Below are 501,209 nucleotides of genomic sequence, written 5' to 3'. Positions count from 1 at the left end.
GGATTTTTTTGTGTTTGGATGGGGGAGGAGAAGGCAATGCAGACAACAGCGTTTTATGAGCACTCCAGTTTGTGACAATGGCACCTCGCTGCCGACGCACCAAGCAGAGCAGGGATACAGAGAGGTTCGGCATCCTCCTCGCCGCAGCTCGTGCTGCTGCGTGGTGCTGACACACATTTCCCAGGCAGCAGCAGCAGCCAGGAGCCACAGCCATAACAATTTCCCTTCCCGCACCAACAGCACTAATAATGTATCTTATCTTCACCTCTTCCCAGCCTTCCTACCTGCTTGCACACACTTTGCTCTTTTCCTTCTCATATTTGTATATATATGTGAACTTATATAATAGCACAAATTACATGGAGATCAGAATATTACAGGGACTTCTGCCCTACAGAGTAGCAGGTTTTGGTGAGAAGGGTGAACAGAAAAGCTAAATGGTTAGCATTTAAATGTTGCCTTACACCTAAAATTTCAGAATTTTTCTCCTCCTGTTTCCAGTTTCTTGGGTCTCACCCTACAAATATAAATTTCTTTATTGTTTTTCTATTTGCAGGAGAGCACTTGAACAAAAGGTAGGCTTCTAGCTGTTGTGGCAATCAAAAACTCCATTTAAGTGCTCAAAAAGTAGAGGACCGTTAAAAAATTCCGATGTTATTTTTAATAAATATATTTCAGAATGCTTAAGTGCTTGACTCTTGATTTTTAATGGTTGGGCTAGGTTTACAGCTAGCATTTCAAGTGTGTAATGGAGGAGTCGCAACTTTTTATCACAAAATCACATTGATAAGCATCACAGCTTGCTTAGAGTAGAGGTTAAAGAGACCCTGGGTTTTTATCCCCACTTCCCGCATACACCCACACAAGAAGGGGAGCGAACACAGAATGCTCTTGTAAACATGACTTCTCCGTTCCTACGTGCAAAAGTTAAGGTCAAGTTCCCTGCTAATTCATGCCCTGTGCAAACATACTGCAGGGCTTTGTTGCTATTACTAGTAATAGAATATGATTGAGGATCAGTTTGTAAAACAGAGATGCTTTGGACTGAGACCAAGTTTAAAATGTCATCACTTTTCCATTGTTTGTCTGAACTTCAGTGCTATACAGCTGTTGCTAAATCTCTTCTAGGCAAGCACTTTATGTCTATTTCGGGTCACTCACAAACTTCCATTTATTTTACAGTTGGTGCTTGACCAGTGTCATTGGATAGTCTCTTCTTGCAAGGTTGTAAAATCATTCAACAAAAAACAGATTTAATGTAAAACAGAATAGTATTAATAAATACATGAAAGTAAAGGCCAACTAAACCCAGGATTCTGTTTCAGAGCTAATCTCCCAGTCAGACAGATGAAGGCATCCTGCTCCTGGGGGAACCCAAGGGAGGAACTACTGTAGACTCACAATAACTTCTCTTCTTTTTCTCCCAGAAGGAAGTAATTTGTCTTTAGGGGCAAAAGTTTATTTCACCAACGATGTTGGCTTGGGCCTATTGGCTGACCTCGCTTCCTTTCACCTGTTTCCTATCCACGTGCTCTGAGTGAGGCTAGAGCAGGCAAAGAGCCCCTGGCCTTACCCTGCCTTACAAGGGTGAGCCAAAGATGCTGGAACCCATGTCTCTCTCTCCCTCTAAGTCCCAGGCGCAGGGAAAACATACTACTGCTGTTACCTCCTCATTTTTAATAGTGACGTTAAAGTCAATTAGGCCCGTAATGCTACACAACATCACTCTTCAACACACTGAAATTCTCAGTGCCAGATACATTTCACCACCACATTCAGATGACATGTCAGGTCTCTCATCATCCTAAAGTCCTGATGAAAATAATCCTATACTTGTATGTGAAGTAAGCTTTGGATTTAACCACTGGGTAGCAGATCTACTTTTAAGGACTTTATACTTTGAAGTCATTAAAATACATCTTCCTGAAACTCTGAAAATAAAGGCTTTTAAATCAGTTTTTCCTTATTTACGCTGAACAGTTTAAGCGATTCATATTTTTGCATTATCATATCTATGGAAAGATACTTTCTCTGTTAAAAAAGCTTCCCATTTTATACCCAGTTTTGTTCTTACCCTCTTTTGCCAAATGTTGATCAACCCAAATGTTGTTGACAACAAAAATGTCGGAGAACTCCAAAGCAAATGTCTACATATATTTTGGGGATACCAGGATTCAGAAATATGTTGCTGTTTGCTTCTGAAAATTTTACTAATATATTGCCTATTTATGGCTGACAAATAGACTGGCATAGAAATTCCATTCTTTATTTGGTTTGCATCATCAAGAGAATTACTGCTAGGTCAGGAGGAAGATTGAAATGGGAATTTTTTTTTGCACATAATAGAGACACGTGCTCAATATAAATTATATGTTCATAAGCTCAGAACAGCATTAGTTGGCACTATAAACATGTATCAGGCAGTGAATGCTTTACAAAGACAGTACAGTCTCGTTGCAGAAGACTGCAAAAGAAGAGAGAGGTAGTGAGACAAAAGTGGGCAGAAGTAGTTCCAGCTTCAGGAGAACAGAAGACAGTGCAACAATCAAGATCAAAAGGCCAGAAAAAAAAGGAGGGATAGCAAAGCTTGCCAAGCTACAGTTGTCTAAATGGTCACACACACACAACCCCCTGCAGACTTTGTGGCAGCTTGGTTTCACCTGCAAAACAGAATGTTTGCCTCAATTTCCAGAATTTGTTCATCTCAGTAAATGACTGTGATCTCTTAAGGGCATTTCTGACTCAGGTAAATGATGAGACTTTTCAGCCTCAACTACAGAATAATGAAGAATTTCTACTGGGAAGTAGACTGTGTGTTTAGAAGGAGAATTACATATTTACAAAGAACTCTAAACTCTCTAAGGTTCTGGGAAAGTTAGTATTTCTACATTTAATATCTACTATCTAATGACAAATTCAGTGCAATCCTATAGGGTGTGATCAGCATTTATTGCAAGACTATTTTCTTTATTATTATTTGTTATTCCACAGAGTCCAAAGTGCTTGTGCTGAACCTGCTGCACCAGAGGCAATTACATTTTGCACTATGGTTAGGCCATACAGGGGAGCTGCACTAGATGCTACGGAGGGACACGAGAGACACGGTATGACACGCTGTGTGTGACAAGCAGCCCAAGGCGACTCCCTCCATCTCTGGGAAGAAGTTACTCATGTTCCATTACCCAAATACAGGGAAAGTTGGAATGATCTCCCCCCTACTGCCTCTCCGGATGAAGTCGAGTCATCCCTGCCAGAACCAGCTGAGCTCAGAGACTCATAAAAATATTGAGCAAATTTGTTTGCCTTGGAGTACGTGTGTTCCTGCCAAGTAGCAATACCCTGAAGTGCTCCAACAGTCCTTCATCTCCCTCTCAAATTGTACCAACGAGGAGATGCACTCCCTCCTACCTGTATACATACACAGCATACGCTTTCGTGGACAAAATACATTCAACTCCACCAAGGAGCAGATTAAATATGCTTGCTTGTCAGGTCACACTGCTACTTCTGAGGTCACACTAACGACAGAACACTTTTGTTTAAGCAGAAAACAAATGGAGGGACTCTGCAGCAACTCCCCTCTGCCTTCAGCAACTCCCTTCTTTTCCGACACACAGGGCTTTCGTCTGGGATAAGAGCAGAGATTATTCTACAGCCAAATGTTAGCACTGAGGATCATTCCAGTGCTTTGCCCTTTCTTCAAAAGTGGTCCTGCAGGATACTTTTGCTATTTTCCAATCAGTAAGGCATAAACCAAGGAGCTGCCATGTGAGAGAGAAGTCACTTGTCTCTTTCCTGCAATGATAAATACTGAATGCTACACTCTGCAGCTCAAAATATTCATGTGTTCACTGACTTGCTTTCTTGATGTGCAGTCTGTCTTTTTATGGGTAACATTCTCAGAGACATCAGAAAACATCTTAAGACAAATTAAACTAAAATACAGCAGTTACATGTAGGAGCTGGTTGGTGAGCACTCAGTCCAGTTTCTACATCTTTGATTTTCTCAGTGACCTACTTAGTACATCATCTGAGTAAAGGGACCTGGGGGGAAAAATTGTTCAGCTGATCTTGCTGTATGTCTTAAAATGCACAGACAAGCTCACACAGGGAGAGACTCAAGCTGAGTGTAGGTTCAGACACAGTTGTCATAATCCAATCCATGGCAATTCCATAAGGCGTATATATGTTGGTTTGGATAAAACTTTGTGCAACTGCACAGACCTTCAGGCTTATATTTTCTGAAGATATTTCAGTGAGCGATCAAACTGCACACCCTTACCCCAGCCTTCTAAGCAGTGGGCCCATGAATCCCATATACACTCCCATAGTACACCCAAGTTTGCACAAAGGGAGGCACACCTACCCTGTAGCTCAAAAGGCACAGCCATACATCAGTCAGATCCCCACTCTTTTAAAGGGAAAAATATCACATGCAGGCTGGAAATTCTGATTTGTGAACCACTTCAGTCCCATCACTTGGGTTACATTTCTGCAGCTCAAGTGCACACACCTGAGCAAGCACTAACCCTGCCAACGGGGAAACCTCCGAAAAACATGGGTAATCACTGGGGCAGGGAGCCCACACTAAGCTCCCTGCTGGAAGGCTACAGCGCTACTGGTGCCCTGGTTAATTAGCTTAAGCCTACTTCATATAGGTCTGCTTACTCGAGTAAGTGTGCTAAGCTGGAAATACAGAACTGTGCCTCTTGTTATTGAAGAACAAGCTGCTTTATGAAGGCCCATCAACTCTGCTGAAAATCTCTGTAGAGATGCCCAAGAATCATTATCCAGCATGCACTAGGCTGCATGATAAACTCAACTGCACCAGTCAAATTGGTGCTAGTGACTGAGCCCTTATAGGCACTAAAACTTTCTTGACTGCATTCATCCACTGCAGATAATTTAATACTGCCACAGATGACAAAACTAATTCCAGCAGGTTTACACCAAAGTCAGGCTAGACTCAATACAGCACTAATTCAAAACCAGTTTTTCCTCTGAGCATAGCAAGATGGGGAAAAATACACACACACACGTACACGTATACACATACACCCCTAATTCTACTGAGGTGCCCAGAATGCATCAGGAGATCAGTACACCTAAAAGTAAACATTCCTATTTAAGAAGCCTTGATCTTTACCACTACTTAAGAAAACATCAGAGTTGCAAGAATGACCTCTCTGCATTAATTTATCTGCCTGATGTGTCTACAAGGCTCATCTATTGTTGTGGGGGTTTATGAAGCTCCAGTTGCTCATTCTCATTTCCGCCACAAAAAATGCATGGTAATGAATCCCACCATTTTTTTTTCCAAGTTGTTTTTCTTAATTTCTATTCGCTATAATGTATAGTCAATGACATTTGAAAACCACTGATTCAGACCATTAACTTTTCCAATATCATGATCCATTGACATCAGAAAAGTCTCATCAGTTATGGCATATTCCCCTGCACTTGTATTTCACTGAAATGACGTGAATAAGCCACTCAATATTAGCAGCCACAGTCAGTGGTAAGCTCTTGCTCAGCTTCTACCTTGCTGTTTTAATTTCTTCTCATAGCAAGTAGCCATCCTCTATTTGGCTTCTATTTCTGTTCAGGCTCATGATCTGTGCGCTAGTGTCCTACCACCTACTACTTTAACTTACTAGAAGGACAATGCATCACTCCTCAGCACAGATAAAAGTTTGTTCTTCCAAAGTTGAGGAAATGTTTAACTCTCAACATATTTTGTTTTGTTTTGTTTTTCCCACTAAGTAAAATATTTTTCTTTTTTCTTTTAGATTGAGGGAAAGACAGAGGAAATTCTATTTCACCCAAAGGTACATTCTTAGCAGATTATATGTTTCAACACAGTAAAACAGCCAGGACAGGACACAGCACTCTACAGAAATTAAATAATACAATCCTCTTACATAATATTCAGCTTTGTGGCATAAAACCAGAGCCCTACAGAAAATATAAGTAAACGGCACAGAGATGTCTTATATACATGTTCGAATTTACCTTCCCATTACTTAAAAGCATTTTCTTTTGTATAATGGTTGTTTGGGGAAGGGATAAACCTGTGGCAGGCACTGAAACTCAGGGAACACAGGAACTAATTTCTTTACAAAGCCGAGGAAATATCCACATAACCACACACCATCTGTACTCTTGGCTTTTTATTCTCCTGCCGCGCTGCGTACTGCTTAAGCGTGTGCACTTTTATCTTGTAAGCTTGTTTGGTTCCCTTGCTGTGCAAAAAGTATCCTGAGACAGCACCGAGCTCAAGCATGTCTGCAGACATGCCCTGTACCGGGGCCGTGGGGACATCTCCATTTCTTAGGTAACAGAGTTTCTTGCCCCAAATACCAAGATCCGAGTTCTGATGTAGCCAGACCACAGGTGATCTACTGCCCATGGCACCATGAAAAGGTCCGTACAACAGCCCATGATTTTCACGGGGCCAAGCTTTGCAGCTCTTTCTAACTGCTAAGGGGAGCTCCTCTTCCAAGGAAGAAGACAAATCTCACTTAATGAGACTTTGCAAAAGAGTTGTCTTTTCATTCTGACTTAGAATGTCTCACAGAGGTCTCCAGAATTAGTTCAGTAAACTGCTGTAGCACACACAGAGGACAGCAGTCAGTCCTTTGGTTATAAAATGCATTGCATGTTCTCTTTTTCAGTTGGTTATTTGTTTTAATATGTTCTCATCCCAGGTTAGCAACAGCATTTAAGGCTCAAAAAGAATTTGAAAGAAAGAATTTTCTCTGGGATGACCTTGTGCAGCTTTACAACTGATGACACTGAACAAATGACCTCTTCTCACATAAATCTGGTCCCAATGAAAACTCTTTGTGACTCAAGTATTTCCTGTATAGATCTGCTGAAAGGAAGCAGAAGCATATGGGAAAGACATTTATGCAGGAAGCAGCTTTACCACTTTGCTATCTATTGCAATATTTTTGTTACAAAAGGGCAGTGAAAATGACTTTTCCCTTTTGAGGCATTTAAATCTTTTGTTGTGAAGCACATTGACTGCTCTTCATGACATCATCACATTTTCTAACTCAAATTGTCTGTCCCCTGACCTCTTCGATAAACTAGAGAAAATTGTTTTTGGTTTTACATTATTCACCAGAGAAGCAAAAATAAGAGAGATGTTTTCATTCTAATTTTAATAATATTTTTCATCTAGCAGTCATGCAGCACCAGTCAGCAAGATACCAGTCATGGAAGAAAGCTTCATTTCTAGGTGAGTTATCCATTTTTGGAGAGAATCAGAGTCTTTAGAAAACTTCTCAGAAGCAGAGACAGTAAAATAATAAATAATCCTTGAAACCGTGACTATAATACCTTTTCTTTTTTCCTGTAAAGATTGCAAGGAAATGACATCTTGCCTTTATATTAGCAAAAATGCTGACAGTAGTTATTAAAAAAGAGCAATGAATATTGCAGTCTAAATGTAGGCACATTTAGGGACATTCAGACCTACAGTAACTTCCCTCTCTTTGCTGATGTTTGAAGAACTACAGCCTCCATTTTCTAACCGAGATCCAGGTTCCCAATCCCACATTTAAGCACCTACACAGTTTCAAACCAATTTTGGGTAGCCACCAAGCTGAAAACATTTGGTCAATATATATTATGCTAATTTTGTGTTTAGAATGATGGTTGTAAAGGTTCTGGGATATGCCTAACACTACAGCTGTGTTGATGCATGCTCACTACAAATATAGAAGAAAAAAACCCAACACATCCAAACCCAGTTTCAACAGTTATTAAGCTATCAACCCAGTTACCATCTCAGGATATATTTGTGCCACCCCCATCGTTTCTTCTGTTCCTCACAGATCATCTCCATTCTATATAACTACCCCAAAGCTCCTGTCTCAGCCACTGTAGGTGGCAAAAGGGCTAATGTAAACCAGAATGACTATTAATATCTCCTACTAACCCCCACAGAAATGGTGCAAATAATGGATTGATAGTGAGGTCCCTTACTTGCTTGTCTCTCTCCTTTACTCAACACTTGGCACATATTTCATTTCCTGTTTTATGCAACCAGTCACTCAAGTGTTTTGAAAGAACGGGCCAAATAGTGACATTGTAAACTGCCCAATGCCAAAGTGTATTCAGACAGGGCATCACCCAGAGTAGGGAAAAGCCATTCTCCAAAGCAGTAATAGTTCTTAATACAGCATTACTCATAGCTGGAGAAACAGGAAAACCAGATAATCTATAGCTACCAAAAAGTAAGCGTGACTCAATTCAAGTGACTCATGGTTGTGACTAACCTGTTCAATAGCTCTCTTAAAAAAGTCAGCCTTTATACCATTTCTGCATGTTCTTTCTCAATTGCTTTGCATTCCATAATTTTAAAATGATTACCAAAGCACAATCACAGTGTAGGTCTAAGCAAATCACAATGACATATAAATGTATCTTAAAGCTTTAAATAAAAAATATAGTAAGTAAGTGTTAGGAAAGTGTATTTGTCTAGAATCTAGCAGATTATTTCTTAGTCAAACGTAAGGCAATTACAACTGAATGCCAGACTGGAGGGATGGAGGGTTGAGTCATCCTGCTATCAGGTGCCTGCACCCTGCCTGCAGGTGCTCTACAACTCATTGCTCAATCACATTATAGTTTTGCACAGTGAATTTCAAGCAGAATAAAAAAGTAGCTGAGTCCTCTCTCAGAAGGAAATGCAGCTGAGGTCAGGAACAGCAATGCTTTTAAGGAGAGCTTGAGGAACAGTCATCTTTTGGCAAAAAGCATTTTGCTTTTTTAAATCAATAGGGGGATTAAATCTGTAAAAGATGAAAGTTTAGAATTCATTCATTATTAGCCCACTTTTCAGTATAGGGTAAACATTCCTTCTCACACACCATTAAAATGAACCGCACTATTTAAAAACATTTATAAAACCATAACTACTATTTGCACCTGTGATGCAGAGCAGGCGAATGAATTTATTACTAGTTCATTTTTACAAATAGTCATATGTCAAAGTCAAACAGCAAGTAGGCAGAAGAAAAGGAACTGAATGAAACCTATTCTCCAAGTGCATCACCACAGAAAGCTTTTTAATTTCAACTCTTACCACAAAGTGTCCTGTCACCCTTTGCAGCAAATGATGTTCATATCCACCCAACGCAGCCAGCGCTAACTGAAAAGGCTGTGAAATCAGCTGAAGAGATATACTGAAATTGCCCGTTTTGTGGTGCTATAATTCATCTGCTAGTCTATTCTATCACTGGGTGAATCTATAGAGGTTCCACATTTCAAAATTACACTTACATCTAAAACTACACATACAATAAATCATCCATGTAACATTTCTCAAGAGTCTCTAAGCAGGTTTATCTGACATCATTGCCATTAATGGAAAAGAGGATTAATGGGCTTTATTATTATTACCTCCCCTTGACTGTAGAAACTCCAGTTGCTTTCCCCAAGTTGTTGCTAAAGGCCTTGATCCGAATCCCTACTTAGAGCCTTTAGGTGGGAGAAGCATGAGAAAGGGAACACAAGGTTTGTGCTGTCACTTGGGGGATCAGGCAGTAACCAAGGACATGCTAAATTTAATCGATATTGTAGGGAGCATTTGATTGATTGATTGATTGATTGATTAACAACTGCTGTAGACCAGTCAAGCATCTCCCTCTGCTATCTGGGAGAAAATTTCTGGGTAATTTGTCAGAAAATATTTACTTATGTGTGCCGAGTTCCTGAGTTTCCACTATCCTCAGCATCCGCATTTCCTTGCCTATGCACTGTACACTTTTCAACAAATCTGAAACTATTTCATACTCAAAAGTTTGATAAACTGATTACAATTAATGCAGCAGTCATTGTGATAAACCATAAAATAACTTTCAGGAGTTTCATCTTATGCATCAAATCTACACAGGCTCTGTAAATAATAAATATGTCAATGCACACATATTCAAGCTCTTACTCAAATACCTTGTGGCTCACAGCAAAATAAGACTATAAAGCATTTCCTCAGTTTATTTTTAGGAGGTGGTCATTTCATTTCTGGGAAAAATTACATTATGCAAAAACTACATTATGCAACCCTACATTTCATTAATATTTTTTTTGTTGGCAGAAGCCTGTTCCAATTTTCAAAATCCATTATGAATGTAGGGAATGATGCCCATGAAAAGGGTGAGTCACAACACTGCTGCCACTCGAAATGAATAGTCATCAACTTTTTTCATAATGTCCTCTGATCTGTGCAAAAAATAACTTTCCACTAACAGGAAAACTTCGAGAAACAGTAAAACTGGAAACGCGTGTCTCGGATTTAGTCTCAAAAAATAGTGACATTTTCCCATATTGTTTAAAAGTGTTCTTAACAAAATGAAATATTTATTACCACTAGCAATCTGTTTACACCACTAGAATAACATTGTGACATACTCCTTCCCATGGCAGTGAAACTACATACAGAACATTATACACATACAAAAGAATTAGTAAGAATTTCAGAGAGGTGCTGAGGAATTCCTACAGCTCTCAGTCAGCTATCTGGACAGGCTTTTTTTACCTGGCTGTATTGTAACAGCCTGCAAAACCTGCAAATGAGAAGTCATGGCAGATACCCTTGAGCTTAACTCTCAAGCTCTCTTATGTAGTGAGTTGCACAGGACTTCATCAATAACAGTGCACTTCCCCTGCTCCAGAAGTGCAGGCCTGAGATATGCACATAGTAGCCAAAGCATGCAGCAACCCTCATCTCCAACCTCATATACGTATCTTCCTGGAAAGCTGCCAAGTTATTAATATGTTAGATGGGAGATTCCTCACCGTGGAGCTCCTAGCAGATTAGCAACTAGATTAGCCTCATCCAGCAGAAAGTTCTGCTTTGCTGTACAGATACCCCAAAATTATCTTGCTATCTCCTACATTTTTGTTGTATTTTCTTCACCTGCTTCATCTACCACTTGCAAAGGTGCTAGCCTTCCCAGGCTCTCAGTAGGACAAACCTTAGAAGTTGTTACTTAAAGTGTCTCTTCGGCAATTGAAGATTTTAAGGAAATAACCTCAAAACTTCTCATACAGAAGCAGACCGCCTGGTTCTTTCATAAATCATAAGGAGGCAAGCAGCAAGTCTGCTTCCAACTTGAGACCATTGCCATCATTTTAAAGTGTTATTATAGCATTGATGTAGACAGCACAATCCATTTCTTGGTGCAGAGCAGCCACCTAAGCCATGAAACATCCTAAGAATCTTAAGATTCACGTAGTTTACCATAACTCAAACTATCATCCAGCCATCTGCGTTTCTATACACGTTTCCACAGTGTGCAGTTTTCAGAATATAATTTTTGCTATTGCTTAGGTCAACAAGACATATTCCTTAGCAGAAAGAAGTCACCCAATGAAAAACAACCATACAATTTTGAGAAGCTGAAAAGCTATCATTAATCTAGTAAAACATTCTAGTAAAACCCATTTCAGATACAGGCGAAGGCATAACAAAGCACCTTCCTACTGTCACTCACACAAACACAAATTAGAAATATATCAGCGCTATTTGAATGGAGCTTCATACGTCCTGGCAAGGACATGCTGATGCTCTCGGTTTACTGACACTAAGTCAGTAACCTGCTAAAGCCCCTTGTTCCACCCTCTGTGTATGCAAAAAAGCCTTTTGACTTGTGGGATCAAAACCAGATTCAGGGCAAGGTAAAAGAGGGAGAAATGGCACTGCTCTTATACCTGAAAAAATTAAATTGTTGGGGGTGAGGAGAAATCAAACCTGTTAAAAGATTGAAAAGGGTAGAAATATCTCAGTTCATAGTTTTCAAGAAGGTTGACAAAACCTGAATTGTTCAAGTGGAGTGGGAAGGTGCACTGAAAGAAAATGTAGGAGGGGAGAATCGATCTCATGTTGAACTTGAAAAAGAGATGACAGAGAACTGAAAAGATTGAATCTTGATAAGTTTCCCGTAAACACAGAAAGAATTAATTATCATAACAGAAATATTAGACTAGAAGAAAAAGAACTGATAAGAGCCAGGGTCATTTATCTTCCCTGTATTTATAGACACAAACAGATCCTTTTTTTTTTTTTCAAAACCTGTAATAAAGACCCTGCAAAACCAACTGTTTAGATGAGCCATCTTGTGACTTACACTTACTGTGCATTGTAAAGACATTGTCATGCTTGACATCATTTCCACCTGTATCCAAAAATAGGCTGTAGGATCTCTGAAAATTTGCAAATTAATTAATCCAGGGCAGAGGTTTGGGTTGGTAACTATGCTTGCTTTATCTTGCATTTCATTCAAAAAAATATGTAGATGTTACACTATCTTTTTCATTGAATTAATGCTGGGAAATATGCATGGCCATAAAAAGCCATCTGGCAATTCTAGCCATGGAATAAAGCCCAGTGACTGCTCTTTAACCTTAGCACCTCAGATAGTTAGGATTCCGTGTTTATGAAATACATACACATACAGTAACATATGCAAACAGGAAAACACAATCTGCATTTCTCCTTTGTTTATATATTCATTAAACTGGAATTCTGCATGTGCAAATGATCAGCTGGTTGCATAAGTACATGTGCAATACTTATTTGCATTAAATCATGATAAAACTAATGCAAATTATATGGGAAACAGACTTTTTCATATGTGCCTATTTTGATCTTTTGGCAGTTTGCTGATACTCTGGGTTCTAGAATATTCTATGGATTACAGTTTATAACTTAACCTCTGAGTTTGGAATGATTAGAAATAATTACAGAACTGACTGGTAAGAACTTGGATTACAATTAAAATTAGAATTACTATAAAACGAAAAAGAAATATTTTTGTACTCATTTTCCTTTCTGGATGTGATACAAAAAAGTTTTCATTTATTAACAGAATTGTGTGAACATTTTTTCATATACAACTACCTCAGATGAGTATAAGATTTACACTTTGATTTATATCAGCCACAGACAGATTTACATTTTAATTCATTCTCTCCTGTTGCCAGCTCTAATTTGCAGATGTTGTGCACATAGGCTTCCACTCTAAAACAGAAGCAGAAATTCTGGCATGTTCAATGTTTGGAAGGCATTCATATCTGCAATGATAGAGGCTAAACAGATAGGACAGATGGGCAGATGAGACTGGGGGACAGAAATAAATTAGGACTTGATGTGACCTGAGTACTAATTTATTTGCAAGCTTGTATCTTTTCAACAGTGCAGCATAAAGGAGTCATTTTCTTTAGTTAAAATACTTCTGTCCAGCTGGATTCAAATATTTCAGTAATACTTCCTAATGGGTTGATTTTTTTTCTTTTAAAATGTTTGATTTCAGTCAAATGCTAATGCATGAAATCAGAATGTGCCCAGCTGGTTTAATACAGTGCCTAAGAGCAACCCTTGTATGAGTTTCTAGAACTAAACTAAACCCACATTTGTTCAGAACTCCATCAGTTAGTCATCAGTGACAAACTGATGAAAAAAAAAGTGAGAAGTACCAACACAGTACCTATTTTTATCCAAAATAAAACATTTCCATTTGCAGATTTTTTTAAAGGAAAAAAAATTAAATAGTCTCATACAGTGACATACAAAGGAAAAGTAAGTAAAGAGAGACTATCCGCCTTTTCTCAGTCTTTCAACCTCCTACAGTTCCCATAATTTCTGCACAAATGCTACCAGGAATCACAGCTCAATCTGTCTGTCCTGGAGTGTGAATACGAACTTTGGCTGTTCATCTCCAAACAGTGTGCTCCAAACTGTGGGCTACAGAGAATTAATCTCTCCTGACCTCTCCTGTTAAAAACTGTTCCTGTTTGTACCATAACTCAGTGCAAGGGAGGATTAGGACCCTGGATGCATCTCTTAGTTTAGTGACACCGAATTGCCCCATCCCCCAAACTTAAACATTGTAGAAATGTTTCAATGAACTTAGAAAAGAAAAATTACTTGGGAAGTTAGGGACTAAATTTTTCACCAAATGAGATCTGCATAAAACTGCACTTTTTAGTCAGTGTATAATTCTATTTACAAGGCACAGTAAAGCTCTGACTAAAATATACATTGCTGAACAGAAGCACAGCCAAGTCAGCCTCTGACTGGGGATGACCTGAAATTGATTCAAACATCCTAGCACTAATTATGTCTCACTTGAGACATAATGCCAGCCAACAGCAAAGAGTAGTTCAGGAGCTCAGGTGCCATTCCTGCTTTCTGAATGCATCCTCACATATGACCATGTTCAATAAATCTGTTCATCACTTGAGGGAAGGGATATCTGAGGTCCTGTCCTAGCCTTACCATACCAGTGAAACAAGTAGGTACTCTTTCAGAGGAAGAGGCAAAGATGTGCCAGTCTTTTTCCACAGCAACTTTGTCGGACAGAATGAAAAGTCCAGTGCCATTCAACGGAGAGACTACAAAGCAGCGAATGCCCTCCCATAGCAGGCTACCAAATAGATATATAGTATGTCGCAGAGAAATCCTAGATTATAGTTTGTTATCTGAGCTAGTTGAAAGTCTTTTATTTAGAGTGGTGTGACACAGAAAGAACTAATAAGCTCAGTTCAACAGTGCAATTGCATTGCTTCCAGTCAGTTCATTGCACGGGCAAAGAAAGGACTGTCACAAAAATAAGTATGTAGATAGACGCATCCAGTTTTAGTGTCTAATATTCACCATTAAAGGCATCAGAGATTTAAAACTGGCACCAGAACTCAGATATTTCTGTGGCGCTGACTTTAATATTCTTACCACTTGCAATAACTTTCAGGACCAACGTCATTTTACAAGTAATGATATTCATTAGAATACTAATGGTGCTCAGTTGCATCAAATAGAACAGTGTGCATAAAGCCGCTTTAAGGTCAAATCCAGCATACATTCATGAATGAAATAGAAGGGCCATAAAGTGAGAACCAACTCAAGATGGAAGCTTAGTTTTGACTGACACAAATCAGACGTGTTGGTTAATGAATTATTCCCAGTGAATTAAATAAACGAGATGTTCTTTCTGCCAGGTGTATTGCAGGCATTTTCACTTAGTATTTCACATCAGATGGATGAACTACATGTGTCTTGAACTTCCCTCATGGAAAACCTTGACTCATCTTTCCAGCCAGTACTAAAAACCTTAGCATAACACTCATAAGCAACAAGCATAGGGAAACATATAAAAATTATTTGCTTATCAACAGTTATAAATATTTTTAACAATATTTGTTTAAAAAGGTGAACCCAGAAGCAACATGCTCTGAAGCCACTTAATGTTACAGCAAGCTGTGCTCAACGTGCCACCCCAGTGGGGCATAACAAGGGTGATACGACCTGTTGCTGAGTCTTGCATGGCCTCGAATCACCTGCAGGCCAACTGACACTGTATTCAGGTTCCCAAAGCTATACAGGTCTTTGCATACAACAGTTGCATCCCATATAACTAGAGCAGAACTGCTGTCATGCCCCTTGGCTCTAACGTGCCCAGCATACTCCAGGCTACCAGATGCTGCAATGCAGACTTGTTTTGCCTGTCTAGATGTTCTCTGGGAAATTGATCCAGCTAATTTATGGCCACTACACTGTCAGAGCATTATAAACTACTTTCTCAAGTCCTAGCGATGGGCTCCATTAATTTTATTAAAACACAGATTTCACATTAGGTTTTTGATCTGTTATTTTGACAAAGCCACTAATGCTCGGACAGATAATTTTCCTCAAGCATACGTTATTTTCTGCTAGGATACATTATATATTCTATTCCAAATTGCATAAAGCCTTTGTGCAAACTAATGATATATTATCCCCTGTTATACCTTTATGTACAATAAACAGTCCCAGAGTCCCTAAACTATTCAGCATGATGTGCTTCAGAAGCAGAATTTGCTCATATTTCTTTAGGTGAAATGTAGTTGGAAGCTAAATGGTTCTATTTAACCCATTTCCCAGTCAGGTAGCGCTCATTTGGTTAACTTTAAACAAAAGAAATGTACCTTTTCTTTTGGTCTTCACTTTCAGGTTTTAAACTAATCTAGGAGGTCTGAATCACTCTATTTTACCTTCAGTTCAAGCCTCACAAATAAGCACATCACAAAAGCTAAGGAGCTATGACAGATGACAAAAAGCACTGTGTAGTTGAAGATAAAGAGAGAGACAAATTAGTTAAGTGCTGGAGTAAATCGTTCAGGGATGTTGCTGAGTCTCCATCTCTGGTGGGGAGATCAGGTTAGACAAATGTCTGTAAGGAATGTTTTAAGTGGACTTTACCTTGCCTTCAGGCAAAAGTATGGATTAGATGACCTCCTGAGGCTTTTCAGATCTGTGAGTCTACAAATATAGTACCATTAATCACTGTATGTCTTTGGAGTAGCCGTCATGGCCCTTGTAACTCTCAGGATGACACTCAAGAAGAACTGCAGCTACTATAGCAACATCACAGAGCTACTTCACCTTCTTCTATAGGGCAAAACAACAACAATCAGTAACAGTTCTGAGACTTGCTATAACACATGCATTTTTTTCTTCAGCTGACTATATCTTACCAGATAAGATAAAGTGTTTTAAAGGATTTCAAGCAACAGGCTTTCTACTTGGCTGGCAAAACCTTTATAAATCATCTGTCGAGAAGCAAAAAGCAATGTACTTCCAGGGTTCAAGGAGTTAGGAGTTTGAGAGCTGCTTGTAGGGAATGAGGACTAAGGGGAGGCCTTCTGCACCCGTAGGTTCCTGGCACTGTCCCAAGACCATCTGTGCAAAAAGCTGTGGAAAGGAGAGCTTTATCCATTCAGTGTATTAAATGTTTTTTCTGTTCTGTTCTGCTTTGCTGCAGTTGTACTTCTATTCTTCTCAAAAGCCTGTCACCATTCAAAACAGCTACTACAAACTAAAATATTGCTTTCCATTTTAAAGTTTCCTTAGTAGGAGCTAAAGGATGGTAATAACATCATGAAAGCCAGGCATCCATTTTTATCACCTCCTCATGGCCCAACATCTCCAGGTCAGAAAGGTCTTCAATTTCTTTTTGGCATCCACAGCAGACCTGTTTCAGGAACACACAGTTCCGTCCAAGCAAGAAATCCAGAGATATGAGCAGTGTCTTTGTGGAGCAGGCAGACAGTAACTTGTACTGTAATCCTTGTGCATTTTGGAAAATAAAAAGGAAAGTTTTTAACTAAAATAATTATTTTCTACCCTGAAACTATTCATTCAATTACACCTAAAATGTGGCTTAAAATGTAATAGACAAACCGCAGGAGAAAGCCTTTCCAGAGTTCAGTTTTTCTTCTTTCACCATATACTTCAAAGTAAATGACAGCTGATATAATAGAAAAATAGCCCGACATATTGAGAGAAGTAAACAGGGAGCAATTCAGAGAGAAGGAAACAAGATTGTACTTGCATTTTAGTCTTTTGGCTTTAGAGTGAGCACCTGCCCAAAACATTATGAACTGTCATAACAGAACAGTACCTTATATTTCCTTTGCATTATTAGATTTTTGTTTCTGTTTGTAAGAGCTGATTAGTCCCAAATGGTGAAGGGAGAAGACAACAGCACACGCTGCATTAAGGAAAGTTCTGTCATGCTTCAGAGTGGGCAATGGAGGTCGAAGCAGCAGCTGCTTTACCAAAGTTACAGATGCAAAATCTGTTGTGAAATTTGTATTTCGTTAACATGAATATTATAAATGTCTCATTAGTTTACACACATTCAATACTCAGGTCAATTGATTCCCAAGAATTTCAAAGCTTTCTAAAACTTCTTGAAAAAAAAAAAAAACAATTTCTTTTTTTTGCAGTAAATTTGGTTGCAAGATTGAAGTCCCTGTGATCTGTGACCATTATTACATCTGGACAGTCACTATTACTACAAATGTAATAAAAGGCAAAAATGGTTTTAGGGGTATTTTTTGCCTTTTTTACAGTCAAAACTTCATTACTAGGTAGTAGTCTGATTAAATTCCTCTATTTGTTTTTTAAAGGCACTAATTAAAACTGAAATCTTTGATTATGTAGCAAATAATTAATGAATAAGGCCAATCAAACTACTATTGTTCCAAAATCTGGCAAATTCTCAGGAATATTTTGTTGTTGACAGGGCACAGTTTGGTTTTCAGCAATACTTAAAATACCTCATGTCTGAGGAAATATGTACAAAGTAGAATATGCACTTTTGAAAAGGAACAAAGATGACATTCAAACAGACACTAATATAAAGCAAGTCTTACAATAACATGAAATAAAATGGCTAAAAGCAGAATGACAAATGAAGAACAGAATGTAAGTTCCTAAGAATCTGCAAGAAAATGACCAAAATTACTTTACTATTCTGGAACATCATCATAGTATCTTTGGCACCCTATTGAACAACAACAAAAAAAGTTCCTTTATATATATGCACCCACACATACACAGAGATACATATATATGTTTCTTATATATATCTTCTCCCTTCTTTTTGATGTTTCTATTTTTAATGCCACTGATGAAGCAGAACTGAGTTCTGCTCTGCTTAGTTATTCCCTAACTTTTCATGAAAAGCTATCATGATCACCAGCAGTGCCCGTGCTACATCATTGCAGCCAGAATAAAACGCATTTCTTACTGAGTTTTGCATCGCTGGAGCATGTAAGTGACTTTAGGATAGAAAAGGATGCAAGTGATGAGTACTTTTAGGATCAAAGAGCTTCACAGCACCTTGATATAAAATTTTAGTATCTCATAAGTGAGCTAGATGTTCAGATCTATTGATCTATCGTTGAGATTTTGGCTCCTAAATACCTACCTATGTCACTTTTTACAGTAGTGCTTCGGAAAACGTTGAAAGAAATCACCTTCTAGAATCTGTCACTATGCATACTAGAGCCCTAACGTCCTGAGAGCGGACAAACACCCACATCACCAGCACCAAACCCCTGTGTTGCAGATTAAATGGTAGCACACCAGTATTCCCACTGGAAAGGTCAAGGGCTCAGTGTATCAATGGTCTCACTGCCCAGCCCATCTCACTGCCCAGCTCGCCTCTGTAAGGGTTCAAAGCACTTCATTGCCCACTCTGAAGCATGGCAAAACTTTCCTTAATGCAGCATGTGCTGTTCTCTTCTTCTGTCAGCATTTGGGACTAATCAAATCTTACAAACAGAAAAACAATGTAATAACACAAAGGAAACATACCTCACAATTGACAACATCTGGCACGCCATCATGTTCTCAATAAAAAAGGATCATTTTAATGGACTTCATGTGCACTGAAGAAAAGAAGATGTCAAGAGATCGCCAGTGACTTTTTTGTACGTCAGAGCTTGGAAAGCTCTTCAGGCACAAGGCAATGTTTTTCTGTCTAACTGTATTTGATAACATCTGCGAAAACATTGTGCTGCTGATCAGTGGAGATAAACCATATAGGAGGAATAGCAGGGTCATCTCTCTGATACATCAGCACTCATGATGAATGGCAAACATATCTCAGATTTTCTAAACAATAGGAACACAGACCAAGTGATGAAGGACATCCTGCTGTCACACAGCTCAGAGGCTAAGGTTTATGCCAACATTAATACTAAAGCAAAACTAATATGGAACTCCCAGAGTATCACAAATGTCTAAGTCTACATCCAGAATTATGCATATGGTTGTTTTCCACATTTTCAAGTATTATCACAATGCCTTTCCTTATAAATAGACAAATAAAAGCATTTGAACTGCAGCAGTACTGTCTTTTATGGTTCGGTGTTGTGCTTGTTGGGTTTTTTTCCTATTGTCATTGTTTAAAAAAAGAACGAGTATTGACATCTTGAGACCTTTGCAGTTGTCCTGGAGTCATTAATCTCTCTGGCTCATCTAATACAATCAGCCTTTACTTATTTTTCACTGATACCTTGTGATAGTCTTGTGCATACCCCTGATGCAAGAGCTTGTTAATAGTCATATTTGTACCAGACCATGAAATGTAATATCAGAAATAAATCACTTTCTTTTGTAGAGAAGAAAAATCAATACTGTATTTAAAATGTGAAAACATTTCAAAAAGTGTGTCATTCTCCAATATCAATACCTTGAAGAAAGTAAATTTTTCATGCTTTAAGTGGAAGCCAGAATGGTGACTGCCATACAATTACACACTCATTCAAATTCTAGCAAGAGGCAAAACAATAAACACACTTTAAAACAAATCTCTCTGCTAAGCAAACCTAACCTTGCTAAACTACTTGAGAAATTTCTTCTTCCTTGTGGTTTCTGGAAATGGACATTTTCTGAATTTGACCTTTACATATTCACATTCTGGGTCTTAATCAATTTCATTTTTATGTAAACATAGACATGTTGGTGAACATATGCAATATGTTTATACCAATTATAGAAGCATTTTTTGGTAAACAGTTTGTTTCCCATGTGTTCTTTGTGCAAAAGTACCACCTACGGATGTAACCTCCTACAGCAGTTAGGTCCTGCTGTCTCCATGGAAAAGACTCTCCCATCCCATCACTGTCACTCTTCTGATTTTTCCATTAGTGCCCTACACAGACTGCAGTATTTATGTGAGAAATACACCTAGCAAGACACTGAAATGTTCAAAAAGCAATAGAAAAGGATCACAAAATGACAAAGGAAACTACCCCAAGTTGAATCATTTATTGTTCACTTACTGCCCATGTGTTTCTCAGTATCATCCACCCATGCCTTGATGTTATTTTAGAAATAAATTTTACCAAAACTAGAAATCATGTATTGTCTAAGGACAAGCCAGGACAACATATGTACAAGTATACCTGTCACGGTTTAAAGCTGGGCTGGCGATTAAACCTGCAGCAGACGCTCTCTGTTAACCCTCCCCCCCCACCCGAAGGGAAAGGGAAAAGGGAGAGAGACTTACGGGTTGGAAAGTTAAAACAGTTTTAATAAACCTATAATAATGAAAAAGAGTATAATAATAATATTGGAATAATCAAATATATACAAATATATATACAAAACCAAGATCGAGCTCCCCCGATGTCGGCAACGTCACCACCGGCACTGCAGGGCAGGCTCCGGGAAGGCCCAGGCTGGGCCTAGCGACGGTCGAGAGCTGGATTCAGGGATGCAGATCAGAATCGGGGGCAGCAGGAAAACAGTCGGAGTCCTCCTTGGACACCAGCCATAGCAGAAAGAGCAAGAGGGGGCGAGACCCTCGTGATCCCCCCGCTTTATACCGAGAATGACGTGTATGGGATGGAATACCCTCGTTGGTCAATTTTGGGTCACCTGCCCTGTCTGCTTCCCCCTGCAGCTGCGACCCCCCTTCGGCTTTTCACTCGTAAGCAGTGAGGAATTCAGCAGTGACCTTGGTTTCTCTAAGAAAAAGTACAGCAAGAGCCTTACTGCACAACATCCCTACCGGTGCCTCAGCGATAACTACAAACTTCGAGCGTTATCAGTCCTGGAAGCAGACACTGTCTGCAAAACATGTAGTTAGTTTCAGAAAGTGCAGTTACTTAGAGGAGACTTAGCTGAAAGTAAAAATCACTGAAAGGAAAATCGGCCTGGTTTAGGCCAAACCAGGACAATACCTTGTCCTTATCTTATATTTATTACATATATATTTTAAAGTCCTCAGATAAATTTTTTTTCTTGCATCCCAAATATTAAAGAAGCAATTTATAGCTCATTAATTTTATGGCTTGTTAATTGTGAGCCATACTAATATCTGTGTCAATTGTCAGCCAACTTATATCTGTCTCAGCTCACGAAAGAGTGAGATTTACAGTGAACTTGGCATATTAAAAAAAAACACCAATAACCCAAGGCAGCACCGAGAAACAGGTTGAGGAAAGGAGAACAGAAGAGAGGTATGTCATGAACTTGTAATTCTATTTGCCTTGTTTTCAGATCAAGAAAATAATCAAAGAGGAGCAACCACTAAAAAAATTAATGCACAAACACAATATTCTATACCTTAAAATTACCAGACAATACTATCTCAAGGATTTGTTTCCCATCTCAATGATTTGGCAAACGCTTCTATCCGGACTTTCTAAGAAAAAGTTGAACCTGACCTTGCTCATTATAAGAATCTCTGTGCAAAGGGCTTGCCAACAGTAACTATTGGCCTGCTTCCTGAAAGGCTGTCTGTTTCAAAAACAAAGGTTTTCCTCAGAAAGCTTGAGAAAAAAAATCCGTTATGGTCTCAGCTGGTGTCCAGCTTTTTACCCAAAGTTGGAAGATGAACTAATCATATTGCCAAATTAATTACAGAATTCTTTCTGGGATCCAGTGTTGAGGCACAACATTGTCAGTGATAGCAGATGGCTACTGTCCTTGCTTAGCACTGATTTTTCAGTTGATGTACACCTGAAGATGGCTGAGACAAAAATACGGTAACAAATTTTTTGGCAATTCTAGGTATGACAGAATTCAGGTCTGTAAGTTTAGGGGCCTATTTATTTATTTATTTTACCTACAGCTCTTAATTTACTTTAGCTTAATGCTTTGTTATTAATCTGCATATTACATTCCACACAAAATACTGAAATATACTACAATATTTTAACTCATTCTGATTTTTGCTTTTTGAAACATATACAAATTTACCTTCCCATTCTTGTTTCTTTTGAGAATATTTTTTGTTATTAGCATGTTTAATATTATGGAAAAAATAAACAAACAAATACCTTCATATTGTAATGTTTAACTCAGTAATCTTTAAAGAAAGGAATCGCACAAATTTTTCATGTTGTTTTTGTGGAAGAGCTAATGATAAGTATGCTGCATTTTATATTTCTGTGAAAAGCTTAAAATTTTCAATAGTTTGTTATCAAACTATTTTTCACAGTTTGTTCAAAGGAGCTGGGGGCTGCAAGTTTTTAAGAACACTATGCCTGTCGCATAAATAAGGGTGTAATCTCCAATAAAATTCAGTTTCCAAATTAAAGGGCAAATAATCCAGAATATCGCAATGAAGAAAAAAAATGGAAAAACTATGTAAAAAAAAAATTCAGTACAAACTGCCATTTCATTTTGCCAAGAGATCAGATTTCTGAGGCAGCAATCCTTTTTTCTAGTCCTCTCCTTTAATTCATTAATCTTAGGAACGTAATGGTTTTCAGCTGAACAAATAAATTTCTGCCAACGGTTTAATACTACTTTTGGAAATTGGGTAAAGTTCTTCTGTCACGTCTTACTCGTCGTTGGAGAACTGCAAGTGTTAGCCTATGTTATCCTCCTTCAAACAACATTCCAAAACTCACTAAAGCACTCGGCATTCGGTATAAAAGAGCATTAGATGAACATTCTCTCTAGATTGGTTCTTTTTTCTTTTATGACTGCTCTTCTAATGAAACTTTTTTTTCCCCTCTAACTCTTGTTCCGTTATGGAAAAGATTCATTGCATTGAATATGCTGAGAATTAAGCTTTTAAAGACAGGCAGTCTGCAGGGCTAAAATCACTCTTGTTCAGGGGTCCTGACCTGGGGGAAGAGATGTACCTGCAGGCACTTAACCCAGCTGGGCAGATGTTTAGAGTGATGGGGCACTGGCAGCTCTTACCCCAACCAGCTGTGACATCTCAACACTTCTGCAACGCAGCCCACAACTAACCATAGGTTTATGGGTCCCTTTATGGGGGCTCATCTGAAAGTGTTGACACCCTCAGTGGCATCGGCCTCCCGTTATTTTTTTTCATTTATTTGTAAGCTAGGGTATAATTTTCATTGCTTGCCTTGGGCAATCCATAAGCCAAATTAAGATTGCATCTATATGTCCTTTCTAAGCAAGACAGAAATACAATAATTGATAGCAAATACCAAACATTACTTGAAATTGCATTGGCAGAAATTCAGGGAATACTGTGCATGGGTAAATCATCACCTCTCATCACTCTGTCTCAGTGATGGGCACTTATTTTCTGAGTGTGTGGTCAGATACTGAGATAATTCTCATTAATTTAGTGAATTTGGGGAGATATATATGGCATCTTTTGGTATCAAGTGTGATTTAACAGCCTACAATTGACAGCAGCATGTCTGGAGACACCTATATCAGACATTCTTGCCCGACTGTGATATTACATGTCTATTTTTTAAATGAGAACCTGGTTTATTGCCTTAGTTTTAGATATCACATTAGAAACTTTCAGTAGGTTATAAATTCCTTGGGTTTGGAACAGTTCAGAAAGAAAGACTCTTTGCTGGGGGAGAACCATGTCATGGCGAGATTATTTTTAGTTCTTGAGAAAACTAGACAAAGCAATATGTCAATCTGGATAGGAAATTGCCTAAAAATAGGCATATTCAGAATTTTTGCCTTTTGTCCTTTATGTTTCTCATACTAGTGACCATCTCCCAGCAGAAACACACACCAAATGGAGCTCAGTCTCTGGGAACCAGGAAACATAACTCCTCAAAGCCTTGTCTCTAAAATTTTTATTTCCTGCATTTTCCAACTGGTTCAAACTACAACCAATATAAGGAGGAAACTATCCTTCTTCCCCAGCCACTACCTGGGTCCTCCCTGATAGACAATGGTCAGGCAAAATAAGAAATTGATCCCAGTAGTAAAACATATGCACTGTTTGCCCCTTAATACCCACTTATGTGATTCATTAGTATTAATGGCATTTATGCATGTGTTTCAACAGGAAAATTATCCACCCAAGGGTCTCATTCTGCACCATTTTCTGTACTGTCTGAAGATAATGGAAAAAAAGAGAAGGTTGCACAGCTTTTGGCTGTCAAGATCACGCTTACAGTGTAAATTGATATACTGATCTCATGAGGGGTTAAAACAGTGCCTGAGGTGTGAACTTGTAGCTGCTCTTAAGGGAATTTGAACTTCAGCTAACCACAATAATGTTAACAGTATTAGAAAAGATGTTACTGTAAAGTATGGCTTGAGTAATTAAACAAGTATTTAAGGCTTCACTGAAAGCTGAAACATTACCTCCACCTTAACATACAGAAGAAAGCTGGAAATACATTGACGGTATTGAAATATGTCTACATACTGAAATTAACCATAAGGAACAATAGTATAACAAATGCCAGAACTGATCAATGTTCAGAAATGTCATCTCTTAAATTATGAAAAAAAGACAATGGAACCGCCTCACCCCTTAATGAAACCATTCCTTCCTTGTCAGCAGGAACGTGTGAGTCTCTCTGCCAAAAAGTTTTTGTCTTGACTAGCAAGGTTTAACATAAAGAACACACAAAAGAAGAAGCCAAGGTAGACATAGATGGATAGATCTATCCTTATGTTCTATGCCACAATAGGGAAGGAAAACTGTAGAAGGAGCCCAAAGCTCTCTCACAGTCAAAAAGAAAGCTTTAGTTGAATTTTGGATCATCTGGTTATTGAGTTACAAAAAAAACCAAGCCATCTCCTCATGAGAAATTAAAATCTTCCTGAATATCCTTATTTGAAGCAAAGAGGGAGAAGACCCCGGAGCAACAGTCAGCAATCAGCTCAAGTGCCTATGCTAACCAGGTAGGTAAGCTGGACATAAGGGGTATTCCAGTAGCATTCTGAAAGACAGAAAACAGCATAGGCACCGAATGCAATCTCAAATGTTTATCCTAAAATTAAGCAAAAATGGCAGCCTTCTCATAAAAATTTATTTACATAGCTGTGGATATTGTATAGCTAGAAGTATACACTTTAAGATAAGCATGAGTATCTCAGTCTGATGAACAGGCAATAAAGGAGCTAATAATCATTTTGCCAATTCAAAATTGAACTGGGAGAGATTTCTGCTAATAAAATAAACAACAAAAAAGTAATTAGCTTTCTCCAAAAGAAACTTTGCCACCCTCTCAAGTGTTATCAGGGTGCTGCTTTCAAATTTAATATTAGCTTTGTGAAGCAGAGTAAATTATGTTACTGGTACATGTTTGGCTTTTCACTCAATTGATATGCAAATATTTGTAGTCTGACACATAACATCAATTCATACAGAAAAGTACAAAAGCTAAACATAAAGGTTATAATCTGGTTATTTTCAAGTATTTCTAGCATAACTTTCCTGGGAACATGCAACCACATCTGCTGTGGTCACAGCTGCAACTGTAATACAGCATGTAGATAAAGCCAAGTTAATTTTAAACTAGTTAGCTCAATGACAAGCGCTTGTTACTTTGCCGTAGTGAGGCCAGAGCTCAGCATGGGCTCCTTTTCTCAGTAGTTAATCAGCTCCTAACTTGATTTTTGTAACTTACATGGGTCACTACAGCCACACTGATGTTAATTCAGCTAACTTGAGTTAGCTAATCCAAAACTGTTCTTTTACCTACTTTATACAGCAATTTCAGCTACCAGACTGCAGTAGGCAAGTAGACTTGTAGAACTTGTAGAACAGAAAACTTTAGAACAAAAATCTCATGTAAATGAAGCCACTGATGCACTGCATAAATATATAATAAATTATAATAAATATATAAAATGCTTTGCTGCTTTTAAAGTGTATTTGAAAATGAAGCTTTTCTTGGCATCAGTCTGAGCAAATGATTTCAAAAAAGACTGAAGTGGACAAAGTTATTTCAAAGAGAAAGAATGAAGTGGGATGGTTGATGTAACATTTGTAAGAAGCCCGTATTTTCTTTGTGACCACTTCATAATATTTTCATTAACCTCCCTCACACCTTTCAGCTCCACTGAAGGAAGACTAAACAAGCTGTCTGTCATATATTAAACTGCAGGACCAGAGTGCCTCCTCCCATCTGGAGCTCGTGTGCTCAGAGAGTCCGTACACTTGCCTTACCTCTGGCTCATGCAACCCTTCCTTGACTACATCGCAGCCTTGACAGGAACAATGTGTAAATTTACCCCCTACCTGTCAGCCCAAAGATACATATCATCATTGCAAAACTATACTGTATTTTCTCTAGGGTTTCATGACACCTGAGACACTCTGCTTTAGATGGCTATTATCCAGGAGTCCACCCACACTGTGCTTGCACCATCTGCTTTCCCAGCATAGGCATATTACACTTTTACAAGTCTTGTAACATCTTCTATGGTCTTTCTAGGTGCTCAGACATGACCAGGCTGAGGGCTTAAAATATTCTCAAAAAGCAACATTCCAGAAAATTTTCCAATTTACCATTTTTCATTATATACCACGTATTTATAACCCTGTTACCACCTTCCAAGGCAGTCCTTGCTTTTCTGAACAGATCTCTTAAAATAAAACACACAATAAAAACAAGAAACCATGACGCAAACCATTCCCACAGGATGCTACAGACAAGAAAGGATACAGTTATTTGAACAGATGAGAAAATGGAAGTACTTTTGTGATTTTGAAAAAAAAATACTAAACTTTCTGCATCAAAGAATTAAGAAGAAATACAATATACAGAATTCAAAACACAAATGGAGGGTAGAAGGACATTCTGGCTGCTCCCCTGAAAATCTGTATCAATTTACTTCTCTTCAGGGCAGATGGTGAAGGAGTCATTGATTTGATTTTCTTAAAGGGGGAGCATAGAAAAAAAATGCAGCATTTTGGCACGTGGAGGATTTTACTGGAAAGATATTTATCCATGAGAAAACATCTGCAGTGTGCAGTTTTAATGAGATTCTGTATCTGTGTCACTACACTACATTTTTAATCTGCAAATGGTGAAGTATGAAAGCTGGCAATTGTAAGGGCTTAGCTAAAACTTTTTCTTACATATTTTTGCTGAAGGAAAAATACATAGTCATAAAACAGCAAAAATAAAACTATGGTCTGAATTTCAGGCAGGATATTGTCTTTTCTGTTATCAGTTTTGTATAGTCTCTAGAGCAACCAAGTTGGAAATGTAAGCAGCAGACTTCTCAGAGCTTTCTCTGAAAGACAGCTAGCTTTTTTCATGCTGAATCCAGTACCCAACAAGATCATATCATGTATTCTTTTCTCCATAGAACTGTCAAGATAAAAAATATCTAACACATTTGTTCATTTGTGCTCACATTAAAAGAGTAAATGATCCACATATCAGCCTTCTCAAAGTTATAAAAATATTTCTCAAAATCATCAAACAAGTCAAACAGATATCACAATTGATTTTAAAACAACATTTCAGCAGTGTGATTGGAGGCTTGCCTGCTTGCAATATAATCAGCCATCTTTTCCTTTTGATATTTGAAGTCTTCCACCTGCAGGCTATTAGCTTTAGTGCTTTGCAGAAAAAGAGTCAAAAGAACCGATAAATAGAAAATACCAGCCATTTTTGCCAGCCAACAGAAACATCAGAGGTGACATGCAAAGCTAGCCAATATGAAGTAGCTCAGCATGAATTTTCCATTAACTCAGGAATATGCTATTTGTACGGAAAACTACTGAAATTCAAATCTAGGAAGAAAAATGCTGCTGCTGACATATCCATTTCAACATATTACAGCTAAACCAAAACAGAAATTCAGAGAATTTGCTTTTATGGAGGTTATAGTGTGAAGTAGTAGGAAGAATACTGGGGTTTGGTTTTTTTTTTTAAAAAATGGAGGTTATTCCTTTTGAAGCCATGGCTGTAGGACATGGAAAACAAATAATCATTGTTTTTGAGAGATACTCTAATTTCACTACATCCCTGTATTACTTGGAAAAATTTCATGTGCAACATATATGATGCAAAAATGCCAAAGCTTTGGAAAACTCTGAATGAAAATGGAAAATACTTTGGAAAACTAGGCGGCAAACAAGTGTCAAGAGTTTCATACAAAAATCTTCAGTATCAGAGGAAGTAACAAGCAGTAACTAAAAAAAATAACAACCGTATCTATTAAATTGCAGATTGACCAAGGTGTATATTAGTCACACATTCACACACAAACCTGCCTCAGGCAGGTGTAACAACTGGATGAGTTATTCTGCCCACTGCATCGGATTGCAATAGTAACACAAAGTTAGCAATCCTCTACTAAGTATATCGCCTAGAAAAAAGGATGAAAGTGGCATTCACTGTTGACACGTTGCACATGGTCTGAGAAAGAAATGAAATACAGTTACTTTTAAAACGATGAGAACAAGATAGCCAACATATGCATGGGTGTAAAGTCAAAACTCTACTTCAGTTTGCAAAGGGCCTTAATAAAACTCCCACAGTACTCCTGCAGTTGCCCTGCCTGTGCAGTACGACCGCCCGTGGGTGCAGGGGCATGCTGGGCAGAAATTAGCTTAGGAGACCAGATACAGGCCCGAAAAACATTGCTATGCATTAAACCAAACCCCAGCTCCAGACATCAGGGAAAGTTTTTGAAATCCCAGGGCAGTGTCCCTGAGCACTGCTGGCTTTTGGTGCTGACCACCACAGTGCTACCCAACCCAGCATGCTTCCAGCATGAGCCAGAGCGCAGCCATGACCTCAATGCATCTCCTGCCCTGACCACAAGGCCTGAAGTCGTTTCAGATCCAGGGGCCTGAATACACCATCCACATGTCCAGCGTCTTCATTAGCCATCTGGCTGACCTTGCTCAGCAACAAATGTACATGTACCACTTTTGAGGTTTGCAGTCCATGAAAGTAGAGAACTAAAACATCCAGAGCTTCCATTCCTTCCGTAAAACAGTAACAAGCACTGCATCCAAAACTACGGAAGATACATTTTATTTTCTTTTCCCCAGCAGTGAAGGTTTCCTCTAAATGACTGCATACAAACCAAGATCAGGCTTTCCTTTCTCAGTAGCAATGTGGCTTAAGAAAAGACCAATGAGTACAAACATTTTCAGAATCCAAGCAGTGCACAAAATTGCACTTGTAAAATAAAACCAAATCTTTTCCCTGTTACAAATAGCCTCATACTGGAAAGCATATCTAAGAGTATATTAGTCCATCTCTGCAGGTCTACGCTGGTGTAACTTTATACCATAACAAGCTCTAATTGGAGTAACAAAGGTGTGACTCAGATGTTAGACGGTATCTAACTATACAGTTACTAATGAACTTCTGACATTGGCCATACACAAGAAAAGATTCACAGCCACCTAAAACATCAGCTGTAGTATTTGCAAAACAGTTGTCCTCTAGCAAAGAGCTAGCTAGAAGCTTTTTCATTCTTAACGCAGTGAAGTGTCACCAAAACATCCCCTACCATCAGAAAGGGAACACTTTGCAGAGAGATATGGGTCTTAAGAAAATTTATTATCAAGAAATCTTTTTGGATTAAGAACTCTGGTATAATGTGGCAAGAGAATGACCCAGAATGATCAGAAAAAAAAAATCTGCCATGAGACAAGAGTACAAAACAGCCTCTCATGAATAAGTCAAGCTCTTGGAGAACTAAGAATTTACTACAAGGCAGTGAAACAATTTCTGTCTTGAGAAGGAATACTGAAACCCAACAGAGGAAGAAATAGTTATTTTTTTTATATCTAAAGCATAACCACAGTAGCAGAACTCAATTCAGAAAGCAGAAGCGGGGATGGGCAGGGAGGAAGAAGCATCATTTGCTGAGGACTGCTGCCTGCTAGACCTGCTAGTCACGCTGAAGGAAGCTGACTGCAAAGGTCAGATGGAAGAGTCTCTGGTCCAGGTAAGAAGATATGTTTTTGAGAAAAAGGATGAGAGGAACAATCTAAGGCTCCTTTTGCCTGTCAGAGTTCAAGGAGAATCTGGAGGATGCTCTTAGTCATATGATTTAGTTTTAGGTAGTCCTGTGAGGAGCAGGGAGTTGGAATCTATGATCCTTATGGACCCCTTCCAACTTGAGATATTCTGTGATTCTGTGATCAGAGAACTGGGGCAGGACATAGAGGAAGCTTATTACCACTAGTGCTGCATAAAAGAAAAAAATGATTCCACAAGAAAGCTTTGCAACCCTCTTCAGCTGTTTCCTTCAGACACCACACATTCCTGAGCAATGAACACATATCAGCATTTCCCTAGAGCACCTGGAAAGGTTGGAGATGCAGCACTGATCCACAGTGCAGAGAACCAACGCCCCAGAGTACCAAGGAGTATTGGAAGTCCAGGTGAATTACAGACAACCAAAAGAGACCAAACCTGGAAGCCCCCCTGCCCCCGGACACCCAAGCACGTGACGTGGGGTGAGGAGACCCATGGGTCAAGCATGGGTGCTACACATAGTGGTGCCAGAGGCATTAATCCTCTACTCAACAGAAAAAAGAAGATTTAAATGCATATCACAGCGCAAGCCCTCTTCTGTTGACCACAGCTGTGCCATGTGCACAGAAGTCTTACAGCATGGATCATGCATTGCACACAACACAAATTGAAAGAGGTCCCTTTTCCTCACACCACGAATCTGGACTTTTACTAATGCTTTCCCTTATTCCTTCCAGGCAAAAGCCTGTGGCATGTGACAAGAGGGTATTGGGACATGTAATTAGTAACAAAAGTTCTCTGAGCCTTCTCTGCAGAATAAAAACATTGTCTTCAAACCATCTAAGTGGTAAAAGAAAAAGGTTGCCCCATTAATTAGAAGGAGCCTCCACAGCATTCCCTATTGGTCATATCAAAGCATTATAGACTTCATCCTTTTAATTATCCCCAGAAATATTTTATCACAAATGTTCAGCACTGTGTAGTGAAAAGCAATGCTAAATAATATTTTTATTAGCTGCCAAAATTATTTCACTACTTCATAAAGAGCCAAAAACTTAATTTAGTTACTTCATTGAAGTTAACCATAATTGAATCTTCAGATAACAAGAAAGTCAAAGACAAACAGATAGTATTTCAACCCAATATGCCAGGGATGCAGGGAAATTGAAACATTAGAGCAAATTAATAATTGTTTCATGAAATATAAGGCAAAATCAGAGGTTTTGTATATTGCTAGTGGTTTAAGAAGTGCCTTCAAACTCTAGGTTCAGAATATTTCATTAAACCTGACAATTAATTAGCAGGCCTAATGATCCCCTCTTCGGCAATCTGAGAGAAATGAACAGGAACACCTTCTCTGGCCCCGTCCATCCTCTCTGGAAGTGTTTTGCAATATGTTGCAATAAATAACTAGCATTTCTGCTCTCATGTGCAAAGAGGGGTTTTTCAGGTTTTGGGGTCATTACTCTCAATTAGTAAATTACTCCAAAATAATTAAATATGATTAAACAGCTAAATGGCTTGTGGTAACAAAGAAAGCATCAAGGAGTATCAGGGAACTTCTTTCCCAACCCACTGAATTTCTGTTCTCAGTAATAAAGCAAGATCTGATCCAGAGTTACATCACAGACCAGTAGTCATGGAAAATAACGTTGCCACTGTTTTCATGATGATTCACATCCTCTAATTTTCAGATTCTCTTGACAGTCCTGCTGTGCCACAAACAGCATTAATGTCACACTAGAACAAACCCACAGATCGTAAGTGCCACTTCTGAGAAAGGAGTTCATAAAATTCATAATCTGTTATTTTCCAGGCTCAACCATTGTCAAAGATATATCTGCAGGACAGTAATAGAGTCAATGGACAAAACAGGTCTTCAATATTTCTCAAAATAACAGACCACATAAAGTGCAAAACAGATTTGACCATAAAAATAAAAACAAAACCTAAAACATTACGTATTGACAGTGCTCATTTTACAAAAAAACTTTGCATACCACCTTTCCCATGCAGTCTGAGTCATGAAAAATATAAGATGTTGAAACTAGGGTAGGAAGCTAAGATAAATTCAATTAGTTGCACAGTTCTGCTCTTTAACTTTGTTTCAGCAGCAAATAAAATCAACTCTGAGGCACTTTCATACTCTTGCTGTGTGAAGAAAGATTTACTCATTAACTCCCGCTAAAGCTAAGGAACTGCTCCAAAAGTAGAGCCCAGAACCAGGCTGCATTACCATAGCTGCTTACACTGGCAGGAATGGTGCACAACTAGGCATTCAGCCTTCCCTTCCCCCTGCTCCTCATGCCTTTGTACTGCCCATTAACACCACAATGACCCTATCCCTGAAGCCAAGAGCTCGTCCACAGATAGGAATAGTAGATGCAAAAAGAGTTGGCTATTTGTATATTCTGCCTATGCTTTAATTACACTATCACTACAGCACACAACAGCAACATGCTTTATAAAGCACTGACAAATTTTATGGTAATTAGAAAGCCCAATTAGCAATTCTCACACCATGGGCAGATTTTGTTTGATTCAGCAACAGTTGAGGAGAGAAAATTTTAGAAGAAAAAAAGGCTTAAAGGTATTTGAAGTTACAGACAGAGGAATCTAAGTCTGCAATTTAAAGTATATTTAACATGTGTTTGAAACCGTTCTTTTCAACAAGGGCTCTGACTTGGGAACATGCTTCTTGACTCAGTTCTCCAGCATTTTTTCTCTCATTGACATAACTGGCTTATAGTGTCTCTGGAAAAGAATTTTATCCCGTAAGAACAACTGTCAAGAGCTAAGAGTAAATGAAACTTTAGCTTAGCAAGTTACACGCCTTCATGAAGCATTTCTGAATAGAAATACAATCAGCAGTTACACTAGTGTATGTAACACTCAAATGAGAGACAGTTACCAATTACCTCCAGTTAGGAAAAAACCCTGTTTTCATAATACAAAATGGTTCCCTGTGGTGGTTTATGCACCTTCCACTCTTAAAAGTATCTACTGCCCAAGGTGATCCTATTCAGTTCCCACTCAAGACACATCACCAGCTGGATCACAAATGCAGCCCTATTATTCCAGAGCAGTTTAGAAAGGTGCCCAGGTATGCCAGCAATGAAATGTTGCTGTTTGATGTGAGAAGCAGACTGTGTAAATTGGAAGTGAAGCAAGCCCAGCCTCAGACTTAGGAGGAATTCTGAATTTTGTAGCTCAGTACTGTCCCTAGCATAAACTGGACTGACTTCTCTTTTTACATAGACCACCCAAAGCTCTTAAGTTAAATAAATTCTATTTTCATAATAAATCAAGAGGGAAACATTTCATGTAATTCTATTTCTTCAGCTCCACCCACGCAGCTGATATGACTCACGATCCTCAAAGTGGTTCCAGCTTTCAGGGATATTAGGACTTGCCTCATTCAATTTACTGTAGCACTAGTTATACTGAGATACAGACACCTGCTTTACAGCTGTGAGAAAAATAAGCTACTTGACAGCAATTAAGGTAAAACTTCGCTTTGGCATAAATTCTGCAAAACTTCTGTTTCCTCAGTCTGTCATGCTCCCTGAAGAAAGGGTGAAATGTTAACAAATTTTAATGACTGCTTTTAAAGGGAAATGAGGGAAATTCAAACAATTATACTTGCAGATTAAAATATGGTAGCCCAAAACTTCTGTAGAATTCTACTGTCAAACTCCCAATGCTGTAAATGAACCTACTGAAATACAATTTACAATGATTGCTGACAACACTTCCCAAGGATTTTGCACACATGTCAGTTGTTATTGGATTTAATTTTACTAGAGACTGGATGAGAATTATTCTCTTTCATTTGGAAAATACTCAAAAATTCCTTTTTTTTTCCCCAAAAGTGAAAATCAAAAATAAAAGCTTGACATTTGGCACAATACCTACTTAGAAAGAGTAGTTCCATAATTTATGTCTGCATCCCTATCAAATCCACTTGAAATATTCCCTGTTGCAAACCCTATATCAACATACAGGACTCAAAAGTGCAGACACACATGGATGGATACGGCAGAACTGAGCTGACTCTGGAAAGTGGATCACATTAGCTATAATCACTCAGGATGACCTATTAGAGTAGATGTGCCTGCATCTGCTTAGTCCAGATCTATCCCTAGGTGCCTACAGGCAATGCCCAAAATGACTGGGCTTGCTTTCTCTTGACCAGCCTGATTCCGTAAGCAGAAAGAATTAGTGTTAACAATATTATTTAAAAAAAAAAAAGATTACTGTAAACAGTAGAATAGCAGTAACAGCAATGAAAACAGGTCTTTCTAAATGGGTGTAAGGGAGCTGAAGCTGTGGTAGCATACCACATTACACATTACTCTGGAGTAAGTGTGCACTTGCACATGATGGGGAAGTAAAATTAAGCTGGTTTAGTTAAGCTAGTACAAAAGGCTGTGTAGATGCATTGCCCCTTAACCAGGTTTATTTTGGTTTAATTCATATCAAGAAGAAAAAAAAGTCTAAGAAAAACTAGACCTACTCTCAAAACCAAAGGAAAAAAGCATCATGTAGCATTTTACGTTACTTTAGGTAACACCAAAGTAAGCCTGTGTACAGGAGTATGCATGTGGACAGCATACAAAACAGGGGATTTCTTTAAAAGTCTCACCTAGAGGATGTTAAAAGGGTATCTGGGAGACTAAAGCAAAGCCAAGAGCATTTTCTGATTAATGTCTTCATCATTGACTATCACTACCAAGAAAATACCAAAACCAAATTTTTCATTTCCTATATTTTGTACACGAGACAAAAAAAGATCAAAATGTAATGCCAGCGTAGTGCAAGAGGCATTGGTATCTCAAGCCTACTGCATAGCCACACATTTCCAAACCCTGGTCAACTTCTCTGAATCAAAGACAAAAAATTCAGTTTGAAATACAAAGTATGATCAAAAAAAAATCTGATCAGAGAAAAAATACTCTGGAAAGTTTTATTACATGCTTGCCTTTTCTCATCAATTTTGCCATCTTTGATCTTCACTATAAATTGCCATTGTATTTGCATATTTTATGAAAAGCATACAAAGAAACTGAAGGAGGGAAGTGAAACATCAGCCTTCTGATACCTTCCTTCAAAACACACTTCATCAATTTCAAATTTTTCTTTGTGGACTTGCTAGTTTGTTAACCCCTAAACAGTTTCTAACAAAACTTTCTTGATAGGTAGGACAAGGTATGTCAGTTTTATATTACCAATATTTTATACTCTAAGCTCTCTGGTTACTTTGCACATCTTTTTCAAAAAAGGCAATAGGATTATATTGGCATATATAGAGAACAATAACAGTTCTATTTGTGCCTACTAAATTCAACAGTATTAAGCATCAAGTACATTCAGACTAGTGACACTACCCTGGTTATGGTGTGGTGCCACAGGGTTCAAGGATAGCTGCAGTTATCCTCAAATTTAGGCAGCAGAGTTGGTAAATCTAATTATATTTAACAATTAGCTTTCACATGAAAAGAAGTAACAACAAACAAAGCCCTAGAGGATGAATCTGCCATAATTCATTGTTCCCAAAAGAAAAATATCCCACGGCACTTCTAGAATCCTATATATGCTAGTAGTCTTAACTTAATTTAAAGGGATTAAAATTGCCTGGCTAAGCATTCTGACACACATCTATCATCAAACACATTTCTGTATATCAGATTCCCAAGCTGACAGATTTGTATATGCAATCAAGTTAAGTCTCTATGAAACAAAACAGAAAATCAGTTAATAGGTATCTTGTGGTAGCATACTGATTTACTTTAAAAGGGCATAACACTAAACCAGCTAAATGAAAGACAACTCCTGTTTTACAAAATTAAAGTAACAGTAGTCTGTAGCTTGTTAATCGAAAGTGTGAGTCATCCTCACTTTTCCATGACAAAAGGAATTTGATAAAAGTTAAAACACCAGGATAAGTTTTAGTTCCAGAATATAACAGCACAGGATAGAAAAAAGGCAGTAAGTAACTGAAACAGGATGAAAAAACATCATCCTGTTTTATCTGAGAATGCTTATATTATAAAAAAGACTAGCGACACCACATAGGCATACTAAACAGCAAACAACATATTTATCGTCAGTGATGTGAAGGCAGGTGCATGGTAATTAGTCTTGCTCTCAGTTACAGAGCTAGCCATGAATTTTGGAAAGTTAAAGTAGATTTACTGTCCTTTCCCAGTCATGTACTCTTGATAATGCCTTTCTTTACTGATGTATTTACTAAGAAACTGGGCTTAGATTCAACAGAAAGGTGATTTTATGGTAACCGAATACCAACACTTTGGTTCTGAATCAGTAAGCTTCACAGTACATCCAGCAGGTTTCTTAACTACAATAACTATTCCCATCACATCAGACTGAGGCTACGGCTCTCTCTTCTACATATTTATTTCATGAGTATTTTCTTTGTGCAGTACACATCTTTTGGGCGGCAGACTGTCACATCTAAGAGCTGGTTTCAGAAGTGACCTTCTTGTGGCATTGGGTAATTTTTTTTAACCAACAATGTCACTCAATGCAAGTAGTGCTCCTGCTTGCTGGAGGTCAGGTCACTTCATTCAGATGCTCCATTCTCTGCTCAGACAAGAATGTGCCGTGCTAACTCAAAATGGTCAAACAGTTAGTTCATCCTATTTTGCCAGAATCAAATTACTATGCATTTTCACTCCAACAGAGTGGCAGTAACAAACAGCTGGGGTTACAGGTTTGTAACTGGTACCTTTGACTGGCCTGAGGGCATGCAAAGTGAATACTTACCAACAGCAATTGCTTAGTTTTGTTTAAATAAAATAAACAAATGAGGAAGTTCACATCAGCCATTGGCCCACTTGCTAATATTTATTAAACAACTAATAAAGCACTGCTTCCAAGACAGCCATATTCAAATTAATTTCATGAAAAAATTGCCTTTTGCAGAACTTCACCAGACCTTGGCTGTAAAAGAATGAACACCAGGGAACGCTAAGTTCTCTGAGAAATGAGAATCCGGCTGTCCCAAGGATACATAAATCAGGTTTGAATTTTCCGCAGAAATTTCATTTAGCAAGACAAAATCATGGCAGACGATTCATTAAAAAAATTTGAGCATGAGATTATTTTGGTTTTAAATTCAAAATGTATGGCACAAACTCAAGACAGAAAACTTGGCTTTAATTCCATTCTGTGTCCAAAGGGATTCGAACTTAGATCCCTGAGAAGAATGCCCTAATTCCAGTATGGTTGAAGCTGAGCATTTCCAGTCTCCCTGTTGATATGATCCAGTGTTTATAAAATACATTCACACAAACACTTTTTTTTCCCATTGCAGATACTGAAATTCAGCTGTTTTATAAGCCACGTGAACATCCAAACCATTACTTACCAATTGTGTGTGACAGGAAGGACTAAAATTCAGTGTGATCAGAAAAAAAACTATTGCCAGTTGTTCTATTATGATCAAAAATGTAGAAAAAATGCCCAGAATTCCTATTATCTACTGAACTTAGTAGTCTATCTCAGATCATGAAATGAGTTAGGACTATAGGCAAGTCCTCCACCAGACTTAAACAATCAATATGATTTAGAAGATACCCTCTCACAGGACAGATGATTATTTCAACAGTGATTGGTAATTTCTATGGTGATAAAGGCTCAACATTGGGAAGTACTATCTGCTGGCAAATAGAGATAGCATCTTTTGAAATCTTCTCCCTTGACTTTTGTCCCCCAAATGATGTATTGTACTCCCTTATTGCTCTACTAGTATTTGATTAGCTTTTGGGAAATGCTAGCTTGTCTCTGCTTCAACACCTTTGTCTACAACCTTGAATTATCTTTCCTAGTTCTCTCAGAAAGCTATTTCCTGACTAATGTGGTTTCTTAATCTGTTGCATTTCTGGCAAAGCAAGCAGAATATTAAGTGAGATACTTCAGCAGCGTCTGGCATTACAAAACATCTGGGAAATACTTGAAGTTGCTCTGAACCATAACATCTTTTCCTTGTCTTTTTCACTGCAAAGCACAATAAACTTGGCCTCCATTATGGGGTTTCAGTGGAATCTCAGAACAAAACCCACAAAATCTAGAAGACTGGAATGTGTACCATGATTTTCCAGTGGCTATTAACTTAGTCCATGTATTTCTACTCCAAAATGCAAATAGGGGTGGGAACGCATTACTGTATTTTTAAGCCTTATGGGTAAAAATATTCTCTTAAGAAATTTTTTGGCTAAGATATGGTCCTGTGGTCAGACAAGTCAAATACTGAAGAAATGATGCAAGGAAATCTAGTCTTGGGGCATAAGATAATACTGTTTGTTTACATAAACGCAAGTCTCATGAAAGCCAAAACACAGCGAAGGATTTCAGCTTTGTTTAGACATAATTTTTTTTCTCTCCAGAAAATTTAGCCGTCTGCGTAAAGCACAGTCATTACACACCCCAATGCTCTCCAAAAAGAAGCTTTCAAGATGCTGACTTCACCGCCAGCCCCCTCCCCTTCCCAGGAGTAAGCACACATAGTTATTGATATACGTACTCTGATTGTATCTCAGCCTAGTGGTGCAATACCACACCAATGCAAACCCATGAAACACTTCCTGAAACTAGGCAGCTCATCCTTGCAGCTTAGGAAATACCAACATGTGACCCATGATACAGGTATGTATAAGCACAATGAAAAAATAGGGGAATACTGAAAAAAAAAAAAAGAAACAATCCACCCAAAAATCAAGAATACATTTGTTTGGGGGTCAGCTGGTGACATTGGCCTTCTGGGCCTTCATTTATCTGTCTACAGCTGATATACATCAGCATTAAGACTTTGAAAAGTTTCACTTTTTAGGTTATTCCTCCAACAAACCAACTATCGTTACATTACAGAAGTATATTATAGGGATCGGTATCGAGAAATCAAAAGTTTCCATGAAGCAGTTAAGTAACAGGTGCTTTCATCCTACCTTAGTAACATGAGTCTGTCTCTTTCTTTATCTTCTGTGTTGTTTTCCTGTGTAGAGAAAAGAACAAAATGCACAAGTCTGGATTTCAATTCAAGACCAGCTTGGTCCACTGTTCAGTTACACTGTTCTTGTCTATTTTCAGGAGGATAAATACTTCTTGTTCATTTAGGTGTTTGTGGTAGTCAAGATCACGCCCTATCACTTTCCTAGCTCACAGCCATGTGACGGAGCAGGAAGCTCATTAACACAATCATAACAGAAACAGCTGGAAAAAACATCATTTTATAAATGTTAAAATATGATTTTTAATGGCCACTGAATTAGTGGCACCTTTCTACATATGATAAAGCAGTAACTCAGTAGAAACACAAATAAAGGAACAGTGTACTAAAAAAATACCCAGACCATAAAGCATACCTGTGCACAGCACCTCTTTTGAAAGGAGATTAAAAAGAGAAAAACAAAAAAACAACAACAACAAAAAAAAAAAAAGGAAAAAAAAACAAGGGGAAAAAAAAAAAGCCTGTTTGGGCAATCAAAGGTGTTGGTATTTATTTTCTGTTTACTATTCTACAATGGTAATAAATCCAAACTAACAGAGACACCTCAGCTTGGATTAAGAAGAATATTTTCCCAAGCCCAAACTTTCTGACATTGCTGTAGCCTGAGCGCAGTCATCTCTCCTCCTCAAGAAAACCTGGCTCTGCAGCTTTTCACATTGATGTCATGCATTCCATATGTTAAGTTCCCTTCCTCTCAGGGTACCTGTAATTTTACATGGTTTAAGAGCTATGATAACCCTACAATTGGTAAACATTGTGGCAAACTAGAAGATATAAATGTAAACCAGTAAGAGCTCTTAGTTGACTACAGGAGGCATCTCTAAGAAACACCAAAGTAGCCAAGTGGGAAGAATTTTAAAACACTCTCAACCAAACCAGCTGGAACTTTTGCCATTTAAGACTGGACGAAGTTTCAGCTTTGAAAGACCTCAGCGGTACTATTTTAATTTATTCTAAGGATTACAGAGTTTCAAATCAGATCTTGTGTTATCTGGACCCCAGACAGTTAGTGTTGTAATTGGAAACTGAAAAAATTATTCTGGCTTTGCTACCCTTTTCACTTTTAATCCTTTCATCACTCATGCCTTTTCCTGCCTCAGTGCTATATCCTAATCTAGAAAATTAGGACATGACAAATATTCACCGTTTTGTAGTATAGACAGAAAAGTGTTACTGTAATTACTTCTGTCAGGTAGTTATCATGCAGTAACGAAACAACCATTCCATACCTAATCAGAGCTACCCAGGAAGAACTTGTCATGCAGAAAAAGTGATCAGGTAACCTTCTATTAACTCAAGCATCAAGCAACCTTACAATAATTACCATAAAAATTGAAAACTTCTGATTTAGGCTCCAAGTCAGGCAAACCCTTACGCATGTGCTTAACTTTAAGAACTTAAATATGCTAAGCACTTGCTAAGTAGGTTGGCAAGCACTGAACTGCCTTCTTAAATAAAGCAAGACCTAAATCTTACACACACACAGAGCAGTCAGTGCCTGCCAAGAGGAATTTCATGCATAGCACTGAACTACACAATTTCCACTCATTTACATTACTAATACTAGTAATGCTGAGGTGAAAAGAAAGGTGATGAGCGCAACTGCTCTTACATAGCTCTTTAGAATATGAGAACGCCAACCTGGAACCCAAGAAGAACAAGGATTTCTCCAGGGACCTTTGCAGTTACTTAGTGTAAGAAATCACTCTGATTAACAACTGTTTCAACAATTTAAAAATGCATCCTTTGCAGCCAAGGAGTTTGGAGTCGCAGAAAAGGAAAACAGGTCTGCAAAATAAATAACATTGTGTATCTGACAAAGGCACACAAACACATTGAATTTTTTTTTCCATTTTAAAGTTAGGCTTTGGCTCTAGATTTTTGGACTTCTTCCACTAATAGCTAAAGCATTGCGGGATGGTTCACAAAGCTATTGCATATTGCATTTGACCAAGCTGGTATTGGAGTGGAGGGTAAAATATGCCAAAGTAAAGCCATTTGTTTGAAATACCTTAGGCTATTTTAAGTAAAAAGCTGCAATACAAAAGGTTAATTTAAATCAGTACACTGAGGCAGTACTTAATAAAAATTTCACATTTTCTATAACCACAAGTTTTCTAATACAAGTGAAATTTCCAAGCTCCTTTGAAAATGCAAGTCACTAAATAAGTACTACAGGGTAATTTTTGATCTGAAGGTTGTATACTAATGGCTTTACCTACCCAAGTCCAATCACAAAGAAATAAATATTAAAAGGTGTCAAGAGTTTTAATTTTGGAGAGGTTAAAGGGAGTCAGCTGTAAATTAAAGGGTCTCTCTTCAGCAGTTCTGCATGTTTCCCACCATTTGCCCTGTGTAAAATTGTTCTTCATCCATGCACCTTTCCCCAGGAATCATCTCCCTTTTCTGACAACGCAGCAGAAGGCCAGCAGAGAAGATGCTTCTCCTTTGAATGTTGCCATTGAGAACACATTCCTCTAGAATCTACTAATACAAAAACCCCAAAAAGTCGCTCCGAACTTATCCTCTCCAGTGGCAGGAATATTTAAAGGCAGTACTTTTCAAAAATGCACACCCTTATAAACCATCGCCTTCCCCACGGTGTTTTGGACGTAACACCTTGAATTTGTTCTGCTAAACTTTGCTATGACAAATATTTTTCAAAATATATTTACTTTAAAAAAGTAATCATAAAAGCACTGTTGGGAGAGAAGATATAACGCAAGGTCTCAAAGAAAGGTTGCACACACCACTGAATACAGTATCTCAAAATTCACAGCAGAATGAGCTGCTGTGAATAAACCCATGTGATAATTTATTAAAACATAACTTTTGAGAGATCACCTGCTACAGGGAGAAAGCAAAATGGATGACTTATAGGTACAGTAAACTTGAGGCAATATCTGGTATTGCTTGGTTCAGCTACTTTCCAGCTATCTTGACACTTCCAAGAACAAGGAGTTAGAATTTGCATTGAAAATATAAACGAAGCTCAATAATATGTGTATTCTTTTACACATTTTTAAATATATGCATCTTCTCTAAGTATGTCATAGAGAAGAATCACTATAAACTTCAGTTTCCTTTTTCTTTTATTGAAATCATACTGTAATGCCCAGTAACACTATTATAGATGTTTAGTTTTAGTACTCTCTTTCAAAGCTATTTCATTAATATGTTTGATAATCATTTAATAATCTAAGGTCATATGACCTCAAGAATGTACTAAATAAATTAGCCATGGTAATAATATGTGCTTCATCAACAAGATTTTTTGAACTGAATTATTTTAGTATGAAAGAAAGTGAGGTATATCTTACAACTGTAACCTACATACTTTACTACTTAATTGCAATATTCTATCCACATTTTGATCAGGATGCAATATTAGTGAGCAATTTGCTATTGAGAATTCACCTTTTTAACAGCACCTAGGAGATTTTGAGCAGAGATATCCATGATTTTCTCCCTAAGGGATATAATTAATCTTGAAAAATAGAATTTTACAAAAATAAAAATATTAAAGAAAAATATTAGTATAAATATCTCTTGAAATGGAAGATATTTAAGTATTCACTATCATAATCTGTTAAGTCTTCAACTCTAATCTCAAAATTTATTAATGGATCTTCTGTACAGAATACTAGAAATTAGTAGGGGCAGAGATTTTAGGCTTTTACTGTATTTTCTCTCTCATTCTAAGGCCAGAACAGATAAGTCTAGCTTTTCTGGAATCATAATAGAATACCAATTTGCTGCAGCCTGAGTTTATCTCAGGTGCTAAAAATGTAATGGCAATTGTTATTTTTAATTAGGTGGAAGGTTTGTAAAAACACACACATGTCAAAATTTTAAAATGTTTATTCATTTAACAGAAACAGTCATTTTCAACTTTAAAAACCTCACTCAGAGAGTTGGTAAAAACCAGGCATCATCCACTGCATTATCAAATAACTCTTGAAACAGATCTAACTGCGAATTCAGCATTTCTCTACACTGATACATGTGAGCAGGGTGATACACGCTAAACCTCTAACAAAGGCTTTATAATTAACCTGATTAAATGTGTCTATAATAATTTCTCCAATTTTTTCTTGTTCTGTTTGCTGCATATTAAAACCTCAGTTTATATATATGTTACCTTACTACTCTGTCCTGGTTCCTTCCTCCCTGCCCAAACTCAGACCTGCAATATGAAACACTTCAATGCCACTTCATTATAGCACTCAGAAAGCTTCCTTTGAAGGTTTACTTTCCCCAATAAAATTATTGATTGTATCTTCCTAGCACCTCCAGCTCTTCATAGACTTGTAATGAGAAGCTTTCAAATGCCTGCTACACAATAGCTTTATATTAAAACCCATACAGGGAGGTAGTGTTTGTCCTGTTCAGTTACTGTTCAAGCTGGCCTAGAAGTCAGCTTACCACCTACCTCAAATTTCAAGTGACACATTGCCTCACAGGGAACAATTGTTTTGGCACACTGCATGCAAGATAAACAAATATTTTGAAGACACAGGAGTTCTAACACTTCCCTTTTAGTCTCTTTAAAAGTTCTTGCTAATATCTCACCTATAAACTTCAGAATTGATTTGTCTGATTGTGCTCATTAGCACAATGTAACTGACTTTTTGGGGGCAAGGAGCAGAAAGAGGATGCATTTCATTACTAGTCTGGTTTTTGTGAATCAGAAACATAGGCAACTGCAATAGTGTGGGGGCTGATTTGTGGGAAGCCCCTAACTAAATGAAACATTAAGCCTGTTAGCAATAATCTAGTGCGACCTAGTTTGGGAAAGAGGCATAGAAATGCTTTGGAAACAAACTCCATTATTTAAAAAAAAAAAATAAAAAAAATCGCACAGTATTTGAGAGGGGACATCACATACTGAAAAGAGCCTGGGATAGGAGCATGTTCCAACCCCACAGGTTTTGCAAGGCATTGCCATGTCTGTCAACTTTTCCACCTTTGAGAAACTCTTAAACTACTTCTGGAAAAAAAAAACAAGGAAAGTCCTCTCTGCTTTCCTTCATATGCCACAGTTAGTTACCAAAACGCCATGGGAGCCTGTCAGTGCTTTCCATGCAGGTGGGCGATGCTACCAAAGTTCCTTCTTTAAAGAAAAGCAGTTTTAACCTGATGTGTATTTTGAACACCACCTTCATCACTAGACTTCAACTGCATAGCTGCATTTACACCTCCCTTCCCACCTCGTATTTCCTTATACTATTTCCACAGTCAAACATCACATCCCACAGAGTTTGGGCAACGTGGTAGCTGTTGTGAGTGCACTGCCAGACCAGCAGCTTATAGAGCAAGTTGTCTCAGCAGGCTGAAAATCAGCGGGGATATTGATACCTCCCCAGCACGCTTGACCTGCTTGGTGGTGGAAAACAGGAGCAAAAAGGGAGCATGGCTAAAGTCAGTTCCCAAGAAGCATATAAATTCAAGTTTTGCTGTTACTCTTGTAAATTCTTTCTACAGCAATAGAGAGAAACTATTTCTTTTCCTGCAAAAATGAAAGACTACACCCATCTGCACAATGCCCTCTTGGAACACATACCATTGTTCAGCAGATAAGAGAAAATTAGAACTACATTCACAGCTATTTGTTACTATTTAAGTTAAATAACAAAGAGGGCAGAAGAGAGTGAGTCCCAGATGGTGGCATGTAGGGAAAACCATACTGCTACATTAAAGATGTGCTTTTAATTAACTTCTATCTGAATGACTATAATTAATGATTTTACCACAGGTGTTCTTAGAATAATTGCCTTCTATTTCCTTGCACAGTGCACATTCCCAGGAAATGGGAATCGAGACTATTTCTTAATTTAAATACTTTCTCAATTATTTTAGAATTTATTGCTTTTTAATTGTTTTATTATTGAGATTTTCTTTGTGCTTTTTTTTTGGCCCTTTTCAGATTCTTATAGGCTTTTCCAAGACCTCAGAAATGTCTTTCAGGTGGCCAGGTGCAGTTCTGAGCAGTTAACAAAATATGGGCTGCATTTTGTTATTTTTGGATCCAGGAAAACTAGTTCATACAAAGAGTTATAAATTTACTTTTGGACTTGGGAACAAATGGCTCACTTTTGTCACTGGTGCTGCATATATGGTACTAATTTCCTTCAGTTTTGTTCTGGAAATTGATATCTCCTTTACTGTTGCATTTGTATATACTTCTTAGCAAATGACCTTGTTGCCCATGAACTGTTGCAATGTGTACTGAATACAAAAGATTGAGTAGCTATCCTGATTTATTCGAGGACTACTTGTGCAGACCAATGCATTAAGTAGTAATTCCTTGGTTTCCTGTTAACATATCCGCTGATAATATAAAAAAATTTTGTGAACTGGCAATTAGAAAACATAGGCCAAGAGAAATAGGCTCCTGCTTCATCTGCACTGCAAAGATACATTAGATCTTATTTTCCTCATGAGTTTGAAATTCATAGTTCATAATTTTATTACAACAGAAAGAGAGGGCTGAAGATAGGATTTCATGAAGGAGAATAATAATGCACAAAGGAGAATGATTTAAGGCAGAGAAACCTGCCCTCTCTCGCATTAGTCCCTGCCAAATCTGCAGCAGTTTTTAGATTACATTCTGAAATTCTTCTTAACTATATCTTCCAGTCTAGGGAAAATAAACAATAACCCAAGAATAAACAGGAACATTCATCTTTTCCTTATGTTTATCTCTGATGATGTTATCTTTATACTGAAATAATATTCAGCCAGAGGCAGTCTTAAGAAACTGAAGAGACCTTTGAAGTAGCACCTCCTGAGACAGAGAGCATCAAATGGCATATATGCTGGTTTCAGTTTAACAGGCAGAAGCTAAGGGGCTAACATCACATTCACAGCACTATTAGTGTTAGCCCAGCTAAGAAGCCATCGAGGAAGACAGCTCCCCACTTCACTCCATCACTGTACATCAGAGAAGTGCTAGATAGATGGATGCATGAGGGTGCGGGCTCACTTGAATGTGACACAGCATTGGAGATATTGACCTTCCAGCCACAAGTTCTCACTTAATACACTCATTCAATATAAGCAGGCAAGAAAAATTTTAAAGGGCATTATAAAAGTTATGACATTGTAAATCTAATGCCATCTAATGCCTCCATTACAGCCTTCTCCAACAACCCCCCAAAAAGGTAGTCTATGTAGGACCATATACGACAATTCAGCTGCTCCTATGGCTATTTTAATAAAAACTTGATAGCAACTGATGCTAGAAATCCAATTATTGCTGAGTAAGTCACTTCAGTCACCTTATGCCTTTTGGGTTTGTCTTTTAATTTTAAGGAAATTGACAGATAAATAATTGAGAAAAAATACTTCCATTCTGTCAGTATTTGGAAGTAAATAAAGAAAAAAGAATTTTTCATAAGTCCCTATTTGGGACTCCAACTCTTTTCTTTCATTAGACCCCCTCCCCAAAATTGAGTATCTGGCTGTAACTAGACAAAAAGTAAGCCTTCTTTGAAATAAACTTCGGGATTTCTGTGTGTCAGCTTTCAAAGACAGGCAGAAATATTCAGTGTCTGTTTATTTAAACTCCTGTCCAGAATAAGACCTTATTACTGCTGGCTCTCACCAAGCAAGCCTTGAGCATAAGCAGCTTTTGCCAAGAAACACTGAGATTCTTCCTTGTAGAGTAATTCCCAAGCTCCTGAATGCCTTGTTCCCACAGTGCTTCATTAGCTGAAGAACTGAATAAAATTGGTTCTGTTTACGTAAGAACAGATATTAATAGAGTCCATGCTTATTTCCGTTACGTGCCATGCAAGGACATACAAAATGACCAATGTAGTTAACACATAGGTGAAACTCTTCTGCTAAGTGGCCACTCAGGTTAGTAAGGTTAAGATAGAAAATAGAAATTTCACTGGGGATTGATTCTGGAGGCGCGAGTGGGGGATGAAGAGATGGAAATCACATTGAAAGTAATTACTAGGTCTGTATTTAAAGAATTTTAAAAGTTTAGCCCCACAGAGCCTACATTCCACACAGGTTTTATCAGTGTTATCTTTCATCTTGCTTAGTGTGTGCTAGAGGAAAACTGTATTTAGTGCACTAAACAAAAAAAGTGATACAGAACTCAAAAGCAGATCTGTTGAACGGCCTTTCCCTACCTGTGCACTCCATTCTCAGTACTTCTCCTTATTTCAATGGGGATATTTGCCTGAGATATGTATGAACCATTCCAGCAGTACCTTTATTTATCCAAACTCTCTTTATAGTCATTTCACTCCACCTTTTCTTTGCTTATACTGAGGAACAAGGGAAGGAGAAGAAATCAAAGCTTAAAGTCAATTACAAGGTTTAATCTTTCCACTGTCCACTAAGTAACCTGACTCAAATTCCTCTCCCTGACTTCTGCCAGCAGCTTGCATGGCTTATCTTCCCTGCTCCCAGAAACAGCAAGGCTTCCAACACAAACATCCCAGAGTAGCATTACATCTGGTCCAAGAGACAAGAGGGAGAGCACAAAGGCTGTAAAGGAGAAGCATCCCTACTTTTTGCCCACTGCTGGGTAGTGTACAAGAGCTGGTTATGAGTCAGTTTTCTCTCACAGGATGCAGAAATAGGTACCCGAAAACAGGTTTTAGGCAAGGTCTGAGAAGCAAAGTGCAATGGTAAGTGCCTCTCTGCAACTAAGTGCTGCATTCCCTAACCAGAACTGCATGAGCTAAAGTGGCCCCAGAGATACCCTAAACATCCAGCTACTTATACTATAAAGATGCCATGTGCCTATAGAACAGCCTACCATCAATATGCCATCAACTATAGGAACAGCCTAAAAATACTGTGAACTACAGAAATCACAAGAAATTATGGCTTGTGAAAGAAAGCTTTTGCAATACATTCTACAGTAGAGTAAAACAACCTGCTATTGGCACACCTCAGACTTTTAATGAGTCTTTTCTCTTTACTAAGATTGCTAGCAACTGTATGTAACCAGTGTCAAGCCCCCCACATGCTCACACCTTGGGCTGTCCAGCTGATAGGCAAGGTCTTTGTTCTGAATGCCTACGGAGACACTGAAAGCAGTACTTTCCGTAAATGAAGTGCTGTCACTGCCTGGAAAACAGCTCATGCAGATAAACAACTTGGAGACATGGCAACTATCTGGCTTCTCAAGAATGACAAGAAGCCAGCAAACAATACTTATTTTATATTCAAATCCAAATGAATCTCATCTCAAAGTAAGTGTTTTTAGAACGTTTGAGAAAGGTCTCCAGCACACATGGATTTTTAGAATATATGTTGACATTCTGTAGGGCAATCCAGGAAACGTAACTTGAGCCAGAGCTGGCAGGGAAATCCAGCTCTCTGTAACATGTAAACCCACAGAGCAGCTAAAAAGGAAAGCTGAGACGTTGTGGAAGAGATTTAAGTTCTGAGACATGAAGTGCATTGCATTGTGGCAAGAAGTGTAGTAAAGGTAGCTAAAGAAAAACGATATGATTTTTATAGAGGATCATCAATACATAATTCAAGCAATGCAGCACATATGGAGAATGACAAAAAGGAGAAAAAAATTGTGGACCACATGAAAAACATTAGCACAAAAGGTCAGATTTTAAAGGATATTTGAAAAGTTTAAAAGTTGTGATAGGTGTGTACAAGCTGTCTTCAGATGCTCAGTATCTAAAAGCATGACTCAACGTACATAAACATTTTAAATTGGTGAAATTCTCACTTTACCCTGTTTCTCAGCATCAGTCTGACTTCGGCCATTCACCAGTTGTGGGGTGTGTCTAATGTTTCTAACAATGATAGAAATACGTCTTTGCGCCAGCATTAACACAAGTACAGAAACATCTCAGGTCCAAGAGCAACAGCGCACGGAGGGTGTCTGTCCTGTTCCCCACCTCTTACCCACTAGGCACAACCAGAGCAGAGCTGAGACAGAGGGCTTTACAGGAGATGGAAAAACATACACTGCTTGCTCTCTACCTTCTGTTGTGATATATTTTCTCTCCTCTTTTTGTTCAAGAAGAGAACAGTGGGGATTGCTTTTTTTACTATAAAGTTCTGACCTTACATCCACTGAACACAGAGGAAAGTGATGTTAACCATCGGTTCCCGATGTTCATCCCCACTGAAAGCAGAACGGCATCGATAAGAATAGTGTATTTGCACTGACAGCATCACCATGCTGAGAACCGAGTGGGAAAGCAAATCTCAGAGATTTGATTGTACTAGTTGAATGAGACATGTTCTTAGTCCAGTTTTACTGAGAAATTCCACCAAGGATATAATAAATATTTCCCAGAAAAGCCTTATCAAACCTTGCATACAGCCATATTCAGTTTCTACTTTGATGAATTGATATTTCCCACCTAAAACCAGGCCTGGCTGAAAAACTGCCTGTCTTTGACCCACACTGATCGCTTGATGTCATGTGGTAAAGAGCACTTTGTCAGCACAAGCTTACCAGAGCTACAGAGATAGCAGGTATGCACTTCCATGTCTGCCTTCACAGAGGTGAAGGAGAAGTCTCAGAAAAACTTCAGCAGAGCAAAGGTAGTTCACAAATAATTTGACTTCTCTAAGGAAAAAAAAAGCGTCCTTAAGACTAATGACTCTTGCAGCTACTCTGATGGCATCAAAGGCTGGAAAACATCAAATATAGCTGCAGTAAACAGAGGGAATCCATCCCTGTGGTATCACTACATGTTACAGAAGGGTTCAACCAGCTGGTGAAGGAAAATTTTAAAAGGAATATGGAAACATAATATTTAAAAATGTATACATCATATTGAACCACTAATTCAACTCATTCTGCAATGTGCTCGTGTCTGCCAGTGCTGCGGTTAATAGAGAGTGTATGAAACTCAGAATGCAATTAAGTCTTGGAGGAAGCACAGTTGGAGGCTGTGGCAGTTTCTATAGCAACCTGAAAGGCTCAAGACTAGTAACAGGAGATTAACTTAAAGGCAAGATAAGTGCATAAATATAGCTCTCATTTACCATTTTCTCTGCTTCCAAACGGGCAATGTATTTTCAATTTAAACAATACAGAAATGCAGTCAAATGTCATACTTGTTATTAACTAGGGCAAAAATAACCTTTAAAGACATCCTGTTAAAAAAATTCTGACAATTTCAGAATCGGGGAATCATGCAAACTTCACTAATTAATTCAATCAAAATGGAAAGCACTGAGCTTGAATGCCGCCAGAAAATTAGAACGAGGCTTCAAGATAGGGAACATGACAGTCATAATAAGTGTTTGCTGATGTCAACGCACTGTACGCTTATGAACAGATCCTCTTGACATATTTTTCTGGATTACGCTTCAGATCAGGTTTTAAGTCTTCAAAACAGCAAAGGCAAGATACAGAAGAATTTTTGTAAGCACTACAGACTTTTTTTTTCCTTTTTTTTTTTTTTAAATACTCTCTTCAGTAAGAAAGACAATATTGAAGAAACCTCATCCAATATTTTTCCTAGCACTCAAGAGCTTTTATTCAAAGGTTCAGTTGAGACTGCAGTCACCCTTTTGAACTCCTGTCCACCTTACATACAAATAAAAAACAGTACATGAAAGAGATTCCCTGGCCACATCCCTAGTGCAGGCGGTTGCTCTGAACTTGTTTTACTTCATCATTTAAAACAATTGATACATGCATAAGACATTCAGGAACATGTATGTATCCAGGAAACAAACATGTAGTGACAACACTACCTCAGGTATGGAAAGCAGTTACATTAGCTAAATAGCTAGTCCGAACTAATTTACCCTATCCAGCCTGCTGAGTAATGTAGAGCTAGCACTAGCACCTCTGCACAGCACTGGCTTGTCCTGCACAGTATCCGTTAGCATCAGACTAATGAAAGAAAATTAGCACTAGCCCTACTTCACTACTGATTGGTGAATTAACCAAATGCATGGTTAATTCACAACGTGTTCCAAGGATTACCATGGAATACCTGCCTCAGATAACACAAAACTCTTGGGCTGACCCAGTCGTGCCTTCAAACCCTCGTGTGATTTTTACTTGCACGGTGAGCTTTTCCACTTTCAAGAAAAAATGTTGGTAGAGAGGGGGAAAGGGGAAAAGAGAAAAGGGAATACCTAAAGATCTTGTAGCAGTTTCCAGAATTAATATTTTGTTCTGAGTAGAAAAGCTGCAATAGGATATGAGGACACCACTCTCAACTTCTTCATTGAAGTTATTTGTAAGTTGATACCAATGAATTAAAATTTATTCTTCTGTTTTCCACTACCAATTTCTTTCTCCCTTTCAACTAATTGAAAAGCCACAATTGAAGACCATGCAGGGACAGCAGCAGCCCTTCTTCTCTGAAGTTAATTTTGGTTAAAAAAAGAAATCCCACGCTATATAAAAAATTCAAAGAAGGGAACATTACATATTGTAGAATCTATTAAGTAGCAAGAAGTTGAAGAGATCCGTCATTCCCCTCAGTATTCTTAGGAGCTGACCTGTCCTTTAATTGAAGTTACCAAAACCCACTTTGAAGAGTTTCTTTTCCTTTTTAGAGTGGCTGTGGCAGTGCCAAGCTCCTCAAGAGACACAGCTTAATAAGAATATAAAAAACGCTGCCCTCCTGTCCTGCACGTAAAAGGTTTTTATATTTTCTCTTTTGTTTTGATTCAATATGAACTTCTCTCCTTTAAAGAAATAAAGTAGGCTTCACTGGAGGAAAATGCAGCAACCACATTTAGAAATATGTATCTTGGGTATTAGCAAAGGGTTTAAAAATAGAAATCAGAGCAAAGCTTTGCAAAGTTAGTTGTTTGTTTGTTTCAAATCATGGTTTAGGAGATCCCTAAGCACACTTTTCAGAAACAGCACATCTGTGAATTTTAAGCATACAAATTAATTCATCTCCTCCCTGTTTTGCTATAGACTTTAGAAACAAACAGACCTCAAAGAATGACAATTACATGGATCTGGATTTGCTACAGACATTAGAAACAACTGGACTTTATGAGGAATGACGTTTATGTGGATCTGGATTTAGAGTTCATCTGCTCTCTCTGGTCAGAAAGCACAATGACCTTGTTACCATGTACTTTGTTACAGGGGATAAGGACCATTGGAAAAGAAGTTAACACTGTTTGCTGCTGCTAATAACTAACTCATGCTCCGGGCAGATCCAGAAGGAGGTTTTAGTTTAGTTGACAAGTTTGGTTGCAACTAGAAAACTGCTAGAAGCGTCTTTATTCTACAACTTGCAAGAAGAAAAGACTGGTTTCTTTGTAACACACAAATTTACTAACGGCAGGTGAAAAGAAAGGCATGCACGGCTCACTGATTATATAGAATACAGCAGCTTGCTGGTCTGTCAACAGCAGTTTTCACAAGTTGCTTGAGCTTCTAACATGAATCGTGCTTAGTGGCTGCAAAGGGTAATTAAATAGATACAGCTCTTTACTGTTCCACAGTCCATTTAATATTAACTTTGAACACAGCTTATTTTCCTCTTCTCCCACCCCCCACCCCAACCAGCATTTTGGTTAAGCATGGAAAGCATTACAGACTATAAATGATTAGCAAAATAGCTAGGAATTTGGTTAGACTAAACATTAAGGACATGAAAGCAAGAGTTGGAAGAAAAGTAAAGTAGCAGATCAGATATTTAATCAAGGAAATATTCTGTTCATCCATCATTCCTTGCAATTAAGCCGTAGACTGCTTGCTATACTTTCCTAGTGAAAATATGCAAAAGACAAACATTTTTAGAAGTATTTTATGGTTTTGAGTTAGTGTGCTGCATGTATCCAAATTCAGCTCACTGTTTATTATTGCTGCATGGCCCTCTTGTATTGACCAATGAAAAAGATCACGAAGATCAAAGCTATCCATGTAATTCCCAAAGAGCTTGAAAATAAAATTGGAAGGTAAAGAACTAAAATAATATCAGATAAAGACTTCTAAATCATAATTTCTTCACTTGATCTCCACCACAACTCTATGAAAATACTAAAGCCACCATGTAGACACTCTAGTAAATCAAAAAGTTTCTTTTTTATTGTTTTTTTTTAAGTAATATATTTTTTTTCTTCCAATGTGGTCCCATTCATCATAATGTTTTGGGTAGGGGGAAAAATAATATAAATAAAACATGCAAAAATCCTAAAGCTAGAGAGCTTAGGATCCATAAAAACTCCCTATGTCATCTCCTGTCTTCACCCACATAGTTATCTTGCTTAGCTTTACCATTCCCCTGCCTGCAGGGTTTACACAGCCTTTCCCTGACTCAGCACCCAGGCCCCTCTCCTGCCTATGCCAGGCAGAGATCCCAGCAGCCTCGGCTTGGCAAACCTCTGCATCTTTCCCCACCCCGTGAGCAAGATGGAGGGGAGGTCGGTTTTAACCTGTGGATTTGGCTCCCCCCGCTGCCCAGCTCTCCATGCACAGATGCTGGCATGAGGAGTCTCCTGAAATAATCGAAAGCTGAGCTCCTACGGCTGCTCTTGCACGCAGCCCAGTGACACCAGCAGCTCCCAGGCAAAGTTCCAGCTGCATACTGGAAGCAATGCTGGATCAAATAGCAGCAGCGCCTCAAGTATTTCCTTGTCCTAACAGCTTCCACAAAAAAATCAGTCCTTATCAGTATCCTTTAACACGACCATCTCCAGGCACAGCTGCCTACCCCACCACTTGGCAGAACAGCCTAAGGCCCACACCATTATTTCTTTACAGCCAGAATCCTTGTATGCGCATCTGCGGTCCTCTGGGAACAGGGCAACGTGTAATTAAAACAGATGGTCAGTGAAAATTCAAAGGTCAGAATTAAGGTTGTTGACAGAACCTCAGCTTCAAGCATCCATCTAAATTACCAGCCACACAAGCTAGCCAACCTGTGTGTGCAAAGCCAGACTGCGGTAATGTTTGTTTAAATTGAAAATGGTCTTTGAACTGACTAGAAATGCATTTGGGAAAAAAAAGTACACACGGAGGCGTTGTGTTTATTTGCTCTTACTAAAACTTTCTCAAGTATCACATTGTTTTTCCCATAATATCCTTACAGGTTTTTTCTGCTTATTCCTTCCCATTTTTTCCACAAATCTCTCTTTCCTTTTTTTTTTTTTTTTGTTTTCCTAAGGAAAGAAAAAAAGATTTATCAGTAAATCAGGACAACTTGGACTAAACTTTTGTAACTGTGAACCCTGGGGAACAGGTGTAGCACACAACTTTGCCATGCATTTCCTTTTCATGGTTTTGACTCAATTGCATTTGTATTTTCATTGCAGGCATATTTCATCCCTTTCCTTTTTCATAGCAAAATAAAAAGGTAACCTGTATTTAGTTTGATAGTTCTGGAAACTATTTAGCAGAAACGCTGACTCATGAACATGCATTTCCGTTTTTACTTGAGGCAAAGATCTTACATACTGCAGACTCTGCTCTACAGCAAAACCCCAAATAAACTGGGAGAAAGTGAAACTGCATTAGGCTATAACATGCTAATATGCTTTCAAGGTTCAGCCAAGCCTTTCTGCATGCAACTCCAGTCAGTGCTAGCCCTATTCTTCTCTCCATTCATGCTGTTTAAGTACTTAGGCATGTTTGCATCTTTGCTAGAATAGGTGAAATAAACTAATTAGAGAGGAACAAAGCAGTCTAGGAATTGCCGGCGGGGGGGAGGGGGGGGCAGCTTTAAGGGAATCTACATTCAGAATATGCGTATTAAATTCACTGTTGCACAGCTCTGCAGCTAACTACAATCAAATGAACAACAATTAACTACAGTTAAATGAAAAATGGGATTTTCTTATTTTTATTTTTTTCTGACAGTGGGATTTTTTTTTCAGGTTTGTATTTTACTCTACATTTCTTGCCTGCTTTTCTGAAAACATTTCCCACTCCCATCCCTAACCTTGCATGAAATGAAAAGCCACTAAGTGTTTAAAATAATGTCCTTTTTTCCCCTATTACAGCCAATGAAAAGTAAAAAGGCTGAAATATTTTGATGCTTACATATCACAAGCCTTTCAGTAAAAATACTTTTAATTTCACAAGGGATGATTTTCCTATCAAAGACTTCACTTCTGACATTTTTTCAAAAAGCCCTGATCACCAGCAAACAAATCAAATTGCTCATGTACACCAAAGAAAAGGAATACCAAAGTGGTAAGAGATTTTATTGGTAGTCATGCTGAGGTAAGGAAGGTGACATGAGAATAAAATGAAAAAGGCTGAGATTTCATAATGGTTTGGAGGTGAATTCATACCCTTCCTTCATGCCTCTCTGATACCAGTAATTATCTGAGGAAGGAACGGGCTGATGTTCTGATACGTTACAAAAATAGAAATGTAACACCTAATTTTAAGATACGCACTCAGAACATATTAAAGGGTTATGTTCAAAGCAAACAGCAGCTCTGGAGTGAGGGAGAACAATGCTGACACCAAGCGGAAGAAAACTCTGCTGGCTCCATCCTCTATTGCAACCTTGAGATGCTTGAAAATCTCAGAGCCGCAAGTCTTACGTTTAGGTGTTGTGGTAAATTTTTTAAACATCAGAGGAAGACCACACAGGTCCTCTGAAAGCAGAAATCTGTATTATCCTAATGTGTACACTAGCTGATTAATTATAACCCTCTTCCTTGCAGTGTAGCTGACCCTAGTAAGCAAAGCAACTGGCTGCTGCTCTGAACACATCAGGTATTACTCTCCTTCACAAATTGCAGATAAAACTCCTTAATCTGTAATCTACATAAGTTCTGTGCATAAATTCTGTGAGCCTGGCTCTGGTAGGAGCTTTTGAGATGCCCTGTTCACAGCAAAACTGAACATGGGCATTCACAGACTGAGAAGTAACAGAGACGAGGCTCCACTGAGTTGGTTTCTGTACAGCATACTGCCCTCAAAACATATTTTCCAAGCCAGGAAAGGGCTGTATCAATGACCAGTTTTAGAAAAACTTTACCGTCTCACACACTGTATATCATTATTGAATGACAGACAGTGATCAGTGTAACCAGCTAGTGTGATTGCCTGAGCTCTGTTCTTGTATTATTGATTGCATTAAAGAATCACAGGATTTCAGTTTGACCAGCTTCCCTCTTCTGTGCTCAAGCTGCTTGTTACAGTAAAGCACATCTGATGGTGTGCTTCATGTCACACATAACACACCTTCTCCTGCCAATATTTTCTCCTAGTGCAGCATTCCCTAGACAAAAAAATTAAATTATAAAGATCGACATATTGGGTGGAGGGGGAAGACAGAAAAGTGGATAGTGGCTAAATCCACTAAGTCATAGAAAGGGGTTGAAGTGTGACAGCAGCATCCCAGAGCACTTGTACAGCAAGTCAAGAGAAACCCCCAGCAATGCTGGAGCAAACATTAAATCAGTGACATTCCCTCCACACCCTGCAGTTCACTAATAATGGACACCAGGCATGCTTGCCGTTTCCAAGTTACAGATCTCCAGTACAAAGGACAGTCTGCTGCAGATCACAGGGACAGCACAGAAATAGCACCTCACTCTCTGCATGCCCTATTGCCTCCACCCATAGGCAGAAAGGCTCAGGAACTGGAGACCTAGGAGTAACGAGTACTCCAGTCCCATCCACTTTGGTTGTTTTAAGCCACACTTGCCCAGGCTACAGTAGTTTTTATCAAACCCCTATGACTGCAGTTTGTAAAATATTCTGCACTGTTTATCCAGAAGAAAAAAAATACATCCTTACAATCTACTGGCCACAATTTTTGTGGAGATCCAGGTCCTACTTTGTTCCTCAATGTATGGCATTTTTTATCCAGTCTTTTGGTTTGGGTAGGATTCAAATACAAATTTAAAACTTGGTGTTTAATGAGTCCATGTTTTGCCAAATTTACAAAGGTTAGGGAAAATAGTTTTTCTGTGGAATGGGAAAAAATATGAAGACGACTTTCTATAATGTAACAGCAATCCCTACAGAAATATTGACAAATCTCCTGGCAGTTCACATGGTACCCACAGGATTTTCTATGTTTACATCTAAACCCAACTAAAACTTATCATTGCTAAGCAAAGAACTTAAATGATAGAAAGTAATCAAGACCTGTACCAGTTTAAATTTAGCAAAAATTGTTAAGGACCGCAAATAGGAATTGGAAATACGTTCCCCTATCCAAGAAAAATTATTTTGACAAGACAATTTAGTCTACCCTGGAAATTTCAGTTTACTAGATCATGAGATAATGTCTGCTTGTTTGTTTTTTCATTTGTTCTGAAAGATTTCAGCTAATTCCACAAGCGTTGTCTGGGGATTAGCAAAGCAAAACATCAGTTAAATTATTGCTGTCCTCCAAATTGAGGATAGTTCATTTGGGAGACTGCAATTCTTTTTTATGGCAACTTCAGATGAGAAAGAGGCACCACATTTTTTTCACAGAACAGGGTTAATGCTGAAACGCCTATTTCCTCTTCGAAAAACGCTAAAAACCCGAGACTGACAAAACTCTCCAGACCACAAAAGCTTTCCCAACAAAACCATAATTTGAGTAGATAAAGTCTACATGAAATATTTAGTTGCACTGTTCCAACCAACTCCAAACCACACTGCAGTTTCAGACATTCACTCTGAAGTGTCTGTGGTCAACCTACAGGTCCAGGATACTGTCCCAGCTCCAATTCCTCAGCCCCCTGGATCTCTGCAATCCCTTTATAATGGGGTTCCATGATTGTAGGGAGTAGCTACATGGGATCCAATCACTAGACAGTCCCTACAGCCTTGCTGATATATAGTGAAGCATGCATAAAAAACCAAAGGAAGATAAGACAAGAAATGAGACTAATTTCCTCAGGGTGCAGGCTTTTCTGTGTAGGATGGAGATACATGCAGTGGCTTTTATGCACCCACAAAATCAGGCTTCTGTTTGTTTGCAAGACGAAGGTAGCGTGCATAATTCAGGAAGGATTTCTCTATGACTTCTGTACAAAAAGGAGATATGGAAAAAACACTCTTGGACTAGATGCAAAAAAAAAAATCCGTAGTCAACTCTTATCTAGAACGTAAGATTCAGAAATGGTGAGGGCAAACAGCATAACAAATTGCTATTAGCAAGGTTTGGTTCATAATTTAATTACATTATAGTAGTTGAGCTAATCTTGTACACCTCCAACTGAATTAGTGATATGTTAGTGACAGGTTAAATACAGTTATCCAGAGAGGCCTCAGGTTGAAACAAACACCAAAGGGTCTAACCTCTTTTTAAAGAATGATTTAAGCCAAACAGGAGAATCAGTTTAGTACCAGTGTAGTTTGTGAGCTAGGACAGAAGGTTATAGGACAGCTTTAAATGTTAATGGACTCTCAGGGGGAAAAATTAAAAAAATAAAAATAAAAAACCCAACCTGGCAGGATTTTACAGCATTCCAACTCTATTTTAAAGAAAAATGTACAACATACAATGGCCAGGAAAAAGGACAAGCTAAAATACATAGTAGCTTGGATATATCTTCTAAACCACTATCTTTAGATGGAATAAGTGGCTGTGAGTAGTCTACTTATCCAGCCTAGGGTAATAGTTCTGAACTATTAGTATAGTGCCTTTCAAAAACTTGCAAATTCTTCTCTCAGTCTGTCAGTCTGAATCAGCCTGCAGACATAGAGTAAGTGGGATGACTCCTGACACTTCAAAATACTAAGACCTCTGCTCAGGAACAATCAGTCTTGCCCATCTCGCCCTACAAACACCACAACTGAAGGTTAAGCCTATGTCAGCTGTATGGCATGCCTGCCAGATTATAGTATGGCTTTTATTTGTTAAAGCTCAATTAATTAGGGTAACATATAATGTTGAAGTGGAAAAAAAAAGGCACCCCAACAACAACAAAAATCACAGGAATTAAGTAGTCCAAATGCAAGTATCTGCAACTGCTTTAAGTTATTTGATGAGAAACAGCCAACAAAAGCAAGTTTCATTTCCAGGAAGCAACAAGGGATCCTAGCCAGGTTTGCCATTTCACTTTTTGCTTGCTTTGCTGGAACTAGAACATACAGTTTTAATATGTTTAGTTTGTAAACCTAACTTTGATGTTTCCAGCTTAGTGGACTTTGAGTAATTGTTATATTATGAAAGATGAAGGGTACCTATCCAATGTGCTGGGTTTCCTGCCAGAAATTACAAAAACAAGGTCAACCACAGAATACTGAATTCCCTTCTCACCCACAGATGGGATTTCTTTCATAAGCTTACCTCAGAGCAGGAGAGTGCCTCACGGCTATGCCTTGTCTGAGGTTTTATTAAAGAACTTGAAAGGATCTTTTCAGCAGAATTCTTTCCCACATCACCACAATCCCAGACAGACTGTGACATTTTACAGAATTACAGGGAGTGAAGTTGCTTCTAAAACAAAAGCACTGCAATAGAAAGCCAGGTTTCCTGGCTTCTCTAATACCTTTCCAATTTCCTTTTGCCGCTGATGCTTCTTCTAGTTTTGCGAGCAGAAGCAGATAGCATGGGATAGCTAATGTTTTGATCTTGCATGTTCATTTGAGTACAGGTTGCAGCAATTCTCAAAGATGGTACTGAGATGGGACATCTACACAGAGTAAGGGGAGCTGGAGGCATGGGCTCCAACACTGTCATTGTGTGAAACAATCCTAGTTTTAGGTTTGGGGCCATGTCCTGTGACATAGCAGGAATATTTCAGAAACATCCTTGTATCAGTGTGTTCTGTTCTCTGTACCTATGACTGTACAGGATTTATTTTAAAAGAGAAGTTCCAAGGAGCATTACAATCTCAATATTCAGTGCGGGATATATAATACGCTCTAAATACTGAACTCAACTTTGTATTAGAAGTCTGGTGGTTTTCCTTAACAGAGATACTTGGAGAAAGAAGCCAGGAAATTAAGGAGTCAACCATGAGCAGCATGATGTACAATTACACGCAGTGCAAATCTCTTTCATAATCTTTCACCTGATCTGGCACACCGCTATCAATCTAGTCATGAACTGCAAGGATGTATAGTAACTGCATGTTGCAGTATTAAACTGCAGGTTTTGCTACATTTCCTTCATCTCTTTTTCTAAAAATCAGTTTCAAGTTAAGCAGCAATGATACAACACATCATAAACTGGAAACAAGACTTACATTGACCCTCTCCCTAAACCAGCATTTGTCTGTCATGTTTCTTCCACCAGGAGGTTTTTGACAAAAAAAAAAAAAAAGGCAAAAAAGGAATCAAGGTACTAACTGTTTTAGAAAAGAATATGCCCAAGGAGAGGCTGAAACATACACAGTGAGTTCTGGAAAGGTGAGAGGGGTTTCACCCTGCTGGTTTTGCTTTCCTGGATCGCCAATATATAGCCAAACACACACACAAAATAAAAAGTGCTCCATTTGAGGAAAAATCCAGTGGCTTTGATCTAACAAATCTTGGCATTAAGATATTTAAAGTGGAACAACTTCGGGTTTTATTTTGGACCTTTTACTTTACACTTGCATTTTTTTCAAAACCAGAATTTTAAACACTCATGTTTCCCCTCTAGCTTAGTCATATGATGAATATTTACATTGAATATTTGCATTGCTGGTGTGATGGAGGCACTTGACCCCTTAACCAAACTAGTCTGGTATAGGCTCCAAAGGAGGTAAAGGCCTAAGCTGTAGCCAGACCAAGAACTCCTCTAGTTCCAATCTGTTTCTTGAAAACCAGCAAAGGAGCAGAGTGACATAGTGAGCATCGATGCATATGAGCTTGGAACACTGATCGTGCGATTAACACGTGAATAGCGCATGGCTTTTCCAGGACTCATTTATCAAGGAACAAAGAAAGTTGTGGGTACAAGGAGCCTCATGCATACCTTTCCCATCACCTGTAATTTGACTACGAGCCAACCACTTTATTCCATAGATATGACAGCCTAAGTGAGTTCTTTGAGCTCTCCCTGCTAGGCAGCATGGCTGCATGGCGGTGATCTCCCCTTGAGCTAGGATGCCCCTCAAGGTTGCTCCTCAAGGCAGAGAGACCTTTTATCAACAGCAGATCTGCAGTACATGACCGATATCATGCATAACCTTGTAGTAAGATAACTTTGATTTTGTCTTGGTAACTTCGGTTTGTGCCTTGGTAGTTCCGAATCACTGTTCAACTGATTGTGCCATACAGTAACAGAGTGAACCTCACCATCCAACTTTGTTAAGCCGCACTTTTACAATATCATATTAAAACCACTTTTGCTAATACCTTTGACAGTGGCTCTTTAAGTGATCTAAATAACGGATTCATGACAAATTGGTGTAGTGGGCAGGATCCTAAATCAGGATTCACAACAGTTGGCAACAAGCTATAGTCATTAATTACACTATGTATAAGCAAATATATTTCAACTTGTAGGTTCCAACCTAATGAAGCACTTTTGATTACTTGCTGAATCAATTAATGTAACTTTCTTACCTGAAGGCCATCTGCTTGTCTCTGTGAGAAACAAGGGTTCAGGTCAACAAAAAGCATCTCATGGTGTTGAAGCAAATACAGCAGGAGGCCATTGTAAAGCCTTTGTTCTTCACAAGCCAAGGGACTGACAGGGATCCTAAGGGAAGAGGAGATGGATTAAGTTCAGGAGCTCTCAGCTCAGAGGCTAAAGATGAGTCACACAAGGAGCCCCCCAGTATGCAAGATAATTCAGCAAAGCAGCCAGTTGTGCAACTGGATAAAATGGAGTTCCAGCCTCATTTCCAGCAAGCAGTGGTTGGGACAGGGACCAACTTAATTTGGTGGGTTCACGACACTGTGAGCCTCACGGTGGCGGAGCCCCAGTTTGCTGCAATGGTTCAACAACACAATGAATCTTTGAGGCAGCACAACAAAATAGCTAGAACCTGACAGTAACTCAGACATGCGGTTCATAAAATAAAAGGTGAAAAGGACAAAGAAAAGGCCCAGAAATCTGCCATCAGTCACTGGCACTGGGGCTGGGAGACAGTTGTTTTATTGTTCTAGCTTGGTTTATGAAGGTGAACTTTGATGGTTAGAATGCCTTATTACCAGAACAGCCTAGGAAAAAAGAAAAAACCATAGGTAAGAAACTATTTCAGCGTAATAGTTTATAATTTCACAGACTTCAGGAACATCATGCAGTGGAACTACCGTATGCTCCCATTAATGGGTTGTGTTTTGATTGGGTTTTTTCCCTTTCTTTCTCTTGCTTTTTTTTTTTTTTTAGTAACTATTAGTTGAACTTGTACTAGCCACACAAGTAGACTAAGGTGAAATCATTTAATTAAGGTCAGGGGATTCTTTATATGGGATTCTAATCTCATTCCCTGAAGGAACTGCATATTCCCCCTGTGAACTATTTAAAAGCTCGGAGGACATTTACATAAATGCTGTCACCTTAATCCAGCTCCTCCAGCCATGCTGCACCAAGTCAGTTCCACCCAGCACAATATTAGTACTTAAACAAGAAATTCATAAACTCTGGAGGCTAATGTGGAGACATACACACACCGGTCTTCTGTTTGACAAATCAGTACATTCGTTATTCATTTGTGATTTTAAAGTACAAATATACACACTGAATTCAGTCCAATTGCTTTCATTCATGTTCTTCTTTTGTAAACTTACTGTTGTTTCTGTAAGAACTTGAGTTTGGGCTCCTTTTGAAAGAAGATGATTTAAGCAGAGTTATAGCCAGGTACAACGTAGACATATTTATAGGATAAAACTACTGTGTCATCACTTCTTCCTTTAGGGTTAGCTAACATTTCTCCTTCTCGGATTCCTCCTCTTCTGAGGACAGACTCAGTTTCTCCACAAAAAGCAAGCCTGCATGTAAAACCTGGCTGACTGTGCAACAGTCTTTCCTGCATTACAATCCTAAGAGATTATTCATCGCTTACCCAAACACTAACACCCTCTACTCACAGGCCGTACAAGAAATCTTTTTAGTCCCTTGCCTTCTTTTTCAGCTTCTTTCTTTAACTTAGACATCTGTTCCTGAATCCATCTCTACCAGCTGTTAACTCCTTACTAGCAAGGAGCACTCCACAAGTTGTTCATGAAAATAAACAGCTCTCACCCTACTTACTGGGTCCCACTTTCCCTTACTAGCAGCCTATGTTTTGGGTGCCCAGTTCTCATTTCGTCTTGAAACAAATGTAAGCTATACTCTGGGATGCGACCCTACAGCTGACTTCAAATATCAATGTCTGCTCACCCGCAGATATTCACAGGTGGCAACAGATGGGTATTCCAAATATCGAAAATAATTTTTAGTTTCCTCTGCAGACACCTTCCACAATGACTTTCAATTAATTTTGTAAAATAATCACTTCCCGCCTTTTCAGATACTTCTGCTGCTAGCAGAAACTATATTACCAGGCTGGCGACAGGGAAACTATGTTCACACACTGCTGAATGCAGGAACGCGTTCCTAGGAAGAGCACAGCTACTGAAGTATATTCTGCACTTCACGTAAAAGCTCTGTAATCAGTTGTAGTGCAATTCAAACACAGAAGAACACCCACTACAAATAAGAAACAATTAAAACTTTATCATCAGGAATCAGCTACTTGTTTCCTTGAGTCTAAACCTTTCAAAGTTGCTTTGCCACAAAGTGCAAGCTAGAAAATCCATACAGTCCCTTGCCTTGGCTTTGTTCAGGAGAACTGCCAAGGTTCCCTGCTGGCAGAGGCTTGCTGCAAATTTACAGAAAGAATGAGTCAAAGTGAGCAGAAGCAAACAGCTGGTTGGCTAGCGTCCTTGTGCGCTCATGCAAGAACTACTTGCTGAGGTTAGTAGTAGAAATTTCTTTACCAAAATGAGACATAACAAAGAACCCATAGAAATTTAAGTAACATCAGTTGAACCTCTGATAAAAGCGAAGCAACACGTTCTCCTCTGCATTTACAGAGACTAGAGGGACATGAAACAGCTCACAAGAAGGATGAATGGCAACAGAAATAAACAGTTCAGAGGATGAGCAGAAAGAAATCAACAGTAGAAGCTGATAGAAGAGTGGTGCTTAGCGAAGAAAGTCTAGGGAGTAGCCAGCCTGATACTTGACCCATGAGTTATGTTTTTGGTTCCCTTACCTACAAGGAGGTGAGAATGTGAAAGCTGCATCATGCAAATGTTAAGACTGAAGTCTCAAAAGATGAGAAACAGATGCTATGGTCAAAAATCTAAAACAAAAGCAATGTGAAAGGTGCTGGTGGAGCAACTTAACAGCAGTGAAGACAACTTAACTCAGTCTCACAGGCCAAAAATAGCATGAGGGAGGAAGGCCAGTAGAAGAAATCAGAAGGAGCTGGTTTGCAAAGGAGACTAAGGTAAAATTAAAACATTTTACTCAGTTATGCTTTTTCTGAAACATATCTTTTCTTATTTCCACTTTGGGTCCCACCACTCTGAACAGGGACAGGAAGCATATATGCTAATAACATACCAGAATTATTCCAATATGATGATTATTTTAGTCAAATATTCAATATAAGTAGCATTAAAGTAAGTGGTGGCAACAGATTAAAAACAGAGAAGAGGCAGCTTATTTAACATTCAGTTTTCACACAGTGATATTAGTTTCCTAGCATTTAAAATTCATGATAATAGGAGTTTTCTGTGACCCCATAACTAGATTTCACATATAATATCTGTGCTAAGGCTTATATTTTTTGTGTTGCAATTACCATAGTTACTAATTGTGAAGTATATGCAGTCTAGGCTTGCAAGGTATAATGAGCAGCAAGTTTTATATTCTAATTTTGTGTCCCCAAGGCCCATATGCGTTCTGTGTTCCAACTACTGAATATTCCAACTCGTTCACTTGAGTGAAACTATAAGCATGACAAGTCTCCACGAACGAAAGTGTCAACAGATTGAGACAGGTGATAATCATAGACTGAATTCACACTTGAATAAATAGATCAAAAATTTAAAGTAAAAAGGTTTATAGATAACTTAGTTTACTTGTTTAATGTCAAAGAAGGAAGAAGTAATTGCTCAAAAATGCAGATTGCCAGAATACGAGCAGAACAGTTTTAGCACCTGCAATGAATTGGTGCCATAAGTGGAACTGACATTACATCCAGAAGGTTACTTCCAGCAATTGCACGGGGTATACATTTCTGCAGGTTAGATCTAGAGTTGTTTTTTCCATAACCTTCATGTTCTGACTGAACAACTATAGCAAGTACTATCCAATGTGTCTCACTTTCCACTGAATCCACATTCTGGCTGACAAATGTTTCGTAATGTGGCAGCTAATTGCACTAATTCTTGCTTTGAAAGACATAAAGGATATTTATGACTTTATTCCCTGTGTCAGCAGATATGGTTTGCCACATTAGACTACCTTGGATTTTGCTGCTGTACAGGACAATACAAATGCTTTATTCTGAATCATGCAAGGCCTCAGGTGCTGTACCACTTCCTGCTGAGAAAATGCCAGTCACAAGGCCCTCCTCTCCGCCCAGCTACCAAAAAGGTGATTTTTCATAATCCTAGGAGGTAACTCTCCTAGGACAGCACTAGTTATACACCTTACAAAAAATGAGTTCCAGACTTACTGGTTTCTCTCCCAGAGCTGGTGAGATCAGAATGACTGTAAAAAGCTGGAGTTAATGTTCATAGGGCAGATATACTTCTATTTATGGTAGCTGTGTTGTCTTGACAAATCACTGTCAGAGAAACATGATGCTGATCATTTTCAAGGCTCCTCAGGTCATTGCCACAAGCATTTAGTTTAGCACTAACTGTTACTTAAAAAACAGAAAAAGGGGCATGTTCAGAAGTAGCTGGACCATCTCCCAAAAGAGTGAGATACTTAAAAACTAAAACAGCTCATCAATCAATGAGGGAGCCTATTGGATTCTTATGTGTAGATACAGAAATCAGTGGGCACACGGTCAGAGAATATGGGAATGGAGATTAAGGAATAAAATAAAGTATTCTTGCATGTGTGTGCATGCATAGAAGCCCCATGTGATAGTAAAGGGGGCCTGATGACAGAAGAGTGACAGTCAGTGAAGTCCTTGTTGAGTTAGTGTAGGGGTCGAGGGATAGATTTTTGGCAAAGGCCTTTTGGCATCAGCCTTTTACCTGTTTATGTTATAAGTATCACCACACAATTAATCCAGACACTGGGAAGTAAACCTCATCTGCCTACACTCATTTACTAATTTTAGCATGCAGTTATTAAGGAACTTGGGGTTTGGTTGTAGAACTGCTTTGTTCCATCACTGAATATCCTCCATGGTGAAGCCTGTTCTCACAGGGGTGAATGGCATAACTCCTACCACGCTACATGTTAGATTCTTCTCCCTAGGTGTGCTTTTGCTAAAGAAAGGGTCCTGTTACTTATATCACCTGCAAAGATTATATGCTGGTACATCTGGTGATAAGCTCACAGAGCAGGTAACAGACACAAACATAGAGACCTATGGAAACAGCAGCAAGGTTTAAGAGCACATTTTCCCAAAACAAAGCCTGCCATTGATTTCTAATATGCTTGGTACCAATTTTGCTGAATATATCTTTTTAATAACTTACTTGGCTTGCCATACAAAAAAAAAAGTGAAAAATAACAAGGCTTTTTTTTTACTGCATTGAAAAATACCAATTTTTAACATACACATTTTGCAAAGCAACATTGGCTTAGTTCACATTAAGATGGAATGGTTATGATCCACTAAAACAAAGGTTTACAAATTGTAAGACAGGTATAAACATTTTAACATCCTCTACTGTCAACATGAAGGACAAGATAAAGAACTAAGTCGTTTCTGCTTCCCTGGACAATCCTCCATTATCAGATCACTCTAGGCTCTTCCTTCTCACCACCCTGACTTGCATGACATATGCCCTCCCACCCTTCTTTTTTAGCATCCAGCTATGTGTCCAGTCACCATCATCCCAAACACACCTTCTCTAGCTTCAGCCAAGCACTTACTGCTTGTAAGCTCAGCTGGCCTCTGCTTGGACATCAACTTGCATTTTAGTGGTAAGGGCAGAATGAGTTACTTCTCTTTCTTGATAGAGGAGATTCCTTTCTATGATATCTAATGCTATTACAAGGTCAAATTCAGCCTTAGCTTTTCAGAATCAAGGCTAACAACTAAGTAGCCTCCACAGCCAGCGCTTAGCTTGGCTAAGAAAAGAGGAGTAGTTCTCATTAAACAGCTCTCCATCCCTCATGCCTCTTCTCTTCAGATGGCTTCTTACTTGAGGCTGGCCCTGTATAGTCAGTGCCTAACAGGATGAAGGTGGTCAGCCAGCTCAGAATCTGTCACATCTGCCCATAATACCATATATAAACATTTAACTTTCAAAATGCTGCACTTACTATTGGATGTACAGTTATGACAGAAAGTCTCATTGTAAAGTGTGATCTAGTAGTACTATTTAAGGTAGGTAAATAGAGAGTACTCACTTGAAAAGAGCAGGTCCGAACACAATGGCTAGGTTTTCTAGAGTCATGAAATTCACTGCACTGTATGTTGCTACCTTTAACAGGAAAGCAGACAGGAACTGAAGAAGGTTTTGATGGGCTTTGGGCAGGCCGCTGAGCAACTTTCTCAGGTTCTCTATGCATTCTGTTGTGTGGATCTTGTGCTCTGGGGGGAAAAAAAGGGTTCTTACACAGATATTCCTAATAATAACACAATTTCATCATAGACATTATTATAGATCTGAGAAAGAGGGAAGCTTTTAAAATATATTAGAGCAAAGTAAAGAATCCTAGAATTGTCTTGGTTGGAAAGGACCTTTAAGATCATCAAGTCCAACTGTTAAGAATAAATATGTCCTAAACAAAGGATTTGTACACTAAATTTTGACAATAATTTTCACATATGGGTTTTCCAGATATTTAGTTTTATATATACTGTTTCTGCTATTCTTCCTGTTATGACAAAATCACCTAGCACTTGCTGCTTTTTTAATGGAATTGCTGGCAACAGCCAAGTACTTAAAGCTGCCTTTAAAGACGATACAAGATTGTCAGTCTTGACTCTTCCCAGAGATTTTACACATGCTGTATGATTCTCATTAAGAGGAATAAGAAATTGTCCCCTTTCAGTCCCACATCATCTTCATTTCCTGACTAATTGGTAGCTCTCAGTCTCAAAACATTTTTGCTCTATAAATATGCAACTGTAGTTACACAAGAGATGCTTAAAAACCTAAATTGGGGACACTTAGCATTTTCTTGGTTCTCATTCTTCAAAGAGCTACAAGGCAGAAAATGGGTTCACAAACAACTCTATTTGATCAGCAGTTCAGAATTAGTACGATAAAGTCTTCTGGTTATTAGAACTGAGATGACAGTAGTGTTCAATAACTGGCAGCTGATGCTCAAAGTTGCCATAGATCACCAGGACACATCTGCATAGCTTTGACATTGTGAATAGCAAATGATGCCCTGAAGGGCAATTTTAGCCCTAAACAATACATTTCATAAAGGCCAAGACCCATGGTGCTCAACCTATAAATGAGAGATACAGAAAAGGGGATGGGAGGGTGGGGAGGGGGAAATTAAAAAAAAAAAAAAAAAAACAGCAAGACTTAACTTGCCACTTAGCAGATAAAGTTTGAACAAAAGCAACCTGCAATCTTACCCACAAAACCCACTTACTTGTATGCAAACACCTGAATTAGTTATCACTGAAAATCACTAGGTAGAATCGCCTGAATGCATTAGCTCAGCCATTATAGGCATGAATAGGGAGCTAGACAGTGTATTGCTGTAGGTACTCAGCTGTGTTTTGAATGCTTCGTGCTGCTCCACACACTGCTGTCCAAGACGACTATGAGAAAAATAGTAAAAAGTACTAAATAGGAACAGGGATGTACAAATAGGCTCCTGTACAAGGGACAGTTAAATAGAGAAAGAGGCTTCAGCTTGGAAAAGAAAGAAGCAAGGCAGTGGCTATAAAAAGGCACAAGCAGCATTATGATGGTGATTAGATTAAAAATAAAAATGTTATCTCAGTAATGAGCAAGGTATCCAATTTAAAAAGCAACCACGCAGAAGAGGTACTTTCTCAAAGAATACAAGATTGGATTGCATAATGCCTTGCCACAGGATGCTGAGGAGCCCAAAAGCCTTAATGAATTTAAAAAAAGGCTACAGACAAGTTCATGTAAGACTAGTCCATCAAAAGCAATTAAATATCAGTCTCAGGTTAAGGAAACTTAAATACATACTTATAGGAAGGTGCAATGAACACATTATCTGTCACTGTCAGAGAAAGGGCAGAAGTTTGGAAGGTGCCCGTTCTGTACCTTGGAAAGTTTTTAGCAAGCCAGAACAGATGTTGTCTGGGAAAACAGCCACTGGCAGTTCTTTCAGAAAGAGTTTCAGAAGACTGGCCACAGAATCAACATCTCCATCATTAATAAGGTCTACTTTTTCTCCTTGATTGTATTTCTGCTTCAATTCCTTGATTTTATTTACTGAGCCACTGATTCGAAATATACCAACATGCTCCAGACCTGTTTAAGAAATATTAAACAGTAAGCAATGGTTGCATTACCATACCTATGTAATGAGAACTGGTTCTCAAAAAGCAAGAGCTTCTCTAAGCAAGCATAATAATTGTAAAAATAGACTTTTCAGCAGTTACAGCTGAAAAATACAGCTTAAGCAAAGAATAAGTATTTTCAGGGACCAAACAGAGAAAACATGAACTTACCAAACACTTCTAGGTACTCCACCATCTGCGTCACAGGAAAGGGAACTCCACATTGTGTTGCATCCTGCATGAGGGTTTCCAGAGGAACACCAAACGTGCTTCTTTCTTTGCTGAACTGTAGATCTGGTGAGACTTTATTTGTTGTGTGCCTGACTTTAACAGAAGATAAGGATTTCTGGGGAATAAAAACAGGCAAGTGATAAGCAGAAACTCGTTTTTATTATTTTAAGGTTCAAGGGTCTACATCTTAGGTAAAATTATTGTCCTCATTATAGCACCTTAGTACAGATCTTACTTCTATTGCATGTTCTTAAAATACTGATATTGTCATTCTTCTGTAGAGCTGAGACAGGACCTGTGATGGGGTAAATCCTCATAAAACCCCTTCACATCTACTTTCAGAGAAAATGGGGCTCCAGGTCAAGGCAGATGCGCTGTTTAGGGTGGGGAGGGGTCACGAAACCCCTTCCTCAACGAAGGCCTCAACAGTCAGGAAAAAGGCTGACCAAGTGCTGGCGCACAGCCTTCCAGCCCCGTGAAATTTGTGAATTTCTACCCAATTCACAAAGGTAAAAAATGCGAGATTCGTGGAGGAGCCAGTATTCAAGCAGCAGCCACAGCACGGGCCTGGTAAAGGGCTCCTGTCTGCTCGCCCAGTTATTCCACATTTCTCACCCCATTAACCGATGCAAAAACACACATAAGAAATCATGAACAACCTGCACTCGGGAGCTGCTTTTCCACCTTGTTAGGACAAGAGGCTGCCCAGCACGTGAGCTGAAAAGGACGTGGGGTATCGCACGGGGTGCCCACACCCCGGGGCAGCAGGGGGTTGAGGGGTCTCTGTGAGGAGAGGCGGGGGCTGCCGGGCGGGGCCGGTTCCCGCCTTTTCCAGCCGGTTCCAGCCGGTTCCGCGGCCGCCCCGCTGAGCCCCGCAGTGGCACCGCAGGGGCGGATTTACGATCGGGGTGGGCTGGGGGGGGGGGAATGCCGCCCGGCCACGAGGAGCCCTTGCTCCCTGTTTCCCTCCTCTTCCACCCCTCTGCTTTGCCTGACAAGCAGGTGGCGTGACCCCCCGTGCTCCATTTTGCCCTCACGTCCCTCTCGGACAGGCTGCGCTCGCCCTCACGAAGGAGAGGGCCTGTTATCCACCACGCAGTGAGAGCAGAAGCCCAAACCGGGAGCACCCACATTTACCAGTTCTGCATAAGGAATATTTGCACAGTATCTGCATTTCATTTTAAAGGGGGAATTTTAATTTTTTGTAGCATCATCCCAACACATTCTAAAACCAGCCTCTTCTTATATCACTATGTTCTCAGAAGGAAAAAGGAAAGACTTTCCTATAGATTTGTAGCTGAACCGCTATAGAAAAGCTATTTTTCAGCTCATAAAGTGCACACCTTCATTACAAGCCAGAGCTCGAGGAGGCCACGTCCAGCTGCGCTGCCATGGTGAATGCACACAAACACGCTGAAACACCTAGACCCCATTTCACTCTTTTGGTACATAAGCAAGCTTAGAACATGATGTTAATGCTAAAGCATTAATAATTACCTAAAAGGAACCAATATCAGCATGTACCAAACATATTTTATAGCATTTTTATATATAAACTTCAAGGTGTTAAAAAAAAGCCTCTAAAGTGTCTATGATATATTACTCTAAATACCTCCTCTTTCCCTCTTCAGATGAAGCAGTTGGGTTGGGGGAAGAAGCACAGCCTTCTCAGGAAGAAGAAAGGGTGTAAGAAAGGACTCAAGAAGCCAGATTTAAGTTCACTTACACAAATTGAAAGGGAGGCGCTTGTTCCCATGTTAGACTGCAGGAGAGTATCAGTATTTCGGCTGTGCTGCTCAGAAGACACCATCACCCTTCTTCCCCTCACAAATGCATGCAGTTCACCCAAAGCTGTCTGCCATTAGGCTGTTACTCTGCAATTAACTTATTAGAGCATAATTGCTAGACATCATCTTAATCAGTAGTTTTTCTCCAGATTTTGTTAAAGGCAGAAACGAATTGCTAGTAGAAGTGGATTCCTTGTAGCCAGGACTTGTCTCCGGAGTCACATTGCACAAGCTGGCGGATGTGTTACCATCAGGAGATGTTTCCATGGCACCTAACACACACACTGGCACAGCTTCCTGAAGCAAGCTGACTGTGTGCTTGATATTTACTTTTGAGGTGTTTTTTTCAATGCAGGTTTGCAGCTATTTATATTGCCTGCTGTCCGTTCTGCCTGCTAGCAGCAGTAAGTAAAATATTTTGAGATGGCCTGAAGTGTATACATGTTATAGATACACTTTTATATAACACCTGCACAATCATTTTGGTAAACAGCCTTTGAAATATGGAGGATGTAGACGCTGTTAAGCCAAACATCTTCTATTATAATTCTTTCAGATACAAAGCCTCTCCTAGGAAATAAGCCGCAACGAAGCAAGTAATGTTTCAGTTAAATCTAATCGGGGGAGATTCTTAATGCAAATTTGGTAGGTACATACAAAACAAAAACAAAACACACAAGGCAAAGAAAAAAATACAGGCACCGAGTCAGGACCCCCTTGTCGGAGTACTAGAAAAGCAGGAGCTACTCTGTCAACTTGCTGGACTGCTGGTTCAGCATAGATGGCAGAGATGATTCCCTCTTCTTTAGTAAAGGGAATATTGCTTAAATAATAGTGCAGATTTTTAGCCCACATACCTCTCCACAAGATCCCATGACGAGGTCTGTAAGTGCTATGGTTTAAAGCTTTCTTGCCCTACAATTTGAGGCTTTCCTGCCCACCCGGGATGAGAAGACACCTCGTTAGGGCATGCCAACCCCCACCACCCAGGTGCAGCCAGGACATGGCTAAATCCCTAGCAAGTAGGGTCCATGTCTGGACAGAAATTCCTCACTGCCACCTCTGCTTGCTCCAGATCTGTGCTTTCCAGCTCTCCCCAAGCCCACTTTGGCCAGTGGCATGCAAAGCTCAGCCCTCTCCTCCACGCCATCACTCCCCACAGCCACCTCGCCTGCTCTGCTCATGGGCTGAACTGGGGGCAGATGCCACCTTGCCCAGCCTCTCCCAAGACAGTAAGAGAGGGGACCCCCCACACCCCATGGCTACCTGTTGGTGCCTGCCCAGCAGCCCCCCCCACCACCCCAGGCAGGGGCAGCCTGGCCTCATCGCTGTGGATATGCTGCACCTGGGCCCATCACCACAGCTGTGGCTGCTTGAGGGGCCCTGTCCCTGCCCTGACCCCTCCAGCACTGCCTCCCTATGACATTACCCACTGCACAGATAAGCCTGTTCAAAGCTGTTGGGCCCACAGGCAGGGCCAAGGCCAATGGTGCTGTTCCCTCAACACTGCTCTATATAAAAGTGACTGCTAAAAAAGAGAAGAAAATGTGTTTGTCCTCCCACACCCCATGACGTGACTGCCCTCTGTCACAGCGGTATGGGGTCCAGTGCTCATATCTGAGAGGACACGAGACATTTTGGTATGCAACATCCCCCCTGCTGCATTCAGATCCTCTGCCCCGACACTGCCCTCCAGCCACCCTAAACAGTGCTTTCCCACCCTCCATGCCCTCACATACTTTATTGCTCTGTTTGCAAGCCAGCTGGAGCAGGAGCAGCTCCCCCACCTTCCCTGGGTCCCTTTGGGACAGACAAAAGTACAAGGCACTCAGCAGCACCAGTGACCCAGGTACCTGTGCCTGTGGGCCAGCAGCAATTTGCTTTCTGCAGAGAAACATCTCCCAAAAGGCCTGTGCAAAAAAACCCCCCAAATTATAAAATAAAAAAATCAACAACTCCCTAACTCTTTGCTCCCCGCCCCATGGCACGTTTCCACCCTCCATCTTACTAGATGTCACAGGAATCATCCTGCTGACATGTCACACTACCCTCCTTCAGCTGAACATGTAAACTCCCAGCAAATACTTTTTAAAGCAACAAATTCCCTGCCTGAGCAGCAAGCACAATTTTTTTCTATCGGATCATCACAGGGCAAACAAGGCAGTAGTGACTACAATTAGCCGCTTGGTCTCTACTGCTCCTCTAACTGCAATTATTGAAGAATTTGTTTTCAAGACCTGCCTGTTCGGTCCAAAACGGAAATTCAGCGAGGCTTACAGAAAATGAAGGCATTTCGGTTCCCCAGACAGCCTGCAACAGCTAGAGGGCACACGAGGCTTGCCGGAGCGGTGCTCCTGAGACCCTCACTTCAGACACAGCAAGGAGACCCAAGCCCTGGACAGGGGTTTCCTTTTGTACGAAGTAACGCAGTTCAGAGGGATGGTTTCTCCTCGCATTGCTGTTGTACAAAGAGGAGAAGGCTGCAGGCAGCACAAATTAAACATATAACTGCTCACACTGTGTAACGGCAATTCAAACCCTTCCTTTGCAACCTCTGGATCAAAGCCAGCCCCCGCAGGACTCCAGCTATATGAATAGGATGTGTGGTACTTTGAGCAGCCACCCTGACTTCAAGGGCCGCGTCTAAATTAAAACCAAAACTTTTGCTCTCCCAACACCCGGCAGCCCAGGGGAAGGCTTGTGAGGGAAGGCAGTGCCCTGGCCTGGGTGGCGTGAGGGGCCAGGGGGAGCATTGGGGGTTGCTTTTGTGCTCTTCGCTGGCCATGGCCTCCAGCTACTGGAAGGGCTGCTTTTGAGGCTTGCTGATGTCTCAAAAAGATAAAGAATAAACATGAAAGGAAAACAGAAAAGTTTCATTTTCCTCCTTAGAAAACAAGTTTTTTACAGAAGCATTAGGAACAACAGGATCTCTGTGAGAGAGGGCAGAGGTAAATCAGCAGCAGTAAAAAACAGCAGCAAGAAAAATAATTAACCAAGGCTTTACGGTTCATTTTGGAGTTTTCCTTCAGAACTGCAAGCAGCCTGTTTTGCTAACCTAGTGATCTGTGTCTCGGCTTCGGCAGTCTCCAAGTATCTCCAAGTTAAATAGGAAAGAAAGCCCTTCTTGGTGGGTAAGAGCCGAGCAGCTGGAGTGCGTACCCCCCAGGGAGGTGGCAGTGGGGATGTGGTGTGGGCATTCCTGCCGTGCCGCTTTCCCTGCTGTGGCCCAGATCCAGCTGGAGAGGCTATGGTGACTCTGGATTAGAAGTAAACACTGGGGAAAGCAGCCCCGCTGGTCCCAGCTGAAGACTAGCTTGCAAGCCAGAGGCTTGGAGTGTTGGATGCTCAGGATCAGAGTAGAACAGTTCATAAATAAATGCATAAAGCTTGTCCTGAAGCAAAGAAATTCAATCCAATCACCACTGCTAGCCAGCCCCTCCATGACATGATCCTCATTATCCAGGGACAACTTCAAAAGCAACTTTTCAAGGATATGTGGCCATAGAATGCTGATTAAAAAACAATACTATATGTTTTTCATTTAAAGCATTGTCAACCTGTAAGTGCTGTGTTTCAGTCATACTGCTTGTCTTCTGGTGTCTAATGTTATCCTGAAACAGAATTTGTTATGCCTCAATTTTAATTGTGTTGAGGCCTTGATGTATTTAGAGTGTTTAGTTCTTTTTTTCTTGTTTTTTTCAAGTGGCTAACTGCAGAGAAGAAAAACCCTTACAAAGCGTTAGGTCAGAGAAAACCATAAATACAAATAAATCAGCTCATGAAAACATCACTAAATTTGTCTCATCTGTAGTAAACACTCCAGACCCTCTGCGACTAGTCTGCTGGAGTTGCTAAATTACGCTGTTGATACAGGAAGATTATGCACTAACTGTGCTGTACCCAGAACACTGGACGTTACAGGTTCACATAATCAACCTCTAGGTCATTTCAGTGGCTTTAAAAAACCTTTTCTTCCCATATATCAAAATAAATGCCAGCCCAGTGGAAGAGAAGGCCACAGGGTAGCAGCCCACAGGACCTCACACCTAATGAATGGCGCTGCTTTTTGCAGCTTGCCAAAAGGCAAATCAGCAAATATGCCCTGGCCAGACGGTCAGCACTGCCCCGCTGTGAGACCCACGGCATCGTATGCCATCTCTTGCCCACTCCAGTGCTGGCGCCTGAGGACAGCCTGGGGTTAAAAGGGCCAGACAGACCCTGTGGGAGCTGAAGGAGGTGGAGAAGGCACTGTGAGACGAGAGAGTGTAAGAAGCTGATGTTGTAGTAGGGGATGTAGGACTCCAACGCACTGTTCAGAACTGTTTTGAAAAGCACAGTTTGTTTTGGGTGGGGAGCTCAGAGAAAAGTCACTGACATAAGTAGGAACAATATTGCTCTGACTTTGCAATTTATATGACTTTTAAAAATAGGATAAGACACTATGACAAGCCCAGGAACCCATGCCAAGTGAGCGTGTGCTGACCTCTTACGCTTCAGAGCTGACAGCTTAGCAAGTAAGACTGGAAACACTAAAAAGCCCTAGTGAAAACAGAAAAATTATATTGTCTACTCCTTGGCTCAAAATGCTCAAAACTGTCCCGTTCAGGAATGTATTTTTTCCTTTCTGTATGTAATCTTTTGGAAACAGCACGATCATTTGCTAAATGCACTATGATGCAACGGTTGCACCATCTCTCAGCCTTGACAACTCTTGTGCGATTACCCCATAAAAGCATCCCTGAATTATCACGAAAAACAGTCAGGGCCAGATACAAGCTGAGGAGTTTCTATCAGATGAACCTGTCCTACTGGCTTTCGAAGCAGGTTTTCATTGCCACCTTAGACACACAGAATTTGTATATTTTATTCCAATTCATCATGAGCCACTTTAAACAGAAAAATGAGTAAGTTCTGAAAAATTGCACATTTTAAAGTACATGGAGCTGGTAGCGAGAATATAGTGAGTCTCAAACAAAAGGAAAACATGGAAATATGAGCTACAACCATGACAGAAGTACAGACGGGGAAAAAATGCATCTAGTATGAGGTAATCATTGGCAAGAAATGAGGCATGAAAAAATAGTATTGCTATTTTAATTGCTACTGTATCAATATACATTTTCCCACATCTTAGCTGCTAAAAGCCATAGGATGGTTATAGGACTTATAGGATGGTTGCCACATATCCCTCATCACAATATTTTGACTGCCAGCTATATCTACCCACCAAGCTAAACTATCAGAAAGGAAGAGTTGCTGTCCTGACAAGAAAGGAGCTCTCCCCTGCTGCTACATGCATTGCTTTTCACTGTGTTTACGGAGGGAATACACAGGCCGCAATCCCTCCTGCCAGGCAAGCTCGCGTCAGCTGCCAGCAGTGCCCGCTCCAACTTTGTTTTATTTCTGCCTGCAGCTGGTCGGGTGGTCTCCTCAGGATGTGGATGCCTAGGGGAAAAGACAGGTATGTCTCCATGGCCAGCGCCAGGCGGGCGCAAGGGAACTGCCCCCTTCTCCACCAGCCAGGCACAGGTTAGTCCGGTGATCTGCCTGAGCAATTATCTCCTGAGTCACGGCAAGGCTCGCTGTTACTGTAGACGCAGCACTACATTAACCCACCTGGCAAGCTTGGAGTTGCTTCCCTCTATCTGCACCCATCTCTGGCAAGGGATGCGTTGGGTGACCGGTGGTGCCTCAGCAGAGCCTACTTCCAGGCAGCTGAATTACAGGCATGTGGAGAACTGCCCAACGAAACAGTAGGAGGCACATGTTCAGACTGCTTGCTTGCCTCTTCTTCTTCCCCCCTCCCCAGCCTATTAAACTCTCTAGCATCATTTTTCTTTTATAGGCTTTAGAAAAGCTTGCACAAAACTGCACGCTTCCTTGGCAGTTCTGCAGAACTGAAAATAACTGACAAGTGACAGGTCAATAACTGTCAATACTCTTCTCCTCTTGGAGGGGAATGTCATGAAGGTTGAATTGGAGCCTGCCTTTCTCTGCTTCCTGTTTTGAATTTCATTTTCTTCCTCTAATCTCCACCTGGCACCTAAACCTCAATTTTCTTGATGCTGTTCCAGGGAAAATAAGTCAGCACTCAAAACTCAGTATTGCTTCATTATCTAAAGGCACTATCTTGTTGTTGCAGCTAAAGAGCAGAACATCTGCAAAAGCAGCTGTAGGCTGAAAACTGTTGTAATGAAGCAAGCTCTTTTTCAGGCCTTACAAATTATTTATAAAGCCATTTCAGTCTATATCATGAAGTTCAAACCACACATGAATAAGGCTGATACCTGAACTCTCTATTCAGGCAAATAATTGAGTGAAAGCAAATCCCAAACTTTGACACAGAGGGTAAATTTGAGAGGAAAAATATATCCAAAGTAGCTGGAGGTATAGCTGTACCCAGTAAAGGCTCTGTCTGGTAAAAACTAAGCACAGGCACAAGGGCTATTCTGCAACTAGACATTCTGACCACTGTTCCTTATTTGAGTTCTTATGCCAGTGTATACAGTGTATATTGCTTACTGGAAAAAAACACAGAGAAATACATCATGGGAAGAAAAACTATCCTCCCTCCCCAGAGTCTTATCATCCCTTCCAGAAAGGCAAATATTCAATCTGCTTCTTGCTGTAGTTTGCCCAAATGGTTAAGGACACCTGGATTTTCTGCTAAGGCACTACAACAGCAATAGTTAAGCAACATGACTCAGTTGATTGACTGGTAATTACTGAACATGAATTTAAATGTAATCAGGAAATAGTAACTAAGCAGTTTGGCTGATCCCAGGTTTATTTCTCCAAGAAACAAGAAGCTGAAAAGCAAAACACAAACCACAGAATTTTTGTAATCATGTTTTTTTCCCTATCTGCTCATTTTCATAGGGAATTTGAATTGTTGGACTAGTTTTAGCAAAAGCTACAAGTACCAGGCCAGTTTCTGCAGCCCAGTCATCCTCCCAGGAAGACAGATCTCCCATGAGGCTCCATCCACAAGCTGGTCACCGGTTTCTGACAGCTTCCCACAGCTGATGGGAAGCTTAGCTTCCAGCTTCAGCCCTAGACAGCTCATGGCCTATGAATCTCTAGCTGAAGCAATTATCTCTGGCACCATACACTGCCATTTTGCATAAATAATACATTTCCAACACAATACTACTTCTTTGAAGAAATCTTTGAATAGTTGTAAAGAAAGAAAATACGGTTAGTCCTTGCCTCCTCTGCCTCTAGCTTGCACAGCACCTGAGCTGAGGATAAAAAAAAGGAGGAATATGGTGAGTGGAGGCTTGAGCATCCTCTTGCACCATGGACACTGCCCTAACCCATGTAAAAGTCAGGCAGAGGCAGGTTTTTATTTGTATTTCTCCAATGGCATAGAATTTCAATACCTTTGGTCCTTACTGATTCAATATTGTTTCAAATCATAGAATCACAGAATGGTTTGGGTTGGAAGGCACCTTAAAGATCACCTAGTTCCAACCCCCCTGCCATGGGCAGGGACACCTTCCACTAGACCAGGTTGCTCAAAGCCCCAGTCCAGCCTGGCCTTGAACACTTCCAGGGAGGGGACATCCACAGCTTCTCCGTGCAACCTGTTCCAGTGGTTGCTCCTGTCTATTATGTTCAATTAACTCTGCCTTCTGCAGTTTTGTGATACTACTTCTTTAGTAAAATTAGAGAACACTCAAAAAAGGTGGAAGACCCTCAAATGGGAGATCTTCCCACCAGAGAAACCGAGATGGCAGCAGTGGCTCCATCAAGCTTTCCTATTCCAGGCAAGATGATGAAACCCTGTTTTCAGTAATTCAGTCTGTCATACACAAATTGAAGTCTCCTGTTTCTGAAGCAACAAGGTACATGGTGTGCTCAGTGGGAATTCCCTCTTCCCCATCTCTCTTCTCTCAGGAATCTTTTTGGTCGCCAAAATGGTCATCCACACAGCCAAAACAGTGACTACTTAATTGTTACCTATAATTGATGGTGCCTGGGGAGATACCAGATTGTCAAGTCCAGTCTTGTAAATGTAATTTTTTCTCCCCTATTCCCTGACAGCACCTCCACATAACCCTGTTTTATCTGAAGCAAATATTAATTAATTGAAGCATTTTTATGAACCCTTGCATAACGTCATACACAGTATTTACTGTAATTCAAGACATGCCAGATGATTTAATTTATCCTGATTTGCAAAGACGGTCCCCTAAGTAATGCAAAGCAGGGAGACAACCACTCTAACCCAGGGACATTTTAATTAAACAGTAAAATAATTTGATTCCAACAAAGACAGAGTGACCTAATACACCTTGATATGCATGTTGTATATCAGATTTTAAAGTTATAACCACAAGAAACCCACATGATTTAGATATGATCTGTAAACAAAGAGCTGGTCAGAGCACTGGCCATTTACAAAACAGGTGGGTAGGTATTCATCTTGTTACTCAGCAACATCTCCTAGTCATTGCTGTTAATCACTGAAAACATGTTTACTGTACAACATGAGCTGTGACACCAGGAAAGGAGGAAAGAGAGTTTAGTCAGATGATTTTCAGCCTGTAATGAGAGAAACAGGGGGGGAAAAAACCCAACATTAATTTGAACTACAAGAAAATGTTTTTTGCAAGTTTAACTATGACCAAGTAAGATTAAGCTTGGAGCCAAAGGCAGCTGGGAACAACGCTTGCTGCAGTCTCACTGCACAGGGGCACAACCGCAAGGGCAGCTTACAAAGGAATTGCTCCAAGCTCCTTCCCACCCATGCGCTGCGGCGCACCACGGCGTGTTGTGCTAGCAGTTACGTGTGAGCCCGGGCTGTAAAAACAAGCTGATCTCTGTTACAAAAAAAAAAAAAAAAGCATTTCCAAGGGTTCCCTGAGTGGGTTTACAACATGGCACCCACAACAATGCACTGTTGGATGCCTTAAGCAAGCACTTCCACTGGCAGAAAACACAACTTGAAACTATGGCCTGGAAAACTCACTGGACTTAATCCCTCTGCAGCAGCACTGGGGGTCAGAGAGGAACGGGTGCAGGGATGCTCCCTTGAAGACTGTTGAAGGATGTATTCAATGACTGAACATTGCATGATACTCCTTGTTGCATGCTAAGTGAGGAGAGTGGAGGTACCCCAGTGTTAAATCTCATGCTCCAGGCACGCGATTCTACCTCTCACCTTACACTAGCTCACAAAACTGCAGCACACACAGCACAAAAGCTGCACCTGACATAGGCAATCCAAAGAGGAGAAAGTACAGCAGCGAGACCCCAGAGCCAAAAGATTTGTACTGTCTTCAACTCTTCCTTATCACGTGCACAAGACACTCATTCCTCATTAAATGAAGTCTTGAGCATCTGTAGGCAGAGAAGTTGAGAAATCTGCATTCATACCAGTCATATCTGATTCCAGTTCTATAGCTCTGGCAGAAAATTTCAGTGAGTTGCTCATTTCAGACATCTTAGCCTTTAGATTCTGGCAACATGAAATGATTTTAGGGCTAAAAAAGTTAATTTGGACTGATGTGATTACTTAGTGCTAATGAAAAAAAAACAAGCAAGCAAATACTTCACAGATCAAACTAAGGTAGCTAAAGCTGACCGACAGTGTTGTTGCAAAGAAATGTGGACACTATAACGAAAAATAACACAAGCTATTACAGAAAATGTGAGGCCTTACAATGAGGACACGAAAGGAGTCAAGACTTCCCCACAGAGCCATGAAAGTGACAACAAACCAGAAGCAGACCAGCTATTCGGAGTAACTTGAAATCACTATGTCATGGCAGGGAGGCTGGACTAGATGATCTTTACAGGTCCCTTCCAACCAAAATGATTCTATAATTTAGCTCCTGCAACAAATTCATTACGTGATATAGCATGGTACAAGACGAGCATCTGTATATCGGCTTCTAAGAACTGTTTCAATTTAAAAGGACAAATATCTTTCTTCAAAAAACAAATGTAAAAAGCAAAATGGATTTTGGTAAACAGAGAGCATACTGATACATCTTTAAAGACTATTTCTTATAAGACAACTGACAAGTCTCTAACTTGGCTTTTCAGCATAATTAATTGAGTCTACAGCACATCACTGAAATAGTCCTTTCCAGCTGAGGAATTCTATCTCATACTACAAAGAAGCTTTTGCCACTTCCTTTGACCTGTCCAATTTCTGTATGATTTCTCTTTTGCCATTTTTAATCTGACCAGTATAATGCTCAGTCCAACATATTCACCAGACTTGCCCTCCTGAAATGGCTTAAGTGAAATAGCTTTCAAATAAAAAAATACCTCTGTGTCAGTTTAATGCTATGCAAACGTCTCAACCAATTTTTATAGCATATGATCTGTAGCCCTTGTTTAGCACATTGTTCAATGTCAGTACGTGATGCAGGAATGCGGTATCAGCATGATGTAGGCAAATTAACAGCTACCAAAGGAATGTAATCCTTTTTTGCAGCTAACCATAAAGACCATCAATTGAGCAAGGCACAGAATAGACTTTCAATCTAATAAAACTTAGCAGTTTCATTTGTCTTGTGTTTTGGTAACTACAATAAATTTTCTTAAGATCTGCAAATAAGAAGATAATTGTTCTATTCATGACTGACTCCACAGTAACCAATTAATTTATGCAATAAACAATAACTTTTTCTTCTATAATAAAGAGTAATTATTTAAGCATCTCATTCTTCCTGTTCCAGATCTGTTTGTCATGGACCATAAAACTCAAGAGAATGCAGAATTTAATTCTACATGGCAGTACTGTGTACCTACCTACCTCTACCACCCTGTCAATGCTGATGACCTACTTTTCAAGCAAATGAGGCACAGATAATCATGTTGTACCTCTCCTGCCACCTTCCAAAAAAACATTCAAACTTATGGGCAAATTTGAATGAAGCGTGCCAGACAGAAGAAGGAAAGGCTCTCAGGTAATGCTCAAGTTGCAACATCTCTGGAACTCTCTTCTTGGAAAGGAACCCTGCAAAACTAGAGAAGTAAAAAGCAAAAAACAAAACATTAACTCTTAGGTCTTGTTTATCAGTTAAAGCCAAGATCAGTATGGTCACTGTGCTCAACTAAATGGCTAGGGCTAGGAGTCCTAACACATATTGCCTGCAGTGGCAATATAAAATTCTTCAACAGCCAGGGCTCTTTCCTCACTGATGGGTATGGTTACATGAGGAAACCATCACAGATCACTAGTCAATTTCCAAACATATCAAGCTGCCTAATAATAGACTCCATTTCCATTGCAAAAGTGTGCTACATATTGCCCAATCATTAACATTCATTCCAGCTGAATTTTTTCAGACTGACAACCAATTTAACATCAGTTTCATATTTAAAGTACTCAGAACGTATTGTTGGCAGGAAGTGAGAGGCTCTAAAAGATATTGATCTGAAGGCACACATACCCTGACTATATCCAGTATATCACCACAGTTTCTTTAAGGTGTGTGAAACATGGTACTACTTCTACATGCGTGTGGTGAAATCTGACTACAGCTGCCAAACAGCACATAAAATGGGTGCAAATCCGCATCAGATACCCAGGGCTCCAATTTGGAACGGGAGTTGCATTTATGCCTGTATGGAATACTCAGTATTTTTTCCACATGCATTGAATAAGCAATCCAGAAAAAACTCCACACAGTAGTTACACCCAGCTGACAAATGGAGGAAGAAAATAAAGAGCCAAATTAACTGCATCTTTATTTTTGTCAAGTTTCAATACAAACAAATATAAGTGAATCCCAGAAAGTCAGCAAAAACTGTCTGAAGCCAAGCTGGATTTTCCTACCTTGGACCAGAAAAGGGAACATTACTTGCACTTATGTCTGCCCCACTTAGAGGTTACATCGCTCTTGCTTAATGAGGTGTGCAAACAGAGTAACTCTGTGCATAGCACTTTGACAATAAAGGTTGCTCATTACATGCCTGTTTTTTATCTTAAGGATTATTTATGAGCCAGAATCACAGCAGATATTTGAGGCACCTAGTACTGCAAATAACTACTTGGGCATTTGCAGGCAACCATACAAGATGTAACTCAGGACTAAGAGCTTCTACCTCACCCCAGGCTTCCCAATGTGCTCCACTAAACTTTAAACCTACAGCAAGAAGCCAAAGCAGGCAGCACCTGCCACAGGTGGATAGGAGATTTCTGTGACTACTACACAAGAGCAACCAGACACATCTTTGGCGTGGGAGCAGCTGCAGAAGCAACCGCTATCACGCAGGGCAGTGCAGAGCTAGCTGAGTCACCCTGCCTTCCCTGTAGCACCTGTCAGGCCCAGAAAAAACTTCAACCTCACACAGTATTCCCCCCCAGTCATGGCAGCCTTGGGCCTTGGCTTAAACAAAAGTAAAAAGCCAACTCACACAGAGAGCTAGCCGGCAGCTAGAGATTATCTGAGCAGTGGGTTTCAGGGGCTCTCTCTTCATTGGCCTGTTTGGTGTTCAAGTGTTGCAACTCTTTCCACCTCAGCTTCCCCTGTACCTCTTCTGTTATCTCTCCCCCATGCTTTTTCTTGCTCCCTGTTACTAACTTCTCTCCTTGCTATGTCCATTCCAAAAATGACAGAGCAAAGATGACATTGCTGTCACATTTTTTCCTTTTGACATCAGGTCTACCTTGCTGAAAGCTCTACTACTAAGCTCTCTGCAGCAAATTCAACCTACTAAACTGTAGTTGTGCAACAAGAGATTCCCCCAGTACTGCCAGACCACGGGTGACTTGCTTAGAAACACTCACCTGTGGCCTTCTGTGAGCACATCTCCAACTCCAATCTAAACATTATGAACTTGCACAACCAAGTCAGCATTTCTTTTCATGGTTTTAACAATCATATTTATTCCTTGGTTTAAAAGGTTTTGGTTCAACAGTTTTATAAACAGACTTCACAAAATGTGCAATATTTATAAACATAGTTCTTAGTTGCAGTGGTAGTAAGAATCTTTACTTTCATCATAAAGTTCACTTCAGTTATGCAACACAAGGTTAGTTTTGTTCCCCCTCTTCTCCCTCCCCCAACTGGCACTTCACTGTAAACTGAAGAAACCTTAAAAAGACAAAAAGTTAATCTAAGCATGATGTTATAAGCACCGTGCCACAGTATTACATTCTAATAAGGCAAATTTTTGTTTTGTAAAGTCTGATTGTGCAACTCGGAGACCTATAAAAAGGTGACAGAAACGCCAGCCTTCTCCTATAAGGAACAGGCCTTTATTTTTGCTTTAAAGTTTTCACGCTTCCACACGACACCCCTTAAAAAAAAAAAAGTACAGCTGATAATACAGCAGGATACACCCCTTACAGGGTGAAAGGAAATTGCAGTAGACGAAGGCTGAAAACACAGTGCATAGTAGACAAAATAAGACTGTTCTTAGACATAAAATAAAAAAGAAATAAAAGAAGAAAAGGAACTGAACAACAAGCAACAACGGAATTTTTCTAGTGGAAGAGGATTTTTGGGCTTCATAAATAAGTGGAAAATTACTAAAATACTTTGCTATATAATATAAAAAAGTACAAAGTGTTTTCCAGTTGTCACCTAAGCACTAGATGCAACTTTGTAGGAGTAAGTATTTGGAGGCAGCTTTGAGCTCTGATTGGCACAGGTATTCCAGCAAGGTAACGCTGCCAACAGCAGAAGAAATCCACCCAGTAAGACACAAAAGCCACTGAAATAGAATGCAGTGTCATACTCCTGCGTCCAGTCGTAAAACCAACCTGGGGGTGAAAATAAGGGAAGTGCATCAGTGGGGATTTAAATGTAACACAACACTGTAAGTTAGTGAAACTTCATAAAAAAAAAACCAAAAAAACAACAACAAAAAAGGCCAAATCTAAAATGCAGCTTGACCACTTAGACGTGAAATGCGCTCTTTATCAAAGCCAAAACCAGAACACAATCAGTTTTGGCCAGCTCAAGCGAAACAGGCTTTAATTTTTGTTGAAGATCTTGATTTCATCTTTCCATTGTTATTAGGACCAACTAGAATTACCCACATGCAAATTAATTCTGTCTGTTCCTGACAAGCTCACGTTCATTTTATAGTATTTACCTTGACCTTACCTACAATTGGTGGTCCGAGGCTATTTCCAAGTCCAGCAAAGAACATCAATATCCCATACGCGTGAGTCAGTTTCTCAATTCCCACAGTCTTTGTTGTTACATATGGAAAAATTGACCAGTTCCCAGTCAGAAAACCCAAAATCCCAGAAAGCATCGCTAATGTAAGGTAACTTTTGGCAAACGGAATCGCAAACAAGGCCAGTCCTGTCATTAGTAAGGTAGTTACGTATAGATATAAAGTGTTAACCCATTTAAAATCTGCCAGTATTCCTAAAGTAAGTTTGCCAACAGCAGTCATAATGCCTATAATGGAAATAAGGGGCATATGATAGTCATCTTCATTAATGTTTGCACTTCTTGCTACATCTTCCATGAGCAGAGAAGGAGGAAATCCACCAATATCAAAGAGCAAGATGGCAACAAAGAGAGCTGAAAATACTTTGTTCTTAAAAAGAACCATGGTTTCCTCCCAGTAGTTCAGATAGAGCTGCCACTTCTTTTTGGCGAGTTGCTTGCAGAAGTTTGTCTGTTCTACAACTTTCTTTTTGTAAGTGTCTTTCTCATTTACATTTATTGAGATTAATACATTCTTATTTAATATGCTATCCTGTTTGTAATCAGGTATATTGTTTGCACATTTTTCATCAGCGTAGCCCTTTTCAAGGATGCTTATATTTTCTTCAACAGTCTTTTCTTTTTCATGGTAAACAAAACATTGATCTGGGACTTTGTCTACACATGTTTTTTCTGTTGGAGGGGAATCAGATGACTCCAATGGTCTCATTAGGCTGCCACATGCTAATATATTTAGAGACAGTGCACCAACTATTAGCAGACAACCATCCAGTCCATAAAGATCAATAAGCTCTCTTTGCAATGCTGCATATATAAAGAGTCCAACACTTGAGCCTATATAAAAGGAAAATAAGATCAGGTTAAACTGAAGAACTGAGAACACTCTTCAATAGTAACAAACAACTACATTTAAGCAGCTACAAATATACTGTCACAGGAATGGTAAGTCATTTGGCTCCTCTCTCCCCAGTCTAATGAACTGGTAAGTTATCATCCCTCTTGAAGTTACAGTTTCTTTACTGAGTGTGCACAAAATAAAAAGCCTTTCAAAATATCTGAACAATTCATGATGATTAACACTAGAAGACACTTTAGAAACAAGTAGAATCAATAGTATATCTGATGAAAAACACCAAAGAACTATTAAGCCATCCTCCTGCCATGCACTCATACACATGTATCCCTTCAGGTACCATTTTGACTTAACACAGTTAGAATTTCACATCAACATTCTCCCTTTTCTCCTCCTCACTGCCCCCTTCCTTCTCTAAGGCAGGAACAGACCAGGGGGGTTCACCAAGAGCCCTCCTAGAAACAGCCCTTGACTGCTTGGTGTTTAAGGAGGGGGGCTTACATGGCGTGAGTTTACTGCAAAGGCATTTCTGAAGGTCTGCAGCGCCAAACATGCATTTGAGAAATTTGGCTATTCGGAAGAAAACACTGAAGAGTAACCAAATTACTACGAAGACAAGTATTTTATGCAATCCCACCAATTAAAAGAAAAAGCTCTCGGTTGAAGTGAGCATAGATCCATTGTAATCAATGTATGTCCACTCACAAATATAGAGCATTGGTTTTTCAAGTCAATTTAAAGACAAACTTTAAATTAAAATGATTTGATGGGACAGCAGCCTTTTTTAACAGTTCCTACTTGGTTCATTAATTTAGCAATTCCTCTTGGCGTAAAGGACAATGCCACACAACCTAAAGACCCAGAGAGAGGATGAAAAAGACTGCTCAGCACCCTTCAAAATATTTTCCTTGTATTATCAGATGTTCATTTTTCTAAGATCCCTTTAACATACACGCACAAGAAGCTGGGATGAGCTTTTGGAAGATTTCAGAATTTAGTCTCCTTTAAGACCAAAAATAAAAAATACTAAAAATGTCAGCCCAAACTTCAACTACTCCTTTAAAGATACAGCTAATGTGAGGTTATGGTGATCCAGCATTTATATCCTACCTCTCCAATCTCTTTCTCACCTCTGATCTTGTGTAAGAAAGAAGAGGGAGAAGAGAGCGCTATGAAAAGTTTCCCCTCTTATTACCCATGGCATACAGACCAAGCTATTCATGAGTCTGCTTTCATTTCAATGAATATCCTTTTCTCATCTGTGTGGATAACCCATACCATACCATACACCTGCAAATGTAGTTACCGTTTTATCTGAAGCCTAATTTTATCTGTTCATTGCTACTGATGTTTTGAATTAAAATGTTACTTCAGGAAGTAACTGAGAAAAATATAAGTTCCTGGTTTTTATTGCCAGGGTAATGGTAGCTGTATCAGAGTTGAAAAGTTGTAGAGAATGACAATTAAAAGTCATACCTGTTGAAATCAGACCAAGTGCAAGGCCCCTGCGTTTGTCAAAATACTGGCAAGTGATGGTAACTGTTGCAGTATACAAAAGGCCACATCCAAGACCTTGAGAAAAAGAGTTAGAAATAAAGCATGCAACAGACTCTGGGAAATGAATGACCCTTTTTATTCCCCAGATAATACAGTAGTACCTTTTAACTCCAGTTCTGCACCAGCCACACCAGCCTCCCACTGACAGGGCCTTTAGGCTGCCTGCGCTGTCCCACCTCCCTCTCCCCGACCATCCCTGGCTGCAGAACCTGCATGGAGCAGGCTGGGTTTGAGGAGTTCACCAGCTCAGGTTCTGGGCTACACAGAAGGGTTACATGGCTTTCAGTCCAGGGGCTGGCCCCAGAAAACAGCAGAGCTGCGCCCGCGTGGCACTGTGCCCGAGCCAGCACGCTGCTGGGTCCCAGCTGGGCAGCGAGGCGCCTGGTTGCCTGACACCATTAATTTGATAAACCACCCACAGCAGCCCTCTGCAGCACAGAAACGCAGGTCACCACCTGCTAGGAGAACAGGACTTTCATGCCTTTAGCACAGCGTTTCAGGTGCAATCCAGTTATGTAGAGAACAACACTGCTCCCTAATGATCCCTAATTTATCAAATTAGAATGAGTACATGACAAAACGTAGATGTTATTCCTTTAAGACTGGCACTTCATGCCTGCAGAAAGCTGCTCAATTCCACCTCTCGGGCAAAACCTCAGCTTCTTCATCGCTAACAATCGCATCAACAGAGGACAAACTGTTTTCAAACCCTGACAAACATAGGTATTGCCTTTATCTTTCACACATGGTGACAAACCGCCGTGCGATTACCCTCCCTGCCCCAAAGTAAAGTATTCCTTGATAAATCAAGTCCCAGACTACCACTGCCTCTGTGAATCAGTTTCCAATTTCAGATTCATAAAGCAAGACTCAAAATAATAAAGATTAAGTCTCTATATGAAGGAGAGGTGTTTCTTACCAACAACAATCCCATATGAAACATATAGAAAGTATATGTTAGGTGCAAAACTGCTCATCATGAGGCCCCCAGCCACCATAAAGCCACTGAAAATTGCTACTGGTCTTGCTCCAAAAGATGATACACATATACTGCAGACAGGACCTAGAGGAAAAGCAGGAAAAATATTCCTAGTAAATACCTGCACCAGTAAGAACTTCTAAAAAAACCTCAGTCTACAGAAATGTTTCCTGTGATAATTATTTAAATATATAATTATATTAAACAACAATTCAGAGTACTCAGTTTTACAGGATTCTTTAAGAGACTCAGTTATAAAAACATACAAGATCAGGCTTGCAAGATTTTTGCTCAAGGAGAAACTGACATCAAGACCACTAAATGGTACCAAGGTTGGGAGCAAAACATTCCTTAAACACATGATGATACATACATAATAGACTGTAACAGTCACTACACACCTAAGGACTTGTACAAAGGTTCTGAAAAGAATCTTCCTCTTTAGGTACCAAAAGAAGTTAGACCATCAGCCAGGCTTCAATCCAGCAGGTATTTTTTGACAGAGCCCAAAAACTGCGTTTCAGAAAAGATAGTATCTGTATTCACCTTAAGATGAGATTTATGAAACTGAAATGGAAAATAGTAACTTCTGATCATAATCACGGTGAGAATGCCACCTGGTGCTTACATAGAGGAAATATCTGCTAAGATACCAGATAAAGACAAACACTACCCGTCCCTAATTTTCTAGGGAATCCAATACCTGCTAGTTAGTATTCTGCCAAATAACTGTTTACTACCTATCTTGGTTTCTAGTGTAAAACTACGGAAACTAAAAGGCATTTATTGAGAATGTCCAGAGCAATGTTCATGGAGTTCGGAAGAGGTTTCTCCCTCTCTTTACCCCCCAAATATTTCTTGGTTGGTTTGTTCTTCAAAACAAGAATGAAGTGCAGGCAACATTCATACTCTGCCTCTACTCAGCCAGTTCTCCTCTCACAGAACTTGTAGAACAAGCACCCACTTTCAGTTGTGTGCCCTAGAATACACCTTTTAGTCTGAAGTAGCATGCAAGCTTGGTGCCCTGCATAAATAAGCAACCAGCAAGGGACTTGGCTTGCAAAAGACAATCTCTCATCTGAAACTGCGCAGTTCCAAACATTTATAGACTTACACACTAGCCCCAAGATCCTAAGCTCTGCAACTCCGAGATTAGAAGTTTGATACACAGATGAAGAATGACATTATTTAAAAAACAACAACAAAAAAAACCTTATCGCCTTTGTATCTCCTTCACAGCGATACAAAGACACCCCATGGTCAATACAATCTCCAAAACAGTAACTTTGGAGTCTGCTGTTCATTCAGGTTGGTCCTCCCTGACTCACACATAACAGTTTCCCAGCAGATGGGAGGTGAGCCCAAAGAGGTGATATGAGGTGAACAGCAGTTGCAGCTGAGGACGGTGCTTGCCTAGGTTTGCAGACAGGAGCTAGCAGCTGGGAATGCAGGCAAGGTTTTCGTGTGGTTACCGGCCACGGGACAAGCCGTTCTGGCAGGCAGGAGCACAGATTCGTTAGCAGGTGAAACAATCCTCAAAGGCAAAGCAGGTCAGAACTTTTGCCCTACGTAAGAGCCATCTGCCTAAGGAACGTAAAGGGAAGCGAGTCTGAATTGGGGCTTATCCAGGCAAAGAGTTAAAGAATAATACAGAAAAATCTTCTGGGGAAGTGGGGTTTATTTGGATTTTGGAAATGATGAAAAAGGAAGATGTAAGTGCTCGCTGCTTCTCAAGAGTCAGCATGCTGTGGGAATGAAAGCCGGCCAGAATAACTTGGGCAGAGCAACTTGCCAAGAACAAAAGCTGAGAGTGTTAGATCGTTGCTGATTCTTAGAATTAATTACTAGAACTGGCAAATTAAGATTGGTATGTTTCCTGAAACCACGGGATTTAAAAATAAACAAAGGATTGAGTCTGTATTACATAAAAAAATTCTTCTACACTAAAAGAACATTAGGTAGTGATAACACAATTCAATTAAGCAGAGGAATTTGCACTCTTTCTGTTCTTTATTTCTCACCCGCTACCTTGCTCAAGCAAACAGTATTCCCCTTCCACCTGCTCTCTGTATTTCGACACAGCTACTTTCAGAAGGTCTCCGTCCAGCCTGGGGTGGTGGTACTGGTACGGACTGCACTGGTCACTACTAGAAGGATCCGAGGTGAAGCTGGACCCCTCTGACCCCAAGCCAGAACAAGGGAGACAGCTGAAAAACATGTCTTCATAATCTGACAAGGACACTCTCCTCTGGAACACCATCAAAAGCATCTCTGACAGGGTCCAAGGAGATGCTCTTCCAGCTTCTCCCACTTACAAAAAATAATCCCAAAAGAGAACAGAAAGTACAAAGAGATCTTTTTGCTCTGACATGGAAAACAACCTGCACAAAACTGAAGAACCTGCTCCAATAGGCTCAGTATTAATGTGTCATCTCACACAGCAAGAGATCTGGCAGCTCAGCAATGACCCTGTTTATAAGATGGAACGCCAGTATAAGTATTAAAATAGTTATTATAGGTCTCCAGAACAAGAAGAAAAACAGCTCCATCTTCCCCTACACACTAGGCCCTACTTTCACACTTCCTTCATCATACTGTTAGAAAATAAAAGTCACAAAAGAAAACCCCCATGACAGCCAGCATCTTTGTTCTTTTTCCTGCCTCCCCGCATTCCTTCTCTTTCTGTGTTTCCCAAAGAGCCGGCCTTTTTTTTCCACCAGGCACAGCACCTTTGGTTACTATCATGATATTTGTACAGGAGTTCACTGTACAAAAACATGTTATTCTCTACAAGTAATTCAAGCACAATGGGTTCAAGGCAGTTAATTCTGGTCAAATATCCAACTTTCCCAGAGTGGGACTGAGACTTGCTCTGTGAACTCCTGCCCTGTGGATTTTGTTCGAAGTGGACATTCTGAAGAATGTAAGAGTCTATGTACAGCTGCATAAGAAACAGCCCTTCAGGTAGCATAAGGGTTTTCATTTAGTCGACTCTTTCAGAAAGAGCCTTCCACTGATAATGTATTTCTCACTGTAACATGAACAACATAAAAATAAAATCCCAGTGGTAATCCTCAATAAGAAGCATGGAAAATGGCTTTTAAGCCGGTATTTTCTTCAGTTTGCTGAGCTCCTCCGGGGGTTAGCACTGGTATTAGAATAATATTTGAAGACATTGATAAATATTTACCTCTTTTACAAATAAAATCCCTGGGGCTTTTTTTCTTCCCAATGATGTATCTTAAAATTAGACCAAACTATCAAAAAAAGATACCAGCCCAGTTTATAAGAATGACAGCTACCTCTAGGAAGAAAAATGTATTGTTCTGAAAGACTTAGAAGCCAGCACAGGCACAGCCACTGCTCTTCTGTACACAACCTGTCAAGGCTCAGCAGCCAGTAACACAATTATCAGGCTCTGCAGGGGAGCAGTAAAGAAGATCCCTAGACAAAATGGGAAGAAGCAGCAGAAAGAAGATGGGCTCTCACAGCAGATCCTCATGCAGAGAGACCAAAGAGGAAGAACTTCTAGGAGGAATCATTTGTACATTGATATTTTTATTAAGATTTTTTTGAATAAAAGACTTTACCCTCAGTGAGACCTGGATGTGACAGTGAGTCCCTCCTGAGATGTGAAAACAAGCCATCTGCTGCTCACACAGGAACTTTATAACTACCACAATCTTCTGACCTCCTGACAAGCACAAAGTTGTTTTGTTTAATGAACATCAAGAACTAATGCTCTCTTCCTCAATCTTCTCACATGAAGAGAAAAATTCTGCAAACTAACACTCCCTTCCTCTACTCACCCATCTCAAGGGTCCTTCCTCCTTCACCCCCCCCCCCACAAAACCTTTTGCTAAACAAACAATACTGGACAACTAAGATCTTTTTCTTATTGCCTGTATTAATCTGACCCATCCTGCTTGTTGGTATCTGTCCGAGCCTGTTGGAACTGTACAGTAGAAGCAATGCTGCTGGACTGCACATAAAATCCACTGGACAGAACACAAGAATATTTTTTGCATATTAAAAGCAATGCTAAAACCTGGTCATAATAAATGTAATATTCTCCAAGTGTTTGGATAAGAATATAGATCAGAAAAAGCCTTTTTTACATTGGACAGCAACGCACTCCCAGCTGATTGAAAAGACTGCTCCTTTCTGATAAAGTTATTAAATGAACTGGGCTCCTATTCAGAGGACTTTGGGATATCTTCTCCCCTCCCCACAAACTACATATAGCTTCCATAGTTTACAGTGGAGGCTATCTGTGTGCGAGGTTTTTGTCCAAAAATATGTAGATGCTGCAAAGTATTTTTTAGAGTTGTAAAAATATTGCTTGAAATCACAAAATTAAGCTTTCTAAACATTTAACACTGAATGCCTCAGATCAGGAGAAACACACCATTAATTTAATAAGACACGCCTTTCAAGGAAGAATCTTCCCTTTGTTCTTTCTCCGTTAATAAAGGGGAGTGGAAATGGGAGACACATTGCTGGTGTCTCCTGCTAAGTCAAATACTGTGAAGTTAACTTTTACTATAAACAGCAGTGGTGCCAATTAAAGGTGACAAGGTCTTTGTTTTGCTTTTAGCCAGTATAACATGGATCAAATTTAATTTCAGGCTCCAAATGGATGTAAAATTAAGAACACTTGGTGCAGGAGAAACACACGATCTTCAACAACGTAATAAATATCCTCCTCTGGCATGTAGGGGAAACACGCTAAGCTCTTTCAATTTCTTCCTATGCAACAAGCCCTGCATCATCCATGGAGCCATGTGCCACATCTACCATAGCCTAATCAGCATTATGACACCTAATGTTGCAGAGTAGGCCTCACCGCTGCCCTGTACAATAACAGTGATGCTTTTCTTTCACTATTTTAGGCACATTTCTTACAATGCACTGTAAGGTCGCATCACAGAACGTTATAACTCAAGTCAGCCTGCAAGGAAGAGACCAGCCAGGTCCTGTCCCATTCTCTTTTCCAGCTGGTGAGCTGAACAGCCCAGCTCAGGGCTGAACACTGGGCCTTAGCAACGCTGTCTGTGCTGCCAGCAAGAGGACAGAAATTGAACACCAGGCAGCTAGGAAATTCATCTCAATAAACAAGGTGCTGTACTGGGTTTCTATGTCTCGAGCCTAAGTTTAGCTCTCACACAAGTCAGAAGTAAACATGGTAGAAAGGACACCAATACAGCAAATGCTAAAGGACTCACCAGCATCAGCTACTTCAAAAACATTTAAGACTACGTGTACAGAGCGAAGGGGAGAAGACACACAGAACCTTCTTCTGTGCCAGCTGGCATATATGTAAGGACATTTTCTTCTTTTTGGTGAAATTACAGTACTAATATGGAAAAGTCACTGGAGCTATCTTCCACTGTTACAGAAGCTAGCTAATGTGATTTCCAGTGCTATCAATGAGAAAAGTCTCCTTAAGAAAATGGACACTAACTTATTTCCTGTATGTAGCTGCAAATCTACCATAACTGCCATTCTTTTTTCCAGTCTGGTATCTACAGCTTCAGAAAGGTGATGTTAAGTCAGAGAGGGCTCACAGAAGAGTCTTAATGGCTCTCCAGAAGAGCCTTAATTAAAAGAGCGGAAGTCTCTTGTATCAATGGCAAAAAGACTGTATTGAGGTATAGGCTTAAAAGAAAATGTAGAAGTAATTTGATTGCAATCTCTAGACATACACCACACTAATTCAGGGGCAATTCAAAATATATCAGTTAAGGATAACATTATTCATCAGCTGAAAACTAAAACTAAGCAACTTGTATCATAAGATTACATACTTTTAAGGAGGGAATTAACTACTGAGAAAAGTTATGAGAGACAGAGAATGCACTAAACAAACTTGTTCTAAATCAAATGAGAATTACAATATTTTCTGCATGCAACATGGATTGCTTTAAGAGTACCAACACTTGAAAATATGTTTTTTGGTAACTAGATCAGAGACTGGAAACCAAAATAAAGGAGGAGAAAGGAAAAAAACAACAAATACTAGAAGAGTCAAATTAGGAACAGTAAAAGGCAAGGGGACTACAGAAAGGCTTTGGGGTAAAGTTGTCCTGTTACTAGCATTCACACATGCAATATTGCTGCTGAAGTCAGCTTGCTTGGGGAAATCGTTAAGTTATTAAGTTACAGATAATATCTTTTCACATACATTAAAATATGCTAATTTAGAAAAATTCAATTAGCCTGATCATCTACTTAACATAGGCTACAACACACAGCGGTCCCACCTGGTCTATAATACTGGAACCTGCAATAGCAGAAATAAGAACAGAAGCAAATTCTGTTTTCCTGTATTCCCGAAAAAGACCTAACTTTGCACTGTGTTATATCAACGGTTTTGCACTGAAAACACCTATGTTCTTTGCACCAGTGACTAGGTCTGAAAAAGGCCTGCTATGAAAACTGCATGGAAAATTGTAACTTGTCAAGAGCATCCTAGTTTTAGTTAGAGGTTATGATACTTACAGTGTCCCTTCCACAAGTTTACTTTAAGTAAAGTTATCATTAAGGTCAGATCCCAGCTTGGTAAGATAGTGGGATCTTCGATTTCAGGTAAAGCCAGGAACATATATTTTGTTTTCAGTCAACTCTGATAACATCAATGCAATTAAAAGGCCCTCACTGTACTTTTCTTTGAAGGCATTAAAATAGGAATGATTATTAAACTTCTAAATCCCAAACTCAAAGAATAAAAGTACACTGACAAAGTTCCTCCTAACATGTCAAAATTTCAAGTAATTTAATCATTCCATACCAAAATCAATTATAATAGCAGCTTTTATTCATTCAGTCACAGAAGGTTCTATTTGCTATAAAGCACATTACTGACAATTGCTGACAGTGGCAAGACAGAGGGCACTAAGAAATCTGGAAACTAGCGTGGTGTTGGCATACGAGAAAGGGAGCTGAGGCTCTTGTCAGAGGAGTGAGCCAGAGACTTCTGGTCTCCAGGGAGAGGGTTTTTCTTCATCCCTTCTCTTGCAATCCCCTTCTGCCTAGTTTTTCTTCAGTAACTATCTTGTTTATCCTTCTTTCCCCCCCACTTCATTCTCACACTCAAGTTTATTTAGGTCTTGATCCATTAATAATAGGAGTTAATGCCTTTAAAACAGGAAAATAAAAAAGTATGACGGAAGACCAGTCTACAGTCCTTTGCCCACTTACACCCTGGGACTGAATATAGTCTTCTTGTGGTTAATGATCCACCTGCCTTTGCCCATTTCTGTTCTGCCTAGTGATATAAAACCCTAACACGAGCGTGACGCCAGTATTTGGCCAGTTATGGCGTCATACAAAGCAGTCATTTTTATTCAGGTCTGTATCGCTATTTGAACGTCAGCTTTCCTTTAAGGAGAGATTTCCTCACAATCCTGAGCTGCATTTTGTCCATTAAGCTACATAATTGCTTTTGCTCATAGCAATTGCTCTGCTGACAGGCAATTTTTTCCAGATTCAGCAAAAAGATAACCATTCCCACGGTGAATCTTTGACAAGCAGAAGTTAGTGATATTACTCAGTACAATACTCATGCTCAATATTAAAACAACAAAATCGACCTATGGACTTTCAAAGTGGTGTTTTATTTCCCTGAAACTCTGCTGCTACTCCCCAAGTGACAATGTCTTACTAAAGAAAAGCTTCCAGTAAAGTTGTTTTATTTAATGCCACTGTTATCCATAACTTTCCAGGCTTCAAAGGGAGTTTTTTTCTCAAACAGTAGAAAAGAGCCCTCACTCACCCTAACTGGTGGGTTTACTTCTAGAGCTGGAAAATGAGTAACTGGTTTATTAATTGACTTTTTTTTTACTTAAAGCACTTGAACCATTTCAGACTAACAGTTTACTGTGATTTTAAAGATACTAACACAAATGTTAGTCTTAAAGCCTTTTTTTTAAAAAAAAAAATAATCTCATCAACAAAATTACCATTCAGTTTCCCAGAGTTTGGTTTTTCTAGTTTATTCAAATACAATAATTTTGATTTTTCTAAGGGTAGCATTTTTATTGCTCTTTTACCATTATAATGTTTTGGTTTACGTATAGTGGAACTACAGATGTAATCTTCTTACCCATCTTGACCTAAAACAAAAACGCAGCATCCTCATTCTATCATTTGCAGCTGTCTTTAATATAATTCCAAAAGCACACACAGATGAAAGCACCTTTTAGAAAGAAACATTTCAATTTAAGATAGATACTGCTTCTACACTTACTGGCAAGCAATCCGATTCCATTTGCTAGTGATCCAACCCAAGCAGTCTTGCCTTTCCCTTCTCCAAAAGCATCCAGCCATTCTACATACAAGACTCCCACCGCCAGCGGTGATCCGTAACATAAGAACTGAGTAAAGAAGGAAACGACAACAATCACCCAGCCCCAGCCACCATCTGGTGGTTTCCGAAATACCATCTTGTCAGATGAGCGCAGATGTACAGGCAGAACCTGTGTAAACAAAAAACCAAACAGAATAGAGCATTAGAAATGTGACTGACCTAGGTTTGCTGATACAAGTGAGCTGTACACAGAGGTACACATTCAAACAGAGGCTTAATTCAACCATGCCTCAAGATATATATGCAACACAGCATAGAGGTAATGAAAATTAGTTACCATTTGGTACTTTACCTCTTCTGCGTAACAGAGAAACAGTACACAAAGCATTAATAAGTCATACATGCATCAGCATTGCATTACAGAAATGGGGAACATTTCATTTTCTGAGTGTTAAATAAGCTTTGTGAAGACCTCAGGCACTAATATCTGCCACAGTTCAACGAGAGAACCACATGGCCATCGGCTGTTAAGACCTCGGATATCCTGAGTGAAGCATATAGGTTTGAAGGACAAGAAAAGCTACAAGCATAAAACAATCCAAATAAATAATTTAGGATTTAAAAAAATTCACAAGTATAAAAATATTAGTTCAAAGTCCAAAAAAAAATCTCTACTTAGTTGTAATCTCAGCATAGTACCTTGCAGTTTAGCAAGGTGTTTGCCACCAGATAGCGTACTGTGGGAGGGGCAGGCGAAGAGGGGGACTGACATTCTGGAAATAGTAACAGTTCAGTACTCTGCTCTGTCAACAAGGTGACATGCAGAGGAGCGATGCATCCAAAAAACACTTTGTACATATTAGTAAGTGAAGTGAGTTCTAAAACTGTGTACAGATGTGGCTTCTATGCCAAGACATGATAGCATTAAACACGCACACAAAAATCTCCTATAACCTATTACAGTGTCTGCTTCTGCACAGTGTGCACACATCACCCTTCCCCGAACTGGCAATCACTTCTTGGACTCCATAAGTACTACCTTACTCCTTTGCATGGCAAGATCCATCACCTATGCATCTATGGCTTTAAATAACTTACTGTCCTCACACCTTCTCAAGACTGGTTTGTGAATGTAGGGACTGATAACTCTAAAACCTATTAAAGAATTTAGAGGTTTTCCAGGCTAAATTGCTTTGAAGTTTGTATGACTCCAGTGATATTGTAAGTCCCTCTGCACAAAACTAACCTGCCCTCCCTCTCTACAGGGAGCAATCTGCCGAAGCGATGATCACAAAACCCATGTTCTGTTCCTGGCTCTGTCACTAACCAGACGTGTGATTCTCAACAATTTTATTTCCTTTACCCTGTAAGATAGAAACGGATAAGATCTTACCCTGTTTTCGTCATGAAATATTCTCAAGGACTATCTTCACTCTGCAGCTTATGCATTAAGACTGCTGCAGTAAGAGTTCTGCTCTGGGAGACCCCCAAGAGGCAAAGCAGAAAAATAAACATGTCGTACTGCCTTTTTGACTTACAACCCAGAGGAGATGGAAAAAAATAACTGCTGTATGAAAGTATTCGTGTAAACAAGTAGACAATAACAGATCTTCCATTCATGCTCCTTGTACTCTTTGCTTGGGCAATTTTTAAGAATTTGCATGGAAAACTTACAAAAAAACCTACAGTATAAAATTTTGAGGAATAATTACTATAGATACATGAAAAAGGCCAGTTCGAGTTAACTGACCACTTAAGTGTTACTTTGAGGGTAGATACTTACAGATGATGACAAAAAAGTCCTTCAGCTTCCTACAAGTGTAACTTTACGTGGCGACTCTACCTGCAGAAAAAGGGCAGCAAAGCAAGTTTACAGACAAAGTATCACCGCAACAGTGAACACAACTCTGAAATACTGGTGTCTTCACATTACATGTCTTCTTTTTAATATCTTTTCAGAGGAACTTCAGAAGTAATCAAGTTATCTCAGTGGAGAAATACTGATCCCCCCTCAATTAATTAACAGCTGACAGCAGCCTTGAGCCCCAAAATAACAAAAACATTGTCGACTAATGTAAAATAAACTTTGACACTCTAGGTCCCTTAGGAGTGATTTGCCATTTTAACATACTGACAGTCCTTCAAGACACAATATTTCCAGTTACAAATGTTACAAAGTTGTATGTTTCAGTTACAAATGTAAACTCTGATTTATTTCCTCAAGCATCTGGTAAGTGTCCCTTGATTACATGGGATGCAAGAATGACAGCTAGGCTAAACAGAAATCATACCACGCCATAAGGTATCAAAGCATTAAAAAGCTGCTTATAGGTACTTTCCTATAACAATAGCCTTTATACAAAAGGGGATCCCCATATTTCTACACAAAATATTTAAACTATTTGTCTGCAGTCACCAAAAGAGCTGACACATGCACCTCTCCATGCATTAAATATCACTTGGCTTGTTTTGCCCCTGACTGGAGTAAAAAAGGTGGAAAACCACTAAAATAATGGAAATCAACACTGAATAATCCCAACTCATATCTCTTTAACCAGTAGTCTTTAGAAAACAAACACATTTTAGCTGTTATATTGATTTCCACTATATTGATGCCCTATAATTTGGCACAGAGACAACTCTTGAGTACAGTTCTGCTATTCTGAACATAAGATGGGGAGGAAGGGAGGGCAGGGCAGGAGAGGAAAAAAGTTTCGTAGTCTTAGGTCACGTAGTCTTTTCTAATAGAAAGACAAAAAAAACTCTGGATCAGTTCCTCATCTGCTGCAAGTCTGGACAGCTTTACTGACTTTAACCAACTGCTCCCGACTTATGGCAGCAAAATGCTGACCTTCTACATCCTGACGCCTCCTATTTTGCGCCACAGATCTCTTTGCTGTCTTTTAGCTAAATAACAGAATTTCAGGTAGCAAAAACAACTCTATTTTCTAAACACTTCAAGCCATTTACAGTCTGCAATTGCCAAGCAAAAAGTGAAAACCACCGTCATTTTTCCCCCCAGAAATCATCCTCAAAGTGAAAACAGATCTATGAAGTCCCAGAGTTTATTTTTAAGAGTCAACATGACCTGGCTGTTTCTTTCCTTTCTCGCAGGTTGCTCCTTCACCTCACACCACTGTGTGTCTATGGCCTAAAACAAGGCGTATTTTCTAACTTCCCTGAATGCACAAAGTCCTCCTGAAGAGAGCAAGCGAGCCGAGCCCTGTGCGAGGAGCCCGTTTCCCAGAGCCCTCTGCTGCGATACATAGTTATAGATGCCCCAGTCAACCAAGCTGCTGCTGGGACCATGGACATCAATACATCTTCTATCGGTACATTATTTAATGCTTCCCTGAAAATGACAAGTTGTAGTATAAAAGCTTACACCTTTGCTACTCCCAACGCTGCCTGCATGCGCATCGAATCTGTGCATTGACTTCGGAGGGATCCAAAGTGCCTTTTACTACTTTCTATCTGTGCGGAAGGAGGACACAGACAGTACAGAAAACAAGATCAGCAAAAATAAAGAAGCAGAAGCCCACACAGAAGAGAGCGCTCAATAGTTTTATTTTCTCTGGGAACCAACCAGGAAGACTCGTGTGATCCTGGAAACAGACGAACAACCATGGGTTTAAGATTCAGGTGGGAACCATTTCACAAACCTTACTGTTCACAAAACCTAAGGATGTTGTTTCAGACTCCAGGAAACCTAGTTACATCAAAAATACTGAAATGGAGAAACGAAGCATAAAGAATTAAACAGTAACTTGAAGTTTGGTCAGAAAAAGCTTTTCAGTGAGTTGTACTCACTGGGAATAAGAATCAGAGGAAGAGAGCTGCCTGATGAAAGCCTTTACCAAGAACAACAACAAAAAGAAACCCTAGAGAACCAACTGAAGAACAACAGTTTTAATGTGGAAAGAGAGAGGTGTCTGGCTGCAACTATTTTCTTGTATCTAAGCAGCTTTATCACAGTATTGAGCTCTTTTTCTATAAATCTTAAGATTTGGCTTAAAGACAACAGAGGAGCACAAAAAAAAGAATTGGTCTAAAGAACACGAGTACGACTGAAACATTAGCCCTCAGCACAGCAACTTGTATTAATCGGTGGCAAAGGGAATCTCGAGAAAGACAGTAGCAAAACAATTGTTTCCAGCTTGTTTTTTGTGCAACTGGAGTCTGGTTAAGTATGCTGCTTTCTGAGAGCAGCACATGGCTGCAAAGAAAGCCGATGTCAGCAGAATCACAGTGTGATTAACACTCAGCTATTCCAGTTTTGCAAGGCAACGGTACAAATTAAGACGGTACCAGACAGAATAGTCTCATTTTAAGTTGAATTAGATTTCACGTAAATTTCTATTTATTTTTCCAGCAACATTCTTGCAATTATCACCTGAAGTTCCTGCTACTCTTAGCTTGCAAGTAACACCTAGAAGGTTAGAGTGGCAGTAATGCATTACAGTTGTTTTTAACATACTCATTGTATCCAAACACCTGCATACGTACTGACACAACGGTACAAGCATTGTATTAAATGCACTGAAAAAGATGCATCTGTACTTTGATGACATCAGACTTTAACTGACCTTCTAACTACAGTAGCTCTCTAAGTTCTTTCACACTGAACGTATACATTTCCCTCTCAGTTCTCAGCATTCAGGTCTACCTATTTCTCATGGTCCTCTACTTTCCCTTTTGTAAGTTATGCAGGAGGCTCATCAACATAAATATTTCCTTCCATTTCTGTCTGTCAAGGGAATAAGCGTGGAGTTTAAAACAAAACAAAATAAAATACCAGAACAAAACTTACCAACGACATAATGTTTTTCCATTGTGCAAAATAAGTTCACATAAAGAAGCATCAACCAGGGCAGCACATAAACCAGCCAGCTTTGTACAAATCTGTCAGCTCAGCTGAACCAGTTGTACCTGTTCCCAGAGCCTCACTGCCCCAGAGGAGATGGAAACCCCCCCGCTACCGCAAGCGTAACTGCCTGTCATACACTAGCACGCATCCATGTAGACACATGTGAGCCGACGCTGCTATAAACCACCAGCCCACTTGATTTACCAGGGAACTCCTCTGCGAACTGAGCGCGCGGTGTGCGCTGCCTTACGCATCACGACCTGCAAGGGCTCTCCTTGGCGTCCGCTCTCTCAGCCGCTCCGTGCCCCTTGGCTAGGTCCTCCGTGGGGATGAACAGGCTCTTATAGCTCCCGGCTCGCCTCGCCTTGCCTCTCCCCACGCCCTCGGGGGCCAGCCCACACCCCCGCCCCAGATGACCGCATTACACATTGACACCTTCCACCTCCAGACGCGTTTTGACGGGAAGTGCTCAACACACACCGAGCGGTGCCTGAAGGTCGCCCTCGCCGGCCCGATGCCACGCACGCGGTGAGACAGGGTCGTGCCACGCTGCCCAACTCCCGGGCAGCCGCCACCTCCGAGACACCAACGGGTGCCCGCAACGGGCACGCACCGATGCCGATAGGCGCCCGCTGCCGTGTGCCCGCAGCAGGCACTGATGCTGCCACACGGCCGGGTACCCACCGGCTGCCAACAGGCACTCAGAAGGGACACCACGAGGTACGCGCAGGCAACACCAAGGGGTGCTCACGGCGGGCACCGCGGGGTGGGCGTCGATAGGCACCGCGAGGGACGCGGCCGCCCCGGCGGGCACCCAGGCGGGACAGCAGGTCCTGAGCCAGCTCCTTTCCCCGAAGCCCGGGCGCCGCGGAGGCCCCTGCGGAGCTCCCTCATGGCCACCGGCCTGGCCCGGCCGCCCCCCGCACCGGCACCCGGGGCCGGGACAGCCCCGCGAGGCCTCCCGCCGGAGAGCGGGGCCGGGCCGATCCGGGTGGCGGCGGCCCCGGTGGGGGACCCGCCTGGCCGCCCCCCGCGGCACCGCCGGCCCTGCCCGGCCCCTCGCTCCCCTCACCGGCGGCCCGCGGCCCCCCACGGCCCGGCCGAAGCCCGGGTGCCCCCGAGGAGGCACCGTCCCCGTTACCTGCGCCCCGCGCCGGCAGCAGCGGGCGGCCCGTGGGGCGGGGGCGGCCGGGCGGGGGGCAGGAGCCGCCCCCGGAGAGCCCCGCATCCCCGGCGCGGCGGGGCGGGGCGCGGCCGCGGCCGGTGCCGGCACGAACCGGTTGTAACTCGGGCGGGGGGGAGGAGCCGCCGGGGGCCGCCACCGCCTCCGCCCGCAGCCCCGGCCCCCGCCCCTCCGAGCAGGCGTGGGGCGGCCGCTCCCCTTTCGGCCTCACCTCCATAGCGGACCCCTGCCCTCCTCCTGCTCCGCGGGCAGACTCCGGCCTCGCCGCCTCCCTCCGCCCCGCTCTCGCTGGGGAGAGGCGGACACCGGTCCCCGGCCAAGGGTCGCCTCCAGCCTCGGGTCGGGCGGCCGCAGCGCAGCCGGGGCAGAAGCCGCCCTCGCTCCCCGCGCAGCTCCCCGCGGTGTCTCGTCGGGTGCCCCTGCCCGTCCCCAGCGCCAGTCCTACCGCCCTTGGTGAGGGCCTGGCTCCAAGGCACGGTAAAACCCCCTGCCACCATCCCCTGCTCCTTTTATTCGCCTGCCCACGCTGAAGCCCCGAAGGCGGGAGCAGGACCGCAGCTCCTCCGGGCGCACCGCAGCGGCTTTGAACCCGCTCGGGTACCAAAGGCAGCGCAACCGCTGCGGGACGGGGATGGGCGCTGGCTCCCGGCCAGCATCGCTGCCCAGAGGCCGCGAACTTGCACCGCGAACAGCGATGCAGGCAGCGTACATACAGCACTGCTCCCCAGCCTGCCAGCTCAGGTAAGAGACTGCTCACTTTTGGATCAGCGTAGCCACTGCCTTTAGAGACAGGCCCATTAGAGCCCTAGCGCAGATCAGTGTGCATGGCACGCACAGCGCTGTTAGACATATAACAAGGTAGCTGTCAACTCACACAAGTTCAGCCGCCTGCAACTTCCACCCTCCAGACTGCAAATCCTTTGCAGAAGCTGAATGCTCAGCAAGTATCAGGCTCTGACCATGGCTGTGTGTTCAGCGTGACAGCTCTGCTGCTATCTCTACCCAGTTAGGTCACCTCAGGTACCCACACAAACTGCAGGTGAAAACACAAACATTCCCAGAGGTGAGTGAAATTCTGAGAGCTAAAATATTCCTAGAGCTGAAATGCTGAAGCAATCTCAGATGTGTACAGCCTGTGCAGTTCCTACAGGTACGGCATAACTCCCCCTTTCAGACCTACAGTCCGGACTTACTCCTCCGTGCAATATTCACAAAGGTTCATGAACTTGAAGTATCTTTTAAAGTGCCTATGATATCAGTTAGGACAAAGCTCAATAAAGATTAACCTAACCCATTCTTTTATGGTATTGTAAAACAAAGGATCCTGTCTCCCAAGGCAAATGATGGTCTACTCGGTTAACAGCCTGTGAAGAACTACTTAGTTTCACTTAAATTTGGCAACACTAAGGGAAAGGTAATTCCAGCAGGGAAAGATCACGACCACCGACTCACAGACCACCAACTCAAGTAACCCACTGGCCCAGAAGAAGGAGGAAATAAAATAGCAAAAAATTCTAATGTGCATGCATAGTCATTAGCATGATAGGCGAGGAAATTTTAACAAATCAAATAATAGAATAACAATGAATATGTATCAGATGATTAAACACGTTAATATTTTGTGTATAAATAACTGTCAGTTTGTACCAAGGGTGTGCAGGTTTATAGCTGGCACCAGTATCTGCACATTTGCATAATAAACGGAAAATACCTCGACTCTGTGTAAATTGGGCGACGCACACCAGGTGAACGAACCACTTTTGGGACTACACCTAGATCCACCTCACAGTGTTCAGGTAAATATTAAAATTAACACTTGCTACTGGAAGGACTGATAGGAGAATGATACAAACTCAAGAGTCACTTCTAAGACATCTCTGAAGTGAGAAGGCCTCAGCTGGCATATGGTTCAATTTTGGGTATCACATCAAAAAGGGCAGCCATCTGAAAGGGGGGAAAAAAAGGAAAAAAAAAAAAGGGAGAACAGGAACTATCAGAGCTCTAGAAAACTGGTCCAGGGAAGAGAATTAAAGTAAGCGGCATGTGACCTAGAGAGAAGGCAGAAGGGAAACATACTAACATTGTTCACGAACTAGAAGAAGTTACTGCAAAGAGAAAGGAATTAATTGTTCTGCATACACATTAGACAACTAAAAGGTGAGTGGGCTTAAACACCATCAAGAGATACTGCTTTAGATATTAGGAAAAGCAAGGCTAGCTTGGTACTGGCAGAGATTTCTTTGGGAGAGCACAGCATTTTGGGAACACACGTGCGCTGGGTTGCTGAAACAAATGACTGAAGACAGCTGCCCGGATAGTAAACAGCCTCTGTTTACTTTGATCCTTTCTTGGGCTCCGAGTCACAGGCTGAGATCAAAAATCGAACTGAAATCTTTCCATAGCCACACAAGACATGGCTAGAAAATAACAATTCTGAAAAAAAACCATTCAAAATGTGCTGTCTCCTACTCTTCAATACAGAACTAATAAATACAATAAAACCTTTTTGCATACAAGTGCGTATAAAGCTCCAGTTCCCATTACAGTGCTTGATATAAGTGTTTTGCTTTTTGAATTCTACAGAAGCTTAAAAACCAATGTTGTGGGTTAAAATTAAACACAGGACATTTCACTCTAGCAAAATCGGTTATGAGCATCTGAAAAAAACAGTGAAGAATTATTATGGTATTCACAAGTAGTCATTAGACTACTGCATACAAGAAGCCTGGAGTTCATAATGGTTTATCTGTACCAGAACATTGAGAAGGGTTAAGGCATATCAGTTACAGCATACGCTGAAATACACTGGGTCTTTACGCACAGGAAGCAGTCCTAGTCAGACATAAACCAACTTTAGATCACAGGCAGCTTTGGATCTGAATGAGAAACCCCACTTGAGAATAAAAACGCACTTTAAACGAGTACATATTGATCCTAATTACTTTGCTTTAACTTCTCTGTACACCCTCCTGATGCCAAGTCCTCCACTTTTAATTAACTCTGCTTTCCATATGAACATGCCAGTCAAGCTCATGCCATAATTTTGAGAGGGCAACCTTGCTGGCAAGAGACAGACCTGTGAAAACAAGCCACGGGAAACAAAAGGCTAGAGGAAAGAGTCCCTCCTTCATGTCTCCTTTGTCCTTGGTTTCATAACAAGCAACACAGCTCCCTCCAGCTCTAGGTTTCTGCTCACTTGGCCTACAGCATTTTGGCAACTGCCATTTAGCTTAGATTTCAAATCACTAGTTAATCTTCTCATTTCTTCACTGCAGAAACCCTTCCTAGAAGGCCCTCAAAGGCAAGTGAATTATAACGGTGCCACAGTCACACCTCTTATAACCACACTTTTGTCCCACACATCACCAGAAGAATTCTTAAAATCCTCACTTTAAAACAGAAAATGAAGTAAAACATTAAGTAATGCCTATAAACTCCTCCCTCCCCCAGCCTCTGGGGTCTAAGAATCCAAAGGATAAAGGTACTCACACAGCATGGCCAGGGATGGGAGCTGCACCTAGTTAAAAAGTTACCTTATTTTTGGTAAGCCAGGGTTGTAGAATGTGTAGTTCTAGGTCACTAGCAGCTGTATCAGCATACAGATGATCTAGAAACATTCTCTGCTCTGCAGACAGTGCAACAGCAGCAGCAGCTCCTGAGGGTACAGAGAGGAAATTTAGAGGGTATTCATACAGCCATCCTGGAAGGGGTCCTTCCCAGCAAGGAACACAGCTGGTGTGCTGAACACCCCAAAACCGACCAAAAAAGGAATTATCACCCTGGGTAAAGGAGGGATGTTTGAGGTTTTTTGGTTGGTTGGTTGGTTGTTTTTTTGTTTTGGTTTTGCTGTTTGCTTGCTTTTGTTTTTTTAAAAAAGAAGGTACATAATCTGCAATGGAAGAAAAACTCAAAACATGAAACAACTCTAAATATTTGATCAACTACTGTCTTGAAACCTGGGGTCCAGACTAGGAAGCATACTCTTGTACATTTGCTGTCTTTACACAGTCTGTGTAGAAGGAGAGACTCTGGAAAGAAAGGGCCAAGCTAATATGTCCAAAGTTCATTGTCATCTTAGGTGTTTTGTTAACTTGCTTGTGGAAAATGTCCATTAATGATTGAAGCAGAACAAAGGTGAGGAAAGCAATCAGTAGTTTGACTAGAGTTTAATTTAAGCAGATGTATTAAATATCTGTGCACTTACAGAGTCTAAAGGACACTCATTTGTCTTCAGCAGCCTTAAAAGGCAATGCTTCAGTAGTTATAATTCAACCCTTCATGTAAGAGCCAGGAAGAGTGAGGCTTGTCAAGTGCTGTTTGACCACATTAAGCAAGGTCACTATACCTTCCCTCAGATTTGTGTGAAAGGGAATAAGATTGCTTAAGCTGCAAAGAATAGAGATTTCCCCCAAGATGCCAATAAAGGACATTAAACCCCCCCTGGTGTGGTCACAGCTATGCTGACAGGGAACGTGGCCTACTTTGTTTGGGGAGATGCAGATCTAGCGGCAGAACTGCCTCCCCCCACCCAGTCGGTCTGTCACTGCCAACACACAATGCAATGTGTCCATCACCACCATCTCCTCAGGAGGTCCCCTAACATGGGCAAGACCTGAAGCAGGTGTTCAGATGAACTGTATTGCCAGTTTAACCACCGTCTGACAAACTGTTCAGCTGCATACTTCCAAATGCTGATTTGTAAATCAGTTTTCTCTGTCAGTCTTCAAGCCTATATATACGTACAAAATAAACATCACGTACAAACCTTCTGCAAAACTTTTAACAAAAGAAATGTAGCAGTCATTTAGGTTGAAAAATTATAATCTATAATATCTTTTTTTACTTTTACATGACTGAAAGGATTCTTTTTCTTCTTAAACTACTCATATAGGTAATGAGGACATGGAAAGATCACAGGAAAAAGTTATCTAAGAAAAGTAATTTTATCTTGCTTCTCACTTCAATACTCTTACTATGCAACACAATCAATTAACATAGTTGCAAGGAATGTTTTTTGAAGATTTCAGAAGCAAACTTGCTTAGTAAAAGTTTGTTGTAACAAACTAGGTAACTATGACAATTTTTACACAATGTAATTTTCTGAATCTGCCACATTTATCTGCATTCTCTAAACTGATAAAGGGTTTGTTAAATAATGATGTTTTATGTATTGGACCATAAAGAAAAAATCATAATAATTTAAGGCTATTTTAAAAATCACATATATGTCAACTAAAATACAGTAGTCCACATGAAATGACAAATAAGTGCTGGCAGCAAGAAGCGCATCTGCTAAGAGTGTGAAATGGAAATAAAGTTAGTGCTGCATCTCCAAGCAAAGAAATTTAATCAGTTCTATTTTTCTAGAGTATCCACTTTCAGGAAATATAAAGTAGTACATTTTTATTATGGTATAGGTCTCTCATGACCTCTAGGTTTGCCATAAAGTCACCAAGACCAATGCCAGTACAGACCACAAGTGCTATTTTTCACTGGGATACAAATTTTCTGTTGTTCAACCCCATCTTCCCATGTAGCATTCATCTTGTGAAGTGTCCCTCACTGTAAAGCTAAAATTCAGTTAAGATGGTGCATATTATACTAGGATAGCTCAGAATGCACTCATCGTTTTAGGGAAAGGATTCGATTTTCTTTACAGATCGGAAGAAGATTCTTTACATAAGAAATGCAAGGGTCAGAGCCATCTCATACAGGAGCAAATCTTGTATATACAATTCTGTATGGTTACATTAGAGAACCAGATGTCAGTGAAAACACTAGCATATTAAAAAAATGACAATACACAAATAATCAAATCACTTTTGCAGAAAATAATTAATAAATCATAGAAGTCATAGGATGTTAGGGGTTGGAAAGGACCTCTGGACATCATGGAGTCCAACCCCCCTGCCAGAGCAGGACCAGTCTAGGGCAGGTTACACAGGAACACATCCAGATGGGTCTTGAAAGTCTCCAGAGAAGGAGACTCCACAATCTCTCTGGGGAGCCTGTTCCAGTGCTCTGTAACCCTTACAGTAAAGAAGTTCTTCCTCATGTTGAGGTTGAACTTAATAAATAACTTAATACCTTTCCCCTTTCTAGATGTCGCACCTCTTTCTGAGCTATATATACAGGGCATATAAAGTGCTTGCTTAACTAGAGGGAGGCAGACTGGTTTATGCTACCTCTGCTTTTTTTGTTTTTAATCAGGAATATCAGATCTCTTTTCTAACTTTATTTTGTATTAGCTTCATGCCTTAAAAGGCTAGCATAACAACCTTTAATAAAGAATATGACACAAATTGGTTAAACACATTTTTACTTTCAGCAGTGGATTGACAGAAAAGAGAGAAGAACTGGATCCTTAGTACTGCTGAAAAGCAGCGTGAACTAGAACACAGCAAGTACCAGAATGTCCCATCTAGTCCCATGCTACCAACTCCTGGGTGACAGCTGCAGTAATCAGAGCTGTAGCAGAGGGCCTGATGAGGTGGCAAAAATGCATTAAAGAACGTCCTTTAAGAAAATAATGACTCATTTGTTACACAGAACTATCTCCGGCTTCTGCCTGTTGAGCACATGACATGGAGAGGGCTGTTACCAACCACATCACAAGTCTGCTGATTTACCAGCTGGACTCGGATCATACAATACTGTGTCAGTTGGATGCTCTAGAAATCCTCAGTTCACCTCCGATGGATAGCTTTCAGTCTTTGCAAAGAGTATGTAAAATAGCCTTTGCAAAGAGTATGTAAAATAGCCTTTGCAAAGAGTATGTAAAATAGCCTTTACAGACACTGGCCAAGTAGATGACTTCAGCTCCAGAGCAAAAAGATGACAATCTCAGCATATCAAAGGCAGGTTGAGGTAGTCACCGGGTAGAGTATGAATACTGGAGACTGCTCCTCAGAAGCGGTGTTTGCTAATTCCCCACTGACAATTCATCTACTTGCCAGTAGAGAATACTGAAGTTTAATGGCACACATTTATCAGGGCAGGATGTAGCATAACGCATTCCTGTGAGACTCTGCAGAGTACAGGCATACGCTTTTCATCTTGCTTGAGTATTAAGTTCATTTAATAGAGTTGAGTTAGCTTTTCCCTCACTTATTTAACTACATAAAAATACTGAGGAAGGCATTTATTTTCTATCAATGAAATGGAGAGGCTAATAGTAGCAGTATGAAACAGCCAGTGACCTAAATTCACCTCAGTGCAATCTCATTTCAATGCAAATGTTGTCAATTTTTTTCTGTATAATGCAGTTCTGCCAGTTAAGATGTAGCCTTCATTCCAGTACTGCCCTTAGCCTAGTCTTGGGTCTTCACAGGCCGAGACTGCAATTCCAAATTACATTGTATTTCTGTAGTTACGCTTATGCATCGATCTGTTGGTAATACAGCACATGCTAAAGCAGCTCACAATTTATCTCCAAATGTCTGTAAAGTGACCCAAAAAGCCTATGTATTTTAATTTTATATGGCCAAGATTAACTCAGTTAGTGGAGGGACAAAAGGGAAAGGAAGATTCCACAATGGAAGAGGTTTATTTTAAGCCTATGTTAAGCTGCCACCAGGGCTGGTCTAAATATAGATTTGTCCACTGTAAACACCCTTAGTCTGCATTTAGTGCCGACACACGCAGTGTTACTCAGCAATGGCAAGCTGAACAATTCACACCCAGGCCCACAACAACTCTCAATCATAACCCATTCCTGAAGAAATAGTTTGTAAGGGGGTTTTTGCATTCAAAGAGAAATATTAACCAAGAAAAGCTTACCTCTTCCTGTTGGCATCATGCCTTTGCCATTTAAGCTCTCAAGATGAGAAGCAAGCTCACCAAGCGGTGTAGCTTTCAGGCCCAGTTCTTCAATTCACCATGGTTTGTAAAGGACAGACAAGCAGGGGCTGTGCAGACACGTTCCTTGAGCTTCTGCAGCGGCTTATATGTGACAAGGCAGGAAACAGCCTGCATTGGGCAGGTGCGGGTCATTGTTCTGCCACTCAGAAATCCTGGCACCCGTACCATCGTTTCCTGCTAACTCCTGTCCTCCACTTGTTAATGCTTGCTCTGCCTCCAAATCATCAATCCTTGTATTCTTTTGCCTCCAAATCACCAATCCTTGTATTGTTCAGCATAAATACTGCACTGTACCGAAACTGTCTATCTCAAGTACGGGTAATCTCACCGCATCTGCAAAGAGCTTGGACAATTCACCATCAATAAATTAGCTTAAAACGTACTTGCTCTGACAACTACAATGTAAACATATCCGGTGTGTTCTACCACTGCAATGTGATATTCTCTCCAAGTTTATGTGAATCATCCCCCAAGTGACTGTGAAGAGAATTGGAAACCGTTGCCTGTTTACTGATCATTTGAGCTTCCTTACCAAAAAAGTACAAATACAAAAAAAGTATGTCTTCACTGAAACAACTCCGGGACTCCCCTGTATCTTCCCTGTAAACCAAACAAACATATAACTGTACCTGTGTGAAACTTTATTTGGATTTTGGGCTTTGCTACTTAAAGAGTACATGGCAAAGACTGCCAGATGAAAGGATCAGGACGCTGTATTTCAGTAGGTTAGAAGCCCAAGATGTGCCAAGTGCTGTGCTCTTATGCTGACCTGGAGAGTCAGAGTTGTGCAGGGTCAGCATTTGGGATGGTTCCAAACCTCAGTGTAATAGCTGAACCTAGAGGTGCTTTAATCTCTGACGTACATCATCTACCAATTAAATTATGTTACAAGATCTATCTTTGAAACCTTTGCAATCTATCTTGAAGCTGAGTATTCCAAGTCATCTGGTAATCATTACAAGACAGTAGTGGAACAACTGGAAAAACTAGAAAACCAAATGGTCACTAGAATATATGCATGTTACATACTCATCCCTGTCTTCTTGAAAACAGGCCGAGGAAGGTTTCTTCTTCTCAGTGTTGCAAATGACACTTCCAATGCAACAAATCCACATAGCAAGTCCCGTCCAAAGCCCTACAGCACTCCCCTATCGTTTTGTGAGCATCAGGATTTTGTTTACTTTCTGTTGTCATTGTCTGTGGCTTTTTCCCACTTGAGGAAGACTCCAGACACCTGTCACAAATAATGCTCCTTACACAACATGGCCAGGCTGGGCAGTCTTATGGAGCACCAGCTGCCCACTACAAATCAGGCATCAGATGCTTACTACTAGCAGCAGCTAGAATCACATGGGAATGCCATAAGCATTCAGATGATCAGCTCTCCGTAACTGCTGTCAATGTCAAACATTCACTCAGTTTTGAACGAGGCAGAAAAAGTTTCTTTGTATCACTTGAGTTTTGGACAGTTGGTGTTATCCTTATTTCATAAGTGATGCTCATAAGACTTACTGGTACGACAGGGCAAAAAGATACATATGAATGAGGCACAAGAGAACACTCCCCTCTAAGGATATAAAGCGCAGAGTGCATCTATTGTGCATCGGTTTCCTTTAACCTACAGAATTTCTAGGCACAGAAACAGTGGATGAAACAGTCTGTGCATCATGCATATGAGCAAGGCATCAAATGGCAACTGCCTACCAGTGTGTTTCAGACTAGGCAATCCCACCTTGACAGTGAGATCAGGAGACAGAGGCTAAACCACCAGTTCGCTAGCCTCCATCTTGGAAAACCCAGTGCTATTACATACATAAATAGAGCTCCAAGTGATTGCTTTAGATGGTATTCAGACAATGTCGCCGCAGAACATTGAAGTGAAGCTCACTCTAGCAGGCATAAACAGGCCTACCTCGGAAATCCTGTACCACGTTAATGTCCAGTCTAAATTCATGTGGAGAGTTTCTGGCTAGAGATTGCTTTGATCCTCTTGCCCCTTACAATAACTATTAAAACCTGAAAAGATTTTGCCTGAACAGTTAGAAATTAGACCACGTCTCACGTCTAACATACAGAGTGAAGCCTCTATGTTGAATTCACAAGGCTTTGGAGAAGATCTCTTTTTCCCCAAAGCAAACTCATGCATTAAAGACAAAAAGCATCCACTTTCAGCAGGAATCTAGAATGCTTCCTGAAAGAAGGAAGCAGTCCCACCTTGAACTGTGGAATTGCACAAGTCAGACCCATGACTGTGACATGAGACTGAGGGCCAAGCCAAGGTGCTGCAGTGGCGTGCAATTTAGGTAGGGGTAGGCTGGTCCTGGAGTGAGATCTTCAGATTCTTCTCTGCTGTTAGGGATGAGTCTTGCCTCAGAGAAAGGTTATTTCTCCATTGATTCATGTGGCTTAATTTTAGGCAATGAGAAGTTCCTCAGAAAAGGCATAATATCTGCAAGGATATTAAAAGGATTTGAGAGTCAGACAAAGAAAAAAGTGTTCATTTGATAAAAAAAAAAGCTATCCTTATTTGGCTATTCTTATTTTTGTATCTTGGAAATAGTTGACATTGGAGAAAGTTTGTTTTAAATACCTCCACACAGGCTTGGAATTTATTTTTAACACACAAAGCATTCCTATACAGTTAATATGTGTGTGAACTGACACATGAATTTCCTCTGCCATTTTTTTCCTCATTGCTGTCCCTGCCCCCCTATATAGTCATTAAAAGGCAGCTCTATAATTTGTTCAAGAGGCCAATTGGCACAGACTCCGTATACAACTAGAGAGCATCTTAAATACAGGGCCGAGCGCTTCGTGGAAAATGCCATTGCTTCAAGTTGCAGAAATATTATTTTAAATATTATTTTATACATCCACCACTACAGAGAATAATCTTACAGCAGTTTCACCCTACTTAAAAGAGTTGAAGTAAAACTGGTAAAAAGAGATTCATTTTAAATTTGAATAGGTCAACAATGAATTAAAGCTGCATTTGCAGAAAATAATGATTTTGCTTAAAGGGTAGGCTGACAAACCACCTTAAGTTTCTCCAGGCCAGAGATGGAAAACATCCTTAATGGCTTCCTTTAACCTATCTTTGAAGTCCTGCAGTAATTATGTAACTGCTCTGGAAACAGAAGAGGCCAGCCAGGAACCCAGCCTCTGAGCTGAGCACTTGGGAGGGGAAAACAAACAAGAAAGTCTTTGCTGAATCCTCGCTCTTTGCTGAGACTACCCCCCGCCTCAGCCTTAGGCCAACTTGGATGGGAAAGCTGTAGCAAGTGTCAGGCTTTTATTGTCTGCTCTATTTTGGGGGATTTGTTGTGGAGGAAGAAAGTAAACCCTGAGCATCATGTGGGCAACTTTAATATCAAGGCATAAATGCCGAGAAAACAGTGCCCTGGCTCCTTTTGCCCCTGCAGGAATAATGCTGCTGTACGTTTCATTGACCTCTGAAAACTGAGGCTTGGAGAAAGCGTTCAGTTTATAACCACTAAAATTTTCAGGAAGATGTCAAAGCTAATTTCGAAGCCCCCTAATCCATGTGAAATTTGCAAAGTCAGTTCTCATTTCTGCTTATCTAAGTCCAAAATAACCTCACTTCAGTTATTTCATCAGTGTGAACAAGAACAACAGCTGATGCACAATATCTAGGTAAGTGCCAATTTCAGCCCTCAACAAACCCAAGTGTTTTGGGGAACTGATCAAAGGTTCATTGATGTTTGCTGAATTATATCTTAAATGATTCCTTGCATTAATACATTTTAAATAAGATCAGGTGGCAATTCATAAATGCAAGTGGCAGTGCTGTAAAAAAAAAAAGCAAACCATTACAAACTCTTCTTTCCAGAACAGTTTTAAAAACAGGAATTTGGAAGATAGGAAATAACTGAAAAGCACGTGAGAATATGGAAGTTGTACTGTCAGCAGCAGATGAGACTACTATAGCATGACAGCTAAGCTTGGCAGGTTCATTATCATCTGTAAATTACAGTACATTTATACCACTACAGAAAAAACTCTAAAATCTAGTTCTGCAGTGGCAAAGAAAAGCTGCCCCAGCAATTACAGGAGATTTCTAAAATGCAGTATGGACGAAAGAGCAAGATTTGCAAGAGAAGCAAGTAGCAGGCAAGTAAACCTGGCAGCATGTTAACCAAAAACAAACAAAAAAAACCCCCAACAAACAAACCAAAACAAAAAACCCCCAAACCACTCAACCCAAGGCAAGAGGTTATATTTTCACTATACTGCGCACACACACACACACAAAAAACAACAGGCTACAATTTTGGCTGCTTGTGCCACTATAAACCATTCAAGATGTGAATTTTGTAGCCTGAAAGACTATCTCAGTCACAATGAGTTCTAACAATGTATAGTTTATGCAACATTTAATGGCTTGACCTAGTAAATCTTTAGCAGATCTTGAGCAAATTTTATTACTATTATGAGGCATCCTGACTAATTAAACATTAGGAGTCTCTGGGAAAGAAACTAGCTTCCTTTTATAGTTTTCTTCAAAGAGGTAACCCGGAAAAATGGAGACACCTTCTTACATTTAACAGAAACCTGAAACTGAGAAAAAGTTTCAGAATCAGAATATTCCAAATATTTCAAAAGAGCAGAGTTCTGTAAAGGCTGAGTAAAGTGAAAGTATCTGGAAAAAAACAAGCTATTTAACTCTAGCAAAAGTACCGTAATCTTGTCCATTTCCTGTCTGAAAACAAGCTGGATTTCCCCCTCACTCAGTTATTAGGCAATGCAAAGACAAGTATTCTGTTCACATTGTGCCCTCTTTGCCCTTGTTATTCCCCTGGCGCATCCGAACTGTCTTCATGTATTGCTCATAATGATTTGTTTAATTATTCAAATCAACATTCTGTAAAATGGAGGGTGGTTAAGTTAAGCTGTTAAACACCAGAACAGAAACAAAGTCGTTCTTTCCTTGCCTGACAGTCCTGCCCTGGAAACAGTGGTCCATGTCGAACGCTAAAAGTTCAAAGTGCAAAAACCCTTCGGGGGTTCTTGCTCTCGGTAGACATGGGAGATGGTGTTCACAGAAGCCATTATTTCCTTCATGTTTTTCTTTGTGTTTTCCTTCCGTACGTCTCTCCCCTTGGTCCCTTTGCAGACAAAGATAGGAACAAGCCTGAACCAGTTTAACTCTGAAATGAGAGCCTATTGCAAGCAGTCTCCACGCAGGTCTCCAGTCTGCACGCTGGCAGTGCTAAAAACGTGCTATAGTATTCAGTCCAAAATGGGTTTGTTTTTGTCTTTCTCCTACAGATCAGGCAGATGGGCAGAGCTAAGACAGGTGGGAAAACTGGCAGAACATTAATGGTATCTTTAACCACATTTGCACATGCATGGAGATTTCCCTAGTAACATCTCTCTCTAGGAAAAAAAAAATACTCATTATACTCCAGACAAGCTTAGCAGGGTCATTGCTGTCAAGAGACCATGTTTTCCCAAGAATCTAGGTAAGATTTGGGCTGAAATTATAGTTAACATGAACTTTAGTGCAAAGGGCCATCATTTCAGTTAGGTGAATTCCTAAAATATACCATAAAATAAAAGTCAAAGCTTTACCATGCAATTTTGACTCGCACAAATTATTCTTGCAATACATCATCCCCCAAATCAGGGAGACTGCTGGAACAAGGGCACAGCACTCCTGAAGCATCTCTGGAAAGCTCTTGGGGTGTTTCAGCTAAAAAGATAGGTTCCCCTCAATTGAGATATTAATTTCAGTTACACAGAGTCAATATATACACTTGATAGTAGGAAATGCTTTAGTCTACGCAGAAGTTTTTTAAAGAAACTTAATGACTTTTCACAATATGAAACAGTTAACTTGAAAACCCTTAATTATCTTCAGGAACTAACAGCATTAAAATTGTCCTTGATTAAACACTCAAGAAAACAGCAAGACTAATCCTACAGTTCCTTAATAGCATGAGGAATGCAGTAAGTTTTAACAGGTTTAACTCCTTAGTATGTTGTCATGGCTAGCACTTGTTTTGGAAAGAAAATCCAGGAAAATAAATTTAAATAAAACTTATGACAGTTACAGTTCACTAAATCTGCTGCAAAAATCTCTGTACAGGAAAAGTGAATAGATGATTTTAAAATTATACAGAAATATGTCCTAACAAGCAAAAGCAACACAAGAGTGTACTAAGTTTAAAAGCCTTAATCATTTTAATCACCCATCGACATAAGCTCATTTCTAGCTATGGTTTCTGTGAAAATTAAGATTTTGCCGATATGTAACACTGCAGCTGTGGATTTGATTGTATTTAGGAACTCTGATTACTGCCAAGGCTGTGCTATATTTTTTACTTACATTGGGGCCTAGATAATTGATAATCAGTTTAAGAGGTAGATCTAGATCTACAAGACATGCAACAGCAGGAATGTAACCCCAAAACTCACTGCCAATCTTTTCTTCCCCTATTTGCTCAAGTATACACCGACACATAAATTAGAACCTATTTCAGGTAAAGAAGGTTGCTTCATTGCCAAGGGTCCCTTTCCCTACTGCTAAGTACCTTTACACTTCCCGTCTGGCACTGCCCTCTACCCTCCTGTCTGCTCCTACCTTTCCAGCAACTAAGTCTCTCCAAAGTTCATCCAGCTCTCGGTTCTCTGATCTAACTGGAGATTGCTTGGACACTTTCTGGTGCCAGCACTGCTGCTAAGAGAAACAAACTCTATTACTGTTATTCAGCTTAGGGCTGTTCACAGCCAGTAGAGTTGTTTTTGGAGTCCTAGCTAGGCAGAGAAGAAAAGGCTAATCAAAAGATACTTGAATACCTGTCCTATTTTCTCTCTGCCCCTTTATTAGCCTCAAATGCCACTCTTCCCTTTCAACCAGGTCCATCTATTCTCCTTCTGCTCATCATGGCAGCATGATGTTCTAACATCCTCCTTTAGTCACTTATCAGTGTCACACATCTGTATTAGACACACTTTTAAATACAGGATTGGGTCCGGTGCCATTTTAAATTAAAAGTTATTAAAAAAAAAAAAAGTAGTAACCATAAGCAAAATTAGATAGCATGTGTTGAAGAGACAGAGAAAAATTAGGATGATTTTTAGGAGACATGAAAAAAGACAGGTCACAGCAGACTTTAAATTCCCATCTCCAGGCAGAAAGATACGAGCACTCACTATTGACCTCTTCTCCATTGTTTATTTTTTGCTGCTGACAGCCAAGACAGTTTTAAGATTCACTACGGCATTACAACCTGTTTCATTCAGCAGTAACTGTCAAAATGCACTCAGATCCAGAACGGCAAGAGCTCAGTTTGCAATACTGCTTCTTGACACTGGATCGAAGTGGCCTTCAGTTACAGGAGAAAAGCCAGAGTGTGACTACAGGGACTAAGGAAGAAAGGAGGTAGGAGTGGTATACTTCTGAAGTTCAGCCCCAAAAATACATTCCACACTGTGATGGGCAAAATAAAACTCCATGTAATGTATTATAAAGGGGATCTCAAGCTATGAAAGTGCTCTCCACCATACTGTGATCCCTGAACACAGCTGGCTAAGCCCAGATGTTCTGCAAGGTTCCTGTCATTTCTCCAACTCCTCTCTAGTACAGCAAAGAAAAGTATTCATGCTGTGAAGTTTAAATCAGTCCCACTAGATATCAGTATTTCCCTCCTTGTGAGGAAGAATGGAGATGGTAGCACAACAGATACTCAAGACTCCCACAGATCACTCTTCTGGTTTCATTAAATTCACATGCTAGATTTTGTTCAAGCCTTAGAGAAAAAAATATGGGGCACATTGTACAGCATTTTCACTAATATAAAGAATTTGGAACTAATCTTGTTCCACTCTGCAAACACAAGCCATACCTAGCTTCCACTTTTTATTCTTCATTGTAAACACTCCGACTCTTGCTCTCTATCACCCACACAGCAGGCATCACCACCAGTTCACCGGTTAGGACGAAGAGACTTTTCCCCATGCAGAAGTAGAGAAAAGCCATAACTGATTTTCTTGAAGAGCCCTGAGACTCAAAAGCAAGGCTCCCATCTCAGCCTCCCCAATCCTCGTGTTTAGTGTTTGCTGCATTCAAGTGAACTAATGGTCTTTATACGTACCTTCAGTCTCCATGTGGGAAATGCAGGACTGACTTCAACCTCTTCTTGCTTCTGGGCTGAAATATATACAGTATACCTTGAAAGGTATGGAATGGCCTCCAAAGCACATGAAGCAGACTGATAATCCAAGCCAGCATCTTGACTTACAGGAAGGATTCGGCTTATTAAAATTGCTTGCTTTGCAATGCATCGTTTTTTCTCCTGCTCTCAGCAGTTCACCAGAATTTCTAAGTGAACTCCTTCAATGCTGGGAACTTGCTTTCCTTTATAAAGGGGTACAAGCACCAGAAGAAATACAAAAGAACCATTTAAAGGGGAGATCACCTGGACAAGGTAACCTGAAATTAAACCAATCATATGCATCATCTTTCCCCTTCCATCTGGTCTTCTGAAAGTATTCAAGCGACTCACTTCTGTTCAGACAAATGTCAAGAGAGAAAACAACATTCATGAAGACAGACAGCATCAACACAGCTCATTCATCCAGTTCACAGACCTACCGGCTGTGTCAGTGTCAGGCACAGTACTCACAAGGAGACAGGCAGAACTACTGATTACTCAGCATTGGCAGCAGGGGAGAGAGGAGAATAAAGGCATTTTAAGAAATACTGCATGTGTTCTAGAAACAGAGAGTAACATGGATCAGCCAGATTAGCATTCACTGAAATACTTCCATGGCCTGGTGCCCAAGAACTTGCAGCCATCATAATACAGGGATTTTACTGGTCATACCGTCACCACATTAAATGGAACAGCATGCTTTATATTGCATGCGAGGCCTGTGCTGACTAGAGCAGAGCATGCAGTCACAGAGATATGCCAGAGTGGCAGCTGAACGAGAAGACAGAAACAAGTGGATTCAACCAATGAGTTTAGCAAGACTCAGACACTGAATACAGGATAAGCATAGGTAAGTGCTACTGAGACTTTAAGATCTAAGCCCAGAAACTTGGAAATACAGCAAATAATACTTACAAAAGCTATTGAGTATGCCACACAGGTGAGCTCTGTGCTAAACTGATGAATGAACACATACAACACAGAAGTGACAAAACCAAAGATTTCACAAGGGTTGATACAACAAAGTATGCACAGAATTTTCACATACACACACCATTGTTTTTAGGCATCTAAAGTTTACAATTCAACTGTAAATATAAAATTTACGATTCAACTGTAACACTACAGTTTAGTACACTATGCCTGTTTTTCACCTGTTTTGATCCAAAGATGGTTAATATAATGTCCCAGTATCAAGAAAGCACTCACTCAGATACCATAACGTTTACTCTTTTCTGAACTATGAAATATAGAGCACACCCCTTAACACAGGCAAGGAAACATTTTTTTCCTTTGTCGTCTTCTCATACTTAATACCAGATTAGAAAAGCAGTTGTACTGCTGTGTACTGTTTTTGACTCAAAACACATAAGGTGAGTTTTCCTATAACTTTGTACAAATACACATCTCTGTCCCTATGAGCTTAGAAAAAACAGAAAAAAGATGAAACTCTTCTTCTCCTACTCTCCCAATCATCAGAAAGCATCCTCAAGGTAAGCAGGCCTACTAAGACCAAAAGATACTACAGTTCTTGCTGTGGAAAAAAACCGCCCAAACTCTCACTGGAAGGCAGCTGTAAAAGCTTAAACATGCGTGTTTAATTCAGAGGGAAAAAGATACTCTGGAATTTTCCCACAATAATAGTTCAAGAAATATAGCCCCATTCTTCCAAGATCAAAGCAAAACTGATGGAGTCAAGCATGCCTGATTATACTTTGAATATTCACCTAATCCAAAGCGAGGAGCATCTATGCAAACTTTATATGCTAATAGGATATTCCGCAGCTTGCCCACTCAGCCATTTAAGTGAAAATACCAGAAATGTCACAACTGGAATGAACGACAGCAAAAATAAAGGCAAACACATAGCCTTCTCCGACTCCTAGTTCTAGTGATGACAGGCTGACAGATAGAAGGAAATATACGTCCAACCCATAGTCTTCCATACAAGTAAATACAAAAAAAAAATCAAGTGTTTATTGGAAGTCTGCATGAAGGCACAGATGAGCTTGATTACAGACACATAGTAACAATTACAAATATATGTAAACACCTTGAGCTATACAACAAAGCAATAATACAGCTAATACAGGAATAAAATATAACCTGCTAAAAAAAAACTTCTTTGTATCTGAGGTTCTTTCAATGACAAGCTCCAATTCACACCAACACAGTGTAATGCTTTTAAAGTCATCACTTGGATTCACGCTCAACAAATCTGCATTTTGACCATTGTTGTTGACCAGTGGATTTATAAATTTGATCCGAATTTGAACAGGCTTCCCTCACTAGGATCAGGAAAACACAGGAATAACCAGCTAGACACCCAGCCAACCTATAATGAGGCTTTGTAGATCCACTAAATACACAAGAGCAATCACCAAGGTACTGAAATTAAATACAACCTTCAGAAAAGCTCAGGATGCTTATTCCGTTTTTACTTGCGTTTGAGGAAATTGCTGTATTTCTGCAGGAAAGGAACAGTCTACAGCTGTCAGGTGATTTTTTTTTTCCTCCTCCACAGGAGGCTTAGATTTCATCTGAAACACCTGCCAAAACAGAAGTCAGCAATCACAAACTAAAGTGCCTTGGACAGCTTAGGTTTTAACACTACAATAAAACACCTTCGTTTATATATACAGTGTTAATTTATACCATGAGAAAACCCACCTTTGCACATAGAAGGCTACTTCCAATATTTCTGTGGAAAGTGGAATTGCTTTTTTTTTTGTTTTTTTTTTGTTTGTTTTGTTTTTGTTTTTGTTTTGTTTTGTTTTGTTTTGAATTAGATACCAATGCCAGAAACTTAAAGAACTGCAACACAGCACTTTTTGAAAGGAAACCACATAGAAAAAAATTGTAGTTTTAGTACAGGCAATTCCCAGGTCTAGCCAAAGAGTACTCTGAGCAGCAATTTTCTACAGGACACACCATTTTCTCAAACTCAACCCTCAATCACCTGTCCTAACTCCCCACTCCTCCTCTACAAAAGCTTTATAATCTCTGGAGCCCAGTTCCAGTGAGGAAAGACTCCTATCCAGGTAATACATGCACAACAAAACCTAGCACATCTACGACATTTCTCCTGACCCTGCAGCCACATTATCCCAACCTAAACATGAGGTAGTACTTTTCTTTGGAGCCTCACTAGTTGAACAGGAACAAGCACTATCCGCCGTAACATAGCAGCTGTCTCAGTGCAGTGTCAAACTCCATAGTTTTATCTCCTCTTCAGGGCACACTACTAATGCAAAATCAGCAACAGCTGCTTAAAAAAAAAAATCATTATATGAGCACACACTCCCACTTAAACTATGACTGCATCGTAAAGGCCACACGGTCTGGCATATTCAGTGACTTCCTCCCGTCCACGAAGTGGCAGTGACTCTCAGCCTCTATTTGTACTGGGACTAGTGGTTATTACCCAAAAGTAACAGGAAGGATATCCTGAGTACTTATTATGGTGAGATGTGGAATTTAAAAAAATTAAAAGATTAAGAACTATAGCCCGAATCCGAAGAGGGCTGGGAGAGGAATTCAGCTCCTCAGGGAACTGAGGAAACCAGATTGTCTCTATGCATACAGTCCATTTCATACTTAGGGGCTCTGTTTCCTCTCTCTTCAAGAGGATAGATCTTTCCCCTCAAGGAGGTTGTTGTAACATATATATGTATTATAATTTTATAGCTTACACTCATAAACCTTCTGGTTTCTTATGAGATGGCTTGAACCGGAGAAATATGCTCTGCGTAAGTCCATGCTCTGTAGACTCCCAAGGATCAAAAAGAAATAGACTGCCATGACTGAAACAAAAAGGAAACATCAAAGAGTTGAACAGTATTAGAACTCATACTGCTTGTAAAACTAAGCATTAGGATTAGAAAAAGCACTACAAGCCTTACGCAAGGTCCCTGGATGCATCCTCTTAGTAAGCAATAATCAATACTGAGGATGAGAGACTGTGTTCTTTGATTGACGAAGTATTCAAGGCTCTTTTATCTGTCTCCATGATCAATTTCTGTTTATTTAACAAAATATATGGAGCCTAAATTGGCTCCTGTCAGCAGTGCAACTCTCACAGATCCCAGGAAGCTTTCTCATTTTCATTGCTTCCAAGACTGCATTTTTCATTCAGCTGAAGTACACAGGGATTCCACCCAGGCAGATGGATTCCTGAACACGAACACTGTAACAGGAAAGGAATCCTGTTCTGTTCAGCTCCAGTACAGCAACTGCCAACGGAAGAGCACTGACACTTTCTTGAAAAACTCTAATAGTCCTTTCTGCCCTTGGGAATATGCTCTCAGAGGAGTACATGTAATTAAAACAATCTTATCTGGCTGTTAGCTGGAAGACTATCTCCGAACGGTTCCACCTCTTCCTCCAAAGAACTTCTCTGGAACAAACCGTGGATAAAATAAACTCTTAATGCTCTAGACAGTATCAGCCACATTCCAGTGTCCAAGCCAGAGCCTTTGAGAGAAAAAAGTAAAAAGAAAGATGCTTGATTGTCAGAAAGGAAAGCGCTGCTGAAACAGCTAAAAGATTTTTTAAAAAAAAAAACCCTTTAGCTGTAAAGGGGTACACTCACAAAATGCTCATCACAGCTAAAAATTACTTCTGTGGCCTTACACAACTAGTGACAATGCAGTGTGCAACTGTCAGGCATTAGTAATGAAAAGGACAGCAGAGACCCACCCAGGTGCTTCTGGGCTAAAGCAGCCAAGCACTTACGCCCTCATGGTAAGCTGGACCTCACTGTCAAGTGAGTTTCCCCAGTCTACAGGAGATCCTATAAAATCACAGCTGCAGAATCATAATTCATGACTATAATTCACAAGGAAAACTGAAAATCCATTTACATTTATTAGGAGATGGTTGTGCACAATTCCTCATTCAAAAAGTCTACAAATAGAATTTAACACTTCTGATTGCAAGCAAATGTTTGTTCATCGTTCTTGTTCAGGTAAGGCCGACTTCACGCCTTGTTACACTTCCAGGATTTAGCATACATTTGTCAGTTCTTTACTTTCCTCTGGTAACAGTCCCACTGGAATAGTAAGGAGAGTTCACTAAGACACTTTTTAACAGCAGCTGAACTTGGCTTACACAAATTTAGTTTTGGAATATACTTCAAATGTAAATTATTCTAGGCAATTTTCCATTGTAAGATCTTAAAACAACACTGTCAAAGGCTTTCCCCCCTCCCTCCCCTGCATTTATACTACCACCACTATGAGCTCACCCTCTATAGAGCCATATGACCAAGAACCTCAAAGCACTTCAGAAAGGAGGGCACCATTTTAAATAGTGCTATACTTGAGCTGGAATCCTACTTATAAAAGAACCTATTTTTTCTCTGTCTTATGTTTACAAAAGGACAAGCGTTAAACTAAACCAATCCTGTCTTGACCTTAGTCCCACCTCTGACTGACTGTCATTTTCTCACATGCAATCCTACCACTGATTCAGGATCTCTGTTTAATTACAATGCTCACAGTTGAGTTTCCTCTATGGAAAGGTGAGCATCTGCTATAGTCAATTATTTTCAGATGGAAGCACTGGCCAAATTTTAAGTCTGCCACAATCTTGATAATCACTTGATTGGAGAGTCACTACCATAACTAATGTAATTTGATAATGCATTTGATCCCAAATTGGTTTAAGAAGTGTAATAGACTATATAAGCATTTCTCTAAATCCTCTCATAGCTGAAACTATATAGCTACAGTGAAGAAATTCTAGTTTTGCCTTAAGCTGAACCTTTTACAACATTATTTTAACTTACTATTTTGATTTAGAGCGCTAATTTTATAAAGATTTCCAGTTTGCAATTCTTACTGAATAGGTGAGTGGCAAACATGAAAATATATGTACAAGTATTAGTATACTACCAGAATGCTGTATTTCCTTCTTAAAAATGTCCTTAATAAAGCATCAGACATGTCAAACAAACTTTTGTAAACAAAAGATAAATTACTCATGTTCTGCTCTGATTATAGCCAGATACATATTCTACTAAAATAAACATTCTCTTGTCATTTTCCATGGCCCACATATCCATATACGTGACGTAAACCACTCAAAATCATCAGTAATATATAAACCTCAGTACTCAACAGGAACCTCAGGAAAAATATAACTAAGATGTCAACATCAAGAAGTGACACTGTGTTCCACTGCAAAGTGAAACAAATTTATTTGTGCTAAATGAATGGAAAGAATGTATTCAGAATACATTTCTTTATACATTGTACCGGCTTAGGCTGCTAAATAAGCATTCATTAGTGCCATTTTGTGCTACTTTCTTGTACTGTTTCTACCAAGCAATACATTTTGGCTGTTACGCCGATATATTCCTATATGCTCATCTTATACCTTATTTTCTAACAGACTTTTGAACATTTAGAATACCTGTTCAAACTTTGCTTCAGGGGAACCACAATTAATATATTTTAACAAGAAAAAAGTTATCATCAGCTGTTCTCTACAATCACATTGCCTTCTGCAGAAAAAAAAAAAAAAAAAAAAATCAAAGAGCACACTTTAATCAGCAATCGGTAACCTGTGGGCAGGACCACACTTCCCAAAGTTAATTGTGACAGATCACACAGGATGGGCAGCTTACAGGTTAACGTAAATGTCAAGTGAAATCATCAAATCTTAAGGTCCACAAATTGTACATTCCTCAGACTCCAACAAGCCAGTTCCCTCACTGTAAAATTCAGACTGTACCATACGTTTGAGGTGCTTTCACACAGCAGAAGTATGGATGTGTCCTGTGTGCTGAATTAAGCTTATTTACTACATAATACAATAGAGTATGTGTCTTGGGCACTGATTAGGGTGTTTGACTCACTTTTGCACTAGAAGCTGTTATTTCAAATGACTGAAACGTAGTGCTGATTTTCCGTAAGCTTGGTAAACACTGTATTATTTCAGAATTTATCATATAGCCCATCATGCCTTTAATTTTCTGCAAATTGTCATGAAAAAAATATAAAAAGGTATCCCTTTAATTTTACAAACCTAAGAGCCAGGAAAATGAAGCTTTGGAGCCAAGCAAAACGACATAACGCCGTATTACCAGAGTAGCAAATGTTCCAGCCAGAGAATGGACATACAAGTTCAAGTAAACACTGATGGAAAACTTTGTTAAGTTAGTGTTGTAGACCCACAACACCGGCTGCATTTTATACAAACGTTTACAACACAATTAACAGTGAAGCCTATATAACCTCAGTGCAAATAAGTCAAATCCAAATATGCCAAGTAAGCCTTTGGCTTTTAGTAAACTGCTCCATGTTATGAGTCCACTTCTGACATACAGACTGCTGAGCACATGCACTAAGGCTGAGAGGAGGGATGCACTGAATGTTGAAAAGTGGCTGACTGCGATGCTGCGGATTGGACCGTAGGTTGCACAGGTGGTGGAGGTGGAGGCGGAGGTGGCTGCACTGGGGTCTGCGTGTTTGGAGAAGGAGGAGGAGTGGGACGTTTAAATTTGTCAGGGCTGTTACTTCTTCGTGGTGAAGGCCTCTGCAGAACAAATATTGAAATCATGTTTAACACACTCCTGAACAACTTTAAGTGCAAGTCTAATCAATGTACTGAGCATGGCAAAGGGAAAAAAAAAAAACCACACCACAAAAAAATCTGAACAGTTATGTGGGAAGAATCCATTTCAAAACACTGCAAGAATCACAATACAACTTTTACATAATATAAACATAGCAAAGGAAAGAGGAAGTACTTTTGAGATCAAACAGAACACACATTCCTTCCTGTCAGCTTGCAGGAAATGAACACAAGACACATGTCCTGAAGATACGTTTACCTATGATGACCAGCAACCTAAAAAGAAATGAGAGATGCTGTAGAGACAGCACCTCCCGGTTGTGCTTGCCCAACCAGCAGGTGCTGATGAACCTTTAACTTTACACTGCTGGCGTATGAAGTCCAAATACGTACTACACGAGTGTGAGCGGGAATGTTTCAAATACCACAGTCTGCTCAGAATCTCTAGCTTTCTGAAAGACTCTTAGCCTGCACACTGGAGCAAGACCAAAGCATAATACAAGTTGTTCTTTGGAGAACAAAAAAAGATTACAACCCTTTGACCTGCAGGAGTGAAGCCATTGTGAGAGAGCTCCCCTCAACAGAAACCACAGATTTTCAACAACCTGCACGTTTAAACACAAAGATTTAAAACCCACTTTATCTTTACAAACACGGGCTGGGGAGGGGGGGAATCTTCTTTAATGTTAGCAATGTAAAAATACAAATTACACTGCACAACACTAACTTACGCACTTTTGAAACCAAAATGCTCACTACTTACCGATGCAGTTAGCATTAATCAAGAACCTCATGGCATGACAAACCACCCACCAACAATTAAGAATCAAATCAAAGGTGACCAGCTCTGGGGAAAAGCATGATCACCGTGCTACAACAGATGTACTACAGGTAAAGTCAATTTATTCTATAATGGAGATCAAAAATGAAGAGTCAAGAATCAAACTGCAATTTAGTCAAATAATGTATATTGTATCTATTTTTCTGCACAACTATGTACAACAGATTAATGCTCTATGCGAAAAGCCAAGGGATTCCTGACAACTGACTGATGTCCTTGAAACACTTAAAATCATTTATTGCATTTGCATACATCTAATAATACGAAGGGACCTGGTTTCAGTATCGAGACAAAGCCAAAAACTACTTACACCTTTCTCAAAACAATTAGTATTTTGTCCTGAAGATGATCTTTTTCTTAGTGACTCAGTGTGACACCAATTGATTTACAGTTTCAGAAAGACTAGTATTTTGCAGAGACTGACAGGAACAAGTTCCTTGAAAAACTTATTGATAAAATTAGGTTCCAGGTTTTCCAGAAGCATAAAGATCTTCCTGTGACTAACTCTTGTGACACACAGCAGTGGGCTGAACTTGGACCAGGATTCTACCTTTCTGCTGAGCTCCAGCTTCCCTCCTGTTCTACCTACTATCATAGCATTCCCACCACTCTTTGCTCAATGAAATTAGCAATTATCTTTGCACACTCACCTAAACGATTTTAGAAGCAGCCATATTTTAGCATTCTACTAAAAATTCTATTGAAACATGTTTTCACATCTGAGAATGACAAGTATATGCAAAAACCTTGCAGGATATTTATATACTACCATACCTGTTGAGAAAAATCAAAATGGTCTTGATACAACAACTATAAGGTATTTTGCCAAATGCTTAATATTTAGGCTCTGTTTGCTCATTAAACTCCACAAATATTTGGAAGAAACAGGATTAAGTAGAAATGCATCAAACATCAGAGGTAAAAAGGAAATAAATCCAGTTGAAAGGTATGAGAAATTGTCCTAACAAATGTTTATATTAACTTTCTTCTTTGCCAATGAGAATAGAAAGTAAGAGTTAACTGCCTGTTACAGTGACATGGTGGTAGCATTGTGTGTCATCCTGAAGAAAACCTGAGCTTGGAGCAACCTCAGATGACTCATCCGTCAGATGGTGGAGACTAGGAGAAAAATGAAAGCAATGTTTTTACTTCCCAGGATAGGCTTAGTAGCTTAGAACATCACTTCTCACACCCTGCCTGCTGATCCATATGATGATACCTATTACTGTCCTTAAGATGATAATACATCCTATTCTTTTGCAGAAAATAAGGTTCTTCAAAAAGAATCAGTTTCTGAGGGGTGAAGAGGAAAAACAGGGTTGAAGAAAACAGCAATAGATATCTTGGAGTAAGGAGATAAAAACATTTACAAAAATGTTTTGTAAAAAAGCTTAAGGACAAATAATCATAACTTTTAAAAGCCAAACTGACATTGGTAACAAGTATTTACTATTTTAAATACTTACTGTAATACCATGGGATGGTCCCATATGTTGCACATGAAGGCCTGGGGAATTGTAGTAAGACATTCCAGCTCTAGTCAGTGAAGTCGGTGGTGTGAAACCAACTGTGTGACTTGCATATGACAGACCTAAAAATTGTTAAAACAAGGTAACATCAACATTCTTGTTTATATTACAAACTAAGTGTGACGTTTTAAAAATTTTTTTAGTTCTGAATTAATGATAGGTTAAGAAATTGAAACTGCTGCCAAATTAGACACACAAAAAATAATAATTTTACTGAAAAGCGTGATATAAAATTAATTTATTTTCTTGTAGTAAACTACCATATGTTTCAAAACATACATTACACAATGTTTAACATAACTTTTCACTTAACATACAACGGTGTAAAGCTCCCCTGGCAGCTTAGTTTTAGTCCACGAGTATTTCCATCCAGCCTTCCATTTCTCCTCAGAGGAAATGGCTCCCTGAACAAAATACAGTCTGAAGAAGCAGAGAGATTGTGCCTGGAGAAGCCGTCTAGCATTGGGCCACTACAAGTTTCCACAAACAAACTGGATGTAGGTGGCTCCTCCAAGGCATACTAGATCCGCATTCAGGCTTCCTCCTGTTTTGGCTTGGCATTTATAGGCAGAGACCCAAAGATCTTTGGGGCTGTGAAGTTAAAACATTCTGGGATTACTTGCTAGCAGGACTAGGCTAGCAAGTAACATTTAAAATTACAACTTGTTTTATCCACATTAAGAAAAGCCTAATATTCAAAAGTGCAAATATCTAATCCTTCCATCTAAATATTTCCTTTCTGTAAGAACTCATTTATAAAAATACTAAGTCCTGTATAGCTAACCAAGGTAAACACAAATAGCAACTGCTAAATGCTTAAAGTTCAGACCTTGAAGTGTTCTGAACGTTTTGAGTATTTCTCAACACAGCACATTTTCCAGAACCTTTAGCTCATTACTGCTTTCTGACAAAAATATTAGTAAGGCAGGAGACAAGACTTTTCTCAGCTGTTTAGTATTAGACACTAGCAACTGCTTCGGAGAAATCCTAAAGGTCTATTAAACTTCTACAATACCACATTGGATTTAACAGTTTTTACACTTCAACACTAAATCAATGCAAAACAGTGCCACTGCAGCTACAGCATGCACCAACACCCAGCTTTGTCCTTAACTGCATGTATCTGTGTTTGTGCCTATAATTAATGAGACAAGATCTTGGGCAGGGGCAGGAAGCCTCAAATCACTAATAAAGTCATGTAAGAAAGCACACTCCCTTTGCTTCCTTCAATTCTAAGTTTGATTCTGCTACATCCCCAATGTATCTCTGGTGCAAATTACAAGTGCCTCCAATGGAATCACTGTCACTTTAGAGTAGTTAAACAATGCAGATTAACAAAATAATCTGCTTCTTGACTACACAATCTAATTGTCTGTACAGTACATGTTTTATAACTAAGTGCTTTTGTAAGCACAAAGACAGAAATAAATCAATGATCAGGTAGGTGACAATATGTTGCAAGTCAGAGACAAGAGCCCAGAACAATAAAAGGCAAAAAATACACTTTAAGTCACTTTGCAACATTACAATTTTGGACTGCCTTGGGGTAAACTAGCTCCAAAACTTTCATAAAAGCAAGTCTACATCGCAGTCAAAGAAGCAACAACAGAGAAGTGCATGTACAGGTAGCTCTGCAGCCCAAAGCCTCCATAGCCTAGCTGCAGAAGCAAAGCATAAACCCGTTTAACTACACTAAAGACTAATTGGTAATTACAATAACTAATCCCCAGCCGCCTAGGAGTAGCACTACTTCCACAATCTTCAAAGTTCCATGCACTGCGCTAGAAATCTCAGCAGTATCTCAGCTTGAAAGAGTCCTCAAAAGCAGCATCTCAGGCCATGCAAGCACAAAAGGCTCTGGGATTCAGGAGCCAGAATCTGACGCATTAAACCTGACCAGCTATCCATATGAAACTATAGTGTTTCCAACCAGTTTCAAATTATGTTCCCACAAATTCAGGTCATCATTTCCCAAAAGAAACATGCCAAGTCATACAATTATTTGATGGAAAATATAACTGTTGTATTATTCTGCACTAATACTTTTGACATTCATGCATTCATACTTGCATTCATGTATACCAGACAGCTGTACAAAATTCTCTATTGATCTCATTAGTTCTCTAACAAACTGTTGCTTTTATTTTTCTGAAGTCTGAAACTTCCCAGATGTGGATATTCATTTATCAGATGTGAAGGAGAGTAATGTAGCTGCCTGTGCAGAAGTCTTAGCCTGGAATATTTACTGTACCAACGCTACCAAAACTGTGAACTCTGTTAGAAACTATCATTTTCGCTGTTCTATTTTTAACTTTGCTTCAGGCTGTGTTTCAGCATCCCCTGTCCGTGGGATATAATTCCCACTAGAACACAGCACTCCTGTATCAACTACTGATGGGAAGTAAAGTCCACAGGGTAGGAACAAACCGACAGAGTACTCCTGCACTGAAACATCAGCACCTAACAGGCTGCCCAGGGAAGTGGTGGAGACACCAGCCTTGGAGGTATTTAAAAGACGAGTAGATGTGGTGCTTAGGGATATGGTTTAGTGGTGGACTTGGTAGTGTTAGCTTAATGGTGGGACCCGATGATCTTAAAGGTCCTTTTCAACCAAACTGATTCTATGATTCTAAACTGAGTGCATTTCTAGGTAATCTAGGATGCAAGACTAGGTTAACAGATAATTTTCCCTACATGTACTTTTAATTATAACCACTGTGTGGACTGCAGATACAATCTGCAGTTGAATATTGTATTATTATGAAGGCTGCACATGTATAACCACAAACGTCCAAAGTAGTTACTCCAGAACAGTTGTTAGCATGACTACATTTCTGTACACCCAGTTACAGGAAAAGGATAAGAAAACATGTATCATTTTCTTGGTAACATATCTTGCAAAACATTGAAAGTCAAGTGATTTGGCTCATTTCAGAAGAAAAAAAAAAACCACTTGAAAAACTATCATAAAGCTCATCTCTAACACTGTAACATGGCTTATGGCCATAGCTAGTTTTCACACATGCTTACTCCTTTTGCAACACCTGGATGAAAGCTATTTTGAGTCCTTCTGAAAAACTAAAGTCAATCTTGAAAATCAGAGTTTAAAGACATTTTATACACTCTAGCAGACCCGTGTAACAAAACGTCTCAATCTCACCTTGCAGAATGCATCAATACAGAGCACATCTCATTTGCCCTTACTGTAGGACTCTGTCTGACAGGTTCTAAAGGTAAGCCTGGGAAAGCAGGGCATGCAGGATTCGCTTCATTATGTACAAGTGAGTTTGTGATCGCCACAGCCAACAACTTTTAATGAATGTCCAAGTGCAATTTTAAGGGATTTTAAGAGTTTAGTCAATAAAAGCGTTAGTAACACAAATACATTTCCTTTGACCTAATAAATATATTCAGTAATTAAAAACTCAGAAAAGGTTAGTTTGCCTTTATTAAGCAAAGTACTAGAGACAGGAATTCTTAATTTTATAGTTACTGTTTTACAACAGAAAATAGCAGAAGTACAAAAGCCATTTCTCTACGAAACAGAAATGGAAATTGACTTTTTTCCAACACATTCAAGATTAGACTTCTATAAGAAGTTTTGACTCAGAGCACAACAGCAGTATCATTACTAGTTCATCATCAAACTCTAGAAATCTGTTTGAACTATGCATCCTATTGGGCAACTTCTATGGAGGGAAGGGAAGAAAAACAAAAAAGAAGAGACAGTAAGAGAGAAAAAAGAGAGCAAAAAAGAAACAAAAGTTCAAGTGATAGCTTCTTAACTGACCTTTAATATCTGTTCACAGTGCAAAACAGAACCATCCGAAAACATGCTGCACTAGAAGGTATCTAAGGCAAAACTATTCTTACATTTATGATGCAGGTTTTTTCTCCAGACTACCTTTGAAATGCTACTGACCTAAATGTATTAATAGGGCACATTACTATGTAATGCATAAAATAATTTTAGAAACTGGGTTAAATATTTACCAGGTGATATAGGTCTGCTAGAACTTGGTGAGGGTGTATAAGGGATAGGACTGGACACAGTGCGAGGTCTTAATCCTTGTGCAGACATCTCATTAAAATATCTAACAAAAAAAGGTAAAGAATAATTAGATCAAACCTTTTAAAATGTGCCATATTTTAAATGTTTCACTGTGTTTTTTTTTCAATTCCCATAAGAATCACATTAGATTAATGAAGGACCAGTCACCTTTAGGAAATCATGAAAGGAACTCTTGTCATTGCTGAAGGCCCAGATACTGGCTTAACTTTCAATGGAAATAGCTGGACTTATCTTAGTCATTTGCAGTTAAAACTGCGCAAGTTGCATACGATTAGAGTAGCACATATTAAGGCCAGAGGCATAAATCATGTCAACCAATCTGACCTACACTACATTCTTGCACTTTACACATCATTTCTACATTTAACTCAATAGCTGGTCCGGCTGGAGTATATCTTCCAGAAAGGCATTCAGCACTAATCTGAAATCATGAAAAGGGGGAAAAAAAAAAAAAAAAATCATTAGAGTATTGGTCATTTGTTCCAACAGCTGATCAGCCCTGTTTCCTCCTTGAATCCCTTTGGTCTCACAATGTTTAGCCGTTTGCTCATCGTGTCTTTTGCCACTGGAATAGAGATTTTTTGAACCCTGGACTTTCTCCCACTAAAGATACTTCTAGGTTGTGTTGCAAGACGCCTCCCACGCTTCACTGTGATAAACTGAACAGATTAGAACCTCAGGAAAGGCATTTTTCCCCGCCTGTAATTTTAGTGGTATTTATTTGTACTTTACTCACTGAATACAGTGAAGCTTCTTCACAGCCATCAAGTGCTATCTAAAAGGAGATAAAAATCATACCAATTGCTCCTACTTGCCACTTACTGTTTATATCTCAAAAAGTAATTTTATGTATTTTTTTCACAGCACTAGCGTGGCAGCTTTCAGGTTGACTTGCACTGTCCACTTAAGATTTTTCTGTCATTGTCTAGATTAGAGGCTCCCCTGCTCACCTTCTCCTGCGCCTGGGTTTATATTATTACATTTAGCTGTGTTTCTTTACTGGACACAGCAACACAGCAGGCAAAATTAGCTACGTAACAGCCCTTTGACTCTTACATTTCTCCCCTACTACCACTGTGTTCTCAGAAATTCTTAGTAGCTACATTTATTTCCAGATCACAGAAACAAAAAAAAAAAACAAAACATGAAGCAGCAGTAAAAATATTCCTATTTGATGGAACTGACAATGATGACTACTTCGAGGTCTGTGAGCCAGTTCATAAACTATTTGAAACATGTTTTCATACTGCATCTCACTGATTTTTAACCAGGATATTCAGAGTTACTAAGCCACAACAATTAACACAGGCAGTATGCTGTAGTGGTACCAAAGCTGGTTCAAATTTGGGTAGATCAGGTAGTAAAAGTAGCTACAATAGAGAACAGAAAATTAACAAACTGGCAAATTATACTTTAATTAAATATACGCTTTCTAAAAAGCTACCAGTGGCAAGGTTAGCGAAATGGAACTGACTAGACTACCTCTGCAACACACAGCAACCTGTGACACAGACAGTACGTGTATTACAGCAAGGGAGTGGTCTTTGTGATTTAATCTTATTTTATTCTACACAGAGACAATTTTCTGTAAGCCATCCTAGCACCTGGATCAGGTGATATGGAATAGCAGCACACTGTTAGTATGCTTCCTGGTTTCAGATGTTTCCCTGCTCCTCCAGAGAACAGCATGGAGGATTGAGAAGACAAAGTTATTGCTAGTCAGGAGGAAGAAGTTTTGGGAGAGCTGTGTATTTTGCATTCAGTAAAGCATCTTCATCTACCCCCATCTACAAAAAGTATCATCAGCTAACAGAACGCAACTGAAAAAAACGGGTATCTGATACATCACCACCATCATTTTTAGGAAGACAATGTAAGCTGACAAAAATTTACATTTTAAAATCATTACTACATGTAGTTCCACAATTATTTTGTCTACACAGCTCTCCTAAGACTAACCACTCTAATACCTGTTTCATTCTTCCCTTTACTTTGTATTACTTACACTGCAAATACCTGTTTTGGAGAAATTCTGTCACACCTTCGTAGTACCAAGAAAATCAACATTACAATGAAATTTCTTAGAAATACAGAATACTTAATCAAATTTTCCTGCATTTTATTGATGACCACTACCTACAACTGGTTGACAAAAAAAATTATTAGGATACTCTACATTTTTGGATTAATACTGGTAATTCATATAGATTTAGATTTTGACTGTATTTCCATTACAATGTAAATATTGGCAGAAAAGATTAGGCTAATAAAAGTAGATTCAAATACCAGAATCCTGTGTTTCTAACAATTTAATTTATCTAGCATTCACTACATCTTAATACCAGATGCTACTGTAGTATATGTCAGTTGCCTCGTATTTCATTAAATTGAAAACACTACCTTGAACTTTAAGGGTGCTCCTTGAAACAAGATATCTGGTACATTGTTTCTGGTAGATTATGGCTTATAACAAATATACTGATGACCCAAGAAGAAATATCTCAGTATCAGAAGAATACATAGCACACGGTAATTTTTTAATTTTTTTTTAAAGGATCACTGTAAATCCTAAATAATGTAAAACAGTACAACAAAATAATGAGCATTTGATAAGAAATAAGAATGTTTTATTCAAAGTGTACTTAAAAACCTCTTTCAAGATATAACACTGTCATGTGACTATGATGTGAGAAAACACTAAAAGGCATCATGTAAAACCATGAAAAACTCAAGACTATCTGTAAGGTCAGTGCAAGCAGCGCAGCTTGCAGCAGAGAAAAAAAAAATCAAGGATTTTGGAGATCAAGAACAACCCAACAATTCTGGAAATGCTTCTTCTCTATAAAGCTTTAAACAGTATCCCTTTGTATTTGGCTGAACACATTTTACTTTCTGTAAAGGACAAATTAGCTCCAAGTAATGACGTTGTTCCTACCTCACAGAATTCATTGCAGTAACCAGGTTAAGGGCAAACAAAGGTACTATGACCGAATTATTCCGAACCTCAACTCCACAACTATATTTATTTCAGTATACATTATCAAAACCCTAAGCAATCTTCAGATACAAATATTTTCTTTCTCACTGTTCAAACTCATGTAATTTCTACACAAGTTTGATACAACTCTACTGAAGATATTCCTGGACCGTGCTGAAATTTGATACATATATTAAACCCATATACTAGTCATTTCTTTAAATACTTATTCTATAATACTCAAAAAGAAGTATGAGTATTGATTGATAAGCTCAATGCCTACATATCTGAATGGCTAGAAAATACAAACCTTTCATCATCCATTTCTAAGCTGGATTCACTTTCTGACAGTTGCCTGCAGAGTGCTTCCCTACGTTCCATTTCCCTCTGTAATTTTCTTTGAAGCCTCAAGTTTTCTTCTCTCATATGTCGCTCCTCTTCTAAATATTGTGCCATCTTCTCTGAATCTGAAATTCAGAATTTTGTTAAAATTTGATTAAAATTCAATTTCACAGGCAAATACGTTGTGCCTACTTTCACTCCAGTACTTCGAGAACGAGGGTGTAGAAAATGCTCAGGATGGATCACTCAAAATTCTCATCTCTAAGTCATTAGCTCAAAGCCTAATTCAGAACAGTAGCTACTAAAATAAATCACTGGTTGACAGCAATTTTGGAAATAAAAGGTAAAAAGCAAAAAAAAAGTTTTAAGTATTTACTTAAATGAATTTGAAAAGAAAGGAAAGAGTCGTGAAGAAAATAATAAAATCAAAACCATACAGAAATATAATCATTCCTGCTCCATTAAAATACTGCTATTCCATGTTTACAAAGATTTTACTCCAACACACAGAAGAAATTGTTGTAAAGGTATATTTCCATTTTGAAGGAGGAAGCACAAAACAAATTCTAAAACCCAAAACACTGAAACTTGTATTAAATTGCTACCTTATATGTATTCTCTCTTCTGTGGAAGTATCACTTCTAAATGTAACAGTATCACTTATTTATAACTATTATTATTATTATTACCAAAACAGTTCTTAGACTAGAAGTCAGGAATACAAAATGTAACACTAATATCAGAATTTACTAAGCAGATTTTATTAAGTTTTTATGAATAATACTAGAGGTTCTCTAATGAATACATACTGCAAACACCAAACTGAAAACTGTATTTCAGTTTCATCTTCTGCTTGCAGGTTAGCACATCCAGCATTGCTATCAGTACTGCTATTCATAGTGCAGCTCTGGTTAATCTGTTCACAAAGGGAAAGAGTACTTTTAAATCTAGATCTCATTTTCAATGAGAATTTCACTTTAAATGCTTCTAAATTTTTACTCTAAATCACAATAATTCAAAAAGAAACCACTTAAAAATAATAAAGAATACTTGAAATTAATTAGGCTAGATTTGTACAAAGAGTACCTCAAATCTAAGGCCTTGCTCTTGTTCTTAAGTTCAGTAAGTGAAGGCTGCAGTGCAGAATTGGCAAGTACAAAGATAAGCAGTCCTTATCTTCTTTTAACTGACACAAACTTGTGCACAAGGCCTCTGCACAAGAGCACTCTCTCATCATCTCTGTCTTTAAGGAGGGCTGCTGCCTCTAGCAAGCTGTTTCTCCAAATGGGGGTTGAAATATTCCAGTTAGCCTGTCAGGACCAGCACAGCAGAGGGGGAGAATATTGCCTGTTTCCAACTCACCCAAATTTTTCTGTCTATATGGTTAAGTACCTACTTACCTATCAATTGAAATACAATGCTACTGACTAGGAACTGTGCTATCAAAGAAGGCAGAACTGATGAACCTCAGACAGAAATTTTAGATTTAGCATGAAGGAATGTAGGACTGGCATTGCAAAGATAACATGAAGGGGCAAGCGACCTTCCTGCCAGCTGAGACCATGTGCTCAGAGCTGTAGCCGCTTCTCTTGAAAGGCAGGGCAAAAAGCAGGCTTTCCACTTCTGGTCAGGGGTCCATGACACTTTTCACAACAGAAACACATAGACTTCTACACAACTATTTATTCTGTCCACCTTCAAAGTGAGCTTACATAGGTAAGAACAAAATAAGATTACTTGTTCTGTTATATTGTGAAGTCAAACAGCTGCCTGAACAATTAGTCTAACACAGCTACAAAAAATGATTTAAAGGTCACCTTTAACAAGTGAAATTCTTACATACAACTGAACTTTATTTTGCTGGTTGTTAATTCTTTTGCGTAATTCTTAATTTATAACAAGAATCTTACAAAGTAGGTCATAAGTATGTTTTGAAGAATCTATATGTTGAAATACTGCTACATCTCTGAAAAAAAAAGAAAAAAGACAGAAACATTTTTTTCTGGCCCAAATATATTACAGAAATATTTGTTGATTCTTCCAGACATCCTTCCAGTAAAGCTAAAAAAAAACAAACTGCAGTATAAATACATCAATGAGCAATATTATTGCAATTATGAAAAATGTTTTAATCCAAACCTGCCCTATTTTCTTCCACTTCTACCTTAAATCCAAACTCGTGAAACTACATATAAAAATCTTACATTACACAGACTTAAAAAGATTTTGTTGTTTACTCACGCTGTAACTGTGCAGCCCTCAGCTGTTTCTTTAACCTCTCCACTTCATTCTTTAAAAATCTGATATGTCTCATCATATTTTCCGGAGAATCTATCTCCATGGATATGTCTCTGGGTGACGGAGGAGCAGATACTGGCTGGTCTAATTTCTCCTGCAAAATTCTGTATGAAAAATAGTTCAAGCTTTACCTTCAATTCTAATGAAAAGAAAAACCCTTAAATCCCCCAGAAAGCCACTGCAAGGATTCTGAAAGGAATATAACATTTATTTTAACTACTGTTTTCGGGGAAGAGAATTTTGGGAGGATTTACAATGCTTTCTTTTTTAACTCAAAATAAAAAAGGTAGAATTTGTTGTCCAAGCACAGATGGATTTTCTAAAATACTCAGACATTGACACTCCCAAATATTTGTGCACACAGCTCAGAAAAAACAAATTCTGGACTATATGTAGTTACCTCAGTTTTATACTCAAATGCTACTGACTCCACAAAATCATTTCTAAGCAAATTTGTTTAATCTCTTATGAGTTTTTACGTTCATGTTCTTAGAGAAAGAAAACATATTCAAGATGAAAAGATGAGTAAAGTATGTCTACGGTGAAACACAAGCTTTTCTGCATTTCACCATTATCAAAAGAGAAAACTTCATGGACATTTTCTCAAGCATAGTCAAATAGTCACCCCCTCTCTTTTTTTTTTTTTTTTTTTTTTAAATCTCCAAATGGAAAAGTATTCCCTATAGTCAGGTATTCAAATATCTCAAATAACTGATTGTAAATTCAGGAGTAATGAACTTCTCTTATAATGAAATAAGCATGTGGTAGATATTAAATGTTCTAATGATTATTTTTGGAGTTAACATTTGAAGTATTTTTCAGCCTGAAAGCATGAAGCTGTTCTTCACTAGAAACACGTTGACTGGCCAGATCCAACTGCCCTGAAGAGCAAGGACAGCACTATGAAAGCACAACTCTTTGCATGGCCTAGTATTCACACGTACCATAAAAAGCAGTACTAAAACATGGTCTGACTCCACCACAGCTCTCCATAAGAAGGCACACAGTCAGATAAATTAAACCAGAAATGGTTTGGCTTAAAGAAGGCTTTAAATCTAAGATGCTTAAAAATCCCACCAAAGGCCCATTCCGCTATGGATTTATCACTGTTGAATATCACACGTAGCTCTTCAAAGCACCACCCGCACAGCAGGGCTCTGTAAAATAAAACTACAAAACCTGCAGTTCACCCAGGCTCAGGTGTTTTCTGAGGCCCCAGTTAAGATTCACAGAGCAACACTAACAGAACTATCCTTAAACACGTGGAAGAAAATATGGTATTAATCATCTCTTCTTCCCTACTCCCCACAAAACCAGAGTTCTTAGAATATGGCATTAAAGGGAGGGTAACTTTAGTACATATTTTTATTCTTAGCTTTCCCATGAACACAAAGTCTCACCGTCTTAACGTCTATCGAAGAAGCAGTGAGAAGTCTCAATGACATGAGTGCACACCACTGAGAAAAAGCTGAAGTTTTTTTTTTGAACAGGGAATAAACAAGAGCTTCGCATATAAAAAATACACTAAAATACCACATTATTTTCTCTGGGCCACGGATATAAAGCTGACCCCAAACCAGAAGCTTTAAAGAGAGTCTATCAGCAGTTGAAAAAATTCAGCAAATTCCTTCAAGCTTTCCCAGGTCATTTCTTATACTATTTAGTTTCATCTACTTTAAGCAATCAAGGATGTGGCATCATGTTAACAAGGTGCTTTACAACTGCTTTAACTTCCAGGTTTTCATAGATTAAACAATTCTTACGGGACAGAGATGAACATATTTAATCCAGAACATTACGTATTAAATGATCTCTCTCCCACAGTAACAAACACACTGCAACAAGACAAACCGTTTTTCTGCTTCAAGCTTATCCATCCTCTTCCAGAGACGATTCACTAGTGCTTCTTGTTCTTGTTCCAAAGTATTTTCAAGGTCAATCTTCTCACGTCTTAGCTGGAGAGGAAAAAACAACCAATTAAAATGATGGAAATATTTTTTTCGCAAGGAACTGTCATTAGGAAAGATCATTGCTGTAACACCACCATTTTACATGATGCTCTACGACAGCAAGGAGAAGGTGAAGAGACAAAAATCAGGCACAACACACTGGTCACAGAGCCAGTGAAAAATAAGAGATTCTGGAGTTGCACAGTTGTCATCTCCTTAACAGAAGTTTTTCTCACAGAACTTGTTGTTTCTGGCCAATAAGGAGGACTTTGAAATCTGGACACGCAGTCGCTGATGACATGACAAGCTTATTCAAAGATATCTCCTATTCCGTGCATGTCTGAAGTTCAAACTGAATTTACCATCCACTACACCAACACTTATTCTTTTGAAAAATTTTAGGCTTTTTTAGTGGAAGAATCACAATTAAGTTAAGCCAGAAACAGAGGAAAAGCCATGTTTGCCTTGTGTTAGATAAAGGAGCGACATTACAAAAATAGTAAAGAAAAAATTGTGTGAACGGCCTTATGTGTTACTGTATCAACCCTTACTAGCAGAAACAAATTTATTTCTATCTTAGCAAAGGCTTTATAAAAGCAAACACTTAACTTGACATTATTCCCTTTCACTTACTCTGTGAACAAACATTCTTGATTCTACTATAAGCTAATAAAAGCAGATATAATGTAGAAACACACATAAAGAAATGTTATTAGCATTTCAGTACAAATACAATGCAAATATTAGTAAAAATACACTAGAATACTAAGAGGCACTGCTGATCTTATTCAGTAACACTGGCAGCTGAACTCCAGAAGTTAGCAATAATGAAACATATGGGAATAGATCAACACCTTTGCAGGTGCAAAATAGCGTGGAGGTATTTTTCCAAGCCCAATCTTAGTTAACACTCACCACTTTCCTGATGGGCAAATAATCCCACATTAAAAAATGGAAAGACTGAAAACAGATTGTTTTTCTCACGCATTTACTGTGTCACTGGGTGAAGTGGTATTACAGCATCTAAATTTGTAAGGGCTCTGTGCTAACCACTGAATTAATACTGAGATACCCAAACAAAATTTAAACTTATGCACTTCAGGTAACAGTGCAAGTTTAATGAATGTACAACTTTATTTTTTAAAGCTTAGAGGAACTGGTCACGGTAAGTAAAAACAGACATATATGGATGAGTAGCAGGGAAGATAATTAGAAAAAAGAACACTGTTTAGTAAATCTTTCCATGTCTGACTTTCCAGATGTACATTAACAGTTGGGGGAACTTACGCTTCAATAAAATAAAAGTCAGGTGCAACATGCTTCAGCCTCACACGAGGGATGAGAATTTGGATCCTGACCGACACTTTGTTCCCCACACCAGCAGAAGCTGGAGTGGTAAGAAGGCAAAGGGCTCAGCCCTTGGCGAGACAGGATGCTTTGCCTTAGGGCACTGCTCACTAGCCATTTTGGCCAGTGCTTGGGGCTGACAGCATTCAGAAGGAAAAAAGTACACAAAACGTTCTGGGAATCTGTACACCGTGCTCCTATGTTACCAACATGCAGATCTTCACTACATTGCATAGCTATCTGTATAAACACATGATGAAAAAGGTTTGACTGCAGATCACTACTTCTGTAGAAATGGTTTTTGCATCACTTCAGTGCAGCATGGTTTAGACTCACCTGCTCTAACATAGTCTTTTTACAACTATGTTATTGACCTAGCACCAAACAAACCCACAAAAACATGCTGGTGAAAATAAATCTATTTCATTTCATGGCAGGAAGATGAGCACATTGGAATTTGAAGACAGAGTGAATTATTTATAACCTCGGATTTGAAAAAATCTAAGATTACATGTAGTATTATAGCAACCATCACCAAGGCAGCGGAGTCCATTAATTAGAAATCTGCATGCAGGTGAGCATGCACAATGGCAAAATTAAATCATAGGCAACAACATACAAATGAGCCTTGTGCTGTGCCCTGAAGGCTGGCAGACATGCTCTGACGAAACACCAAAGCAACGGGATTGTGAAATGGAGATCTGACACTCCACATTTCCAGCAATACGAAAACACACTGGGATCAAGTATCTTCCTTTACTGATCTTGAGTGTTGTCCCAGTTCCTCCCAGTGTCAGGATATCAAACCTCTGAGGATGAACACCTTGAATTGAACCTACAGGAGAAGCAACTGCCACACTCTGACCAGAGCTGTGAATTCAGAAAATAGGTATATTTGTTTTGTACTAGGTAGTTTCAGGTGTACTTTGAAATGTAGTTTAACTCTAGTCAATGAATTTGTTAGGAATGTGATAATATTCTTAACTAAAATAAACAGGATGGGATTGTATCTCAAGATCAAACCAGCAGCTCTGTCAATACTAGTGCCATTCTATATGGCTTCAAAGTTACGTTGCAAACAAACATTTTTACCATCACAACAGGGAAACGAGGAAGTATTGCTTGCTTTTTTGGACTTTAATCTTCCCTTCAGAGGAAGGGAAAAATCCTGTTTAAATGTTCTCACTATCCAATTGTGTTTCTTCTCTCTCTTTCATGCATACACTTACTTTACTTCACTTCAAATGCAGCTAAAATATCCACTGTCTGTGTATTCCTGGATTACTGCTTCTTCAGCCTTCTTGCCAACTTACTAACAAGCACAACTGTTCCCTCCTGAAATGGAGATCTTCTGAATCAATGGAAGTTGAATAAGATCTCTGCCTAGACACACTATTCCAAATTTCACTTCTCTGCTTCTCATCTGCCCCTCCCACCTAGTATCTTTAATTCTTTGCTGCTCTCCAAGAATATCTTTCCAGAAGATTTTACACATTTCATGTTCTTCTCCTTTCAAAGAAGGAGACAAGAGATGATTATTAGCAGTTTAGTTCTTATTTCTCATCTCCTAACTGCATCACTTCTAGTTACCCACTGTACTATATGAAATAGAAAAGCAACTAAAAAGAGTAACAGCAAGGCTACACAAACTTGGCCTCTGTAGGACAAAACTGACAGCTATTTATTTCCTATCAAACGACTGAACTATAACACAGAACATTATTGCTCAGTTTAGCTGAGATATTCAGTTAATGAAATAGTCACAAATTGCAAATTTCTTCACCATTAGCCTTCAGAGAATAATGTCCATAGAATCACAGAATGGTTTGGGTTGGAAGGGACCTTAAAAATCGCCTAGTTCCAACCCCCCTGCCATGGGCAGGGACAACTTCCACTAGACCAGGTTGCTCAAAGCCCCATCCAACCTGGCCTTGAATGTTCTGCCACTTCAAGCTGACTTAAGAAAATTAAGTCAGGTCACATTTGAACCCTAAGATCCAACTTAATTTTTTTTTTTAGGAATAACATTCTACGTAACCATCACTGATACAAACTGGCTACCTACCGCTCACCTGTGGCACAAGCAGCTCAGATGAGAGAAAGCAAAGGAGGAAGGTCACAACGCATAGATAATTCATGTTCCATATTTTAAAAGTAATAGTTTAGTGAACATACGTTGTAACTATCTGCTCACTGGTTACAGTGATAGATGTAGTAATGCAGCCGTAGATTACGTTCAAAGCATTGCTGAAGCACTCCTTCCAAGCCCTGTTTAACAGGTCTCACAAAGGTTATGTTGAAGCGTTGTGGCAATCTCTCTTCCTTAATTCCCTATTTGTACAATAAAGGCAACATTGCTCTGCTCACAGCTTCTGGTTGCTTCTTGCTAGGTACAGCACATACCCCAAAGGCTGTTGCTTCAGTTGGTTAATTAGCACAATAAGCTTTTTTTTTTAAATTTGTGTAAGAGAAGAAAGCACCCTGAAGTTCAAAGTAACTTGAAGTTTACTATACCTTACTGTAAGAGAAAACAAAGGCATACATTGCATTACATATAAATATGCATGAAATTTCTAAGTCAGACTGATAGCCAAATTTAACATCTTCATAAACAAGTTTCCAAGATCAGACATTTGAGAGAAAGTCCTGATATCACCAAGATATAAGCAATTCACCTTTGAGCATCCATGCTTTTTGAACAATCTATTGCTGATATTCAAATGCAGCAAGAAGTTTCAAATTTTGTGGTTTCACAAGTCTGTCGCCCAGAACAACAATACGAAAATAAATACCATTAAAATTTCATCTGGGGCTCATGCTAACATTTCAAAGACTAGAACGGTTTAATATGTAAGCTTACTTTGCACTTTGATTAAGTGGCCGCCACCACCACCTTGTGGCTAAGAGAGTGATTTCAATCTCATGTTAATTTCCAAGCTGGTTAAGGATTTGCTGGCAACTGTATCTTCCTACCTTTCTATTTTTCAATTTGTTCCATAGATCTCTCCATACAGAATGTTAACATAAGAATCAAGAAAACCCATTTCATCATTAAGATAGCCGTCAATTAATTTACCCACAATGTCAACTGAAATTAGTGTCATACAAAACTGGTAGAAATTCAGGTTACTAGCAACAAAAAAGTTCCACATCTCATGAGAACAACAAAAAAATTCTCAGAAATAATGTACTATATTTACACCACCCAAATTATTGGACTTCCACAAGACAGAAAAACTGAAGTTCTTGAACAAGCCTATATGTTTCACCAGTTTGCCTTGTAAGTCAAATGGACTCCTACTAATGCCAGAGATGCTTTGATGCACGTGTCTAAAATTAGACATAAGAGCAGTCCCAATGTCTAAACTTCCACTGGAAACATGACAAAAACAAGTAGTGTTTTATCTCTGTAATCTTCATTGTTGTCTAGGGAGAGAGGGAGTTAGTCACAGTCAAATCTCAAATCTTTGTTAAGTATACACACAGCTGACATCTCACAGTTTGAGCCCTGTGCTACCCAAGCTGTCACAAAAAGGTGACCTAGAGCACAACTAGACCACATACATACCGTTTACCATTGTGCTTAACTGCTATCAGAAGTGACAGTCTTTCTTACTAGCAGCATGAGAGTGGAAGCTGATGAACAGCAACAAGAAGAATTACTTACAAAAAAGTTGCGTTTGCAAAACTCACATCTGTCCAGCAGACACAAAGGCCTGCAGTAAGGCTACTAAAAAGTTATAATGGCCATGAAAAAAAAATAATCGATTTCTCACAATAAATTATATTAATGATTTATGGCTTTGAAAGTCAAACTGACTTTTCTATATTCTTGATATTGCCCAGTTTCTTACATGCATAAAAAATTAAGTCAAATCTAATACAAACCAAGTTTGTTGGGTTTTTTTTCAGAATCCCTTGTTTTACAGTCATGTAATTCTGAAAGTAAGGAGTTACCTGCTCCAGGGTGAGCTGCTTCGAAATTGTATCATTTTCCAGTTTTTTAATCTTCTTCATCAGTTTGTTCACTTGAAATTCCTGTTCCTGCTCTAAATGCTGCTCCAGTTCAGCCTTCTCATGCTGCAGCTAAAAATTTAGGAGACATGGAAGTATTTTAAACACACAAATAAAGTATGAAACATTATGCACCATTTATATGTTTACTTACACATGTTTATTCTTACTGCACGTTACATGCTCTACTGATAATTCTTCTCAAAAGACTTCAAAAAATGCACAACCCACCCAGCAGCCCTTAAAAAAAGCAGCATTTTATACTGTGTTCCATTTACAAAGTAGATGGAAGTAAACTACATTTCCAAATATTTAATAAAGTCAAATCTAAATAGATATATATAGCATATAAAATAATTATAGACATTTCAAAAGTAAAAAAATCTATCATAATGTTCACAAAAGCATCAATTTTAATCTAAATGCATCACCTCAGGAGCACCCAAAGCATAAAATGCAGGTCTTAGCACTTCTTTCTCCCAGGCAGCTGAAAGTTTAAAATCATGACTGAAGTCATACCACCAAAATTGCTGTTTAACAAGACAGTAAAAAAATTAAATCTAATTTCTATTCCTATGCTAGCAAGAATCAAAAGATTTTGATGACAAAAACACTGGTTATATCAATGTTATACATTTTCTTAACACTCAATGGAAATTTTTTTCAGTTAATATTTCCAATTAAAAAAAAAAATCTTTACTCTCAAAGCTCTCAAGCAGATCGAAACAAAAAAAACCCCACAAACCACACCACAAATTTTAACATAAATTATGGCTTGGAGGAGAGTCACTTTTAACATTAAAGTCAAAATCACAATGGAATCTCTCTGAGATAGGGATCCAAGTCTTCCTGTGGATAAAACAGCGTGACTGGCACCGTGGTACAAACATGGGAATTTGACTTAGGGAAAAGCAAACGTCACCAAAAGACAATAGTGTAATTACACTGTGCTCTGGCCATCCACTGAAAATTGCAGGCACTTTTTTCCACCTGCTTATTTTTCTATGCCAGTTATTCTGGCTATCACATAACAATACGTAAGATCATAGTGTTTAAATGTGTGAGGAAAATCTGAGGAAATGGAGCCACACCTCACAGTCATGGACACAAGCTGAGGTTCCTGGATATCCCAGTGAAGAAAGAGACCTTGATTTTAAAACAAGGTAAAATTGCTAGTTCATTAATTCAGTTCTTTTTGCTGCTATTTAGAGACAAAATAGTCTGTGAAGTGCAGCCTGGCAGAGAGTTCAGAGGAGAAAGGCTTGTGTGGAGAGAGCACTAGGCAGACAATAACTACTTGGCAATATACATATTGGAGAAGTTTGCAGTTTAAATGTATTTTCAGTGTGTATCAATTTTGAGATTTTATGTTTCACAAATTAAAATAAACACTTGAATAGTAATTAAAAAAAATAATTAGATTTATTCCTTTCATTTACTAAATTACAGTATTTTTTTCTAAAACCCCTGACACCCATGGAAATTCCTATGCACTTGAAGACACCTAGACTCCAACATGATAATCACTGAGACTATCATGGCAGCTCTTGATCAAATGGTTAGGGAATTTTGTTAAACTGTCTACTTGGAAATAAAGTAATTTCATTTCATGTGTCAGAATACACAGAGCTGATAAGCGAGATTTTTATTAGAAGAAAAATTCCACACTTTTAAATCAAAATACTGTTTGTGTTGTTTGATAATGAAAAAACGTGAAGTTTATTACTTCAGTATTGGACTGAAACTTGGTGGGAAAAGAACAGGTTGCATATGAAAAGGACATTAGTCTTACAATCCCTTAAGCCCCTCTCCTTCCCCACCCCTACACAGCAGCTACAGTTTAAGACTGAAGACAGCGTGTGGATTACCACCTAGCTCAAGATACTTGCTGCACTTCCATCAATCTTCGTTTTGCTTCATTGAAAAAGCCAGACTTTTCTTTTCACCTAACTAAAAACTAAGTCCAAAGCCAGTTGCTGTAATCAGCTTATATTTAGTTAGCAAATTAAACTGGGTGAAAAGGCACATAGTCAGAATCTCTTACTCAGCCTAAAGCCAGATGCTGCTAACAGAAAGCGTGTGGTTGGGGACTGCTAGCATTTGCGGACAGTCCAGTGAGTCAGGAAGCCCATACAGTCATATGAAGGCACCTCAAGCCAATTTAACAACAAACACTGTTTCTTGCTCTTGTGTACTTCATGCAAATGCAACTACCGTATTATTTAAAACAAACGGAGCAGCAATAGCACTGTCTTGCTTTTCAAATCATTCCTTTCAAAGCTTGCTGGAATTTCCAACACACTAGAACTGATAAGGCTTACCCTTTAGATCTGTAGCTGCTGTGTAGGAGCTACTAAACCCCACCTTGGGAGTGTGAACATACTGCAGCCAAAGGACCACTCCAGCTGACCAGAAAGCCATTAAGGGAAGCCAGGAGAGATCCATGACAGGAATATGTTCTATTCTGATTTTAATGTAAATACACCAGGAAGTGAAGTAACTGGAAATAAAAAGAAACCCACAAACACTTTCCCCTTGGATGCTAAAAGGGATAATAACATGAAAGCCCTCCTGGACATTCTGATGAACCTCCTTTATTGTGCTACTCCCCTTCACCCTTTCGACTTCATTATTCAAAGTGGGAGAAAATTACTAATAACACACCCCAAAATACATATTAATGGTGCCTGTCACTAATAATTCGGTAAAATAATTTTTCCCTTTTATTGGCTTTGATCACAAAACCAAACCAAAACAAACAAAAACCAGTTAATGCTGAAACCCTAATGCTGAGAAACAGAACTGCTACAATGAGAATATATCCACTGGTAAAACACTGGTGTATAGTGTTTATTTTACTTAGTAAAGTAAGAGAGTATTTTCAAACTGTTTTTAATTATATGCAATTATAGTAACAACTGTTTACAGATACACCTACAGCTGTCAGCTAAAAGAAAAAATGTATTAGAATATGTCACCTTGATGCCAATGTCTTATAGACCTTGAATTGCATATGAAATCTATAGAAGAGATACTGGGGGCATTCTCATCTACATAAGATCAGAGATGGGTTTGGTGCAAGACAGACAGCTAATACTTTAAAGTGAGAAAGAGACTATCAAATACAAAACTTAGCAGCACAAAGAGTGCATGCATTAGTTCAGGTAAGTCTTATAAAACTACAGTAATATTGTCCTCTCTCTACAGAAATAAGTTACTTGATACAATGTAGGACCACATTTACCTTACTTTCTTACTGTACTTGCTTATTCTTGGACAGCAGAAAGTGTTTTTATGAAATAATGGAGCTAATGGATGAAGTTCCCCCTTAAAAAAACAACTCTCGCTTATCCCCCAGACTATGACCTTGTACATCGTACTGAACAGTCTATTTTTACTACTCCAGCCCTCAGAAGTTGTCCAGTTCCTCCTTTGCTGCATCCTGGAAGTCCTATTTATTAACAAACGTGTATCAGCAGTTTACATCCTCTTTATGTCCAGATGTTCAGCAAATAAATGATAGAGCTGACTCTGTTTATTTCGCACACACTCACATTTGTGTCCTTGAGCTGATGCATCATATTTTGGAGAGCAGGAAGGGTAATAGCTTATGTTTACAGACTTAAAATTTTTTAAAGAATTGTCAAGATTCAGACTTGCATGAGAAACAGTTCTGTATAGCCTCCCAATTACTTAATCTGCCTGACTATACATTATGCTATTATCTTGGCGTGTCGTAACATTTTACTTTCAAGGACAGATACTTGTACCAATTTGCACTTCCAAAAATATGAGTGTATTGAAAAAAATCTGTATTTGACTTTGAAAAGGACTATTGCACAATTTAAAAAATAATTGACTTTGCAAGTTCAAACAATATTAAAAATTAATTACTCTTTTGAGCAGCCTTGTTTCACAAGAGAAAAATTTTCAGGACTTACTACTTCAAATTTCAAAACAGTAACTCAGCTAGTCCATGTCCACAGCTGCAAGAACAGACACTACATCAAAACACTTCTAATGATACTCTGCAAAATATTACTATCGTTCTGTAATGACTAGGGATCGAGAACTCTATAATATTGTTCCAAACTTTCCAGAGACTTAAGTCAGGTAGACAAAAATATAATTACAGTAAGTACGTGGGAAAATATAGTGAATGTATATAAGGCTTATAAGAACTTTATCAGGAATGTATGTGATGAAAAGCTTTTGTTTACTCCAAAACCTCTGTTGAGATGCATATGCTCCTTCTCTGCAGCATTCAGCCTAGAAAATTAAAAATTATGCTAAAAAGGGGAAATTTAACTAGTAAAAGCATACAATTATTTATTTGTCTTGGAGAGGCAGTGAAAGCTAAGGCCACACAGTCATAAACAGGTATTATCAAGCAATGGTATGGCACCAGAAAGCCTGGCAATGGGAAGACAGTATTATTCTGGTGAAAACACCGTCTTTTATGTGCTACCAGGTATGTTTAGAATCAGTTTGGCATATAGTAAAATGTTTCAAAATTACTTTCTCACAGTACTGAAAACCTGATGTAACTCTGTGTTTTATAATAGTAACGCACATCATGCTGAACTGGGAAATTCTTGTTAGGCTGTTAGCGAGGAGCGCTGAAGCTCATGCTCTGGCAGACAGCTTTCACATTTAAAACGTTTTAACATTCTGGGAGCTCATTCCAGATGCCACTCTGAATGCAATGCATAAGCCCCTACCATTGTGACAAATGAAGGTTTGACAAAGCAAAAAACACACAGGCGCTATGAAAAAAGTCCCCCTGCTAGGTGGCTTTCAACTGAATAATACGGCAGTAGTTTTGACACAGCCACAGACTAGTAAATACTTGAAAAATTAAGAGGCTACAAATCAGATGCAGTTTACCAGAAGTACACCCCTCCCTCTGTTCCAAAAGGCAAAGTCTTAGACAAAACAGTTTCATATGCATTTTTTCCCCTTAGTCATACAAAAAGCAGAAAGCCATTTGATGCACAATGTCTGACAGCATGAATTTTGAAAGTCTAGTTCCAAGTCAGACCAATGTTGCCCAGCCAACACAGAGATTAAGCATTTAACCCCAAACAGCAAAGAACAGTGGAGCAACCAATTACTGCCCACACTTCCACTGGAGACTACTGCATTTCTGGTTAAGCCATCATCCAAAGCTTGCATTTAATTTAGCTAGAATTCTCTCCAGAGCAAAGATATCAAAAATGGAAGTGGACATTTATCAATTCATTATTAGCCTTATAACTGCCTCATCAGTCTTGCATCCTGTAATTAAGACAGAATTGCTACATTCTCATAGGTAATGGTAAGTATTGGCACTCACAAATGTCAGGAAATTTAAAAGAGTAAATTGTAATTACCTTAACTTCCTCTGTCTGAAAAACATTAGTCAGGAATTTAACACTACACCTGTGTAACGGGAAGAGTATCCTGAACTAGAAAAGATACTGTAATAAATACTAAGTTGACCATGTGATGTGTGCTAATAATGCCCTGAGTTTCTCTTCTCAGATTTTTTTATCTGTTAGTCTACATGGGTATAATTTCCAGGATTCATAATTGAAGAATCAAAACTTCCAAACAACAGATAAGTTTTCAGACAACAAAAATCAATGTCAATATTATTTTCAGTTCCTTGCTACTTAAGAAAATTGCTTGCAACTCACCAGTATTCTACTATCAACTCACTAAATCCATGATCACTATAGAGATAGAAAATTGTTTTCATGGAAACATACTGTAATATTCAAATGTTTCCTAATTCTACAGGTAAGCTCTTTAGCAGAAGGGATAATTTCCTTTGTATAATTTATAAGCTGCTGAGCTAGTTACTAGTGTTTAGGAGAATATATTAATACACATTTTTTTCATTTCACAGCAGATTTATCACATCAAAGACATAATCAAGCCATTAAATGAGATCTGCATTCAACATACACACAAACAGAATAATAGTTTTAATATTAAACTGTTTGCTTTACAACAAAAAAACAAGTTCTTCACCTGTACTGCAAGCCTTGAGCCACTGTAAAGGTATGAAAAGTCGTTCAGATGCATGGGCTACAAAACCTGCTGACCAGGCAGACTCCTCTGACACAGCTTAAAATATGCTTTGCACTAGAGCTTTGATATATCTCTTATCATCTTCTCTGTGCACTGCAGTTAACAGGTGAACCCGTAAGCAAGACATTCCATGCCACTCACCCTTCACAGGCACAACCGCTACCAACATCGACAGGATGTTGACAGCTGTTCTCTTTTTCAAGTAAGCTGTGTTAATATTTAGATAGAGGACAAACTCACAATCTACTTCCAAAAACTCTTACCTAATGATGCTGAGAAAAATCACACAGTTTTAGGACTAACAATTTGGAACACGGGTGCATTTAAGAATTGTCACCTTTTAAAACCTTCTGGTTGACATGACCACATTTATCAAATGCTAAATGCGGCTTACTGGAAGGCCACACAAAATGAAGCGTAAGACTGCAGGCTGAGTTATTGTTTAATAAAAGCAGGTGGTGATCAGAATTTTACCTCCTTATTACTGTAGTTATGGCTATGTAGTTACTTTCTTTCAGCAGAAACTTGCAGCTTGCCTGCTATAAGCTGGATATTATTTACGGGATGATGTTGAATCCAAGACTGAGGATTCTCTCCAGATGCTGTACAAAAGGCGAGAGTAACTTCACCAGTTTTATGCCCGCATTCTGTTTCAGATATAGGTGCTTCTCTAAATCTTTCTCTCACTCGTGAGAATGAAGTTACACCCTTCCAATGGATAAACAGCAAAACGTCCTTGCATTATTTCTTACATTACAACGAGGCACCACCTGGCCATTTTGAGAACAGTAGATTGTTACCTTTTTCCTTAATTTGGGCAACAGTCGAAGGATACTTTCTGAAAGTCCACAGCAGAAAATAATAAAAATTTTAGTTTCAGGTTGAGAAGAAGCTTATATTTTTCTTTGTAATATGTGAACCTTTTTTGTGTAATATTAGTAATTTAAGAACTGTTAAAGACACAGCTTTAAAGCCATGTCAGTTGAATTCTATGAAAAAGGCTAAGCATATTTTAAGCAATTACTAGATACAGCAATTTAGTTGCTGCAGAACTTGTGCAGTACAAATTTGTGTGCGAGGTCATTATATGAGTTCAAAACCCTTCAGTCAAATCAGGTGTAATTCATGCTTTTACTTTTAAAGTAAGTTTTACTCTGCTGTACACAATGTATACTACAGCCCCAGGTAACCTAGTTCTGTAATTGATTTCTACACAGCCCTTTCAATTAGATAACATTGCTCAACATACCATTTCTCCCTTTACTGGAAGAGACTTAAGTGGAAAGCTTTTCTACAGTGGTATCTACATCTTACTTCAATTAGAAAAGAACATTCAATATCCCTATTTTACTGCCATCTGCTTCTCTATTTTTCATAAAAACATATGACTTTGAAAGCAAACATATGTCTTATTCAGAAACATTCTTGTAAGTCCTCAAGAATAGCAAGGGGAAATAGGAATACCAGATCGAGGATATTTTATCTTGATACTTAACTTACTATGTGATAATAGGCATCAAATAGGCAAAGTCATAGAAGTCCCAGTTTTCAGTAACAAAAATGTCTGATGGAATTAGTCTAATGTTGTTTCCAAACCATGTATTTCCTAACTGCAGGGCTAAACATGCCTTAAGGCGCCAGCTGCAGAACATAAGAAATGCTTACAACATACAAATTAGGTTCTTCAAAATTGACTAGTTTTTCATGACAAAGCTTACAATTAATAGCATGAAAAAACCCATAGTGGATCACACCAAACATTCACCTTAGTACTCTGTCTCCCACAGACGCCAAAAGCAGGTAATCAGTCAAAGTCTATCAGAACAGGGCAAGCATGTACAACACTTCCAACAAATACTTACCCACTGTCCAAAAATTAGCAACTTTGGTAATGAAAAGAAGTTTCTCTGCCATAAATTGTCCCAGCATCTTCAACTTTTTACTTGTAGCACCCAACTCGTGTGTTTTAATTCAAGAGAAGCAACTTTTGTTAAAAGTATGGATAAACTTACACATAAAGTCTCCTTCAAGCATCACTGCACATTCTTGTATATACAGTTTAATATTTCAGGACTCCTGTCAAATATCAAATACTACAGAAAAAAGTGTCTGTTTCACTAACATTTTAATCAGTAACTCTCTTCTGTAAGACAGTTAACATTTACTTTAAGCTACATTCATTTCTTTGCATGTCTATACAAACTTTCAGGTTCTCGACACTATCAGTTTGCAGATGCAAACTCTAAAGCAAAATATTAAAAAATGCTTACTCACTACACTTCTTGTACTCTGCTTTTGTCAAGTGTCAGCTTTACAACAGCTACAACCTGACCACATCCCTCTGACTGCAGTCACATTAACAAAAATGTTCAGGCACCAGTTGGTCCTGAGAGTCCTGGGAGAAACATCAGTGAAGGCACCAATTACCTGCATCAGTTTTCTTGAGAGCTCATTAGTGAGAAATTCCTCTTCCTTTTCATAGTTTACTGCAAGTGTTTCTTTTTCTTTCTGCAGAGCTTGAATCTTCTTAAATAGAGTATTACTGATGAATTCCTCTTCCTGCTCTGCCCTTGCTTGCTGTGAAATAAAGACATAGTTTTAAGAAAAAAAGGGAGCAAGTTTCCACATAAAAGCTGCAATTATTCCATTCCACTTTAAATGCCCCCTGCCTCTTTTTATTAATCTTGCCCATCGTCCTGGAGAACAGTAGGACAGATCTAAGTGCTGTTACCATCCCATTTTCTAACATTATAGGACCTTTCTTCCTTTTTTGTTCCCCATCTTTCACCCTGGGAAACTACTCTGGTACTTTAAAGTGGCCTCCCCCCAACCAAATGCACGAACTCCCCAAACCTTTAAACATCATAAAAGCATTAGTGATTAACAGGTACCTGTTACCTGCTACTTTTATCTACTCTATTTCTAAAAACAAACTCCTCTTTTAACATTCTCCATTACAAGCTGAAGCACAGCTCTGAGACTGCTGCATTCAGCACCATGCCTTCTTTCCAGATCCCTTAGACTGCAGCCCTGCTTTCTAGGAGTCAAATAACATTTATTCTTTCAGCCAGATATGCCTTGCTTCTGAGCCGCAGGCAATGCAGTTCATCTCACAAGGATTTCTACCCAGCCACCAGCCCAGGAAAACATACTACTTCTCAGAACTGTTACTTCACTACATACAACATCGACTTTAAAAAAATGCCATGTGGTAGCTTTACCCTGAGGATTTCCAAATTTCACAAGAGCTACTCTGGAAATCTTCCCCATGAATAATCCCGAGAAAAGACAATTTCCATTTCAGCTCGCCTGTAGCACCTAGGCACTGCTCCACAGAAAGTCAGCCTGGGAGCTCACTCCCTCACATTCCCTACAGTTAAGGCATTTGTATGGTTTTTTTTTAATGTACATATTAGAAATCTGACAAATGGAATGCAGAAGTTATCTTTTGGAACTCCACTCTAAGAGGCCACAAAGGGTGTTTCATATGGGCAAATGAAAGATCATAGTTACAAACTGGTAGAGCCAGCTCCTAATTCCACAGTCCAAAGAGAGCCCAGAACAACAGAATGACAGAAATACAGAATTCCCAAGCCACCACCTTTAACAAATGAGACAACATAGTGCTGGGGAGTGTTTTCATCCCCTGCAATAAAGTCCACATCACCTGACCCGTAGATTTGTGATTTGCCCTCATTCTAATAAAACGATACTAGCTTATATCTTACAATACGTAAAGATTCAGTAAGTTTTATTTCAGTAAAATTTGATAGAGGAAGAACTGAAACAGAAGCATAACTTGAGTTTTACTGAAAGCTTAGCTTCCATAATCTTCTGCCTAAAATGTGCCAAAATAACAATCTCTTTATAAATATCGTACACTGGAAAATGCTCAGAAGTTTTCATTATGTCAGTGATCTTTCAATTGGAATGGTATATGCCCTAGTAGTCCCAAGAGACAATTACTTAAACAGAGACACCTTCCATGCCTACAAGAAAAGTTACTTAAATACCATAAATGTCTTTAAAGTTGGCAGAACAACAGGACAATTGTAAATTTTCCTCGTGATATTGCCAGTATCGTAAACTCTAAAGCAGTGGTTTGGAAACTTCTCAGCTGAGACCTCCTTCCATCAAGTCCTTTTCTTCACATCTTTATCTCTGCCTTCTTGTGCCTTCTCCCATCTCTATCACTTTATTGTCTTGGCCCTTTCCCACTATCTGCCACCAGCTCCCTTCTCCCTGTCATCAGCAGAGCTGGCACAAACCCAACATGGGGGGGAAAAAAAAAAAGAAAACAAAAGAAAAGAAAAAGAAAAGAAAGGTCTGGCACAGTGTATTATCTTAGGAGCTTAGGTCCTGTACAGCACCTCCTCTCTAATGTTTGTGCATCTCAGTGGCAGAGAACCACTACTCCAGCATGTTCAGCATTGGTATTATGACTTGTCACATTAAGACAATATAGAGTTGTCCAAGAGCTCTGAAGAAATGCTAAATTGTCAGCTCACATCTCAGAGAATTAAAACTCAAGGAATCTAACTGATCTTAATAGCATCATCTATCACTTTCTAAATGTGGCTTTATTTAGAGCTACTAACAATCTTAGGTCCTCAGAGACATTTTGGAACAGAGTAAAGAAGTCAAATTGCAAGGGTTCATTGTCCTCAAATCGTTAAAATTCATGCATGCTGTTCCAAAATCAACGCCTCCATTGCCTTCACTACACAGGATTTCTACTGGTGTCTGCTTTTCAATAGTTCAGACAATAAAAGACAGTAACACAGACCAAGCTTACCTAAAATTAAATTAGAAGGCACTTAGTTCTAAAAAATGAGAATCAGGGTGTTTCTACTTTGATTTCTGTTCATTTCTAACTTGCACAGATTTGTTCTGCTCATGCTTCGCACCAATCAAAAGCTCTAAAGTCACATTACTACAGCACCAAGCCTGCACAACACTTCGTAGCCAGATCCTGGTGTTACATTAATGATGGGTGCTTAGGCCAATGTGAACACAGGCTGCCAAGATCCCAGCCTGCTCCCAGCCAAACAGCAATGCCCCTCCTTTGCGTTTGCACAGGTGCTTATGTGGCCAGGCTACAGGCCAGTGCAGGCAGAATGAGACACCCAAAAACTAATTCTTTCCCTTCCCTCCTCCCATTTTTCTTTCCTGGATTCGCTTCCTAACCTGGCGTACCACACAGGCAGAGTGCTGGCACACAGAAATGAAGAATGAACAGCCACAATTTAGACCTGTTTAAACTGCTCTGTAACAACTCCCTCTGCCTACACCGTGCAGGACACCAGCTTGCATTCAGCTGGCTCAAAGGAAAAGCTGAGTATGACTACATCTGCCTCCATTACATGAAGAATATATTTCTCAACTGAACAAACAACAGGAACCCTCTAAGTATGAACTGTAAGTTCCAGATATCCACACATCCTATTTAACACAAAGAACATCCACTTAAATAACCCAAGGGTCAGCAAGTTCAACACAAACTTTTTAGTCAAAAAACATCATACAGTTATTAAGACTGGGGACAAAAGCACACGATGCATCACTATATTTCTTCTAAATCCACATACTTTCATTCTGAAACTTTCCCTTCATCTTGTTACTCATTACTTGGGATAGTTCAATTATCTTAAGTAATAAAATCACTCATGTTTACCTTAATATTGCCTAAAATCTTGATATCTGTTACTCATTTAGCCCATAATCAAACTGATGTTGTAACACAGCCATTAAAAAGAACAGTTTTTAATACTATTTCCTGCACAGACTCTGTCACTGCAATATTTTTCTGGACACATATACGTTGTGTTCCCATATGGATAATCTGCCTCTTTATTAAGTATCTGTGTTTGGAAAGAGGCTCTGATATGATCAGCAAAAAATGAGAAACAGAGCATGGAAATCAGAGACAGTCTTCTGTGGGTCTTCTTTGCTAAGTCGTGGGCAACGGGAGAGGTGCCTGAGGACTGGAGGAAAGCGAATGTCACTCCAGTCTTCAAAAAGGGCAGGAAGGAGGACCCGGGTAACTATAGACCAGTCAGCCTCACCTCCATCCCCGGAAAGGTGATGGAACAGCTTGTTCTTGGTGCTGTCTCTAGGCACATCAAGGACAGGGGGATCATTAGGGGCACTCAGCATGGCTTCACCAAGGGAAAGTCATGCTTAACCAACTTGATAGCCTTTTATGAGGACATAACCCGGTGGATAGATGATGGTAAAGCTGTGGATGTGGTCTATCTCGATTTCAGTAAAGCGTTTGACACGGTCTCCCACAGCATCCTCGCAGCTAAACTGGGGAAGTGTGGTCTGGATGATCGGGTAGTGAGGTGGATTGTGAACTGGCTGAAGGAAAGAAGCCAGAGAGTGGTGGTCAATGGGACAGAGTCCAGTTGGAGGTCTGTGTCTAGGGGAGTCCCTCAAGGGTCGGTACTGGGACCAGTACTATTCAATATATTCATTAATGACTTGGATGAGGGAATAGAGTGCACTGTCAGCAAGTTTGCTGATGACACAAAACTGGGAGGAGTGGCTGAGATGCCGGAAGGCTGCGCAGACATTCAGAGAGACCTGGACAGGCTGGAGAGTTGGGCGGGGAGAAATTTAATGAAATATAACAAGGGCAAGTGTAGAGTCCTGCATCTGGGCAAGAACAACCCCATGTATGAGTACAAGTTGGGGACAGACCTGTGGGAGAGCAGCGTAGGGGAAAGGGACCTGGGGGTCCTAGTGGACAACAGGATGACCATGAGCCAGCAGTGTGCCCTTGTGGCCAAGAAGGCCAATGGCATCCTGGGCTGTATTAGAAGGGGTGTGGTCAGCAGGTCGAGAGAGGTTCTCCTCCCCCTCTACTCTGCCCTGGTGAGGCCGCATCTGGAATATTGTGTCCAGTTCTGGGCCCCTCAGTTCAAGAAGGACAGGGAACTGCTAGAGAGAGTCCAGCACAGAGCCACGAAGATGATTAAGGGGGTGGAACATCTCCCTTATGAGGAGAGGCTGAGGGAGCTGGGTCTCTTTAGCTTAGAGAAGAGGAGACTGAGGGGTGACCTCATTAATGTTTATAAATATGTAAAGGGCAAGTGTCATGAGGATGGAGCCAGGCTCTTCTCAGTGGCATCCCTTGACAGGACAAGGGGCAATGGGTGCAAGTTGGAACACAGGAGGTTCCACTTAAATATGAGGAAAAACTTCTTTACGGTGAGGGTGACCGAACACTGGGACAGGCTGCCCAGAGAGGTTGTGGAGTCTCCTTCTCTGGAGACATTCAAAACCCGCCTGGACGCATTCCTGTGTGATATGGTCTAGGCAATCCTGCTCCAGCAGGGGGATTGGACTAGATGATCTTTCGAGGTCCCTTCCAATCCCTAACATTCTGTGATTCTGTGATTCTATGAAGGTACAGAGTTCTTGGTTTTTCTCTATTATCCTTATCACTTTCAACATCCAAAAACACTAACAGCAATTCACTCTGTTCTGTGTAACATATTACAAAATAAATTGCTAAGGTGCTGAGAGATATAAAATGATAACACCCGATCAGTCAATCTCTGGAAACCTGAAACAAGCAATCTACTTCCAACACAGATTTTTCTGCATAACCACAGTCACATTCACCCGTCTCCTGTGTCTCAAAACTCCATCTATAGCTAACTCAGAGCATTTCATAGACACATCCACTAAGGAAAATCTGTAATTATGGTTGTCATGATCATAAATGGCAAAGACTATCATGTTACTTTGCAAGAAAGCAAAAATGAAGAGGGGGGGAAAAAAGCACTTCATGCACATAAAACACACAAAACCTCTTAGATTTTCTAGGAAGAAAAATCCTATTATTTCTATTGCAGTAGCATGTGAAATCCTGATCACTAGTAGAGCCGATGCGTGAAGTGGTGTAAAAGCCTGTCCTTGTGAGCTTACAATCCAACGAACTAATTCTGAAAGAATTAAGAAACATTTCTCCTAAACTTTATACAGTAACTGACTATCATATTAGGAAGTGAATCTCATTAGAAGTTATTTTTCCACATGCTGCATATACTAGCATAAACTGTGAAAAGTTTAGTGTTAAAATCTTTTCCTGCAAATATATCTTTAGCAGACCAAGTTCACACTGCTAGATCTTCCTCTGCCCTCTTACTTCTAGTACATGCAGCAGCTCCTGCTTACAGTGGGATGCTCGCTTTCTGTATCACTGGACCATACTGCAACCACACTGCTCTACTGGCGCTATTTTATGAAGCAGCAAAATCCAGTATTTCCGATGAGGCATCAGTGTGAACACAATCAAAAAAAAAAATCATCACAGCTCTCTCTGCTCCCTTCTCCCTGCCAGTTAGTTCTTCTGAAAACTTCAGAAACATTCCTGATACTGCACAGTAAGTAAGCAGGTTCAACAATCACAATTAGTACCTACTCCTTAGTCAATACCAGTACAACATTATCAGTGATCTGATACGAACAAGATCTTGCATTTGAATTTCAGCTCTCACTTCAGACACAATTTCAGTAACAAGTGTTTCACAAACTGCTCCAGTCACCTACTCTCCACCACCTGAAAGTCAGATGCCAAGCATGCCTGGCTTTCACGCTGACAAAGCATCGCCTCTCTCCAGTAGCATCTAGAGTAGAGGTGACACTACATGTCAGGGGATCTTGTTGGAAACAGCCTACCAAGCACTGTTTTGATCTAATCCACTCTTGAAGGTCCCTCATCTTTAAGGCAAGAGCCATCATGACCTCTTTACCATTCATCCATCATTTTACAGTGCAACTTCTGTTGACAGGACCCTATGGACAACATAAACCTGCAGATGGAGCTGAAGAGCAGTTTAATCTGGTTGCTGTACACAAGAAACTCAATCCTTGCTACTGAATATAGACTGAAAGGTTGGGGCAGCTTCGAGAAGAGATGATCTCAGCTGCTGCACATGTTACACTGAACTAAAGCTGTCACTTCAGAAGGCAGCCTTTTCAAAAGTCCTACTAAAAAATATGATGAGGTAAAAAGGGCGTGAAGTGCAGAAAGTTACAATGGCATGATTTTAGAATCTAAGTTTCCCAGTTCTCCTGAAGTACACACTCCTCTAGCAGTACTAACTCAAGTTACTGCTCTGGCCATACTTTCTGGCACCAGTTTAAAATGGTATGAAGAACTACTGGTCTACAAATGCAATAAATATTCCAGTGAGCTGACACAGTTCCCTTACAGGAGGAACTTTTACACTGCAGCTCTCCCAGGCTGAAGCTACTTTTTCCTACAAACCTTCCAGCCGTACCTGAAACGAGCACACTGCACGCAAGGCGCATTTCAGACAAGGAGAAACGTGAACCACCACAAGAACATAAGTCAACAGTAACTCAGAGACTAACAACTCACACTACTGCCAACTATCGCAACTGCCCAGCAGTACACTTCTATCTGCAAGGGCTGAAGGACAAGGAAGTTCCACTGAAGTTCCAGTATGACATGGGTGCAGCTTTCCCCCCAGGTAAAGGTACTTTTTTCAGCTGCGTGGCCTGTCTGCAGACAAAAGAGAGTGAACGTTCTTGCGGTTAAAGCGGTGAGCTGGAATTCAAGCTCCGGGTTCAATTTGTAGTGTGATTTCCTGTGTAATCTATGGCAACCCCCAGAGTCACTTCCTCAATTCTGACATAAAAGTACTTTTTTTTCTTTTTCTTTTTTTTCCCCCCCTTTTCCCTTCTTTAAGATGTATTTTCAGGAGTAACAGTGCTACAAAAATAGCAGAGCTGTGCATTTTTATCTTTGGGTATACAGTACCTCCTAGAAGCCCCAGACTTTTGAAAACAAACAAACAAGCAGTAATACCTTGGTATGTTTCCTTCAGAACCCCAAGCTGTTGGGCTTTTTTTTTTTTAAACACAAACCTGGTAGATGAGGAGGAAAGAGGCTTTTTTGTTTGTTCGTTTAAAAAAAAAAAAAAAAACCAAAACAAACCCCCACAACCTTACAGGCTTACCAGATGTTATTTCCAAAACACACTAATGGAGGAAAAAAAAATAAAAATCAGTACTGAACCTCAGCCTGAAAACTTCAAACTACTCTAAATGTTACCTATCATGTAACATTAAAGCCACATGCAGAATTGCCTCAAAAAACAATTCCTGTTACATTTCAGCTATTCAATAGATGAGTTCTGCTGTAAGAGGAAAAAAAAAAAGATATCTGATTTTATTACAATAATAAAGAAATGTCTGTATGATAACCAATTAAAGTGTTAAAACACAGTTCCTTTTAATCTCCATTTACAGTTGGAAATTCTCCCCTTCACCCCTCCACCCCCTTCCTTTTTAAAAGGTCAATTAGGTTTTGGCTGGACATGTCAAAATGCTTCTGTCACAACACTCCTACTGCTAACTCCAGTCACAGCAAGTTTTTCACTCGATGCCCACCGAGTGATCCAGCACGTCACTGTGTGCATCCGCAATGGCCACAGACTGACTAGAGAAATAAGCTGAGTCAAATGACATAAGACATACATTTTTCTCCCATGTCAGTTTTGACCATGAACAGATGTTTTCAGCTCGACATCACTCATGTAGCCTTACAAGACCTTCTCTTAAAAATTCAGTTCCCTTCAAGACATGCGTGCATACATCTTGTGGTTTGGAAAGCCACACAAGGAATAGCACTTTAAAAGAGCCCTCAGAATTGACCAGCTTCCTAAACACAAATGTTCAGTAGTATTCGTACATGCTAAATAATCTCTTCGCATCAGCAGTGAAGTAAATTGTTTGACGGTATGCAATTTCATTCCACTTCAGATTTGTAAACACTTAAAATAGCTTCTCTCTCTGCATTTTGATGTTGACCTGCAAGGGTCTTGCACAACTGAAACACACAAGTGGTGAAAATTAAATAAGCAAGTTATGAAAACAGGCTCATTTCACAAACATAAATATTCACAAAATTAATGCATTTGGTTCATTACAAACAAGGTATAACAAGCTATATGAAATTGATAATTAATACAGTCAATTCCTGAATTTATTTAAAAATAATTTAAATGCCTTTCTTCAAATCAGATAAAAAAAGTAGTGTGCTCTCTTCAAGGATTTTTATTGTATCAAAATACTGGCATTAAATAGTTAATAAAAATGCAGCATGTGAAAAAGCCACTGTTACAAAGAAAGTGTCAAGACTACACCTAAAATAATGTATCAACCGTCATATAACTTTTGCTTAGCAGTTTAACCATGACCACACACTGTTATGCAAGTCTTAATGTAATTAAAGAGCATACGGTAATAAAGCACCACAAAGGAAAGTTAGCAAGGTTGTAGAGGCAAACTTAGAGTCAAACATTTCCTATTTTGAGGACTCAACATTACAACCTTAATCTGACTGTTCATTAGACATACGCGCTATAGCACTTATTTTTCAGTCACTTAAGCATCATCACGTAGAACAAGCTCCCAGACGGTTATCAGGGCTGGAGCCTCTGCTTCCAGCCCACACGAGCTGTAACCTGAGACAACAGAAGTTACAGGCCAAGGCAGGAATGACATAGCAGGAAAATTAAATCTAGCCCACAGACCTGTCCAAATGGCTCTATTTCATGAAGCCCTTTCTCCATCTCATCACTGCACAGGGACACAAAGTGTACATTTCCTGCACTTCTTGCCTCTTCAGTAGCAGTGGATTTCCAATGCATGTGTAAAACAAGTACAGCAACAAGCCCAGCTCCCCTAAGTCTTCAAGTTCACTGCATACAAGTGAAATATTTCTTCAAAATACATGTTAAATGTTCCCCAGAAGGGCTGTAATGACAGTACGTGCAAACACGGCCAGGAAGGCAGTAAGAATGGGGCCATATTACACAGCTCCCCTCAGCCCAGCAGAGGCAAGTGACCATCCCCAGCACAAAGGTCAGGCAACACAGCCCCAGCAGAAGGTACGTGTGCTTTGCTAGGGTCTTCCCCATTTCCGTGAGTTTGTACCCGACTGACTGAAGCTCTACTTGGACAAAGACAGCCAAAATGGAAAATAACATTACACTGTCATATGAAACACTGAACCAAAGTTTGAAATACCTTTCTGTATTAATACTTTACTGATGACTACTCGAAAGAGTTTTTGCTTTACTCTTTGACTGCCAGTGACACTGCTGTTTTACTGGTGAATTTTTTGTACTGTAAATAGTTTGCTAGTTAATCAATAAGTGTAAAACAAACAGAATACAGAAGCACGTGGAACAGGTTTTGCTTTTTTTCTGCCTCAATGTAAAAGCTGCTGAAAAACATAATAAGGTTACACATATACACATAACTAGATTTGTAGTTTTATGTTTGGTTTGTCTGAATTTTTGAACATGCAGGTTTCTGGACATGAAAGATAGCAAAAAAAGATATCAAATTGCTTATAGCTACTGTTGTAGCACGTACTGTTTTGTTTTAAATTTATTTTCCATACTCTGCATGATCATTAGAACTACCATCCTTTTAAAATGCTGTGGTTTTGTTTGACTTGCATTTAAAATACACAAGTTTAACGTAATCTGGTACTACTTAGAAATCGATAATCAACAACAGCTTAAATCTCAGCACCACCACCACTCAGTACTAGATCCTACAAGAAATGTAGTACTGCAGCAAATCAGTCTAAATTATTCTGTAGTATCAGATGGCTAATATATAAATGCTTCTTAAGCTAACATGTTTTAAATACTTTTTTGCCTGTTTCCCACCCACTGGTAAATCACCATTTATCTTCGATGTACCCACACAATAACAATAAAATACACTTTGCTGGACTGACCAATTAGCAAATTCAATATTGCACACTCCCAAAGTTTCAGAGCAGGAAAAGCAAAAGATTCAGCAGAATAATAGACTGTTAGGTGACTAATTTACTACACAGCTTCTGTCCACAGAGGCACATATGTTGGTCCTAACAGGCGCCGAGCTGTGTTTTAAAATAACAAACTTCTGCTAAAATGCAACCACAACAAACTATTGTTAAAAGTAGCTTTGCTGTCACAATTGTTTGTCTATTCAAAGGCAAAAGAGCACAAGCAAAAGCAGGGAGCAGAGATTTAATAGTCACTCCTTCAAATAATCTTAAAATCTACTCTATCTAGCTCAGGTGAACCATTGCAAATACACAAATATGAAACACTTGGTTTTCTTCATCAGAGTATATAATAAGAGTCAAAGTATAATTCTGTTATATCCAGCTTTTCCAGGCAGAAAGTGCCAGACCACCACTGCATGGCATTCCCCACACAGTGCCACCGACATGCCACAGGTATCAGCAACCCTCCCTGTTCCCTGGAAGAAGACCACAAGTTTCCTCACTTCTAGACTGGGTCCTAAGCAGAAACAGCCTGTGTACTCTTCATCCTTTTCTTCTAGATCCAAGTGGCCTTCAGCACTTGTAGATCCTTATTTCAGGTGTGTATAAGCTGTGGTATATCTACATCGATCAACCTGCCTGCCTTTAAATTTATTAAAACCAGGGAGGAGGACTACCATATCGAAATCCAGTTCTGGGGTTTGCAAACTATAGCATGAGATGCTCACCATGTAATTTCTTGATTCACTTTCTTAAAGACTTTTTTTTTTTGGTTGGGTTTGGGTTTTTTTTTTTTGTTTTAAATGACTAGTTTAAATACAACTTAGATAATCATTAGGGATGGCAATGTTTTTCCCCACACTAGCAAGGTGTCCCTAGTCACTCAACATAACAAACCTCTTAAAGAGTGCTCCTTTTAAAAATCTCCCCTAATTTCCTCTTACACACATTGGCTTTCTAGAGAAACTCTTTCTCAGTGATCCACAAGTGCTGGAGACAAAGCTTGTTATTGATTATAATCACACCTTGCTCAAAACCGACACATTCATGAAGTAAACACCACACTGTCCATCCCAGTGTTAAGACACATTAGCTCTAACTCCATCACATCAAACAAGTGTCTCTACTTATCCTTCCTAGAAGTCAGTGAAAACTCCTAGGGAAAACAAAAATATTTTGTTCTTTCCTTGTCTACAGTTTGGACATCTTGCAGTACATACCACAGTATTCTGAAGAGCAATCTCTTTTCAGGCTTTCAAGACAAGAAATAAGTCTATCAATTTAGTGTATGAAAATATGACAAGGAATATGAAAAAACACCTCCTTTGCTCTGTACCCTCTGTCTCTGATCTCTACAAACAGAGGTTTGCAGGATGTGGGGGGAATATAATCATCCTTGAATATTCACCCCACACAGAACTGGAGAAGTAGGTCTAACAGAGAATTTTTTAGGAAATGCCTACCCACCTTTCCACCCACTGAGCAAGAACTTCCAGTTACATGTCTCAATTTTCAGAGAAAAGAGAGTTTTTTGCAGATCTGTAAGTCAGGTCAAATTTACTCTCGGAAAAGGATTCTAGAAGTGTCCCTCCTCTTGACCCAACCAGGATTTCGGGGTCTGTGAGGACACGGCTTTTGCCTAATGAATCAATTCCTGGCAACACTAGCCAGGACAAAATTTCTACTCTTTGTTTTTAACAGATGTGAAAAACACATACTGTTTAAACCTCTTGGAAAAACAGTGATTAAAAAAAAATCCTTCATTTTGCAAAATTCATAGTAACTGCTTTTGCTGTTTATTTGAAAGTGAAGGGAAACAAAGTGGAAACCCCAACACTAGAAAAAAAATCCCACAAAAACCCTTCCAACAGCCTCTGTTGAAAGTAGAAATTGAACTGTAAAGCACAGAAAGAAGCATAACTTCATACCACAGCCCATTAAACATTGTTGGGTTTCATCATGTCTGACTTGTTAAGAAACATTTACACTTTTATTTAGGACCGGAGTGTATCATTGTGGGAATTATTTATATATGTGGTAGGAATTTTAAATATGATTAGCATCAACAACAATAAAGGAACTAAAAAGACCTTTAGCTTTACAGTTGTAGGCAAAAACATCACATATTTAGGCAGTTTAAAGAATTAAAACATCTGGGGAAACTTCACAGATAGGTGAAACACTGCTAGGCTGTGTCAACAGCACAGCTGAAGAGATACTCATCTACCTCACTAAGCCTACCCCAAACTGAAAAACAGATTGTGTGTAATATTAATGCACAGAAGATGAAATTTCAAATTAAGTCAAATTCAGAGTTGATAGAGGAAGAAAAGGCCTTTCTCCATCAATTAGAGTATCGGTCAATGAGCTGAGGGAATACCCTCTTTTCCAGGAATAAAACTGCTGCAATGGAATACATGAAGGGATAGAGGACTCTCAGGAGCTGAAAGGACTGTCCCTATAGGCATTAATTAGCCTACAATGTCTGTATTTTAACTCAAAATTAAAAAAAATTACAAACCCAAATGTCAGGATTAAAAATTGCTTCAATGTTTCTGTAAACATTTTTCTTTAGCTTTCATCAAGGAGTCCTTGCACCCCACAGAGAGATATGCGAAACCTGCACATGTAATTTGTGCTTTAGTTTCCCACTTAGACACTTACCTTCTTACTGTGCAACAGTTCACCTCAAATGTCTTGCCTTCATTTTTACTCCATTCTCTCATCCTATACAATGAAACAGGACAATAACGGTCCACCTAACTAAAACTAAGACACCTCTTCAGTCAGACAGGACTTGACTGAAGAAGTGTTACTTGAGATGTTCCCTTCTGGACATCCCCAGGCTGCTGTGCTGGAAGCAAAGCATCACAGAAATGTTTTCCGTTACAGACCCATGGGAACTTGCTTTATATTGTATTTTTTGTCTCTCTTCTAGAATGTTTTTGTCTCTTTTCCATTCATTCTGTTTAGATCCCAAATCCTGGGCATAATTCAATTTGCACATTTTGTCCCTATTATTCTCCTTCTCCATTTTTTTTTTCTTTAAGACAGAATTGATTCATCTCTTGCTCTGCTGCTAAATCCAGCAACTTCCCCAAACCAAAAAGAGCAGCAAAGCAACTGTTTTTCTCACTGCTTTTACCAGGCTATGCTGAAATACATCAGATGTCTACTGCTGCCAACTTTCACTCCTTTGGAGGAGCACTGTCTTGTTTCTTCACACCAATCACATTTCAAGATCTGTTTGTGAGAAACCAGCACTCCATCCTTCTGCAGCACCCCATAGATCCAGCTTCCTGTCCAGCCTCGTCTGCAGCTGCCATGAAGCCACCACTCCAAGTACTTTCTGCTCTTCCAGTCCCCACCTGAAATCCCACCCAGGCACACCTTATGAGGTACAGCGTGAGAACAAACACTTCTGTTGGAAGTCTCTAGCAGATGTGTAAGCTTGCTCACCACAGCTGTGTGCCACACACCAGTATTATTTCCTCATTTACTACAAGGAGCTTTAGTGCTGACAGTTTGTAGATGAAAATACACCCCGTATATACCAACACTTAAAACTAAGGACTTTGAAAACAACAACTTCAATATTAAGCGAATCCAGTATCAGCAGTAGGAGGAAACAAGCAATGAGGCCAAGTAAATGGAATTAACAAGTGCAAGAAAACCACAGACCATGCACCTACTCTGGGGAAAAAAAAAAAAATCACTTTCCTTCATTCTTTGAAAGCAGCAATAGAATTCAAACTCCATTACAGTCAAAACCACAACTAAAATGAAGTACAGAACTTCCAGGATTTAAAAATTATTCTAAAGTCTTGTCTGTACTAGCTTTCCAATACTGGGATTAGCAACAGTGTTAGAACCTCTAAAAATACTTAATGTTTTACTCTACCATCTAAATCAGCAGTTGTGAATGATGCAAAGCTCTTGGTATTGGGAATACTCGTTTGGGCGAGTGCCCTGTACTGCACTAATGAAAACAATGCATTAAAAATCCTAGCAGTTATACAGCAGTAGCACACATTAATATTTTTTTCTTCAGTCAAAGCAAATCTGTTAGGTGTACAATGCAGAAAAAATAAAACTCTCTCTTACAAAATGTTTTGAAGTCACTAGAGATACACTAAGAAACAACGGCCATTAGTGTCAATAAACGTTCAAACTCAACATTAAACAGCATTCTCAAAAGCTGACTATAAACTGGTTCTGACAACCTCTATGAGAAAGTTCACTTAAGAGAAAAGCAAAATTACTTTCTATGCGGAATAGCAAGCCCATAGAAACACAAAGAACTTTGCATTATTAAAAATTCCCAAATGTAATCTAAAATCCCAGTTGTTATCTCACTTCCATCCCCAAAGTAATTCAGAGCAAGAGACCAGTATTCCTACTGACTGAAGACTTTCCACCATTATTAAACACGGGAACATCAACAAAGTAACGAATAAAAAAAAGTACGGCCGTTGTGTAGTATTTAAAGGCAAGCAACACACAGATGGTTATCAGAGTTTCGTATCAACCCAATGGTAATACTGGAAACAAATTAATTTACTGTACAAAGGACAGAAACATTAAAAGGGTCATTCAGCATGATTTTATAGACAACAAGTTGTGGCAGATAAGCATAGATTCATCTTTCAGACAAGGACTATTTGTAGTAAAGATAACTGCAAAGGTGTAGGACATGTATACGGCACTCATATGACTTTTTGATTTAGTAATACATGCCATACATCACTTAAAAATGGTTATAAAATAATCGAAGTATACAGCAGGATTTCTGAAATGGCTTACTGACCTCAAAAATACTTGTCAGAGGGAAATTTCATTAGAAATTTCACACCAACATGTACTAAGCATGATGTTCAAAATACTCACTGTGCACTATAATTCAGTAAGTCAATTCTGATAAACTCTGGGAGACGGAGATTAGTAAGACTGCAAAAAAATAATAATAGAGAACAGACACCTTCATGTTTTGTTTCACTTGAAGTAAACTGAGTTCTACTGAAGCTGTGCTTCTGAAAAAAGGACCAACCCCACATCTCAGAGAATGAAAATGGAGAGAAGGAACAAACAACAACTCTGTATTAGCTTCACACATGAAGCTGTAACACAGATTGCTACCCAAGGTCCAACAGAGAGACAGTTAACCTTCACTTCTGGACATAGCACTGGTGAAATTGATACAGGGCAGGGAAGAAACTTAAGGGCTTGGTACCTCTTTGTAAAGAAAAACAGAGGGGTTAGAGAAGAGAGCCTAAAAAAAATCCCAGAAAAAGGGAAAATACCCTTCCTGAAACTATGGCTCCACAATTATTAGAACCAAATCAAGTGCTACTGGACAACCCAGCAGTACAAATCATGCCTGTGTTCCAAACCCTGGAACAGGCACAGGCATGCTACTGCATTTCTGCCAAATTAGCCAGAGTACACAACAGTAAGCTCACAGAAGACAACTGATGATACTGGATGAAAACAAAAAAAAAAAAAAAAAAAGAAAAAGAAAGCCTGCCAGTTTCAAATTAAGCTATCAGAAACATTTGTGCAGATTTGAAGGAGGAAAGTTTGTTTAGACTAGGTCAGTGCATCATAATACCCACAGCATTTTTGATCCAGCACATTAGATTTCCAGCATTTCAGAGCCTGAGAGCTTAGTTCAGTTTGTCAAAGTAAACTAGAAGATGTCTGTCTCAGCCTGTGTCTTCACAAGGAGAAAGCAGAGGATCCAGAAGACTCATTAACCTAGCCAAAAGGCACAGCAGGAACCAATGTCTCAGCCTTGAAGAAGCTGATGGGAAGAAACAGTCAGGACACCAGAGTCTTTCCAAGCACAACGGTTCTTCACCTCTGTGAGTCTTCAAATTAAAACTGGAAACCCTGCCCAAAGACATATTTCAAGGTAAGTTAGGAGATTCAGCACAGGAACAACTCAGAAAAACATGCAGATGTGACTCAAATCAAAGCAGATGATTTAGTAAACCTCTGAGGCCTCAAACTCCCTGAAAGTACAAGCACCTGTGTTCAGGCATTCTTGTTTATTAACTGTATGAATCAAGTTCTACACAGGACAGAAACACCACCAGTTTTCCTCTCGTTTTTTTTTTTTTTTTTTTTTTTTTTTGTGTTTGTTTTCTAACTAGCATTGAAGAAGGCCTACAACACAGACAAACGGTAAAGTGCTGTTACCACTGTGTTGACAATGGTTTTCCCTGGGAACTCGATATGCTAGCGGCTGTGCCTAACTACCAGATGGAAGCAGACGATAATATACTTTTCTACAATTAGTTTGCCAGCTGCGCAGCAAGTAGCATTGCTTTTACCATGTTAAGGGTCAAAACAGTAAACGTTAAAGCGCATTACTAAGCTTCCTCTTTCCTTTACAGACATTTTGTAGAAGCTGAATAGAAACTTCTTGAGAATCTGAGGCAAATGTAAAATTCAAATACAAGACACTCATTTCCTATGTGCCTGCTCTTCCTGAAAAAGTTTGGATGGAGTTACACTGTGCTTTGCTACTCTTTTTTGCTACTCTTTTTTTTTTTTTTTTTGCTACTCTTAGCAACAATGCTGTCTTTACACAAAAAAGCAGGTAAGCAAAGCATTTCTAAAATAAGTTATTTTTGAGTTAGGCTTTTAGTTTAGTCCAGCTACAAATGACACAGCTGGCTACAAAAGCCCCAAGCAGTTTCTTATACCTACAGAAGACATCACAAAACAGCAAGTCAGCCTCTTTCACACAAGCAAGACTTATTTTAAAATAAAGAGTAAATAACAGACTTACAGATACTGCTTTTAAAATATCAGTCTCTGCTTTCTTGGTTTGCTTTTTACCTCTAGCTGCTACTAATTGATTTCTTTCGTTCATCCCCCTGCCCTTAAGTGAGCACCTTTAAAAAGTTCATATTTCGATTCAGTTCTCGTATCCTGCCCTTTCTTCTACTATTAATAGACACATTCTGCACTGAAACAGGTGTTCTGCTTTGGAATTCTGGTGCAATCTCCAGGAAAGAAAAAAAAAAGCTGTTAAAAAGCATTTTTGCAGGGGATTTTCGACAATATAGCACACCAATTCACTTCCCCAAACTACCTATCCAGGTTGACATTTTCCATGAAGACCCATGACAGCAGATCTCACGCATACACACACACACAAATCCACCACACACTTCCTTGAGAACAAAATGCTAAATTCATATTTATTTGCAGCATCTAAATCTGCTTGTTTATTGAGAAAACTGTAACAAGTCTACGATACCACACAGGATTTTTCTGATCTGCAAGTCCCAGAAAGCCTGTTTGTTTTCAGGAGACAGCCGTTACCAAAAGCAACAAATTTCTTAAGGATTTGTGAGTAGGGGCAAGGAAATAGGAGCTGAGTAGGGCTTTTTCTTCCATTGTTTCTCCAAACTGGTGGGAGGCTGTTCACATTGCTCTGCAGAAACACAGAGGAAACCAAGAAGCCAGGAGATGCAACTTCCCTCTGCTAGCACGCAGGGAATAACAAAAGTCAAGCTGAGAGCCAAGGTGCAAAGGCACAGGTTTAGCTACAGAGACAAGGGTAGCCGAGGTCTTGCAGTAAAATACTGCCACTCGCAACCCACCGCAGCATACAGCAGCCCCATGTCCCCACAGCCCTTGTCAGCAAGTGCTGGAGCAGGTGCTACCAGACAGCGATAACCCACAAAAAATAGCATCCAAGTGTTACTGATGCCATTAGCATTTTGGATCAGACTGTCTCATCCAAATTGATGATCCTGTTGGAGATCCACACAGCACCACAAACTGGGATTTCTAGGATAAGTCCCTTCCCTACAAAGCAAACTGCAGGGAAGAAAACCTAAGAAGCTGTTCTCGTAAAATCTACGTTACAAAACATTACAACTGCTACGTACGTCAAGCATTCTGGAGCAGGATTTAAGGCTTCTTAAATACTCTATCTTCACCTCCGTTAAAAAAATAAATAATAGAATAAGGCTTATCGTACTTCAATTTTATAACAGCACAGAAGATGCCTAACTACAGTAGGCCAATTTACACAAGTTAAATTGCTGAACCATCCAAGAGTAAGCATGTATGTACCTGTAGCAAGCAGGGACTAAACTCTTTTTGTTATTAAAAGCACTCTGTTTGTATGATGCCTGTCAGTTCAAAACAATAACAATGGAAACCAAAACGCTTCAGTATCAGTTAAAGTTTACATGGCTTTCACTGAAATAGGATGACTTTGTTACATCAAACACTGAAAAGTAGAAAAAAGAAGTTAGAAATCCAAGTTCTACCGACTTCGGAAGAAACCTCCTCACCAAGACACATCTACACCCGGCTGAAGTATTTCAGCTTTTGTCACACAAAACAATTCAATCTTTTGAAAAGCAGTCACACCACCACCACCACCCAGTTTTGAAGATACTCTTATTTAACTTGAGAAGTTGTGCATCTCCTTGGTAGACCCTTTTCACCAAAAAATTAAGGAAGTTCACACAGGAAATCCACTTCTGGTAATGCAGCACTATAACTAAAAGTCACTACTTCACATGTCAAATACTGAGCATCTCAGGACTTCAGGTGTGAGATTCTTCCCAACCTAGGCACCATCCATTCCATTTCCTAAAAAAACTCTTGCAGAAACATACCATGAGATCATACAATTAAAGATTGTGAAGTATGTACACATGAACTCTGCAAATGGGTCAAGTGATCTTATTTATTTCTTCTTAATACTTGATCTCAAACTTTCCATCTTGTAATGCAATGCTCTTGCACTGCTAGATAACACTTCAAATTTACCTACCTTTCTCCCCACTTAGCTCCCTTCCTCAGTTTGTTACCAATAAAAGCAGGTGAGATAAAGTTATCACGTGTATGTACTTAAATTCAGAGTCTTGCACTCAAGCAACAGCGTAATTTCATTTGTATTTCAGGCTACTGGAAGGAGTAGAGTTTACACATCTTTTTGGACGTACACTTAGTCCAAGCTAGTTTTACCAATTTCAGTAATAAAGCGGCATCTGTTTTTACACGTTTTAGATGAGAGTTCATACGAAATTAGCAAGCATACAAGTCTGCTAAGTCTACACCTTTTCTCAGTCAGTTTTCCAAGTTCAGCTACTTTCCTACACTTAATTAACACCTATTTTCAACTCTATGACACAAGGGTTAACTACAAAATAGAACTAATAGGATCCTATGCGGCAAGCTATTTAAATAATTCCCAAACCATACACATTCACGCTAACACCAATAATACTACGCACAAACACGGAAAGAAGAAGATGTCACATTAACACAGCAGCATGGACAAAAGAGGAAGGAGGTTTCTACCTAGTAATCCTTAAAGGGAAAATATTCAAAACCATTAAAGACAATGGTGGGAGCCAGAGAAGGTGAGGAGTCTCTGCAGCACTCTCAAAAGGGAGCTCAAATGAAGAAGAGCCGCGTGGTTCAAGGAGTCACCTTCACCTACAGCACACAGGTTTAGTCGTTTCACCTGCTATTTTGGCTACCTGTCGGTTTCATTTGCGCTTCACAGCTCATCCTCAACACCTGATAAAAATCAAAGCTGATTCATGACATTACAATGTCTACAACAGGAAACTGGTACGCAGAGCCCGAATGCCAGCACAGCTACACAGCAAGGAGCCTGAGCTGGCTGGTGGAGGAGTAAATTGACGAAGGTTTAAAATCACAATAGAGAAAATCAGAAAACTTTCTATTTAATTACATTTACATGCAAATAGCACACATTTCAATGTTCCAATAAAGTTCATCTCAAGTCACTTGTATACTAGAGCAAGACAACAAAGTGTTTTGACTGCAAATGTGTTTACATTATGGACTATGTAAACCACAGCACAAAGTCTCAGTGGAATGAAAAAAAGTTATGTTTTGCATTCATTATTTCGCCACTTGCTGAATTAGAAGTGGTTTACTCAGTTGTGCACACAGTTTAGCATACCAAAGACAGAGTGCCTGCTAAAGATGCGGGTTTTCCAGACAGCCTACAGGTTGCCATAAAAGTCTAACACCTTTTCTCTCTTTATTCAAGATGTCAAAAACATACAGATTGAGTTTTAGATTTAAGAAAAACACTTCCTTTTTGTAAATTAAAATCTGATTCAAATATAAGATAATCAGTCCCTAGAGACAGAACCTAAAGAACTTTAATGCACACAAACATTTTTTCAAGTTGTTTACAAACAATACACCTACCAGGGGCTCAGAAAGACGCTGTGCCTTTCTAAGAGGCAAAGAGAAAATGTCTGACTGACAAGATGTCTTAGCCCCTTTCAACATTAGAAGGCACTCCGCTGCTACCTAATTAAGACACATTCTCTTCTCGTAAAGTATTAACAAAGCACACATTTCCCTGACTAGCACTATATTTGTCATCCTTGACAAAATTACTTCTGTATTGTATTTCATGCACTCTTCCGGTCCACATCCTGCTAGACACTGAATGCTTACTACTGGGAACAGATGAGAGGTTTGCCTAGATGAGCTCCATTTCTTTGCTAGATATATCGACATTGAAAAAACTGATTATCAATAAAATAGCCATTATGCTTGTAATAAAGTAACCCCTGTGAAAAATCAGATAAGAAGAGAACGAGCACATGCAGGTGGGACTGGTCTCTCAAGGCATCTCTATCTGCACTGGCAAGGATGTACAGGACAGCGTACACAGGTATCAGGGTTACCTTTAATTGGTCTTTAACATATTATCTACTACGTTCGCATGCAAGCCATGATAATTACAAAATCTAAACAATCTCTCTAACCACTGTATTAGCAAAAATACCCTAATCTAAACTCCTAAACTCCCAACCCATAGACATGAAAACAATGTCATATTTACTGTATTTTCATATGGATTTTACTGAGGACTGATACTTAACAGCATCATATAAAATGATGTTAAATTCCAGGCTATCCTCTCAGTGCTCATAAACCAGTAGCTGAGCTCTTCCGGGACAGAGTGGTGTGAGTTACTCGCATTGTTTTTAAGGGGTTTACTTTAAATGAGTTTTTAAATGAGCACTTGAAATACCACGGCTAACAAAACAGTACAAATAAATCAAACACTCCGTCATGACTAAGACGCTATCCTGCAACTCGCTGTTTCTGCACAGCGGCTGAAGAGATAATCCATAATCTCCACAGATTACTTATACTCGAAGAAAATCTCTACTTTGAGAAACTTCAGGGAACGTCCAGCATCGCCCTTCGCCTGCACAGCCCTTACTGCTCCTCACCTCAACACCCCGCCGGGCCGCGCCGCCCCTTCCCGAGCCCTCAGCGCTCGGACAGCCGGGCGCGGGGGCAGGGCCGCCGGGGCCACCTCCCCCCGCAGCGCCGGGCCGGCCACGCGGCCCTGGGGAGGCGGGGGAGCCACCTCGGCTCCTCACCGGTTTCCCCCCCGGTCCCGCAAGGACCCTGCTCCTCGCTGAGGGCCCGGGGACGGCGCGAAGGGCGCGGGGTGACCCCACCTGCCCGCCCCCGGACGGGCCGCGGTGACAGCCGGGCCTGCCTGCGGTAAACTCGCCTCAACCACCGCCCCCGGGGGAAGGGGGTGGCGGACGGACGCCCGGCGGGGCGGGAAGGCCGCAGCCAGGGCAGCCGCTGAGGGGAGGGCGGCGGCGGCCGGGCCCGCCCTGCGCGGACACCCCCGCGGCGGGGCACCCCCCCCCCCCACACACACCCGCCCGCCGGGCCCGGCGCGGCGCCGCCCGCACTCACGATGGTGACGCTGGCCTTGCGCAGGTCGCGGTTCTCCTCCTGCAGCGCCTTGCACTTGAGCTTGTAGGTCTCCAGCTCGATCTTCAGCACCTTGTTCTCCTGCTGCAGCGAGGCCAGGCGGTTCGTCAGCTCCTCCAGCCGGAACGGCGAGATCACGATCCCGCCCGCCTTGCCCCCCGAGCCGCCGCCCGCCACCCCCGAGCCGGGCCCCGCCGCCGGGCCGCCCGCCGTCAGCGGCCCCGCCGGGCCGCCGCCCCCGCCGGCGCCGTCCGTGTCGCTCTCGCTGGCGCTGTCCGCCATCGCCGCCGCTCCCGCCCGCCGCCGCGCCGCCAGGCGAGCAGGGGGCGGTGCCCGCCGCGCGCCGGCGCCGCGGCCTCCCCGCGCGCCGAGAGCGGCCCGCCCGCACGCGCCGCCCGCCCACAGCGCCGCCTGGCGGCCCGCGCCGGCACCGCCGCCAGCCGGGGCCCGCGCCGGGTGTCACCTCAGCAGCGTGAAGAAGTCCCTTTATCCCGCTGCAGCGGGGTTCGGCCGTCCCGGGCGGCTCGGCCTCGGCGGGGCGGAGTTTGAACACCAAACTACCCGTGGCAGGCGGCTTGCGCCCGAACCCTCGATTTTTTACCTCAGTGTATCGGGAAACTCGCCCACCACCAGGAAAGGAAATCCCGGGCCCAGCCGGCAGCGCCCTGCTCCGGCCCGCGGCGCAGGGCTGGAGCCCCGGGGCTTCATCCACACGCGTCTCAAACAACTGAAACCCTTTTTTTTTTTTTTTAAAAAAAAGAATATATCTATAAAATAACGTATGGAGGCAGGCAGCACTGCCCGGTGAGCACAGGGAGCTTTATCGAGGTATATCAACACCCATCTCTCATTCCAGATAATGTATTTTCTGATTACTACGTGCATTAGTTTCTTTTTTTATTATTATTTCTTTGAGGAGTAGCTGAATAAAGGCACGAGTTGTGGTGAGGTATAACAGAGCGTATGCACTGTATGGCATAATGTGGTCCATGTTGCTCCTGGATAAATTAGTCACCCGGACTGTATAATTGGTTTCTCAATTATTTATGAAGGGGTCTTCTAACAGCAGTAATTTTTCTGTTAATGGCAAGTAAGCATTTCATTATCTCTAACTGCACTACCTTTTTGTTCCGTGCCACAGTAAATTTCAAATTTTACTCTTTTTAATGGCTATAATATATGAAGGAATTCCGTTCTGTAAAGTAATTATTCTTCCTGCCTGCCTGGGAATATTAGTGCAGGTCATTTTATTTTTGGTCTCTTAATCACAAGAAAAGCAGTAAAAGGGCTGTTCCTCGTTTTCAGACATGGGTACTGTTCACTGCGATGCCTGTCCGTGTGTCTGACCCCGGCACGTTACGCTGCCCTGCAAACAGAGCTCAGAATGGGGAGGGGTAGGAAATGGGGGTCCTCATCCAGCGCTGGCACAGCCCCACCTCAGCCCTGCCGAGGTGCATCAGCTCCGGGCTTTTAAGGCTAGAAAAGGTCCCGCACCACCCGCCCGGCCCTGCTGAAACCCAGCCGTGCCTCTGCGTCCTGTTACCTCTGTCCTGAGCCCAGTGATGCCATTAAAATATAATAAGGCCATCAGCACCAGCCTCAGCACCACCCTGGGCAGCTGCAGCCCCCCAGACGGATTTCCCGCACCTGGGCTTTGTGAGGGCAGGATTTCTCCCAAAACACAGGAGCACTGGCACCAAGAAATGATGCTATAGATACACAGGTCTCCACAGACCAGCTAGATGATGTCTATCAGAGCTTTTCGGTGCTCTCCTAAAATGTCCCTGCAGCAACCCCTGGGTCTCCAGGGGCAGACAAGCCCCACCACCTGGGAGGGCCGCTGGCTCCTCTGCCCTGCAGCAGTGCCTGGGCTGAGCCTCTCTGCCAGTGCAGGCTTTGGGATAAAAAGCCCAAGGGATTAAAATAGGATTCAAAAAATAATGAGCACTGTTTTGGGCAGGTCGTTACAATTCAATAGAATTGTTTTTAAACAGGTCTGCTGGTATTTGGGAAGCCGGCTGAACACAGCCAGGTCATGAGGAAGTGTTATTTCATGCACACACTTTGTAGCGCTGGCAACGGCCGGCAAGCCGGTTTGCTGTTGCCTTTGTCTGCATGCACGCGTGCTCCTCAAAGCAAACTCATTTCTAAACAAACAGGTTTGTAACTTAATGTTCTTTCTTCATCCAGCTGCCTGGCTTTGACCAGCCAGTTATTTCCATTGCCTTCAGTGGGACTGCTCACCTTTGAGCGTCTTGTTGAATCAAGGCCTAAATATTTTGAAAACCTGCATCAGCAAAACATACATCTGCTCTGGGCTAATCTTACCCAGCAAGCCCCACGGCATGCTTAACCTTAAGCCACTCTTCAGACCTATCAATGTTAATCTTAAGTGCTTTGCTGATTTGCAGCGCTATAATTTTCCAGAGGACGTGGCTGCCGCCCCTCTAGACACCACAACTCGCCTGAAAAGGGATGGGGAGGTGCAGGTGACATCCTCCGTCCAGCAGCTAGGATGGGCTGGCTGAGCCAGGGGCTGCGTCCCCAGGATCACACCACGCAGCTGCCGGCGCTGCCTTCAGCAGAACATTTCTAGAGCAGGCTGAAGGTGCTGCAGACAGCAGGGACGGAGAGGAGGGACCTTGAGGTGAGAGGGGAGCTTTCCCCTGGCCACCTCGCCGTCCCTCTCTGCTGGGCTTGCATCAGAGGTCTCGCTCCCAGCCAGCATGCCGGCTTTCATAACAATGGATTATAACTTGGCACATCTGTAGCACTCTCCGGTTCAAAGCCACGCTGAAACATTATCTAATTAATTCGCACAATAGCCCTGGAAGGCAAGAAAGGGAGGCAGCGAGCTGAGGTACTTGCCCAATGACAAACACTGAGTCAGTGGGGGCGTGGGAGGAAAACTCAAGGGCCCTCGATGTTTAGATCTGAGACAGCATCCTTCTTGCCATAACAGCATTTCAGTCATTTAAAAAATAGCGCCCATATATTTAATTACAATTACAACCTCCTACAATTACAATTACTCCAAATTAATAGATTAAACAGGGAGAGAAAATCTTATCCTAATTAGCACCCCAAAAAAAAAAAAATCACATGCTTTGCACATCTGTAAGATGTTAACCAAACCCATTAAAAAGTACAAACATGTGGTATAAGCACAATTAGCAAAAACCCCTTTTAAAGGCATATGGAGGCTGCCCCGCACTGCGGCTTCGCCCTACTGCAAGGCTGCTCGGGGCACCGCTGCCGGGGCCCTGTCCCTGTCCCTGTCCCTGTCCCCGTCCCCCACCACAGGCAGCGAGGGGCTTGACACGGCAGTAAAAGCCACCATGACCAGCCTGTCACCACCACAGTGCCTACAGGAGGAGGGCCCCATCCTCCTGGCCCCAATATTTTTTTTATTGTACAAAAAATAAATGCAAAACTATAAAGGGGCAAGGGGAGGTGTTGGTCCAACTAAAGAACCTCAAAATGTCACCAGCACTGTAATAATAGCAGAACAGATAATCACTCAAGAAGAGGCAATAAAAAAAGCAGGAATTTATTCACAGAAACTATTATTACAGGAGATAATGGGCAATTAGAAACAGTATTTCATAAACCCAGATCAACAGTAGAAATATTTGTATAAAATACATTTCTAGGCATGAGGGGTCAGAAGACGTTTGTTCAGAGATTTAATGTAATCCTCAATATAATTCCAGAGGTCCATTAATCAGCTGGAAGGCCTTCTATAACAATACAATTTTATTAAAATATAGACTGAAGAGAAAAAGACCAACTGAAGCTAATTAACCCCAGGAAAAACTCTGTACAGGACTCAGAGTACCCGACTGAAATAGAGGGGGGGAAAAAAACGTAAAGGAAAGACAAAGTCGCATTAAAATGCAATTAATGGAAAATATTGCTAGGAAAACAAACTGAAGCAGCGTTAAAAAAAATTGTGACCTGTATGCAGAGGAATATTCAAATGGGACAATGGATTGCACCTGCGGAGATTTTACCACTGCGGAAGGGTTGTTGAAGGGGAGAAACCTCGATTTGAAAGACATTTGTATGAGCAGAAAAACCCCCAATTCACTAATACCATGGATTAAGGTGCCTATTGATGCAGGATAAAGCATGTTTTCTAACAAGCAATTCAGATGGAAGCACCGCCATGCTGCTTTGCTTTTCTGACCCACAACTATTTAATCAGAAGCCTGTACTAGAAAAGAAGTCTCTCTGCAGGACAGAGTAACTGACTATGAAATTTTGCTGTGCGGTAGCAACCCAGCAGCTAACGCATCTCCAGCTCTGGGGCTTTGCTCTTGTATCCTTGTTTTCCCCTGGAATTTTTTTCAGAGTTTGTACGAGGTCGGTTCTGTTGGTCTGGCCGTGCCATAACAATATCCAGCCTCTGGAAGCCTTCCAAGGAAGTTGGTGAACAGGGGCTCGCTCTGCGTTGCTGTTTTATAGCCCAAATGGCTCTCAATAATTGAACATCAGCATGATGGGAAATGTACCAATAAAACTTTTATTATAAATCTTCTCCCTCCTCCAGGGTTTAGGGTCAAATAAATAAAGCCATGCACAATTAGCATTCTGTTTTTAGCATCAGCAGTTATGAAAAATGTGGCACATACATAGATTTTTCTTGAGCGGCTCATTTTTCTGTCCTTCACTAACCTTTTTCTCTCCCAGCAATGGACTATTTTTTATGTCAAGCACTTTGTAGCAGGCTGGGTCTAACTTTCCTATCTCCCCCCTCCCTACCCTAAGGTCTGTGTCTCTGTTGGAAAACTGCTGTGCTTTCAACGAAGCAAGAATATTTTCCTCCTCACTATCACCATGTTTTCCCTCCCTTGCTTGCTCTGGGGTTAGAGGGGAGCTGAGCTGGGAGCTCTTCCTCCAGCCCCAGTTTGGCGGGATCTGCCCTGAAAACAGAGGTCCTGTTTGCATCCACCCCTTTTTGCTGTCCCTTGGCAATCCCAGCGCACAGCCCCAGGGCCAAGGCTGCAATGGGTCAGCGGTAGCGTTTTCATACGTCATGCACGCAGCTAGCACAAAAAAAGTGAGCTCCTTGCCAATACCCAGCCATCAGTGCTGCCCCAAAGCCACCGCTGCTGCCCCTGCAGAGCCCTCTGACCCCGCGGGGCCTGCCGCAGCTCCGCAGCTCGCGCCGGGGCAGCAGCTTTCCTCCCGGCCAAGCTGCTCGCAGGGTGTTTGTTGTCATTGTATAGGTTACACGATAAAAATTGCCACTGATGGGCTTCAGTGAGTTTCATCAGATTTTATTGACTTGGTTGAGCCCAAAGAAGCCCCAGTTATAAACTCCTTCCACAGGGGGCACAGAGAGGTTTTTGGGGGCGCGTGCCCCGCACGCCCGGCTGCAGCAGACCCCAGTAAAGCACGTCTGGATTTCCTGCACAGTGCTCACTACAGACAAAGCCCCTGTTAAACACCTCCCCAGGAAATGAGTGTTAATTAGCAGGGTGCTGCAATCCTGCAAGCGACTGCCACTTATCCCACTGATGTCAGCTCTGCACTACTGGAACTGTTAGAATTTCTGACGGTAAAACTATTACCAGCCACAAATAAAACGTAATTGATATTCTTTCAGAAACAGAAAAAGTATGGTAGGATACTCTGCAGCATTATTATTAGGTAGTGCTAAATCAAATATCAAAGGATGAAAAGAACACCATATTTAGCAATCGAGTTTATTTTAATAGATGCAATAAAAGTCCCATGACTTACAATTTTGCCTCTAAGGGGAATGTTCTCACTGGAGAAAATATGACAGACAGACAGCAGCGCACATTAGAGGTAGAGCCCTCGCTCACTCCAGGGCTGTCTGCGCTGTTTGCTAGTACCGGCAGGAGTTCTGTTTTCCTTCTCAACTGACCGTTTAACGCTTCAACCTTGTTTTTCCCAAATATCCTGAGCTACTGTTGGAATCAAGACACTCAGTGCAAAACAAACCAACACCCAGAAAGCCCTGTTTGTGCAACACTTAATGTGAAATTTTAAACTGCAAATTTAGCTACGGAATTCCCGTTCCAACCTTCGCCATCTCCGTTGTATCAAAGCTTCACGGGAGGCAGCAAGCGGTGACATGGTCAACCTGCACAGCAGGAGCTGGAGGGAGGACTGGGACCTGCCAGCGGTGGGGGACCGCCCTGCCTGGGCACGTATGGCACTGGCCCGGACAGCCCAAGAGGCGCATCAGCCGCGGTCACAGCCAGCTCCGGCACTGAGCACTACCCATGGCCAGGCCGGGCTGCAGAAGCATCCTCGGGAGCCCCGAGGTGAGCCAGCAGCTACTCACGGCTGCTGCCACGGTCACAAACTACCCAAGCTTGAAGGTGCCACATAAATCACCACCAGTGTCAGGAGACCTGTTGAGATTGCCCTGCACACCTCTGCTACCTGCACAGGCAACCCCACTCTTCTGTCTATGTGAAGAGAGCTTCTGCCTGCCAGAACGACCATTCCACGTACAATCACAGCTTTCTGCCTCATCAGCGCCAGGCGTTAACAGGGGACCAGGCAGAGGAGAGAGATGAGCCAAATGAAATGCTGCCTTTTGGATGCTCTTACAGAGAGGCGAAGTGAGGCTCTTCTACAGCACTGCTCCTGCCTTCCTGCTGGAAGCTCTTCCACAGCCTTTGCTTCCAACTCTAAAATCGTGATATAACATTACATATATACATCCACACACCATTTACTGAAAACATTCTTTTTCGTTCGGCTGATCGGAGGACTTGCAAACGGGAGGGAGACATCTGGACAGTGAGGTCTCCAGGAGGATGATCGCTGCTGTTGGGCTGTGACCTGCAACAAGATGTGTTTGTTCTCCAGTGGCTTAAGTGGCATTTGCCCTCCAGACCCTCTGGCATAAGGACCTGAACCATCAGCATTGTACCAGTGGTATCCTGGCTTAGGTAAAATGTGCATTGCAGCACAGACTGGCTGCTAAAACAATGAAAACCACTTCATTTACTGGCACTGCTTCAAAAGCTGGCAGCCCTAATCACTTGGAAACACCGACAAACCAACCTGTTACGCTCTCCTGAAGCCAAGTGCTTTTCACCACAGTCAGGAGAGCTTTGCTGATGAGGACCGGTTCCTGCGTGGGTCAGTAGATAACAGGCAGCAGAGTGAGCTGGATCTGTAGCAGCGGTGCTTCCGCAGGTACCAAGCTGGGGTAAAATACATCACTTCATGTTGCCTTGAAAGCCAGGTGAAACTGAACCCCGAGTAATAAAAATTATTTATTGCACCCAAGCAGAAGCCTGCAGTCCAGAGCAGTGAGTGTGTATTGATGCTGCCTGCAAAACTGTTTTGGCCATTTATACATTTTTTATATATGTAGTGGTCCATCACCTATAATATACAGGAAGTGCATGCAATATACAGGAGACGTACACTTTATTTACATGATCTGCAGTGAGTTGGTTATTGGGCTGCCTGATACACACCAGGGAGAAAACTGCTTTCCAGTAGTGCTTTTCCTGGTTCTTGGTGGGGCAGAAAGAAATCAAAGGAGGTCCAGAGTTAACACGTGTTGGAGAAGAGGCTGCACGTACCCTATGGCACAGGTCCTTTCCCCATGCCCCAGGAGGTCTCCTGCATCCCAGGGAGGTGGGTTTTCCTTAGCTTTGTTGAGGATGTGCTGGCTGCTGTGTTCTCCTCCCGTTCCCCCCACCTGGGGACAGCCTGCCAAGTGATGGCCCGTCACACTGGGAAGACGAGGAGGTGGATCAGACAAAAGAAACCGAGAGGAACAGAAGCAAAAAGCCAGGGGCGGTTAATGGGAGGCCTTGCGAAGCCGCACGTCTATAGGGTACAAGAACACTGCCAAATACACATTATCCAAGAGTTTTAACACAATTTATTTTATGCTTAAATAATCAACTAGATCATCCAGTGTTTGTTGTTTTCATACATATGTAATTAGAGCTATTATCAATGAATGCTGTTTCCATATGAATATAATCAACAAATTAAAGTATTTCACCAAAACCCAAATAAAAATGCCCTTTAAAACACAGCAGCCTTAACAACCTAATATTACACTGCTAGGATGATTACAGATGATTGGCTTACTGAAAGATTCTACATCTTATAGCCAGTACACAATACAGTAATAATTTTACAGCGTGCTGCCAGTCTATTAGCTAATAATTTCTCTTCAATTCATTTAAAAATATCCCAAACTTGTGCTCCTTCGAGCACCAACCCACTTCTAAAGCTGCAAGCATTACCCCCGTTATAAAGCGAGAACAGATAGCACCCCCCTCCCCATAATGCAACTACTGTATATGTTATGGGGTTTAGGTCATTTCATTGAAAAATTGGCAACAGCAACAAATATTAGATGAAGGGCTTTGTGTTTACAGATAAAATCTTATTTTTCATGTTGCGGTATAGTGTTTGCAAAACTGGAAAAGATTTAATCAAAATAAGGTGAAACACATGCATCAAAATATTAGTACTCTGAAGAAAAATTTTCACAGAACTACAGAATTCCTCATTTTGGGAATCATTTAAATTTGCAGCAGATTTTAAAGATTTTTTTAAAATCAAGCTAGCGTTTTTGCATATACAAACATTATAATTGCTAATATACAAGAATCTGTGAAGATACACCCAGAATATCCCTGTAGGTGCAGCCATTTGAGACACCTAGCCTGCTCAATGCATTCGCAATATTCTGTTTGTGATCAAAAAGGCAGTGCCTTATCAACATTTATTCTATTTTGTTAGAATTTATACAGTGTTATTTATTTACAGCAAAACTATTGATGTTTAAAAAAGAAACAAATAGTGTTTTATACCCTGACAGTTTGGGTCCAAGAAAAATAAGGCGAACTGTTGTGGATTTTAGTAATTTTAGTGTCTTTCCATGGTTTAACCATTTCGTCGTTGTACATCCCCTCTGGCCACAGGAATTTATTTCTTTTGAGATGACATCAAACTGCTTGAAAGAAGCTGTTAACAGCATGGCATCTTGTATATACACTGCACTGCTAACTGCACACCCTCCAATCCTGTGAATGAACGTGAATTTCCATGCTCTGTAAATTGGCTCATGCTAAATTAATTTTTTTGTTTGTTTTTGTTTGTTTTTGCATAAAAACCATGCGGTTAATGTGTGGAAGCAGCAAACACACGCACACTTTTATAGGTGAATGTTTAATTCCTGTTGATTTTTCTTCTGTGAGTGTCCCTCTAGAATACTGGCAGTAAAAGCACACAGTCCTATGGAAAGAAAAGATAGCACAAATCATTTCAGAATGTCTCGTTAGAATCAATTTCGCGCCTTTCCCTGATGAAACAGAAAAGTTCTAATTGGTATTATGGAATTTTGCAATAGGATAAATCACAGACTTCCTAGGTAGGTAACGACATCAGCTGAGCTCCCGGCATGAAGGGAAATCGCAGCCGCAGATGTCCACGTTGCTCGTGAACTGATTTACAAATACTTTTGCAACACGCTGCATTTCATCACCCCAGACAGAGCACTAGCCCGTCCGATCCGATGATGACAAGAACAGGTACTCTCCACAACAGAAGAAATGGCATCACCTCCAGAATGAGCGTGCTGCCGCTTTCACAGCACGTTTTTGTGTATTGCTTGCAAGCATCCCCACAGCAATCTAAAACCTGCACTCCTTGCACACCCACCTCTGCCAGTCGCTCGGGGAACACAGCCGGGAGAGGCAGGAATGCAGAGTCCAGCCTTTAGGAGGCTCGGTGAAGGACAGAGCGAGGAAGAGGAGCAGCCCCATCCATCTCCCGCCTGGCTTGCATGAGCGGCGCTGAGAAGACAGGGGGTCCAGCCCCTGCTCTCTCACCCACCCAAGAGCAGTCATGCAGCCATGCGCACAAGCAAGTTCATTACATCCATTGTACCACAGCGATGCCTTGCAGCAAGGAGGCAGGAAGCAGAAATACAACCACACCGGTGAACAGGAGCTGGAAGACCTGCGGGCTCCCCAGCGCCTGGGCGCAGGGAAGCCTGTTTGGAGCACAGCTTGTGCAGCGCCTGCAGCGTTCAGGCTGGCATGGACATGCCTGTTTACTAATCAGGTCACAGGTCCACGCGCATTCCCCAGGAGTGCTCGCACTCTCCTTCTGTGCTACAACAATCTGTCCTTGCCCACATTTACGGCTGTCATAAATCTATCCCGCTGCTAAAAGTCGCCTGTTCGCATTGCAGCAGTCACGCCGGCTTGTGCTGTGCCATCCTGCAGAATTGCATGCAAAAGTTCTCAGCTTTTACTTTCAACCTGTATTTCCCAATGGGTTTATTTGCAATGGTGACAGACATTTTTACAGCAAAATCTAGCTAACATTGTGATTTTTTTCAAACATTCAAAGGAAAAGCAACACCTCTGCCTCCCAAACAGGATTTGTTTGTCTTTTGTGATCAAGAAACAAACTGGTTTTCTATCAGAATCCCCTGTCTGTGCAAATTCATCTGCTTCTGCATTCAAATAAAGTGTTTTCAATAGACTCTTGGCTGGGCTCACAATTACTTAATGCACAATTGGTCATGCTTATCATATCAAAGTTTGGACCACAGATTCATCTTACAGGACAAAGTTCCCCCCTGAGCAAAGGCTTATTTTCTAAGAAAGACTCTCCGAGTTCCTCAGGGGCTCTAGCACAGAAGAGTTGCCTACTGGAAATCATAGGAGAAATGCATCAGCAGTCATGGGAGCAAATCTGGTTCTGAGGAACTCAGACTCTGGCTTTCTGAAGGTCAGAATGTGTTTCATACATTAGGCAAGGACTGCCTTGTTAATGCCATTTTATTTTAAAATTAAATGCTTCTTCCTTATCCTCAATGCGTGTTGCATCACCCTTGCACACCCACAAGCTCTTTATCTGCACTGCTTATGGGGTTCAATGCCCCATTTTGCCTTCAGTGCCTTCGAATTCACAAATTTCCACTGGTTTTCCCCTGCAGACTGACAGTGGAGAAGCACAGGAGCCAACTTGGGACACGATTTCATACAAGCAGTGCCATCCCTTTGGCTTGTTTTCCTTCCGTATCCTTGAGCTCCATAAAGGAGAAAGGTGTGTCAAAAGAATCCCCTCCCTTTTCAAAACATTAAATATTTTATGAGTATGCTGAGCAGCAAGCCATGTGACGCGGTATTATTCTATTAGCACATGTGGGAGGGCTCTCAATAAAAGCAGGAACTCAGCGGTTGTTCTAGGTGGACACAGTAGGTGCTCACCAGATGCTGAAAGCACGCCAGTCACCTCACAGAGCTCACTCCTTGGGGCTTGGTCCCATAAAGCCCTCAGCTGGGTCCCACACACAGTGTGCTGCTGGTCTCAAATGGCACTACTCACCACACAGAAAGCCCGTACGGCCAGGTGGCTTCGGGGCTACCTTGCATTACAGCAGTCAGAAGGGACTAGTGACTCAGGAGACATTCTGCTTCTGTCCATTACCTCCGCATCACTATCCAGTATGTTTTCCAGGTCCTGTTTATCCTTTTCTTAAATCCTACAATCAATCCTATACCAGATGTATAGGAAAAGGATAACACATAGATTTGCACTTCACAAACTCTTCCTCTGCCCAATTCCTAAAACCCATCAAACCCAGGAAAAGTTCTGAGTAGAAAAAAGACATGAACGTGGTAAACATAAGCACGTGAAGCCATGACTGACTGACCAGCATTGACAGACACAGACTGGCTCCTCCTATATTTACAGGCATATTTGCTGTATGTATATATAGATATGAGATTGAAATAAAGCAGCTTCTGGCTTCACAGTGCTCTGGCACGCCGTTACAGAGCCCCTGCACGGGTGTCTTAGGCTGTGTGTTTGGTTTCAGTTTGGGAAGCCCTTATACTGTCAGCTGCTATTTTGTTACAATCATTAAGGCTGGATCAATAAAATTCACAAGAAACAGTTGGTAAGGATTATTTGTTGGCAAATATTTAGACACTTCACTGGCTCTTACAAGGACTTTGACTTGCATAACTGCCCGCAGCAGTAGGAGCAGCCTTTCACTCCCAGCAGATTTACTTATGCAGCTCCTTCACTATTTGTGTTTAAGTTGACTTTTAGGAGTAGTAAGTGCCATGGATTACAAACACTAGACTTTGTAAAACTCCACAAAATCTTACACATGCCTCAGTATTGCTTTGCTTTATTTTCCAAGAAGTAAAGCTCAGTTTCCATACATGAACATTTCTGTACAAGGTCATTTTCTGCTTACAAGATCAAGGGCCATCTATTCAGCTTTGCAGCTCGAAAGGAATGTGAAGGTAGCAGAGGCAAGCCATGGCGCAGCCCAGGTGCTAGCCCTCGTGCTGCACAGCGATGTGCTGGCAAAAGGCTTTAGCAACGGAAGAAAATTGATCACACTGACCGTTCAGTGGTCGACTTTCAGCTTTCACGAGTAACTTTTCTTCTCCACGTGTCTAACTTCTTTCTTTGTCTTAACCTTATAAGCTTCTCCCTGCTTTAAAGGAAAAGTATAAACATTAACATCGTCCGCAGAGAGTGCTTGTAATTATAAACCTGCTTCCAAAACAGGCTCCACATTTTGCTGTAACAGGATAAGTAAAAAGCAGTTAAATCACATTAACACTTCATTTCAAAGATACACACAGTCTACTTATCCACTCTGCTGAGCTGCAAAAGCACAGGCCTGAAATATCATCCTCAAGCCAAAAACACAGGTCTACAATTTCAGCGCGACCCTGGGCTGGAGTCCCCGGCTGGCAGCCCTGGAGAGCCCCTGCCATCAACTGCAGCAGGATTCACCACCACCATCAAGGAAAATCACCTTTCCCAACTGGCCTCCTGGGTCAGCCGGGATCAGCGGACATTTCCAAGGCATAGGCATGGCTGCTGTTATGATGTTTCACAACGTCTGTGCTTTAAAGTGAGCAGGTTAGTAATGGAGTAAAGGCAAGAGGAAGAAAGCCAGCAAAAAACACCACCGAAGCAGCGCAGAAGTAAAACCAATGACAGTGACAAGCAGTGCAGGTTTCAGTGTCTTTAAAACAGCAAACCTCAAAATAAATTCCATCTTTGCTCCTTAAAAATAGCTCAATAATCATCTAAAAATAAATACCCCAGTAATCACAAGCCTCATTCACATCAGAGAATGGCATCTGTTTATGTGTGGTTATCGGCAGAATTTACCCTTTGGGTGATCTGCATTGATGTATTTGTAACTATTTGTAGTTTCCGAGTAATCTAATCTGGTGCCGCAAACCGAAAATGTTTCCCCTTTGCTGGGCAGGATTTATTTTTTCCCTGATAAAGGGCTACGAAAGAGGGGATGGAAATATGTTTGTTCCAACTCTCCTGTTTCTGTGTCATTGTCCCCCCCTTTTTTTCTTTTTATTACCAGCAGATAAAAAGTATTTGTTATCTTTGTTTCTTTCTGAATCTGTTTTCACTCAGACAAAAATTCCATTAACCCCAATGACAACTTTACTGGAGCACAGACCTCCCAGGGCCATGCGCTGGGGAACAGGCATGGGCTCCCCTGAAACCATTTGTCTCCAGAGGCACTGCCCATTGCCCTGAGGCCTCCTCAGGATGGAGGAGAGCTCGAGGCACAGCCTGCCCGTACCCCCAGAGCCCCTGCAAGAGAGGCTGGGGTGTGCTAGGGTGCGACAGGCCTGCCCTTCCCGCTGCCCTCCCTTCTTTTTGGGGGTGCTGAAGCTGGGCACAGTCCAGCCCTGCAGAAGGGCTTCTGGTTTAAATTGCCAGGGACAAAATCCCGTCTGGCTGTTTGCTTGTACAGGATAGCATGGCTTGGGTACGTTCACGTCCCCCTGAATCCTGCGAACCCTCAGTCACCAGCACAGGGGTATTACACAGGTGAGTGAGAGGCCGGTGGGGACCAGACTGCGGCTCGTTCCTTTGGGCTGGTGAAAAAGGAACACGCTACACCTACAGGTGTAAGGCACAAATTCTGCAGGGGCTTAGCCATACCCACAGGCCCCAAACCCACAGTTTAAGCCTGCTGCCTGTTATACAGAAACAGACCTTAATGCCTCTGTGCCAACGGAGTTCAGCCGGGCGCCCTTGACACAGCCCCTGCCCGCGCACAGCGCACAGACCCCTGCCCCGTTACCCACGCGCACAACTTGGCGATAATCGCAAGCACCGCGCTTTGCCAAGGCTTCTTGTTAAATGCAAACCTCCAGCCCTTTAGCAGCGCTTTCTAGCAGTCAACACAACCCTCCACGTCTACTGTTATTTCCTGGTAGTCCCCGTTCCATTACCATTTCACCAACTTTCCTCTCATGGGGGATAACAACGCGTCTTACTACCTTCCGGGTGATCTGTGGGAAGCAATACATGAAAAGTATAGTTTGTTTTTTTTTCCTAGATTCTAGAGGGAGAAATTATGTTAAAATAAGTTACTTGAATGCAAAGACTCAGAGCAGTGATGTAATTCATGATTACTTTTCTCGTGATGACGTTGCCTTCTTCGTCAGTAAACTGTTCCTCTGTTACAGATTCACCAGGAATGTTTTTTGCTTCCTCGCCCTAAAGAACGTGTTATAAGATTAGCAATATAACCTATATTCTGCCAAACCCACACATATTTCCACACCACTCCAAGCAACAAGCACATGCTAGCTTCAACTTTATGTAACAGATTGCTTTATGTCACACAAACAGTATGAAAGCCTTGCTCATTTAGCATGCCGATATCTGTGCATTTATTCTACAGAATGTGTCCTTAAAGCCTGTAGTGAGCTTCTAGCACATTGCTCGTATTAACTAATTCATGACATGAAGCTCTTTGGGCAACAAATCATCTTGTGGTCAGTCTGAGTCCTATGAGATGGAGGCACAAATTCATGACGATATAATCTCTAATGGGGCATCCATGAGCTTTTCACAGCTTCTCAGTGCCCAGCACACAGAAACATGGTCTACCATCAAAATAAGGTGGGGGAAATTTGGGATTTAAAAAGACAGCTCTGCCTACAGCTTGCTAAACACAACATCTTAAACACACACACAAAAGACAAGACTTCTCAGCACTTACAAAATGGAGAAAGGTATCTTACGTGACACTTTTCCTGGCACGGTACCGCCTGCCGACCTGCCGAGGAGCCTCGGCAGCCTGGTACACAACCTACTGAGATCGGCAGCGCTCCAGCCATCGCTGCTTGTAGCACCAGCAATTTATAGGATCAGTGTAAATAAATGTAAAAGCAGTTTCCTAAGTGCTATGCTGGTGACTTAATACCACTACAAGAATTATTGCTGAAATTATAAATAAATGACGTTACTTCAGAGTCTAAGGCTAGCTGGCAGTCATGACCTTATGTTCCAGAAGAGCTTTGACAATTTTTACCTCATAAAGTCATGTTTCCAAACCTGGGTGCTGAAGTAAGCATTACATCTGATGCTTTAAAAATATGCATTGACTGTGCTTATTTATTTCATATAAACAAAACAAATATAACATAGCTGGCCTACATATGAAAAATTTCCACATGTAAATGAATAACCCTTTAAACAAACAAACAAAATCCTTAAAACTTTTCTTCTCCCCTCACCTTCAACCCACTATGGAAAAAATGGCAACTAGAGGGAGGAAGCAGAAAGAAACATTGTACAAAACATGTTATATCAATATTAACAAGAAAATAATATTTGAAATGAGATTATTGCAGCTCAACATCAAGCTTTCATAATGCTTCCATGTACTAAGCAGCACAGGGCAAATATAATTCCTATCTACTGTGGAGTATACGCTACATAGTTGTCTACATAAGCTCCTGGCACTGCTCTAAAATGAATAAATACAGTGATGCCACGTTTATTTTTTAACCATTTTCCTTACAAACACAGCTTTTTCAATATGTACGTTATAACATTAGGTTCGTATGCTATTTCTAAGCTCTAAACCAAACAAACCTTCCCTTTTCTTTACAAGCCATTTGTGGTCTTTTCTATAGCCCAGGGTTTCTGTGTTCCTCGCTTTAGGGGGGCCGCAGCAGGCAGAGGCCGGAGGGGAGCACTGAAGAGCAGAGCGCAGCTCTGCCGCTAACCAAGCCCCCCGCCAGCATCTGTCATTCTTCAGTAGCGCAGAATTTTTGCTTATTTCATATTGAAAGCTGTATTAAAATCATCACTTGATAACTAAGTAATTAAACAGTTTCGGACATTTCACATGTCTTTTTCCCCACACTTTCACAGGCCATATATAAACTGTAAAACTTGATGAACTTTGATGCTTCAGGAAGCATCACCAAGAGAAGGGCAGGCCCCACAGCCAGGCAGATTTCACTGCATGGGGACGTAACGATGAGATCCTGCGTTTGAGATACACCTGGGGCTGAAGGGACCTAGCTGAGGTCCTCAAGCCTGGGCACAGTGGCATCCCTACAAGAAGCACGGCAAAACAAACAACTGCTTAAGTCTTCAGATGGAGCCCGGGCTGGGCCCATACAAGTCATTCCCCAGAAGGACTCTGCTGAGGGATCACAGGAAGGAGAAATCACACACCTGCCTAAGCACCGATGCCAGGCTGTGTGCAGCAGGAGGGAAATAAGAGGCTGGGCCCCCGGTGAGTGGGGCCCCAACGATGGGAGCCTGCTCCTTCCTTTCTCGTGAGTGAGACAGCAGAAACAAGAATGGCACGTGGACTGCTGCTGCGGCAGGGGCGTGATGACTGGGTAAAGGTTTTGGGAACTGAAACCCGTGGGGTTTCCTAGCCACAATGAAATGGGGAGAAATACTGATTCCGGAGACTTAATACTTTAATCAGAAGCATAGCAGATGGGGAACTAGCTGCACAGTTTCATTCCTGGCCTCCCACCCGTGGGCTCAGACTCCGCAGTAGGCTCTCACGCAGTGCCCTAAGGGACAGGAGGGAACGCTGGTGCAGACGTCCTTCCCACCCCATGGAGTACAGAGGTATGCAGAGGTTCCCTCTCATGAGCAAGATCTCCAAAGCCACTACAATAAAACTCATGAAAAACAGAAACCAGACAACACAGGCAGTACCAAGGTCACCAGACTACCCGGCACGCCAATACTGCTTGCATGTACTGGTCCTTTGACTCCTTACTGCTTCTATGAGCAAGGTTGTTCCTTAAAACAAGTTAGTGAGAATGACTGTGTTCAGCTTTAAAACAAAAAATGTATTGATGCACTGAAAGATGTCTTCTGGAAAAAAATACACTCCAAAAGGCATGGCGAATCTTGGGTTTTAATTAGCTACATGCTCCTTTAGCACAGTTTAAGGATAAATGCTGTAAATACTCAGCAGTCAGCATGCATGAAACCCAGCTTTCACAATTTTCTTGCTGGTGGGTAGTTAAACAAATTGCAGGGGGGCTTACAATTGGCAGGAGGTAGATCTGATTTACTGACATTTCTAATCCTATGCAGCTATGAAGATGGATGTTTGCTAGGAAAAAAAAAAACAACCTTACCCACTGGCATTTTTACTTGTCAGATCTCAAACCTGCTTTGGGTTAGAATGGCACGTTAGATGACCTTGTCAACAAAAGCCATTTTTAAACACAAAGCTGGTGCATCTGCGTCACAGCTAAAGAACAAAATTCTTTCTGCTGCATCATACTTATGTGGGCTTCATTTTACCCTTGACCGGTTGAAATCACTGTCACAATACCAAGAGCTTTAGAAAGGCAGGGAGAAAACTTAATACCGTGATTACTGGAAGCTTGGTTATATCCCTGGGACTAAACCACACAATGGCTGCAGTCTGCAAGCCTCAGCCCCAGAACATGCCAGGAAGCTTTGCAAAGCAGAATGCTTTAATATCACCCTGCTCACTGGAGTGTAGTCCTGCCAAAACCAGCCATTATCCTCTCTCTGCTGCTCTCCAGGGCAGGAGAAGCAAAGAGCAGCTTCCTCAAAGCCTTCCGCCAGCTCCACTAATTTTCTTAACAGTTATTTGCAGATTACGGGTGTTCCCAGGGACCTCCAGATAAATGGAGTTACACAGTTGACGCTGCAGCATTGTGCCAAAGTTCACTGCACATTTGTCAGAGCTCTGGTTTTCTTTCGTGTTTGTTTTGTTGCTAGAGGAATAATAGTCCCTTTTATTCCTTCTATACATCTAGTGTTGTTGTAACAGTGGAGAAAAAAGGTGCGGCTGGATGTCTCTTACCCAGATGGATAAAAAGGAATTTAAAAGCAGACGGAAATAAGCGAGATGGAAAGATCCTAAATATTTAATTTAGACAAAGACCAGGGGCAATGCTGCAACGGGAATAGAAGCTGTACAGAGCGCTCAGACCTCTTCCCTTACTGGCCTAAGCCACCATCAAGACATAATCCTTCCAGTCTCAAGATCACATTCTTGTAATGCATAAACAGCAGCTGCGCCTCGGTCTCCTTGGGGTCTCAAGCCTCCGTGGCAGTGGCAGTAGAAACAAACATCATTCATTAAGGTCATTTTCATTAGTGAGCTCTGCCTACTCAGGGAGACCTTGTTAATCAGATGCCACAACTCTCAGCCTGTGCCTGTGCTGAGTCTGTACTTGCTTGTTTGCAGATGTATTGCTAAAGCCATAGCAGGGGAAAAAAACCCAGCAAAAAAACAGGCAAACCCAGGAGACCTGGAAGGAAATGGTGCCGCAAATGGGGCAGAGTACAGTCCAATACTGGGAGCTGGGTCATAGCTCTGTTGCTTGTTGCATGGAGGACAACATGATGAACAGGCTTTATAACAGCACTTGTAGTTTGTGTTTTAATCTACCTCCGTGTTATCTTACTGAGGCTGGGAGCTCTGACCCTGCCGGTCCCTCCCAGGGCAAGACAGGGTGAGGGCACTTACGGAGCAGAGCAGTTCTGCAGCTCTCCTAGCCTGGAAGGAGCACAGCAGAGAGGCTGCACCCAGCTGAGTACACAAATGGAAACGCTTCCCGTGTGCCTCACATGGGGCACGGGCCCTTACTTCTTCTCACCTACAGCATGGCCACATTTTCACTTTCCATAAATAAGTTGCCTCTGAATAATAAGATCATGAAAGCTGCTGGTTCTAGTTTTGACTGACTGCTGCTCAGGCTCCCGTGCCACTCCTCCAGTGCAGGCTGAAACAAACTCTCCGCAATCAGTAATGGGGAGAGTTTCATGGGCAAAATGCATGGGAAGAGACAAATAAATCTTTAATAAAAATTGGCAAGAAATAACAAAACTACAAGATACAAAATGACATCAGATTTGAATAACCCCTGCTCAGAAATCTATTTTATTTTCCATTACAAAATTCTACCATAAACCTTTTGGCAAGAATCCTACTAAACAGTTTTTGCCAAAAATTTGTACCCATGAAAGATTTAACAACCTCTGAAAAAGCATGAAAAATCAGACACTGATTTCTGTCACGACTGAATAAAAGGAGCTTTGGATCAGGCTCTGAATGTGCACATTGTGGCAGCACTCTTATTTTTCCCTTGTGTGCTAATTGCTCACATTCCTGTGCTACCATAAAACCCCGTTTCTTTTGCAATGCCCTGTCCCATCAATCCACCATGTGAACAGAAGAGGGGAAAGGAAGCAAAACCAAAAACATCTGCACTACCTTGAGGTTAGAATACGATCCTATTACATGTGGAAATGGGCATCAGTCCTTGCTTGTCTGGTTTTATGGGCTCAGGCTTCTCAAGTGCTAAATCCCATGGGAATGTGCTCAAGAGTGCTGAACACTTGACAGGACTCAGCTCTGGGACTGCTGGGAAAATACCTCCAGGGGAGAGAAAAGCCTTTCTCCTTATTTGGGCCAGGACAGAGAACTAAGGTAGCAGTTAAACGGAAATAATAGTGTTAGCAATAAAGCAAAATGGCAACTGAAAGGAAAAACAAGTTGGGAGAGAAGAACAAAGGTAATGAAGCAATCCAGCCCTGACAGGAGCTGTGGAGGCACATATCAAAGTCTTTTTTCCACAGGTCTCAATTTATCCTCAAGGTTTTGGCGTTACCAAACTTTATCCCTGCAGGCTACATGAGCACCTCTGTTGCTTTTAAGGCAGCACACAGGCAGTAATGAATACATGCTGTGGTAAAACAAGGCAGAACCCATGTGCAGCTCTGCCCTGCGGAGCCTCCAAGCCCACCGCTGTCCCCTCCCTGCTGCTGCTGTTGGCACAAGCCGGCAGACTGGGTTTATGGCACGGGCACAGCACTGCCATCCACTTATGAAGCCTGTGCCCAGGTTTTTCAGATGTTCAAACCATTTTTTTTATTCCAGAGAATGCAAACTCAACAAAGATTTCCAGGGCTGGCTCCTAAGTAGCCATAACATCAGACAGCATAGGATAAGTACTCCCCTGGTCCAGGCGTGACTGCAGAAAAGCATTTCATCGTCAGTGTGTGGCAGGCTTGCTGCCCGGGGGAGGTGAGAGCTAGAGGGAAAATGTCCCTGCCTCCCACTCTGCATCATCCCTTATCAACTATGTTGCTAGCCAGGAGCGTCAGAAAACACAGCAGCAGAAGGAGAGCCTGATTCTCCTCTCGCTGCGGCTCTGTGCAAGCGATGCCAGCCCCGCTCAGTGCAAGCCTCAGAGAGGGGCACCGGGGCTGTGGGGCAGGCACAGCATCACTCACCGGGTATTCAGTACTGGCAGGCGAGCGCCTGCTGCTCCTGACCGCTGCTCGGAGCCCTGCGGCAGAAACATGGGAGTTATTCCTACCCTGCCGGCTGGGAGCGTTGCTCCGTGCCCCCGAGCACTATATCCTGAGACCTCTTCCCCAAAGGAGGAGCTCTTCCACAGCTTGTGCACGCTCTCGCAGTGATTTCAGTTCACCCAATCTGAACCTCTGCTCCCAGGAACATGCAGAAATTAAAGCCCAGATCCCTACCAATATTGAAGCTCGATTCTTCTATTTCATATCACCATTTCAAGAACTTTACATGATAAAATATACCTATTGAAATGGTTATTTCCACTATCAAACTCTTATCTATCTAAAAGGCCTGATGATCACTGCTTCGAACATTTTTCTTGTTCTGTTTTAAGCTTGTCTTGAGATGCAGAGTGGGGGATAAAAAAGAAGCTATAAATCATCAGAAAATGACAGAAGTATCACATGTATTTTCTAATCAAGAGACAGGTACAGCTCTAATCCAGTTCAGCTCAGACACATTCGCAACAGAGCAGGTTCAGCTGCCTCCACTCACCACGCACACCCTCCCGACCGCATCTGTACTAGCTGCCGATTATAATACTATATATTCTGCTTTACCATTGCTCTGTTAAAAGTTCAACCCCAAATTGTACCACCACGTTTGAAAATAATTTTCTATGCCTTTCTCTAAACACAGCAGACGGACTTGGAAAGCAAGTGAAGGCTGCCTTTTGCATACTTTCCCTTTTCTACTCTGACATTTCCTGACTCCAAACCAGCGGACACTAAAATAGTTCAGACGTGAATTGGGTGGGGGACCTCAGCCACAGACCAACTGTGCAGCCTTTAAAACTTTCAGCACACGGATACTTTATGTCTTACCAGAAACGCTCTTACAGCATTCGAGGGTCTGTAATCACCCACAGGCTGCCTGCCCCGTTTGAAAACAGAAAACACATTCCTATTTCTGACCAGTCATGTCTTATCTGCAGAGGGAATTACTGGTAAAGGGTCATACCCTCACCCGCCCAGGGCCTTTCCTATAAGGCAGGAGGTTCTGCCTGCAGAGGTGAGGTATCGGACAAAATATTCACTTCTACTGAGCTCGTTTTTGCAATTCTTGCCTTGTCCCAAACAGGAGCATGACTGGTATACCGAAGAAATTCAGGGTGGACAGTCAGAAACGTCATCCTGCCTTTTCTGAAAGTGTCTGTATCTTGGAGAGGTCCGTAGCTGTGCAGGGCAGCCTATCTGAGGTGCATACGTACAAGAGGTGCAGTGCCTGTATGCATGCATGCTCTTCTCCACAAAGCATACAAATAACACCAATATAGGTATGTGCAATCAGAGCTTCACGAATCATTCCTAAAGCAGGTGAACTCAGCTAGGGCTGTAATAGCACTTATGGTGGCTGGCTGACTTTTTCATGGCTCGACTACATGATTTTCTAGTAAGAATCTAATAAATCCTGTAAATTACTGAAGGATTAACATAATGGTTTCTGATGCAAAATTATTTTCTTATGCTACATGCTGCAGGCAAATAATGCCACACTATATGATCATACAAGAAAAAATATGAGGGCAAATGCAATTATTTATAAGACTATGTCGTTGTTATCAGTATTTAAAGTATATTGTGTTGTAAATAAAGGCCATCTGTAAACAAACATACTAAATAAAGCCTACTGAAGGCAATGTAAACACTCTTATTTAACTTTGGTAAGTTTTCAGTCAAGATCACCTGCTGTTTTGAGGAGGTTTTCCAGAACACATTAAGCACTTAGGACCACAAGTTTCAAACAGAGTACATGGCTCATACTCTCCTATATCCCACTCATGTACATTCCTGCAATTTTTTAACTTGTAATTTAGATTTTAAGAAAATGAAAAAAAAAAGAAAAAAATTGTCACCCATATCTGTCTGCAATTAATTTTGCTTTACATCAGACCAACACACTGCATCTAGCTGTAGTCTTTAAGATGCCATGCAAAACAATGGCAGTGAAGGGCACAACATGCCATGCAGCACAGTTGTTTTCCAGCAGAAGACAACCATAAACCTCTGGGTTAAGTAAGAAAAGGCCACCTAGCACTTGGTTATAAATACATACTGGCAATGGAAAGCACACTACCAGAGGGAATCCAGTATGCCAAAACTGACATTCTGACACAGCAGTCCAAACCCACGGCCATGCCAACGTTGCCTCAGAAATGCAAATCACAAAATACCTTCAGAATCAACCGCCGTCGATAAACTCTTGTAGTAATTCTCTGCTCTTCATCTGAGCTCGAATCACTCTCAATCTCACTGTCACTGTCACTACATTCCTAATAAATGCAGTTTTAGTACATTTGAACAGCACATTTGCAAGACAGAACATGCTGATCAGGACTAGGAGAAGAAAACAGAGGTTATCATGGACAGTGTTTTTCCTGTCTCTATTATGTACACAATGACTTGCAGTTTTGCTCTTAAAGTTTATGGTGGGAGGAGGCCTTTTTGCTCCTTGGCATGCTGTAGCTTGATAAGTATACCAGGTATGGAATACCTCATCAGCTCTTAAGTCTCAGAAAATGGTATTTGGAATGCATCCAACCTGCAGAATGTCTAAATCTTACGTACCTGTTAAAAATTTTGCGTACAAAAAAACCTTGTCATAACTGCTTGCTTTAAAAAATTAATGTTTCAAACAAATGGTATGGATTCACAAGGTATGGGAAGTGAATTCCCTCATAAAGAAAGACGACAGTCAGACAGAAAGACTCAGTGGAGCACCTCCACAAAGAAGACTGAAAAACTTCTTCATGAAAATGGCTTTCCTGCTCAGTATTTATCTGCTTTTAAATAGCAAAACTGTAGTGTGAAGTACAACCATTCTGCATTTTTTAAGAAGGGAACTGGCAGACCTTGGCTCAGGGCAAGGGGGAACAGCCTGATGCTGGTCTCATCTTGGTGCTGGGAGGTACTACAGCCACAAGCAGGCATCTGCTCTGTCCTGGCACCCTCTGTCAGCTCCAATGTTTTCTCCTCTGAAACCCAAGATGCTACTCGGCTTTGGGGCTGAGCAGCTCTGTGTGCACTTGCCTGGAGGAGGGCTTCATACCTATGTGTGTGACAGACACAGGGCAGAGGCCCTTCTCACATCATGTTTGGCTGAACCAACCTTTTCCTGAATAGAGAAATTTGAAAATTACCCAATGACAGCCTAAAACTGATTTTAAAGTCACAAATAGTGGATATTGCTAACTGCATTACTGTTTCTCTTTTTGAATCTGGCCCAAGACATGCCAAACAAGAAGCATTTCTCAGAAATGATGTGTAAAACAAGAGTAGGCATAGGCAGGTGGCGAAGAAAAAAGACTATATAACAAAAAGCATTTAGGGCAGGATGACAGTATTCATCTACGTGTAAAGTCTCCTGCTGTCCTCTGACACTAGCCAAATATATATACAAGAAAAATATAATCCAATCCTATCCTGAAGAAGTAAGAAGAAGCAGGAGAAGATTCCCAGAGGGCACAAAGCTTTTGGAGGAAGAATTATTACTAATAAACAGCTTCAAGTGGTTTATTTGTGAAGGAATTCTGACACTGGGGGTCACCTTGACCATGCAGTGGACATCACCCTCTTTGGGATAATAGAGCAACTGTGCTGTACTCCTCTCATTTAAAAGGATCAATGGAACCTGATGCTTGGGCATTCGTAGAGAATTATACGGCCTACACTGTCACTGCACTGCTTTTGTAAACTTCTGGGCATTTATGTGGACTTGGGATGAGGCCAACAATTTGTTTCATCCACATCACCAGGCAGCAGCCCAATATCAATTGTCTGAGTTTATGTCTTGCTGCAAACTGTGTGCCAAAACAGTGACGCAGCCCTCACTCTGCAGGTGGATGATTATTGCTTCTTAGCTTTTTCCCAATGGGTCACAGAAAAAATCTCTTACTTTGGGAAATAATTTTATTTTGTTCCCTCTTTCTTTCCACAGAAATAAATCTGTTTCTTCCATACTTTTCTCTTTATGGGTCATTTCTGAAGAACGCCTTGCAGAAAGACTGCAGTTGAAGTTCTCTTTCTGTTTTCACAACAGCACATGAAGTGTCTCACCATGAAATGGATTGTGTTAGTAATTAAACTATGGACTTCAAGTTAGGTAAGATCAGAAGATATTCTTGAAGAAATATTGACAAGATATTAGAAGCAATTCTTGTTGTCATTCTAACAAACACTAGTTATCCATCCAGGCTTTGTGAGAGATCCACGTCTAGAAATCACATTTGCTGATAGCAGTTTATTCAAAGATCATGTCTATAAAAAGACTTGTTATTTAGAAGATAAGTGTATCACCCTTTACCAATAAAGCAGAAGTAGTGCAAAAAGCATGCATAAGAAAAGCACGCACTTTTTCTTCCCAATCCAGATGGGATATCTGAAAGCAAAGACCACACAAAAGTGGATGACAACTTATCTCCTCACTGATGGGAATCCAGAGGGGGAAATGCAGCCATGTTGCACACCCTCACTATATTACAGTGTGCATCTACGCTTATCCCTGCGTTTAAACTGAGCACAATGGTATTAGACCGAGGTCTGCTCCAAAGCCCACCAGCACTAAAGGAACTCTGCCATCTGCCTTTAACCGCCTTTGCAGAAGGCTTTTACTTACATTTTTAAGTTTTCCAGAATTAGTGAACATTGGGAAAGATCTTCGCTGCTTCAACTGTGTCACAAACTAATAACAAGATAATAACAATCATATGCTGCATAACTGCTGAGACTGATTATGTTACCATCTAATAAAAGAACTCTTCGTTGTATAATTGAAAGAATAGTTTAAAATGAACTAATTTAAGCCTGAATGATTTATTGCAGCCCACCACAGCCAACATTTTTATTGTGCTACAATAAAAAAAAGCTATATCATGTAGAAGCAATTATACTGCAATGCCTCGCTTCCAGAAGTTATATTCTCCTCCTGTATTACGCCCAGGAAAAGAGAGTCTCAGCAGAGAGAGGAATGTAGAAGAAACTGCAATTCCCTTTTTCAGCCTAGTTCCCTGCAGGCCCTGTGGTCTATTCCGTGATGACCCTCCCACTGCTCCGGTGCGAGGTGCACGCAGCTGCGGGGCTATAAGCCATTCTTTGAACCAACTTTACTTTTAAGCTTCTGGGAAATAAATATAAGCCACTGAGAAAGCTATTAAAATCTTCATCATCAGAAAACAACTTATAACTGAGGTTCTGCAGTTAAGGATGGGCAATCCAAGCAAGGTAGAAACGAAGGGGAGCCCCTTAGAAGTTTTTTAAGAAGAAAGAACCACCACCTGGAAAAGTGCTTTACACATTTGGAAAACTTTTGATCCCTCTTGGTTGGATGCACTTTGGAATAGGGATGAATGAGGCCATGAAAAAAAACCATAACAAGGACATTAAATATTACCCAAAATATATTTTCCTGAAGACGAACAGAGAAAAAAAAAAAAAAAGCAGAGGGTGTTGGGGACAAGGAGCAAGATAGGGGTCGAAGAGTCCCTATAACTCTTTGCTCGCTTCAGTGTCACAAGAAGAGGAAAGGATGAGGAGGATGAGACTTTGAGCAACCTGGTCTAGTGGAAGGTGTCCCTGCCTGTGGCATGGGGGTTGGAACTAGACGATCTTTAAGGTCCCTTCCAACCCAAACCATTCTATGATTCTATGAAACATCAGTGGCATCACCTTACTGGAAACAGATGGAGGAGAGCTGAGCTGTTTGGCACCATTCGCACAGGTGGTATGTCAGGGCAGGAAAGGAGCCTGTTCCCCAGCGACGCGGGACAGCAGTCCCAGCAGCTGCTCTAACCTCTTCCAGGGCTCGGGGCCAGTCAGGCAGAGGATTATGCAGCCCTACTTGGCTCCTCTGCCTGCCCAGACTCTGCCTCATTCTATGCACACCGCAGAATACAATTTTCCCCTAACTTCCATTTTTCTTAATTTAGCAATAAATAGAAAAGGCATAAAGAAGGATTAAAAAAAAACCAACCCCTGTCACAAACAACATTACAAGTCTTACAGAAAATTATGTCAAGCACTATGTCAAGCAACAGAGACTCCTCACACAGCTAATAATTACAGGACATACTGTACCTTCTGTTCAGACATTACTGCTCCCTCCTCCTCTTGGATGCTTGTTCTTGGCTTGCCATCCTCAGAGGTACTCCAGTTCATCTTCTTCACACTGACAGGCACAGATGTTTTGTTGCCTTCTGTTGTTGGCTTGCTAGTCTCTTCCAAAGGTTTCTGATATGCTGTTGATGATAATGTTTGCTCATCAGTACCAGCTGAAATTTGGGGCTTTGTTTTCAGGGCTTCTTTGTCACTCTGTTTTCCCACATCATTTAAAGATTCCTGGATGTAGGATTTAGTTTTCCCCTCTGCTATGGATTCGGAGAGGCTTCCGTTTGTTTCTGGCTTCCCTGCTTCTCCTTTGACATATGAGGTAACAGAATCCCTACATTGGTCCGAGCTACAAGAAAAAGAAAAAGAAGAATAGACAGCCATTCAGTGCTTAAATCACACACACAAGGGCAAAGCACCGAGCCTCTTACTGAGCCTTCCTTCTTAGCACATACGTTTCAGGCAGAGAAAAGTAAATTTTTAAATTCAGTTTGCAAACATCAGTCTATTTAATAGCCTTGTCTTCTGCATCATGGTATCTTTGCAGAAGCAATGAGAATATGGTGAGCACTGGAAACAAGGCCAAATATTTTATGTTAATCCCCTTCCACTTGCAGGGCGTAAGGAAAAAGATAAAGAAAGATGCACAAAACCTACTATTTCCCTTGTATAATCACAAGATAAATCCCCAAGGCACTAATTCTTTAACCCGCTCTCTAACCAAGGAAGTGATGAAAGTATCTGTTACCATGCAATTACCAGTAACGGCCAAATAATTAATGTTATTTTTCCCCCAAACTACAACATCTGTACTCCAGATAAGTCATGCCTTTTGAAAAATATTAGTATCTGAAAATAAATCCTTAGACAGTGCAGAGTTTCAATAATACACAAAGCCAAAGGCAAGGAAGGTTACTACAGGATAAAAAGCTGACCAAAATTTTGTCTCAGATTGCCTACGGTCAGGTTTAACCTGCACTTCTGAGGCACGGTTTTCTTCTCTTTTGCATCTTTGCTTGCTTTCAGATAAGCACTACCACAGTACACACGAAAATACTATAGTTATCTGCTAGCAAAACTCTTAGAAAAGATAGCAAGTTGAATTCATCTAGTTAGTAATGGATATGCTATCCTCTTAAGGAAGCTCTTTTACTTCTAGAAGTGATCTGTTTTACTAATTTAACACAATATAAAATACAGAATAACAATGCTTGCTTAACAGAACAGAAATCACATCAGCAGTAGATCAAGTGCTTTTCAGTCCTGAAAGCCAATCCATTTGCTGAAATCAATGGCCAAATTCCCACTGGATTCAATAAGAGTATCTAATGCTACCTGGAACCTTAAAACATCCTGAGTCAAAGATGCAAAGGATGTAAACTGCTGACAGACAAATCATCACTCTGAAGATAATCATTCTCTGCTGATTTACAGCTCCTGCAGACCTGGCTCCTTCAATTAGTAATCATGGAAGCCACATTTAAAACAAAGGCAGACATGGAAAAAGGTAATGACTATCTGAGGGAAGGCAAAGAGATGCAATGAAAAGGATGACTGATAAAAAGGTACTTGAGAAATAAAAGTAATGTAGTATCCTGGTTTCACATAATGTACGTTCTATAGTCCTCAATGCCAGTTACATCTATGCACCACTTAGATTAATTAAAAATGAAAATACACGAGATAAAGAACACAAAAAGTAATATTATCCACTAAACATAATATAAACAAATTCTGAAATACCTTTATTAAGACTGAAACCTGATAAATACACATTTTTAAAGACAAATATGTCCAAGGCCAAATTGAGTCAACTATTATTTTTTCTTTTAAATACATATATATATATATATATGCATATATACGTGTTCTCATTGAAGAGTAGAACAGCAGCCTCAGCACTGCTCCTGGAGGTAAAAGCAGCATGGGAAGGCTTGCTTACACACATACTCTTATACAAAGGTGCTCACCTATCATCCAAGCGATCTAGCAGGCTACTACCTATTCTGCGTCCCGATGTCGGTGGCTCGGTGACACTTGACGAGTCAGGCTGCCAACCTGTAATTGAAGACATTTCGTGTTCTGCTTGTTGAACATCTTTAAGAATTGACCGTACTCTTTCTTCCGTCATCTCCTCAGACTCCGCTCCTTCTTCCAGATGAATGTCCTCAAACAGAGATTTAAGCTTTTCTTCCGTCATCTCCTCATCAGTACCAGACTTTTCTCTCTCAGGCTGTTCAGTCCTTACTCCTGTTTCACTAGTCTCTTCACTCTGCCTTTCTTTAGCATCTTTTGATATCTCGCCATAACTACCAAGATACCGTGGAAAATCCTTAAAGTCCACTTCCTCCAACTGGCTCTCGCCTACGGAAATATCTTTAGGTGTTCCTTCTCTAGGCACTGAGAAATCGAGTTTGCTGTCATCCAGTGAAGTGTCTTCTTCAGTCACCACTGGCGGTGCTGCTGCTGTACCGTCTACGTGTCCCTGGGAGGTCACTAACACGTCACTCAGCCTACTGGGAGTTCTAAGGGGTGACTCTAGGCTAGAGGTGTCGCTAAAGAAATCGTCCTGATGGGAAGGGGTGGGCGGCATGAAGCGCAACCCAGTGGGAGTTTCCAGTTCCACTTGAACGGTGGGATAACCTAAGGAAGACAGCACATTTGGACTGACTGGGATGAAGCATGGAGCAACAAATAAGCAAACGTCAAATGATTCATGAATTACTTAAAGTATGAAACATATGAGGAGGTGCAGGTGTATAAGAACAAATGCAGTTCTGATAGATTTCTTTACTTTGTCCTAAATAGATGGAACAAAAAATGAGTACTGCCAGTGCATAGTACAGTGAAGCCAGTACTTTTGACTATTTTGTAAATAGTCTGTAAAGATTTCAGCAATTGTTTTTGCAGCCATTTTAACATTTTCAAGCTATACCAGATTGTCTTATAAGCATGCAATAAATCAAATGCGGACAAGGATGGTTGTCCCTTTATATCCAATACAATCTCTTTCAGCCATATTGTGTAAATTTTTCTTTCCCAGTTTTTATTTTTTTAATTTGAAAGTTTAATAAGTAGATTTTAAAGACAGAAGTAGATCATAACCATAGGACAGCCACTTTTTTGTCAGTAGGTATGATTTCTAAAACAGGCTCACATTTTTCATATACTTTTATATAAAAATACACAATACCAGCAATACAATGCTACTAATATATATCTCCAATTTAACCACAGAGCCACAAGAATGGAATACTTAAAGAATGGGGAACAGAAATGGACCCTAATGAGAATACTAAAGAATAGTAGATCTAAATACACAGCTAAAAAACTAAAAAAGGAAGTTAATAAAGGGATAAGAGAACACAAACACAACAAGGGAGAGCTATATGAATATTTCAGGTACAGTGAAGTTACACAGGTGAGAGAACTGTGGTGAGTAAGGAGATCTTGGTGATCTTGGAGAGTGAGGCGATCTTGGTGACATGGGTACAATCAGATACACTGATCAAATCAAGAGAGAAAAGAAAAAAAATGATGAAAACATGGGAAAATCATACAAAAGGATTAAACTGAATATAAACATAAAAATTACAACAAAACCTGAAGTTCGCTTTCCAGCAAATAATAGGTTGGGTAACCTTCGAAAGGCAAAAATACATGCCATGGGGTTAACTGGACATTGCGCTGCCTGCAAAGGGAGGTGCGTTAACAGGGTTTGGTTTTTTTCTTTCCTGAATCAGCTGAGAGAAAGGCAAAGGTGGTCTGGTCTTGGTGAGGAAAGGAAGCTTGAGGTAGGTTCAGAGAAGAGGAGAGACAGAAAGCAACTGCAGAGAAGCGTATTTTTGTCATAAAAATGTCGATGCTACTATTACAAGGCGCAAGCAACATTTCAAGAACAACTTTCTTAAAATGTCAACAGAAAATTATTTCTGTAACGCAATGATTCAATGACCAGCAACACTGCTCAATAATGGAGGTACACTGAGCTTATATGCTCTGAAGAAAAAAAATCCTACTGAAATACAGAGAAATCCCAATACATACTGGAACAAATTACAAAAAAACAAAGGAAATGTTACTTACAAAAGAAAAATCTTATTTAAGGAGCTATTTATAATACATGTGACAAAAATTAATGAATGTAGCAACCCAGTGCCTGTTAACTAACATTTAAAAGAAGAAAAAAAAACATTTAGCATCTTCAACATACTGATAAATAATAAGTATACCTATGGCAATTCTGTTTTACAAGCAGAATTTCATTTATCCTTTTAATCTGGCTCAAAATTAACCTGCACAATTCTGTTCTTAGTGGGTACAGCTTCCATTTGAAGAAGCCAAAGAACATATGTATTTCCAGGTAACTGGGAAAGCATGCAATACCAAGTACATTAACATGGGCAAGCCTCAAACACAACTATTGCAGGAGAAAAAGATTCAGGTCTTGTCAACCGACACCGAGGCTGGTGGGAACAAGCTTCCTCAGGCATATGTTTGTGGGATCCTGGGTTTATTCTTTGGGGTATTAACGTGCAGCCTATGTATCGTACCATGAGTGTGCTTTAGGAGAGGAAAAACCCTTCACATTAAAAGCAATTCATTCTGTAGAACTCACTGTCTTGTCTTAAAGTCTAGTTTATACAACATTATTGTGTTATTGGACATGTCACTGAACTAAATACAACCATGGAATTCAATTACCATCAATCGGATCATGAAAAATGTTATTTTCATCTGCAAAACTTCTGGTGCCTGAAATATTTCCATAATCAAATATTGGTCCTTCCAACAGGGTCACGATATCTATTCGATTAATTTTTGTCAATACAGAAGTTAAGGCATCAGCTGAAAAACAAATAAGACACGTCAGAAAAAAGTTTAGCATTGCAGAACTGTGTAATCATTTTTCTCAGTTACATTCACAATGCATTAATTATAAATTGCTGGCATACATTTCTGGCCCGATGCCTTTGGTACTAGCAAACCCCATCATTTGTCTAAGGAGTCATTCTGCTCCCTACTTATTCAAGATCTACATCTAAGAGCCTTCCCTCCCCCCCCGAGTATAATTCTATTACAACACAAAAGGCACAAAGAATAAGGTCAGAGAGTTCTTAAAGAACATATTTACTTACTACTGAAACAAAATATCCTTTTACTGGAGCATAAAAGGAGTGTAAAAATCCTTTTACCATTGTGTTTTGAGGAACAACAGAATAGGTAGCCACGTAGGTAATAATGCATGTAAGGCTATTCATGCAGTACATTGTGAAATCTCATTTACAGTAATCTTGTTGCGAGAACACAGTAATACTGGAAGTTACTTTTATGGTGAAAAAGATCAAAGTAGACTCAAATATTGTGTAGGAGCACGTGGATTAGAGAATGGTAATGAACACCACTGACCTAACACAAAAATCAAAACCTCTCTTTCAATTTGAGCACTTCAAGCGAAATGCACAGATAAAACTAGCAGAAGCAGCACAGAATCAGTGTCTCCAGCACTCATCACAGAGGGAGGTTTAGCCTTTGCTTGCAACCTGCAATACTGCGAGACTACCTAACTTTTCCAGGCAGCCTATTTCCATGTTTCAACGTTTCTTGCTATTGGAAAGTTTGCCCTCATATTTTCTTTACTGGAATTTAGTTCATTGCTTGTCCCATCAATTATGGATGTAAACAGATTATTTCTTTCTGCATATATACTGAATAAATATGACAGGTTTCTGACTTCTGTTAAAAATATAACCAAAACTTTTTCTTCCATCAGTGGTTTGCAAAAGACATTCATTATGTTCTGTTCAATTTAACCTATTTAGAGCAGGCAACAGATGAAATGGGCTATAACTTTTAAACAACAAAAGTAACTACTTGAACTTACTTGTAGCATTTTTCCCATCTCTGGTAACCCATTTTTTTAATAACATGAAGCTTTGAGCAGTAAGAGAATTTGGGTTTTCTACTCGGATTTGATTTATTTCATCCACAGAAAAATTCAGTTCTCTTGCCAGTTCTATAAAGACAAAAAAAAAACATGCAAGAAAAGAAAACAACAAACAAAAACACCAAAGCAAACACAAATCCCTCAATTATCCTGTCAGGATTAAAAATATTGTCTTTCTTAGATCACAAAGTTGTCAACAAAACTACCTGACACAAACTTTACAGATAACGATGAACATGGCATTATATACTCACACTTTAATTTCCTAAGACAGACATAATTCTGAATTTCCATCATCTCTGTGAGCTATTATCATTTTTATACCCAGTAAGCCACTTAAACATGGGGAAAAAAAGCTCTGTGGAGACTACTTCATCACCGCTAATTTATAAAATCTGTTTTTTCTGGTGAGCGTTACCCCTTTGCGAGCTCGCTGTGCAGCTCGGCACCGGTGCTGCCGTCACCTACGCCCAGGGAGAGCTGGCTGCTGCAGCTGTAAGCCTGTGAAGGGCCAGCTCTGCCCACCAACATATGGAGGTACAGCAGGCACGCAGTTAGGCAACTCCACACAAGGCACCGACTTGCTGGGGCACTGCTGGGCTCCCTGCAGCCTCCAGGGCTTTGGGGAAACTGCTGTCCAGATACAGATGCAGCCCTGAGCCTGAGTAGACAGATCCTCTCAACTCCTCGGGTGAACGTCTTGAGAGGAGAGCCATTTTAGCTATTTTCCCTTTAAGGTTCTATTTGATTTATTGCAAGACCATGAGATAATTCTTCACAGCTATTTCCTATTAGGCATCTTTGCCCAGCAATGGTGTTGCATGTTTTGGAAGGCTGGGCTCACGGTGAATTCGGGAGAGCCTGATGCGGCCTTGCTGCAGGCTTTTCATAAAAGACTACCTGAAAATGTAATAGCGAAGACTAATTTCAATATTAAAGCAGAAATCTTACCTGTCCAGCTAAGTCCTAGGTGATCGGCTACAATTGCCATCCTTAAATCTGTCCGTTCACATGGACTCTGTGGACCTGTGATTTACAATTTCTCGATTAAAAAGGTTTTGCACAGAAAACCACAATACCGGACAGTAGTTTATTATAAATAATAGCTTTAATTTGACTAAGTTGCCGGTGCTTATATTGTTTACTAGAATGGTAGTGTGCCCTAATAACCTACAAAGCAAATTTTTTTCACAGCTTTTATATTTTCACCTGTGTAAAGCCAAATGTCAAACTACATGATGTCGTGTAATGAAACCAAACATGCTGACAATCTAGCTGTTAGACTGTACACAAGTTGTTCAATTACTGGTGGAAACCACCAAGACCAGATTATCATCTATTTTCTCTACTTTGACAGAATAAATTTGCTGTCACAAAAGAAATCTTTCAATTTCTGAGTTACATCAATTTTTGAGTTACATGAATGTCTTCAGCATGCTTCACTAGCTTTCTACAGTACAGGATTTGTTTAAAGGAAGAAAGAAGAGTGTAAGACAGCACATACAGATGACAATGACAGAATGAAAACTACAGTTAAGTCACTCCACAGGCAATCACAACAGTTCATGCACTAGGATCAACAAGTTGAAAGTTTTACAAACTAGGCTTGATCTCCACGAGGTGAGCCATGAGAGCTCCAGAAACCTGACTGCCTTCATTCTCACCAGTCCTCTTACTCCTCCTCCTCTCACTGTCGGCCTTTTCAATCTTTGATTTTATAGATGCTGCCTCTGTTCTCATGTCTCTAGCAGACTTCGATGTAATGGAAGGCTGGTAAACTTGAGTAGCTTCTGATAAGGATGTGTTCCTTGATGTACTGTCTTCTTCATCATCAGAGACCTCTGACTGCATCTTTTTCTCTTCATCAGATAGACGATCCACAAGCTTTAAAGTCTCACCACTAATTCCCTTAAAATATTCAATAGAATGTTTACATACCTCCCTAAGCTGATTTTTCCTTACTTTAACTGTTGTCATGGTGACGGAGGTAGATCTTACCTTTACTGGTAATTTAGAAGGAAGCTGTTTTGGTTTTTCTTTCTCTACCTGCTCTTGTTTTGGCAGGGTTGGAGTTCTTCTAGCTAGATTACTCCTATCTGTATTTTTTACAGGAATCCTGGACCTTGCTTCTAGACAGGTAGAATTATTATTTTGTTTTGCTTTGTCAGGCTTACTAGCCTCTCTCACTTTACTCCCTGTATTGCTTTGGAGATTATTTTGTGAAAAGACTCCTTTTACTGAGCTGGCCTTTACAGGAAGCTTTGATTTTCCTCTAGCCCCTACCAACTGTGTTGACTTTTGCTGCTCTCCGTGTGGTTTTTGCTTATCTCTTACTCTGTGTCCTTGTGTTGTCCCTGTACCTTTTCCTGAAGTGCTTTTCGCTTGATTAGCTTTCTGGAGGGAACATTTTGGTTCCAAATGTTCTTTTAGCACTACATTACAGATAATATCATCTGTAGGGACAGCAGATGAATCCAAATTGTTGTTGTTATTAAAATTATCTTTTGGAAAATCAGTGTTTTCTGTTTGCCTACAGCTTGTCTGGCTAGAAGCTGAGCTCGAAATCATTGCTACAGTTTCATTTTCTAATCCCTGACCACTTGGCATCACAGCTTCTATCTTATCTGTCACTTCGCCAGGGCCATCTTTCTTCAGAGTCATGGTGGAAGCAGAAATTCCCATTTTAATTGGTGTGCGCAATTTGGGATCAACTTTAGAAGCGTTTACCGCTGCCGATGATTTTTCCAGTGAGTTACTACCAAGTGTTTGTTCCATGCAATCTCCACTGGCCTGGATGATGGGCTTATGTTCAACTGCTGTTGTTTCTACTGGTCTCTCTAGGTTTGTTTCTACAGTGTTGTCCCCTGCCTGTGGCTGTGTGATGGCAGTGATTGTACTTTTATCCCCTTCCCCCTTGTCCCCTGACTTCCCTTCAGAAGTATGCTCACCAATCTGAAAAAATTGGAGTCTTTCTTCAACAAAATCCCTCTTGCTCATGTCAATTGCACCACTGCGAGTCATCTCAAACATCTTCCCTTCATGAAATGGGAAGGGGTTGGGCTCGCTAGTTGGCGTACTTTCATCTGTTGGAGTTCTGGCTGGAGTTGTATCAGGTGTTGTTGCTTGAGATCTGTCTTCCACTGCCAGACCAAATGGCTTAGCCTCATCATCCCTTGATTTAGTCTCAAACACTTCATCGTCACCTCGGTTATTTGACCATGGATCAAAATCTAGACTCTTGGTGGCCACCGTTTTGAAAGGTGTTGCAAATTCTTCATCTACTTTGTAACTGAAATACGTATCAGGAAATACAGTCCTGTCAGGGTGTCTGCCTTCCAAAGTGAAAAACTGTGCCCCTGACTTCTGTTCACTCTTATCTCCACCTTTTTCAGAAGCTGGACCCTTTGAAGGTGCCTTGTCTTCTTCAGGGCCTACCTTGCCTTCCTCCTCAATGACTTCAAGCTTACTCTGGCTAAAGCAGCGATCAGTCTGCTTTAGAATACCTTCTGTAGTCCATACGTCCTTTTTGGTTTCAACTGCCGGACCTGAAAGTTTAGAATCACTCTCAGTTAAACCATCATCTTCATCTTGCAAATCATAACCATCAAGAGAGTCAATCTCGGTCGCATCGGTATCATGGGAGAATTCTGCAGTGGTTGCTATGGAACACTCTGTGACAGACTGGTCATTATTATTCCCATTTTGCACTACATCATTCTGGGGTGAATCAAGCCCAATGTCAAACTCATTAGGCTTCCCCGAAGTGGGATGTCCTAACTCTTTGTGTTTCTCAATCTTTTCAGGGGCTCTGGGTTTTGAGGTTTCTTTCTGGTCGTCTTCCAGTTCTTTCAGTTTGAATGTATACTTTTTAAGTGGAACAGGTTGATAGAGAGATTCATCATCACTGGAGTCACTGACATCTGCTCCTGGTGGCACAGGAGACGGTGGCTGTACTCTTATGACAGGTTCAGCCAGTTGGCATTTGTCATGTTCATCTTGCAAGTTCACTTCTGTCATCTCCATTTCACTTTCAGTGGAATAGTGCGGCTTCTTTTCCAACTCGCCTTGATCTGCATCCAGTGGTGGAGGAGGAGGGAATTCAATATAGGCAACTCTGTTACCTTTGGGTCTTTTGTTAGAGTCCTTATTTATATGGTTAGGTAACGCTTGGTCATTCTGTGGTTCCTCAACTTCTGCCTGTTTTACAGATGTTGACTTAGCCTCTGCTTCCTCCTCTGATTCCTCAGATACCTCAGGTATAGGGCTGGGCTTGCCTGGGATATAAGCTATTAGTGAGTCGGGTGTTTTAGATGTAAACTCGTAACTCACTTCCTCCGAACTTGGTGTTTCTGGTGTTAAAGGGCTTTTACCAGAGCTATCTATAAAGGACACTTGTTCTAGTGTGTCATCTTCTGGACTGCCTTGTGGAGAAGGAGGTTGTTTTTGCTGTCTAGCTGTGTAAAATGTCCCCCTTGTCTCTTGTACTGTCTTACTCTCCTGACTGACAATTTTCTTTATATTTCCTTGTTGCACCTCTTTCTCATATTGCTTTCCTACTTGAACAAAACTGACATAAACAGGTAAGGTTTTAATTTCTTTTACTCCCTCAGTGCTTACTAGCGGTGCAACTTTATCCAAGTAATCACTGGCACCAGGGCCAACTAACTCACTCGAAGGAAATTCCTTTGCTGGACTACTTTCTAAAGAGTCTGGTGATTTGCTAGGGGATATCTCTGTTTCCTCAACAGGAGAACTTAGTCCTATCGAGCTCTGCTGCTTGATAACTTTTCTGATTTCTGAATGCTTTATTTTTTCATCTTCCACATAATCAATCTGCCTCTCAGCTTTCTCCTTAATCACAGCTGATTTGGATACTTTAGCTGAAAGTTCATAGACACCATCAAGCATGGTTCTCTTCTCCTCAACAATTCTGACTGGAATATGGGACACAGCAATTTCTTCTTTCCTTTTGGATATTTTATCAGCCACTTCACCATTACGCTCCCCCTCTCTGACAACAAATTCTCTGTATAAAACCCTTTTTGAGGGAGATTTTACAGTCAGTTTCTTCACTTCTTCTGAATGAATTCCATTTGCTGCCAGTTTGTGTTCTGTCACAGTGATAAATTCACTTTTTTTGTCAGCTTTAGCTTCAGCATGATCCACGTGGTTTTCTTTTACTGTATCTGGAACCAGCACGTGTGAAAGTTTTTCTTTTTGTGTTTTATGATTAGAAGTCCCAGGACTTTCCCACGTCCTATAGATTTTTTTGTCCCAGTGTCCCTTCGTTGTTGAGTCTGAGCCATACACCAAGTCTTTCGCCTGCGGTTCTGAAAAGTATTCTGGCATGCCTTTAATCGTGTCAGTTCTTTGGTTTTGTGTGTCTGAAGCATGAAAGTCTTCGATAGCTTTCCCTTTACCTGGAGCAAAATCTTCCTGTGTTTTCACCTCTTTCTGTAAAGCTGTGCTCCCATCAATGACCTCTACTTGCTTTGCATGTTTCTCTCTGGAATAAAACTGATACACTGGTAACTTACTTTCTTGCAATTTCTTTACTGGAATTTTGGACTGACCATCCAGCTTTTTTTCTTCGTGAATTATGTCCTTACTCCTTGGACTTATACTTTGTTCAAATTTAAGCCTAATGGAACTGAGCTTTGATTGCTTCAGCTGAAATCCAGTCTGCGAAACCTCAGGTACTCCAGTCTGCTGAGCGCTTCCTTTGTGTTCCATAGTTTGTCTAGAGTCCTCTGCAGGTTGCACAAATATCCTTTTTTCAGGACTGCTGGGCAAACTGGACGCTCTTCTTTCATCCACCTTAGGAAAGCATTTCCCATCATGTGCATACTGCTTCACCTTACTCCATTCACCACCAGACGATGACAATTCAGAGAGTAGAACTTTCTCAGGGCTGCTGCTGGCAGAGCTCTGGCTAGAATGTATTTCTTTGCCATTTTTTTTATGCTGCTTTTTCTCCGGAGACTGTAGCTCATCATTCAACTTCTCCGTTTTATCCCGAAAAAACTGTGATACTTCAGTCAGTTTTTCTTCTGCCTCTTTAACAGTCCTGTCCACCCTGTCTTCATATATCAATTTTTCTCTACCTCTATCTAATCTGTCCTCAGAAAAGCGCATCCACATTGCATGTTTTGGACTACTAACATCTCCAGTGTAGTGTAACACTGTCACTTTATCATAATGATCATCTTTAGATATTTTACCTACACCATTTTCAGATACATCTTTATAGATTTTGGAGAGAATCTCTTTTTGGGGGGCAGTAGCTACTTTTTCTCTGGATCGTTTATCAGACCCCTGTAACTCTGCACTAAGGGGTAGAGCATGGTCAGTAACTGACTCCTCAGTATCAGAGTGAGACACATCTAGCTTTTCTGAAAGAAGCATTTTCTCAGCAAACCTGTAAGACTCCCCTCTTAGTTCTGACAACTCATCATCATGGTATTCTATCGAGTGCTGACTCAAAAGCTTCAGTGTTTTGTAAGAGTCATCAGACATGAGTTGAGCAGAACTAGGGCGACTGTCTTCTTCCTGGGACACGGGAGTGTTAACTCTAGAGGATTCCAGATAAGAAGGAAGTGACTCTTCGGCTGTGAGCTCCTCTTCTTCTTGCTGACCTTGTTCATCTGAACAAGGAAAAGCATCACGTTTTTCCAACTCTTTTAAGTTAATATCTCCCCGAGGTAAGTCTTTCTGATATACATACATTTCTTTTTCTGGATGCTTTTTTGTTTCTCTAATAATGACTTCAGTAGGTTCAGCCTGATTACCTTTTTCTATATGGACCTCTATTATTCGCTCCAGTTTGGGTTTCATTTTGCTGTCCTTCTCTGCATGTTGTGGTGAAGTTTCAGCAGACTTGCTGACATCGGATGTTACTGATGATTTATGTTCAAACAGACCTGCCAGTTCTTTGGAAGGGTCACGTCCAGACTGAAAAGCTTTCATTATGTCATGAACAGACATTGTTTCCTCAATTCGTTCAGACGTGCTTTCAGTGCATGGAGGTTTATGATAAACCATCCTAGTCGTTGTAGTGATATGAGTTTCTTCTTTTACTCGGACACCTTTACTAAGGACACACTTGTGGTCATCTTCTTCGCTGCTGCTGGCTTTCATTTGGAAAGCTTTAACCTTCTCTTTAATAGATCCAGCAGGTTTTTGCTCCAGTTCTGTAAATGTAGGGGCAGGTTTCGAGGCTGGTAGTTCCTCTGCTTTCTGCTCTGGAATTTCTTCGGACGACGGTTCGTAGCTGCGGATAACATGAACTACTTCAGTTCTGGTTTCTGTAATGACAGGAGGGATGGGTACATCATGGAAAAGGGGTTTTGGCCCTGTGCTTTCAGCACTTTGTGGGGCAGAAGGTGTCTTTTCACTCCTTGTTTCAAAGCCACTGTCAGATAAGGGACTTTTATCTTGATCGTGTTGAGAAAAGTCATCTGGAGACTCTAAAATAGTATCTGTTCCAAAAAAGGAATCTGCAATTTTACATAACTCCTTTTCTGATGTTGAAGGCCTCATGGAGGCTGGAGGCATTTTAAGTTTATGTTCCTGCAAAGCAATAGCTGGTTTTAAAACGCGTTTTTGTCTTTCTTCACCTTCTTTTTTCCCCTCTTCAAACTTGTACTTTATGTTTGTTAATGAACTGCTACCGATATCGTTTGCTAAGTAATCAATAACTTTTGACAAGCTATAATCCTTTTCTGACATTGTTTTAGTTTTAATTTGGACCTTCTCTGGAACAGATATAGGAGGGCTTGTCAAAGCATGCTGTCTCGCTTCATCAATCTCCTCTGTACTGAACTCTACCCAGTCATCCTCAGACAGGTGTCCTTGATCACTTTTGGATACCGTAGTCGACCCTTTACTTTCTAAACATACATCTTTTTTCAGAATCTCACTAACTTTTACTAAGTCCTCTTTTACTTTTTCAACAATTTTAAAAGGCTCTTCATCATCAATTCTACCCTCTTTCGGTATCTCAGGTTGGAATGGTTTGTCCTCTATGACATCTGTCTGCAATATTGCAGTCATTCTGATTAGATCCTCTTTCATTTCAGCAACATCTTTCAGTATCTCCTGACTGGAGGATAAAGAAGATGGTGTGGACAATTTGAGAGCAGAGGGTGCTAAAAACAAGGATGATTTTATTGGAGATGAAGTTCGATTAAAGGGAGGCTGCGCACGTGCCTCTGTAGTCAATGTTTTAATAGGTGACAGTAACGCAGCAGCTGATTTTGTAAGTGAAGACGACTCTGGGAGCTTCTTTAATGCTGGTTCGGACAAAACATTGACTACAGAATATACCGGCACTGTTATTGTCGATGAAGTAACTGATGAGGTAGTTGCAGATATTGACCCAAGGGCTGTGTACAAAGCACCTGCAGGAGTTGTTCTTATTGACTGGAAAGCTGATGGTGCTGAAGACACAAATGACCTGAGTGGAGAAAATGACATTGTTGTAGCTGTTGAAAACACTCTCTCAGCTGTGTCAGCAACTGTGTTAGCAGCACAACTTGCAGAATGTGCAGCTGCAGCGATCTTGTCTTGAAAAACAGCTGCAGCTTTGGATCCATTTATTAAGTTGGCAGAAGACGGGTATTTCAGAGGTGACACAGATCCATTAAGCAATGGTACATCTGTGTGCCCAGCTACATGTTTCGCTGGCGACGAGAGAGACGAGGCCATCATGACTTTAGAAGACGAAACAGCATCAACTGCTGACTTAGCAGGTGACACCACTGACTTTAGAGGGGACGATAAAAGTGAAGATGCTGATGTGATGACCGATTTAAGTGGCAAACTTGAAGAATACATGTTAATGTTGGATTTGGGGGATGCTGGAGGCGTCATGGTTATGGAAGATCTCTCCAAGAGAGATCCTGCTGTAGTCACTGGAGATGTCCGAGAGGGGAATGTGGTAGTGGATGCCAGCCCTTTTAGACTAGCAGCTTCTGTGACTGCGGGAGCTCTGATGAAAGAGCCTGAAGTAACCTGTATATTGTATGGAGGCTGCGATACCACAGTTTTTATTGGTGAAGAGATTGTCCGAAATGATCTAATCGGAGATGCTACATCACTAACAGATTTAACTGAAGATGTGGTAGAAGCTCCTAATGTGGATTTGATTGGAGAAGCAGAAGAAACAGACCATATTGATTTTAATGGGGAAGCTGTAGGAGTGTTAGAGGAAGAGCTTGATAAGGAAGTGAAGCCTGATTTGGTTTGCCCAGGCACTGTAATTGGAGCTGTTGTCCATGACTGATAGGGCCGTGTTGGAAAGAATGGCTTGTATGAGTAAGTAGCAGGTAGGGATCTTGTTGCTCCTGCACTCCGTTCAACTGTTTCTTAAATTGTTAAATTAAAATCAAACGTAAAATCAACAAAAATGTTTGAAAAACAGAGAGACCAGAGAAGAAAATTGGTCAGTAAACGTTGTAATATTACAAAAAGCAAGTACAATTGTTTGCATGAGTTAGGATGAAGGAGGCAAAAGAAGATTTAAAAAGGAAAGATAAAAATAGGAATGAGCCATATACTGATGACTGGTCCAAACCAAAAAGCAACATGATATGAAAGACAGCACATAGCAACCAAATCTGCAAACAATGAAGAACAGAAAACACAAAGAAGGAATCCATAAGGTAAAAATAAAACCACATCAAAATTTCTTCTCTTACTTCCTATTGACTTTCTGATGTGCTACTTCTGAAATATTCGTATCAGTTCTATTTTGCCTGTTTAGGTATGTCTCTGCTTTGTGCTATTAGAATTATCCTTTTAATAATTTCTGTTGTTGTTGTTCTATTCAGATATTGAACCTATACAAAATATAAGCTTGTGTAAAATTACATTATATAGCTAAAATCTTTTTTTTAAACCACTCAGAACTATTTCATGCAGAACCCAAAATTCCTTTAAGTGACAGGCAACTGATGTGCAAACTGTGAAGCAATTAGAATAAATTCAAATCTATATCTCCCATGCACAATTCGGATATGCTTCACACTCACAAAGCCAATAAGAGCAAGAGCTTTTCTGAGTCAATAGTTAAAAAAAAAATAAATAAAGAAAGAAAGAAAAGGAACTTTTGCATTTGTTTCTCATGCGATATTCCTTTTGTTTGGTAAAAATTAAAGTAAAACTTTACATGAAATGATTTTAAGAAGCATATGTCATACATGAAATATGGAAAGTATGATATATGATAAACGTGAGCAAGCAAAGCAACTGAATCAGTTTTTATTCATGCACAATATATCATGTCAAAACAAGCACAGAGATTAATACATTTGTATGCTGTATTAAGCACAAATATATAAACCTTACAAAGTCATTTCACAAGAGACCATTAAAAGAAGAGTACACTTTTTCTACAAGATGTAGTGTCTTGGTACCTTTTGAGGAGATTTCTTGTATCAGCTCAAAGACAGACCTGTTCGACTTTACATCTCTCAAAAGGTAACATTAGAAAAGCAGTCAAAGAACAATATATTATGCAAAAAATTCCTGGCAAGGACAAACCTGTTAACTGTTATCATCCCCCAGAACACTCGGCTTATTCATAGGCATTTCGAACAAAATCATCATCAACCACATTTTGCATCACAGGAGGTACTCATGCCAGAAGACAGTATTTCTGGGAATCCCATTACCACATACATATCCTCTGATAACAGCAATGACATTCAGAGAGTTGACAGTGAACGTAACTTAGAGGGCTTTTTTTTCTTTAAAGTTGGAGTTAGAAATGGAACTAAAATATCCAAACAACTTATTCAACATACCTTTCTCTGAAGTTACACTAATAATTTGTCAAACCTGCTTGATCTGTCTTATAGACAGACAGTAACTTACAGTGAAAGAAGCTTGACAAGGCTAATACTAAACTGTTAAACTTAAAGCACACACACTCTTATAGAATAGTAAATATTCAGTATACCACAGGTCCATATCCTGCAAGGAGAAATATGCTGGTCCTATAGAAGCCAATCAAAGCCCAGAAGGCAATGTGGATGGCTGGTGATATTGCAGTATTAGAACATTTAGGTTGAAGAGAGCTTGAATACTAGGCCTGACTGGCACAGCCTATGTCAAGAAACATCAATTTTTCCTTGCAATTTTATTTTTAAGCACAAACATACTTCTTTTTTCCCCCCAAAGAAGAAAACATAGTGTACTTCATTACATGAGCTAGACTTTATTATGAAGATTAATTAACAGCAGCTGCTAACATTCACCAAAAGTTCATACAGTCCCAAGTCCAAGAAACAAACCCCAAAATCATTCGGAAGAGAATTAACAGCAAAACAACTTGTTCAGCAGTTTGTGTTTGGAAATGTCTTTAGAGGGACCCTACTGCGCTCTGATGAGCCAGTTATCACTACTGGCTAGTGAGGCTATCAAACCAACAGGATTCCCTCTTAACTGCTCTTTCTCCTGTTAAATCACGGATTCAGACATATTTAAGATGCTTTTTCTGTGCTCCTTATTGCAGTTGAGAAGAAGAACTGATACAAAGAAAATTGAGTAATTTACCAGTGTGTGCAGCTATGACATAACTCAATCAGCTGGGAACTGGGCAATTTTACTATTTTTAAATAGCAAAGAAACCCCCACAACCATGCAAGATTTTAGTGTGGGATAATATTCTAAAGAGTGGTTTTATATAACAGCCTTTTTTGGCTACTGGACATTCTTGGCCTTAACAGTTTCCATCACTCTGCATCCAAGATTTTATCAGAAAACAGATGTTAGTTACTACCTCTGTGCACCAAACTACACTTCCTTGCTTGCAGCTGGTAATTGAAAGCACTGACTGAGCCCATACAATTGGCCCCAGCACAGCCCTGCTCCTCTTCAGCTGCAATCAAACAGCCAGGACTGAGCACGTTCAACCACTGCAACACACCTCTTCTGTGGGGACCTCGCAGCTGGGAAGAGCAGAGGGGCCCTTTGGTCCCTTTCCCCGAGCAAGGATGGAGAGGCAGGGGAATATCCCACCTTCCTCGCTCTCTTCTGCGCTGGCACTGGCAGAGGTGCAGAGGAAAAACATCTGTATGTGCGCACATGCACGCACACACGAGCATGTGTGAGTAAGACACAACAACCCCTGCTGCTTCTAAAACTTCAGGAGCTGTGCCAGCAAGTTCACTGGAAATAGGTAGAGGTTCATCACTCATATCCAATCACTGGAGCAAACACCCTGCGGTGCAACGCAGCCACAGCAGCAGTCCTGGCTCTGTGTTGGGTAGCATGTGCTCTCTGGAAGAGCTGCACCTCCAAGATCACATCCTCCCCTCACACCAGCGTGGTGCAGGTGGTAGAGGCAGTTGCTGACTACATGCTATGTGTGCAGGAGGTGGTACTCAGGCTGATGGCCAAACCACTATCTATGATCTTGCCTGGCAAACAATAATTTTTGCATACCCTTTTTGGGTAGCTCACAGCCTTAAGTAGTAACCATTGCCAAAAGGGATAGAATAGTCAAAGAATAGTCAGGAACTTTACTGTGTTTACCCATCTTTTTTTTTTTTTTTTTTTTTTTTGAGTACAGCTCAAGTGGGTTTAGATTTTTTCCCCTCCAACTTTTTGCAAATGAGACTTAATGGACCTTTGGTGAATAAATAAGACTTTTTTTTCCCAATGAGGCCTGAAAAAATAATTGTAAGCAACATACACTGCCATCAAACTCCTTTCAAGCAACTTCCTTTTTCCCTCTCTCTCAGTTCCCATTAAGCCTTTGACGATACCTTAACAGTCCATCAAGATGTCTCAGCAGATCTGATAGCTTCTTCAGATGTTATATGCTTGAAGTCTTCCTCCAGGCCTGAGAAGTGTAACACATTCTGGAGCACATCTGATCCAAAGAAGCCACAGATCTTATAGGATAATTAAACAGCAGCCATCCAGTGGGAATTCCCAAGACCTGATGAAGTTTGTCTATGGATTTTATGGAATTATATCAAAGGGTCTGTTGCAGGGTAGCAACTGAGAAGTCACGAGGGAAAAAAAGGCAAGAAAAAGCCTGGAAATGGGGAACAACAGCAGTCAACCTCAGACAGGAGAGGTAAGGGAAGAAAAGGTAAGCCAAATACATTACTGTATTTAACAGGGAAGGAAAGGAATGCCACAGATCTGGTCAAGTGGAACATAAGTTTAAGAGTAAGCAATGTGCGGTGCCAGGGAATAAAAAGCATCTGCAGGGAACAGAGGAGAACGGGAAGGGGAGGAGAAAAAAGAGGGAAAATATAAAATATGAGAGAGTCCATTTTGGCTAAGCATCTAAACATTTAAGTGTTTATCTGAATAGCATTTTCCAGACTTGCTGAACTTTTGCATATTACTCCCTTCTACAGCAGCTCTCTCTGATCTTTCAAAAGGAAGAGGAACAGACTCTTTTTGAAAGCAATTTGCAAATCTACTCCTCTGGAGCTACATGGCGTTTTTAAAAATTACTATATTTTTACTTAACTAACACATGTCATTTGCCAGTCAGGATTCTTCAAGCTCTCACAACACAAGAGTTCACAGACCATCCAAGAGTTTTGCTTTAGATTGGTGGGTTTTTTCTTTTTTTTTTCCAAAGTGACACCAAATACAACGTTTATAGAAAAAATGTCTCTTCTTATGAAAAATCATGTATATATGGTTTAGTACTTTGGTAAGAGCAACTCACTCATTCCAGGCTCAGTCAGATAGCTGTAGCGCTTACGTAAAGCAAGGGAGACAAAGTTCTGGCGCCGGTCGGCTTTCTCCGTCTGCAACAAAACGTAATACTGTTTAGTGCCTTGAGTATCGCTATCCCCCATTTGAACAGAGCAATCGTCAAACCTCAGCATGATGGGCCCCATTTTGCAGTACACAACCCCACAAAGAAGAACGGATGTTTCCGTTCAGCTTCAGGAAGGCATGCTGAAGCCACATTTGGGCAAGCAGGCAGGGGATGGACAGAGCCGGTCTCCGTTCCTGTCTGCCATGTAATGAGTGTCAGGCACTGCGGAGCAGGGAGCATGGCTATCAGAGGGGGCAGAAACCTGCTGTGAATGACTACTGTTCTGGAGCAAGCAGGAAGGGACTGCAACCCTAAGAGATAACCCCCATGGGTTCATTCCTGCTCACAACATCTCTGCTTATGAGGTGGAAGAGCTTAGATAGCAGATGTAGCTCATGATCCTGCCTTAAAGTATCTCAATACTATATTAACCCATTATCACTGAATAAACTGCTTCACACTACTAGAAAAGGTATGCTATTATTTATTCTGAGCAGCATGGTCTAGTAGAAGGTGTCCCTGACAATGGCAGGGGGTTGGAACTAGATGATCTTTAAGGTCCCTTCCAACCCAACCATTCTATGATTCTATGATTCTCTGTAAAATAAACCATCTTTGGCTAGAAACAGGAGATCAACACAAAAGGCTACAGATACAGACATAAAACATTCATAAGAGTACAACTTAGACCAATCAAATATTTCTCCCCAAATAAATTTGTCCTGAAAGCACATACACCACAATGTACACTGGCTTTAAAGTGAATACATTAAGGACAAAAAAGGCATGGGAGGGGATTTTTTTAATAGGCACAAGATGCAAAGATGAAGATTAGAAAGCAGACTACTATTGTTAACTAATAAATTGCATCGTAAGTCGCTGCATTCAGTGGCATGGCTGTTAGTGTGATGTCTTAAATATTAAAAGTCCTTCAGAGATCAGCTCACTTGATTATGTGGCTGAAAATATGGTTTGCTTAGAAAGAAAACTATTGTTATACCTATATAATAGCTCACTGGGAACAAATCCTGTGGAGAAAGTGATGTGGTTGCTATTATTATTTTTTAACATGTAAGGAGTGGGTTTTTTTTGTTTTTTGTTTGGTAGGTTTTGTTTTGTTTTTTAATTTTAATCAGCAGGTGGCTACTGCTATTTATTTGCCACCAGGAAGAGAAGAAAACTTTGCTGCTAGTAAAAGGGATACATCTATGAAGTTTCTTTAATAAGATGATCTCATTTATTAGTACCTCTAATGAGTAAAACCCACTCAATTTCCTGACAATCTAATGTTGCAGTTTTCAGCAAACAGTGACTTTTTAAGCTGCAAATATCTGGGGTTTATTTGAAAACAGATTTGTACAAAATATTTAGAAATTGCTCTTGGCTATTTTGCTTTTTCAGAAGAATCCATTTTATTTTCAGGATTGAAATATTATAGGCCACTATTGTGGCCTCAGCAATACTTCTTTCCTTCTCAGAAATACAAGTTACCAAAGCACTGGCAGCATTACTCCAAGAGGTAAAATCATACCCACTAAACTCTTCTTGATTTTGCCAAAAATGGACTTGGTCTGAATTTTTTAATTATATCCTTTTTCAGAAGAAAATTAGTTAAATTTTAGACTGCTACTATTCAATGGTTGGTTTAATTTTATAATATATAATCATGTTTTTTCCACATTTGTGCACTTCTGCTGTTTTGCAACAGCCTATCAGATGTTGAGGATGTGGTTATTCTGTATGTATCATTTTAATGCCATAGTTAAAAATAATTGTTTGTTTTTTCTATAACATATCACTTTTCTTCACTAAATCTGAAGGAAATAAAAACAAAAGACAGTGTTTATATTACCTCATCATCTTGATCTGACTCTGTTTCCTTTTGGTCCCAAGATGCATTGCAGAGACAAGGAATATTATAATGGACAGCAGGGAAAAGAATATCAGGATATGAAAAGGACCAAATTGGGAGCACAAAATGCAAGCTGATTTATAAGGCAAAGTAAATCCAAATGTCAACACAAAAGAAAAAAAAAAATCTTACATCCAATGCAAATCAACACGTGACATTACTGAAAGCATAAACCTATGACTTGCAGGCTGAAGCATGAGCTGTAAACAGAATCATAAAAATTATAGGAACTTGACACCACAGTAACAAGAGACTTTAAAAGCGTTCTACATACAGGAAACCGATAAAACATAAATTTAAAAAGCCTTTATCATATTCCAAAGCATTCTCATTAGTGGCATTTCACAGGGTTTCTTTGTCACTAGCAGGAAAAAAAAAACACAGAAACTAAAGGAGCAAAAATAAAACCAAACCAACCCTAAGGAAAATGTTCACTTTTTCTAACAAATACCTTTTTGTGTGCTGGCAGAGTGATATTCAAGTTGCAAACAGCTGTTTGTGGCAGTCCTTTTGTAGTCTTTGGTTCTTTCAAAAATGATAGTCGACCACAAGGTTCCTGGCTGGTGTCTCTTACCTAGAAAAGAAATTTTAGTACAGTGTAGTAAATATGTAGTAATATGTAGTAATTCAGATACCTAAAGGAGGTTTCTGGAGAGTTTCTCAGGGTTTCTTTCCACAAGAAGCTATCTAATGGGTAAAGACCAATGTTACTGTGAGCTGGAGCTCAGCCTGAGGTGCTGAAGGAGAAAAGGTGTTTCCATGAAAGAGTTAGATCAGACTGAAGCTCTCTGATGGTAAATCCATGCAAGACAAGATGTTGAGTGAGTCTAACCAGACGGTTTTATACTGGGATATTACTGAGAGACATTTTCTGCTCACCTTCATTTTTTTCTGCCATGTTTTGCGCTTGTGCTCACCAAAATACTTAAAAACTCCTTTTGCATGGCAGCTATGATAAGGCTAAGGAAAGTGAGTATCCATTCATGGTAGTTTAGAGATGAACAGTCTGCACACAGTTTTTTGGAGGCTGTTCTGCTGTACAGCATGTTTTTGAATGCATCTGCTTTGCTTAGCCCCTGGGAAATAATGATCTACCAGTATTATCCTGGAGGTCTGACTTGAGATGTGGTTTTAATAAAAGGCCCTGAATCCATATCACGGGTATTCTGGTGCCATCTCTGCCAGCAGCTCTTTTGTATCTTCATGCAAAGCACCATCTTCATGTTATTTACATATTAAACAATGACACATCCTCAGGGCAAGTTAGTCCTATCAGGCTGAGAAAGTGTTATCACTGGGGGGGAAAAAAATATCAGCAGAATTATTTGGCTTGTTTTGCTTTTACCTTGATAGAGAATGGCAGTCTATTGTCTTTGAAAGCATAAAAATTAAAAACAAGCTGCTGTCCTCCTTTAGTCAAAGGGGCCAGATTTCCATAGCAATCAACGTAAATAGGTTTTCCTTCCAGAACCTATCAAAGCAATAAATAAAAGTCAATAAAATCTCTTTTCACAGTAGATCCAGGCACATAAATATATCATGATTTCCCCCATCACAGTTCCTGAGTTTAGCACAAGTCCCCACTCAGATTAAATTCAACAACAAATTAGAAAATCACTGTGCATTACGGCAAGGTATTATGAGTGCAGGCAGTTTGGGAAACCATGAGCTACATGAGTGGCTTTTCTGGAGTAAGAATGCATAGATTTCCTTCAAGAAACAGTGTGCTGGTGACGATGTATTCACCACAAACCAGCCCTACTCATGACTGTGTGTCCATGGAGCCAACGAGAAGGAATTCCAGGTCAGCCATCTGCAAAGCCCAACCAGGGCTACTCAACAGCAGTACATGTAAAACCCACCGCGGACTGGCAAAGCCCAACCAGGGCTACTCAACAGCAGTGCATGTAAAGCCCACTGCGGACTGGCCTGGGGCATCCATTTGGAGACACATCCTCACGCTCCCCTTGTCTTGTCCTAATTTTGGCCTCCTATCAAGAAATTTTTTGACACAGTCTTGCTGTGAACCTTTATTCAGCTGGGCTTATAGCGACTTTTGCAGGACCTGTTGCCACTTGGAAAGCACATTGTCCGTTTAGGAGGAGGAAGCCGATTGTAAGTAAAAAATATACCTCAATGTCTTTGCTTCTTGCAACTTCTTCGAAGTTCTCTTGTTGCTCCAAAGTTTTGTCTACTTTGTCATCAGTCATGCAGAAGCAACGCAAATTGGATTCCACAGGGTCATTCATTTTGGCAAATATCACAAACTTTGCCATATAAGGAACACATATTAATTCTCTATAAAGCTGTGTTGCCAGCCCAACAGTCTCTAGTACTTGATGGCAGTCTGCGAGCCAAAATCTAAGTGGGAAAAAGCAAACCATTAAATCAACTTTTCATTATGCTCAAACATTGCTTAAGCCTTTAAAGAGAAACCATGTCCAGTGATCCTTGGCCATTTTGCATGCGTACTGTCCTTGCAGACTTCCCAAAGCTGTAATTTTCCTTCTACTTTCAGTGGAGCTTTAACCTTCCAAAAATGGGAATACCTGGCAGTGAAATGTTGATACACTTATTTGACCCTTCTCACACTGATATCTCATAAAACTATTTTAAGCCTCATTTGAAGCCATATTCTTGTGACCACATACTATGTATATTGTAATGTGCTGATGCTTCACTGTACCTTCGATATGCTAAAACAACCTCCTTGATAACACATACATACAGCAAAATCACATCTCCCATATAGATTGAAACCTAATATGCCCACAGTGAAGTTTCCCAAAGAGATAGATGTTAGACTGTTCTTTTCTCATCTTATGATTAAGAGATTGATGACAATTTTGATACAAATTATAAATATTTTAATCTGTAGTTTGTATGAGTCTTTTCCAAAATATTTCAGCCCTGTTCTATTTGGTTCTTTCAGCGATTCTCTCTCTTTATAAAGCTTTTTGTGGATGCAAATGTTATGTACGGAATGTTAAACTCTTTACCTGGCATACTATGAATTTTCTCCACTAGGATGCACGATTTGTACAGATCCTGTTGAACGTCTCCAATCAGCATTTAAATCCACTAAATCCATTAAAATGCATTTTAAACCATGATTTTTTGGCAAGTGATATTTTTGTGAAAGTAATTTTATGTAATTTTTAACTAAAAAGCCCACAGCCAGAAACTGAATGTCTAGCTTTTTTAAAAAATACGTTTTTATGAATCCCCCCAATTTTTTTATTGAATGAGCATTTTAAATTTTCCCTTTCTGTTGCAGTTTGCAGAAAAAGAAACCCCTGTGTGGTACTGCAGCCTTCAGAGAAATAGCATGTGTGACTGCCAGGAGACATCACCGCAGCAGAAAAGGCCAGAACGAAACTTCATGTGCAACCCTGGATGTGTGGGATGCTGATACATAGTGACAAAGAAGCATCTGGTCCATTGCTGCTTCATCAGTCTTGCAAAAGACTTACAGCAAGCCAAAAAAATAACCCCACAGCTATGCACTTCGTTAATCAAGGGAAACTACTCCCTCGGTGCGTTTGGCAAGCTCTATTACCATACCTGGCTGAAACATTGGTTGTGAACGAGACACAGTCATTTGAGAACGTCAGCGGAGTGGTGCCTGTGATATCCTCCCACTGCGCAGGTGAAGTACCTCCTACGTAAAGATAAACCATGGAGATTTTCTTTCGAACACCAAGCATATACAGACTAGCTAAGAATATCTCTATCAAGTTATTTTGCTTCACGCATAAAAAGAGAACCTAGACAATAATGTTTTCCAACAGCTGAGCTACAGGTTATACAATACATCGTATCTTACACACCAGAAAATGATGCTGATGTAAGCAAAGTACATTACCTACAAGTCAATAGCAAAGCCCGCCCTGATATCAGCTAGGACAGAATTATTTCTGCAAACTACTTTTACTGACAACCATGTTTAATAGCCAAGGCTGAAATTCTTTGTACTGGCTAAATATGAAACAGCATTTAATATCTATTGGCAGAGTTCTTTTACAATGGCATCAGACCAGATTCAAAGCCCAGGGAGTCAGTGGGAGCCTTTCAAATGACCTCAGCTGGCTTTGCTCAGAACTGATCTGAACTCTACTGGACCAAGCACACCAATGTTCCCTTACTGGAAGGCACGAGTTGTACACTTACAAGAGTGAGCAGAGACATTGCTGTCACAGAAACCTTTGCAAAGAGCATGATTTACTCTAACCTGTAATGCTACATAAAAGTCGAAGGCTGGGTGTCGTGTCTCCTTTGTACCCATTGGTTACACCTTCTCCCGATGGAGGTGGCACAGGAATTGTCATGGTTATTGGCTTATGAAATTTTCTTCTTCTTGGCTCCACAGTGACAATGGGACTGAAAGTTGCTTTGTTTCCAAGGATTTTTTTGACAATCTCCTCTGGAACCGGTTGAGCCTGTCAACACAGGGAAAGCATTTAAACTAGATCTACAAATTTGTTGTAGACATGCAGAACTGATTTCCAAAAGATAACTCAATTTTGCTTTTATTTTCTGTAGAATTTTATTTCTTTTTTTTTTTCCCCAGGCAGCCTTCTCCTATAGCTCACAAGGGTGACTATTAGTACAACTCACGCTTAGTATTTTTCTCAACAAAGCACTTATGATTTCCTAATAGCTAACTTGTAGAGCAAAACTATAAATCTCAGAAGGTTGCCTACAGTATTTGCTGAGAGGTTTTCAGAGCACGTTGGGGTTTGTTTTTAATTTACAGTGATGGGTGATATTAAATACAATTTCAAAATATCGAAAGAGGCCTATTTTGTTAGCGGAGTCTTGAGCTGTGAGGACTAGACACTCGTCTTGGAAATGCTGAACAATTCTCACATCTCTGCCAAACACAAATCTGTGCTCCTGAGGAACACTGCGTACTTTGACTTACCTCTGTGCTCAGTGCTTCCTATGCTATTCCACTATTGATTATTAGAAATACTTGTTTGGGTCAAATTCATACAGAACGCATTAAGGTATAGCAGAACTATAAGCAACTTTCAGATTTTCTACCTCCATTTTGTGCCTTAAAAGGTTTCCTAACTTTATACGGGAAGAAAGGAAAAATAGTCAATATGGGAAGAAATGCTATAGAATTTTTGTAGTTTTTACCATGTAAGACCTGAACTGAAAAGTGACAGACATCTTATGGGAAATTTGTGGGTTTGCATGCATTTGCCTTTTTTTTAAAAAAACTTTAAATTCTGTTTCAATCAGGCTGACCTGTGACTTGCTGCATTATTCAAACTGCACAAGGTATCGGTATGCATAGAATATGTAGCTACATTGCCATCTCAGCAGTGACAACACTGCGTATGGAGACATTGTGCTTCCTTCACACTAAATAGCTCTGGAAAGGCAGCTGTATGACCATAACAGCAGAGCTTCCATTTTCTCAAGATTAATCACCTTTAGATGTGAAATATCATTAACAGATGAGAAATGTTCCAGTGTGAATTCCAAGCACTGGAATCGAAACCAGCATCCCTATTTCACGAACCCATCAGACTTGTCAGGTTATTAAGTAATTCTAAGTGATAATTAACAGAATTCAAAGAAAAAGGTACCTCCTACAGAACATTTCTCCACTTTCTGTGCGGTTTGTTTAAGGAGAGTTTAAGCTATTTGCTCTTCCCAGATTCCATCCATCGCTAGAAACGCCAGTGGTGAATGCCCTAAGCTACAACAGATGTATATGGGAGGTCTTTGACCCCAAAACAGCTGGCAAACAGCTGCATAAACTCTCTACCAAACACATTCCTATGGCAAAGGGCAGTCCAGTGACACCAATCACAAGCTGCTACTTGGCCACAGGAGGCTGGGACAGCACAGAGGCTGTGCAGCTCATAGCTCCTGGCAGCCACAGCTGTCAGGAAGATGGCAGACAATATCCCTGAGGCTGTGGTGGCTCCAGGCCTTTGCTTTTCCTTCCATTCTTCAGATGCTAAACAATACTCAAAGTAACAATAAAAGGGGAGCTGGGCTTTTGCCATGGGGAGAAGACCTGTGCATCACCACACCACAGGGGCATTGAAAGGCAGAGAGTGTGCCCATGCAGACACATGCCAATTCAGATCTCAGGTGTGAATACTACCCACCTTGCAACCCACTACTAAGGAGCAGCAGGCTCCTTAGCTGCAAGCCTCATCCATTGAGACCAACAACGCGCTTGTAGACACTGAGGATATGAACACGAGGGCACCTTTACCTGGAGCCCCACGCGGATTCTTTTGGTTAGGGCACCCTCGGGGAAGGACGCCTGGACTCGCGGCACCGTCGTGCTGCTCAGCACCCCGCCCTCCGGGCCGATTTGGTTACTCTCCTGCTTGATTCGCGAAACCACCGCAAAGTACTGAGGGAAATCTTTTGTGACAATCCTGCAGATACGCTTCTTCTCTAAGTCCTCAACGCTGTCCAGCTCTGGTGGGAGAAGACAGTTAAAACATTCAGGCATTATCTGCCCACGTTCATACCAGGCACATCTGTTGAGTGAGTGTGAGGTTTCGAATATGCCTTAAAATGCTTGAGGAATTTTTTTTTATTTACTACAGCAGAAAAAAAAATATTCAGTGCTATTAATTATCAAGCTTTGGTTTGCTCTGTGAACTTTTGCGTAAATCTTGACAACAAAGGCCAACAGCACCAGACACACAGGTCTGCCAGGACACCTAAGCACTAGGGTGTGACAGTCTCTGCAACAGCAGCTGCCGTAGGATGGCAGGTTTGTCACACAGCATGGGAGTCCATGGAGGTCTGGAGGAGATGGTCAAACTTCTTTCCTCTCTCATCTATATCTATAAGCACACAAGTGCACTGATCTTTCTGTGCACACCTTCAAAAGACATTTATTTCCAGCCTCTTCCCTCATATAGCTCCGACATGCAGAAAACCACAGGAAATCACAGTCAGTTCGTGAACTATCTAACTTCATGCCAAGTGTGAAATCCAGAGTTTGCCCAGCTAGGGCACTTGAGAAAGTTATCTCCCAGACTGGCATACGTAGAATCCTGACCAGACACTGAGCTCTCCAGTAAAACTGAGGATGTGAGACAGCTCTGTCTGCCATCACTATCTGTGAAGCCATAGCAAGCATCCCTTCCCACATCAGGCTTTCAGCCATTCAGGTATCTGCCCCAAAATAACTGCATTGTGATCCTCAGTTCCTAGAGAAACTTAATGCATCCTCACAGACAACTAGAACAGAAACACATCATCAATTCCACATTCCCAGCTTGTAGGGTCACCAGGGCTCAGAAAGGTGCATGGAGTATCTACCCATATTAACTAATCAAGTAGATGACATAGACATGTATGCACTGAGGAAAACTCTGTGATATGTCAGAAATATAAGTAATTATGCAACTATATGTGTGTGTATATATACACTAGTGAAATCCCTGTGATATAAATACTATTCACAAATGGAGATAACTACACAACTGTCATGCATTTCCCCTGTAATTTCTTGCACTCTGCCTTTTTAGGTATTGTAACTGGGTTTCATTCCAGCACTCCACACGTTTTCACTCTTATTTTCCTCCTTAAAAAGGGCACCACATTCCCAAGGAAGAAAGTTTGTTCCTCAAAAGATGACATTTCTCTCAGATGCAGAAAGAGAAAGCAGGGGGACCAGAAATGGTACCAAGACAAAAGACACTTGTAAAATTCTTTACTTTATGTGACAGACATTTTCCTCCTCTGAACATGTAAGCTCAATTACAGCTCCAAAAGAATTAGAATATAAATTTGGTAAAATGTCAGTTTTCCATTTTAAAACTTTCAGCAGGTAATTCAGATTAATTGCATGGCATTGCTGTGGATCATATGTAGCTACCAGAAGAGAATAATTTCTTATCATAATGTCAGCTTCCATTTACTTTGACTCAGAGACTGATATCTGAAGACCTCTAACGAACGAGGTGTTCTGCCTGCAGTCTCTGGAAGCAATGGCTTGTGCAGGAGACAAACTGGATTCTTAAACTCCCAGGCAGGTATAATCTTGACTGGTAAATCCTATGCATTCTCCTGTTTGTTGCTAAAGACTAAACCCACTGTAAAATGCTCACAGAGATGAAGGATAAATAAAATTGTCCTGAAGTAGAAAATTAGCGTCTTATATAAGAACATTTCAAAATCCTTTGAGTTTGGCAGGCACTCTCCTTTAGAGGAGGAGAAAGTTGTAAAGATTAGGGTGGCAGAAAAACAGTCCGGCACGGAGACTATATACAGGGAGATTATGTTTGGATAATACATATGTAATCTTCTATATGAAGTTGCCCTCTAACAGAAAAAAAGATGATAAGCAATCAAACCATCTCTGACTGCCACGAGAAATGCTGTGTTAGCATGACAGAATTAATGAAACAGGGAAAACTAGTCCTGGGAGAGGTCACGTTTCCTGAACACACCTCGTGCATTTTACAGAAAGTCCTATCATCATTACTATTTTCCTCAGTTGCTGACACTTCATTCCTATGTACTCTGTTTCAATTAAAAACCTCGAAGGACTTTTTGGTTGGCTGGTTGGGTTTTGTGTGTTGTTTTTTTTAACCACAGAGAAGTATGCTATAGACCTCATCTTACAGATTAGGGATGGTGAAGCAGAGAGAGGTAAAGCAGAAAGGTGAGTGGGAGAATTGGGAAGAGTCTCCCAACGTCACTGTCTCCCAGATTTGTGCTAACAGCCCAAAGGGCACCTGTGGCCATTAAGTTTTAGTAAATCAAGAGAAAGGTATGATGAATACTCTGCATATATGTCTTCCACTGCCACCCAAGTGTATGGTACACTTATCCTAAAGTGGCTGGTGGGAGTGATGGAGGAGAGACGAGATGGAGAGAAGGAAAGGAGGGAGGAAAGGAAGATCACTCCTCCCCACACTCTAGTCCATGGTGCCACATGAATGTTATGTTAAGGTTCCCGGACAGAAGAGACACCCAGCCACGTCCTCCAAGGTCAGAGAGGGACCTCACATAGGGCGTCTCAGGTCAAGGAAAGCAACCACACCAGTTCTGTCAGGTGAGAGGCAGTTGTGGGTCAAATTAATCCCATGTCTAATACCTTTCTTTTTCACTTTTAGATAAAGTAACACAGAGCAAGTGTCTTCTGACTGGAAACGGAATAAGGCATTAAATATATTAAATAATATTTAACGGAATAAGTCACAGAACACCTGGTTGTTTCATGAGCTTCAAGGCGTGTTTCTGTGATCTGGTGTCTGATTTCACTTACCAGGGCCTTAAAAGGAGTTTGGCTAGCACTGAAAAAGCAAATCTCACCTGTACTTAACAGACTGAACAGCTCTCTGAGTTCTGCAATTCTCCCTGCAGTACTGGCCTTGTCACTGTGCAGAGACTGAAAGGTGGAACGACCATGGGATACCAGTTTCCCACATACAGAGATGTGCCCTTAAGAAATTGTTGCACTAGAAGTGGGGCACCCAGGAGGCAGCACTCACATGAGAACGGTACAGGAGATGGATGGAGGCGGAAAGAGCACATGGGAAGGGGCAAGGAGAAGCTGAGGGCAGCGAGACTTGTCTTTAAAAAGCTGGTAACTAGACCCACCCTACCAGCTTCAATATTTCACGTACGTAACTAGATGCTCCCAGCACCACGACGAGGTCTCATCCTCAAATAAGGCAATGTCCTTTATCTGCTCTTTTGTCTATTTTTGCACAGTCTCTTATCTTGCCATTCACAGCACAAAGTTTAACAGCAATATGTTTAAAAACTTTTCTTGGAAATGTGGCAAAATCATTGCAGAGTGATTTATGCTGGTATTTTAAACTTCAAGCATAAACAAGATCACACTCTGGTTTGATCTGTAGATTCAAAGAAGTAGTTATGTAAAAACTCCTGCGTCCCATCTGAAACCACACTGTGCAGCTGCAAGCATATTGTAGCCATAAATATTTGCATTTCTTGGCTCACTCACTAGTTTGCAAAGCATGTCAAAAGATTAGCTACCCCAGTGTGTGCATTTATGCCCACAATTTGTCTATAGGTACCTGTACCTGTAAAGTGTGCAGGCATGTAAAAAGCAAACACAAGTTATACCTAAAAGGAGTCTGACTGAAAATGTAACCTATTCACCAATTACAAGACAGAGAACTTCTTCCTAAAAAAAAATATTAGTTTTTCTTTCATGATAATAAAAGCAAAGTTCTGCTATTATTTAACCCTGCCTTTAATGCCCCGAGTGTTGCCTTTCACTCTGGGTTATTCTGAGCCTGAGAGGAGGTTTTCCAGCAGATGGAGCTGCTCCCAGGAAGGAAAGCACTGGGTTTGGGAGGGCGAGGAGCAAAGGTGTCCTTGCTCTCATCCCCTCTTGCTATATGGAAGAGCCAAACAGGAAAAACAAAACAGAGAAGCAAACTGCATCTTTAAAAATTTAGCATAGTAAGGAGCTGGGAATAAAAGTCTGCCCTCCTTCACTACACAGATAGGAAAGAACTAGTGAATCGCAGCAGGTCTAACACAAAATGGACCAGCTGCTTTTAACAGAAAAACGGGCACTCCTGCAGCATGTTGTGGCATTTAGAGATGACTGTGCAGATGAATTTTCCTGCAAAGACACATTAAACTTCTGGAAATGACTGACTATGTGGCTGCTTTTTATTTCCATTAAAGATCGCTTCTGCCTCCAGAGTTCATCCCTGGAATAAATCTTCTACCCAAGTTATGGCTTCTGAGATGCAAGATATTGCTTCAGAGCCAAGTACGATTGTGGTATTTTGTAACAAACCAGTAAAAGTTCAGATGAAAGAAACCAACCTGCTCTTAATTCTACAAATTTGTAATTTTATGTCATTGTTTGGAAGACCTTTTACACAGAAAAGGTGTCATTTAACTGGAGCAGAATTTTGTCAAGACCTTTGTACTACTTTAATGCAGGGGTTTGTTTTGTTTTGTTTTCCTAACTAGAGAAGGATTAAGCTAAAATGAACTGCATAAATAATCAACACAGTGTTCTGGGTGTGTCTGCAGTATTTTTTCTCCTTTCCCTCTCATAAACGATTGCCTGGATTGGTAAAAGGCATTTCTGCAGCTTGGGTTTTAACGTGCCAAATATTTTCACTCTAATGGAACAGTCCAGTGTCCATCATACTTTCTGTGATTCACTGGCTGTACATACACCTGCTAACCTCAAACAGCAGTTCTCCAAAAGGGAAGAGCCACCTGAAGCCCTCAACAGATCAGAAAGTTGTACTCTGGCTCCAAATTGTGAAGCTTATTAATTTAGGCTCTAAGTACTGAGGGCTTCATGCCCACTTCTCTCAAAGTGGTTTTATTTATTGAGCTCTCTTCTCTGTAATATGTGAGTTTATCCATATAGCACCTCTGGAGAGCTCTTTCACAAGTGATGCAAGTTGGAGTACTTTAGAGCAGTGTTTTTTTGTCCATATTTCCTATCCCAAAACTGAACTAAGCTCAGTCTGGAAAGCACATGAAGCAAATAAGCAAGCTGCTGATCAGTTCTGACTACCTCACCACAGACAAGGCACTGATACTTCAATCAAATGCCAAATCATTACTTCCTATCTCATGCTAGTGCGCAGAGAAGGAGTGGGTGGCGGTGGGATTCTTCTTTCAGAAAGGCTGCAACTACTGCCTTCGATCCTGAAGCAGTTCTTCCCCAAGTAATACTATCCTGGGCCATACTCGCTCTTTTGCCTGCTCCAGTGCTTTTAGGTACCCTTCTGCGATGAGGTTTGTTGTATTGTTCCAAACCCACTGACCCAACATTTGCAGTGTTTCTGCTCTACTGCTTGATTGGTTATATTACATCTATTTTAAAATGAATAGCTACAATAGGTCATCATATAACAAGGAAATATTTGCCGTTGCTCTGTATTTTTACAAGCCCATGTGCAGTTCAAGTACTTTGAAGCAAAAATACTACATAAGCCCATTCTGCTGTTTCCATTCTCAGATAACCAGGAAATTAGTACAAATGCTAAATCTCAGATGTCCAGGAAGCCCCTCGCAACAGCACTACTCTCCTTTCCACGTTCTCAAGGCATGCCTTTTGCTGAGGCTGCCCTTTTCAAACAAGGAGGGGCCAAGATCAAAGGCAGAGCCTGCTCACAGATACCTCTCGTAGCTGCCATCCACAGCCTGATCATTTGCTTCAAATGCTTTTGCTGATAATGAAGGAACTTTCCTGCAGCTTGTACCCCACCACACTGTGACTTTCTGTAGGAGGTTATCTGGAGAAAATCCTGTGGATAAACCCTTATAGAAAACCAAAGTCCAAACCACAAGGTATTTCATTCACACTCAGATGCAAAGAGCTCAAGCAATGGTTTATCAGCACAAGTATTGAAAAATACTTGCTGGAAAAAGAAAGCAGTGATGCCAAGGGATCACTGCAGTCCCAGTCTGGCTTTGCCCACAAAGTGTCCGCAGGGACCATCTGTCACAGCATCTTCTGATGAATTGTGTACAGCTGAGTCCTCTCATCTTAAGGGACTCTCACATAAACAGCAATGTCCAAGCAAAATAAGGGAGCCAGACTTCCCAGATGGGCATCAGGAAGGCAGGTTGTGTATCTGTAGGAGGCAACCTCTAACAATACCGTTTCAAAGAAGAATGGTCTATGGGCTGAGGTCTGCATCTGTGGGAAAGTCTAATATAACTGATATTTACACTTCATCGTTGCTTTGGAATGACCTTCATATGGCCCTGCCTGAGCAGCAGAAACATGCTTACCTCCAGCTGGGATGTTATTCTCAACTTCATGCTGTAAAGCAACTGTGCAACTTTGCTTAAACTTGGCAAGACTTCAGACCAAAATTTACCACTCATTTCAGGATGTCTCCAGGCCACTGCTGAACAATTTCTCTTTACACTCTTTCCATTAGTTTAATATGTAACACACACTGTATTCCCCAAAGTCAGATATCCCCTGCACTGTCTTACTTTAGGTTGCTTTACTCTGCTCATGTTAGCAAGCCTGCACAAAGGTAAGGCTTGCTAAAGCTTTGAGAAAATGTTTACCTTCGTCCATGCCATTGAGTATTTCAGTTAAGTCTTCATGTTTGCTGTCGTACTGGTGCTCCTTCCACGTCTCACCATTTTCACTTCGAAGTACGATTAGTTCTCTTTCCTTTCCTCGCATTGATCCAAAATGTGGGATTTCCACTATGACAGGGCTAGAGAAAAAGGAATCATATTATTTTTAATCCTATATCTCCTCACTGCCCTTAATTTCCTATGGGCATGAAGTCCTTAAGAAACTACAGTCATTTTAAATAGCACAGTTACGTAAAAATGTTTTTAAAATTGCCAAAGCTGCACAATCCTTTACCATTTAAACTCCAATTAATAGATAACTTGAAAATATTCATATATAGTTCAATTTTAATGTAAATCTTATGGAACAGCTGCCTACATGAAAAAATAGTGACAACTTTTGCTAAGGAGAGTTCTCCCTGCTCATTTATCCCAGGATGTAGGTGATCCAACCTGCCTCCAGCACACACAGCACTGCTGACTTTTAATTAGCATTAGCATAGTCAAAATTCGGATTTGGCTCAAGGGATTTGAAGGGGCAAAGTCAGTTCAGAAACAGTCCAGCTATCCAAATGCATGCAACAGCTACTGACTGCAGCAGGAACTGCACGTGCATGTAGGTTTTAAACTTCAAGCTAAGTCCCAAGCTTTTCAAAGCTCTCCCTGGCTCACTGTTGATGCAGCTCCTGTGAAACACAAGAGGTTGTTTCTCATTAGCTTCACTTTCTGGTTCTCATGCCCAAAATCACAGCTGCAACATCGGTACTGTAAACATCACTGGGGAATGTTTAGATCCTTTCAGAATGGATTTCTCTGAGTTAAGCAACATCACGACCACATTTATATTAGTTACTGTCAAACATTCTGGGGGGAAGGAAAGGGAATGAGAAGGTGGTTAATAATACACCTGTGTCACCAGACAATGTACCTTCAACAGAGGACTGCAAGTGCATTACTGAACAGTTATTGTGAACAACCGACAGAAACCACCATTCACTTCATGTGCCATTCCTTAACAAAACGGACACTTTTGCCAAACACTTCACAGGCAGGATATGCATTTTAAAGTATGCTAAGACAAACCGACTGAAATTACACAGTAAGTGAACAATTATGGATTATGCAGCTTTAAGACATTTAAACAGACAGTATCATTATTTTCCTACAGAGGTTGTAAAAGATTTCACTGCTTTGTAATAACTTAGTTTAAAGTAGCATCACATGATGGAAGAAGTATGCAGCACTTCTGTGGTACTAGGCACCTGCAAGGTGCTGGGTGCATTAACCAAACAATTACCCGAGCACGGAAATCACAACAGCTATCATGAGAAAAAAACATAAAACTAATTGGAAGTCCAGTTTTCATGTTAAATACCAAGGGAGAAGAGTTAGATAGTATTTTTTCCCGTGAAAATAGAAAAAGACAGTTTAATTAATACTTATTTTAGATGCTTTTAAGAACACCCAGGCTGTTACTCTAATCAAAAGTCCTTTAACAAGAAGTAAGAATTTGGCTGCTGTCTCCCATTGTGCACAGCAAGTAAATACCAAAAATTCAGATACATTGCTTAAGATATTTACTCTCTAGTTCAAAAAGAGTACAAACTGAAAACCTACACTGTAGTACAATCTTTGCAGGCTAATATTTCAGATACTGTCTCTGAAAATATTTAGAAACCACACAATTTTGTGCATGACATATAACAAGAATACTCAGTGAGAAGGTATTGAACAGGTTTGGAACACCAAACACTCACCAGTATTTTGAAAACCTAAAGCAATAAATTTCACAATAAGGTTTGAAAACAACAGTCAAAAATATATGGAAACATTCTTACATTTTTAGACTATACACTGCAGTTCCTTTGGGTAGCACATTTGGCTATATAAATTTATTTTAACAAGATGCAGATTGAAAAGATTAGTATTTCTCCAACCTTGTTGAATGAAGTCATTCACTCAATGACATTTTTTCTAAATAATATTTCATAAATAATAGACTTTATGCGATCATATTTTACAAATGCTCTTCCCAAAACAGACTCACTCAAGGCCTGTAAATACCTTCTCTACCACAGGGCTGAACTTAAAGGACTGTCACTGTGTATTAAAATGTATTTGATGCAGTTGAAACACTTCAAATTTAAAAAACTACAAAAGCACAGAAGTTATGAAAGCAGAATGCTGGCAGTGAATTTTACATGCCTATAAGCACAAGGTAGTAGCAGAGCTATATTAAATCAAGCCACTATGATTTTCTTTCAGTGACATGAATCAACTGAAAGCTTTAGAAAACTTAAAAAAAATGGGAATAACAAAAAATTGGAAACAAAAGAAAAACTGTAGACATTCTGTATCTTTTCCGTACATATCCTACCCAATAAATTTTGTTCCTTGTGGACCAAGCTGCAGGATTCGGCTAACCATGCTCTCACCCTCATTTAGAGGGGGAGGAGTGTTAGGAAGATGCAGTTTACTGAATAACATCCATGCAGCAGGAAGAGAAACGAGAAGGGGAAATTAGGAACAAGCTGTCATTCCCGACAGAACCGGCAGTTTACACCAGGGTGCCACTCATGGTAATGAACAAAATTTATAATTAGGAGAAAAAAAAAAGCCACATCATAGTGGATTGTTTCCCCTATTTTAAGCTTAAAAAAAGTCAGTTCCTAGCATTTGTACTACTTGACGCTCTACAGTAAGTGCTGCGCCATTGCTCTCAGGGGCTTTGCTCCATGGGGCGGAGACAGGCAGCTCCCAGCAACTCTAGCAGGAGCCATCCGTGCGCATGCCACGGCATAGGGAACAGAGCTCAATATTTGGGTCCTTGTGGGTGACTTTAGGACACTTTTTTGTGACAGAGGTGTTTCTCCGATACTCTATGAGCAAGACGGCCAAAACCTGTTCTGGGTTACAGGCATGTGATTCCTCCTGACTTCAAAGGCAGGTTGCATGAGTAGATGGGGGCAGGACCTGGCCTTTTCATGGCTTCCCTTCCCTTTGGCTCCACCCAGTAGTCATCATAGAGGCAAAGCTCCCCTTAAAATACAAGGGTACTCTCTGGAAGGAATGGCAGGTTGGCATTTTTTAATATTGCAAGTTAAGTAACCTATCTTACATGCTCAAATGATGTAGAGTCAACGTTTAACTACTTAGATCCACAGGATAAAGGAAATGAAAGATGCAACATGAGTGTAAATATTGAAATTCATAGAACCACTCACCCTAAAAATTGTGCCCCTGCTGGCCCCATTTCTACAAGTCTACTTGCTAATCCTTCTCCTTCAACCATCGGTGGTGGGCTGGCCAGTTTATGCCTCTTTACCAAGCGGCAGGTGATGCGGGTTGGTGCTGTACACTTGCGTGGTGGGATAATTATTCTCATTCCATGATGGCGACTACCCCTCATTGAACCCCCACGTGCATCAACCATAAAACTAACCAGGAAACTGTAGGAAAAAGGAAACGCGTCAATGAAAATGGTCACAAAACAAGCAGAAGATCAGCAAAAAGTCAACCGCCACAGTCTTTAAAACATTATTAGAAAAGTCCTCCCGATCCCAGCTAAACTAAAAAGAACATGAAGATTCTTTTAAAACATATACTTACATGTTAACTATTGGTTATCAAAAGCAAGAATTGCTAAAGGTCTAGCAACATCATGGTGAAATGAACAGGTGCTACTGAGTAATTTGGATTAAAAGAGTACACAAGTAGTATATTAGTAATGGTTTATTAGAATTTAAAAACATCCTTCTGTTACTGTTACCTCTACTGTCCATAAATAAGAGTAATTAGCCTCACATGCAGAAAGGAACCAGACAGTGTAGAAAAAGGAGAATCAAAAATGTTTATTATTTTTGGGATCTCAGTCTTCAAAACCTCCTCACAGTCTCATTTGCAAACACTCCTAATGGCTGGCAGAGCGAGTGCTCGCACCATGGGTGACAGTCAGTCCAGGCTACTAAGGGCTTCCACTGATGAGGAATGAGTGAGAATATCGAGAACATAACTTTCTTTAAGGCTGCTGGCACGGCACTCTGGAGGAAATCTTGCCATTATGCCTCTGTGAAGACGACATTCATTAGCAAAATGCGACTTTAAAGAAAAATCGCATTTGCCAGTGTCATTCCAATGCATAATTTTCCATTTAATAATAGAAGGATAAGCAATTATATTTCTAAGTGGTGAGTGGTAGATTTTAAAATAAAATTCTTTTTATTAGTAAGGGAATAATGAATATTAACAAGAATAATCGTTAATGGCTGTGGTTTATTTCATATATGAAATGCTGAGTAGCTGCATATGTGAATTGTTACTGTCTTTAACAGAACGGGGACAGAGAAGTGGAGTCTCCTCCTATGACCAAAACCAGACTTCAGTCTGTTTCAAAACTGCAGCAAAAATCCTTCCAGTTTAGGGGGATCAAAACACACAGCTTTCTGCAGGGCTAAAGAGTGATGGGGAGGGGGTTTCCTCTGGTGCTCCAAAATACCTTCCCTTTTCCTCTGTACTATAAGCTGCTGAGCGAGAACAGCTTCAGGTAGAAGATGCAGGAACAGGCCAGTATCAAGAGGGACACGAGTAACCAGCTCAGTCTTGATGCCAATACATTTTTTTGTTTGCTCCTTCTGTACGATACGCAGACGGTGACACAGCCAGCACATCTGCTGAATGGTTTCACTGTTTTCAAGGCTGTTGCCAAAACTTCCAGATCTTAAGAACTAAACCTTCATGTGATTAACAGGTGAATCCATTCAATTTCCTGGTTCCCTACTGTAAACTCAACTAAGGGTAAGAGCCAATAACCCAGGGGTGTCATGAAGATTCTTTAAAAAAGCCCCCAAATGCTCTCTGAAGCATGAACGGGAACTTGTGTAAGACCGTTACATTTGCTTTTGAGACCAGCAGGATATCAAAAGTAACAGCTGATGTGCCTTGGCCAGGCCTGCAAATAAGCTGCGTTCAGAAGTCCGGCTGACGTGGGTGGGAAAAATCTGCACAAAAGTAGGAATGGAATCAAAACTTGGTATTTAGTGGTCTGCAGAAGACAGGCAGGTAGGGACACAAGCTGTAAATATATGAATCAGGACAGAAAGGTTGTCCAACCGAATTCCAGATAAAGAAATTGCTACATTGCCTTTCTTCAAACCAAATTAAAATCCATCAGTAAAGATGGGGAGGTGAAACAGCTCTCCGAGATGACTCTGACTCCAATTTATGACTCTGACTCCAATTTATCATTTCTTGTGCCCCGGACACTTTACAATACTGAAGCATGGAATAAAATTCATAGTAGTTTTCATAGTAATAAATTGTATCCACATTTCTGTCCTAGATAAACACACTGTACAGTCCTTGGTCATCTAAGGGAGAACACTGAAAGGAATCTGTTTCAATTGGTGCTTTGGTGGCCTTTTAAAAACGCATGATTTTTGTCTGCAGAGAAGATGGGACCACTTCAGACTCCATAGAAAGGCAGAGGGGTGGCTGGCTGGACCATCCCTTCAAGGTTGATGCGGCAGCAGCTCCCGGGAGGTGCATCTGGTCAGTGCAGCACAGAGGGGCCTCCCAGGGAGCTTGGCAAGGCTGGGCTTGGCCTGATGGCTCATTATAAAGCAATGCTTTGGAGAGCTGCCGATCACGTACGTGATTACTGGCATGTTAAACCAGCTCAGAATTAATTAAAAAAAGGAGTTTTTTATCTAATGCAAAAATGCCAAAGCTTGCACTCAGGTAAGATGTGTTCTCTGTATCCAAACCATCTAAACGACCCAAGTGCGTCAGAGTGGATTTTCAAAAATATCTAGGCACCTAAATCAACTGACTTAAAATAATACAAAAATCAATGGAAATTAAAACTAAGTACCTGTAAAAACCAGGCCCCAAGATCTCAGGTATGTTTAGGCTGTAGATTTCAAGGTCATGCAGAGATAGCTGAGTTAGATTTGATGACAGGCATGGGTATCAGTCCAGCCTTGGCAACTTGGGGCTTAGCACCGCTAATGCAGACTGCCCACAGCAAGGGCAGATGAACCCTTGTCTATGCCCCGCCACAGGAACTAGCCCATTACAGCCAGCTTTGGTGTCTACACCACACTGCAGCCTTCAGTGAAGACAAAACTTTTAGCAGATCAGTCTTTATGCATATTGCTCCCATACAAAGGTAATCATTGTCAACAGCATATTAATTACTTCCTTGTTTAGTTTTCAAATTAGTAATTTACCATTTAAAACAATAACAATAAGTCCAAACAGTATTTCATGCACTTTCTATCAAAAAGATTAGTAGCTGATGCTTACCTAAATTAATGCTGCACTAATAATGGAAACTACAACATGATCTCTAAAACACAACGCTAAATGCTAATGAGCGTTTCTACTTGAATACATGGAAGGGATGAGGATGTGGGCGGATGCACTACAAACATCTACACACGCTCTGTGGGACAAGAGTTTAAAAAAAAGAAAATAAAATGAGGATTCACAGAAAGCACAGAGTTATCACCTTGAATCATACTGGGGAAGTGGAGAGGAATAGCTGCAAAATAATTTAGAAAGCAAATGGGAAAAATTAATGTAAGATAATTAGAGGCAAGCAACAGAAAATACCAATAATAAGCACAAAGGAAAAGTAACAATCAGAAAAATAACAAAAGCAACACATTCGAAGGCCAACTTTAGAAATGATTTGGCTTTTGCTTTGCATATCGTGACCTATGTCATATAAAATATGCTACACACAGGGAAAAAAATCCAAAAGGAAGAGTTCATTTAATTAGTCAGCACAAGTCCATAATTTCTCTGAGAAATGAAGAAGCACATGGAGAAAAGCATTTACAATTTACTTAGTTCAACAGAGAATTTATTGTAACACAACTTCTTTATTTAATTCCCCAAACGTGCTTCACTGTGCCATGGAAAACCAGTTCTTGCACTTTTCTATAGCAGTTTGTTTTCCAAAGTATAATGTATAAAGATAGGTACGGCAGGATACTTGAAAGGAGTATCAGTCCGTGCCATTCATTACACTGCTTTCAAAAAAATGAGTTATTCTGTGGTACAGGAGATCAGGGTAAACTATAATTAATCTGATGTATTCCACCTTGCAAGACTGGATTCAGTATTTCTGAGTTTCTCAATATGGAAGGCACTGTAACACATGAATTCCTTTCTTTTGGCTAAGGAAACCAAGGAGTTAAAAAAGACAACATGAAGAGAGCACACCCGCATCTTAGTTCTGGAAAATTGCACAAGTAAGCTCACATCTGAAAGCGGAAGGTCATTTTGGTGAAGGGTCTCTACCCTTCCAGAGGCCTCAAGGTTCATGACACATTTCAATGCACTGCTTACAATGGACCCTGTTCAAAATATATGCTGGCAAAACAACTTATCTGAACTCAAAAAGAAAAACATAAAACACTGTCTTGGCTTTAAAAAAGGAAAAACCAGAAGAGTCAAAATTACTGCCAAAAATTCCTTCTTTCTTCCCCTTTCACTGATACATCGCTGTATCGCCACATCCTGCTCCCAAAATTCCCCTTCTGCCTCAGTTAAGAAATGGGGACAAACTTTGATGCTCTCTTCTGACAGTGGGTAAATGGGGAAAAGATTAACCTGAGGGAGTGGACTGCAGAGGAGCTCCCCCAGCACGGCACATTGCAGAGCCCGGGGGAGGATGAGGAATGCGAAGAGCGGTGGGGTCAGGCCCTGGTTGCAGGGCAAGCCAGCCCACGAGGGCTGCTGACAGCAGGCAACCCCAGCCAGCGTACCTCTGCCTATGGCCACAGAAAGAGCTGGGGACAAAGCCAGGGCACGAAGCACTGGGAACAAGCAGAAAAGGAGTTGCTTTCCAGAAAAAGACTGGCAAAAGAGAAGTGAAAAGTCATGATCCTCCGCATATCAGATGTGCTGAGGTACTGGAAGATGTGAAGGGAACATCTGTTGGGAAAACCAAACAGTACCGTATTATAAATATGGGGCCACAACTGAAAAGAAAATAAACAATGAGTGAGGGTTTTTTTTCCCAACAAAGGAACTGCATCATCACAGCATCATTTTCAGGTGATGACGTGGGATGGAACAGTAGGATTCTCTCTATTAACGCCTGGCTACGAGACTGGTGCTACAGGCAGGGCTTTGGGTTCTTTGATAATGGCTGGTTTTATAAGACACCAGGCGTGACAGTGATACATGGGAAAGGTTTATGTCGTAGGGGCAAAAGGGTTCAGGGACAGGAATTAGCAGGGCTCATTCGGAGAGCTTTAAACTAGATTCGAAGGGGGATGGGGTGGTAGCTGGGCTTGCACCACTGGGGCAACGCTCTAGTGTTGAGGTAGACCAGGAGGCCTCCCATCCCCCTGGGGTGAATTCAGGGGGTGAATCTGGGATGAAACTGGTGTGCCCAGCTCGCTCCCTGAAATGCCTGTACACCAATGCACGCAGCATGGGGAATAAGCAGGAGGAGTTAGAAATCCGTGTTCGGTCGGGGGGCTATGATCTAGTGGCAATTACAGAGACTTGGTGGGATGCCTCGCATGACTGGAATGTGGTCATGGATGGCTATGTCCTGTTCAGGAAAGACAGGCCGCTAAGGAGAGGTGGTGGAGTTGCTCTTTATGTGAGTGAGCAGCTAGAATGTATTGAGTTCTGTCCAGAGGCGGATCAGGAGCGAGTTGAGAGTTTGTGGGTGCGAATTAAGGGGCAGGCTGGCAGGGGTGATACTGTTGTGGGTGTCTATTACAGGCCACCGGATCAGGATGAGGATGGTGATGAGGCCTTCTACAGGCAGCTGAGAGCAGTCTCGCAATTACAGGGCCTGGTTGTTGTGGGGGATTTCAACTACCCTGATATTTGCTGGGAGGCCTACTCAGCCAGCCATCCCCAGTCCAGGAGGTTCCTCCAGTGCGTTGATGATAACTTTCTGATGCAAATGGTGGATGAGCCAACTAGGAGAGGAGCGCTGCTGGATCTGATCCTCACTAACAAGGAGGGTCTGGTTGAAGAGGTGAAGGTTGAGGGCAGCCTTGGTTGTAGCGACCATGAGATGGTAGAGTTCAGGATCTCATGTGGCAGGAACAGAATAGCTAGCAGAATCACAACCCTGAACTTCAGGAGGGCCAACTTTGGCCTTTTCAAGCAATTGCTAGGGGAAATCCCATGGGACAGGGTACTAGAAGGTAAGGGGGCCCAAGATAGTTGGCTAGCATTCAAGGACTGCTTCTTCCGAGCTCAAGATCAGAGCATCCCAACAGGTAGGAAGTCAAGGAAGGGTACCAGGAGACCTGCATGGTTGAACAGGGAACTTCTGGGCAAACTCAAGTGGAAGAAGAGGGTGTACAGATCGTGGAAGGAGGGGTTGGCCACTTGGGAGGAATATAAGTCTGTTGTCAGAGGATGTAGGGAGGCAACTAGGAAAGCTAAGGCCTCCTTGGAATTAAACCTTGCAAGAGAGGTCAAGGACAACAGAAAGGGCTTCTTCAAATACATTGCAGGTAAAGCCAACACTAGAGGCAATGTAGGCCCACTGATGAATGAGGTGGGGGCCCTGGAGACAGAGGATAAAAAGAAGGCGGAGTTACTGAATGCCTTCTTTGCCTCTGTCTATACTGTTGGAGGCTGTCCTGAGGAGCCCCGGACCCCTGAGGCCCCAGAAGAAGTCAGGATAGAGGAGGAATCTGTCTTGGTTGATGAGGGCTGGGTCAGGGACCAATCAAGCAACCTGGATGTCCATAAATCCGTGGGCCCTGATGGGATGCACCCGCGGGTGCTGAGGGAGCTGGCGGAAGTCATTGCTAGGCCACTCTCCATCATCTTTGCTAAGTCGTGGGCAACGGGAGAGGTGCCTGAGGACTGGAGGAAAGCGAATGTCACTCCAGTCTTCAAAAAGGGCAAGAAGGAGGACCCGGGTAACTATAGACCGGTCAGCCTCACCTCCATCCCCGGAAAGGTGATGGAGCAACTTGTTCTTGGTGCTGTCTCTAGGCACATCAAGGACAGGGGGATCATTAGGGGCACTCAGCATGGCTTCACCAACGGGAAGTCTTGCTCAACCAACTTGATAGCCTTTTATGAGGATGTTACCCGGTGGATAGATGATGGTAAAGCTGTGGATGTGGTCTATCTCGATTTCAGTAAAGCGTTTGACACGGTCTCCCACAGCATCCTCGCAGCTAAACTGGGGAAGTGTGGTCTGGATGGTCGGGTAGTGAGGTGGATTGTGAACTGGCTGAAGGAAAGAAGCCAGAGAGTAGTGGTCAGTGGGACAGAGTCCAGTTGGAGGTCTGTGTCTAGCGGAGTCCCGCAAGGGTCGGTTCTGGGACCAGTTCTATTCAATATATTCATTAATGACTTGGATGAGGGATTAGAGTGCGCTGTCAGCAAGTTCGCTGATGACACAAAACTGGGAGGAGTGGCTGACGCGCCGGGAGGCTGCGCAGCCATTCAGAGAGACCTGGACAGGCTGGAGAGTTGGGCGGGGAGAAATTTAATGAAATATAACAAGGGCAAGTGTAGAGTCCTGCATCTGGGCAAGAACAACCCCATGTACCAGTACAAGTTGGGGACAGAGCTGTTGGAGAGCAGCGTAGGGGAAAGGGACCTGGGGGTCCTAGTGGACAACAGGATGACCATGAGCCAGCAGTGTGCCCTTGTGGCCAAGAAGGCCAATGGCATCCTGGGCTGTATTAGAAGGGGTGTGGTTAGCAGGTCAAGAGAGGTTCTCCTCCCCCTCTACTCTGCCCTGGTGAGGCCGCATCTGGAGTATTGTGTCCAGTTCTGGGCCCCTCAGTTCAAGAAGGACAGGGAACTGCTAGAGAGAGTCCAGCACAGAGCCACGAAGATGATTAAGGGAGTGGAACATCTCCCTTATGAGGAGAGGCTGAGGGAGCTGGGTCTCTTTAGCTTAGAGAAGAGGAGACTGAGGGGTGACCTCATTAATGTTTATAAATATGTAAAGGGCAAGTGTCAAGAGGATGGAGCCAGGCTCTTCTCAGTGACATCCCTTGACAGGACAAGGGGCAATGGGTGCAAGCTGGAACACAGGAGGTTCCACTTAAATATGAGGAAAAACTTCTTTACGGTGAGGGTGACTGAACACTGGAACAGGCTGCCCAGAGAGGTTGTGGAGTCTCCTTCTCTGGAGACATTCAAAAACCGCCTGGACGCGTTCCTGTGCGATATGGTCTAGGCAATCCTGCCCCGGCAGGGGGATTGGACTAGATGATCTTTCGAGGTCCCTTCCAATCCCTAACATTCTGTGATTCTGTGATTCTGTGATCATTTCTGATGGACTTTATCTGTCAAATGAGACAAGTGACAGGTCAGAAAAGCTATACTTGTTTGAAGAGCATTTTGGTGCTCAGATCCTCTCCCTCCCCTGCAGCCTCACAGTTTGCTCCACTGCTGCAGGCCTGCAGCCCTTCCCCGCTGGGCAGCAGCTAAGGCCACGTCTGCTTTAGCGAGGACTGACATACAAAGGGAGCAGATCTGAAGTCCCACGTCCACAGAATACATGTTTTGGAGGACTGGAACCATTAGTGAGCATGCTGAAGAAGTAAGGGCAGACATGTATTGTCCCAGAGGACTGGCAGGATGCAAACATCAGACCTGTTTTGTACCAGGATAAAAAGGAGCCAGAAAATTTTAGACCAATCAGTCTAACCCCAATTACCAGAAATATTCAGGAATAAATTGTCCAACAATCAATCTATAAGGGCCTAAATGATAATCAAGACCAGTGCCACCAGTCCTCAAAATAAAAACAAGAAAATATGTAAGTGGCAAGAGTAACTCATGTCAAATGAATCTAACTTCCTTCTTTGACAGAGTAACTTACCCAGCAGATGTGTGGAAGCACTGTTTTGGTATTTCAGTAAGCAATCAAGGTATAGTATACGTAAGGTAAGTGCAGAATCATCTGAGAAGTCACCTCAAAAGAGATACCATCAGTGCTTTACTGTTAACCTGAAAGGAAACTTCAAGCAGAGATTTCGCTGTGCTGTCCTGGGTCAGGTACTAAGCTAACGTCTTCATGATTTGAACGCTGGACAGAAAGAAGGTCTGAAAAGTCTTCGGAAAATAGGATCAGAATTAAAAGCTATCTTGCTAAAATGGAAGAAGGGTCTGGAACCAATAAAATGAAATACAGTAAAGGCAAATGCAAACAGAGGGAAGAAGCCAAACACATAAGCACAAAACACAGAAAAAATAACCATACTGCAGAATTTCAGAAAAGAACCAGAAATTCTAGTAGATCACAAACATCAGTCAACAGGAACTGCAGTTACCAAAATGGTAATTCTCACATGGGATTACTTAAGATTAGGTGTGCCATGTGTGAGACCAAAGAGGTAGCAATTCTGGCTTAGAAATAAGCTATCATCAAAGAGGGGAGAGCCAAGGAAACAGCAGTAAGGATGCGTCGAAATGTGAAAGCACCACCTAGGAGGATCTGGGACATTTTAGTCTGTAAAAGAGAGGATTACTTGTTTTCCAACACATAAAACATTGTTAAGAGACCAGTAAGATATTGTTCTCCATGACTACTATGGATATGACAAGAAATAGGCTTAATCTGCATCAAAGAACTTTTAAGTTTAATATCAGGGGAAGAAATATTGTGACAAAGGATAATGAACTACTGAAGCTGGGGGACTAAAGAATCTCTTATTTTTAGTGACTATGAAGAAATTACACATATTTCAGGAATGGCTTGACTACATTTATACTGCTGTAATGCAAATGAGTGGACTACCAGCTCTCTGAGGTCCTTTGCTGACGTACCTTCCTGCAATAACCAACAGACTTCAGCTTTTCATTCTGCAACCCTTGACATTTCAACACTAGCATTGACCGTATGCAATGTTTTATCAGCTCAGGACCCAAAATCCACTGTTGTATAGATTTGTTCAGCAGGAGCAGATGCTTACATGCATTGTGGGACTGTAGCTCTAGATTTGTGGGGCTTCCTGCTGTTCCGGAACTGAAATCTTTTGGTATGTGCTGCACTCATTGTCGTTATAAGAATGTAATTAGTCACAAAATGGGGAAGTAAATTAAAAAGGATATGAAATTTTATGTCCTGATCTTGAAAATTAAACAACAGATATTTATCCTAGACAATCTCATAGGCAATGATTCCTTTCAGTTACACATTTACTTGCAAATTTTTACAATATGCATTCAAAGATTACTACTATTGCATTTAAATCAAGTCTATGCGAGACTGTCAAGAAGCACCGCAACTACAGTGATGACTCATAAGCAAATGAATAGTACCACTAAAATCAAGCTACAGATATTGGATAATAGACAGGAGTTTGGAGGTATAAATAAAATAAGAGGTTAAGTTAAAGTCCCTCATTTTTTCTTCTATCAAAGAACAGAAAGCATAACATTATATCTCTGATTTCATATTCCAAATAATTAATACAATTAAAACAAAATCACCTTATGACACTTAAAAGCAAAGCATAAGCAACAGAAAATGCAAAACAGGACTATTAGAGAGAAGCCTGTGGGATTACAATGTTTTGGCATTCTGAAAACTAAGTGCAGAAGCAAGTTTTTGGTTTGATATGCAAGAATTTAGACTGACTGCTGTTATTAAGCACCCTCATTGAAGTCAGTGTGAGTTTTGCCACTGGCTTCAATGGAGCAGGAATAGGCATGTTATCAGCCATTACAGCAGGCTGCATTCTTCAGCTAACAATACTCTTCCACATTTAAAGATAAAGGAAATCTGTTAAGTGACCTACCCAGAATGGACGGGACTTGAAACAAGGTTAACATTGTCCAAGGTGTCTGCAGCCCAGCTATAGTGTCTGAGAGAATCAGAATCAAACTCCCTTTGAAACGTCAGGTGCTTAAAAACATAACAAAAAAAAGATAAATTGAAATTTAAAATTAACGTGAAAAACACTTGTCAAATACATGCTTGTTAATATAATTCTATTAAATTTAGATCTGGCCCCTTTCCATATAACAGTGCTGATATCGCAAGTGTTATATTACTGGAAATCCTGTAAAAGAAACATGGAATCCACAGACAAATTAATCTTATGCATCTTCAAACATTCTTTTTGCCTGCTTTTCCCACTTCCTTCAGTTATAATTATGTCTTTCTCCAATCTTCACTTACATGTGCAAGGTTAAAAAGATTGAAAAAAAATATTACCATTTGTACTGCAATCATACACCACGTAGACAGGCAGTATAATATTCCCCCACAGAAAATGTCATTGGATAGATCCCTATTCAAGCAGAACCTGTGAATAACTTCACAGAGAGTTTAACTGAAGCTGTGAATGCATGACCAAGCTCCTGGGGGGAGGAGGGTTTACTTTGTTTTTATACACATACAACCAACATGAACACTGTTTTCTGGAGTGCCACTGTCCCTACTCATCTCTATAAAAATAGCCGTAACCCTGTGAAGAGGTGGCACACCAGTGCTATAATTGACTGCCCCATCTGACAGACATTGAGGCGTAATTTGTTCCTTGCTGCTGCCCATGGGCATGCGTGTGCACACTCATGCGTCCTGTGCCCCACAATGTCTCACACTATAAATCTTCTTATCTGTACAGCAAAGCCAGTCTAGTAAAATATTCTTTTTTCTTTGTTTCTTTTTTCTGAGGAAATTAAACAAATGAAATCTTCAAATACTGAATGCCCATATTTCCAGGGTGATATGAAAGCCTCTAAACAATTTAAGAAGCACTGTCAGAAGTTACATCAATAAAAATAAGTCAATAAACTGTCATGCAATAGACACAGACTATCTTCGCCCAAGAGGGTGTTAAAGATGTCAGTGTTTCTTCCAAGTAGGTTTGCTGCTTACAGGCGAATACACCTAGAGAGAACAGAGTCTGGGAAGACTAAAACCTTACAGGCTGTTTTCAAACTAAGTCCTGTGGGTTCAAGTTAAACCTGAGGCAAGCACACACTTCTACACAGTTAAGTTTTATTACTTCCATCTTTTTTTTTTTTAATGTATTGGCACAAAGAGGCAGTGCAAATGATTATTTTGAATGGAAATATCAGCATTAGTAGTAAATCTGGCAAAGTCATAAACACACAAAAATACTTCTGTTGAGAAGCTTCCACAAGATAAGCAAGCAGATAGTGCTCTGTTGTTGGCCAGAACCTGCAACCCTCCCATCACTCTGGGCTTTCCAAAACACTTCTCTCTCTAGACATTTCTTTTATTTCAGATGAGCATCCCAGGTTTCCTTCCAAAAATCATCAACATTGTAATTTACCGCCCATTAACAGAAACATCTGCAGGGTACAACTTGGCTCTGTCATCTGTCCAACACTGTGGCACATGGCTCGACGCCTCCTTCGTTTGCTACCTTAAGTCTTTTATTAGGATCTTTCATTAAACTTTTTGCTGTAAGATATGTACTTTCGGCCTGATGGTTCATGCACAGGCAACAATAAGGGGCAAACTTGCATAGGTTAAACACCAAAATACACCATCAGACATAAAAGATAAAATGAATGCCATTAAAACAATGGTAATTAAGCAAAGGCAGTGGCTTTAATTAGCACCATTTTGAAAAATGTATCAAAATTTAGTTTAATTAAGGCAGTTTTCTAACTCTTTCCAATAGAACACTAGGGATTCTCCCATATTTCCCTGCAGAGCCCGCAGTTTAGGCAGGAGAGCCATCACTGTGATTTCTGCTATTCCAAGTGATCTAACTTTGTAAGATCTCATACCAACTATGTTATTACTTTTGATACCAGACAGTGTAAGATCCACACAGCTGGTCTCAGAAGCCGTAAAAATTTAGATAAACACAAATAAATCTATTGCTTTGCTCAGTGATTAACATTATCATCAAAAATAGGACAAACCAAAGAAATATAAGAAATGTATTAAAAAAAACCAACACAGTTTAGTATTTGTCATTCAAATGCCTGCTAAGCCATAACAGTGTCACTGCACTGAGGGTCCAGGCATGTACAAGGACACATACAACAACAAATAAACATGAGATCATGTTTGCTATAACAGCAGAAGAATGATAAAGTTCCTTCAGCAGTGTGATACAGAAAACTAAACACAGGGCCACATAATTTCCAATGAAATACCACCACTCTAAAATAATCTGTGCTAGACAGAGGTGCTACTATGCTCACCAAGTTGCTCTAGGTTTGCTTACATGCATACATAGGGTTCCTTGGTCTATTCCGCTGTCCTGAGATACTGTCTGTATATTAGGTGACTATATTTTTTGATGCATTCCTTTCTGACAAAGTACACCCAAACAGATCTTTTGGACATATTTACAGCCAGCAAAAGCACAAGGCCTGCAGCCAATAATTTTGGCAGAGAAATAGAGTAGGAAAAGCTAATAGCTGGACACATGCATCTTACACGCAGCACACATCTGTTGATCTCATTTTGTCAGTCTGTCGAGGTGCTGGATTTTCCAGGCCGGCAAAAAAATCTGCCTAAGTCATAATATAAGCAGTCCAGAAGATGGTATATCACCAGCAACATCAAATCACAGGATTCATCCTGTGTTTGGTCAGGTCCCAGTGTTCCCTTCCTGGACTAAGGGAGATTAAATATGCATTGCTAAAGGGCGTGGCATCATTAGATACAAATGCATGTATAAAAATACTGATGGTTCTGCTGGCAAGGATCCTGCTGGTTGCATAACCAAATATCTAGGCTGTGTAATATCAGATTTCAGCAAACAGAAGAACTTATGCTTCCTCCTAGATAAATTTATCCAGACAGAAGAAATTCAGCTAGCTGCTATGTAATGGACAGCCTAATTCATCCTGCCTTTGGCTGATTAAATTCAGAGGCTGATGTAAATTATTCCATGGAGAAAGTCATTTGGATTTGGTCTGAGCTGCTGCATCCATGGTAACACACCAGGACACAGAAATTTTAACTTTGCTCCAGCCAGGTTATGAGGCACAGTATGGCCTGGACTCAGACTTCCCTGTTGAATAGGGTCAGCAATAAATCACTGAATGCAAAAAATGGAGAATATCTTGACTTCTCAGGGAATTATTAGAAACTCTTCTCTAATACCCAAGATGTCATGCTGGCAGTCAGGTTCCCTAAAGACTGGTTTCAAATCTTCCTTGTTTGACTCTTTTTAGACTCCCAAGTCTCCCAGTGATCTTGGGGAGGGGCGGCAATGGGATCTTCTATTTTAACCTGATCAGGAGGTTGACAAATGCCCCTTACTCTTTTATATACTCATATTTGTGATAAAACCAATTCCCTTTACTCTGAGACCTCTCAAGATAGGACTGACATTTTTTTCCACTACCACCTTCACCATTCCTGATCCCCTCCTGGACTTGAGAAACTTGAAGTATGACTAGAGGATTAAGATTAGAATAACATTAACAGCTAGACTGTCAGCCAGGCCTCCAGCCTGGCTTCATTTTATGTGACAAATTTGGACCAGCACTGAACTGCAATAATTGCACAATCATTGCTGGACAAAAGGACAAAAACTGGAATCACAAAAATACGAAGACTATAAACGCAATGAAAACAGCCTACACTGCTGCTCAGCACCAGCACTAGAAGGTTTTCATATTTGTTGCCTTCTCAGCTCAAGAGCCAGCACTGCAAGAGATCCTCCAGAAAGCAGAGGTCCATGACCACTTGTACAGAATATGAAGCTTGCCCTAAAGTAAAGCTCCTGATGTGGTGTCACTGCAACACCTCCATGTACAGATAAGTAATTCTTATTTTTTCTAGCAGAATTTTTTAATACAAAACAGGTTAACACTGCACACCGTGAACAATGAATGTTCTTTAGGAATTATTCAGCATAGTGTTGGTTTTAAGTCTTGTTATTTGATCAAATGCACCCTAGCTGCTAAACCAATGCCAACTACTTTAATGGTAATCACAAAAATAGCCAGAATCATAAAACAATGTAGGATGTTCTCAGACTGAAAAGCCTTCCTCTCCTCTGAAATTTCCATCATATCAAGAAAACTTAATAAAGGCTTAGGAGTAGGAAGTGTCAAGAGTAACCTTATGTTCTCAGCCTTGAAATATAATTTCTTGTTCCCAGTGGCAGTAGTTGCAGATTTCTTTTTCTGACTTCAAAAACAAACAAAAGCAACAAAATTACTGCTATGCAATGTTCAGAAAGTCTCCCTAACTGGTTGTTGCAAATCAAGGTTATCGGACGTTTACAGCATTTCACTTGAAAGTAACAACCTAGTAATAAACATTCAATTGCTAAAGAGAGAATCTAATCTGTGCAAAACTGTGTGCAAAAGCTGTAGTAAAACTGGACAATTTATACTATGCTAGAATTTACAGACTAATACAATCAAGGTTCAAAATGTTTGAGTCCTGCGCTGCGGGCCCTTTCCCCATGAAAGCATCCTCCGAGATCAATAACCCCCTGTGCAGGAATACTTGCCGCTGCTGAGAGGTACCTCTGTGAAAACAGCAGCAGAAAACCTCTGTTTCATTATAATCCACCTTAGGCTCTTCCAGGACATAAACAACAGTTTCACTCCACAGTCCTTTAATTTCCAAGTGAAGATTTCTATGTGAATTTTTGTTCAGCTTCCTAGCAGATCTCTGGCTTCTGTGTATCAAGAAACTCTTGAGTAATTCAGTCAGATTTGAAAACCTGAAGCAAGTCTAACCAAGTAAAATGCTGAGGAACTCACAAACAAAGCATACAGTATACTATCATCTCCAGCATTATCTTTTAGAAAGACTTTCCCACACTATAATCAGGTCAAAAGAGTCTGCTTTTGTTGTATTAGTCATTGCATAAATGTTTGGAAGATACATAAACTGGTCAGTGCATAACAGCTTAATCTTTACAAGGCCAAATTCTTCCCAAGGGTGGAAAAACAAGGACAGCAGTTGGAGTCCCCTCCATGCAGACAGAACGGGTGAACGTAATCCCCGGGCTATACAGTACAGACAAAGGTTGCTTAGTGTAAAATACATTGCTCCCAGCTTATCAAAGCACTCTAAGGATACACATAACATTAAGGTCACAGATGCTCCCATTGACTTCTATGGACAACCTCATACTCAGAAACATAACTGGTCCCTTAAAGACTCTTTTGGTCTCTTAAAGAAATCCCTTAAAGATTTCTTTCTCTCAGCTCCTTTCTTATCCCTTTTCAACAGTTAAGAGAGCAGCAATAATCTCTGCAAGCACAGCTGAGGGCTGCAGGCTGTCACCCCCTGTAAATACAAAGCACGAATACCTGGTGGCAGAGATGCAGCACATACCTGATCCTTTGCTGGTACCAGCAGTTCTTCAATCATCATGCTGTCTCGGGCATAAGAACTTCTGTTCAGCGTGTAGGACCTATCCGAACTGAAGGAGCGGAGGCTGTTGTATTTACCATTTATCATAGAAAGTGCAGATGACAATGAGATGAACAAAAAATAAAAATAAAAAAATTAATACATGCAACTTCCAGGGATAGCATAAGATGGCAAAATATACAAAATCTGTGAAATAAATACAAGGGAAAAAATGGAATAATAAGTATTTGACTATAGTTAAATATCCCCTTCCCTACAATATGCATAAGCAAAATCACAACAGATGTTTACTGCTTTGGCAGTTACGGCATGACTTCAGAATAAATCCACAAAAGCATATTCAAGTATTTAGATGCATTTTAATAAATGTCTTCACACCCTAATCCTGAAAGGAGACCCATGAGGGCAGGTCCTGGGGGAGCTATGGGCAGGTTACAGTGCCTGCCCATATGGCTCAGATTGCTGAAGCAGATTTAACGAAGAGCAAGTTTTATGTGTTGTCGTTCTCTTTGTGGCTGAACCACTATTGAGTTTGTACACCCTATTCGTTTAGTTAGAAAAAACGATAATAATTTTGAAATGAAAGAAGAAAGAGATTTGCTTATTATTAAATACAGATTCCAATGCTTTGGGGATTATTTTGTGCATGTTAGACTATTTAGAAATAACTATGATCACTCTGAATGTGTTGCAACTAAATCAACGTAGGAGTGTGTTACACTTAACCCTGGAAGATACATTATGGTATGTGCTAAAAACATGCTGCAGGCCTAGACATGCTTGCTACGTGACAAAACATAAATTAGTAAAAAACGTGAATTAATAAAAAGCAGCATCCAACAACATAGTACACTTTTGAACTAGCAACACTTTTCAGACTCAAAACTCTATGTGTTTCATGCATTTTGTAGTTGTTAACTGAACTTTTCTAGTCCCTTAGCACACGTTCCTTCTTACGCTGAAAGCACAACTGGGATCTTAATTATGCACTGTAGGCATATGTTAAGTAGACTTTTACGTGATAAAGGGCATAAAGAAATCAAGTTATATTTGTTACAACAGAGGGATATTCTCTAAGGCTGAGCCCACCCCCCTACCCAAAAATAAAAGCATGTCACTTTCCAATGCTGAATAAAATGAAGATGAGCAATGGCAGCAGCAGAAAGATGTAACACGATGCCATGCCTTCTTACCTGACTTTTGGACTAAAGCAATTTACAGTGGAAAAGAAACAGGAGAAATAGAAAGCAAAGAATCAGACGGGAAAAGCAAGATGTTATGGCTGGATGGCTTATATTTTTAATGTGTTTATTTCTTAATGTTACACTCAGAATCAGTAGTAAGATACATCTACAGAATACTTTTTGCTAAATAAAATACTTCACAGGAAAAACACTGTATTTGTCTCCTCTGAGCATAACATGCGCGATGTAAAAAATGAGTTACGCAGCAACAAATAGTAATGGCACTGCTAAGATCAGAAGCATGGAAATATTAGATTTCTCTCAAAGAAAAGGTAATGTGAGGTTGAACCCTCAGATCTGCCTAACAGACCTTGACTGTCAAATTCTGCTGTCCCACTTGCACAGTGAGAATTTTGACACGTGTGGGAAGAGTACGGCAATGAGTAAAAGGTGTCCTGTAGATCAGTGCCCAGCTCTGTACACAACGCGCGCTCCCTCTCCACCGTCACCGCAGTACTTCAGACCTGGCCACATCTGATAGGGCTGTATGACCACCTTGCTTGTGCCAACTGCTGTTTAAAAGCATGTCAGCTTAATTAATTAAGTTTACAAAGACATAAGATTCTCCCTTCAGATCTGTTTTGATGATTTTCTAGCTAATGGACTATTCAAACACATTTTGGTATTTATTGTGCATGTATTATCACATAAATACTTGTTAACTTACCTAAAAAATGTAAGTGAAGGAAAACACGGCTGGGCACTACTAAAGAGCAAATCTGCACTGCATGCTTGCATTTCTAATGTGACTGTAACAAACAAGACTGAAGGGTAGACATCTAAGCTCTACCTTATGGGAGTTGCCATTTGCTGTTAGACGACGAACTCACTTTTTAAAACAGATCTTTAAACTACAGCACAGGAAAAAGTCCTCAGGGCTCCAGCTTATGAGGTTTAATTATTAGCTTCAGTACGATTCAACTGTCAGTAAATACACTGCAAATCCACAACTATGGAAGTAATCTCTGCTCATACAGCTTTAATTGTTTTGAGCAATGCGCAGTGCAGGCTTTAGCAAGATTCAAAAATGAAATCTAAAACGTTGATCAAGAAACACCTGAGTTGAAATCAGTATTAGTCAGATATTATATTAAGTTTACAATATTTTATCAGGTTCACAGAAACTTTGTCCTATTTTCTGTAACACATAATACGTTCCCTGTCAAATGAAACCCTACAACAAATTTAGGGTAAAACTACTTTTTTATTTTGGGAGCATTTTTCTTTAATATTGGCTATCTCAGTTGGATTACTCACTAGCACCTTTAAAGAAATAAAAGCACCAAAATAGCAAAATGATTGTCATTCAGTTTTTCTGGCATTTACATTCTTCAGCTAAATTAGTCCAGCAAGGAATACCCTAATGTGAGTATCAATCTGATCAGCGGTAGTGAAACAAAACCTGTTTTTGCTGGCTGTTCTAGGTCACTTTCTAGACCAGCTGCAAACTGCTAGTGAAGAGGTACCTTGGAGATGTTCAGCACATGAGCAGATACCAGAAAAAGTGAATAGCTAGTTTTCTGAATCATTGCCATAAGAAGCCAACATGAATAAAGAATTTGAAATAAAACTGCAATGAACATATGCTTTAAAGGCGCTGTATTATCATAACACGGAAGTACACCCCCTCTACTTTGTTTCAAAATAGACTCCAGCCTTGTGTGAAAGAAGTTTGTAAAAACTTGTAACTGTGGTGACACGCAAACACAAGAAACAGCAAATACAATACCTGGCAGAGCGGGCTCCCAGGCTAAAGCCCATGTATCCTTCAGCAGGCAAAGAATCATCTCCCAGCTCTTTCAGATCCTGGGGTCCGAGGTATTTGTCCGTGTCACCTGTCATTGCATCCTCACCTGCCAGTACAAAAGCCAGGCCGAAATCAGAAGCTACACGTATTGTAAATGTTTGTGTGCTTAGTAAGTCATAACGCCCTTCTCTGCTCGCCAACAAGGAATCAATCCCGTCACCTCCACTTTCCCTAAGGCTCTTTCTATGTAGTACGTCAGTTATCCACCCTCTGAACGGGCCTGAGAAAATAATTTTATTGGGGGCAAACGTAAGAAGTAAAACTCCACTTTGACATGAAACCAATAAAGTTATACAACGGATGACTTTTGCCCAATCGTTTAAGCAAGCTAAAGGGTTCTTCTGTACTTTGCACCATTGCACTCACTTTTGCTTTCCTTAACAAAACACCCGAGCTGACAAACAAAAGTCAAGTCATTCTGTATGCAAAAAAAAAAAAACAAACCAAAAACCAAAGTTTGACTGTGAGAGTCAGCCTGGTTGCCCACCAGTACTGAAAAGTGCAGGAAGCCTGAATGGGCGCTGAGCAAAAGAAGAGGCCCGCCTTCCCCCTTAGGTATTTCTCAATTAACTTTTGCAAGTTTGAATGTAAGAGGGGACTATTTTTTATTCTTTTTAATGAACTGCTTCATGCTGCCAGGTTGCTTCTCTGAAGGTAAGTACATTATGAAGCCTCTTCACTGCACAGCTAGCGGGGGCGAGGGCAGGGCCCGGCGCAGCCCGGCCGGAGCAGAACAAAGCCCCGGCCGAAGCCCCGCTGCCCCCCGGGGGCCGGCAGCCGGCACCCGCCAGGCGTGAGGTACGTGGACACAGAGGAGGACATTATTAGTTTTTTTAGGAAAAAGGAAAGGAAGGAAAGTTAAATCTCCGGAGAGCAGGGCAGATGCCGCAAAGGGTTAACGGAGCAGCTCACTCTCGCTAGCAGCATTTGCATACCATTACATCATGCAAAACTACATTCCTGCATTGACAGAGCAAGTCCAAAATATGCCTTTTGCGGTTGTAGGAATTTTTTTTGCCTGTTCCCTCAACAACACAGAGCAGAGAGCTCCCCGTAAGCTCGTTACTTGCCTGCATTCACGCTCTCCTCCTTTGTTGTGAACGCGTTTTAGGTGTGTAAAAGTTGCAGAACAGAGAAGTTTAACAGCGTGTTCTGGGAGGTAGGTGACTCCGCAAACCCAGCTACACGTTTCCCACTTTCATTCAAGGAGTTTAAACTACTTTCCATTCACTTAACCCAGGAAACCATAGGCGAGCTCTGGTTTTAAACTAACAATCAATTCTAAAAATACCCCTTCAGCTACTGCTTTGCAAACGGCAAACAAACAGACCAACTTTCTCCTCCAGCCCAGCAACACCCAGTATTTTAAGTAATAGTTTAAAAGCTAAAATGTTCATCATATACCAGAAAGCATTTAAAAAAAAACAAAAACAAAACCAAACAAAACAGAAACAGAAATATTATATATGAAGTTAAACTTTTAAAAGTCTTACTGTTTTGGAAAGCCATTTTCACCAGTCTGGTCTATGAGATTTTTTTCCCTGATGTTTCCAAGAATTCCTATTAGTCCTTAAGCAGTGATTTAGAGTTAATCTCCGAACCAGCACAAGCAAACTAATCCCTGTGGGTCATATTCGCTTTCCACACAACAACTGAGATCTTCTTAACATCTTGATCTCTTCGTATGTATTTTAGGACATGGGCATCTTTGTCCTCTCAACTCAGATCAAAGTTCTTTGCAAATATGAAACAAAATGAAAAATAATGACTACAGGTTAAAAAAAAAAAATCCCCTTTTAATCACTCTGCAGACATCCCTTTAAAGCTTCTGCTGATTGGATTACAGCCTCCCTTGGCAAGGCTCTTGAATGGTGACATCGATGCAGGCACTCCAGTTATTTGTATGTAAATAGGGGTGCTGCGAGGGTGTAGTTTTTCTGTAACTCGATACCGGGGCTGAGCAGGGAGCGCGGGGCTGCCGGGCTGCGGAGAAGGGACGGGACGGGACGGGACGGGAGCTGCGCTCCGCCCGCCCTCGCCGGGCCGGGGCCGGCCGCCTCCCCCCGCGCCCCAGCCGCCGCCGCTCCCCGTGGCCACCCCCGGGGGGTCCGGAGGAGCCCCGTGCCCCGGAGGCACAGGTCGGAATTGAGCCCCTGCTGCTCCGTGGGTGCCAACGGCGGGGGCTGGGTGCTGCCCCCCCTCCCTGTTCACCCTCAGCATGGGGTGCTTGTGGCCAGAGAGGAAATTCAGGTGCTTGAGAAAAAAGGACTGCAGCTTGGGAGGTGATGAAGTGGCCCAGAGAGCGTCAGAGATACGGGCAGCTTTAAGCAACTACTAACTGGACCAGTAACATTCGGAAACTTCTGCCCTTACAGCACCTGAAGACTAGCGCTGCCCCACTGTAAGGAAGAGACGAGGCCTTTTCTTTAGAGCGTCATTTGTCAAAGGCGAGGTGGATAAAAAACTATTCCAGTTGAGCTGCAAAATACATTAGATGTTATCCTGCTCTGCAGCTAGTCCAGCCAGAGCAGGATTACTCTGATGAAATGCTCTCATCAAAGGAAAAGCTACATCTAGGAGTGGTAATTTCAAAGAATTCCAGACATTGTTTTGTGATCGTGGGAGGCTGGAGCAAAATGGGTGGTGCACGCTTCAGCAATCCCGCTCTGTTTAATTAGGTGCCACAGCCTAATCCTCTGCATTTCAGGTAACGAGCAGAGTGTTTGCTCACAGCACACTGTATTCCTGCAGAGAGAGGTCCCATGGAAAAACGAAGACAAAAGTCATCTCTGAACACAAACAATAGAGAAATGCCCAAGAAGTGAGATGCCAGTGAAAAAACACCAAAGAAAGAGACTACTGCATTGCTTTGCTGCAGTTGCCATCCTTCCCTCCACAATATGTTCCGTGTTGAAGAAAGATGGTGTCTCTGTTAACAGTGGGCAAGCATAGGTATCACAAGTGTAGGAAACCGCTCAAAATCCAGGGAAGGATAGCGGCAGAAGGTCAAAGCAAAGGCCTGTCAGCCCTAGTACACCCTGTCTCTGACAGCAGCCATGCTTTACAGAAGTATAAGAACATGAACCAGTGGAAGTCCTCTGGGATATTTTTCTAGGTGGCAGGGATTTGAGCACACATTTTCTAAAGCCGCAAGAGGTTTGTATAGTCATGAACAGCATTATATTTTTCCTTTTTAAATTCTTCCAATTACACTTTGAACTCATGTAAACTTTTTGCATTCCCCACACCAAGGATGTGTGCCAAGGAGTCACACAATTCAACTACCTTTTGCAGGAAGAGCAGCCCTTTTAATTTAAGCTGAATCTGTCTCTTGCTGGTTTCCCTGATGACCCCTATTCTTGGACTTCTGGAAAGGCAGCAAGCATTTCTGCTCACTTTACTACCCCCTATTTTATACATTCTAGCCTATCCCTCACTCGGCTTTTTTTTTCTGGGACAGACATTCCTACTCTATTTACTCTTTTCTCCCTGAGAAGCTTTTCCATACCTCTCATCACCTTTGTCACCTTTTCCCATGTTTCCCCCATTTTTCTGGTCCCTCAACAGGTCTCCTACAGCTGGGACTTGCAAGAGTGCAGGGTAGGTCCTCCTTTTAAAGGCCAGTGAGAAATACAGGCTCTCTGGCAGCAGGAGAGAAGGCATCATGTGGCTTGGGAAAAGTCCCAAACAAAATTTAATCATAGCCTGGGATCCAAATGGGCATTTGTCATTGGGTTTGCTAAAGATCCCCAGAGCTTTTGCCACTCCCTCGTCACAGCCTCTCCAGAGCTGCCTGATGGTGGAAGAGGTACAGCCACAGGGAAGAGCAAGATGCTTCTAGCTGTAGCCAAGGTTTTGGTTTCACACAGGTATGGAGAAAAGCCAAACCACTGAAACTTCTACGAATCTGTAAAATTTTATGGAGACAAAGAAACTCAGAAAACTCTGAGTATAAAAATAGAATAAATCAACCCCTCCTAAAATGATCAATAGCAGACTTTCATGCAAGGGGATGCCCTGACCTGTCTTAAATGCACTTAAACTGCTGTACCTCAGCACCTACTCAGGGATCAGGCTGCGTGCACTCACATCCTGTTAGGACACCTCTCTAATCTGTCAGGGATTGATTAGCATGATATTTACCCCTACTGAGAGGAATCTCTATTAAATGGGTTTAAAACAGTGTCCTTATTTGCAGTGAATAGTTTGCTATCTACTGAAGACCAAATAAAAAAAATTAAAAGCTCAACAATGTGTTTCTTGACAATGACTGTCTAAATTCTCAACACCTGAACTGGTTTTTGGTTTGGATTTTTTTCCCTTCGCTGCTCACATAGTCTTACCCCTCTTTGTATCAGCTTCCATTGGCTTGCTGTCCCTTCGCCTCCGGCACAGCAGCAGGTTTTGGGGGTGGCTGTTGTGACAGAGCTCATTGCTGGGTTGTGGCAGTCACAGCAGGGCTTCAGCTTCCTCCACCAGATAAGCTCTTGCACCTGCCCGGAGGGATGCTCCGAGGCTGAGCGTGCGAGGGGGGTTCCCTCCAGGCCTCCCACAGACTGCTCGGGTTGTGCTTTAGCATGGGTGATTCCTGGCTCCCCACCAGCCCTGTGGCCACGGGATGCACCACTGGGGCTCCCAGCAGCTGTGCAGGGTGTGGGGTGCGAGCTCACATCTGGAGATTGTAAGAGGAAAGACCCAGCTCTTGCAATCTCAGGTTTCATGTTTATAAGATTTGCAATCTCTCTAAAAATAAAAGCAGAGCACACGTTCAGTGTGCATCAGAATTGCTCTATATTCTTCTACAAACTTTCTGCTACATACGACGATGAGCCTTCATTTTTTTCCCCACAAAATCATGTTCACATCTTTCAAAAAAACACCATTTCTTTTTTGCGGTGTAGCAGTTTCCCAGCACATAACCTCATTTGGGAAGAATTGCCAGAGTAGTCTAGGAAAGGGAAGGTCTCTCCTCTCAACCAGTCTGACTCCAAACCAAACTGTCCTCGGCAGGAAAGAGAAATTACACAGCTCCATGTAAATACTTATTTAGTGGGCACAGCAAGGCATAAACACAAAGAAACAGTTTCCTGACATTTGTCTGAGCCCTGAGACTCTACTTTCCAAGCTTTCAATTTCTCTTATGGGAGAAACCTCGAGGACTGTGGCATATTGAGAAATCATTAAACAAGTTTCACTGAAGAGTGAAGGTGGATGACATGAACAGTAGCCAACTGAGGGAGAGCTCAGATTTGAGTGGTTAATTTATGCCCTTCTCTCACTTGGAACTCGGCTCATGGGTATGAGATTTGTCAGAGTGCATTACCATCTTGAATGTATTTATTTCTATTGGTGGAAGCGGATGCGCTGTAAGTAAATACCTTATCAACATTGAGGAGTTGTGGGGATGGGCATCGGTATATTATCTTTACAGATGCACAAGTCAGGAAAGAGAGACAGGCCAGTGGTTATTACCTCAAAGCCTGTAATTCATCACATGCCTTGCACACTGGAATGCTTCAGCGTAGATTAATGAAATACCTATTATTTGATTTGAGAGCTCCCTTTCAGTGTTAGGTTTTGAAAATGACCCTGTTTATATATAAACCAGTCTCTCAGCTCCCCTAGTAACAACATGGGTGAAGAATAGTCTCTAGGCCAGGAACAGATGCCGTTACCCGCATTCTTAATTTTTTGTTTTTTGTTAAACTGAGAGTTAGTGACTATAAAAACCTTCCACAGACCTCACACATCCCTGCAGGCTTTGCATTTGGCCTTAACAAATGATCCCATGTATTAAAAGACACATTTTACATCTTTGGTTCTGATATTCATATTCCATAAAGGAGTGTTTCTCATCTGTACCTCGCCACATGCTGTGCAGTGGGATACGGCAATAGTTACTGCTGTATTAACTTACACTATCATGCATCAGTGTTCCAGTCAGTTAAAACAATACAGTATTTTGAGCAGTACAATAGCCTAAGAGACTTATTTGTAAAACACAGGTGTAGGGTAAGAACACTATCCATTTGGAACTGCAGCAATGGGAACACAATGACAAACTGAAAACAAACCAAAAGCCTCAATGCATGAATTAAGAGCTGCACACAATGAACTTAGCTAAATAGCTTTTACAACTTACTGCTTAAATGCTACAAAAATTAAAAGTAAATATAACACTAGGGAAGAAGAAAGAGAGACTAAAGAAGCACAATAAAATGAACCCAGTCACTTGTTTTCCTTCCAGAGAAGAAAAAACTGCAGCTCTAATGCGGGTGAATTGCGACACACAAAAAAAGCCTTCAGGATACTGTCATCCTCTTCATCAACTCAAGACCTTCCTGTTTCTGTATGTCACCTGGGAACCTAATCCTGCTGTGGCCTCTGGCAACCTGCAGTTCCTGGTGAAACTCGCATGGACTCCTGTGCACATCCAAACTGGGAGACGTCTGACCTAACAGAGGATGCTGGTATAGTGGAGGGAAGCAGTTGCCAAAGGAATTTTAAATACTTGGGGACCACTGAAGCCATGTCAAGCCTGCCCAGCACTGAGGAGTGAGCTGGGACGGGCAGGTTGCTAGTGCAAGTAGCTTGGGAAACTTACTAGAGGCACTGAAAACAGAGGGCTTTATTGCCCCTCTCACAGATTTCATACCAATTTGCAGGGTGATCCAGATGAAATCTCAGCTACAAATACTTCCTTAATACTAACAAACACCAACATGTTGAGTCCAACACAGCATCCTCTTTATTCAGGACAAAAGTAGTCTGATGTGGTTTTACTAAATATCATGACTGAAATATTATATATTTAAATAACCAACCAACCAAAACAAAACCCACCCTGAAAATACTTCTTTCCAGGCTGAGAGTCCACTATCAATGTAAATCAACCACTTCAGAGCTTAATCCACATCAGAATTTAAAAGAAGAGCAATAAAATTTCATTTCTTCTGCCATTTACTTTTACTATCAGTTATTTTTCCCAAAGTGTTTTGATATTTGACCCTTTTGTCCAATATTCAATTTTTCAGTTACAATAATAAAATAATTCTCCACTTTATAGAAGCAGCAGGAAACTGGAGGTAATTTGGTTAAAAAATTGCAAGTAAGAGATTCAGAAAAAATTAGAGGATTATCAGCAATAGCTCAAAGAATTTTTGAAAGCCTGCTTAATTGTGAAGCTGAAATTATTGTTAGTGGGATAATAAGAAAATTATCTGAAAGGATTAATTTTCAGACAGACAAAAGGAAGAGGCTTAAGTTAAATATCACTGCAATACAAAAATGCACAAATACCTTCTTCAACATCTGACAAATATTCAGCATCACTGAGTATTTCAGGGGCATTGGCTTTACGAACTGCATGATTTAAATAAACAAAATAATTAAATAAAAGCATAGACTATCAATGTGTCAATAAAACAATCAATGCAAAACAATAATGAATGTGCAAAGACCATATCCAACTAATACTGTTTGCTTGGTTTTTTTAAAACAAACATTTACAACAACAAAAGACTGAAAAAATAAGCAAGAGGGCTTTTTTTTTTTTTTTAATACCTTCATCATCAGACATATCAAGAACTTCATTCATGGTTTCGGGTACATTCATTTTGTGCTTTTCTGTAACAGTCTGTCAAAGGAAAAAAAAATAATTTCAGAGTGCAGACATGATTTTTCTTAAAATGGTAGTTATTTTTAAAATTAAATGCAAGGTAGGATATATTTTTATCTGCAGTTAGCAAAACAAGATTTAGGTTTTTTAGCTTCTTACTTTCCTTTTTATAGATGCATTGAAATATTCATTAAAAAAGACTTTATGAAATAATGCAGAAATAGACAATATTATATTTGTGTTTTAAACTATATTCAAAATTTCACAGCAGAAAAAGCATGAACTGAAAGCCTAGAAGACGGTGATATCAAAAGAAGAAACAAGTGCACTGAAAAGATTTTCATGTCAAGGGTTTTAATAAGAACTCTTTAAATAGTCGTCTAAACTTTGGGAAGGAATATGCCATCTCTATTTAAACTAAACTTTCTGAGGGAAGTATTTGTCCTTTGTCATTAGAAAAATGCCGCAATTTGGGAGCAGGCTTAATCTATGTGAATTTTTTCAGAGGTGCCTCAGCATGAATTGTATGTTTTTCCCACAAATGAGAACAATTGTAACCACATGCAGGCTAAACGATACCCCTTAAGGAATTTGTGCATGAAAGACACTCAGAAGTGGTTGGTTGATTTTCATCCTGATCTTTATATTGATTCAGACTCAAAGACCAATATAAAAAAAAATTAGAAGCAGAAAAAAAATGTTATGAATGCCTGAAATCTGTTCCTAGAATACCTGTATATCCCACGAATGACACATACATGCACATTTTACTCTCCAGCTGGAGTACAGCATGACAAGCACTGGTAAAGTTTTAGGTCACACAGGAGACCCTGCAGACTTACCATCCAAGGAGTGCAGTGGAATTAAAAAAAAAAAATCAAAACCAACAAAACCCAAAAACAAAACACCAAGAATAATAAAAAAAAAACCACAAAAAAAACCAACAAAAAACAAACCCCACACCAAAAAACCCTCCTATCTTTATGGGGTTTTTACATTATATTATTTTTAACCACCATTACTTCTCATCTTTCATATACAAATAAGAAAGCATTAACAAGTTCAGAAGGACAAAGTAGGTTTTCCATTTTCATTGATTTTAAAATATTTCAGTTCTTCTCTGGCCTCGTGAATACTCATTTGGCAGTTCATGTTTCTTGGGCTACTGCCATCGCTTGATATAGGCAGAAGAGCTCCTGCATGCTCAAACATCACAAACTCTATAAAAAGTCTCACACATTTCATTTTGTGGGAATTACTTGCAAAGCTTTTTAATGCATTGCTGTTAAACTAGGAAAATCACAGGACTTTTTTTTCAGGCACTACTGGATTTTTTTATTGGTGTTTGAGAATAAATTGTAGTAAAATCAGCTATGTTCATCCCTGGTTTCATTAAATTTATGTTTGGGTGTTGTTTAGCCACAAGCCTCAAAAAATAAGTCTCAGCAGTCAAACTGAGTTTTTAAGACCCTCAGTTGTAAATCAGATTTCATGTCTAGACTTCCAAAGTCTGACAATTACACACTTGTGACTGATAAGCAGCATATCCTGATTTTAATGGAAATTATTTCTGGTCTTCTCTTGAGAGCAGGTATTTGGGGTAGTATAGGTCTTTCAGCACCTAACATTTCTTCTAGCACAATTCACAGCCTGACCCACCATCTCTCTACTCTTCATCTACAGAACATAAATGATCAGTCATCTTAAGCAGCACAATCTCCTCCAGCTTCTTCATTTACAAGCTAAGAATGACCTTGTGATATTGTGAGTTCTTAGCATAAAAATGTGGTATTACTTTTCCTGCAGCCACCTAGTTGTATACTAGGCAATCATTCAAGTTTATGCCACCCCATATAATCTTCTCCATCAAATTTTTCAGGTTGTGGAAAACAATATTGGAATCTTTTTAGAGAGAAATGTGTTCCTGAAATAACCTAGAGAGAAGCTGTAAGAAAACATCATTATTATTTTCTGGTATATTCCTTTATATTTTATTGTTCTGAAATTTGTCTCATGTGATGGATTTTCTGTACGCTACTGAATTATAGACCACAGCCAGGAAAGTCACAGGAAGAAAAGGCACATGCAGTAGCACAGGTAAAATCTGCCTGCCATCCCAAATGCCCATCGAATTGCAACCACCTGCTTGCACTGATAGACACCGCAAATGGGTGATGACAAAACATGGAACACAGTAACTGTTGTCTATCTCTGATATGCCTAAAAATACATATGTGCATATACTTCTCTTTCTAATCAGAAAAAAAAAAAGGGTTGCTGAAAGGAAAAAGCAAATTTGGAGCCAATGCTCTGAATTTATGTTCTTAACACCCAATTTTGGCTTTACTACTATGGCGGTGCATAGAGGCTCCTCACCTCACAAAACAGTTTTCTTCATATAACAATTTAGCAAAACATTAATGAACAAAAGATCTTTCTGAGAAATATTTTGGATTCTGTGAGTCACCATTTTTCTGATAGCAGGTAATATTTGTCCATTGCTGGTCACTTTAATCTCTCCTGGCTAACGCTGCAATAAGCCTTCCTGAGAGGCAAGACAGACAAGCTGGAGTTCACGTATATGTCAGTGAATGGATATCTGGGGTTGAAGGAGCTGACCGTAGCTGCTTGCAGAAGACAGCCTTTCACCATCTTTCAGAAGATGCCAGAAACTACATAATGAGGCGCTTTTAAGTAAATTCCAACCACTTTTTAGATTGAAACAGGTTCTTTTAGGGCAAGTACAAGCCATTATACAACAGTCCCTTGGCAAACCCTCTCAAAAGGCAGAAGCAGCTTCTATCTACACAAGTCTGTAGGAAATGTCTTTTCAACTACAAACCAGCCCGTATTCATGTGGTTTGTGCCCTAAACAAGATGTGTGGAAAAACATGGCAGCTATGACCAGTCATTTCCACTGTTAATTTTCTGCTTGGTTGGTACTCTTTCTACGCACATCCTAGTAACATCTACTACCTTAAAAATATATTGCTCATATTTGACTTAATATTCACTTTATACTGCTAAAAGGAAATAGGTGGAAATTAAACTGGAATCTCAGTAGACATGTAACTAAACAAACCTGAATACACTGGCTTAGGAAAAATTCTTCCATTCACTGCTGAACTAAGCTCTACTTACAATTGTAGTCATGGTCTCTTCTGTCACCACCTTCAATGTGTCAACGACTGAAATGTAGCCAAGTCGCTTAGCAATGGCAAGGGCAGTGTTTCCATTCTAGCAATTGAAACATTTATAACAAAAGTTGAATGTTAGCAAGGCTAAGTGTAGAAACTACTAATTAACTGCAGAAAAATGCACAATACAGGTCAAATAAATGTTTGCATGTTGGTGATTGAAATAAATATATTTTGGGTAGCAGGATATATAACCAGAAGTTTTTAACTCTTTACAGAAATGGGATGAAAATGAAAAGATTTTCAGATGTTTGGTGTTCTAGTTTTGGAAGAGATGATGGCATAGAGGATGTGGGGGCGATGGGAATAGGCTTCCTCTGCTGCTTTTCCCTCCCACCACAGACATTTTTTTCCACATTTCCCTTACTCAAATGCTTTACGCAGCATTTGTCCCCACACAGGTGGGACAACTGAGCCCAAGGGGAAAGCGGTGGCCTCGCGGTGGACCCCCTGCACTTACCACAGTGAGCTCGTTGGGCGCCGCGCCGTGCTGGAGCAGGACGTTGATGATGTGGGTGTGCCCCTGCTGCGCAGCCTGGTGCAGCGGCGTGTACCCGTTCTGCAGGCACAGGGAAAGGGAAAGGCTGCAGTGGGCACGGCACACAAGCCACCTCCACAGAACGAGCGAGGCAGAGGCGGAAAACTCACCTTCGTTTTGGCATTAACTTTTGCAGAATGTTGCAGAAGGAAGTTAACAATTTTTATGTTTCCGTAGTGGCAGCCAACATGCAAAGGAGTGTATCCCATCTAGAATGAACGTAAGCAATTAGTAAATGTGAATATCCCGCACGTCCCCTGACAAAAAAAACTAGACATGAAACAGCAAAAATCCCGTTAAGCTTTATTTGGCCTTTGTGAAAAATCCTCTAACCCTGGAAAAAACCTACACTTCTCACGAATGTCGATTCAAGTCCCATTCTTTGTGAACCTCTCCAAATGCCTTGTATTTCTGTAATCTTCAACCCATGCAATGCTGATTAAAGATTTGCCTTCCTCTCCAGTGGTCAGACTATCAGGTCTCTGGGGCAGAGCCCACCTTTTTAAATAAATGTGTGTATAATGCCTTGCACAGTGAGGTTCACGTGCTTGGTGCTCCTGCAGTGTGATAATAAACAAATAAGTAAGTAATAACTTTCTAAAAACCAGGTGTGCTGAGGGCTGCCTCAGCTACAGTGCAATTTGTAGCCCCATCCATGCTGCCTGAAACACCCGGAAGGTAAATCTAAAACAATGTAACTGACTTGCCAGCTCTGCCAGAACAATATAGTCCTACAGAAACTGGAACACCAGCTGGTGAGTTGAGGCTCTAAGACAGAAAGGTCTAATTTTTCATGTGTCTGGCCTTGTGTTATACACACTGGAAGAAACTGCTTTTTCTCGGCAACTGCAAAGATGAGAAAGTTTAATGTATCCTTTTTGTTCCTATTACTTATTTTTCATTACTAGTGGACAGATTGAAAATGTTTGTTAACATCAGGACTCCCCCACTGAATGCTCTAAACACAACTAAATGGCTTTTTATAGTAAAGTATACACATTTTGGAAATTTTTCTAAAACCAGTTAGTACCGGAAGAATACTAACTTTAAAATCTGACAAGATTTTAAAAAACTACTACTTTTTTTTTAAAAGCTACTCCTGGTAGCAAAGCAGGAGTCGCTAGGCTGACTCTGAACTTGCTCACTTTAAAACTCACATATTTAAAATAAGTCAAACAGCGTGTTGAAACCTGTTAATTGTAGTAAACACTTTAATCAACAGTTAACATTTAACATACAATGCAACAAAACAAAGAGGACCAAAGCTTGCTCTTGCTGCTCCTTTTCTAAGCCCTTAGTCCATGAGAACACTGTTAGCACTTTTGAAAAAGTTGGACTTACTTGAGATGCTTAATGTACTAGAAATTATTAGATTATCTTTCTTGAAGTAATTATCTTTTCCTGCCTTATCTTCCCTGCAAGGCAACACGATCTCTTCTTCCTTAACAAACGTAATCAATATAGCGTTGTGCAAAGGACGGTTTGGGACATGGCTACTTCTGAACAGGACATCTGCTATTTTTCTCCATGGCATGGAGAGAGGCCACTTTTCCCCAAACCTCCCCCCCATTCACACTAATAGTTTTCCAGCAGATGCTTTGCTTGGCTCACAGAGATGGATTAATGGGCTTCCCCCTCTCTTGAGGTGAGTTATTGGGATTCCTTTCCCCTTTAAAGGTCAGGTTTCATGGGCCCACTTGACAGGCTCTGAGATGCCAGAAGGGTCATCTTAGCCAGTATTCACATAGGACTTCACCATTTTGTAAGCAGGATGAAACTACACTACCAGTGTAATATGTCCTTTTGCTACTCTGTGGGACTTCCAATGTGGTATTGCCCCCATGCTCCATTACCAGTTTTTATGGAAAAATCAGTTGCTAGGCTGTAAAAATCATATCTGATATGAGGAACACAAGTACATTAAACACATGATAAAATATACTGCAAACATGCACTGCTGTTAATCTACAAGAATTATGCTTTCGGAAAAAGGATAAGAGGTGAGGCTGTCTGAGATCATCAATTCCAGTGGCAGAAAGGTCAGTTATAATATATGCTGGGAAACATGGCCATGGTGCATGTCTTGGCTGCTGGTAGAGTCCAAAGCAGCCACATGGCCAGAAGTAAGATACACCACTTGGGATTGAATGATCTGGAACTAGATCCAAAAGCCAACCAGGGTCCTGCTGCTCTTAGCAGTGTTTGAAGGTGAAAAAGTGCCTTTGCTTTCCTCCTCTGAGAAGAAAAGCCTGATGCCCTAGAGGTAGAGGCACACTGGGAGTTAAAAGCTGCAGCCTGACATCCTTCATTTGTACATCCATGTCAGTGAGGCGTGGCCAGGTTAGACAACTTGGTCAAAAGCACTGAGGAAGCAAGTCCAAGGTCATCAGCCTAGGGTTCAGGAGCAAGCACTACACCACATGTTCAAACCATGAGGTCAAAGCTGCTCAGAAGAAAGCAAGCAAGAAAGCAAGCAAGCAAGAAAGCAAGCAAGCAAGAAAGCAAGCAAGCAAGAAAGCAAGCAAGAAAGCAAGCAAGCAAGAAAGCAAGCAAAAACCTCAAATGTGAACTATTCTCACCAGAGGGAAGTTTCAAGTGTCCATGGGTTTAGACACACCATTTTCTTTATGTCACTTTGCCTCTGATACTACTTCACACACGGTTACCTAATTTCAGTTGTATTAACACATGCTAGGAGATGGTAGCTGTGCCAGTTACTTTAAATTAGGGTTTATGGTTTTTCTTCAGTTAATTATATACCCTGTGCCATCTAAAGAAACTACTAGCTTTGACAACCAGGGTGAGTTAATCATTGCAAGAAACAGCACCAGATCCAAATTCCATTGGCATCAGCAGAATGAAACTTTCCATTGACTTATATGAACATTGGATCAGATGCTAAATGACTACAAGGGACTTTTCCTGCAGAACAGGTGCGCAGGGTGGTAAGAGCCTGGGCACTAGCTAAAATGTAATCATCATGAACTGAACGCTGGGACCTCATCTTACAGGTACTGTTAGTTTAGGGTGGCCTAATGGCTTCCTAGCAGTGCCTGGGGTCTGAATCTGACCGGGCTCCCTAAGCTGGCCAGAGTCTTGAGTCTTCAGAACACTGAATGTACTCACAGCCAGGTACCTCAAATGGAGCTTCTGTGGCCCCTGCTCCTACATGTCCAAAGATGAACTCAGAATAAAACATGGACAAACTATCAAAACAGCTGTTAAAAAAAATGCTGTGAAACCTCCTCATACAAGAACTTAATTCCCTTCGCCCCCTTCAAAATACAGGCCTCTTAATGGGCCCTGCAAGGTCACCAAAAAGCGGACATCATAAAACCAACTGGGTAAATGAAATCCAAAGTCAAGGGCCCCCTGCTGGGAACCCCCAGCTAATAACCCTAAAACATTAAAATCTGGGGACTATCAGAGAGCCAAGAACAGCTGATCTCAACTTTCCCTTTGAAGTGATCTGTAAAGGCTCCTCTCTCCAGCCTGTAACAATAAATATTGAAGAAGGAGCTATCAAATGCCTGATATATACAGCAGTACAACATCAGTTTCCTTCTACAAATGGTATATACAAAGATTTACATGTGGTACCTTCATAAATGGCTAGAGGAGTAATTATTGATGCTCTCTGTCACTCCTCACCAGCCTGCTGTTTAAATAAGAGACTAAGTGAAAACCTTTCCTCTTTCCACTCCAAATGCATGATAGAAATAATGACATTTCCATGGTGACTTGGTCACTATTCTCCCTGCTACAGCTCTTGGTGCCCCAGAGCTGAAGCTGAAGGAGGCTCCCTCTGAAGCTCTTGGTGCTGCTGCGCTGGTCAGGCATGGCAGCTGGAGGCACGCGTACAGAAAAGCAGCTTCTCTGCTACAGGCATCACCCACGTCCTGAGTAGTGATGTGGGCACCTGCTAGCCTGGTGGCAAAATACCAGTTTCCTGTCTGAACTCCCTGGAGAGGCCTGGGAGCTTTCTCTTCAGTTTGCCATACCCTGTGGTCATCTCACATCCTGTCGTGTTTGATGAGGCAGTGCCTAATACAGCACACAGTCACTGACAGCAGAGTGACAGAGATCTGACACAGCGGGTCACGTCCAACTGGGCATGTTAGACCTCATCAGCCACCAGAGTACATCTTTCATGTTTATAGTCAGCAATGTTTGTAGGGAAGGCATTGGTCAAAATAAAAATAATTAGCAAAATGCCCTTTCAATGCCTGAGACCCGGAAAGGATAGCCTTTGCTTCTCAGCTATGGTGCAGACTCCTGCATACAACTGTTTCTAGCTCAGGAAGGTATAACATTTGTATTTGTATCCCAACACCCTCATGGAAAACAGATATTCTGTTAACTTTTCTGAAACACTCCAACTGGCAGATTCTGCAATTACACAACCAAATTAACTATGAAAGTAGTAATTCTCATGGCTACTTGAGCTTGCTACTTTCATTCTCTATAGAAATGTGTCCAGGAGGCTAAAATATTTTGCTTCAAAAGCTATTAATAATTTAAAAAAAATCCAACAACCAAACAAACCCAGCCCCACAATTATACACATTTCTGCAGAGCAGTTTAGGTTCAGAGTTATATTTACTGGCAAAGCACCAAGGCACTTAGTAGGCCTCCTAATATTAAAAAAGTTACTTCCGAAAAAATCAGGGCTTTTGTTTAATACAGCTCTAACACGCATCACCTTCTGGCAGTCAGCTGCCATGCTGCTTCTAGCTGTTCTAAAGAATGAGCAGCAATATGGGAGTTAGCAGCTGGTAAGGGCTTATCAAAAGCCACAAGAGTAAGTGCCAAAACAAAAAAAAAAAAAAAAAATCAGAAATACCAAGCTTTTCAATTCTAATGGAACACACAAACACAAAGCATCACTTATTCTCTTGCCCTTCAATTTTTTTTTGAGGGAAATTATCACAAGCCTTATATATCATGTCAGTGAATTACTTTAATAGCCTCTACTGGTAATGACCATAAATCTTAACAGCTTGAATTACTGCATCTTTCTAGTCATGCTGACTCTCAAGCTGCTCTGTTTTTGTTTTTCTGCTGTAAACGTCAGACAATGAAGCTACAGTATTATTGTTGATAAAGCTAGAAAATGCTGTAGATCCAAAGATCACAAAGGCATCCTGCCTTGATCGAATGACACAGGCAAACCTATGTGTACACACACACTTCACTGCTTTGCTGAACCAGGGCCTAACATGTTGCAGTACCTTGCAAAGGTTCATTATTGCACGTTAATAGGCTGGATATTTCCACACAAATGTGGATAACCACCGAGCACGTACCATGAGCCAAGAAGAGAGAGATAATGTACCATGAAGATATCTGTATTTGAGTGTTCATTCTGTATGAAAGCGATTCTTCTCGCTAGCACTTCCCACCCTCCCTGCCTTCTTCCTATCTCTTTCTGCATCTGCAAATTAGATATTCCAATGGAAAAATTGGATTGCTGTTATGAACCACTGTAGCAGTCAGACTGGTATGGGGCTCCTGTCAGAACAAGGCAGGCAGATCTGAATAAATCTCCCTGAACAAATCTCAAATAAAAGGCCCAACTCAACCTGCAAAAGAACATCATGACCTCCCAGTCACCATTATCTCCTACCAATACTACAGTTTTAGGAACAAAAGACAGTTTAATACTGGCTTTATTTTCCAGACAGTCATCAACCAGGGCCTGTGAGACCATCAATTCCCCCGGCAGAGGCCCAACACCAAGTGCAGTGTAGCAACTGTTTAACTAAAATGACCTGCACTGAGATCAAAGCTCCAGATCCTGCTCTTCATCCTTGACTGAACCAGCACTCTTCTCTCATCAGTCTTCCTTTGCCAGTCCATCACGGTAATGCTGTATCCTACAATAACACTATCCAATGGGATAAACAGTGGAAAAATGACATGTGGCGATCTGCTGAGCCATGAAACAATATTTACTCGTGCCAACTCTCAGCACAAAAGCCCTGCAACAAAAGCGACATCACATGTACCACTATAGCTTTTGCAGACTCAACATCACCACCAGAGAAGGAACATTGCTCACAGCCATGGCTTCAGATTGACTTTTAACTCCCTATATTACGTGTAAGATGAGTATTCCTTGTATTAAGCATGATATTGCATAACACAGAGATTCAGCATCGAAAAATCTTTAATGTACCTAAATTCAGACACAAATATGAAATGTCAGAATGGACAAAAACTGTTGCATTTGCAGTGGGACCCTAACATGCCTTCTATGAACACTAAATTCATTTTTTAAAGCTTTCTAAATGTGAAGGGTTTTGAAGCAATTCTGAAGCTTCACCACCTGAAGTGCATTTTAGTGTTGCTACTTTCCCACCATTCTATGTACATTAAGATAAGGTGTTTTCTGTGGCTTATCAATTGGACCTCAGTCTAACACGGCTAGACTTAAAACCACATAACAAAATCCCGTCTTCAAGTGGCAGGAGCAGCCTTGTGGCCTCTCAAGCACTAGTTCTGGCACGCTAAACCAGTGTTGTTTACTCTCCAGCATTGACTGAGGCAACTCCTGCAGCTCTGGGATTAGAAGCTATTTAGTTAATTGATACAGCAGAACCAGAAGGATCCCATAATGCCATCAATAAATGGACTTCAAAACCAGCAGCCATTCTTCCTTTCATGCCTTTTTCTACAACAAAGTTCAGGAAAAAAATACTTGGGAGGGAAACCACCCCACGAAAGAACCACAGTTGCAATGGTTCAGGTCTGAGAGCAATTTTGAAAACGCTCATAAGTTTTAGCGCCAGAACTGATCTTAATCGTACAGACTAATCTCCTGCACAAGAGATTTTCTTTAGTATTAGATTTTTCTTCTTCCCTGATATAGCTTCAAGATACAAAATATGTTTCTTACCAATCATCTCTTCTAATCACCTGAAAAACCCCAATCGTGTGTGGCCCTCAGAACCTGAGCAGAACTCAGAACTCCCATGTGTCAGAATTGCAAACTCTGGATGTTTTCACAGGGAGTGTAAGTTATATATAAATGATGATTAAAGAACATGTACCAGAGGTGGAAGATGATAGCTCATTGGTTCCTACCCAAGAAGCTGAATGACCTGCTAAGATACTAAGTGTTCTCCCTCTATTGACAGATACTGTGCTGGAGTGACATAATCCATGCTTACTTAACCTGGGAAAATGAGGAATATGATAAGGAGAGAATCTAAACAAAGGAAAAGCAAAGAAAAAAAAGACTACTGAATAGTCATCTAGACCACAATAACTGAGGTAACAAAAGTGTATGGATGTGAAATAGAGAGAAGAAAACAGAAGGTTAGTGGTGATGCAGCTGGTAGCAGAGATCCCCAATATGATGCCACCCTAAGCTGTGCAGTTTCACTGACTTTTAAGGCACAGATGGCCACATCTCTGCCACTGTATGTCCAAAGTAATGGATCTGAACTGGACATGCTGGTCAGTATTGTGCAAACATGCAAGCACAGCAACAGTGCTTCTGAAGCCAACTCAGCTGTTGCTGTTATCTTGCTCCCCAGTGCCTCTGGTTTTAGAGGCAGCACACACAGACCTTTTATTCCCATAGAACAGTTAATCCATTTAAACAAGAGAGCTTGTAACTACAGAGCTGCTATTTTACAAGCCAATCATCTAAACTTCACCTGCACAGAACATGAGGTCAAGGTATGGTAGTTCTTACAGCAAAACACTTTTCCTTCATTATAGAAGTTCAGAGCTTGTTAGCTCTTTCCTTAGGAACTCAAGATGATCATCAGTTTATCTAGAAACTATTTCATGCTAAAATACCTGGTACTGCATTGGCACTTTTCTTATATCACAGGCGGTAGTGAGTGGATATCTGGCAGACAACCTCCATGTGGCTGACTGTGTGGAGCCTGGAGGGCTCACCACTGCACAAACCGAGCAGATGGGACCGGGCAGGAGCCAGTGGGTAAGTATCAAGATCACTCGACTCTAACAGAAGCCTGCAAGGCATGTGGGCACTTTCTTCCTAAGGAGCAGACAGTCCCCTACAGCAGAGAGGGCAAATGAGCACAGTAGGCAGGAGGACAAGCCATTGTGGGTGTTCACCACAGAGGCCTACAGGATTAATAATGAACATATTCCCAGACAGGTGATTTGTTACACCACAAAGCAGTTCTGCTTAAATGCACCATGACTTTGCCTGACCTGTGAGTCCCTGCCCCACTTCCTGACACCTATGGGGCAGTCACACAGAAGCACATGTGTACTGGGAAACTATTCTTTATTTGCACAGTTACATATATAACTGAGAAATTAAGGTGAACAACAAGGGATTTACTGGTTTTGGGGTTTTTTTTAACATTATATGATTATTACGGATGACAGGATTCATGCCGCAGACAGTCAAATATGACTGCATTTTTTCCCCCCCTCTATATGGTTTTACCTACTGACTAGTTCAATTTTCAGAGATGCAATTAAGAAATTCAGCTCCACCCGGAGGAGATCTCTGAATGAGAAACTGAAGCCCCTTTTCTATGTATCTCTACAGAGTCACATGCCTGCTCCATCACATTGCCACCCTGCCAGGCTTAAAGTTCAGCACAGAGCTTGTGCAACTGTGCCAGGCTGGCCCTGAGACCCAACAAACATGCCCTGCCTCTCAGCTGTGACAGTATCTCAGACGTTTCCACCATGTTAATGTGACTAAAAGGCCACTAGTCCAAAACTGGATCCTATTTGGACATTGCAGATCAGGCAAAAGGGATACGTGACTGCCTGCACCTGTCAATTTAAATGTCTCTTTAGACTACTTACTATTTGTGGGACAGAGAACAGTGGGAGAAAGGCAAACACTCGCAGACAAGTTGTATGGGCTAGGAGGCAATTCAGCTCTGACCAAGTTAAAAGAGCAGGTTCTGCAACGTTTTGCTACAGAAACCAAAACCAGGTAGGAACTATCTCCAAAAAGGCAACCACATATGTCTGAGGAAATCGTGCAAAGAATGAACCAGGGCAGATCTCATCTGCTGCTGGATGATTTAGCAGATGATAAAAACCCAGACTGATTCATCTGTAAAATATAGGCCGAGGATACGTTACAAATGTATAAAGCTGGAGAAACTCCTGGCATTCAACAGAACTATTTCAGTTTCATGTCAGAATAATGTCATTGAAATCAGTAGCCAGTACAGTTGGAATTACACAGTAGAAAAATCACATAACAATGACTTTTCCCTCTGCCACAGATTATAATCAGCTGAGCTGCAGCCAGAGATGATGAGGGATTCAGCCCTTTCTGAGATGTCAGTGTGATGATAGAATGATAATATTGCTGGACAGTCTGACACACTCGGACATTTCTGGAATGCAAGTACAGCACCTAACTTGTGGCATACACCTAGCAGACAGTTGTGAAAGCTACTTTGTGCTACTCTGCACAAAGGGTGTGGTTCAGATTGTGAGAATTGGTTCATTTAGCTGACTTGATCAGCTACAGTCCGAGTATGTGAACACAACTGATTTCTTATTCATCTAAAGGAATGACTCCTAGATCTAGACAATGCATGAAGAATGTAAGCATAATCAACACTGAGATCATTATCATTAGATTCTGAGCACCATATACACTGTTAGTGAGCACAAAACACAGGCTCTTTGAATTTACTCACGACATCGCTCTTAAAACCAATACTGTGAAGTGGGAGGCATCATTGCTTGGGGGTCTCAAAAGCATCCCCCCAAGCACCTTGGAAAGTCAGATCTCTTATTTAGGAGTCCAAATAGTTACTTTAGGCAAAACTATTTTTAGGCAAGTAAATTTGAAATGGACCACTATTGCATATATGTATTTCATATTAGAAAACAGTGATAAATAATTTCAAATTTGTCCTCAAGAGTTAAATGTTTCATCTCTAATATTATTTTTGAAGGTAGAGCAATATTTACTGACAACCTTACAGGTTAAGGTTTACCATCAGGAGAACAATGGTCTAGTCTTAACTTAGGACACCAGAAAAAGTCAGTTCCCTAGAATGTACCCATATGATGAAATAGCTCACCTCACTATGCTTTGCAAAGCTGCATAGGAATTCAGGGGCATCCAGTTATGATGGCTGAGTTAAGCTGTAGGAGTAGGGGGTAATCTTTACCAATGAACAACGGCTTTACTTGCAGAATCATGCCTATGGATGGCTATTTAGTATCAGCTCAGGGAAAGGAGTCTACTTCCTTTCATAAAGTCTCTTAATTCATGGGAAAAAGTATTAACAACTTAATAGCCAGGAATGCCTACATTGCATTCACATTGTTTCTCTTGCTGTGAATACAGATGTTTTAAGTAACAGTTCTCTTGTGTTTTGTTTCTACTGTCAGCTGAATGGAAAGTATGTGCCACATGTAAAAAATACCAAAAGTAGATGAGAGTGTGCATATGGTGAAAGATTATATGACTCTGTAGAGAGAGCGCAAGCCTTTCTGAAAGTTTCCTTACACAAAAACAGATCAATCCCACTTACCTTCAGTGAAACACAATAGTAGGATACAATCTAAATCTATATTGATCTAAATATTTGGCAAGAAATAAGCTTACTGCTCAAAGACTGAGCATAACATTGAACATTCAAGTTTACATATCTTCAGTTTTCAGAATATATTCTGTAACAATTTATTACAAGGAATGTTTCTCTGCTGTTATTTCAGTTTCAACCTGAAATCGATTACTACTCCAGTCTACAGGCTCATGCTTCCCTGAGAGGAAATAATACATGTTGACAGTGGTGTGTTTGTACCTTCGTCTGTGCATCAACAGCAGCTCCTTGGTTAACAAGAACCTCTGCTACATTCACTCTATCCTCTTGAGCAGCCAGGTGGAGCGGTGTCAGTCCACTCTGTAAATTACAAGCAACAAGTAACAATCTTCATAGGAGGCACATGAATACTAAAATGCAAATTCACATATGATGGAAAACATCTTACTGAATTTAAAGAAATTACAAATTCCACTTTCACTGCGTAACGTGCTTCCTAATCACATTTGTTAATTTGCAAGAAAGTACAATTTGAAAGCTAGGAAGATGATGTTTCTTTTACACAAGGAACATTTCTTCATGCAGAGTTCAATGTGGGATAGCAAATTACAGCACTTTAAGAAAAAGTTGTATAGTATTTTTTTACCTCCTAATTCACTTCCTTAGAATGAGTAAGATTTTAAAAGAAATATTGAATTATTGTTTACACTTCTGCAAGTTTTCTAGAAGTAACATTCACTCAGATTTATTCTTACCTTTTACCCCTCTACTTGATCATTTTCAAACAAACAGGAAAGCTAAAACTACATTTCTCTGAGATCGGGTCAATTTCTCTCCACCCAGGGAGTATACAGATTTACTAGACAACCTGTACTGACACTCTTAACTTTTTGTGTAGCTCAATATTTTTCTTACCTGAAACTTGAAATCTAAAATCCTTAAAACCTCAGAAAGCTATACTACTTTCTGTCACATAAAAGATCTCAGGTAAAAGGGGTAGAAGAGAGAATCTGCTGAGGGGATGTTGTTAGGAATGGGAAAGAATATCCTTTACTTGTAAATTACAGTTTTTTTCTCTCTTCCTGCTCCTACTTCCTTCAGCACCAGTGACAGAAGAGCGGGTGGCAGCAGTTGGCACATCAGGCAGAAACACTTGCTAAGTTTCCTGCCCTTGAACCCAAACTCACGTCCACAGTGGAGTCGCTACCAAAGGCAGTAACTGCTGAGAGTGTCCCACTGTACTGCACTTGAACGTGCAATCCTGGTGACAGTGCAGCTTAGGTGGGTCAACATTACACAAGTACATAAAAGTAACCAACTGTAAATTACCTAATGGAGCCAGGATATTATGGGCCAAACCTTCTAAAAAGATTTAATAAGTGCTCAGTGCCCACGCTGAGGCTCTGAGTATTCAGCTCCCAACCATTCTGTGGATCCTGAAGAAAGCAAGTGCTCTTTTAGTCCCACTGCACAACTCAAAAGTTAGTGTTTAAATATCTGGCTTCAAATATAGGTGCTGAGCTCAGAGGAAACGTGCATCCCCAAGTAAGTACAGGGGAACTATTGTCAAAAGGTAGTGTTATCAGTATATGAGAAACTACAGATTACAACTGAACAGTAACAGACTGAAGGGTGTTGCAGGTAATTAACCTCTGGTGAGACTGACTCAAAATGCCAAGCAGCTGCAATCATGCTCTCTGTATTAGCCTTAGCAGCAAAACCATGATAGCCAATGTGATACAGAACGCGTACATGGCAAATTGCCCTGCGGGGATACAAAGTACATCCTGCACTGCATAAACCCACTGAGACTGGGGAAAAAAAAAAATCAACATCTGGAAGAGAAGCTTCCTGAAGGAGGGCCCCAAAATAACCAAACTGTAAAGTTGGAAAGAGGAAAACACAGCAGCCCTGTGCAGCATCACCCACAGCCTCAGAGGACACAGAGTCTTTCTACCTGCTGAGAATAAGAAATATTTTCCATGAAAAATGTCTCTTGCCTTTCTACTTTAGCCACATAAATCCATACTGAAACTTCACTTTACATCATCTCTGATGTCTAGTGGGGCATTTAAAGAATTAAAGCTGCACATTCACTAGAAACATTACTATAGAGCAGACTTAATAGCCTATAAATTCATACATATAGAAACTAAGATCTACCAACTTCCCTTTCCTGCCCCCAGGAGAAATTGCACTGAAAGTCACTGTGCTCTGAGGAACACTCCCTGAGGAGGAAGAATCACTTATATTAATGAACAAAATCTCAGACAACCTTGCTGTTATTATCCCATTAAAAAAATCAGCTTCCCTTAACAAGTTAGTCGTTACCGTTGCTCAACGGGCAGGCGTATATCTAGAGGGTCATGAATGACACTTGCCAACCCCACTAACTACTGGTAGGAGGAAGACATTTTTGCTCTGGGCGTGTTTTGGTAGACTAGCATAATGTGGAAGGAAGGGAGATGGATTAATAAGCTCCTCTGCAAGCATGTGTTATCATCAAAACTTGGGTAATATGAAATACAGTTCATTCAATGTGACATTGCATGCTGCTCTCTTTGCTAGAAGAAATGATGATGTGCATTCAAACACCTGAAGTGGTTTTCAAAACCTCCAGAATCACAGTGGACAAAATTTACTTGCAGGCCACTATCCTTCTCATTACCACATTTGTTTATTGCCTTAGCGCCAAGCAGGGGGAACACTTACCTTGTTACTGAGATTTACATTAGCATTCCTAGTAAGAAGCAATGACACCATGTCCACGTGGCCATCCTGAGAGGCAAGATGCACAGGGGCGATACCCTGCCTGGTCACAGCATTGGCATCAGCACCATATTCCAGCAGTGTAGTTGCTATGTCCATCTGGTTTTTCTTGGCAGCTATGTGCAGTGGCGTATAGCCGTTCTGTCAACAGAAAGCACTTCATTTCAAGCTACTCGTTAAACAATGTGACAAATCACTGTTCTGCACTTACCTGACTCTATGAAGTCAGTCATTAGTTCTAAAAATTCTGTCAAACACAATATTAACTAGTTGCACAAATGAATGTATCAGAGCTATAAGCAATCTGTTTTTGAGAGCACTGCTACAAATATGAGGATTCTGAAAGAAATTTTCAAATTTGAGGAAAAAAATCTGTTCAGAAGAGTACAACCTATAGCAATAGAAATTTGAGTTTCCTTTCAGAGACATTTGCTACTTTTCCTTAAATGTATATAAAAACTTTAACAAACAGAAGAGCAGGATATGTTCATAACTCAGAACAGCTGTTATTTGTTTTTTTCCCCATTTCCCAGTGTGAGTGAAAGCACTATGTACATGAAATATGGCCTTTCTTGCAGCATTTACCCTAACCTTACTAACAGGCTCTTTTCGTTCAGATCAAGGGAAAATTAAAGCATATAACTTTAGAGTCTCACATTCTTTATTTTTTTTGTTCCTTCCCCTATGTGTACCTAGTGAGCCCACTATTAAAAACAAAAATGCAGTATCTATTGTATGATAAAATTTCATAATTCTAAAAAAGGATGATTTGGCAGAAAATAGATAAATAGATATAAAGAACAGCTGATTAGCACGCAAATACTGAAACATTAACTAAGGTATGACCAGCTTTTGGTACAGATAGCAATGCCTGTTTAATCAAGAACTTTCTGTCTTTCAGAAATGTATTAGCCCTCATTTTAAAGCAAATGGCAAATGTGCACATATATGCATGTGACTGAGGAAGGTGGTCAGGGTAGGTGAGACCCTAGCTGTATAAACCATTTCATGTGGTATCATAAGTACCACGTGCATCTCAGATGACGCAGACCAATAAAATCTATCTAAAGGCACAAAGCATTCACCTGGCTTGGCTCCTCCCTGCGCCCCACAGGGCGGCAGGGCTGGACTATACAGGGAGGCAGGTCACAACAGATGCAGGGCGATGCAGGTAGGAGCAAAGAATAAATACACAGGGGCACAGAAATTATTACAAGAGAACTTTAATAGTAATCTGGAAGTGAGAAAGACACACAGCACTAACTCCAGGTAGAAAAGGTTCTGTAACCTTCAAAATTCAATTCAGATTCAGTTCAGAACTTAGATACTAAGACATTTCAAAGTGACACCCGGGAAACACAGTGCCCCAGTTAATAAGGGAAGTATACGGCCACTGAATTTTCACTTTGAAGATAAAATGCTTCAGAAAAAACAAACACAATGCTCCCCCTTAGACTTCCTGCACAAGACTAACATGTGAAACAGCCATCACCACACAAGCACCTACTAAATCCTAAATACTAGGTGCTAAATCCTGCATACATGCTGAACCCTGTGTGTTTTAAATGGAGCTCATGTATATTTTGTAAAATAACAAATGCAGTTTTCAAGCCTTTTCCTCAGAAATGGGCATACACTGCTTTCAGTGGAATGGAAAGCAGCAGGTTGCCAACAGAAGGCAAAAACAGAGCTAAAAAATAAAAGCTGCAATTCAGCTCAGTCTCAGTCTGCATCTTCTCAGGATAAGGGCTGTGCTCTGTCACTACGCATAGATGCAGAAGGAAACAGAGAAGTCTGGAAGGAAGGGTATTGGGTTGTTTGGCTGACAGGGAAAAGAGGTAAAAAGGGAAAAAGGTTAAAGATGAAGGGACAGAGGAAAAACTGAGGCTTTTGGAGTGGGGGAGAGGAAGAGAAGCATTGTAAGGTGGATGCCAAATTAAAATTAGGCACAAGCCTAATTTTGGCCTATAAAAAAGAATGGTTCATTGGAATAACTGTTTGTATCACAGCACTGTACTCTAACATGGCCACTTCTCATATCCTTTCGCTGATCACTCTTCAAGGCAAATGCTGCCAGGCCAGGCTAATGAGCCAGTCCGAAGATCAGTGTTAAAGACAGGAGTGTCACAGAAAAAGCAACTGCTGATGAAACGAACTGTGAAGCCAGTGATGAGAGATGACATAGCACATTTATTTATTTATTAGACCACATTTACAAAAGAAATGGGAAATAATCTGCTGTTACCAACATCATCTTTCAGATGACTGCACAGTGGGTGCCTAAAGCAACAAACATGCTACCCATTAATTTTATTTAGTATTGATGCTCTACTCAGTGTTGCTGTGGCTCACTTGCTGCAGAATACTGACAAATGCTTTCTTTTAGGAAGACTTACAGCTGGCACTTGAAGGCCTGAAGTGGCAGCTGCAAAACTGTTCTGTTACAGATGGGGTAGCTAAGGTGACCTGACACATGAGTTTGTGTAATGTTATGCCATAGTCTATAGTCCTTCCACCTTGGTTTGGACTCTCCAAGCCGTTGGCAGTGGCTGCTGCACTCCCTGCCCCTACAGGATGCACAGCTTCCACTGGCAGTTTCTTCCAGTGAAAACTGGGTCATCAGTGTCTTCTCATCCCCTTCAGAAGGCCCTTTCTTCCCCACAGTGGCATTTAAGAGTGCTGTGTTGCAGTAGTAAAAGATCAGAGATCACTCCAGTTCACCTCCTGGGGCACTGCTCTGGCAGATTGCCACTATCGACATTATTGATTTTAGACTGTGCCGATGCTGCTGGCTATCCATGTTTATTTAACTTTTCTCTCTTTTGCACTATAAGCTCTGGGACCTACCATGTGTGACAGAGTCCATCCTCTTTAGCCATGCAGAAGGCCTCTAGTGTTATGGCTGTATTCAGTCATGTGTGAGAGGAAGGCAGTCAAGGAGAGCTGTCTGTCTGTCTGCAATACCAGCTTTTCCACTAGCTCTCCCTTGTCCACAGTTTTTTTGCAGTGATTGTAGGAATGTATCTCGGTTGTTTCAGATGAGGTTTTTACACTGCACTTACTCCACTTGAACCTACATATGCTTCCACCCTGTTTTACTTATTGGTGCTGTCCAACTATCGATTATTGATCCATACTTAAAACTAGGATCCACAAAAGATATAGACACTTTAAGTCTCTCTAAATTCTTTCTTCTACACAGAACTAGAATACATTTAAATATTTATTCTTTCACATCCCCTGAAATCTTACAGTATGTGTTGTCTTGCCTGCAGTAAATTGCAATCAAAGCAGGCCTGTGACTAGTTGTTTTATTTTCTCACCAGTCCGTTTACTCTGTGGTAGAAGTATTGTGAAGCACATTAATAATTACGTACATTGTACTGAGAAACGTATAACACCTCAGAAGTCATCCTGTGGCACAATACAGGAGAACTATCCCTGTTTAGCAAGGCATTAACTCCAAGCTTGGCCTGCACAGATGTTAAGATGCAATGATATAAAGTTGGGTGGCTTGGAGAAGGCACTGAGGAGACTGGACAAGTGAAAGCAAGGGTCAGTATTCGCAGAGACTGACCTTTATTGAAACTAGAGATTTTAAATGTTTCTACATCTATATTTGCTTTTTTTACTGTTATTTTATTCACCTGCAGAATTATTCTAACAGCTTTTTGTGGTTGTGAGACACTAATAAACAGTGTCACTGAGCCCCCTGTAATTACAAGCATATACAGTCTAGAAAGAACAGAGGTAGACAGGGAATAAAGTGATACAAAAAGCCTAGGTATTGTTCCCCCAGAGTGGCCAGTACTTGTACCTTGGCAGATGCGTGAGGTGAAGCTCCCTGGTCCAACAGTAGGAGTGCCACTTTTTGATTATCGTAGTGTGCAGCTACATGCAGTGGTGTTAAACCGCTCTAAAAACACATGCAGAACAAACAAGTGCTGTTACAGACCCTCTCCAGGGAAAACTTAGGAGTTTGGAAAATCAAGAGTAGATAAGGTGAAAAAACACATTTGTTATTCATTCATGTATCCAGAGTCTTTGATAACTTCAGAATCAAAAAATAAGATAGAGATTTGAAAAACCCTACTGAGCTGTGAAAGCCTTTTTCACTTTTCCCAGGGAAGATGAACAGAGAAGCACATATCTGTACTGCCCCCAGGACAGAGCAGGTAAGGAATTTTGACCCTGAGGTCACCACCTCAGCAATGTTTTTCTTTTACTGCAGTGGATAAGTAAACTGTCCCTTGGATCTGTAAAAATCCAAGCTGGGCTGGTTTAAAAAAAGCTTGAGGTCCTTCGGGGCTTTGCCCCATGTCATAAGACCTGGGGGAGCAGAGCCAGCTGCCTGAATACTCTGATAAGGACAGTAAATAATCTGGACAGGAAGGTAGAGAAATGGTTTATCTCCGTTCCCCTGGATGGGTACAGAGAGGATTCAATTTTGTTGTCAATTAATGACAATAAAAGTCACTTTTGTAAAGAGTTTGCTGACTCTTGGCAGCCCCACAGGGACTGGAATATTACATGAAACCCATTCCAGTTAAACCCAGGCTGCGGATGCTAGTGTGATGGTAAGTAGGCAGAAGGGTATTACTAGAATATTATGTGCATTTAGATATTTGCTGTGCGAGTGGCAGTGGCTGCTTCTGGTCCTACCTTTCCAGAAGCATCAGGAGATGCACTCTTCTGAAGCAGGAGGTTGGCTACCTCAATTTTCCCATATTTTGCAGCCACATGTAGAGGAGTAAATCCTTTCTGTAAGAGAGAGCAGTTATATAGCAGCCTAGTGCACTCTTTTTCAGGGCAAGGTTTGTCTCTGATATACAATGATATTGCTGTTTCCATCTATCCCTTACATAGTCCTGAGTACAGGCAGCAAGCCTGCAGCTTCCCAACTGCCCTGGCAGGTCTGGAGGCTGTTCCTTGCAAGGCAGAGCCCTATCTATATTAAAACAACTGTAAAAAGGGAAGAGTCAGTTCCTTTCCTCACACCACAAAGACCCAAGGACAAGGCTGGGTAACAGCTTATCAACTCCCGTCAGGAATTCCTGCCCTGTGTTCCTTTCATTCCAAGAAAATGCTTGTCTGATCACTAGGATGTTATACATCAGGCTCTGAGGTAAAACCATGAAACTTTGTACCCTTTTAACAAAATGTAGCTCATTCTTTCATTATTTGTATGTGTGTATGATTCTTGCAGCATTTAATTCACAATTAACACTTGCTACAGGTATATTTTACTATTGAAGCTATCACTTTTGCAACTCCCATACCTTGGTAATGATAGATAAAGATGCACCATGATCCAAAAGAACGGAAGCTACATCTTCATGTCCTTCTCGAGCAGAAAGATGCAGGGGCGTATAGCCAGACGTCGTAGCTGCATTTGGAGATGCTCCTTGCTGTAGCAGCTGCTGTACTATATCTGCTTTTCCCAGTCGAGCAGAAATGTGCAGTGGCGTTTGGTCATCCTAAACATAAAGGAAACAACACAGTTCTACATAAGAAAACTCAGGCTCTTATTTTGACAAAAAATATTTGCTCAGATATTGCTTTTCAAAATTGCAGAGAAGCATTAATTCTACTGAGGTCTTACCTAGTGAATATTGCATGCTGGCTTTCTCTTTGTCACATAATAAAGATACATTGTGCTTTGTTGATGCATCACAAAATATTCCAGACAGGTACATAATCCATAACAGCATATATACTGATCAACTTTCTTAATCTGGATTTGCCTCACTTTGCTTTGCCACTAAGGTGCATTGAGTTTCCTCTTGAATTTGAGACCTTTCTTAAAATGCAGTGAATGCATAGTTCTGTTCTTCCCATCTTGATTGCTTTTATGATTCCAAGCAACATTTAACAACTCAATCGGTTGTTTGGGATGACCTGAGCTGCTTAGCATGTTACTGCCCAGTAACTTGCAATAAGTATCATATTTTGTACTTTTTTACTCGTGAACGGTATTTTGCAGATAACTTCACAGTGGATGTAACTGAAGATAAAGCATGTGCTGAAATTCACTGTCATTTTCTCACTGCTCATTCAGAACACAATCTTAACAGTTCTACATATAGGGGTTGCCCTGTCATGAGTCTCATTATTTATTTTCCTTCAGTGAAAATATTGTGGTTTTTTGCAACCTTGTTCTGAGTGTCTAATAGATAATTTCTTCCTTATTCATTACTTGGTTTTGTATTTTTGCCCTCCCCATTCTCAGTTTTACAATCTTTGGATTAAGCACACTATCACAACAGTATGGCCAACAAAGCCCATGACCTTATTTTTTTCTGTTCCCCATAAATCTATTCAAACATCTTTCTCTCCCCATGTTTCACTGCTCAATTTCCTACCTATCGAGCACTGCTACCCCACATCCTGCAGCAGAGTAGTTCTGGGGTGTTCTCTGCTAGGGAGACTTCTGCCCCTGCCCATCCTACAACGCTGATTTTACACTGATGGGATTTAGGATGACAGAGCGTCAGGATACGCATGCTGCTTCTCTACAGGGAAATTCTCTTTTGACTGGTGGAGAGCCTTTATGGTTCTTAAACGTTTCCAGTTTATGCCTGTTTCCCACAAATTTCTCACCACTGATGTTAGCACTGGTGTATAATATATTACTTGTATTTAGTTGTTATTTGTGATAACAGATCGATCACAGGCAATGGCAGTTTTCACAAATTAATTCATTGTGTGAAATTATTTAGAAAATATTTGCATGACTGCTTCTGAGCATGAGCTGTTCACTCTCAAGTCTGTCTTTGGAGATTTATAGACCACATGATTCACTTCTATTGTCAGACTGCTTGCAGATATGAAATGTATCTGCTATAGTTAGTCAGAGTTCCTTATAAGTAGATATTCTTACTAGTAACTTTATTTGTGAGCCAATTCACACATGATAACGTCACAGTGAAAAACAGATCTCTTTGAAATTGTATTCATTTAATCAGTATTTGAAAAAAAAAAAAAACAACAAGCCAGTTTTCCTGGTTTTACCTATTAAGATTGCTATTTATTGCACCCATTTATCTCCCTCCCCTGTCTGTTTCCTGGAACTCTTATTTCCATAATTTTATATGCTTCTTCAGTGGCTCTTGACCATTTATTTTTCCTTCCCCCTATCTTCCTCAATTGCAGTTGTTTCTATAGGGTCTATTCCTTCTTTCCAGCCCTATGCTACATCCCCTTACTGTACCTCCTTACATTAGGAGATGTTCTTTAGAAGTATAACTATTTTTGAATGCATACAGGCTGATGCTTTAGTGACATGACAGTAGACACCAGCAGCATACGGTTTACAGTTTTGCAGAAATACAGCAGATTTGAGGCATTCCTCTCCCTCCTTGCTTCCCACCCCAAAACAAAACTCTTCAAACACCAAACAGTTTCTATTAAAAGCTGATGAAAAACTGGCATAGTATCAATTTGAGATTTCCAGCCTTCTCTCTTACACACAGATCACTCCTGACTACAGTAAAAGAGTACATAACAAAATATCAGTTGTCATTATACCAAAGACCTTGGCTTCATCTCCTTTTCTCTTCCCAAAAGACATATGCAAGATGAATGTGATTACTTGCTTTGTTAAATATAGATAATTTAGGGTTATTATACCTGGACCATCACCTTACCTTAGCTTTAGCTTCCACCTGAGCTCCATTTTGTACCAGGTATCGTACGACCTCTGTTTGGCCAGCTCTGGCAGCCATGTGCAGCGCCGTTTCTCCTCTCTAGCACACAGCAGCAAAAACAAAATATCATTAAAAACACACTGCAGTAAAAACAAACCCCAACATGTTTCATAAATACAAAAATACTGATGACACAGTTCAGAATGATCTCCACTAGAATATTTTGTAGTAGTTGTCTGTGAGCAATATGGGAGATTAAGTCAATATTTGATCTCTTAGCTGTATGCTACAAAGCAATTTATTTCAGGGTCAGCTTCCCAACACAATGGTGCCTTTGTCGCTAGTCTTTTGCTGAAAAGAGACACTGCAATTTTTGTATTTACTAGCATTTTACTAACAGTGTTAAAAACTACATCCATTTAAACAGACCCTAATTTAGTCAAACAAAAAACTTATTTCAAATTTTGTGTATTCAGATACACATAGTTTTGGCTTTCCTCCTGCTATGCCCTATGCCCCCACTGTCATTTGTTATCTGACAAGCACTGAGATGAGAGAACAAGAGAAAAAAAAAATCATTATTGAGTACATTAATCTAAGGCTTCATGGACTTAATGAAATACAAATCCAAGGAAACCAGAATAAATTCACGAGGGGAAACTGCTTTCTACATTTTTGGACATCAATATGTCTTTAGGTACAAACACCTGCTAATTTAAAAATGGTGTTGCATTTTTATATAATCTAATAGAATCAGCAGATGAAGACTTTAATAAAAGATTGTCTTCTAACTGCACCTGTGTATGGAAGGTGAAAGGGGGATTTTGAGGCCAAACTCTTAAAAAGAATCAACAAGCTTCTACTTTCCTCCCATTTCCCAACTTTCAAATATCCATATAACAATGACTTCCATTTTTACACATGCCCTGGGAGCCTTGGGGCACACAGTGCACATCCAGTAGAAAAGCACACTTGTACGGCTGTATGGACACAGGCAATATGTCCCGACAATCTGCTGCAATCTGTTGATAACAGCAGAACTTCCCTTAAATGGCAGGCCCCCGGGGTCCTGGGAAAACAGTGCTCAATGGTCAAGTACACATCTCAAAAATTACATATGAGAAGCTACAGTGTGTTCTCATTCTTCACTTCAGAAAATAAAGAGAATGGAGTCTGCTTAAGGTCAGCCTCTTTTGAGGTTTCCTCAACCTGCCAAGCATCTCCCAACCAGGAGTCAGCAGGCTGCACTTTCCCATGACCACTATGGAGGTAGATGGCAAACATCAGAATTAGGTGCTTCACAACAGTGCTGCTCCCAGATATGATAATGCAGTCATAGCTCTGCCATGCTGAAAAGAAACCTGCTACTCACCACATTGGTAGTGTTGGGTGATGCTCCATGATGCATTAGCTGTGATACAATATTTACATGTCCCATGAAGGCAGCAACATGGATTGGAGTTAGGCCCGACTGAAAATCAAACCAAAATCAAACTTAAATACCTACTTCCACACTCCTCTACAAGAAAGCTATGGGGAAAAAATAAGTTATTCTAAAGTAAGCAAACCCAAGTGCTTGCTCTTCTGAAAGGATCTTACCTTCTCAAAAACATATACACATGCTTAAACTAAAGTGCACACAGAATTAGAAACACCTATGACTATGATTCATGAGCAAACATAAAAACATTCTAGGAACACAGTAATTCTTCATCAACTAAAATCAACTATAGCTAAGCAAGATTTCTTCCTTAAGTTTTTGCTAAATATCATTTTGGACCAGAAAAAAAATAAAAGGGTATAAGTATTCCCAGTACAAAGACAAGACTTTCTGTAACATTCATCTAACGTAAAAAAGATGCAGCGTCCATTGTCCCCACAAAATCCAGTTGCTTTGGAGTGAGCAAAAAGGCCTATTGAACTCAGTGGTGAGCTCCATCCCTACTGTTTCTCTAGGAGAAAGGGAATGCAAAACTGCAGCATCCAGCCAGAGAGGCACAGACACAGATGACATGGGCTAAAGAGAATTTCCCCTTCCCTCAGGACCTTGTGGCACCATCACCGTCACAAATCTGCACCACTGCCATTATACAAGATATAAAAGACCAATTGGAGAGAAAGAGAGAGAGGGAGAAGGGGAGGGGGAAAAAAAGGAGCAGTCATTAAGCTGGGCATGACCTCAAGGATTTTGCTTTAGAAATACAATCAATAGTTAATATTTCTCAAAGTAGCAGTACCCTAAAGCCTCTTCACAGCTGCTTCTGCACAGCTGTAGCAACAGTCAGCCAGAGGCTGCAGAAGGGAGTTTTGGTACCAAGAGAAGGAGAAAGCTCAGTGGATCTCTGGAAATCCCCTGATATAGGCAACTTCCCCATAAATGTCCATAAGTCCTGGGGGGGTAGAGGTGAGGAAAATACACTTTTGTTCCTTTCTGATGAACAGCAAACATAAGCAGGAAGGCAGAATAACTGGCTGAGTATGTAATTTCTTTCCACAGTTTCATATAATTTAGTAAATTCTTTTAAAATAATAGACTGCAGGAAATACAATGCACATGTGTCACATTTGACCATAAACACTAACTCATACTGCAGAGATTCACGCCTGCAGCTGAAAAAAAAGGTACAGTATCTACAAATGGATGTATGAAATCTACCTGGAAAGCAGAATTTACCACAGAAAAGGCAATAAGCATTACCTTTAATAAGCAGTTTATATGCAATGATGACTATTTGTGACATTTGGTTCTGTTTCCTCTTGTTGCATTGGCCATGTTTATTCAGATCTTGCAATCAACACTTGTTTGCTCTCAGATTTCTTTGGGGAGGAAGACTGTGAAACTTTCTGGCCAGTTGGTTTTGATGGCCAGTTATAATCTTTCTTTCCTACTAGAGAAACAGCGGCTTATGTATGCATGCTAAGTACCAGTTCCTAATTCTGCCTTGAAAGGTTGTTACCACATAGACAGCCAGTGAAAGAGGCATGCAGGAAGGTAGAGCCCTGCAGTAAAGTACCATGATGAATCTCACTAAATGCAGTCAAATGTAGTTTGAGATCATGTGCGAACACAGTGAGGCAACAACAGGAAATAAAGGAAGAGTTCTTGCTTTTGGAAAGTTTTTGCTTGAAAAAGCAATTTAGATGTCATGGATTAGACTTAACCTGGTTTACTCACACAAGACAGTGTAGTTAAGTATTGCTGTGGCTTTCATTCTTTTAATTCTTTGTATTTAAAAGGGATAAAATCGAATAGATAGTTTTTCTACTTCCATGGTGACTGATTAACATGGAGGACAGACATGGCCTCTCTTCTGTTAAGGTTCTCTTTGCATCTCTCATTTACTAACGTGGCTTCAAACTAGACTCTGCAAGCTGCATCTACAGGCCCTTTGGATTTTAAAAAGTAGCCTGGAGATATGTGAGCTGTAGCAAGGGCAGGCTCAGTTCTCTCTCAAGAAAGCCAAGAAGGGAGCTGTATGATTTACTACTGAATAATTAGAACAAAACCCCATGCATCAAATGAAACTCTGTTTTGGGGAGATGAATTGCTCCCAGTTGTATCTTGTTTAATCAATGGAACTGTTTATCATGTTCTAACCTGGCTTCTTCATCAGTGGTCACACATTCATATACGTGACCTTTCCTCCTAACTTAGCAGAGTATACAGAGATAAACCGAATTTTCCATAGGTACTTACTTAATATCTAAATTGTGCCAATAACTGGGTGTAGATCACCTCATGTTGATTGAAGTAATAGCATATTGATTTCTGTCTAACTGATCTGTGATGACCCGTGATGGTGGGTGAATATAATTTCTGTGTGGAAGGCCAAAACAAGGTCTCTGAATCAAACCATCTTTCAAAATAGGATTCAAGTGAAGCACACAGTCTTCACCTCAATCTCCTTAACAGAGTGAATTTCATCTTCTGTGCATTAAATTACAAGTGAAAACTGACAGAAATTATAGATATTTTTTAAAAATTTGTTAAAAAAATTGTTTTAAAATCTGTTATGTTTCGCTTGTTATCTTCACTGTATTCCCAAAGTATATAAATTGTTTGGGTGTTGTGATCCGTTAGGGCAACTGACTTTATTATTCAGTTTTACTATTTGGTATTATCTAGTTGAAAATAATGGTTGAGTGGAATGGTAGTACATGCTCTTTCAGAAATATAAAAAAAAAAAAACATCAATATAGTTACGATGAATTTTGCAGGAAAAACAAAGACAAATGTGAAAAGACCACATCTTACCTCTGTCACAGCTTGGATTGATGCACCGTGCTTCAGAAGAAGTTCCATTACTTTTATTCTGTTTTTCTTGCAGGCAATGTGAAGAGGTGTGAAACCATTCTGTAAATCGGAAAGAATATACTTTTTGATACTGCATATGTCATTAAAAAGTAGAATTGGGCATGGAATTCACATAAAACATTCCTTCATTTTAACAAAACACCTCCTAGAATCATTTGGCTTCACAAAATTGTTCATGTAAGAGAGAAAAAACTTCTAAAAAGACATATTTCATATAGACAGTTTTAATTATGAAATATATTGCCCACTCCAATAAAGAAAATATTTTTTTAAATTCTCAGTTCACATAAAACTATCAAAATCTTCATTTTTGCTCAAGGACATTCACTGTTAACTGGATAGGGGTTTTTGCTGGAGGTTTTTTGGGGTTTGGGGTTTTTTTTGCTTTGGTTTTCTTTTGACTTTTTAGAACTGCTGATAAAAAAAAAAAGCACTTTATCTTTACAAGCTCTGGCATTCGGATCCTCTTCTAAACTAATCCTACTACTTTTCTTTTTTGTTAATTAATTATCTGCCATTCTACTGTAATTGCAATTATTTTGTCCCCTCCTTTAAAAAAGAATTGTGTGTGCAGCAGAGTGAACATTTAAAACTACCATCTTATTTGGCATGAAATGATACAACAGAAAATAAGTAAAACAGGAAAATAAGCTGTCCAGAGCATCCACAACTGGTACAATAACATCAGCGCACTGAATGCTGATGCCGCTCTGCATATTCATCAAAAAAGCCTTTGCAGAACAACTCTGAAAACAGCTGACAGAGCTAGTCCCTCAGAGCTGATCAAAATTAGCTTTTTTTACCTGCCATATAGTAAAGAATATCATGTGCTTTTGTAACATGAGGTCAGTGCAATTTTCTGTTCCAGTTAACTTGCTGGTTATAGTGAACAAAACCCATATATCATAATACCTTGACCAAAGAAATCTGACAACAAGTTGCTCTGACACAAAAAAACAGAGGGACTGAGAGAGGAAATCTATGGAGCCTGTGCTGTTTTCAAGAGTCAGTCCCACCTGACTTGTGAGGGTTTCAGGAGCTCGCATAATATTTCAGGAATTGAATGAGTTAGTAGCATCAGGCTGTGAAACCAACAGTCAACCCAATTAATGTCAGAACTTAAATTTGTTTGGAACAGTTAATCAAGAACAAATCAATAAGACATTTTAAAAACAAAGGATTGAAAGTATAATTTTGAACAAAATGCATTAATGCATTCAGTTTGTATGCAGCTTAATTACACTAACAGATTTTGTCGCTGAAGTTGTTTTTAAAGGAGAAAGGCATATGACTCCATTGACATAATTATAAAATAACACAAATATTTGTTACGTAACATTCCTACTTTTTACGTCTTTGAGAGATAACAAAAAATCTCTCAGTTTTAAGCATTGCTGATTATTTTCTCTTTACAAACATTTGAAAAATGAGAATTCTCTCCACACCAAAAACTACAGTTACATCTGCAGCTGTTTCATGTATTCAGAATGGTAACAAGCTACCAGGAGGCAAAAGTGCTCTAGTTACACTAGAAATTCACAAATCACTGTTGACCATCCGTAAGCAAAGGTCTGCTCTGATTGCATGATACATTATTAACACTTTGAATCTCGAGCATCCTTTCTTGTGCTGCAGCAATACAACGTATCCTCACTGTCTCAACAACCAGCAGGCAGAAAATAACTCTCAAATAAGTCTCACTGCAACTTAGGAACAATGTTTAGCTGTGAATAGTAACCCACTGTGTACTCACCAGTGCTTTGGCATTAGGATTAGCTTTCTTGTCCAAGAGAACCTTGGCAACTTTGTAGTGGCCACAGTGGGCGGCAACATGCAGCGCAGTCAGATAGTCATTAGTGACGTCATCTACAGGCACGTTGTGCTGAATCAGAAGCTGAACACAGTTTAGATGATCTCCTTGTGTTGCCATGTGCAACGGAGACAAACCATTCTGTGAACAAAAAGACCCAACACTGATGGGATATAGGATGTTCAGAGAAATTTAACTCCTCTCCATTGTTCTTGGAGCATTTGTTGTATGAAGAATTTTACAAGCCCAGAGAGCACCCAAATTAAACTTAACATGTTCAGTGTAACAATGAGGGTTCTTACTCCGACAAAAGCCACGTGGAATTCAGAGCTTGTTTGGTTAGAGTTTGTAAGCATCTCTACCTTAAAAAAAAAACCAGCCATACCATACCAGCAATGCTCTAAACGTAGCTTATTTCAGCCATCATAGCTCAGATAAGTTGCTCATTTTAAACGAGTTATGTGAAGAACAGCACTTTGTGATTTCTAATACTTGCTGTTTCTAAAAGCTGTATTAAACTCACCACTCTAACGTAGCCTGCGTATACCAGGCATGAGAGAGCAGGTCAGAGCATCACTCAGTAATCACTACAACCTTCCCTCATCTCCACTACTGTTTTCCTGAATTAGGGTTGTACACACGCCTTACACCACATTACACAACTGTGGAGACCGTTCTTCCCAACCAACATTGGTACAACACCAAAAGTTTCAAGTGCAATGGGGCTAAAAAAATCTGAACGACACCACCATGATGTGACCTACCAGTGGCAGTGGTAAAGCTCTGTTTCATCAGGGAAACGCCTGAGAGAGATTCATGTGTAGGAAGAAAGCCTGTATCAAGAATTTTTTCTTACACTGCTTACAATAGTTAATCAACAAGCTGCCAATGTATGTTACATTTCCAGAGTAAAACACAAAACAAATAATTCTCAGAACTTTAAAGGAATGACCCTATTTCATGACAAAAGATTAAAAAATATGCCAGAATGAAAGAGGTCTTGTTAGCAGAGGTACATGAGCTCCTTAGATAAACCTCAACACAACTTCTTCCATTTGTATTCTTCTTTTTTTTTTTACTTAGTCCTTCTAATGCCAAAATTAGATTCAAGTACAGGAGCTATTCCGGTAACACATAATAATATATAATCTACAAAAGACTGACAGTACGCATTGTGTGCCATCATGAAGAAACTGAAACTCTTGCTCACAGATGTAGTGCCCTCGTGTGACCGCAATTAGCAAAGGCAAAGTAGCGACATAAAACCAGCTGAGATCTCAGGCTTTCTGAAACAGATTCTTTCTTCTCCCTTCCCATAGCCATATCATAACAGTAATGACAAACATTCAAAATAAAGGTGGAAATACACAGTGAAATAACTTTTAAAAGTGACATAGAAGAAGGATGGTGAAAGCAAACAGGCTAACACTGTCAGAATTTGCAAGCAGTTTACATTCAGTGCTGAGAAGCAGACATTCTGGGACACAGTTATATCTTTCAAGTAAGATTATCTCATGGGCATCTCACTTGTGATTTATGTTGGCTTGGATAAGCCTCTCTCCCATTCCCAAAGGCTTCTACAGCAATCATCTGCATGGAAGATTGATACTACCAATGCATTTTAAATGTTTTCGCTGCCTTCTAGTGTAGCTAAACTGTAGAATAAAAATAGATTAATTTCCCTCTGTCACCAAGACCTCCTGATAACAGTTTATAACTGATGATGCTTTTTAGGTGATCGTAAAAAATCATGAAACTTCATACACTTTTCTGTTCCATTTTTATAAGAAAGATCCTTCAGGTAAAAAGTGTCATTCTTAAAAATAACAGCCAATAAACCACACTTATTAATGGAGTAAGAAGTTGAGAAGATGACATGGGACTCCCTCATAGGAGAGACTTGTATGAAAGAGGCTGACACTGATGGAAAAGAAGGGAGGAAGCAGAGCAGTCACACATCAATTTGGGAAAATCAGTAAGATGCTTGACAAAAATCTATCACGGATGAGACAAGTGCAGCAACTAGCCAGACTTTACACAAAAGAACAAGAGACAAGACTGGATGCTGAAGAAGTTGATGAAGACAAAACATCGTTGGAATATTGTCTTTTGTTATGACCTAAACCAGGCTTGCTCTTAATTCTGTTGCAGTAGAAGATACTCCACAATCTTACACAAGTAATTTAATATTTCAATGCCTTTGTCTTCCCACTTTTAACATAAAAATATTACATATAACAACGTTCTCCTGTCACATATCCGTATTGTGAGAGAGAATCCACCAATGACTGTAAGAAGTGATTTGGTATTTCAAGATGGAGCCACTATATAAACACTGTTAGATTATAGTTTTTATGAAGATTGCCAAGAAAAACATTAAAAGGTGAAGAAGTTCAAGATTAATCAAATATGTTGACAGTCACATGATACTTTAAAAAAAAAAAAAAATCAGAAGAGGACCACAGAGATGAAATAGAGTATCAAATGCCTGACTGGGTAAACATAAAATTATCAGTGATACATAGCTTATTTTGTAGCTGCATCGAAGGACTTCAATCAGGGAAAATGTCATTAACTTGGGGGGGGGGTGCGGGGGGTGGGGAGAGCCAAACAAGGCTAGAAAAACAGTAATTAAAAAAAGATGGAAATTGATACACAGAGATGTCCCTTCTCACACAAAAAATCATTGGCATACTCAGGACTAGAATTTGGGTTTTCTTTTGCTTGTGGAAAACCCCAGATAATCCATTAAGTCATTGCCTCCTCTGAAAATAAATCTAAGGTTATTCCAGTGAGAAAAAGGTGCAGCACTACACTAAACAACGTCTAGCAGGAAATAGCTATCAAAATGCAGTCTGGCTGCTCTTCTGAAAGAGTTTTATATAACACGAGAAAACTTGTGAAGTTGAAATTCTTTCAAAGATGTGTCCTGTTTCCAATAAGATATGACTTAATTTGAAGCAAATGGAACCACTTATTTTTGCAGAGGACAGTACTGTAGTTTGGTGCCAAATGAATGGATTCATTAGTGTCATTCAGAAGTACTGCTACTTTTTAGCTTACCTTCTGAAAACAGCAGAATTAACACATCAAAGGGAAACTCAGGAAGCTCTGCACTTTCTTCTGTTCTCTCCCTTCCAGAGAAGAGCTCCTGTTTTGATGGAGGTGTTTACATAAGCCTCTGCAGGTCAACATCCAAAGTGTTTCTTTCAGCCTTGGACTATTTCAAACCCACTATCCCATGTTCTCATCTACCTGATTTTGGCTAGTGAACTGTGGGCCAGGCTGTGTGAATCTCCTCAGGAAGAGGAACAAATTCAAAACCCACAGGCCTTGAACAGCAGGTTAAGCTTAGGGATAACACCTGACAATACAAAATCCATGTTGCAAAGAAATGTAGTTCCTTAGGAGAGGTTCTCATTTATGATGGTGGAAACTAAAGCAATGGGGTTTACGTTTTTTTTCTTTAAGTAATTAGTTGAGCTACCAGAGAGTGTGGAAGAGCCTTACTTCCCGAAATATGAGTACTAGGCTCTGAAAGTGGCAGCGCTGTGGAGATGTGTCCCAGGAAGGCTCCTGGACAGCCCCCTTGATGTCTCCCCCTTCTCATGAAGTTTGCAAGTCAGGGCTGTGGGAATCCATGGAAACTCCACATGCAAAGGATGGGTGGATCCTGTCAGATTACCCATGACAGCACTTGCCAGTGACTCACTGAGCAAAGGAAAGCTAGTGCCAACCTCCCCAAACAAATGCTAAATATATTCCAGTAAGGGGAAAAAAAAAGAAACAAAGAAGAGGGAGGAGAAAAGCAGAATACAGAAAGGCACTGAGACAGAATAGGACAGAACGACAGAAGAGAGAAAAGAAATAACAGAAGGAAACAAGAAACATTGTTGGAAATATATTGCCGACAGACTGAGAGAAAAAATGTAGTGGAAGGTTATCTTGGGAAAGAACCTCAACAAATTGCACAACTGAAATGTCAGTCCTGAAGGGGAAAGTAATGGATTGTAGTGGTGCTACAAAGCAGGCTGCTGCACTGAGATTTTGAGTCAGCAATAACAGCATAGCAGAGACCACCACAAGAAGAGTTTGGGCAAGCCTGTGCTTTAATGCCAGTTCTTGGGTCTAAAGTAATCTGCGCACCCTGGCGCAGGTGATTTGAAATTCCCATGAAGAGTTTTGTGTGATAAACTGTAGAGAGAGAGAAAGTGGAGAAACTGGTAATCAGGCTAAGTCCTAAGGAAATACGAGCTGTCTCTGCAAAGAGACATTGCTCTATTTTTATCTCTTATCTCTACTCTAGCCTTAGGGTAATTTGGTGCAAGCTGAAGATATATTGTAATCACCATGTGTTTATTCCAGGATAGATACAGAGATTTTTGACTACTGAAATTCTGAGGGATAAGGTTACCATACGTGCTTTTTTAGTTGGCACAGAAACCTTTTCTTCTGTATCTCAATTTAACACATTTTACACATGCAGATGTGTGCTACATACGGCATTCACTTTGGAGATCTACCACACAGTTACTTTAAATAGCTATGATATAGGAAAGTTATTGTCAAACTTAAATATATGAGACATACAGAATTACAGAAAAAAAAAAAAAAGTATAAGGAATATCCCAGCAGAAAACAGTACCAGTTACCTTGGTTTTGGAAAGAATAGGGGCACCACGATCCAGCAGCATTTCTACAACCTGTTCATGGCCACTTCTTGCTCCACAGTGGAGGGGGGTCAACCCATCCTGTGGGACACAAGCATTAAAATTGATTAGTTTCAGACACAGTAAAATCTTGTGCGCTTTTATAAAGACCTACCATGTCCTAAGAAACTAATTAATTCCTGCAGAATGGCTGCTCTTATGCAACTGAACAGCTGAACCTGTTTATTCAAATAGAGTACATTTTGGCTCTGATTTTCTCAATATGTAAATAGTCATATCAAATTGGTGCTCATGCAATGGGCTCCTTCCAGGCTCTTGCTGTACAGGCAGTAAAGTGGTAAATGCACATACCAGAAAAAGATGAGATTGCACATTGGGTACTTTTTGCCTGCATGCCTTTGAGAAAACTGGGTCTTTCATTTGTCAGTATGTATCAAAGTCAATGGATGGTCCTTTTGTCTGAGAGAAAAAAATAAAAATCTTTCCCACTTAGACTTTTTTTCATTATACTGATTTTGACAGGTGTATAGCAGATAAGAAAACCATCTTAATGCCAGGTGATAAAAGTATGTTGGATTAACTTCTGTCTCTTGTCGTGTAGACCATACTTCTGTGACTTCCAGCTGAATGATTGGTCTAGAGTCAAGGCATACTGTCAATACTTCTTTTAGAATAGTTTGCTTAGTAGTAGTTATTATCATGTTAGAAATACATATCTTTAATAAGAGGAAGACTCTTTTTAACATTAACAGAGATACATTCCAAACTGGTTTGATTATTCTTTGACCCATACCCTGTTTACAATGCTCAAGTAACCTGCTGTGCACAAGTGCTGTGATGAAAGATAGCACATATGCCTTGAGTAACTGTGAGTAAAGTCACATGTTTTTCAGTGCCGTATGACATAGTGCTTGTTACAAATAGTAATGTCATAGTTTCAAGGAAAAATAAGGAAAAAAAATTAATGTTTTCAGAATTAGTAAGAGCAAACATTTGATTTGTTATAAGCAAAAATATGCAGAGATACTGTCACACAGAAAGAATATTGTATTTTCACTAAATACGTCAAAAGAGTAGTCTTCATAAGAAAGGTTGAAACTAATAAGGAAGAAAGATGAATGTTAGTTTTCCAAATACAAATCGTAAAGGAAGGGGCCTTTTTCCAGTGTCTTCTGTCACTCTTAAAAACACATATGTTGTATTGTCCAAAATATGTATGCCATATCATTTTTATAAAAAGTCTTATCTAAAATTCCTTCTCACACATCCTGTGCTTGCCAATTTACACGCACGCACTCCCTCTCTGTCTGTCTCTCTATGTAGCAAGTACTATTAAGATGCCTCCTTAGACATATTTTCCATGCATAATTACAATATTCTTTCTTGATAATTCCTAAACCATTACACTCTACTAGAACATCAGCTTAAGGCCTGCAAAGTGTAGAGGGCAGTCAGGGAGAGGCAGGTAGTGATTCAGAGAGCCTTACACTCTCCTGCTTCTACTTTCTTGCCCTCTCCTAATAAGCCTATGAAAGATAGGAGAAAAATTGTTGTGATTAACTTTTTCTGCTAGTCTCATTTAAAACTTGTATGGTTCTTATTGTGCATGTTCTTCCACTTAAAGTAAGGCATATGTTTTTGTTGTAGATGAAGAAAAGATTTTGGTTCAGACTTAACTTGATCAGGACTGAGGGAGTCATTTGTTCATGCAAGATGAACACAGCTTGGCCCACCATGTTCTTACTGTCATCTCTGGAGCTGATGCTATTGTCATTTCTGCTTCTTTCTGTTATTTCAGCCCATTGTTAAAATGATACTACACAAAATAAAGATGTATTGCTCAAAACATGTAAGAAAAGATGAAGAGAAAAGATATCAAAACCCATGAATGGTACGTTTATCCGCTGAGTTGCAAATGTTTTGCTGTAGCTTTGCAAGAAGTGTTTAAAAAAGGTAATGCGTATTTCCCATACCAGTAGTTTCCACAGGCAAGGGCATATGAAGTACTGAGCAGAACACAAACAACTGACATAAAAATATCGCCCACAAAAAAAACCCCAAACATGTATGGGAAAGAAAACAAAACTCAGCAGGGTTCGTAACTAGAGACCTGTAGGCAGGAGCTGAAGATCATGTTCATTAGATGGTTTATTCTTTTTACTTCCTATAGTTATCATATTCTCCAGGCTTATCAAAGAAAGATACTCAAGGAGATCAGGCACAAAACTGTAAGTTAAGGAACATTTTCCAGATTTTATGCCCCCCAACTAATTTCACAAATGTACCACCGGTAGCACATACCAAGCTCACAGAGAATGAGACACATTTGATCACCTTCATGTGCTAGAGTAGACCCTTAAAAACTACTTCGGTGCTCCCCAGAGCACAGTGCTCCAACTCTCTCACATTGCCCAGGCCTGCCCAGCTTGTGCCTACAGCTGACAAAGTTCCTGTGGCACAGAAGGCAGCAGGCAGTCATGCTTGGCCAGCTAGAGCTCATTCTAGTCCACACAGCAGTCATCACCACCAGATGCATCACACGGTGTGACACAACATTATAACGTAATGTAGGTGCTTGCTGGGACCAGTGTGTACCTATTGTTAAGATGTCAGGACTCCCACTGTAAAAAGCAAATACACTTGAAGACAGCTCATTTAGCTGCAGAGATCTTCTTTTTTGTATTCTGAAAAGACACTGTATATTCACCTGGCTTGGTTAATTGCTATATGGCACTAGAAGTTGTAAAGAAATGTGTAGAGGCAATCTAAAACACAGATCACAGAAAGATTTTGTGTAAAAAAAGAGAATCTGAGATTAAAAGAGACTGCTCTGAACTCAGCAAGACTTCACTGATTTTGTCAGGAGATTTTCTAGTTGCTTATTTACTGTTCATATAGACTATACTTTGTGAAGCGTAAAATATATTACATATATTAGGAAGCAAACTTGCCTTAATATGATAGTCTGCAATGGCTCAGAAAAACCATTACAAATGATTATGACAATAATCTGCAGATTAAGCACTCTAAGTATGTGCTGACATGATAAATCATATCATCTGTCTTATCTATCCCTCCAGAGAGCCTGAGAGCAGCTCCAGCAAAGCCAGGAGGTCAATAGGAGGAGTTCTGCTTAGGCACAAGTTTCCCATAAGCATTGCACACCAACCTCTGGGGCTGCTGCCCTTTCTTTAGCTTTTATTTCAAACACACACACCCTCCAAATAAATGAGATCTAAGCACTGTTTCTGGTCCCTGTTGAGACTAGGATACCTGTGTAGCTCGCTGATCTTGTTACACTGGGGTCACAACTGGCTTGAGGTTAGCAGACGATGGTGCAGGCAGTTGAACCTCCCTGCTGCAGTGTCTCCCTGCCACCACATGTGGCTCTAAGAGACCCCTGAGCAGCATGGGTAAGCATGAACCAGCCTCTCTGTGCTCCCCAGCTACCCCCTTCCCTGTCAATGCCCACCCAGGATTTCCCCCACGCAATGGGGTCCTCTGGGCTGTACCCCAAATCCATGGCAGCCTCAGTACCACAACTCTTACATCAGCAAGCATCAGCTTCTAACACAGTCTATGAGTGATGAAATTAAGCACAACACCCAGTAAAAACTTTGCTGTGATGCAAATATTTAGCAAGAGCTTGTCAGACCTTGAGCCAAATCCCAGAACCTGTCCATGGCCTTGGCAGGAGTGTGCCAGGCACTCCACTCCCCTGAGCCAGAGGTAGAAGGTGTGCTTCCCCAGGGGAACAATTACTGCTGCCTCCAGGGTTTATCATCCCCATCACTGCTTAGCAAGTCTCTGTGCTTCAGCCTAACAGGACTCTGTACCTCATTGTCCCTCCATGCTCTAAGTCTCCTGAATTCTTCTCTTCATTGGCATTATTGCAAACTGCCCCTTCCATAGAGTAGGGCAACAAATGAGGTTTGCTCCTCCCACATGTGCAAAATGCACTTATAGTGCCAAGTCAGTGTTATTCTTGTAGTTATATCTTAACCACATGTGGCTTTTCTGAAGCAGCTTATGTATGATCTGATGCATCTTAAAAGAGCATATCCCACATGTTTTTATGCAGATAAGAGTGCTGGCCTGTTATTTAGCTGCAAAATCAGTAGAATGAAGATTATAAACACTTATTGTTAATCCATGCTAAAACATGCTTGCTGCCTGCTTCAGACACAAATTCACTTTGGCATATACATTATTAGACCGTCAAAGCAAATCAAGCTAATTTAATCAACCTGTCTAATTAAACTTTATTTTTTAAAGTCTTTTCTGGAAGACAGAGAAAAAATAATTAGGGCAACATTCAGTAAACATGTTACAGGAGGTATTAATAGGTCTTTGCTTAGAATGTTAGTCAAAAGCCTGAACGATAAAAGCTACCCTAGATGGACAAAAGCAGCACATAGTTCTTGAGGAGTACCCTTAAGAATTCAGTACAAAGCCCCAAGTACCAGCTGCTAGACATCTCGCACCAAAAAAAAAGGACAGAGAGAAGAAAACCAGCTGGTTAAAATAAACAACGCAACATAAGCATGAACTGAAAGGGAAAAAAAGAAAAAAAAAAAAAAGATGGCTGAGCCTCAAAATAATTGTAAGATCATTTTTGAAAATAACCTCATATGCTCACATGTTATGTGAACTCCTAACTACAGTTTGCAGGTGTGCAACAATATTTATGGTGCTATCAAATCCTAGTCCTAATGAATATAGAGAAATTGGGAGCTCATGGATGACTTTTACAATAATTTAAACAGAATAAGGATTTAGCCCTTCACATTAACCTTTCGTGCAGTACTTCAGCACTTCAGTCTCCAGGACCATCTGCCAGCAGCAAACACAAATGCTCATGGAAGTGACTCGGGAAAAGAAATCATTACCCCAACTTATTTAATGCTCAGGAAAGGCTTTAAGTGAATTTATCTATAAAATTAGTATGTTTGTGAAAAAAAAATAGACATTACATGGAGCGTATTTCCAGTACTCCATACAGAGAATGGACTGCAGGAACAGATCACAAAATGACAACTGAATAGCTAAATCTGTCCCAGAGTCAGAGTAGCGAATCCTGGCCCTGTTAGTGTTTGGTCCAGTATCTTATGCATACTCATTTAAAAGTGAATTACAGACCTGATGAAGGAGAAACAAAGGCCAGGGAATTTCTGCCTCTGAGCAAAAGAAACAAGCAATTATCAAGAATTTTTGTCCTTTCATATGGGTACAGAACCTTTGCCATTCACCTTTAAGGAGGTATTTTGTGTTCCATAGCCAACATTTGCATTAAATAATATCATGGTGTCCAAGACAAAAACTATTTTAATAAACAAAAAAAATTCTGCTCATCTTTTATCCTCAAAAATTCTGCTCATCTCTTTGAAACCTCTTGTGGGGTGGGGGTGCGAAGAGAGGTGTCACATTTATAAATCTGGTAATAGGAGCCTCGCTTATTTTCAAGTGCAAATCCCATCTGTTTAAAGTTGTGTGTGCATTCAGCACCCGCGCCTGCCCCTCGTAGAACACCACAAGGCTGGTTATCCAACTGGTAGGGGTGACTGTTACACGTATCTGTGCCATTCCATACATTCAGTAGTGGTGATGCTGTTGTGGATGGATATGACTGCAGCTTTTGCCATCCTGCATTTTCCAAGGCCATTCTATGTCTGGGACTCCAGTGGTACTCTTCCCTTTTCTCGATCATGCAGCTGTCTGCTCTGTTCAGTGAGTCTCGTCAGCAGAGGCACACACTGCCCAGACCACAGGCTGGTAAACCCTTGCCAGGATGAGTCAGTGCTGCCGGAAGCAAAACTTCCACTTAGTCACTAACTGCCAGAAAGCGATGCCTCTGGTAATGCCAGAGAAGTGCAACAATGAGTGACACACGTACAGCACAAGCAGGAGAAGTTATGCAAATTCCTTCGGATTTATGGAGAGGATGGGTATTTGGGGAAACAGGCAGTCTCTGGGGGAAGCAGAGAAAACAAACCACCACTTTGTGAACCACACTGATCCATTGCCTTTTGCCTCACTGAGAAGCTCTGCCAGACTCAGGAGCTGTTAATGCTTCTGCCCTTTTCCTGGATCCTGTTTCCGTCACAGCCTGTATTTTTAGTTACATAAATTATCCTAATGTCTGACCCTGGAGCCTGTGATACAGAAAATTAAGCAGATCACAGATTTTCATAACGAAAAGAAAAGAACAAGCTGGACTCCAACTGTTTAAAGTAGTGGTCCCCAACGTTTCAGCTGCAGTGGGCCATTTAAATGCTTGTGGAGAGGAAGCAAATAGTCCCTTGCTGTGTCACTTTCTCCCTGCTCTGACCAAATGCACATCTGTCATGGCACAAAAATGTGGCCCTCCCCACCACATGGTAGGCCCATGTCCCTCAGCCTGGCAGCCCCCATGTAACACGTAGGAGGCTGGTATTTTAGTCCAGAAATTATACTCACTGTTCACGTTATCCATGAAAAGTCATCTCTTCCATATTTCCCAATTAGAAAAAAGAGAAACATTTTACAAAGAAATCATGAGTGACTTCTAAAGGTAAAATGGAAGAAGAACTAAAGAAAAACATGTGGAGAGAGTGAAGAGATGAGAAAATAAATTGACCCAGTTTCTGAATTTGCTACAGAAATAAAAAATACAAATGTGCCCCAACAAGCACTGCAAGAAATCTCAGAGACTCTTGAAACATTGGAAAACCAAACAGAAACCTGTGGATACAGAAATAACTGCAGAAGAAAAGATTCTTAGGTTATACCTTTGGTTTGTTCAGAATGATTCTAGTGGAAATTACACAGAATAATTAAAAATGGAAGATGGATAGATGATAAGCTAATATTTCAAGAAAATTACAACTGTCAAAAAGCTACAGGCACAGCTCCTGAAGGTTACCTCATGTGCACATGAGCATGTTGTGAAGACTGTCATGAGAGCCCACAGCACCACTAGTTCAAGGTTTACTTCCAAAAATTTGAACTTTTTCCTTCTCTTTTTGCCACTCTGTAGGTAAATAAAATATCCCTAAACTGGTTTGATTGGGTTTTAACTACAGCATTTAGATATAATCATATGCATTGAGGTTTTAAGTCACTCAGACTCGAGTCAGGTGTTGACCTGATGCAAACCGTCACTACGCCCAGCACATTTGCTGACAAATCCAAGCCAGCGGCTAAGCACCCAGTCAGACAGAGGCTGAGCTGCATGAGACTCATCAGCAACATCGTGCTCAGTGACACTGCCCTGTGGATAATGAAAGGCAAACACATACTGCAGTTCAAAGTTACTCTTTTAGCATTCAAATTCTGAAATATCGGTATTGAATTCTTGTCTTCTAGTATTTTCCTGTACATTCACCTCCACCCCCAAGCAGCTAGAAGCAGCTCCTAATTAAATGCTCTACAGAGAACATGGAAAATCGTTGGTTCTGAGCTTTGCCATACATGATGTTTCACACACTGCTTTAAGAGATGTAAATTGTTAGCATCCTACTGCAACCTTTTTATAAAAAATAAATGCAGTGCAGCTATGGTAGCCTGCCAGGAAGATGAATGATTTAAGCTATACAGCAACTAACAGGTCAGAGGCAAGAATTCTACACAGTAACTCCCAGCGTTCACATTTAAGCTTACCCTTGTTTTGGCATCAATTTTAGCTCCTCGATCAAGTAGGAGTTTGACCATATTTGCATTTCCCCTCTTCGATGCAACATGTAACGGCGTGATATCATTCTGTGGAAGAAAAAAACATGAAAGTAAGTATCCATATAACTTTCTTTCATGAATTCCATGACCAGTTTGCTCACAGAATGAATTAGGCCCAATTTGCTAAAGCATAGTTTAGAAACAGTTTAGTTTCCCTGGGAGTATGAAAGCAAAGGGAAGCTGTGTTTATGCACATATGGGAATTACTGGCCTGATACCTTGACATATATATTGTGAAGACAAACCTTGAAGTTTTGGTTGGGGTTATAAGAAGATATGATTGTGCCTCAGTTCTCAGCTTTTGGACAAGAGTTAAATTTATGCAACTTTACTGACTAAACCCTAGCAACTTAATTCAGCTGTGGTTGTTTCTGAGCATGTAATGATAAGGAATCACACCTCACAACTTCAGTGGCCTTGTAGGAGCCATGGAAAATAAATAAAACCATTACATCTGTAGGTCTAATTCAAAAGCAACAAGATGCCAATGGTATTTATTTCTGAACCCTATCAGCAAACTATGAAAGCCTGGTAAGCACCTTCGTTTCAGTTACATCACAAATTTCATCTACCGAATTTGTTCCTCTGATCGATGTAATACTGTACTTCAAGTGAGACTGTAAATACGTGTACACGGCTCCCTAAGTGGTGCCTGGCAGGCCAGCAGCATGCAGTGATGCTGCACATCGAGGACACTTATATAACCAGTGCATGTGCGCACAAACACACTTTTTTAACGAGATGTAGCTAGGACGTTTCTTCATGCTCAGATGAATCCTTTATCTTGTGGTGTGTGAAGGCTACATCCTGTATATATTTGAGCACACAGAGCCAAGTAAAAATAAAATTATTTAAATAGAGCATGCAGCTACTGTATGAAGGCAAATAGAATTTTAAAGAACATGTTTCCTTGTATTCAGGGTCAGCGCAAACAGCTGGCTGTGGAAAACCAGCTTCTCTGTGACGGAGCAGAAAGCGGTAAATTTTAGTGAGCATGTGTCCTATGGCTGAATGAATCAGAAAGGCACCCATCACCTTGAATAGCTGGAGAGCGGTACGAGTGTCTTGCCTGGCCAACAGACCGTTTAATAGCGCTTCCTCAAAACTGCAGGTGAATGGAGTGATAGAAAACCAGCACTGAAAAAAGATCCTCTCTCAGGTGTGACAAGCTGACTCACAGCTTAATAATGATGCTGAGTACCTAATCCAGTATGCTACAGTTTCATTTACACGTAATTTCACTATGAAGTTAACGCACAGCTACTAGAAAGTGCTAATGAATATTATCACAGAGGTAAAATATATTTTAGGAAGATGAAATGACAGAGGTTCTTTCTCCAATGTTAATGATCATTAGAGCATCAAAGTGACTACTATTGCAGGGTGGCTTCTCATTTCTTTAGAAAATGAAGTAAAATAAAAATGACGCTTAACACATTAAACAAAAAGTATGCTATACCTAGTCCTCCCAGGGAGGTAAAGCCATGTGATTGCTTAACTTGCAATTTGTGAGTTGGTTTTGAAATAAAGAATTAATTCTATTTGACGGGGAGTTGACACTAGATATAATTTGGGGTCAGTATATTACTATATCAGCCACAAAGAGGAAAGAAAAAAGGAGAGAAAACACAACTATGAGGAAATACGTTCTGCTTTTCCTCTCTTCCCAGGAGGAAAGATGTTACTGAGATCAGAAGGAGAAAGCAAGATGAATTCTACTTTCCTGAGAAAAAACAGTAACGGAAATCACTTTCATGTCTTCAAGTAAAGGGTACTGCAGGTAATTTAGACTGAAGGACCACCTTTTTCTGCTTGCTGGGGTTGATGGGCAAAGAGGTTAACTCAGTCTAATAGACCTTAGTGCCCTGTTAATACATTACTACTAATAATTTACTGTGTCATACACAGACCAGAAGAAATACCTTTTCTAAGCATCAGTGAAGAAATGGAGGAGGAAGGGATAGCATTACAAAAGGTAGGACAAATACCTATTAGAATTCTGGTTCTCATTCATCTTGACACCAACCTAAATCAATCTAGTGCAGCACAGGGGAGGATATAATCACATAAGAATGTGCACTTTGGATCTAATTCCTTGCCAGTCCAATCGTTCAAGGCTCCTGTTGCCTCAAATGAAGGAGAGTTGATTCTAGAGTGGATGAATGAGCACTGGCAGATACTTCAACTCCAAAATCTATGACTTCTGCTTAGTAGTTAAGGTTTAGGTCACACTGTTTGCTTGCAACAGGCAGAAAAAAAAATAATCCATTTTCATGGTCAAAAAGGAGTCCTGTTCAAATGACCTTCCTATTTCTGGTTAGTACTGAAACTACCATGACCTGTTTCCTGTGCAGTTGCCTCTGAGCTTCTGACAGGGGGCAAGCACACTGGCTGGGAACATGGGGAAATTCTCCAGCACCTAATAAGGATTGAGCTCACTTCTGCAAGCTGGAGAGCTAGCAGTCCATCTTTCGTGCATTTGATCATCTGCCTTTATGAAAAACATATGAATTTAATGTCTCTAGGATCTTGCAACCTTGAGTTACATTTGGTTGAAAATAGGCAGCAAGTTCATGTTAGGAAGTGACGGATGGTTAAAGGTGGTGATCACTTCAGACACAGTTTGTTAGGAAAACCAACTACACACAGCTACCCTAAAATAAAGAATTGAGCAGGAGGAATCAAGCAAATGAAACCCTATATGCACAGCGAAATATCTGTCCTTATGGATGATCAAACTCAGCTCCTCTTTTCTGGGAAACTCATTCTCTGGGAAGGAGGATGCAGTTTTTGTTGTTCTCTACTAACCTGTTCAGACAGTTCATAAAAAGAATTAAGAGACAAAGAAGAAAAAAAACATTTTTAGCCTTATTCAGCCCTAACAGCTCAGGGAAACACTCTGGGGAAATGAAGGGGAAAAAAGAGAGGGAGCAGGTCTCTACTCAGAATTTAATTCTGCCATTTAGCTATTTGAGCTTTTATTAGTAGAGAACAATATGAAATAATAATTCTGCTGGCTGAGAATTCTGACTCCTGAACAGATGATGTGATGCATTATGTGAATGCTTGAATAATTGCACACTGAAGTTCAGGGCAAGTAACTTGTCTTTGGTCAATACTGTGTTGTGCCAAGGCTTAAAGAATTATACCTAGACACATCACACTTATCGCCCCTTCCCATCTCTCATCTGACAATTAAGAAAGTGAACTGAGAAGCGAATAAACAGACATCATCATTAATGCTTCTGATGACAAAACATAAAGCAAGCAACTTGAAATTGAATTGTTTGTACTCGTCACAAGAAACTAGAGATAAAAAAATCTTCGTAATATGTGCAGCTTGGGTGTGGGTTATTAACACTAAAACTGTGGTATCAGAAACAGTATAGACACCAACTGTAAGGTTCTGAATTCTTCAGTAAATCAACAGCATCTGCTGTTTTTTCATTCTATTTTTATCTGTTTGATCTTCTATAAATTTATCCCTTTGTTCTTAAGATAGAACAGTAAATCAGGAAACTTTTGAAGATGTTTTCCTGCAGTAATAAAGCTGAAATGCCTTCAAAAAGTTGCCGTTAAAAGATGTAGTTCAGATCTAGAATGTCTGTTCGAGTGTTTCTTGCTGTTGGTCTTGAAATATCAAATGCTGGATAATGTCTCAGGTAGACCCCTCGACACTGAGATCCAACTTGCCATTCGACTTGAGAGTTAACAAATTCTACAGGGAATATCAAACAACTTGTGAGAATAACAACCTAAAGCTATGCAAGAAATGCTCATAGGATTATGAACTAGCACGTAGCCTTTCCTCTTCCCCTTGGCAGATTTCCTGGGATATATGACTTGAAGCACTCTGAAGCTGTACATAGCTCAAAGTGTGACAGATTAGATGCATGCAGTTCTTTTCTATACGTCACAACACTGTGGATGGCTGTTTTCCCTTTTTCTCTATCCATTCCCTGCTGCAGCCACCACTCTCTCACACAGGGCCTGTGCCTTCCTTCGGAGTCTCACAACATCCAGAAATATGATGGGTGAAGAGTGACCTGACCTGCTTTTCCGTTCAGTGGCTTTTGCTTGTGCCTGACCAAAGGAAGCACTAAGCCCTTTCAGCTACATGTCTCTATCTACAGCTTCACAAGAAAATTGAAAAACGTTTGAGTTATGCTGTGCTGAGCAGTAAGCCACCTACATCTCCCATCTGAAATGAGATCAACTCCCCTCTGACACATGGCATTATCCATCACAGTTCACCACAGTAGTCAGAATTACTCCATACTATTACAAATTAGTAACACAAATGGTTAGGAAGTCAGAAAAAAATAGGGAAAAACTTAAAACTGACAGAGTGCAAACACAGTACATCTTGTAGTTTTATTTTAATGCATTTAGAAAATGAAGAATTCCCCCTGGTTTCTGGTATGATATGCTGTCCTATGGGATTGCCTCTTTCTCCCATCAGACTGTCTGAGCTTACAAGCATAAGGATGCTAATAATAAACAAGACAAGTAAGTGTTTGCACTTGCAGTATCATATCATATCATAAAGCTCTCACGTGTAGCTTTATAAAAAAGCACACAAAAAAGGGTAAACCTCTCCTAGCCATGTGCTGAATTGTTTTAAATGCTGATTGACTGGCAGATCACATAGGGACTGTGAAGACCCATTGCCAGCGGCATGGGGACTTGATATTTCTCCTCGCTACCAATGAGAGAGCTTACCTTCATCTCTCAGCTCTCCTCCCAGCCCCCTCAGTGAAGTGTAGTTTTAATCACAAAAATTTCACTTCTTTATCTTTGATTTAAAAAAAAAAAACCAAAACAATTTCTTACCAAAATGTTCAAATTAATTTGGAATTTAGTATGATTGTCCTTCTCAGTTCTCAATTGAGAGCAGACTCTGGGAAGAGCTTAATATTGACAAAGAATGTGTGAACAAAACAGAAGCTGAAAATAGGCAGACTGCTAAAGCAGAGATTTCCTGCACAGTCTGGAAAATCCCTCCATCATTAGGGGTTCTTAAGGAAAAAGCGTAACGCTGGTTGGTGGTTGTCATATACTGGAATTGTCATCAACAACACTGCATGGATATTACCACTATTACCAGTTCCTGAAGGTATGGGAAGATTGTGCTGTGTATATGAAGATTGTCATATGCAACTATGCAGCTACATCAACATGTTGTATATGAAAACACTCAATATTCTCTCCTGTATTTTTTCTGCAATTCAGAACTGGAGCTACAACACAGCACAACCCCTGTAGAGAAAAGTTTTATATTCTAGTAGCAGTTACGGGGTTCACTGAGATTTGTATAGGACTTTCAGAAATTAAAGAAATTATAGGTACAAACACAAACACACAACCAGATGCTTTCCAGGAAACCTTACAACAGTGCATAATTTTTCAGCTTTTTTCTTCTCTACTTAATAAAAGTCTTATATTGTGCTAATTTAGTTCTTGAATGCTTATATACTTCTCTTTCTTCAGGCTTGAGATGTATAAATTGAATCCCGGAAGAAAAGAAGGAAGAGTACAACAAAGAGCTGCTATGGCAAACTACCACTAGGGAAATAAAAAGATGTTTTTCTCTTATGTTACTGTCACTTACGTACTGCCTGCTCTTTTTGATGGGCTAATGGTGTTCTGCTCCTCAGCCTCAGGGTCATCATTAATGCATGTTGTCCTCACACCACCCTCTCAAAATTACCAAATCCTTTCTCAACCTTCCAGTAAGCAAACTTTCTGCAGGCAAAGCCCAGTCCCAGTGGAACTGAGATCTCTTCTAGAAGAAGGAGTGCTGTATATCAGGAAGGCTGTTCACAAGGTTGGATGCAGTTTTATGGCACAGTGACTACCTCTTGTTTGCTTTGGCAAGAAGTAAATGAGCAGATATCATCTTCATGGGGAGTTTTCCCTTACTATCTGAATCTTCTGACTTGCTCAAACACAGAGTGGATGTGGGGGTCACAGAGGTTTCTTTCAACCATTGCTCTGGAAGCTGCAGAGAACAATTTCTTTCTTCATTTCTACCCACTGTGCTCCTCAGAGACAGGTGGAGCTTCAGAGGCATTTCCTCACCTGGGCTAGACAGATCTCTCCACTGAAAGATAATCTCAGACAGAAGAATGATATCTGAAGACTCTGTGAACTTCCAAAAGATAACTTTTTCCTAATTATATTCCCAGAAAACACAGTTTATTTAAAGGACCTTCCTCACCTCCCTGGTCTGCATAGCAGCCTTGGAGAAACACTGATTTGCACTTTCTTGATGGTGAATTAGCAGAGAGCAGCCTGGACACAAATCTCTATTGCAGCATTAGCAGAGGGGAGCCTGAACACATCGCCATTGCAGCTGGCTGGGATGCAGCAGATAAAACTGCCTGCCCTCCCTGTGCACTGCTCCTGGGGATGCCCGAGCAAGGCCTGAAGAGGAAAGGGCAGGCAGTCTGCAGAGGTCTGATTTATCGCAGAAGAGTTTTCTTGCACAGGATACCATTGGTATAAGTAGACTGATAAGGAAACTTGTTTCTCATTCCTTCCAATACCTGTTACTTGCTTTAGCATGTATCTAGATGCACCTTTCCAAGTCCTAGATACCAAAGTGCAAGGCAGTCTAGAACAAATTTGAAGGGAGCAGTAGAGATAAAGAAGAAGAAATCCCTCTGTGACCTGTCCTTTTTCTCCAGGACCCCACCCAACCCCAGGCTGAAGACCTGATTCTGGGAAACAAAGTCAAGCCCATGGCATGAAGCCCCTGCAACAACATCCAGCTCCAGAAGCAGCAGCTAGGATGAGAGCACAGCAGTTTTCACTACAGGTATGGTCACAGTATGCCAACAACAGATCTCCTGAATTGAAAGCCTGGAACGGGAGAGTCCACTTCATGGATTTCACTTCTCCATACTAATCACTAGTTGGTAGTTCCAGAAGATGGGAAAGTAGATACCAAAATTATTAAAACTCTAGGTAACACACCAGATGAAGTTTGATTCAAGGGCACAAGTGGCTGATGAACAATATTTTTCTTAAAATAATAGCAATTACTTTTTCCTGTTGAAAAATTTGATAAAATAGATTGACTTAAATGTCTTTGGCCTTCTTTCAGTTTGTAACTAGGATTTATCTGCACCTCTCCAACGTCAGGTGCTGTTGTCAGATAAGAGAATGGTGCCTGGAATTGTTGCAATCCTTCCAAGCCCAGGTAGCAACTGCACTTAGTGTTAATCTGGCTAAGAAAGGAGACTGATTTCACCCTCAGTTACCCTTTATTCTCTTTCTCCACTTCTTTAGTCCATATGTGATTGCCTCCCAGTTAAGCAAGAGGGAAATATGGTGATGCAATAAAGGGATTTCTTTAGCTTTGAAGGGTTTCAGAGAGGCATAGCCACACATATAAAAATGTACTACAGAAAAAGGGTGATGAATAGACATAAAATGCCTGCTACTTCTACAATGCATACCCTGCCAGTAATTGTGACAGGTTTATCGCCGAGTTTAAGCCCAAGAAGTCAAGCAATTTGGAATGAGTATTTTTCCTTCATTACAAAATGGCAAACATCCAGCCCAATCAGGAGATCCTGTTTCACTTGGACTGAGGTTATGAAAGTTCTTGGAGCTGCCTCGCTGTAAATAAGAAGAATCAGAGGCATCACAAGCTGATTTATTGAAATGATCTCCATCCATCCCACAGGGAACTTTCCATGTTGTGCCATCTTCCCTGCACTTGCAGCAATACTAGAGAAGAAAGCACAGACAGAAGTGCTAATGCAGTTCAATGGAACAGCTGACATGAAATCAGTCACTGGGCTGCAAGAGTGCAAACCAAAAGCAGGTACATTTCCAACCCTCCCAGCCTCTACAGTCAGCAGGTACACAGGCTGGCCTGCACTGTAACACCTGTAAGAGCTCCTGGAGCTATGCCTATTTTTCTTAGATACAATGAAAGAAGGGAACAAGGGAGTATATGACAGCTGAGAGGCAAGCAGGTGTATACCGGCAGGGGTGAGGGGAGCAGCTGCTACTGCATATCACTGGGGACATCATTTACTTACAGTACAGCACCACTGCTCACTTCCTGCCCACACATTGAGAGCCATCATCAAGCTCATGTCTTTCCCTGCCTTCATTGCTGGAACCTCTTTCTTCCCTCGAGCCTCTCAGAAACGCACTGAAAACACAGCAGCTGAAGAGATCTCCTTTGCCACAGGTCTGCCTTTCTTTTTCTTAACATCCTTTCACCAGCTTCTCTTTTCACCACACTTGCCTTCGTCCTTAAGGCTCAGAGATCTGCCTCCATCCTACATGTCCATCCACATTTTCTCCACCCTTCCCCACCTTCATTACACTTATGGTGGGAGCAGGCTCTTTATCCTGCCCTCCCTCATTTGTCTTTGTGTTGCCCCCTCCACACAAGCATCTTCTGTTACCATAATCCTCTGCTCTTGTTCAAATCTCTCCCCGGAATTGACACTTGCCTAAATAGTTTAAACATAAATGGAGAGATAGACATGTAGTGTTGATTCATATTTATTTTATGAGAACAAAGGAAAAATTGTTGGTGGTTTGCAGAAGCACAAAGTGCATTTGACACCCCTATCCTAGAGCCAGCTCTTTGTACTCCTGAAAGCTACAGTACATACAGACAGTATGGTTTTAGCTGGGTGACAGCCCTTCCATATCTTTGCTCTGTTGCTTGTCTTAGATTGTCAACAACTCAAATAAGGGCCTTTCCTCCAGAGAGGAGACAGCACATCGTGGATATTGTTTACAGAAATTAAAACAAGAGGCAATGAGGTGGCAGTGGGCAGTCTGTACCTGTGCGTCATTTTTAGTACCTGTTCTAGTAGTATCTCTACCTGTTTTGCAATTTGGGCAATCAAGGATGAAGCAAGGGCTCTGTTACTTGGTGCTGATAATTACACTTTACGCTCAGCTTATACTGGTGCTCTGTTTGCCTACAAATTCACTGCTCTACCAGAACCTAACTCTAACTTTCTGTGAAGTCCTTTCTTTACCTGCAGTCTGATGAGCACTAAAGAAAATAATTCAAGTCCATATTACTGTTACTTATGCTACAATTCCTTCTGTCACAGCTACTTTATCTAGGTTTGCAACCACCACAGAGTAGAGATGTGCTCTGCGGATGCCCCCACCCAGCTATCACAAGCACAAACAAGCCATTCAGTGCTCTGAGTCACAGTGTCAGCCCACTGCTCTTTCGGGATGATGTCACTGCATCTGCACTTCCCCAGCTATCTGAGCAGTCTGCCTCTCTCTGACGATGACAGCTACTGGAGGGAGAACCTGGACTTTCCAGATCTTAAAGAGGAGGGGAGGATGGCCTTATTGCTTTGGATGTGCTCTCTATCAATGTCCCTAATCCAGAACAGAGCTGCTGAAGCCTAAGATTTATTATTTTATTAAAACAAGAATAGGCAGATGATGTTTAGTGGTACTGGTACTAAATGCTGCTAATTGCTAGTGCAGTAGCATTGCTAATCCCTAATCTTGTTTCTGAGTGGGAAAGAGTTGACCCAAGACCCTGTTCATCTTCGTTGCTCCTGTGATTAAAGCCTATCAAATACTGAATGCCACAGCTTATGACCATTTAAAATGCCTTAATGCTCTAATTTTGTCAGTTTAAGGACTTGGGAATAAGAGGTCAATGTTATCAGTGAAAGTAAAGCACACATAGTTAGAAGCTTCCCAGAAACCCTTAACCCTCAAATCTACTTTTAGCTCGTGAACTTCATGTGGATCTAACCTGGGACCCCTCTCTTGCCAATAACGAAATACATTTAGTGATGAATGTGATTTGGGAAACATCATTTGTGGGGGATACATGAGAGCTGATCCTTACCTTTGATACTCAGCTATCAGCTTGACTCAGTATCTGCTAGTACTCTTCCCATCAGCATTAGCAGGTACTGGTTCACACCTTATAGCAATGTCTTTTAGCTTTGGGGATTTATCTTCATTAACAAATCACTGAATGATGCTATGTTGGATGAATAGTGGCCAGCGTTAACACTTTTCACCTGCACTCTTACTTACAGTTTAAGGCAAACATTCTCGGTCTGTCTTTGTTCAAAATTTTTATGCCCGCTCTATCACACCCTCCACCAACTCCCCTTACTAGTCACAGACAATCTCTAAAAAATAACTGTTCAGGTTCTTTGTATGGTTTTCGAATGTGAGAAGTCCTATAAGTACAATAGTAGTTTCTATGCTAAATAAACATGGTATTATTTTATTGTTTTCATGGGTTTGCAATGCTTATCATAAACGTTTGCTGCATGTAAATATGTTCCTTAACTACAGAAGCATTCAAGTTTTTAGATATACAAACTATCCAAAGTAAAAGAAAATACTACAGTTTGCTTTTTACTATGTGGCAAATGCTCTAAGCAGTAGTATAGTACTTTTCCTCTTGTAAAAGTAAAAAACACAACACATTATCAAAATCTCTGAAAAGGAGCTGCTGAATTATCCATATCACATAATTCCCCTCATAAATATAATCTTAAATACACATTGGGTTTTCTTCCTTTTTTCTACTTTAATTGAAAGGCTGTTCCAGAACCTCTTACTTATATTTAACATTATTAAACAATTATTAATTAATTTATATTAACTATCAATACTTAATATTAAATATCTACATTTCTAGACGACATTTATTCATGGTCAGTTTATACCTATTTACTCTAACGTCAGCATTTGCCTTCAGTTTGAATGCCTCTTGCTCCCTTGAGTTTCTCTCCCTATTGTCCTAGGGACCACTACCACATCTCCTCCCTGGATTTGTTTTGGTAAGGTTTGGTGAGCCGAATTCTTGCACTGCCTAATTTTGTTTTGGTTTGTTGTGGTTTTTTTTTTTTGTTTTTTGTTGTTGTCGTTTGTTTGTTTGTTTAGTTCATTGGTTTGGGTTTTTTTTTTAGTCTATATCAGGTCCTCCTGTTTCTTGGTTGGTAGATTGTTGGAGAAACCAACAGGAGAAATACGTGTATTCTTTAGCCAAGAGTTTGATCTGTTTTCCACTAGGAATTTCAACACATTTCCATGTTCTATTGCACACTTTCTGTACTGACAACCATTCCTGGCTGTGTGTCAGCAGATATTCCATAGGCGTCTTCTTATTCATACAGCCCAAGCCATTATTGAAGAAGCTAATGAGCAAATAAATATTTAAGAACTTCAGTAGGAAGTTCTAGCTCCAGCATTTTCCAATACTAACCTATTTTGAATGTTAGTCCCTTTTCTATTTATGTGTATGTCCCTAATCACTCTCCCTGCTTTCCACTTCTTAAAGCCTTGCATACTCTCATGGCACCTACTCAGCTCTTCACCCACGTCCTCTCTACCCTACCGTTCTCTAGCCCTCTATCATGGCTCATTAAATTTTGTGTTACCTCTGCATTTGCCTTTCTTTTGTCTCTGGTCTCATGCCTGGCACAATCTCTTTCCTTGTCCTTCATATTGCTGTATCCCTGTCCATATAAATTTATTTATTTTCCTGCTCTTCCAACTATATATAACTTCCCTCTGACATTTTCTGTCCTTTACACTTCTGCTTACATTTTATTGTTCCCACATCCTCCCTACCCTGACCACACTCCTTCACTCTAATATTCCTCTTTGGTCTTCTGACAGGCCTGACCTTTGACAGTAGATATGGTCAAACTTTGGCCCAGGCTGTGAGATAAGCTTCCTGTGAGAGGATGGACTTACTCCCCAGGCAAGAAGGCGCAGCTGAAGCCACCGGTCAGCTGCTTCCCACCCAGCCCAGAGTGAACCGAGGGAACACCAGGAAAGCCCATACCATTTCCCTCCTGGCTCCCGGTCCTTTTTCATACATCTGAGCAACTACCTTGTCACTCCCTGGGCTGTGTTGTGACTTTGGTGTATGGCTTACAGGGTCAGGAGGGGTAGTTCCCCCACTCTACTGTGGCTTCTGCCATACAGCTCTCATCATCAACTGCCCTCCATTTCTATACCTCATTTCATTTTCTACCTCTCCGGTTTCTCAGATCTCCTTTACGTATCATCTGACTCTCTTATGTGCAGTGAAGGCACAGCTGCTTTATTCACCAGTACACCTGCACTTCGTGTTCACTGGAAACAACTGCTTATTGAGGACAATTGAACAGGGACAGCACTCCTACCATATGTTGAAGCTACAGGTGGAAGCATTCATCTCACTGAATCCCAGCCTACCTTTTGCAACACTGGAACTATGAAAATAGGAGCTCTTTTTGATTAAAACAGAAGTTTTCGAAGAGCTGAGGTTCAAGTTCAGCAGCCCAGGGAAACCCCCTTTACACTGTACGGTAACAGAACAAGGCCCCTCGGCTGGCAAGAACAATGTACCTTTCCACACCTTTGTGGAAAAAGTGTTTCAAAGCGATGATTAAGCAAACTAAGCATAACTAAGATTCCACACTTACCCTTGCAGTGAAGTCCACAGCAGCACCCCGATTTAACAGCAATGTAGCTACATTGATATTTCCATAGTGAGCAGCTATGTGGAGGGGAGTGAACCCACTCTGGAAAAAAAAACAAAACAAAACAAAACCAACAGATACTTATTTTTTATATCTCATTGGTACTCCAAAATTTGTATCACATCACTGACAAAAGCTAGTAATAGGAGTCTGCTGCAAGTCATCATTCCAATTCTGTACTAGTTTTCACTCACTGACGTTTATTTATAGACTCTCAGAGAGTCTAAATAAAATCACATTGCTATGCAGGAGGGAAAAAAATTAACATAATTATTCTAGAAGACCAGAAGTAGGATAAAAGTTTCAGTTATTCCAGAAAAAGAACAGCAAAACATTTGAGTATTAAAGCAACAATCTGTCTTTTACAAGAAATTAATTTCTAACTAGAAGTACCTAGTTGTTACCAGTATTATGTCAGTCTTGCAAGTCAAATCTCTTAGAGATTCTTTGCAGAAGTTCAGATACAAGTCATTTAATGATACTTGCTAACTATTTTTTATTAATTCAAAGTAGATGCAAATGAAAACAACATCAAAGACAATTTTAAATTATTAATATGGTTTTTTTTTTTTCCAAGGATTAGTGCCGTAAAGCTCAATCTCCCACTGTGGGCAATCACACCGGGTTATGTTCAGACACCATGATTTACCACAGTAATTAGAAGATGCCTTACTGATAAAATTACTTCAGCAACTTATTTTCATATTTAAGTAGTTTTACTTCCTTTTAAAGTAATGCTAAAACATGCAGCAATTCCATCAGTCCTGCAAAGTATGAAACCTTATGGGAACTAGATGCACTTCTAAATTGTTAGCAAGCCATGCTAGCTGCCACTGCCCCGCTTTGGGAGTTTTGCAGGTATTTAACCACTCTCAGATCATTCTATTTGCTGACACCATCAAGGTAAGTGTCATGCAGAAGCCTAAAATCAGACCTGGATGCACAACATGACAGGGTTGTCTGCAGCTCTTAACACATCTGATAAACATATGCTCCATGAGAGTCCCTGAAAACTCCATCTTACATAATATGGCTCTTTTATGATGGCCGTTAGTTCCCAAGAATGCTTACTCTTACTTTTAAACCCTACTTGCAGCTGCAGAAAGCCCTGGTATCTAAACTACAGTCTTCTCTAGCACATGCTACTTCATTTCATCTAAAGCAAGTACTATCCTATAAAACGCGATGCAAAAAGGAGGAGGAAGAAATGATGCAGCAGCACTAAGTCATGGAGGAGTGATGATGCATATATATATTTATATATACCTCTGTTGTTCTATTCACCATCATCTAGGTTAACACATTTGGAAGCAAAGAGGGGGAAAAAATGAACGGTTAGTTCACCACTGGTGATATGGATGCAAAAAGCTTCATGATTGCTATGTGGCATGGCAGCTCAGATGACAGCACAATCAGCACACGAAGGAAGCTTGACCGAATGGAAGCTGAATGATTGAGTATTTTGAATGTTAATTGTTACATGTTTACCAAAGTTCTTAAAGTAGCAACTGCACAAACAACTAATCAAACAACTTAATTGAACAATACCTATAGCACACCACTGCAGGAGTGGCTTTCATTCCCAAGAGAATAATTCTAATAATATTTTGCTTATTATTTTCCATTTGCAAAGTTTCTACAGGAGAAATTAACCCTGATTTAAACAAAAAGGGAATGGGGTAGAAAGAGGCAAAGGAAGTAAATGAAATGTTATTCGTAATCACACACTATAGGAGAAAGTTATGTGTAACTCTGCAGCAAAATATTTCACCCTAGGGAAGATCTTCACTGGATATAATACATGTGGCCAGCACTTAATAGCATCAAACCTTTTTTCTTTTTACAACTGACCTTTGACTCCACATCAGCATTGTGGTCGTTCTGCAGGAGCAGAGCTGCTGCCTTCGTATCATCCTTGCGAGCAGCGATGTGAAGAGCAGGAAGACGGACTTTCCCCTTCGTATCATTTTCAAGCAGCAGTGAAACCACCTGGTCATGACCTTGCTGCAAAGCTACTGCCAAAGGCGTGAAACCATCCTGCAACATACAATGGGGACTCTCAACACATGTTCCAAGCTTTCCAGGGGTCGGAAAGGGAAAGGGAAGAGATCTCAGCATTAATAACAGTACCGGCGCAAATTCAAATGTAAAGTGTAACATGGTGCAGATTAAAAGTACCCTGACACTGAAATTGGAGTCAGTTGTTGGTGAACTAGGTCCCAATTGCTCAAAAAACCTTTTTGACACTCTAGACTGAAACATAAAATTATAAGACACAAGCAAACAAAAATGGCTAAGATTTGAGAAAGAGAGTGTGAAATTACTCATGAATTAAGAGTTACATAAATAAGTATGAGTATAATAAAGTGTATAATTATATAAAAAAGTATAAAAATCTGAAAAATCAACATTACAATTGTTAATGATGTCTCCATAGCAAATTATCATCCATTCACCTCACAGCTATAGGTTATAATCTACATTTTTAAAGAAAGAAAACCCTAACACTTCAGTTCTATCCTCTGATATATTTTATATATGGATTTCAAATCTAATAATATTTGAATATGGATATCACATTCTCCCAATATACCCATTATTTCACTACAACTTTCATTTATGAAAATTTATACAGATGTGGTGGACAACCCTCTTACAAACAGAAATTATTTCCTTTCAGACTAACAAATAGTCAAAGTAGTGCAGAATAAGAAACCTGAAAAATAGATTTTTGTTTAACAGATTTTAGAGTGGATTCCTCAAACACATGAAAAGTACAGTCTGAGATGTTTTTATAATTTTATTTTTACAGATTCTTAGAAAACTAAAGAATGAAAGAGTTGCCATTGAGATTCTGCTCTTTCCCAAACATTTAAGTGGTATTCCAATCCAGGAACACATTCAGCTTTGCCCAAGATAATACCTATACATCACTCAAAAAATCACAAATGCAAATTACTCTACTTGGGATATTTATTTATTACATTTGACTCTCAGTCAATATATCCAAAGCTTATATTACCAAACTTCGTTACAGTTTAGTAGGTGAACACCTTCTTCCACCTTTTCAACTACTTCTGTTATGGTGAAACTGTTTAAGTGTGAAATAAAATTGCAGCAATAACACAGAAGAATGTAGATCCTCACCCTATGTTAAAAGTTCAGAGTTCCACTGTTAATTTTTTAACTTTTGGAACTAAAAGTAATGTTTTCAATAAGGAATTTCACTCTCTGGCTTACCAAAGAGCACCTCATTTTAGGAGGAGTTCTGAAAAAGGGCATTTTTTTCAAAATTTTGCAGGGGGGGAAATCACTGAAATACCTTGGGTCCTAAGAAGTACTTTTTTTTAAAATTAATTTTTTTAAACTCATTTAACCACAGCCTTCCCCTTTGCCTCCATCTCACCATCCTGCAGTAGTGGGGCAGGGCTCCGGTCCCAGGCCTTGGGCGGCTCCTGGGGTGAAACACCCACAGAGCCTCAGACTGCGGGCAGAGTGCAGCACAGGGCGTGAAAAATGCTGTGTAGCTCTGAAGGCCATAAAACTCCATGAGCATCCCCACAAGAGGGCTCTGGCAATACAGCTACGATGTACCTGCAGAAATGGAGGCTCTTGCCTGGAGAAACCCTGAGTGAGACAGCTCGCGCCTTAGTGGCCCCGAGACATTGGCTTCCTGGTCTACTTATTCAGCCGACACCAGTGGCACAGTCAGCCACTTCACAGAGAAAAGCGGTTTAGCTATCTACAATGTCTTTTCTCACTGGGATTTCTTTTCTGCTAAAAATGCTGTTAACAATAATATTAAAAAAAACCTCTAAGAACACATTTTCTCCTTTCCTTAGGGAAAAGGAGTGGACAAATGGGAGGGAGCACTTCATTTCAGTCCCAGAACAGCTGCCATCCCCTATACCCCCCGTTTCCTAACTCTGATGAGAGTTGCCCATCATTTCAGTGTGTGCAGAGATCACTGTACCAAGGCCAAGCAAACTGCAACCAAGAATATTAGCACTGACAAGAACGCATTTCCACCACATGCTCTCTGAAGATGACAACTCACAAAAAGCAATTGCAAGCAAGTACCATGATGTCAGTACTGTAATTAGAAATTGCACTTTAAAACATAAGGCAAAGCCCACTCCAGAAAAAACAAAACAAAACCCAAAAAACTAAAAACAATTTAAAGAAAATAGTTGGTTCTGTTTTTTTTATTTAGATTAAAACACCTTTCTTAGAGTGTTTTATTTTTAATGAATATTTAACTAAGTGGCAGTCACTTAATAACAAAGGCTTTTGCACTTAGAAAGATAAAGATAAATCAGATTTATGTGAAAACTTGGACCAAGAGAAAATAAAAAAGCACCCGTAAACAACTATCACAAACAAATAAGGCAAGAAAGGCAACGTTGTTTTGTAGTCTGGTATCTTCAAAGGAATTCTCCATGAGTAAAATTAGATTGCACCTTATCATCAAGCTGAGTTGGAGAAAAGCTCAACCTAAACTGACATACAATGCTCAAGGGAAAAATACCACCAAAGAAAAAGAATCATGTACCCGTGCACAATCGTAAAATTTCTATTTTCAGAAAATCATACAGTGGCAAGAATATTGTCAAAAGTCTGAATCTGTTGTACATCTCCAGGGATCCCATAACTTCTTTGTTTCCAAGTTTTTACAAAGAAATAGAAACTAGCATTCTGAAAACTACAATTTTCAATTAATTTTCCAGATTTAAAATATTCCATTTTGGTATTTCTTTGCTTTCATATCTTTGAGCATTTCCAGAAAGTAGTTTTTGATGCACTTTTCTAGTTATAACTAATTTTTAGTGGTTTTGAAAACTTAATTTGGATCCATTAGTGATTAATTTTTTACAGTGCTGACTTCAGAAGAGAAGAAAAAGATTCCATCCATACATCATTGTACAGTGATACTATGAGGTATAGTGATGCAATAAACTGATTTTGCATTTCATATTTTGCAAAAAATAGGGCTTTTTCAAATAAGCATTATTTCCTTCATGGAATCAGTTCAGATACAGCAATCATAATTTAATAAATATTAGAGAGAGCACACAGTGAAATACCCTTCTTTTTTTTTTGGTAGCAAAATCTTGGAATTAAGACAACTAAAAATTCATCAGATTAAAAACCTATCTCAATGCAGTACATTTATGACTATTAATATATCTGCTTTTTTTTTTTTTCCTTCTAGGTTACCTTATTTGAGTTAGAATTACTTTTTAAAGCAAAAAATAAAAAGTGTTCTTCCAGAAAGATCACAAGGATGGACCTTGCATCTTTCTGGCAGCTTGAAATTATCACTGCAGGAGCAGATGGGATAACTAGGTGCTACGGAGAGGGTATCAACACGGCAATAAATACAGTTCAGAAAATGCTCCAAGCACTAAGTAACTCTGTGTTTTCCCTGATATGCCAGGGCTGGCTCCAAAGTGTAGGTAGACAGCTGTTCTTGCTTTATGGTTCCCTCCATATTACTCACTGTTTTTAATGAAAGCACAGAGAACTTTTATACTCTGCACACAGCTTCCCTGTTTGAGCACTTAACCTGAAAGATTACCAGTTATGACTAAGAACATATCTATTTTTAGACCTGTTTCTAGTTAAAGCCTTTTTTTATTTTAGAAATGGCAAGAGTTTAAACTGCTGAAAAGCCAATAATTCAGTATTCATTAGCACACTTTGCAGAGAGAACTATTTATTGGTCTTTAATTTTGTATTTAAAAGACTAGTTTGATATAAGCTGGCAAGAATCACTGCCGAAGCACATTTTACTTTGTTCATAACATGTGAAATTCAAACTTTTACCTCTGTGGCAAGGCTTTGACTGGCACCATTGTCAAGAAGAAACTTAACAACCTCCAGGTGGTTTTCTTGGGCTGCCATATACAGTGGAGTGAAACCATTCTGAAATAAGAAAACACGAGTGTAAACACTCCACAAACGTTACACACATATCACAGATATGCCAAACTCATGTAGATTAGGATGAAACCAAATAAACTATGTGCTCACATGACAGTTAATGGCATGATTTCCCTTGATTTAAGTGAAGATAGGAGAAGGGTAGTATTATTTAAAAGGACACAGTAGAATCTTTCAGCTGACCATATACAATTCCCACAGCTAAGTGTGAATACTTCCTTTTACATCTGTTGTGAAGTCAAACTAAAACTCAATCTGGACAGGCCATTTGATAGAGATGAGTTGTGATTCCCGACAAATGCAGCCACAGCAATGGAAACACAAAATGGGACAAACAAATACAAGTCTGTAACAAAAGTAAGAGCAATCACTCTTCAGAACACTTTCCAATTTTTTCTCTTCTTTCCATTAGCTTTGACTTCTTTTTCACTTGTGCCAGCTACTTATGCCTTTTGTCTCCTCAAATAGCTGTCTTCTGAGCATAGCCTGCTTGTGGTCACTGAGCTACTTCATATTTGAGGCACCAGGAGATATGAGGATCATTGGTTCTCAGTAGTTTGAGACAGAGGTTTATCCATGTTTCCGACCACAGTAGAGCATTTCTCAAATTACGCTTAAGTGAGTGATTTCAATCAATGCAATACAAGTATTAGAGGCTGCAGAGCTTAACTCATTCTTTGGCAAGTGCTTTCCTCTTACAGTCAATGCTTTTGTCTTTGCCTTAACTGTATACAGGTCACAGCCTTTCAGGAATTGAATTTTTGGGGACTAACATTAAGGCGATGTATTTTTCACTATTGCTCTATGCATTTCTGAAATTCACAGCTTTGACGTCCAAAACAGTAAAATGAAGTCATGAAACCTGCCCTGGGATCGAGATACCTCTAAAGGAATTTATAGAAGTTGCTAATTTGCACAGGAAATTGTTTGGCTTTCATATAGCACTGCATGTCCCTCAGTCCAACAGAATTGTGAACTAGTGGTAAATACATTTTATAGTAACAACTTAAAAAGTCCGTATGCTATTGACTGAGCAGTTTCGTACTGCTGAAGGAACGAAAGCAGCACCATCAATAAGAACAACAATCTCTTTCTCCTCTGATCTATCATGATGCATGTTTTTACCCTTAGTACTCCAGCGTTACTCTGTCAGACCTACCACTGCTATATTGTGCCTGATCCCTTTCCTTATGGTACCAGCATGGGTGATGATGCCATTAAACATTTTGGCCAGGAGGTCACTAAGGTTTCAGTGGGCTCTGTCAGGGCCCTGTCTTTCTTCTCACTATCTTCCAGATCTCATGCCATTGGGACTTCTGTGAACCTCAGACTTCTCTTAAGTAAACTTCACACAGAGTCAGCTGCAATGGGGGCAGCAGCTTCCCTCTTCAACTGCTCCCTCCTAAGATCCACCCAGACTTCTCACTCTACCACACACCACTTCTGATGATTACTCTAGAGAGTGGGCAGCACAAGGAGGAAAGGAAATACAAAATAAAATAGGAGGTAAGGAATAGTTAAAAATAACAGGTAAAACAAAAGAGAGATTTCATCTGGTTTAAATATTGTGGCCAGCAGGTCAATGCAGGTGATTCTGCCCCTCTACTCCGCTTTTGTGAGACCGCAAGTACTGCGTCCAGCTCTGGGGGCCCCAACATGAGAAGGACATGGAGCTGTTGGAGGGAGTCCAGAGGAGGGCCACGAAGATGATCAGAGGGCTGGAGCATCTCTCCTATGAAGACAGGCTGAGAGAGTTGGGGCTCTTCAGCCTGGAGAAGAGAAGGCTCTGGGGAGACCTCATAGCAGCCTTCCAGTACCTGAAGGGGGCCTAACAGGAAAGCGGGAGAGGGACTTTTAACAAGGGCATGTAGTGACAGGATGAGGGGGAACGGTTTTAAACTGAAAGAAGGGAGATTTAGATTAGATCTTCCGAAGAAATTCTTTACTGTGAGGGTGGTGAGATACAGGAACAGGTTGCCCAGAGAAGTTGTGGATGCCCCCTCCCTGGCCATGTTTAAGGCCAGATTAGATGGGGCTTTGAGCAACCTGCTCTAGTGGAAAGGTGTCCCTGCCTGTGGCAGGGGGGTTGGAACTAGATGGTCTTTAAGGTCCCTTCCAACCCAAACCATTCTATGATTCTATGAAATAACAGAAAAGTTCAGGAAGTGCTTCCATATGACTGGGTTTGGCTGAGAATATCAGCACTCTCACATCTGCAACGTGGCCAGGGCAGGCATTTTGGCAGGGTGGAAGGCACAAGGGGAGCAGCCCAGCAATTCAGCAAGAAGAGTTACAAAGGAGATTGACCTAGATTTTGAAGGAAAACGATGAAGCCAAACAGAGATGAGCTGAGAAGAGTTTGGCCATATATTTGCATCAAAGAAAAAATATCAACATCCTGGGCTCCAGAGAGATGAAGGGAAACCGTAGCCTAAGACCTATAGTGAATTTCGGCTGAGTTATAGTAGTCACAGTGAAAACAGCTGAGAGACATCTGACTCACAGCAACAGGGTAGAGTTGCAGGGCATGCGTCCAACACAAAGCACGCAGGAGAGCGCAGGTGACCTGAGGCCGAGCGTGCAGGCTTCACTGGCAGCAGAGACAAATAGGAGGTCAGAAGAAAGGACAGTTGGAGAGGAAATGGCATGAACTGGATGTTTGATCCAAGAGGAACTTTACCATCAACAAGACACTGAGCAGCTGTGAAGCCACATGTTTACAAGGCTTGCGCAGGCTGCAAGGTCTGTTGCTGTTCCAGTATTTTGATAATTTGGTCTCTATTCAGGAAAGCATCACCACAAGCATAAAGCAGGCGCTGAAGTCCTACCGGAGCCAAAGCCTGAAGTTAGCAATGTGTTAATGCACTCCCCAGAACCAAGGCCTAATGGCTTAGTTACTGTACAGTCAAAATTCTGCTTAACGAAAACAAAAGAAGACAGAAAGCTCTTGCTAAGGTACCTAATGTGTCACACTACAGGTTATTATCATAGCGAACAGCAGAGTCTGGCATTTTTCCCTGTCGTTTCATGGCATACTCAATATCTATTTACTAACTCAGCTGGAAACAAAGATTAATTTTTTTAGTTTCAAACATTTGCATTTAGAAAGGAAGCAGGAAACAATTCCTAATTATTAGTTTCAGAAAGTAATTAATAGGCAAAAATTCTCGGAACCAAGTATTATTAGCATTTGGAGGCAGAGCAGAACCTTTTCTCCTATGTTAAATTATTGTAGGGTTTTCCACACCTTTCCCCCCATACTTTGCTTTTTCTTCTCTCTTTAAAAAGGGGCTGAAATTGCCAGAGAGCCACAAGCCTAAGGAAAGCATTTTGTCTTCAATAGTAATAAATAGCCCTTAGAAAAGGCACAAAATTCAGACTCAGTAAAAATTCACTTTTTTTTTTTTTTTTTTTAAGGACAGGAAGATTTGGTTGAAGAAGGCCTTACATCCCTACCACTGGTACTGTGAGCGGGGTAGAGCTGTTACCTTCAAGGGAAGAGGAGATAAAGCCAAACTCACAGAAAACAGGGTCAGCATCAAAAACAAAACAAACCAAAAATCTTTGGGTAGTCTCTCTGTGGGTATGCCAAATTCAGCAGAAATTTATTCTAAGCTTTAGGAAGGCTCAAGTGATGCTCAGTGCCACGGACAAAGCTGGTCCAGGGGCAGTGTGGTAACAGGGAGCTCCAGGAACCTCCCAAAAAGACCAATCGCAACTGGAGTATCTCACTGCCGGGTGTTGGTGTGGAATGGCCAATATACATGTGTCTCAAGCAAAGACAGCAAAGGCATCCATAATGGGGTGGGGGGAGGAGGGGAAATTTTTATTTCTCATACGTTAGCAAAATAAGGTTAACGTGGAAAAACCTTAGGGTGTATGGACAATGCAGTTATATAAGATGTTTACAATCTCAGATTATTTTTAGTTTTAGGGCTGAATACACAAGTTCTCAAACACAAGCAGAAAAGATCCTTTCAGTCATCTTAATTTCTTTAACAGGAAAAACACTAGAAATATTTCTGCTTTGTTTTACTTCTTAACAATCATGGAAGATTGTATTTAAAACTACTTTGTTGTTGTTGTTGTCCCTTTAAATTCAAATTATATAATGCCTGGAACTAAATATTGCTGTATCTAGCTACCATAAAAGAATAAGAAAGGAGAACAGAGTAGCCTATTTTCTTTGTGCAGGTGAAGAAAACATGGAATACAGATCAAAAATAACTAACATTCTGTTCATATTATTTGAGAGATCATTAAAAAAAACACATTTCTTTAAAACGTACATTTTTAAATTTCCCTTTTTATCAAACATTTTCTATCAAGCCCACATCTTTGTAATACAGAAAAATGGCAATACTGGGCTAGATGAGAAGACCGTCTCCTAATCTGATCCACTTTCTCTGACACTGTCTGCCAGGCAGGCCCTGAGCAGGGATATCAGGAATGGAGCAAGCATGCAGGGACACTTCCTATGGCACAGCCACTCAGCTTTCAAAAACCTGTGATTTAGACAATTTTTTTGAGCCAGAGTTTTTCCTCTATTTCATTTTGCTTCTTTGCTCTTAACACCAGCACTGTTTTCCCTTATTTCACATTTTCTATAATTGACCTAAATATTCATTCAAAGGACTTGACCAAACTTAAAAGCTCTGCATATGCTTGCAGTACCTCCTTGTACAAGGAAAAGGGATGAGCTCTATTAAGCCTGAGACACTGAATTATGTGAAACAGGATCCCTTTCATTTGAACACGGTCTCTCCCACTCCTGTTCTATCGGTATCTCTTCTGACTGTGTAACAATTAGCAGCTCGTAGGACACTGGAGGGCAGATCTAAAGCTGAAAGGTAAATGCTTTGCTGTGCTGCCTGTTACACAACCACTTCCAGTATCCTGCAAACACCCCTGGATGTGCCTCCACTTTCTCCATCTCCAGGGGGTGCATCCGTGTGGCTTCAGGACAACTTAAAACAGAGATGTTATTTCTGTGTTTTCTCTGTTGATGAATGAGGTCGGCTACTCGGAGTTAATCCCAAGTGATGGTTGACATCCCATGTGGGAAAAAACCTGAACACAATCTGGCATTTCACTGCACTGTCATGCCTATGGGGGAAGACAAGACTTGATGTGTCCATGGTATACTCTGACCACCTGACAAGGGGTAGAGCAGAAGGGGGAGAGCTGGAAGCATTTAAAGTTTTAATTGTATGTTGAGTTACAAGGTGGGAATGAATTCAGCACTACACTCACTAAAATGCCTGTTTCAGTAATAAGATGGTAGCTATGTGTTTAAACTTTGTCCTTGCACCTGTTGTCAGTTACCTATGTGGGTGGAACAGTCAACAAAGAATGTTTTTTTTTAATGTTAGCAGGATTACATTCATCTTACTGACTCTATCAAACTCTATTTTCAGAAGCCAGCATTAATACAATGAGATCTACCAAATATGCTTACTAATATTAGAGTCTATAAGGGGAGAAGAATTTTAATGTCAGAAAAGTTTTTGATAGTAGCAAATGGATAAATATTACTTTACCTGAGACTGTGCATTGACATTGGCCCGATTTGTAACCAACACTTTGACTACTTCTGCTTGTCCAGCGAGGGATGCTATGTGCAATGCTGTGTTTCCTTTCTGAAATGAGAGACAGTAATATTTGAAAAGAGTACAAAACTCAAACTTGAATATATGACAATACTATCAAGAACACATTCCACTTTAAAATATAGTATTTCTTGCAATAAAATACTCCCACTGAGTACTTCTAATGGGTAAGTTATTCTAGAAGACGTGGACAGAAACCAAGACAGGAATCTACAATTTGTTCAGTAAATCTTATCCCTAGTAATCTGTGACATTTACTATCATCTAAAAGGTTTCTATTAAACAATTGTTGAGACCACTTCACCAGTGGAAAATGGGCAATTACTGCTGCAGTAATGTCTGTAATCTGTTGGCCGACACTTTGTTCCCGTGCCATCAGTGTGAACAAGAGAACAATTTAGATAGGCCTGACTGACCTTTGTTGCTGCATCCACACTGGCACCTCGCTGTATCAGTTCAGAGACAACTTCTACGTGCCCTTCTTTGGAAGCGAGATGGAGAGCATTCAACCCATTCTGTTTAAAAAAAATAAATAAATAAATAAATAAAAAAAAAAAAGAGAGAGGAGGAAAAAAGAAAAGCAATGGAAAAGACTGGCAAAGGTTTTCCAGCATAGCAAACAACAGATCAGGAGACAAATTATTATATCCCAGTGAGAGGACTGCTTCCAAAAACTATTCTTATGTAAATTTTACAAAAACTAGATTACAAGGAAAGAGTATGAATTAAGTCAGGATATACTAGCTCTGGGGTCTCCAATTTTGTATGCTGTTCCATGATCTGATGTAATACAAATGGAATGAAAGATAACGTCAAATAGCACAACATTCTCCAAGTGGAAGTAAAACGATGTCTTGGTAAGGGGTTACGATAAAAGCTTTAATTGGATAAAGTATGTAAACATGGCCATCAAAAAACACGTAAGTTATCACTGACATGAAGTGCAAATATAAAGACAGATTTGAGAAATAGTGAGAAAGGCATTTATGCAGCAAATATAATCAAAATATTCTTCAACCTGATTTGAAATGTTGATGTCCACTCCACTTTTTAAGTAGTCGAGAGCCTTTTCCAAGTTGCCAGCCCGAGCAGCTCTCAGGTAACTTGCATTTGTGTCAGACTACAAGAAAAAAGGAAAACTCCCATTAGAAATTACAGCACAATATAAAAATATATTCCATCGGCAAACAAGTTACCCAGGACACAACATATTGTACATACATTTAACTGGACATGAAAAGATCCCAAACTGCCTTATCAAATATGGGTCAAATCCTGTCCTCCTTGTTTATGCAAACTCCCTCTGGTGTAAATAGGCTGTCCGCCTGACTAGGCAACACAAGATTTGACTTTATATATAAATGTGAATTATGTAGCACTGTCTAACGTGCAAGGCTAGTAGCCAGGGACACATCTGGTACCCAGCATGGAAGACAAACATGGTAAAGCTCAGGACAGGACTCCATAGAAACCACTCTGCTCTTTCCAAAAATGCCACACCACCTTTAATGTCCAAGCTGAACAGACCAGACCACTACTGTGAGATCTCACGATAGATTTAGAAAAAATCCAAAATACTCAACGTTGAAGGACTAGGCTACCTGAATGAAAAAACACGGTTCTACAAATTAAAGCATTTTACAATCTAATGTCTGGTTACATTTTGTTTTATTTTCCCCATCCTCCCTCATTTTATTTACAGTATCTGTTCACATTCAGTGAAGTAGCCATAAATCCCTAGGTACAGTGTCATTATCTAAACAGCATTTTACTTTTTTCCAGATCTTGCTTTAAAGATAGCTGTGCAAATTTGCTTTATGATGACTTCAGCTTGAATGTGAGGATGGCAGAAAGGATGGTTAAGTCATGAAAGAGATCACTGAAAGTAATTCCTGTCCCTGGAGGGTTTCAACAACAAGTTATGCAAATATCCACCAAGGACGGTTTAGATAATGCTGATCCTGCCTTGGAGCAAGTGGAATGAACTGGGTTAGCTTTCAAGAGGGACAAATCGTATAATCTGGTTTTATCTGTGCCATGGCTTCCCCTGGCATCTTGGGCAGTCAATGCAATTTTTTTGTGCCCTCTTCTCCATTAGTGTAACAGGAATTCTTTTCTTCTTTTCCCCTCAGTATCATTTCATCACAGGCACACACCACTACAACTTTAAGTCCTTTATGATCCTTTAAGGTTTTAAAATGGTGCAAGAATTACCTTCAGAGAAAAAATTAAAGGCAGTAACTGCTGAGAGAAATACAAAACACCCTGGCACCAAAGCTCAGTTACTTATCCAGCGCTCAATTTTTTTTTCATTCCCCATTTTCTGGATTTGCTATAGACTTTTCCCCTCTGCTGTCAATGTAGCCACTGCAAACTGGATGTTCTGTTCAAGCATTGCTTCAAGCCCATCTGAAGTCACCTTCATGTGTAAGATGAAGTGATGTTGGGCATAATGACAGCAAAATGGTAAGTCGGTATGAAATCTGCTTTCTTCTTTGTACCAGTACAAGCTACAGGACTATTTTACTAGTACCTTCAATATAACAGGCTCTCTCTTCCAAGGAGAGAACCATTGCTTATGGACTCTTCATTTTCTCTCGAGTTTTGCACACACGGCATTCCACTTTGCGATGGTAAGTTACTAGCTTCCCTGCTCTTAATCATTATTTTCCAAGCACGCCATGCTGATCATTACAAATCAATTTCTGCAATGTGCTTCCAACAAAACAGCCCCAAATACCGATGTTTAATCAGGCTCAATTAAAAACAAGGTGCTGCTACAAACTACATGGTCAGAACTGTAAAGACTACGGGGAAGAACAGCTGCCTTGAGAGGTGCAGTAAAACACTTTCATTGGGAAGATCATCTGAACTGTGCAATGCAGATTATTACAGGAGACAGGTCATATTCTCAGTGCTTAGCAACGGCAGCCACTGGGGTAAAAAACAGGTCAGCATTTTATCAGCATTACCAAAGGTATGAGGGAGGACTTAATAGACCGGGAGCCTTTTTTGTCACAGTGTAATGGCATGTCTGTTTGGCACAGTCAGCAGGTGGACAGTAATTAACATCCGCTGTTTACAGCTGCTGCTGGGCAGGGAAGGGATGTACCCGAGCAGCTTGCTATGGAAAATCAGCTCCCGCCGGTCACATTAATGCATGCCAGACAAGAAACACTGCTCATACTCAGGAACATTTAAACCTTCCTATTTGCTCAAACAAAAGGCCGGGGGGTGGGGGGGGGGGGAGGCAGGAGGAGTGATAAATAGCTGATATTCATATTAATAGCTAACTGCTGTTTCACTGGAGAGGGAGAGCAAACCTTATGTCTTTTAAGGACTTCTCTTGGAAATGCTTGCTAACAGGAGGAAGGACAGAGGTTAGGTCACACTTCCAGCCTGGGGACATACAAAAATATTTCAAATCGAGCTAGCTCAGGTGCTGCTAAGTGATACACAAATCTTCCTGAAATCCCTCAAGCAAACAGCGTGTCCTCCTTTGCCACTCACCACTGACAACTCACTCCTTTTGCCCAAACTGTCCAGAAACATCACTGACACCAGCAGCCAGGTTGCCACCCGAGTGGCGGGGCTGGTGGGGTGCAGGGCACAGCGCCCTGCTCACCTGTCAGCCTGGACTCTCACCGCCCAGCCAGGGACTGGCTCCCAGCATGAGGGGCACCATACAGAAAAAGCAGCACTGACATGTGCAGGCACTGCAACGGCAACTAGGAAGCAGCCAGAGAAGCTGCCGTTTAACAGCACACCGGGGATAACACAAACTCTCCCACACTTCAGCTGATCTGAGTTGGCACTTCCAGTTTCCACCTTACTGGTTTCCAGTTACTTGAACATGATATGAGCTAGTGTGTGAAACTGCAGGAGCTCCCTTAGCAGCCAGGGTGTAACACATCCCTGTGCACTGAGAAGGGGGAACACCTTTTTTCCTGACCTTGGCTAAAGCGCCCCAGCCCTCAGACTGGGTTAACTCACCCTTTCTGAGCCATCATGCATAGAGATTTTGTGATTTGCACAGAGGGATAACAGACTGAGGATGTACAACTGTGCAAAAAGTTCAAGGGGGCTTCTGGGATTCTCTCCATCCGTTAACAGTCTCTGCCATAAGCAGAAACATGCCATAACATTAGAGAGAAGAGAGAGCCAACATCTTTGGAAACCAAAAGCAATTCCAGCCTCTGGAAAAGTAGCATCACCAGCTTCTACCTTCCTTATGACTAAGGCATTACTTCAGACCTGCTCAGATAAAGAATAGACTTTCAAGCTTTTTCTACATTGCACAATGCCTTGAATACCCTTGTTCTTAAGATATTCCTCTCCCAAAACCCAGAAGAACCAATGAACACTATCCAACTTTACAAAAGCTAAACAGAGGGGTCAGTACAAATCGACCAAAAACATCAAACCAAAACTTTCACATTTCTGAATGTAAAGTTTTCTCAACTTTACATTTCTATTTTAAGCTTAAATTATTTTTTTTAAATACCACAATAGGGTAGAAAAAAGCCATTTCCAATTGGCGCTGTTTTGTTTAAAACAAAGCCTCCTGGAGTCCCTGATAGAGCCTGTAATTGCCTCTGTGTTGCAGAGACAGGAGCAGCATCAGAGCCTAGGCTCAAATCACTGAAGGATTTAAAAGATCAAACAAGCATAACAATAATGTTAATTATTTATCTGGATTGCTATCATGCCTGGAATCCCCTGTCAAAGACAGATCAAGGACCTGCTATATCAAATGCATTAAAAAATACAGTAGGGGAAAACAGGATTTTAGGTTTCCAGCCATCGCTCAGGACACCCACGCAGGTAGGTGCTCCCTCTGGGGGTAACTATTCTCGATATACCCACTTCCACCTTCCACGCTAGTTGTCCGAAAGACAAACCCCACACAGAGGGCACATCTACAGGACATTCCCTTAACAGACCTAATAAAAATTTTCTCCCATACTAATTACTTAAACCTCAATATTCCTGAGGGAGGCATCCTGTATGCTAGCAATCTATTCAGATCCCTTTCTTTCTTTCTTTTTTATTTTTTTGTGATCAATCCCAATATGAAGACAAAAATTGACTTTTATATTTGTCAAGACAGTGAGAATCAAAGAGGACAACAGGCATGGGACATACATCAAAGCACCCTGAATATTAGATGTTCTTGCAGTCAGCCACAAAGATTGCAACCCTTCCTGTGCATTTGCACAGGGTCCCTGTTGTCAGGCTGTGTCCCCAAAACCTTTCCCTGCTCCCTCTTGTGCTCCCTGGGGATGATAACTTTTCAATCTCTATATCCAGACTCAAATTAAAAATCAAGATTCTTACAAGCATTTTAATTCTTGGAGAGACAGACCTCAGATCCCGTGCACAGTGTTTAGTTCTGGAATGGCTATTCAGACAACATTTAATGAACAGTGGATTTACGAGAGTACCAGTACTAATGCATGCATAATATCAAGCTTTTTCTTCACAGATGGTATGAATTCTCCCCTCTCCCCCCATATTTTCTTGAAAGAAAAAGGGACTATTTCTAGTTTTAAGAAATGCATAGATGCAGATGATTGGCTAATGAATGCAGTTTTTATGCAATATATATTTCTTTTAAATTTGTGTATTTCCCTTTTATGTACTATGCTATAAAAATTCAATTCTCTAACGTACAGCAGGCTGATGAGCTTGCAGACTGCGGGCTGCCTGCAGCCCACAACAGGTTTTCTAGTCTGGAGCTCATTTCAACAGCCTTCATCCCAGAGACATCTCTGGAAAGGGATGAGGCTGAAGAAGCTGTGCTGGTAGCAGTACTCCATTTCCCAACCCTTCTTTACCCTTAAGGTCTTCTAGTCCCACCACATGATGTACGGCAGAGCCTGTGATGTGCAGGGGTAAGACCTGAGAATTGTTTCCCCATTTTGAGGAAAAGCTACATGAGGTAAAAACATTTCTATTACAGGAAAGACTAACTCCTAAGTCACTGGGATGTTACCTTAAGACTCCATTTTAAAACAAAATGCTGATGCTGACTCACACTAGCAAATACATATTCACTATCTTTTTCTCCAAGTGCTCCTAGTGAAGTAAGAGACTATTTATAGCATAAAGACAAAAACTATCATGAAATTTGCACTCTGTCGACCAAGGGTCTGGCCTGGCTTTTCCACGGGACTAGAGAAGGTCCTCTCAGAAAACAGAGAATAAGTATTATTTAGCCTCAAAAGTGCAAAGCTATTATTCTCAACAAGCACAGGCCCCCTCCCATACTGATGGTATTTTTATTATGCTCATCTCTCTTTCCTTTGTGTTCTGCTTACAGTGGCTTCTTTTTCAGATTAAAAATCCGGTCCTTTTTTCACATTGGGAGCAGGGTTTTGTTTTTCACTCCATCTTTAACAGTAGCTGTTGTGAAGGGAAACCCCCAGCAGGTTCCCATTGTGTCGGAGCAGGATGCATTCTGGCTTGAGTCCCAACAAAAAGATGCTAACCATGCCACACATTTGTTGTGGGGGGAGGCGATGACCTCATTTTAAGGGATGAACTTATGTTACTTCCATTTGGAAACGTGCTCAACAAAACTAGTCTTGCAGCAGCATGAGATGATCTGAGGAAACAGATGATAACATTTTTGCTTATTTTGATAAGGGTGGGCTTACTGCAACTGGTAGCAATTTTTTTGCAGTAAGGCTCAACTCTGATGGGCACTAAGCACTACACTGGGAACTGGAGGTCCTTGGCATTTCTTAGATTTTGCTTCTATGTTAATTTAGAATTTTCCTCTAAGCAAATATGTTACACTCACTTGGTAAGGGATGAAATTTTATTTCAAATAAACTGTACTGGCCAGTTAGCAGCAATGTCTGAACTACGTGAAATAAACCAGCCATATCATTTCCTTGGGGACACTCTTCACCCATCCTTCAAGCAGCTGTATCCTTTGTATTTCCCTACTACCTCATAACTAAATATGTATTAAAAAAATTGACTTGTATATTCTTTATTAGAAAGGGGGCTGGCTGCACCAAATGCAAAGATGATCTTTGTGCAAACAACTATGGCTGTACTCATGCTTTACATACCATACTACCGTACGTGTTTTCTTCTGATAAGAATGTGACAGCCTGGGGCCAACTGCTATCTGCAGTTCTGCTGCTAATTACCCTTCAGAGAGATGCTTTTGGGATCACAGCCCTAAACACAACCACAGGGCAACAGGAAAAGCTCCATTCCTACTGCCTGACAATTCAAAGGAAACATTTTTGGCTAGGGAAGGCCAGCTATTTTGAATATGATTGCAGAATGAGAAATGTTTTAATTCTTGGTCAAAACCCAAACAAATCTCCCTAATTGTCTGCCCTATCATGCAACTTCATCATCAACTTTCTTTGATCATATTATTGTTTTGTGCATGATAAAGTAGCCAAACACATTATACTATTTGGCATGTCCCCATAACTGGCCCTATCCCAACTATGTAACTGCGATATGTTTTCCACAAGTTAAAAACTACGCTGGTTTCAGGCTGCATGAAAGTCCTCTTTGTGGTCACACCCATGGAGACTAAAACACCTCATATTTCTGCAAAAATTGCATATGAATCTATAATCAACTGTATTTGCAACAACTGAGGCTCTATCCCTGTACAGTAGTCAATATTAACATGCTTGTAGAGAAAATAAAATATTTCCTGAAAATCAGACACTTAAGCAGTTCAAAACAGAGTGGAAAACACACTTTAGGTTCAGCTCCTTCTTTCTAGAAATCCTTGACCAAACCAGGAAAACATCCAAGCAAACAAATAAGCCTCTTTCCTTGCTAGACCACAAGACAAGGTAAGTTTCTGATGCGCAGGTTTAGCATATACTATTTTCAAGATCACTTGCACCACTCTACCTGTTAGAGTCTGTCTTGGCAAAATGCTGAATTTGTGCTCACTGTTACCACTGAAAATGAACCACCTGTATTGGAGTGGAAGATGGTTGAAAAGGACCCAAAGCCTGAGATGTTAAGGCTGGTACATACAAGAACATTTCACAGCTTCCAGTACAAGAGGTGTTTATCATTGCCTTTAACACCATCAAGAGGTCTAGAGTGAGTTGTTTGCAATGACAAACATCTCCTGTGAAGCTATGATGCAGCTTTCTTACTGTGTAAGTTGCTTAGACTTGATGTGTGCAGTCTTCTTCAGCAGACTAAAAGTCTAGTCAGTCCTGTGACTTACAATGCAACTAGTCCAGCCCTGGGTGTCTTTAAATGCCTGAATAACTGCTTCCTAAGAAAGTTCAAGCACAAGATAGAAACAAAAAGTAGCTGTTATTCTTTTGGTTTTCTACAAAGAGCAAAGGGGGTTGTGATTTCCATGGCACAAAAGACACAGAGTTAGATGGGAAACCCCTGCCTAACATCCACATGTAACATAGATAACACGTTGAACATAACATCCAAGTTGAAAATGCCCCTAACGCTGTCATCTCCATATTATTTACTTGTCACCACAGATATTCAACAAATACAGAATGACTTAGGTGCAGTTCTAACACAATTAACATCTGATAACCCAACAGAAAACACCTGAACTGAGATCAAACCCATCCCACAGGAACAATGTTCAGACAGGAGGCAAGGGTCTATGCTACTTCCAGTACTCTTTGCCAGTTTGCACAAATGAGGTTTTAAGATTTTGAAACACAAGTTTGATACGTCAGCTTCACCTGAAGAATTTATGAAAACAATTACTAGTATGAAAGTGTTAAATTAGTAACACCAATAGTAAGATCCTAATTTTCCAGGACTACAAAATCAATGTACATCTGCACGACATATACAATATTTCTAAGTATTCATGAATAACAAATCACAAGAATTATTTTAACAGGAAAATAAGATTCCTTTGATACTGACTTTTCAGCTATCAGATTGCCCTGTATGAAAAGATAAACTTGAATGAGAAGGTAAATTGGGACACACTTTCCAAGATCCTAAAACCAGTAAAATCACTGGTTTCACCAGTGAATCACTGTAGTCTATTAGAAGGGTGCAATCAGGCAAAGAACCGGGCCCTTTGTGACCAACTCACAAGTATAATCAATAAAAAGGATCCGATACAGCTGAAGGCAAAAGATTCAAGCATCTAAAATTCAAGATTCATTCTCCAGGCTGACAGCCTCAACTTCTAGAAGTTTATTTCAAATTCTGTGAAGAAACTCCTGAGCCTGTAATGACTCATCTCTCACTCTCTAAAGTTTTCCTATCATACACTTGCAAGTGAAAGATAAATCACTGGCTTTCATAACTGCTACCACAGTCATAAAGAGCTAGGGAAGGACTGGATGTGCTTCGAGGGTTTCGTCTTATGTTTATATTCACCTGAAGATAATAACTCTCTCACATGTCAAGTTAGATGAGATGCCATTGATCTCCTCCTTGCTATTTTTCTCTCAGAAAATGACTACCCAACGAGCATGGAGATAATTTCAGCACATCTCAGGCTCAAATTTAAAGTCATTTCCATGCTGAAGTCACATTCTTCAGATCGCTGCATGAATTCTGTCAGTCGGTCCACCTGCTGTTCTCTGTGTGCATCTGATTTTAGAATCAGGATCCAAAAAGGAGAGGAAAAAAATTCAGCAACCTTCTTCAAAACATTTTTAAAGTGTATTTATTTGTCTGTAATTTCAGACGGGAAAAAAAAACAGTATAAACCTAAATCAGATAATATTGCTGCTTTTAGGGAGAGAGATTATATTCACTCAAAACGAGCTCACTACAAAAATATTATGTAAATATGCTTCAATCAGATGTAGTGAAGCGGAAGTTACTGGTAATAAAGTGGAGCAAACAGCATGTCAGTGGAAGCGTAATGCACATGAATATTTCCAAAAAATACTGTAGTAAACAAGCTACAGGAACTATAGGCAGGCTACAAAACCTCTTCTGTAGCTAGACAATCTATTAAGAGCTTTCAGTACAGTGAATTCAGAAGTTTCCTGATCTCTTTTTACCTTTCCACTTTACACCTGCTTTTGAATGCATCTCATTCAAACCCAAAATAATTCTGCTTTGGAAGTTTGAATATCATTAAATTGAAAGACTGTTTGATGATAACCAGTCAAGCCATTTCTGAGGTGGCAAAAATATACACAGAAACACACCAATTTACACTGTAAGCATTGCAAATCCCACCTGTAATTAAAGTTTACACTTTTGTAAGCTTAAGAGGCATTTGAATGGCTAGTTTTAAAGCTATCTACTAGAGTTCTACATTTTTTGACACATTGTTCAGGATTCTTACAGGAATTACAAACCTTTATCAGTTTATAAGTGCTGATGCACAGGTTTCCATAGCAGGGATTATGACCTCTGTCAGAAGCAAAGAACCTCTTCCAATTTACACACCTAAATACCTTGTTGAAAAGAGTCTCTGGCTGGAAAAGCCCATGTAGCTCATGTGACAGATACAGAATCTGAAGGGTCAGTGGAAATGACCTAAAGAGCTTTCAGGTACTAAGAGGACTCCTAGGGCAAGATTTGCAACACAACCATAAACTTGGTAAGAGTCAGTTCTCTAGGGCTGGTTAGATGAATCACATGAGCTTTGTCATAGCAGTTTACCTTAGGAGAGCTTGTAACATTTACAGAACAATCTGTCCTGACAAGTCTTTGTAGATCTATTGTGAAATATATATGCCCTGGTACAATGAGAAAGGATTGACAGAACCAATAAACCAAAGGATTCAAACATCTCCCTAGAGTCAAAAGACTGGCTGAGGTAGTTTTGGTTGTTCGGGAGGAGAAAAACCTATGTAGCACTTCCCAAACGCATGAGGGCAATTTCACACAGTAGAGTTAACAGTTTTCAAACGCAGGAGCTGAGCAACCTGCCAGAAGACAATTTTAATCTTGGTCTGGAAATGTGTGAGACCTATTGGAGAATACCATCAGTGAATACTCTGGGCTCTGTTGGCTTGGCCATGTTCCTTTACAGGAGCTGAATTTCCCTGCTGACCATAACCTGCCGTATCTTGTTTTCCATTTGATTCTGCTGTCATGGATATTACCCAGTAACTCCAGATCCATTCTGTAATCCACCACTTTACTATAAAACACAAAGGCAAGGCAGAGCAAACCAGAGCAGGTGACGCACACCACTGTTTGTTACTGTTAGAAACATTGAGGAAAACTTGTCTTTTTTTCTCCTGGATGTGATGTCATATGACATGGGCAACAGCACTGTGTGGCCTGCACAGAGCAGTGGGGCTGGACACAGGGGAGCCACCAGCATCCACATTTCCCAGCGCTCCCTTTCTCATCCTCCTCCATGATTGAACACTGACATTCACTGTTCTGAATTTGTGCAATGGCATGGAAAGTTCTGTGATAGCATTTGTTGGGGCTGTCTGGATGAAATGTATTCAATGGTGTACGCAGCAAATGTAAATCAGTTTACAAGTGTTTTATTCCTCACTCCACACGTTCCAAGTTTGAGGATTAGCTCAGATTTCAATGGGAAAACAGTTTTTCCCAGCTCAAGCACCAAAATCTGTGAGCAAAAACTACAAATCAGAGCCCTGCAATTGTTATCAAGAGCTTTAAACTAGAATCAAGTTCTGATTCTAAATACAAGATTCTGTTTTGAAACAAAAGGAGGAGTCTAAACCACCACTGGGGCAAGGCTAGGACCAGGATTTACAGGTATAAACAGGATGAAAACAGTAACGGTGAGAACAACCTTAGCTGTACGGGGTCTTTGAGATGAAAGGAGGGGGAAAGAAAACAGAACATAGCTCAGTTTTATTCTTAAAGTGAGAAAAAAATACCGAATATACAGATAAATCACTGCAGATTAGATGGTGCCATTTTTGCACAGTCACTTTTCAGTTACAGAACCAAACTAGTATTTGTCTGGCTTTCAAAGCCACTGTGCACTAGAGAGTCAGAATTCTGTAGAAGAACCATGATGATCTGAACACCTCAGGAGGTACTTCTAATTTTTTGAAAAAAATAAAACCAGAACTACTTAAACATTTTAGTTCACCTTAACCAGACCTCATATTTTATTTTCATCTGAAAATTAACACAGTTTCTTAGCATCAGAATGAAGTATGTTTGGAAAACACATCACTGTTTAATCAAAGAAAATAATGATATTTCACTAGTGACTTAACACTTTCCAAACTGGGCTACAAGACTTCACCTTTACTATTTTAATAAACACAGATTTATAATTAGTTTTTAGTTTAACCATTAAAATGAAGATCTGTTTATTACACACTTACAGAAATAAGTTATGGCCAACAATACAGCCTACCAGCCCTATACAGTAATCTCCCCTAGCATTTGATAACAGAATAAGCCATTACTATACAGTGTTAATTAAAGTATCACTTCTGAATAGCAAATCTACAGAATAAACATGCAATGAAGTAGAGCTTGTTTCTGCCTTACACTTAAAACACACATGGCAACCTATAGGACATTTAAATATGTATGAAATGAAAACAATTTACCATAAACAACATCAGCAAGAAAAAAACCTTACAAATATATACTGTACCCCTTCTCCCTTGCTCAACTCCATTTCTAGTAGCTACTACACCTTGAATAAACAAGGTGTATACTAACAGAAAGACCAGTTTCTATGCAACTTCTAACAACCCTGTAAAGCAAGAGTAAATACCATTCTGTTGCAACACAGATGAGCGGAGCGTACCGCAGACCAGCACCCTGCCAATGCCACGGCTCGAGGGCAGCGAGATTTTCAGTTCGCTCTATGCTCCAAACTGTTGCACACAGAAACTAGCAGGACTGAATCAAGTTCTGTACTACCGGGGCTCATATAAAGCATCAGCAAATATGTTTATCGCCCTGAAGATCCATATTATTGTGCTAAAAAAACAGGTGAGAGTAAATCATATTTTCAGGACTGAAAAAAAAAAAAAAGAGTTTAATCAAGTACCATAAAACATCTGAATCTAACAAAACCTTCTCCTACAATAAACTGCTTCACAAAGAAAATCCCGCAAATAAATATTTTCATAGTTTTGAAACTACTGGTGGAAATGTATTTGTGAACAAGAACAGCATCACCAGAAAACAACCAGAGTTTCAAAGACGGTTTTTAACTGGGAACAACAACTCAGTTCTGCGACAGCAATCAAACAACAACATACACATTCAAGAGAACTCACTGCAGTATTTTTTCAGAGCACAAAGCTATTGCTGACATGGAAAATTAGCTAGTAAACTGCTGGGCGCTACCATCAGTAATATCTCTAACTAAAACAAATACTGCCATTAATTGACACTTCCACAAAGCCTGGCACTCATCAATATTAATAACATGATACCACATTTTCCTGGGAATCCGATATTTTAATTCTGCAGTAAAACAGTCTGGAGAACAACTGTTTTAACTTTGTGGTTTTTAACTGATGTGAATAACTCAAGCTATTGAAGAACCTCAGAGCCTAGTTCACAGAGTACAGGGATGTCATTTCACAGCAGCTTGCTCACTTGAGGAATTTTTAAATTACACAGGGAGCACCTTGCAGGTCACAGGGACTATCCCTGACAGTAAGAGTGATACGGGTGCCTCCTTACAGGTCACTACTAGCATACTACTAGCACTACAGCAGGCTCCTTTGGAAGTTTATTTGCCCTATGGATTGACAGTAGAAGAGATGTGTGATTTGATAAATACACCTTCAAAGCATAGAACTCGGTTAACCTTTTTCAAAATATGCAAGATTTGCTAAAACATTTCAGTGAACAAAATTGTTACGTATATCTAGGTTACTTAAGGCCTTGATCACAGAACAAAACATTACAAAATGTTTCTGCAATTTTAATCAGTGTCTTCTAGAGAGTATCCTGAACAGAACATAGTTTACTCTATTGGTAAACAGAGAGAGAACAAACAATTCCATATACCATTTGACCGCCGCCTCAGCCTATACTATAATCCAACCGTCAGAACACAAAATACACCAAACAAGCCGAAACGTACCTCCTCCTACATCCAGCTTGGTCTCATACAATCAAAGACTTAAAACACTAATACAAGAAACTCGATACACAGATTTCACTCTTATTTCAGAATCCACAAATGCTTACTTGTTCTGGAAAGCATTCTCCCTCTTCCACTGCCATTTTCTGTGGCCAGATATGAAACCTGATGACTCAATTAGTTAACACTTTGGACACTGCACCATTGCTAAAAATAGCGGCCCCAGGAGTGGTTCTCTTTTTTTTTTTTTTAAAAAAAAAGGAACTAAGCACAGTCACTTGTTAGACTTCCCTTGGCTATCTAAATGGCAAAGGACAATAGTAAGACTATTAAGTTAGTAACGGAGCGTGTCCCAGGATTCCCGGCTCACTTACCATATTTGCTGCCTCCAATCATTCCCCGTGTATGTAATCATGATCTGTGGAATACCCAAAATAGCTGCAGCATCAGCTGATCAGAAAACCACTGCTGCTTGGAATCACTCATGAAACAAGCTTTTGTCATTCTGCTTATCAGCTCTTTCTAATGCAGACTACTTTGAGCTATTTCTAAAGGCAACAATAACATCATTTTACACTCTGTGTGTTTTGAATACCGCATATGCCTGCCTCCAACTCCATGGTAATTTTATATTTATTCAGATTTTCTGATGACTAATTATGATAGATTTGTGTCGTTGGTTCTAGAGGCTATTTTCCTGAACTAAAAGGCTGCTCTCTATATACTCCAAGTTCCTAAACGAGAGAGATTAAAAGCAGTACCAAGAGCAAAATCATTTTGCTTTAGAGGGAAGCCCAGAGAGAGGTTCATGATTTCAGTAAAGCAGATCTCCTCTTTTTAAATGAACAAAGGGTAAGATGAGGAGAAAAAATAATCAAGGTCTCATATTTTTGCCAGACAAGATATGTCCAATGTTTCATCTGTCTATGAAAGGAAATAATCTATATGTAAAATATTATAAGGATAATTTGAAATTTTCAAGAAACATTTCTTCATGTTTGCATTGACTAGAGCCCAGCCACCAGGTAGTAGCTCTGTGCCCTTGGGTTATAATGCAGAACTTGTTGCTAATTATCTATGTAAAATCTTTCAGAAGATGCAAAATTTGAGGCCCCAATGTATCACTAAATAAATACTGTGGGCCAGGTGATCTAGCTTGAAATGACTTCATTAATGTCACTGATGGTGCATTCTATTAACAACTACTCTCTGCTTCTGCACATTTTTGCTTATGGCATTGTAGTATCTATGACTAAGACCCACTTCTGCCACTGTCTAAGTACAAAGAAGCTAACAGCTGTCTGCGGGGGTGGAGGAGCCTTCCACCTTGATTTAAATACAAGACAATGACCAAGTCAGTTTAAATGAATCTGCGCAGAGCTCCCTGTAGCAGAGATTTCAATCATCTGCACCACAGCTACCTCGGCAATGTTGTTATTGCAAGCTGCCACAACACACATAGCATCCTGAAATATTCAATTTCTAAAGCTGAATTTTGATTTAGCATTACTATTTGTTTTGAGGACTGAGAACTATCATTTCAAAACAATAAAAGGAAACATTCCAGTTCTAGAAACCCAAGATCACAGGGTTACTATCCAGTGACTGAATTTTTGTTTCTAACTGAGGAGGGGTTGGCTCTGAATGAGAACCAGGTGCCTAAATACCCTTCCTCTGCCTTTGAAAAGGTGCTCGAGAACAAGGAGAAAGGAAATATGATGATTTCTGTAACGGGATTCAAGGGAATCACATGAAGTTTAAAACTTGCCCAATAGTTCTTTTTGTAGATAAAAGGATTAAATCGGGCAGTTTTATGGAAGCTCACAAGAGTCAGTCCAGAAGATCAAGCCCATTGTGGGGTGGTGTCCCCATGCCACTGGGTGCCACTGAACTGCAACCTTCTGTCGGGGGTCATGACTGGTGACACAGAACTGGCAATCTGACAGCTTTCCTAAAGCTGAATTACTGCTTGTTTGGAAAGGAGGAACGACGTTTTTAGAGAAAAGGATTCAACACAGTCTCTGCGTGTGTCTGTTTTACTGGTGGGCTGTGCTCCTTGTTCCCTAGGCAGCCCAGGTCCTGTGGACGGTGTCAGCATGGTCTGGGTGACACTCTGCTCCCTCCAGGAGCTCCTCTGAGACCGCTCTCCCCTACTCACTGCCTGCTCATTTATTCTGCTAGAGCTACTTTGCTTTTCCAGTCACTGGCTCTTGGCTTTTTGAGTTCACATTAGTATGATGAGACCAGTGGATGATTGACCCAGACCATTGCCTATTAACCTCCACAAAACTGTCCTGGTTTAGGTTGTGACATTCCCACAAGAGAATTTGTTCAATTCTCTGTCCATTAATTTTAAAAGAACAACGATCAGAATTACAAAAGAAAAACACAAAGAAAAATTAAAATCTGCCAGCACCAAAAAGTTATCTCAGCACATTCACATCCATCAATTCAGCTCTGATTACTGAAAGCTCACGTCATAAATCATAGTGACTCTATATATTTTTTTTTAACCTTGTGAATCAGTTGTACAGCATTCAGGATGATTTCTCACATGCGTGCTATTAACAAAGGGTAATAAAGGAAAGGCTCAATACTAATGGCAAAATCAATTTGTTATAGACTTGGGTAAAATTTTCAGGATTCTTTTGTTACTTTGAATCCTGAGTTACAGGAACTGCAAATTCCTATAGTCATTCTTAGCTTGGGAAAGAGAAAAGGCCTTGGATAAAATAACGTAATGAGTAGCTACACAAGGAAGAAAAACTACCTCAACAATCAGTCTCCTCCCCTCTTTGAAAAAGAAAAAAAACAACAAAAACCCTTTACAATCTCATTAAAATGGCAGATTTGGTACAGATGGAGGATTCTTTTAAGCAGAATAGTGGAAACATCCTTTTACATTATCACTACTCTGCTCCCCAGCCAGATGGAGTGCTTATGATTACTGGCTTGGAAGCGACTTGCAAACAAAGCAACACATGGCAGAATGAAGCAGAAAGAAAAACATGGTTTGACATGAGATACAAACAATATAAATATCTCCCCAAGAATCGGAAAGACAAGCTGAAATAGTTTAAACCATAATCTGGAGTTACAGATCCAGATTTTACAAGAAGAAACAGATTTTTTTTTTTTTTTTCCCCAGAAACTACAGTAGATGACATTTCAGACAGTTCGGAAAGCTGGAGAGTCAGCTGAAGCCCACCAGAGCAGAGGATTTATAGCTCTGTGGTATTTGAGGCACCCTTTTCAGAGAGCAAATGGTTGACAAATAGCATCAGTACAGATGTGTGCTTATGCAACTTACACCTACAAAGGGTCCTCAGGTTTAGAAACTTCTTATATCACAGAAACCAGTGGTAGTATCTGAGGTATTTAATATAATTATCTAAAATTCTGTTCTAGTCATTAAAATAACGGCTCACGTGTGCCCTGAATGAGACTTTAAAACAACAGTTCAAGTGCAGACATTGCAAAGGCTGCCTACAGCAACAAGATGTGCACGAAACAGCTCCCCGAGACCCACAGGCCCTAGGTTCGTATGGGAAGCCAGGAAGGATGCGTACTGCACGCAGCAAGAGCAGCATAGTGAAGCTCATCGGACAAAGACTCCCCCTTCTTTCCATCTAAGGGACACCATCTCAAACGCATTACAGTTAACCTCTAAGGATAGCTACCAGGCTTTTACAAAGCTACTACCAAGAGAAAATGCACACTTATTTATACTTTAACTGCTAAAATCGTGGACACCGAGAATACACAGCCACAGGAAAAAAATCCTTTCCCAGTTATAAAATGCCAAAACGATCAGCATAATTTGTGTATGACTTTTTTTTTAATCTGCACGTTCAACCACCATCCATCATGAAAATATTTTGTTTGCTATACTACCATTCAAATGCTGCCAGCTCAGATCATCTGCTAAAACATCCACAGAGTTAGAAATCTATAGTCAGAAACATACATTCTCTTTTGATAATACAAAAAAATGAAATATAAAATAAGGATACGAAAACAATACTCTAAACATTAAGTTGAGGTTACATAGCCAGATGAAGATACACACACTTTTCCCCCCAGAAAATCTGCTTTATGCTCCTGTGTAATATATTGCTCTTGAATGAAAGTATCTACAAAATCTGTAAATCCTTTAGTTATTTTTTATTCTTCCTAACTTTGACAAGGATATTCATCTGCCATCACGCCAAAGAATCTAAAGCTCTACAGAACTAAAAAAAGGAAATCCTATAACTTCTGCTACAAGATAGTTAACATTTCTCTTTAAAGGCTTTCCATATTAGTGAACAGGAAGCCCGTGGTCTCATCCTATTCTTCCTCAGCAGCAGCTAGGATCACATCTCAAAGACTGAAATGCGATCACTTTTAAAGGATAGCCTGCAGTAATTTTTCAGAAGTCTCCAAACACTTCGAAACAGCATGCCTTGAAGCCAGCCCTGCTGTGACCTGTAAAATTCAGCACATTACAGATATTCAGAATGCCCAAAGACACACACTGAAGCGCTGCAGTGTTTACTCTGTCAAGATCCGTAACAGCTCCTGTTACCTCATCGTCAGCACTTCACCTCCCCAGTATATGCTGCTTTCAACAGAAGGGCAAGGGGCTCTTTGGATTAGGGACTAAAATAAACGATACATGTATGGTATGAGCAGTATGCCCAAAGCATCTGAACCGCTATCTACGAAACCACTTCAAATTCCATTTTTTAACCCTGCATTGTTCCCTTAAGCTATCAGAGTAGATTACATATTTCCAGTCTGCCCTGTTAATCACCTCAAGCTTTCTGAAAGAACACTTTTTGTTTCATTTTCATCCATTAGCTGTTGTTTTCATACCCAAGTTCTAAAGCTCCTTTAACTTCCAGCGACCCTGGGGCTAAAGCATAGGTGGATTCTTCCCCAGAATAACCAGGTCCCCTGGCAATAGGAACAACTGCTACCAAGTGGAATACACACTGTTACATAAACTCAAACTTCCTGTCCAAAACAGACCATATATCATTCAAGGCTTCCACCACTGAGACTTCAGCAATTTCTCTTCCTCCTTCAATACGTTGCCTCTACATAGGAAAGGTGCACCTTCCACCCGTATCCTAGAGACAGGTAATTTTGCAAAACCACTGCCACAATATCACAGAAATCCCATAATCAGCTGCTGCGTGAAAATGGAGGTTAAGATAATATTATTAAGGTAACTTCTTGCTGTCAAGACCACTCTATGCTTTTCAGATTATAAAGAACTAAAGAGAGCAGCAGAGTTTCATTATATGATCCTGCAAGCACCAAGAAAAGCAGCTTCAGTTAAGCCAACTGAAAGCCCTTGGCTTTATTAAGATTTCCTTCTCTCCCACTGATCACCTAGAAGACACCCATGTCATTGATTTGCTATGGACAGCACCTTTGGAAAATACTGAGGTAATAAAGCTGTAAGCTGGAACAAGAGTTTACATAAGCATCATGATGAAAATCACATGATCGACTCCTGAGCAAATTGACTTGACAATACCAAGCTTGAAAAATAACTAGTAAAAGCCAATCAGGGAGGGAAAAAGCAAAAGCCAGAGACTCCAGGCAGCCCTATGTTTAGTCAAACTACAGACCTCACGTGAACTCTCATGGAGATGAGAGGAAGAGCAAGGGCAAAGAACTATATATGGAAAGCACAAGGAGACACAATATCAGATCTTCCTATATCATCTTGAAGTACTGCTGATGTTTGCAAATTCTCTGCTGATTAATCAGATGGCTTATTGCATGCCATGCATCTCATTCCAAGTCATGCTGAAAATTGGGATTTGTACAAATTGAAACCAGCAACTGCCTTACTTCCTTCTTTGACATACTTCACTGTAGCACAGGATTGCAGAAAGTATAGATTCCTTGGATCTGAACAGTAGAGCTCAGCATCTTCACTAAATATGGAACTTCTATTTGTTAACAGAAAATAATACCAGCAAGCTAGTGAAATCAGTGGCTGTTGATGGTCTCCATAGGTGTGTAGGCATCTAAACACACAGATAGGGAAGTAAAAATCACATGATAACCTTATTATTGTGCCACAGCACAAGAAAATCATGAACAGTTCAGAAATAACTTTTCCATTTTTTTAAGAACATACCAAAAAACTAGTTGAAAGTAACAGGGGAATGTTAGATAAAGTATACTGTCCATTTGTATATGGTATCCATGCAACAAAAAGTTGGCGCTCTCTTAGTCTGTATCCTATTTCTAGCAATTTTCAATATTCCAGGATCGCCAGGAGCAAAGAATTAATCATTAAGATTCATGGTGACAACAGCAAAGTATTTCATCCTAAAGTTGAGTTAAGCACCAGAAATGTGACTGCTGGCAAATAAGCCCTTCCAAACACTCCTTCTCTGTTGTCTATCCTTTAGGCTTATTCTGAACATAACTGCGATACGAAGCCACAGAACTGCCAGATGGTTTCAAAATGCTCAGACATGGTTTCTGCACAGAAGAATAAATTTCAATCATGTAATATGTTCCAAGAGCAATACTGCAAAAGCAGTAGTTGTCCAGGATACTTGACAATTGACTGTCTCCACAAGACCTTAGCCAAAAAAACTTCCCCACTATAAACACAATATTTGACTATATATCTTGCGTTTGTTCATTCCTGAAGGACCACCTAAAGGAACAATTCAAATCAAAATAGAAGTAGGTTTAATTAAAAGAGAATTATGAAGAACAGTATGCAAGTGTATCTGGTCACTACGGGCATATGAGGCTGTCCAATGCCCTGCGAAATAAGCACAGGCTAGCACAGCTATCATTTAGTGTACAGTGGCTTACTAATCTTCATTTATAGATAGTGCAGGACATTCAATAAAAGAAAAATGGAACCACTGAACTAACTGTAACTAATCCTTTGAATCTGTTCCCAAATGCAACAGAGAGACAATTTGATGGAGAATATTATGACCAAAACTTTTAAACAACAGTTAGCCTGTTACTCACTCCAGCGTACAGACTACAGCCAAAGTATCACAGTGTAAATATGTGTGCAGACACAAGGTAAAACTTTCATGAGAAAACTAACATGAGAATACCTTGCCTATGAAGCGATGGGATTTCTAACACATGCAAAGTTTAAGAACACCAGACAAAAAATAGAATAAAAATAAGAAATTGGCAAGAAGAGATTAGCAAAGACGATTATGGACGAAGGTAGACAAAGCGAGTTCTTGAAGTCACACCCAACCCTATTTCTAACAATTCTGTGATACAGGAGCATTAGAGCTACTCTGCAGGCGAACAGCACTCAGCATCAGAGTCAGTGGGAAGGCAAAACAAGATGCCATTGAAAGCCCCCAGCCACGTGAAATCAATCTGAGCCCTGCCTACAGATGCTGTATGGGAGAACACGCTGCTCGCAGAGGGCCACAGCCTGGTGTTCTCCAAGGCACTGTCAGGACTGCTGGATCTTTCATCCTTTAAGAGTTAACATTTCAAAGTACTCTTAAATTTCTTCAAATTACACTTTGGAAGGGCTTTCAAGGAGAACTGCAAGTTTAAAACCTCTCATAATCATTACAACAATGTGAAAACAAGATTTTACAATGCAATTAACCCAAAGAAAAATGAGTGACTGCAAGTGCAGTTGATTTCAGTATCTCTCAAAAGTTATCCCCAGTCTCAGTATTAAGTTAGCCTGATTGTTAGGACACACACAAACTAGTCACCAGTGGTCAAAAGATTGTTATAGAGTAACCATTCACAGTTATAGGGTGCTGTTCCCAGTAAAAATTATTAACCTGTATTTGTGATGGAAAATGACCAAAATCTAGTTTTAACCTCTAGTAAGTGCTCTGTTCAGTAGGTTCCTCCCTATCAACTTCCTTTCGTAAGGCACTATTGTTGTAAAAGAAAATGTGCATAAAGGAGAAAGCACCATGAGCTACGTAATCCTAAGCGTACTGTCCCTTTTCAACATAGTCACAGCAAAATCTCAAATGATTTCTCTTACTCAGCTTTCACTCTGAACTGTTCTATGGCATAAAATCAAGGCATGGACAAACTATAAAACAATATATATAATTCACTGAATTTCCAGCTTCTTAGAGGTCAGTGCTCTGATCAGGTACGAAAGTGTCTCTCATATTTAACTCCACATTGAAATATCTGGGTAGCAAACACAAGAACCTTCCATGACCTTCTCCTCCTCAAATTTTAGGTAGGGCAGTAACACTAGGGTCATATTGCCTCAACTTTGTTATTGCAACAGCGCGGAGGCTGTGAATAGCACTTTCCAAGGACACGGAGAGCATTCAGATGTTAAATACAATAACCTCAAGATGTGTTACACCAGGAAGGGGTAAACATTCTTCTGCATTGAGGTTATGCAGGAATTTCCCCAAAACAGAGGAAAACAAATAAAATTAATAAAAAGTGATCTCATCAAGATCATTTCTGACATGCTGCTGGGGGATGAGGACAGCTCTGCAATCTGCATTCCAAACGGGACTTTCATTTGTCAGCACAGATGCATGAAAATGCCTCTCAGTTCTCACTGTAGTGTTGGCAGCTTGGCTAAGTATTAATGCTGTCCCTGAAGCACTGCTACTGATTTTGCATCCCTTTATGTGTATTACACACATGAGATGCTGGTCACATTTAAGACAGATGCTTTCTGAAGTTCCATTAGAACTACACAGGAAGAGAAAAGGGCAGCTTCAGAGACTACATCAATGTTCATATGGCTCCCTAGGAATTATGGATTGAAAAGCAGGAGGAAACTGTAGGATGTATAATTCCTAAAGACAGAGCTGAGCTTTCAAGATATATAGCAATTTGATAGTGGATTATACTGGGTTGTAGTGCAATACTTTCTTTGTTTAAGCTACAACAAGAGAACTTTTATTGTACAGTAAAGCAGCTCTCCTAAAACTTGTTGAAAAATTTAGAGTGCCTTTTCCTATCTTTATAGGCAATATACAAGAGTCACAACTATTAAAGGTCTTTATGAAGGAGCTACGTACCTCTCTCCGCACTGCCTTAACTCATATGCATCACACTTTGTATCTGGTAGTCATGCTATACTTATCAAAATGTATTTCAAACTATATGAGATTAGAATATTACTGGGTTTTGCCCTGGCTTGCATAGCTGTAATCTGTGCTACATCAATGAAATAGGTTCATCAAGCTTCTGATATCTGACTTCACATCAAACGTTTTGAGAAGATGCACAAATACACCTTGGAATGACTCCATGAATAATGCAGTCATTACAACAGCACACAAGGCCACATTCTGGTTTTTTCTAACCTGCTTAGTTAGCATCGTGTTTCTTTTCCGTGGAAGAACCTTCAAGTCTCTAGCTACTATTGTAACTAGCCCTCACGTTTCCTTTCTCTCTGTGAACTGTTATTTCTTATCTGATGTTAAATAGCTTTCACAGGGCTTCTAAAATTACTGTATAGCAGTAGTATTTCTTACATCTCTATTACCTACATGATGCTGCATGAAAAAGCAATCCCTTGGCAGGACAAACTAGCTAGTGTTCACATTGCATTATAGAGGAGGCAGCAGCTGCTACATTTAGGGTACTGAGTATCTTCTTCTATTATAAATCTATTTATTTTACAGATCTCAAAACTCACTCATACAGTATGCCTTTTCTGATTGATGAAAATCCTATCTAACTTTAATTGACAACCCAATCATTAAAAAAGTTGTGATTTTCCCTTAGTTATCTGTTTGTAATAGTAAAATAAAAACCATATACAAAATCACCCAAAGGAGCTGGGGCCCCACTGAGGCAGCATCACTAGCTCACTGTGCTGGGGATTCAAGAGGAGCCATCAGAGGCAAGGCACGCTGGATACTGCCTGCAACGCCTGTGGAGATGGGGAACCTCCCAAGCACTGTCCCAACAACATCAGGGCAGGAACCCTGTGGGGTGTGAAGCCTGGCTGCATTAATTGGTAGGAGCAGGAGTGTGCACTCCTGGGGAACTTGGGAGTTCAAGTTTTGCTGATAACACATGGCTAAAATCACATAAGACAGAATACGTTTATCTTTTTCCTTGTAATAAAAAAAAAACACCTAGAATTTTATAAATTAAAATGCTACAAGAAAATAAAATCAAGCATTTAAGATGTTGTCCCAGCAACGTCAATCAATGTACTTTGGCGAGTACATTATAGTTTCACAGAGAAAAGCTTCCTATTTTTCCATAAAACATTTTCATTTTCTGAGCAAGACATGAACAATTAAAACTTCATGAATAACACAGAGATGGCTCTTCCTAATTGTATCCTCCCCCACCCCACCCCCCTCCCCCCCGCAGGCATTGGTATTTAACATAATTTTAGTAGGCAGTATTTTATATTGCAGCCCAGAGTTTTCTCCAAAACAATTATTGTATCCAAATAGCATGTTGGATTTTACTAACTGAAAAAGGGACTATCTCCCATGAACTGCCAGGACAAACCATGAGTCCTGTATCTGTACCTTCTGTGAATAATTGCAGAGTCCAAGAGTTTTTCTACATTTCGCAATTTTTCTCTCCAGGGCAGTGGCTAATGAGCTCTAATCATACTGAGGTCACCTCAGACAAGCCAAGGCTTTAATGTGGTTTTTAAAAGACATCTAACATACATCATAAATGTATCACTAATCCAGTTTTTGTTTTGGGTAAAGTCATCTCTAATAACTTACCTATGTTTTTTGTAATGGTAGGAAATGTAACAGATCTTTGCAAAGACTCATTTCCATGTTTAGACAAACAATTGTCTGCATGTACACACACAGTTCATGTTTGTTAGATATCTATAAAAATATTCCCCAGTTCAATACATTTGAACATGCAATAGAGACAGCTGCTGAAAACTGCAGAGAATAGTGTTGATCCCAAATTTAAAACAAGAGTAAGCCATGGACCTCATCAACTGGATTTTACTGGCTTTAGCAAAGAGGAATAGAGAAGTAACACTCCTGCGACACAAAGCACTATAACCAGGAAGTAGATGTCTTTTTTTTTTTCCCATTAATAAATAAAGACTGTTTAAATTTGCACATGTACCATTCCTACTCAAAGTTAGAGCAAGGCACTTATGAATCTGTACACAAAATTTGACTCAGCTTGCACATAATTTATTAAGGAATCTAATTTTTAATTACCAGGCATTATAAATTATTTGACTGTTTAAATTAAAACGACAAACACAATCAAAAGGGAAAACGAATGCATCAGAAACTATACTTTACTAATGTACTTTAGTACCTGTGTTTTAATTTCAATTGGATTTTTCACACTAACAAATATTGTGTAGTTTGAAGCATGCAGGTACTCTCCACAGTAACACTGGATCTCATTTGAGATTTAACAGCAGAGAATTTAAGAGGAGGGGAAATACTTCCATTTTGATTTGAGTTGTAAGCACCATCTTGTGGAACTACAATGGCTGCAGATTAGAAAAAATATGGGTTTACAAGATCCTCTCATAAACTGACTGGGAATGTTACCTGGACATAAAACAAAGAACAAACAAGAATAAAACTATTTCACTCTCTTCCTCTAGACCCATAATAAAAATGAAAAGAAGATTTTTCTCTTACTCAAAGCATTAAGGCAATCTTTTCCCTGCCTACTTGCATACAAAGCCCTATGGGCAGCAGAGCTGATATATTCATTGGCAAAGAATTGTAGATCACAATTCCCAGGGCTGTAATGAGAAACTACAGTCCCTCCATAATGTAGAGTTCAGCTCCATTTCCCCCTCTTCTCTTCCCTATCTCACAGTACTATTATAAACTGTCATTTCTGATTTACAGAGCAAATGTCTTCCTCCCTAGAAGAGGGTACTTATCACAAAAGCTCAGCTCAAGCACTTAGTACAATATTAGTCTGGTAAAATGAACCTGCATTGTGGATGCATAATGCTAACCTTCACCAGGGAATATGTGGTGTTTGGGTTATGGAAGATGCCATTCAACAGACTGGATGGGAAGGCTTTCTCCTTTCAGATTAAAATAGCAATATACATATTGTAAATGAAGGAAAAATATACAGCTACAGGATTTTATAGAATAAGGCATATGCAATCTTTTGTGATCTATTTATTTCCTTAGCACTGCTAATAATATTATTAATAATATTACTGCATCCAACAGCATTCAGCAGACAATTCTCTTGCTCCCACACAATTTCATGGAATGATTTGAAATGTAAATAGAAAAAGCAGAAAAGCTCTTCTACAAGGGCTAGTTCATCTATGAATATTAAACTAAAATGAATCCTCCTGGGAGCTCTGACAGACTGCTCTAGGATGGAAAACCATGTCATTACTGACATGAATCATATTTCCTAAATTTAGTGGTAAAAGAGTGCTCTTTTAAATAAGCACCATCCACATGTCTAATATCAAATCAGTATGTATGACCCAAATGAAAACTCATTATTCTTGTCCTTATTATTAGGATTTTTTAGTAGAGGTACAAGTGGAATGTAAATACTTAGCATTCTGTATTTTTGTTATCAACTACTTTAGCACTTTGATCTAATCTTACCATATGCATATAAGGCTGAAAAATCACTTCTTAAAAGCTTACAAAAGTAGCAAAGGAGGTGGGTAGCAGCTTTTCCTCTTGTGACAATAGTGCTGGTGGATGTGCTGCTCCTGGTGATGTCCTTCTGCTTAATTTAGCCCACCACGTAAATCCATACTGTGTGAGAGCATTAACTGTGATATCAGGAAAATCACTGGACTGTAAAAGAACGATTAAAACACAAAGAGGGTGGGACTACTAGGATGATACATACAGCCTTCAAGTATCAGCAAGATTCAGGGGTTAAATTGGTATTTATTTGTAAAAAGATTGTGCAAGTGCAATTACCACTTAAAAACTCACTGGATGTTAATACAGTACATGCCTCTCTATCACAGAATCATGGAATCATTTAGGTTGGAAAGGACCTTTAGGATCATCAAGTCCAACCATTAACCTAACACTGCCAAGTCCACCACTAAACCATGTCCCTAAGCACCACGCGTACGTGTCTTTTAAATACCTCCAGAGATGGTGACTCCACCACTTCCTTGGACAGCCTGTTCCAATGCTAACACATCTGTACAACTGTGTAAATTTACATCAAAAAGCTCCCTTATGTTTTTATGCCGTTATATTTCACTTATTTATTACCACTAAGAGCTTGGATGAAGCACAATACCCCTTAGCACCTTACTGTCTTCGAAGATCGCAGCTTGCCTTTTGCAAACTTAGAGGTAAATGGATGCCATGAGCAAATTCCAGCTCAGGAAATTAAGTTCTCCCTCACCCCATTCCCGAAGCAGTGGCAGCTACCTATAGCAGTATTCTTTATCAGCTGACCTCACCTATTGGCTACATTTGCTGCTAAACATTTGGCATTTTCAGTGCCAACATTAGAGGTTTCTTACCATGTTTTTTCTTTTACTTGTCATGAACAGAAAAATATTGGATATGCACAACATACTATAAATTATTCAGTTAGCAAAGTCCTTCAGGATTTTTCAAATTAAAATAGACACTTTTTTCATTAAAAATACAGTGAAATAATGGATAATGATAGAAATCACAAAGGAAAGATGTAAATAATGGCAACAGGTCAAGGCCACCGTACATTCAGAATCTCAGGTCTGCCTGCAAAATTAATGCAAATAGCCTCACATGTTTGACTCATGTTTTCCATTGCTTTTCAACTTTCAGGGCACTCAGCCACCTTGAATACATCCAGGATGATCAGAAATCATGGCTGTATAATTTCAGTTATAACAGTTAGCCAATAAACTAGATACTAACCCTAAATGGCTTAGATTTCTAGTAATAGGAAAGGATGTACTTGATATTTTTTGAAAGACCTTTAAAGCTATGTAATATATAGAAGCCAAGGGAGAATATGGAAAACCTGTGAGGATTAAATGCAAAAATAGCATTCCTTCTCCTTCTGGTACAGTTTTAGTAATGAGATCTCAAGAACTGCAGGATGAAATACAACTTAGTAAGAATCAGTTTCCTCACACATACTCTGCAGAAAGTGCAAACTGGAATTTCCAGCTTTTTTTTTTTTTTAAATACAGTCAGCTCAAGTGGTTTAAATAGCATCCTTTCCAACCAGAACTTAGAGCCCTCCTGCACAGGTGTTTACTTCCGTTACGCTGAACACAAACTCATAGACATAAATCACAATTTATGTGATTTCTCAGGCAGGCACAGCCATAAGATACCCGCTGGGAGGACAGGATTTGACCGCATGGGTATGAGCTATCACAGCTAGGACGCAAGGAAGCCAAATAGCAATGCACACAGAAAAGCAAGGTCTGGCAGAGGCAGGCAGACCCAAGTTTATAATGGGTGACTTCAGGGGTTCAATCGGGGTTCCTCAGGAAGGTCAGTAACAGCCCACAGGCAGGGAGAGAGGTTGGCTGAACTGCTCTAAGAAGGTGCCCAAGTCAGCTTCTGGAGGTGTCACTCTCTTTCCACAGATTACTGAAGAACATGAGGGTCCTAATTCAGGTGCCACAAATCTGATCCTAGTGAAAGCCGAAAGCTAGGATAACCTCCTCACTTTCAACATCAAAGATGTTCAAAATAGTCCCTTTCCTCATTTTTTGTGTAAGATGGACATCTGACCTGAGAAAGCACCCAGCTTTCTCCACTTACGTTTTGCCAGCATCGTAACAGCAGCAAAGAATAAGTGCTGAACTGAAATATCTCATAGGGATGGACAGATTTCATTTAACAGTCACTTTTAACTGTTAAATGACTAATGGTTAATTCCCTCTTTGGCACAAAGCCTTTACTCAGAGTATGTGAGACTTTGCAAGCTGTTTTCAACAAAAACATATGGGAAATAGTAAACTTCTCCAGGTTATGTTTAAAATAGGATATTCTGTTGGAGTAATATTTTAGATAGTCCCCTTAGAAAACAAAAAACAATCATGATGGGTTTAAGTGTTCCGTTTTGGACAGCAGCTGAATAAATATAATAATGATTCTCTTTCCTTCCCACTTAATCCTGCTGTCTTCCCAACCACTGAATCATTTCTCTCCTTCGTTACGAAAATGCACAACTGAGATGCTGATTAGTGTCCCAGATGCTTAATAACAGGGACAGCAACCAGTACCTCTTTCTTTAATCTGTCTGTGGAGGACGTTCCATCCCTTTGCTTTTGGATACAGGTGCTGCTACTGTGATCCATGGCTTTAATATCACCTCTAGATTGGATTAGTGCAGAGCACTCTTCTTTAGTTATTCCTTATCTCCTCTTAATACATAGCATCACCGTGCCACAGCTGTTGCCTATTTGCTGAGTTCGAAAGCACTGGTCTAAAAAACTCAAGCTCTAAATAGTTTTGGATCATGCTGCCCAAGAGAGACTTTTGCAGCCATCCCATAGCGCCGCAGGGAGCAACCAGAGCTGCAGCCCTCGTCTATGGAGCTCGTGTGCATGAACTGCTACCTCTCAACTTGCCCAATTGCTCTGGGGTTTTGGTGGGGGTTTATTTTATTTATTTATTTAAGAGCCACAGTGGAAAAATACTTTCAGCAAGTTAAGAGCTGCAAGTGGACTTTCCTTTGGGCAACTGCAATATGGCAGATTTAGATTTTGGCTCGAGTTTTGCAAATAAAACCATGCACATGCTTAGCTTTAAAGACAGGAGCCATCTCCCTGAAGCTTAACAGACAGGTGCAGACACACTTCAGCCAAGTCCCACTATTTACTTCCTGGATGTTTAATTTATAAACATATTCTTCTGTATTTGTGCTCTGTAAAACAAAACAAGTCTCTCAAAATCTGTTTTGTGTGCCTTTTTTAAAAACTACTGCACAGTAATATCACATCATGACTACAGCTAAATATATCTTCTACACTGCAGCTTTTACTGCATTATAAGGCAGCCAGTTTTAAGACAACATCAATAATTTAGAAACTCAGCTATGTGCAGCAGCCTAATTGGATTATCTTTACGGGGCAATTTTTTCAGTAAGATATTAGCTTCTTTACTTTTATAGGAATGCATTGATGGAGATCTTTCAGTAAACCCATGTAACACACAATCAATAGACATAAAACCACGTGCAATTATAAAACATTTTTTCAGCAAGTACTTTTCTTCTTCTTGTGGCTTTGGTAAAAGGAGTGCACTGTTCAAAATTAAGCTAACATAGTAAATCAGGTTTTGACACAAAATATCTCTGGAGATTGAGGTTTAGACAGCCTTCTCTAGAGAGCAGCGCAGCAGCTGCCAGAGCCACCACCTACAGACACCAGAGAGCTGCCGGGACACAGCCTCCCGTTTCTGTGATGGAACTTCCTTGCCTCCAGGAAAGGGCACTTTTAGCTCCAACTGTCTGAAGAGGTCCCTTTTCCCTTTTTCACTGGTGAGCAACTGGGAAAGAGCAGAAGAAAATACCCTTTTTTTCCTATGCTACATTTTGTATGGTGTAGGGAATAAAAGCAACATGACTTTGGACTGAGGAGATCGCCTCTTGGTGACTACAGAAAACGTAGAGGCAGTAAGTCCCTAGGCTTCATTTGTGTGCCTGGAGCAAGCCATATCAATGGCAGCCAGCCAGCAGCAAACACTAAGATCAGAGATTTAGGTAGGATACAGCCTGCCCAAACAGAACACAAAGCAACCGGGAGGATCTTTTGCCCACAGAAAACTAAGAGGTGCTTCATTTCTTTTTTTTTTTTCTGATTTAAAGCTGTGACCATGACTCAAGTGCCTCTGAAAAACTCAGTTCAACCAGTCAGAGCATTTTAAAGGTCAGATTGTCTATGCTGGAGCCTAAACCAAAACCAAACAAAAAAACCCCACAAACCAAAAAAAAGCATACATAAAAAATCCTAACTTAAAACCAAGCCTAGCTGGCACAAGGAAGTTGCCCTTTCTTAGTCCCCAGAAATGGACAGATACGAGGCTGAGATGGTTACTTGTATGCACAGGTGCTAACATATAATTCTCTCGTTGCTCCTGACATTTTCATCCAATGCAAACAGGCGTCATGTGGAAACCACCACCACCAGCAGTATCACTGGGTGAGTACCCAGTGTCCACCTGGTTTATTTCTTCCTCAGATGGAAAGTCACCCGCTCCAAAGTCCCTGTATGTTCCCTGATTCAAAACCGACAACTGTCAGGTCCAAGGATTATCGCACCGGGGTTAAACCAATTCTCTCCAGACTCAAGGCTACTCCGTGTTCATGTGGGCTGCAAGCCAAAATCATTTGCCAAATCAGGGGGATCAAGCTGTGTCTTTCTGGGGGCTTACATTCTCTTCAGCACAGACAGGGGAAATATGGAAAGTCCCTTCGTTGTCTGAATCCAGAAGGGATTATTTGGGCCAAAGATTTTAATTACAACTGACAGTGCAGGCGTCCTGCTGATGGCAGCCATTTTACTGATGGGGCGTTCTCCCTAGTGACACTGGCAGTAAGGAATAGCTGCCAAATGACCCACATTTGTAGGTAGAACCTACTGACCTGAGGGAGACTGCTCAAGCCCAGCATCAACTGAATCAAGTGACTTCAAAAGAGCCATTATGAAGCAAGAGATTTCAGTAAATGTGCTGACTGATGTGTGCTCCTGTAGCTCCTGCTCTCCCTAGCGCAGGTGCAAAAGATCAATACCGTCTGCTGCACCAAGCACATGCAGTTGGTTGGGAGCCCGGGTTCCCCAGGCTCTGCAAGGGAGCCACTCGTACTGCCAGGGCTGCATTTCCAGAGCCGCCTTGACCATGGAGGCAGCTGGGGCTGAAAGTAGTTTTCAGTGAAGTCTGTCTTCTCACAAAGGGGACGATGCATGTACAGGGATTGCACGGTGGGTGAAGTCAGATTGCACAATCTCTCCCTTTCAAGCTCACAGTCATATAATGGCAATCTCTCATTTAAAGTAATTTTGATGACTCTTCTCCTTTTTATTGCACAGATACTCCTTAGCTCTCTATGGGTGACCCAGTACACTCTATAGCAATCACAGAAATCAGGTACTTTCCACTTATTTTCATTTAGAGCAGCAATGAGAGGGAAAGATCCCCTCAGCAGCAAATACTCTATGGACCTCTAATGGTTCACAGATGAGTGAGTGAGAGCTATTAATGTACAGACTCAGTATGAATCTGGGTGATGGCAGGAAGACATCAGTAGATGTTTTCACTACAGAGTACTTGCAGACCTGGACTTGAGACTTCAACTTCTGAGACTGTGATGAAATGAAAGGCTAGAGTTCGTACGACAAGAAAAAAGCCTGGTTTTGACAGACGCACAGCCAGCACACAAGGATATGTCTTAACAGCAAACTGCTACCTTTCAAAAATGCCCTAAGGTGCACACACTATATACAGTATGCTGTTTAAAATGTCTAGTAATGTATTCTGTAGTATCCTCTCTGACTTCCTTCCTCAAGCTTAAGGGCTCACATGGAAGCCAATACATAAGCAGCGTTACCAGAAATGCATAGAGACCCACTGTCAGACAAAGTGGGTCTTTTTTCTTACCCCACTTCCACCCATTTTTTGGAAAAACAATTAACCTATTTTCAGGAACATGGATCACTTTGAAATGTTGCATCTCAATGCTGTTTTCTCGCACACAAGATAACAGAGAACCATGTACCCAAGAGCTATACGTTACTGCTATATCTGCTATCTTTCATCAAACCCTAATGGCCCTTTAGAAATTTTAAGATATTTCTTGGAAAGCCACAGCAGCAGAGAATTATAAAAAATGACACTCACATCCACACTGCAGATTAATACGCCCCAAGACTGGAAGACTGGAAATGAATTCATATTCAAAATGACAAGCTCTATTATGGCTAGTAGAATAAATATTTGTAATTAAGCTGTTTACAGGGCAATTACAGAAGTTTAAAAAAACAATATTGTTTTAAAAACAAAATGAAGCCAGAAGTGTCTTCAAAAACATTCAAGTAGTGATGACACTAAAGCTCCCAGCCATCATGAAGATAAGAAGCAATCAGCACACAAGTGGAATATTTTTATCAAATTGTGCTTCTAAATTTTCAGTCCCTTGCTGCACTGTTTCTTTTGGTCTCACCTCAATATGGAAAATGCTGATGACGTATCAAGCGTGAAAGCCTACCATTCAAATAGGTACATTCTCATAAGCCTATTGGAAGTGGTTTTCTATGAGCATTTGACCTGGCATATCTTTTACTATATGTATTTAAGTACTTTATATATAAAATACAACATACAGCTAGTATGTAAGAGGGAATAAGATCATGTACAGCTAAAGAAATTACCCTTGATATTTGCTTTTCCATTAAAGAAGAATATATTCCACGAACAGAATTTGGTACTGCAAACCCTGTCACTGACATTGCCTCCTGGGGAAGTCAGAGGGATTCAGTCCTGATGCCATAAAGATTCACGCTTGAAATTCTAACACACACAGAGCAAAATGCTCTGTATTATAAAGAACATGCCCTTCCCTAGACTAAGTCCATATTAAAATTGAATCTCTAAATTTCAGCAAGAGGAAATATTAAGCCCAAAGATACACATGCTTTGTTGCATGTTTAAAGGCCTGAAATCACGCCTCCTCTCTCCTCAAGCATGGAGAGAAAAAAAAAAAAATCCAAATGCCATCCTTTTGGCCTATCCTTATTACAACTGGAACTCCCGTTCTCAAAAGAAAGGCATTAAAGAAAAATGGAAGAATGCAAGACAGGAGGAATGAGAACAGGGAGGATGGAAAAGAGTGTCAAATACTCCCCACACCACTGGGAGAAGTTTTAGACAAAAACAAAACAAAGAACACCAGACAAACTGTGCAACATACACTCTATGTTGTCACTGAGATAATGGATATGAAATCCTCAAGATTAGCATAAACCCGATGTTTCTCCCCATTATATTACTACTACTTAGTTTTGAAAGCAGGAATACCTGCACACTTGCATTTGCAAAATATCAAAAAACACCAAAGGTTCCATGATAACCCAGATCAATTTTTTTTTTCTCCCCGAAATTTCACCTGCAACTGTAATTTGTTGGTGCCTGTAAAATGAGCTGAAGGTCCTGCACCAGCCCGAGAGAGCAGGTGTATTAACAGCACACAGGAAAGCATCGCGCTTGGCACCGCCACAGTCGGCTGCCACCGAGGCAGCAACAGCAGAGAGACTTGACGCCTGTTTGCTGCTTTGCTCCTCTCAGTGGCCTCCGCACACAGGGAACAAGACACCCCTCAGTGACCTAGGTTTATACGTTTATGTGGATCACAGAAAATCTTTGGGCATCCAAGATATCCAATTTAACTTTTCAACTAATCTAAAAATTCATTCTAATGTTTAGTCACGTGCGGCACAATAAGATAACCCTTCTGAGAATCTTTTGCAAGGATTTCTTGTTTTTCTTTAAAGAAATTAAGAGGGTGCTGTCCTAAAGGGCTTTGGATACAAATCTCTGAGAAGCAGGGCCTGTAATGTTTCCTAGAAGGCTATTATTTTGGAAGACAACTAAATATTTGAGAGATGTCAAAGGATGTTTCTAATGTGACAAATCTCAGGGAAGGAATGCGGTGGAGCACCTAAGAAATTAGATGAAAATTAGAAAGAGGTGGCAGCATCTTTTCTTTTTCCCATTATTTTCAATAACTAGTAAATAAGTTCCCAGATGCACTAATGGCTGCCATCCAGGAAATGCATCTGCTGTGTTTATGAGATCTGCAGTTCATAAATAATTGCCAAATATAGAATTATTCACTTCAGTGCTATCAGAGGCTGTTTTATAAGAAAAGAGAATATACCAGAATTACACTTATGAGGTAGATCAATCAGTTTGATTTAGAATTCACGTGCATGTGTGCCACAAGTTAGCTTTTGTGGAAAAGGGCTGTTCACAATTTTTGCATGAACTATCTGACTGGTAATTGAAGCTTTCCAAGCCAAACACACTGCCACTGGCCCTCTTGCCATCAGCACCCCCGTGGAGGTGTACCTGTGTGGGTACGCTTTAGGCTTCAGCTTATGAAAACCCTAGCGCCATTTTGGCAATGATTTTTTACATCCTTGTGCCATATAACAAAGGAGCAGCTTCCAGGTTGTACATGCCCAATACCACATGCTGCCTTTCGTGGCTCCAGGCAGAAGGCTAAGGCTCCAGTAGCCCACAAAAACACTATTAAGAACCATTCACTGAGGTTAGTGCAAAAAGCCCCACTGATTTCCACAGGGACTAGTTCATACCGGAACTGATCCAGGAATGCAGAGGTACAGTAAAGGTACAGCTGCTTGTATGTGGCTCACACATTTAAATAAGAAAGAAGTTTTCCCAGTTATTATCAACTTCTATCAAGTATTAGAAAGATAATGCTGAATAAAAAATTCAGGCCAGAGGGGGGACAAATATATACTGAAGGTACATGTGAAAAAGAATGACAACTAAGAGAAAAAGACCTAAATGCTTCATAAGTGAGTACTCTGTCCCTGATTTCTGCTTCCAAACTGACTTCATATCAATACTTGCTATAAGTTGGCAATTTACAGCGTGGGCAGTCTTCTGCAAATAAACCTGTTCTATATTCACCTTTGATTCCAGCTGGCTGGACCTGAATAAACTCTGCTGTGAAGGCCATCTCATCTCTTTAGATGCTGCTGTGCGTCTAGCATGGCTCTCCACATTAACGCCACCATTGGTCTTAGGAACACAAGAGTCTGCCAAGATAAAAAGCCACGCAGATGTACACATAGTCTACACCACAGCCAGAAAGTTTAAGTGAAGGCTTTCCATAGATACATTCAAGTTCTGGGCCTACAGGCAGTCCTAGGACAGCGGCCCAAACACTGTGCAAATGCAGTCCCCATACATTTTTTTTACTAAAGAGATGGCTGGGAAAGGAGCTGCAACAAATTCCCACACACATGTGAGGGGTTGACTCTTTACAGAGGGCTGAGTATTTCCAAATGTCTTTGGCAGCCCAGACACCCACAACATGACATACATAAGAGCTTCCAGCTGTATCTGGCCTGTGAGCCACAAGTTTCTGGTCCCTTGTCAGGTACTAGGAAAAAGCAAAGCTCTTAAGCTTCCAGGCGCTAAGATACAGGGAAACATTCAAACTCTGAGAAGCCGACAGGGGTCAGCCCTGCCTTAGCATGGAGGCAGAGATGAACGCAGTAACACACCACTTCATCTCCACGGCCTGTGGCGCAACACAGTCAAAAGCCACATTTGGATATTTACACAAGGCTTGAATAATTAATGTTATAAAGCAATGAAAAAGCCATGAAAAAGCAATGAAATATTTGGCAGCAGGAGCCTTCCAAAGGAAGCGTCTCAGGTCCCTGACATTAGTCCAAACTGATCTCAGTTCTACAATTTTGTCCCTGAAAGAAGCATGGAAGAGACCTGGTGAGCTGTTCCCTTCTCATATGCCCACATGTGTTCAGAAATAGGACCAAGTTCCTTGCTTGCATAACGCATCTAGTGGCTTCAGCACTGCCTGGACATGGCGACTGTAGTACTTGCTGTGCCCAAACGGATCGCCCTTCCAGGATAGGCTTGGTATGAATAAATCAAAGTGGCACCCTCAACAGTTGTGAACCTCACTTACAGGGTGTTTGTCTACAGGACAGCAATTTTTACTAAACCAGATCATATCATAAAAAAACGGAAACAAGAAAATCCTTCTGAGAGGAAGACTCTAGGTAGAGTTAACGGATGTGTCTAATACTGCCCTCAGTCAGCTTCAGAGAGAAGCTCAGCCATTAAACCTAACACTGCAAACAGCTGAACATACAAATAGACAAGAGGTGGCTGTGCTTGGCTTGGATGTCTCTATTGCTGTGCTAATTTCAATGATGAAACAGAGCAAGTGCTTCAGATACAGCAACGTGCCTCAAGTAGGCACGCACAGCTCCCACTGATCGCAGTAGGAGCTGCACGGGCACGCTGGAGAGGAGAAAGGAGCCCTTTGTGTCATATCAAACACTGGAGCATCCACCAGATGATCTACTTTTTAGTCACACTTTATCTCATGATCAGCTGGGCTGGGATACTGAACACATTGTCGATTGTTTAATGATGGAAAAACAAAGCTGCAGGCTGCAGTTGATGTTTACTAAGGTGTTGATGAGATATTCATTTTAGCAGGGCAGGAAGCACTGCAGAAGAAATGCTGGAAAATGTAATCAAATGTTGAAAAATATTTAATACTGTTTATGTTATTATGGCTGTGTCTTTTCATTGGTACTTTTTGATAAACATACAGCATACCCAGTAACTTAAGTGCATGAACATGTACAAACATGTAAACTCACATAAATTATAATTTATATTGTGCATAAAAAAACATCCACTGTTTTAAAAAAATGATTAATGCTAACCCTCAAAAGGAGGATAAATGTTACAGTTTGCCTCAGATTTCCTGCGCTTACTGAAACATTAAGAACTGAATATTGCAGGTATATTCCATACACTACAATGATATTAAAGAGAAAGGTGAAAATCCTGTAAAGACAAGTTCTACTAATTCAGTTTAAAAAAAAAAACAAAAAACAAAACCACAAAAAAAAACCAAAAAAACCCACAACAACAACAACAACAAAACCTCAACAAACAGTTACATACTGGTGATGTGCTGAATTCCACAGTAGTTCTGCAGCCAAAATGGTCTCCCAAGATCTGCTACTTATTCCTACCTTCTGCTCAGTCTCCTGAGAAGCCACAGGCAACAAATAACACATTATCCATACAAGGACTTCGGTACAATGTAACAATTTGAAACCTTCCACTTTCATTCTTAACCAAAGAAATTAACAAACAAACCAAAGCAAACCCAGAAATCATTCTCTTACCGAGAAGACCCCAGGCCAGATCAGGAGCAGGGCAGAAAGGCTTCCAGATTAATTTCTGTCACTTTCATTTTCAGTTTCTGAAGTCTTTAGGAGTTTGTATTTGCTCACCCACAAAAGTGTGTCTGATTTTAATGCTTCGCTATATATAAACTCAAAAGTTTCCATTTGAAGGTTGCTTCCTTATGATGCTGCAAGAAAACCTAACCCAGCCTACACAATTTTCTTCTTTGGAGAACCCACGAATCACTTGTTCCTTTGGAAAAATGTTAATGTTCAGTATCAAAAGAAGATGCAACTGAAATGAAATGTATTGATTCTTTTTCATGCAGAGAGTAGTGTCTTCAAGCAACTAATATACTCTTTATATAAGCAAAATAAAGTTACATGGTTGCAAAGAAATCACACATTCTACATGAGTCTAAATAATGACAAGAAATCTTTGTGTTTGGCTATTCTGATTCTTCTTTGCCACGTGTATGCTTGCTGGTAGGCTTAAATAGAAAGTTCTTAACTCTTTCTCTGAAACATTAAATTGCGTAAACCTGCTTGCTAGGGTCTGTTTCTTTGAGGTTTTGTACATAGTGGAATCATTTACGTCTGGATCAAAAGAGGTGAGAGACTAACCATTAACAGAGCAGAGTCTTGTAACACTCCATTCAAGCACAAACAGGTAAATAACCACATAAAGCACAGTATAAAAAGAAATTAAGTCTAAAAACTCCCCTCTCCTTTAACAAAATTGACCCGAGGTAGGGGGGGATTTTTAAGCCACTGCTCATGGTTATTTCTTTTCTTGTATCACAGTTAAGAAAACTCAGTCCCTCTTTCTGAATGTATTTTCAGACACATTCAAATTTCTGCTTACCTTAAAACATCATTAAGGGAGAATAGCATTTGTCTACCTGTCAGTTTGCCACGGCAGAGCATTTTCTGGCACTTGGCAAGTCATTCCTAGAGGACTTGTTCAACATATGGCCAAATGTTACACAGAAAGTAAACCAACATATGTTCAGTATGATGGAGGAAAGCAGAAAGTGTTAGTAATAGTCAGTGTCTAGTAGCATTCACTTTGTTTTCCACAAAGGACCAAGTCCAAAGATTCTACGTCATTGTCTTCAGCCCTATTGCATTTGTCTGTAACACTGGAAGAACAGTTAAATCTACAGTTTGTAGCTTTCTCGTGAGCTTAAAACTCCTGATTTGTAAGCATTTACTGTACAGTCAGTCAATACACGTATCACACCTGCCTTTACTTCCTCCCCAACATATCATTTGTACCTTAGCAAATGCTTTTAATGTTACTGATGCTGTGACTCATGCTTCATGTGTAGCAAAAACATACCATTGTGAAAGCTTTATCAACCAGCTTTTTTCAATTTCTTCTCAAGAGAAAATTAAAATATCTTAATGTTAAAGCTCAGAGATTTAACAGCAACATATATTTTAGGGTCAGATTTTCAAAACTCGTACTGTTTTGCTTTTTCACAGTCACTTTTAGGACCAAAATTGCAATCAAGTTTGTGGAAACAAAGATAACTGGGCTTTAAAGTTCTGACAGCTACATAATCCACCATAACACAGAAACAAGAGAACAGCAGTGAACCCTAAAGCTAAAAGCAAATCACTGCCAAACCGTAAAGTTCTGGGAATTTAGCTCAGCAATGTTTCCCTTCTGTTTCCTTATAATTGCAGGAGAAGATAAGCTACGTGACAGGCTGGGTACAAAAGTAGGTTTTGCAGTTGGATGTTTCCTACCAGCACAGGTAGCAGTTTGAGTTTCTGATGGCAATGGGGAGAAAGTAGAGCCTGAATTGAGCCTCCGGAGGTTTCACTCATGCTCCTAGTCAAACGGAAGCCACATTGATCACTCACATACACAGTTACAATAGCAGAAAAAGATGGTTCTTTCTTCCAGGATTTTATCTGTTACCATCAGTAAAACAACTGAGTGCATGCCAGGCACAATTTTTTAATTGGCAAATACTGTCCTGCTAGCAGGTGAGGTTATTGAGAAACCGGAGATGTAGAGATAACAACTTAGTAACAAAAAAAACCCACAACACCTGTAGGCTAGACAAAGACATTGAGAATGTTTTGAAAATGTATTCTTTTTACTTTACAATTTTAACAACTGGTACTACAAAGGGCTACAGCACAATCTGCAATCCAGCTAAGTGTTAGAGGCTGGAAGATGGTTCTGCTTCTATTCAACAGAAAGAACCAAGCCATAAAAATGCTGAGGGTGCATTTTAATCTTAAAGTTAAGCTGCAAGCCAAAAGAAAGGGTGCTCATGCACTCTTTGCTTCTCCCACCCACCTCTGATTCCCACCAGGCCAGCACTGCTGTGCCCCTAAACCACTGGTGTCCCTCCAAAGGTGAACTGAACATCTGCATTACTAACATGCAAATGCTGGGTGTGATGAGATGGAGGAAAAAGAGGCATTAAGCCCTGCAGCTTTCAGTGACAAGTGGCTCAATAAGTCTAAACAGTTTGTAGTCCAAGAAACACCGGGCCACTCTCCAAGATCACACTGAGACTGTAACCAGGTCTTGGGCTTCTTTTCATCCATCTTAATGCCCTGTTGCTTCTCCAGGGTCATCAACATGTTGTAACTCACTGTATGGTTACAGATATTCTCTAAAAGCCAAAAGAGAGATGAGCTGCTTTGTTGTACATTAACTTATATTCTCATTTTTTAGCACACAATATTCAGTTCTTCAATAATCAATGCCACCAGTTATTAAGGAATTGCATTGCTGGCCGAGGATCTAATGTTGCGGGTTTCCTTCAGCTGTATTGATTAACGCTTTCTTGGTTTGGTCTCCAGACATCCACTCTCTATCTGGAAAGGCTTCTCGCAAAAAGCAAACCATATCAGGCCATGATTTTTATTAATCTTATCCTGGAAGAGAATATTACATGTCCTCTGCAAGCATTTTACTTCAAATACTGACTATGCTGTTTAACTCTTAGAATTAAATATTTGCATCTGAAGGAAGATACTCCTTCAGCTGATTCAGGAGATTTAGTTCATTTGTAAAACCTTGCATGTTAGTTTGGCTGGTAGAAGTCAAAGAGCATATTTGCGACTTCATGCAGACCTGGATCAAGGACAGTCACATCAGCTTTGAACAGCCTAGTGTGTCCACAGTGAACAATGAAAAGCGCTGAAGAGAGAGTTGTTTAGATCCTGGAAGCAGAACATCTGCATTAGGACAGCAGCATCCTAATTATAGCAACGCAGGGCTACAGGAAAGCTGCTGTAACTAGCTTGTAAGAAGCAATGGTCTGATAAAAGTATATTGTTTCTGGAGCTGCCTCATGAAAAAACAGCAGATGGGTCTCTGCCTAGTGATCAGTGTGTAACACACATTTCTAAAGGAGAAGGAATCTTCCTCTCTGAGGATTTCCATTTTAATCCCATTGAAACAGCAACTCCCAATTCCCTGCAGAGTTGGACCCTTGCCTTTGCTTACACAGACTCCAGTCACCAACTAGAACAAACCTTACCTTCTTGAACATTAAACTTCCAAATCTTACTGCTTTCAAACTCCCTGATATTGTGAGACAGAAGACTGAAAACCTCACTCTCTCTCATACCAAAGATAGCAAATCCTTCGTAATAGTAAGGTGTCACATCCACAACTGCTGTAAGAAACTGTAGCTCTGATCAATGCAGGGCAGCCAACAGAGTCAAGTGGCTCTAAAACGAAACAGGCTGTAGGGGATACTGGAGATGCAGGGAGAGCTGTTCGCCTCCTCGGGGCTCAGTCTGGGGAAAGCTGAAGGCACAAGGAAGGACAAAGCCTGCTACCTCCTGTATGTGTACTCTTGCAGTCCCCTGTACTTCCACTCAAAACCTGTTACATTTTCTCCCACCTACTTGAACACAATGAACAAAACATCACTAGCTCTCTGCAGCCAGAGCATCATGACCTCCAGCCAGGCTCCTGAGGACATCCTTCATGATGTCCAGCTGGGGACCGTGCTCTGTGACCTTCACACAGGAACACGGTCCCCCAGGGGTGCTTTGGCCCATTTGTTAGTCTTTAGTCAAAGCCACTACTGCATCTACAGTCTTATGAAAGCTGAATGCCCACGCAAGGTGCAGGTAGATTCACACACTCCACATTTACCTTGCAAAGAGAGGCCAAAGCCTTTAGTACCTAATAATTTTAAAAACACTTTCAGATTCTTAGTTAAAAGTATTTTTATCTAAAGACAAGCATAGTTTCATAATTTTTATCTCAGGCTATCAGTATTAGGGCACAGATAATGGGATAAATCACGGTTTAAAATGGAACATATTAAGAGCAAAAGACACTTGATAATTGAACAAGTCCTGCCAGAAAATCTGTGGATTTATCTGCCTAACTTATTTATTTCCATTCATACCTGGACACCACTCAAAGCAGTTACTAATGCAAGATAAGAATGTATGAGAATCAGATAATCACAGAATCCTACAAACAAAATTATTACACCAACATTTAACATCGTGAACATGAATAACCTTGGAATTCTGAGGATTTTGCTAAAAACCCTCCAAACCAATTATTTACTGTTTAACAGTTAGGGTGCATAGTCCCTACCAGCATAGAATGCTACTGGCAGAGAACACTTGATAGGCATGCTAGGAATATTAAAAGTACCATTTGAACATCTTTGTGTAACTCAGACAAACTATTTCTCCACTTACAGTGTTGTATCTGATTGAGCTGTTCCTACTTCAGGCACAACTTTTTATCATTTCAAAACAAATTATTCAGACACAATGGTCTCTGACTAAAGAGTTGTTCTGTAAGTTACTGCTTAAGCACCTCTCAAGTATACGTATTTTAAGAAGCACAAATACACACACAGAGTACATGTGTAAAACACCACCTCTCCTTATGCAACAGAAATTTTACGTGCTTTCTTTCTGCAAATGAAATTTCCTAGTTTCAAATGCATTGCCCTTGAGGGTATCAAGTAACGTGATAAAACAATGAAAGGTTTCTGCCGTTACAATGAAGGTCAGTATACAGTGGACCATTTCTTTTGTCTCACTTTTCAGGACGATCAGAGCATTGAGGTGATAAGAGGGAAGCTAGTGCTTTTATGTGATGCAAAATCATCAAGCTGTATGTCCAGTCATTGCCTGGTGCTGCACTGCAGCTTCTGAAACAAATCCTTGCCTGTCCCCAATGACATTAGGAGAGCTCAGGGCCTGCTTCTATTTTAAAAAGACGGAAGCATTTTCGCTTTAAGGTTGAAAATATTCTCAATCAAAGTATCTAACGTTTTTGTTTTGAAAGAATCATCATAATTTATAATGGTATTAATTTATTAAACACAGACTTGTGGAAGCTAAATAAAGTGATAGGAAAAAAGTGTAAATAGTATTCATGGAGCCCACTGCGAATGCAGATGGAATTTCTACGGTTCACCTGACGCTTGTCTGATTTAATGAAGACAGTAAATTGCACAGCACAGTAACTGCATTCCACACTGCATACACCACCACACTGTGCAGCCACAGCTACTGGGGACAGATATTCCCTTTCTTTCAGCTTTACAGTACTCTCTCCGATTTAATCACCACATGGGATATCGGCGAATAGTCTCCTGGATATGGGAGAGAATCCGTAACGTAAGCATACTAGCTAAACAGATAAGAGGAAAACTACCAGGAAAAATTCTTATTTTCCTCACCCCTACCCTCCCCACACACAGAAGTTGAAGAATAGATTAATTCTTTGTCTGGTTGCCATGAAAACTAAGAGATGTAGCCTTACCTCAGAGGAAATGATGTTATGCTCACACAATGAATAAGAAATGAGAGCTGCATGGTCCTACCTCAGCAACACAAAGCTGAGTTAAAATAGAGTCTTTCTAAAACCCAGGCATGGGTGGATTCTAATCAGCTCTGTTTATAACGTATGATCATAGTTAATTGTTCATTAATTCCACCATGTCATTTGTTCAGAGATTATACCCTCCACATAATGAATGTTTTGGGGTACTCTCCAGCAAAGGAAATTAAAATAGATAACAGCTGTGATTTTAAATACTCTTCTTAGCAATCTTATGTTTGAATCCATTGACCTCAGCTAGTTTTAAGAAGGTTTCAAAACATCAAAAAATTGTCTATTCTCTTGAAAAAGGAAACGCACATGTGTAAATCAATATGCCTACAGAATTGATCCGTTTCTCTCTAGCACTGGGCCTCACCCTGACAGCCATGTCTGTACAAAGCCTTCCCCTGCAGGGGATGGGAAGTTGGAGGGCCTCGAACCTCCAGGTGCATAATTCACCCCCAGTTCAGCAGGCAACCCAGCTTTTAGTTACTTGCGTATTAGTATTAATACCATTGCAAACACTGAGTGGAACAGAGTCACTGAAAGAGCAGGCAGCATGAAATGCCCGTATTAATGATAATGGAGACGTTCATGTTTCAGTCCTGGATTTAGACAAACACTTCAGTAAATTAACTCACTGCACTTTACAAGATGAGACACACTTGTACAATGTCACAAAGAACATGCTCATCCGAATAACACCGACACTTAACTATTTTAGTGCTTGAGCCTTCAGAATCGTGGATGTGTCGAGAATGACAGCACATGCTTAACTGCCATCACCATGGGCTCGTATTTCATCTCAGTTGCAGTCTTAGGGGAAGCTGATCCTTAATCGTTTTCACAAGACTGAATTTGCTATAGGTCATGATGTATGTGGAGGGCTGTCACAAAGACAGCAGTGTTAGTGATTGAAATAGCTCCTTTTGCCCACAGCAAGGAAAAAAATCCGGGAAAAAAAACACCAGATTACATAGAAATTATTCTAGGAATCTCCTGCTGAATATAAATGACACATTGTAATCAGAATTTTCAGCTTTCCAAAGCACTTGCAAAGAAATTTCAAAAAAAAAAAATATTTAAAATAAAATCCTTTGATTCAACATGCCAAACAAAGCTTTCAAGTGACTGATTTTTCTTCATTTTCAAAATTTAAATCAGCATTCTATGGGTCATTTGGTTTGTTTTTGTTTGAGCTTTTTTTTTCCAGAATGTGTTCATCTTGTTATTGACTTAAACACTTTGTTGAGCTTAAATAAAATCTGTGACTTTAAGCATATTAAACTCTGTATTTTTCAAATGAAGAAACTCTTATCTGAAAAAATTGGCCTGAATTAGTTGCCAGGGTTTGGCCAGTATGTTCCAAATTTACAGCTGTTTGTGGCATACAAATATCTGCCCAAAGGAGAATTTATATACTTACACTGTATATACTGGATTAATACCTCTGTAACACCAGCCATATAATGAGTTAATTAGTTTCTTAATAAGCATGATTAAATCAATAATATGAGTGCAATTATCAGCTGTGACTTAGTGCTAGGTGGCCTTCCTTGCCTTATTTAATAGACTTATTGTTCTCATCTTCAAGGTTTTCTCACTGTCAGCGTTTGACCATTGTTTACTGATATACAAAGACTGATAATAGGGGTTTAAAAAAAAAAGCACCTATGAAGAAAATAATGTCTTTGAAATGCTAAATTTCGGAGTTAATTGGAATCTCCAATATTTCAATCTACTATTCAAGGTAAACGATGTCATCTGAAGCTCATGGATGCTCACACCCAACCCTATTTGCACAGAGCTGGAATAACTGATAACATTTCAGGATGGACCTTGTCTTCTAAAAACTCACCCTCTTCTGATGGGGTAAGTGCCCTGACCCCCATTCAACACATCACTTAAGACTGGACTCAGCTTTAAGCACACAGTACTCCCTCTGTACGCAACTGATTTACAAATAGGTTTAAACTTAAGTGCACACTTAAGTACTTTGCTGGATTAGGGCCAGAATATTTAGCACTTTTGACTAACCAGACCCATGACAACAGAAGCAAAGATATCGTGCAGTCTGCTTAGTCATTTGTGAGCTCTGAGAAACAACGGTGCACCTTTGTATTGTCAGTTTTTCTGGCTGAAAGCAGAATTAAAAATTAAATAGGATTTCAAAACCAGAAGCTGCCCAAAGTTTTTCTTTTCTGTCAGTTCAACACAAAGCTAATCAGCCTATCTAGTTGTGAAATATTTTGCTTTCTGAAAACTGAAATCTGTGGCTGGCACACAGCATCATTTTTCCCTATGTATTTCAATTGCAACAGCTAATACATCTTTTGCAGCTAGAGGTTTTTAAAGTCAAAGCAAAGAGAACCTTTCCTTGATCTAATGCAAAGGAACTTAGTTCTCTGGAGGGAAAGATTTATTTAATTCCCTCTTTCTGATGAGATAGGTGAGTTTACAGGCTATGCTGCAAGTGGTTTGACTCCCTCCCACATGCACTCCCATTGCATTTGACAGCATCATTCAGGAAAGGTAACAATGCCACGGTCCATGGGTCAAACATTTTTAAAAGTTATTCCAAGTACAATGTAACTAGACTTAAAAGATATGCAGCATCTTTTTAAGTGAAATATTAATGTTTGCAATACATCAGAATGGAAGAAAAATATTCTCTAAAATACCAGCAGTATGTTAACAAGGCAAGGCTGAAGGACCAGCTTTCCTCCCCTGACTTCACTGGACTGTTACTATGCAGTGCCAGGACAGCCATCAACAACCTCCCACAAAATGTAACTGCTCTTTTCTCATTACAGAAGGAAGTCTGAAATGCAGCATTATTATCACTGCTCTGCTATTTAACATTCTGGTTCTGCCATTTGAAAAAAATGCATGTTACCATTCTGAGGCTGGTTAACACACTCTGACCTTGTCCTCTCCCGCCACCACTCTTTCCCTGAGCAGTCATTAACGTCTCTTCATCAAACAGCAGGATGTATTCAAAACAAGGTTGCTACATATTAAACTTAAATGGTACTGCTAGAAAATCCTCCCTAAAGCTATGCAGCTCTAATCTGTAACTGGTAAATGCAAGAACTATAGACAATCACATTTATTGAATCCCAGTAACTGGCTACCCGTGAAATAAAACTGATTCCAGGCAACCCTATTGTTAATAACACTTCATATATTTGATTTATGTTTGCATGAACAAAACCATCCAAGAGGCAAAGGACTGAATACTAATCTGAACAACAAATCCATAAAATAACTGATATTAACAAAATCAACTGCTGCTAGTTAACATCCATGTTTCTAATAAAATAATAAAAACACTATTTTGAATAACTAAGACAAAACGACCCACAGGAAGACCCAATGTATTGCAAAGTTGCAGTCAAAATCCTCCCAAAGCTCTGGCGAGGCTTTTGCTGGCTAGCTTTGCAAGATCTCTCCCGAGTATTATTTTTTCTCTTTGTATATTTCCTCAATCTTTTCTTAAAATATTGTTTAGTTTGAATATGAATATGAACTGCGACTTTATTTTCCTTTTGAGATATTAACTTTGCTCCTTTTTCAGGCAACTCTCTCACACAACTGTTTTCCAGGAAACAGGCAGGCAGGCACAGAGAGCATGTCTTGCAAAAACTAGGACAGAGATTCTGTCTTGTCAAGAAAACGTGAGAAAATTTTACTGCAAATGAAAAAGAAACACACAGAAAGACATGAAGCTGAATTCTGTTTTCACCTCTAGACTTTTAGAATTAAAAAAAATATATATTTTGGTTAGTAGACTGCTATTTTGGGGAACAATTGCTATTTTGTAGGCGTAAATGAATTGCTCAACTTCGTACCAGAAATATCTTAAAACTGACAAGCCCTGATTAATTTGTAGTTATCCCTTTGTATGCGGACCTTGACGAAGCACTAGGCTACATATCGACGGTATAAATTCATGCAACCAGGTAATGGATGAGAGATCCCATCTTTTCAAGGACTTAATCAGATGCAACATCTTGGATGTCCTCCAACCAATTAAATTTCTCACCCCGCTATATAAAGCTCGAAGGTTTTTATCTTTTTGCCTGCTCCGATGCCTGAATTTCTCCCCCTAACAAGCCAGCACCTCCGTCTGGGGAGGAGGGGTTCACAAGGACCACTGCAGTCCCACAGCAGCAATGCAATCAAGAGAGCAGCAGCCCTGCAGGCAGCACTGGATTTGCTCGCTTGCAGTACGGGTGATGCTCGTAGGGAAGAGTGCCATCCCCTTAGCCATCTTAGCAGCGATACATCACCTTCACTGCTCATAGAGACGATCTGCACTGGACTGAAAGGAACCGCAGGCCTCCCTGAACTCAGCAGGTTTTGGAGCCCAGTCCCCAGCAGAGACTGCATTTTTGCTGGCTTTGTCCTAGTTCTGCTCCCTCCCCTCCCAGGTTTCATCTACTGACTCAGCCTGGGCAAAACATCGCGGGTTAATAAGGAGCTCCTCAAAATGAGGGGTTCGTCTCCCAGCAGCTAGTTACAGCCAAAATAAAACTGAACTCCTGGGTCAGCTGCGCCAATCACCCCTCCCATATCTCCCTTTTAATCGCTCCTCCCATTTCAACACCGATACCCTTTTCTACTGCTTGCATTCCTTTTTTCTCATCTTCCTTCAAATTGACTTGTTTTGAAAATGCACCAGCTCTGTTTGCTCATTTGCATTTGGTAGTAAACAAGGAGAAAGAGGCATCTTTGCCGTTGGGAACAAAGGGCTACAATTTTGAACTGCTTCCCTGTGTATCTTGTTTGGTCACAGCATCTCTTGGCTTTCCAACCCAAGGCGGATTGTGCATGTGGCCTTTCAAGCTGAATTTATTGCATATGTTCAGTGGTTCTTCTAATTGGACCTATGACTTGACCACAATTCAGTGAATTTAGCTTCAAGGATCATAGGCACGTAGGTCAACAAGAAGATACATACAACATTATAAAATACACTACATTTAGCCATTTTAGATTAAACTCACGCACTTCTAAAACCAGGATTTTGACAATTTTCCTGTATATTGGGTGGGCTAAAGAGAAACAGTCTGAAACAGCCTTACAAAATCTTTGTAAACAACACGCATTTCTATCTGCACCTTAGCTTGTATGATCAGTCATTATAAAACAGCCTTTAGCCAATGGCTTGGTATACTGTATAAAAGAAAATTAATCTAAATAACAGTAAATTGGATATTTATGCTGAATACCAAGGGCCATAATTAGAATTGTTACCATACACACTTCCTCTCCACCAAAAGCTTTTTAGAAATCATGTAGTTCTTTAAAAAACACATTTCTCCTCCAGAATTATGGCAAGACACCAGAAAAATGTTCCCGAGAGCTGTGGACACAGCCAACAGGTCACACACCAGGCCAGCACTGAGCAGCTCCGTGGTCATTAGAAAACTATAAACCCTGCATGGGCCTTATATTGTAGCAATGGTCCGTTACGCAAGGCACGCAACATATCTTCTATATCAAGAATAGAAAAAGTCAGTGCTTGCCATTTGAAAAGAGATCCTTAAGATGCAAAACAAGAAAAATATGGAGATATTTTACAGAGAGGAAAACCAGAGATTAAATAAACTTCTTAAGATCAAACTGGAAGAGTCACCGGGAGAACCCCGTACCCTTTGTTTGTTGCTTGGATGACTTGGAAGTTTGCATACTTTTATCTTTTATGTGGGTAGCGTATGCTGAGTGTGCAAAACATTTATTAAGCCTTCTTTAAGCAAAACCAGACATTCTGATATTACGAAAAAGGTAGAGAGGAAAATATCAGATAGGAACATCAAACAACATACACTTTCCCATAACTGTTAAAAAGCGTTGGCTGTTCCTCAGGCTGCCCTACTTAGAAACTTTGATTGTGCACCCACTGTCATGAGAGATGTTTTCCTCTCAACATCTTTTTAATCTTTTCAGACTGGTAGAAAAACAGCAGTCTTTAGTTATCAGAATTTTTATATTTAACAGCTTCAAAGCGTTGATGGTTTCATATTAAATCAAGTGGTAGGAAAAAGTAGGACTGCAGGTATCCAGTGCATTCACTGATCCTCCTTGAAGGCGTTTTCTTTGCTTAGATGGTAAAAATGTAATAAAGGAAGCCTTTCCCACCCACTTCTCAGCAATATTTCACTATGGGATGTTTTAACTTTTCAGAATCTTGTGTAAGAAAAAGGAAGCCGTCCACAGCCACCCTCCAGAATATACTGTCTGCTACTGCCTGGCCAAAAAAGTCTCTTTTGAGAGAGGCTTCCTCTGCACTACAGGAAAACGGTGTATTTACACATAGATTGAGGCTTTTTTTTAAACTTGCTGCACCATGAGGTGCTTGGTACGTGTGTCTCTCCTCTTGGGGGATCTTTCCCCTCAGGCGTGGAAGGCACTCCAGGCTTATTCGCCTGTGCTTCAAGGTCTACTCAGCAGCCTATTTCTGAATATCTGCATTAGTTTCCCTACAGTCTGGGCATGAAAACATTAGCCTCAGCACCAAAGATGACTGCTAGATTCATACAAATCCAAACAGGGCAAGAGAAGAGTTTACAGACTCAGATCACCCAGACACTGATATTTCCTCACGGGCCAATGGCAAATTCAGCTGATGAGATGGTTGTAAATGCTAAACATTAAGCTAGAGATTAATGAACGGGAAATGCTTGCAATTTCAGAGATACCATGGTAGGATCCAGAAGGAGTGGTGATGCAGTTATAGGAGAAAGAAAAAAGCAGCGTGGGAGAAAATAATATTATTCAACCTATGAAGGAATCTCATCTAAAGATATGAATGCCTATATTTATAAGATACTCTGATTACAACCCTAGAAAAATGACTTGAAAGTTACACATAGCTAGCTACAGTCAGTGGTCCAGTCCCTCCTTTGCCTTCTGCTACCAAAATGCCCCGTAAACTCATGTTGGGAAGTGGAGGGAATATCTATCCAGTGGATATTGCACAGCTTTGCTTTTCTACAGGTTCCCAGAGAACACTGGAGACCACCTCCAGATGGGTAAAGCTTGGGGACAATATACAGGATGCAACACTGGGAAGGACAACTGCCCAGCTAGCTGTGCAAATCTGGCTTAACTGAAGGAAGTCAACGATGAAGTTATTCTACATCCTGACATTTAAAAGTAATCCCCCAGAAAATGAACTGAGGTGCTGAACAGAAAGCGAATTCCACAACTGTATCTTCTACCAACACCAAATAGTGAAGGTAAAAGTATGGTTTATTAGAGGGTACAGACAGGATAGCATCACTGTAGCTTCCCATTTTAATAGTACCTTTAAGGAAAGCTCTTTAGAATATGCAAATCAAAGGTAGGTATCAACAACTGCACTGACTTGTGAATTGTTCTGAGATTTGTGAACTCAGAACCTGATGCAGAAATTGCTGGTGATGCTGTCATTTGAAGAATTACAAAATAAAAGTGGCAGAAGTTTGAAAAAGCCCATTTAATTTCTTGATCTGTTTTATCTAATGACTTATTCTTTCAAATTGTCTTTTCATTAAAAAAAGGATTTGTAATTCCTTTAGGAAACAACGACAGCAATGGAACAGGATCACACTGTAAATTACATAAATGAAGAAACATTATTTACATACAGCCACACAGTGTACACTTCTGAAAACACAGCTAACAATTTGTGGACAGCTTCTCCCTAAGGACCCAGACTGGCCAAGAGCACTGGTGCTGGGCTGAGCCTGGCTTTCCAGGAGCTGCTTCACGGGAGCAAAGGGAACGTGTTTCCTCTGAAATTAAACCGCTTGCAGCATGACACAACCTCTCCCAGTGTAAGTGCTCCCTAAGACAGATGGATACTCACTGTGGGAAGCAGGGACACTTTTGAGATGCCTGACTCAGGGCTATGGATGGACTGGTGCAAAGCACACAGGTGGGGAGTCACAACCAAATCCCTGACCACCACCTCCCCTCCTGCTCTTCCCCTGCATACGTACAAACTTACTCACATAGTGCATGCATTACATATATGTTTTGCCGTGTATAAATCTTTTGCTTGCAGAGGGTATGAGTTCTTGTACTCAGGCTGAACTCTTCAGCAGTCAGAGCACAGAGATGCCATGCAAGCAGCTGTTTACAAGAGCATCACCCTCAGCTTGGCAGATCACATCATCATCAGTGGAGAAGAGTATTTGTTTTACACCCCATGGTTCCTCCTCAGTACTAGTGAACTATGCAAGTACTTGAATTCAGATTGGTTACTAGTTGCTTGTAGTCTATTAGAGTTCAAAGATACACATAATTATGGTGCTTACTTTAAAAATATGATTATGCAAAAACAGCCACTTCAGCAGCTCCAGGAAATCCTTTCACGGCACTCAGAATTCACCAACTACCTGTCTCCTCTCCTGACTTCCCTCCCAGCTCTCTTACTCCATCACAGCCTGGATACTTCATAACATCTTATTTCAAAAGGCAGAGACCATAGGGTTAAGTTTAGAGCTGTAGCTCAGAGCTGAGCTGACAAGATTTCACAAAAAAAAAAAAAGATACACTTTTCTGCTTTGAAAAGTACCTTCCATATTCTACAAAAATACAAACAGTTGACATATTATACCCTTACCCTGTCTATGCATATGTATTTAAAGAGGTATTACAAATGAGCGTGGAATACACAAATGTAATTCAAGCTTGTTTAGCGACCAGTGATTTTCCCTCGATATGCACCAAAACTGAGAGCTGTTCAGAAATCTGCGCAGAATCTACAAACCACAATTTTCTATAAGCTATCACGGACTTCTTTGCAGAAAGCAGGCAGTGACTTCCACTGACACTGGACCAGATATCAAAGTGACCCATGCATCCCTTCCTTCACAAGGGAAGCAAGTGACGAGATCACAGGGTTTTTTGTATTTACAAATTATTAATTCCCCAGGTGAAGCACCAGGCATGCCTGGGGTCCTGCCTGGCTCCTGGTACAGACAGGGGCACTACAGACACCAAGTTTAATGCTACTGATGGAGATTTTGTTGAAGTAGCCTCCACTAGGCACTATGATATATGTTATGTTACACCCATGAAATAAATGCAGACATTGTGTCTATATAACTAGGTACAGACCTTAATTTCCTGCTTGTGCTCATGAGCAATTGGTGTGTTAACAGAGGCCTTGGATACTATTACTTTTATCAAGAAGGAACTACTTCTACAAAGTCCCATTAATTCCAGATGGACAAATATGGAGCAGGATATATTCTGCATCAACTAGGATATCAGAAACATAAATGAACCCTTTCTACCTGGTACTTTTCTCTTTAATTATTAACGATTTACAATGAAAAACTAGGAAGATACTGAAATGAACACTCGAACTGAGATTTAAAATTGATACATAAACTGTGATGGCACAACATGTAATACATTAGACCCTTCGGCTGCCCAATAAGCTAAAATCCAAAACTGTGAATAAAACATAGCTGAACAAACAAATAGTTAGGTAAAATACACAATTCAGGTCATTAAAACAAACCATAAAAAGTTCTCTAAAATAATGCTCAGATGAAGGTGACTACACAGTACAATATATCCTGTATCTTTCTGCAACTACAGAGGTAAAATAAAGTTTTAGTTCTGGTACATAATACAAAGGCATTAAACTGCTTGTTAGTGCTCTGAGATGTACACAATCTCATGCAGGACAAATTCACGTTACTGAACAGTCATAACTTTCTAAATAACTTCAGCTTATTGGCAAAATTATGTTGTTTTTTTTTTTAAAAAAAATACATACATCCCAGAGTAAATTTTCTTTTCAACTAGCAAAAGAATCTTATTTCAATTTAGTTCCCCTGTCCATATTAGTCTTATTTGAATAAATACTAAAGAAACATTCTGTTGGATTTCCCTTCCAAGTCACCATACAGTGATTTCAATCTCTGTAAAAAAAATAAAAACAAAATCCAAGCTCTTCTGTGGAGACTGGTAACTAGCCACCTCGTGGAGCGCTGGCTAACAAAGCAGATCTCCACACAAATACCACGCTCAAGCAATAAACATACAAGGAAGATTTTTAAAAGTGTTATACTATCCCAAACATCCACCAGAGATGCCAGGGCCTGATCTGCAGAATGCCCGAAGCTCTCAGCTGAAGCTGCAGGGCTGGAGAATGCTCAATACCTTTGAAAATGAGGACATTGCTTTAACTTGTCTCGCTTATATGCACTGAATTATCCTCGGAGGCATCTATCTCTTTCCATTTAATATATATATGGCTATAGCTTAAGTTAGATAGCTGAGGTCAGGAACAATGCAGGGCAGCTGTATTGTCTCAGCTGAGCTCATTACCTGAAAGGGCCCCACGCAACCCAGTCTAACAGGGAGGCATTATTTTGTAGAGTTGCTAAAAGGCCTAAGAGGTTTCCAACTCGGCAGGCACACTGGGCACTATCAAACCCTTAAGGCACAGTTCTCAATGCCTTTACAGCACAGTCCTGCGCTAGCCCTACTGCCTCAGTGAGAAAATCCCCATTACCACTCTACCAGTGGTTTAAACAGCTGTACAAATTACTGAATAGCAGCAAATCCAGCTCTTTATTGTCCAAAGTTCCATTCAAATCAATGGGGGAATACATCAGGCTTTGTATGGGAATTAAGTAAATTCTGGGGTTTTTTTAAAATACAACTTACAACTCGGACTTTTTTTCTTCTCTATTTCTTTCCTCTACCCACACCACATGCACCAACAGCCTAGTTCTTACATTCCCTGTTCCAGTCAAACTAGGTCTGATTGAGTCTAACACTCAGTTTTAGCAGGTACTCAGCCAGTTTCACTAGACAACAAATATTTTGGCTCACTGTAACAAACATTTAGTGAATAGGTGAGGGGAATTGTGTCAACGTATGCATGAGTATCCCGAGGCCATCAATTTAGGCAAGTTAAGAACTTGAAATTAGCAGTGCTTTGACCTTTGGCATGGGGCTGAATATTCATAACTGCATAAAGATTTTTTGGGGGGGTTTGTTTTGTTTTAAACCAATGTTCACCAAACAATCTTTGAACATTCTTTTGCTTCAAAAGCAGCTATTTTCCCATAGAAGAGATATTTCCCTCTCCCCCTCAGCTCTCCCAAAAAAAACCCAAATAAAACCCAGCCTGGGTAGAAAAAACAGAAGGATAAAAGACTCCAGTAATACCAACCAGGTAGCTGAAACAGTATTGACTTACACTCACTGAGCATCCAGCTCTAAATCTAGTCACTGAGAAATCTTCCTATAATGGCAAGGTCGCCCATTGTTAATCCTCCCTCTTCCCCATCGCCACCCACCACGAGCTGGTAACATTAAGCATAATGTGGTTTATAACCCAAACTGATATTTGCATGATAACTAATGGCCACCCATTGTGACAGCACAATCCTGAGGCATCAAGAAGGTGAAGAGGAAAAGGTGAATGTTCTAAACCTGCCTAAATAAAAATGTAAAAGTATAATAGTGCAAATTTTTTTCTGTGTTTATAAATAAAGTAATACTGAGCAGTGCCCACTTCAAATGATGCTGTAAGTGCTACCCACACAATACAATTCAATCTTTTAATTCCTTTGGGGGTCATCTTCAAAGGAGGAATTGTTTTTCCAGCTGAATAGAAACACTTTCACCACCAAACCCCATGCTGGTAAGAATTCAACACTGCTAGTAGATATCCCATCCACCAGTGCCCCTAAACATCTATCAAAAATATCTTTCAATTATTTAATTAGATTTGCCTCTGACAGCGTACCATGTCCAAAATCAAGAATATGACTGAAATTTTCCTTGCACCTAGGAAAGTTTCACTGACTTAATTTTTCTTTCAGGCCTTAAATCTACATGATCTTTTCATTTACGATAGGTCACGTTCCCAGATGTTAGAGCAACATCTGCCTGGTTTGTGCCTTAACACAAACGAGTTAAGGAACAATCATTTGTGCCCAATCACAGAATCACAGAATGTTAGGGATTGGAAGGGACCTCGAAAGATCATCTAGTCCAATCCCCCTGCCGGGGCAGGATTGCCTAGATCATATCACACAGGAACGCGTCCAGGCGGGTTTTGAATGTCTCCAGAGAAGGAGACTCCACAACCTCTCTGGGCAGCCTGTTCCAGTGTTCGGTCACCCTCACCGTAAAGAAGTTTTTCCTCATATTTAAGTGGAACCTCCTGTGTTCCAGCTTGCACCCATTGCCCCTTGTCCTGTCAAGGGATGTCACTGAGAAGAGCCTGGCTCCATCCTCATGACACTTGCCCTTTACATATTTATAAACATTAATGAGGTCACCCCTCAGTCTCCTCTTCTCTAAGCTAAAGAGACCCAGCTCCCTCAGCCTCTCCTCATAAGGGAGATATTCCACTCCCTTAATCATCTTCGTGGCTCTGCACTGGACTCTCTCTAGCAGTTCCCTGTCCTTCTTGAACTGAGGGGCCCAGAACTGGACACAATACTCCAGATGCGGCCTCACCAGGGCAGAGTAGAGGGGGAGGAGAACCTCTCTCGACCTGCTGACCACACCCCTTCTAATACACCCCAGGATGCCATTGGCCTTCTTGGCCACAAGGGCACACTGCTGGCTCATGGTCATCCTGCTGTCCACTAGGACCCCCAGGTCCCTTTCCCCTACGCTGCTCTCCAACAGGTCTGTCCCCAACTTGTACTGGTACATGGGGTTGTTATTGCCCAGATGCAGGACTCTACACTTGCCCTTGTTATATTTCATTAAATTTCTCCCCGCCCAACTCTCCAGCCTGTCCAGGTCTCTCTGAATGGCTGCGCAGCCTTCCGGTGTGTCAGCCACTCCTCCCAGTTTTGTGTCATCAGCGAACTTGCTGACAGTGCACTCTATTCCCTCATCCAAGTCATTAATGAATATATTGAATAGTACTGGTCCCAGTACCGACCCTTGAGGGACTCCGCTAGACACAGCCTACCTATCTAGATTCTACTACTGTCAAGTTCAACCATTCGGAAACCATGAAACAGATCTCTCTAATCTTGAGATTTGTTTAAAAATCATGACATTACAAAATTTAAAAAATGGATGGGGATTTGTACTTGTTATCTGGGTTAAAAGCCTTGAAGCTCGCATTTCAACCTTTACCTGATAACTGGTAGACTTGTTTGCATGTGAAAACTGCCCCAATTCCAACATGAATTACTTTTTAAAACCACAGGGCAATTCATCGCAGGAACACGTGCCTGTCACAGAAAGAACTATCCCTGTTCTCCTTAAACCTGCTTAGTTATCCCTGTGAACCAAACTGAAGGAGCCACTTGCACTGAAGTTGCTCTGCACACAACCCTTTGTTCAGATGAATCATGTGGGTGCAGATGGTGATTTTTTTTCATTCTCATGAGATTATTTACTGAAACCTTGACGCGGCTGAGATCCATAAAACATGACAGCGCCAAGAGAGCTGAGGGGAAAGGAAGCAGTGGGAGTCTCACAGCTAGGATGTGATGATGCCCTCCTGGGGTCCCACTGCCCCTGAGAGGTATTTACAGCTCTGCTACCTCAGGTAGTCCAAGCCATCTCCCACAGGCCCTCGCAGCTGGGAGTAGAGCCCAGCCCAGAAGATGCATAGGCTCCTCGAAGGTGCACACCTACAGGATGATTATTCCTGACACAGCATTTCGATTTATACCTATTAGGAAATTGCAGGTCAATTTCTCCAGCATATCTGAAAGTTAAGTAAAACCTTCAAGCACTGTGAGCCTTACGATGAAATTACCAAGATTTGTGACATTGGCATCCATTGCTTTCCCTGCAGCCCACAAGTTTGCAGCAGCAGAGGATGTGACAGCAACAGCCTTTAACATCTCAGAGATGGCAGCAGCCAGGCTTTGCATTATGATCAAGCTATTCTGTGTTCCTAAAGAACATGCTAGCTTGAGCACTACACACAAATGGAAACCACTTCAGTCCTACTGAATATTGTATAAAACATAAATCATTGAGTATGTGCCAAGACCTGCCCTTCTCTTCTACTATGTACTGAGCAGAGAACACAAAAGAAATTCAGAGATTTCACCTTTATTTTAGGAACAGCACTAAGCAACTAATTTCTTTCCAAACGTTATTATAGGATAAACAATTTCTAGTTTTCCAAACCAAACTATGCACAACAGAGCCACACTGTAAGGAATGAAGCAAGCCATCCTATCAATCACTTACTATTAAGGGTGGCTTGGCTTGTTCTGTGATACCATTTAAGGCTCAGGTCTGCCCTTGGGTGTACTCAAACTATTAACAGTGTAGGACACTGCACAACCACCCAGAGGCAGAACTGCTTGAAGCTGCCGTATAAACTTGAGCAGAATAAACAGGGAACTTGTATAATACAGACCCTTCACTGTACTCACTTCACTTGCTGGCCCCATCCCTTTCTCTTGGATGAATTAAACTATTTAAGCTCTAAACCTTCAGAAATGTCCTCACAGAAGCACAGCGTCTCTACAGAGCTAAGTGTGGCAATTTGAAAATATCTCACCTTGAAATTAAATGGAATTGGATATAATACAGGGGTTTGTTTTGTGTATATTTTTTAAAAGGTCATTTCTCTCATACGAATACTGAAGCAAGCCTTAACAGAAACATTATTATATTGTAAATTGCTTAACCAGTCAAAAGCAGTGAAATATTACCCTCAGACTGCAATCCTCAAACTAAATAGGAACATAAATCAGCATGACTGTTGCTGGTATCACCACGTCTAGGACACTGGGTGCTCCCACCAGCCTTAGTTTCTAACCATTGTCTGCCTTGGTCTCCTTGCTGTATAAATTATCCAGAAACATAGCGCTCTCCGTTATTCCAATGTGATTGGAAGACCCTAAAGGATATTTCTGTATACCGCTTAAGCAGAGGGTTAGCTTTGTGCAGTATCATGTGATCAACAAAAAAAAACCAAGTACTGCTTGCTTGTGGGTGGTGCAGAGGAACAAGAAGTGACTCACAAGTCATAGTGGAAAAATTGGGGGGAAAATGTTTTAAATAGTCAAGAAAGTACAAAATGGCAAGCCACAATTATTGGGCTTCCTACGCCCTAGGTACTGGGTGGCAAAACCATGTCTTTGCTATGAGAAGACTGATGCCCAAATACATAAATGTTAAGCAAAGCAATTGCTGCTTTTTGCTCCATTATCCTAGCAGAGAGAGCCTCTACCTTTCCGGAATCTATAAAGTCCTAAGGAAACCCAGAAAGAAACTAGAATAAGCTACCAAATTCCAGTGTGACATGAAGGGGTCGGAGGGGGGGAACCCAAAAAAAGCCTTTCGTGCAGCAAAAGCTCTCTATTTTATCTCATTTTCAAGATGCAGAAATAAAACACTGAAAAAAATCCTCACATTTGAGATTAATAAGCTTATATTTATCCATGTGCCACTCTGGTTGCTAAGAGATTTCCTTTTACAGCACTGTGTTGTATAAACAATAAAGCATTTTTGTCCACAAAGCAATTGTCTCACCTCACTGAATCAAGAGCCTCTCACTGCCACATCTCTTCTATATTGTTCTAATTACAAACTGTGAGAAAGCACCCTCACACAAAGACAGTATATGGATATGGTCGGACACGCTATTGTTGAACTTGAGCTCATTAAGTACAATGTAGGCTTCCAGCATCATGAGTAGAGTTAGCTAAGAGACTATACATTTTAGCTCACAAGCCATAGGTAAATACAAGTTGACAGGCCAGCTCCTAAAATTCTTAACTGCTGTGGTCATTTTCAGCTGGGGGGCAAACCCACCCTGATAGCTACATTACAGACCTGCACATAACTTAAACAGCAGACAAGAAAAATATTACTAATTCAGGCCAGTTTCAAACAGCAGCGCCTCAAAACTGGCCCCAAAACCAGAATCTTATTGTCAAACTTTCCTTTATATTGGAAGGTGATTCAGAAGAACTGTATGTATACATTCACACAGAAAAAATACCTACAGTTAACATGCTGCAGTACATTCGCTGCAGCCATCTAAACAGTCTCCTAACGTGCTCACTAGAACAGAAGGCAGCGGGTTTCTTAGTGCTTTTCATTATGTATAGTACTGGCATGGCAGAGAAAAAAAAAGAGAAAAGGGCAAGGAAATGCTGACTCTCACCCAACCAAAAAATATACATCTGTTCGAGGAAACCTACATGTCATTTAGGAAGCACATGCACCGCTTCTCTGAGCATATGAAGATTATCCAACCCCCCCTTAGGGGGATTTCACAAAGGCACACAGAAATACTACGTACCCAGGTTTCCACTAAGGCAACTGGCTTCTTGATACGTTCTTGAAAAATTAAAATAAAATAGAGCCAAAGACAAGAAATCATGGAAGGGGCCTTATTTCTATGGAGCAGAGTACAAGGTGTCATTTTTAAGGACATATCCACAGAGCTGCCAAAGTGGCTGGCCTCTTTGTCGGTCATTATGCCACAAACCATAACTATTTTGCTTTATACCTTAGAGAGAAACACTAAGACTGGAATCACACAGAGGCTCCTGAACTGAACAATGAGCAATGCAGTGCCTACTGAATTTTTCAGCTACTAGTGTGCTGCAGGGTTTTCTGCAGCTAAGACAAATCTACAGCAGAGGAAAACCAGGCTCTGCGATCTCAGTCACATATTTCCCTAACAAAAGAAAGTTGCTAATAACAGATTGTGACAGCTCAATTCTGTAAAACAGCTCACCGTTAGGAAAAAAGAGAAATACTGGAACACCTTGTTTCTGTAACTTTATCCCAAAAATGGATGTTTCAGAAGTCAAACATGTGACACAGTCCCAACACAAAGAAAAAAAACTGCCTCCACACACATCCCTTTTGAGTACATGTATGTAAGGCTAAACTATTATGCTGTTAAATCTATGAGAAAGCTCAGCATTTAACCTCTCATCGTGGTTACAAACTATTTTCAACTCACAGACAGTTTGCATATCACAGTAACACAAGTGATTTATCTGGGAAGTGAATGCACACCTTCTGCATCATCACTGCAATCAACTAATATCCAATTAAACATTCAATTGCTTTGCAAACCCCACAACCACGGTTATCAATGCTATTTTACAACGTTAACAAATTACTCCGGCAGCTACCAAGTTACACGCAAGAACGAGCTTTGATACTTCAATCACAAGGTAAGAAAATTAAAACAAAAGAATCCCTGTCAGAATTTGGCACAGATCTAGATACCTTTTTCTTCCGATCCCGGGATCTTTTCCTGTGTTTTCTTTTTTTCTCTGTTTCTTCATCAGCATTAAGTTCTAAATCCCTGTTTTTCTTTAACTGTGATGCTGCGTGAGCCATAATGCATTAAAAATCCCTTACAACAATGTTCCCTTGTAAAAGGTGATTTCCTCGGGCACCTTTAGCCAGCCCTTACAGCAAATGTTCCAGTGATTGGAAAGAAATCTGTGACCAGAGCCAGGAACACATTCAGGATTCAAAGATCTCACAGCAGGTTTCAGTCACTACAAAAATACATGGTTGCAGATTTCTTCCTGTACCTTTCTGTACCTGAACCTTTATAAAACAGTGCAGCCACCGTAATGCATTTAACGTAATGAAAAAGACAGCTGGGACAGAGAAAGCTGTATTATGGCTGTATCCCCTGCCACCAGCTGGAAGTGTCTAAGTGACTCCACTGAAGGGGGAATGCTGAAAAGCAGAGCTTTCTATTAAAAAAAATTCCAGAACAATAACATATGCTGTATTGTATTTTCTTCACCAATCCTAAAGCATGCTTTTAAAACCTGTTAAAAAATGCAGTGTTAATGATGTACATTTCTTAGCTAGTTTTGTATGGTAAGCCGTTTAACCTATAATGAAATGGAGCAGCTCCTACTTTAGGTTAACTGCTGATGGTGACAAAAAATAAAATAAAAATTTCTTTTTACCATGGAGACTCTGACTGCATTATGTAGAAAACAATGCATGCATTGCCATATCTTAACAGTGTGTCCTTTATACCCATTTTTCAATTCCAATACATATTGTGAGATAGGATTACAGAAAGCCCTGTTGTCTTTTTTCCCTTTTTTTTTTAAAACATACTTATTACAACACATCATACAGAAAGAAAGATGCGATCACACTAGTGTGTGGAACAGGCATTTAATTCATGGGAGATTTCCTGGCACCGTTCTTTTACGTGGTCAGAAAGGGAAATCGGTACTATTTGCATGTAGTTGGAAATGTACTTTTAGGCTTTTATGTCAAGGCTTGCTTCAATCATCTTACTATTTTTGCCACCTGAGTCCTCAATGACTGCAGCTTTTGAATATTCATTATGGGAGGTAAAATAGCAGCAGTATTAAGGCCTGCAGGAGGATCTTTTACTAGGATGAACACAGAGCAAGCATCTAGTAAATAAGGAACCATATTTTTTTCTACGCAAATATGAACAATCAGCAGCTTGCCTTGAGATTGCTGTTTTTAACCTTTCCCAGTATTCCTAGTAGCATATTTCACAGTAGTGAAGACTAGCATTTTAAGGCAGTCTGTTTTCTTTCAGATAAGAACCAAAAGTCTCCACAAGTGAAACTGGTGTATTTTACATGATAATAGCATCTCTTTCCAGAAGGAAAAAACAGGATTTGCTGTAAAAATAAAGTTAAATTTAAATTTGAAGTGCAGTTAGCCAAATCATATCGAATCTTCGGAGTGTAGCATAAAATCCAGAGAGGTCTCACGAGGTTGTAAATATTCTTCCCCTGAACTTGAGAGACGTTTTCTGAACCCAGGTTGTTGAGGTCCAGTAAGTGACACTCATCCATTGCTTTAGTTTTCACATAATGTGGCTAAAAGTAAAATAACCTTTCAAATCTCCAAACCAGAAACTACTCTGAACACATTGTATGTTGTCCAAAAGGCAGCATATAGTGCACTGTTTGTCTACTGTTCACAGGCTAACAAACTAGGTTTAAAAAGCTGTTTATTTTGGAATGACTTTTAAGAAATGCTCAAAGATGGAGACCACAGTTACATGACCTTAGGGACCTTTCTTCCTGATGCAGTAAAATCACAGGTTCCTGTCTGTATCCAAAACTCCCTGTATGTACACACCACCATGTACCTCCCACCCTACTCCTCCTCCACATCTAAAAGACTTCTGAAGACTTATATAATGCTGCCTTTTGGAAAGTTGTGGAAAGAAGAATGTTGCACTTGGGCAATGCCAGGTTTTGAACAAGAAGTAGTAAATTCCAGCTTCTCCATGTGCTATAGAAACTTGAATAAACACATTTCTATTTTTAAAGATGCAAAGAGTACACCCAAAGGACACACAGAGTATGCTTTTTACTGTAGACATAACTGCAAGCAGTCAAAGGCCACGTTCAGGCAGGTGTCTGGATTGTGGCCCAGCTCTTCAATGACTTACAGAGCAACAGCGAGAAGACCCTGTTGTACCACAGGAGCCCTACCGGAGAGGGGAACTGGGCAAAGCTGCTGATTTAAGGGGGCTGGAGAAGGTGTATCTCAAGAAGGCTGGTGGAGAAGCTACCAAGTTTCAGCGGGAAATGGAAGACTGCCTTGTGCCTATTTAAAAAAAGAAAAAAAAAAAAAAAAAGCAAAGAAAAAGCACCCAAGGCTTCACTTTCTAGCTCACAAGCTGCCTTCATGACTTTGGTAGTTATTGTCTCTCAAGCTCAGTTCTTTCTCTGTAAAAGAAAGTTGACATTAGTCCCCCTAATAATTATTAGCAGGGAAGTGCTTAGAAAATACAGCAGGACCAGAACCAAAAATGGATTCAACAAAATTCCATGGAGTTGGATGCTTCTTATTCCCAGCACATTTCCGTCTGGATTTGGAAGACTCATGAGCCTTTGCCTTAGGAAACCAACTTCTTATTTGAGCCACAAATGAAGTGAATGCTCCTGTCATTCACCGCTTGCTAGCTAATCCTGTGATGTTCCATAAACCTTTTAACCATACTAGCCTGTAATTTATGCCTAAATAACCTCATTAAATGGAAATACAAATAATGTATTATAAAGTGTTATATGTTTAAAATACTTGAAGCATACTTTTAAAAATGTTGCCACAAAGAATCATATGCACATACACAGCTTAAAAGCCCTAATGCCACCTTCTGCACAGGCCATATTCTATGTAGGTAGAAAGCAGCCCAAGCTTTTATTAATGAGAATAATTCTAACAAATGAGGATAATGAGTGAACTGACCCAATTCCTCGAAATACGCATAAGTGCAAGGATTTCATCTGTCAGCCAAGCCTGCTTCATCCCAAGTATCTTTTCAGCTAATTGACCAACTGGACTAAACATGTAGGTGTTTTTATTATGTAGATTGCAATCCCTGCTTGAACTGCAGAGTCCAAATTCCTCCTGAATTAGATTTCAGGAAGAAAAGATGCTTTTTCAAACTAGGATTTTGAGAAATTATGTCTTAGCTAGTAAAGTAAGAGTAAAAAAAAAAAAAGTCTTTTTTAGTTGGAGCAATACTGGGGAGATTTTGTGTAGCTTGCAGGCTGGAACAGTCTCAAACAGAAAAGAGGTTACAAAAAAAAAGTCTGAGTAAAAGATTCAGACCCCTATGGAAAAGAAACTGTATATATGTACGATTTCTGCTTTTGGGGAAATGCTGAACTAGCATCATTCACTGGAAGGTGATAGGGCACTCCCAGAAAAAAGTTGGATGAAGTATGAAGGTTTTCGTGCAGATATGCCATAATTCACTTCAAGGGAATTAGGTACTAGAAAACTTTGTTAACTGCTTCTTTTCAGACTTCAGCAAAATAATTAAGCTATTTTATTTCACCCTTAATTACAAAGTTAATGAAATGCCAATGAGTGTTTCAGCAAAATCCATAGGGTCCTGATAAAGTTACAGAGAATGATAAACTGTATCTTACTTGAACAATGGGAAATTTACACTTTCTGTTAGCACAAGGATAACATCTACTTAGCTTCATCTACTCACAAAGTCATAATAACGGCTGGGAAGCGATTTTAAGTCGAAAGCGAAGTGTGTCATTTGCTTTAGTTTAAGCTGCTAGTCCCACTGTTAAAACTAGATTCAAGAGAGACTGCAAAGCAGCATTAGCACACAACATTGAGACACATCTTGAAAAACCACAAGAAGTTATATGGGGGAAAAGTGTTTGCAATCTAATTATTGGAGTTAATTTATCAGTTAGTCAGCAGCTTATGTAGCAATGATGGTACCATCACTTTTACATTTATTTTAAATAATTACGTAGCACAAGAAAAAAAGATGAGACAATCATGAAAATATTGGTTTACTAAGAATACGCCAAAAAATAGATCTATGAAAATCTAAACTCTTTTAGGGAAGATGGAACACCACAAAAACATTCAATACTTACACTACTTAGATCACTATGGATCAAAAAGGCTTATAGTCACACATAGCGCTAGAAGGTCACTATGACAACTCTTACTGGTAAACAATGTTTACATTTTCCCAAAGATGAAAAGAAGCAGTATAGGTAGATCAGAAAGAGCAGAGAGCAAAGGAAAGGAAAACACATGAAGAAAAATAAAGCCAATTCTTGTTAGGTTACTCTCAAATTCTTAGTTTCTTAGTTATCTGATACAGAACAAATGATTAAAGAGGGAAGGGGAGTCTATCTTTCTGCTGCTATAGCCCTGCTCTGGATTATTTTGTTGAGAAAAGCAGTGCAAGTGAGAAAAAAAAAGAGAAGAAAAAAGAACAAGATGTACTAGAGATAAGGGTAATATCAATTCACCAATTCATGAAAATAACACTTTGGGAGAAGTCTAAGCAGAAGAAATAGAGAGTTCTGGTTTTAAAAAAATTGCTATGTGAAACTTAGTTAATTGATAAAAGAACCCTTCAAAGGAATCTCATAAGGTTCATCTGCTCACATGTTAGACTAACAGGACTTGTATCTCAACAACAAATGAAAAAACAAACCAAACAAACAAGATTAAAAGCTTATTTAGCATGTAGTTTTACTTTTATATCCTTTTCACACATCTGATGTCAGGGTAGAATGGGTCCATCTCCAAACATGCAGGAAATCGAGGTCACTAAGTAGTAAATGAATGGAAAATAAAAAAATGTGACACTTGTTTTGCCCTTCTGTTTTATTGCATTGAGTTTCCCCCAGCACCTGCCTCTTCTAGCAGAATTCTGCTTTTGCAGTAATCATCCCAGAGAAACTCTGAGGAAACATGACTGAGTCAGAAAGGGATGCATGCACTACACAGAGAGAAGGGAAACATCCAAATTGCATTTTATAGACCACTTGTATAGTGCTCACCCCTTAACTTCTTTGAACTTACAGTGTAAAATTTGGAATTTTAGTGAATTACATTTTATTTCTTATTTGACTTCTTCAGGGCACAACAGCTTAAAAAAAAGCTTTGGAAACGACACAATTTCAGGGATGCAATGATAGTGGCCAGATATTTGAAGCTGAGGGTATTTGTACTGTCTTACCAAGAGGCTTACTACTTCTTAAATAACCCTACTGCCCTCACTGGAAATTTAAGTAGAAATGGTAACAACTGTAAATGTAAAACAAACAAACAAACAAACAAAAAACCTACCCCCCCCAAAAAAAAAGCACAAAAAAAAACAAACAAAAAAACCAACCCACACCCCAAAAAAAGCCCTTAAAAGCCCCCAAACACCCACACAGAAAACAGTTATGGAATATGCTTTTCACTAAGCACTCTCCAGACACATCACCAGCCTTCTGAGCTCAAAACAAGTTCAAAGCAGCAGTCACGTTCAAGCTCACAAAATTAAGTGCAAAATTATTATTCCTCTATGTAGGGATGACACAGTTTGGCGTAACTGACAAAGTTACACATCCTGCAGTCCAGCAGACTCCCAATACGAGATGGCACACGTCTGAAGAGGGAAACAATGCACTCATGCGCCAGCAGAGGAGAAAGTGTGACTATGGAAGACTGCAGAGTACCCAGGACCTGGAGATTATCATCCCTGAGTTTCAAAACAGGATAATTTTGTTTGAGGCCTATACAGAGAAAAGGAACTAAAAGTGACAAATAATATTAACTGTTCTACAAAGATGGTGTAAAGAGTTTCATCTCTGACTCATAACAAACTAAGAAAAAGATACTGGTTTATCTATCTTATTTATAGAGGCACAAGAATTGGAAGATATATTTTGAGTAGGTTTGTGGATGGAATTGCTGAGGAGCCCAGGAAATGTATCCGATGCAAAGAACACAGTAAGATATGTAATCTCTAAATTGTTGCTAAGCAAGCACATAAAAAACACCTTTCTTCCTATTCTTCCTCTACAAGAATATTGCTAAAAAACTACATTTACTGGGAACCACTGAAATTATACAAGCATGTGCTTTTAGTAAAGGTTTTTCTACATTTTTTGCTGCAATTCAAATAACAGACTACAACCAGGGCTGAAATTCACATATAGAGTAACAGTGTCTTAGGGATGCTGACGAAGATCTTTCTATGAAATGGTAGAATACTGGTTTCAAACATGTTAATGGGTGGAAATTATATCCAGGACTGACACTAGATCACAGTTGGTGACATATTTTTCAACTCTTGTTTGAAGCTAGTCAATAATGTTCTGAAACCATAAATTCAGTATATTAACATTTCCCAGATTACTAATTACTCTCTGCCTAGTCCACTGTGCTCTCCTAGTTTTGCTCCCGCAAGCCCCAGTACAACAGGAGGACCAGGAGGTCAGAGGGGTGGTGCTACATGGCATCAAACAGAGTTTTGGTTTGGGAATTGTTAGATGCCTCTGTAAATTACACCAACAGGAAAAGCTATGCTGGCGTATACAATTAAGTGCAAAAGCAGGCTTTGTATCAGTTTTGCACTCCCACATACATAACGTGAGCACTGTCTGTGATACGATGGGAGGCTGTATACCTTCCTGGTGAGCTTCAAAAAAGAAATGCAAAAAACCATTCATGAGGATCTTATGGTTCAGCTACAAACTTCACCCCGAGTAGACAATTAATCACTGCTGCATGCGTTAACTTCTGCTCCAACAAGTGAAAGCAACAGCCAATTTGCTAACACATCCAGTGAACACTGAGCCTGTGATCACTGGGGGGTTTCCTTGACCATAACGAAAGCAGATATCAAGGAGGTCCTTGTGTGGCTTTCAGAAGCACCTCTGCCAGGTCATACAGTCCCCAAATAGATACAAGAGGAGTTATTCCCTGCTTGTCTCAGATGGAAAACGCTCTGTCTCAGAGTGGTTAAAAATAACCCAAAACAGCAGCAGGAAATGTCTTTGTGGTATTTCAAGTTACTCAGCATCAAGTCCCTGCCTTCTGTCCCTTTTTTGGAGCAGTAGCAGTCTCATAATAATCAAAGCTACATAAAAAGCCATACCACTGCAGCACTGCGATACCTGCAAAGGTGTCAGTAAGCGAATCTGCTTAAGCAAATGAAGCTGCCAAACAAAGAGTGGGATGGGACCAGCAGTCACAAATAGATGCAACACCTTTGCCTGTAATTAACAGGCCATTTTCCAGTGCCCTGTGATTAGTGTCCTTTGATTTTTGCCAGGTTTCAGTCAAAAATATATACTTCAGGCTAAAAGAAATTTTGACTAAGCCTCCACATAAATCATTGCACAATGTGTATCCAGGGCTAATAAACCCCTTTGCCTTAGGAATATACTGTGACCATGAAAATATTGTTTTGCTTTCCCTACCATGACACAGCCACAAAAGGAAAGATGTGTATAACTTTGAGCAAAGGCAGCACTCAATCACCTCATGAAATGGGTTATTTCCCCCACCCGCCTTTGACAACAGGGAGCTGCACTAAGTGACCCAGCGCCCATGTATTTTCCTGTTGACAAGTTCTACAAATCAAGAATAGCTTACTTGTTGTTTTATTTTGAAATAAAAAGTTGCTGAATAAGTGTAATGAAGGACCAATTTGAAAAGGTCACAAGAAAGGCTTTCTTTGAAGTTTCCAGCATTTCCCAGTTGCCGTGAAACTTTCAACTGTATAATTTTTTTGTTGAATTTCTGTGGTGCAAAAATACAGAAAATACAAGAAAGGAAGAAAAATTGTTCCTTGACTTGTTTTGTATGGTAAGTATTTTTCATTTTTAATTTCTCCGAACTACTTTCATATGCAAAAAATCTACTACTAGCACACAGTATTTCTAAGAGAAGGAAAACAGGTACATGTGAGCCAACGAGAGCTGCAGCTTCAGTTCCTTCCCTGTTCAATGCCGCACTCGCATGATGGAACTAGGCTCCCTTGACAAATACAGGGGACGTATTTACTAACTCTGACTTTAATTGCAAACTTCCCATTTTAGCAAAACTAAGTGCAGAATTTTCAGTGAAGACCCTAGTTCCTACCAATATACACACAATTTATTAAGTTTTAAGGAAACATTTAAAATGAAAATATAAAAGCAAAAAAAAAAAATCCCCAATCTACTCCAGCATAAGAGACTCATTTAATTAGACTCCTTAATTATTCATCATTCCTTTTCCTATGTTCAAATGACCATCTTTGTCTCATTCCCAAAGGATCCTCTCCATAATTAAGTCAGGGAATCATTAAAATCTCAACATGCTGCCTGAGTAAGATTTCAGCACTGTAAGTGTTCTGCATGCTTTATGCAGCAGTGACTTGACTTTTATAGGAAAAAAACCTGTAAAAAGCAGGATCATTAACAATCAATAACAAGAGGTTATCAAATGCATATTTTTTCAGGTGACATTTTTCTCATTTTCCCATAAGTAAACTTATACACCAATCATAAAATCTACAAGTTCACACTTAAAACAATGGCACGTGAAAATTCTCAGTTTTCTGAAAATACCAACCAGTACCAGATATCATTCAGGGTCATTTTAGAAACAGAGATTTACATTTTATTGGGTGGGAAAAAAAAAACCAGTACAGCTATTAGAATTTCAGTGCTAAGAACCTGTTAGAACAAACCCTTGGAGCAAGAAAGATAACTACCAGAGACTGGTCAAAAGCAAAAAAAAAATATCACTGCCACTATAAAAGTTCAGAAAGGTTGTTTATGCATAAATTTCACATAAAGCTATTAATGTCCACAGGAGGCCAAGTTCTTTCTTGGCCTGGCAAGAGCAAGCTAGCATATAAAAAAAACCCACTTACCTATATAATAATTCTAATTATCACAGAATACGTGCATTGATATGGTGCCTGAAAACCCAGGTAACATTAGTGCCCTATTCAGAAGAACACAGTAAGAAGCAATTCCTGCCCTGATCTGTTTGTGAGCTAAATGCACAGCATACAGGGGGTGAGGAGGAATATATTACTCCTGCTTTAGAGAGGGGTGACTGCGAATTAGAGATGATGAGATTGGAGGCGGGGTTGTTTTGTTTGCATTGTATGGCAAACTGAACATAAGTTAACAGAAGGCAAATATCATACTGGGGATGTAAAAACAGAAGTAACAGCCTTGAAAACATAGGAAAGAAATCTCTCTCCTACACAGCTTTGCTCAGGTCTCAGCTGGAACACTGTGTCCTATTTCAGGCACTAAATTTCCAGGAAAAAGTTGTCAGCTGGAGATGTGAAGAACTTATTGCTTTAACTCTGAAATTACTCTTCGTCACAAAACAATGCTGAATGCTTCGCTGAATCTGTGGTTACTAATAAATAGCTTTGAACATGCATATTCACACACACTTAGCAAAGACAATACCAGTCAGCATTGCAATCTTGCTCATTTGCCTGGTCCCCTTCCCCTTTTTCTTTTTCCCCCCAAACAGGCAAACCCATATGATTGTATGCAAACCTGCATAAGAACCAAGGGTGCTTTCCCTCCCCTCCTCCCCCCTTTTTTTTTTCCCCTTTCTGTTCTTGTGTTTTGTTTTATTTTAAAGTAGTCTGTGGAGTGGCTGGGAAGGAGGAAGGCTGCATGGAAGTTCCATTCAGAGATAAATGCATTGTTCCTCTTTTAAAGATAGCATAAATTCTACCTAAAATATTTGATAAACCTAAACTTTAAATAATCAATACTACAAAGAGCAGAAGATAAAAAAAGGTACAAGAATTGTCACCCTAGAACAGAAGTGGAACAGCTTAAAGGATACTAAAATAGGTACATAACAACAAGGTGAACTCCACACAGTTCATGCTAGGACACTTGAATTACACAGGCTTAAGCTACAATTCAGCCACTATTTTTTTTTGTTTGGTTGGGTTTTGTTTTTGGTTTTTGAGACCTCCTGGAAAATAAGCAGGATACCAAAAAACTGTTGAAGAGCAAACACGATACTAAACTTGAAAGAACAGGGTGGGGAAAAGAAACTTGAAAGAACAGGAGATAACAAAATTGTACACTGATCCAGTTAATTTCTAGTCCTAGAAAAGTTCTGTACCAAAGAATTTGTCATCACGCAGCAGGTAATGAGATGAATTGCAATCAGTCTAGATTTGTCAAGAGGAAACTGTATAAAATTAATCTAATTTTGTTTCATGAAAGAGCGACAGGTATTGAAGACAGCAGAAAAGCAATACTTGTACCTGGCATTCTCATAAGCAAGGTCAGGGACCTATGTCGATGAAAAGATCATTAGATTAATCCAAGAGGGGTCTGGTAACTGAACTCAGGAACGAGGTATTACAGTCACTGTCAAAATGGATGCATGTTCTGTAACAGTCTGTCCTGGCTTTGCTTCTCTCCAGGGTTTTCGTCACTTGGACAATAGAAAAGAAACTTTGTTACCAATGCAGACAACAGGAAACTACAAGAAGTGTATGCATGTTAAAGAGAAATTTTAGATCAAAATGATAAGACCAGAGGAATGGTTTGGGGAAAATAACAGGCAAAACAAAATAGATTCATTTCAGTGAGAATGATAAGGAGGGAAAAAGCCATTTGTGCAGGCTAGAGAACAAGTAATTAAGACTGTTCTTCAGCACGGTCTGGAGGGTATAAAACATTGCAAGTTCAACATGGGACAAAAACCAAACAGCACAGTAAAAGGCAGAAGTATAGCCTGCACAATAAAACAATCTTTCTCTTCTATTTAGCATTTGCAAAGCTGCAGATACACTGTGACTGACTTCTGGTATTCTGCTTCCAGGAAGACAGGAATATTTGGAAAACAACAAAAGCAATCAGAAGTCTGTAAAACACAACCTCACTTAGCCTAAAGAAAAGATGACTAATGGAACATGGCAACAGTCCTCAAGTCCATCAAAGCCTGACAACACGTGGAAGGAAATAGTCTGTTCTCCACTACTGTGATAGATAGTGATAGAAGTAAAAAGTTTAAATTGCAGTGACACAGATTTGGGTAAGATACTATGAAAATTTTTGACAATAAGAATAATGAAGCTCCGCAGAAGAATGCAAGAGAAACTCTGCAACATCATCATGGACCTTTAGGAAGGATGGGTAAGATCCATACTACTACAGAGGCTCATGAAAGTCAGCAAGGCACTACAAAACCAAGAAAACATGTGCATAGCTCCTTTGCAGAAGGCAAGTGCTGAAACACTAACAAAATTGTTTGTACTTAGAAAAAAAAAACAAAGCACAAAAGCAGCCCTTAGTCTGTCTCTTGTGGGTCAGATAGCCCCTAAATAGCACTCTGACTCAAGACATCCCTGTGTCCTAGATAAACACGTGATCTACTTAATGCAACCTAATACATAAGTGAGCATTAAAAGACTGATGCTTAAGTAACTGCCTAAAACAAAAATGCCAACTACATTATGAAACGTATAAATGTTTGAAGAAACTGAAAACTCCTGTTTCCCCGACCCTTTCCTAGACTAGAAATCTGGAGGAACAACATACTAGATATTTGTAAGGCTAGTTATCTGGCCACTTACAGACAAAATCTTTGCAATATAAAATTCTAACTATGACCAGAATGGATACTTTACAGCTTTTCCTTTCTGAAAAATACATGTTCGGATCCATTTAGCAATATTTATGTCTGTAACACTCATGACGATCCTATGACCACTGTCCAAGAGGGCCACAGACATCCCAGCTTCCAAAAGCCTGTTCTTAATTCAACCTTTCTGTGACAGAACAAAACTATTTTATTGATTTCAGTGTTGTATGATTTAATAAGGTTGGACAGTTAGAAATATATTTTCAGTTCCTAATATAAAATCTATGACCGTTAGCATGCTTCAGCTCATCAGAAGAATTTGCTGCAGATACCAGAGCTCCAAATGAAGATCCAAATCAAAAGAGAATAGTGATGTGTCTGAATTATTCTGGTGAGTTTGAAAGTCTTAAAAATGTATTTGTTAGTGTATCTAAAATAGAATAAAAAAATAAAATCTACAGTTAGATCATGGGTTTAAAAATGACAAGTAATTAAAGACAATGAACTATGTAGAAATATACAACAGAGCAGACTTCTCGACATAAATTACAGGCACATTACAGAATTCTACTCTAAAGAAAATGGTGGGAGCCCATTAACTGTCCATTTAAAACTGAGCTAGAAAATACAGAAGAGAATTGTAAAGAACAATTCTACATTGTCAGGATAATGGCTAAGATGATCTAATAGGCTTTTTCTATCTCTTATCCTATCATCACATTTTGATTACTTCTGTGAGTGGAAGTCCTCACCACCGTTCTTTTCTTACCCAACAAGATGTTCTACCACACATGAAATTGCAATTTTATATAGATTCTTTATAGAGACTGCAACATTTTTGGTGTTAAACTGCAAAAGCACTACATAAAATTACAGCTGTTCAGAAATATCAGACTAGTTAATAACGTGTCTCTTCTAAATATATAACTTATAAAAGCAGAAAAAAAATGTAAAGTTTAATTTGTAGTCTTAAAGCTGCTTTCTAGGTTTATAGTATATAATCTGAAAGGTACTTGCAGGCTGCATAGTACTACTTACAGACTAACCAACGTGCAGGTTATAGAGGCCACAACCCAGTACAAATGCAGTCTGAGTAGCTGTGTACTCAGCAGAGGCTACAAATAGAGTGATAATGAAAAACAAGTTTTGGACTACATCATAAGAACTGTGTGTTTGTGAACAGTAAATGAACAATTTACTTACTACTCAGAGAAAAAGAAAAAGAAGCACTAATCAGAATCAGCTAGTCCACATAGGCTTCCAGTGCGTAGGCTGAATAATTGTCTCATCATGATAATAGCCTTTATGATAACCATGATCTCACCATTGCACTCAAAGATCCAAAATGCTGCCGGTACTCTTACACCCACAACAAGACATACTCAGTCTTTGCATTTGAAGAAAATCCTACTCTGCAGCTTCAACCCTTGGCTGTTAATGTAGGCAGGGTGCAATCTTGTTATTTTTAATGCTTTTGCTTTTAAACCACGAAACCTATACATTTTCTTTGTAGACAGAAAAGTACAGACTGGAATTCCTGTTGTTATGAAGACACCTCCCATTACACTATTAATTCAAAACAAATAGCAGAGTTAGCAGCAGTAATAAAAACTAGCAGTGTGCACCTCAAATAAAATAAAAATCAAGGTGCAATTTTATTCTCTGTAGCTCTGTTTTTCCACCTACTTTCTGCTTCACGAAAGAAGCAGGTGACAGTGTATTCTGCACCAGGACCAGGGCATAAAACATGCCTTTTGCCACCACTTCCCTCTCCCTCATAACTTACTGGAGGCCTGGACCTATCTATTTTTAAGTGTAGGTACATTGTTTTCTCCAGTTTAACAAAGCAGTGAAGATTAACCCCAGCCATAGGTGTGGTTAAGCGCATAAACTCAGTCAAAAAGGAAGCGAGCTTTCACCAGCGTTCCATCAACAGCATCCAAGGTACGAAGAAGACAGAAGAGAGTTTTCTGTTCCTGATGGATAGGCAGGAAGAGCACCTATGCTGCAGCGTATTCACACTACATACTGACACGTGGTCTATCTTTGTTTCTTCTAAAACAGGGCGGAAACTACTGTCTCCATGATAAATGTATTATGAACAGCATACCCACATAACTGAAGCATCTCTCTTTTGCCTTAGTAAGACATTCATGTATTTAGTGGCATAGCGACCGAGTTCACGCACAAAGATCGGCCAAGGGAGAGAGAAGCACTTTAACTTGCAACAACTTAAAAGCACCAGACAAGATTTTTCATCAGTACAAACTGGTATCAGCGAAAGCTGTGGATTACTGCCAGCTGGATTTCTACCCTGAAGCCTCATTCCCACCTGCTTTAAGCACTGGATACTCAGTGTCACCCTCCAAAACTTTACAAAAGTGTGTCTATTCTTCTTAGTTTTTACAGCATGTGAAATCTCAGAAGGCACAGTCTTTTTGCAGAAGAGAACAGCTGCCATGGCATCAGTGTGCACCAGTTCCTGGAAGGCTGCTGGAGATGGCTCTGGATCAGCCTGACCTCCCTGACAAAGGCTGGCTACTGCTGACTGCCTACAGAAAAAAGAAAAGCTCTCTTGCAGTTTTTTGCCATGCTGTCTGAAGCATGGGTGGGCTGGCCAGGACATAAAAGATATAAACAGAAGCCACTCCAAAGGACACACTTTCGTACTTAAAAATTTCATTACTATATGAATTACATATTCAGTCGGACGTGCATGTTAATTTATTCTCTGTGTATTACAGGTACTCTGTCCAAAATCCCACATAATTTTTCAAATTTAACCAAGTTGCTCCCTGAAAAGAGGAGCTGATTAGGTTTGATTTTCCATATCACGTTTGGATCATATGTCTCCACATTACTCTTTGCACAACAGCTTTAGGTCCCCACCACTTCTTTTAGGCTACTGCCAGAGCTCCCCTGCTGGTCCCTTCCAGCCCTTCTCTGGTTGCCAGTTTGCCCACCGTCACCCTGCCTCCAGTTTCTTTCCCACATCACTAAACCACCGCAGCATCTAGTCCTCTTTCACATTCCCTATGGCTCTCAATATCTTTTACAATTATGTAACCTTCATTTCCTTGGGAAACTAGAGTTAAACTAAACACACACACACAAACTGAGAACCAGAAGCATCACAACAAAACACAGATATTTTGTTAAAAAAGCAGAAAGAACAAGTTTTTCTCTGTACTGTGATACTTCACCACCACCTAAGCACAATGATGGCAAGATTAGGGAGAGTTTGTGGAATAATAGCTCCCTGCATTTTTTTTTTTATTTAATTAGCCTAGGAATACACAAACAGGAAGATGACTTCTCAATTTCTTGCTTGGGTAACCTTCAGGACATCTAGAAAAGATCACAGTAGGTCAGGCTGCAGCCCTCAACATTCTCCTTCAGTTAGTAGATTCTGGGACAGATCTTTATCCTCTCAGTGGGGCAACTTCTATTTTCCATTTTACAAGCCCCAAGTACAAGAAGTAACTAACGTGATGATGAAATTGGAAAGGCCCAAAGGGCCTTTTGAAGCCAAAACCTATGGAGATTCAGAATAATGCAATCTCTCTTCTATAGGAAAAACCCAGTTTTTCAATACAGTCAATATTATCAGATCATATGAAGAACCTGATAAAAAAAAAACTACCTACAAAAGGCACTCTATGTTCTACTTCTCTCCAAATGGAAGTTGTGGAAACACAGATGATCACTGTCTTTAAGTACATCAGCAAAAAGTGCACCTAAGTCAAATGAAGGAAGATTTTATCAATCAGATCTAGTAAGACATCTCTCCCTGACCCAGAAGAAGAAAATAAGGATAGCCTTCTACATTGCTTCTTGTGATGTTTATCTATGTGATGTTTTGACATGTCAAAACCATTTTAAGAAGTTCCAATTACAAGTTGTATCTTTAAAAAAAACATATGCAAGAGACCCCATTGTGCAAAGGTGTCCTATAGGAATACTTAAAAGAATCTTTAAAGCTGCACAGCGGAGTATTTAATAAGTAGTAGGGTTTTTTCAAGCTCCAAGCACAAATCAAAGATGCTCTTCACCTTTGTTATCAAGCGTTATCAAGTCTGCTAAGGAAAACATCAAACTGATAGATGCAGATGTGGTAAGTTGCCACCCAAGTACGTTGATAGGATTATTGAACATAGCTGTTTTTAAAATACTAGATGAGGACACAGCTTATTATCCCAGCAGTCTGATCTGGGAACACAAACCAAGAATCCTCTGGAATTTTTCATGTCCAAAGTGATAAAATACTTTTGCTTCTTTCATATTTATTAGCATTTAAAATAATTTACTGGGGAAAAAAATCCCATAAAGTCATGCTTCTCTGGACAGTTTTTGATAACCCTATGCAAAAATCCGGTGAGTAAAAGAAATTACAGTTTTGGAGAACTGTTTAGAAATTGGGACAGTTACAAGTATCAACATCACAGAAAAAAGATTTGGCTAAATGATATGCTCACTCACAACAGATGGTTTTATGAGCAGCAATTTTTGAGGCTTGCGGTATCCCTTTGTGCAAAATCTAGACATTTAAATCAAGGGAGAGCAAGAAACAGCTAGCTAGTGCTTTTGTCTGTATTTCCAAGACAGGAAATAGGAGCTGCGTTCAAATGGTTTAAATTCCATCCACATGCCTGTACCTAGCGTGTCCCGGCCTTCAGAAAGGCCTAGCCAAGAGGCAACTCTACGCTCAGGGACTTTACACAGAAATGGCCTTTGGTCCATTTCTACCTAACTTTGGGAAGAGTATAAGCTACATTAAAGGCAAATAGAGTTTGGGTTTGAGATTGAGTTTTTTGGGGTTTTGTTGGGGTTTTGGGGGTCTGTCTTTGTTTTGTTGTGGTTTTGGATTTGGTGGGTTTTTGTTTTGTGTTTTGTTTTGTTCGTGGGTTTTTTTATTTTTGTTTTTTTTTTCCCTCCCCACTGGGGAAGATCATGCAAAACCAGGGTTGGAGAAGCAGTAAACCAGAAAAGACAGCCTGGGTATACTTGCTGCCCTCTGTGAGCTCTAAGATTAGGACTAGAGGTAATAAAGACAAACTTCTCTAGTACCCCATTGGCATTTTGCAGGAAAAATTGAGGATGACTATCATGGGCGTAAGAAGCCAGATTCTCCTTTTTTATTGTCCATTTGTCTAGAAGGGATGGCAACCTCCAATCCTTTCCATGGAAAGGAAGCCTAATGTTGATGCAGTGCTTTGGCTTAGGTGTCTGACAAGCATTTTCAAGGCCTATGTTTATAAAGATTTGCATTAATTGACATCTGTTGAGTCCACAGTGACAGATGCAGCTATAAAGAAATTAAGTAGGCAAGTAAGTCTGAAAGCAGAAATTGCTTTTTGGGACCACAGGTACTTTCTCCATTCACAACTGTATGGCAGCAAGATCCACAATTTAACTGCACCTTGCACATGGAAACAGTATTTACTTTAAATTGTATAAAAACACCGATGATTCATTCGCTGCTTATCTTTTCCACATCAGGCATGATTTTATTCACCTTTATCACATTCCCCTTTATTCATTCTTCTCCAACCTGTAAAGATCTACTCTATTTAATTTCCCCTCGTATAAGAAGTGATTCTTTTGCCATTTTTCTCATCTGTTCTCATTTTACATCCTTTTGGTGAGGAGATATGGGGTGATGGAGCAACAGAAGCTCTTCTCAATACAAGAACATTGCAAATTAATAAAGGAATATAATTTTGTTCTGTTTGCTATTCTGTTCCCAGTTATTCTGAATGTTATTTGCCTTTTTGATCATATTATTGGACCGTGAGCAGACAAATTAAGGAGGTACCTGCATGTTCTTAATTGTTGGTACTAAACATAGTAGTAAAGAAATCCAAAACACCAAGGCTCTGTTCAAATATTGAAATGTACAAGATGAAGGAAGATATCCATTAATCTTGCTCAGTTCCCCCCACCCCAGTAAAAAAGAACTATATGTTTACATTTCACCCACTTTATACAGTTGTGATTTAAATGACTGAATCTTATTTTCCCCCAAAACTGCAATGTAATTTCCAGAAGTACTCAGACTCCATAAAGGATATAAAATTGCTAGAAATTCTTATATGCTTTTATGCACAAAGGATACAATTCTGATCTCGCTATATGGGTGTACAAATCAGGAGTCATTCTACTGAGGTCCTGAGGTCAATGAAGTAGTATCTAAGTAACTGATACAAAGTAAAGCAAAGCAAGCCTAAAAGGCTGTTCCCAGAAATGCCACCAAGTCAAGAAAGAAGTCATCTGCAAATAGCATTACAGAAGAAAGGCTGAACAACAGACAAATGAATGCTCATTTATTTCAGGACAAGATTAAGCTGAAGTTTCTGGAAATGAAATAACAGAAGCTAGTAATGTCTTGGCAGAGGCATGAGCAACAAGATATTCTCTGATCCAGGGGTCTGGCAGCATCCCGATAAGGGACTGGAACTTGCTTGTATTGTTAAAACCATCAGTTAAATACAACACAGCTAGAAAGTCACCTTAAAGTTTAAAAGGCTTTTCACAATGATCTGCTGAAACAGGCAGCTGGGTGCAACATGTCTGAAAAGCAGGGGTTAAGCATTTCAAAAGGTAAAGTGATAAACTTTGACCTCTGTTCCATGACTGACCCCCTAGCTTTGCAATAATCAGACTTCTGGATGACTGAGCATAAAATCCTTCTGAGTTGCTTCCAGAAAGTTATGGTAAGTTGCTGCAGTTTTATGTTAATGATATCCTGCATCTTGACCAGCTATTTTCTTAAGGTTTGAGATCTGTCTTTTCATAACTGCAAAAACCAAAGCTAACTGATGCCAATACCATTAAAAAAAAGGTGAAAACAGAAGAGGGCTGAGACTAATTATTGGAAAAACATAGCACAGCATAACTAGGTAGGACATGCCTTGCTTAAATTAATCTGAATCTTTATCAACATAAGAGAGAAACCCAAACTAACTACTGTTTTGGCTGACTCTTAGCCTTTACAAAATATCTACTTTTTGTTGTTACAGTTGTACACAGTCTCTCCTCCTGATTTGACTGTTCTTATGTCCCTACCTGATGGCTGCTGAACTTACACCTTAGGTCATCTCTCAGGTACAAAAGAGAAGTCATTCCCTGCAATTACACTCAAATCTGTCTGAGCCCAGTTACCTCCCTTCTGCCTTCTCCAATATGAATGCTTTCCACAAGCCTAACTCCAGCCATCATGGATCACAAGAGATAGCAAACTTCAGCTCCATATTCAGAATTAATAAATCGAACTCAGAATTTATTTACATCACCGAAGCAAGAAATAAAGTTATTGTCATCACTGAGATTTCAAACTCCCTTCACAAAAGAGCACTGTAGCAAGAACCACATAAAACCAATTCTCTCTTGGTCAAATTTCAAGGCAATATTTTGGGTTGGGTTATTTGTTTGCTTTATTATTATTAAAACAAACTCACTCAACCTAGACCAGCAGGAGCAATGGTGTCGTGTTTTACTGATATTTTAAATCTTTCTCAAGGAAATTCTGAATAACCTAATGCCTCATTTCTTATCTTCTCTTTGGCAGGGAATGAAGCTATAGTACAAGTGTAAGTCCAGGCAGCAGAGACAGTAATAAATGCAGACAGTCTAGCAACTACCCCTTTCTTATACGCATATGATAACAAAAAAGGCTGACTTGACCCCATCCTCTGGAGTATTTGGCTTTTCAGGTCAGCTGTTTGTTATGGTGATGAAACTACTGCTCCTAGGATCAGAAAGTGAACACTGGGGGTCTTAAAACAAAAAAAAAATAAGTGAGATGAAGTTCCCCCAAAGGACAAGTCCGCAGTTTTCAAGGATATACCAAATGCCCATGCAAAGCCATTGTAAAAGCAGCAATTAGGTTTCAACATAGCCACGCAAGACCTGGCCCTAAGCAGAACATTTCTTCCCCTTTTGGATCACACTGGTTTTAGGACATGCTGTTCACATTGGCAACTGTGAAGGGGTTGTGTCATACCTGGCACAGATAAAGCCATAGGCAAACAGTCCAGGCCATGTAAGAAGGGATAGGAGGCGGTGAAGGGAGTGAAGCATGTCAGAATGTGCCCTAAGGGCATACTCGCTGAAGAACTACATTAACAAAATATTTCCAGTTGGTACTGTAGATTAACCAGAAAATAAGGAATTCAGTGTAATTTATGAGTGAATCTGGTAAAAAACCAATTTTTTTTACCATACAATAGTCAAAAAGACATACTAAGAATATGGTAAAATGACATCTTATACCAACTACCTTCTATCAATATAGATTTCAAGATATCTTTGATGAAAAGCGACTTTTCACTTTGATGGTTCACATTATGACATCTGGCTGGAATGGGTAGAGTTAAGTGTCTGTTACTATTTTCATTAAAGACTATTATATGCCTCAATTGCTCAAAAAAATGGCTAAAACTAGACTTGGCAGGCAAATGCTGTAGCCAGACATGTGGGTTAATAGACTCGTCAAAGTGAAAAACATCTAACAAATTAAAAAAAATAAAAAAGAAAATGGAAAAAAGCTCACAACAACATCTGGTACTAAACTTATCCACAAAGTTTACATTTAACCCAGCTATCACCTATTTAGAGAGATACAAACTGGTATTTATTAACCTGTTTTACTGTCCCACTTGTACATTATCTACCAGCAACCCATTGTTTTTCTTTAAAATGATAAACATCCAGGCAGGTCTAGAAATCAACATTTTTGTTCATATAACAGTACGGGTAATCATCACGTCCTTCGAACACCACACGCACAGGCTTTGGGATCACTAGGACAGGTCAGCTCCCCAAATCTGCAACTCCAGCCCAAGCTCTTTAAAGACTTAAAAACTTGTGGCCATCTGTGGCCATTGAATTGCCCGTGGAGCAAAGCCTCCCACTGCTTCCATGTAGCTCTAAGAATGAGTGTGGAAAAGCCTTCCCTACAGCATGTATAGTTCTGTCCAGCCCATATAAATCCCCTTCTTGTTGCAGGGGACAACTGCAAGCTCAGCTGCTTGGAGAAATTGAGATAAATAGCAAATTTTTGAGAGGGAGGCAATGCCTGTGCAGCATCCTAGAGGGGAACATTTGCAGATCCCTGTCTGAGCAAGACTCAATAGGACATGCTGCTTTAGGACAACTTAATTTGACAGCTCAGCAATGAAGCTGTCAGCCAGGGAGCTGAGAGCAGGGACCATTCACACCAACAATGCCCGCTCCCATGCTTCTCCCACAAAGACAGCTGGAGAAAGCAACTCCATTCATTAATAAGGTAAGATGGGATTCCTTTTCTCCATCTCTAGGTCAGACAGAAATCATGCCACTTAGACCCAGTGGAGGCCCAGAAGGGTAACAGAGGTGCTTACAAGTCTGGGAGCACCTGTACTTGCACCTCTAATTAATCAGCAATTCTTCTCCATATCACCATTCCTGGTATTGTGGGACTCCTTTTCTACCTGCAAACAGGTGCAAGGATCCATCCTTGTAATCCTGAAGATCAAAGAGGTGCAGACTGCAAAGAAAAGTTTGGCTCATTCCTTCTAATGATGACCTGAAACATAATCATCAGCCAGTGACACATGCATGGATCTATCAGAAGAGCTGCACTAAATATCAGTAAACTAGTTTAGCACAATTAGTCACAGCAGCTAAAAACATGGACGGAGTGCAACTGTAACACCAATGACAAAATTTTGATTGACTTCACTGGAGTCAGGAGTCATGAGAAAACCAGAATTAGCTGGAGGTGCCACAGGAATGGAAGTTTAGAAGAACAGGAGAAAGCAGAGGGGTTGATATCCATCCATCCTAGAGCAACGGTTTCTGTGAGACTAAACTGTAAGCACGTGGAATGATCAATAGCCTTTCTCTGGCAAGTGGAAGCTGTAGTCAACAGAAATTACCAAAGCAAGAAATCTTTCATACCCATCTTGATTTCAGGGAATTTTAGGAATATTTTGAAAGTTAGTGTTTTTGATGCACATTAAAAGAAATAGAGTAAAAAATTAGATTGTCAACATAAATATTTAATCAGTAAAGTTCTGACACACACAGCATGTAACAGGGGAAAAAGTCAAACTAGACAGTAACTATCCAAAGTCTCACTAGGTGCTTGAAGTTTAATTTGTAATTGTAAGCTTTCCTTCCAAAGGCAGATAATAGAAATCCATCTCAGAGATGCACAGAGCCTTTTGAAATTATGTATTTAACTGCATGACAAGCATTAATAGGAGTTACCCAGATAAATTCCAGCATATCTACTTTCAAAATATATTACTTAACCTAGCTGAACCCACAATCTTCTTTTGGTTGAATTGTCAGCAAATTGAAATGAGGTTAAAAAAAATTATTACACAGCATAATATACAGAGACACGATTTTGGTGCACTACCATCTTGTGGACTATCTAGGAAAAACAATAAATGGAGTTGTATATATACAACAAATTCACATTCAGAGTATATATTAAACTGTGAAAAGAGTCCTAAAACAACATTAGGTAAATATTACATAGAACTAGGAATGGTTCATTCATTTCTTATGGCTTGGCAGGTAGCATCAAACCTCTTTTGGACAGTTCAGCACCAATGCGTGATGTCACCAGCCTTTCCTGGGAGAAAGCTCTCACCAAAACTCTGCTGGCTCCAGCTCCACCACTGCACAATATTCCAGGCTTTCACTGGTGCATGTGTGGGAGTTTCCCCTGCAGGTGCAGCTGCACCTTGCACACTGAAGGATAAAACCATAGCCTGGTACTCAATGCCACTGTTAGGGATTTGCTTAGCTTGGTTCAGTTAGCAATGTTTTACAGCACATTTTCATATATATACATGTGAATGTATGTATGTCATATTTGTGAAAATGCATTTTAAGACATTATTCACATATATGTGTATATATACCGACATTGTTTATGTGTGTAGTATATACATGCATATAAATTGCATATATTTGAAATATGCCTATATTTGAACTGCCTCCAGCACTTCTGCAACTCGTTATTGCGGGTGTTACTGGTGCCTCTCTGCAGTATAGTTAAACCCCCATGATGAATCATTCTTCTGCATCTCTTTTTCTCGTAAGATATTTGTTGCGAGTATCCAGAAATATGCTAACAAATTTCAGACTGTGGAGAATGACACGATCTTCAAATTTAACTCAGTGTAATGAAACAACTATATAAAGAGCAAACGCACATTAGCCTTTTAGTTCACTGCCTGATTATATTCACGTTTTCCTGTTAATAGTGAATAGTAACATGTTTTTTAAAAGTGCTGAGAACATTGAATACCTAATCATTGACACAATCTGCACATAGATAGCTTATTTTAAAATGGATTACCAGGCCAAAGTCTGGTTGTATTTCTACAGCATCAGTAATATTGTTAAAAATACAGCAGAGTAAAGAACGCAATTACTTGTTCTCCTTTCATTCAGCTGCTGTGTACAATTTCTTAGTAGTACTTGAAAAGTACTTTGAAAGGATACAGAATTAAACAAGACATTTCACGCTCTGGCTGTGAAAGATTAATCACCAACAAAATCCAAAGATTTCACAGCAGCAATGCCAACTAAGAAGAGGGCAATTGCCAAAACTCTTTAGGTATGCAGTGATTCAGCACAGCTCCTCTTTGGCCTTTGCTGCCCAGCCCGCAGTAGAGCCGTTGGCCCTCTCTCTGGGACAAGGCTACAAGGATCTCATTGCTACAGGGAGGCACAGCTTACCTTTTGGTATTGATTTCACTGAGTCTGCCCATTAACACCGCAAGGGCCGAGGCAGATTAATCAATACAGATAAAACAAAGGCCAAACAGATTCACGCTATTTTCTTAAAAACAGGCTATGTCCCTTTCTGCTAAAGGTTAAATTACGCTTCCTTGTGGTTTGTCTCTAACCATCCAGCACCCCTCGCGAGGCCATCATTCAGGATCGCTTCTGATATCTCACATAAAGATGCAAATAAGTTAGTGCAGGACTAGATGAAATTTTGGTGAATATCACCGGTTGGCTCCTTCTGACCAAGACTAAATCTGAGATCAGAGCCCCCACCTGTGAGGCAGACCACACACCTACACAGCTGCCTCACTCACTCCTTCAACATAGCTTGGTGTTCCATCTAAACAGGCCACAGCTGCTACCAACAGCCCGCTCCCCACTCAGCAGCCTTAACAACCAGTCTCACATTCAGGGATATAAGTTGAAGCTCACAGAAAAAAAAAGTTAAAACCTTCATAAAGGAACATAACATTGCATCAACATAATGATGTTACATTATGAGCTTCTACATATTACGAAAAATAATACAACTAAAATTTTTATTTCAGAGTAAAATGCAATTGTTCCCAAAATGACATTTAGATCTCAGTGTAGAAATGTTTCTCAGTGCCAACACAGGAATTAAAAACATCCCTGGCAGCCCTTTCACAGCATGCAAAAATTCTTCTAGGATTATCGTATGTAACAAGCCATCTGACAAGTCCTATAACTGATCAAATATTTATAGGGGTCACCACTTGTCACTAAGGTACTGCTATATATTCTATTTATAGGAACCACCATTTGTTATTAAGGTGCTGCTAGGAATGCTAAGACACAAATGTGGCTATCTACTTTTAATGACATACTGAACAGTAACAAGCGTTAAAGATCAGACTGAAATCAGAGATCAAATCTTAGCACCACCTTACTGATTTTCACTTTATTTGCAGGAAAATACAGTAACAGCTCAAAATATAACCATCACCATAAGAATCAATTCTGAGGCAAGTTAGAAAATGCTTCAATTATGTAATTATTTTTTTTGAAGAGGAAACTTTTAAGAAAACTTGAGGTATTGATACTGGTAAGGGGAAAAACACAGCCTGACTCCTAAATCTTATCGAAGCCAGAAAAAACAATGGTAATCAACATCCACTAACAGTTGACTAACAAGACTGAATTGGGGGGGGGGGGGGGGGGGGGGGGAAGTTCAGATCCACCTATTAATGAACAAGTGTCTACAGCATTTATAGATAAAGACCAGAAAAGATAACCTGCTCTCCAGACTGAAAATCACAGACACGAAGAGAACGAAAACAACCTAGTCAGCCTAGTTTTCATCCAATTTGAGATTAAATTACAGTTCTTGTTGGCAGCTTTATACCTGATCCAAAGTGGAAGATGGAGCTGGGTGTTGGCAGCGGAAGAGAAATGCTGGGCGGCCCATGGGAGCTTTTCCTGTTACCGGACGTTTTGTGAATCAATGCAGCGGGACAAGCCGATTGCAAAGCACTGGTTTGCTCTTGCCCATGTTTACAGCACTACCAACTGGGAATACTTCATGGCACTTCATAAAAACACAGTTCTATAGGGGTTTCTTTCTATCATCTATGTGGGTGGCTAAAAGATACTCTCTTTTAAAAGTAATTTTTCATAGTTCAGTGATTAACGGAGAGTTAACAATACGTCTGCTTTCCTGAAACAGTTTCTGAATTCATAAAATTGAAGGCTGATTAGGGGCACCCTGAACTATCCATTACGTGAGAGTTGCTGCAATGAATGGGATGGCTGGTCTTGTAAGAAACCATGTCACAACCAGCACCAAATATGAGAGAGCCCGAGTATGTACGAGAAATCCTTTTTCATTACAGAAGCCTGTAGACACATCTAAAAGCAGTCACTAAATTTGATTTAGCTGTAGAGATGCTGGGAGAATTCTACTGGAATTTAAATTTATATCTAATGAGAAAATTACATATGGATCTTAGTTTGGGATTTGAACCCAGGCTCTTGATTTGATTTCAGGTTTTCACACTGTACTGTTCTGCTGAGCTCTGTTAATGGAAATGTCCTTGAAAAACAGAAGCAATTAACTGAAGCAGAATAGATTCATCTCAGTAGTTACTCTAATTCCTTCCATACTGACATAGCTAGTGTAACGTGGCACATAATGCAGGCAGCCTTGGAATTTTCTTAACAATAAGATGTTTCAGAGAAGAAAAAAAGTAGTCTTTTTATTAAAATATTTGATTTTTTTAAGTCTTTTTGTTGTTTTGGGCTTTTTAAGTGAAAAGTACTTTCTCTCTCTGCTGAACTTTGCCTTCTCCAACTTTCTGCCTTTTGCAAAATAATATAATTGATTAATTAAGTCTGATCTTTTAAATATTGGTTTATAAAAGATTTTCTTAAAATTCACTATATTTTAAATAACTACAAATTAAATTGGGAGTGGAGTCTTCTGCCCCAGAGTTTACATTACTTATTACCTAATAATACTGAAAGTTTTTGAGTACTAAAATTCATACATGCATCATTTATGCATCTACACTTGACAGAGTATCAATATTACGAGCTCCAGAGCACAGAAATTTTTCATCATTAATCACAGGAAATACAGATGCGAAGATTTAACAGTTTTCAAATAGCTCAGCTCCTGTGGTGTTCTGACATTCAAACAAAATGGTTGAAGTTTATATTTAAAGAATTGACGCATATTTGTAATGGTTTCCTTTCAGAAACATTTTTAAAACATACCTTTGAGGGTTTTAATACTTAGACATTTAATGGTTTTAATCATGACTATATCACAATGTCAACATTTGATTACAGACACCCTATCATAATACATTTCCTTATTTTTAATGTAATATCTGTCTTTAGAAAGGAAAAAATAATTGTTGGCTAGCTCAAGCAACAGTAACATAATACCCCAAAAAAGAAATGTGCTTGTTAGTAGACAACAAAAACCAATAAAGGAAGTAACTTGTGAAAATGTCAATGCCTTTTAAAACTATTTTTGTGAGATATTATCTCTCTGTTGAAAAACATAAAATGTTCCATTGCCGATTAACGTCTACTTCAAAACTCACGCGATTAATAATTAGGAAAAATCTCCACAGGAAGTACATATGGCAAGCACATCCTGACATCTGACAACTATTCCAGCCAACCCAACACACAGCCTCGCTCACTGATGAAACCATCTATCCATTTGAAAGAATATCAGCTCTCAGATGCTAAGGGAGATGAACAGTTGCCAGAGGGAAACCAGCAAAGATGAGTAGGGATGGCAGGAAGCAATACCAGTGAATCAGCAGGTGACAAGCACAGCAATAGCAACTCACTGTCAGCGTGCTGCAAGAAAGGTAGTGTTTCCAGAGAAGATCAAGATCATTTAAGGAGTCATGAAAGAGAAAATCCTACATTCTAGTTAAGCACCTAAAGCCAAAATATTGGCTGAATCAAAGCTGCTTTGAATGGAGTCAGCAACAACGTCTTATTGTACTTTTGGTTTAGTTGTGCCTTTTAATAATGTTCTTGTATATCAATAGATGCATTTTCAACCTTCACCTCTAAGTCTTAATAGCAATTACATTTAATTCATTACTGATGTCTTATGAATATTTTGGTGAAAATATCATTATGGTAGCATTGTAGCAGCAAGCTTGCAGATAGCATAATTTCAGAGAGGAAGCTGTGCATTTCTGATGCATGCAAATAGCTCAAACATGGCTTGTTTCCCTACAGGAAAAATCGGCATTGCACACTTGACACACTGTCACATTATACCATTCAAACATACAGGGTTTTATTAAGGATATTCCTAACAAGAAGTAAGTTCTTTTTAGCAATAACCAAAAGCATGACATGACACATTGACAAGTAATGTGACAGCTCCTTTCTAATCAAATGTGCTCAACATAAATAGCGATTCACTATGTCTGACACTCAGTGACAGGCTAAGAAGTCCTTCACAGCAAAGGCAATGCTCTAAGAATCTCATCAATACATTTCAAAAATAACTAATGCTCTATTTCCATCAAAGCTTGCCTGTTCTATAACATGAAATCTCTATTTCTCTCATGCCACACCACAGTTCAAAAGCTGCCTTGATCCTCTGGCACACGGACAATCTGTCACTAGAGGGTGCAGCTGTTCTGTTTCTTAAATCAAAATTATTTACAAATAATAAATTGCTACTGTATGACTAAGCTCTTTCAATGATTTTGTTGAGCTACATATGTACCGCTTACATTAGGAGTTATTTTCATTTAAGCTCTCCAAACAGCTAAACTAGGAGGCAACATACATTGTCTACAGCAAGGGACACTACCTTGGTTTAGATTCAAGCTGATTTTAATACTCTTAACTTTATATATAGTGACACCTAAATAATTGCAAAAGCAAAAGTCCCACTATAGGATTTACCAAATTAGCGAGGCTTAATCATTATGTTGTTGCTGTTTGCATGCTTGTTTTTACAGCAGTCGTGTGACTTTATTATTTCCATTGTTTCTCTTCAAATAGATATTTTAACAATAGCCTGGCTTTGGCCCCCCGATCTGAAAACTGCCTCTGTTGAAGTAAACATCAGAGCAAGTAGTAAACATGGACAATTGAGTAGAGTTAAAGACAGATATAAGCAGCTTACCTTCTAATTTCTCTGCCTGGAACACCAAACAGGTGAGTTCACACAGTCCGTCCTTTATCTGGACGGAACTGCAAATGATTTGAGAACCAAACCACTGACAAGTTTGGGGTGGTGGCAGCAGCTGTGTGCTGAGGACAGGCTTAGCACCCCAGGGCTGCAGGAATGCAGAAGGGGAAGGTTGCTCCCCAGGCAGCAGGAGGTCATGGACTGCCCAGCAGCTTTGCGACAGGATTTGTAAGGGGCACTCCCAAACTCGCATACCGAGTGAAGGCAGGAGCCTCCACATCCTTTCCCAAAAGGAAAATGAGGAGGGAAACTTCTGCTAACATCTCCATTAGATGAACATCTGTCTGGATGAGCAGCCCCAGGGCAGGGAGAGGCACCAGGTCACACAGCAGGTAGGCAGAGATACATCCTGTCTAAAGCTAAAGAACTGGTTAAAGTGGTCATAGGCACAAACTCTTTTCATCAGCCTTTCAGTGGAGCTATATTAGCAGAATTAATACAAGAGCAACATTGTTCAGTGCAATTATAAAATATGCAGACTACGTCTTAGATCATGACAAATTTAACACTTCACCCATGGTTCAGCAAGAACCAGACCCTGAAGCTCCCCACTGCAGCAGGTATCCAGCCCTCCAAGGGAAGGCCACAGGCTTCCAGTTTTGGCATACACTCCATGCCTTCACCTCACCCTCTGTATCCCAGCCAACCATGATACCATGCAGACAATAGGGCCACATAACAGGTGAAAAGGGAACGCTTTAGATACCCAGCTTTAGAAATACTCTTCTTTTAGAGAAATGTTGCCAAACTAGCATGAGTAAAACTGGCCACAATGTTTTATAAAATAAACCTTCACTTCCCCCACCCCCGAAATAATTAATTTGGAAGGTCTAGATTCTTATCTGCAACAGAATACATTACCAAACAGCAGTGTACAGCTTTCTATTCAGTTATTTCTCTATTGTTTTGTGGAAAATCTCTCAATACATTTGTAAAGCCATCCACAAGAGTCAAGTCAAAATTGTCTTTTTCAATATATATGCCTTTTCCTCACCAATACGTTCATAACTCCTCTCTGAAAACCGAGAAACTATTCCCAGCAGCCATCTACAATTAATGGGTCCAGGAAGGTCTTACAGCATCTAAACCTACAACTGATTTCATCTATTTGACAGACAGGGTTTTTTTCCCCCTCATCTCCGCCATAGAGATCTGCCCATTAACAGAAATCAGTCACACCTTCCACTAAAGACAATTCCGTCCATCTCCATCAGATCAGCTTAGTAACTGACCTCATACACTGATAGGGGCACACATGCCAGCACCGTGACTAAGGAAGAGCACAGGACTTGCCTACCAACACCCTCAAGGTAAACCATGAGTGCTGCTGTGGGGCTACTGCCCTGACAAAGATGAGACCAGGTTTAGGGTCAGGATTAGAGTTTGGCTTCTGAGAACAAGACCTGTGAGATGTACAGTGAGAGTGGCTTGGGAGCAGCCAAACATCAGCGTGGGCTGTGACTGACATTATTGCACAAGTCTGGGGTGATCAGCATCCAACAGCCAAGGGAAAGCGTGAGGCAAGGCAGCTTTTACTTTGTGGACAGCAAGGTCCATCCCCACCAGAAACTTATAACTCTTTGCTTCTGAGTTTCATTTCCCTCCTGTGCTAAGAATGGACAGTCCAGTACTGCTGTTAGGATGGACATGTGGCCTATTGAAACATATAAACTAAATTCAGCTACCTTATTTACGCCATTGGGAAGGAGACTGAGTACTCAAGCAGCCTGAACAGCATCCCAAGGCTAGAAACGAGGGAGAACTCCCAGCTGCAAGCCCTGGCAAACTCAGCAGCAAAGGCAAACTAGCCTGTGGGGCTTCCAGTAGAACCACAACATAAACACTGCAAAAACAATGGGGATCTGAAGTGTGAAAGTCCATGGGAAAATAAGTATTTCTGAAAATTTTAATCCACAGAATCTTCTCTGTATTCAATAGGACTTGCACAAAACCAACCATAAGACCTTACAGCTGCGTTTCAATACTTAAAGGGGGCTTTTAAGAAAGATGTGACCCGTAGCAATAGGACAAGAGGTAATGGTTTTAAACTAAAAGAAGGTAGATTTTAGACTAGATACAAGGAAGAACTTTCTTACAACAAGGGTGGTGAGACACTGGAACAGGTTGCACAGAGAGGTGGTAGATGCCCTACCCTTGGAAACATTCAGGGTCATGTTGGATGTGGCTCTGAGCAACCTGATCTAGTTGAAGATGTCCCTGCTCACTGCAGGGGGTTTGGACTAGGTGGCCTTTAAAGGTCCCTTCCAATCCAAATTATTCTGTGATTCTATAACACACTTCTGAAAAAGTAAGAGAGCTCCTAAGAACACAGTCTATAAGGATGCAGTACCCAAAGGGTGCAACACAGACCTGGGGAGCAGGGATGATGGAGGAAAAGGGAAGATGCTCAGTTATTTTGTGGGAGGAAAGGTGAAGAAAAAACAGACTAAACTATCATTTCAATTAAAAGTAGACTCCCCAAATCCGAAAGCTGAGTATTGGCTGTGGCATTCTTTCTGATAGACGATGCAATCCATTGTTATGATGGCGGGTAAAATGCAAGTAACTTTTTTGGTTTGTTCCTTAACCTGGTTAACATTTGCTTTAACACTTCACCTTGTGAGCTTGCCAAACTGCTGCGCTCAATCTTGTTACTTTCCACCGTTTATTAAGTGTTTCGAGATACACTTAGAGCGTACCAAGCCCTACCTGGAGGCATGAGAGCCTGTTAAGAAGATCCATCAGGTAGCTACAATAAACAGGAATATTCAGTGTGTTTGGTTTGAACTACATTAAAAAGATGAACTTTCACTGTTACTTCTATGTAGAATAAGAGTTAGCTAAAAAAGCAACTAACACTTCAAGAGAAAAAAAAGGGGGAAGAAAAACTAACATCCACTTTGTTTTCATACATATATATAAAACCCAGCACACATAAAGAGCAATTAATGTCAATATGTCAAGTGAGAACATTTTTAGAGCTCTGAGAGAATTATTCCTATCTAGAATTATTACAGTTGTTAATTTTAGCAAACTGTCTTTTTCCAGCTGCATTTAATCGTTAATGTAGTCTATAAAGTTCTTCAGACAAGAGGTGGTTAATAACTGTGGAAACTGGCAATCCACTGAGATTATATGACAAGCCTCACTAACCCGTAAACACCTGGTTATTAAGGCGTATCCATTAGGTGTGGGCGTTTTTTTGCAGAAATGTTATTGGCTTTTAATGAAATAGCTATTGAGAAAAGCATGTGGCAATGCAAAAAGAAAACCTAATTAACAGGCTTTATCTATTTTTTATTTTTTAACTTGTCCTGGATATGATTATGTGTTTAAATGTTATATGTAAGTAGTAATTTAGGTTTGCAAATTATACCTGAAATTTTTCAAAAATGTGAAAGGGGCAGATACAAAACCCACTATCAGTGATTATAATGTCTGGAAAGCCTATCAGAAATTTTTTAAGTGAACTGAGAAAAATCTGGAAGCCAGTTCTAGAAATTAGCATAGATCAAAATTACTATTTTTATCATGTTCAACTTCATTTAATATTTCTTCCCACAAAGCAGTAAAGATGAAAGCAGCTGATCAATATTGCACATAAACAACTGAAAAGGAATAATCAGCATTCGAGTGAGCAGAGCTAAAAAATGGTGAGAAAACAAGAAACTCAGTAGACTGAAATACGGAAAACATTGTTAGTAAAATCTAAATATTGTCAAGAGTTGTTAAGAAGGAAGACAAATATTCACATTCATCTACAAAAAAATGCATAAAGTCAGTTTCTACTGCTTTATTTTCTTTTTAAAGGCTGGCTATGCTGCAATGAAAGCTTTCTTCTTTTATTAAAGCATCAGAGAGGAAAGCTGAACGCAATCATCAGGTTCACAAGATGTTAGTGACGTGGCTTCTGCCTTCAGAGGACAGCCATAAGGGCTGGTCTCTGCCCTCCTGGGCTTTGCTGTAGTGTTGGAGCCAAATGTTTGAGGGGGCAGGTGACAAGAGGAATTAACACTAGCTTCATTCAAGAGCAAAGTCTGTTCATCTGCCTTCCAAGCAGCATCCTTGATGAACAAGGATCTAAGCCACAAACGTAACTGAAAGGCAAAACATTTGAACTTCTTAGGGTTTTATCTTTACAATTAAAGTGTCCCCCTCACATAAAACAAAGCATTTGATTAAAAACAAAAAAACCTGCAACATCTGATGTGCTGTTCCCAATATAAGCTACTGCAAGCACAATCAAACATCAAAAGTAGAAAACCCTGGGAAAACCAGAGGGAAACATTGATAAATCAGCCCCAACATTAAATACAAGATAGTTTATAGAACATGAGAAATGACACAGAAAAGGCTGCAAAAATCCAAGGGGAGGGGAATAATTTCTACAACCACAAGCAATGTAATAGTTGCACATTTTTAGAACGTTTAACTGCAAATGACAGAAAGAGGCTGATAACCCACCTTCACATTCATTTTGGGGAATTTTCACAAATGTTGTCTCTTGATATTTATATCCGTAAATATGTTCAACTTTATATTGATCAGGATTAAAACAAAACCAACATTCACACCCCTGGCTCTCAAGAAAGGCATTACAAGCTTACAATAGCAACCAGAAGATGTTTCAGACATTCTTAATAGATTAAGCATTCTGAAACCCTACTGAGTCAGTTTACACAGAAATCTATTCTGAACTTATTAACAAGAAAGCGGAGTGGGGGAAATGTGCACGGCACCTAAGGGCGACTAATAAACAGCAGGGAGAGGCAGCTGAATTTGTTCATACCTTTCCAAATGGAAAGGTCACAGGCTAAGCTGAGAAAAGGAAAAAAGCTGCAATATGGATGATCAAATGCAATCACGGGCTTTGACTTTCCTTCTAGGACTTAAAATTGAAGATCTAGATTTCTATCTCCCATCTCATTTTGCAAAGCAGGATGTGTCACAGTTCATTGCATTAAAATGGTGAGAAACTGCGGAAATAATACAAGACAGAAAGCAGATTAATCAAGAATTTGTGTCCATTTCTAAAGAGATTCACTGTCTCTGCAAGCAGCTCACACAAAATAAGCAAGTTTTAAGCCTATTGTTTCGCTCTACTTGGGATTCATGAGACTGGAACATTGAAAAAAATGAACAGAACTTTTACAAGCATGTTGGTTATCTAAAGCATTGTATGACTCTTTTATGGACTGTGAGTTAACAGGTCACCATACACAAGTCAAGTCTGAACGCTGATCATGCAAAAGTTTTTATTTTAGACAATAATGGTCAGTATGTTTGAAAAAATAAAAATCCTTGCAAAAATAGTAGATTTAATACTTCAGCAAAATCTCTTTCCTCAGAAAAAAAAGCTCTGATATTTATAACAGGAGAATCAATTGCCAAATAAACTATTCAGACTAAAAGATCAGGTAAAAAACTGGATTGCCATAGCATAGGAGAACTTAAGCATTCCTACACCAGTATTTTTACTTGTTTCCGTGAACTATTTATTAACTTTGGCTACAGGTAGCCAGTCATAACAGCTAAAGGCATCTCATTGTGATAAAGTACATATATAGACTGCACAAGGGAACAAAGTTGTCGTGCACGGATTTTCTTAAAATGATGCTATCACTCTTCACCTCTGGCCGGTGTCAGATATTTCAATTGCTAACAGGTTTCTGCACACTGATATTCTTTGTTTCTGTAATAACAGTCACACAGAACTTCCCTTTAGTAATACTAGAAAATAATCTACTTTTTGATAAACATGACTTTGCTACACAGAGCACAGACATCAAACTGCATGCTGCAAAAATCTCTGTTGTTGATATCTTCATTAGAGAGGACTAGCTGCAGGGTCTGAAATGACCGCCAGACTTGCTGATGTCTGGACAGGAACAAAGCATAATATAAATATGCCTGAACAATAGTTTGACAAGTGAAATAAGTCTGACAGTCATGACGGGATAATGTGACATTGGAAGGAGAACAGTGTCCATGCTTATTAGCTGGCTGTTTTAACCCCAAAGGATGTTGAGACCATATCAGTGCACACTCCAATAGCCAGCCTTCCAATGGGCTGGATAACAGCCATTTAGCTTTAGCTACCAAAATGCCACCAATACCAAACATCGATGTCTGAACACCAATATCTACTTTGGTATAACACATAACATCATTCATACCCTTCTGTAGTACATATATCACCATACCATTCTGTTTCTGAACATTTGTGAACACTGGTTTATGCAGTTTTTTGTGTGAGACACTGCATGAGAATACTGTTCAATACTTAGAGCTCTGTGTAATTAAATAATTACAAGTATTTCAGGGGTACACCCATTGGTGCATCTGTTTTCTTTTTTTCTGATTGCCTATGAGGCAGGGACTCTGATTCAGCTGGAATACTTCCTGCTGATACATATGGAAGCCCGGTTTGTCTGGTCAGTTTTTTTACCCTGGAAGTTTGCAAAACCTCCTCAAGCTGCTTGTAAGCCAGCTTCACCAGCTGTGACTGACTGCCTAGGGCTTAAGCTCCAGGGTTCTAGAGGACTAGAGAAGACATCTCCCTTTGACCTCTGCTTTTATGGTTTGGAATTGCTGTTGCATTTCTTATCGCCACCTCAGCCTCCCAGTTACCAAATTACTTGTGAAATAGAAAGCCTGTGTTCCTGGCTGATCTAAATAACCTATGCGAAATGGCATGTGTCTTACAACAGTTTTTGTTCTAGCTAGGACTACAACCAAAACTGCATTTTGTAACTACGAATTCATTACTACAGTTCTTGCTGGGACCAATTGATAAAAATCTTATTCTTACCACCATACCTGTTTGTACTATAAGTGTTAAAAAACATGTGCAAAAGGGTTGGACTGTAGCTGCCACCTGGCACAACACATTTTTCCACTCTAATTTTCATTCAATTTTCATCTGTAGATTGGCCCAGAGCTACAGGTTTTTCTTTCTCTTCCTGTTAACCATAAGTCACCATCCCAAGACAAATGGCATCGATCACACAGCATGTTTCAGTGCTCTGCCATACTGTTTTCATGGGAATGAATCATCCACAAGTAGGAAGCAAAAAGCAAAAACCAAAAACCAAAAAGAACAGCCAACAGCACTTACATTTCAGAAGATACAGTTACAGTTGCTGTGACATAGCAATAGTAGAGGTCAAAGTTTAAATGGTGCATGGAAAGAACTTTAACAATCTTTGTTTATTATGAGAATATACATAATAATTATGGTGAAGTATCAAGTATCTACCCAAAACTGTAAGAATGGGTACAATCATCAACACTTGCAAACGTTAAATTTAACAAATTGAGACAAGCCAGATACAGCTTTAACCACAGATACCCGACTAGTAATGGAGCACTGCTCTTCCCTTCAAGCCTGCTGATAGAATAGAGTAGTTTAAGTGGCTCAATATACATAAATGGTCTAAAACCAAAAGCAATCATAGAAAGCACTATTTTCTCATCATTCAGATCGGGCTGAAAAATATGTTCCTCAAATGGAATCCACCCAAACTTCAGTATTCTCAACATGCTTATAAAAAAATAAATGGTAATTATGTCAGAATAAGAAGTGCATCATTTTCCCCAGAACCACTGCTCCACTCTCCCTGATTTTTGTAGCACTTCTTTCCACACTTCAGAAAAACTAACAAAAGCAGGATGCATCTTCCTTTTGTTACCCAAGGTCCCTTTGCTTCCAGGCAAGATGCAAAACTGGGATCATGTCTGCTGATGATTAGTAAGAAAAAAACAGAGACATCTGTCAGGACAGGATTTGCAAACAACACTCCCTTGTCAGTTTGAGAACAACTCTGTAAAGGGACAGCAATCCAATGACTGGATCAGAATGGACAGTGCTACAAGTATAGAAAATTTTTGTTGTTGCTGTGGCTGGGATCTGGAGAGAAGGCTACGAGCACTGAGGCTACCAGTGCCAATGTAGAAATGTGTTTACAATACACAATGCTTTAAGATTTCTGAACCTCAAGCCCAATCACCCCCTTTGTATTTTTATCACGTCCACAAAGCTAGACAGACAAATGAGACTGCCTCAGAGTAAGTCTGTTTTTCATGTGCAAACATCAACATGAATGCCCTGCAGATAACTGGGAAAGAGGAAAAATACTATCGCTATAAAACAAATGAACTGCAACACAGGAGCATTGTGGGTGGCTAGGGTGAAGTCTGCGCCCATTCAAGAGCAGCAAACCCAGCAAAACATACCTGCACAAGGAAGAAACCGTAATCCAGCCATGTAAAAGTAGCGTGCCTTAGCAGCCAGGGAGCCAAGCACTCGCCTTCCCAGCTCCGCACCGCAGGCAGGAGGTGCACAGCAGAAGCTGTTGCACACATCTGTGGTCAGCACTGGCTCTTGAGAATAATGCCCTCGCTTGTACAACACTGTTCACAGTTAATTTGTCACCAGGCTACTTTTCAATAAAGAGTATTTGTTACAACTTTCTCAAAGAGGTAGCCTGACTCTTTGCTCCACTCAGTACACAGGCAGCACAGGAGGATACAGGCTGCTCACATCTGGTCCCCAGTCAGCACAGTAAGCCAGGAATGGCAAAAAAATCCCATACTTAACCAGTGAGTCCTACTCCATTTTATAGGTTTTATGGTTTTGGGAGGGAGGGGTTAGTTTGGGGTTTTTTGTTGTTGTTTTTGGGGGGTTGTTTTTCTTGTTTGTTTGCGGGGTTTTTTTTTTTTGAAAGGGAGGTAGGAGAAGGAGGAACAAGAAGAGAGAAAAGCTATCATTTAACAGCATTTAACCTGTACCTCCAAGGACGGTTGTACTACACGCTTGCAAAGAGCATGGCAGGAAATTGCCCTCAGTATTGGACTGAAAAGAGAGATGCTTTGAAGTGGTTACTGAGAACAGCAAAAAATTGATCTCAGATTTTTGCAAATGCAATGCAAAAAATAAAGAGAGCCAACTGCAAATTTAAATTATGTTTAAAATACTACAGAACCTATGGTTCAGAATTTGTGTAAACAATTTACATTTCAGCGATTTCAGCCTCTCCCACCGGTTTTGAAGAAACAAAACGAAATCATGACATACATTTTCTCTCCACAGGGGGGCAAAAATGGGTCGCTCTCTAGAAAAAAAGCCTATTTCTAAATAAGTATGTAACTGTATGCAACTTTTCTCCCCACTATTTTATTTCCTTATTTCTAATCAGGAGAATATATTATCCAATTTTCCAAATTATCCTTGGCTCTTTTATATTTCATATAACATTATGATAATATTCTCATCAAGCCACTTCAACTAATTCAAGTGTTCTTTTTCTTTACTCCTCACAACGCTATTCCTTCCTCTTTTGTCTGTTTCTATAACTTCCATGAACCAATAGTTCATGGATAAAGAGCAAAAAGGTTTTCCTCAAGTTGTCTTTGAAGTGCTTTAGCAACAGATGTTTATTGAAGGAATCTTCTCAAGAACATATTTACTAAGCATTCCTTAAAAATTAGTAAAAAATTGCTACAAAAGTAGACTGGATTTCAAGCCATTTATGTTTTCCTTGCACACTGCAACCTGAAACTCACGCTGTATTACACAGCACTAGATACATGTTAGCAGTTCACAATGTTGTGGGCTTTAACAAAGGATGCTGTCCAAAGAATCTCAAAGCATAAAACATATTGCAACGTTAAGTAAAGAGCACAAAAAAACAGAATAGAAAAATAGCAGCTTGCCTATTTCCCGATAAAATAATGATACACTGAAAGCCACTAGCTGAGAAGAAAACAGTCAACCTCTGACAAAGAACAGAGCAGAAGAACTCAAGACAAGCAAATCCTCTTCCTACAGGACCGTACTTTTAATTTCAGGAAAGGAAGATGAGATAGACAGAGGTGAATTTGCCTGCGAATTGGGACCTATTTATCAGTGGGTATTAACAGAGTATGAGACTAAGGGTGCATTATTCATGACTGGTTTGAGAATTACAGCAAAGTAATCTGAAGAAAGGCAGAAGAATATTTCTTTCCCACAAGACAGTGACCTTGGTATTTAAAACCCTTATTATTTGCAAAAGATTGCACCAACTGCTTGACCACTTCACCAGGTGCTAGACTGGTATCCAGCCCAAAAGCTGAGCAACAGCCCTAAAATTAGGCATGCTGTTTTGCAGCTGGAGCACGAAGACCAGAGTTCAAACTCAGAAAAACAGCTGAATTATTGTTCTGCCATGACTCCTTATCTACATACAGAGCCAACCTGTATCACCAGTGACTGTCTGCAACTCAAAAGCCCTTCCTCTGACTAACCTTGGCCACTCTTTGAACATGCAAATCCTTCTGGGTTGACGACATCTACATTCCCTGGGATATTTGTGGAGCTCCCAGGAATTCAGCAGCAAGGGCTTTAAGGCAAAACTAGCCACAGCCAAGTCCACAAATCCCCATTATACAGATCTCCAAACCAGGACAGCTGATAGCACAGTCTTCTTTGCTGACACTAAAAAGCCAAACAAGAGTTGAGTCATTTCATAAGACTGAGTTTTAAACACATCTGCAGTAACCATTAATCCAGCCAGTAATATTTCATTGTATTGTGGCTCACAATGAAACATGAAGATGTATTATCCTAATCATCATCTCGGTAAACTACAGGGTATACTGCTGCAACTTGTCAATTTACATCATTTTCACTGACATTTCTGGTTAACAAAAAAAAGTCTTCAGGCAAAAAAGCACACTCTCAGAAACATTGGTTATAACAAGCATGTGGCCATTTTCCCTGAAGACCTAGTGCTATCTAACCACTATATTTGTTCACAGCATCTTTTCTCTGAATTTGCTTTAAGAAAAAAAAAATTGATCTTCATAGTGACTTCTCTGATCAAGTTTTGTCTAGATCATTTTTACATGATGTGTAGCCATTAATTTTACTAGATTATTCGATATCTCTTTGCAGCAAATTTCTTCATATACAAAACCAAATGCACTTATCTGAAATGTATCCTACCACATTTTGACTGCCCATTACAATGCTTAGTAGCAATAAGACTTAGCACTAGTAGAATAACAGCACTTCAGTTGTAAAGCTCAAAGCAAACATGATTGAGACATCAAGATGACAGACCAACATTGGCTCACCTTAAGCATGCATGTTCTTTCAATTCCCATAAAAATACTGATATCTTGAAATAAACAGAAAAAAAAGAAAAGCACCTAAACCTACAAAGTCTAGATCAAATCTCTTATCTGCACCCAAGCCATAAAACAGTATCAGCTGTTCTGTGAAACCTATGCCTGTGAAGCATTGCTCCCATATAACATTCCATGTGGACTCTGCACTTGGAAATCAGTGGGACTTCCACATGCCCTAAGGCTTCATAGGAGTAAAGTCTACAGGGAATATAAAGTGTGTTTTCCAAGAAACATATATGTCAAATCACTTGCCTGTCAAGGCATCAGCCATCAGACTTGCTCACTCAGGCTTCCTCCTCTTCCACTGCTGTAACCACATTTAACTCACCTGCATGGCAGAGCATTGGAGTGCCAGAGCAGCAGAGAGGCTCTGCATGGGTTCCCGTCCAGGACATACCCTTCCCTGCAACCTCACACTCAGTGCATTCTCACAGTAGGAAAAGAAAAAGGATAAGAGGTTCAAGAGAAAAAAGAAAAGAATGAGAGATCAGAGAAATGTCCTGCCCAGCTAAAGAGCCAGTCAGCACAGCAAAACAATATGGTATAGAAGCTCTATACATGAGTTCACAGTTTTGTACGACATTTGTGATCCCCCAAAATAAGACCTGGAGTCTGGCAACATGGGCAAATGGGGGTCTAAAAATCAAAGCATTTCACAGCTACATGATGACTATGAGAACAATAGCAAATTATGTCATTCATTCAAGGCGGTATTTCATTTCACTCTGCTGTTGCTGATCAAGCTTAACTGCCAGATGTCTTATTAATGCAGGTTCTTAAGGTGTAAGTTTTCTGTGGTTGGACTTCTCTGGTTTTTTTTTGTTTTTTTTTAAAAAAACAGAAAGCGAAAAATACTTTGTGTATGCACATAGCACCATTTTTCAGCTTGTGGTCCCCAAAGCCTAAACTATTTTTAAGGGGGCAGAGAAAAATCAACAAGGAAAGCACATTCTCTCTACAGGGTACTCACTTTCAGTGACAAAACAGGGTATAGATTAAGAACCTAATTCAATCCTGTGGTAGAAGAACACTTGCCTGGAAAAAAAAGAATACAGAATTTTTCTCTCATACTTCTGTTTCAACTAGCCTAATCCCCATTGCTATAAAAACCTAATCTTCAGAGTTTGACTCTCTTAAAAAGTGAGACATCACGTACTTTTTTCCCGGAACAATTTGTGACTGAAACATTTTAAACATTGTTCCACTAAAATGAGCTAATGCAGTACAGCAATATCAAACTGGGGAACATTTTACCACTTGGACATACTGGATTAAGACAATAAATTACAGAAATAGTGTCTACGCATCCATAAACTCTGCAGATACCCAGTGATACCCTGGCACATCATTTTCCTACCCAATGTGGTGACAACCAGTTCCTTTGTTTAAAGGTACTGTGGGATGTGTCATGGAAAATACCAGATGGGAAAGACCGAGCAGGGTCAAATTCCAATCAATCTTTTCCCAGCAGCCATTAATTTTGCCAGCATCATTTTCCAAGTCACATTTGGCACTACAGTGTCCACAGAAGAAATTAATAGGAACAGGGTAAAACACCTGCATTTGTAGTGGTAAAGGCAGCTGGATTTGTCTTTGCCACTTGAATGAGCTATCAGTGCCATGTACCAGTAATGGAAGAAGTGGTGCAGAGAAGCTAGCTCAACAGCATGATGGGGTACAGTACTGCTGCTGGGCTCAAGCATATCGAACAGGGTATAGAGGGGACCACCAGTAACGAGGAGCTTTCAAGAAGTCTACATTTCTCTAATCTGCTTACTGAACTATGACTTGGTTAAATCATTTCCACAGCACGTCCATCTCAGGGGTGAAAGCTTACTGTGAACACAACAGGTTAGCAGAAAGTGAACATTATTAAAAAAACATTGTTGAATTGTGATGCACAAAAACCGTTCACAAGTAAATATCTCAGCTGCTTCAAATTCACATTTTGTAATCACAAACTGGCAGAAGTGGGATCATTTAATGTATTTTTCCTTTAGCCTTTTCTAGTCTAAACACAGTTCAGGAACAATTAGAAAGCAATTTCTACATTATGCATTTTGAAGTAGAAGATTCAAATATGGTTAAACAGACGTAGGCTAGGTATGTCAACAAATACCGCTTCTGTGCAATTTATTAAGTGAAGTTACAGGCAAAAAAAACTTGAAAAGGCAGCAATGAACTACCCTGGATAAGAACTGAAGGAAATGCATTTTCAGCAGCCTCACTAAAAGAAGACATCACCCTCCTCTGCAGGAACAAAAGATTTCATGTGTGCCAACATTTCACACAATCAACAGTAATTTGCAGGACCAGTTGAATGAGGTCTTTTCTATAGGGAGAGTGAGCTCTACAAAGTCATTTTTATGAAAGCAAAAGACCCGTTATAAGGAGTGGGAATGTAGAAATCAAAGTCAATAACAGAAGGATGCTTGGAAATTGTCAGGTAGGGAAGGATGTTCCACCCAAAAGCTTCAAGGAGAAGGGGTGTATGAATTTAAACATGATTCACTATATATTTATAGACATTAAATATTATACATTCTATTTACTCATCTTCCTACATTCATCTGTATCCTTATTAAAAAAAACATTTGTGCTTATTTTACAGTTACTGTGTGTCACTACATCTTTTTCATATACTAGTAGCTCTTGGAGACAGGTGGCATTTACTAAATAGATATATAAGGGAAGCCACATATCGCATATGACAGTAAATTTATTAACCTTAACACACAGATAATGCTATATACTGCATCATAGCTGATGTCTCTTCAATAGTTATGGACCTGCAGTAGTTCTTTAATAATATTGTGGCTTATCTCTGTATTCAGAATCTATAAATGCTAAGGATAGGAAAAAATTAATCTAAGAGCTTCAGACATTTTCATTATTAATGCTATTTTATATTGGTTTTGTGCTACTATATTACTTGAGACACTGATAACAGCTATGCATGACAAGGATATCATTTTCCAGGAGAAACAATCACTCTGGTGCTCTTCCTTTGACTTTGATTGCGGTAGCCCCAGAAATCCTACTAGCAATCACCTCTAACAAGCTGTCTGAAGCAATCAGAAATTCTGGGTGTAGTACATTGCACATATCACAACTGTGTCAAACACAACTGACTGCAGCGGACTACGGCATTAAGCTGTCACTTAAGAAGCTCCAAAGGAAAAGCCCCAAAATAACTCACATGATTCTACCATCAGGAAAGAAGAAAGAATGATGGTGAGATGTCGCAGTTATTTTCAATTTGCCTGAAAATTAGTTCCCCTCCATGCTGCCCCCATCCCCTCTAAAAAAGAAAAAAAACCACAAGGGGCTTTGTCCTCCTTCCTGCTTTCTTTTCCCAGCCTGAAGTGTGCACTGAGCTGGAACAATAAACTGATCAACTAAAAATTAAGCAAAAAAAAATTATCTTTCAGCCTGATCATTCCTTCACCTAAGCAATGAATACACAAACACTAGTAACAGCATAAGGAAGGCAGGAATAAGTGGCTGGAAAGTGGAAGAAGAGTAAGGGCAGAAGTGCCTTTTTCAACAGTAGCCAAATCTAGTTAAACTGATTGCGAAACTCCAACCTGAGCACATCTGAAAGCACAGGAAGGCTGAAGGGTCTGCATCTGGAATAGCTGCAAGGAAGCAATGCATAATCACACTGAGCTATAGGAGACAATTATCTTCTGTGCCGATGTGACAATCTCAGTTTTATGGACTTTTTCCCCCCTCACTAAGTCTTCAGGTTTATCAGTGGCAATATCTCGCAGAGTATATCTCGCAGTCCCGCCTCCGTAAGCAGGATGTCATTCACAAAACCTAGAGGAAAAGCATAATATTCCCTCCGCAGATGTCAAACAGTACCTCCCACAATATCCTACATACATCAGCTCCTCTACATTTTTAAGCCTATTACCAAGTTGGCTTCAACAGAGAGAACACTCAGGAATTGTTTAATCACTGTGTAAATTTATTCCCTGACCTTCTCCATAGCCAAAATATTAGGTAAAACACAAGGGAACTCTTCCCTGACACAGAGTCAAGTATTCTTTATCATTCAGAATGTCCTAACTGCTTGTTAGCACAGGCTCCGTTCCCTCAAATATTCACTATAATGCAACCTGTTTCCTTAACACTACTAGACTGAGTCAGATTGAAGGAATATGTGACTTCATGAGCTCTCAGAATCATCATGGGGAAGGTGAAGGTGGGCTAGCTGGTGTTAAGGAACACAAAAAAACCCCATTCCAATAAGACAACCTATCTTCATATTTAAATCTTTGACTTCTTCCCCTTCCCTAGCAAATTTTAATGAATTCCCACCCCATTCTAATACCACAACAAGTTAAAGGATGGAAACTCTTCTATTTTATTTGCACAGGCCCTTAACAGAGTGCAAGTCCACAAAGTTTCTCAACCCGAGTAATTTTCAAAGAGGAAAAACAGATTTACCAACCCCTGAAAATCATCCTTTCCAGCTCAGTCACTGCAGAAGAGAAAGTCTGTATGTTATAAGCAGGAACTCAAAAGCCCCAGATAAAAGGAACGAGAAAATGGCTAACAGAAGGCATAAAACACGTGACATGCATCTGTGAAAAGAACTCTGATGTGAAACACTAGGCATCTGGGAAATAAAACCTGATGAAGAAAGGGAACAAGAGGAAAGACAATACTGCAAAGAAGAAAAAAGAAGAGCTAAGGGATTTGCAGTACTAGAGAGAAGCCTGAGGCTGTTGCAAAACACAGAGAAAGCAGGGTGGAGCTTACCTAAACCACAGTGAGGAAGAGAAGATAACTCGCTTTGAAGCAGAAGGGGAAAAAAAAAAAAAGCCACTAGGCCTTCCAAAAAAAGACCAGGACACAGACAGGAAAAAAGCAGAACGGTAAGCAAGTGACATGGGAGGATTTTCCGAAATCAAAGATAACTTGGGATCAAAGGAAGACAGGCAAGTGGTCAGTGTTTAAGCATGAGACAAGAAACAGTTAGGCATCCAGGCAATACTTCTTCCTGTAGGGATATAATTTTTTCTTACTGAGCACTTCACATCTTCCAAGATTCTAGATACTAATCTTCCCATACATAACCTGCTGTGTCCTCCATTATGAAGCTATCTATTATAATGTCTCTTCAGTCATATTTAATTGAGTTTGCCAAATTAATCATGAAAAGCATAATCTTCTTACATATTTAATATTCTATTATATGATCTTAAAGTATCAATCATCATTATAAAAATAAAAGTTACAAATTCTAAAATGAGAACTTGGATCTTTTCCTCTGAGTTGGAGATCCGCTTTGTCCTGCCTTTCTATTTTGCAAAATAACACGTATGCATTTCAAAATCAAATGTTTTCTTGTGAAAAGAACATGGCTACATGCTATTGGTTCTGGGTTCTGCAAAGTTTTTGGTTTTTTTGTGGGTTGGTTTTGGGTTTTGTTTTTCTTTTTAAATAATTCACTGCTTCCAGTAAGTTTCTCATCACCAGATATTCTGTGGTTTTCTGATGACTACATTCAGCAGAGCAAGTTTTTCAGCAAACTAGAATATTTCACCACACTTTCATGTATTTCCCCTGTGACTCCTCTATCTGTAGCAGGTAGATTTAGTAAGTGCAACTATCTAAAGCTGTCTAAAATTAACTAAGATTTACCTGTTCAACATGTGTGATTTTCTTCTATACCACGTTTTGAAGTAAGAACATGATCTAAACAGTGTCTTTTTTGTGTCATTTGGAAAGATAACAGTATCCTGAGGGTAGCCCACTAAAGGTATTTTTCTTCTGTTTGGCAGTCACCTTCAGTTGCCAGAGGCAGAATTTTATCTCTCTATGCACATGAAGCTTTCCCTACAGCGTTACTCACAAGAACTTCCAAGGGAGGTGTTTGGTGAACTGGTTGCAATGTAGTTTCTCTGCTTGTTGAAGCTTTCTTGAGGAGGTCAATATTAATAGTTACTTAAGTGTTTGATTTGTCATGGCAAGCTGATGTTGCAACATGCCCAAATTCCTATTCACAGACAAGCTCCCTGTAAGAAAATTAGAATCCATTATCTGAAACAGCCTGCCTATTTGCTTGTCTGCCCGATTTTGGTGGTCACAGTCTGACAACGTTTCCCAGAAGTCCCTGTGAGTCATAGCCCTTCTATAGGGACAGCCCGGAACAACTTGCAAGCAAGCGTTTGGCTACCTCGGCATTCAGGGGTATGAGCAATGGCTTCTGACATCAGGTATTTTCTCCTCTTATTTGGCAGAAACTCTATCCTTGATTTTCACGCACAGACACTATCTTCGGTTCAGAGGTGTCTCTGTTCCTGTTCTGATAGGACTACAAGCACTGCTCCTAGCCCCTGCTTCAGCAGAAGGAAGCCATTGCATATTTTTAATTTGCCTGGGTTTGCTTGCAATTTTGCTTTCTTTTCTTGCCCACTGCTGAGGAAGACTTTGTAGCCTAGCACAGTCACTGATGTCCTACTGCATCTTTGGCATTCAATTTCCTGTTTGCTTGCATGTCACTGACTTATCATTGCATCTGATGCTAATCCGAGCTTGACAAGTCATTTACTTTTGCTGTTTTGAACTGCTTTCATGTCACATATATGCTGTCTCATCCTCATGAGTCACTGCTTGCCTCCTGAAAATAAGGCACTCCTCACTGTAATGATTTCTTCTGCTACAATTACTCCACACTGCTACTCTGAAGGCTATCTTCAACTACTATGTTTTTCTCTGCTGGACGCAGGTTCCAAGTTTTGCACTTTCTTTGTCTGTTTTGCTCTGTATTTGTACTTTCGCAAAGAAAAACAGTCATGCAGCAGCATTTTCATCCTCATCCTACCATTATCTTGTGAAATTCATGCCTGCCATACAAACTTTGTGTTCGTTGTACCCGTTGTCTTTGGCTATAGGTTAAGTCGATAGCTTTACTCTGGTCTGTCTTTCTCAGTAGCTTTAGCATGATTTTTGTTTGCCTTCTCAGTCATGATCCTGAGTTTGTCATCCTTGTTACAATTTCCCATGAATTAGCTTAACGTTCATGAAGATGTAATTGACTGAAACAGCTATCCTGCCCAAAGCAGGCAACACAGTGATTTATTTCACTGTTGTTGATCACAACAGTTCAAAAGATACCTCTCGTATACATTTACATAGAAGTGCATATTTTGTCATGATTTTTGTACTATAAGACTATTTGAACATAATTTCCTCTTTCTAATATTAAGACATTTGCAGAAAGCTGCTTGAATTTTGTAAAGCTTTTCCCATCCTACTGCTTGTGAATCATGTACCAACTTTAATCTATCTCAACTAACAAACTATTCTTATTCCTTCTCCCAATCCATCAGAATTTCATAGTTCTCCTTGCATTTTGTATTGTTCACTCAGCTATCAGGGACTGACCTACAACATGCTGCCTGTATCAATTTCATTGACGTGCTTTGCAAAATTATCCTTTTTAATTTCACAAACCTTTTGGGAGCCAAATCACGCCTAAAAAAAAGCAGTTGCTGTGCTGCAGCAGAAAGTTTCTTACACGAAAGGCAAAACATTCCTTAACTTATTGCTTAAAACCTTTCTTCTACTGTTAGTTACAAAATCCCCTAAAGTGGCAACAAATGCAAGAGAATAAGTATAAGTTCAGAGGTTTTTGAATCACAGCAAAAGTAACATTACCAGAAGTTTGAGTACTTGCACCCATAACCCAAATGATTATGTTTCTAAGCAACCATATTTCCAACTGGTAAGCCAATTACTTATAAAGGTTTAAATATTGTAAATTCCAATTTTAAGCTAGTTTCTCCATATGACAACTATCTCTGCTGTCAGTAGCTACAATATTACTGATGTGCCACCACGTTAGAGAACACTGCTCAGAGCAGCGATTGGCAACCAGGAGGATGGTGTTAAGGATCCAGCAGGCTACCTTACTGCCCATGCAAGGCAAGCACTTTTGATTCACAGCCACCATTCTTGGAGTACAACTCATGTACTTGTTGAGATAAACGTAAATGTATTCTTAGCTCCATGCATAAGTTACCAGCTTCTGTACAAATCCTCCTAATGCTACACTTCACTGGTTAGGAACTCATGGCTCATCTCTGCTTCTATCAAAGTTCATAAGGAAGCTGAAAATCTCAATGAAAACAGAACCAGATCAAGCAGGGAAGCATATTAATCTAAAATGTATGTAAGTTTTCAGGGAATAAGTATTTGATAATTAAGAATATGACACTGAACCACCACAAGATTTAAGCTACAATGCTTTATATTTAAGTTTGTGTTGCCTTTTAATCCCCCCCCCAATTATATTTGGTCCTGACTCAAATACAAGGAGGTAATTTTAAAACATTTTAACACAAAAGGAGATGGCCTAAATGTCATGTAACAGTAATTCAGGAAATCCAGTATTGTTTCCCTTCTACAGACTAATGGACACATGAAGCCATAAATCTGAACCTATTTGTAAAGAAGCATATGTGCCACACTGATAACGACATTCATTGACTATAATCCTTATCACCCAAATACATGTGGTGCAAGCAGAGACAAGACCACTCTCCTGCACTTGTGTATAATTTCATGTTGAAAAAAAATCATCACCCAGTAGCCATGGTTACCCATAGAAGATAAGAACAGCATTTTTCATCCAACCATGTCAGAAAAGTGCATAATTCAGGGTCTCCACTTGATGTTTTTTTCAGGCCTCCCCATCTGCACATTTATTTTCTGCTGCCTGCGTGCATCCTTTGACATAGTAGGATTCTAGATATTTCAAGGAATAGTTCTTTTTTACTCTGCTTCATCTAAAAAGCTGTTTTCGGTTATCCCTAAAGCACAAATTAATTGCAAATCTATTCTGAAAATCAGAATCTGAAGCTTACAGAAAAGATTTTAAAACAACTGCCATGCTCCTAATAAGACCGCTCCATTTGATATTTGACACTGAAAAAACTAGACTGCCAGCGTCCCAACTAGTACAACACTGCTTTCTTTTGTTATAAAAAAGTCAATGCTAAAAGATGCCATTAACTTGTTTCTTCTACTAAAAAAAATGTTTATTTAATAATTACCTTATTCAGTGAAGCTCCATGTTGTTTCATGGCCTAACTCTTCATACAGGTAAAATGGAAACAAAACATTTGTGAGACATTAAAACCAGTTTAGCCTACTGCTAAATTTTATAAAGACAGAAAGTGTGAGCATCAACTCAAGCGCAGTGCTGCCTTAACTGTGAGTATCATTTGCAAACCTGGGATGCAGGTCACCTGCTATTCACAGAAACACTGCATTTGCTTTGTAGGACTGTTCCTTTCACCAAAAAAAAAAAAAAAAAAATCTAATTCACAAAAAGCAAAGACATGTTGCAGAAATGGGCAAGCTGCAATTATTACTTTAAAGACAGACAGATTAGAGACTGTCTATAGAAGAAACACTTAAAAAACTCACCTGCCAGGGAGATCTGCTACCAGTTTACCCCAACCAGCTCCCCAGTTAAATAACTCGTAGGATCACTTTCAAATTTAGCTCCCAGTGTTTCTAAGGATCTCTCATAGAAATAGCATTCCTATGATTAAATAAATAAAATCATGCAGCCCAGTACCCACTGGGCCATCTGAAAGATACTGGCAGTCCTATCTCCACGTGCATCAACACGTCAGGGACACATAGGCAGCTGTCCGTGGTGATGGATACAACACACAGAACAGACTACTTCGCCAATTGCAGGAAGAATCTCTCCCCTGCTCCCAATATTCTGGGTGGCCTTAGTACCTCCATGTGCTAGCACAGGCGAGTATGGGCTCCTCTAGAAGTGCTTTGGGATCCCTGGTGACAATGAACAGAATATATTTTGCAGTGTAGTACTGTGCAGCTAAAGGATTTAAAGCTATTTTAAAGACACAGTGATTTAAATCCAAACAATTCAGCTTCAAAGGGATCCTTATCACATGCACAATATCCCATGCCTGGATCAGCCAACAGTAGCAGAGAACCAAAGCAAGCCCCTGCCTGAATAGAGAATTATTAGGAGTGAAAAAACAACTCAATTTTATACCTTATCTCAACTTGACTGAATAATTATTAATCTTGGTGAGATTTAGAGAAAAAACACAAAAAAAGCAAAGCTGTCCTAGTGAGATACACAGACAAACTAGCGTGTGAGTTGGACCAGGATAGCAGGGCGTAATGAAGAGAGAAAACCTACAGTCAGTATCAATTTGCTAGAGAAAAAAGGAGTCAGACCAGCTGGGCCAGGATGGACCCGTATGTGCAGCAAAATACATAAGTGAGATGCATCACACACCTCTGGGAACCTAGCATGCAAGAGGGGCTCCAAGGAGATCCTACTGCCATGCTTTGCAAGAGGAGAAAGTTTTTCTCACTTGTGCAGGGCTGAAGAGGTCAGCTCTGGCTGTTTTGGAAGCCAAAGGCTAAAATGCTGGCTCAGGAATAGATTTGGGTAGGATTTAACCTCAGAATTTTACCTTCAGGAAAGCAATGATGGTTGTAGTGATATCAGATGGTTTAGTAAAAGTAAGCCTCAAAACAGGCCCTAAAAGGCCTATTCTGTGTAACCTTTGGACAGAATCAACTTTTCTTTCAGCAATTTTCCTTTCAGCTAAAATAACAGTATGTTCTGAAGCTAACGGCATGTTTTGAGGACAGGGTCTGCTTCTGGGACTGATAACACTTAGAGTTATAGTCATCACTGATTCTTGCTTGCGCTTAGTCTTAGAGAATCCAAGGTCTTTGTTAAATTCCTCAGTAATTACAAAGAAGGGCCAGAGATAAGCAAGCCTGTGAACATCTTCTCCTTGGAGCCACCTGCATGTGTCAACAGAAAGGCCTCGACCACGCTTGCACAGAAGCGGGGTTATACAGCAGGCAGCATAACTATGGGGGGATTACGACCACTAGAGAGCCCCAGAGACCACCCAAGACCCCTCTTCCCCAATCGAGTATGCATGCACAAAGACAATTATGTAATGTATTAGCATATGCATGTTTCTTGGAATAGGTGGGCTTTACTTGGAATTGTATGAATATTCATTGTTCTACAATGTATATAATGAGTGTGCTTTTGTCCCTAGGTGTGCATGCTGGGAGGAGAGATCCCCCATGCACCCAGTGCTGCAATAAACCAATGTCGGCTTTTTAAACTATCATTTGGTTTAGAGAGTTTTCTTGGTTACTATTTTCCGGTAACAGCAGTACAAAGCTGCTCCCCCACATGTGGTGATATTGTCACAAAATTTTATTTTCTACACCCTTTTGTGTGGCCTTCTGTTTGTAAAAGACTCTGAATTCTCCCTACACTAACGTTTAGGTATATATTGTTTTATTCGGCCTACTGAAGAAAAATAATTTTTTAAGAAGTCAAAATAAAGAATATTACAAAAGAAATAATTTCTGTGTTTTAGATGTGCTGAAAAAAAGCATGTGTTTTAGGGATACCTACTTATGTTTTAAATTAATCATTGCTGGAAGAGAAACCCATTCAACTTATAAAAATTCCTGCACAACATTCATTCTCTATCTCAACAATTGTGAAAGTCAGGCTCACTCAGCCTATGGGATTTGTTTTAATTGAGCAGATCTCAGTGATAAGCCAAAGCTTTGTAAACTTTATTTTCTTTTTAAATCAAGAGATTCATAGGTCTAAGTTCAAACTCAGACCTAGCTGCATTCATATCTAGCAATAATGAAGATGCAGATAAACACAGGATGGATGAGTGTTAACATTCCTCCTTCAACTGTGCTATTCATGTATTTTCCACACAAAAGAAATCTTCAGGATAGGAAACAATTTTCATAGTAATCGCAACATAAAATAGCATAACGTTGAAGATGTCAGAATGTGGAACATTGTGTTCGCAATCATTTCTCACACATACTACCAACTGCCTTAGTCTTTCTCCATTCACACTCCACTTTAGGCAATGCCTATTTTAGATGTCTGCAAAGGTCTCCTGTATACCCTAAGGATGTCAGATATTTATAATTCAATTTACCTTATGAGGTTTTTCCTCCAATTACAGGCTTTTTTTTTCCCTAAAATATTATCTGTATAAATTAACACTTCAGTTACTTAAGAAAATTATTTTTATTATTATTGTGCTGATCTGTACAATGCCATAATAGGTCTGTACCAGAAGTTACATAGGAGACAGAAAAGAAGGAGCCTTTCGACGTGCTGGGAGACCAGAGCTCTCAGCAGCCTAAGCACCTCTCTGTGAGATGCCAGAGAGATAACAAAAAAAAATTTGCATTTCTTGGAAGGTGACTAATGGTATTATTAATGTAATGATGGCATTATGCTACTGAAATCTGACAAAGGATATCTAAAGTGAAACAACGATGGAACAAATACTGTTTTTCTTTCAGACGTAGTTCTCTAAGGGTTGAGTCAAATTATTAGCTAGTCTTGTTTTTTTTAGTGAAAAAAAGGCTCTTTACTGACTGCCATTAGAATCTGCTGCCTGTGTCTCAACAGTGTATACACACACACATGACAAGGGAGGATCTAAATAGCTGCCAAGGGCTTCGAGACAATACACTGCAGAGTAAAATTTTTAAATCTATAGCAATATGTGTACATCAGAACATGATCCTCCCCAAAAATACATTGTGTGAGCTGAACAAGCAACTTCTGGAAGGCACTAGTTTGCAACAACTGAAGAGCAACAAAAATACCAGCAGAACTGCCTGCTCCAGAACTAAATCCTACTGACTGGAGGAGAGAAAGAAAATTTATGAAGTCCCACTATAACAAGCATATTTCCTTTAGTTTTGTCCTGTATAAAGTGTCAGTATAATAGCTCTATAACTCCTAAAATAGTTTGAAGATGCCACTTAACGTGTTCGCTAAAGACCAACAGGTACACAATACAATTATTTGTTTTTTCTTTTACTTGATAACTAGTGTTAATTTATCTGAACCTCTAATCAACTTATTAGGCTTTCAACCTCACATTTTTGTGTTGTCTTAATATTTTCAGGTTTTATTTCTTTTTTGTACACTTTCCCACTAATGGGAATATGTTCCTACAATGTTCTTATAAATGTGAACTTTTGTGTCCAAAGTAAACGTCAGCACTGACAAGCAGTTACTCTGTTCAATTACTGGACAAATTTTGCATATATCCTTTTCTCACAAACACTGCATATACTCTCTGGATACTTAGCTGGTCTCTAATAGCTATAAGTACTGCACAGATACTCAGATCAATAGACATTTTATTTAAAATGCTCAGTAGATTCTGTCCCTGCTACAAAGCACGTTAGCCAACGTTACAGCCCTGAAAACATAACTTCAGGAGACTTTGTCATAACACATTCAATAATAATGTAACACTAGCCATAAAAAATATAATCACAGAAGTTTCTTTAAATCAGTGTTTCCAAGACTGCAGTTACCTTAAGGTGTTTCAGAATTGTATTGAAAGTACTGGGTGCTTCAACTGTGACTCACTGCTATACACCAGGGTTTACTGCTTGTCAAGCTTTATTTGTCAGAATCTGCAAATACAATAGCCACAGTAGAATCAAAATGTTAAGCAGGAATGAGTCATGATAATGTCAGAGAGAATGACCTCAGTTTTTCTCCTCTACAACAGGTCATATGGCGACTCCGTTTTTTACCATGAAAAGTTATTTCTGGATGATCTGTTTGTTCAGGAAAGCAAAAACGTCCTCATCCAGAATGACTGAATTGGGAATAAAGTATCTGAAGATTTACAAACAGAGCATTATTTGAAAGTCAAAAATAGTGATTAATCAAATATTTTTAAAAGCATGCTACTATGTGTTGTGATCCTGCCTCCCTGAACAGGGTTATGCTGGGTTGGTACTTCAACGTAGCTCAGAGGAACACCTGGACACTCAAGCAAACGGAGCAGGTTAGTGCTGAACAAACTCTTCAGCGTGATGCTAGCATAACTATCCTGCTGCAGTTGTAAGTGAAATACAAGACAAGGTCCTGACCATTTGTGATCATTACAGATCCCATGATACCCAAATGCCAGTTTCAGTAACCTGCATAAATTCCAGTTTGGGAAATTTCAACTCATTTTTATACACGTTCATTACAGTTTCATCAGAGTATAAGATTCTTCCCTTCTTGTTTGAGATTAACATGTTCAGTGCCATGCAGAGTAACAATAGTTGTTATATTTTTGTGGTGAGTGAAGTTACTACTATATATGGTTTGCAATCAGGATGTACAGCATCTAGTCAAAGGATGAGACAATCAAGAGATATTACAATGATTCCATTTTCAAAGAAGTACCATGGAAAACCAGCATGATAATGATTTAGCAATTTTCTTCTTGCCTCTATTCATCACAGAAGAATCATTCTATAATTACATTATTCAGTTTTATAGATCTCTGCTAACATTTTTCTAGATTTTTTCCTTTTTAAACTGGATACCTACAAATAAAATGTTAAGAAACCACCCCTTCTCTCAACATCATGCACAAGTAAGAAGCTATAGTGTAGTTTGCAGAGAATTAATGAGCTTAGAAATACAGCATAGTAACTATATACAGAACTTGTCATAAAAAATTTACAGGAAGGAAGTAGAAACACAAAAGTCAATTTTTTTTAATTCTAAGAACCAGAAAGTTTTTCCTAATGCATCAGAAAGTACTAAATACCTCAAGGCTCGGAAATACACAGGGCTACAAGACAAAAGAGAAAGCTGAATGGTTGCCAAAGGTTTTATAGATCAAAAGCAACACCTCAAAGCCGCTCAGACTGAGCCTTACTGACATCCGAGTTCAGCATTCATAAATTACAAAAACTGATTGAGAGTAGTGAGAAATGTACACTGAAGGCAAAAAGCTCTAAACCAGATCATAGCAAAACAGAAATCAAATGTATATGCAGAAACATCTGCTTTCATATAAAACTACAGATAAGGGACAAGTTCTCTATTAAAATGACCTGACTTAAATGAAGAATGTGATTCATCCCATCTCACAAGAGGACACTGTGGGGAAAAGGAACAGTAAACTGAACTGGATTTTAACATATAGTCTAAAATGTTTGCCCCTAATTGGCTACATTAAAGTTATACCCAAACAATTTCTGCTTTCAAAGGGAAGTAAGCATTGAAATGTTGTTTCACCCTCTCAATTAAATAAGCCAGACTTGCCACATTTACACGCTCTAACAAATATCGCTTTGTTGATTCTTTCCAGTTTATTTGCCTGCAATAATTAAGGTGCTTTCTCTAAGCCACTCGGCCCAGGATACATGGAGTTATGGTCTATAGGCTAAATAAAAGGTATTGCCTCTGATCTGCTAGCAAATTTTAAGAGTGGATCATCCCAACCCAATTAACTTGTCCTGTTAGACTGATTGTTTTTGCTGAGAGATACAGACAAGAATAGCTTAAAGCCAGGCTGCACAAAGCAACACGTGCTGGCATCCTTAGCAGTGAGGATTAAGGAGAAATGCAGAAAATTCCGTGTATTTTTACATGTCCCTTAAGGTCACGAAGGGAATGTCCCACTCAGCCACCTGAATACCAGAAATTACAACAGGCAAAGCCCAGGCTGAATTTAGTTTTGCAGTTCCACAGCAAATGAGCTTGTCCATCTCCCCTTCTGCCAACAACAAGCAGGTTAATCATACACGGCAGGCTTCTGTTACGCAAGGATAAATGTGAGAAAGGGAGGCAGCTAAACAGCTTATTGTGTTCAACACAACACCAGCAAGTCAACATTTGAAAAATATATACAGGAAAATTAGTACTCACTGGCATGAAAGCAACGCTGGGGTTTTCTTAGTCTGTGTGTGCATATGCAAGAGAGATCTGCTGTATATTGACGAAGTTTGTATATTGACAAAGTTTGGTTTACAAGGAAAGTTTTCTCCTGCAGATACATTTCAGCCCGAACTGTGAGAGTATGAGCAAGAGTAAACAGTCTTCAACTAGTGCAGTTGAATGGGCTTAAAATGTATTTTCAAGCAACATCAAAGGGAAGAATAAAATCCCAGGACAGATTTTCAGCTGATCAATATCAAAGATATCAAAAGTTATCTTTGATCCACTGACTTCACCAGGCTTGTAGTGATGTGAAAATCAAATATATCCCGAATCTCCTCCTGTTGCTCTCAGGCAAAGTGCAGTGATAACTACAGTGGAAAATGCCGCTGAAGGAACTAAGTGCAACCAGTGGCCCAGCTCAGGTAACTGCTCATGCACAGCGGCCAAGAATACACAGATTTGTGATGCTTGGCTACATCGATCAGACCTGAAATAAAGCTACATGAGTACCACCACGTTGCTGTTATACAGCAAAACAAGAATTCAGATTTCACTCTTGCTTGTACCTAGTGCATGCTCTGATCCTGCAGGCAGCTGCTGCAAAATGGACGTGCTGTGCCCGTACGGCCCCACTCGAGGTGCTGCCCTCGTCCACGCTGCACCGCTCACAGGGTCGGAACCAAAAATTTCATAAACTTCACTCGAGTCTGAGTCGTGGGGGATCACGTAAAAGGAGATCCGACTCCTTTTCCAGACGCACGGGGTGCCCATTGCCAGGGCAGCAGCGGGGCTGAGGGGTGTCTGTGAGGAGAGAGCGGGGCACGGCCAGTTCCCGCCGGTTCCCGCCACCCTCAGCCCCGTGGCAGCACCTGAGGGGAGCGGAGGGAAGAGGCGGGAAAATGCCGGCAGGAGCAGGGGGAGGCAGAGAGGCTGGGAGCGAAGGAGGGAGGCTGAGGGGGGCAAAGGGGGACCCACGAGTGTTGTCCGTCCGTCCCCCCATTTCAGGTACCGTCAGGAGAGTCGTTACAGACAGATGACAAGAACTTCTGTCTCTATTTTGAATCCACGCTTTTTCAAAGGCAAACAGCGTATGCCATTGCCATCTTACATTTTCAAATACATTTCTGAACACCAAATGGAGCACGCAGGAGTCGCTGAGGGGGGAATTTTGCTTTCTGAAATAGAGGCCTATTTTTAAGAGGTGAGAAAAGCTCCTTGTGGATTTTTACTTACACAGGAGACCTGAAGCCCCTGAGAACAAGTTTCCTAAACAAAGCCAGCCCCTGACAATAAAAATACCTTCTTCAGCATGTTAAAAAACAGGGAAGCAATTAGCTGAGTTTTTAAAGCAAAAGCAGATATTTGAGTAAGATAATACCTTTGAGGTGGGGAACATTTGAATTTCCCATGTTCTTTTTTTTCCCCCCCTCAAGAGCAACCTTTCCAACATACTTACTACTTTTGTTTGCAGAGTAAGAAGACACAGAAGACAGTCAAAAGTCTTTGTGTAATTTCAATTAATGATACACCTTGTTAAGGGTCTCAATTCAGAGCATATGTGCCTGGCAAAATTATAACAGTGAGGGTATTTAATTAACAAAATAGTTTACCAAAACATGTAGTGAACTCACCATCACTTGAAACTTAAAACGAAGGTTAACAGTCTTTATAAAAATTGTGTTGCAGTTTAACCAGCATTCCATACAGCTGTTACGTTATGCTTTGCAGAAAAATCAAGACACGTTGAATACAACAATCCTTACTAGCCTTAAGAAAACCAGTCAATCTTATGTAGAAATACTGCATCCGTTTTCCAACATCGGGTGCCAAACTTCAGATTCTGTAATGTTAATAGACAGTCCTTTTACTGTTGCCTTCATTCTCACTTCCTGCTGTGAACTGTTGTCCACTTGGTTTGTAAGCTTAGATATTTTTCCCTGTCAGGTTTAAAAGTACAGCGGCCTTCCCTCCGTGAGAGGGAAGCTGTGCAATTTATGATGAAAATCACAAATCCAACTTCTCAAAACCCCGTAAAGCCCAATACTACTCTTTTTGGGGGGGATTTAAGCCTCAGCATTCATAAAAATGGATCCCTTCAGTGCAGATTCACTGCACTGTACCTTCTTTGCGAAGGTAAATGTTATTTTCACATCCAGTGCATTTGCACCTTATTAGGAAGGAACCTTTTACAGTATTTATAACTCGTTCCCACAGCTAAGGGGAATGATTCAGAAAACACAACGTTCCTTCTAGCTTTGGATAAACCTTCTGTCCTGTATGAAATTGCTCCAAACCTTACTGTACATCTTGCCCATTACAACTTTAGTACTAACAAGATCATCACATTAGTCTAAACACCCTAAGGCTTCTTACTCGAGAGTTTTTCCCCCATGTCTGACCAGAAGCTTAATTCTACTAGCCCAAAACAATAGCCATGAATAAGCATGTTTCCAGCAACTTCTTGCAAAAGACTTACTCTCGTTAAGAGTCAGTAGGAGACGTTATGCAATGCTCTTCATGTGTATTGATTCCCGTGTTTTGTTACACTTACTTTCTAGCAACAATGAAGAAATGGTGCTGTCATGAAAACAATACCTTACAGGAACAGTTCCTTGAACTTACATTTTTCCAGCTAAGGTAAGCTAAAGCATCTTACTGGGATAACACCACCACATACAAAGCCCTGTAATACTAAAAATACAACATCTGTATGGATATGCCTCCGCCTCTTAATTGCAAACAAGATTAGCACAGCTGATAATCAATCTAAAATTGTGTTAGCTGCACAGGCCATTTTCTACCAACATGTAGCTGAATGCAAAGACACATTTCATTTTAAAATCTCTATACTTCTGTTTCGACACAGTCGAAAACACTATGCCATCATTATAGAACTAAATTCTTATCACAGTCGGAAGCGATGGAAGTATATAACTGAGAAGCTGCAGCAAAAAGAAAAGGCAAACAAAACCAGTTGCAGCCTGTAGTCGTGCTAATTAAAATCAATCCATTGCCAGTATCTTACACTAAGTTAAAAATTTCAAAGAAATTAAGATGGTGTGATATGGTAGCAAGACAAGAATTGCGTTCTTTAAAAATTAAAGGTGAGGCAAAATTCCACAAAAATAAGAATTAGAGGCATAACTGTCTCCAGTACTGAGTACTTTTCATGCATTCAATATGAATTGACAGTACTTTCTAAACCTCTGCAAGGGAGTGCCTGCCATGCCACCCTGGTGGTGATTCTCCTCTGCAGGGGATCCACCAGGGAACCTCCTGAGTGCACACCTTGAGACAGAGCTTTAGCCAAGAGCAAGTCAGCATAAAGGAGCAGTAGTGCAGATAATGCACTGCCTTCCCTGCTAAAAGGAAAGACTGAGCATTAATTCTTCTGCCATGAAATGCATTTTCAGTCCCATTTGCCATTACACCAAAAAGCCATTAACATTGTGCCTCGGGAATGAGGGGTAAAACATAAGACAGAGCCTCAGTGGTCAAACATCAGGCTATGGGTTTTCCAAGCCTTGCCCTAAACTTCACCTGGATCCCCAACCTACACAGTGCAGTGCTCACCTTATCTGCTCCCCAATCTTATGAGGCTGAAGAGAGAGACTGGAGGTGTTTTATAACTTTTCTTCTGTCCTAATTACCACCAAAGAAACACAACAGATGAAGATAGTCCTATCTCTAAAAAAAAATTTTTTAGATCTACTTTTCTATTTTTATAATTATCACCCAAATAAGCAGAATATACACAAGTTTCTGAGAATATACAAGTCATACCATCATTATGGTAAGTTTATAGCTAAGATTTTCTCACCTCAACAACTTTAGCAAACACCCATGTGATTCACAAAGATTTGCCAGTATTTTCACTGGAAGCTAGAAGTTTACTGGAAAACATACTGAATTGGCTACCTCCTGCTTTTATCCTACAGAAAACAACAGGATATTATTTTTAGTATAGGCATCCCTCTAATGAAAGAGCAAGGGTACATAGTGGCTATGATCTGATCATAAATCACGATAATTTTGTATAAGGAAAAACCATTAATACAGTGGAAAAGAATCATGAAGTAATTAACTACAGATACACTTTAAAACATAAGATTACAGTGAAATTCAGCTAAATGGAACATTTGCAAAATACCTAACCAGCTATTTTCACCTGGAGAGGGTTGGGTGTTACTTTTCATGAAATTTAACTACTGATTTATTCACTTGTCCTGGAAAGATCAGCCTCTGTGGGGTTTGGTTCTCAGTCTGCAAATTTTGTTCTGGAACTCCAAATTAAAAATAGCAAAAAAGGAAAATAATGAATCATACAAAAATCTCAACCTAGCCTTAAAGGACATGCATGACCATGCATCCACAGTAATTCACATGCTGAAACACCAAAAATCTCAGGTAGGAAACAGGTAACTTCAGTGAAGTTTCCACTCCTGAAGCAAACAGTATTGACATTCAGCAACAACGGCACCACTGAAAAACCTTTCCACTTTCACTGGAAATTACCTATGGAGTTGACAGAGCAAATGATATAAATGGGCACATTGGACTTGGGGTGGGAACAAAAAAAAACCTAACTCAAAAAAAACCCAACCACAAATCAGGACGACACTACCCCTTTTTCTACACTTTTAGTGATTACAGCTTCTCAGGGTTTCATTCTACCAACAACTGTAGACTCTGTGTGTCTGTGCATGTTATCAGGTAAGTATACTTAAAAATAGTCTTCTGAATAAGTTGGTAAGTTCAGATGCAAAGTAGTTAATGGGTATGTAATATACAGTTATAAATCATTCACAAATAGCACTTTGCACCCATAAGAATAGGACACAGACATAAATAAAGAGCAGGTGAAGTCTCAAAAATAAATGCCCATTTACAATTCTTAATGCAAATAGTAGCTTCTACTAAGCACAAGTTAATTAGTAAAAATTAAAGCTAAGCTAATAAATTAATACTTTTCACAGGCACAAAATAAGCCAAAGAGGATGAATACAGACTCATTTCAAATCTAAGCAGTATGTGTGATTATATATTTACTACTAAACAGATATATTTCAAGTGCATTTATATATGTAATGTCATAAGGGCAAAGCTGTATGCCAAGTTACCCTGACGAGAGCAGATTATCAGAAGGCTTATTTCCAAGAATCATTAGCACTGTTCTAGAGGTAACCAATAAATAGGTCATGAAAATATTCAACATATTTATCAATTTTAACTTGTTACTGTGTACCTGTTGCACTGCAGTTCAAAACAAAAGGTTTTAATTTATCTATATTCATAACTCAGCTACTTTGGGAAACGGGGGTTTTATTGACCCGTATGTGACCCACACCTCCTGACAATTACAGATTCCCCAAAGACCTCTGACTACAGAACGGGAGGTAGGACAGGGCAAAACTGCAATGCTGAAGTGATATAAAGCCATTTTAGGCTTCCTTTGGGAGGATCTCCTTACAGTCTCAGAACTGCCTGCATGTTGCAGAGGTTATCCAGCAAGAACGCCAATAAATCTTTAACTTGCTAGTATTTTTTAATAATTCATCCCCAGTGTTTATAGGAGCTTCGCAAAATTAATACAGAGAAATCAAGTCCTCACAACATCATGTCAGACAGTACTCATCATTAAAAGCTTCAGGACAGTATATGACTTAGCTGTTCAGCCTAAAGGAAAAGCAACCTAGAAGAGCCAAGGCATTCATGCAATTCTCTCATCTTTATTATTCTGGAAGTTCTTGATTTAGTCGTTTCTAAGGAGCACAACTAATTGTGCTTGCTGCTAGGGAGAGAGAGGGAAGAGTTTCCTAAGGGAGTTAGAAGTTTCCTTCTACAGAAGAAAGCCTGTAGTTCATCCATCCCTGGAGATTCACTGAAAGTAAGGAAAGTCCACTACAAAGTTTTGTTCAGGTGATTTACCACTTTGCGATGTCCTGATAAGAAAAGCAGGGCTCATCCCAAGCTCACTCTCAAATTGTCTCACTCCATCGGGTGTTTCCAGTTGGATAGTCCCAACACACTTGATGACCTCATAGCCCATGTTTCATTACAAACCCTCCCCCCTTGGCCTGATGTAGACATTAAATGACAACAAAACGTCTTTCTTTGATATCTCATAGGAGAGGGCAGGATAAAAACTGTCCCTAGCTATGTTTGGGGCCTCTTATTCCTTTTCTCCTCCCTTTCACTCACACCCCCTCAAAATATTAATTGAGAGCAATCCGAACTTCGGAAAAAGAAAAAAATCAAGGTAACTTTACAAAAGTGAAAAAATAGATTTTTACAGTCAGCCACAGTCTCCAAACCTTTACCGTTCACATAATCCTGTCATAGAAATTACTTGTGCATGTAAGAAACGCTAAAAACAAAACCCCAGATATTTCATAGCATTTTGTGAATCATACTAATTTTAAACAAGGAGAGATCATAATAGCAAATACCATAAGCTACCATGTAATGTAAACCACCCATTCAACAGATGCAGATGATATGATTAAATATTCTGGAACTATAAATATTATTTCACGTATTATCCCGAAGGATGGTTTAAAACGCACATTTGTACAGAAAAAACTATATTATGCAAATACATTCACAAATATATACATATGTATATAGACAGCAGGAAAAAATCATTCTATAAAACAAAAGGTTTATGAATAAATAATTATCCCATGAGAATTGCAGTAAGGCATTCAGGGACAATGAATCCAAGTATTTAGTGCCTACACTTTTTTCTTTACAATCTATTGTATATTATATTCGATATTTTGGCATTTTATCTCCCATAAAGACTCTGGAAAATGGTTATGTAAGTAGTTTTAACTAATGTTGTAAACAGGTTTTCAGCTATTTTGCCATATGTTAAAGATGACAGAAGATGTTACAACAAGCGATGAAACTCATTCACAAAGTGAAAGCCCAAGAATTCATGGGGTTTTATGCTTTAAGGGTAGGAAATCGTTTTGGCTCTTTCCCAGAATGAACCCTTTAATCAGAAACACATTGCACTGAATTAACTAGTAGTTCCATGCAGCAAATCTCAGTGACTCTTCCCATCATCAAAATTCTCATTTAAGGGATAAAGTTCTTCTCACTTAATTCATAGAAATATAGGTATGTGCAGTTGTGACTGTTAAGGCTAAACAATATCATGACAGACACTAGTGTGTCAACATCACAGAAGTTTCTTTTAACCTTCCGAATATACCAGGAAAACTCCTCATTTGCCATCGCCACCAGACTGTGGAGAAAGCATCACAGTAGTGGGTAGACTGGCTCTTGGGTCCTCTGCAAGTGTCAAAGGCAAGGAGGAGCTAGAAATTTGCATCCCTAGAGGAAGAGAAGTAATTTGTCCCTTTGAAAGTATTCTGAAACACCTTAGAACAACTATGAACAAAGCAAGGACTAAAGGGGACATTACCTTTTAAAGGTATTCAACTCACTATTAATGCTTCTAGAGATACTTAATATAAAACATGACATTTAAAACACCATCCTGGTAACAGTTCTTGTTTATAAGGATTTAAGTAGACCTGCTCCAAGGCATTCGTATGTCAGACTAAAAATAGGTGCTGCGGTAGAAAAGCAAAATACATTTTTGACTTCTCTGAAAATGCAGCATAATACTGAGCTCACTTGCAACTCCATCTGCCTTAACACTGACATGAACAAGCTCATTCTTTTATTTTTCCTTTAAACATCAGTTCACAGTGGTATATTTCCATTCCACCGACAATCTCCCCTGCATTGTGCATCTCCTGAAGCACAATTAAGTACCTGTAAAACCTGACTAATTTCCAATTTATAAGAAGTAATGCAATTATCTTGTTCAAATTAGATTTAATTACAAAGCCTCTGAGTGGTCTAAGAATATTTTCTTGATACATGCTCAGCTGAAGACTCCCATCATTTTCAGCAGGGTACACAATATCCTTTTCTGGTTGTGTACCTCTCCTTCTAGTTTCATAATCTATGGCTAATTACACCACCCTGGAACATCTCTTCCTAGTTGGACAGTTAATGTTTAATTACATCATCCCTGGAACAGCTCTTCAAATGATAGCTGGTTTCCAAGCTGAAACATCCAAATCCAAAGGAAAATGCTCATAACCTTTCAGAGAAGCATGTCCAAAGCCCCTGCAATCCAGGAAAAAAAATGTGCAGAAAACTAGTATCCACTAATCCAACAAAGCAGCTTCCATTTTATCCTCCTTTCAGCAATGCCATATAGAGCTGGTTTCCAAGAGCACAACAGGCTGCTGCTAGATGTCAGTGGCAAATTAGTAAAAATGCTGTCATGATGTATGCGAAGATGGAAAACATCCCACTTACCATCTTCCTCAGAATACATACTCCAATAGCATCCACAGTACCTGCATGTCAATATTCTCCTATTGCATTTGTTGTTTTCATTCCATAAATTGGCATCAGAAATAAGAGCCAAAGAAAGTGATAATAATGTAGAGAGGGATGCTCAGTGCCACATTCACTTACCTGCAAAAGGAAAAGCACAGGGTCTGAGCTCACTAATCACAGAAGTTAGCTAATCTTATTAGATGGCTGCTAATTATCTCTGACACAAAGAAGGATCACATAAGGCAGGAAAATAAATGTTTTTTAACAGACATTGATTGGTTATACTGAGGAAAGAAACAAATATTATATTTATCAAGGAATCATAAACATTTCCCTGTTTGCTGAAAAGCAGATGTGACAATGAAACAGGTGGTGGAAATATAAACCCTTCTAAAACCTCCAGGGTGTTTTCTCAGGAAGTGTCTAATGATTGTCACTAGATCTGTTGCTGCGCTTACTTTATAGGCTAACGTGGTGCAAGTAGTTGCTGGGGTTTTGCCAGTGATCTCCTAGGCAACTGGCTGCTCAAAGGAGCCACAAATAGAAGCAGTAAACCCCGCTCTCAATTTCAGTCTCAAAGAGCTTTGCACTTGTAACATTCACCGTGCAAGAAAATATACATCCTACAAAGGTATGGGTGATGAAAAAAGCATTCATTCGCTTTCTTAACATACTACAGCCACAGATGCTGGGAATAAGAATCAGATTTCTGAGTTAGTTATGAGAAAATAACTGAATAGCTTATTTAAAAAATGTTTCCAATTCAATACATTTATAAAGCAAATCTCAATTAACAACAGTGCAGTGTTCACACAGACTTCATAATACGAGGTACTCATTGGGGTTCCTCAGGCATCAAAGAAAATGAGAATTTATTCTTGTATATTTTAAAGATTTATTATAATGACTTTATATGGTTACTTATTCCTGTTTAGTCTACAATACAAGCATAAATTTGTTAAATTCAGGTCACTCATGCATTTTATTTTGTAAGACAACAAATAGCAAGTGAAAAACCTAAAAAGAGTAATCTGCTGTCAGCTGTTCTGAATAACCAGCTCATATATTATTTAATTACATCTCTCCAAGAATAACTATTCATCATTCATGCTTGCTCATTAAACATAATTTTTAATTTCTTCAGCGATTTTATTTAACTCATTTGTAAAAGCAGTGGGTATTTTCCTTTATAAAGAAGTATTAGAATTATTAAAAATTAGTATAGAGTATCTACACAGCAAGCTTATTTATATCTTAGTTTCCTCTGTGTTTATATAACATTATAATATTTCACAAATTTAACCGTTCTCCATGAGAGACTGTGGAAAAAATTATGAGTTCTCTCAACAAATCAAACGAATTCTAGTTTTAAAATGTATTTCAATATAAAATGTGGATGCTTTCAGAAAAAGGTATTCCCCGACTTATTCAAAGACAGAGCGTAGATGTAACAACAGGCATAGATTCACCAAAGTAAATACAACCAAAACATAAGAAAAATCTCATGCTGCTAACTAATGTCAGTGTCATACTAAGGTCAAAATTAATTTTAAAGCCTCCTACAATCTCTTAACAAAGAAAATATGAAGGAGATACATAAGTAAACACATTATTCATATAGACACCTTTATAAACAGACACAAATATGTCACAAGTGTACATAATTTTATAATTTTTGTTTGAATAAACGCATAGTTCAATTTTTAAACTTGAAGCAGTATTGCAGGCGTGTAACGGTTTCACTATATAAAAAGTCTTACAATATCTTGTTTAGGCTAAGTACAGAGTTTTACTGTAACTTCGAATGTATTATTTGCAGGTTTTTAATTACAGCTAAAAAGTTGTCTCGTTGAAAAGGGACTCATTATACACAGTTCATACTGCATGATGAAAATAAGAAATGAAGATGTACATAAGCTAACCCAAGTATCAGAAACAGCCTAGGTACATCACACAAACCCTGAGTTTAGTACAACCTACTTTTCAGCTGTGTTGATTCTGAGGTAACTCACACAGATGTCTGGTATGTCTGCATAATGTTGTACTGTGTCATGCAGACACAGCCAAAGTGACCTATCAGATTATCTCATTCAACCTCTACCAACACAGGGTATGTAGCCTCTAGATACACAGCATACGTGGAATAAAACTGCTTTATAATGCTTAGCTGCCAAGCCAGGAATCCAATTCTGAGTAGAGATACTCTGCCTTTAACTGTTCTTTGGTTGGAAGTGTTGAGCATTAGGAGGCTCATCTTTATATGAGCAAATTAGTTAACAGTCTGTTAGTGAACAAGGCATCTCTTCAGCTCCTGGGGCAACCAGCATCTCATGAGGTCATTTCCTTCCTTTTCTGGAAAACTACTTTGTTTGGAGACACAGTGGCAATATAGAGAGTTAATATCTGAAAGCTTCCACAGCTGCTGATCACATGAAGGATCTGGATAGGCTGAGAGGAATAGGGACAGCCATCACCCACCAAGTCTTTGAAGAGATCCCACAAAAGGTCTCAGCTGGACAAAAGCAATGGTTAAGGGCTTTGTAAGATTGGCCTCAGGTGCACAAGGTGGCTGGTAGCAGTTTTGCAGGTATTTCTGCAAAACAATAACACACCTGATCCAAGACCTTACAATCAACAGCTAAGAAAAGGACAAGATGCACATATATTCTCTACGCCCTTTTGGAGAGGCAATAACAGCAAGGAAGGCTGAAGCACAAAGAAGAAAAACACTACAGCAGCAGCTGTGCTGAAGGACATAAGGTTAGATGAGGGCAAATGGCCTTCTTCAGCATTGATTTTATCCAGAGTAACATAAAGAATAAACGTGAAGCAAGACCTCCTCCATAAAGATTCTTCCTTGCATGGACAATTTTTGCAGTATGTCATTCAACTGGAAAGAACAGCAGCTACGTGGACAAGTTAAAGCACAACATTTCTTCAGTGTTTAAAACCAAGTGCCAGCACCATTCCTATGAAGAGTTATGAATGGGAAGGTGTTCTTTGCTATCAAAGTTCTGCTATCTGCGGAAACCAGAAGCATTATTTAGGAAAAAAAAAAAACAACAACAAAAAACAAAGACAAATGGACCATTGTCAAAAGATATTCTGAAGGACAGAAGAAAATGTATTAATTAATTCAAGGAGAAATTTATGAAGAGACCTTATATTAAAGGGACTAGTAATGAAGTTATTTGCAACTGCTGCTTTTCCAGGGAACAAATTGCATTGCAAGTCTGGTAGGGAGATATAAAAACCAAGGGGTTCAGGTTCATTTCTTCAGCTGCAAACAAGTTACCACAGGATAAATGAGCACACTTCCCACAAGAGAGAATTTTCATTTGCTTTCCAATGCCCAATTTTCCACAGAAAGACAACAGTGAAAAACTACACCACGTTTGTCATATGCTTTCACCTGCCTGAATATGCTCTGTAAAGGAGATGAGGAGAGAACCAGGAAAAGCTGGTCCCTGTTCTGAAGTACAGCCAGGCAAGATTAAGAGGAAAAAAAAGCAAAACCTAATCAGCTAAAAGTTATGCAGGAGACCTCTGCTAAGATGTCTGAAGGTGTGAAAAGCAGAGTAAAAGATATCGCATCAGCTGAAAAGACAGAGAATGGGACGGAGGCAGTGACTGAGCTGGGCAAAAGTCTTAGAAATCAGGATACAGAATATTAACTTCATGCAGAAAGAGCTGAAAAGAGCAGCATGGGAAAAGCGCATACCAAACACCTGGCAAGTCTGGGGGAAAAAAGGTAGTCAGAGCTGACAGAAGAGGGATGCGCTTACAACAAACCTAGCCAAGAGAAAACCATGGCATAAGCCAACTTTACATCAGTAGAAGTGAACAGAAAGTGACAGATTTTAGAACTCTGCAGTATGAAAAGCCAAGCCAAGAGATGACAGGAGAAGGAAAGGAGAAGGAAGACTTCTCAGAGCACAGCCAAGGTTAGCAGAGGATTGGTATGAAAAAGGAGCACATTACTTTTTTCCCCCCATTTAAGACTGACCCACTATTTTATAATGCAGTGGTATTAAGAAGACAAGAAAAGCTACACCTGGACAGGGAAAGCACAGTTATTTAAGGAGTGGAAGGAAGAGAAGCACTAGTCTGAATAGAAGTAAGGAAAAAAGCATCAGAATAGAAGGAAATCTAGAAGAACAAGTATGAACAAGAACAAAATACTTTACAGGGTTTGAAACTAGAGTAAGCAATTTCTGTAGACTAGGGTAGGGCATCAGGTGGGAAGGATGGAATTGAACAAGGTTTTAGATATAATGTAAAGGCGGCATGAAGAAATCTGGTCAATATGACAAAGTGTCCTATCAATGTTCAGTGAAGGACTGGCACAACTTTGAGCTCTATTTACGTATTGCATCCAAAAGTCAAAACAATGCCAATGGCAGAGTACCTTCCCTGAAGGTAGGTACTCTGTAGTAGGATTCTGAAAATTAAGATTTTCAGCAAGACAAACGGATGCTGGCATAGACAGAGGTGATAATCCTTGGAGCAAGCAAAAAAAAACAAACATCAACAAACTAAAAGCAGCTACAGTTTAGGGAAACACATCATCAGTCCCCACTCCATACATCTCCAGTCAAACTTCACATCAGCTCTACCAACTCTTGAGTTATAACCCTGTTTTCTTAAGTGCTGTTCTCCAGATGATACTGTTACCTTCTGCTGCCAAAAAGTTAATTAAAACCAAAAGATTGATTTTTCTCTTGCATGCAATAAACAGGAAACTGAAAAAAATCATTACACTAAACACAGTAAAATACTCTCATCAGCAAACCAATAATTCCACACATCATGTCTAAACCAAACAGTCTGAAAAAGAATATGAGATTCTTTGGTCTGCAGGGAAGCAGGTGTCAATGGAGGCTTGTATCAGCACTTCAGCTGAGACTCCAGACACCTCAGAAGAGTCATGATCTATTTACTATCCAAGCCTATCTTTAAGGAGCAATAGTTCTTGTTTCACAACTACTGACAGTCACCTTTACCAACAGGAGCTGATCACAAATTCCCAAGAACTTTTCTCTCATTCCACCAGTAGGCTGGGAAAGGAGACGCATGAATAGAGACCTGCTTGAAGTCCCTAAGGGCGGTATGGATCATTCACCCAAACAAGATTAACGTCTGTCCCGGAACATAGAACGTTGCAAATACCAACAATCAGTGAATTCCCATCCTTGTGCTTCAACTCCGGTTGTCCTATAGTTAACCAGCTGAGTAGACGCCTGGGGTTTACTCTGGCAGGGCAAATGAAGAAATTGACTACTAGACCCTGAAGCATTGACTCTTGCATAAAATTTCTCACATGCTTCAATGAAACTGAACAAAACTGTTGATTCTTTAAGCGGATTTTGGATCTGATTTCTACCAAGTTAGGTTTCCTTCTGTTCACTCTTTCTGGTTTTACATCAACACAATCAACAACTGATTCCAGTTTTTACTATCTGCAGCCAGTGAAGGAATGTAAATCTGGGAAGTTTTTTTTTCCTCTACAGAAGTGAATAATACTAACATTGTAAAATGCTCCTTTGCTCCATTTACATTTCAAAGTTAAAAAAACCAATCTGCTACATCTTTCAGGCATCATTTTCTGTGCCCTGCAATTCACTGTTAAGAAACAAGGACTGTTAAGAAATAAGGGATGTCTAGAAGACTGCAAGACACAACAAGAAAAACCTTAAACATTTAAAATGACACATGACATTTTTTGGAAAAGTTATTCTCAACAGTAGAGAAAGACTTGCATTCTTTTGAAAAGAAAAATTTATTCGATTTTTAGGAGCAGGGTTATCTATAGAATATGAATACTATTCACCTCATGAAAGTAACTCAGGGGTCATGTAAGTCACTCCTGACCACAGCTGTTGGAAGCAAAAAAAAAAAAACAAAACCTCTAAACAGTTGTGTTGCAATCAGATAAAAACAACTAAACTGAAAATGACTGAGGCAGCTGTTTTAAAAAAAATTTCCATCCATAGTTAACTGGTCTCATGCCACTGAACAGTTTAGATAGGCTGCAGTTAAAACATATCCACCCTATAAATTCTTTTTAATCACACATGAACATGTTCACACAGAGCCAAGGAAAAATGCAAAGGCTCCATTAACAATACCTGTCATGACATTTTATCCTCCTAGAAGACAGACTGGTAGCTCATGAGTGTTGTAGTCAGTCTAAAGGCAAAAAGCGCCCCCCAAAACCAACAAAAAAAACCCAACACAACCAAAGAAAACCCAGAATTAACTCCTGAAAACAGAAACTCACTCCATATATAACTACTTTGGCAGGAAAAAAAAAAGTCAGCAAATGCTTTTCTAGAGGAAAACGCATTCATTCTAGTTCACAGTGAGCAACAAGGATAGAAAAGTGGCTGTCCTTACTGTTTGGCTAAAGTGAAATACTTTTTCTGCCCAATAATCCTGTGAAGGCACACAGCAATAACAGATGTACAAACTAAAACAGAATGTAGTGGTTATATCCTGGAGTTTAATTTTTTAGTGATTGCAGATGGCTCCAACTTTAGTTTATGCAAGGTTTTAACAAGCTGGAACTATGAGAAATTGGGACACAAGAAAATTTATTTCACAATAAAATCCCTGAAGCACTGAGCATTAATTTGCATTTTAGCAGAAATTCATCATCTGACCATGTCACAGATAACCCCCACCCGCAGTCTCTCTCTCCTCTGCGCTCTTAGCTGGGTATCTTTAGGCCACGACTTGAAAAAAAAAAAAAAAATTAAAAAAAGAGATGGAGGCAGTTGCTAAGGTTGGACTGAAATGGAGAGACTAAAGATAAAACTGCTGCTGGGATTAGTTTTTCCACATGATCACTGCATATGTGGCCTGAATCCCAAAAGGTTCCTGAGCAAACCCGATGCCTTTTTCCTAGGCTTCTCTTAAGGACAGTTTGGAAAGGTAAAGACTGAAAATGTAGTGCAGGGGTTATTATAAAGGATTCTCCAAAACTCATGGACACGTGTTGTGCATACTGACAGCCGCACTTACCTGAGAAGGCTGATACAAAACACAGTTCAAAGTTTGATGAAAAGAATAAATTCCACACATTCGTCAAAGCTGTCCCCCCTACACACTCTCAGTAATTTTTCAGAAAAAAAAGTGGCTCTATAGTAGTTTTAAGGCTTTCTTCACTAAAATAATTTCTATTGCTTTTGGTACAATGCCAGCTAATTCCACAGCTGAAAAAAATAACAAAGAGCTTGCTTTTGATCCACTACTTATTTCATGAAAGGAAATACTTACTCTTTCCGTCACAACACAGGCGTTGTTTTTCATGAGGTACCATGCCTTATTTGGCATCAACACAACACTTGGCACTTTATCCAGAAAGACCAAAATTTACCTCATGGAACTGGCATTCACAAGTGTTATATATCCCACAATTATTTCAAAAAATACCAAGTCAACCTCATTAAACAGCATGCACAAGCACATCGTAATGAATTACACTAATGTCAGAATACAAAAAAAACACACCCAATTGACACTTAATGGAATTATTTAGTTGAAAAAAATGATTTAAAAGTACAATACATACTTTGAGAATTTTTAAAGCAAAATCAGACACCTTTCTAAAAAACGTACTTCTGTTGAACTACAAATTATGGATCTGGTTAAAAAAAAAAAAAAATCAGTGAAATTCTCTGCCTCATGCTGCGGAAGTTCAATCACCATGATTCTTCCTAGCTCCATGTGTTATGAATTTATGAATTTCAGATAAGTTAAGCATGCTTTGCAGATCCTGGAAGAGACTTAAATGCTTGCAGGTATTAGCCCTAATACCTCAAGCCAGCTGGAGCTCAGGCAGGTGCTGTACCCATCTCAGAAGTTGCAATCACAAAGGCATCAGACAGAGTCAGCTCATTTCAGGTGGGCGATAGCGTAAGGATCCTGCAAAACTGGATTTTGGCATCTCTATACCTGAATTTACAACAACCTTTCTGCTAAACATTCACCAAAAGGCGAATTCAGCTCAGAACAATCATCCGCATCAAAAATCCTGCTGAGATGTTATGAAGGATACAGCACATGTGTTTTTGTGCTATTGTGAAACACACAAAGGCAATTGTGCAGATTACTAAGAGTGGAGCTAATAATTTATTGACCATATTTCATTGTGATTACCTGGATTCATAAAGTATGAGAAAGGAAGTATTTATTTTGACACTGTAGGAAACTTACTAGGGCAATATTCAATATTGATGAACTAGACTGAATGAGAATATTATACGAGGACACTGGAAGCTGCTTTGGGAAGCCTAGTACAAAAGAAACCAACACAAAAAACAAACCTACTAAAGAGTTTTTCAAAGAACTGACCTTTACTATTAATGCAAGCAGAACACACAGCAACCAAAAATGCTATTCTGGAAGAGCTGTGCAATTTACTAGGATTTTCATTTCTGTCACTTGGAGTACCTTTACCATAACTTTGCTGGAAAAATCTTTTTAAAATAAACCAGTGTTTGCAACTCACTATGAAAGACAACTTAACTAGGTCTTCTATTTTCAACCTGATGTATATTCCCACATGCGTGAAAATCACTGTGGAATTTTTATTATTTTTTGTACTTCATATATCAGTTTAATGTTATTTAGTCTGTGTAGACTAATAGGTAATTACAATTTTCCATCTCTCAATTCTCAACTAGGTTGCGATCAAGTTTGTTTCTCCAAGTTATTTAGGCTGTTACTCATGTTTACATTTACAATAGCAGCAAGCAACTCACGTTCAGCAATGCAAGCATTCTGCAAGATTTAAACTGTTGGCACTGAAACTAAAAGGTGCCACGTTATTCACTGTGCAGTGTCACTGGCAAATATTTTTTGAGTGAGTCAATTAAGAGCTCTGCACCATTCAAGTGATCTCCACCTGGAGAAAGGGCATACCTCCTTGGCCTGCCAGGCACCTTGACAAGAAGATTTTGCCGAAAGTATGGTTGGAAGCCATTAGTAGAAATTATACTGAAATAGAAAGCTACCTTAAAAGTTACACCAGACTTCCAGACACAGCACTGTACTAACATGGCTGCAGAACTTCACACATACACTTCACTATGTATGACTGAACACGCAGCCATCTGCCCCACTCCATGCAGATATACATACGGAGCTCTAGAAAACTAATTATTTGAGGGTAAAAGAATTGGAAGATAGTGAAGGACAAGAAAAAACATTAAAGCCACACAGATTCAGCTCCCCATGTCACACTGTTCTGAAAATTGCAAAGACTATTCAGGAAACTCCACATCATGTTCAAGAAATGTGGTTATATATACCAAACCCAGTCTGTATTGCTTCTAGAAAGACCTGGCAAAAGGCTTGCATGCAAATACAAACACAAGGATACCATTACAGTAGTCAATTCCAGGCCTTGCAGTGCTTATAGTAAAGAAAGTGTCATTGCTTTAAGAACTAACTTACTTTCATTCTCCTAATAGCACCGGTTCACTGATCACAGCTTGTGAAACAGCTTGCTTTTCAGTTTCTAGCCAGAATGTAACTCAAGTAGGGGTAATGTAAGATTTCATATGAAAAGGTACAGCAATGAAAATACAGGGAAAGTTTCTGTCCCCCATTTCCATCCTCCCTGGCGACAGAGAGGACAGAGCTTCCCCCAGGGCTCTGCAGATCAGGCCAAGGTCTGCTGGGTAAGCAGGAGCAGACACTTGCCTAGAAGCTACATAAAAGATAGGGAGAAAAAAATATCTAGTGAGCCCCTCCATCCTACAGGCTCCCTTCAAAGGCCCTAACAAACCCTCAGCCTTTTGGAGGGAACAGAGCTACCCACAGCCTGTCAAAATACCAGGATAGCAACAGTGCCACAGTGGTCACTTTACACCTAACTCTGAGCCCTTCCCAGCTGCTGGTTGACCGTTTGCTCCTCCTGACCCCTAGTCGTTCCGTGAACAGGCTTTCTCCCTACTTGCTATCCACCCTTCCCTTTTTGTTACTATTATTACTGCCTCCATCCTAATAGGTCTTCCAAATTTGTGTCTTCTATGCAAAATATAAAAAAAAAAATTATAAAATTTAGAGACACATGGAACTATCACAGTCGTCCTGCTTTCCTTGATCACATATTTTGCTCCCCAGTTTCGTACTGTTTAGATGGTGAAAAGGTTGAAGACAAAGACCAGGTCCTTACCTCATGCAGACTGCAGCATAAAAGGGCTCTGATTATAATTGTGGCTTCTGTGATACTATTGAAAAACAATTCATGATTATACTTTACTGAACAGGAATTTCTCATCTTACACTCTTCCACATCTCAAAACAGCAACCCAGACTGAAGGTTGTTATTTTTCAAACTGTCTTCCCTTTCTTGACTGCTTTCTCCCTGTAAACACACCACCCTTTCCTTCCAAAAATGTCCTTGAACTATCCTGCCTTGACATTTAATATTTTATGATGGCTGTCCAGTGAATGGCATGTATGCACAAGATAACCATGACAACAAATAATTAGCAGTTTTTGGCAGCTGAATGCCACCTGTGAAGAAAACAGCAATTTATCTCCATATAAGAGACAAAGGAAAAGACTGAAGGAGCTCTAACACATTTTGCATTAAATGGTTATATTCATTCCCTACAGTGTAATTGCTTATTTAAACACATTAAGAGAACTAAGACTTTCTGTACAGTAAACAGAGACAGTGTGCCCCACATGCCCTCCCCTTTCACATGGCTTTAAAATCAGCTGAAATAATGCAAAAGTAATTTGAGCGATAAGCCAGAGGTATGTTTTAGTTCTTTTTCAAATTAAACAGTTTCAGCTTTAACTGGTGGCAAAAACTAAACTGGATTTTTCAATTTCTTAGATTGTCATCAGTCGATTTTCACCGTTGGGTCCTTTGTGGGCTTCCTTCATTTTGCCTGGACATGACTGAAAATTAACTGGAACACAAAATGGAAATGTTCCTTCACTTTATTACAAGCATTTGCCTGTGTTAGCTGGAAGTCTGTATTCCCTCTCTGCCTGTTATTCCCACGTACTGAAAGTGGGGACAAAAATGCTTTGTGTTTCCATCTTAGACAGGAACACAGTCCTTCTCCTATGAGGTGGCATCAGTCCCTCATCTGCCCTCACTTTATTGCATAGCAAAGATCTAGAAACCCACTCCCAAATCCCACTGGCTTGTGGAACTGACAGAAGGAGAGAATCTGGGCAGCAACCCCCTGCTTGTGTATTGTTGTGATTCCTATAGCTTATTCTGTCACGGACATGATAGACACAGACATTTCTGCAAAACTGAGTTGAGATTTTTCAAAGCTGTGCCAGAAATACCAGCAGAAAACCACATGACTGACTAAATTCTATGGGTTCTCCTATCATCATCTTATTCAGAAGCCCTAAACCCAGTGAGATCATATGGGGGCAACAGTGGGATTGAGTGCGAGGGAAAACATACCCTTAACACAGAATGTTCCTGAAATTCTGCTCGCACTGCCCAGCTCAAATTCATGCAATAAGTGGTTGCAAACCAGCTGAACCCCTCCAAAGCTAATGCACATAAAAGCAGGAACTGCCTTTGTCCACAGAGCCAGGACAGGTGGCCACTCCTCCGCACTGACAGTGTAACAGCACTAGCCGCCATGCCAGCCCTCTCCACCTCATACCAAAGCGCTGAGAAATCAGTCAGTGCACCTGAGAAAAATAAGAGAAAATTTTAGAGGATGTTTTTATGTAGTCAAAGATTACCCTTTCCAAGATTTCTACTCCACTGTTAAGAAGTAGTGTCTCGGACAGACCCAGCGAAGCCTGCAAATCAGAGTTTGCAATTCCCATTTCTCAGAAGCCATCACACCTACAGCATCATGTGCTTATAAGTTCTGGAATGTCAGCCACTTGAGGACTGTTCACAAGCCACATGTGGCTCTAGAGAGGAGCTACTTTCCCTGAATGGGAAGGCTAAGATTAGTTTCCTGCACCTAAACTGCCTGCCTCTCAGATAAATGGCATGTTTTAAGACATGTAAATGAAAAAAGAGGCCAAGTTACTATTTAAGCTCTCAAATCTCTTCCATGAACTGTACTGAAAAACATTACCTTTACATTGAAGAAAGATGTGTTACATGGCATTAAGACTGTTGAAATTGTGTGCAGTACTTAAAAGCAGCAAACAGAAGAAGCAAGGCAGAGAAGTGAGAAGATGGGCAAATTGTTACTGAATACATAAACACTGCAAAGTGTTAATTGAGTGTGTTTCTGCCTATATCAAGGCCATGGCATACAGTACAACATAGTCTGAAAGTTTTCACACTAAGTGCTCTTCATTGTGAAGAGAGAGCATCAGATTCTGTTTCCAATGAACACAGTCTTGTTTGCAGCCTTTACATGTGACAATGTACCAGTAGGAGAGAACAAAATTACTCTTTCTATCCTCTCCCATATTTCCACTTACACACCCCCAAAGAAAGCCAGTAATTTTCAAATGTTTCCAGTGTTAATGTACCCGATTCTTTTAAATAAGAAAATACATATGTATTAGTCACATAAAAAGCTTTAAAACTACACATAAAATCTGCAAAATCTGCAGCAACCCATGCTTATTAACATATCTGTGCCAGTGTAAGTGGATGCTATTGATTTAGCTCATCAGATAAACATGTTTACCATCAGCTATGCTTCTCCTGTATTTCCAGTATAAAGCTCATTGACAGATATATGATGAAGAGTCTTAAAAAGGACAGAACAAGCACTAATGACTTGTCATCCATGATTCTATGCAGAAGCTTCCAGTACTAAGTCTCCATTTGCATAAATTCAAATTTATGAATACAAAAGTTTCAAGAGTAACTCCCTCAATAACAAGTTTTTCCCACTACTGCTATTTCAGCAACAAAATAGACTTTTTTTACCCTCACCTATCTCACTGTGGTCCTGAGGAAGATGATAGAGAATGCAGCCTGAGCTCAATAGAGTGGTCTTCGCACCACAGAATCACAGAACATTAGGGATTGGAAGGGACCTCGAAAGATCATCTAGTCCAATCCCCCTGCCGGAGCAGGATTGCCTAGATCATATCACACAGGAACACGTCCAGGCAGGTTTTGAATGTCTCCAGAGAAGGAGACTCCACAACCTCTCTGGGCAGCCTGTTCCAGTGTTCAGTTACCCTCACTGTAAAGAAGCTTTTCCTCATATTTATGTGGAGCCTCCCATGTTCCAGCTTGCACCCCTTGCACCTTAAGATGTGCTCATTAACTGACGCATTCTAAAAAAGCAGACACAGATCATCCTAAAGTTGGTTTAAATACATTATTTTTTCCCTTGAAAACTCCACTTAAGGTGAGAGAGAAAACCTAAAGGGAAGTAACACACTGAACAATTCAAGGAGTTCTACATTTTTCATTTAACTTCTCTTTGCCTCTGAAAAGACCATCCTCTAGTATTTCCACATTGATTTGCAAGATGTCAATGAGGGGAAACTACTAACATCCAGACTTAATCCCATGAGCGTCACTGTCTTACAAATGGTGGAACCTGCAAGAGAAGACAACAGGGGCAAAACGAGGCAGTGTGAATTAAAAGTATTAACCTGCCACAACAGGGATACAGCAAGGTAACGAAACACGCCCTGAGCACATGCAACAGCTTTTTGGCTGCTAATCCTGTGATGGTGTCAGTTTTTGATAGCTTATGCTATGAAACATATCAGTGCTTGAAAGGTCTTCATGGCTGGCCTCATTCTGTTTTGCTGCAGCTAGGCTAGACAACCATCAGAAATCCCCCTTACCTGTTTTCTTTCAACTCTGTTACCCTTTCAACTTACCCAACTCAGCCTGTCTAATGCAGACTTCACAGGATCAAACATACCTGTCTACATGGTGACATTTAAATTATAAGGGGCTTGCTACTGTTAAAATTGTATTCTTGCTAGACTACAAAAATACTTAATCAACTGCTTTCAGAATATACTCTTACAACACTATTAAAGACTAAATACTTTGGAAAGATAAGTATGGTTTATATTGTACCAGTTTACTTTGAGGCCAGTAAACTGCACATAATGGCATTTGATTCAGATCTCAAATTCAGAGTATGTAGTGAAGTTATGTAGTGAAGTGTAATATATCACCTACAATATTCTACACTACCTTTGAAGCTGTCAATCATGGAGCATCTCTGCTGGTTGGTTATATTGTGTACGAGTGATAGTGGTTCAGAAGTTAAGCATGAGACTACAAATTGATCCTTGGGTTTATTTCCAGCTTTCTCTGTGATTTGCAATGAAACTAGTACTACAGCAGCTCTAAACTACTCAGAGTACAGAGACCAAACAAGGTACCCAAAACTGTGGAACACCGAGAACTGTAACAAAACCAGAATTTGGGTATCCTGGCTATTGGTTACCATGTAAGCCTCAGTCAGGCTGTGTAAGCTGAAGTCAAACACACATTGAAACATGCATCTTGTTACAGCAGTACAGAGACATTTATCAATGGCAACCTCACAACACTCTGGTAGAAAATTACTAAATCCTATGTATGATGTGTACTACTCAGTTGTAAGATAGCAAGTAGTATCCTACATTTTACGTTAATGTAGATAGGATGCAAATTTCTTCATTTTAACCTTTTCTGGTGCTGCCCACTACTTTGCCTCTGTTTTGATTGCAAACTGTTTTTTATTGCTACCACATCAGCTCTAAGCTTCCTCTTGCTGATCAGAGTCCTCTTGTCACTCCTATAGTCCCCTGATTCTCAGACCCTTAATGTCTACTGCTTATTCTGTGCTACTTTAGGCTTTCCATGTTCTGCTGCCGTTTTTCCTTCCTCTGTTCTCCTAGAAGATCTGCCATATTTCCATTTCTCTGTGCCCTATCACCTCTATCCAAAAGTCCAATCTTCCAAACACAAGTTAGCATTAGTAGACTAAAGATGGCAAGCTAACTAGTTCAAACTGTAACATTCAAGCTCAGATAATTGCTGTAAAGATTAACCTCTTGTTCCACAAATAAACAAGTCATACTTCATTTTCACTTTGGTTTTAGTTGACTTTGCTGTCTTTACTGCATTTGGCAACTAAGATAAAATGCTAAGTTTTTTTGTAAATTTTCTACGGAATGAAGGAAGTAGTGTCATGGAAGCACTCAGAGAAGATCAGACTTTGGTGACATCAAATCAGTAATTTTAGATATGCTTATGTTCACAAAGGCAATAATGCCACATATGTCATGTCATCAGAAAAAATGTATGCAACTATTTATCCAATATACAGAAACTTTACTTGAAAAGACTGTTTCAGCCTGATATATTACAGATGCAGTTTGAATTAGTCAAGTAATTTAGCTGGAAAAATAGTCATAATGGTATGCTGACATGCTCTTCTTGCCTTGTCTCCCTTTGGCCTTATAGCTCCATGTCCTACTCATGAGGATTTAAGACAAGCACTCCATTTCCTCTCCATGAAGGGATTTGAAGCTACTTGTCTCCCAATCACCAGACAAAAGCTTCTCTCAGTTCAAATCTCTGTCCTGAACCAGCAAACAGTGGATTAAGCACAGAATTTCCACACTATCCTGAGGTGGGTCCATGTTAGGTCTGCTGTGAGGATTATTCTGCTTTGCGACAAAACATTTCTATATGGAAAAAAAAAAGGTGCCATTTGTCTTAGGGAAGCCAGAACAGAAAGGAGGATCCCTATCATGTTATGTGGGGGGAACTATCATGTGCTCATATCAATAAGTAGCCAAACACTGATGAATATGTACTCAGATTTTTTTTCCTTCTACACATTTCTATGATCATTTCTACAAGAAAAAAACCCTTCCTCAGCAGATTTATATTACCCCAGTCACACCCTGTAATTGCATTTCTCTGAGGCAGACGAATCAGCTCTGCTTCCTGCCTGCAGTATATTAGGTCATCCTTCCCCGATAGCCCTGCTCTCTAGTCGCACAGGGCACTTCAGACAGACAGCAAGAAGGACAAGTCTGTTCTTCTCCAGTCAATCTATATTAAGGGGCTTACACTGCAAAGCAAAGGAAGTACTGAAAGAGGATACAAATAGATTAACATCATTACAGCTTGTAAACGATCCTAGGAAATTAAAAACAGTCTGCTTGAAGAACATAGACTGATGTGCTACAGCCATCTTCCACACATCTCACCATAGTAACCAGAACAGCCAAGATGTCTGTATCTGTTAGGTATAGCATTTATATTTGAAAATATTTTCCTCCATTTTCATAACACAATTTCACAATTGGGTGAAAGACTTCTAATGACAGAAAAATAATAGTCAAAGCCTAAAGGAAATGTCTTTTTTATACAGAGCAAAGGAGAGGGAGAGAAAAAGAGTTCTGTAACCTAATTTCTTCACACATTAAGGCCTTCTTGCTACAGAGGTTTCTTAAATAAAACAGCTACTCTGAACAATGTACGTCTTGCATTCCATCACAGATCATAGATATTTCTGTATCTGTGTGTAATGAGATCATTTATTTTGGTAGATATTAATACTAGCAAAAACACTTGTCTATATTTAGATATTATACTGAAACACTATTTCCCCAAAGTTCTTGTACTTAAAATGCACATAAATAATCAACAGCCAGTAGCCAAAATAAACAGATAAATTACAATGAATACACAAGCGAATACAGTTCTGATTATTTTTCTTCTTTTCAAGCTTTATGGTAAGTTTTCATTATAGATGAATTTGAACAGATGATACCTGCTGTGCTTGTACTCTATGTTGAACATACTCCTTTAAGTGTCAGGCTTCAGTCATACCCTCCATCTTGCATCCTTCTGGCAGCTCATGCATATTGTTTTGCCAATACCACCATGTCAAAGAGACCAGGCTTCCATCTGTATGTTCCCCCAATATACTTTGAATTCCTCAAAAAAACTGCTCTATTTTTTATTTACAGCTCTTTGGTTGTATTAAAGCTAGCAAATGTAAGGATGTACACTAGTAGCTGTACAACAATCCTGTGCTACAAAGCATAGAGAGGATCGCTAAGAATCACGCTCTTGGTGTCAGAAGAGGGGAACAAACGCCAGGGACCATCAGCAGGCTTTCTGGCTGTTACGCCAGATGAGAACCCTTGCACGTTAGAAATACCGTGCTGAGGGCTGAGATCAATACCAAGCCCTTCTGGCTACATCTTGCCTGAATGTAGCTAGCACTGCGACCCTGTGTAGGTAATGCAACTCAAAACGTAGACATTTGCATAAAGGATTACTATAGTCCAGCTAAGACATCTTGCAGTTAAAAGTGGTTTTATACACCTGGGATTTAGTTCCTAAATTTCAAGTGAAATGGAATGTACCTTTCTTGTTTCTCCATAAGTATGCAGACCTTATCATTTTTCACAACAATTCATCACAAAACAGGCTGCCAGCACTGCCATTTTGTGCTGCCCCAGAAGATTCTGCTGAGATAGCCATTAGTGCTAATGCTTATCCTGGCAATGGACCATGCTACCGAATAAATTTGCTTGCTGTAATTATTTGAATTACTTAAAATTAGTGAAGTGCCAATCATTTTTCCAGCAGGGAGATGCATGCATTTTCTAGCAAAAATCAAAGCAAAATTGTCATAGTCAACCAAAATGGATTCTTGTCTTTAAATTCCTCTTAGGGTTACAACACATTTAAAATTAAAAGCCACTTGGGCCTTAGTTAACTAGTCATTTAAGAAAAGTAAGGAGTGTGGTTTTAAAATAATGATTATGAAAAACTTATGAGAAAGGATGAATATACAGCAATTCTAAACAAAGACATGCAAGTACATAACTCACACAATACCCCAAAGCTACTGTAATTCACTTAGCAGTATTTAGATATTCAACAACCATGGGTACGTACTAAAAATATAACACCTGGAAAGAGTGACTGAGTTTTGCACTATGGTTACCACCTTTCACTACAGCCTGCATTGCCTCAGATGTAGCCCTTGCCCCTGTGAAGCAACGGAAGTGTTGGAGATCAGTCAAAAATGTAAATCCTCACCGGATGAACTATCAGCTGAGTTTAAACTCACTGTTGTTATAACACCCTCATATCATGTTTACAAGTCATAAGAGGTCCTGGCTGTAAGCAAGCTACTATTTCCTGAGTGTTTATGGAATCAAAAAACCGCAAGGGAAAATCCAGAGTTTTCTCAGTATACAGTGAGTGGCTATTCTTATATTCATAACAGTTGTCAAATTCTCACTTTTAACTTTAATGGAGAGTCCAGCTATGAAGGCACATAAATATTGCAGAATAATAGTTGTAGAGTTTCACTGACCCTATTAATTTCAAATGAACACAAATATAAACAGGAAATGAAAGTATAATTATAGTGATTGTTAAATGGATATAAACCCCCCCACACCTTTATATCCAGGTATTTAGGAACAACTACAGCTTGCCTTGAAAGGCTGGACCCTCACAGGACCTCGTCTCTACTTTTATTACTACTTATTTCAGGATACCCCAACAAATCCTAGTATTAAGGTACAATCATCATATGTATTACCAAAAGCATTTTTTTCACCCCAGTGGCACAAATATAAAACTGTTGTAAACAACAATCATTTAAACTCATTCTGTAAACTGTGGATATTACAACCACTTTCCTGCTGTAATGGTAATCACAGTTCTCTTTTGGCAACAGAAGTACGACAGTTGCCCAAGGTTGGGATTTGGCAGTGCTTTACTACGGGAAACAATGCAGTCAGACGCAGGCAAGGACTCAGTGCTTCTATACTTTCCTTCCAATCCATTGATTTCCATGAACAACAGGCTTCTGAGCAAAGACTGAAGCAAAGTTTTATATCCAAGTGTCTATTCCATCCCCTGATAGCTGGGGTTTTTTTTGGAGCTGTTTTCAGGTTTGTTTTTTTTTTTTTTTTTTCCTCTAGGAAGCAAAACAAGGACAGCTTGCCTATCCTCTCCTGCTGAATCACAGTTAGAATAATAGCTCTGTATTTCTTTTATTCTTGATGGTGTAATATTCACATATTCTAGACATGGGTTCTTAGTTAGGGATAAAGACTCATTTTTCCTTTAAATTATGTGTTAAAGGACTAAAGGAGTGATGTGTTTATTTGCATCATACTATCTACATATGAAAACCTGACCTTAGAAGAAGTGTATAATAATAGTATTGAATGAATAAGATGACGTTTGCTTATTTTTTGGACCACTTTAATTTCTGCATTAGTGACTAAATCCAAGCAGTGTACAATATGAATCAAGATATGATTCATTCTGCCATGAATTAATATGCATTAACTTAATGAAAAACATAAAGGTTATTTAAAAATCTCACCAGGGTGTACATGTTCCAAGGATAAAATGAATCAGACTACATAAAATTTCAAGATAGTCTTAATCCCACAAAGCGACTGTTTTCAGCTCTTCATGACTACGCTTTAGACACAAGAGCTGGGTGCCTGCTAACACTTCACATGGCTATTCTGCACATTGGTTGTAAGGAAACCGTAATTCTGACCAGGAAAGAAGTCAGGATTTCCTCTATCCAATCCCCTCAAGGTTTGATCCAGATCAGCAGCATAGCACAGCTTGTTTGAATCCTTGTACATGGAGTGATACTGGCTCCCATGTTCAGCCAACAGCCAGCACAAGACCCACATTTTTCTTCATGAGACCAGGGCTCCCCTGCTCAGTCAATCCTCCTACACTGTCAGTAGCTTACCACTACCACAGTCTCATCAAAAGCAATGGAAACACTCCTCAAACATTTTGTTATAGCATCGTCTTTACAGTTTAACAATTGTAAGTAACTCAGCACAAGATGGCATCATTTTAAATACCAACACTAGGGAGAAGACAACAATGCAACCAAGGTTGAATTTACATCTACCTAACACTATCAGCCCTCATCAATCTCAGTATAAACTACACTCATTTACTATTGTCATTAATGCAGCATCAGGAAGTTATTTGCTTAGGAAATACGAGAAAATAATGCAAAAGGCTACTCTCTTCTGTACAGTCCTGAATGAAGTCCTTAGTCCCTAATTAACCTGCAGAATCAATTGATTTTTTTGCAGTTTCATTTCATTATACATTCAGCACCATGCTTATAAAGTGGGAATAGTTTAGATATGCAATTCTTAGTGTAGCTTTTTTTTTTAGAATACACTTTATTTATATGCTTAAATATCCAGGCCTTTAAGACACTATCTTTTCTGCTGAAATGCACACCCCACTAACTAGATGCAAAGTAAAACACAACACCACATCTAATAGTGGTGAAATACTTAAAAAAAGTTGCTAAAATTCCTGAAAAGAAAGATCAAGCCAATGCTGTGACTGATTGTCTCAGCCTCTTCTGTCCTGTGCCTGACTATCTCTGAACTGCAACCGAGATCTTGATTCTGTTTGAGACAGATGACCGGTACAACTGAGTAAAGGGAGAGTTACTCCAGGGATGGAAGCTGCTGTGAGAAGAGGTTTGTCAGAACATTCCATCATGCTCTTCCCAGCAGACTGAGCACAGATACCACTTAGCTGCAGATGGACATATCACATGTTTTCAGAAATAAAGACATAAATTGAAAATACGTTCCAAATAGCTACTTTCTCTCCTCCCTTCCCCCATGCTCTAATTATAAATCCATTCCTAGTTTTGCTGGATTTATCTCTGCATGCACTCTGCAGTATGCCTATCATTGTGAACGGCAAAGAATTGCATAATGGCATTGTTAATAGTCATTCACAGAAGCGAGCTGTAAATGCATTTAAAAAAACACACAGGCTAAGTCGGGCTAAACGAGTAGCCTGGTTTTAAAACTTCTGAACAGACAAGGAACTCCCACTCTTCGGTGAAGCTGCTGAGTGCTTGACACTTGAGAATTAGAGCACTCCGTAATCTCTGCTCCTAGTTTGCCTTCTGAAAATTTTGGCTCTAGACAAAAGCCTATCTATCCAATACTAATTCCTGCCATGGGAGTAAAATAAACAAACACAATTTTTGATACGTGTTCAGACTACTCCAGCTTTGTGCTAGTTATGGAGCTTTGACTTGAAATGTGATGGCAGGTGTAAGGGGCAAAGATTTGTGTGCTCACTTTCAACAACTTGTATTACAGACCTGGATTCTGCCCATGTTCCCCTACATCATACTAAGGTAACCTTTGGAAAAATTATTGTATACCTTTGCTTCACTAGACCTCTTGACTGCATCCCTTTAAGTTCCAAATCTTAAACAGTAGTTAATAGTCTTTTTTGACATTTTGCACCACAGCTCCAGCCCCTCATAGATTCATATTTTGTTGCCTATTTTAGAATGAGTCCTGTCCCTACCAGCTGTGAAATAACTTCAAGCTGAAGTAGCAAATATCAGAAGACAGAACGGTAACTGCATTTGACATAAAGCCCTCAAACTATATTTTACAATCTCACAGACAAAGTGTTATTGTGTATTCATTGTCTAGATTTTGAGTTACAATTAAAGAGATTATATTTTGGATAACAGAAAAATGCACAAGTTCAAGTATTGTGGGTTTTTTCTCATCTGTCCAGCACTCCACATTAGACTGACTATACAAACATCCCAAAATATTTTCTGTGCCCATCTAAATTCCCTTTCTTATTTCCAAACTCAGAACTTCTGAAAAATGAACAGAGAAGATAACATGCACGTGCTCAGTTCCCATTTTAGACAAGAGCATGAACTCCTGTTTTTATGAACTTTTGCTCAATAAAAATCAGTAGTTTTGTCAAGATAAATATGAAACCAGTAAAATAATGCCATTTTCTTCTGAAGTCATTTTATAAAACCAAGTTCTCTAGAAAAACAAAGCACACCAACCCTACATAAAGCTTGAACGACTACAGAGAAGAAATGCTGATGTTAGTAATTCAAAGTAGTCATGCTGTTTACTGAAATCCGTTGTCCTTTCAGATTGCCCTATAGAGACCTGGACAAGATGAAGAAAGGACATTATTTCAGGACCACTAAGATTGGGATCAATGGCAACCTTGTCATTTTGATTTCTCAGTGTACTCACAGTAAATTCAAAAGGTGAGAGAAAGACCTAAAATGCAATACACAAATTTAATCCTGAACTTGCTGTAAGCCATCTTATTATTATGAATATTTTTTACATATAGTATTCTATGAGGTTTAAAGTATAACATAGCAAACTGATCTAGCAGATCTATTGGTGTCTAAGATATGATTGAGGACTGTAATGGATATGCTGACCATTCTTTGCCCACATCCTTTGCAAGCAGATTTCCCCTTCTATTTTGGAGTATACTACAAAGCAAATGATAGAATTTAAAGTATATGCAAGATCCAAGAAGGAGAAGCAATAACAAAAGCAGTGAGGTGAGCACTGTGAGAACATAGTGCTCTTGTCCATCTGCCCCATCCTACCACCAAACTCCATCCTCAGATTACTCCCCCCACTCCCTCCCAACCACTTGCTGCAGGAAAGTGCCACCATTTTAAAATAGTTCTTGGTAATTTTAATAAATGATGGAATCTTTAAAAGGCACAAGGACTAGGGTAGCTGGCTAGTGCCTATTCCTCCTTTCCCACACTGCCCTTGACAGCAGCTAGAGTCACAGCCAGCAGCCTTGCAGGTTAGAAAAGCACTGCTCTTCCTGCACTGCATGGCCTGCCAAAACATGGAGTGGTATATCTCCTCCAGTGTTTTTAAGATTCAGGCTAGATTGACTCTGTTTTTAAAGGCAGCCAGCTTGCCTGCCTCATACTCAAACCTGTCTAGATCGCTAGACTCTTTTTTCTTACTGCCACCAACATTTGTTGGTATGTACTGGAAGTAATCTACCAGTATTGAGTAGATAGGTCCCTTTCATTAAAGATAATTTCCAGAAAATAACTCACATTTAGCCCTAGTTTACAATTAGGTGTTCTAAATACAATGCTTTGCAATCTGCTGATAAAAACACCCACTCCAGAGATTAGGCAGAATCTGCGTCGCCTTCCTCTCACTCTCAGAGCTTCTACTACATGGAACAGTTTGATACCGTAGCCCACAGAAGCTCTTCCTGTCAGGGTCATGGCAAAGGGCTGCTTGACTGCCCCTCCAAAGTGATCCTGCCTGCTTTGCATTTAATTTGACATTAGGGTCAGTTTTGCCACAATGGATCTTCCTTACAAATACATATGTATGTGTATAGAAGTGAAAAATAGAGTGATGAGCCACATCTTAATTTTGTTTTCAAGATCTTATTGTAGCCAACACCTAAAAGCAGAACTGTGAGTATAGAAGTCAGAAAGGCTGGCTGTACAGCTCAGAGTGAAACACACTGTTGTAAATACATCGTTTCCTTTAACAGAACTGCAGATTTTCACATGATTGAAAAGCCTGAGACTCGAGAAGGAATAGGAAGGATACCATCCTCTGTTGAAAACATACATTGTGTACTACAAAGGAAAGTAGAAGACATGGAGAGAGCGGAAATCCCTATATTAGTAAGTCAAGCCATGGATATAACAAAGATGCCTGGAAAGGGTAAGGGAAATAGAATATTTGTAGTCATGGTCTCCTACTTTATAGCCAACTTCACAGGAAAAACAGGGAACAGAAGCATGCAGTTAAACTCATGAAATGGTATAAACACAGCATTGGGAATAAGGGCAAAGGTTTGGTGCAGTGAGAGATAAAATTAAGGTAGAAGCAATTAACTCTTCAGTTTTGTTGCATTTGGGTTCCGTTTGGGGTTGTTTTTTCTCCAAACGACCCGCCAGGGGGCAGTGCGGAAGGACCCTGCACAGTGCCCGGGCTGGGACTCCTCTACAGCGCTGTTCACGCAGCACACGTGGACTCATTTCTAGGGCTTGGGAACTTTTTAAAGAAAATTTCAAATCTCTCTACTGAAAGATAATTTTTAGTGTTTCCAGAAAGATAGTATGATTTTTTTTTTTCCAAAATAGTAAATTGCCAGTAATACAGTAATGCTAACAGGCTGGTTAGATTAGCACTTACATGGCTAGTCAAACTGGTTGGTACATTTGAGAACTGGGTGAAAACAAAGGTCATCTTTCTTGAGTTTAACTGTACTCCTAAATTCAATAAAAGTTATGCTCCTGTTTAAGAGTTACCTGAACAGTCAGCCTTGGATTTTCTCTTCAATTTCTGTTTAATAACATCATAAATTATAAAGTTTCAGGCCATTATTCCACTTTCAAAAATTCAACTTTCAGACAAATCACTTGCAGGTCTTACTGCAAATAAGCTGATCTTCAAATACTTTAATTACTAAGTTGCTGAGTTTATTGCACTACTGAGTATGAGGTTCCATAACAAGATCTTTAAATTTTTAAGAACTCCTCACAATTTTCACATTTTTAGAATATTTCTCTCATACTGTATATCTAAGAAAAAAAGCTAGCTGCTGAAATCTGCTTTAAGAACAAGACTGTGAACACCTTCTTTAACACAAGTTTGCTATAGCTGCTTTGAAACCTTTTCTTTCAAATACTTTGCTAGTAGGCAATTACAATACTACCACAATAAGTGCCATCCTTGTACTACCTTTAATCTCTGTTAAAAGATCAGTAAAATAAGCAGGTTTGGATTAGCTAACTCAAACTGCATTTTGATTCAGATCCATATCTTTCTTGTTATACACATTAGCAATCTCTTTTCTATTGCTTAAAACTATTACTATCCTTATCCTCATCCTTGCAATACTTCTACCTTCTCTTTAAGAAAAAGCCAATAATATCCTTATATGCTCCACGGACACATTCTAAAATAACATAAATCTTTATTTTCAGCTGGGACTGTCCCTCTCCGTATATGAGGCACATTTTAGATACACAATAGAATGACTCTCCTGGCTATGAAAACAAAGCTACTTACTGGTTTTACCTGTCTAGGAAATACTTCTTCCTATTTTTACCTTCCATAACTATTTTCAGCTGATGTTCCTGATGACAGAAAATTGTTTCTTACCAGGTGACAAGAAAATGCCAGGACATTGTATCTAACTGGTGTGGAAGGGGCTCTAACAAGAAGGGGCACAGTGTAGCATATGTAGTAAATGAATGAAGAGAGGTTAATTGCTTCCATTGTCACTTGTACTCATTGGTTCATTCATTCTTCTGAAGGAGCTGTACAAGAATTACGTAACAAACACATATGAAGAGCATGAAATGTTCCAAACTAACCTTGTTTGAAAACTGAATGTTAGACAAAAAAATTGGTTTAAGAAACCACTCTGTACCAAGCAGGCTTAAATCTGTGGTGCCTGGATGACTGAAATAGGTGGATCCCATCATGGTTTAGAGTGAACTAACATCCCCATACTTAGATTTTTGTATAATAAAAGGACATTTAAACAAAGCTCCTCTCTGGGACGTGTCCCCTTCAGACTCAATGGAGTATGAGCGGAACCAGTCGCCAGAGTTACACAGCCCATCTTTGATAATAAATTTTCATCTGGAAAACTATTCAAAGTGACACTGCTCTATTTGCTAAGGCTTTCTCCTGCGATAACTCCACACTAGTATTCTACTGCAAATATTAATTACTAATTAGTAATGATACTGTCTCCCAACCACACACAACAGTAATTAAGTAAATGAAATTACAGGGCTGTTTAGGGGAGCAGGGAAAAGGGGAAGAGAGTCCTCTGCATCACTTTCATAGTGTTAGCCCCATCTGACTAGGGTACATGCAAATCCTACAGCACTCTGCCTGAGGCTTGTATGTTCTACATTTACATTCTTCACACACAGCTGAGATTTTGCCTGAAGATGGCCATCTCCATCAGGATAAATTTCATCCTCACCACATATAATGCCTCCTGGTTTAGAGTATTTTAGCAAACATTATTTATTCTCAGACCCTGCAAGATCAGTATATCCATGTGCTTTTAATATGCAAACAAGACCAGGTACAGCCCCAGCCAAGGGTACCCAGCAAGAAAAAGCTGGAAACCAGCAGAAGGCAGCAAATGCCCTGTCCCTGCTCCTGCCCAAGAAAACAATCCTGGACACATCCTCTGAAAATCCCACTTCCTCCATCACCTCCTCCTTTCCCAGAGTCTCCCATCCTGATATAGATTCCAATGTAATTACAGATTCCCAGCACACTAGAATCATTCAGATTAACAGGGTCTTACCAATACTGTGAATCTGACATATGTTCAGGATGTCTTCAGAAAGATTCTTACTTTCTAGTTCAGATGCCAACTAACAGAAATAAGTGATGTGACCTCAATTAAAAACATCAACTGCTCCTTGAGTAAGAGGATCTCCTTAAAAATGCCATTAGAGGAAATTACACAAATACTAGGTAGTACAGCAAAACTGTCAGTGTTCATTTTAACTTCTGTTTTTCATATTATTTCATTAAGAAAAAAAAAACAAAATAAAGTTGTTCACTACAGATTATTCCATGAATGATACATCCAAAAGGAAGAGGAGGAGGAACACAGCTTGCAGTGATCTGTTCGTTTTGACATTGATAAGCTTACATCAAACTAGAAAAAGGCCACACATGCACACAACAGCAATACGCAATGGTTGTGTAATGGTTGGGGGGTAATAATGGTTATTATTCAAAAAAATATTATTCTCCCTAAACAGCAGTTTTAAACAAAACTATGAAACACACTTAATGGTGTACAATGTGAAGCACCACATTGCTTTGTATTATTCCCTTTCACAATACAATGACTCCTTAAAAAAAAGTATTCAGACAAATCAGTCCTTGTTTACATTCACAAATTGCTAATGCGCTATAGAGAATTCTCAGCAACCGAAATCTCTTGCAAGCACAAACCTGAAACAAGTCTGTGATGGTAACACTTTAAATTAAGTGTCTTAAATATACTTAGCTATGCATTTAATTTAGACATAATAAGACATTGTGTGTATTACATATCAAAGAAACACTAAAGAAAATATCCCATGTGTATTTTTTTCTCCATCCAGCCAGTTCATCCCTTTTCTTCAATGCTAAGGGAAAAAGGCAGGGTTTGCCCTGCACTGTTTTGGGAATGAAAGGATAGCAAAGTTCATACCTGTTTCAGTTTATCCAGCAAATACTTTTGACTGACCCAGCATGTGGCAGTCAGTGGAATGCAATAACCTGCACCTCTATCAGCAAGCTGGAAAAAAATAACTAGAAGACAATGTGGCGATTGCTATTACTTCTATAAAGTATTTAACTATTGCTCACATTCCAAACTTGAAAACTGAGGTGTTTAGAAGGGTGACCAAGGAGAATTCATTATATTATTGGTTTGATCAGATACCAAAATCTTCATCAGTTGAAATAAGGACCTAAAACCTATTTAATAAAATATTCTTATACAGCATTAATATTTAAAACCTGAAGCTGAACCTGTTTGGTAAGTGGAAGATCCAACAGCTAGGCATGGTATGCTGGCTCCAGTGTCTACAATCAATAACAAGCTTCAAAACCATAAGAAAAAATCCTCCAGTTTTTTAGCTTAAAACACTAAATTGCCTACTTTGGTAATCATCTGTCTTCCCTGCTAAGATACCTTGGTACTTTCAACAAAATGTGATGGAGCTAGTTCCTCCCCTAGCAGAGTGTTGGCTCTCTCTAGGCCCTGAAACTCTCAGCACCATCCCCTACTCCTGCCTGAAGTCAGCCAGAGGTGAACGCAAGCTGCAGGTTCTACCACCACCTCCACAAAGTGTAAGTGAGGTAAGCAGACTGAGGAGCAAGCCCATGCCTAGTAAGGGTTATGGAGATATACAGGCTCTTGTTTGGAAGTCAAATGGGGATGCCCAGATACATTTAGTTTTCTCAATCTGTAATTGACAGATTGATCAAAGTAGACATAACCATTGCAGAAGAGAGATAAGCATTTCAACACCTACCAGACCTAACTAGGTGCTATCACTAAGGCCTACTGAATTCTATAATTGCATCAGTCACAGGGTTTGGAAAAAGGAAATCCCAGATGCTAAACAGAGACCCTTCGTGTTCTAAGGAACCTGAAAAAGATCTCCATGTGATTCAAAATAAGTTGAAGTAAGCTGAAGTTTACATAGTGGTTTAATACAAACACTTTTTTACAGAAACTTTTATATAATTTCCTGTCCAACTGATGACTGCAAAACCGCAGTACGTAACCAAAGCTGATCCACTCTGTCTCTTGTAGCTCAAATCCACTTTCTGTAACCCAATCTAACAGTAACCTAATTGTACATAAAACAATTTACTGCAAAGGAGACAACCTGACCCGGACTGTAAAGTGCCCAGCTTATGGAGCAGGAGGCACTGGAAGTCCTCCAGCTGAAGTGCAGGCACCAGCAATGACCCACATGCAAGCCATCCTGCAACACTGCCTATTGCACTCATGTTCTGCCACAGTGCACCCAGGAGAGGCCACCAAGGAACCAGACCCCATGTGGGGCATCAGTCCTTTGGGGGATAACGAGGGAAAACGTACAGGTTCTATTCTAGAGATGGAAACGCACTACAAAGTGTCCAGTTCAACATGAGAAAGTCTTGAGAGAACGAAAGATTCAACCCAAAAACAGACTCAAGGCCACCAACTTCCTGATGGACAACACAAGGCGACAGCCAAGGTCATTCAAAGAACAGAATGGCTCAGAAACCCAGTGAGGAAATGCTGAAAAAAAAACCAGAAAGAGGCAACACAGGCCTTGGAAAGAAGGCAACACTGGGAAATGGCTGGTCCTACAGCAGCTGGGAACATGGCTCATCGAAGCAAGAGCAAAGTCCCCACAACAAGGGAAGCAAAATTTGGTGAATGAAGAAGAGGAAAAAAAAAAGATCAGCTGAAGCACTTATCCACAATTGTACTTCTACTCCCTAGACCCATCCTTCAGAAGGACAAGAACTATTCACACCTGAATTTTCTGGAAAAAGTTCAAAACTGTAGGATGAACTTGGGTCATAGAATCCAAGAATCTCCCTCAAGTTTCATATTCTCTCACAAACTGCAGGATTCCTCTGTTAAAAAAGCATGTTAAAAAAAATCATTTTCAGCAAGAGTGGCAATTTAGCAGCAAATAGAAGGACTGTCAGGTTACAAATTCTGTCACTTATCTGCAGAGTGAATTACGTTAAAAAAAATCAATAATTTAACACACCTTGCTGTTTCGTTTAAAATAGACTATGACAATAACATCTGCTTACAATTTTTTAACCATATATACCTAGGGGCTAGGAGCTGTTGATTAATACTGCTGAAGCTAGCTAATGTCAATTAGAGTATTTTTTCCAGGTAAAACAAACATTTGAAATGGCTTATTTCAAAACAGTAAGATGCTTTAACTTGCCATTACATATGCCTTATTTTATTCCAGTCTGATAAAAGGAAAACAACGATATTACTATGTACCGAAGTGATTCCAGTCAAAGTGACAGGAATCAATGCATTTTAATTTTCTGGGGCAATTCAGAAAACTGTAGATGGCAAGAAAGTGTAAATGCATTTGATTCAAGGGAACACAATTTTGAAGTCAGAAGTTTTAGAAAACATAACAAATAAATTAAGAATAGTCAAAATGATTAAAAACTTCTTTATTCTTGGGCTTTTACTACATGGACATGCAAAAGAGGAGAATCTTCCAGAAGTTCCAGGGGCTTTTTGTACTTTGTTTTTTCTTGAATATATCTGCTGAAAATGTGAGGTTAAGCATCTATCACATCAATAAAATAGATGTTAAAGCTGAACAAGTAGAAATTGGCAAGCAAGGCCAAATCAAATCTGTTTATCATGCCACTGAATTAAATTTTCAGCACAGGATGCACTGACATATTAAGGTTTAAGACCATCACCATACAGTCATATTTAAATCTATAAGAACTATTTCTCATCCACAGAAACTTGAAATTAACAACATAGTGTAAACCTTATTTACCAAGGCAAGAAGAGAGACAATTTCCGTGTAGAGCCTTTTTGCATTTTATTTCACAAATCTAAGCAGATTTTAGTTTCTCAGCTTGTCAGGAACAAACCAAATTTAGAAGTCAATTTACACTCCAAGTAATAAGTTAATTTTATGAATAAATTAAAAGCTACAAAAAGTTTAGAAAAGTCTACCATGAACGTTTTCTTTACCATAACATTGAGTACTTCTTCACCAGGAGCAAACAGCAGTGAATATTCTCCCAACAACCATAAAGTGTATGAGAACTGAACATAGATAAACATGGTTCATTAAAGTTACCAAATCAGTAAATCTGGTTGCAAAAGACAGCTTTGAATGAAGTGCGATACCACCGTGAATCTCAGAAACAAAACACCATTTCTCATCTTGTCATGACAGAAGTTCGTCTTCACAGGTGCCGAGTTACGATCACCACATGTCCCACTATAATCATACATACACAGATGAATCATTTGACCATATAAAGATGAAATGCTAAAACCTCAGGTCCCCAAATATTGTCCCAGCTGAAATCAGTGATGCTATTTCAGTAGAGACAGGCTTAGCCTGTAAAGTATCTCATCCAGCTCCAAAGGCAGTGACATCTCTTCTCCCAAACCACTATTGATATTGGATTTTTACAACAGTGGGGAATAGCTCATCACACCTGAGAGAACCTCTGACCTCTCAGCATCTACCCCCACACAAATGCCCCTTGAAGTTTCTCATCCCAAAAAAGACACACTGCTGACCAGATTTTCCGCTGTTGCACACAGTTGAAGAGTTCTCTCGAGACAGACGCTCATGCTGCAGAGTCAAACCTTGGAGTTACGACAGAGCAAATACTCCCTGGCAGAAATTGCAAAGTGTGTTCCCAGTGTAGTGAGCCCAGGCTACTGGCTCAAGAAAAGCGAATTGAGCTAAACCTCCTATTAGTCCAAAATCATATTGTTGGCCACCCTAAACATTCTGACCCCAAGCACTGATTTTCAATCTGCTGCACAAGCAGTTCACTCCTCTCCGCGTATCAAATTCATATTTTACCCAAAGCTATGGAACACAGTGTTGAAATCATACTACAGTGATCAACTAAATAAGGCAGTGAGGTGGATTAATAAATGGATTACTCTAGAATCACATTAAGAGTTCAGCATGAGCTCTCTCTTTTGTACACTTAAACTCTTTTTACACATTTCTATTAGGAGTTTCCATTACTGAATTATGCTATACATATACTGAAAGACGCATCCGCAACATTAATTGTGCAGGTTGTCTGAGGATCTTGGAGGGGGCAGGGGAAGAGAGAAACAAAAGATTCCTCAAAAAAAAAAAAAAAGCATTTCCAACAAAGCTTCTCATATGAGAGTTTAATGTGAAATTTCCCACTACTCATAAGCAACTGGTGGCCAGCAAATAACTAAAATTAAATTTAAAAGTATCTTTTACTGCAGAATTTTTAGGCTGATCTAATTTATTTCTTGTTCCTGCACTCCTGACTATCTTTCAAAGCTTCAGAGGACCACAAATATTTTCATGGCTAATTTCGTTCTGGTAGTTTGAATCAGAAGAGGAAAGAATACTTCTCTTTTGTTAAAAATCAAAACACATCTTACATCTCTAGTGACAGCCAGGTTCAATGCTCTTCTATACTTGAGATTCCAAAATTTACTGAAAAGTGATGACACAAACACACAAGATAAAACCACTCCATAATGCCCAGGGATTCAACTTGACAGTTTCAAAACACTGACTCTGTAAAAGCATGGCTGGAAATTGCAGGACAACTGAAGCTCAACTGCAATATGCACATGCTGCTGGTAGAGAGAAACCCTGAAGGATGGACAGAGAAACTAATTAGGCTTTCTATTCCACCAGAGCTAATCCTATTCAGCGTAGCCTCAGCAATGAATATTGATGCAGTACCTTCATCATCCTTTAAAAGCTATATCCCCAATTAATATCAGTGCTAAACACAGTATTCTTCTGCTTTCATCTACATTGTCCATCCTCCAAAATAAATCTCAGCAACATCTCCCAATTTATTTCTTATCTTTGTCCTCTCCATCTAGACTGAAATTTTCAGCATACTTGCAGAAAATCTTCTGCTTTGGCCAATCTGTTCTAAATGCACAGTTATTACATGTCTTTGTGCTCAAAAGTGAGACACTGTTTGCCAGGTTAAGGCTTATTTTTGTGCTACACCCTAATCATACAACTGTGGAAATTCAGAACACACACTACTGATTGTGATTTCCCTATAGCAAACTGTGTGAGCTTTCTTTGCTGTCCTCCTGCTATTTCTGAACCTTTGTTTCAGAAATTGTGTAAGAAGAGGAAAACCAAGAGTTGACAGAGGAAAAGGGATACGAACACCTCAAATGGGATATGCTGACACCTCAGCAGTCAAAGAGCAGAAGGAAGACTTGCCACCACTCAGCTCTAAAGATAAATGAGACAGAAGGCAAGGGAAAGGCTGAATATGGAGAAAGCATAGCTGCCAAGAAAAGAACTATCTGAAAAGAACAGGAAGAATGCCATGGAAATACCCATTTTGGGATACCTACTTTTAAGAGGGACAGGTGGTGTAACTCACTGGAATCCCAGACCCAGTTAAGCTTTCACCTGGCTCAGGAGTTTACAGCCAAACACCATTTGTTTATCAAACTCTTCTTGGAGAGCATTCACAAATTAACTGAGTTCTTCATTGACCATTCTGAGATTCATCTTCTGAATTTAAACAATAAATTTAAAACCTGTCCCCAATGAACTGTGAAAAGCAGGGAAAATTTCTGCTAGGAACAAAATAAATGGTTGCTTGTTGTTTAAAGAAGAAGAGTAGTTCCTTTTCCATTGGGCACATTCTGATCCAAGCCCATGTTTAACACTGACATGTAAGCAGCCTTGATGTGCACAGGTCACGAGGGACCCACCTCAGCCTGATGCAGCATATCCCAGCAACAGTCTCAACGATTCCAACAGCATGAAAATAGAAATCAAACAGAGCAGTGGAAAAACACTTTCTGCAGATTTGAAAAGCTCTAGCCGCTCCATATTGAAACGCAATGGTTTGCAGTCACGCCCTGGTGTTAGCTACAGCTCATGTAGTGAAGGCTTGAAGCACATAAGGGTAGGCTTCACCATTACTTTGCAAGGCATCAACTGAGCATTGTGCCATTGACCTTCAATGCTCACAGCAGCAGCTCACAAACATAAACATGTCCAACAGTTTCCCCCCACCCGCCTCCCCTGAGACCAATGACCCACTGTACCAGTCAATAGAGGGTGGATTTGGACAGGGCACCTGTAGCCTCCTGCCCACAGAGAATATCAGCTTTACAAGGTGAAGGTACGGGTAGACTATCACCAGCCATTGCTGGAATAACAGGTGAGACTCCAGACTTTGCTTAATCCTAAATGACCTGGGCTGCTCTGTCTTGTTGGCTATTGGGTTTGTCCTCTAGAAGACATGGATCTAATAAGCTTTAGACTTAAAACTTGGTGTGTGCTACAAAACTAACGCTAGATTGCTGAATGCCATAAAAGCTATTTGTATAACATAGTAAAACTATTAACATAGTCAAAATGTAAAACCTACCCCAGAATTTAGTTGTAGCTATATCTTCTAGCCCTGAGGCAATCACGCCTGATAAGCATTTTGTATGTCAGGAAGGTATCCTAATTTACCATTAAAAGGGATTCCAATTATATTTTCCCCTGTTTCCTTCCGAAGTTGCTCTTTGTGGTTCTGGGAGAACAGAGGGGCCAGTCTGGTTTAATTTGCTTTTTCAACAATCTTTACTGAATCCTTCACTAAGGAAATGGATTAACTATGAAGCTGTCAAACACTTTCATATGGTAGGAATGCAAACATACACTCAGAAAATAAAGGGTGGGAGTCTGAATATATTCTCTGCAATGATAAACATTTTGGATGTCTTTTTCCATAATACTCAAGGAAATTCACATTCTAAATTAATATACTGAGTTAATATTTAAAATAAGAGTTAGAAAAGCCTGAAGAAGTCAACTTCCTAGATTTAACAATCTAGCTTTTGAGTGTAAACACATGAAAATCATCCATTTCAAAATGGGAGGGGGAAATTACATGGATATCAGGAAAGCAAAACCTGTAAAATAGAAGGTAATAATCAAATTCATCTTTCTAAGTATAGTCTCAGGCAAAAGACACCATAACATAAATTAGTTCCACTGAAACTGGAATTTTATTCCAGAGTTTAGTTTAACCACAATATTTCGAAGCCCCAAAAATATGTAAAACTGATCAAAGTGGCATACAGTAAAAAACAAAGCTTTTTAAAAATAAAAGCTTATTGTAAAACTTGCTTTTCTTAGCAATGTCCATAATATTCATTCACAAGAGCACATGTTGATTATCAGCCTCTCCTCTAAACAATGCTTCATTTAGATACCTGTTTACTTGTTAATCCTGTGTTTGGAATACACTAGGAAAACTATAACCACATTGAAATTCTATAGCATATTTAAACACTGGAATATTTAAATAGTGCAAAACAACCGAGTTGTGATGGTCTTACTGATTCTAGCAAAGAACACACCCATGAGCATCTAGCATAAACAAAACCATTCTGGTTCTACCATCACCCTTATTCTAAACAAATTATCAAACCAAAGCCACTCCACACCCAGAAGCAAACTGCTAGAATACAAAATGACTAAAAAAAGGCATTACAGCAGACTGTCTATACAGGGAGTTACCTTTTTTCCTTTCTTTTTCCTGTGAGCTGGTTTAGCATTTTTCTCCTTTGCTTCCTCACTCATTTTTCAGCAGGTAAATATACAGGGGAAGGGGAATAAAGGAGATCACTGCTTGTATTCCAACATGCAAAGCCACTGTAAATATTCACAGCACTGAAACCAAAGTCCATCTGCTGACGTTTCTCAGACAAGTAACAGAATAACTGCTGTTTAAAGGCAGTCTCTGCTTCTCCTGCACAGCCTTGAATTGCTCATAGCCTTGCTCCGTTTTCGTCAGTGAGAAACTGGGTATTCTCACATCAGTCTGATTCCTCTACAGAAAAGAAAAACGGTTTTCATCTCTCATTCTTAACTAGTCTTTACTCCCAAGAGAAGATCTTGTCAACGTTTTCTAGCTTGGTCATCCACAGCGCTTCCAGTCTCTTAAATGGGGTTGATGAGCCACACAGACATTAGCTGCAGACAGCTGACAGGTCTGAGAAGCATTCACCAGCGGATGATTTGCCGTTTCTTGCAGACGGAGAAAGCGAGCCTGAATTGCTCTGATTGCTGGTCGCGTACAATACCGACATGTGTTGAATGCATCGGGGCATACCAGAAAAGGAAGCCTCCAAGAGTGATAAAAGATCGGGTTACTGGATCTTAAAGCCACTCCCAAGGCAGATTCAAACAATAAAAGGCACAACACACTGCTGAAGAAATTGCTAGATGAGATGTTTACGTTTCCAACGGCTCCATATCCCCATCGAAAGGGCCTCCAAATCACCACTCTGAACAATAATGTTTAATTATTCATCTCAAAAGCAGCAACAATATTTCAGCAAAACACATATTTATAACTGTCCCTGCCTGTGAGAGCTTGCTCCTCCCTTGTACGCCTGTCCCTATGACAGGATTTGTATGGTCTCTCTACTAATGCAGCTCTTTCACAGAAGTGTTACGTGCCTCATGTGTGTGCACGACTGGCAGGTTACAGATCATGTTTCCACATGCTGTAACCTACTCCACAGAATGCTTTGGCTACTTCCCTACAAGTCTCATGGGAAAAAAAAAAATCAGGAGATCAAAGACTTCATGGCAATAATTCTCTCCTCTCGGTGCCCATTAAGATATGTTACACACAACCCACACATTACCAACAGCCATGACAGCAGTCATTAAAGGTGTGTCTAAATTATGTCATTATCACATTTAAGACTATGCAACTCTCTTTATGTACCTCTACAGATTCCTATATTGACCTTCCCCCTTAGGATCTTCCCCCTCCCACCAAGCTAGCTGGCAGAGAGTGGGGTGGGAGGGTGGAATAAGTATCAGACATCATGCAATAGCCCCATCCACTGCACTCATACTGTGGACCCGAGTTACCAAAACACTAATTTTCCCATTTCTGAGGACTCCAGTCACATCAGAAGTGCAAGTGACAATGAAGGTTTTTGTTTTGTTGTGATTGTTTTTTTGTTTGTTTTTCTGTTTTGTTTTGTTTGGGATTTTTTGGTCAATGTTTTTTAACAGGCAACCTCCAATTAATATGCTGTTTGTATGGGGGGGGGGGGGGGGGGGGGGTTGAGGCCAATATCAGGACCCTCTGCCTCCCATCTTTTCACATTTTTCTATCGTTCACTGCCGTTCCAGTAGCATTTCACTCATGACAACCAACATGTGTACCACAGACTAAGAAAAGAAGAAGATTTAATGCACTGATTCATAACGCTATTTGCCTCAAAGCTTTCTCCTTGTATCATTCTCTACAAACGAATTTCAGTGAGCAATCACAACAGCATCATCACATAGAGGCTGTTTTCTGTGCGTTGGCAACAAGTCCTTCTGCTTACTGTCTTCATGTGCTGGAAACAAACCGGCACCATCTGAACCTGTGGCTCCAAACTAGGGAGATAATTCTCCACATTAGCCTGTGTTTTGAGAAACTGTACCTCATAAGGTACAGAGCTTAAATAAACACTATCAAGAAACTACTGGTAAAATTTACCTCAGATCTTCCCTTAAGTCATGGGCATACAATACAGTTTATATTTAGAAAGCAGTATTTTTGTACAAAATGCATTTTTGATAATGCACAAAACCAGGAATTTAATTTTCACAGGCAGTTTTGGTTTTAATGGCCAGCTCAGAGAAAAAAAACAAACCTCCAGCCTTTCCCAATTTCACATTTTTTATAGATGTTATGTTACAAACTAAAGTGCTCTCTGCTGGTTGACAGTGGGTAAAACAATGCTTAAACACTCAAAATACCATCCTATCCTAATGCACGTGCAAAGCAAACCTCCTTTCTTCAAGACTATTTTTTACTATGTGTGCATCCGTCCAGACAACACATTATTTTCTAAAAGAAGTCCAAATAGGTAGAGTTCAAATCCAATTCAAATGTGTCTTCTGAAAACAAGCTAAGGCTTTGGTACATTAAACTGGCTAGCTAAAAGAAAGCCTCTGTAATTTGTGGAATGCTTAACTAACTGCACACATATAAAATAATTTTGTATTACTTTTTAAACTAAAAGGTCATCAAGAACAGTCACGTTTCCTCAGGAATAAAAATGAAAAAAGTTCCTCTTTTCAGAGCAACCTGTTATTTGCCAAGAAGCTGACACATTCAAACCATTCACTGAGCTCAGGTATGCAGACAGAGGAACATCACAGGTTCCCACTGAAGTTCAGTTATTTAGCTGTGTACTTCTGAGTCCAGCCCACAAACTGGAAATTGTGTTTATTAGGTTTTTGGACTCATGTCCTATTCCTAACTCACCAAGCACATAATTATTTCTGAAGCATCAGTATCTTCAGTGGTTACTTATTTCAGAACCCCTTTAGTTTTTCCTGTTTTCTCTCTCACTTTCACAAAAATGAGTAATCTCCCAAGCACTGGTATATTTAGAACATGAAGGAAAGATCCAGATAAGCAATAGAAGAATTTTATAGTCACAAGATGCTCTGAGAGGTAGGAAAAGATCTCACACTCCTCTCCCCCCATATTTCTCAGCTAACCATAGCAACCCTGCTGAAAAGAAATGTAATGAATCTATCTTCTGCCATTTGAAGCAATCATTCATGTCAACAATTAGAATCTTTTATGAGTTTTTTTCCATTTCCTCCTTACCTCAAAAAAATTGCCAAGTTCTTTTACTCCAGGTACAGCCACTATGACAGAAGGACAAGCTAAGTAGATACAAGAGTACATAACAGAAATACACAAGAGATTTCTTAGAAAAGGCTTTTAGAAAAAAAAAATCTTCAAATCATGCCTTTCAACTTTATTCCTCTGCAGAGCCCATGAAAATTATCTTTGATAGTAAAACTATCGAGTGCTGACATCAGTCCATCTCTAAATTACACTGAAGAAATTATTCAAATTAACCTTCTTCCACCCCCAAGCTTTTACCATACTCATTGTAACTCTGTGTATTTAAATGCCTAAGGTAACTGAAGTGAAAAGAGAAAAGTCAAACAAGACTGCCTGAAAAAAATTAAGATTTTCAAACATCCAAGAGGAGTCTCTTATGCATATTAAAGTGCTGCCACAAGCACAAAACCTGAATTAAAAAAAACAATTATTTTTTGAAAAAGAATAGAAATCAAGGAAGATTTAAATTTTTAGAAATTAGCTCCAAGTTAAAAGAGCAAACAAAATTAAGACAGAGCAATACCAATGCTGAATTGCCTTAAAATATTTTAAGGAAGCACTGGCATTCAGAAAGAATCTATACTTAAACATACTGCAACAATGCTATGATCAAGGGAGCAGTTCAATAAATTACAAATTACCATTACTATCTATTGTCTCAACAATCCTTGCTCACAGAAGCAATTTCTTTTTTATAACACAACAGGTATTTCTTTGTGGAAGCCCATATATATGTTATGGGTATGTTTTGATAAGCTACAGCGAAGGAACATGTGGAAGTGTAACACTTTGCAATTGCATAGCTCCTTGAAAAATTGAAATTAATACTACCATACTTTAAAATCTTTAGATTATTGACAAGAACACACACACTGCTCCCTGTAACTTACTGCTTAATTACAGTAGCGTCTACAAGTGAACTCTCACAACCTCGCTGATATGTATCAGTTCTAGAACAGCTCTATTTTTAAATCAAAATAACTCGCATAAGAGGACAAGAGGATAGGCCAAGTTCTCTCTATCAGTACAGTTCTATTTATAAATTAGTGACTTGCATGCAAGAAGCAAGGGGTACGCAACTTGTTATTGGTAACCTGTTTTGTAACTGTGCGCAATGGGTTTTAAAAAGAACTGCTACAATAGTTACTTGTTCTACCAAAACAACATCCAAATCCAAATAGCCAAACTTCAAAGTCTAACTAAAAGATTAAGAGTGTTGAGAAAGCAGGGCAGACAAAAAGACAGCTTGCTCTTTATGTGTAGAAATCCACAAGCTTAATTTAACAAAAGCTTGTGGCATTCCATGTTTACTGTAAGATGACTTTGCAGATGGACCACTTAGTACTTCCTCTTGCACCTCAAGCAATGTTCTATGTTATGATAAGCCAAAATTCAAGGTTAAATCAAGTATTACCTAGACAGGAATGGAACTTGTGCTGAGAGGGTGGAAGGCAAATTAACTCTAATCCTCTTTCTCTAATAAAATTAAAACCAACTAAAAGTTATACCCCTTTTATATACAATGTATATTTTCCTTTCAAATATGAAAGGAAGCATTTTGTGAATACCTTAAAAGCTAAGAAAAAAAAATTCCTTTTCAAATTCCATAATTTGAGCAAAATACCAGTTTAAAAAATGACAATTCAAATACCACCATTACTGACTTCATTAACTTCTAATAGGCTTCTAACAGCCTATTTACCCACCTGCTCTTGTTTGCAAAAGTGCATGTGTGTAGAGGTCCATTATCACAGGCCAACAGAAAAGCAACTCAAAACCCACTTATCTTCTGGCTAAGATTATGAGAACAGAGTGGTGGTTACTGCTTAGTAACCATGCCTGGTTACTGATATGGTTCACTATAGACTCAGCTACCAACCTGAAGATATTTTTGACTTGAAACCACAAACTATAGGCTGGCATTGCCCCACTGCATCTCCCTCCTCCTTTGAAATAGAGGTGTATCATCAATTCAGACCTGGAACAATAGTCTAGAGTAGAAGCAGAAGTCAACTAAAGCCATGAAAAAAAGAAGAGCCTTCTGATTAAACCCTCAATAGAGCTGCAAACTCTCCTGTGCTATCAGGAAAGAAGTTACTACAACTCCTTCAGGAGGACAAATAGCTACATTGAAAAAAGATTTATTCTGTTCTCAGAAAGGCTCACTGAGAATAAAATAGAAGCAAAGGCAAGCCAACCCAGGCTTTAACTCAGGTTAACAAGTTAAAATTAATTTTTGTATTGAAGTCCAGGGCTGAATATGAGACACTAACATGAATCAAAACCAAGCTGCCTCATCTTCATAATTACTTTAACATATGTTAGCTAACTGAATTTAGGAGGCTCGAGGACAAACATACCCCTTGAGGATGGAACTGAAGGGAGTCTGGGAGTGAAGCCCAGAGTGGCTGGGAAGTTACTCAGAGAGAGAGAGAGAGAGGGAAAGCTAAGAGATTAAATTCCTTCCCTCACTCCCTTAAGGGTGGAAATTAGCTTGCCTTGAAACATCCCTCAGCAACTGAAGTTTGTAAGAATTCTCGTTCATTAACAAGGGAATACCAAACCAAAAATTAGGTAAGGAACAGAGTCATACCACAAAAATCCTACAAACTTTTTTAGCTAGTACAAAGTTAATTCTCTGCCAACTGTGTTTGAAAATAGTTACACAAATAGATCATAGTTTATATCCAAGCTCTATAAATTCCTGTTTACCTGCTATGAGATTCTTCATGATAGATTCTGGTTTTGATTTCACTCCTTTCATATTTTGCAAAACTTTTTTTTTTTCCCCCTGTTATTTTATAGGGGTTCTTTTAAGTTTCAACCTAGAAGGAACAGGAAATTTTAATAAGCTAAGATAACAGGTTTTATATGAAGCACACGTATTGCTGTCAGTAAAATCTTGTAGAAGAAGGATGGGA

At 39.9% G+C, this 501,209-nt stretch overlaps 4 protein-coding genes across 11 annotated transcripts; all 4 read right to left on the bottom strand.

The window, feature by feature from the left end:
* Positions 1-16,989: 16,989 nt before the first annotated feature.
* LOC137661796 (protein FAM13A-like) lies at positions 16,990-72,017 on the bottom strand. Its single transcript, XM_068397417.1, has 7 exons — positions 71,934-72,017; positions 70,148-70,322; positions 69,738-69,947; positions 67,885-68,068; positions 61,911-62,046; positions 39,462-39,508; positions 16,990-17,113 (listed from the first exon to the last, which is right to left on the bottom strand). The coding sequence occupies exons 1-7, from the start codon at positions 72,015-72,017 to the stop codon at positions 16,990-16,992; spliced, it is 960 nt and encodes a 319-aa protein (XP_068253518.1).
* Positions 72,018-83,721: 11,704 nt separating this feature from the next.
* On the bottom strand, positions 83,722-103,930 carry SLC16A9 (solute carrier family 16 member 9). 4 transcript variants are annotated; one of them, XM_068398151.1, is made up of 8 exons: positions 103,850-103,930; positions 99,625-99,684; positions 99,088-99,205; positions 97,782-98,010; positions 89,474-89,617; positions 88,474-88,569; positions 86,070-86,978; positions 83,722-85,723 (listed from the first exon to the last, which is right to left on the bottom strand). In XM_068398151.1, exons 4-8 carry the CDS (start codon positions 97,975-97,977, stop codon positions 85,545-85,547), a joined length of 1,524 nt encoding a protein of 507 aa, XP_068254252.1. In that variant the 5' UTR covers positions 97,978-98,010; positions 99,088-99,205; positions 99,625-99,684; positions 103,850-103,930; the 3' UTR covers positions 83,722-85,544. The 4 variants fall into 4 exon arrangements, with proteins under 4 accessions (XP_068254252.1, XP_068254253.1, XP_068254254.1 ...); XM_068398152.1 differs by lacking the exon at positions 103,850-103,930 and adding an exon at positions 103,393-103,603; XM_068398153.1 differs by lacking the exon at positions 99,088-99,205.
* A 20,841-nt stretch (positions 103,931-124,771) lies between these two features.
* Positions 124,772-177,827, bottom strand: CCDC6 (coiled-coil domain containing 6). Its single transcript, XM_068398804.1, has 9 exons — positions 177,528-177,827; positions 155,378-155,527; positions 146,819-146,947; positions 141,417-141,520; positions 139,509-139,669; positions 137,236-137,392; positions 133,870-133,970; positions 129,814-129,938; positions 124,772-127,467 (listed from the first exon to the last, which is right to left on the bottom strand). Exons 1-9 carry the CDS (start codon positions 177,825-177,827, stop codon positions 127,276-127,278), a joined length of 1,419 nt encoding a protein of 472 aa, XP_068254905.1. The 3' UTR covers positions 124,772-127,275.
* Positions 177,828-184,797: 6,970 nt separating this feature from the next.
* ANK3 (ankyrin 3) lies at positions 184,798-496,014 on the bottom strand. Of its 5 annotated transcripts, XM_068400123.1 has the most exons (47): positions 495,150-496,014; positions 337,224-337,325; positions 336,622-336,720; positions 336,137-336,235; positions 330,480-330,578; positions 326,505-326,690; positions 324,597-324,695; positions 312,076-312,174; positions 304,420-304,518; positions 299,711-299,908; positions 297,898-297,996; positions 295,015-295,113; positions 293,643-293,741; positions 291,276-291,473; positions 290,659-290,757; positions 289,814-289,912; positions 285,940-286,137; positions 283,489-283,587; positions 272,821-272,919; positions 272,633-272,731; positions 272,117-272,212; positions 268,921-268,993; positions 268,657-268,719; positions 261,280-261,403; positions 258,268-258,370; positions 252,767-252,873; positions 242,234-242,458; positions 238,995-239,149; positions 232,204-232,415; positions 230,194-230,401; positions 229,527-229,623; positions 228,095-228,323; positions 227,308-227,433; positions 226,414-226,536; positions 225,903-225,929; positions 223,955-224,036; positions 211,923-219,617; positions 211,210-211,284; positions 210,196-210,327; positions 209,016-209,159; positions 206,282-206,369; positions 204,282-204,660; positions 200,384-200,482; positions 192,000-192,083; positions 191,816-191,875; positions 189,940-190,032; positions 184,798-186,800 (listed from the first exon to the last, which is right to left on the bottom strand). In XM_068400123.1, exons 1-46 carry the CDS (start codon positions 495,210-495,212, stop codon positions 189,964-189,966), a joined length of 13,206 nt encoding a protein of 4,401 aa, XP_068256224.1. In that variant the 5' UTR covers positions 495,213-496,014; the 3' UTR covers positions 184,798-186,800; positions 189,940-189,963. The 5 variants fall into 5 exon arrangements, with proteins under 5 accessions (XP_068256224.1, XP_068256225.1, XP_068256226.1 ...); XM_068400124.1 differs by lacking the exons at positions 211,923-219,617; positions 225,903-225,929 and having other exon boundaries at positions 206,282-206,954; positions 495,150-495,994; XM_068400125.1 differs by lacking the exons at positions 211,923-219,617; positions 225,903-225,929; positions 289,814-289,912 and having other exon boundaries at positions 206,282-206,954; positions 495,150-495,993.
* Positions 496,015-501,209: the final 5,195 nt, after the last annotated feature.

Source organism: Nyctibius grandis, chromosome 4 (assembly GCF_013368605.1).
Source record: "Nyctibius grandis isolate bNycGra1 chromosome 4, bNycGra1.pri, whole genome shotgun sequence".
In the NCBI taxonomy this organism is placed as follows: Eukaryota; Metazoa; Chordata; class Aves; order Nyctibiiformes; family Nyctibiidae; genus Nyctibius; species Nyctibius grandis.
Note: the sequence above shows the minus strand (reverse complement) of the source record. Positions and strands in the feature narration are given on the sequence as shown.

What these genes read in the sequence shown, in the direction of transcription:
- ANK3 (XM_068400123.1), bottom strand. Translation starts at nt 495,212, where the DNA reads ATGAGTGAGGAAGCAAAGGAGAAAAATGCTAAACCAGCTCACAGGAAA. An exon ending in ACATCAACATTTCAAATCAG is followed by an intron (nt 336,721 to 337,223) that starts GTTGAAGAATAT and finishes TTTTTTAAACAG; the next exon opens with AATGGGTTGAATGCTCTCCA. An exon ending in ATCCTAATGCCAAAGCACTG is followed by an intron (nt 297,997 to 299,710) that starts GTGAGTACACAG and finishes TCCGATTTACAG; the next exon opens with AATGGTTTCACACCTCTTCA.
- SLC16A9 (XM_068398151.1), bottom strand. Translation starts at nt 97,977, where the DNA reads ATGGTATTTCGGAAACCACCAGATGGTGGCTGGGGCTGGGTGATTGTT. An exon ending in TGGAATCGGATTGCTTGCCA is followed by an intron (nt 89,618 to 97,781) that starts GTAAGTGTAGAA and finishes CTTTTCCTCTAG; the next exon opens with GTCCTGTCTGCAGTATATGT. An exon ending in TTCATATGGGATTGTTGTTG is followed by an intron (nt 88,570 to 89,473) that starts GTAAGAAACACC and finishes CTTTTTCTCAAG; the next exon opens with GTCTTGGATGTGGCCTTTTG.
- CCDC6 (XM_068398804.1), bottom strand. Translation starts at nt 177,827, where the DNA reads ATGGCGGACAGCGCCAGCGAGAGCGACACGGACGGCGCCGGCGGGGGC. An exon ending in TCTCAAGAAAACTGATGCAG is followed by an intron (nt 146,948 to 155,377) that starts GTAATTGGTGCC and finishes CTAAATTTTTAG; the next exon opens with CTGCAGCATGAGAAGGCTGA. An exon ending in AAGCTTGAAGCAGAAAAACG is followed by an intron (nt 139,670 to 141,416) that starts GTTTGTCTTGTT and finishes TTTTTCATACAG; the next exon opens with AATTTTGCAGGAGAAATTAG.
- LOC137661796 (XM_068397417.1), bottom strand. Translation starts at nt 72,017, where the DNA reads ATGGTGTCTTCTGAGCAGCACAGCCGAAATACTGATACTCTCCTGCAG. An exon ending in GCGCCTCCCTTTCAATTTGT is followed by an intron (nt 70,323 to 71,933) that starts GTAAGTGAACTT and finishes TTTATTCCCCAG; the next exon opens with AAATCCTTATCTTCTGTTAA. An exon ending in TTCGGACCTGCTCTTTTCAA is followed by an intron (nt 62,047 to 67,884) that starts GTGAGTACTCTC and finishes CTCTTCCCTTAG; the next exon opens with GATCCCTGTCAGTCCCTTGG.